Source organism: Lepidochelys kempii, chromosome 20 (assembly GCF_965140285.1).
Source record: "Lepidochelys kempii isolate rLepKem1 chromosome 20, rLepKem1.hap1, whole genome shotgun sequence".
Taxonomy (NCBI): domain Eukaryota; kingdom Metazoa; phylum Chordata; order Testudines; family Cheloniidae; genus Lepidochelys; species Lepidochelys kempii.
This window is the reverse complement of record NC_136399.1, coordinates 25,568,823-26,118,578: the sequence shown is the minus strand read 5'-3', so window position 1 is coordinate 26,118,578 and position 549,756 is coordinate 25,568,823. Positions and strand designations below refer to the sequence as shown.

The following is a 549,756-nucleotide window of genomic DNA, read 5'->3' as shown; positions in this document are numbered from 1 at the left end:
CTCCATGGAGCCGTTGCCCGGCGCGGCCTGGTAGAAGCACTCGCGGCGCCCGGCCGGCAGCAGGAAGGTGAACTCGGCGTCCTGAGGCGGCGGCAGCGCGGCGCGCGAGCCGCCCCAGGGCGCCAGCAGCAGCAACCGCCACCACAGCGCGCGCCAGGCGGCCGCCATCATCCGGGGACCTGGGGGGGGGGGTGAGCCACGCCCTAGCGCTGAGCGCGCTGATTGGCCGCCCCGGCCGCTGGGGACGGTCGGGGCGCGGAGAGGGTGCTGGGAGGGCCCCGATGGGCCGCGGCGTGGGGCAGAGGTGGCGGCGCTGAAAGCCTGATCCGGGGGCAAACGGACGCAGCAGCCCCTACGCGGCAGAAGCCTGCCCGTGGGCAGGGGCCCCGCCGCCGACGCTAGGGAAAGCCGTGAGCGAACAAGCGCAGGCAGGTCTGTCAGGCACTTGTGTAGACACCTAAAGATGGCCAAGGCGGCCTTCGGGGGGTCTTTGTGGCTCTGAAGGAGGGATTGGCCCAGGCGTGTCCCACCCTCTGCAGTATCGGGTGAGCTCATTGGTTCAGCCAGCCTGACCATCATGCAGAATCAGAACAGTGCGTTGGCCGAGCTGGACCAGAGTCCCCGCCTCCGCCAGTATCAAATCAGGCCATTGGTCCATCGAGCCCATTGTCCCAGCCCATCCGCCCATTGGTCCATCTAGTTCCCAGCCCATCAGCCCATTGGTCCCGCTATAGCAGCGTCCCAGCCTGTCACCCATGGGTCCATCTCGTTTGGTCCCCCCTGCAGTGGGCAGTCTCTGATGATGCTACAGAGGGAGCCAAACTCCCATAATGCACCTGGCGAAGTGGTCAATGCCCAGGGCCGGGGCCGGGGCCGGGGCCGGGGCCGGGCCGGGGCGGGATGGATGGAGAGGGTGGGCAGGGAAGCAGAGCGGGGCCCAGGCAGGACTGGGGGTGCGGCGGGGACCAGACCGATGGAGGGCGTCTGGCCTTTGACTGCCCCTTTGCAAGTGGGGCACATTCAGGGAGCAGACTTGGGGGGGTGTGGGGGGTATCTCCTAGGGGAAGCCCCCCTCACGCCCCCCTCCAGGAGGATGGGCTCAGACAGGAAGGGCGGCTTGGCTGGGCTTCTGGGTTAAGACACTGGGCTGGGACCCAGGAGATTTCGGTTTCAGTACTCAGCTCTGCCACTCTCCCCTGTGTGAGTCACTTCATCAGAGAACGAGCCTTCCCTGCCTCACAGGGCTGCTGGGAAGATAAATGTTTTCATGGGGCTCAGAAGCCATAGGGAGTGGGGCCGGATAAGTGCCTGGCTAGGCACGGGGAGGAAGTGGTATGTTCCCCTCTCACCGTGCAACAGAATTGGAAGGAGGAGGCTGGGACAGAGCCATGACAGAGTCCATCTTGCTGCTGCAACGAACAAGAAGCAGTTGCCAGTATCCCAGGGACTCAGGTGAACTTTGAGTCACAATAATTTGGCGTCTCATGAGTGTGGCAGTGAGAGATCCTCCACAGAATAAGGCTGGCTGGAAACCACGATATGAACTCCTGTAGGCACAAGCAAGGCTGAGGTCAGCCTAGTAGGGGGCTGTGATGGACACGTGCTCCACACACCGCTTGTGTGTACACACTCTGTCTGCCCGTGCACAGACACCACTCATGCAAACAACACTTGAACGCACAAATTTATATGTGACGGCTACTATCTTGGCCAGCATACCAGGGACTGAACAGAGAACTTTGTGAGTTTCTACAAATTAAAGAGCCAAGCTCACGGTCTGAGAGCTCTAAGAGACACACACTCTCTGGGTTGGGCGCAGAGGGAGAATTCATAACACGTGCACACACAAGACCACGTGCAGGTACAGATACATGTGCATCATTGCACCTCTGATATTCAGCGACTGCATTTCTACTTGTGCTTGTTCATTCTACTTGTCCCTACTGCTAACCTTCAACTGGGGTGTCTTTTCTATCAGCTAGTCATGAGGTTATTCATCATTTCCTGTCAAAGTGTTGTGCAAGCAGTGCTGTGTTCCACTTCAGTAATGGGGGAAATGATTTCTATATAACTTGGAAAGTATTTGGAGATTTAGAGAAATATAAATGGTTCTTAGCCTTGGCCTGAAAGCTGCAATCCATTGATGTACTGTAAGATCATAGGAAAATGCCACAAGATTTAGGGCCTGAGTTAGATCTTAGTTACGCTTGCTGTAAATCTGGAGTAACTCCACTGAGGTTACTCGGAATTTACACTTGTACAGCTGAGATCACTGGGCCCAACAGTAACTGTCGAAGTCAGTGAAATCACACCAGTATCAAATTGGTGTGAGAAGAGAATTGTGCCCAGAGCCTAGCATGTAACTTACACCATGGCTGAGGTGACCGGCGGTCTCAGTCCTTTGGCTTTTACGTGAGGCTTTAAATTCTATTTGCTGTAGGAAAAGGAAGAAAAGCCCTTTTATGTTCAGGGACATTCTGTAATTTCCTCCCGAGATGTTGAAATTCCATCTTGGGCAAAACTTCCTTCTCCTTTTCATTTACTTCTAGCTAGGAACTTTCCATGCATGTTGGGCTCCTACTGTCTATTTACCAAAGATCCAGGATGCTCTGCAGAAAGATGAGCCTGAGGATTCTCTTTCTCTTAGCTGGTATGTTTTCTTCCCCTCTATTTAAACTGTATTTGAAGCTTTCCCTCTGAGTGTTCCTCCAGGACGAGGGACCTGAAGAAGCTCATGCTGTATTGTATGTCTGAGGCCAGTTATAGATGGGAGGTGAGGGGAATAAGTGACCATAGAAATTGTATAATGATTTGGTAACTGTAGGGCATGGGGGTGAGATGCTGGGCTTTATCTCCAGAAGGGATCTCAGCAGGAAAATGGAGGGAGCTGTCAATGCAGCAGGATCACGTTTATTTGACCCATTTGAGCCTTTGGGTCAAATTTATCTCTGGCGTGAACTTTGGAGGGCTCTAGCCCCAGCCCAAACATCTACACTGCAATTGTTAGCCCTGCAGCCCAACCCCGGGCTCTGAGACTTAGCACCACAGGGGTTTTATTGCAGTGTAGATGTACCCTCTGAGGCCTCTTTTGGAGAGCTGTGGATCAACTCTTGGGTGTTTCCTGAAGCTCGCGCTGCTCTGCTTCCCTGTGTCCCCGGGGCAGGACAGGGTGTGTTGGAGGCTCACTCCAACTAACTTTATTGTGCCTCCAGGGGCAGGCAGGGCAGAAGCTGGCATTGCCACAGCCCATGCTGTCCCCAGTGGGCAGGACAGGAGCCCGTCCTGTGGCGTGCAGGAAGCTGCCAGTACTATGCCAGTCTATGGGCACCTTGCATCATCTTTTCGCTCCATCTTCCCCTGGCTCTTCCAGGCTCTTTGGCAGGTCCCAGCCTAACTCCCGCCCCACTTTTTTACCTGGACATGTCTTCCGACCCCCCCGCCCGAGGAGACTCCGCCAGGCTCGTGTGCATCGCGCCGAAAGCCTACGTGGACAGCGAGTTCTGGTTGCTGAAGACAGGTCTGGCTCAGCCTGTACAGATGCTGTTTGCCTCGGAGGCCCAGCACCGCGTCACTTTCATCCTGGAGAACATCACCGGGAAGGACGCCGGGCAGTACCGATGCAAGTACCACAGCTACAACGGGAGTGCCAGGCAGATGTCAGAGTTCAGCAATGTGGTGGAGATCGCGGTGGCAGGTGAAGGGCTTTTAGATCCGAAGGAAACTGGCTGGGATGCTAAAGACCTGGCTGGGATGATTTAATTGGGTATGGGTCCTGCTTTTGAGCAGGGGGTTGGACTAGATGACCTCCTGAGGTCCCTTCCAACCCTGATATTCTATGATTCTATGGCTGAACTGAGGAGAGAGCATGGGAGTGTGGGCAAGTGTAGTGCAGTTCTTTCCTCCCCGAGCTCTGCCGGCACCCCTCAGTCCTGAGCCACGGGCCCCGGCTAGCCCAGCCCTGGGCGCCCCCAACCTCCTTTGATGCCTCTCAGCCCTCTAGTGCTCTTCCAGTCCTAGTCCGCTGGGGCGAAAGGTTGGTGCACCAAGCCAGCTAGTCCAACTAAAAGTGGCTGGTGGAGGCTGAGCTGAAGAGTTTGTGTGACAGGTGCCTTCCTGGTGGTGAGAGCAGGGAGATGCTGTGGTGAAAGGTACTAAGGAGTGCTTGGGTGTTAGACTTCTGGGCTGTGATCCTGGTTCTGGGAGAGATTTTGGTCTAGCTAGAGCAGGAGGCTGAGACAGGACTCCTGAGTTTCCTTCCCAGAATTGGGTGGGAGTGGGGCCTCGTGGGTCAAACAGGAGGGCTGGGCGTCAGGACCTCTGTGTCCTGGCTAGAGGAGGGAGTAGGGTCTAGTCTTCAGAGCAGGGTGTGGGTTCCCAGGACTCCCGGGGCCTGATCTTGACTCTGCAAACTGGTGTGAATAAAACAACTTTTCAAACTGTCTCCTCCTTTCTTTTCCAATGAAAATATGTCAACATCCCCTTCCCCAGCAACTCCGACGGCCCCTCCCCCAGTTTCCATGGCTGCTCCAGAAGGTAAGGGCAAGGACAGAGGGAGGCAGGGAATCTGCCAGGGCTGGGAAACGAGACTACAGCCCGGAGGAGGAGGGGGCGGGGCGAGAACCATGGGGAAGGCCATGGCTGTGGTGGAGATTGGGGGGGTGCTCACCCTGTTTCAAAACTGCCCAGTTGCGAGTACAGTCTGGTGCTCGGAGTGGGGAGGGCTGTGTGCGGTCCCTTTGATATCTGAATAGGGCCAGGTAACGCCAGCTGCTTTCTCTGCATTGCCCAGGTTCCCCGTGGCTGCTCCCTGTGTCCCTCAGCGTGGCTGGAGCTTTGCTTCTGACCGTGGGCCTAGTGGTAGCAGTCGTGGCAGTCAGGCGAGGTACGAGGAATGCAGAAACTGGATCCTGGGCTGCCTGTGATAAGCTATAGAGGCCACCTATAGCTCGGCTGGTGTGGCAGGGTGTTGTTATACTGCAGGGGACTGGGACTCAGGACTCCTGGGTCCTGATCCTGACTCTGCCACTGGGTGTGTCCTGGCCAAGTCACTGATGACAGTAATATTCCAAAGGGTCCACTAGCCAACTAGACCCCCCTAGCCTGATATACAGAATTGTTGAGAACCCATAACTCCCATTGATCTCAACTGGAGATGTGGGAGCTGAGCAGCTCTCTCTCTCTCTCTTTATCTAATTTATCTATCTATCTATCTCTCCCCATACGCCCATCCATCTATCTATCTATCTATCCCCATACACCCCCTCCATCTATCTATCCATCCCCATACACCCTGTGACGTTGCACTCCATATGATTTTATGAAAATATGCTAATAAGTGTGAATATAATGTAACTGGAATATGCTTCATGCAAAAGGTCTCTTGTAAGGTATCATTACAAAGCTTATAATCCACTGAGTGTAGTCATCCTATTTGTATGTACGTATCATTCTTAGTATCTGAAACTAGCAATATGAAATATAACTCTGAGGTCCTATTGTAATTATGCAAAGCGTGGGCCATTAATGGTGGTTTGGAATCTTGATGGCTCCCATTAACCAGGACAATTGACTGTAGATGGCTCTGTTTACTTGCAAGCCTTCCTGTGAGTCAGGCCTGGAAGAATGAAGGCTTGAGGGGTCTCACAGGACATGTGACCATGTCCCCTGGTACTGGAATCCATCTTAAACCTAGTGCTTTTCCATTTAGAAGAAGGGGTGGGGACCCAGAGAGACAAAAGAGTCCCACCTTGTGCCAAAGCTATAAAAGGGGGTGGAACAGAACAAAGGGGGCTGCAGTCATGAGAAATCCCCTAGTTACCACCTGAGCTGGAACAAGGACTGTACCAGGGGAAAGGATTTGGCCCAGTCTGTGGAAGAAGGTTATTGGAACATCACCAAGGGCGAGATTTCATCTGTATTCAGTTTCCTATTGTATTAGGCTTAGACTTGCATGCTTTGTTTTATTTTGCTTGTAATTTACTTTGTTTTGTCTGTTATTACTTGGAACCACTTACCTCCTACTTTTTATACTTAATAAAATTACTTTTTGCTTATTAATTGACCCAGAGTAAGTAAGTAATTCCTGGGGAAGCAAACAGCTGTGCATATCTCTCTATCAGTGTTATAGAGGGCGGACAATGTATGAGTTTACCCTGTATAAGCTTTATACAGAGTAAAACGGATTGACTTGCGGTTTGGATCCCATTGGGGACTGGGTATCTGGGTGCTGGAGACAGGAACATTTCTTAAACTGTTTTCAGTTAAGCCTGCAACTTGTGGGGGACGTGCTTCAGACCTGGGTCTGTGTTTGCAGCAGGCGAGTGTGTCTGGCTCAACGAGGCAGGGTATTGAAGTCCCAAGCTGCCAGGGAAAATGGGCTCAGAAGTAGTCTAGGCACATCAGGTGGCTGTCCCAGGGGGGTTTCTGTGACCCAACCCATCATACACCCATCTATCTATCTATCTATCTATCTATCTATCTATCTATCTATCTATCTATCTATCTATATATCTATCTATCTATCTATCTATCATCTTACCCCCAGCATTGCTTTTATGACACCATAACATCTGTTTCCTTTTTACCAGTTAACGTCAGAAGACAACAGCTGAAAAGGTGAGAGACGCTCAGGAAATCTAATGTCACTTAGGGACAGTGACTCACGTGGCCTAAGGTGAAACTCTCCCCACTTTCAAAAATCACTAAGGAGCATAATTCTCATTTAGGTGTCAAAGTGCCCATATCCCTTTTGAAAATTAGACTTGGGGTCCTAAGTCATTTGGATGCTTTTGAAAATGTCTCCTGGGGCTGGAGCAGGGCAAAGTGTCCTCGTTAGTTATGGATCTCATTGTGTCTGTTTTACAGGGATCGGGAATCGTGCTGGACAGAAACGAACTTTCCCACAACAGGTCTGTGTTAGAGTCAAATACCAAGTGCTTGTGAGGTCAGAGTGACCCCGACACAGCCTTGACAGCTGCCAGGAGGAGGCTGTGGGTGACGTTTTCAAAGCAGTGTGTACGGAGGCAGAAGGACCGGGGGCCAGGACTCCTGGGTTCCACTCATGGCTCTGCGAAGGCTTGTGGTCTGCTGGTTCAGTCAATGCATAGGCTCCTGGGTTCACTAACTTGCAAATGAAGTAAGTCAACCTCTCCAGGCCTAAGCATCATTTCCTGGCAGTTTCTGTCCTGTCGGGTGGCATTGCTGTGCACTGTGAAATAGTTGTCATTTTCCACCCCAGAGGCAGTTGACATCAGCAATCGGCAAAGCGATCCCTTTGGGGTGAGAGGGCTGCAGGTATGCAAGACCTGGCCCCAGTAACCTCACTCCTCTCTCCTTTTGCAGACATGTCGTTCGATAACTGTCTGTTCACCGTCTCAGCGGTAAGTCGTCGACCGAGGGCTTTGCAGAGGGGGTGTGAGCTGCCATGGGGGACATGGGCTGTTCTCAAGCTGAGCTCGGCTGCTGGGTCCATGGGCGAGTATTTCCCGGGGCAGCCCCCTAGTCAGGGGCTGAGCTTGCATTGCAATGGCATGATGCAGCCATCTCACCCCAGAGGGTGCAGTTTGCAAAGGGTTAATGGTTACTCCCCCACCCCACCTCCAAGCTGAGCCCCCCCATAGATCCTTACTTTACCCTCTCTTCCTGTCTTTTCCCCCACCTTCCATTTGGCAAGAAAATGGACCTGGAAGCCACAGGCAGCCAAGATGCCTGCATCTCCCCAGGCTCCAGAAAAAGACTCAGCTCAGCTTCCTCTCTGGGAACCAACAGCTTCAGCACATTCAAGTCCTTGCAATGATGGCCCGGGTTGAGGCCAGCCCCAGATGCTCCAGCTAGTGACCCTGGCCCCAGGCCCGGCCCTGCCCTTAGTTCTTCCTTGGGCTCAGTGTCTCCCCCAGAACGAAGCATCTGCCAGAGGGGCCGTTACTGGGGTGTGATTATACGTCTTCTTCACTGGGAGGAGAATGAGCTTCAGTTAAGCCTTGTGGCCTGCTGTGTGCCTCCAGGGCCACATGACATGGGCACCATGAAAGGACACCCAGAATATAGTCTACCTCCCTCATCGTGAGCAGCATCACCGGCTCAGCCCTGGCAGCTGCATCGATCCCTGGGGCTGATGCTAGAAGCAGGAAGAGCCCAGCTAGGGTTGCATGTGGTGGGAGCAGGATTTGTGTGGCTGGCAGTGGATTCTTCCATTGTAGCCAGAATGACATTCACACCAGCCAGCCACCCCTTTCTACCCCTCCACAATCCCCTTCCTCCAAGCAGCGTTTCCCCAGGATGACCCGAGATGGGGGGAGAGCCAAAGACTCCATAAAGCCCACTGCCATGAAGGCTGTCGGCAGGCTATTGTACACAGAAGGTGCTCCTGGATTGTGGTGATGAGCAGCAGCTCTAAACCTGAGATGGACAGAGGATGCAGATAGGGATGGATGGATAGATAGAGGAGTGTGTCTGTGGATGGATGGCTGGGGATGGACAGGTGTGGCTGGGGATGGACATATGGGGACGGATAGATGGGTGCATGGGAGTGGGGATGGATGGATGTATATGCGGCTGTGTCTGGGGATGGACAGTTGGATTTGCACACCAAACACATTTAATCTGGAATCACCGAGAGAGAATGAGCGTGGAAGCCCCAAAGGAACTGCTTTCCCACCTAACTGCCCCCAACTCTAACTCCCTCTTCTTTTGCCTGTGACTTTCACCGAGGGGGCCGTTCAGAATGTTTATACGTTTGCTTTTTGTTTCTGTAGGAAGTGAGTGTGGTCTAGCAATTAGAGCAGAGAGCCAGGACTCCTGGGTTCTATCCTCAGCTTGTGATGTGATCTTAGGAAAGTCTCTTCTCCTCTCTGTGACTCAGTTTCCCTATCTGTAAAAGGGATGATAATTCCCCCCCTTGAGGATTGTTTCCCAGGCTCTTTGAAGATATTAAGCCCGGAGTATTACAGTGGTTCCAGCTGCCAGTGGAAACTGTAAGGTCATTTTCTGATTCAATAAAGATGTAAATTTGTTGTTGGGAGAGGTGTGAACTGTTCTGGAGAATTCTCTGTCTCCTTGTTGATGAGCCGGAGAATGTGTCTTGTCACTACTGTCCTCTCCTGGACGGAATCAGAGCTGTTTGGCTGGGTGTCACAAGCCCTATACTGCTAACAACAAATGGTGATCCTCTTTTCACTCCGGGAGGATGAGAGGATGCATTGGGGACAGAAGGAACTGGGTTTTACACTGTCTGCCGCAGCGTGGCAAGGGCTGCGAAGAGTCATGCTGCAGAGCCCAAGCTTTAGTTCTTTAAAATCAAATCGCTCTCGCCCTTCACAGTGTGAGCCGCAGCAATGCTGTGTACCTGAGTCTGCAGGCAGCCTGAACCCTACCTCTGAGAGCAGTGAACTGGCGTGTTCACAGACACATAGAAACGGGGGGGCTGCCAGGGACCTCGAGAGGTTGCCTAGTCCAGCCCCCGGCGCTGGGGCAGGACCAAGTAAACATAGACCAGCCCCAACAGGGGTTTGTCCAACCTGTCCTTAAAACCCCACCAATGAGGGGGACTCCCCAGCCTCCCTTGGCAGCCTGCTCCAGAGTTTCACTCCCCTGGGCATTAGAAGGGTTTTCCTGGCCTCGAACCTCCATCTCCCGTGCTGCAGATTAAGCCGATTCCTTCTGGCCCTCCCCTCCGGGGGCCACGGAGAACAGCCGATCCCTGTTCTCCTGACACTAGCTTTGGATACCTGGGCAGGCTCATCATGCTTATGGCTGTTGACTCTGGAGCCTAATGACCGTGGCTGGATGTCTGCACCTTTGACTCTCATGCTGCTGGTGGCCTGTGCTCCCCAGGTGCTGCCCCCGGCCCGGACCCCGGCCCGGCCCCCTCCCCGGCCCCTGGAGCTCTGCTGACATCATCCGCGGTGGGGTGGGGAGGGGGTGTCCTGCCCAATGGGGCCAGGCCAGGATTGGCAGCGAGTAGGTGCCTGGTGCCCACTGCCGGAAGGGGGTGCTGTGGGCGGGGCCGGTGAGGTGCTGTGGGCGGGGCCGGGTGGGGAGCGGGGCCGGTAGGGGGCCCTGGGGGCGGGGCCGGGCGGCGAGCGGAGGGCGGGGCCCGCAGGGGGCGCCGGGGGCGGGGCCTAGCGGGGGGCGGGGCCCGTAGAGGGCGCTGGGGGTGGGGCCGAGCGGGGGCGGGGCCCGCGGGGGGCGCTGGGGGCGGGGCCGAGCGGGGGGCGGGGCCGGTACGGGGCCCTGGGGGCGGGGCCGAGCGGGGGACTGGGCCGGTAGGGGGCCCTGGGGGCGGGGCCGAGCGGGGGCGGGGCCCGCAGAGGGCGCCGGGGGCGGGGCCCGCGGGGGGCGCCGGGGGCGGGGCCGAGCGGGGGCGGGGCCCGCAGAGGGCGCCGGGGGCGGGGCCGAGCGGGGGCGGGGCCGGTAGAGGGCGCCGGGGGCGGGGCCGAGCGGGGGCGGGGCCCGTAGAGGGCGCCGGGGGCGGGGCCGAGCGGGGGCGGGGCCCGTAGAGGGCGCCGGGGGCGGGGCCGAGCGGGGCCGGGGCCCGTAGAGGGCGCCGGGGGCGGGGCCGAGCGGGGGCGGGGCCCGCGGGGGCGTTGGGGGCGGGGCCGAGCGGGGCCGGGGCCGGTAGAGGGCGCCGGGGGCGGGGCCGAGCGGGGGCGGGGCCCGTAGAGGGCGCCGGGGGCGGGGCCGAGCGGGGGCGGGGCCCGTAGAGGGCCCTGGGGGCGGGGCCGAGCGGGGGCGGGGCCCGCAGAGGGCGCCGGGGGCGGGGCCGAGCGGGGGCGGGGCCCGTAGAGGGCGCCGGGGGCGGGGCCGAGCGGGGGCGGGGCCCGTAGAGGGCGCCGGGGGCGGGGCCGAGCGGGGGCGGGGCCCGTAGAGGGCGCCGGGGGCGGGGCCGAGCGGGGGCGGGGCCCGTAGAGGGCGCCGGGGGCGGGGCCGAGCGGGGCCGGGGCCGGTAGAGGGCGCCGGGGGCGGGGCCGAGCGGGGCCGGGGCCGGTAGAGGGCCCTGGGGGCGGGGCCGAGCGGGGGCGGGGCCCGTAGAGGGCGCCGGGGGCGGGGCCGAGCGGGGCCGGGGCCGGTAGAGGGCCCTGGGGGCGGGGCTGAGCGGGGGCGGGGCCCGCGGGGGGCGCCGGGGGCGGGGCCGAGCGGGGGCGGGGCCCGCGGGGGCGCTGGGGGCGGGGCCGGTAGAGGGCCCTGGGGGCGGGGCTGAGCGGGGGCGGGGCCCGCGGGGGGCGCCGGGGGCGGGGCCGAGCGGGGGCGGGGCCCGTAGAGGGCGCCGGGGGCGGGGCCGAGCGGGGCCGGGGCCGGTAGAGGGCCCTGGGGGCGGGGCTGAGCGGGGGCGGGGCCCGCGGGGGGCGCCGGGGGCGGGGCCGAGCGGGGGCGGGGCCCGCGGGGGCGCTGGGGGCGGGGCCGGGCGCGGGGAGGCGGCGGCGGAGCCAAGATGGCCGCGGCGGTGTCCGTGTTCCCCGGCGTGCGGCTCCTCACCATCGGGGACGCCAACGGCGAGATCCAGCGGCACCAGGAGCAGCAGGCGCTGCGGCTCGAGGCGCGCACGGGGCCCGACAGCGCCGGCCTGGCGCTCTACAGCCGTGAGTGGGGCGGGCTGCGGGGGCGGCCGGGCACGAGCCTGGGGGTACGTGGGGCGGGGGGTGGGGCACGGGGAAAGGGGGGGGTTGGGGTAGGAGGCTGGGGGTAACTAGAACTTGGGGGGGTGTATGTCGGGATGGGGGCTGGGGGAATAGGGGGTGTCTGGGGGTTGGGGTAGGAGGCTGGGGGTAAGTAGGACGGGGGGTGTATGTTGGGCTGGGGGAATAGGGGGTGTCTCGGGGTTGGGGTAGGAGGCTGGGGGTAAGTAGGACTGGGGAGTGTATGTCGGGATGGGGGAATAGGGGGTGTCTGGGGGTTGGGGTAGGAGCCTGGGGGTAACTAGGACTGGGGGGGTATGTCGGGATGGGGGCTGGGGGAATAGGGGGTGTCTGGGGGTTGGGGTAGGAGCCTGGGGGTAAGTAGGACTGGGGAGTGTATGTCGGGATGGGGGCTGGGGGAATAGGGGGTGTCTCGGGGTTGGGGTAGGAGGCTGGGGGTAAGTAGGACGGGGGGTGTATGTCGGGATGGGGGAATAGGGGGTGTCTGGGGGTTGGGGTAGGAGCCTGGGGGTAACTAGGACTGGGGGGGTGTATGTCGGGATGGGGGCTGGGGGAATGGGGGTGTCTGAGGGTTGGGGTAGGAGGCTGGGGGTAAGTAGGACTGGGGGGGTGTATGTCGGGATGGGGGAATAGGGGGTGTCTGGGGGTTGGGGTAGGAGCCTGGGGGTAACTAGGACTGGGGAGTGTATGTCGGGATGGGGGCTGGGGGAATAGGGGGTGTCTGGGGGTTGGGGGGCAGCTGGGAGTGCGACATACGTTTGCGTCAGGAGGCGCCTGGGGCACGGAAGAGGCCTGGCCTGTGTTAAGGGGCTTGCGGCCCCGTGTAGCCCTTCGGCTCCTGAGCTGGCTGCGTCTCCCCCTCCAGCAGTGGGGCTGCAGCAGCCCCCTGGTGGCTCAGGGGCCACGAGTCTCCTCTTCTAGCCGTGCTTGCGGTAAAGGTCGCCATGTGTCAGCCTCTGGTAGCGCCAGTGCCTTCTGTCACCTGGGTCTTTGCTCTTGCTTAGGCCGGCGGGTCCCTCTGTAGGGTTCATGGGGGCCCTTTACTGGTGTGCCGAGCTCAATAATTGTCACCAAAGTGCAGGCAAGGGCAGATTCCCTGGCAGGAAGCAGCTTGAAGTCACTGAGTGTTTGCCCGGGAGGGGCCCTTACCCTGTGGCTGGGCTTTAATCCCTTGTTTCAGTTCGGATCTTGCAATATTTAGTCTTGTCTTCCTTGTTTTTGTTTGGGGAGGGGAGGAATTGGAGGCGGCGGGTGCAAAGTCTCTGGGACAGGTCTGTGGAGGGGCATGTGTCTGGAAGCTGGGCAGGAGCAGAGATTGCTGGGTGGTGCTATGTCTCGGGTGAGGCTGTGTTCCGTTTCTATGGGCGCCTAACTCCAGGTTGTTTCCACTGGGCAGGAAAAATCTCTGCCAGACCTTGGGGTGGATGCTCGAGGCCACTGGAGGCAGCATCCCTGTGCCATGCTGCATTTCCTAGAGAAGTCACCCCAGTGGTTAGCGTGGCATTCCTGAGGGGTGGCTAGCAGCTCCTTTCCCTTGGGTGGAGTGACCGTCAAGAAAACTTTCTTGCCATTTGATGTGGGTAGTTTGGTTTTGTGGAAGGCCGTTAGTGTCTGCTCTCCCTCTTGGAGCTGCTGTACCAAGGGAGGGGGCATGGACTGCAGTGTTACCGCCATGTGGCCTGGCATCTTGAATCACTATCATGGTAGGAGCCGCAGTTGAATTTCCTTCACCCCCAGAAGCAGCGTCGCTGGGGTTAAAAGCAGTTGCTCCAGGGGTGTTCCTGGATGAAGTTAGCTGCCCACCTTGAGGGCGGTCTGGCCCGGAGTGTCACCTTGCTCTGCAGAAGATGCACTCCCTGCAGAGTTGGGGAAGGAGTGCATATCCCTCCCTAGTCCCACCTTCTCTGATCATCTCTGCTGAGGGCTTTGGAGACCACAAGGGCCAGGCTGCCTCTGGAAGAGGAGCTGTCAGGGCTGGGGGAATGCTGGCTGCTGTTTAATTGTTCATTACAGTCTCGTGCTGTTCTTGGAGTTCTGGGCCATGCTGCCGGGCCAGCTCTTCCTTCTGGGGTCCCTCGCTCGCTTTCCTCCCCGCAGCAATCTTCTGAGCACTGTGATCAGTTAACACTGCCTGTCGTGGGTAGGAGTGCACAGACTGGTTGTAGCTGGGGGTACCCAGGGCCCAGCGCCTCTCTCTGTTTCCCACCTTCAGTATGCCTCACCTTGGCATTCCCATCCCCAAAATTAGGGGTTGGTTTATGTGGCACAAAGCAGATCCAACACTGGTAGTATAAGAACCTTCTTTCCTGAGCGAGATCCCATGCGCTTTAATCTTTATAGCAGGGTTAGTTTATACAGCGAGACCAGATTTATCAGCCGTGCAGATTATATTAATTAGATAATAATGTAAACTTTCAAGTGAAAACCTTCCCTGTGTACTGCTTGCTGCCTCAGCCAGAGGACTGGATAGTGACAGAGGTAATGGGGTCTAATGGCTCGGCCACTGGCATGGGGTTCAGGCCTTAGTTCTGTTCATGACTCTGATCTTGGGCGAATCACTTCACCGTTCAGTGTCTTTTATTTGCCTGCTTCCCTCTCAGTCCCTGTCCTGAAGAGCTCAGAAACAACCACCGTCTTGTGCCTGAGCAGCCACTGGCATGCTGGGGCCTAGATCTCAGTTGAAGCCTCAACATGCTACTTTAATATAAATAAGTGAAACAGACAAGGTTATTTTCATTGTTTGCCTGAGACCCACATAACATGCTCTGTAAGTGTTCTCTGTTTTGACATTCACGTGGGGCTAGAAGGAAATTTGCTTTTGAATGTATTTTTTTTAAATCTGATGTTATCCCTTTGTCAATACAGTTCTGAAACCGCTTTTGAGTCAATAATAAAGCACTAATACCGAGATCTGATTTTCATCAGATTTCAAGATGTTCTATTGACTTTCCGCATTTGATCCCCTTTGACCAGTGCAACATTTTCATGGAGTAAATCTGACACAGTTCAATTGATTTCCCCATTATTGACTTCCACTTGCACCAGCTGTCCAGCTCTCCAAGTTTTGAGACAAAAGCGTAGGTGAGCTATTTGGTGAGCTGACCAACATGCTGCGCTCAGTCTACGGGGTAACAGTGCACAAAGGACGTGTACTCATGAGTTTATTCTTGGGGGATGCTGTGTCTGAAGCACCGTCCTGTCTAAAGTTCTGTACTGGGGAGAGGCGTATTACATTTTTAGAAATGTGATGTTCTTTAGCCTGACATCTGGGATGCATCCAGCGTGGCCGTTTGGCCTGGGAGGGTAGTTAGGATGGGAAAGCAGGTGGTGGTGGAAAGAGACAAGGTAATGGAAAATGTGAATTTGTCCTAATGCTCCATTTCAATGCAGTGTGCATGGCGGGGAGGTGTCTAAGTCCTCCTGTGTGGGGTTTCTTGCTTATTTATTAGAAGTCTAACGTCCTGCCCCACAGATCAGTGCCAGCTGATCTTTAAGCATTCACCAGTGCATGTGTCTATGCAATTGTTGGCCTCATACTGAGCCTTTAGTTTACAGTTTCTTAAACTAGGAACATTCCTGCCTCCGATTACTGGGGGGGGCTTCCTTTCTCACTATGATTTGCTAATGCAGCCGCTGCTCTGAGCCATTGGAAACCTGTCCCAATGCTCTGGAACGAGAGTGACCTGGCCTTAGCGTCCCCCCATGAGCCACAAGGGATGTTGCAGTGTTACACCCCAGAAAAGACTGAGGTGGAACTTGATCCCCTTCCTTTGATCTGAAATAGCATGAATTTGTCGCCTGTCCAGGTACACTACAAAACGCCATCTTTCTGAGAGGATGTGTGTCCTATAACGATGGAGGGTTGGCCAGGGGTTTCTGAAGGTGTCTGCCTGGCTGTGTGCCTGTTGAAATGATTTATACAATGTTGCTAGGATTTTCTTGTGCTGCTGAAGTATGTGTTTAGGGCATGTGGGGCCACGGAGAAGCATCTTTTTAACAGAATCGAAATAAAAATAAAAAATAGATTGGTGTTTGTCAGGGGACATGGAAATTCCTGTGGGTTAGTTTTTCAAAGCAGAGCTTTTTCTTTTTCCTTAAGGTTCATGCAACGATCTTTCCTTTCCCAAAGACACGCTTTTTATGCTCTGCATTCTGTGCGATAGCAAAGGCACATAGCCTTCACTTCTATTTTAAAACAAGGATTCCCAAGCGCACACAGCTCTCCAGATATCACTAGATTTAATTTCTCTTCCTTTTTGTTGTCTTAAAGGGACAGCGTCAGGTTAAAATTAATCTGTTCAATAAACACAAATTTCCTTTTCTGTTACTAATACCTGAAAATGATTAAAACCAATAGAATTTAAAACAAGCAAACAAAAAACACTAAATGTCTCCATTCAAGCTGTTTGCTTTGTTTCACTCAGGTTGGACAATGAAATAATTTAGTCAATTTCAGCTCTTGTTTGTAATCAGTTTCATGTGCAGGTTATCAGGTTGCAAATAGAGATGCTTTAATTCAGGCAATCTCCTTTTTTAAAATCCTGAAAATATTCTTAAAATAACCCTCTGAACATTTGGCCTAACCTATCCAATTGTTCCCCTTTACACTGACACATGGAAGGTTGATTTTGCTATCGTATCTTAGGAACACAAGAATCTCCAGACTGGATCAGACCTGAGGTCAATCTAGCCCAGTATTCTGTCTCTGACAGTGACCAAGGACAGTGCAAAAAACTCTACAGACAGATATAGGATGATCTGCTTCTCTAAAGGTCTCATCCGAATCCGTAGTAGTCGGAGATTTAAGACCTGATGCGTGAGGTTTTGTATCCCTTCAAAAATTTTTTGTAATTATTGTATTCATGTTTATTGCCGTCGTGCCCGGGGACAGCCAAGAACAGTGTTTGCTATTTTAATTCTCGCTATTCTTGTTATCCATATCAACATCTATTTTCAATCTTGCTGAGTTCTTGGCCTCAACGGTATCATGTAGCAGTGAGTTCCTCAGGCTACAAAATATTTCCTTTCATTTGCTTCCTTTTAGTTTTATTGACATGGCCCCTTGCTCTTTTGTGATGAGGCAGGGAGAACAGACCGTTCCAATGTCAGTACCGTTGATTATTCTGTACACTTTCATTGTGTCTCCTTTTTTTAAAGTAAACTATCCCTGGCTTTTCAGTCTCTCTTCATATCGCATGCTGATGCTCTCCTGCTAAATATTGACTGTTTGAAGTCCTGGCAGTCCAAGCCAGGCGAAAGTTTCTCTGTGCCAGATTTCTTCTAGTAGCATGAGTGTCTCAAACAAACAGCTCGCGTCAGTTTGAAAAGCTAGCGAATGCAAAGCAGATGCCTAGGGCACCTGTTTGGCATCTGTAATCAGAAAACTAAATATGGGGGGGGGGAACTCCCTTTAAACCTTTGAATATTTGTGCCCTTTTCTAGCATGCTGTAAGTGGCTGCCTAAATGGGAACACATGGAAAGCAGATCTGAGTGCACGGAGTGATCTTTGTGCTTTAGGATGTCTTTTGCCAACTATCAACAAGGTGTAGCATGGCCTGTAACATCACAGCTGGCTGCATGGTCCAGGCCTGTCATTGGACACAGGGAGTCCTTGCTGAGTGAGTTGCCACGTGGGCCCAGCCCCAAGGAGTTTAACTGCCTAGCTGAGGCACTTAGGCAGTCCTTGTTACTGGAGTCTGGCCTCGTGGATAGAGAACTGGACTGGGTTTGGGGAGACCTTGGTTCTGTTCCTCGCTCTGCCACTGGCCTTTTAGGGGACCTTGGGCAAGTCCGGGCCTCGCTCTCTGCCTCAGTTTCCCTGTCTGTAAAATGGGGGTGGTGATCCTGGGCTCCTTGGTAAAGCGCTTTATGATCCATGGCTGACAAGTGCTGCATGGGAGCTTCCCTCGCAACCCTCTCATGAGGCAGGGCAGCGCCCAGAGAGACAGGGACTTGCCCAAGGTCGCTCAGGGCGTCTGTGTCAGGGCAGGGAATTGAACCCCAGTCTCCAGAGTCCCAGGTTGCTGTCATGAGCCCTGCCCCATCCTTCCTTTTCCTCTTGCAGCACGAGCGGTCGGCATAGGAAAGCTCTGTTCAGAGGGGATCTGCAGGGAAGGTGCCCCCTGCGGGCACAGTGGAGAGTGACACGAACCCTTCATCAATGGCATGGTTCATTCTGAGGCCCTGGGATGCTAGGACGGAGCTGGCCTGAGTGACAATGGCGTTGTACGCTCGGTGGCATGGTTCTAGCTGCAGTGTGCATGGGGCCAGGTGTGACGTGTTTCCAGGCTGCTCGGCCCATGCTGGCTTCAGTGCACCCTGGCTGCGGCTTTGGGAAATATTTTTCCCACTTTGGACCTTCCCTTGGTTAGTTTGCGCACTTCAATTTGGGTGGGAAACGCCCTCCTCTTGGTGTAAAGGAAGATCCCAGAGAAGGTTTTGACTTCAGGCTTTTCTCCACGGTAGATGCATGGAGCGTCTCTCAGGATCTGTAATGTGCCAGCTTTGTTTGTGGTCCGAAGAACCTCAAGACACTCGGACTAGGAACCTTGGTTCTTTCCTCTTTGCTGTTGCTTGGGGGATGCTCTGTAGAAACACAGTTCCTAAAATCCAGAGAGAGGTGGTCCAGTGGTTGAGGACCAGGAATTCAGGACTTGGGAAATGCTCTTTTCTGATTCTCTTTCTAGTCTGGAGCATGTCTGTCGCCTTCTCTGCCTCAGTTTCCTCATTCTGCCTTACAGTGAGACTTGGAGAGCTCAATTGATTTAGCTTAACAAAGAGAGGGTGAAGGGGTCACTTAATCTCAGTTTGTAAGTGCCTAGAGGAGGAACAAATATTTGACAATGGGCTCTTCAACCTAGCAGAGGAAGGTCTAACGGGATGCATCAGCTGGAAGTTGAAGCTAGTCAAATTCAGACGGGAAATAAGATGTCAATTTTTAATGCAAGAGTAATTAACCACTGGAGCAATTTCCCAAGGGTCAGGATGGATTCTCCATCACTGACCATCACCTATTGGAGAGTTTCCGGAAAGCTCTGCTCTAGGAATTCGTTTGGGGCAGTTCTCTGGCCTGGGTTACGCAGGGAGTCGGACTTGCCAAATGATCCCTTCTGGCCTGGGGATCTCGGAATCCAGTTTGTCCAAGAGACGGTTGCCTGTGGTGAGAGGGTCGGTGATTATCCTAGTGCGCAGGAGTTTCCGTCTCTCTCTCACTGTCCTTTCCAGGATATTTGAGCTCTCACAATTATTGTCCCCGCTAAGCAGTTTGAACAGACTAAGTTAGATTTTACAAAGCATCTCGGGTGTTAACAGAGATCAAAATATTTTAAGAAATACCTGTTTGTTTAAACTGATGGTGCCTCTTCAAGTCATTCAGACCTGCAGAGAAAACCTGAATGGGAACAGTCCTGGGTTGGTTGGAGGCTCGTTTAGGTGCAGCAGATCTCCTTCCCTCTCAGAGCTCCATGGCTCAGTGAAGGGAGTGGGCGAGCTGGGGAGAGGACCTAGCGCCGTTCAGAGGGCAGCTAAGCCATGGGCTGGGCTGGATGCGTCGCTCAAGGATTCTGTCCAGAATGCTGTTCAGAGGAGTGTTCTGTGGGAGATGGGGTGTCCTGGCCGCCTGCTGACCAGTGCTACAGCTGGTCTGCTTTGCTGGCCTGCTATGTATCTGTCTCGGCCAGACAGTTGTCTTGTAGATTTGTCCTGTAAAGCACTGGGAGTGGGATGGAAAAGCAGCAGCGTGGAGAAGGTTTACATTTATGATTTCCTCCCACAGACTTGAGTATTACCCAAGGTCTCTCGGAGAGTTAAGTCTACTCCGCTTTCATGCATCCTGCAAACGTTGCATGAGTGTAAAATGCTCCAAGTATGGGGCAAGCAGCTTCTCCGAGCCAGAGTGCCTCTGATGCAGCGCTGGCTCTGTCTTGATGCTTCACTCAGTGGCTCTGGGCTTCCCCTGGGGTTTGCCAGCCCCCCGTAGCTAGCGTTGCTGCGATCGCAGTCGGGGACCTGAACAGGTGCAGAACTAGCGTATGGGAGCTTCTCTGTTGACTGGGGTGGCTCAGGTGACGCTAACCTCTCTGACATGGGAGCTCTTAGCCTTCCCTGAGGCTGTCCTTGGGCTGAGGGGTTCTTTTTGACCAGGTTTCAGAGCCTCTGTTGGGAGGGACCTAAGGCCAGGCCCAAGACACTTGGCAAAGCGCTTTCTGCCCAGGTTGGTTCTTGCTCTGCTGATGGTGTTGGATGTTGGAGCAGGGCGGAGTAGGGGTCGCTCATCACACAGCTGCTTCTCGGTCACTGTCCGCCCCACCCAGCGCTACATCTGTAACAGGCAAGAGTCCCCTTTGGACGCTCGGAATGGCGTTTCTCGAGGCAGCCGGGGGAGCCTGTGATGCCACACCAGGGATGAGTTTGAGCCCCAGCTGCCCACGCGCTGGGCCAGCGTGCATTAGCGAACTCCTACTTGAACCCATGTGGGAGCTCTGCTGGGGCAGAAGCAGGGAGAGCCCGCTGTGCACGTGGCGGGGGGTAAAATCATGGCGCTCCCTCTGCCTCTTAGCGAATACCCCAGCTGCAAGTGTTAAACAAAATTCCTTTGGGCCTGAAAGTTCCCAGTCTCGGGCCAAACCGTTCTGCCGCTGGTTTTTGCTCCATTTTCTGAGGGAGCCTTGTCTAGTGGGTAAAGCACTAGTGCCTCGAAATCCAGGTGCTGTTCCATTGCTGCCTCACGTTGTGCCTCAGTCTCCCCATCTGCAAAAATTCCCCTTTAAAGTGGGTTGTAAGGCTTGGTTACTTGCTGTTTGTAAAGTGCTTTGAGATCTACATGGATTTGATGGGGGGGCCGGGGCGGAGGAGTGACAGTCTTGCTGTCAGTATTCACTGGCTCCCCCAAGGTGAGTCTTGGGCATTTAGGAAGGCAAAGACCATGCAGCCTGTGGCCGTCCTTGGCTAACTCCTCCCTCCTGTCAGCAGAGGAGTTTTTGTGATGTAGCCAACTTCCTGTCGGTCTCCCGCTGCCCCGGGAGCACAAGGTCTCGCCCACCTAGCTAACCTGAGGCGGCTGGAGCTGCGGCAGATTAGATCAGCTCTCCTTGGGGGTCCGGGGCTGCTAGGAGAAGGGATCTGCCCTTCTGCACCTTGGCTCTTAGCCCCGGTTTGCTCCCTGAGTCCCCATCAGGCCGAGAGACCCTCGCTGCCTGGTTTAATTACAGCCTCAGTATAAATGGCCTCCTGCTTCGTGGGGTTTCTGGCAGTGCTGCTATCCTGCTGCGTTACTCTGGGAAAGGGGTATTTAGTGTTTACACAGCGCTTTTCCTCTTCACACTGCTTTGCAGACGCTGCCTATTTCATCCCCCCGAGTGAGGAGGGTCTGGATCCTTATCCTCTTTAGACAGCGGGGAAACTGAGAAACAGGTCCAGTCACTTACCTACAGTAAGTGGCTGATCCAGGACTCCCTAGCTCCCAGGACTGTGACAGGATGGCTAGGCCACGTACCTTCCTTCCTTCCTTTGTCTAAAGGCCCTTCCTAATTCGGCCCTTCCCTCCTCATCTGCTCATCCCCCTTGCTCCCCGAGTGGTGATCTCTCTTGAAATGAACCTCAGTAAGTTTTGAATCCCTCTTAGCATGTGTGGCTGTTGTGACTTCAGATTTTCTCCTTCCCCCGCGTTAGTGAAAGCGCAAAGTGGTTCTGAAAAGTGACTTCGAGGCCCAGCCCCTGTGGAGGAAAATGTCTCAAGGTCCAGTATGTTTAGGGCCTGCTGTTCTGACCCAGCCTGTCCTTCCTGCTGGCTCAGAATCCTGTCCAGGCTTCGAGGCTCAGCTCCCAATTCTGTATTGCCTCTCCAGCCCTAGCTACGGGCGCTCCCTTCAGAGGGTTGCCTGCACTGCTGTTTCTTAAACCATCAAAGGAGGAATAAACTCCCCTGACCAGGGGCCGGCAACCAAGCCTTTGTGTAAAGGCAGGGAGGAGGGACCGGGACCCCCTAGCACATAAATAGGGACCCTCGCTAGGGTAGCCTCTCTGTAAATTATTCGCCAGCCTTTCTGTTCTTTCAGCCTGCCTGGAAGCCCAGGGCACATCTGCGGTCCCTTTTATTGCTCACAAAGAAGCCAGGGGCCCTGCTTGACAAGCTGATTAACATGGATGCGAGAAATTTGCATTTAATAGCTTTCAAAAGCAGCACCTTGAGCAGCAGAGGGCTTCTCTTTGGCTGGGATTGTGCCGCTTTCAGGAAACCCGCATGCTTTGGGGTCCTTCCTCTCTCATTCCCAGCACAAGTCAGTCTCCCGGACATTGTCCTTCAGGAGGTAAACCTGTTTGGATGCCATTGTTCTAATTCTCTCTAAGTGAGGATGTGTTCGCCTGCTGAGCCGTGGCCTGGTCTCTGGCCTCACGTAGCCCTTGCCTGAATGAGCAGCCGCTGGTTTCTGCAACACGGGTTCTTTGCTCCTTCCTGGTGGCTGAGATCCCTTCCTAACAAGCAGGAGATCTCTGCGACTGGGACACCCAGATTGTCGGCACAACTTCCCCCTTCCCTGCCTGGTGCGTCTCTGCAGCCTTTGAGAGACGGAGCGAGGTGCAGGATACAGCAGATCGGCAATTGGAGCATTTCAGAAGTGTCGGTTGCGTTGCCACTTCGACAGTTTGCAGCATCCCAGGTTTAAAAAGAGAAGCTGGGTCTAAACACCTGATTTAATCTTTGCTACGGAAAGCTCAGCTCCTCCGAGCCCCCTGCTGGTTCCTCTGGCTGCTCCGCAGTAAAACCATGGGGCGACTCCGTGGTTCATTTCTTCACACATTTGGCACTTTAAGCCAGCAGGGACTTTCTTCCTGAGTTTTTCACTTAACTGGCAGCGCTTCCCTCCTCTCAAAATTAAAGTAACTCAGTGAAAAGTGGGAGGGGCTAGGAGGCAGCCCTGGGGATGCAGCGTGGGGCCTCGCAGCATGTCTCTGGCCTGCCCTAGGAGGACAGATGAGGGGAGTTGGTTCTCCAAGGCTGGTTCGATCAGTAGTTCCTCTGTTGAGATGGCCAGTTGCTATCTGACTTTTGCCCCCTCCCTACCGAAATCAGAGCAATAGCTAACTCCTTAGGAAGACAGAACTGAGTGGTATTGTGCTCCGGACAGATCAGATGAGGGTCGGGGGCTTCAGGCAGCAAAGGGGGACCCCCACACGCACCCAGGGAGAAGAAATCCAGACAGCCCAGATTCCGAATGAACCTTCCCCATCTCCTCCCTGCCTTTATGGCACCGCTTCAGCACTGGAGCATCCTCTGTCCTGTAACCCAGCCCTCCCGGTGCTGCAGGGTGGGGAGACAGGAGAGGATGGCTGGCTGCTGCTTTGCTCTCCTCCGTGGGCCAGATCATGCGGCCTGATCACCCCCTTTGTTGCTTTTTGCTTTCAAGGTAAGATGTAAGCAGCTGCTGTCATGTTCCTGATCTGATTCCTAGCACTGGCAAAATCAGCGTCAGGGTAAGGGCTGTTTGCACAGAACTGTCCCTGTCCCCACTGCTCACTTCTCTCCCAAGCCCCCCTTGCCCACAGGCAAATCTCAGGCTGCAGACTTGGGGTGGAAAAGGTTTATTTTGGCTAGGGGCAGCAATTCTGGCTTGGAGTCATGGGCCCATGAATGAACGGATCAGAGCCCAGCGGCTGGCCAGTGTGCTGGGCAAATCCATGGCTAGGAATCCACATTTGCATGGGTCTTGAAGGCAGCGCGTCTGAGGTTAAATGAGGCTGAAGATGCTTTTGCTGCTGTCTCCCTCTCCGAGCGGTAGGGAAAGGGGGTCGCATAAGCAAAGAGCACATTCATGGTTGGGGGGTGGGTGGGTTGGTGTTGGAGAGAGACCCTGCATTGGGGTAACTGGCTCTGGGGATCGGAAATCTCCTCTTGGCTCATCCCTAATGTGGGTGATGGGCCGGGGTCTCTGGCTCATTTCTTTCCTTCTCAGCTTGATAGCTCTCTAGAGGGCCACCCCTTGGAGCTGAGGAGGCTCGGTCGAAAGCTCTCGGGCTGTGTCAGTTTCCCTGTTCGGCCGGTTCGACTTACTGTGGGGTGCCCTGCAGATGCAGGGTTCTACGGACATTTCCCGGACGCACTGATGCAGCGACTCTCTCGGGTAGCGGGTGGGTGTTGAAGAGATGAAGCCACATCCCTCCCTGCCATCCCCTTCGCAGGGCCCATTTGCCTCCAGGTTTTCTATTACTGCCCATCACCGTAGTGTCTGGGCACCGTCCGTGTCTCACACACACACACACACACACCCCCATCGGGGGAGGCGTAAACGGCAGAGAGGATGGGTTTTCTGGGGTGTCCATGTGTCAGCCTGAATGAAAGCTGCATTTTCTGGCCTTCAGAGGGAAACTTCCAATAAACACCCGAGACTGGGGCTGTATGTGCAAATAGTGACCAACGCTCATAGGTCTACATAGGGAAATGGTGGGAGGGGAAACTGAGGCACAGAGCGACTGGGACTTGTCCGCAGTCACCCAGCAGGTCAGTTCCAGAGCTGAGAATAGAACCCAGGGAGTCCCAGACTAGTGCTCTAGCCACTAGGCTATTCTGCCTCTCCATTTGGCAAGTAAGCGGCTTCAAATGAATAACTCCTCTAACCTGTGCTGGGCGAGAGGCTGGTGTTTGGAAGTGTGGGGAGGGACTGAGAAGCTGTGAGCTCAGTGGAGAGATCCAGGAGAGACCGCCTTTATTCTTTCTGCACCGCGCCTTGCCCGGTTGGCTCCTGGTCCATGCCTGCAACAGAAATCGGAACGGGACCTGTGGAGACCCAGTCCGGGAGTCGTGATTTCTCCCAGCACAGACTCGGATCACCCCTCGTAAGGGAATGCAGGTCTGGAGCCCCGGACCCAGCCTGGCAAGCGTGGTGTAGCGCAGAGCAAGCAGGATCTGCCTCTGAACGTGGTCTGAAGAGAACGCTTCCTGACCTGCGGCTTCGCTAGGCTGGAGGCGTGCTGGATTCGCCTTGCGTACGCTTGCAGGGAAAACCCCCTTTGAGTAATGACCAGGGTGGAGCTGTGCAGTTGGGGTTTTGGCTTGGCAGCGATAGGACTGGGAAGAACAGCTTTAATCACAGCGTCGGCGTGAGAGCCTCTTTGATTCTGGGAGTAAGATGTGTGTGAGAACCCAGCTTGTGTAGGGATTAATGATACACTCAGCCCTTTCTGTCTTCAAAGCTGCTGGCACCCAGCCCTCTCCTGGCAGCAAGGTCAGCATTAGCCCTGTTCTGTAGACCGGGAAACAGGTGTGGTGGAGAGGAAGGGTGGTGCAGTGGTTAGAGCACACCTTGTGACTTGAGGGACTTGGGTTTGAGTCATTGTCTTCTGACCTCTGCAAGTCATTTTAGCTTCTCTGTGCCACAGGCCCCATCTGTACCCAGAGGCGGGGGGATTTCTGCTCTCAGAGGGATGTGGGGAGGTTAAAGTCATTGGAGACGTTATCAGAGCATCTGCGCCTCAGAGGGCCATGTATGTGCCTTAGATGGGACTTGCCCGAGACTACCCACTGAACCAGCAGCAGAGCGGGGACCTCGGGGGACCTGGCTCTCAATTCTGCACTCGGCCCATGTCTTGGATTTCTGCAGAGCTGGGAGTTAGAACCCTGTATCTGCGGAGGAGATTGGCCTGTTGCAGCTGAGAGATGGGGTGGAAGTGAAGCATTAAATTTTCCACGTAACTAAAGGCAGGTGGAACTTGACAGGTGAGGTTGGCTTAATGCCTGTTGATGGACTTATGGCTGCAGCTAAAGGCTCGCATCAGTCTGACTCTGCCCACTAGACGATGCTCCCTCCCCGTGGCACGTGGACAGAGCTGAGTGAATGAGCAGAAAAGTCTCATCATGGAAGCTAGCAGGGGTGGCCTGGCCAAGATCTGACCTCATGGTCCAGTGGCTGTGGAACTAGGGGGGAGCCCTGGGTTCGAATCCCTGATGCACCAAACTTCCTGTGTGACCCTGGGCAAATCCCTTAGCCTCTGTGAGCCAGTTTTCATCTGCACCACAGGGATAATAGCCCTGCCCTGCCTCCTAGAGGGGCTCTGAGAGTAAATACACTGGAGATTGTGAGGCGCTCAGGGGCTCCGGTGATGGAAGCCAGGTGAGTACCAGAGAGAGACTGACCCTTGGCATCTTCCGTGTTGCTGGATCGGAGATGACACCATCAGCAGCAAGCTGTCAAGGCCCCCAAAGGAGATTCACTGATTTTTGGGGTCAGCCACAATTGAGCAAGGACATGAGCCAGAGGGGGCCCATGAGGCAGCAGCTGCTGCTCTGGGGCCCTGGGGAAAGCTGGAGCTCTGGTTTTATTAGTGACTTTGGCTTTTTAATGATTTTCCCTCATTGTCATCTTTGTCTTCCCGGGCTGTAGAATCTTTTTCCCCTTTAATGGCGACAGCTTGAGTTTTTATTTCCAGGGGGAGGGAAGTGCCATAAAACCCTTTGCATTTGGCTGAGCATGTGGTTTTTTCTCTTCTCCCCCTTTAAAAGTCTGCTGAGATAAATAGCTCTAATTATATTTTTATACAGATTCTGTAGCATTCAGCCGGCTAGCGAGGGGGAGGGCATGAAACACACAGTGCTCAGAGCTTTGCCCTGGCCTCTTCCGCCTAGCAGACAGAATTCTGAATTAAACAAAAAATTCAGGAAGTGGGGATCCAGGCCGGTAAGTTTCACTGTGGGTCCTTCACACCTTTGGCGGCTCGAGAGAGCAGAATTGTGCTCTTACTTTTTTGAGTTGCAGTCTGTTCTGGCGGGTTTGTTATCCAGTGGTTAGCATGGCGGTCAGGACGCCTGGGCTCTTTTCTCTGCTCTGAGAGGAAAGTGGCCTAGGAACGTAGGAATGATCAGATGCGAGGTCCATCTAGTCCAGTGTATTGTCTCTAACAACAGCCAGAACCAGCTGCTCTGGGCACCCATTGCAGGGGGTGGATTTGAGATATTCGAGCCCCCCCCATAAGTCTCCTCCTGGTCTCTCGTAGCCAGGGATTGGCTTGAGCCTTGAAGCTCAAGGCTCCTGGTCAGAGCAGTGGTCTGGCAGACAGTACGCCTGGGTTCCATTCCCAGTGCTTCAGGAAGTGGGGTCCAGTGGTTAGAGGAGAAAGGACTGGAAGTCAGGACTCTTGGCTCTGGTCTCGGCTCTCGGAGGAGAACAGGGTCTAGTGGTTAGAGGAGAGGTCTGGGAGTCCAGATTCGTGGCGTGTTACCAATTCGGCCACCAAGTGAGCTCTTGGGCAAGTCACTAAATATCTGCCCCTGGGGGTTCGTGAGGAACGTGAGGCTTAAATCACTGTCTGCGTAGTGTTTTGAGGTCATGTGACGAAAGGCTCTGTAGATAGGCACAGTGCAGTGAATTGTCTTCTCCAGGAGTTCAGGGAGGGAACCCACCGATCTGATCTGTGATCCATGCTGGCTTTCCAAGAGCAGCTAGCGTCTTCTGGATGCTCAGCCTGAGGCTCCTCGGAGAGGGCTGTCTTCAGAAAGCTCTGAGCACCCCCCTGTGAAAACCAGGCCCCTGCTAGGTCCCCGAACCACTAGCTCTTGAAATGTCTGGTCCGGGGCTCGTCAGATGCATTTGGTTTGTGGTTTAATGTGCATCCTGCATCGCTCCTGAGTGCGTCCAGTTCCCAATCCGTGCTGTCGGTGCCGAGCCACTACCCATGCTCAGCCTGTCTGTGGGATTCTTCTGGACGGCGGTTCCTGATGCGAGGCAGCCCAACGGGGGGCCCTTGAACTAGGGGAGGGAGTTTGGAGGACTCAAGTTCAGCATGAGTGATCAGGAGCCCCTGACTTCCAGCTCACTTGGCATCGAACCCGGGCCAATAAGGAGTGGAAGATGCTCGATCTGATGGCCGGTCGATAACCTGTCTGAGATGAGTTGCCAGATCCAGATTGCCAACCTAGCGGCATAGTCTCTCCCTTGCTGGCAGGCAGCTCAGGGTTGAGTGGGGCGTGGAGTTAAGCTGGCTGGGGCAGGTGAGGCTCATGTGTTGGGTCCCTGCTGCCAGTGACTTGTTCCTGTGTCCGGCGCCATCCGTTGGACCAATGCCGAGTCACTTGCAGGCAAACGAAGCAGGAGAATAAACTCCCTTTCTAGAGAGGCTACAGCCTTTGCACATCCTGCCTCAGGCAAGGACGATCCCCACCAGAGGGAAAGCCCAGAGCCTGCATTTATCTGTCTTGGGTCCTTATCTGGCCCCTGTCAATGCAGGGTGTGCACACCTCCCAGGGGTAGGGGCATGCTGCTGTCCCTGTCAGGCACGTGGAGCCTGGTGGCAGAGTGGGATCTTGAACCCAGAGACCCAGACTAGCTCTCTGACTGCTGCCCCATCCTTCCTCTTCCTGTTCATGCCCAGCACAGTCTGCAACATGACCCCCGCTCGGCTTGGGGTGCTGCAAACTCCCACCCTTTGTCTGCTGTCCCTCGTGGCGTGTCAGTAGCCGGGGGCAGCGCGGTGACATCTGAGAGCCAGACTTGCCAAAGGAAGGCGCTTCGGGGAAGGAAGTGCCTGCAGCTGAGAGCGTCCGTCTGTTGGAGACGGCATTGGAGTCTCTGTGCCCAGCAGCAGAAAGCATCTGCCTTTTGCAGTGTAGCAATCGCCAGAGCCAGAGTCGCCACGTGCCACAACAGGGGGAGGTGGGGGGTCGCTTGCCTGATTTCCACCAAGGAGGCTTCTCTCCAGCTCCTCTGCTTTTGGCGCCCCAGATCTCGCTCCGCTGGTAACGGGACAGCTCGGAGGATGGGGAATAGGGGATGATGGAGCTTTTAATAGATTCCAAGGTCAGAATAGATTCCTTGTGATCTAGTCTGACCTCCTGTGTAACAAGCCAGAGACCTGCCCACAATAAGGAGCAGAGCTGTTAGAAACACATCCCGCCTTGATTTAAAAATGGTCAGGGATGGGGAATCTACCAGCCCGCCCCCCCCCCCCCCGGAAAATGGTCCCAATGGTTAATTGCTCCACCCATTAGACACTGACCCCTTATTTCCAGTCTGAATTTTGTCTAGCTCCAACTTCCAGCTGTGGGAGCATGTTCCACCTTTCTCTGCGAGAGCGAAGAACCCGTTGTTAAATCTGTTCCCTATGTAGATACTTAGAGTATGATCCAGTCCCCCCTTAACCTTCTCTTTGTTCAGCGAAGTAGGTCGAGCTCCTGGAGTCTCTCACTTTCCGGCAGATTTTCTAATCCTCTCATTATTCTTGTGGCTTTCTGACCCTGCTCTGATTTGTCGGCATCCTTCTTGAACTGCGGGCCCCAGAACTGGGCACAGGAATCCAGCAGCAATTTGCACCAGTGCCAAACTTAGGGGTAAAATAACCTCTCTGTTCCTACTCTAGATTCCCCTGTTTATGCACCCAGGATGGCATTAGCCCTTTTGGGCACAGTGTCGCGTTCGGCGCTAATGTGCAGTTGCGTATCCACCAGGGCCCCCAAATCTCTTCCCCCGCCACCCCCCACCCTCCCCCCATAGATCTCTGGTTCCCGTCCAGTCCAGGTCGGGGGAGACTGAAGTCTTTCACCGTTCTGTTACAGAGGGGCTGTGTGACGTGGGTTTGCCCAGTTCCTAGTGGGGTAAGTGGCCCAGAGGCTCTCACTCATGTTTGTGGCTGGATTTTTGGTCCAATTCAGATACACGTGAGTGTGCTCAAAGGCAAAATGTCCCCGAGTTTCCTCTCCCTCTCTCCCCCCCCCCCCTTACCAGCATCTTGGCCTGTTGACTGTCCCTCTGCAGCCTCCCCCCAATTCCCCCCCCCCAAGAGAATAACCCTTCCCTGGAGAGGGACTTTCTGCTGCTCAGAGAGCTAGCCCTAGAATTGTAGAGAAGTGGACTACAACTCCCATCATGCACCAAGGCAGACCAGCTTCATGCAGGCGGGTTTGAAATGCCAGGACTAGGGAGCCTGCGCTGTCCAGCTCCCGCTTGGCCTCTGAGTGTGGAAATCTTAGGGGGTGGGGAGAGCACGCCAGGCGGCGTTGGCTTGGCCCTGGGCCTTGTACGGGAGCTGAGTGGTGCAGATAAACCCCAGCCAGCGCCCTCGCCCGGCTGAGCTATCTGCATGGACAGGCTGCTGCTTGGGCCGCAGATGGGGGGGATTTGCAGAGGGCTTCTCATCCCTGGTTCTGCGTGTGCTGATAACATGAGGGCCCCATGGCTAAGTCTCCTGGGAGCTAACGAGCCCTCCTCCCCTCCCCCTCCAGCGCATCCATTAATCCTGCTGTAATAGGCCGAACCCCTTTTGAGGCTCTGAGCAGCAGAAAGGGCTTGGGAGGGGCTCTCCTTTCACTGTGCCCATAAACAGCAACGACTGCGAGGAGCCGGTGGAACCGGCCTAGCCAGACGCCATGCACAGAACAAGGCTTCCCAGGAAACTGGGCCTGCAAACTCCTCTGTCTGCTGCAGAAAGGCTCCTGCGTGCGTGGTAGCTGCCTGCCAGCTTGGGCCAGTGTCCCCTCCCCAGCTTGCCCAGCATGAACCTCCGAGCACCTGGCTGATGATCTCATTGGCGAGTAAAGGGGGAGCAGCTCACTGCTGTGGCTTTTCTGGGGTAGTTGGAAGAGCCCAGGAGGGTGCTGCCCGGTGCAAACACTTGCCTTCAAGTGAGCTTTTGTTTGTTTGTGCCGAAGGCCATTTTAAGGGGGCACCTCACCTGCGGATGGGTTACAGGTGCCAAAATCTGGGGCTGTTCCTCCTTAAGAGGCCACGGGAGCTGGTGAAAATAAAACAGTCAGTGAACTGGTGTTTGTCCAAGGGGCAGGATGAGTGGGGGGAGGTGGGTTAAGAAACCCCCTTTAGAAATCAGAGTTGGCTCACAAGTGAAATGAGTGGGGGCCAGGGGGCTCAGCCTCCTTACTGATGGACTTGGGCCCAAGTCACCGGATAAACTTGACCAGACGTCCCTGCTTGGGAGGAAAGGGGGCGAGACTGAAGCAGCTGGAGATGCTGCAGATGGAGATTGAGGGGCATCTCAGAGCCCAGGGCTGGGCTAGCAGGGGGCTGTGGATCGGGACTGAGGGGCACCGGCAGGGTTGTGTGGTGGAGTCCAGGGCTGGAGCAATAGGGAGACCGGCAGGCCAGGACTGGGGGCTGTTGGGAGAGCTGGAAGGACGTTCGTGGGGTCCCTGCTGCGCATGATGCCATTGTTGGGTTGCTGAGTGGTCCCATCCATCCCATTGCTGCAGTGTAGCCTTCAGCTGGTCTCTCCCACTCCTTCCCTGGGTCTGTCCCGCTCCCCAGAGCTGGTCCCTCCTGCAGCCGACAGGATGGTGTTCATGGGAGGGAGGGCATCTCTGCGACCCCGGGGCTGCACAGCCGCACTGCAGCCAGTGCCTCGTACGTAGCGCACAGGCCGGCCGCCTGAGACAGATTCATCAGCGCGCGACAGGAACGGCCTGACCTGTCGGCGTTGGTTGTCTCCTCGGAGCGCCTGCCCCCACAGTCAGGAGTGCGGATCCCACCTCTCCGGTTGGAATCTGCTTGTCAGCCAGGTGCAGCCCAGACCGCCCTGCCCTCGGCACGCCCATCCTGGCTCAGCGGTGGCACCCGTTCCTCAGCAGGAAATCCTTCCCAAGGCCGACGGGGGTGTGTGGGAGAAAGCCAAAGGGATCCAGCTAGATCCCTTGAGGCCACGGGATGGGCTCTCCCCGCTCACGGAGGATAAGCTGTGACATTAGCGCATCCTTAGTGGCAAGAGGAATTGTGGACCCCTGAGGCTGCATTTCTCAATTAAGACTTAAAATATGCTGGTGGCCAAAGAGGAGCATGGCTCTGTTGTGCTGTGTGTGTGTGTGTGTACACGTCCTGCCCCAGGGACCTTCCAGGCTCAGAAAGCAAGTGATAGAAATATACAGGAAGCCAGTGCCCTCTGTCCCCTTGCCCATCCAGCTGTTGCTGATTGGTTGGCGTCTCCGTAAGCATTACAACAGGAGTGACAGGTGGCCTTACCGCTCAGTCCAGGGGGAACGGATTGTGGGTAAGGGACAGCTGGGAAGAGGGGACGGGGTGTGCATGTGACGGGCATAGAGGCTAGCACTGAGAGGGGAGGAGGACAGGGAGAGAGGCTGGCAGAGAGGCTAAATGGCTGAGTCAGCAGGGGGAAAGGGAACAAAGTGGCTGCAAAGTTTCAGCCTCCCCAGATAGCCTTGGCGATGATCCGAGAGCATCCAAGGAGGAGAGGGTGGAAGTGGGTGAGAGCAGAGGGCTGAGGAAGGTGGTGGGGCATGGGATGGCAGTGACAGCTCCGTGCAGGAGAATGTAGAGCTAACTGGAAGTAGCAGGGGAAGCAGACCCCTACTCCCCAGCAGGCTTCTCTGGGGATGAGTCTAGGCGGGTGAGGGGTGCGGCTCCTTTTCATCTGTTATTGCTCAGCACTTCTCTAGCGCCAAAAACATGACTCTTCTGATGCATGCCCTGCCCCGCCGATCCCAAAGCACACTGCGCTCTTGCCTGCTGATTCCCACGCCTCTCTGATCCCTGCGTGTGGAGGAGTTCAGTCCCCTGAAAGCTCCCGTACCACTCTGCCAAAGAAACGCCCAGGTGACATGCCCCTCCTGGTGCTTCTGAGGCCAGAGCAAGTGAGATTAGAGCTGTCTGCCTCTGGGAGGGTGGGATCCAGAGTTCTGGGGTGGTCTGAGCATTGGCTTCTTGCTCCAATGCTTCTCAAGACCGCGGTCGCTAGATCCGCATTGGAGCATAAGTGGGGAATCAAAGCAAGGCGAGAATCGGAATGATGGGATTTGAAAGTCTGACATCTCTGGGAACCCCTCCCACCCCCCTTGTTTGGGGAGCTGGTCCTAGGTCTACCAGGCCTTGTGCCACCCTGTCTGTGCAGCGCGTGAGGCCTTGTGCTAGCCTGGCCCTGCTTGCTGCTGAACTGCAGCCGCCTCTGGGGTTGAAAAGTGGCACGTGCCCCATCGTGGGAAGCGTGGCCCCCATGGGACACTAACCCCTTGTTTCTCTTCTCCTCCCCCAGATGAAGATGTGTGCGTATTTAAGTGTTCTGTGTCCAGGGAGACGGAATGCAGCCGCGTGGGCAAACAGTCCTTCATCATCACGCTGGGGTGTAATAGTGTCCTTATGCAGTTTGCAACACCGACTGGTATGTCCCCTGGTCCTTTCTGCTTGCTAGTGGGCGGGGGGAGGGGTTGGCTGCTTCACACCTCTGGGTTGTCCCCAGTTATACCCAGAGGAGACGCTTCGGCTACCCTGTCAGTTGCTCTTCCAGGGCAGGCTTGTTCCCACAAGTTGATTCGCCAAACTCCTGGCTCTGGGACTCAACCAGCCTTCTGGGGCCTTTCTCTTTGGCCAGCGGTAATTGAGATCCCACCCTCAGGGCTTGGCCAACCGGACAAAGCCCTGGAGCACCTGCTGCAAGGACAAATCCAGCCCCTATGATGCTAGGCTAGTGGGGGGTTAGGGTGGGGTTCTCTTCCCCCTTCTCAGTAGTATCCTGGCTGCCCTGTGAGTCCCCCTTACCCCCATTTCCAGGCCTGGCTGCCTAGCCTCAGTCCCTGCAATGAACTGCCCCTCCTTGTACAACAGTGACCCCAGCTGGCTGCTGTGTGGAACAGCACAGAATAGAAATTAGGGGGTTGGTGCTGGTGGCTGGGCCCCCCCAGCCTACCAGGGAGGGGGTGAGTCCTATGTGCATCTCTGTAGTCTAGTCCCTGTTTCTAACTCCTGTGCCCAGATCCCCCTCCTTAGTGAATCGAGTCCTTCCCCCTCCCCTGCATTTCACTAGCAGCCTCAGGTCCACCAGCAGAGCTCTGTGTAACCTGCTGGGGTCTCTGTTCACCCCTTGGGTGCTGATCTCTTCTCCTGTCCCCCCCAATCCCAGCCAGCTCCTGTTCTGCTGCTTTACAGGAACCTTCCCCTGAAATGGCTGGACTGTCTGGAGTGCTGGCCCCTCCCTACAGGCCCTGTGCGCCAGCCATGCCTGCTCCCCGCCCCTCCCCTGGATTCATGTTCTTGTCTCTGAATCGGTGCTCAGGAATGTGAGCAGCGGCTGCTGGCTGGAGCCAGGCAGGTGCTCTGCAGACTTGTTCAGCATATGCGCCTCTGTCCTGAGCAGCAGCGCCCCCTGCTGTTCCAGTCCTGGCACGGGCACCCAAGTCCTGACCCCAGCACCTCTGGCTCTCCCAGTCCTGAGCTGCTGCGGCTCCTCGCCTCATAGCGATGCTCATGCCCCTTTGGATTATTATATCCTGGTCGGCTCTGCGAGCTGCCCTCTCCCCCCGAACCAGTCCTGCCGCCTACCCAGGGCAGAGTCTGGTGGGATCGGTGTGTTCAGCGGCTTGGGCCCAGTGGCCTGGAGTTAGTCTGCCCAGGAGGCCCTGGGTGCAGCTACTGACCAAGCCCCACGTCTCGTACCTCGCCAGGATTCTTGGAAACATTTCCAGCTCATCATCCTGGGCCATCGGCTGCGTCTCCACCTCCTGCTAACCTGCCCTTGCCCTGTCCATCCGTCCCTGGCATCTCTCCGAGACTCCCGATTTCAGGGCATAAAACCCAACCGTGCTTTCCTCCTTTCCCAGCTGCAGTTGATCCCAGAGGATCCTCTGACTACGTCTCATACAAGTCTCTGGGTAAAGAGAAACGGGGTAAAAAATAGCTGTGACATCATGGTAGTGACACTACTAAGGTCGCCAATCAGGAAGAGGAGGGGGATGAAGCGTTTCTAGAACAAATAGAAGAAATACCCAGGACCTGGGAGTAACAAGGAACTTGAACTGCCCTGGACACCTGTTGGAAAAGTAATAGAGCAAAACAAACCTTTCCACTAAGTTCTTGGGATGTGCTGGGGACAACTGTCTGTTTCAGGAAGTGGAGACAGTAGCTGGGGGGGCCAACCATTTCAGGCCTGATTCTGACCAACTGGGAGGAATTGGTAGCAAATCCGAGAGTGGAAGCCAGTGTTGGTGAAAGGGTTCGTGAGTCGGAGTGAGTGCAGTAGACTAAGGACAAGGGATTTCAAAGAATTGGACTTTAACAAACTCCAAGAACTGGTAGGTGAGGTCCCCGGGAAGAAAATCTCAGGGAAAAGTTGTTCAGGAGAGTTGGCTGTTTCTCAAGGAGATGGTGTTAAAGGCACAACGGCAGCCTAGCCCGAAGCAAAGGAAAGGCAGGAAGAATTGGAGGATCCATATTGGCCTCTTGCTAGAGCTCCTTAGTGACCTGGGAATCCAAAGAGAATTCCCCGGGAAGTGGAAACGTGGCCTACTTGCTAAGGAGGCGTACAGACAAATATGACAAGCACTAGGGGCAACATCAGAGGCTCTGACACACGAGTTACTCCTGGCAAGGGCAGAGAGGTTCTTTAAATACCTCAGGAGCAAGAGAGAGACAAAGGGGAGAGCAAGGCCTGTACTTAGCGGGGCCAGAGAACTAATAATTGACTTCAAGAAGGCTGAGGTGTTTAATGCCTGTTTTTGCTTCAGACTTCACCAAAAAGGTTAATGGCAACCAGGTCCTCGGCACAATTAATATTACCAAGGAGGAAGGAATGCAAGCCACAATAGGGAAGGAACAGGTTAAAGACTTCGATCAGTTAGCTGTATGCACGGCAGGGCCTGATCAGATTCATCCGAGGTACTGAAGAAGCTGGCTGAGGAATCTTGGAACCGGTAGCAATTATCTTTGAGACTTCTGCAGGGTGGGTGAGCTCCAGTCCTCCAGGACAAGTGCAAACATAGTACAAAGGGTCCCGGGCACTATAGACCAGGCAGCCTGACTTCAATAGCTGGAAAGATACTAGACCAAATGACTAAACCATCAGTCTGCCGGCACCTGGAGGATACTGGGGTTAGAAGGAATAGCCAGCACGGCTTTATCCAGAACAAACCCTGCCAAACCATCCTCATTTCCTCCTCTGACAGGGCTTCTGGCCCAGGGGGGAGCAGTAGGCATGATAGATCTTGCTGTTTTAGTCAGGTTTTTGACATGGCCCCATGTGACGTTCTCAGGAGCAAGCTAGGGAAGTGTGGTCTAGATGGAATTACTGTCAGGTGGGTGCACAACTGGTTGAAAGAGCACACTGAGTGTGCTGCCAAACTGGGCGGGGTCCCTCTGGGGTCAGTCCTGGGTCTGGTACTGGTCAGTGTTTTCATGAATGACTTGGATAATGGAGTGGAGAGTGTGCTTATAAAACGTGCAGATGACACCAAACTGGGAGGGGTTGGAAGCACTTTGGAGGGCAGGATTAGAATTCAGAACAACCCCAGCAAATGAGAGAATTCATCTGAAATCGACTAGATGAAATTCAATCATGTGCTACGCTTCGGAAGGAAAAGTCCAACACCCAAGTACACAATGGGGAATTATTGGCTAGGAGGTAGTACTGTTGAAAGGGGCTGAGGGTTACAGGGGATCACCAATTGGATGCATGATGTAGTTGCCAAAAAGGCTAATATTCTAGCGTGTGTTAACAGGAGTTGGATGTCAGCCATAAGACATCAGTGTCCTGGTCTACTGGTGGAGTCCTGTGTCCGATTATGGACTCTCTGCATGTTAGGAAAGATGTGGACAAACTGGCAAGTCCGGATGAGAACAACCAAAATGATCCCAGGTTTAGAAAACCTGAGTTATGAGGAAAGGTTACAAACTCCCTGGGCAGGTTGAGTCTGGAGAAAAGACTGCAGGGGGGCAGAGGAGACTGGAAAACAGTCTTCTGATATATTCTGGAGAAGATGGGGGTCAGTTGTTCTCCATGGCTACTAGAGGTAGGACGATAATCCGCTTAGTGTGTAGTTTGGTTCGACACTAGGGAGAACTTTCTAATGTTAAGGACTGTTGAATCATAGAATATCAGGGTTGAAAGGGACCCCAGAAGGTCATCTAGTCCAACCCCCTGCTCGAAGCAGGTCCAATTCCCAGTTAAATCATCCAGCCAGGGCTTTGTCAAGCCTGACCTTAAAAACCTCTAAGGAAGGAGATTCTACCACCTCCCTAGGTAACGCATTCCAGTGTTTCACCACCCTCTTAGTGAAAAAGTTTTTCCTAATATCCAATCTAAACCTCCCCCACTGCAACTTGAGACCATTACTCCTCGTTCTGTCATCTGCTACCATTGAGAACAGTCTAGAGCCATCCTCTTTGGAACCCCCTTTCAGGTAGTTGAAAGCAGCTATCAAATCCCCCCCTCATTCTTCTCTTCTGCAGACTAAACAATCCCAGCTCCCTCAGCCTCTCCTCATAAGTCATGTGTTCTAGACCCCTAATCATTTTTGTTGCCCTTCGCTGGACTGTCTCCAGTTTATCCACATCCTTCTTGTAGTGTGGGGCCCAAAACTGGACACAGTACTCCAGATGAGGCCTCACCAATGTCGAATAGAGGGGAACGATCACGTCCCTCGATCTGCTCGCTATGCCCCTACTTATACATCCCAAGTATAAGTATGAGCTCTGGAATAGCTTCCAAGGGAGGCTGGGGAATCCACATCGGTAGAGGGTTTTAAGGACAGGTCGGACAAACCCCTGTCTGGGCTGGTCTAGGTTGACTCGGTCCGGCCTCAGCGCTGGGGACTGGGCTCAGTGACCTCTCGAGGTCCCTCCCAGCCCCACGTTTCTATGATTCTGCCCTGCCCATGGCTGTTCCTTCTCCTTCCTTGCCCCTGCTCTGATGGTCAGGGATCTCTGGTTCCTGTGATCCCAGCCTCAGGGCAGTCCTTAGTGCATCTCAGAGGCTTCCCCACTCATGGCTCTCTGCAGCCATATTTCCCCTTTGTTCCAGTGACCCTTCCCTCCCATTCAGCTTTCATTTCTTGCCCCTTCCCCCACTGCAACCCCATGAGGACCAACTGGGGCTGTCCTCGGCCCCGTTGGCCAGTGGGGCACACGGCTCATCAGGTGAGGCCCCCCCCCCCCCCCCGTTGGGTCTCTGCCAGCGATGACCCCTCTAAAGCCCCAGCGCTTGGTTCTGCTTTCAGATTTCTGTTCCTTTTATAATATCCTGAAAAACTGCCGGGGTCACAACATAGAGCGGTCAGTGTTCAGCGAGCGGACGGAGGAGTCTTCCGCAGTGCAGTACTTCCAGGTAGGAGGGCCCGCTGCTGCCCGATCTCCTAGGAGCTGCATGTGTAGATCTGCAGCTCTTCCTGCCTGGGGAGGCCCCCCAGCCTGCAGAAAAGGCCATGCGGCATACCCTCAGCAGTCCGTGCTCTGGGGGGGGGAGGGCAGCGTTGAATTGGTCCAGGATCATCTTGCAAAGTGTGCCCCAGATTCGTTAATGACACATGGGAGGGAGGGTGCAGCAACCCAGCGCCCCCGCCCCATTCGGGACAGTAGCTGGCATGGGGAGGAGCTCCATTTAGCCCTGCTGCTTGTGGGTTAGCACCCCCTAGAGTGATGCTTGAATGTTGGGCTCAGTATTGACCATGATGGATGTGTGCCCAGCGCTGTTTTCTGCAGTGCCTTGGGTTTTCCTTGGAGATCTCCTATCCCAGGACCAACTGGCCCGCCCTGCCAAGGCCCCAACCTGAGATGGCATGGCCCTGAGCTGTCTCAGGGGAAAACCCACCAGCACCCTGCCCCTCTCCCGAGCAGTCACCCAGCTGCTCTGCGCCGGCTTTGTTTTGGGAACCTTCGTCTCTGGCAAGATTCCATCCTCCCCCAGGCGAGACCTGCCTCCCTTTCTGGGGCATAAACGAACTCTCTCATGTTTCCTTTAGTTCTACGGCTACCTGTCCCAGCAACAGAACATGATGCAGGACTACGTCCGGACGGGCACGTACCAGCGGGCCATCCTGCAGAACCACAGTGACTTCAAAGACAAGGTGAGGAGGAGGAGAAATCCTGCTACCCCTCTGTCAGACTCCAGAGGGGGGGCTCATGGAAGAGGGCATGGCCGGCACAGCATTGGGATCTCCCCCGGGGCAGTTCTCCTTTCTGATCACTGGGCAGGTCTCCGTACGCTGTTTCCCCTGCCTAGGGTGTAGGTCAGGGATGTATTTGACGAAGGCTGGGTTAATCTTCACCCAACCTCTGAGATGCTGTCACCGCCCCTGCTAGGATCCCTGTAGCCTTTCTGCATTGGGTTTGGGATCAAGCCAGCAGAAGGTGTTGGACCGGCCATGTCCCGCGAGCCCTTGGATCTGTGCTATGGCGCTGAACCCTGTGTTTCGTGCTGTCTGGGGTCGGATAGTCGTGCCCACCACCAGGTGTGGGGTTTTTTGTTTTTTGTGGTTTTTTTTTTTTTCCAATAAAGTAACATGCAGCCAGTAGCCCCAGTTCTCCGTGCGCTCAGCTAGTTACACCCGGGCTCCGGGCTGCTGGCCTGATCTCGGCTCATGTCTGCTGATAACCACGGAGAGCAGCAGCTAATGGAATATCCTGGGCAGCATGTTAATTGAAAACCTGCGTTGCTGGCCAGAGCCCCTCTCTTCCCATGTGAGCTTCTTGCCAACGCGTGCGAAGAGAACGAGTACGAGCTGCTGGCCGCGTCGGACTGCTGAACTGGGTTTTCCGCTGTCTTTGCCAGGCCTGAAGCATCATTAGATCTAGTCTGAGCTCCTTTGTAACGGGAGTCAGAGAATTGCTCCCCATCCCCCTGCACTGAGCACAGTCCCTGGGGTCTGATTAAAGCATCTTGTTCCGAAAGGCTCCTGGTTAGCAGATCTTGAGAGGTGGAGCAGCCGCCGTTCGCTGGCAGTTTGTTCCCCTGGTTAATCGCACCTCGCTGTTAAAAGTGGGGCCTTGTTTCTGATGAGAATGTCTGGCTTCAGCTCCCAGCCGTTAGTTCTTGTTCTCCTTGCTCCGCTACGCTAATGAGCCCTCTGGCACCCCCCGGTTTCGCCCTGGGAAGTTTGTAGACACTCTAATCAGGTCCCTTCTTGATCTTGATGATCCAAAAAGATTGAGCTGCTTCAATCTCTCACCCGAAGGTGTTTTTCAAGCCTCTGAATCATATTTGTGGCTCTTTTCTGCACCCTTCCCACATTTTCAACTTCTTTTTTTAAAAATGTGGCCCCAGAACTGGCCACAGTGTTGGGCTCCCAGTGGCGCTTCGGGGTGAAATCGCCTCTCTGCTCCCCTGTTTTATATACCAAGGGTCACACCAGCCCTTTTCTCCATACAGGGCACTGGCAGCTCCCATTGGTTTGCTTGTCTGCCATGAGCCCTACGTCCTTTCAGAGTCGCTGCTCTCCAGTCCCCCGTTTGTTGGGCTGGCTGCCAGCCCTTGTTCCTAGAGGGATAACTTGGCATTTGCCTGTGTTGTAACTCGTGTTTGAATGGGCCCAGCCTGCCAAGCGATCCAGATCACTCTGCGGGTCTGTTATATTTATCAACAAACTTGTCGTCGTATCAAAAACTGCACTCAGGTTTGTGAAATGTGACCTATTTTTCCATGTTGACTGGCAATAATTTGATTCCTCTTCTTTAATTCTTTGAATCCCATATCAGGTTTTTTACTATTTTGCCTGGGATTGATGGCTGGCTGGCTGGCTTATGGTTAGCTAGGTCATCCTGCTTGTCCTTTTCGAATATGGCCACAAAGTCAGCACTCCTCCAGCCTTCTGGAATTTCTTTGATATTCTAGGATTCATGAAAAATTAACAGCGGTCCAGAGATCTTCTCCTTGCCCAACTATTTTAAGTCTCTTGGGTGAAAGTTATCCAGACCTGCTAATTTAAAAACATTTCTACCTAGTGAATGCTGTTTAATGTCTTCCTCTTTTGCTAATGGACTGGAAAGTCTGAGTACGTTGTCCTGCTTCATTCCAAATACAGGACAGAAATAATTACTGGACACCTTTGCTTTTTCTGTATCATTCATAATTTGCCCGTTTCCGACTGGTAATGGGCCTGTACTGTTGGCTGGGTTTTTTTTTGGTTATGTGGTGAGTGTAGTGGGAACCAAAGTTGTCAGGTGTGGATCTGGTCCCAGAGAAGGTGGTGGCATTTCTCATCACACTGCACCTTCCGTCCAAGGATCCTGAGGCTTCCTGGCAGTAACTCCGCCCTCTGGGAGATGGGGAGTCTGTTATAGAGGAAAGTGAGGCACGGAAATGGGAAACGACTTTCCATGTGGCTGCGGCGGAATCAGGACTCGAACCCAGGAGTCCTGACTCCCCATCCGCTAGAGGGGACCCTAGTGCTGGGTAGTGGCTGGGATGGCGAGAGGAGGAAAGAAGGGCAAAGCAGTAAAAATGCAGCCTAGGTTCTCCGTGACTGCTTTTGGGGGGATCCTAGTGGTGCTTTAACTTCCAGGTGCCCTGGGAGGGGTGGGGTAAATCCAAGGGCTGTATCTGCCGGGACAGCTGTCTTCTGAAACAAAACTCAGTGTAGAACTCCCCAGGGCCGTGGGTCCCGTGGTGATGGGTACCCAGAGTACTGGCTCTGTTCAGACTCTTAGCCCCTCCCGGCCGGCTGTGATACGGGGCCGTTGGCCATGCTCGGGAGGAAAGGCAGGCGGCTTCGCAAGGTGGGCAGTGGGATGAATTATGACAGGGAGTCAGGAGCCTCCTGCCTCTGGAGTGGACTCCCATGGGAGCTCCATTGCCCGAGCAGCTAGACGAGACAGCGTGCTAGGAAAGGTTCTGCTGGGAGCTACTCTCTGGTGGGGCACCGATCGCCTGCTCATGCCGATAGGTAGCTGCACCCAGAACGTCCTAAACCAGCCTGAGGAAGACAGCAGCTGATCCAGAGCCACGTGTTTCAGTCTGCGTGGTCTGATGCCTTCCAACCCTGCAGGGCAAGGGCCGGGACCGGAGAGCCCCGTTCTGGTACCGGCAGCATCGGGCTGAGCCGTGTAGACATTGCTCCCGCCAAGGGCTGTGCCAGGGATCGCACTGTGGCGTCGCTGGGTACGGGAGGGATTTCAAACATTGGGGAAGCAGGAGCCTGGTTCTCTCCAGTAATGGCCTCAGCCAGGCCTTGGGAGTGCCTGTCCACCCCCGTCCTCCTCATGAGAGAGGTTGTGTTCCTTCCGGTGGGGGAGTTCAGTGTCTGACTCAGACAGTCCTTGGTCTCTCGGCTGAGTCCCCCCTTACTGTGATGGGGGCACAGAGCTAGAGTGGGCCCCCGCCCTTCTCACAGCCAAGAGCCATCAGAGGGCAGTGACTCCTGATCACCAGCGGCTGGGCCAGCTGTGAGCCAGCGACCTGGAGGTGACCCACGGGTGGTGCCTGTGGTTATGCCGCCCCCCTGCTCCCTGGATGAGGCAGCTGAAAGTATTGTGTATTTTCCGGGCAGGCAGAAGCTTGTGAGTGGTGATCAGCGCCTAACCCAGTGGGATCCTGGTCCGTGCCGGGGGCGTCTAGACGCTACCGCCGTACACCTTCTAAATACAGCAGGGGCTCCTTAGTCTCGGCTCTTGGCTTGCTTCCTGGGTGCCGGGAGGCACTCTGTTCCTAGCAACCACTCCCCTAATGGACCCACATGATCTGGGCACTAGACTGCCTGACTGATGGGTATAGGCATTGATGGCCACACCCACTTCATGCCATCTTGGTCTATGCATGTGACCATCCCAATTCCCACCATCCATCACAAGGAGACAGAGTGGCCTAGTGGACAGGGCAGCGACTGGGACTCTGGAGACCTGGATTCTGTTCCCAGCTCTGCTGCTGACCAGCTCAGTGACCTTGGGCAAGTCTTCCACTCTCGGTGCCTCAGTTTCCCCTCCCAGCTTTTGGCTATTTAGCCTGAGATCTTTGGGCAGGGACTGTCTCTCGCGCAGTCTGTGCAGCACCTGGCACAAAGGGGCGCCCCGTCTTGGTCGCGATCTCTAGGTGCTTCTGTAATACACGTAATTAATAATTGAGATTAAGACTAACCAATTAGGCCACGCTGTCAGCCAGGGGACCAGCTGGCTTTGTATGTGAACCTTGTTCCTGGAGGGTCTAATTAGAACTCGCGCAGCGGGGGAATCGTGTGGAACTCGTGTCTGCGCTTGCGTCGATTTCATCTCCTGAGATTGGCAAGGGAGCCATTTGTATCAAAAGCTTTCTCTCTCTTTACCCTTCTTATCGAGACTTGGGCAGCCAGGTGATGGTTGGGTCTGCGGTGAAGATCCAGCTAACACACCTGTGTTGGACTCACTGGGGATGGGGTGAACAGTATGATCCGGCCTGGAGGGAGGATGGCAGATGCTCCTCCTGCATCGTCCCTTCACGTGCCTGGTCCTGTGGTGGGATTGCTTGGCCTGTCTGCCGGGAAGATTTGCCTCCGAGGAAAGGGAAGCTCAGCAGTTCTGGGCTAGTGGCAGGTGCTGTAAAGTCCCTCCCATCCCCATGGGAACCGTTCTCTGTGGGTGCGACCCAAGTGACGCTGTGCTCTGTCAACTCGAGGGCTTGGCTTTCCTCACTAGCCTCGGGAGGCGCTAGGCCTCGGTCCTGAGTTAGAGCCAGCGATTTTGCCTTGCACAGCCCCTGCCACCTGAGACCCTCAAACCACCCACAGAGACTTCACTGAACTGCACCCCCTGGTGGGCCCGTTTTACAGAGGAGACAGCGTGGTGGGAGGCAGGTGACTTGTCAAGGTGGCAGCCAGTGGCATATCTGGGAATAGAGCCCGCTCTGTCCTAACCCGCTAGATCCCACTCGTGGGGATAAAACCCAGAAGTCCTGACTCCCAGCACCCCCGTCCTAACCCACTAGATCCCACTCCCCTCCCAGTGCCGGGGATAGAACCCAGGAGTCCTGACTCCCAGCTTTCCATGCTCTTCCCACTAGTACTCACTCCCCTCCCAGAGCTCAGAATGGAACCCAGGAGTCCTGGTTCCCAGGGCCTTTTTCTGCCCTCTCAGCTGTGCTTGCTTTCAATATTGCGGACGTACAATGTAGCATTTGTACACTGCTTTAAGCTACTGTGGGAGTGCTCAGCGTTGCTGCTGTTTGATCCAATAGGGTTAATTGGGAGTAAACATTTTTCCGTTTTATTGCCTCCCGGAGTGGGATTCTCTCCGGAGCAAGCAGGCGGTGAAAACCGTGACTCTGCCAAGGCAGGGGACCCCGTTCTGTAAATCCCCTGACAGATCAAGATCTTGGTGAATCTTTAACTTTGCCCCATTTAAAAAAAAAAAAAAAAAAAAAAGACACTTGAAGCAATTTCTCCCACCGCAAGCAGAGCTCTGAAAGCCGCGTCTTTCTGCCGGGAACGGCTGTTTTGAAAGTCTGTCTTTGTGGATAAGCTTTTTAATTTCAGTAGCTTCTTATCAGAAGCCAGCACAAAGATCTACATGCGCATAAGAGCAACTGATGCAGACGGGCGGTTCTGTCTTCCGCCGCCATGTTGCTAATTAAACGATACGTGCTTTGTGCCCTGAGAAGTCCCTGCAGCCTCGGTTCGCTTGTATTTGTGAGTCATTGTCTATAAAAGGAGCCCAGTTAAAATTCACCCAGTTGGAGCCGAGGCCGTACGACCCCCAAGACCGCTCTGAACTATGGACAATCCCAGACTCTTAGGAGCTGCTGAAATGCAGCTCCCTCTGGGGTGGAGCTTAGCAGCCAGTGCATCGCCCAGGGGAGATTTGACCCAAAGACATGGGGACCAAACCCCAGCTGTTGTGTAAAAGGCTGTGGGATCGTTTTGGTCCCTGCCGGTGAGAGCTTGGTTTGAGGTCTCAGGCGGGAGACTGGCCTGGCCCATAGGTGGCGGGATCTGTGGGGAGTTCAGAGGTTTCAAAACAGTTGTGGGGGGACTTAGCTTTCCTTTCTCCAACTCAAGCAAATATTTGGGAGCGCTCCTTTCCGAGGGGCGGCTTGTTTTCAATCCTCCAATTTTGGTGGATGGCCCTGAAACAGGAATTCTTCCATCCTGAGCTGCATTTTCAACCTGGTCTCTGGCACAGGCAAGCTGCTGGGAGAGCGAGGCATGCCGTTCCCCGCGGCGCACATGTCTGAACCAAAGGGATTGAACGAGCCCACTGGGTCAGTCGGTAGGTGGAGGGCGGGGGGGACTATCGGCAGCTGCTTCCTCACTCTCTCCCTCCTCTCTCCCCAGATCGTCCTGGACGTCGGCTGCGGCTCCGGCATCCTCTCGTTCTTTGCCGCACAGGCTGGGGCGAGAAAAATCTATGCAGTAGAAGCCAGCACGATGGCCCAGCAGGCGGAGGTCAGTACGGCTCACATGGCAGCTGCCTGCAGGTCAACACTCTTTGCCTTGCAGGGATGCTGCTCTCCTCAGCCAAGGAGGAGACAGTCCCTGTGCAGCAGGGTGCTGGGTGCGGGAAGATCATCCTCCAGGTCAAAGAATCACATGATTGTGAGGGAGCTGAGCTGCAGCCTTCTGGGGCAGGCTTTGCCAAGCCAGCCAAGGCATTACCTGGCTTGAAATCCTGTCAAGCATTCAAGCTTCCTCGTGGGACTCCGTCAGGACTGGTGCCTCTCTCAGCCCTGGGGATATGGGAGCGCCAGTTCAGAGCGGTGGCTGAGCCAGCGAACCGGACACCGGTGGAGCGTTGAGGAAGATCCACCGTGGGAACTCAGCATTGCTCAGTCCAGCGTCCCAGCGCTAACTTCTGGAAGCCGGACCGGCATCAGCCCAGGCATCTGGTGAAGTGCTGCTTAGAACAGCGAAGGCTTCGTTTGATGGCATCTAACTGATGCGCAGACACACCAGGCTTCTCTCTGTGCTGCGGAGACTCAACAGGTGCTCACGAGAAACAGGCCACAGCGCAAGACCTGGTACACGATGCTGCTTTTATACTTGGGCGTCAAAAGGAGCTGAGGGCCAGTGGGAGGCTCTGGAGCGACATGGTGGCACTTTGGCTGTATTATGAAGCTAGCCATTCTCATTTAGAGAGAGCCCCCCTCGGTCAGCTGGGTCCTAACCTCTTTTTATGGATGGGGAAACTGAGGCATGGGGAGGGGATGTGATTTGCCCAAGGGCACCTGCCATGTTGGTGGCAGAACCAGAAATAGAACCCAGGCATCCTGCACTCTAACCATGAGACATGCAGGACTCCGGCGCTGGAGTGTTTGCGGGACATAAGGAGATAAGCTGAAATAAAGTCTGAAAAGCAAAGTTTGGAGCCAGTTGATGAAACTGGGCCAGCACCAAGCCCAATTGGTTTATCCAGAGTGTGATTGTCAGGACTTGGACAGTTCCCAAGAGCAGAATTCCCAGGTTTGGCAGGGTCTGGGGAAGATGGAGTGAGATCAGAGCATCCCTAAAAAAAGGGCAGAGAAAAACTGGCCACGTAGTTTGCTGGCAGAACTGGTGCTGGCAGGGTCCAGTGCACACGGTGGCTGGGAGGAGCCAAATCCATGCGGCTGGTGGAGGCTGGAAGGATGTACTTCAGATGATGCCACCAGGGTAAGGTCATGGCAGAAGGAGGCCGTGGTGATGTGTCCCCAGGACGGGGTTCAACGACAGGGAAGCAGTGCTTTTCTGTCTCCTGAAGCCTCCAGACTGGCTGGCTGGAAGACAAGTGTTGGTCCAACACGATCCAGTGAGTTAATCCAGGGGTAGCTGCGTGAAGTTCTCTGGCTTGCTATGCAGGAGCTCAGGCTGTGGGGGCTCCTGGTCCCGTCTAGCTGTCAGATCTGTGGATGGGAACGAGCAAACGGTCAGCGTGCTGGCGGTGGGGATGACCTGGTGGGGTCTTCCCCATCAGGAAATGGCAGCTTCCTTGGAAGCACACACCCCCGCGGAAGACAGGAAGTGACTGAAGACCCCACTGAGGAGACAGGCAATAGCTGTGCTGTTGATGAGGAGCTGCTGCTGCTGCTATCTGCCTACTTGGTTGCAAGTTATGGCAAGTGTGCAGAAATGCCGGATAGCTTCGGCATTCTTGTATCTCCCGGCTGCTGTGGTCCTGCCCTCGGGACCCCAGGATGCTGCTGGTTAGTTGACTCTGAAAGCAAAGACCCGACGGGCAAGCTCTGGAACCGTGGTTTTCTTCTTCCAGGAACTCTTGTCCTGGGGTTCTAGATCCCTTTTGTTAACCGGCCACTCAGCTGATAAAGTGTTGCAGACCCCACATAAAGCACGGATTATTTTGGGCTCTGTGCAGAGGGGAGCCCTGTACTGATGCTTGGACTCGGAGGCAGGAGCTGAGTCGGGTGTGTGCGGGGAATCTGAGAGAAGACCAAAAACTGGAAGGAAACTGTCTGATGTATTGGCCCAGAGAACCTGGGGGGTCTCCTTGAAAGGATCCTCCTGGATGGCTCACCAGGATTCTAGCACATCAGGAAAGGGAGAGCTGGGATTACTCGTGCTTCAGGCTGGCAAGGCCTATAGGGAGAGGAGCCATAAGCCAGGGTCTCTTGAAGGTGTTCCAAAGACCATCAGCCCAGAAGTTGCTCATTTCGTAGCCTCTTCCTGGTTCCATGAGCTCGGGTCTGTTGCTGTGTATTTGCAGCTTGGTCCATTTTTCCTCCCTGAAACGTTCTCCCCCAGTCAGTGATCAGAAGCCCCCATCCATTTTGTATCATTCCCTCTCCCAGTGAGGATCACAACCTGAATTTCCAGCCCATACAGACCGAGCTTTGACTGGTATGCTCTTGACTCACAGTCTGACCTGGGGCAGGTCACGTCCTCTCTCCTGCCTCGGTTTACCCATCTATGCGATGCAGGTGTCAGGAGGTGTGACCAGGTAACCAAGTGGTTGGAAGATGCCAAGTGCTGGATCCGGAGAGGAAAGTGGGGTGAAAGGACTCTGAATGTGTGGGCTGGAACATGACCCTGACTGGGTTATGCATGGTACTCCCTGCCACGGTTCCTTGTCTTCAGAAGATCCCCTGCTCTTAAAGACTTTGGCCCAGTCTCGCTCAGCTGGATGAAATTGACTGACTTTGCCCTCCTTTGAAGCTGTCTCGCAGACGTTCAGTTAAACTAGATCATTTTTGCCCTGATGTATTTTTAGCACAATTCGTGATAGTCCCAGCAAACCCCACTGCATGTTCCTGGGCTGGTGCCAGCAGCAGATACCCACAGATCGTTCTGGATCATGTGGCTGGCTTAGACCCGGGAAGTGGGGGCCGCTTCTCTTTTCCTTTCTCTGACTTTTTTTCTCCTCGCCCAGGTTTTAGTGAAAAGCAACAACCTCACGGACAGGATCGTGGTCATCCCCGGCAAGGTGGAGGAAATCTCGCTTCCCGAACAGGTGGACATAATTATCTCGGAGCCTATGGGGTATATGCTCTTCAATGAACGCATGCTGGAAAGCTACCTGCATGCCAAGAAGTACTTAAAGCCCAGTGGTAAGTGATCAGTGCTGACCGAAACACCCCATTCCACAATATTCCTTTCCCCACAGACATGGGGAGGGGTGTATTCAGGGGCAGGTGAAATCAAATCCCTTTTCAACCAGTCTCTCGATGTTTAAAGGCAAGCTGGTTCAATGTCGGAGGTGGGGATGGTAGGGCAGATAATCGGCTTTTGAGGATGCTCTGGGATTTCCGTTGCTGGGGGAATATCAGCCGTGGAGCCCAAGGGATCTGGGTCTGTGGGCCAGAGCGTTACAAACGATTGGGGCTGGCGAGGGCGCGAGAGCTGGGTTTCGTTGGCTGGCTGGCTGGCTTTCTCGCTATGCTCCTCGTTCAGAAACGTAGCCCACTGGCGCGCCCGTGGGAGCTGCGTGTGCAGGCTGCGGCGTCTTACGCTGGGTCAGAGAACGGCGGCGTCCTCACTGGGGTGAGGGATTCCTGTGTCACGCTTAGCGTGCTTAGTGACTGGGGGTGGTTCTTGTGTCCATTTCGTCCTGGCTTCACCCATAGGTGTCTAACGCATTGGGTAACGTGGTTTCACGACCCCGACAGCGTGAGGATAGCCACTCGGTGAGCTGCAAACCGCACGCAGTGGTCAGCCACCCAGGGTGTCTGAATACAGACTGCAGGGCCCCATACGCAGCTGCTCCGGCGTGAGCCGAGTGGCCCTGTAGCATTGCATGCTGGGATATGTAGCAGGCCCCTCCAGCGGAGACGCTCGCTCAGGGGCCTGATTTGATGACCAATGCTGCCTGGTGGGGTGGAGCGGAGAGCCAAGGCCCCGGCAGGGCGTGGTGCTGGTCTCCACCTGCTGGTAGGCTGGGGAACGATCGGGCGTTCCAGGCTGGGGTGTGAGTCGTGGTTTGACCCCTCCAGCCCAGGAACAGCTCTGCTCCTCCGTGAGGGCTGAGCTGCACCATTGGGCGTTTAAGCAGCTGACTGCCCTCCTGGGCCTCGGGGCTGGTGCGAAGAGGGGCCTGACTTCATCTTGTGACCCCCCCAGGCTGAGCCCACCAGGCCCCTCCGGCTCTTCAAAACAAAGTTCTCTACAGCCAAGGGGCTGCTGCAAAAATGTGACCACAGGAGAGTGGCTGCAAGAGCTTTCAGGCTGGGGGATGACTCGCGGCGCCCGCTCCTGGCGTGGGAGGAAAGCAAAGGGGGCTGCCTGCTGTGAAAATGGGAAGGCTTGGGCTTGTCTGTGGGGAATGTTCTCACATGGGGGTTGGGGCGGGGGATGCAGGGCAGTAGAGAGAGAAGCTGCGGCTATTGCCCCTGGAAATGGCTCCCCCCCCCCCCCAGCCTGGTGATGGCCAGGCTGCCCGAGCGTGGGGATAGCTGGTTTGGAGCTCTGTCTCTTTTTTTAAAAAAATCTTTTTTACTGTTCCCCCCAATGGATCGCTTGCCATCAGACTCCCGAGCGGAGAGGTGATTTGCAATGCAATGAATCTCGAAATGTCATTAAATTGTGTTCCAGGCAATTTCCCAAAGGAGCTGACATGACTCATCAGCCCTAATGTATTCCGCCCTCTCGAACAGGCCTGACCCCGTCCGTCCCTTTGGCCGTATTTTAGTCCCTGCCTTCATCCAAAAGCAATGCTCCTAGAAAAATCAATAGCCTAGGGCGTGTGTAGTTGCCTTCCTTACCGGGGGTGGGCTGGGGGAGGGCGGGACCAGATCAGTTTTTAACTTGCTGGAGAAGGGATCTGGAACAGTCTGTTGCTTCTGGTGGCGAGAAAGCAGCATGTGTGTATGCTCTCGTTAGAGGTGTTGGTATTTGATTAAGCTTGGCAAATTAAACTGTTCCAATATGTTGCACAGAGGTGGTGATGGACTCTTACCATCTCTAGTCCCACACTGTTTTGAAAACCCTCATTTTTAACTTCTCTGCCACCTGTCTGCAAGGAGCAGCCAGCTCCGTACGGAACACGTGCTGCTCAGAAGAGTCTCTGTAACACGGGCCTGGAACCGGTTTGTGAGAGCAGATCTTACAACACGCCTGCTTGAGGCCTGATCCTGCAAACTCAGCTTAGCTTCAGGCTGAGCGTGGCCACAGGCTTGGGCTCTGACTCCGGACATAGAATCCCCCTGACTTTGTCAGTTCAGAACGGTGATTTGCGGGTCTTGTGTTTCATATCCCCTAACCCACTAGGGCTTCCGCAATGCTGGGCACTTAACTAGCGACTTGCGAGCTAGGAGCACTGCCATTGATAAAGAGCAGGGGAGGGAGACGTTACGCAGGTGAAGAGCTGTTTTAGGCTGAAATTTAAACAGGGAAAATCATCCCCCAGCCTGCAAGGGAGACCAAAGGAGGGGCGGGGGGAGTCTTTTTTGCATTTAACATGCGGGCAAACTAGTAACATCTACCACTTCGATATTTCTGTTCTCACCTGAGTCCCCTGCCAACATGCTAGTCTTGGTCGCCGCTTGTGTTCGCAGCAGCAGTGCCTGACCTCCACGCTGATTATCCCCAGACCACCAGCCTTCAGAAACCCCCGGAAGCCCGGGTAGCTTTTTTGGATATAGATCATTAGGAAAATGGGGACACTGAGCGCACGGGGGTTTTTAGTCCCTCCACTGAGTTGCAATGGCTGCACCAAAGATTAAAGGTGGAAATAGGAATGTGACCATAACGGCCCTGCCCGCGGCTTTCAGCCCAGGCTCCCTGCAGAGCGATTGCTGCCGGCCCCGCGGGCTCACCAGCCCTTTGAGCCACTTACCAGAGCCGCTCCGAGGACCGTTACTGTTTGGAAATGTTGCAATGTCTCCAAAGCACAGACTTTCAGACCCTGACCAGGATCGGGGCCCCCTGCCCCAAACAGCTCAGCCGGAGGGGAGGCACCAAAAGGGGCAGGAGGCTACACAGCAGGTCAGCGGTGAAGCTGGGCACGGGAGCCAGGTCTCCTGAACTCCAGTCTGGTGCCCTGCCCTGGGCCACACCAGCTCTCCTGGCGACCAATGCGTCTTTAGTGGGGGTTGGGAGCAAGGTGTGGGGTTTTGTAAGTTCAGTCTGCCCTAGTCATAGTTCCCACTCTCTGCCTGCCCCTCCCGGTCCCTTCCCCCCTCCCCTGATGCTGAGAAGATGGTGGGGTCTGTCTACACTGCAGTTAGGCACCCACGGCTGGCCTGTGCCAGCTGACTGAGGCTCGTGGGGCTGTTTCATTGCCGTGTAGATGGCCCTTCCCCTTCCCAGAGCCCTAGTGCCCAGGTGCCAGGCTGAGCATCTGCGCCACAATTAAACAGCCCCTTGGCGCGCACCTGAGTCAGCTGGCAGGGGCCAGCCGTGGGTTTTGCACTGCAGTGTAGACGCACCCAGAGAGGCTTCGCCACCCCTCCCCGCCCCTTGAGCTGCGCCTAGCTCCTCTCCCTTCAAGGGGTGGGCGTCAGCCAGGAGGAAAGGAACCCAGTTGTTTGCTGGGAGGGAGGAAATGAACCCGGGTCGGCCGTCGTTTTCTGGAGCGGGGCTCAAGTCGCTGAGCTGGTCCCGAAGAGGTCTGGAGCTGCGCTAGGTAATGGGGAGATGAAGAGGTTTTAAACGGAGTGCGTAAAGCGAAGGAAGGCTCGGCCAGGCAGCCTCCGCCAGCCGGAGGGGCCTGGAAGAGCTGGGCTACCAGTCTAGTCCTGGCCATGCCACGCTGGGGTGGAGGCAGTGCTGCTCTCTGGCACGGTGAAATCTGGAGGGCGGGACCCCCATCAGCCTGTGGATAAGCAGGGTCGCCAGCTCTCGGGATTTAGAGCCCAAGTCGGGGAATATTTGGGGGATTTTCGTAAAGCCTCTGTTTCTGGAGCCACGTGCGTCGGAGACTCTCGTCTCGAGTCCGTTTTATAACCCTGGAGACTGGAGAGAAGCCTGGAAATGTGACCCCCCCCAGCTGTTCTCTCACACGTTTCATTTTTAGGTAATTTTGATTTCTCTGGGCGCTCAGGATTGGCAGTTCTGCCAAGGTCCTGGGCTAGCTACAGATCCAGCCCGGTTTAGCTAACAAGTCAGATGTGGCCTTAGACGCTCCACTCTTTAATCTTGAAACTTTAACCGCTAAAGCCACTGAGCTGTGCTCCAATCCCAAACTCTGCTGCCTGGCTTCTTACAGTCCAGGCTGTCCCCTGTCCTGGAGAACCCATGTGAGGGACATTCGGGCATTAGCAGGGCTTCAGAGAATGTTAAAGGGAGTGATTAGGGCCTGTGAAACTCTCCTGGGGGGAGAGATTGCAAAGAGTGATGGCTGACCTTAGAGAGGGGACATAAATCTCTGGCGAATGGGGGAGAGAACGGCAGATCAGGCTTCTGCCCATCTCATCAACCAGGGACTCAGTGAAACTGAAACAGCAAATTCAAAACCAGTCCGAGGCGATCCTATTCCACATATCGTGACACTGCGGAACCCACTGACACTGGATGGCTTTGGGGCCAAGGACTTGGATGGAGTCTAAGAGGTGTTGGCATTTTCTACAGCTCCCCAGAAGAGCCTGAATAGTTGTTAATGGTAGAATTCTGGAGCTGTAAAGCCATCTGCTTTGGGGTGCAAATGAGTCAAACTGTTAGAGATCGGCAGGCTTTTGTGGGGGGCAGATTGTTCCATGTCTGCTACCGCAGGCCTCTCGCACCTTCCTCTTCAGCATCTGCTGCTGCCTACTGCCGGAGGTGGGATTGTGAGGTAGATGGGCGTCGGGTCTGACCCGGCCTGGCAGTTCCTTTGAGGGCTGGCGTAGCTATCGGGGTGGGTGGTGAGAGCGGCCTGCCTGGAGGAGACAGAGCGCTCTGGGGGCTGCCGGGGAAGGGGATAGAATCGGGGGAAGCATCTTGGGCAGTGTCGATGCGCATCGCTATCGGCAGCTGTGGCCATGTGGAAGAGAGCCCAGATCGCAAAGCCAAGGAGAGCCAGCCCAGCCAACGGCCCTCTGCTGCTGATCTGCCGCAGGCCGCACTGTTTGAACGTTCCTCAGTGACCTCGTTCAGTCGAGGAGTTCGGTTTGTTAGCTAGGGGGATCGGCTCTGTGCCCCTACTGGTCTCCGTCCCGCCCAGCCATAACCCAAGTCAGACATCAGAGGGGGGAAGGGTGCGGCTGGTGGGTTCGATGTGCTTGAGACCTGAACAAGGCAGGAAAATGACGTGCGTATCTGTGCATAGCTCTGAGCTCTGCTTTGGGCTGCCAAGGGGGTTTTGTGCCTATGCACATGCCAGCCCTGCAGCCCCCGCACAGTTCAGTACCTACCGAAATGCACCAGATCGGGTGGCATTCGGGCCAGCTGCTGCCTGGGGCGGGGGTTGGCCAGAGACCCAGGCCAGATCCCAAATCAGTCCTCACCTCCTTCCGAACACATGTTGCATTGGGCCTGTACCTTTGGCTCTGTGCTGGGGAAATCCCTGGAAAGGGGCCGGGCATGCTCTGACCCAGCCAGGACTGGGCTGGGGAAAAATACACCCTGGAAAAATTGGGGGGGGATTTGGTTTTAGTTGAAAGTTTCTGCTGAAAACTTGAAAGTTCAATATTTTTGCTGACAGTGAGTGGTGCAGTGCCTCATGGGAGATGTAGTCCAGCTGGGGATCCCTGCCCATAGAGGAGAATGAGGACACAAGGTGCAAACCGCATCTCCCATAATGTGTCATGGTCTCCCTCCCAGGAAGGGGAAGGCCCTGGTGTATTGTGGGAGATGTAGTCCTGGTGGGATTCTGCCTAGCAAGAACAATGGGGACCCAAGGGGCTTTGAGATGTTTGCGCTAAAAGCCGACACTTTTCCTGACACATTGTTTAGCGGCTGAAGCGGTTGGGAGGGAAAACTCCCATCCAGCGCCCTAGTAACCTGGCGTGCAGGGCAGCCTGTGCTGGAGGGGTAGGAAGGGACTTGGCGTAGCCCTGCGGGGCGCTGACCCCCTCTGCTCCCCTTCCAGGTAACATGTTCCCCACGATCGGTGACGTGCACCTGGCCCCGTTCACAGACGAGCAGCTCTACATGGAGCAGTTTACAAAGGCCAATTTCTGGTGAGTCCTTTCCCTGGCGCGAGGCTGGTGCCCTGCCCACCGGGGTGGGCCCAGGAGGCGCTGGCTGGCCCAGCAGCTGGTTCAAAGCACGGCGGGGGCTTTCACAAGTGGGAGATAGTGCCCCACGGTGGGAATATTTGGGGGGGGAGGGTGGATCTATGTTTCTGTCTCTCCCCCAATATCTGGGAGGCGAGTGGCCTCAGGGAGCAGATAGGATAGCCCGGTCCTGCCTTCCAGCCGCCGCAGGTCCTGGCAGAGACACCCAGCCCGGGGCAGGGGCGCATTGTCAGCTGCCTCGATGGGGTGGGGACTGCATTTGTTGGGGCTCAGGGGGGCACCAGCCACTAAGGAACTACCGGGACTCCCCTTCCCAGTCTGGAGCTGCCGCACCGCTCCCTCCCCCTCCTTCACAGGGAGTTTCCACCCCGACTTTAGCCCCAGTGTAAATGGCTCCATAGCCCAGGTGGGCGTGGACCCAAACCCCCCGCGTGTCACGCGTCTGGGTCTCACTCCAGTTCCCCAGGGGTCAGGTGCCCAAAGCACTGTCCCTGTCGGTCCCGTTGTGGTCAGCCTTGGCCGAGGCTAAGGACTGAATGGCCCCTAGAGATAATCCCCCCCCCCCCCCGCGCCCCCCCTGGATGAGGGGGGCTTCAGTGCTGGCTGCCCGGACTCTCCGGGATAACGCCCAGGGCACGTGGCATTCGCTGCTTTGATTTGGCGCCCGCCTGTCTCTCAAGATGATGCTGAGCTGTCGTCTGCTAATACTGAGTCCCTCGGGGGCGGGGGGTTCCAAGCGGCGCCCCGATCTTCTTGGCTTCCCCGGTCAGCCCCAGCTTTGCCCTGATCTGCCTTGTGTCTGCGCCGGAGCCCCGAAGGGAAGGGACTGTCAGACGCGTAGGCTTGAGCTCTGCTTCTGGGCAGCTGTGCACCTCCGGCGGGTTTCCGCACCTCCTGAGCCGGCCCACGCGGGCGGGTGGAGCTGGTCAGCGCAGGCAGGTTTCCATGGGTGTCTCCTCTTGCAGGTACCAACCGTCCTTTCATGGTGTGGACTTGTCGGCGCTTAGAGGAGCCGCGGTAGATGAGTATTTTAGACAGCCTGTTGTGGTGAGTTGTGGGAGCCAGCCGCCTCTGCCCCCAGCTCCTCCCTCTGGACCCAGATCGGGCCGTTTAAACGGGCTGGGAGGGAATAAACCGGGATCGCTGGGCGGCGGCTGCTGGAGTGAGACGGTGGTAACTGGTCACCAGAGTACAGCAGCATTGTGCAGCTGCTTAGGGCAGGAAGAGAAGGCTGGGCCAGTGGGCAGAGTACCGGACTGGGGTGCAGGAACCCTGGGTTCTGGTCCTGGCTCTGCTGCTGGGTGACCTTGGGCAAGTCACGTCTCCTCCCGTACCTCAGTTTCCCCATCCCTCAAGCGGGGAGGGTGATACTGACCTGCTTTGAGATGAGTCATTTATTGAAGTCACTGGTGAGCCGCCGAGTAACTAGCAATCAGATTCTCAATAGACTCCCAGGTTGTGCGGGAGCCTCCCCCTGGAGGACATTGCTCTGGGGAAGCATTTCTGCTCTGCGCCCTTTCCTGTACCCATCCCTCCTGGGGTCCGTCTCGGCTCTCACAGCGCTTACATTAGCCCTGTGCCCAGGGAGGTCACACCCGGCACCTCACATCTTGAAGCCTGATGTCTGTTGCTGGAGCAGGTTCCTCCGCCCCTCTGCAGCCCAGCCTCCGCTTGAGGGGACAGAGCGCCCTGAGTAGGACTGGGCTATGCTTCGTTCCTCCCCTGGCAGAGCTGGGATGGCTTGCCATTCGCTGGCCTGGCTTGCCGAAGGCTAGGGGGTGCTGTGCTGAGAGGTGACTTCTTGCCTGAAGAGCCAGATCTGCAATTCTGACCCTCTGATCCTTTGGGACCCCTGGCTCTTCCCAAGAGAGTCAGGGCATTAGCTCCAGCATGCTGCCCACGGTCGTTACATGCCACCTCCCTGCGTCCCCCTGGTATGGGCTTGGGCTTGACTTCCCAGCGTTTGCTGTAGGGTGGTGTTGCTCTGAGCTGTTCAGCTGCCTTCCTCCCCAGAAGTGGCTGCATTTCCAAGGGAGTTTCCAGGGCTTCCCAGTGTTCATAAACCCGGACAGAGCTGAGTATGTTCTCCCCAGTTCTCTCTCAGTGGGATTCTACCCCGACGCGGGATGCTGGCAAGACCATGAGCAGTTTGGGCTGCTCAGTAGCAGGATCTGTGTTTGGTTCCTCGGGCTGCCCCGCTGAGTCCCTTTTCCTGTCTTCCCTGCCTCTGCAACTCCCGACTCAGTTTCCTTCCCAGAAAACGCTCTTGTGCGCTGTACTGTGCGCGCCCATTAACGGTGCGTCCTCGCTGCCAGGCTGGAACAAGGCTGCGCTCCGCGGTGCCCTTCGGCTGGTGCACCCTCCGATTGCGGCTGGGACACTGACCAATGTGCCTCTCTCTCCTAGGACACCTTTGATATCAGGATTTTAATGGCGAAGTCCGTTAAATATACAGTCAACTTCTTAGAAGCCAAAGAAGGCGATTTGCACAGGTAGCTGTTCGCTCTTTCCTAGCGGGAGGGTGGGGAGGTGGGAGCTGATCCCCGCGGGTGGCAGGGTAGAGGGACCAATGCCCACCAGCTGCCCCCCCAAGCATCCCATTGTGCTGCAGGGAGGTGGTGTCATTAACCCCGCCTCCCTGTCTGATGTGCTTTGCTTACTGTGGAGGTGCCTCTGGCAGCCAGGATGTCCAGAGCCGCAGCCTCCAGGCTCTGATGGAGGTTCCCAGGCCCTGCCTGTGAGTGCCAGTCACACGCCCACCCGTCCCTTTGCCCACACCTGTGGGGCTGGAACCCGGAGGGGGGACCCCCATCAACCTTGTCAGCCACGGCAGCATTTAACGTCCCACAACGCAGTCCCGCCTTGCCCACCCCTGGCAGGACCCCCCAGGATTGCTAGGGCTTTGTCCAGCCTAGTCCGGAAATGCCTCCCCCGGGACTAGCGCGGGATTGGACCCTGAACGGAAACCCACCGGCCGTCACGAAAGATCAAAACTCCATGGTGGACGCTGGGCGGTATTTATTAGAGGAATTACGGTAGCGCCCGGGAGCTCCAGTCACCCCCAGACCCCCATTGTGTCGGGCGCTGGTACGAACAGACCAAAGACGGGCTCTGCCCCCCCAGAGCTCCCGTGGCTGGTCAGTGGCCACAAGCCAATGCACTAGAACGTGGGGGCTCCGTAGCTCGGCCCGGCTTTCTGTCAAGTGCAGAGGCGTCCCCGGCTGAGGGACTTGTCCTCACGCCCTGGCCGGGGGGTGCACCAGAGGTGGGGCGTGTGTGGGGAGCGATGATCTGCTGTGGGGGGAGCCGCTGCCAGGCTTTGACTCCCCACACCTCTGGGTGCATCTCCCCAGGTGCCCCCACCCCGCTACTAACTGCTTCTCTTTGGTTTGCAGGATAGAAATCCCCTTCAAGTTCCACGTGTTGCATTCAGGTCTAGTCCATGGCTTGGCTTTCTGGTTTGATGTAGCCTTCATTGGTTCAATGTAAGTGGTGGAGGAAACAATGCAGAGCCTGCCCCTACCTCCCACCAGAGCTTGGGGCTTGTAAAACAAATAACTGGCTATCGCTCCTATTCTACATTGCAATAAACTGGCAAGTTCCAATTCCGTCACCTTTTCGCTTGTGGTCCTGTCTCGATACCCGTACATGCTTTTGCCTAACCCCGCTGCAGTGAGATTTCTTTAGCAAGAACTCTGAGCCCAGCCCCCCCGGTCTGTTCTGATCTGCCACAATCCTATGCGGGGGCTGGGGGTGCTCTGTGGGGAAGCCAAAATCCCCCTGGGATCCTGGATATGCCACGAGATTTGGGGCAGGGAGGGGGCGGGTGTTCTCCCTGTAGATTCTTCCTAAAGAGATTTGACTGTAGACGACCGTTTTGGCTGGCCTGAGATGGCGTTGTGTTTTCAATACGTGTATGTTGACTGAAGGTGCTTTGAATTTCTCGGTGCTTAACTTGGATCGGCTCTAGGGCCAGGCAGGAGGGGAAAGGAGACGTGTCCCATCCCAACAAACTCTGGCAGCTGTTTCCGAGCCATAACGAGATGCCAGAGTCCTGGTCCCACCTGTCTTAACTGCATCAGTGCCTCTGGCATAAGTGTGATCCGTGAGATGGCACCATCCCGCTGTATGGGAAAGCAGCTGGTCGGTTACCTGGACTGCTGTGCCACCCTCTCACCTGTAACTCCGTGCCCCAGTGCCCCTCAGGAGCAGTGGTTCCTAAGCCCTAGGGAACTGCCTCTGCCTCTCTCAGTGAGCGGTGGGTGCTGTACCCTCACCATGGAGTCAGGGCTGACGCTGCTCCTTCGCTCCCAGCCCACGCTCTGTGGCAGATGAGACCAGGAACCTGAGCTGGAGGCTGGGACCACAGAGATCTTGGTTCAACCCCTCACCTCCCTTCGTGTCTGCCCCTGGCTGCTGGGCCGGCTGCTGCCACCCCAGGGGGAGTTCACTTCTGGAGCTCGTCCTTAGCATAGCTGAGACTCCGATGTCCTGGGCCTCCCCCGCCCGGCTGGACGGGCCCAGTGGGACTCAGTGGCTGGCGCTGCCCTGTCCCCATCACTATGGGGTGGGAGGCTCCGGCGAACAGCCATGTGGGGCTGCAATTGGTTGCTTTACAAACACCTTGGGCCAGCAGAGGACACCTCTGCCCCCCACCTCCCCGTTCCCCTGGTGGTGTGGCTGGAGCGGGCTGGGCTGGCGGGACGGTGATTGCAGCCAGTCCCCACGTCTGTTGCTAACTAGGCGCTGTCCCCTCTCTCCGGCAGGATGACAGTGTGGCTCTCGACGGCCCCCACCGAGCCGCTGACCCACTGGTACCAGGTCCGGTGTCTGTTTCAGTCTCCACTTTTCGCCAAAGCCGGGGACACGCTCTCAGGGACGTGTCTGCTCATCGCCAACAAGCGGTAAGGCAGACTCCGCGGGGCGCGGGTTTGGGGCTGGGAGGGCTACGGATCCCAGCATGCACTGCTCCAGCAGCCAGGCTGAGCTGTATTCCAAACGGCTCCCTGCACTGCACTGCACCCCGCTTTTGGGCTAGTCTGTGGGTCGTGCTGCTGTGGGGCCTGGCCCTGGGTCTGTGGTCGCCTGCCTAGCCCAGGCCTGGGGGCCCTTGGAAATACCTTCCGTCAACTCACTCCAGTTGCCCCGTCTCGAATGGATTTCTCCCTGCGGCCAGGAGGGCAGGGCTGTCACCCCCACGTACAGCTGGGAGCTGAGGTCTAGCAAGGCCAAGTGACTTGCTCAAGGTCACATGGAGTCTGTGGCAAAGCAGGGGTTTGAGCCCGGGTCTTCCAAGCTGGTGCTCTAATCACTGGGCAGCCCTCCTCTCTGCCCAGCGCCAGCCTGTCCTGCCCAACGCACCTCCAAGCCCGGCTAGAGCAGCGGTGACCGGAAGGCCTGTGAATCAGGTTCGGGGGGGGGGGGGTCCTCAGGCCAGTTCTCCTTGGGGGGACATGCAAATTGCCACTCCCCATCAGTTGCAATTTGGGCGTCTCCTCTCCACAGTCAAGCCCTCAGCGCCCCCTTGCCTGCCCCTGCACTGTCCCAGCATTAGGCCCAGCCCTGCCAGAGATGGAATTCGCCCTGGGGGGGGCATCTCTGTCCTGAGGTTTCTCCTCTTCCCCGGCTCGTCCCTTCCCATCTTGCTGGGGTCTGCAGCTCCAGCAGGGCCGGCCCTCGCAGGAGGGTTGGGCCAGAGGCTCCCGCGCCGGATCAGTCTCTGACGTGCGTCTCCCTCTCTCCACAGTCAAAGCTACGACATAAGTATTGTCGCCCAGGTGGATCAGACGGGTTCCAAGTCCAGCAACCTCCTCGACTTGAAAAACCCCTTCTTCAGGTACGGCCCCACCCTGCAAGCCGGCTGCCTCAGCGGCGCCCCCGATCCGCTGGCAAAGGCAGCAAGACCCTGCGCTGGCCATGCCCTCCCCCCCGGGCTGGGAGGTGCAGGGTCACTGGCCCCGTTCTGCCTTTTGCGGGAGCCCGGTGCTGTGTGGGGAGCCTCGTGCCGACCGGCTGACCTGGCTGGGCAGCAGCCCGTCCCCCTGCAGCCGCAGTGACTGGCGGTGGGCCGAGGTTTCTCCCGCCGCCCGTCCAGGCCTCGCTGACGTGTCGTCACGTGTGTCTCACAGGTACACAGGCACGACTCCTTCCCCTCCGCCGGGCTCCCACTACACGTCTCCATCCGAGAACATATGGAACACGGGTGGCGCCTACAACATGAGCACGGGGATGGGCGTGGCCGGTAATGTACCCTGCCATCCGGGGGTCCTTGGGGGGCGGGGAGCCCATGGGGCTGGCCAGTGCAGGCACACAACCCGCTCTGTGCTGAAGCAGCTTAATTGGCTGCTGGATCCATGTCCTGCTGAGCCATGGCGCGTGCAGCCCCTGCCCACTCCCCGCCATGCCCCTCCTGCTCTGGGCACTGCCATTGCTCTGCACTTCCCCTTGGGAAAAAGGGAGGGATCAGTGCCCAGCACCCCCAAGCCAGGCCGATCCGGCCCAAGCCCCTCAGTGCAGCTGCTCAAGCCAGACCCCAAGCCTGGCCCGCTGTCTCTGCTGAGCTGGGATCGGCTCTCTGGGGCTGGGACCTCGGGAAACTCCCCCTGGTGCAGGGCTGGGCCCCAGCTGTCTGTCCTCCCCTCCCCCTGCTGGCTGGGAGCCACCCGGGCTCCAAGCCCGGCGCAGCCTGGCTGGGGACGCTGAGCAGCTCAGGCCGTTGCTAGCTGAGAGTGGAGGGTTCCCTGCTGCAGGACTCGTCCCACCCTGCTGGGCTGGGTGTCCTCGGAGCCTCACCCCGCAGCCTTGGTCCCAGTGGGGAAACTGAAGCCCCAAGCAGGAGAGTGACTGGCTCCCTGACTGAGCCTCCAGCCCCTCCCTCCATTTCTGTGCCTTCCTGCCACCCTCCCCTGCATCCTGCCATGGGCTCAGGGACCCGGCCACAGGGCGGCATGTCCTGGAGCCCCGGATTGGGGCCTCTGGGCCTGTTTCATGGCCGGCTTCTCTGGCCCCCTCTTGTGGCAGGCCCTGGAACCGCCTGCCAGCATGGAAGCTGCTGGCAACTCCCAGCCTCCCTGGGCCCCGAGGCGGCTGCTGGGCAGGGCGGCTGCCCTGGCCTCGTCACGCCAGCCTGTGCTCGGGAAGAGCTGCTGCCCAGTCCCTGGCCCTGGGATCCAGAGCCCTGCAAGCAGGGGCCTGGCGCGCTTCCAGGGGGGGCTGCTGGGCAATGCTACTTCCTCTGGCCACAGTCCCGGGGCTGCTGAGCTCAGCTGGCCAAGTGCCCGGCCCTCCCCAGGGCACTTCCCCATGGCAGAGAACCCTGAAGCCAGCCTCCCTGCCCAGCCCCAGGGACTGTCCTGGGCTGCCTCGAGCCAGGGCCCCCAGGCTGCAGCACTGGGCAAATCCCGGCCAGCCCCAGGCTGGGGACCCCTCGGCCGCAGGGGGGCAGACGCTGAGGCCCTTGGATGGATTCTCTGGTTGGTTTTGGGGTCCCCAGTGCCATGGCTGGGGGTTGAAGGGGGCGTCCCATTGCTGACCCCTCCCCATCTCTCCCCCTTGGTGCAGGGATGCCCACGGCCTACGACCTCAGCAGTGTTATTACCGGTGGCTCCAATGTCAGCCACAACAACTTGATTCCTCTAGGTGAGTGTCTCAGCATCTGAACGGGAATCCCCTGGCAGGAGGGGTCAGCCCTGGAACTGGGGTCCTGCAGGGGGGGCCCCTGGTTGCGGGTCTCTGGGGGACATGGCCCCTGGTAGCTCTGGGCTTCAGTCATGGCAGAGGGTTTGACGTGTGACTCTGGGGGAAGCCCTGACTGCCTGGACCAGCTCACTTCAGCCTGCAGGTGCCGCAGTGTCCCATTAATTAGGGGTCGTGCCTGGGCCCAGCTGAGATGGGGGGGCCCCGTTGTGTGGGGTGCAGCACAGACCCCAGCTGAGAAGGGCCTCAGGCTGAACATCACATCGGAGCCATGTCCGTAAGACCCACGTGTTGCTCTGGATCCTGTTCGGTCCAGTCCTGGGGCTGGCTGGTCTTGTCTCCCTGCTCCAGGCGTTGCGGCTGTGGGGGTCCGCGGGGCCCAGCTGTGGTGACTATGGGGGGCCTGGTAGGCCGGATTTGAGTGAGGGGTGCTGCAGCCCCAGGGCGAAGGCCCAGCCCCCTCTCACCAAGCTGGGGGGCAGGGCCAAACCCGAGCGGTGCGACCACCCTGGAGCGGGGGAGCCGGCACTGTGGGGTGAGAGCCAGGCAGAGCCCAACCCCTCCGGGGGGCAGGATCTGACTGAAACCGCCCCAGGGCCTCCACCCCCAGCCCATCTACTGGGTCACGACTGGCCATGAACAAATGGGTCCTGAGAACCACTGGACTAGAGCCTTGCTGGGAGTGGCTTTTTGGGACACAGCAGCGCCCACTGCTGGCAGGTTGTGGGAGTGCATCTGTAACCCTCAGCTGTGGAGCAGCTGCTAGCCCCTGGGCCAGAGCTCCCTGGGAACGGGCCTGTGCTGCCAGGGGGTTGGGGGAGGCTGGGACCCTGGGGGGACCCCTCCCCTGCTCACGCAGCATCTCCCGTGTCTCCCTGCAGCGGCAAGCGCGGGGATTGTCAATCACACGCACTCCAGGATGGGCTCCATCATGAGCACCGGCATCGTCCCAGGTAACGCTCCTGGCCGCGCCCAGCTCCGTTCCCCAGGGATCTCTGCGTTCCTGAGGGCGTCCTCCCGCCTCCACTGCCACCCGCCGTTGGCCTTGTCCACACGCCTGTAACTCGGGCGGTGGCCTGAGCTGCAGACTCCCCTCCGCTCTCCCAGGCAGCCCCCCAGCGGCGGGCGGGGGAGGCCTCGGCTCGGGGCACCACCCCACTGGAGCTCTTGCGGGGTGGGCGGATCTGATGGCGACTCCTTTTGTCTCCTCCGCAGGCTCCTCCGGCAGCCAGAGTGGAGGCGGTTCGAGCGCTCACTACCCGGTCAACAGCCAGTTCACCATGGGGGGCCCTGCCATCTCCATGGCCTCCCCCATGTCCATCACCACCAACACAATGCATTACGGGAGCTAAAACCCCTCCGCCCCGTCTCTGAACTGACAGCGCCAGGAAACCAAATGAAGATGACCCTTCCCCCTCTCCCCGTGACAAACTGTTCCCCCCTCACCCCCGCCAGCTGGCTTGCTGGGGCTATTTTTACCGGCCCACAAGCCCAACCCACCCATCAGCTCCTCTGCTCTTTGATACCGGACTTGGACAGTTTTTTATGAAATGTCAAACCTCAGATTCTCCGCCCGTGTCAAGCCCCCAGTGCTAGCTGTCCCCTGCCACCCGATCATGTAGTGAAGTCCTTTTAGTTCACCATCTTCCATGCTAGCTGGGGCTGTGCCGCTCGGCGGCGCCATGGCCTTGGCTGGGCGTTTCACAGAGATGGCCGCGGCAGTGCCCGGTGTCCAGGATTCCTCCCTAGCTGCAGCTCTGGGGCTTTCAGGCCTGGCCCCCTGGTCTCCCCTTGCTCCCTGCTGGTGCAGGGCACCTGGGCTGGGCAGTTGTTTGGCCAGGCAGCCGGCAGCAAGGCTGTCGGAGTAGCCCAACGGAGCCCCTGCCCCCAGTGACTGCAGCAAATCCTGTGCCTCATGGGGGAGGGTTTTTTTAATCATCCCAGCCCTAGTCTCTGCTTATGCCTGAGGCGGTGGCCTGGCTGCTCATCAAGGCAGCTGTGACCAGCAGGCCTGGTACCTGCCTCCAGGGAAATGCTGGTGTGGCAGGAGAGCATTCAACAAAACTTAAATGTCCCTAAAACTGTGGCTGCTGGCTACTTAACTCCTTTGTGCCACGGGGACCAGTAGTGCCAGGGTCTGCTGCCAGCTCCATGTCCCCTCTGAGCAGGTGGCTGGAGCCTGCTGGATCACCCTGCCCCCTCCTCTTGGCAGAGCAGAGCCAGCCTAGCCCATGGCCCTGGTGCCAGCTGCCAGGGCCTGGAGTTAAGGAGCTGTGGCCTCTGCTGGGAAAGCCCCCTGTAGCCCCCCAGGACAGTGCAGTCCGGTAGTGTAACCGCCACCCAGGTAGAGCGCGGATGGTTTTTGTTTTGTTTCCTTTCCAAGAGCCCCCTGTGGTGATTTTTGAAAGGATTTTGCAGGGACCCCTCTGGAGAAAATGAAATAAAGGAATTATGTGTTTCATGGAGGCAGTTTCCTTCAGCTATGGGGCCGGGCCGGGCCAGGCCAGCCTGGCTGGGCTGCCCAGGGGGGCGCAGAGCTGTTGTGGCACCCAATAAAGCAGGAGGGGTTTGAAGGGCTGTTGCCAGGGTGGTTGTTTGACACCTCTAGCGGGAAGCTCCTTCCCTGCAGCCTGCCAGGGTGGGCCTGGGGCCTGTTCTCCCAGCCTCTGGCACCTGCTGCCCCTTTGCAAAGCAGCCTCCTGCCAGCAGCAGGGAGGGGAAGGAACCCAGCCAGTGTGAGTGATGCCACCATCCCCCCAACACAGGCACCAGCCCTGGTCCCAGGTGGGGCAAAGCCCCAGTTTATTTCAATCACCTTTGAATAGAAAACAGCTGACAGCTCCCAATCCTTGGGCCTTGCCCAGGGAGCAGCCAGCCCTACCACTGCCCCCCATGCCCTAGAGATGGGGGTGGGGGAGCCCGAGTACCTTGCTAGCAGAATCCCCTTGTCCATTATCCCTCCATAGCATGTGTTCTGTCCCAGCCCCCCCAGCCTAGCCTGGGAGGTAGCAGGAGAGCTGTTCCAGGTCAGGGGCAGCTGTGCTGTCAATCAGGACCTGGCAGTGCTGAGATCTGCCCGAGGAAGGGGCTGCAAACATCAGCCCTGGGGCCAGCAGAGGTGTCTGCCTCCCGGTGCTGCAAGGACGCCCTGAGAGCAGGGCCCGGGCTCTGGCCTGGCGGGACTCCTGCCACTGACTGAGCCAGGCTCGAGTTGGAGGCTGGTCTGGTCACTGGAGCTGATGCCCCTGCTCCCAGCTGGGAATGAGCCAGGGCTGAAGTGCTGATGCAGGAGGAGAGGGGAAGAATTAGACGAGCCGAGTGTCCTAGACTCAGCCACTGCCAAGCTGCCGCCCCCTCCCTGTGCAGCGTGGCTGAGCTCCACGGGCCGGGGGACAGGCCGGAGGAAGGGTCCTTCCTAAGCCGGCCGGAGCCTGGACCGTGGCCCAGCAGTGGCTCCGGTCTTTCGCCTGTGCCCAGTGCTGGGGGATCCACACCTACAAAAGCAGAAGCCCACGGTGAGAGAGACGAGGTTACAAATCCCCCCCTCGGCTCCTGTGGGGCAAGAGCTCAGCCTGGTTTGGCACTGGGCCCAGCCCCCAAGGGGGTTCCATGGCTGGAGGGGAGGCACTAATCCAGCCCCTCTGAAGACCAAGTCATTCCCAGCTCCTAGAGCCCCATGGGCTCCCCAGCCCCCTGCAGGGCACATGCAGCTCCCCAGTTTTGCGGGCAGAGAGACTGAGGCCAAAGATCTCACTCTGTGGGGAAACTGAGGCACAGGGGCCTGCATCAGAGCTGCTGGCCCATCCCCAACTCCTGAGGAGCAAGTTCTGCCTCTTTCCAGCACCCATAGCCCTCGCTTCCCCCGCCTGCACGTTCCCCCAGGGCCTGAGTTCACCTGCTGGCTTACCTCACTGGCGGAGGGGGACCGAGGCATTGGCTGGGGGAGGGGGCTGCTGGGCCGTGACCAGCGTCTGCAGAGGAGAGACGGTGCTGGGCAGCGTCCGGAAAAAATAGAGCTACAAAAAACAGGAGGAGGGCAGGATCAGCTGGGGCCAGAACTGGCCCTGCCCCTCTGGCTGATGGGGGGAAGGGGGTCATGCCCCACAGAGGACCTGCCCCAATGGAGGGGGGCTATGCCCCTCGGACTGCAGAGCACCTGTCCCCTGAGGCTGGAAAAAAGCCATCTCCCCCAGATCTTCTGTGCCTCAGTTTCTCCATCTGTACTGGGCCAGTGCCACGACCCAAGCAGGGTCCCCAGAGCTCAGGGCCTGCATCTCCTCTTGCAGCAGCCACGCTGGGGAGAACAGGAGCCGTCTAGGCCCTGTGGGTCTCCTCTCCCCGCTGCGCAGGGCAGCACCCCGGACAGGCGGCCGGAAGCACTGTTCATACCTTGCAGCCGAGGGCCAGCAGCACATGGAGCGAGACCATGGCGGCCAGCGTGGCCAGCGTGGCCGGCTTGCTGTCGGCACGGAGCAGCGGCCAGAAGGCAAGAACCAGCACGGAGCCAGAAAGCGCTGCAGCACAGGCCAGCAGGACCCACTGGAGCCAGACAGCCGGGATCAGCCACAGGATCTGCCAGGGGGTGGGAGAGAAAGGAAGGGCGGTCAGGCACCCGGCCCCAAGGGAGGCGGGGCTCCCCCCCCAGAGGCTTTTGGGGCACCCGATTGACTCCCCGCCAGGGCAGGGGTCTGCCGGCGGGTTTAGCCCCTCCCTGGGCCGGCCGCTCACCGAGGTGGGGATGTAGACGAAGAGCGAGTAGCCGTACACGCAGACCGTCTCCAGGAAGCTGTAGGAGCCCACGTGGAGGCTGAGTCCCTTGCGCCACTGCAGGTAGCCCCAGAGGGCCAGGGGCACCAGCCAGGCGTAGCAGTAGATCACGACCCCGGCGACGGTCACTGAGGGGGGGCAGAGACACTGGTTACCGGCAGGGACGCGCAGGCAGGGAGGAGCCAGGGCTCTGCCGCCTGGCCTTGCCCACAGATAACAGCAAAGACAAACCACCACCCGTGAACAGCAGCAGGGGTTAGAGCAGGGGGCTGGGAGCCAGGACTCTTGGGTTCTAGCCTGGCTCTGGGAGGGGAGTGGGGTCTAGTGGTTAGAGCCAGGGGGGGGGGGGGGCGGGCAGGCGCCAGGACTCCTGGGTTCTGTTCACATTTCTTACTCGCTGCGTGGCCCTGGGGGAAACCTCCCCAGTGTGGAGAAGAGCCCTGCCCCCGCGGGCGCTCACCTTTGTGGAACTGGGGGCTGTAGTGAAAGGCAGGGTCGCCCCGTTTCTCCAGGGCGTGGGACACGTTGCTGCTGACGGCGAGCGTGAAGGCCAGCGTGGCGCAGATCCAGAAGGGCCCTGGGGAGGCAGATGGGGGGCAGGGTTAGGAGGGGTGTCGACAGGAGCCGGACACCAGTGCCACGAAGCTGCTCGGTGACAGCCCCACACCCGGCTGCCCTCAGGGCTCCCCCCAGATCCCACCGTGGAAGCTGCCCTAGGACGGCCAAGGCACCAGCGCAGCCGGGTCGGCGGGTGCGGGCGTCTCGGCTCCTGGGCCGGCGCTATGGCTGCCGAGCCGAGGAGAAGGGGTGCGGGTTAGACGAGTGAGTCGCTGGGAACCCAGAGCTGCCCCCGGGACGTCGGGGACCCCCAGGGGGTCTGTGCAGTTCGGCCCGGCCTCGCCGTACTCACCGTATAGGTCTGGGTCGTTCCGTAAGTGGTGCCGTACGAAGTTCTTCCCAGGCAAGGGCAGCAGAGACCCCTTTATCCTGTCCAGCACCTGGCGGATGGGACCAGACCAGGGTTAGTGGGTCGTCTCCAGAGCCACGGCTCTGGCCTGTCACTGCCTCACGTACTTCGCCTGCGAGCTCCGTGGGCCAGCACCTACCACAACAAGGACCTGCCCCTGCCCAATGGTACCAGCAAAACTCCCCTTTAGCCCCCCGGGGCACTGCTGTGCGTGCTACACCCCGAGTTACCGGCTCCAGGCCGGGCTCACGGGGCACAGGGATCGGGCCCGTGCCATGCAAGAAGTCAGAGGAGACCCACAGCACTCTCAACCCATTTCCGTTTCTCGGTTGGGACAGTGCCGTGGGGCTAGTCTGTGTCGATCTGGTTCCACTTCCCCGTCCTCGGGTCCCAGCCCAACGCTGCAGGCCGGGTCGCAGAAATGGCCAGGAAAAGGAATCTGAGGTTAAGGCGTTCAGATCCTCGGACGAGCGGCAGAGCAGAGAGCTCGTCCACACCTCTGTGGGGGTGTAAGCAGGGAGAGCCACCCCAGGGACGAGTCTGGCCTGGCCCCAGCTACAGGGCCCAGCTGTTTAGCTCAAGCTCTGGCTGCTCATGGCATTTCAGTCCGGAGAGCCAGGATTCAGTCCTCAGTAGCGGGTTTCCATCCACACCAAGCAGGTTCCGAGCAATGCGAAGGCCAATGCTGAGACACGCTAGCTTTGGGCCTAGACATCCAGCCAGGCCTCAGCGTTTCCAGTCACTGGAAGCTTTTGTTTTAGGTGCTTTTTGCCTTCATCGGGGAAACGGGCTTCCCTCCAGCAAGTGCCAACCGGGGGTCCAGTTGTAACTACCTGCCTCAGTTCGTTCTAAACTCGGCTGAGATCCGGCCCCCGTCGGGCCGGGCGCTGCCCAGAGACATGAGGGGAGTTCCCTGCCCTGAAGACCAAGGAAGGGTCATTTCACAGGCAGGGAACTCCCACGGCGTGACTTGCCAAGGTTGCCCGGGCTGTCTGCGGCAGAGCCGGGAACACCTTCACAAGACCAACCTCCTTGCCAGGGGGAGGCGTGTGTCCATCTGGGGACGTCCCTGCCCACACCGAGTGCAGGTCCATGTCCTGCCTCCCTGGAAAATGGAGCCGCCGTTTTGGCGAGGCTCCTTGGGCCGCCATAGCCAGGTTGGCGCGATGGCCCGTTTGCCTCTCCCGAGTTTTGCTGCTCCTGCCCGCGTCACTTTCCAGCCGACCGGCGGATACGTTAGACAGGGAGATTCTGTTACCTGGTAGGTGTCGACATCAAAGAAAGTCTGGTAGTATTCGAAGGTCCAGAAACTGGGCTGCTTCTTCTGGCCACTGAGGAGCTGTGTGGATGAAAAGACGCATGACTGGATGGTCCTCGGCCCACGTGCCAGACAGCCGGGTCTGGCTCGCGGCAGAAATCTGAGCCGCAGCCAGGACCCTCTGTGATGGCGGACAAGCCGTCAGCCTTTCTGCTGAACCCGGGGATCAGGGTCGATTTCCGGTGTGGGTGAGTCCCTCCCCCTCTTGTACCCTGGCCGCGGCTGTCAGAGCCAGGGTTCTTCTCGGCAGCCAGACAGGGCCCCGATTCAGGGAAAGGTTTAAGCACGTGCTTGGGCCCCACCCAGCGCAGTCTGGGCTGGTGATTTTGACAATGAGGATACTCGGGCCGGGGGCCCCTCCAGGCTGCCTCAACTGGCAAATGGCAACTAGTCACTGCTGATGGGGCAGCTGGGGCCCTGGGATGGGTTGGGTCCGGTGCCCCCTGGAGGGGAAAGACCCTGTAGCCCACTCAAGCCAGCCAGTCCTCCTCCCTGCTCAGCTTTTCCTCTCACCTCGGTTTTATCTGTCTCCTCCCCTAGCTCACCCTCCTCGTAGCCAGTGCTCACGTCCACGGCCACGTGGCTTTGCCGCTCGCTGATGCTGGTGGTTGTGGCGTCAGGGTTCACGGCCAGCAAGTCGGCCGCCTCGTCGAATTCTGCAGGGAAACCCCCAGCGGTCAGAACAGGTTGGAAATCAGCATCCACAGCTCTGGGATCTCTTTGGCTGGCAGCTGCGTCCCGAGCCCTGCTCTGATGCTCCCCGGGCAGGCTAAAGCCCTGTCCATTCTCATCACCTGTGCTGGCTCAGATCTGCCCAAGCACGGGTGAAATCCCTGTATCAAACCAGCTCCCAGCCTGCCCTTGGGCAGCCTCGGCCAAGCCTCCGGAGCACGACCACTATCGTCCCCCTCAAAGGATTCAGACCCCCCCCTCCTCCCTGGGGAGGCCCAAGTGAAACTGAAAAGGGGAAGAGAAGGGATGGGCCAGTTAGCTCTTTTCTTACTCGATGGATTTCAGTTAGGCCACAGCAGGGGATAGGTCAGATTGGGAACACAAATATCACCAGCTGGGGTCAGCCATGGGGCCCAACCTGGCCAGGACCAGCTGCTGCAGAGGAAAATGCAAGAAGCCCTGCAGGTGGGAGTGATGCGATAACCTGCCCCCAGGGGCAGGTAGCTCCTGATCGCTGCTGGTCACAGGTTAGATCAAGCCCTGAAGTATGTTCCTAACTTGTTTATTTACTATTCTGACTCTGGACACTTCTTGTTATCCATAATAACATCCAGTCCTCTTTTAGACCCTGTTAAGTGTTTGGCTTCAGGATATTCTTGTCGTGGTGAGTTCCGCAGGCTAACTGTGGCCAATCACTGCATGGCTTTGCTTTAATCAAAATAATAATCCCTAGTTCTCACATAGTATTTTTCATCCACCAATTTCAAAGCACTTTGCAAACGAGTCAGTATCATTATTTCCATTTACATATGGGGAAACTGAGGCAGGGAGAGGGGAAGTAACTTGTCCAAGGACAGCCAGCAGGCCAGTGGCAGAGCTAGGCATAGAATCCAGGTCTCCTCAGTCCCAGCCCAGTGCTCTATCCACTAGGCCTCCTTTAGCTGAGCCCGAGGGGGAAAGAAGCTAGCAGGACAGATCCTGGAGATGAAGATGGCCCCAGGCCTGAGATGCAGAGTAGCCTCCTGAAATGAACCAGCCTCTAATACACATTTTCAGGGGGTGACGTTCTCCCCAGTTAGGGGAGACCCAACTATGTTACAGGACCCGGAAGAGTTTGGAATCCCATGTGAGAAACAACAGACAAAATACCCATCTCTTCCTCCCCCACGAATTGCGATGCTCGAGACTGAAACCTTTATGGAAGGCAAACACTCACCATGAAACTTGAGCTCATCTGACGTGGCCATTGCTGCAGGTTATCGCATGTCAGGGACTCTGCTGCCAGGGCAAAGCAAACAGCGTTTGTGACGTGAAGGCTGGACAGAGCAGCTGGGAACAGCTACGCACTGAGCCCCTATGGGGCATGACCGAAGTTCCCCATCTCGCCCCATTGTGCAGGTGGGGAGAGGAGTTGCCGAGAAGGGAAAGTGACTTGCCCAGGGTCACACAAGGAGTCAGCGATGGAACCCAGGTGTCCTGAGTCAACCCACTTCCATCCACCAGACTACACTCCTTCCCAGAGCTGGGAATGAAACCCAGGAGTCCTGACGGCCACCCCCCGCCCCAGCTCCTACCACTCGAGTGCCCGGAGCTCTGGTACTTTGAAGCTACTTCCCTTCCTGCACATGCATTTCATGCCAGGCAGCGGGCGAGGTCCTTTTAACGCTTGGATTTCGCCGCACGTCCAACGCAGGGACGCCTTCAGCTCCAAAGCAGCCAGGCCCCAGCTGGGCCAGGAACCCTGGAGGGAGGGCAGGGCGGGGGGAGCAGCAGGTGGTTTGTTTACCCGGCTGCCTTCCAGATCTGCCCCTGCCCAGCCCCACGCACCAGGGGAGCGGCTCCTCCAGGGACAAGCCACGTCGGTGCCAGCGTGGCACCGGGCGCTGCCCGTGTTAGAGGGGCGCCCGGGAAGGGAGCTGGAAGGGGCAGCCCGGGGCGGGCAGCGGGGCCCCCGTTTGCCCCACCCGGCTGACAGACGCTCCAGGGCGAGTGGGGGGGGGACACCCTGCTGAATCCTTTGGCCTCCCAGCAGGGTTCAGGCCCACTGTGCCCATTCTGCGAGGGGGGGAAACTGAGGCAGGGAGCAGGCTGGGGCTGCGAGCCATAGGGCGGGTTAGAGCCGCTGGTTCCTGCCATGGGGGCACCTGCCTGGCCGGGGGGGGCCACCCCAGCTAGGGGAGGAAAGGGGGGGCCTAGACTGAGCCCCCCCCACCGCAGAGCTGGGGGAGGGGCTCAGGAAGCAGCCCACTGCCCCTCCCCCCAGGTCCCCAGCAGCCCCCCGAGTCTCCCCTGTCGTCCCCCCCCCCCGCGCCCCTCCCTCACCTCTCAGCCCCCCGGTACCTGCCCGGCCTCCCCGCCCCGCTGCTGCGTGTCGCTCTCCGCCCGGCCTCGCGCACCGCCCGCGCGCGCGGGGGGGAGCACGAGTGTTTCTGCCCCTCCCCCCCCGCGGGCCCGCTGAGATGGTCTCGCCCGGGTCCGTCCCCGTTTCCCGGCCGGGCGGAAACCACTTCCGGTCCGGGCAGCGAGCGGCCCATGGCGGGGAGCGGGAGTCGCTGGCAGCGGATCGGCTCCGGCCGTTTGGGTGAGGGGGCGGCCCGGACGCCTGGGTTCTTTGGGAAGGGGGTCGGAGCCGGGGGGCGGCGGCCCGGACGCCTGGGTTCTTTGGGGAGGAGGTCGGAGCGGGGAGGGGCGGCGGCCCGGACGCCTGGGTTCTTTGGGAAGGGGGTCAGAGCCGGGGGGCGGCGGCGGCCCGGACGCCTGGGTTCTTTGGGAAGGGGGTCGGAGCCGGGGGGCGGCGGCGGCCCGGACGCCTGGGTTCTTTGGGAAGGGGGGCAGAGGCGGGGCCCGGACGCCTGGGTTCTTTGGGAAGGGGGTCAGAGCCGGGGGCCGGACGCCTGGGTTCTTTGGGAAGGGGGTCAGAGCCGGTGGTCGGCGGCCCGGACGCCTGGGTTCTTTGGGGAGGAGGTCAGAGCCGGGGGCCGGACGCCTGGGTTCTTTGGGGAGGGGCGGCGGCCCGGACGCCTGGGTTCTTTGGAAAGTGGGTCAGAGCGGAGAAGGGCGGCGGCCCGGACGCCTGAGTTCTTTGGGAAGGGGGTCAGAGCCGGGGGCCGGATGCCTGGGTTCTTTGGGGAGGGGGTCGGAGCGGGGAGGGGCGGCGGCCCGGACGCCTGGGTTCTTTGGGGAGGGGCGGCGGCCCGGACGCCTGGGTTCTTTGGGAAGGGTGTCAGAGCGGAGAAGGGCGGCGGCCCGGACGCCTGAGTTCTTTGGGAAGGGGGTCAGAGCCGGGGGCCGGATGCCTGGGTTCTTTGGGGAGGGGGTCGGAGCGGGGAGGGGCGGCGGCCTGGACGCCTGGGTTCTTTGGGGCACGCATTACAGTAGGGCGCTGGCAGCCCGGTGTCCTGGGTTCCGTTCCCAGCTCTGCTCCCCTCCCTCTCCCCGCGATCATCCCTAGACTCTTCTCCTACTTGAGCCTCCCCCCCCACACCCCCGTACCCAGACGTACCCACCCCCAGAGGCCTGGGGTGTTCGGGCCTCGCTCCCCGGAGCCGGCAGCACCTCAGCTTTCCCTCCCGGCACAGGTCTGTGGTGCAAGAGCCTGCTGCACGATTACGCCGACGCCTGCCGGGATGTGGCCCTTGGCTTCAAGGAGCGGCCTGGGAAAGCCGGACTCTACCTCTCGCTGCTGGCTGGAGCCACCGCCTGCAGCCTCCAGGTCCCCTGCGACGCCTCGTTCGAGTCCTCCCTCCTCGAAGCCTCGGGCACCCTCCTCCTGCTCTCCCCCTGGATCCGGAACAACGGCTCTGAGGGGCATGTCCAGCGCCTGATGAAGCTCCGGAACCAGGGGCGGCTGCGCTACCAGAGCCTGGTCTTCTTCTCCCTCGTCTACCAGGCCCCCTTTGATGCGGAAGCTGCTCTGTACCAGGCTCACTGCAAACACCTGAAGCCGCGCTGGACGGACTTTCCCGGGCGGATCCTGGACGTGGGGTTCTTGGGCCGCTGGTGGGTTTTAAGTTCGAAAATGAAGGATTCTGACATCAATGAAGAGGAATTCAAGTATCTCCCTGAGCATCTCAGGACCATCTCCCCCCAGAACCTCCACTCGGCAGCCAACGAAAAACTCTTTGACGATAAATACAAACCCGTCGTCCTGACAGAGGAGCAGATTGAGCGGGCGGAAAAGGAGGAGCAGCAGCAGTGACCTCCGGGAGCCTTAAACCAATGATCTGAACAAAAAGACTTCTGTTTTCTGTGGGCTCTCGGGGACAGTCGGTCTAGGAGCTAGCATTATGGGAGGATGGGAAGATGAAATACGGAAAAAATCCTATAATGAAATATAATTGTGCTGATCCAAGCTATTGCTCGCTGCCTCGTGGCCCAACTGTGCTGAGGTCAATAAATCAGTTCTGTGAGTTTTCCATTCACCAATGAGCTGTTCCTGGGATAAGTTAGCCACTGGTTCCCCTTAACTCGCAGTCGCCATCGCTGGCCCGATGTTGGGTGTTCCTGTCTAAGGCTGGTCCATATAAAGGGGCTGTATTCCAAAAGGAAACCACCCCCTTGTTCAGTCATTGTTTGGGTGGGGGACCTCAGTGGAACAACAGTGCACTAAAGAACAGCCAGACTGGGGCAGACCAAAGGTCCATCTAGCCCAATGTCCTGTGTTCCAACAGTGACCGGTGCCAAGTGCCCCAGAGGGAATGAACAGAACAGGGTAATTATTGAGTGGTCCATCCCCTGTCATCAAGTCCCAGCTTCTGACAGTCAGCGTCTTAGGGACACCCAGAGCATGGGGTCCCTGCCTATCTTGGCTAATAGCCATTGATGGACCTACCCTCCATGAACTTATCTAGTTCTTTTTTGAATCCTGTGATAGTCTTGACCTTCACAACTTCCTCTGGCAAAGAGTTCCACAGGTTGACTGTGCATTGTGTAAAGAAGTATTTCCTTCTGTTTGTTTTAAATATGCTGCCTGTTAATTTCGTTGGGTGACCCCTTGTTCTTGTGTTGTTCAAAGGGGTAAATAACACTTCCCGATTCATTTTCTCTACCCCAGTCATGACTTTACAGACCTTTCTCACATCCCCCTGGGTCGTCTCTTTTCTAAAGTGAACAGTCCCGGTCTTTTTAGTCTCTCCTTATACGGCAACCATTCCATCCCCCTGATCATTTCTGTTGCCCTTTTCTGAACCTTTTCCAATTCTAATGTATCTTTTTTTGAGATGGGGTGACCAGAACTGCACAGAGTAGTCAAGGTGGGGATGTACCATGGATTTATATAGAGGCTTTATGATATTTACTGTCTTCTTATCTATCTTTTTCCTATTGGTTCCTCACATTCTGTTAACTTTTTTGACTGCTGCTGCACATTGAGTGGATATTTTCAGAGAACTATATATAGTTGAGATTATGTTTCCCAACGTACATTACTTTGCATGTATCAACATTGAATTTCATCTGCCATTTTGTTGCCCAGTCTCCCACTTCTGTGGGATCTCTTTGTAACTCTTCGCAGTCTGCTTTGGACTTAACGATCTTGAGTAATTTTGTGTCTGCAAATCATAGAATCATAGAATATCAGGGTTGGAAGGGACCTCAGGAGGTTCACAGAATATCAGGGTTGGAAGGGACCTCAGGAGGTCATCTAGTCCAACCCCCTGCTCAAAGCAGGGCCAATCCCCAATTTTTGCCCCAGATCCCTAAATGGACCCCTCAAGGATTGAACTCACAACCCTGGGTTTAGCAGGCCAATGCTCAAACCACTGAGCTATCCCTCATCTAGTCCAATCCCCTGCTCAAAGCAGGACCAATCCCCAATTAAATCATCCCAGCCAGGGCTTTGTCAAGCCTGACCTTAAAAACTTCTAAGGAAGGAGATTCTACCACCTCCCTAGGTAATGCATTCCAGTGTTTCACCACCCTCCTAGTGAAGAAGTTTTTCCTAATATCCAATCTAAACCTCCCCCACTGCAACTTGAGACCATTACTCCTTGTCCTGTCCTCTTCTACCACTGAGAATAGTCTAGAACCATCCTCTCTGGAACCACCTCTCAGGTAGTTGAAAGCAGTTATCAAATCCCCTCTCATTCTTCTCTTCTGCAGACTAAACAATCCCAGTTCCCTCAGCCTCTCCTCATAACTCATGTGTTCCAGACCCCTAATCATTTTTGTTGCCCTTCGCTGGACTCTCTCCAATTTATCCACATCCTTCTTGTAGTGCGGGGCCCAAAACTGGACACAGTACTCCAGATGAGGCCTCACCAATGTCGAATAGAGGGGAACGATCACGTCCCTCGATCTGCTCGCTATGCCCCTACTTATACATCCCAAAATGCCATTGGCCTTTTTGGCAACAAGGGCACACTGTTGACTCATATCCAGCTTCTCGTCCACTGTCACCCCTAGGTCCTTTCCCGCAGAACTGCTGCCTAGCCATTCGGTCCCTAGTCTGTAGCTGTGCATTGGGTTCTTCCATCCTAAGTGCAGGACCCTGCACTTATCCTTATTGAACCTCATCGGATTTCTTTTGGCCCAGTCCTCCAATTTGTCTAGGTCCCTCTGTATCCTATCCCTTCCCTCCAGCGTATCAACCACTCCTCCCAGTTTAGTATCATCTGCAAATTTGCTGAGAGTGCAATCCACACCATCCTCCAGATCATTTATGAAGATATTTAACAAAACCGGCCCCAGGACCGACCCCTGGGGCTCTCCACTTGACACGGGCTGCCAACTAGACATGGAGCCATTGATCACTACCCTTTGAGCCCGACAATCTAGCCAACTTTCTACCCACCTTATAGTGCATTCATCCAGCCCGTACTTCTTTAACTTGCTGACAAGAATACTGTGGGAGACCGTGTCAAAAGCTTTGCTAAAGTCAAGAAACAATACATCCACTGCTTTCCCTTCATCCACAGAACCAGTAATCTCATCATAGAAGGTGATTAAATTAGTCAGGCATGACCTTCCCTTGGTGAGTCCATGCTGACTGTTCCTGATCACTTTCCTCTCATGTAAGTGCTTCAGGATTGATTCCTTGAGGACCTGCTCCATGATTTTTCTGGGGACTGAGGTGAGGCTGACTGGCTTGTAGTTCCCAGGATCCTCCTTCTTCCCTTTTTAAAAGATTGGCACTACATTAGCCTTTTTCCAGTCATCTGGGACTGGACCCGTTCGCCACGAGTTTTCAGAGATAATGGCCAATGGCTCTGCAATCACAGCCGCCAATTCCTTTAGCACTCTCGGATGCAACTCGTCCGGCCCCATGGATTTGTCACCTCGCTGTTTACCCCTTTTTGCAGATCTTTTCTACATCTGTTGAACAGCACTGGTCCCAGTACAGATCCCTGGGGGAATCTCGCTGTTTACCTCTGTCCGTTCTGAAACCTGAATGGAGGTCAGTAGTACATGGAGGTCAGTAGCTGCAGATTTTGAGCTCTAGAATCATTGGTTTCATATTACTTCTGGCTTCTTAGACAAAAAGTAAGACTTCAGCCTGTGTGTGGGTCTTCAGGGGGCATGCCCAGAGCAGCGTTGCATTGAAAGGGATCGATCTGGTTAGTGTTTAGCAGCAAGGCCTGACTCCTCCATGATACTTGTCTTTCTAGAGTGAAAAGAGCTCGCACGTGAACATTCGCGGCTCTGTAGAGCTGTGTGAATAGCTGACTCTGGGTCATGGGCCAAACCAAAAACCGTTGTGGCTGGAATAAAACGTTCCCTTCGACCCATAATCACATGGTTGGTTTTTACTTTTTTTCACGCTTTAAAAAAACAGTGAAATGAAACGGAAGCCGATTTCTAACCCAAAAGCCGTTTTGAATCGAAATGTTGGGGATTGAAAACATCAATGTGAAACGTTCCAATTTCTTACAATTTTTTTCCCCAACCAAAGCGATTTGGCGAATTTGACCCAATTTTAGGGTCCTAGCGACACGAATTAACAAAGTGTTTCCATCTGCATTTTTTTGTTGTCGGTGGTGGTGGAAAAGAATTGTTGTCTGTAAAATTTCACCTAGCTTTAGTTTTCAGAACAAGTGGGAACTTTTTCCTGTTGGATCCTAAAGAGGCAGCAGAGGGCACTAGAGAATTAAGGAAAAACTCCCCTGTGCTGCTTCGGCGGAGGTGTCGCGCTACCTCTTGCCGTTCTCTTTTGGGCGGACGTTCTCTGTAGCAATAGGCCATGGCTGGGTTGGCCCCCGTGGGAACGGTTCCATGGTCGATTGGTGGGTGTTGCAGATCTGCCCTGGCTTGGGGGGAACTGCCAGTCCAGTGACAGAAACGCACTGGGGCAACCGGCACTTCTCTCTTCTGGGAAAGGTGATGGGGGAAGGCAGGAAGGGGAACATGGCTTCACAGACCAACCAGACTGTTTGGCGGCTGGGTTGGAATTGCGAGGCTGCGTACAGGAGCACATCGGGTTCTTGTGAATGCTGTCCGAATGATTTATTAACCTTTTTAATAAGTGATCAAACAGTTGCAGGGCCAGGCTCTGAGAGGCTTTCACAGCGGAGGGATTCCTCTTTGAGTCGCCGGAGTCTTTGATTGCGGCACGTCGGCTCAGCCTGCCTTTGAGCTCCACTCGAGACAATAAGTGGCCTCTGGGCTGTGCTGAGTCTCGGTTCTCTGAAGACCCCTTTAGGCCGATCTGGGTCCTCTGACAATCCCTGCTGGGAAGGGGCCTTCCTCCTGGCTGGTGTGGAATTGGCATAAAGGCCCTGCACCCGCCTTGTTTCCAGCCTCCGGTGTGGAGGGGCAAATCAGGGGAGCAACCAGAGCTTGCTGCATTACAGCTATTCTCTGCTTCCCAAGGGCTTGAGTTAGAGCAGCCCCAACACTGCTCTAACTTACACCAGGGGTCAGGCAGCCCCAGAATGCAGGAGCGCAAAGGGAACTTAAAGCCACCAAACCCCTTTCCTTCCCCAAGCACAGGAAGAGGGGAGCTGAGAATCAGACCCACAACCTATCCAGTGCTCGTGCCCCACTCGCAGAATGAGAGATGGGGATGGTGTGTTAAACACACACTGTGTGTGTGTCTCTGTAAAGCTAGAAAGCCCATGAGCGTGTGACAGAAAGCAAGAGGGAGGTGTGCAAAGGAGTCTGGTATGTGGTGGAGAGTAAAGCTAGAAAAATGTGTGAAAAAAAGCACGCACCCAGAGAGAGACAAGGGAGACTGAGTGTGTTTGCAGCGGTAGAACTGTAGGTTCTGTGCGTGAGAGAGAACTGGAGAGACAGAGATGCTGTGAGTGGCTATGTTCATGGTGTGGGAAAAGAACGACCCATGATCTCACCATTCTCCGCTGTCCAGCGGTCAGGCACGTAGGACGAGGCCCAGCTGACCGGAAGCCTCAGTAAATCCTTCTGCAGGAACAGCCCATCTCTGCAAAGCTGCAAGCCCTTCCTGGCGGTGGGTGGGAACGGGAGTCCTGCAGTTCTGATCTGTGCATAAACTCTCAGTGCCTTTGGTACAGAATGGCTTTCCTAACCCAAACTGCTCTGAAGGTCTCTGCGCAGCAATATGTGCTGTGTAAACACAGAGGAAATTGGGGTTTCAGTAGCAAACTGTTCCTGTTCTGTGTTTCTTATTCTCCTTTGGCGTGAGCTTTATTGCTCCTACCTGGTTAATTTCACGCCGTGGCTTGTTTGTCATGCAGACCTCTTCTTTATGGCCTTCCCCTTGTCCTGGGAGCCGTCCCTTCCAGAGAAAAGGCGTTGTCTGTAGCAGAGTCGAGCCCTGCACACCGAGTAACACCCCTGGCTCCGATCTTGGCGCCGTCCAGTTTTCCAGAGATTCCTTTCTCTGGTTTTAATGCCACGGATGAGCTAAAGCAAGACAAGCAGCAGACGGGTGTAGTCACGTCACGCTGTTGCCAGAGATGGGAGGCATTTGTGCAGTGTCGGCCTTTTAAGGGTCGTTGAAGGAGTTGGTCTGATGCTCTGGACAGGCCAGCTCTTCAGCAGAAGAGAACGCCTGGCGCGGGTCATGTACTATTGAGGTCTAGTGCCCCTGAGGACCTGTGCTCACTGGGACCGTACTGGAGTGGGAAAGCGGTCAGCAGCAAGTGATGATGAGGGCGCTCCCCTCTCAAAGCTAGTGCTGTGCGGGGGTGGAGGGGTGCTGTTGAAAATACCATTTGTGCAAACCAAGCTGAGGTCCTGGCCGCTCGTGGTGATGAGAGCCCCCATTGCAGGGCGTTCGCCTCAGTTCCGACGTGGCCGTTCTGCCTCCCTGATGTGCATCGCGCTGCTTCTGTCCAATGCAAAATTTTTCTTTGCGCCTGGTATGAAACCACTGGGAAGTGTTTGCTGTGAGCTGCTTAACAGCTGCTGCCTCCAGCCCAGAGGTGGCTGCATTTTAGCAGTGGATGAAATTGTAGCTCCGTCTTCAAAACTGGACTAATTATACCTCCTTTCTTCCCACCCTTGGTTTATACAGACTGTGCGCCCTTCAGAGCAGGGCCTCTCACTCGCTTAGTGTCTGCAGCGCCCAGCACGATGGGGTCCCCAATCACAGTTGGGGTTTTCGCAGCGCCTGCCACGACAGGGGCCCTGATCTTGGCTGGGGGTCTGGGCAGCATCTGGCACAATGAGGACTCCGATCTCCTTTGCTTATGATAGACACTGGGACCCTTTAGGCTGAAAATCTCACCACTTAAGTACTCAGCTTAGGAGCATCTGGGCAATCGCAGACTCGATGGCCAATAAACTACACCTGTTAGTGAAGATTTCTCTGGGGTGATCTCTATTCTAGATGGAACTGTGGCTTATTTCCCTGGTGCCAACCATCCTAGTCAATGCAGCTCAATCCACAGGCACCCTTTTCTGTTGATGTAAAAGTCACAGCTTCGGCCTAAATGCAGGTCCCTAACCTTGACCCAGACACGGGCACCCAGAGACAGGTCAGCGTCCCTGGTTCTTTGCCATATTGTGTCTTCTGTTGCCATTTACTACACTGCAGGAGCATTTCCTAGCTCCCCAGGCCAGAAGCAATCGCTGTAACCATCCAGTCTGACCTGCTGCATACCCCAGGTCAGAGACCCGCCCCCAATTCATTCCCAGAGCAGAGCTTTTCAGGTCACATCCAAGCAATGATGGAGAATCTACCCCCACCCTTGGTATGTTATTCCCAGGGTCAGCTTCAGAAAGAGGCGCTAGAGCAGATTGGTGGGGTGGTTTGAGGAAGCAGCAAGTAATCTTGGTGGCTTTCTTGTGATAAAGGGTTTGGGTGGAACTTGCTGTCTTTGGCCACATGCTGCTGCTACCTAGGGGCTGTAGGCGCCACAAAATACGGCTTGTTAGCAAATCAAACCAGTGCTGGTTTCTGGTGCCCTGGCAGGTCCCCTGGGAGGAGTTTTCTTTGTTTCAGGTACCAGAGCCCAGGACTCCATGAAGAGGTGAGACCGAAATCGCTTCAGCAAAAGGGCAACTGGGGGGTCTTGATTTGTACGTTCACGTGTTTGGGGACTTTGGGGGGCGGGGGGAAGAGATGCGTTTCCCCACGTTGGGAATGTTCAAAGGAAGAAGGAAAGTGACCGACCGAGAAATTGCCCTCCTTGAAGGGAACAGGCTCTGCCAGTGGCAAGCTGGGTGACCTTGGGCAAGTCCCTTCACCTCTGTGCCTCAGTTTCCCCTCCCACCCTTTGTTATTTAGACTGTAATCTCTTTGGGGCAGGAACTGCCTCTTATATGTTTGTGCGGGGCCTATCTCTGGTGCTTATTAGCGTAGTAACTGAGCCCCTTGCACTCTTCGTTAGGTACCACTGAGGTCCAGAGAAACGGCACATCTTGCCCGAGCTCGTACATGAAGCCTGTGGCGGGGCAGAGAATTGAACCGGGGTCTCCAGAGTCAGGCAAATACCCCCTGTGGGGCAGCCTAGGCTCCTCATTCTAGCCGAGCGAGGGAAGACTTCACACTGTTGTAAAAGGCACCGGTAAGCCCTCACCCGGATACGCTCTGATTCTGGACCAGGTGCAGGGAAGAGCTGCCAGGCTGATCGGAGAATGAGGGACCTGTCTTCGGAGAGGAGACAGAGAGGCTGGCTCAAGGAGCCTAGCAAAACGAAGAGAGCAGATCGTGCTCTATGAATACATCAAGGGGGAACCCGCTGGGCAGCAGAAGAGCCAGTGAAGCTCAGGGCAAGGCAGGCACAAGACCAAATTTGGATGAACTGGCCGGGAACAGATCGGGGCTGGCCACGAGAAGCTGAGGACGGAGGGTCTGGGACAGTCTCCAGTAGGTGCAGGGAGGACAGCAAGCCAACTCGTGTGCCGATGGAGCAGGCTGGGATGAGGGAGTCACTGCGGTAGCAGGGGCTGGACTCCAGGAACCAGGAGCTGCCTTCCAGCCCTTGGTCCTTTATTCCAATGAGTCCTAGACCCCTGCCCTGCCCATCCTCTCCTCCACAAAGGGACCCTGATCTCTGTGGGGATCTCTAGGCATGGCTGTGTGTGTTCTGTGTCGGTGCAGCAGCTGCCCTGCCCTCTGACTGGCTCCTAGGCACTACCGTAATACACCGAGTAAAGAACGTACAGCGCCAAGCACAGCGGGGTCCTGATTCGTGATTGGGGCTCCTAGGTGTTACCATAATACACCTAATAAATAATACACGACACAGATTAATAAGTGACTCAGGGACAATCTGCCATGGAAAAGCATTCAGCTGTAAAGACGCTAAACACAAGTTTTTTTTGTCTCGGCCCTGAGGTCAGTAAGTTGTTTGTGGCTCAAAGCTGCTGGCTCCGAGTGGACAAACAGCAGCAGTTTTGTGAAACAGATTTGAGTTGGAGACTTTAGCTCAGGTCCGGTAACAAGTTCAGTTAAGTCTTTCCATTGGGTGTTTTATGAAGAGCGGCTGTCTGGCCACTAAATGGAAATTGATTTGTTAAGAACACTGTCACAGGTTTTAAACCTCTGTATGTAACGCATGCAAATATCAGCAGCTTCTTAAATAGATCTTAAATAATTAATTCCTGCAAAATGATTAGCTAGTGGATCCTATGAAAGGGAGAGTAAATGCGCATTGCAGACACCTTTAGAAATGTTACTAAAGACACTGATCTGAGCTTTGAAATTCTTCATCTAGGGAGTCCCTCCTGGTAACAAACTTTTGTCATCTGAACTTCCCCCCCTTTGTGCAATGTTGAGAAAGGAATTCTCTTAACTAGTTGAACGGACAGTGCTGAGATTAGGGCAGAATGCTTGCAGGGTCCCTGCGAGAGATGCTAGCAGGGGAGTACGTATTAGTGATTGGAGCAGGTTGGCCAACTATTCCCGGTTGGTGACCTCCAATCTGACGTCAGAAATGTTCATGACCCCCTTGCCTGGCTGGTACAAGTGTGGGTAGAAATTGTATCAAGGCTAAGCCCATGGAAACGACTTGGCACGTGGAATCCTTCACCTTGAAAGGTCAGCATGCGTGGAGGTGAGATTTTCTTTGCTTTAGATTGCACTAAAGATATTCACTGCCTCCAGAGCTGGCTTTCAGATCATGACACCCCCACCCACCCCCCATTGGAGAAACCCTGGGTTGGAGCAAGGAACTGGCACTCAGAGCCGAGAGTGAGCCGAACTCTCCTCCCAATTAAGGTTTCATTAATTAACATCTGTGCAGCTGGTTAAGATCACTAATGAATGGCTCTGGAGACGGGCAGCGGATTATTAAGCATCAAGGGCTGAGTTGTTTTGCTTGTGACTGGAGAGGCTTGTCAGGCCACTGATGTGAAAAGGGCCGAGGCTCTTTTGATGAATGGCGTTTGCTTTCTCCCCATCTCTCTTCCCCCTGGCCGGAATCTGAGCCTTCCAATCATCTCTGCTCCTGACACAGCCAGAAGAAAGCGGAGAACGGCTTCAAACAGCCCTGCGAAGAGAGAACCTCGGACAGAGATGAGCTCACTCAGCGAGGAAATCACCAAAGAGAAGGCGCCCTGGAGCGAGTGAGTAGCGAGTTCCGGAGTCACATGCTGCCTCTGGGGTGAGATGGTATTTCATGTTCCCGTGACCGTGGAGGAGATGGACAGGTCCTGGCTGACATGGCGGAGTTACAGTCATTGGGATCGGGGGCGGGGGTGCAAAGAAGAAAGGGCGTGAATTGCTTGCATTAGAGGAGCAGTGTGAGAGCCTGATTGGGAGCCAGGACTCTGGAGTTTTATTCCCAGTTCTGCCACTGACTTCCTCTGGGAGCATGGTCAGCTTACCTCCGCCATCTCGCTTTATTCCTTACTTTCCCATCCGTGAACTGGGGATGATAACGCTGACCAAACTTGCAGGGGGTTCAGTCCGGGCCCCAAGGACTTCAGTGGGAGCAGCCGACAGAAATGCTCAGGAAGGCCCTGCAAGGAGCTCTGAGTTCTGCCCCGGTGCAATTATTTGCAAGTTTGCGGCCATTGTTATTAGGCAGCCACAAGCAGGCTACACAGCACCAATTTTCCAGGGGTCCTGACCCGCCCCCAGCCTTGCTGTGCTCAGTAGGCCATGATCCCTGCTAGCCCAGCACCGCTCTGGGAGGGAGAGATGGTTGATTCAGAAATCAGCACCTTTAAGGTTAGATGGGCCCATAACAGCCATCTAGACTGACCTCCTGGGTAACACAGGCCAGAGGATAACACTGCGTGATTCCTCTATCCAGTCTGTCACTCTGGTCTGAGCGAGGTTGTATCCGTTGGAAAGAGACACCCAATCTCGGTCAGCATTGGCGAATCCACCTCCTTCCTAGGGAACTTGTTCCCAGTCTTGCACCTGTTGCGAGCGCAGAGCCCCTTCCACGGTGGGAACACCCTCCTCTTAGCGCTCCCTGGGGGCCACTTGGGGAAGTGCATTATTAGGCTTGTGGGATGTTGTGAGCCTGCTGCCCCGTTTGCTTGGTCAGAGCGGAATGCAAACCTCTATAATTTGTCTTAGGGCAGCTAATATTTTCCTTTGTGATTTTTTTTCCCCAACTAAAGCATTTTGCTCTCCAGGAACCAGGATTTCATTCTTTTCCGAGCTCAAGTTTAGCCCCAGATTTCCAACAGACAACTTGGGGTTTTGGGCATCAGGTTTGGAAATACATGAGCTCCACCTCTGTGCCAGGGGCAGAAGTGTGAAGCAATTGTAGAGACTTGGGGCTTCCCATCGCAGGGTGCCAGCTGGGCAAATTCCACCCCCTTCTCCTTTATGCAAACGAGCTGCAAAAATACCTCTGGAGAAACTGCTTGCGGCATTAATGCTCTAATGGGGCATTCCCCTCTTAGCTGATTAATCATAACGGCACAGGCTTGCTGGCATTATGGTTTTACATGGGCCGAGCCGACCGTGTCAGGGGTGCAGCAAGGGAAGAGATGAACCATGGGGAGGGAAGTAACTGGTAAAAGATGGGGAAGGAATTTGAGCAGGGGTAGCAAAGTCCTGTTGGTTCGGGAGGAAGTAGATTAGCGGGGCTGGGGCTGGAGGCAGCCCAGGGCTGAGATAGCAGTGAGGCCGTGGGTGAGGACTGAGGGGCCTGGCAGAGTGGGGAGCTCAGGGCTGGGAGAGCAGTGAGGCCATGGGTCAGGACTGAGGGGCCTGGCAGAGCGGGGAGCTCAGGCCTGGGAGAGCAGTGCGGCCGTGGGTTGGGACTGAGGGGCCTGGCAGAGTGGGGAGCTCAGGCCTGGGAGAGCAGTGAGGCCATGGGTCAGGACTGAGGGGCCTGGCAGAGCGGGGAGCTCAGGCCTGGGAGAGCAGTGCGGCCGTGGGTCGGGACTGAGGGGCCTGGCAGAGCAGTGCGGCCGTGGGTCGGGACCAAGGGCCCTGGCAGAGCGGGGAACTCAGGGCTGGGAGAGCAGTGAGGCCGTGGGTCGGGACTGAGGGCCCTGGCAGAGCGGGGAGCTCAGAGCTGAGATAGCAGTGAGGCCGTGGGTCGGGACTGAGGGGCCTGGCAGAGCGGGGAGCTCAGAGCTGAGATAGCAGTGAGGCCGTGGGTCGGGACTGAGGGGCCTGGCAGAGCGGGGAGCTCAGGGCTGGGAGAGCAGTGAGGCCGTGGGTCGGGACTGAGGGGCCTGGCAGAGCGGGGAGCTCAGGCCTGGCAGAGCAGTGCGGCCGTGGGTCGGGACTGAGGGGCCTGGCAGAGCAGTGCGGCCGTGGGTCGGGACCAAGGGCCCTGGCAGAGCGGGGAGCTCAGGGCTGAGATAGCAGTGAGGCCGTGGGTCGGGACTGAGGGGCCTGGCAGAGCGAGGAGCTCAGGCCTGGCAGAGCAGTGCGGCTGTGGGTCGGGACTGAGGGGCCTGGCAGAGCAGTGCGGCCGTGGGTCGGGACCAAGGGCCCTGGCAGAGCGGGGAACTCAGGGCTGGGAGAGCAGTGAGGAGTCCGTGGGTCGGGACTGAGGGCCCTGGCAGAGCGGGAAGCTCAGGGCTGAGATAGCAGTGAGGCCGTGGGTTGGGACTGAGGGGCCTGGCAGAGCAGGGAGCTCAGGGCTGGGAGAGCAGTGAGGCCGTGGGTCGGGACTGAGGGGCCTGGGAGAGTGGGGAGCTCAGGGCTGGGAGAGCAAGGTGGCCTGCAGGTCACAACTGAGATGTTTTGCCCCATGTCCACAGTGTTTCCTTTGCAGGCAAATGTTTTCATGGTGGAGGGAAAGTTTCTAATAAATCCAACGATTAAGCCAAACTCTTACTACATTTGATATTCAACTCCTAGAGCTTAAAGCCAGATGGGACCATTAGATCCTCTAGTCTGACCTGTCCAACACAAGCCATTGCATTTCGTCCATCTCCCGCTGAGCTGGGCCCAGGAGTTCTCTGTGGTTGTTTTTATGGGACTAGTGGGAAGAGACTCCATTCTACTAACTACATTTCCCTGGGAAATAACTACCGCACTTGGCTTGTTACCATTCCTGCCTGGGTTTCACACTGCGGAAAATCTAGAGTGGCTGCTCTGGAAAGGCGAAAGTCCCTGAAGTGCGAAGGCTTAAGGAGCAATTTTTCACAGTTTAGCACAATGACAAAGCAGCAGGGAATTTATTCTTTACATTCTTGTAGGCAAACAATAGTTGCATTGTACCGGTAGGCTGGCTTCCTAGTGGCTGCAGGGCCCGTGGCACAAAACACGACTTGTTTGCCCTTGCAGTGGGCGTCAGTCCTAGGACTGGAAGGGAGAGGTCACCTAGTCCAGTCCCCTACACTCATCAAAAGAAAGTGAAAGATGCGTTAACATACACGGGTGTTTGTGGAAAGCTGCACGCTGCGTGTCTAGTGGTAAGTACCTGGTTCCTGATTCCAGAGAGTGGGAAGCAATTGCTGGGGTGGGGCTGGGAGTCGGGGCTCTCCTGGGTTCTGTTCCTAGCTCTGGGAGAGGGGTGGGAGCTAGTGGGTTAGAGCAGGGGAGGGGAGGGAGTCAGGGCTTCTGGGTTCTGTCTCCAGCTCTCTCCTGATTTGGGGTATGTCCATGGGAGGTCCCAGTCCTGTTGATATTTAAAACACGGCCCTGGAGTCTCAGACTGGAGAACAATCCTGCCTCTTAGGGTCTCACCAGAGCCCCATCAGCTGTACTTGCCACTGTTCTGCGAGCTGCCCAGGGTGGCTGATGAAAGTCTATAGCCAGAACCACTCGGGTAGGTTCATAGATTCCGAAGCCGAATCAGTGACTGACACTCCAGCACCACCCTGGTCAGTTGTTAATTACTCTCACCGGTAAAAATGTGTTCTTTGTTTTCCTCCTGAATCTTAGCTTCAACCCCCAGCCCCTGGATCATGTTAGACCTTCCTTAGCTAGATGGGAGAGCCCGTTACTAACTCTTTGTTCCCAGTGACGGTATTTATAGACTGTATGGGGGACACTTGATTACAGTCCGTAAGAACAAACGGGAGCGTGTGCTGGAAGTGAGAACTGCCTTATAAAGCCAGAGAAGTTAGAGATGGAAAAGCCCCATTGAGTCCCACCTTGTCCCTCACCAGTAGGGGCTCAGATTTATCCCTCCCCTCACACAAACTGTGCCCGGGATCCTGCTCAACCCCCCATGTCACAGAACCCTGAGCTGCAAGGCTTTAAATGGAGGAAGGCGCAAAGCCCTTGGCTCTAGCCAGACATCAATGCCCTGCAGTTTTTCAGGGTGACTCGCTGCTCAGAGAATCGCCAATATTTGACGGTAACTCCATGGAGCAGCTGAGGCCACCAGCGGCAGCCGGTCACGCAGCCCAGCTCTGGCCTCTGTTTCCCTTTGCTGCTCTTCACCTACGTTCTCTTTCTTTCCCATTCGCTAATTGAAGGCTCGACCTACAGTGAGCCTCCCGTACCTGAGTGGGGTAGCTGCATGGCGGGCTGAAATCAGGGCTGATCAGTGTAGACTAGGGGGTCGTGAGGTTATTATGTGGGGGTTCCCGAGCTGTCAGCCTCTACCCCAAACCGCTCTTTGCCTCCAGGATTTATAATGGTGTTAAATATAAAAAAAAGTTTTTAATGTATAAAGGGGGGTTACACTCAGAGGCTTGCTGTGTGAAAGGGGTCACCAGGACAAAAGTTTGCGAATCACTGGTGTAGACGAAGCCAGAGTCAATGAGTCTCCAGATGGAGGGCAAATTATCAGCCAATGAGATCGGGGAGAAGTGCTGAGTAATTTCTTGTGTGATGGCCAGATGTTGCATTTGGGTCACTGCCTGGTTCTGACCCAAGACCGTCACAGGCTTATGTATCATGATTATCTTGTGTTTTTTGTCAATTTACAGAGCACGTACCAATTCTATGAGTGGATCTTGGGGGTTTCAGGACACGGACGTACGTCTGTGACACTCCGTCAAGGATTTTGATCAGTGTGACTTGATGCTTCCTGGTGTTAGCTTTGAGTTCGGGTGTGAACACACCAAAAATTGAGCCGAGACCATATTTTAGTCTCCCATTTGATCACAGCTGGGGGTAGATTCACCCCAAAAGTCCATGAACCTTTCAAGTAATGCAGGCTGGATTTTGTAATCCAAGTGACTCACGTCCTGTCTCTTCCCCGTCAGTGATGCTTCTCTGCGGTTCGTTTCGCTGCTGGTAATAAGAGTCATGAGAGCTTGGAGACCATAAAAGCAATGTTGTTGCTTTTGCAGGCAGGTCAAAGGCTGTCTGTTCTGCCCCCATGAAACCACCGTCTTTGTTGCATCTCACTTTTCCTGGTTAGAGGTGTTTCTCTCATGGCCCGTTCCAAAGCTCAGACTCCACAGAAATGTCTGTTGCCTCTAGTGAAACACTTCCTCTTGTCAGCCAGGAAGTGTTTGCGTTGGCCACCGGGAGGTTCTGCATGGGTGCAAATGGAAGGGGCGAGATCTATGAGCCGAGCTTTCGATTCAAATGTGACGCAGGTGTAAGAACCACTAGCTCCCTCGGAACATTTGTGGGTTCAGGAAAGATCTGCTGTGGAACTGGGACGCTCAGCTCCGACACCCAGGTAATCCTGTGACTGCCACTCGCGGATTGAAGATGGTGGATGCTCTGGTGGTTAAAGCACTGGGCTGGGACTCAGGAGATCTGGCTTCGCTCTCCAGTCTTGTCCTGGGCAGGTCACTTAGGCCCAGACTGGGGCCTAGATACCTTTGACAGACTCCCACTGAGCATCTGGCCTGTAACATCTTCATGCCTCAGTTTCCTTTCTGTGAAAAGAGAATAAGCCTTCCTTTGCCTGTCGTGCCTAGCTTGCAAACTCTACTGGGATCTTTCTTGCTATGTGTCTGTGCAGCGCCTGGCACTATGGGCCTCTCACCTCTGTTGTGGCCTCTAGAGCAGTGGTTCTCAGCTGAGGTACGTGTACCCCTGGGGGTGAACAAAGGTCTTCCAGGGGGTACTCAACTTATCTTGATCAGTGTTTCTCAACCTGGTGGTTACGGGACAGGTTTGGGGGATTGCAAGTGCAGGGCCGGCCATAGGGGCTGGCAAGCAGGGCAGTTGCCCAGAGCCTCACACCACAGGGGTCTCTATGAAGCTAAGTTACATGCTTCAGCCCTGGGCGGCAGGGCTCGGGCTTCAGACAAGGCTCACAAGTGGAAAAAACTGGTTGAAGTATCACACTGAAATGTAACTGCAATATATTCCAATCCATTTATTTTCTAATGCTATGGTAAAAATGAGCAAGTCAGCCATTTGTCAGCACTAGCAGGCTCTGACACTTTTGTATTTTTATGTCTGATTGTGCAAGCAAGTGGTTTTTAAGTGAGGTGAAACTTGGGGTACGCAAGACAAATCAGACTCCTGCAAGGGGTACAGTCATCTGGAAAGGTTGAGAGCTACTGGCCGAGACAGAGCAGCTGCAGCACCGTTCTCCACAGGACTGAAGAGCACTTTGCAGAGCTGGGCAGCTGTCATTTCCACCTGGTTTACAGATGAGAAAACTAGGGCAGGTGATTTGGCCAAGATCACAAAGTGACTCAGTGGCAGACAGTATTCTCTCGCTGCTGCTTATGAGTAATGGGACAATTTTCTGACCCCAGGCCTGTCCTCTGACCACTAGGTAACCGTGTGCACATTGAGAGTGCAAGTTACTAGCATAAAACTACCGATGGTACCGTCTACCCTCTCTGGCCCTAATCATGGGACAGAGCTGCTTTGAATCGTGAACTGTGTTAGAGATCTAAGTCACAGAAACGTTACGCCGTTCTAGAATTACATAATGCAGTTAAACGCCCTGCACATCTTAATGCAGCAGGAAAAGCAATGAGGAGGCGGATGGAGGCCCGAGACAGAGAGCAAAATCTGTGCAGAAGCTTTGTGCGTGCGTAGGGGGGAGATGGCAGGGAAGGGAGACAAGAAGACTGTTCTGGGTAACTGGAAGGAGCCGGAGATCGAGAGATACCAGATACCAAGAGAGGGGTTAGGGCAAGAAGTATCCCAGTTTTGTTGGCTGTTAGATGGTAGTAACCTTGTGCCACCCACAAGGCAAATCTGAGTTGAGAGACTGGCTCTAAATGTGATGCTCCAGTGGGCTTAGACCAAAGCAGTCCCAATGGCTGCCAGCGATGTAGGGGGCACCTTCTCCCCACCCCAGCCCATGTAATAAAAACCCTCGAGAGCCCAGGGGCTGAAACGGGCCACATGTGGGTGGACTGGTGACTCACTGCTCCATCTTCCTCCACAATCCAATCTTAAATTCTGGGGCGCTTTGTTCTCCGTGGCACTGCTCCGGCATGGGAAAGGGGCTTCCAATTGAGCGTCAGTTAATCTGTGCCCACTGTAACGAGGCCCTTTTTGCTGCTGAATGGCCGTAAAGAGGCCTGCGTGTACATGGGAACCGGGCCCTGTGCGGATCTAAAACTGCAGTTCTCCCCTTGATAGATCGCTCGGAAATAGACCAGAGTCCACTGAGGAGTCTTCTGGGCTTTGGACCAACTCAGCGGAGAGATGGGGAATCTTAAAGCAAGAGAGATAAACAAACAAGCCCGAATATAATTTCTTCCCTTCCCCTCAGTTGTTCCTATTGTCCCTAGGAGACAGACAGATGAGGGTGATTTTAATAGGGTCTAATGTTGTCATGGAGACAACTGCTCCATTGCTATTAACTGCGATCATGCCAGCTATTATCCTGGTAAAAAGAGTGTGAAGAAATTAATGTATCAGAGGCACCCAGGAATTGGGGAGGCCGCTGCTGTTTTTGGTGGAAAGTCTATTACATTGTCTTGTATTCATGGATCGATGCCTGCCTGCCTGCCTGAGTGGCAAGCACCCTGCTAGGCCAGGGCTAAGGTCCCGAAGGAGGTCTTTCAAAGGCACTTTCCCCTCCGCCGCTTTGTTTGAAGGTCACAGGGAAATAAAGCAGCGGCAGTGTTAGATGTTGATAGAAAACTGTTAATGGGAAAGAATCCATCTTGGAGACAGTTCACACTTAAACAACAGAAACAGAAAGAAGAGGTGGTGGGGGCAGATAATTGGGAGTCAGGACACCTGGGTTCTATTCCCAGCCCTGGAAGGGAATTGGGGTCTAGGGGCTACAGCAGAGGACGTGGGGACGGGTGTCAGGACTGCTGGGTTCTGTTCCAAGCTATGGGAGAGGAGTGGCGGCCTAGTGATTAGGGCAGAGGAAATAGTAATAATGCCTAGCTCCGATATAGTGTTTTTCCTCAGTGGATCTCAAAGCGCTTTACAAAGACAGTCAGTAGCATTATCTCCATTTTACAGACAGGGGAAACTGAGGCACAGAGCGGGGACGTGACTTGCCTGAGGTCACTCAGCGGATGGAGCAGCAAGTCACTCCGTGTCGCAAGTCCCAGCCCAATGCTCTGCCCACTAAGCTACGCTGCGTTCCTGTGGGGAGGCCCAGCTCTGCCACTGCCTGGGAGCAAGTCGCCTCCCCTCCATTTCCTCACATATCCCAGCACTAACCCGGGGATGATGCAGACTTCCTGGGGCTGTTCTGAGGCTGAGTTTTCAGATCCACGGATGGAAGCACTGGGGAGAGGCACGTATCCCCACTCTAGTGTGCACGACCCTCTCTGGGCAGACTCCATCTCCTAACAGAGGCCGGGAACCTACAGGATGTACTTTTTTGCATACAGGAATTAAAAAAACCTTCCCATTTGTGCCCATGCGCAGCCCTAACGTGAGGCATGAAAGTCTGCTCCCAGACCAAGCCATTCCCGATAAACTGGCGCTCGTTCCTCTTCCATGAATAACCAACTCAGGGCCAGAAGGAACCATTGGGCTCATCTAGTCCGACCTCCTGTGTACCACAAGCCAGAGAACTGCCCCAGGATCATTCCCAGAGCAGAGCTTTTAGACAAACATCCAGCCTTGGTTTACAAATCGCCAGGGATGGAGAATCCGCCATCACACTTAGTGAAGTTTAAGCCTAACAATTCTTTTCCAGAGGCCTCCGTTTGCCTCTCGTCCAAAGGGAAAATTCCAAGTGGCTGCCATGGAGCGAGACCTTGGGGCGCACTTGTCCCAGAAACGGAATGGGGTGACCTATGGCTGGGATCCCAGATGGCCAAAGCAATGAGCGAGGATATTCGAACTTTGGTGAAGTCCCTGGCCCTGGACTAGGTCCTCAGCACCGTCACCCTCTGGAAGAGAGAATGGGAGGATATCTGGACAGTGAGCTGTTTAGCACAACATTCAAGTGCACTAGGGAACTCTGTTTGCACTAGCAGAGTCTACGTGCAGCCATTAATGTGTGCAACACGTCAGTGAACTTTAGACATCTCACCTCTGCAGCGTGTGTTGCCGCTCCATGTAGGCAGAGTCTGTGTCTAAGGGTTGCTCTGCACACAGTTGTTGTACGGGTATAACTATCTTGGTTGGGGTGTGACTTGATTTTTTTTATTTTTTTTTTTTTAACCTGCAAAAATTCAGGTGATTGGTTTGGCTGCTAAGAGGTCAGGAAATGCAGCACTGTGTACACAATGTGTACGATTTTTTGGAGGAGGGGGGAGTTGGTTTGCGTCTTGTCTGTGTATCATCCATGAATGCTCGTGGTGTGCAACCGGGCATTTCATCAAATCCACGTAAATAAAACTAGGGAAAGTAAAGGAGACTTCTCCATCCAGGGAACCTGCAGGGCGGATTCAGGGAGTTACAACATTAGTGACCCTAGTTAATGGTGGGTTAATTCCTAGGCTCTTATTTTTAATGATCACAAGAGGCCAGGGCAATGGTGCTTCCCAGGTATCTCCGACACCTAGCATCTTACTGGGGCTTTGGGGTTGTATATGGTGTCCTGCACCCCCGACGCTTTGATCGTCTCATCTATTTAGCTTGGCAGCTCTTCAGGGCAGGGGCCGTCTCCTGCTCTGTACGGTGCCTAGCACAATGGAGACCCTGCTCTTGGTTGGCCCTTGGACATACCATAATAAACAGGATTAATGCTTCCTCTGTACCGCCCCGACACTGCCGAGCCCTGAGCGCTGCCCTGGGACATTGACTCAGAAGAGGGCGCCATGGAGAGCCCCCGTTGAAGTGCTGACGCCCCTGGACCCTGCTGAGTTTCTGAGCACTGTCCTGACTTGAGCGCAAGATGGTATCGCTTCAGGCCCTGGGGACGGAAGCAAAGGCCTATGTACTGCAGTTGGGGGAGGATTTGAAGGGCTGATAAGGTCTGAGACCCTGAGAGCGACTCCATTAAGTTTATCGATATGGTGCTGCTGGTGGCAGGGGGCAAAGCCGAGCGATTCTTTTGTCCTTGCACCAAATTGCAAATCTTTTCCCAGCAAACCCATCAGCTCAGGGGATTGCGCGCCTGCCAGAGAAAGTCAGCAGCGAGGGAACTTGCAGTCGCTGGGCTGTTTGCAAGCCTCACTCCAGCCAGCTGTGCCTGCTTCACGGCCCGTCGATACTGTGGGGCTGAATTCAACCCCCGAGCTTGACAAGTCTTGTAATGAAGCGCCACGGATGACCGAGAAGCTGCAGGGAGCACCCCAGCTGCAGCTGCTGGAGTGCAACGTGGCTGATGGGTTTTATTGCCTCCCCCACTAAAACAAGGGTCAGTTTCTCTCTCTGGCGCCCAGAATGTGCTGTTTGTGGTGACTCACGCCTGCAAAGGGCTTTATACTCACAAGAGCAGCGCGGAGAAGTAGTTCCGCGGTTCATGCAGAGCCGGTGATGCAATGACTGTCTTTGTTCTGTGCATGTACAGCGCCAGATCCAACAGGATGCTGATCCATGACTCCTAGGTGCTATGGTAATACAGATAATTAATAATCATTGGATCGGACCATCCAGCATATGTGCCCCATCCCCTCTAGCAGGTTCCTGGAACATGGCTTCTCTTCTCTTCCCTTCCCTTCCCCGGTGCCATGCCATGATCTTTGCTCTATTTGTATTATTACTTAGGCAGTGCCACATGCTTTCCCCCTATACAGCAGGCCTGGTGTTTTGTACCGGCAGCAGGTAGATGTAAGGGAACCATAACACCCCCGCCCCACTACAATCAGCCTGTAGCTGTCGTTATCCTGCTTGGGGGAAAATAAGGCTAGTCGGTTCCTTTGTTAGATTACTGGATATCCTGTCGATAATTTGAATCCTTGGTTCCCCAGTTGGGGAATTGTAAGGTACACTAAAGAGTGACTCCCAACGGAGGCCAGCTCCCACATGCCGTCTCAGTCCATGGGGAGGACGCTCCCAGCTGCCACCAGTTGTAACATGGATTCTAACAAGCATGAGCCAGCAAATCTTGACGAATGGCCCATGGTCTAACCTTGCTCCCGGCCCCAGCAGCTCTAGGGTGCTGTGATTGAGTCTACGGTCTCTCCCATGATTTGCTTTAGCCAGGCTGAGATTCAGGAAACCCCAGTGTAGTGGCATTTAGAATGGGGCCACCCTGTACCCTTGGGTAAAAGTACACGCACTGGCTTTGACTGAGCTCGCGTGCTAAAAATGCAGTGTATCTGTGTCAGCAAGGGCTGGCTACCCATGTGCGGTCCTGTCCAAGATCCTAGGTTCGTGCTTGGGCAGGTAGCCTGAGCTGCTGTGGCTGCACGGCTATTTTCACCGCACCAGCTTGATTGGAACTAGCGCCTGTATGTCTATGCAAGCCGGAAATTACCCCTCCAAGTTGCAGGGTGGACGTACTCGTCGGCAGCAAAGGCCAAGTTGAGTGAATCTGGAAGCTGCGGCGTCATGTCTGTGCCTGGCGTCCTAAATGAAAGAAATCCCTCTTATCTTCGTTGCAACTGAGTAATGCCTCTCTTCTACTGCAAAAGACCCTCTGTGGTCTCCTTGGACAACACAGTAAGCTCAGGGCTACTGTAATGTCTTGCAGAGAAGACGTCTCCAAGTGGGCTCTTTCCCTGTTCTTTGTTTAAAACACTTGGTGATGGCAACATAGGGTTCAAGGACAAGGCAAAGTTTGTACCTTGGGGAAGTTTTTAACCTAAGCTGGTAAGAATAAGCTTAGGGGGTCTTTCATGCAGGTCCCCATGTCTGTACCCTAGAGTTCAGAGTGGGGAAGGAACCTTGACATGGCTCTCAACCTTCCCAGATGACTGTACCCCTTTCAGGGGTCTGATTTGTCTTGCATACCCCAAGTGACACCTCACTACTTGCTTACACAATCAGACATAAAAATACAAGTGTCACGGCCCACTGTTATTGAAAAAAATGCTGACTTTCTCATTTGTACCTTATCATTATAAAATAAATCAACTGGACTATAAATATTGTACTTATATTTCAGTGGATAGTCTATAGAGCAGTATAGACAAGTCAATGTCTGGATGAAATGTTCGTTTGTACTGACTTGGCTAGTGCTTTTTATGTCGCCTGTTGTAAAACTGGGCAAATATCTAGGTGAGTTGTTGGACTGCCTGGAAGACCCCTGCGTGCCCCCAGGGGTACGTGAACCCCTAGTTGAGAACCACTGTCACAGAGGGTAGTAGAAGCTCTGAGGCCAGACCATGGGAGGTGCTGTGCTCTAGTCCCACTGGAGGTGAGAATTACATGCTGGGCCTAACTGCTTAAACAAAAAGGCCATCTGTGTTGATCTCTCTCCATTTTTAGGACAGACTGGGGGTGGGGAAGTGGGGTGAAGTGCAAGGAGATCAGGTTTAAATAGAAACAGACAACTGACCTGCCCACTTCCTCAGGAAACGCACATGGTAAGCTGACCCCTCTCCTCCCCGCCACCATCACATGGAAATGGAAGACAGCCTCTGCCCAACCCTTTTAGAAACGTGTGGGTGGGGAGCCGGACGCGATTAATAACATCAGCAGGAAATGCTAATTACAGCAGGAGCAGGATCTTTGCCCAGAGACTTATAGGACTTGGCCTTCAATTTGCTCTTTGACTTAATTATTTCTCTCAGTCTCTTTCAAAAGTGTTATGAGTCTTTTGAGAAATCAGAGCGAAGAATCAGAGTGAAACCTGCAAGCCAAGTCTCCCCCACCCCTGCCTTTCCCTGGCCGGCTGTTAACACGGGTGAGGAATGATGGCAAAGAAAGCAGCTCATTGTACAGACCTAAATAACTAGCGTTTTACTTTTGGATCCCCTCTGAACCTCCTAAACCACCTCAAACCATTCCAACCAGAAAAGGGGAGGGGAAAGATTTTGCTTTGTCTCCTCAGAACTGGTGGTGCCTAAACAGGAGGCAGAAAAATAATCCCTCCATTCATGAGGGGAGATTGAAAATCTCAGGCAAAGCTCACATGTCTAAGATATCTAAATGACTTAGGCCCCTAAGTCCATTTTCAAAAGTGATTTAGGCACCTAGGGTGTTAAATCTCATTAAAAGACAAGGTTCCTAAGGGCTCCATGGCAGATTTTAAAAGGTATTTTGGTACCTACAGATGGAGATAGAAGCCTAGGGGGATTTTCAAAAGCACGTAGGTGCCTAATTGACTAGGCCTCCTTGGTGCTACGATAATACAAATAATAGGTGCCAAAGGTCTAGATCCTCAGAGGTATTAGGTGCCTAATTCCCATGGGAGTTGGGTGCCTAAATACCTTTGAGGATCTGGGCCAAAGCCCTGGAACTTCGGCACATTTGAAAATTTTTACCCTTAGTCTTTAACTTTTTTTGTTTGACTCTCTTATAGATACAAACGTTAAATGCATCCAAAGGATTATCAAAGCTGGACTGGCAGGTAGGAATTCCTTGTCCCAGCTCGTTAGTTTGCGGCAAGATCTCCGGCAAGTACCCTTTCTCTATGCTTCAGTCTCTCCTTCTGTAAAGTGGGGATAATGGTACTTAACTACCTCGCAGGCTGTTGTGGGCAAGTTGTCAGGTGCTGTGAAGAGGCTTTAATCCACAAATATCACAGTTTGCGTTTGGGAGTCAGACTGAAAAAAACGTGGTCAAAACGTAGGCAGAAAAGCAACAGGAATGCTATCAGCAGAACGAGCTTGTAACCAATGTGGGTGCTTAAATGATTATCTCACTGTGAGATCTGGATGTTTTAGTAAGCTACCCGCTTTGTCATTTGGGCTACTCACATGAATCTTTTGTATGTAAACAGAGAAAATCGTTTGATTTTTCTTTCTCTCCAAATAGCTGTGACCCGTGAGCTGACTGTAAACGTCTGGACCCACGGTTCCTTCTTTTCCCACAAACTTTGCCCTAACACTTTCTGTTTCCTTTTCTTAAACTTGACTGGTCTACATGCTCTTCTGCAATGCTCCTGGGAAGCCAAGGGACAATCCTTTCATTTTTTCTAGCTTCTCTATCTGCGGTGCCATTAAACTCTTATTACAAACCTGTTAGCATTTCTTAGTGAGCTGTAGCTCACGAAAGCTTCTGCTCAAATAAATTGGTTAGTCTCTAAGGTGCCACAAGTCCTCCTTTTCTTTCTACTTCATCGTTATTGGCAGTTTCTTTAAGCATCAGCAATCGCAGTATATGCCAGTACAATATGCGGCAAGCTCCAGTAGCTCTTACTGTAAATACACCCGGAATATACTGTACAGCCTACACACATGCGTGCGTATCCACGATGGAACTAAAACAGACAGGAGACTAATATGAGGGAATACAAGGGGGGTGTTGCCAACTTGCACATGTTGAATGCAAGTCTCGTGATATTTGGTGTGTTTCTTAAAGGCCTAGCTGCCAGAGTCGTGGTATTTATGTGAAACTCTCCACTTTAATTGAAAACAAATAAAAGTAAGTTTTTTGCCTTCACGGCTACAAAGCTTGAAAACGTGACTCCTAAATGCTTCAAAAGTCAGAAGGCAAACTTAAAAAAAGAAAACCCAGATATATTAATTTTTTAAAATCTCGTGACTTTTAAGCCAATTGTGTGATTTATGGGGAGGGCTGACTCATTACTCTTTCATGTTTGGAGTTGGCAGTGCTGCAGGACTGTACAGGAGAATGAAAGATATAGAGAACGTAAGTCCAGTTTTCTTTTTTCATAACATATTTTTAACATCCTTTTTTCTGTCTTGTTAACTGCATAAGACACAGTCTCTCAAGGGAGCTAAATATATACTGGATGTAATTCCATTGGCTTTACACCAGGGATGAATTGGGGCAAACATGTTCCCAACCTTCGACCATTATAACAGGCTGCAGAATTTGCTGGTGCTATTCTTCTTCCGAGGTCCTAATGTGCTCGCTTACTAATTTTAAAGCTGCAAATAGAGCGCTAAATAACATCCTTCAAGATGTATAATCTTCTTCCCTTGATTTATAATTCTAAATTCTGCTGCGAATAAAAATGAAGTTCCCACTCTTTCTGCTTTGAAAGTCCTTTTTCATCTCTCAAGTTCCGCCTCCTAGCTTTGCATCTCTGGACTCAGAGCAGGGAAAAGAGGAAAAGGATTTATGAGTCATCATCAAATGTAAGTCCTCTTTAAACCCACCTTCTGTGAGAATTTGCTTCCACTCCTGTTTACCAGAAAAAGCTGCCATCATGCCTCTGTTTGAAGATTTGGTATGTGCTGCCTTGGAAGAGAGTCGATAGCATTTTTCCACAGCTACAGGTCATCCTGTATGTTAAGCTTTAGCAAATTTCCACAAAGTATCTATGCAAACTCTACTAGCTCCGGAATTCTGTGCTAGCAGGTACCTCTAATATGCATATAGTTGTGACCCTAATTTAGCATAACTTGTTTAAGGAACAGCGCATCAAACATTTAGCCCTGCCATGAGTGCAGGGGACTGGATTAGATTACCTCTGCTCTCAAGGTCCCTTCCAGTCCTATGTTTCTATGATTTGTATGGTCTGAGTTTCTTTCATCTCTTTAAAACTATTTTCCAGTTTCTCTGGTCTCTGTTTCACATTCAAAGCATAAACTTTACCATTGATACATCCTCCAACAAAATCATGCATGCTTTTGATGTATCATTGCGAGCCTGATTCTCCAAACATTTCCCCAGCTGAAGAGTTTGTACCTTCTACAGCGTCTGAGTTTTCATCTCAAGGATATGGGGGGTGGGAAATTGCTGGTAGCGGCATGTTGACTGGTGATGGGTTGTTTTTAAAGAAGTCAGTTTTCTTTCCTTGGGGGATTAATTTTTCTCTGTATTTATGCTGTAAATTAGCATTTTAAGATAGAGAAGGAACTCACCATGCACTGGTGTATGTTTTGTTCTCATTTAATGGGTCCTCATAAACATGTTGCTGATTTTGGAAGCATCCACCAGGCTTGATTGTTGTCTAAATGGCCCTCGATCCCCCCGTTAGCATTTCTACCACACAACTTCTTTATTATTTGTGTGCCAGTGGTGCATAGAGATCCCTAGCAAGATTGGGGCCCCATTCTACAAGGCGCCCTACAGCCACACGGTAAAAGACGCTCCCTGCCCAGAAGAGTTTACAATCTAAAGGAACAAGATGGTGGAAGAAAGTAGTAGCCCCCTTTTACAAATGGGGATTTGAGGCACAAGAGGGTAGCTCTACACAGCAAAGAACCCATGGCAGCGAGTCTCAGAGCCTGGGTCAACTGACTCAGGCTCATGCTACGAAAAACAGCCGTGCAGACATTCGGGCGGGAGCTCTAAGCCCCTCCTGCCTCGCCAGGCTTCAGAGTCCAGCCCGAGCCCAAATGTTTATGCTGCAATTTTTAGCCCACCGGGTGAGCCCAAGTCAGTTGACCCAGACTCTGACTCGCTGCCAAGGTTACAGAGGAAGTGCGTGGAAGCCCCCAGAACTGAACTCTGCTTCCTACTCCCTTCACCATAAAACCATCCTGACTCTAATCCTAACCCCCCTCATTCCAGGGCTCTCGGACAATTCATGTTCTGGGCTGCACTTTTGCCAGTGACACGTCCTTTCTAGTGTAGTCCAGGAAACTCACATGGTTTTGATTTTGAAAGGCCCACAAAGATATTTGGCAAACCATCAGTCCCCGCTGTGGTCTTATCTCTCTCGGTATTTTGAAAACAAATGTAACACCCAGCTGAGATATTTAACTTGGAAATGTGGCAGCTGTGTAGAGGAGCTCAGAAACTATTTTTGAACACAATGTCATGAGGAGATTTTTTTCATAGTCAGAACAATTACAATCTATCTGCTCAATAATAATAATACTTAGCATAGCCAGCATTACTCTATCTTGCGAACATTAATTCTCACAACCCCCTCTGAGACTGTATTATCCACATTATAAAGATGGAGACACTAACGCCCGTATTCTCAACAGGGCCACTCATTTTGACTAGCTCTGGTTTTGCATCACTAATTTAATACACCGTAAGTCTGATATTTATGAACATAAGAACTGCAAGCCTGGATCAAACCTGAGGTCCATCTTGTCTTGTCTACGATCTCCACCAGGGGCCAGCACCAGATCTTCAGAGGAAGGTGTAAGAACTTTGCAGTGGGCAGTAGTGAGATAATCTTCCCCCTGCATTAGGTCTCCTCTTAATTTCTAATCGTTAGAGACTGTTTTAAGCCCAGAAACATGAGGGTTAATATCCCTTCCAGAGTTTGTTGGTGATTTGTTGGTAACTCTGGATATTCTTGTTATCCATATCAATGTCCAATCCCCTTTTGAAACTTCCTAGATTCTTGGCCTCAATGACTTCCTGTGGCAGATTTCCAGTCTGATTGTGTGAAAAAATATTTCCTTTTACTGTTTCTGCACTTGCCACCTTCAGCAATACTGAGCACTGACGACTCCAAGTGAAGTCACTAGGTGCACAACACCTTTAAAAGTTAGGCCTGAACTCAAGTGGAACACCCCAAAATTGAAGCACTTAAAATAGACCCTGATCCTGCTAGTCACTATGCCCACACAGAGACCCACTGAGTTCATAGCTTCTTAAGGCTAGACAGGGCCATTTTGATCTTCTAGTCTGATTCTCCTAACACAGGCCAAGGAACTGCACTCTATTTCTGCATCAAATCTACAGCTTATTGGTGAGACAGATTAAATCTTTTAGAAAGACATCCAGTCTTGATTTAGTCATAGAGTTCAAAGCCAGAAGGGCCTATTAGATTATCCAGTCTGATCTCATGGGCCATTAACTTTCACCCAGTTATCTCTATACTGAGCCCAGTATCTTGGTCTTTGACTAAAGTGTAATTTACGTTTGGCAAAAGTATATCTTCCAGAAAGGCATCCAGTCTTGAATTGAAGACATCAAGGGATGGAGAATCCACCATGTGCCTTGGAAGTTTGTTCCAGTGGTAAATCACCCTGTTTTTAAAAAAAAAAAGAAAAAAGTGCCTAATTTCTAATTCTGTTCCAGTGATTATTTACCCTCATTGTTACAAACGTGCACCTTATTTCTAGTCTGAATATGCTTAGCCTCAGCTTCCAACCATTGGATCTCATGACTGTTTCTGATAAAGAGCCATCTATCAAAAATCTTTTCCTCACGTAGACACTTGTAGACTGTGCTCAAGTCACCTCTTTACCTTCTCTTGAATAAAGCAGGGTGAGCTTCTTTAGTCTCCTGCTAGAAGGCATTTTCCAGTACATAAATCACTCATGTGGCTCTTTTCTGAACTCTTTCCAATTTTTCAATATCCCTTTAGAAGTGTGGACCCTGGCACTGGACATAATATTTGAATAATGGTCTCCCTGGTGTCATATACAGAAGTAGTACCACCTCCATATTCCTACTTTATATTCCCCTGCTCATATATCCAAGGATCATACTCTCCCTCTTGAGCTGCCAGTGTGAAGCTGTAGCTAAGTTCAATTGGTATCACTATCTACCACAAACCCTAAGCATTTCTTTGAGTCACGGCTTTCCAGAATACGCTCTCATATCTTACAAGCGTAACCTTCATTCTTATTTCCTACTTGTGAGCTTTGCAGTAACTGGAGTAGAGAAAAGAAGTTTTGAATTACACAACAAAAGAACAGGTTTCAGAGTAACAGCCGTGTTAGTCTGTATTCGCAAAAAGAAAAGGAGTACTTGTGGCACCTTAGAGACTAACCAATGTATTTGAGCCTAAGCTTTCGTGAGCTACAGCCCAGTATCCATCGGTGCATCCGATGAAGTGAGCTGTAGCTCACAAAAGCTTATGCTCAAATAAATTCGTTAGTCTCTAAGGTGCCACAAGTACTCCTTTTTCTTTTTACAACAAAAGAAGAATTTCTGCCAGCTACAGCTCAAAAAGAATCAAACCTGATTCCACCCAGGAATATCTTTCAGAAAACTATAAATGCCCATTTGCACCATCCCCTCCTTCATTTATTCCTACTAATGGAAAGTGCAAGAGAAGGGAGCAGATCGCTGAAGGTATGTCTACACTGCAAGCTGAGATGTGATTACTGCATGGGTAGACATACCCCCACTAACTATCTGCACTGTCATGTCTAAAAACAGCAATGTAGATAGACAGGGCAACAGGGGCTTCAGAGCAAGACAAGCGCAGCTGGGATCCTGAGTATATACTCGCGTTGCTAACCCATGCCACTATGTTTACACTGTCATGTTTAGCTGTGCTACCATGCGTATGGCTATCCATGCTGCAATCACACCTGGGATTACACTGTAGACAGACCCGGAGACTCAGAACTCCTGGATTCTAGTGTCAGCTCTGCCACCAACTCGCTGTTTGGCTTTGGGCAAATCGCTGCCTCAGTTTACACACCTGTCAAGTGTTTTGTAGATGTAAAGCAGCACATACGGGCTTGTGTGTTAATGCTCTGTTTTGCTGTTGCTTCTGCTAAAGACAATGGTAATCTGTTAGCATTCAAACTACACCGTGGCCGGGAAAGACAGAGGAAAAAAATCAATCGGCAATAAACACGTTGGGCTGACTGTTGTTCCACATGAATTTTGAATCAACAGCGTCTGTCTGGCACCAGCGACTACCAGGCAAGAAAATGCAAATCTTCCCTATCAGAGTCGGCAGCGCTCTTTGATTTAGGCTCATTTAATAAGAGTAGGGTTTACAGATTTGTCTCTTGCTGTTACCTGGAGCAAGCACTGAAGTTCTTTTGTAAAATAACAAAAGAAAACCTTCATTCTGTGACAACAGACTCAATGGTCTCCTTTGCTGCAGTGAAAATTAAATGTTTTTTTGGGGGGAAAAGGATAATATGGCATTCTGAGCATGTACCGCTGTAAAGCTCCATGAATAATGTGCATGTTAATTGAAGCTTAATAATATCAATGCTTCTCAAGGAATGAACTTGAGGAGGAAAAGCTTGAATAACTCACACATGCCTGTAAGGGTGCAATCTCTTAAAATGGAACACTCATGCTAGATGAAATAATCAAGTTATATTCATCTGTCAAACTGGGCTGTGAGGCAGACAACTTTTAAACTAGCTGGCACAGAATAAATATTGCGTGCTTGTATTTATAGATACATCCTTTAGTTTATAGCACCCATCATTCACGATTCCAGCATGCATTCCAGATTCAATAGGGTGTCCCTTCACCCACCACCGAAAGGCAGCCATCTCTGGGACAGAAGAAGGCAGGCAGTACACAACCCAGGACTGCCAATAAAATGGCCCCTTCTGTAGCTTTGCCCTCTGCATTGTACTCAGAGCAGTAGAGGCTGGAGACTTCTGGAAGTGGAGAGACAAATCTAACTCCACGCTCCAGCGGGGATTGGGAAAAATGCTTCCTTAAGAAATGCTGGTGATTTTTTTTTTTATTGAAATTGCACTACTGTATTGTGTTCATTTCAGCCACATTATATATACATCTAAGCTTATCTTGACCATTTTATGTAAGTTTCTACATGCCAGAATGAAGAGGCCTAACATAAGAGTCTGAGCTAAAAGTCTCACAGGTACCCACACTTCAATCACCTCCCCAGAAAGAGGGAGAGGTGAAGAGAGAAAGGGAATAAGGAGAAGCAGCGGCAGTTGGGAGATATGTCCAGATACAATATCCCCTTCCCGAATGAAACACGCTTATCATGTTTCTGCTGTTTTTTCCTCTAAGATGATGTTCCCCCCCCTGCCATCTCTTATTGCCTCTCTCTCTCATCTTCCTGTTCATATCACTCCCTGCCCAGGATACAGAGAGGCCTGTTAATATTAGTCCTGTCCGCCTCCTTTGGTTTTTTTCCTGTTCTCTCTTTATATTTCCCTTTCCCACCGCGCTTCTCTAAACACAGGAGAGGCATGGCAGTGGTAGGAAAAGTTGTTTGTGCTCCTTCCATTCCAACGGCCATATCTGACAAGGTCACTGGCTAGCCCTTGCCCACGAGCTGTACCAGAGCCACCCCCACCAGCACAGAAGTACCCACTTCCACTCCATTCTCAACCCTCACATGGTTGGAAGGGGAACTCCCTTTCTTTCACCCCAGCATCCCTTTTCCATCCTCCATGACTGCCAACACCTCTGCCTCCACCTTGAAGGATTTAGGAGCCCAGTAGCCTTTACTGGACTCCACTGAGGTACTGCTGCGTACTTCCCTAACTTCCAGTGCACTGTACATATATTAACAATCCTGCATACACTGCACAGTGCTACATAAACAATCGTCATTCTCAAACATCCATGTCTCCCACAAGCAGATTACATTCTGAAAGCTTTTGCCAGGGAAAGGTTTAGGAGTTTTTTGTGGAATCAAGATTCCTAATCTGGGCAAGGAATCCATGTGACTGGGCACTCATTTTTTAAAAATCTAGAAGGCAAGAGACAGGAGAAAATGGAGACCGGGAAAATCCATCCTACCAGGTATCCTGACATGAATTTTTGCCTCCAGAAGAGCATGAAATTTAGCTGAGGGGGCAGATTCTTCACCCTGCTGAGCTTCCAGATGCCAGCTAGTGCAGATTACAATAGTCCTTTGGGTTGGGCAGAGAATCAGGGGCCATAATTAGCTCTCCAACACCACCTGTTAATTGTAATAGAGAAGCAGGGCCTAGGTTTTGTGGGAGATGCAAACTGTCTCCATTTTGGGTGGGGTCCACAAGGTCTTTGCTGCCCATGAAAGAAGTACTCACCAGCATGTGCATACCTTAGGCAATTTACTCCACTGATCACATCACATTTCCACTCTGAAATTTGTTGACATCAACTATCTAAGCTAACACCTTCGGAGGTACCACTATTTCCTCTGACCCTATCAGTTCTCACACACGAGCAGGGTCAGGCTGGGACAGTAGTTGGATGAATGATAGAGTGCTTTCTCCTCTGAGTCAATGCTCCTTAATGGGTGCCGTGTTGCTGCAAAGGCTAGGTTTAGATTTATCATAAAATTTAGAAGCTGACCACTAAACACTGGCCATTTTCAGGTGTTCTGGCCCATTATGCAGACCTAAATTCCCCTGCTGTTTCAACTGTATATAGGGCTCCTTATGTCCTGCCCTAAACTATTATGTGATGTTTTCCATGCTGTTAAACAGGTGCTACATTCTGCCCCAGATGTAGTTGAAAGCATTCCTATATTATATACCTCACAGAAATGTGGGGATCCTTAGTGTATGTTTATAAAGTGCTTTGAGAGCCTTGGAAGAGAGGGTCTGCAGAAGGCCAAAGGATTATTTAGGCAAGTACACACCAGTTTTCAGCTGTCACATGACTTAGTGTGCTGACTGAGACGGCCTTTCTCACTAGATGCTGCAAATAACAATGCATAAGCAGAAATGGAAGCCCACACTGTGGCCTCTTTCATGCTGAAAAAGAATGGGACAGATCAAGAGAATCCCAGATGCTAGTGCTGGCAAAGACCGGTTAGATTATCTATGCCACCTTTTCTACTGATAATTTCACTCGATAACCACCCTGTCCTGTTCTTTCCCTCTGAAGCATCTGGTACTAGCCACTGTCCAAAGACAGGATACTGGATTAGATGGACCACTGATCTGACCCAGCATGGCCATTTTTACATTCTTATAGGGGGAGGGATAGCTCAGTGGTTTGCGCTTTGGCCTGCTAAACCCAGGGTTGTGAGTTCAATCCTTGAGGGGGCCATTTAGGGATCTGGGGCAAAAATTGGGGATTGGTCCTGCTTTGAGCAGGGGGTTGGACTAGATGACCTCCTGAGGTCCCTTCCAACCCTGATATTCTATGATTCTATGAAGATTTCTCCTTAAAGGTCTCTTTTCAAAGGTTTGGTCCAGTCCCAAACAATATGGCTTCCACAATTCCTCAAGGAATCATTCCCCAGTCCAACACATTTCATTCCCAGGGAACTCTCCATGAGTTTCACCCTAAAGTATTCATCTCTTCATTCACCCCATTCACGCGAGCTATTGTCCCCTCAGGCCCCTTCCATCAACACCACTAAACCCGACTGAAGAAGACAGTTTGTTCACACATGGAAGAAAACCCCTTTCACTCCCAGGCTGTGAGAGAGTCCCCAAGAGAACCACCAGCTCCTGTCTCCCCATTCCTGCCTCTTTCATCACCCCCCTCCTCGCTTTGCCCCCCTCCCATCACCACTCAGCCACCATCCTTCCCTTCCCCAGGCACTCCTCCGTCAGCCCTTGCCTCCTCACTCCCCCCAGTCTCCTCCCTGGCTTCTTCCATCACTCCTTAGCCCCAATTCCCTCACCCCCTCCTCCTGAGCCCCCACAGCTTCCCCTCCCCATCTGCACCCTATTCTCTTCCCCCACTCCCCTCAGCCCCTTCCCCTTCCGAGCCCCCTCCCCTCAGCCCCCAATTCTACTCCCACCCCCTCTGAGCCCCTCAGCCCCCCATCCCCCTCCTGAGCCCCCTCCCCTCAGCCCCCATTCCCCTCCTGAGCCCCCTCCCCTCAGCCCCCCATCCCCCTCCTGAGCCCCCTCCCCTCTGACCCCCTCCCCTCAGCCCCCCACCCCCTCCGACCCCCTGCCCTCAGCCCCCCATCCCCCTCCTGAGCCCCCTCCCCTCAGCCCCCATTCCCCTCCTGAGCCCCCTCCCCTCTCGCCCCATCCCCCTCTCACCCCCTGCCCTCAGCCCCCCATCCCCCTCCTGAGCCCCCTCCCAAGCTCCCCTCCCTGCCCCCATCAGCCTCCTATTCTACTCCCCCTCCCCCCATCAGCCGATTCTCCTCCGTCCCCGCCCCCCTCCTGAGGCCCCCATTCCTCTCAGCCCCACCAACCCCCTCCCCTTCGCCGCAGTGGCGCGGGCACTGCGCATGCGTGGCCGCGGCGGCGGCTCCTAACTGGGGGTGAGGGGGAGGCCGCTCGCACAGCCGGCGCGCGCCACCAAGGAGAGCGGGCACAGCTCGCCCCCGCCCACCGCCGCTCGAACGCTTCCCTCTCCTACCTCATTGGCTGAGGCTGGCTGGAAGGCGTTAGCGCGTGTCCCTTTCCTTAGCGCCCATTGGCTGAGCGCGAGAAACCCCCGGCTGCGAGGGGTGGGGGAAGGGAGAGCCCTGAGATACTTTCCCATTGGTTGCCGCGCTGAAAGCAGTGGGCGGGGTTATATCGGGATCGTCTCGACCCGTTGGCTGAGGCATGCGTCATGTTTCTTCCCATTGGATAAGGGCGGTTGGGACTCCACCCTCCTTGGCTGAAAGAGGGGAGGAGCGCGAACCACCCTCATGGCCCTGATTGGCTGTGCAACTCTGACGTGCCCGCGAAGGCGCGGCTGCGCCCAGAGGGAGAGGGCGGGGACGGGTGATTGAGTGCGCGAGCCCCGCTAGGGCCCGCCTAGTGACCGAGGCTGCCGCGAAGCGCGCGCGCGGTGGAGTTGGACCGGGAGCGCGCGCGGTGCTGCCTTCCGCGGGGGCGCGCGCAAGGGGGAGCTCGAACGTCTCCCTCACACACGGCAGCGGCGGTTCCTTTGTCCCCCCCAGAAAGAGACCCCGGGCCGCCCGCCCGCCCGCTCGCTTCCCCGGCGGGGATGGACCCCGCGAGCGGCTCCTCCCGGGACGGGCACGGTAAGTCCGGGAGGCCTGACGCGCCGCGTGGGGGGGGGCCCGGCCGGCTCCCCCATTGAATGAAATGGCGGGGAGGGGCTGAGGGGGCTACGGCGGCCCGGGCGGGTCAAGAGGCCTCCGTGATTTCCCTTTGCGAGAGATCGGCCGGCTTATTGTGTGGGATAGGGGAGCAATTAATAACACCCCCCACAACCCCCCCATCAGCAGCCCCAGGGCACAGCCCCCCCCCGCTAACATCCTCCCTTCCCCCGTCCCTGGGGCCCTCCCCCCATTGACAGCTCCTCCCCCATTGACACCCCCATCCATGGGGCACGGCCCCCCCGCTAACATCCTCCCTTCCCCCGTCCCTGGGGCCCTGCCCCCATTGATACCCCCATCCCTGGTACAGTTCCCCTTCCCCCCCTTACCAGCACCCCCATCCGTGGGGCACGGCCCCCCCGCTAACATCCTCCCTTCCCCCGTCCCTGGGGCCCTCCCCCCATTGACAGCTCCTCCCCCATTGACACCCCCATCCATGGGGCACGGCCCCCCCGCTAACATCCTCCCTTCCCCCGTCCCTGGGGCCCTGCCCCCATTGATACCCCCATCCCTGGTACAGTTCCCCTTCCCCCCCTTACCAGCACCCCCATCCGTGGGGCACGGCCCCCCCTATTAGCATCCTCCCTTCCCCCGTCCCTGGGGCCCTCCCCTCATTGACAGCTCCTCCCCCATTGACACCCCCATCCATGGGGCACGGCCCCCCCCCAGCATCCTCCCTTCCCCCGTCTCTGGGGCCCTCCTCCCCCATTGACACCCCCATCCATGGGGCACGGCCCCCCCAGCATCCTCCCTTCCCCCGTCCTTGAGGCCCTGCCCCCATTGACACCCCCATCCCTGGTACATTTCCCCCCCGCTTACCAGCACCCCCATCCATGGGCATGGCCCCCCCGCTAGCATCCTCCCTTCCCCCATCCCTGGGGCCCTCCCCCCATTGACACCCCCTCCCCCCATCCTTGGTACACTTCCCTTTCCCGCCCTTACCAGCACCCCCATCCCTGGGGCACGGCCCTCCCACTAGCATCCTCCATTCCCCCGTCCCTGGGGCCGTCCCCCCATTGACACCCCCATCCCTGGTATACTTCCGCTTACCCACACCCCCATCCATTGGGCACTGCCCCCTGCTAGCATCCTCCCATCCCTGGGGCACTGTCCTCATTAGCCCCTTCCCCCCCATTGACACCCGCATCCCTGGTACACTTGGCACTGCCCCCTATTAGCTCCCTCCCTTCCCCCATCACTGGGGCACTGTCCCCATTATCCCCCATTCCTTGGTACATTTGTGCCATCAGCACCCCCATCCCTGGGGCACTGCCCCCCACCACGAGCATCCTCCCTTCCCCCATCCATTGCCCCTCACCCTGTTAACACCCTGTCTGTGGTACAGTTCCCTCTTCCCCCATCAGCATCCCCACCCCTGGGGCACTGCCCCCCCGCTGGTATTGTTCCTCCCCCCTGTGAGCACCACTATCCCTGGGGCACTGCCCCCCCAGTAGCATTGTTCCTGCCCCCATTAGCACCCACATACCAGTTACACTCCCTGTTGTTACTATCAGTTCTCCCCCATTAGCACCCCATCCTCAGTGCACTGTACTCTGCTAGTATCTCTTCTCTCCCTATCAGCACCCCATCTCTGGTGCACTGCCTCCATTAGCATTTCCGTTCATTCTGGCGTTCGGCCCCTCCTCAAGCATGCTGTCTATTAGCATCGACCCCTCCTGCCACCTCCATTCACGAATCCTCTCCCCCCTCTCCCCGATACTGCCCCACCCAGGGGCTGTGCCCCCTCCTCCAGTCAGCCTCTTTCCTTCATCCTTTCTCCCGGTGACACTGTGCCTCTACCTCATTAGCATCCCCCTCCACCCAGAAATTTCCCTGCTCCTTAGTGTCTCGCTCTTTAGGCTGGGGTACTTCCCCACCATCCGTGTCTGTTACCCCATCCAATCTACCCCAAGGTTACTGCCCCCCATAATATCTCCTACCCTGTGTGAACCAGTTTCACCCATCAGCATCCTCCCACTCCCCTTGGGGTACTGCCTCTATTTTAGCATCCTTCCTCCTGCCAAGGGACATTTCCTCACCTCATTTTAGGGATCCTGTCCTCACTACCATCATCTGCCCAGCCCTGAGGAACTGCATTTCCCCATCTCTTCCCTCTAGCCCTCTGGCTTGCTGTTCTGCCCTCAAGAGCTATTTCCCACCCCCCCTTCTCCTTCCTTGGGTGATGTGAGGAGTGTGGCCTTAGATTCCTCAGGCCTACAACCTCCAGGCTGGACCTCCTACACATGTGCATGCTTTCCATTCATATATATATTGTGGGGAGGGTTCCAATTTTCCATCTGCCTGGGGCAGATCCACAGAATCAAGCCCAGTCACTTGTGCTTGCAGGAAGGGCTAGAAATCCTCTCCCCTAGCTGAATCCCATTGCCCATGCTCCGATTTCCTGGAGAGACACCCCTGTTCTCATGTGTTGGGGGAGGAGGTTGAAAGGTGCACCATTAGCAGCAGCAGCTGCACCAAATAGGCACATAACCACAGGCAACTCCACCGGCAAAGCCCATTGTCATTGGGGGAAGGGGTGAAAAAGAATTGCCCCAGTTCTAATCAGCTCATTTACATGAATTTGAGGGTGGGGGCGATTTAAAGAGGATCTGCTCACAAAGCCCATTAATAACCACCCCCTCTGCCCCCCGCATTCTCCTTCCCCCCTGCCCCCACACCCACATGGCTTTCTGATACACACAAAGCACATTTAAATATGAATGGTTTCAATATGTAGCACAACTTCCACTTGGAAATCAATTGGAAATAAAAGCAATATTTACTGATGCCCCAATATTTTAATGGTGGGTTTTAACTGTTCTCCTTCATCACCTGTTTTTGGGACAAATTTGTGTCGCCTTTGTTGGTCACACAACAGTTAACAATGTAGTCTAATTGTTTTAAGGCAGAGGCTTTGTTGTATTTTGTAACATTTGTAGCAGGTTTTTAATAACTGTCATATATATTGGCTAATACACCTATTTTTGTGGTGTGTGTTTCTGAGGATCATTCATATAAAAAGTCTTTTTAATTCAACATTCACAAAATGCCCTACATTTTTTAAGATACTGCAGGTTTTGATGTGTATAAACTTGACACAAATATTAGCCTGCGTTGAAGTCTGAGACATTTAACTATATATTAAATAATACCTCGTTCTAAATGTTAGATATTTTTACAAATGTTTTTTCCTCATTCCCATCTTTGAGAGAGAAATTACTCTAAGTATCTGAATTTCTCTTCTGCATAATTGTTTTAATGTTCAGATATTAGATGCAATATCTTTATTTTAAAGTACAACCCAATTTTCTGCATGTCTCCTTCAGAGATGGAGGAGAGTGACAGATATTTGACATTTGCTGGGAGGATTTCTTCAGGTTTTTTACTGGTAGACTGGATGTATGTCTTCATATGTTTTGCATTCATCTTTGCTTTGGTCCCTCAGTGTAATGACAGATAAATGGTATATAGCGTGTTCAGATCACTGACTGTGCTTTGCTAATCTTCTTGCCATTAAAATATGAAAGGGGATAGGCAAGTTAACTGAGGGAATCTGTTAATTTTCTGTTAAAATAATTTATATTTTCCTTTTTCAAAGATCAGAATCTAAAGAGAAGCAGAAATGGGGATATAATTAAAGGATTTGTGCAGCTGTTTTTTAAAATTCATGAGTTGCATTAGGATCATATAAAAATGAGTGGCTTTTAAGTGTAGCATATTTGATTACCTTTCTAGACAGGTTGGGTTTTCAGCATAGTGGAACATACTTATCACAGCAGACAGTTCAAGAAGGAGGTCATCCCCAAGTGAGACTTCTGTGGCATGTTTCCTTATTCTTTGCAGCTGGTATTTTCAAAGCAGTTGAGGGGATTTGGGTGCCCGACTCCTTTGAATCCCATCCTTTGTGTTATTCGGGGATGAACCTCAAGAAGAGAAAATGTGCTTTTTAATTTTATTTTTAATGCCTGAATGGTTTTCAAAGGTTTTAAACCTTCCCAAGGCTTTTATTTCTGTGTAATGAGAATTCTGCTATCATTTTCTCTGTTAAAGAAAACTCAAATAAAACTGATACTCCACAAATTATAAAAGATACTTTAGCAAATAACTGTTAAAATTGCAAATGCTTAGTTTTTTAACCAACTAGTAACATTTTTGAAGCAAGTAAGCTTTCAAACTAGATAATTAAGAACATAAGAACGGCAGTACTGGGTCAGACCAATGGTCCATCTAGCCCACTGGTTCTCAAAGTTTTGTACTGGTGACCCCTTTCACATAGGAAGCCTCTGAGTGTGACATCCCCCCGTAAATTAAAAGCACTTTTAAAATATATTTAACAACATTATAAATGCTGGAGGCAAAGCTGGATTTGGGGTGAAGGCTGACACCTTGTGACCCCCCCCCCGTAATAACCTCACGACCCCCTGAGGGGTCCCGACCCACAGTTTGAGAATCCCTGATCTAGCCAGTATCCTGTCTCTGACAGTGCCAGATCCTTCAGAGGGAATGAACAGAACGGGGCAATTTTGAGTGATCCATCCCCTGTCATCCAGTCACAGCTTCTGGAGTTGGAAATTTAGGGACATGGGGTTGCATCTCTGACCATCTTGACTAATAGCCATTGCTGGACCCCTCCTCCATGAATTTAGCTAATTCTCTTTTGAAGCCAGGTATACTTTTGGTATGCACAACATCCCATGGCAACAAGTTCCACAGGTAGACTGTGCATTTTATGAAGAAGTACTTCCTATTGTTTGTTTTTAAACCTGCTGACTATTAATTTAATTGGTTAACTCCTAGTTCTTGTGCTCTATGAAGAGGTAAATAGTCACTTTCTGCACACCAGTCAAGAGTTACAGACCGCTGTCCTATCTCCCCTCTTAGTTGTCTCTCTTCTAAAATGAAGAGTCCCAGACTTTTTTTAATCTTTCCTTGTATGGAAGCTGTTCCATACCTTAATAATTTTGTGTTGCCCTTCTCTCCACCTTTTCCAATTCTAATGTGTCTTTTTTGAGATGGGATGACCAGAACTGCACACAGTAGTCAAGGTGGGGACGTACCATGGACTTGTATAGAGGCATTATGATATTTCCCATTTTATTATCTATCCCTTGCCCAATGATTCCTAACGTTCTATTAGCCTTTTTTGCTGCCGCTGCACATTGAGTGGGTGTTTTCAGAGAACTATCCACAATGACGCCAAGATCTTTCTTCAGTGGTAACAGCTAATTTAGACCCCATCCTTCTGGATGTATAGTTGGGATTATGTATTTCAATGTGCATTACTTTGCATTTATCAACATTGAATTTCATCTGCCATTTCTTTGCCCAGTCATCCAGTTTTGAGAGATCCTTTTGTATCTCTTTGCAATCAGCTTTGGTTTTAACTATCTTTTCTAATTTTGTATTGTCTGAAAATTTTGCCATCTTGCTGTTTACCCCTTTTCTATATCATTTATGGACATGTTGAACAGCATAGGTCCCAGTATAGATCCTTGGGAGACCCCCCTATTTACTTTTCTCCATTGTGAAAATTGATCATTTATTCCTACCCTTTGTTTCCTATCTTTTAAACAGTCACTGCTCCATGAGAGGATCAGTGAATTACAATAGTCCCTTCTGGCCTTATAATATGTGAATCTAAAAAAAGCACCAAAATGCTTTGGCAATAGGAAAAACATTACAAATGAATAAAATTAAGTATAACTTTTTTCTGTGATCAAGAGGGTAGTAACAGTTCTCTAGGGTCCTATATTAATTTTTGTTTCGATTGAAATTATGGCTATGAAACAAATAAGATATTTTGGGGTGGAGAGAAGTGTGAGATCCCTGCCGCTTTAACAAACATGTTCACACAAAGATCACTAGTTTTGATTCTTGAGGCAATTAATATTTTATTATAATACATTAGCACTCAGGGTTTTAGTCTAGGTCAGGCTATCTCAGCTGTGCTAGGCTATGTACAAATACAGAATTGTCCATCATCCCTGCCTATCTGAAAAGATGACTATTCTGTGAAGGGTTAGGGGAGTGGGAAACAATCACCTATAAATGTTTTAAATGGAATATATGGATTTTTTGTAATCATTTCAATAAATGTTGAGTTTACTCAGCTGCACCTCATTATGTTAGAATAGCACCTGGGACCTCCAATCAGGGTCAGAACAAACCAATGGATCACACTGAACAAATATTTAACATTGTCCTTACAAAGTGTACTTTACAAACACACAACAAAAAGACAGTCCATGCCCTGAAGAGTGTGCAGTGCAAGTATCTTTTTGTAGTAGATTGAAGCAGGAGAGCACATAAACCAGAGCAGTGATGATGACCCATGCATAAGGGACAGCATAGAAGAAAGCAAAAAGGTGTTTGTGGGAGGAGTGAACAAGTGGTAATTGAGGCTGGCATCACTATAAGGTGTGGGTTGTGATAAGAGTGGATAAGTAGAGAGGGGCGGAGTTGTAACAGGCCTTGGAGGTTAGATGTCTTCACTAATAATAACTGGTGCTTTTCATCAGTAGATCTCAAAGTGCTTTACCAAGGAGGTCAGTATAATTGTCCCCATTTCACAGATTGTGAAACTGACGCGTACTGTGGGGAGTAACTTGTTCAAGGTCACCCAGCAGGACATTGGCAAGCCGGGACTAGAACTCAGGTCTCCTTAGTCCAAGTTTAAGTCCAGTTCTCTGTCCACTAGCCGCACTGCGTCCTAAGCTCCCTGTTAGGGTTTATCTCAACCAGCTAACAGGTTAAAACTATAACTGCCCTGTCAATGCTAGGATTACAACATGGGTTTAAAAATGTACTTTTTCTCCTCGTACAGGTGCAGCCAAAGGGGGGAATGATGTGGTCAGTGTTTTGCGTGGAATGACTGTTTATTGCACCTCTATCCTGCTATAACACGGTCCTCGGGAGTCAAAAAATCTTACCGTGTTATAGGTGAAACCGTGTTTATATCTAACTTGCTTTGACCTCGAGCATTTCCATTATTAATAGTCACTTTCTGCCCCCTGACCCATCCAACGCCCCCCGCTCCCTGTTCCCTGACAGGGTGTGGGACTCCCAGGACTCCCACATCTAATGCCCCTGTTCCCTGACCGCGCCGCCCACAGAACCTCCGAACCATCCAACAACCCCGTCCCCTGACTGCCCCCCCGAGACCCTCTGCCCCTTATCCAACTGCTCGGCCCCGGCCCGGCACCCTTAACACCCCGCTCAGAGCAGCGTGTCGGAGCCAGACACACTGACGCGCTGATCCACCGGAGTGCGCAGCTCCGTCCCCCAGAGTGCTGCTTTACTGTGTTATATCTGAATTCGTGTTCTATTGGATCGTATTATATTGGGGTAGATGTGTATTTGTATTGTGGAGGTGCTCCAGTAATGGATCAAGACCCCATTGTGCTAGGAGCTGTACAGATATAAACAAAAACATAATCAGCCCCAAAGAGCTCAGAATCTGAATATAAGACAGATATAGACAGATTGGGGAGGACAAGGAAACAGTTTTATATTCTCAACCACAGAATGCAAAAGGGTAAATAAGGTGACAAAAATCTCATGATACCTAGAAATGGTCATTTCCCTTAGAATTTTTTCTGTATTTTAATGGAAAGGCAAATAAGTTTAAAATCTATTAAGTGCAGCAATTGTTAGTTTCCCATTTGGAGGAACACAGCACAAATTGTATTAACATTCAGTAGCACACTTAAGTGTTTGGCTCTCCACCAGCAAAACTTGTTTGAGTGAGATGCAGCAGTTCTTTCAGCATTAGAAAGTCTGAAAGGAGCTGAGCCAGTCATTTTACATCTTGACAAAGCAGATCTATTTATTGGATAAACACATGTTTAAGACAGAATAGTAATGACCAGTTTCTTCTACAGCACTGGATTAAAAACTGGTAATCCTGAGACCTCAATCCCTCCATCATCACCACATGGACTCTGGGCTGTGAGATATCAGAGACCTCAATGTCCACAGGTAAGTTCTGGGCTGCTGACTTGTTCATCTCTGTTCCGATATTGATATTTTATGTGCTACAGAGGTGAGTTTTAATCATGGTTTATTGAAATATCACTTAGCTGACATTAGAAAGTGGAGTATCTTTCAATTTCAGTCACCTTAGAAATATATTTAAGGAGCCTATAACGCAGGGGAGAAAGAATCTTAGTGTTGCCGCATTTTCAGATCTGTAGTGAACTGAACTGGGTGTCCCGTTAGAAAAATGGGGCTGTAGTGTCATTTCAGGTTTTTTGGATTCCTTTGTTGGTTCTAAGAGCAGACTTCCTTTCTAGCTAGAGCACTTAAATCGCATTCATATTCCTTGAAGTACGGTATCATCATTTCATTTCAGTGCATTTTCTCAAAGCACTATTTTGTCCTTGAAAGCATTTGAAATCCTAGTGTGGTGCAACCGGCAGATCACATTATCTATTGACAGCAAGAGAATGAAATACATAACTTACAACTGTGCCAATAAAGAATATGTCCCTTCATAAATTTCATTGACCATTTGTAAACTGCAGGTTTGTAGGTCAGCCATTGCAAGCTATGAATCTTGTGCAGTGAATTAGGGCTCAGTCTTTTGTAGATAATTGGGTAGTGTCCTCCCTTTTTTGTCAAAATAAGATATTTAATTGTTCTTTGTTTTCCACTAGCTATTTGGTGGGGCGGGAGAGAGGTTGTGTGCATTTGTTTTTTGTGGTGTGTGGATTTTTTTGGTTTTTGTTTTTAAGGAAAGGGAAGAGGAAAATGTGCAATGACATGTCAGAAATTGGTAAGATTTCTGAGGACTAGAGAGAGACATGAGTGGAAAGACAATAGTCTAGATACAAATACCAGAAACCCATCTACAAATACCTATCTACATAGATTAACAAAAACTATGATAACTGATGGACTTTGACTTTCTGGCTTTTGTTTGGAATCAGTTTTTGTTTATCACTGGATACTAGTCATTTTAAAGAAGTAACTTTTAAACAAGTAAGTCTGACTGTAGTCTGGCCGCTCTGTGCAGTGCGAGAGATAGAGCTATCAACGTTGTTCAACTTCTTAATTCCGCATGACAGTGAAAATAGGTGCAGCTGACAAATGCAGTTTCTGCTTCGAAGGACTTAACAACTTAAGTGTGTTTACGTGTACACAAAAAAAATAAACTATATCCAACAAAGGTTTAAGTAACATTGTAGGTAGGCTATTTAATATTGCTTTGCTTTTGTTCTGAATGGGAATATTGTAAGCTTTAAGAATCCTAAGGCTTAAACACTAACGTTGCATGCCTTTGCATTGCTTGATAACTGTTCTTTGAGCAGGATCCTAATGAAAGGCATCTTTAGAGTGGAAAAGAATCCATAATGTACTAAAATGTGCATCCTTCTTAATGGAGCAAGAAGAAAAATCTTACTGGGAAGAAAATCTAGTCAGTGGCTGGCTAGCCATCAGGAACAGATGTTTTCAGTGTCATCTTTAAATTCACGTGGAATAATTTTTCCTATTTAACTGAAACGTCTTGAATATAGGACAGGGCTAAACACACTGGCACTGTGTAGTGAATTTATCAGTACTGTTGGTAAATTTGTTTGCTGTGACTAAATATTTTTTTTTTTTTTTTTTTTTTACATTCTGACTGATGTTTGTGCTCAGGTCTGAATGTTTGAAGAGGAAACCTCCACTATGTCCAGAATTGGAAGGATTAGATTTTTATTGGCAAATGTTGGTAAACATCGATTTCACTGTGTATACATAAACCACCAAAAAATATTTCTATTGAGGGATCATCAAAATTTACAGATAGAGTAAGAAAAGGACTGCTTGAGCACTTATTAGAGTTTGTTTGAAGGATATTTACTTTGTGTATTTTCCATGTAATGTTGATTTGTGTTTTAACCGTTATAACGCTTTAACTTTTTGAATCTCAACATCTACTGTCGTTAAATTGTCTGACCCCTCTCATAATTTCCCACAACTGTGAAAATCTAAACAGATAAAAATTGGGGGGGGGGGAAATGCTTAAAATCTCTAATTTAATGCAACTGTGAAAATTTAAGTCAATAAAATTAGGAAAGAATGCTTAATATAAACTGATATTATCAATGTTTAAATGACTAAAAAAATCAAATGTTGCCAAGCCTCATTATATCAAACTAAAATCTGGACTCAGCTTACCTTTCCATTTTCTTCTTTTTCCTTAACATGTTTGTATCAAAACCATGCATTGCTCCTTTATAGTCTTGTCTTCATTTAATCCTGTTTAGTAATCAGTCAGATTTGTGACCTCATAATCACTTTTGGTGATGTCATAGATGCAGGTTATGACTTCACAGCAAGATCAACAGAAGGTGAGGATGAAAGGATGCAGGCAGACTTCCTTTGTGCCTTTTAATAAGTGCTACACACATTTTTGATTAAAAATGTTGTTGTGTTATCAAGATTCCCTTTTCTTGTGATCAAGAATTATGAACCTAAGAGATTAGTTAGTGTGCACTCTTTCCTCCCTCTCACCTCTTTGCGTTGTCTATTTGTCTCTACAAATTCTTCCACTGAGCTGCATTTAGTTGAGGTCTAAGCTTTCAATGAATTTCATTGCTAATGCGAACTTGCCCTAGATTTCTAACCTCAGAGGTCCCAAAGAAATGCTGGAGGCAAAAACCAAATTTGTCACAATGTAGTGACTAACTACCAGTACCTCTGCAGTTGTGATTTAGGAATCTAAAACTGGACATGAGGTTTACTCAAATGCCATAAGGCCTCATGGAACAAAAGAATCTGCTCCAAATTCCTAAACCTTTGGCCTTATGCAGAAAGGCAGTGTCAACTCCCTGAAGAAGAGGTGACACTGGGAATAGTAAAATGAGGGAGGGTGGACCAGGGATTGAGGCAAGGAATGTGCCATTCTGAAGATCCAGTTTCTTCAAACCCATCTTGCAGCCAATCAGAAACATTTGCCCCCTGGACACAGCACGTCTCAGGGCACAATTTGGTCCAATTTTTACAACATGCAATTACGTCTCTTATCTGAGTACGAGTAGAAGCTGCAATCTGCAGAAAGCTTTAACTGAGGGGAAACCACATCTCAGTGCAGATAACTAATTTGTCTAATTTATCTTTAGGCTTGTCAGATTACCCTTTGATGGAGTAAGCAGCCTTGCTTGATATTTGACACCTTCATATCTTTCAGGCTTGATTACTGCAAATAACATCTGAAGTTTGGTATGGTAACAGCCCTAATGTTAAAAAGAACCACCTGGTTAGAACAAACTTCCCCAAACTGATGGGAGAAAATGGGGGACACTTACGTTTTTACAGGTCTCTGACAAGCAGAATTTTGAATTTTAGAGCTAAATTGATATATAAATATTAGGTCTGTCAATTAGTCTCAGTTAACTCATGTGATTAACTCAAAAGTAATTGATTAAAAAAATTAATCACGATTAATCGCAGTTTTAATTGCACAGTTAAACACTAGAATACCAATTGAAATTTATTAAATATTTTGGATGTTTTTCTACATTTTCATTATATATAATATAGTAATCTGTGTTTGAAATCAGTGTATATTTTGTATTACAAATATTTGCTCTAAAAATGATAAAGTTCACGAAAGCTTATGCTCAAATAAATTGGTTAGTCTCTAAGGTGCCACAAGTATTCCTTTTCTTTTTGTGAATAAGACTAACACGACTGCTACTCTGAAAAAAATAAATAGTATTTTTCAGTTCACATCATTCAAGTACTGTAGTGCAGAATTGTCGTGGAAGTGCAACTTACAATGTAGTTTTTTTTTTTTGCATAACTGCACTCAAAAACAAAACAATGTAAAACTTGAGGCTACAAGTTCACTCAGTCCTACTTCTTGTTCAGCCGATCGCTAAGACAAGCTAGTTTCTTTACATTTACAAGAGATAATGCTGCCCTCTTCTTCTTTACAATGTCACCAGAAAGTGAGAACAGGCATTTGCATGGCATTTTTGTAGCTGGCATTGCAAAGTATTTATGTGCAAGATATGCTAAACATTCGTATGCCCCTTCATGCTTCGGCTACCATTCCAGAGGACATGCTTCCATGCTGATGACGCTCGTTGAAAAAATGTGTTAATTAATTTTGTGACTAAACTCCTTGGGGAAGAATTGTATGTCTCCTGTTCTGTTTTCCGTGCTTTCTGCCATATATTTCATGTTATAGCAGTCTCTAATGATGACCCAGCACATGTTGTTCATTTTAAGAACATTTTCACTGCAGATTTCACAAAATGCAGTGAAGGTACCAATGTGAGATTTCTAAAGATAACTACAGCACTCGACCCAAGATTTAAGAATCTGAAGTGCCTTCCAAAGTCTGAGAGGGACAAGTGACAGTGGAGCATGCTTTCAGAAGTCTTAAAAGAGCAACACTCCAGTGTGGAAAATACAGAACCCGAACCACCAAAAAAGAAAATCAACCTTCTGCTGGTACCATCTGACTCAGATATTTTAAAATGAACATGCGTCAGTCTGCACTGCTTTGGATTGTTATCAAGCAGAACCTGTCATCAGCATGGATGCATGTCCCCTGGATTGGTGGTTGAAGCATGAAGGGACATATGAATCTTTAGCGCATCTGGCACGTAAATATCTTGCAACGCTGGCTACAACAGTGCCATGCAAATGCCTGTTCTCACTTCCAGGTGACATTGTAAACAAGAAGTGGGCAGCATTGTCTCCTGCAAATGTAAACAAACTTGCTTGTCTGAGCAATTGGCTGAACAAGAAGTAGGACTGAGTGGACTTACGGGCTCTACAATTTTACATTGTCTTATTTTTGAATGTAGTTTCTTGTACATAATTCTACATTTGTAAGTTCAACTTTCATGATTGCACTACAGTACTTGTGTTAGGTGAATCGAAAAATACTATTTTGTTTTTTACAGTGTAAATACTTGTAATCAAAAATAAATATAAAGTGAGCACTGTACCACTTTGTATTCTGTGTTGTAATTGAGATCAGTATATTTGAAAGTGTAGAAAAAATCCAAAAATATTTAAATGGTATTCTATTGTTTAACAGTGCGATTAATTGTGATTAAACTTTTTTAATCGCTTGATAACACTAACAAATATATGAAGAACATAGGATTTGTAAGACTAGATCTGACCTGAGGACCATCGAGTCCAGAATCCTTTTGAGGAAGGTGCAAAGAACTATGCAGTAGCAAATGTGAGATTATCTGCCCCCCATGAGGTTGTCATCCTGGTCTCTAACAGTTAGAGATTGGCTTAAACCCTGAAGCATGAGGTTTCATATCCTTTTCACAATTTTTGTTATCACTCTGTTTTTATATCCATATAAATGTTGGGGTTTTTTTTTTAAATTCTTGAGAAACTTCCTTATTTTTCTATCCTGTTTACAGATAAGGCAGAGGAGGGACAAAAAAATAGGGAAGGGGTTAACACTGGAACCTTATCTAGCAACATGGATTACCATCTAATATTGACCAATTGACCGTGTCTTACAGAGAAAGATCTAGAATAAGCGTTCTACTTTATCAATATTCTGATCATAAAAGACAAACATGAATCCTTTTAGAGTAGTATATTTTTGTCCCACAGAACAAGAAGCTCAAGAATTCTTAAATATTTAAGCAATACACCTTGCAAAGTAATAAAAAAAGACTTTGGATTGTACTTCTCATGAATGTGTTGGAGACATAAATTTAAAAATCCTCCTTTAACAACCCAAATATAGTATTTTAAACACTGAGATTTGTTATCCTTGATCATATAGGAGAACAGGTTTGCATTTTGTTCTTTCAGTTCCCACTTACGGTACCTTTTTTGCTCTCACAGCTGCAATATGTGTCAGAGCATGAAATCCAGAAATGGATTTGGTTTCCCATGTGGCAATTGGTTGGTTGTAAACATTTTACATGCTCCAGTGTAGCTTGGCAATTCTAAGATAGCTGATTCTGGCAGGTAATGGCATACATCTTTTCCCCAGACTCATTGCTCTGAGTATCTCTAGAACTTGAGAAATAACACTGTATCCTTGTGTTTTATTTTTAAATCAGAAGTTTAATTTATATTACCTGCCTCACAAGCAAGTGAAGCTTTTCTTGCATAATCAGTTAGACTTTTAATCTGGTCTGGGCAGTGAATATCTCGGCATTTTATATCCTGTGGAAACTTCAGTATGGCTACGTTGATGAGACTGTAGTGATGCTACAGGTTTTGCCTCCAAAACTCATTCTGACATGGCTGGGAGCAAAGGAGCATGATCAAAACTGAATACAATAAATGTTCTCTTCTCCATGGCTTATATTAACTGGGGCTTGTGTTCTCTTTAACCATCGGGAATCGTTACAAATATTTATACTCAAAACTGTCACCATACTTGAAATGAAAGCGATTTCAGTTGCAGAAATTGTAGGGTTGCTATCTGGACTCTTCTGTTGGCAATATGCAGCTGTGTAACTTGGAATTGTTATTCCAAACTGTACTTCGGAGCTACTGTTTCCATTGAATTTAGCAGATTTTAACATACAAATGCAATAGTGGTTGCAATTGTTAACGCAATATTTCCACCTACCTGCGTTTTTGAGGTATCAGAAATACAATGTTATGTCAATTTTTGTTTAAGAAAGGGAGTTTCTAATTTAAATGGAAAAATAAATGAAACTTGGATACATTGATTATCAGACAGTGTGTTTAATTTGGTTTATGCTGCCACAGTTGTAGACTGTGGTTTGCTACCACAGATTCCATTTTGCTGCTAACTCAGTCTATATTACCCAGGTCCCATCACACAACACAATTTCCTAGGTTTGGTTACACAGGACTGGCAGACTTATCTTGAAAATGTTCCGATGGTTTGGATTTGCCTCTGCATGAGTTTCTTATACAATTTAGGTTCTGGGTCAAGTTTTCTATTTGAGGTTTTCTGGTATGTATTAGTGACTCAACCCTTAAAAGAAAACTGGCATCTTACAGACTATGAGCCAAACCAGTGCCTTAGGGCACATATCTTCTGCAAAAAGTTAAATGGATAGAGCAATGTTTTCTGTAGGCATATTGATCTCTCCCAAATTAACATATTGAACTGGGTTCAAATTCCAGAGTTTTACTTGGAATATATAACCTATCAAGGTGTAGCAGCAACAGCATCTGGAGACTTGTTTGTACCATTGGAACAGCTTTCCGTGGTTAGTGATAGATTTTCCATCACTTGAAATTTTTAAATCAAAACTAGGTGTTTTTGTAAAAGATCAGCTCTTATTCAAACCGAATAAATTCAAGGAAGTCCTATGACCTGGGTTATACTGGAGGCTAGATTAGGTGATGGCAATGATTCCTTCTGGTTTTACAATCTGAGTCTACACAGAAGTTACATTAGTTAAAGTTAATCTTAAATTGGTTTTAAAAAAAAGTTTTTTGTTAAACCATTGTTTACGTGGGCACAATTATATAATTTTAAAATAGATTAGATCAGCCGAATGTGCAACTCTGAATTTACTAACTGATGCAAAGTAAACAAATATAAGACGGATTTAAATCCGTTTGTCTCCACCCAAAAAATTACACTAGTTTAACAAAAATTGGTGTAAAATAACACTTTTAGTTAAACTGGTGCAACTTTGCATATAGACCAGGCCTTATTGGGATAACGCCTCCTTTGCATTCACATAATGCCCAGTAATATTGATGGGTGTTAAGCACATACATTGCAAGGAAAATCGACCCTTTTGTGAACTTCGTACATGCTAATGATAACTGGTTTACAAGTATTTGAAGGGTGTGAAAACGAAGGGGAGAGAGAAATTCTTGAGGGTGGTCCTAGTGTGTGCTACGAGAGTTAATGGGATGAAATTAAAGGGGAGATTTATTCTGAATACCATGAAAAACTTCTTGAAAATGAGATTTACAAGACTGTGAAATCATCTCTTTGAAGAAGAGACGGAAACTGCATCACTGTTGGGGCATTAAAACTAGTCTGGATGGAACACAGGGGAACAGATCTGCCCTGGCTTCAGGGAGTTTGGGGTGGGGGGGAGGGAGAGATTGGATTAATTGATCTTTTGTTTCTCTTTTGTATGGCTTTCTGACAAATGCAAACAAGAATAAAACTGTTAATGTACATTTTTTATATTGGTATAATTTATTTGGAATTTCTATTAAGCCCATAGTCTGGCTGCTTGAAACCCCGTGCATCCAAGTATATGGGCAGCTTCCCCCATCTGTCTTCTGAATTTGTTTCCCATGCTCATGCTCTTCTTTGGCAACATGGTCATTTCAAAGACGATGCATATCGAATAGTAGGGTGCTCGCTTCAGTCCCCTGTCGCTCCGTGAAATAAAATAGCACTATTATGATTTATTTATTTACTGTATTACTGTAGTGTCTAAGTGTCCCAGTCATGGGTATATAAACTTCTACCCTTGCCCCCTCTCAACTTTATGGGGCGACACTTCTGTCTTCAAAGCGGCACACCCTCAGTTTGCCATGTTGTAAGCCACTGACTGACTTACACTGACAGTCCTGTCTAAAGGCATGCTCTCTTGCACTAGGATACTGGTTTGAGCAATTCCATTGAAGATGTCCACTCCAGATCCTCCAATGGGAGGAACTCCTCGCCCAGGTCCTTCTCCTGGACCCGGCCCATCACCTGGTGCAATGTTGGGCCCCAGTCCTGGACCCTCGCCTGGCTCTGCACATAGTATGATGGGACCCAGCCCTGGACCACCTTCATCAGGACACGCTATACCACCTCAGGGGTCTGGGGGCTATGCTCAGGACAACATGCATCAGATGCACAAGGTAACCAACTGTAACAGTGCTCTGTTTGAGTGGGGCTTTTATTTTTTCCTGGCAGAGCTTGTACATTCCTCTTTTTCCCTAGTTATTAAAAATAAATGAATATAAAATGAAACCATTAAGAGTTGCCCTAATTTTCTACAGCATGCGATTTCCCCACAGCCAGTAAAATGTAGAGCAAGATATGATCCTTCCTAGGTCTTATCTTTCACAGTGGATCAAACCTGAAAGCAGATGAGTATAAGTTAAAGGTGATTTGTGAAGGAAATAAATAAAGGCTTCTGCCTCATTTCCATTTCTTGACAATGGATACAGAAGGCCTGGAATGTGGTGGGTTTTTTTTTTTTTTTTTTTTAAAGATGGTTTACTTTGTTTTTGATACCTTAGGGATATAAAATATGGTTTTGCTGGAAGACGTGGGTTTCAGATGTGTAGAACCCTGTAAATCTGCAGATATCCACAGACCATGTTTGTGGATCCAAATTTTGTATCTAGAGCCCTGAAAATCTGCGGATATCTGCTTTTATATCTGTGGATATCCGTGGGCCATGTCTGTGGATCGCATGCAGATCCAAATTTTGTATCCATGCAGGGCTCTACAGATGTGAACTGAAAAACTTTCTTTCTTCTAACTGAAGGGGCAGGGGATTTGAAACTTATATGTATACAAACTCATACTTGTATATTAGTATGAGTTTGTACACATATATTTGTTTGCATGTTCATTTAATTCAAATGCCTAATAAACTCATACAAGAATATATTAGGCATTTGAGTTAAATGAACATTAACAAAAGTAAACAAACCCTCCTCCTACCCCACAGTTTAAGTCTGATTAAAAATATTTTTCCGTGTTAGTTCTCAACTTTTGTGATGTCAGAATTCATGTAGTTCTGTGGCTATCCATAGAGTTCCAGGGTGGAAAAGACCTCAGTTTTTAATGCAATAAACACCCTTTCAGGCCCTCTTCATACAAAGTAAGAAAGCAAAGAAAAGGTCCAACCCCTAATTTTTTACCTGACTTGGTCACCGTTATCACACCCGGTACACACAGGATGTTTTAACAGTTGGTATACTGTGTTCAGGCATAACCTATTTTTCAGTTGCTGATATGTGGGCTGCAAAATAACAAGAAATTGGACTTGGATTTCAAGGAATAATGCATTTAGTCTCAGAGTTATACCTGAAATTCTTTCATGAGATACATACAGCGCCTCTCAGTCTCATGCCACTGTGAACAAATAATGCAAGATAATGTAATAACTAATGCCAATGGCAAATTTTACAGCCTATGAGGAAATTTCGCTAGATACCCTCCAGGCTTAATGTGATTTTGGACTAAAAAATATTTGTCCTTAAATATTTCTCGTGTGATTTTTTTTTTTTTCTTTCACTTCATTGAGTGCTGTCTGTTTATATGGTATCCTGAGTGTAGCCAATAAATCAATCTTCCTTTTGAAGATTGATGTTGGTAGAATCTGGGTCAGCATGCTACAAATGGTGCATCATTCATGTACCTAGGACACTACTCATCTAAATACAAACTGTACCACACAATGCAGCAGCCTATTCTCTGCTTCCACTAGTCCTTTGCCTCTAGGAGTAGCTTAGCTTTTTCTTTGAACGTAATTATTTTTAAGCAGGTTTTGCGCTGTCCCTTTTTCCTTTGCAGCCAATGGATTCCATGCATGAGAAGGGAATATCTGATGATCCTCGGTACGGCCAGATGAAGGGGATGGGAATGAGGCCAGGTGGGCACACGGGAATGGGTCCTCCTCCAAGCCCAATGGATCAGCATTCTCAAGGTCTGTCTTTTTCCTGAGCGAGGGGCCTGGGCGAGATTTGCAAGCAAGTTTCTGAACGGGACACTGGGCCCCAGTCTAGTGTTCAGTTTCCTTGTTGATTACGGCTGCAGTGGGACTCCTCTTGGGAGAGTGCACTATTACAGTAGCAAGAGCAGAGAACAATATGGATACAAACTTCGAATTTTTGTGAAAGGCCACCTGTTCCTCTCCATATTCTTTCTTTCTACCACACTGAGGACAGTTGCTACACAAAAGGGCAGCTGGTGTCCTGGCATAGCCACTTACAGCACAAAGTTCCCACAAAGGATACCCAGCCATATCCTGTAATTTCCTCTGCTGCCACTGAGAGTGCTCCTGTGCTCCCTTTGTCATGGGCATGGCAGTGGTTCAAGAAACTCTGGGGAGAGGGTGGTTTTATGATGGAGAAAATAAATCTACAAGCAGGGAACAGATGGGCCATGCAGCAGGTAAGAGACTTACAGCCCTTCGCAGCCACCAGTATGTCTGTGAACCCTCCCTGGACAGATTCCTCTGTAAATCCTCAAACGGGATTATTTTTGTTCTTTGTTTTAAACCTTTAGTTCCAAACCGGTTTCAGAGTAACAGCCGTGTTGGTCTGTATTCGCAAAAAGAAAAGGAGTACTTGTGGCACCTTAGAGACTAACCAATTTATTTGAGCATAAGCTTTCGTGAGCTACAGCTTACTTCATCGGATGCATCTGATGAAGTGAGCTGTAGCTCACGAAAGCTTATGCTCAGATAAATTGGTTAGTCTCTAAGGTGCCACAAGTCCTCCTTTTCTTTTTAGTTCCAAACAAGTTTTAGTGCAATTACTTTCATTGGGGACCCTGGCTTAAAGCAGTTGCAGCCTCCATCAAGAGTGATTAAATAGCCTTTTTTCCTATAGCATTTTTAAAATAAAACTAGCCTTTCTGTATTACTATGCGAAGTCTACAGTATGCTGTAATATAATTGCATCTCTCTTTCCAGGTTACCCTTCTCCGCTTGGCGGTTCTGAGCATGCCTCAAGCCCAGTTCCAGCTAACGGTCCGTCCTCTGGCTCTCAAATGTCCTCTGGTCCTGGAGGAGTCCCGTTAGATGGTACTGACCCACAAGCATTAGGACAACAAAATCGGGGCCCAACCCCTTTTAACCAGAACCAGCTGCATCAGTTAAGAGCTCAGATCATGGCCTATAAGATGCTTGCCAGAGGGCAGCCGTTACCTGACCATCTTCAGATGGCAGTGCAGGGAAAGAGACCAATGCCTGGAATGCAGCAGCAAATGCCGACGCTACCTCCACCCTCTGTATCTGGGACAGGACCAGTGCAAGGAGCAGGGCCTGGGCCTGGACCAGGACCAACACCTCCAAATTACAACAGACCTCATGGTAAGCGCCAGCTTTGTTCCTTCCTTAGTCTAAATTCAAGACTCTTCCATTTCAGTACAGATGCACATAGACTGATGCATGGGGGTAGCATACACTTTCTGTTTATCTGTTTGGTACCTTACATTAGCTTATGGAGGGATGTTTGTCTGTACAATGTGTCTGGTCGTGCGTGCACAAAGACTCCTTTGTCACTTTCAAGATCCTGCACCATTTTGCCCCCCACAATATCTTTGCTCTCATTCCCTTGCATTCCTCCTAGGCCCCTCTCCTAATTGCTTCATGTCTCCTTTCACACTGTTTTGTGTCTTTTCACAAACCCTTTCAAGCCTGCTGCTAAGCACCTCCCCCATATTGCACCTCCCTTGTGGGAAACATTCCATCCTTTATAGCTGTGTTGGTATCACCCACATGCAGTCATGTGTTTCAGTCTGTCTGAATTGGGACTCTAAACTCTTCAGGGAAAGCTTGGAAATGGCCACGTATGCTGACCATGCTCTCACTAATTAAGGAGCCTGGTTTTGTTCCTATTAACTACATGCAAGGAACAAGCAGATATATTAATAAACTGCAGAGAGAGTGTCTTACTGCTGTCTTTTTTTACTCTTCTTTGTGCAGGTATAGGAGGGCCTAACATGCCTCCTCCTGGACCCTCAGGAGTTCCCCCAGGAATGCCTGGGCAGCCCCCTGGTGCACCCCCAAAGCCCTGGCCTGAAGGTGAGAATAACTAGGGTTCTTTTAAACCGTTAATTACAACAAATTTCTCTGGCATTCCCTTCCCCAGAGCAGTGAAGGCAGCATGGGGATGTGCTACTCAGGCATGTGGAGGAAGGGCACACTGAAGTGAAAACTGAGTCAAATGTTTTTTTTGGCATCTTCTTTTGTTCCCCCAGCACATGAGTTGTTGCAAATCCTAGAAGACCTTTATTTTGGTTTCTGCTACAGTGTGTCCCTGCCAACTGTGGAAGACCTTACAACGTTAGCTAAGCTCTTTTAAAACCCTCCACCTGGATTTTGTGATCCTGCAGACAGACCAGTTAATTCCAGTGCAGATTTTGAAGCCTCTAGAGTATTTTTTTGGCAGCCACTTGATGTCTTTGCTCAGGTGGTTAGACTCCAATGGGTGATCTTTCCAAAGAGCTGACTCAGGCATCTACATGCTTTTATTCTGCTTGAACTGTTGTACTATAGGGGACAGCTGTACAAAGCTGCGCAGTTCATCTTGTAGCTAGGCGGAAGGAATTGCATTTGGTTGATGTGAAATTTACAGCTTGCCAGATGATTGTGAGGAGGTGGGGGGATAAACAGTAGGACTGAACGACTTGTTCAGGAGTCAGCATGGGGTGAACATAGCAATGTCCTATGTTATAAAGTATGGAAAGTGAATACGGAACATATGCAGAAGCAGAATATTTTTTAACCGTTTTCTCTGAAGAGGTTTTTTTGCCCTTAGACCTTGTAGCTGGGCTGCATGTCAGCATTCCAGTGCTACTTAGCGCCAGAATGTTCAAACTTGGGTGCCTGAAGTTTGTCACCTAAATGAGTGTCCTGATTTCCAGAGGTGGTGAAGCCAATAGAAGCTTTGTGCCCACAGCTGCTCTGAAAATCAGGCCATTTACTTAGGTGCCTAACTGGAGTCACCCAGGTCTGAACGTTTTGGCCAGGGCCCACGGTCAAATTCTGACAGGTTTAAAGAGGTGTCGGGGGACATACAACCCAGTGTCACTCCCAGTTTGGTTTTTGAACAGGACCAATGGCAAATGCTGCAGCCCCCACTAGCACACCTCAGAAACTGATTCCTCCTCAGCCAACTGGCCGTCCTTCACCAGCACCCCCGGCGGTACCTCCTGCAGCATCTCCTGTAATGCCACCCCAAACTCAGTCACCCGGGCAGCCAGCCCAGCCTGCCCCCATGGTGCAGCTCCATCAGAAGCAGAATCGTATCACACCGATCCAGAAGCCAAGAGGACTTGACCCAGTGGAAATCCTTCAGGAGAGGGAATACAGGTAAAAGCCATGGCTTCTGTTGGAATTGTGAGATGCTGATATCAAGTGGCTGGCTGCCTCTCTCCTTTTATCCTCCTACTGGTGTCCTCAGTTCTCTTGAAGAATACAGTGACTTTCCTTATTTACCATTCTCCCCCTCAGCGCCCCCCCCCCCCCCAAATCAAAATTCCCAGTTGACATGTGCTGTACAGACTAATCTAGGACTGAGAAGAACTGTGCATAAGTTCACTTCAGAGCCTGTCAGGGCAACTCCTGAGATCTTACACATGCCTGCCTCTGCTTCTCCCAGGGGCTGACATTTCCCTGGCACTTTGGTTATTGAGCCCAGGTCTCTTTCATGCCAGAGAGGACTGCTACTGCTATGCCCATGTATTAAATGATGTTTTAAGCCCTATGTTCCAAACAAAGATGGACATAGCTGCCAAGAACTTCCATCGTACTTGAGATACGGTGACTCAAGGACTGGACAAAACACAGATGTATTTGATAGTCTTTTCAGTTGAACAGTAAAAGGCTAAAAGTGCCCAGACTTACTCATTTTATTTGTCTTCATCTGCTACGAAATTGTGTCTTATCCCCACAGATTGCAGGCTCGCATTGCTCACAGAATTCAAGAACTAGAAAACCTGCCCGGGTCCTTGGCTGGTGACCTGAGAACCAAAGCTACCATTGAACTTAAAGCACTAAGACTGCTTAACTTCCAGAGACAGGTAGGTTGTGGAGTTTCAGCAGCTGGCTTTCCAGTGTGTGATGCCTGATTCAGAGCAGGAATTAGCCAATTACTGCAGATTTTGTAATGTAAGGCAAATGCCAGATACACAGGAATAAGATAATTAGTGTGCATTTGTGTCTGTCTGGCTTGGAATAAAACAAACTGAACTAAATACAAGAACCTCCAGGCCTGCCTTGTGTGTTAGCTGGTTACCTTGGAAGTGGTCCCTGGATACTGGACTAGATAGAGCATTGGTGCATCCCATTTCCTGCTCCACTGATCTGACCTGACAGAAGGAAAAGCTGCCTGATGAGATGGGCCATTGGGCCAATTTGATGTGGCAGTGGACTAGATGAACCGTTGCTGTGTGGTGCTCTGGCAGCATCTTTATTCTTATAAATCTCAATTCTGAGACTCCATGTGGAAGAGAATCTGATTTTTTTAAGTAGTTTTGCTTTTTTGTTTTTCCACTGAGGGTGCAATCCACCCTGTGCAGAGGATCAACACAAGGCTGATGCACCATGTATGTCGCACAAGGGCTTAAGATCTAGAATAGGCCTTTTGCTGGTGAATTTCACCCTTAGTGTAAATACGCAGTGTTATACTGCGACACTGCATATTTTTCCAGTTCCATACCATACATCTTCGACCTGAATCTTTTGCCCAAGGCATCTTCAGAATTGTATTTCAGCCTTTGATTGTATGAAGTTTGGCCTTTTTAATGCCATGCAAAACTTTGGCACTTTTAAAATGGCACACAGAGAGAAATTAATTTTTTTAAATGTGAATTTCTTGAAAAGCTGCGCCAGGAAGTCGTGGTGTGCATGAGACGAGACACGGCCCTGGAAACGGCGCTGAATGCCAAGGCATACAAACGCAGCAAGCGGCAGTCCCTGCGCGAGGCTCGCATCACAGAGAAACTGGAGAAACAACAGAAGATCGAGCAAGAACGGAAACGCAGACAAAAGCACCAGGTAAGTTGTTTCCTTCCTGTTACTTTATTTTGTTTGTTGTTGTTTAGGTTGGGATTTTCAAAGGAGGGTAAGGAATTTAAGATTTCTTTGGGAATTGGGCACCGAAGGACACTAACTCTCTTGTTTCTCTGTAGAGAGAGTTAGAATACGGAGGCCATTTAAATTGAGTCGTTACTGAGATGTTAAATATATTTGGGGCAAATTACAGTCAGAGGAAAAGATCTTTTTTTGTGGCTAAATCTATGCATCAAATGGCTTACAACATAAAGACATTGATTATTACAGTGCAGAACAACAGATGGCTAGTGTGTGTATCTTGACTTTTTATAGTCCAATTGCCTTCACTTTGTCCCTTCAGGAATACCTCAATAGCATTCTCCAGCATGCCAAGGATTTCAAAGAATACCATCGATCTGTCACGGGAAAAATTCAAAAGCTTACGAAAGCGGTGGCTACTTACCACGCTAACACTGAGCGTGAGCAGAAGAAAGAGAATGAGAGGATTGAGAAAGAGCGAATGCGCAGGTTGATGGTAAGGTTTCCCATGGGACTGTAAAACAGTTTACACGCGCGCACATGTTGTATAGAAGTTTTAGCTGGCTAAATTTCTACTCGGGGCTGAAAGGATACTACCCTTCCCTCTTCCTTTAGGCTGAGGATGAAGAAGGGTACCGTAAGCTTATTGATCAGAAGAAAGATAAGCGCTTGGCATATCTACTCCAGCAGACAGACGAGTATGTGGCCAACCTGACCGAGCTGGTGCGGCAACACAAGGCCGCACAGGTGGCAAAGGAGAAAAAGAAGAAAAAGAAAAAGAAGGTGACTTAACGATTAAGCCTGCTTGTTGCTAGGACTGTTAGCTCTGGCAGGAGCCAGGTCTGGAGTAAGACAGGGGTTTGGAAACTGCTGTCTCTACTGTCATGCCTTGTTTCCGAGTTGCACTAGCCCAGCCTTGGCGGTTCAGAACATCTATTGAGCAGAGACGGTCATTCGTGCTGACGGCTTGTTCATAGACAGCTGTGACTAGGGTGAGATGAGCAAGCTCACTTCTCTTGTAATCAAATGCCATGTTTGAACTTGGGACTCCAGAACTTAAAGCCTAATGCATCATCTAACCTGCCATACCAATAAGCAGTTTACCCTACTTGAGAATGCATCTCTAAAACCAGAGTCTTCATGCTGTTTTCCTTAATTTTTTAACAGAAGGCATCGTAAACTGCAATGTGATTTTTTTTTTCTTCCATAGTAATATAGTGAAAGAAACTGAAGACTGGTCTGTTTTGCCAACTTAAATATAACTAATGGAAATTTACTAGAGAGAATTTACTACAAGTTTTCTAAAGCAGAAACTCATTTGGTGAGAGTCACTAGATCAGAAAACTTGCAGTAAATTTTCCTTAGTAAATTGCCATCCATTAAATGGAAGTTGGGAAAAACTGAGAGCAGTTTTTTTGGTTTCTTTTACTGAAAAAATGGAAGAAAACAGTGTTATGAGTATAAGGGAATAAGCTGGTAGAACTGATAACAGTTTTTAAGTGTTGTGGTTTTTTGGTTTGTTTGTTTTTGTTTTCTTGGCGATAGGGATTTCTTTTCCAGGAGATTTAAAACGGGGTGTCTTGACTTTTAAAGAACTATTTTGATTTCCTTTTAATAGTAAGGTGTGCAGAATTTTCTTTACTAATAAGAGCTGGCTTTATATGCTACGGTAATGGGTGTTATACAAAAAAAAAAAAAAAAAAAAAACCCAAACAGAGAAAAGTAGCTAATCTTGGATGTAGTAATCAAAAGCATCAGTCCTAATATAACACTGCATGACTGTGATAAACCAGTATAAAATGTTAGCTCTTTTTGAAGGAGGATTTCTTGGCTAGAACTTTACAAATCTGCTCCAACCTGAGCCGCTTCTGCATTTAACTGTGTCCTCCCTTCCCACCCTCCTTTTGAGTTGGGATACTTGCATTATAAACATGCGATTCCAGTGCAGTGCTCATATTTTGGGTTTGATTTTTGTTCCCATTATTAAAGGGTTGCTATGAGTTGTATTCCCTTTCTTTCAGAAGGCAGAGAATGCAGAAGGGCAAACTCCTGCAATTGGACCAGATGGCGAAGTAAGCACAAGAAACTTGTTTCATGTGGTGCCAAGTAGGATAGAAAACGTTTGTTAGCCACACGTTGAAAGGATCAGTTATGATGACGAGATTTTTGGATTGAAAGAGAAACAGCACTGAAGTGTAGTGCAGTAGATGGCTAAATCAAGACTTCCTAAAATAGAACATATTCAACTTTGTAAAGAAATATTTGTCTGTCTTCTTACTGTCTGCACCCACAAGAATGGTTCTGGCAGCCTCTCTAACCTGTCATGTCACTGCTAATTTCGGCAGCAACTCCAGTGTGCTCACACTGGCTCCAATCCTGCAAACCCTTAGATATGTCACGTAGGAGAGGAAGGGTGTAGAGAGTAAACAAGCCTGGGATTGGGAGGCTGGAGTTAATTCCCAGTTCTTCCAGTTTTCCTGTGTGACCTTGGGTAAATGTGTCTGTAAAAGGGGGATGACTGTGCTTTCCTACCTACAGCAGTGCTGTGAGGATCAATATGTTAAAGATTGCGAGGTGATCAGATACTATTGGGATCAGGGCCATAAGAACCTAAGGGAGAGCCACCCATAACTTTAGGCATGTGAGAAGTCCCAGTGAACTCAGTGGGACAAAAATGCTGAAAGTTACACATAAACCTAAGAAGTTGCAAGATCACTTGTGACAAAGTAAGTACTGAGTGGCAAATTAATTTATAAGAGAAGCTGGAGATATTTCACATTACAATAATTCTTTTATTCATGCCTTCAAATGCTAAGCAGCACTTTTGTCACAGCTAGGTCAAGACAATGGTTTCCTGTTCCTTCTTTTTGGATTAGTGCAAACCAAAACTTTTAAAAACAAACCAAAAAAAGCTTTGATCTACTTATTCTTTGGGTAAAGCGGTGTTTTAAAACTTCAGTGGGTGCCTCTTAAATATTTCTGCAATAGCACTTAACTGGTTTTAATTAAAGCATTGGCTAATAGAGCACAGAGAAGCTTTAATTCCAGATGGAATACTGAAATTTACATATGTTGTGCTTTTTCAGCCTCTGGATGAGACCAGCCAAATGAGTGATCTCCCTGTGAAAGTGATCCATGTGGAAAGCGGTAAAATCCTTACCGGCACAGACGCTCCAAAAGCTGGACAGCTGGACACTTGGTTGGAAATGAACCCAGGGTAAGCCATCGCTAGTTCCCAGATTGCCATCTGGTGTCCTGCCAGAAGGATGACAGCCTCACATTTGCTGTAACGCATTCTGTGGCTTTGCTTATACATCCTGTTCCATGCTCTAACTGAAATGGGTCAAAAATTACACCAGTTCACAGTCTGGGATACTGGCCCTGATCCTGCAGTGATTGTGTGTCTCCAAGGTACCTCTCTCACAGAGATCATTGCAGGATTGGGGCCTGCAATGGTTCAATTCAGGCAAGAAAAGCCCAAAATATCAGCATAGGCCCAGCCTAACACCTTGAGAGTCCCAAAGGGTCGGAAGGAGTATGTTATACCATTAGAAAGCGAAGATTCCTTTAACCTTACTGCAGCGGTCAGGGCACTGTTAAAATTATGTGGGAAATACTGTTACAAAAGATGCTTAATTGGTGGCCCTCTACTTATGCACCCAGACCCAATAAATTTTTCTAAGCACGAGTCCTAAAACCTGGGATTAGAAAGGGAAAAAAATTAGACAAATTCCTGTGTTAAAAGTAGCAGTAATCTCACTCTAGTTTGAGTTCAAAGGCTTTTAGAGACCAAGCTAGTCGCATGTTTGTGCATTGCTCTGTCAGAATCAGAACTGATATTAAATATTAATATTTGTATTTAATTAGATATGAAGTAGCTCCCAGATCTGACAGTGAAGAAAGTGGGTCGGAGGAGGAGGAAGAGGTAAGTGGATGTGCCTTAAGTCATATTTTTTGGGTACTTTTGTATTTTAAAATAGAAAATAACCAGTAGACCTAAAAAAGTCATTAAACTGAATCCAGTATTTATTTTTCAAATATAGTTCAGTGTCGATTTTAGCTAAAATGAGTTCATTTAGAACAAATAAATATTGAAAGAACAAATGTGTGCAGTGTGAATCAAATAACCTCGTGCTGTCATATTTCCAACCCCTTTCCACTTAGTATCTCTTCCTCTGTCATGTCTTAACGAGGACACAACCCTGCAAGCTTTTACTTCTGATAGTAGCCTGACATTGCCATCATACGTCAATAAGGATTTAAAAACATAAGAACTGCCATAGTGGATCAGACCAATGGTCCATCTGGCCTGGTATCCTGTCTCCAACCATGGTCAGTACAAGAGCTTCAAGGGGAGTGTACGGAACAGGGCAATTTTGCAGAGATCCACCCCCTGTCCTACAGGATCCTGTACTGGGTCTGTAAGGCAGTGACTGTTTCTTATGAGTTCGTAAAGATTCATAAACAGTCTGAAGCTATGTACATTTTTAAAAGTAGTAGGTCCAAGATGCACCAAGAATCTTTGAGTGCTCTATAAGTTGGGGTGAAGGAGAGATAATATTTTGGGGATAGGGTAATTTTTTTTTTTTTTTTTAATGAGGTTGGCAGTGACTAGTGGCTCAATCTCCCTGTCTTACTGTTCTGCACTTGTTGTGCGCTAGACTGTTGTTCTGCACTGGCAGCTTAGGGGCAGAACACAATTTTGCCCACATAATGGAAGTTCTCACTCCTGTCAAAAAATGTATTTTTAAATCGCTTTGGGAAATGAGGTTGGGTTGTTAGAATATGTATGCGGGAGGTAGGGTGCATCTGTATGTCAGCTTTGAATGATCAGTGTTCTAGAGCTTACATGAAAAATGTTCAAACTTGGGTGCTTAAGGTTAGCTCCTACATCCATATTTAGGAAGGAGACAAAACAGGGATTTATGTAGGTACCTATATAAATGGTGTGATTTTTTTTCAAAGGTGCCACGCATCTACAAATCTCACTGAAGTCAAGGGGAAAAGCAAGTGCTCACCGGTTTTGAAAAGGGCTGCTTGTATTTAGGTGTCTAAATATGGGTGTGGGAGCCTCATGTTTGGCCTAAGGGTTTATTTCCACCCAATTGATCAAAGATTTTTTTTTGCCATTTTCTAAAAGAAAATGACGCAAAAGGGCCACAAATATGATCACAAAGTACAATTGTGGTATCTAGATCTACAGGGAGATGCAAAGAGATTCTCTAGCTTTATGTGCATTTCCTGGTGATTCCTACTCATGGAGAGTCAATGCAAATATACATCTCGGATGCATTCCAACCAATCAACTGGCATGTATATTGTCCTTCATTTCCTCTGTGTGCTGAAGTCTCCTGCATCACCAGCTGGTGAACAAAGCTGCATGCTTTATAGCATCTCAGGAGCAGGAAGGAAGGAAAAAGAGGTGTCTCCAGAGTGGTGATTTTTTTTGTGTGTGTGCAAAGTCTGCAGCATGTATTTAAAGAGTTTGCTGCATGTTAAGTGGCTTATGCAGACTTGATCAGCCCCGCCTTGCTGTGAGGATACAGAACACTGCCCTCTCCCTCATACATAAGAAGGAGTGTATGTAACTTGATAGTCCCAGTGATGGAGCCTTCAATTTCTGGCAGGAGGAGGAAGAGGAACAGCCACAACCTGCTCAGCCTGCCCTGCCTGTGGAGGAAAAGAAGAAGATCCCAGATCCAGACAGTGACGATGTGTCAGAAGTCGATGCCAGGCACATTATTGAGTAAGCCCCCCTAGTCACTTGCTGTGTCAGTATTTTTAAATCCTGATGCCCGTTTTGTTTCCCCTTTGGGGGGGCAAAAACAACCCAGGATTAGCCTGGATTGATTTTCATTATTCTGGATCACTTTGTGGGAGGCATAATTGACAGGCACTAATAACTGGCAAGAGAAGACTTGCAAACTGCTGTTTCTCTTGTCCCAGCACAAAGGGCAGCGTTCCATTGTGAAGTCCGTCTTTCACCTGACTGGCACATGAAAATATTATACTTCACTGTGAAAGTTTTGCATGTCATTTACTGCTAGAATAGCTTTAATTTTAATCCCTATTGCCAGTCTCTTGTAACTCCCTCCCAGTGCTCCCTAAAAATTACACTGGGGGGCTCTGATTTGTTATGCTTGGTCTTTTTACCCAGAGATTAAGGCTGAGAGATTCAAATCCACTTAATAGATTTAGATGCAATGCCTGTTCATTTTAATGAGACTTATGTCTGATTCTCCTAGGAAGCTTTGAATATATTGTTCCAGGTTTTTTGAAAACAGAAGAGAAATTAACATGTTGGTTATCAAAGTGCAGAGGAAATTGGGCGCTGTTTTCTTAATTTAAAGTTTCATGCTTAGGTATCCTCCTCCTCAGAGGGGAATGCTGCCATAGCTACATTTGGAGAAGGGAAAAGGTATGCAGATGAAAATAGCGTGACAAACCATGGTTGCATACCTACAAACATCACTAGACACACAAGGGGATGAGGTCATATCTTTTATGGTTTGTGAAAGAGAGAAGCTTTAGAGGTCCTGAAGAAGAGCTCTGTGTAAGTTCACAGCAGAAGTTGTTCCAGTAAAAGATATCTCACCCCCCTTATCTCTCCAATATCCTGGGACCAACACAGCTACAAAAACTCTGCCTACAGACATCAGTCCTAGATTATAAAGCCAGCAGGGGCCACTGATCATCTAGTCTGACCTGCATAATGCTGGTCAAAGGACTGTCGTGAATTAAGTCCTGTTTGAACTAGAGCAGATCTCTTAGAAAATCAATCAGTGAGGCATGAACCGTTACCCTCTAGCTCCATAATCATAAGCCCCTATCACTCGAGCTACATAAGAACAGCCATACTGGGTCAGACCAAAGGTCCATCTAGCCCAGTATCCTGTCTTCTGACAGTGGCCAATACCCGACATCCCAGAAGGAATGAACAGAACAGGTAATCATCCAGTGATCCATCCCCTGTCGCCCATTCCCAGCTTCTGGCAAACTGAAGCAAGGGACACCATCCCTGCCCATCCTGGCCAACAGCCATTGATGGACCTTTCCTCCAGGAACATACCAGCTTCTTTTTTTTTTTTTTTTTTTGAATACTGTTATAGTCTTGGCCTTCACAACATCCCCGGCAAGGAGTTCCACAGGTTGACTGTGCGTTGTGTGAAGAAATACTTCCTTTTGTTTGTTTTTAAACCTCCTGCCTGTTCATTTCATTGGGTGATCCCTAGTTATTGTGTTATGAGAAGAAGTAAATAACACTTTATTTACTTTCTCCACACCAGCAGTGATTTTATAGATCTCTAGCATATCTTCCCTTAGTAGTCTCTTTTCCAAACTGAAAAGTCCCAGTCGTATTAATCTTTTCTCATATGGAGGTTGTTGTTCCATACCCCTAATAATTTTTGTTGCCCTTTTCTGAACCTTTTCCAATTCCAATATATCTTTTTTGAGATCGGGTGACCACTTCTGCACGCAGTATTCAAGATGTGTGCATACCATGGATTTCTATAGAGGCAATATGATATTTTCTGTCTTACGATCTATTGCTTTCTTAATGATTCCCAAAATTCTGTTCCCTTTTTTGACTGCCGCTGCACACTGAGTGGATGTTTTCAAAGAACTATCCACAATGACACCAAGATCTTTCTTGGGTGGTAACAGATAATTTAGACCCCATCGTTTTATATGTATAGTTGGAATTATGTTTTCCAATGTGCGTTACTTGCATTTATCAACACTGAATTTTGTCTGCTATTTTGTTGTCCAGTCATCCAGTTCTGTGAGATCCCTTTGTAGCTCTTCACAGTCTGCTTGGGACTTAACTATCTTGAGTAGTTTTGTATCATCTGCAAATTTTGCCACCTCACTGTTTACTCCTTTTTCCAGATCATTTATGGATATATTGAATAGGACTGGTCGCAATACAGACCCCTCGGGGACACCACTATTTACCTCTCTCCATTCTGAAAACTGACCATTTATTCCTACTCTTTGTTACTTATCTTTTAATCAGTTACCAGTCCCTGAGAGGACCTTCCCTCTTATCCCATGACAGGTTACTTTGCTAAAGAAAAATCTTCCAGCTGTCAATAAGCAGAGGGCTGTTACATTTTCTGGTGATCAGCCAGTCTAGAGAGACAGTCACCTGCATTAAGCCAAGGTATTACGTAGCATAATGTGGTGGTTTTTATAAACCACCCATGGGTGTGGATATAGCCGTATTGGCATAAATGCACCTATGTGAGCTGTTAGTTATTTTAAACTAAAGAAATGGAAGAAAAGAGGGTAATGCAGTGTTGACATTTTACATAACAAAAAGTCAGGGATTACAGAGTTTATGGTTCCCATGGTGGCAGACATTGCCCGAATAAAGATGAGTTATTGCCATATATGGAAAAAAATGAATATTTCAAAGTGGGTCCAAGTTATGTTTCTCTCAGCAACTAAACTTAAAATTCTGGATACTTCTGTGTATGTAAAAACTGAACCTCACTGTGGAAGTAACCTAGTTTTTTGCTTTTAATATTTATAAGGACTTAGACATCCCATACTCACAGATCTTCTCTCTCTTGCACCATCCTAGTTTCCTTTCTGAGATGCCCAAAAAAAAAAAAGTTGTGGGGGCCTTAAATTGAACTTGGAAAGTATCATTTGGTTGTAGTGTTAAGCCTCTGATTTGGGCAGTTTCTGGTGCATCAGTTGAAAGAGGTTCTCGTCACACCAGGAAATGTTAAGCTGTTTGCAGAAGAAACTATAATAGACTAAGTATAACTGTGTGAGGAAATAGGTGAAGTGTGTTTTTTAATTTTTTTTTTTTTTTTTTTTTTTTTTTGAAACCATAATTCCTTTAAAATACAAGCTGCTGGATGAAATGGCAATAAGAATTTACCATTCAGGTCAAGATTCTTGCTCTCTCAAAAGTGTACTGTGATTTGGATCTTCAAAAGTCATCAGGACTTGTGCTCCGAAGTCACTTAGGCGCTGCTGTAAATCCCATCCCACCTGGTTAGTTTCCAAGGAATTAAACGTGCAGGCATTATTTTTTTGCTCCCTGATTTTAGAGAGCATGAGGCAAAGGGAAAAGAAACAGGGATGAGAAGAGACTAAAATATTCTTTCAAAAGCAAAGAAGTTGATTGGCTCTTGGGAGAGACGAGCTCATGAAATCCAAGGATTCGTGGGGTTTCCCAGGAGATCTTCGGGCCCCGGGGAAGCCCGTCTCCCAGAGAAGGATTCTCTCCATATCTATTCAAAACACTTTTACTTTATTTTTTAGAAATGCTAAGCAAGATGTTGATGATGAGTATGGGGTCTCCCAAGCTCTGGCGAGGGGATTGCAATCTTACTACGCTGTGGCCCACGCGGTCACTGAACGAGTGGACAAACAGTCTACGCTCATGGTCAATGGCGTCCTCAAACAATACCAGGTGAGACACTGAGGGAGGAAGTACCCTGATTCAGGGTGATGGTGACTGAAATAGCTTATGCACACATACAGCATGTCTGATAAACCATAAGTATACTCAGCACTGGGGGGAGAACCTAGAAATTGCCAGACTGAATGAGACCCAAGGCCCATCTAGTCCAGTATCCTGTCTCTGACCAGCAGCTCAAAGGAAGGTTTTCCTAGAACTCTGCAATAACATATGTAGGATAATCAGCCCCCCATATTAGGTTTCATCCTGACCTCTAGTAGTCAGAGATTGGCTTAAACCCTGATGCCTGAGATGTAATGTCCCTTCCAAAAGGTTGTCATTATTTATTAGAAGTAAATTGCACACCTTGCTCTGCCTTATAGTCTAGATAAGGAACTGAGACATGTATTTGAACATAAAACCCTCCTGAGATTGTTCCAGGCAACTTGTTTCACTCTGCTTGGTGTTAAGCTCCTGTCCTGCTTCCCTCACCGCTCTAATCAGGTGGCACTTCTTTACCATGCTCAGTTATTTCAGCTGTATCTGCCAGCTGATTTATTAAAGTCCATTTGGGGTTAATAGGTCATTATTTCTTACCTTTTGAACTTGCTGAGCAAAATTCATTGCAAGTGCCTCCATAAGCAAATACACAATATAATAAAGCTGACAAGCAAGTTTTAAACATATGCGCGTCTACACACACATCTAAATTGCAAGTTTTAAACATGTGAACGTGTGTGTGTACATACACACACACACACACACACACACACACACACACACACCCCAAATTGCACCAAACAGGCTGAAGGTGACTGGATAATACTTGAATCGTGTAGTCTCTGGGGAACAAAGCGTGACTCAACGGACTTTATCTGGCATTTTTAGTTGTAGTTAGATAATTGTGCAGTACTTTGAAGATGCAAAGCTCTATGGAAGGACTAAATTTTTGTGCTTATCAGTAGGCTCTGGTGTAAGACCTTACTTATAATGTTGTGTATTGCACTTGTCAGTGAAATCCTGGGGATTAAAGATAGGAGCCTGTTGACTCACACCTCTTATCTCTCCCACACTGCAGGAGTGGAGGATTGTTCCCTTCAGTCCATGCAAACAACCAGAAAGTTGTTAAGGTTCTGAGAGATGCAGATGGGAATAAAATGATCCAAGCTTCTGGGGGTGAGGGGAGGTCTTTTATAAAATAACCAATTAGCCGGACTTGGCCTCTGTAGCTTAAAGCAAAGAGCATTAAAGGGAGCTTTCAGTGAAGTGAGCTGTAGCTCACGAAAGCTCATGCTCAAATAAATTGGTTAGTCTCTAAGGTGCCACAAGTACTCCTTTTCTTTTTATGATCCAGAAGGGAGAGGAATAGATCAGTGCCAAAGAGCGCTTTGAGATAATTAACTCTAAAACAAGCGGTTTAATAATCTATGAATAATTAATCTACAATGTTACATAAGGTGAGTGGCTGCAAATCATTCACAAGGAAGTGTGGCTTTTTTCCTCTGAGATCCTGTTCAGTTTACATTCTGTGAATCATCCTCCATTATCTTTTTATTCAGATTAAAGGTTTGGAGTGGCTCGTCTCTTTGTACAATAATAATCTGAATGGTATCCTGGCGGATGAGATGGGTCTGGGCAAAACTATCCAGACCATCGCTTTAATCACATACCTCATGGAGCACAAGCGTATCAATGGACCCTTCCTCATTATCGTACCTCTCTCGTAAGTGTGGTGCTCGAACTAATGGTGGGTTACAGCACTGGGAAGTTTAGGAGATATTTTTAGTGAGCAATGTTAATTCTAGCTGTGCTGTGGAAGGTAGCAGGGTGTGATGTTAGAGCAGGGAGGAAGACGGAGTCAGGAATTATGGGTTCTGTTCCTCACTCTGCCACTGACTCACTCTCTGACCTTGGAATTCATTCAGCTGCCTTGCCTCAGTTTAATAATCTGCAAAATGAGTGTAGAGATACTTACTGTACAGGGGAGTTTGGGAGCTTTTGTAAAGTGCCTTGAGGTCCTTGGATAAAAGTGCCTGTAGGAAACCCAAATAATGCTGCAGTTGCCCTAAGGGAAGAAGCTGTTTCTCCCCTCCCCCCCCCCCCCCCCGGTCATAGACTTTTGGCTCATAACCTATTAATTTAGTCCATTTTAACAGTACTTACGTTCTGAGATGATTTCTCATAATATTAATTTGAATAATCAGAAAAAGTTTAAGGGCACCTTCCCAACTCAGTAGGTCAGCTTAAATAAATAAATGAGCCAGTGTGAAGAATCAGAATTCAGGCATTGCTGTTTGTAGCAGAACTGTTCCTCTCTTTATATGTTATACCAAAATACAGATCTTCGCCAATAAAATAAGACAGCACTCCCCTGTGCACACACGCGACTGGATTGTTATATTTTCAGTTCAGTCCCTAGTGCATGGAAGTGTTCTTCGAGCGATTGCCCATGCTGATGCCACTCTTGAGGCATGTGCGCCCAATACATGCCACGTCAGATTATTTTGTCCGGTAGCATCTGATGGGGCTGGGGCTGTACCCTGAGTGTCCTCACAGCCCTCCCACTCCAGGGCAGAAAAGCTGAGTGGCCAAAGCATCCTCTGTCCATCCTTGCTGCCTGTGGCAGCAATGTAGAACCCCTGCACCGTCTGCTTCCTCCACGCACTGTGCGACTGACTTAGCCTTGTATAAAATAGTAGTGTTAATGTAGTTCGCTTTTTTTATGGTGTCCTGGGGTTCACTCACCCCTACTGGCTGTCCTGGGGATTAGCTCTGGCCAGGCATTGCGCCCTCCTCTGGTTTTGTCTCTCCTGTCATCCTGCGGACCCCTTTGTTCCAGGAATGGCAGCTCCTCTTCGTGACTTGACCCTCTGACCACTCTGTGGTTCCCCCTTCCAGGGTCTGTAACAATGTCTTTTTGGAACAAATCAGGAAGTCCAATGTTTTCTGCCTGGTCGGTGCCACATCCCTAGTGGCTGGTAGGGAAACCCAAGCCTGCCCTCTACTCTGGGTTCCAGTTCAGGGGCCCTCCAGTTAGCAGCCAAGGCCTGCACTGTCCTACCATGATGCTTTACCCCTGAGCCTTCTCCTATCTTCCTGGCTTCCCCCTCTCTGCGTTTGTCAGCCTCCCGACTGCCCTCTACAGTAGACCCTCAGAGTCAGGAGTGAAGATTAGTTCAGCATTACGAACAAACTTTATGGTTCTTTCAAAAGTTTACAACTGAACATTGACTTAGTACAGCTTTGAAACTTTACTATGCAGAAGAAAAATGCTGCTTTTGACCATCTTAATTTAAATGAAACAAGCACAGAAACCATTTTCTTATCTTGTGAAATCTTTTTTTAAACTTTCCTTTAATTTTTTTAGTTCTTTGTTTAACACAGCAGTGTACTGTGTTTGCTTCCCGCCGAATACTTCCAAACGAGGAGTGTGGCTGACTGGTCAGTTCGTAACTCTGAAGTTATACTGTATAGGCCCCACACACCTCCTTTCACCCAGGGAGAGACTGCAAACTCCTTCCATGCAGCCCACGGCTGCTGTCACCTCCTGGGCTTTATTCAGGTGCCTGCTCTTCCTGCCCAGCTGAGCTTTATTTAATCAGCTCCTGCTCCCTGGCTCGTCCAGTGCAGCCTGGGCAGGTAATTGGCCCATCTAGCCATCTTAACCCTTCCAGGCCCTGGGTGGGGCGGACACCCCATCACATATGGTCTTTGTCAGTGTAATATCGGTAAGTTTTAGTTAACCTAGACAAACAGAGAAACTTGTGGAGCAGCTACGGGAGCTTGAGCCACACATTTACAAGACGCTGTTCCTTAGCGGAGGCTTCCAGATTGGAAGCCAATTTTGGTGGGACTGTCCTGCAGTCACTACTTAAGTAAGACTCTGGTTATCCACCTCCAAGCGATAGACAACTGCTTGCACATCACAAGGTGTGGGATCTGCGTTGACAACCACTCGAAGAAGAAAGGACACTTACTTTCCTTGCGGTAATTGGTTCTTCGAAATATCTTGTTCACAACCTTCCCTCTTTCTCAGCTACTCCAGAGTTCTGTACTGGTGAAAGAACTGAGGGGCAGTTGGGCCCACGCTGCCCTTTATGCCCTCAGGCGAGGGGGAAGTGAGGTTACTTATGGTGCAGGCGTGGCCCCAACAGACACTGCTGAACAAAATCATTTGATCTCTCGTGCGTGGAGCACATGTGCACCAAGAGCGGAATCTATATGGGCAATGCATCTCCAAGAACCACATTTACTGTAAGGTAAATAACTGTTCTTTCTGGCAGAGAAGAGAGTACTGTGGTCACATCTCATGATTGTCACAGAGAATTGTTGGATTGTGGTTGAGTGTCTTGGATAATGGATTTTGCAGCAAGAGTTGCTAGCTGGGAATAAAGGGTACTGATTTCTGAAGAGCTGCTGGAGACTTTTATGGTTTTACAACCAGTGGGGGCTGCTTTGGGCTATAGAAGGTTTGGAGTCCATTATGCAAGGGTGGGTTTTACTGTTCTCTTTCTCTCCTCCCCTCTCGTCTAGAACATTGTCAAACTGGGCATATGAATTTGATAAATGGGCTCCTTCTGTGGTGAAGGTCTCCTACAAGGCAAGTAGTGGAGTTCGGTCATGCACTTCTCACTGTGAAACCTTTGGTTGAATATTTTGTAAGCAGCTTTTAGTACCTGTATAACTAACCCCGACAGAAATGCAGCCTTCCCTTTTATCCAAAAAATAAACCGCTGCTTCGGGACTCTTCTTCCCTGTGTTAGATTCACACTCTCACTCAAGCGTTCATATCGAACTGCCACGGCCTGTATAAACATTCAAGCTAGATTTGCTTCCCTCCTGCCAATCAGGAACATGAGATTTTTTTCACCCTGTTGCTAATAATCAGAGCTTGTCTACAGAGTGTGGCAATGTGTACTAGAGGGGGGTGAATTCTGCAATGCACTGCGTGCTGCAGACTGACTGGCCTGCGTAGATGCTGCTGGCACGCACTAAAAATGTGCAATAGGGAATTTTTAGAGCATGCCAGCAGGGTCTACACGGGCCGGTTGGTGTGCAGCATGTTGGTGCTCTTTAGAATTTGTACCTCTCTACTGGTGCATTGCTGCACCCTGTAGGACAAGCCCTCAGTAACGCCCCCTGCTGGCAGTTACATTGGTTTAATTTTTTTTTCTCCTATTCCTCCTTTCCCAGGGCTCTCCAGCAGCAAGACGGGCATTTGTACCTCAGCTTCGAAGTGGGAAGTTTAATGTCTTGCTTACAACCTACGAGTACATCATCAAAGATAAGCACATTCTTGCCAAGGTGAGTGTTTGTGTTTCCTATGGCTAACTGCACCTCTGACACCCTCGTGGCTGCCTTAAGGGCCACCCCACTTAGGGCTCAGGCTCCCAGCCATCACCTTTCTCAGGCCCTGCAGTTTTGTGTTCTCTGGGGTAATAACAGGGTTAAGGAGTGATCAGCCATCTCTCATAAAGCAAAGTGTTCTTCATTCAGAACAAAAGCATTACAGAGGAAACATACCTTACCAATAAACAGCTTAGATACACATGCCTAGCTTAGCAGGTGCTCACCCATCTTTCACATAGAAACCCTGGCAGATCTAAAGTACCTCAGATCGTCTCACGTGGCCTGTCTCAGTTCGGGGTTTGTGCATGTCAGTTACCCTCTTCCAAGGTCAAACTGTATCAAGTGACAGCCTCAAGTCTTTTGTCCTGTTAGACCTCCTGATCAAGTCAAGGCAGTCTATGCAGGTCCTCCCCAGAAGTGTGGGAGTGTGCAACTTCACAAGACTAGTTATCTGAGTTATTTCAGTGTTAGTTACCTCCCAGAAACGTCTCTTATCTTGTGATCTTTATCTGTATCTTGTGTCAGTGAACTACTAAATTAAGCTGCACTGATTAGGGGTTTGTGCCTGTTTAACTATATCCAGTTAAACTGGTGCATCTTTTCTCACCTAGACATGGCCTTAGCAGGGAGGTTTTAGCTTTTTCTTTTCCCTTACTACTCCACTTCTTGAGTAACTGAAATGTATTTGGCTATGGCCAGGAAGCTAAGAAATTACTGATGGTGGTACAGGGTGTGTGAGATGCTAGGAATAACTGGGTCTCTTCCTTAATCATTTCTCAACATTACCGCCCCTTCCCTTTTCTTTACATTCTCTCCCTTATTCCATCAACTGTCTCAGTTCTCTGTACCACAGGCAAAGAAAGGGCTCATGAATGGCAGCACTTTCCCAGCAGCAGCCTGAATGGAACTTGACTAGGTTTTTACAGTCCTACTCAGTTCTGATCGGTCTCTGGTGGTGGCTCCCTGCTGGGCAGGCATATCTGCATGGATGGTTAAGATTCTGTGATTCTCCTGCGTCTGAGGACATGAATGTAGCTGCTGTGCTTATGGAAGGTGGGATTCCCACAGTGTCTGTTGTGATTCCGTCTCTACAGATTCGCTGGAAGTACATGATTGTTGATGAAGGTCACAGAATGAAGAATCACCACTGTAAGCTAACCCAAGTCCTCAACACACACTACGTAGCTCCGCGTCGTTTGCTGCTGACAGGAACTCCACTACAGAATAAGCTGCCAGAGCTGTGGGCTCTACTCAATTTCCTCCTTCCCACCATCTTCAAGAGCTGTAGCACATTTGAGCAGTGGTTTAATGCTCCATTTGCCATGACTGGAGAGAAGGTAGGTATGGAAGTAGCCGTCTGGCAGCAGTTGAGTTTGGACAGTCTTGTGCTAATATAAGGCACCAAATCACTGGATATCCACAGTATTTGGTTGTAATTAGTTTCCAGCTGTTAACTGGTATGCTAGCTCAGCGGTCTCCATCTTAGACCATTTGCTAATTAGGGGAGGGGTATTGTCTTCATTCAGAGTTTAATTTCTGGGACATGACAGCAGAGAAAGTGAGTTTGAGCTGTACGGGATAAAACAGAGACTGATGATAAGCAAATGCTGGAATAAGGGCAAGGTATCTTTCAGTCATAGACCTCCAGCCATCCCAGCAAGGCGCTGCCTTGGTTCTTGTCAAAATGGATTCTCAGATTGCACAGAATCCTCAAGGCTTTTAAGTGAACTGGTTATATTCATTCAAAACACCTTTCTTAAAGTGCAGTGACTGGGGACGTGAATACCAAGTAATAAAACAGCACAGGGTTTGAACCTTTAGAGTTTTCAGTACAGAAACCCCAGACTTGGACAGCAGCATAAGCAAGTTTGCAGTTTTGAGAGTTGTGTGGCTGCTCAAAACTGTAAGTCATCAGTTGCACAGTTTATGGAGGAAATCTTTAGGCCTTATTTCTATTCCCAGCTCTGCTACTGGCCTGCTGGGTGATCTTGGGCAAGTCACTTGCCCTCTCTGAGTCTGTTTTTCCATCTGTAGAATGGAGATAATTGTGACCTTCTTTGCAAAGCGCTTTGAGATCTACTGGGAATGGGCTAGACAAGAGCCGGGGCGGGGTGGGGGGGTTGTTGGGATCTTGCAGTATTTAGTGAAAAATGTTGAGGGGGGAGAGACTCAAGTTATTTTAACCTTTTTGTATTTCTTGGGTGGAAAAAATAGGTGGATTTGAATGAAGAAGAAACTATTCTGATTATCCGTCGTTTGCACAAAGTGCTGCGTCCCTTCCTGCTAAGGCGGTTAAAGAAGGAGGTGGAAGCACAGCTGCCTGAAAAGGTAAAGCTCGTAAGGAAGATGCAGACCCCCATGCCCTCCAGGCTTCCTGGATGCATTTTTGGAAGAAGTTCTTTAGTCAAACACAAGTTATTGTGCTCAATACAGGGGGAGTGGAGTGAAATTCCCTGGTCTATGTGGTTATACAGGCGATCAGACTAGATCTAATAGTTCCTTCTGGCCTAAACAATCCTGTGATTCTAAAATCTATGAACTATGCTGCACTTAAATAGGGTTTTATTTGTTTTGTGTTGCATCCCTGCTGTAAGTTTGTCATGTAGCTGAAGTGAGAGACTATAAGAGAAGCTGTGACCTCTCCTGAGGAAAGTGGGGAAAGCCCCAAGATTTGAGCATGTACAATGGGACAGGAGGAAGTAGTGAAAAATGCTCTAGACGGCGCTCCTGCCCTGGCCCATGAGTGGGGGATGAGCTAGTTGAACTAACCCATTTATTCTTTTTTAACTTGCATATAGTTGTCAGTTAAGCTGCCTGCTATTTGCTCCAGCATTTGACACCTGCTTCCATGTTGTCCTCACTAAAGGCTTTTGCTTTTTATGGTTTCTCTTTCTTCACTCCAGTGCTGTTGGAAAGGTCTTTTCTGTGGAAGCCAAATTTAGTTTTCTTTCTAGGAACTGCTGCAATTATACGGTATTTTGCAGCTTTTCATCTTGCTATTCTCATCCCAATGGCCTATGCTAGCCGGAGGAGAACAAACCAGATTGGTGGCTTAACTCTCTAGCACTGAGGTCGTAGGGCTCAAAGTGGGGAAGATGGGAGAACAGTGGTGGATGTTCGTGCCCCACAGTGACTTGTATGCCCATTCTGCCACTCCTGGGCCAGCAGCATCATAAAGACACCACACTGAGCCCTCTGGTTAAAGAGTATCTCGTCAGCACTCTGGCCAGCTTGAGAACAGTGCTAATTGGTTGGGAAATAAGTCACAGTTCAGTGGTTGGCAGAGAGCTCGGAGCAGTACAGCAAAGTGTGTGGGGGGGGTGCAGAGCTACAAGCCAGTGATGGAGGGGGCGGGGGAATGAGATGTTTTGGGAGCATGCAGAGAATCATGGAGGGTTGGTTACTATTGTTTGTGATGTTAAACTCTCCTCTGCTTTCCAGGTGGAGTATGTGATCAAGTGTGACATGTCAGCATTACAGAGGGTGCTGTATAGACACATGCAGGCCAAGGGAGTGCTGCTCACTGATGGCTCGGAGAAGGATAAAAAGGTGTGGCAATAGGGCCCTGATTTGTTCCTCACTCTCCCTGCATTTACATGCAGCAGGGCTGAAGAGCATTTCATGTACAGGGGCCTGTTTCCAAACTGGATTTTTTTCCATGCTGTCTGCCAGTCACGTTGCTGTTACGGTTTTAAGGGGACATTTTTTGTGGAGTTAAGCATTCAAATCCCCTTCACTTTCATAGGTGCCTAACTGCTCTTTGTGCTTTGGGAAATCCCCTTAATGCATTTGGCGCTGGCTCCCTGGAAACTGAGGCCTGATCTAGACCTAAAGCTTAGATCGACATAGTTGCGGTGCTCGGGGATGTGAAAAATCCACACCTCTGAGGCTGGTGTAGCCGCAGCTCGGTCAGCGGAAGAAAGCTTCAGTCAACTTAGCGACCATCGCGCGGGGAGGTGGAGTTCCTACAGCAACCGAAAACCCCGTCTGTCACCGTTGTCTGCCTGCACTACAGGGTTAAAGCGGTGTCACTATGACACCACAGCTGTGCCACCATAGTACCTGTAGTGTAGGCCTGGCCTTAAAGCCCCGGTGCACAGAATGGGTGCAGCAGGAACTGAGGCAGTGCGGGCTTCCTCCACATAACCATGACCTGAGCCTGTGCGTGCCTCTCCCAAGACTGCCCAAAAGGGCACCATGAGGGATGATGCTGTGCTGTGGATAACCGTCTGTCAGGAATTTCACAGAGAGCACTGAGAGCTTGTTTCACACATGCCACTCAACAGCTATCCGATGGCGGCAGCAGCAGGTTGGGCCAGGTTTAAAATGAACTGAAGGTGAAGTGTCCACTTTTCCAGTATGCATCCTCTGAGCCGCCCTTTATTCCTTGGATTGCGGAAGAGGATTTTAAGGTTTCTCCTTAACACCTTGAAGTTCAGCTTTCTGAGCAATGTGTTACACTGATTGATTGTTGTCTCGCTGTTCTGGGCAGCTTTCACAGCAGTGGGGCTGGGGGACTTGGCCTTGCTAGTGTATGGAGGAGGTTTTGGAGTCATTAATTGGGTTCTCTCCTAAAGTGGCAGCTCTGATACTAGATCTGTGTGACATTCACTTTTGAAAACTGAGTGAAGATGCATCCCATGTCCCATCCATGCTATAACAGCCGTTCACTGTCTTCAGTGTTCTGCACACATAGTTAGCTACTAAAGCTAACGTGATCAGCCTCGAATAATTCCATCTTTGTCCTCAGTTGCACCCATCTGCTTTCTCTCATGTGATATTTTACATTTTGCCAAGAGTGTAGAATGCCATGATAGCAAGGGGGGTGGAGCAGATCCTCCGCTTTCTCTTTCACGGCTTTAATGTGTGCTTGGACATATTTGTAAATTTTGTCTTTATTCACACAGGGCAAAGGTGGTACAAAAACCCTGATGAACACCATCATGCAGCTGAGGAAGATCTGTAACCATCCGTACATGTTTCAGCACATAGAGGTAATGTTGTATTTTTGTATCAGTGTTGCCTAGAGGCTCCTATGAGGATCTAGGTGCCTTAGTGCACAGATCCACTTTTCTGTAAAATGGGTAATATATGAACTAAGCTGTGCTTGGATGCTGTGGGGTAAATTTTCAGGGCAGCACTGTGTAACGTTCCTGTGTCTCATCTTAAAATGTTTCCCTGTAGCATCCAACGTTGGTTTAAACCTATTCAGACATGAAGTGTTCAATGAAGTGATATCAATTAAAAATGGTAAAATCAAGGCTCCTTGTCAAGCTAATCCCTTTGGATGCAGTCTGTCCTCAGAGACAACAAAACAAGTGTTCCACTAGTGAATCAGTGCTCCAACTTGCTCCTTGGGATCATCTTTTAACCTCAAGTGACCCCAGACAGATGCTTTAAAATTACTTTATTCCTACACATCCTTTCCAGGCCTTCATACAGCAATTGGATATCTTATAAATGGCAATAGGTTAATTCATAATTAGACCGCTTTCCAACCGAAGAATAAAATGGCTAATACCAAACTTGACACACACTTCTGCGGTAAGAACATCTGCCACAAGGCTAACCCAAAATATGTTGGTGTTACACTGGACCAGAGTTTGACCTTTCAACAACACCTCGAGAATGTCAGGTCTTGTGTCGCACTTATCAGAAAATTGGCCAGAACATCATGGGGCTCCAGTCCATGGACCCTATGAACTGCAACAATTGCCTTGGTATATTGTGCAGCTAAATGCTGTGCACCAGTGTGGTCTTACAGCAGTCATGCTAAACTCCTTGACACTCAATAACGCTATACGCATAGTGTCAGGGACGCTCAAATCGACTCCAGTCGACTGGCTCCTGGTCCTATCGCATATCCAGCCTCTACAGATTAGAAGAGCTCCTCAGACATCTTGTTTTCTCAACCATGTCAGTGCAAATGCAGGGATTCTGCTGCATGATGACCTGCAGAACCCACCAAAGACAAGATTTAAAATCCCACAATCCTCTATGGAACCACATCAAGACCCTTATGTCAGCTGTGACGCTGAGGCTCACATGGAGTGAGAATCACATGGAGTGTTTCAACCGCTCTAAACAAACAGCTTGTTGTTGACCCTGCCAAGGAACCACCAGGTTTTGATTTTATGTCGGAAAGACTGGTGCAGATTGAATTGCATCAGGACATCTCATGGGAGACTTGGACAAACCCTCTTTAAATGGAAAATGAGGCAAACACTTGCATGTGACTGTGGTCACCAGGCACAAATGATGGAGCACATCATATCTGAGTGTCCCCTTTGTTCCTTGGCCAGGGGCCTGAAGGACATTCACCAGCTCACTGCTGTGGCAATGTGCTGGCTATCTAACCTAGAAATACACTTGTAGTTGTTGCTATCCACCCAAGCCATATGAAAGCAGAAGAAGATTAGACGTATTTGACCTGATGATCAGTTTTCTATCAGGGCAATTCCAAGAGTTTGTTGGATTTATTGGACATTTGTGTTTGTATAGAAGAATGTGGTGCAATCAGTGTGACAGTGTTTCTGTTTTTGTTTGCAGGAATCCTTTTCAGAGCACTTAGGTTTCACTGGAGGTATTGTACAGGGGTAAGTTGAATGCTTTTGAGCTTTACAAAGGAGGATATTTGTAGTTTAAGTGTGGTGTGGTTTATCAATGAAGAATTACTTGGATTAGGTCAGTGTATTAATGTAACAAGCACTGGTAGCTCTCATTTGCTTGCGAGGGTGATGCATTTTTGTAGCATCAGATTCTCACCTATTGCCAATCCTCTCTGGTGAACTAGACTAGACCTGTACCGAGCATCTGGCAAATTTGAGCTCCTAGACAGGATTCTTCCCAAACTACGAGCCACCAACCACAAGGTGCTGCTGTTCTGTCAGATGACCTCACTCATGACCATCATGGAAGACTACTTTGCATACCGTGGCTTCAAATACCTCAGGCTGGATGGTGAGTTTAACTGGTAACAGAGAGACACTCAATCTCCGCCTGAATGCTCTGCTTTGGCAATATCAGTAGGCTAAATCCTACGTGTGTAGATAACGAATGATCAAATAACAAACCTCCTTTTAATCCTCATCACCACGCAATGTGCTTTGCAGCACATGTGAGAAACATGCATGAAACTAACAGCCATTCATAAAAATAGACAACCGAATTATCGTAACCAATCGCATCATGTACTAACTCTTGGTAAAGCTGGTGGGATTACACTGTTGCAACCTTTTCATTGTACACTTGCTTCTGGACGTGTTTCTCCTTTAACCTATGATTGGGAAAAAGGATTAACAGCGTTGCACGTACCTTACGCTTTTTTCTTGTAAGGTTAGTTTAGGGAGGTGGTTCACTGCTAATCCAGTTACCACTTTCCACCTCCTTTAAATTGGTGAAAGTCTCACCTCCAGGAAGAGCCCTGTTCTGTAGTCTGACATGGCGCATAGGCCTTGTGTTGTCTCTTGGAATTTCAGCCAGCATCAACAACTTTCTTCTGGATATTTGTAACCTGCTATCTTTGATACATTGGTCACCTTACATTACATTTTATATCCTGGAAGATCCCAAAGGGCTTTCCGACCTGACACACAGACTGCATGCACAGACCTCAATTTGCCATCATGATTACTGATTTTGGGTGCTACGATATTAGGGGTGCCCAATGTGGACCACCTCCAAGGGGCCTGGTTTTCAGAGGGTGTAGGTGCTCAACACTTTCCAAGTAAGGTGGAACCCCTCTTTGCTCTGTGGAGTTCTGAGTCCATGTTAAATAGAAAACTTTGCAGGGGAGGTAAATAGTAACCTCTCTCTTCTCCCTGGGCTTCTAGGAACCACTAAAGCTGAAGACCGTGGCATGTTGCTGAAGACCTTCAATGAGCCAGGCTCGGAATATTTCATTTTCCTGCTGAGCACTCGGGCCGGAGGGCTGGGACTGAACTTACAGTCTGCAGATACTGTGATTATTTTTGACAGTGACTGGAATCCGCACCAGGTAAAAAACCCTACAGAATTGATGGGAATCCCAGTACGGGGTTGTGTGGTTGTCTCTCCGTGTGTACATGAGACATGAGTCTTGCGTTCCCCAAATAACAAGAGGAAGGACTAGTATGTCCCTCTCCTAGGGCTTGGATGAACTGTATGCCTGTAATGCTAGTTTAACCTCCTCCTAAGGATCTAAGAATGTGTCTGCACTATAGAGTGTGTTCTTAACGTTGGTTAAAAGAGCAGTGGGGGTTCAGCAAGCTGGTTTTTAACTCTGGTTAACAGCTGGAATTCATCCTCAGACTGTCTCACGGGCTTTCACTCGAGAGGTTAGTGTTAGCAAGGTTGCCATGTTTTCTCTGCTATTAGTTAGCTAAGCAGAGTTGAGAACACTTTTTTTTTTTTTTTTCTTTTTTGGCAGTGTAGACATAAAACATAAAGTGCCCCATTGCACTAGGTGCTGACTGCACCACGGCCTGCATCACTGCTTTTCTCTTCCTGCATCCCCAGCACTTGTTTCTTGCCGTGGTCTTTGCAACCCCACGCTGTGACCTTGAGCCGCAGGTGCAGCCCAGAACCTAACACAAGCATCTGTTCATGCGCTGCCCGTCTCCTGGTTGTCTCTGCTCCGACAGGCAGGGTGCGCTGGCATACAGTGGGAGAGCCTCTTGTGGCTGATCATAATTATCCTTAACTATGCTAATTAACATGATTAACAGTTAGCACTGGTAGTGACTGAGGTTAAAGGTCCCCCTATCCCACCCACACCACGTGTCATATGAAGACACTGAAGCCTGCTGCTATCCTCTTATTCCCCCTTCCCCAGTGGTTCACCAGTGCTAGTAAGAATCCATGCATAGACACTCAGCTCTGTCCGGGAGGGCAAGTTTTAGGAGGCCGAGTAGACGAGCACTTTTGCTAGAGTTTGCTGTAATAGCTAGGCACAGTGGCCTGTATTTTCTAAAGTGCGTTGAATCACCAAGTAAAAGAGCAGTCAGCAAAACAAACTGTTTCGATTAATTACACTTCCCCAGCGGATGTAACGGAATCCTCTGGAGTCGTTGAGGGCCTCTAGGTAGCTCTGCAAGGCATGTATACTTTTCCTATGATGTGTTTAAAGGCTCAAATATTTACCTGGGAAAGAGTGAGGTTTAAATTACTCTGCAAACAACGTGCTCCCCTCTTCAGGATTTGCAGGCACAGGACCGAGCGCACCGTATCGGGCAGCAGAATGAGGTGCGCGTGCTCCGCCTCTGCACCGTGAACAGCGTGGAGGAGAAGATCCTGGCTGCAGCCAAGTACAAGCTGAACGTTGATCAGAAGGTCATCCAGGCTGGCATGTTTGACCAGAAATCCTCCAGCCATGAGCGGAGAGCTTTCCTCCAGGCTATCCTAGAGCACGAGGAGCAGGATGAGGTAAGGGGCGGTGCAGGTCACCCTCCCTCTACTGCAGAGCGTGAATGGTGAACGCGTGGCTGGCGCTTGCTCCGTTGCTCTGTGTCCCCGAGGCCAAGGGCATGTGGGCTGGAAGGAAGGAGCATGAACACTTGTTTCTCTTTGGAAGTGAACTGTAGTGTCGGTGAAAGGTGCCGGATTGACAGCCCTGGAGACTGAAGCCCTCTATTTATCCACAGAACAGATACAGCACGGGCAGCGGCAGTGGCAGTGCAAGCTTCCCCCACACTGCCTCAACCCTGTGCCTGAACCCTGACTTGGAGGAACCACCTCTAAAGGTGAGAGGGGTAGTTCAGTCTCCATGCCCAGGCAATCCTTGGCCCCGCTGCTGAGACTGCCAGCAAAGGCGCCGGCTCTGGTGGCGGTCTCCTGCGATGTGGATGCCTGTGTCCACTCGACACGGGACTGAGACCACCCAAACTCGTTTCGCATGGGCGGCCGAACAGGCGTCGGATGGTAGCAATGCTCGGTGTTCGGTTCCCAGGGTACGAACTGCCGCGCCGTCGTCTCTCGCCCTTAAGCCAGGCGTTTGAAATCTTGCAGGAAGAAGATGAAGTTCCCGACGACGAAACAGTCAACCAGATGATTGCCCGTCATGAGGAGGAATTTGACCTTTTTATGGTGAGCTTGGCAGAGGCCGTGGAAGAGAACCGAGCCTGTCCCTCTTCCGGGTAACACAGGCAATGCCATTTCTGATGGAGTTGAGCTCGTTATGTTTGAACAAACATCCCCTTGAGTAAGGACTAGGGGTCTAGTGGTTAGAGCAGCGGGAACAGAGTCAGGGCTCCTGGGTTCTATTCCTGGTGCTGGAAAGGGAGCAGGGTCTAAAAGTTTGAGCAGGCTCTGCCCCTGCCTTTGATGTCCTTGGCTTTCCCTAGATGGATGTAATGGGGAAAAATACTTACCGTAACGTGCTACTGAAGTATGTTGGTGAAGTGCGTTGAGATCTTCAGATGAAAGGCAGTAGGACAAGCAAAATATTTATTAAGCCAGGAGATCTATAGAATGTTCCATGTGACTCAGAGTACAAAAGACTCCTTTAGAAAATGACGCTCCTTCAGCAATACTTTTTAATGCCGACACGTGTGGAGGAGGAGGCTTGCCCATGTCCGCCCCACGCTTGCCTGTCAGATGTGCTATGCTCTTGTGAGCCTGGGTAAGCTGATAATAGGGTGATGAGCTAGTAATGCTGATGGACGCTATAACCGCGCACTAACAATGCACCGTAGGGGAGAATCCAGCTTTAGCGAAGACAGTTGGCTGAGATGACCCCCAGTAATCGCTCTTGTCTGCCTCCAGTTCCAGTGATCTCTTCTCGTACCTTGTCCTTCATAGTGGTTAGTCTCATGCCAGCTAATATGCTCCCGCAGCGCTTAACCTGATGTACCTGTTGAGCTGTAGTGAGTCAGTAGGTATTTAAATAATTGTTAAACAAACCCCTTGAACTCCACAACACACTGCATTCCTGCTGTATCCCTCCCCCTGCATAGCTTCCCAAGGGCCTTGCGCTCAAAGATGGCAGAACGGCACTGCCATGGCTCCTGCGTGACCGAGAGAGTCACCAGGGAGCACCCCTTCCTGGAGGCCACACGCTGCACTGCAGCATTCCTTGCTCCTTGGATGCCTGGGCCAGTTGGATATTTCCAAAGCCGAGATCAGTCACGTCCTGGTCCATCTGGGATCAGCTGCATGACCCACAACGTCTGCTATAGAGATGACCTGCCTCAACTAAACAGCACCTAAATGGGCCAGCTAACTCCCTGATAGATGCATTCAGGCAATGGCTGCAGACCCTTCTGTCGCTGTGCCAGCGGTCCCCCCCCCAGCAAACACCTCTTATTTTAGCGCATGGACCTGGACCGCAGGCGGGAGGAGGCACGTAACCCAAAGCGAAAGCCACGTCTAATGGAAGAGGATGAGCTGCCATCCTGGATTATTAAGGATGATGCTGAAGTGGAGAGGCTCACGTGTGAGGAGGAGGAGGAGAAGATGTTTGGGCGAGGGTCACGTCACCGTAAGGAGGTGGACTACAGTGACTCGCTTACCGAGAAGCAGTGGCTCAAGGTATACATGGTACAGCATCGTTCTCCAATGGCCTTCTCAAATCTATGCTTCTACTGTGTTTTTGTCTATGTGCTAAAGAAAATACCCAGTACTGGAGGCTCTGATGGTGCATACCTTAAAATAAGCCTGCTTTGGATGTGTGGCTGAGTCCCCCAGCATCCTTCATTACCAATTGGAGGAAAATCGCCTCTTACCCAAATCTCCACAAAGGGTTTTGAGCAGCATGAATCAGTCATACTGATACATGTTATGCTATTGACCCATTCACTTATTACCAAACATTTGTTGCTTTAGGGTCTGTTTCTATTTCGCCACCTGATGCTGGTACTGGGTATTTGAAAAACTCACCTCACCCCATCACAGGGCTCTAGAGGGGTTTAAACAGTTGAAGCCACGCCATAGCTGACTACTACTTTAACAGCTGTCGAGCCTCCCAGGTAGAATGCACCCGATGGGCAGCTGAGTGCCTGCCGGATTCTGGGTAGCCATGAGGCTAATTCTGCTGAAGGGGGTGTTTATGGGCAGCAGGGAGAGGGAGGCTGCAGCAGCTCAAGAATTCATGTTAATTATTTCAAGTCTGGGATCTTAAGAGCTTTTCTTGAGCAGGAGGCTAGAGATGATGTTTTAGCTGTAGAGAATAGAATTACCCCCTCTTCCTTCTGTGGAGGTTAACCCTTGAGAGACCCTTTGCTTTCCTCCAATATCCCTCCAGTAAATACATTTTTCATCTTAAAATACCTCCGTGTTCAACTAAAAATCTCCCCTACATCTGGCATTTTCCTACTTTGAATTTAAACTTAGGGCCATTAGAGACTGCCTGATCAGCTGGGTGTAACGAGCAGAAGGCCGGTCTCTAGAGGCCTTCCATTCTTGGGAGGAAAAGCCCCAAACCATGCATGTGGTTCAGATGCACTCAGCAGGGCAGAGATGCTTTAGCCCATTACCAAGGAGCAACCACTTTAAAAAAAATGCTGGAGCATTAGCATGTGTTGCCAACCCAGGGGCCTTGCCCATATGGCTAAATTGGAAGGGGTCCCAATATGGAGAAGGTTACCATATGAAAAAATCTGAGAACCCCTTTTCTGTAACAGCCTGAACTACCGTCTCCGGTTGGGAGGAGGTCTGCCCACAAGCAAGGGGCAGCCCATAGAGCGCCCGCCCCAGTGGGCAGGACACGCTGGTCAGTAGTGCAGCAAATTAAAGCCTCGTATAAATGGCCATGCTTAGCGTTTCACAGGCCGCTCCCTTGCCCTTTCTTTGCATCTTTGCCCAGCAGTCTTGGTGCTAGCGGCCGCTCTGTTGCTCCCCTCCATAGGCTATAGAGGAGGGCACGCTGGAGGAGATCGAGGAGGAGGTTCGTCAGAAGAAATCTTCCCGCAAACGCAAGCGAGATGTTGACGTTGGCTCTGCCACCCCGACTACCAGCACCCGGAGCCGAGACAAAGACGATGATAGCAAAAAGCAGAAAAAGCGCGGCAGGCCTCCCGCCGAAAAGCTCTCCCCAAACCCCCCCAACCTCACCAAAAAAATGAAGAAGATCGTGGATGCTGTGATTAAATATAAGGACAGGTAAGAGAAGCAAGGGATGAGCACTCTCCTCAGAACTCCTGCATAGGATCTGCTTTTCTGTCTTTTTAACCGCCAGTGTGCACAAACGTCTGGGGAGGAACAGCCAAATCCTAGTCCCTGGCTGGGCAGTCTTGGCATAAACCCACAGCACTTCTGACTTAAAATGGGAATAATTCTTACTCCCCTCCCAGGGAGTGGCTGATGTTTGCAAAGCCCTCTGAAGGCGAAGTCCACAGAGTACTGGCAGTTTCTAACTCACGGGCCAGAGGAATGTCTTGTCTGTGGGTGTTCTGTAGGCTGCTGTGTAACCTAGCAGAGATCGTGCCATGCAGTTAAGGCAATGAAAGGAGGGTGGACCCGTATGCATGCTGTGTAAGCTTTGGAAGTCAGGCTGTGATTGCTTCATTCCACCCAGTTTGTGCCTGCTTCACAGGCAAACTGCAGCAAGGGACAAATCCAGCTCTTGTCCCATTTCTCTCCAGTGATCAGCTGATCTGCTAGGTCCTTCTTAGGATCTTCCATCTAAGCGTGAAATGTCATGCTGTTGGCAGCTTCTGGTCGAGAACTGCAGCAGCCCCGCTGTTGCGTGCTGTGCATGATTGCTGGGGCACGGCTGGAGAGCACTTGTGGCCCTGGGGTGCTCTTCTGGCTAGCGCAGTAGGCAGTTTCCAGTATTGCTGTTTTCTAATAGAGGGTTGCAGTTCAGGCATCAACCGTACAGAGCAGAAGTTAAACACGTGGTCTGTGTGAATCAGTTTGAAAAGATCAAATTATTTCCTGTGGGATTTTCCAGGCTCTTTTATTTGGCCAGCGAACAAATAGTTTTTTTCTATCCTCTACTTTTGATTAATTGACTCACAGCCTGAAAAAGTTCCCTGGATCGAGGGAAGTATTAAATGTCTCAGCTCAACATGCTAAGTGGGTTTTGAACCATTGTGACTGGCCAGCGCATTAGAGCACAACCTGGAAGAAGCATAGCTGAGTTGATGCCTGGTTTGCTTAGAAGCTCTGGTGCTCTCCCCACCCCATGTCTTAGGAGCCTTTTAAGAAAAATCCAAGTTTTTCTCTGCCCTATTCCAAACAGACCACTGCTTTTCCTCACCGTACTTTAATGAACCACTGGATTTTGCGCAGTGGCAAAAAAAAAAGATCAAGAGACCAGGGCCAGCTTTCAGAGTTGTAATGAAAGTGCTGACAGGCTCTTGCTGTAGTACCCATTAGGCAACACAGTAACCCTGCCAGCTTCTTGGCTAGCATAATGGATTGTCCGTCCTTCAGCGCTGAGCAGGCCTCCGTGCTAAAGGAGGGACGTTTTCCTGCCTGCGCGGTGGCAGTGTGTCGTGTGATTTTGGAAGCAGTTCTGCGTGGCAGGCTGGAAGTTGCTGTCCTGGCGAGAGGGGAGGGGGATTGATTCGGTCTTTGATCTTGTATTTCTTCCTTGTTTTGTAGTAGTAGTGGACGCCAGCTTAGCGAAGTCTTCATCCAGCTGCCTTCTCGCAAGGAGCTCCCGGAGTACTATGAGCTCATCCGCAAGCCAGTGGATTTCAAAAAAATAAAGGTAACCCTGCCCGCCCTCAGTGGATGCTTGAGGTACCAGGCAGCACTCTTATATCACATCCTTGATTTGTGTCTTCACTGTGATTTAATGCCGCTCAGTGCATCCGAAACAGCCCAGCCCCGGCCCTCTTCCTGTCCTGTGGCACAACCATTGCTGTCCTGTCACTCCCTGTTCTCCCCTCCAGGCCCAGCCCAACTCCCTCCCTGCATCTCTACCTGGTTGCTCCCTACATGCCCACTGTTCCCTGGTCTCCACTCAAACTTCTCCATCTTTGCTTGTTCCTGGGCCCACCCTGAAGCTGGGGTCAGCCAAATCTCCCTTACCAAGTGCTGTCATTCTCCACCATTAAACGCCTTCTGAGAGCTCCTGGCGGTGAGACGAAGTGAGGGGCTATACAGCCGCCAGCCCACTGTGTCGTGACGCTCTGCCTCGAGCCCCCTCCTGCCTTTAGCTCTACAGAGCAAGGACTCCTCTAGTCAGGTCTTGTGTTAGCTGGACAGCCGTGCTGCCAAGTGATTTGGGCCAGCCCCCTCAAGAGAAGTGGCTAAATGGGACCCGCTAATTGTCTCCCCCCCACTTATTGGTGTGTTCCAGGAGCTGTGCTTCCCACCAATCCCCTCTCACTGGAGAGCCTCCTCCACTGGCACATTTTGCAGCTCGCTGCATCCTTGGATGCACCGAACTGGAGTCCGGTTGGGCCGGGGAGATAATGGAGGCATTCAGCCTTCTGTTCTCTATTGGTTCTTATCCTGGCCTCATCACTGTCGTGTCTGAGCCCCCACCAGACACGCGTTAAGCAAGGCAGTTCACCCTCCCCCAGCATTGACTGGTGCAGAGGAATAAATGAAAATGGAGGCCGACAGGCATGCACAGAACTGGGGCTTGAGTCTGGGAGCAGGATTCTAGGCAGTTAAAAAAAAAAAAAACAGCCCAGGGAGAAAGTGCAAACACCCTCCTCCTTAACAGCAGGTTAGACAAACCCCTGTCAGGGATGGTCTAGATAATACTTAGTCCTGCCACGAGTTCAGGAGACTGGACTAAATGACCTTTCGCGGTCCCTTCCAGTCCTATGATTCTTGGCACTCTGTCCTTGTGTTCCTCCCTCCACCTTCTCAGTGACACCTCCAAAACTGCCCAATGCTGCTGCTCCTGACCTCTCCTCCTCCCTCCTGTCCCTGGGCTCCACCCAAATTTGTGCCGACTGCTCCCTGCCTCTCCTTCCCCTGCTCACACCTGCAGATCCGCATTAGCCAAGCACCTTCTCTCTGCTTGCCACACCTGTTCTCACAAGGCCTGTCCCACGGGGCCCCACCTGGCTGCCTTTGTGGCTTGTGGCACCTGTAGGGTGCGGACCTCTTTCTTGATGGTGCAATTCTGTGTGCTAAATACCAGTGTGTGGGGGGAGATTTCCTTCATGGTCCCAGCTATCAGTGCCTCTGCAGCTGGCTGTGATGACAGCCACTCACCTGACTGCGTGTAAGGTGCTGCAGCTGGGTTGGGAGCAGCACTGCTTATTTCAGGCTGTCGATTTGAGGGTTCGCACCACCCTGCCAGAGGCTGCCTGTAGTTCCATGGCACAGGCCATGCAGGTGCATTGGGGAGGGCTGGGAACAAAGCCCCAAGGGGCACACAGCCTAAAGGTGTAAGAGAGCAAACTGAGGTGTGCGGTCTTCCTTGAGCTTGCTGGAGCCGTGCACTTGGCCTGTGCTAATTGTGAGGCCATTCTAGGTGATGTGGAAGGCAGCATTGGGCAGCCCGCAAGGGAGCTGTTAGGGTGGAGCCCAAGGAGTGGGAGCAGCAGGGCAGCACCAGGCGTTGAATCGCTGGCCATGTTTGAGGTGACACTGACCTTTGCCCCTTTCTCAGGAACGCATCCGCAACCACAAGTACCGCAGCCTGAATGACCTGGAGAAGGATGTCATGCTGCTGTGTCAGAACGCACAAACCTTTAATCTGGAAGGCTCTCTGGTAAGGAACTTCCTCCCCACTGCCAGGGCTCAAGAGGGGGCACCGCCCTTACCTGGCCAGCGATCCTCCCTCTCTCGACCCAGGGTGTGATTGGGACTAAACACCCCTTTTTTAGGATGTACTTAGAATCCCATTAAATCCTGCCAGCCAGTTAGATTGCAAGATGACCAGCCATTTCTTCCTAATAAAAGATGAAAAGCTGATCTGGTTAAAGCTGGATTATTCCTAAGCACGGCAAATGCTTAATACCCAGGCTTTGGCGTGAGCGGGCATGTTAGATTAAGCAGGCGTTGCGTTGTGTGAAAGAGCACCAAGACTCTGGCACCCTGAGCAGGGAATGGATTGGGAGAGCCACAGCTCTCTCCAGAAGGTAACCTGCCCTGACTCACCCTGGCCACTGTGGCCTCTTCCTCTAGATCTACGAAGACTCGATAGTGCTGCAGTCTGTCTTCACCAGCGTGAGGCAGAAAATTGAGAAAGAGGAAGACAGTGAAGGTGAGGAGAGTGAGGAGGAGGAGGAAGGAGAAGAGGAAGGATCTGAATCCGAGTGTGAGTACTCTTCTGCTGCTGCCTCTGCTAAGCAGGAGTGTGTGCATGTGTGGGTGTCTGCCCTATTCAGCTGTCCTGTGTGCGTTGGAGACCAGCTCGAAAGCTAACTGTAAGGCCGCGGACCCTGCCCTCTCCTCTCTTCTCCAGGACAGGACTGAGGCACATTGGCAGGGCACTGTGGCTGGGGGAAGCTCACACTGCCCTGCCTGTGTTCTCTCTGTTCTGGGGCAGGGAGAGGACTGCAGGCGCCAGGGCTGCCTTGAAGGAAAGGAAATGCATGTCGGTTCTCTGCATGGGGAACGTAACTCCTCCCACTTGCTTTCTAGGCCATAGCTGCTCAACCAGGTAGGTCTGGAGAATTCCAGCGGCAGCTGAGTTAAAGGACAACATGAAACTTACTAGGGATGCAGCTGGGGGGTGGGGGGGAGAGTTCGATGAAAGACCAGATGCTCTGAAAGTACGGGGAAGTGACGAGGTACAGTGTTGCATTTGTCTGTGTTTTAGATGGCAGCTGTTGGAAGGTAAGCAGAAGGCACCACTGTCGCCCTGAGGTGGAAAGCATTCTAGAAGTGCCACGTACTTACTATGTCTGTGTTAGAACAGGACAGGTCTAATTTGCAGCGGAAGCTTTGTTGCTATGTGGGAGTGCCAAGCCTTAACCTGTGCAATTGTTCAGACTCTCTGCCTCTCCTTGTACTTCCCCGCAGCTCGCTCCGTCAAGGTGAAGATCAAGCTGGGCAGAAAGGAGAAAGCACAAGACCGGCTAAAGGGTCGCAGGCGCACCAGCCGCGGCTCCCGGGCCAAGCCAGTGGTTAGTGACGACGATAGTGAAGAGGAGCAGGAAGAGGTAAATGCAGGAGCTCAGTTCTCCACTCCAGGTTGCTGCTAGTGTAACCTTGTATGGTGGTTGGCTTGGTGTTTGCAGAGTACCTGAGATGGGGCTATAGCGGGAGTGGGAGGAGCCCTCTTTAAAAAGCAAGGACTGGGAGGACTCAGGAAGGCTGATGGGATTAAACTGTCCCTAAGCACTCAGCCCTGCCACTGGAATGTCTCCACTCTGATCTCTCCCCCTGTCCATTTCGTCTTTTCTTCCAGGATCGCTCGGGAAGTGGCACCGAAGATGATTAAGCAACATTCCATGGCCCAGACCACCAGAGCCGACCTTTCCAAAGCGGACGTGCTGCATCCCTTTAGCTCTAACGGGTAGCAACAAATGTAGTATCAGACTTCAGTAAACTGTATAAAACTCTTCCATATTTATACTGCAGAGAAGATGTAGGACTGTTTGTGTCTTGCCTTGTCCTGACATCAGTAGCGTTTGTTACAGCATTAACTGTTTAAGAGAATTATGAATCGGGGAACACGTGATATCTATTTTTTCTTTTTATGGCAGTACTGTTTCAGTTGCAGTATTGAATCACTGTAGTTTTAAACTGTGGATGCATGTGTGTAGCAGTCCACTCCTAGTACTGTATTTTATTAAACCGGTCAAACTGCCAGCTGCCCGCTAGTTGACAAGGGTGGCGGCGGTGACTGTGTGTGTCAATGTCACTGGATTTCAAACAGTAATAAATTAAACAGAATGTTACTTTTTTTTCTCGCTGGGTCGTTTTTCTGGCTCACTGAAAATGTGTGTTCAGTTAATTAGGCCCCACAACCCCCCTTCCAACTGCTGCCTGATCTGACCTTCAGCTGGTTCCCTCCCTCCCCCTCACCCCGCCCCCCAAGAAATGCTGAGGCTGACCCTGTGGCTGGCTCTTGGCTCGGCAGTTGTAGCAGCAGGGCTGCATCAAGACCTTCTGCCTCTCTCTACTCACTGTAGTGACCGTCTTGTAAGAGTACACATTAGCTCCCCCAGCATAGCAAGCCCCAGTGACCCACCCGGATTGTAAGGGGTGGTACAGCCCAGGCCTTGGGTCCATGAGCCAGATTAGATCTAGAATTAAGCAGTGCTGTCTCTGCAGCATCCCGCTGGCCTGCTGCACTCACCCCAATATCCACAACTGACATCTGGATAAACCGATCAGCTGGACAGCGGTTTATATTTGAATTTGTCATCTGCCGTCAGGGCTGACACCATCTCTTTGGGATGAAAGCAGCCAGCTCACGCCCCTGAGTTAGTCCCGCTGGCAGACTCCACTGCATCAATTTACATTTGAGTCCGCCATGGAAGGGATTCTTTGCACCCCCGAGGGCTGGAGATTGAGTTAGTGTATTAGTGAAGGTTCAGATTGCGGAGCACGGTTCTGGAGACAATTTAAAAATTCACAGTCTCGTTTCCAGCCTGAGGATGTGCCCGGAGCCAGCAGGGGAACACTGCGGCAGTGACCCGCAGAGAGACCCCAGTGACACCCAGCCATGAAGTTCCTGTCTTCTCGGCAAGATCCACTAGGTGGGGGTGTGCAGTCAAATACAGCAGAGGGTCTGGCGGTGGCTGGCTATTGGCACCCCCCTGCAGTGCCCTGTGTTTCAACATGGGCACAGAGAACCAAATTGTCTCTGCCTCGGGGTGGCTTCTTGTTTTGTTAATGTATTTTAACCCTAATTGTTCCTGAGGGTTTCTTTTAATGATTTGTGACCTGCAAGCCCCGCCTAGTGGGTTGGGCTGAGAGAGACAGGTAAATAATCCACCTCTTTTGGGAATTATTTACTGATATCTGTGAAGTCCCAGAGGTTCTCTGCTCTCCCACAGGCTCCCTGCTGCCCTTTCCTCTGCGCTCGCTGGCACAACGGCCTTTTTCACCTAACAATCATTTAATATTTTGACAATGAAAATTTAGGGCAGCCAGGGAAGATGAGTGGGAAGGAACGGTTACTTCAAGATGTCTTGGCCACGTGGACCCCACTTACGGCTCCCATGCCTGCTACATGTGAGCGTAAGTGGATCCACATGGCCAAGATCTCTCACAGAAGCGGAGGGTTTCCCATAGGAGCTGTAGCCAGCTGGCAGCCCTGGCAGCACCTCCCCTCCAAGAGCCAGGCTGCGCCGCTCAGAAGCGACTGAGCTGGGTTTCCTCTGCCCCGCCACACTAGGAAGTTGGAAGCTGGCTGAAGGCAGGGCCGGTTTGACTGGAACGTAAGCAGCAGTCAAGTCTCTCCTTCCTGGGATCTGTTGTCCTCGGTGGCTTGACTCAAAGATCTCTCCATGGAGTTGTTGCCACATGGCTCTGACTGGAGGGCAGCAGACCAGCGTCTGGGGCACCCCTGTGATCAATGAGCCTGGCTGAAGAATCTGGTTAGATTAATGTCTGTCTTCAGCCTCAAACATCACAGGATCTAGCCACCTTAGTCCTCTCTCTTGCCCTGCTGTTGGAAAGCGGGGAAGGTCCTGGGAGGGATGACAGCTGCATCTTGCATTCCACGGTGCTCACGATAACACCAGTCACGTGGATGCAAACTTCCCTCGCCTGATGTTTGCTGATGCCATCTACCCATGTACGTCAGAACCGGAAATCCGGCTCACCTCCTTCCCGGCCCCCTCGCCCCCCACTACAGTTGCACCAAGAGTGACTCATTTGCTCTGTACTAGGCGCTGTGTTCTTCTGCCTTCCTTCCTGTTTAACGGAACATGTCCCGGTAGAGAGGCAGGCCTGTGTCATTCTGTAGGAGATGCGGGGAGGGGAGCATGGCCCTGTCTTTCCCAACTGCCATTCTGAGGCTTTCTTTTTCCCAAAGTGAAAGCAACCCAAGCAGAAGGGACTGATTTGCTCTGGGACTTTGTCCCACGGTAGCGCAGCTGAATGGCCAGTTGCAGGCTGTGAAGCTCTTGGTTTGTCCAGTGCTATGGGAAGATGCTTTTCAGAAAAGAACAGGAAATAAGGGGTGACATTTTCCAAAGCACTCTGGTGATTTAGGAACCTATTTCCATTCTCCAAAGGGATTAGGACCCACCATGTCACTAAAAGCTGATGGGCGGTAAGTCTACCGCACCAGCAGCCTCTCGCTTGGGTGAACCTGCCTTGGTTTATCAGAGGGGGATGTGAGATGTGTGCTGAGGACAGTGGCTGGGGGAGAGAGGGAGACCTCAGCCCGAGCATGGCATGGATGCCTCATTTCACCCCTGCCACTCGGAGCCAGGCCAGCTCTCACTAGCCATTTGCCCTCATAAGAACATAAGAATGGCCCTACTGGGTCAGACCAAAGGTCCATCCAGCCCAGTGTCCTGTCTACTGACAGTGGCCAGTGCCAGGTGCCCCAGAGGAAATGAACAGAACAGGGAATCATCTAGTGATCAATCCCGTGTCGCCCATTCCCAGCTTCTGGCAAACAGAGGCTAGGGACTCCATCCCTGCCCATCCTGGCTAATAGCCATTGATGGACCTATTCTCCATGAATTTATCCAGTTCTTTTTTTGAATCTAGTTATGGTCTTGGCCTTCACAACATCCTCTGGCAAGGAGTTCCACAGGTTGACTGTGCGTTGTGTGAAGAAATACTTCCTTTTGTTTTAAACCTGCTGCCTGTTAATTTCATTTGGTGACCCCTAGTTCTTATGAAAAGTAGTAAACAACACTTCCTTAACACATCTACTTTCTCCACACCAGTCATGATTTTATAGACCTCAATCATATCTCCCTTTAGCTGTCTCTTTTCCAAGCTGAAAAGTCCCAGTCTTATTATCTCCTCACATGGAAGCCGTTCCATACCCCTAATCATTTCTGTTGCCCTTTTCTGAACCTTTTCCAAGTCCAATAGATCTTTTTTGCGATGGGGCGACCACATCTGCATGCAGGATTCAAGATGTGGGCGTCCCATAGATTTATATAGAGGCAATATGATATTTTCAATCCTATGATCTCTCCCTTAATGATTCCCAACATTCTGTTAGCTTTTTTGGCTGCCGCTGCATATTGAGTGGATATTTTCAGAGAACTCTCCACAAGGACTCCAAGATCTTTCTTGAGTGATAACGGATAATTCATATCCCATCATTTTATATGTATAGTTGGGATTTATGTTTTCCAATATACATTACTTTGCATTTATCAACATGAAATTTAATCTGCTATTTTGTTGTCCAGTCGCCCAGTTTTGTGAGATCCCTTTGTAGCTCTTTGCAGTCTGCCTGGGTCTTAACTATCTTTAGTAATTTTGTATCTACAAATTTTGCCACTTCACTGTTTACCCATTACCACTGTTTACCCCTCGGCCCTGCTGCCAGCCTCCTGCACGGGGCTGTCACCCCAAGGAGCAGAGGGTAGAGTCAGAGATATTGGTGGGGATGGGGCAGAGGCTGGACCCCCCACGTCTCTGCCCTGAGGCATCATGGGCCCCCTTGGTACTGTTTCCTCAATGTGCCAGAGCCTTGGTGTGGCCCCCTGTCACGGAGTCCCCAGGCGATGCTCTGGAACTGCTCCCTACAAAGCCAGTCAGGACTCAGGTGAAGTCTCCTCTCTGGGAGCAGACTGTCTGCAGGGCAAGAAGCTCACACGGCTTCCACCTTCCTGGGTCTGATCTCGGAGCATTCAGCCCCTCCATGTGCTTCCCACAGCGAATCTGCCCAGGCGGGGTCCTGGGGGGGCCAGAGGGTCCTGCCCCAACTCCATAGCTAGACGAGACTCTCACCCAGCCAGTAAACCAGAGGTTTATTAGATGACAGGAACATGGTCTAACACAGAGCTTGTAGGTACAGCAAACAGGACCCCTCAGCTGGGTCCATTTTGGGGGGGCAGTGAGCCAGACAACCCCTACTGCCCTTCACTCCATGTCCCCAGCCAGACCCAAACTGAAACTCTCTCCAGCCCCCGCTCCTCTGGGTTTGAATGGAAATCCGAGCATCCACACAGCCGGTACTGCGGGTTTCTCGTCGTGCTTTTAAACTGGTGCTGCTCTGCCCGTGCCCCCGCTCTAATAAACTGACCCCTACCCGACCCAGCTGTCTAGCTCCACCCTCCCGCCCCCCAGGCCTTCTTCCCAGAATTCCCAGGAGCCAGCCACAGCCCTCTCTGTTCTCAAAGAGGGCTGCATCCCACGCACTAAGGGCCTGCTTTCCATGGAGGCTTGGGCTGGAATTAACGGCACCGAACTCTGAGCCTGCTGCGGTTTGAAGCCGCTGTCCTAGGAGTTTTGCAGTCCTGCACCGGCTGCATTAGGACAGCGTTGCAACACGGTGTTGGCACCCAACTGGCCTCCCTCCCCCCAAATGTCACCGTGGCTAGGGGGTCCCCTTGGGATTCCAAGCAGCCGTGGGCTGGCCCAGGGTCAGGGCATCACCCAAAGGTGGCTTAAGGCCACTTTTGCATGTACACAGCCCTCCCCAGCTGGGGCAAATCCACCCCATGGGTGGTGGAGACTTGGGCTGAGAGGACGTGCCATCGGCACACAGCTAGAATCCTAGAAATGCAGGGCAGGGCACGAGGCCACGTGGGAAGAGGAGTCTGCACCTACCCAGGAGGGAGGCCAATTCCCCAAGAACCACCGAATTCTGAATCTGAGCTGCACTTTCCTAGAGACGCATTCCGGAAAGGCCCTCCTGGCCCACAGCCACCGCCTCTTGGATGCCTTTCACCCACTAGGGATCGTTTCCTCCAAGCTTCCCCTTTCCAGTTGCCAGAGGCTGGCTCTGGGGAGGAGTCTGTCAGCGCATCGCCTCCCTGGTCCCCTGCGGCTCGGCAGCCAACCAGCAAAGGAGCAGGGAGGAGTCACAAAGTGGCCTGATTTCTTTTTAAGGTAAACCTGACTCCTCGCCATGTAGACCTGGCTCCATCTTAGCAGCCGCCAGATTCCTCAAGTACAGCCAGCTGGGAGAGGCTGGGCCTCACTTCATGGACGTCAGCGACTAATGAATTAAAGGGCCCTGAGAGAGCGGCTTTGCCTGCTGGCGTGATGAACACAGGCAGCTCCACTCACTCTTCGTGACCACTGAATGCGTCCGATGAAGCGAGCTGGAGCTCACGAAAGCTTCTGCTCAAATACATTGGTTAGTCTCTAAGGTGCCACAAGGCCTCCTGTTCTTCGTGACCTAGCAGTTCACAGGGGTCCCTGGGATCAGCTGAGCAAGGTTCTCTGCCTTGTGAGATGATCACAAGGGTCCCGTCTCCACGTAAACTTGGGGGTGAGATTGTCACCCCTTTCCTGCCAGGAGTGGTGTGATCCCCATACCCAGGCAGGGGAGGATTCACTTCCCAGGGCCCCCTCGCGAGCGAGAGGGGGGCAGTGTAAACTCCTCCCTGGAGCATGTGGAGTCAGCACGCTTTGGCTCTGGCAGCTGTCCAGAGCCTTGGCTCCAGGACGCATGGGAGCATTTAGGTCGTCGTGGCTGGTGGCATGTCTCGGTAACTGGGCACATTGACCAGAGCTCAATAGAGCCGGTGGCGGGTTTGAAACCCCAGCAAGTATGTTTGTCAGCGTCCCTCGCTCGCTGCGACCTGGGCCAAGAGGCCTGTCATGCTAATCCTGTGCCCCTCGGAGAGCGGGACCATTGTTCTTGTTTAGGGCTAGTATTATAGTCTGGTCTGGAGGCCTCTGCTGAAATCAGGGCCTTGCTGGGCCGGGCAAAGCGCAGACACATGCTGAGGTGGTCCCTGACCCAGGAAGTTCACCGTCAAAACCAATGAGAGACAAGAAGGATCATTCTCCCCATTGTACAGATGAGGAAACTGAGGCCCAGACCCTCAAAGGTATTTTGGTGCCTACAGGAATCACTGATTTCAATGGTAGTTAATCATGTAAATGCCTCTGAGGCTCTGGGCCTAGGTCCTGTGGGAAGTTCTGACTCCGGCTCCCCAACCAGAGCCGTGCCTCGGTAGCTCTAAAGATCTGGGCCGAGACTTGCCCAAGGTCGCCCAGGGAGTCTGTGGCAAAGCAGGGACTCCCACCCAGGTCACCCTAACCATTGCACCCTCCTTCCTTCTGCCCCCCTCCTGACCGACCCCACCCCAAACGACCCATGCTGTGCACACACCCCCGGAATGAGTGTTGCTACCATTTGAGCTTCTCAGCAAGACGCTTGATTTGGAGGGCGGGCGGGCGGGGTTACGCCAGCTCCTGGGAGCGCAGTCCGGTGCAGAATGGAAGTGACTGGAAATAAATCCTACACCTATTCATAGGAAATAAATCCGATAAATTCTGCAGCGCCACCCATCCCAGGAAGGGGCCTTTTCTCTGCAGCACGCAGCCAGGCTCCCTTGGCAGCGTGCAAACCGTGAAGACGAAACCAACGTGAGCCCAGCCTGCATGTGACCCCTGCCATTGACGCTCAGTTACCCAGACGAAAATGCACAAAGATCCAGGAAAGGGCTCCGGACCAGTGAGTTGAGGGTGGTCAGGCTGCCAGGAGAGAAGATCTCTGGGAGGAAAACGCTCCAGCAGGAGGATTAAACTCTGGCTATGTCAGCCCCAGACGACCCAGCACCGATTGTCAGAGAGCCAGCACAGACGTCTGCTTGGTCCAGAGACTCAACTCCTACCACAGCATCTCACCTACCAAGGGTGCAGGGCTCAGACCCTCCACGCCCTGGGCGTTAGGATCTGGGCTGAGGGGTCTAGGAAGGGCCCCCTCGGAGGAAGGAAGCAGGAGCTCGCAATGAAGGAGAACCAGCGACAGGCTGTGGCTATCATGGTTAAGGTGCTGTTGTTAGGAGGTAGAGTAGTCCAGTGGTTAGAGAAGGGAAGGGGGGTCAGGACTCCTGGGTTCCGTTCTGAGCTCTAGGGGACAGCATGGCCCGTGGTTCGAGAAGGAAACCAGGACTCCTGCATTCTGAGGTGGAGGTTTGTCCAGTCGTTGGAGGTGAGAACCGGGGGTCAGGACTCCTGGGTTCTGTAAGCCTCTCTGTGCCGCCTCTCCACTTTATCTTTCAAATGGGGCTGCTCTTGATCCGTCTCCCGGGTACAAGGTGTCAGATTGGCTGGTCCCTGAGATCTGGAGGATCAGCAATTGAGGAGCTCGTTGGGTGGTCCTAGCTGAACTGTTGCTCAGCTCTCCTGGTCTGAGCTGAGTCACCTTCATCCTCATCCCTGTGGCCGGCCTCCTCCTCTTCCTGACCCTGGACTGGCTAAGCCGCGTGCCGTGCCGAAGGAGAGATCGAGGACACGCTGCTGGGCGACGGGATGAGTCCGAGCATCGTGAAGAGGCATAGGCCTGTTCAATGGGGATGCTCTGAAACGGGACCCCCATCTTCACCTTCCTTTGTTGTTGATTAATGAAGCTGGGTTCATCACATGCTCCCTGCCCCCAGCAGCCTCTTCTGCACGGCCCAAGGTGGCCTGGATCGGAAGAGAACTCGCTGCCCAATTCCAGGCCCCAATCCCTCCGGTGAGCATGGGCACAGGGGAAGGAGAAGAGGTCCCCCAGTGGGGTCAGGGCTGTGAGATGACTCTGTACAAAGCTTGGTATGTAGAGGTTGCAAGGGGACCGTGACCAGAAAAAGCTCCTGGAAGAGGAAGTCAGCAGAGGAGCCCGTCCTCTGTTGGTGTCCAACACCCGCAGCTAATCTCTCCCCGGCTATTGGCTTGGTGTTCTGGGCTGGCAGGAGAAAACTCTTTCAAGCACCGCAGCAAACCTAGGGCAGGAGGACACCAGGGCGTGCGGGGCTGAGATCTAAACCCGGTCTCCTCTTGGACTGACCAGCGCCAAAGCGGTTCCCGTTGCAGGGTGTCTGTGGAGGGCAAGGCCCCTCTTGGTTAAGAAGGACCCAGGATAAGGAACGTTTTAACTGTAGCTTGCTTGGCTCAGAGGATGGGAACAAAGCCAGCTGGAAGCGAGTTAATTTCTTTCTCCTGAAAGGAAGTGACTAGTGTCAGAGCAATTATCCCAGCTCTTACTGTGGGTAGATCTCAAAGCACTTTACAAAGGGAGGGTCAATGTCATTATCTCCATCTTACAGGTGGGGAAACTGAGGCACAGAGAAACAAAATGATTTCAACAAGGCCATGTGGCAGGCCTGGGCAGAGAACCCAGGTCTCCTTGAGTCCCCAGCCACTGCTCTATCCGCTAGACCATACTGTCTCCTCATCTGCCGTCCCGTCCCTCCTTTGTGTGTTTAAACGCCTAGGGAGACCGCCGGCAGCTGCCTGCTGGAAGCTCTGCTGCCCCAGCCTGCGCCTTGCATCCACCTGGAGGTCCGTCTGCCATGGCCGCCCGGGGTGTCTTACCGACCGATCCTCCCCAGAGCCGCTAAGCTGTACCAGGGAAACCCATTGGGCCGCACGTGAGCCCAACGCTGCAGGGCCGGCGGCGGGGGACGCTCGCCAACAACTCGAAGCGGCATTGGGGAGGACCATCTGGCTACGGGGGCAGGCCGGGTGGACTTTCCCCCGTGGAATCCAGGGGCTGGCGTGCTGTTTAACGAGAGCTAGCTGTGTGTTTGCAAATTCGAGCTGTACGCTGGCCACAAATGGACGTGCTGGCCCCGTGGATCTTGGGCCACCAGTGGGGCACTCCGCCTAGCCAATCGCACACCTGGGAGCCAAGCCAGACAACACCGTCCACTCCGGCGGGGCTCACCGAGCCGGGGCCATCAACCAGCAGCGCTTCCCTGGGCTAATTCTACTGCTAGGGCTGTGCCGGCAGGCCACCCCGCCTGGGAGTTAGAGCACCTTGTCCAGTTTAGCTCCTGTCACTGGGGAAGCAGCTTGAGCTAGAATTAGACTGCTGTAGCTATGCTGGTGAATTGTCCTATGTAGACATTATTGTGCCAGGAGCTGTACGTTATCTATTAGGTGTATTATGGTAGCACCTAGGAGTCCAGTCATAGCCCCAGGGCCCCAGCGTGCCAGGAGCTACACAAACACAGAGCAAAAAGACGGGCCCTGCCCCAAAGAGCTTCTAGTCTAGGTATGAGACAGACGCCTGCTGGGTCCGGCCGGACGGGCAGCGCAAGGAAACACTGGATGCTGGCGCCCAGTGCGATGGGCCGTGCTCAACGCAGAATTCTCGGGTTGGTTGCAGGCCTCCGGGCAAAGGGGAGGGATTTGCAGGTGGATGATGAGGCTCTTGGGAGGGGTTTATGGGGAGCTGCTCCCAAGCAGAGAGAAAGCACCGCGGGTCTGGTTTGGAAAAGGTCCAGGCAGGTGCTGGAGGCTGGGATCAGGGGCCGGTTGGAGAGGGGAGTCGACAGCTCCATGTCCGGGGAAATGAATCACACACCAAAAATGCAAATTATTGCAAAAAGAAATTCACTAGCTCAGCACTAACCCTGGCTCAGATCCTGTCCTCTCTCCCATGCTGGAAATCACTGGAGAGTTTGGCTCCAGGGGCCCGTTCCCCCTCCTCCCCTCCCCCCAGCACCCTGCGGACTTTGAAGTGAGTTCAATCATTGCCTGAGGCCGCAGGAACTCAGAGTGGGTGCCAGGTGCAGCTACAGCCCCTTTAAGGGCCCTGGACGCTGCTGGATTTTTGCCATTGTCTCTGCACCTTTTATGCCCTGAATTTGAGGGATCAGCAGCTACTGGTAGCCAGCACGATCCTGAACTTGCCCAGCAGGGACCAGGGAGGCCGCCCATGCTGCAAACCACTGTAGCTCTCGCAGCTGCTGAGCGGCCCTGGCCTCCCATTCCAGCCGCCAGGGCCATGCTCCGGCACCGGCCGAAGTTCTGCTAGGGAGGCCTGTTAGCTGGACTCTAGGCGGGATCCCTGGGGGTTTGGGTCACATGCTATCTTTTCACCCGCCCAGCTGTGTGGACCTTGCACAAGCCAAGCTCGCGTGAGCCCTGGGTGAAGAAGCAATGCAGGACCAAGCCCCAAACCGGACTTGGGACAACTTGTCCGGGCGTGCAGAGGAACTCTGTGAACGCTGGGGTCCTTCCTCGGTGGAAAACCACTGGGCTGGATCTCAACGGGCAGGAGCCGCCTACCTTCACTTTGGAAGTGACTTGAGCTAAACGGCATGGAGGCCACTTTAAGTCTGAGGGCTTGGTTAGGCCGTTGCGAGCTGGGCGTGACTCTACCCCACGGCAGCGGGCCGCGCGCTGGCTGTCTGGCCGCGGCTGCTGCGTAGACGGTTGCGGGTGGGCTTTGATCTGAGCCGTTCGGAAACGGGAGTAGCCCCAAGCGCCCTGGGGAACAGTTCGTGCACAGACGCAGCGGCCCGGCAGGCACCGAATGCGCGGCCGCCTAGCTCAGGGGAGCGGCGCACCCCCGCTTGCCCCGAACGCCGTGTCCAGGTAGACAAGCCCTGAACGAGGGTCCACACAGGAGGTTAATGTGATTTAACTCTTTACATTCACGCCGGTGGTGAATTTGGATGTGTTCCCCCCAAGTGCTGGTGTGTAGACAAAGCCCTGCTTTAGTTTTAAAAAATCAAACTGCTGGGGCCCTGGGCCCAAAGCTGCGGGGCCTATGCCATAGTCCAGCCATTTCAGAGAGCACTTGGGAAGCAGTTATGGCCACAAATCTTCTAATAGAAGGAACTAGGAATAAAGAGCAGGGAACAGACAAAAAGTTTCCTGCTCTTTGCCTCTGCTTCTCCAAGAGTTGAACAATCAGCGCATGGTGCCACTGTTATTTTTCTGGGGTGCCAGCTCTCCTATTTTCATTGCTAGTCTTGTGATATTTGGTGCTTTCCTGTAAAGCCCCAGCTCCCGGAGTCAGGTGATTTTTATTTTTTGCCTGAGAATTGCAGCTTTCGTTTAAAAAATATAATCCTGCTCTCCACAGTTGCAGAGAAAAGCTTGCCAATGTGACCTCTCATGGCTCAGAACCCACACGGCAAATGGGAAGAAACCCAATAATACATTTTGGGAAGATCTCATAATTTTTCTAGCCATTCGCCTGAGTTTTTTGGGGCTGGATTTGTGAGTTTTGTGAGCTTGGCAGTGCTGCTGTTAGAATGAACGATTGCCATGGCAGCTGTGAAGGGTTTTGAGGGATGTCATGGCCAGGGGCAGGAGACCATTACAATCATCTGGGGCTTGTCATGCAGAGGGGAAGCAGCCAGAAACTCTGGGTCCAAAAAGAGGCAAGAGACAATTTCCTTTGCTAAATGTTTAATGCCTCTAAATGCCATGGCCTCTTAAGACCCAACTTCACAACTCTAAAAGTAGAATTTTATTCTATCTGCACCAGTAAAGATCAGTTTTTCTACATAACGCCCTTTGCCTTGTTCCTGCGGGGGAGGGGGCTGCCCTCTGGGCCCATACATCAGGAATTGAACCTGGGATCTACAGCTGCTGGGGCCTTGTAATAACTCGTGGACTGACAGAGAGGGGGACTCGCCCGCGTGGGGTACACATGTTTGGCCAGATGGCCGGAGCTCACTGGATGTCCCTGATGTGGGCTCTCTTACGGAGACACCCACGTACATAACATGTGTGTTAGAAGCAGACAATCTGACACCCCGGCCTTGAAGAGCGAGGCAGTGAAATTCGGGGCCAAGCTCTCTGCAGTGACGCAGAGTGCAGACGGAACTGTCAAGGTCTCCTGGACCCTGCGGTGTCCACGCCCCTGTCTCCCTATAAACCACGTGATGCTGCAGGCTGATGAGTGCAGCGGCTTGAGTCCTCCTAGCATAACACAAAATATCTCGGTGGTTCTAGGCTCATTCCCTTCCCCGGGGCGGTGCTGAGACACCCGTGGAGGGTCTGGCCCACAACGGGGGCTTGCAAAGTTTCAGTGGCTCCTCCAATGCCTGGTGGGCAGGGTTTGCCCAACGCTGTGCCCTGCGCTGCCGTAGGCCAGTAGCCGAAAGGCCGCACCTGCCTCACAACTGGGACATCTTGCCACCAGCTCCTTTTTCCTAGAGCTGTGCAGCCCCCGCGCCCGACAGCGCCCGCTGAGCCAAACCTGCCCTATGGGGCGTTGTCTTTGACGCCCAGGTGAACAGAAGAGGTTTATGATCTGTAGCAGTGGTTCTCAGCCCGCGGGCTGCCTGCAGCCCGATCAGCACACAGTCGCAGCCCGTGTGACATCCTCTGGGCCACACAGGCCATCTGTACACTGCGTGGATGTGGCCCACGTAACAGAGAGTTGCGTAGGTGGCCGACAATGGTAGAACCACTGGTCTATAGGGACTTCCAGATGAGGATCGCAAAGCACTTGCCAAGCATGAATGAATTTAGCCTTAAGTCAGCCCTGTGAGGCCATTACTATTAGTCCTCATTTAACACATGGGGAAACTGAGGCACAGAGCAGTGGCCATGATGTACCAAAGGGCGCACAGCATTAGAGGTATTGGTGACTGCGGCTCTTCTCTTCCCTCTCCCCCCCCAAGCTGCGGGCTGCTCATGTGAGCAATCACGTGGCAGGTGGCCTTTCAGCAAGGCCCAAAGCAGCTGTGGGCGGGTTAAGTTCAGCTGATTAATCGGAGCATCAGGGAGAACCTTGGAGGACCATCGCCTGTCAGTTTTCAGTCCTTGAGGCGGTCGCTGTGGTTACAGAATACCGGACGGCAAGCAGAGGTGGGAATCCTGGGACCGGAGGGAATAGTTCTTAGGTTGCAATTCACATTTGGCATCGCTTCGGTGAAAGTCTTTCTGGGATCGTCTTTGAGTCAGTGGGATCATCTCATTTGACCTGCATCGCACATGGGGCTGCCCTGAATTACTTCCTGGTTGTACTACACAGATCTCAGGCCGGAGGAGCGTCAAAGCAGGGGCCATCTGTTTTGTTCTGTGCTCGTAGGGCGCCTCGCACAAGGGGTCCTGAGCTGCTACCCGAACGCCAATAAATATTCAGAGTCTTCTAAGTTATCAACAGTTGTCTCAAATGGCATCTGTGCTGCCCACGTTCCTCCCTGTTTGCGCCCGCACCCGCTCGAAATACAGCTCTCAGGGAAGAGCACAACTCTGCAAAGCTTCCCAGGCAGGGTTTAAACACAGTGTGCCCGAAATCCCGCGGGCTTGTGTCTCCTCACACATCGGTTGACCCTGGGGTAACTCCAGGGGCCGAAGAGGGTAAAATCAGGCCCAAAGTCCTCAAGGAAGCTGCCAAATAAGGAGACTCTGTAAGCTAAGGGTTGGGGGTAATTGCTGCTTTTTAATTTCGCCCCATTCAGACGCTAGTCTCTCCCCCTAATTATTTTTGTTGCCCTTCTCTGTACCTTTTCCAGTTCTAATACCTCTTTTTTGAGATGGGGCGACCAGATCTGCAGGCAGCGTACAAGATGTGGGCGCACCAGGGATTTATAGAGCAGCGTTATGGTATTTGATAATAACACTGTCAATGCACCTCTTCATTTTGTGGTGTTTGCTTAACTCTGTAATTATGACTGTGACTGTCACAGGTCCCGTGAGTCCTGTTGCTCTGTACGCGAGTCGTGGGCGCTTTCGAGAGCCCTAGCCATTCTGCAATGTATGTTGTGAAATGACAAAGATAGATGATGCTCCCCAAAATGGACGTGTATTGCAAACCACAACCAGATACAGAAAGGGTGTGCAAAGCAAAATAAAAACTCACTCTGAAATCAACGAACAGAACAGCACTTCACCAGGGGCAAGAGCATCCCTGTCCATTTCACTCTATTTTGGCTAAACCTGCAGCAGTGTGTGCGAGGCAGGCAGGGCTGTCCTGGCCCTCCCCGGGGCGGAGGGGCAGGGATGCAGGCACTGGTGCCATGTAGATTGTCCACAAGCATCTGCAGCATCTGTGTTTGCTGACGGAAAAGCCCCGTTATGTCCTGGTGCAACTCCCCCTGCTCTCCTTTTCCTGCTGGGCCTCTTGGGCCTCTCCTGTCTGCTCCTTCCTCCTCCTCTCTCTAGAGACAATGCTGCCCATGCAAGTCCCCTAGCAGCTGACAGGGGAGCCCTGGGCTCCTCAGTGCAAGGTCTGCTCCCAGGACTTTTCCTCCAGCTGGTTATCGGTTCCCATCCAGCTGTGGTTGCCAGCTGCAGAGTGCCAGGCTGCCCCCTGGGGGCACTGCTCCCATTCTTTAGGCCTTTACGTCCAAGTGATCCCGGTGTAACAAGCAGCTAACGCCGGTCTCTGAGGTCCGAGGCGCTCGGCTGACCCACTGAACGGCACAGGCCCCGCTTGCTCCCCTGGGCAGTGGAGTTCACAACGGTGGCCAGAGCGGTCAGTGTCGGGCATCGTGGGACAGCTGCTGGAGGACTGTTTGGGTTGCCATAGGTCATGCAGCGTCTACGCTCGTACATCAGCCACAGCCCAGTGCCACTCGGGGAGGTCGTGTTCCTGCGTCGCTGGAGCAGGGCGCTCGCACTGGTGGTAAACAAATCTAAGTGCAGACACGAGCCCAGCTTGGTTGACGCAAAGCATCTTACATTGACCTAACTTTGTAGAGTAGACCAGGCGGGCTTCAGTGCCAGGGGAGCAGCCTGCTTTCTCTCTCTCTGGTTAGTGGGTATGCTCGGTCTGGAGTCTAAGCAATCAAGGCGTGTTATATTGCAACCGCCCAGCAAGAATGATTGATGTTTGGTTCTAAGTTCTCTGTGTGTGTACCGTGAAACACAGCCCCAACGAGGCGATTAAAAACCCGCAGCCATGCTCATATGATGCCTGCCTCCTCCTCCTCCGCCAGCCTCTCTGTGTCTCCTACCTCTTGGGTTGGGATGTTAGCCAGGATAGCAAGCTGTTTGGGACAGGGATTGTCATTCTGTTTGCACAACGCCTTGCACAATGAAGCCCTGTTGCATGATCAGGCCCTTTGCCAGTTGCTGTCATGCAACTGAAAAAGAAATCCCCATTAAACCCTTGAAGGCGGTGTCTTAACATTGATTCAGAATCACAGGTTCCACTCACGTCAGATGGAGTCCCCAGATCACAGTGGCTTAGGGTGAACCCCTTGGGGGTGGGAGGCTGGCTCTGCATTGCTGCGCTGTGCCTCAGTTTCCCCATTTATAAAATAGGGGTAATGATACTGACCTCCTCGGTAAAGCACCTAGGCCCCGATTGACAAAGGGATTTAGGTGCCCAATGGGATTTAGGTGCCAAAATACCTTTTCGGAGCTAGGCCTTTTGAAATCTACTGATGAAAAGTGCTAGATAAAAACTAGGGCTTTTTATTAATATGGACCCATGCCTTCAGAACCCACCAGCTCCCTTAATGACTAGCTGGAGTGCTAAGCCCCTAGGGCTCAGCCAACTCTTTTGGGCTGTTACTAGCTGACATCCTAAAACGTATTTATCAAACATCATTCAACCCCAAGAGGATTTTAGGTTTTTTATAGCAACAAGGCCCCATCTAAGCTCTGGCACGATGCTGCTGTAGTACAGTATTGTAGCTTCTTCCTATAGCAACGGAGGTGGGTTTTCCACCGCTGGAGATCCTCCCCCTCCAAGCAGCGGTAGCCAGGGCAGTGGAAGAATGCTTCTGTCAGCCTAGCGGCATCTACACCACGGTCGGGATAGCTCTAGGGCTCAGGGGTGAATTTACACCCTGAGAGCTGGAGCAATGTCAACCTCACGTCTAAGTGTAGACGAGGTTTTAAAGTTTAGATGGGGCCAAATTAAGGTCCCCAGTTCTCCAGCTGTGGATGACAAAATTCTTTGTCTGTTTACATTTGACGTGGTTGGTTGGCACCTGTATGTGCTCATGGACCAAAGAGTAAAAAACACTCATCTTCCCACCTGCCAGCAGAGCTGCTATTGCTGAACAGACAGATCCCAAAAGGGCAGTTTTCCTCTGGGCAATTTCTTGGTCCTGTTAGTGGTGCCGTGATTCCAGTTCGCTCTCGGAAAAGAAACGGGGTCTGAACCGTCTGCAGTGTTGCTCGCATGGCATGTGTTGCCATGTGACGTTCCCAAGAGGGCTGATCAAAGGAGTTGCCTTCAAATAACGTCCTTTTCCTTCCAAGATTTTGCTCGGTGTCTGTCACAGTCTGGTCAGTTTCTGTCCAGATAAAGTATTTTCATGCTATCACTGGAAAACTTCAAGGGAGAATTTCTGGGACAAATCAGTGGCAAAAAATAGAGCTAACTTTGGCCCCTACTTTCCCTCAAAGCCAAACACAATCGAACTCTCAGGATCATTTAGCTCCAGAGTTCAGGTTTTGATTTAAAACACAACGGTAAGAATGTTAGGGCATCTTTCAGTAGCTGGATTTGACACCTGTAGTTTGGGCAGCAGCCACTGACGCTTCCCCTACACATCACACCCTGCCACGTGTCCAGTTATCCGTGGCCATGCGAACACAGCACTTACGTGAAATCAGGCCTGCGTCCTTTGCACACGGCTGTGAAAAGCTGCAGCGTTCGCTTGCTGGAGACAGGACTGCAAGAAGGGATGCAAGATGTGATCACAACCTACATTGTTCCTTGTTGATTGTTCCTGTGGGGATAAGATCTGCCATGTTCCCCCACCCAGCTTCTTGCAGTGGGGTGACTGACTGCTTTCACGGGCCACGCCCTGTATGGTGTGATCCCTCTTGAACCAGTTTCTCTGGGTTTTCGCTATCCCTGAAGGCCAGGAATATTGCTCAGCTGGTAGTCTTAGCTGAGGAGGAGTGTAAGCCATGACTAGCTGCAAGGTTGCAACAGCCAAGGACCATGGTGTCCCGGAAAAGCGCAGTGACAGGTGATTCTCACTTTCATCAGCACTAGAATACAGGAAGGGTAAAGGGCTGTCATCAGGCATGGGTCAATTACAGAGCTGGTATAAAGCTGGAGGTCCTAGCCACCCTTCTCTAAGGCTAAAGGGGGGGAGCAATTAAGCCCCTTTGTGTAGTGATAGCTGGAGCCAATAGAAACCATCGCCCAAGGCAATTGGCTGCACACCGAAGCCTGAGTGGAATTAAACCATGTGATCTGAGGGGTATCCCTGGGGACTGATTGGCACCAGGGGTTGGGGAAAGGGGGAGTTGCTGGGAAGCTGTGTGCCTGAGGGAGAAAGCAAGCAGGCAGCGAGAAAAGCAGTTGTGGGCATAGGCAGCGAGTTATATGGGCCCGTGGTGCCCTGGCACCAGCAGTATTCAGAGCCCAGGGGCCCAGCTCCACCAGTATTTGGGGCTGGGTGTCCCCCGGCCTCCCCTTGCTGTGCCCAGGCCCTGCAGCTCCATGCCGCCTCCCTGCAGCGACTGCTGCCGCAGCGTCCTCGTGCCCCCAACTCCCTTGCCAGGGCAGACTGACTCTGAGCCTGCCCTTCCACCTCAGACCCTTCCCTTTTCCGGGGGGGACTCTCCACCAGCACAGGGGGCCCCCCCGCCCGCAGTCACTGCTCCTGCCCCGTGCTGGGCAAGGGGCAGCCCCATCCCTCACCCCCAGTGAGGCTACAGGCAGGGGCAACAGCACGGGGGGAGGCGCACACAGCACCCCCCAGCCCCGACACCTACCACAGGGGAGGGGAGGGAGATTCCTGGGCCTGAGAGAGGCCCTACGAGCACATGCAGTGAGAGTGGCGGGGGGAGAGTGTATTGCTGGGGGGGCAGGAAAGGGGGGCTCCTCCCCCAGAGCTCGCTGCTGCCAGCAGGGAAACGGGTAGGGGGTAGTCCTCCTCTCTGGCCCCTGTCCTGGAGCAGCCTGCCTGCACCCCAAACTCATCCCCAGCCCTGCCCCACCCCAGAGCCCATACCCCCCAGCCAGGGCTTTCTCCCCCACACCGCACCCTCAACCCTCTGCCCTCGCCCTGAGACCCTCCAGCACCCCAAACACCTCATCCCCAGTCCCAGCCAGAGCCCTCATCCCCCTGCACTCCAACCCTCTGCCCCAGCCCTGAGCCTCTCTAACACCCCAAACCCCCCAGCCCCAGACAGAGCCCTCACCCCCTACACCCCTACTCTCACCCTGAGCCCCTCCCACACCCCAAACCCCTCATCTGCAGCCATACCCCACAGCCGTCACCCCACACCCCTCCACCCCCTCCCTCTGCACCCCCTCCCATGCCCAAACTCCCTCCTAGAGCCTGCACCCCAATCCCCTGCTCCAGCCTAGGGCCTGAACCCCAGACCTCCTCCCCAACCCTCCCTCCCAGAGCCTTGAGCAGGTGGGGGGTGGAGTTTGGGCAGGGGCAGGTTCTGGGCACCACCAAAAATTATACAAACCTGCTGCCCCTGGTAGTGAGGATGTCCCTGAGACAGGGCGGAGGGACAGAGCTCCTTGGGGCACAGGACTGGCTAGAGGGAGGCTTGGAAATAGCGAGCCAGGAAACTGCCTGCTGTCGTCTGTTTGTTTCTACTGTAATCAAGGAAACAGGACTTTGTGCATTCTGTGTAAATAAACAGGATTGCACCAAAGAACTACCTGACTTGTAGCATCAATTTTTCCTCCAAATGGGAACAAGCCTGGCACTGATTAACCACTTGAGCAAAGGGGAAGCGCTGGCAACGAAAATATTGGATAACTACAGCGGCTGGCACAGCAAAGCCGGCGTGCACCTCGGAGCCAGGTGCTGAATGTTGGCGATAGGCTAACCCGCCGGCGGATTTTGACGCATCTCACCAGGGCCCCCCCACACACACACACCGGGGCTGACAGAATGAGAGAATGCTCTACGCTGTCTGTGTGCTGCGGGGGACTGCCCTGCTTCCCGCGAAACCCACTGCTTAGCGGGTGCTGAAGTGCTCTGCTGAACTGCGGCCTATACGACTGGAGAAGGTGCCGGGCCATGGAGAATCTGGCCTTTGCTGTTCTGCTTTCCTACCCGCTTGCATCCTCAGTCTCTCTCTCCCTTCCCGTGGGCTTCTCCCTGGAGCTCCGGTAGTTTGGAACTCTCCCGCTGTGCCCCTTTCTGCCTCACTGATCTCGAGGCCTGCTCTGTGCACAAGAACTATTGCAGGCAGCGGTGGGATTTTTCTTTTGACTCCTCTCGTATAATTTCATTGATTTATTAGGTGAATTATGGTTGCACCAAAGAGCCCCAGTCATGGAGCAGAACCCCACTGTGCTGGGCTCTGTACGCACCCAGAACAAAAGTCAGTTCCTAATCATTATACCTGCATCGCCCCTCACGTGGATGCGGTTACCCCCACTAGAATTGAGGCACAGAGAGATTAAGCAACTGGCTAAAGCTCACTCATGAAGTCTGTAGCAGAGGACGGACTTGAATCCAGGCATTCTGAGTCTAAGCCAGCTCCCTAGCCACCAGCCTGGTGGGTTTTTTAATCTCCTCTTGTATTATTTCAGTTCCTCTGCACTGTCCGGCACTGTCGTAGTTCTCAGTGCCTTGGCCCTCACGGCTCTCAGGTGGCAGCCAAAGAGTTTCATTAGTAGAAGTGAGTGAAAACTGGACTTTTCGGTGTGTTGGCGATTTGGAGAAGTCAAAAGAGAAACCATTTGGGGTCAAACAACATTTCGACAAAATCAAAATGTTTTGATTCTGAGCATTGTTAATTTTTTGGGGGTTAAAAACAAAATATCAGTAAAGGACATCTTGACAGCAAGACTCATTTCAGACGGCGAAGTCAGGGCATTTCGTTATGGAACTAGCCATCCCAGCATTTCGAGTTTTCTCAAATTTTAAAATTTTTTCCAAAACAAAAATGTCAGCAAAAGCGGCGCCTAGTTGGAACCCGTTTTGGTGTCACTGGAGTGGCATTGTTTGCCAAATAAAAGGTTGGTGTAAATAATTTCACCCAGTCCTAGTTGTTAGCTCGCCGGCAAACCACGGCTTACTCCTGTCTGCGTCTGTTCCCATGGTAATGGCCCTCCCAATGCTGCAAATGAGGCAAGGTCCTTTTAAACCAATGAAAATAAACCAGTGAGGAGCGAATTCTCACTACGGACTCCGTGCAGCCAGCCCGCATTTGACCCCAGTGAACAAAGAGGCAGAGAAAGTGACGGGCCGAAGAAAGCAAAGGACACTTGGAGACAGGGAAGGGGAAAATCTGGACACGACGTAAGAAAACTAGAGTGTCAAAGCAAAGCAGCAACCCCTAAAGAAATAGCGTCACACTGTCAGATCCAGCATAGAACTACCAAAGGACTCGAGACAGAGAAGGAAAGAGGAACAGCACATCAGGAAATCTCAGTCACAAAATATAACAGTAAATTATTTTAAAAGAGCGAGAGCTCAAAGAACATTTAAATATTTTTTATGCTTCTTCCTCCAGCTCGAGTGCGTCACATCAGTGTCAGTCACTCCCGTGCCTCCCTCTGTGAATAGTAAATGTTGTACATTTCTACAGCCCCTTTCATCCCGACGGATCCCAAAATACTTTAACAAACTGCTAAACACACAGACGACAGGCCGGGATTCCCTGTGTGCCCCAGGGAAACGCGTCTGTTTTGCAGCCCGCAGCGATACTCCATGAGCGTTTGGGACAGGAAGTCAATATTTCCTCCAAATTCGTTTGCAATTCTAATTAACCCATTGCGGGGGACCTAGAGGCGTTAGACCATAATTAACGACGTTGGACTTTGGTTAGGCTGCCTGTGTTAATATTTCAGACTCTTGCAAAAAAATGCTCTGGGATCTCCAATCTCTACCATTGCATGCTGAGGAAATAAAGACAAATTAGACCCCTTTCCAGTTACTTTTCTCACACTCTTCAATTCAAGGCCCCTGCCAACGCAGCCCTAACTTCTCCCCTCCGCTACCAGCCGTCCTCCCCACTCAGATCAGCTCCCGGTTCTCGCTTTCCAGGCCTGCGCCTGACGCAGGCCCCCTACGAGCTGTAGGAATGAGACCGCAGGCCAAGGGAGGGGAGGGACAGTGGGAGCCCCGGCTGGGTCGCTGGCCTAGTGGTGGCAGGCCGTTGTCTGTGTCTCTGTAAGTGTGTGCCAGGTCCCGCCCTATGCCCAAGCCCCAGCGCTGCCAGTTGCAGTCCCAGCTGGGGCGTTTCAGCGGTGGAAGTCCCCGGTTCACTCCTTAGCGTGCTGAGTGACGCGGCAGCTGTCACTTCTCATGTAGGTGCCTTGACAGGTCACCTCCACGGCTTGGCACTCATTTAGCAACCCAGCCGTTAGCCCTGCCGTGCACCCCCCAGCGAGGTAGGGGAGAATCCTTATCCCCATTTCACAGGTGGGGCAGTCCAGCAAAGTCAGCATCCAGCAGGAAACGTCTAGTTCCCAACAAAACAGACGGTGGCGTGGGGAAGGGACGAAGGTGCCAATCGGTGCATGTTTCCTATCGCAGCCGTTTGGCCGTGGTACGAACCCTCCCCGCTGCACAGGTCGGGAATGGCCCCCAGCGGGGTAAACAGGGATCAGGCAATGGAGCCGCTGTGCAGATCTGCCATTAGCACGGGAGAGACGGTCGTGGCCCAAACGTCGCGCTGGGAGAATTTGCGACCGGTGAATACAGAGAAGCACCAGAGGGGGCCCCACTTTCCGTTCTGCTCACAGGATTAAAAGGGAGCCCAGTCAGAAGGCTGCCATGCTGCTTAAGTCCCACTTAAGTGCTACTGTGAAGGCTTAAGTGGGACTTATGTGATGCATCAGAGGTGGGCGGGGCCACGCTGGACACTAAGAGGTGCTGAGTCCATGACCCTCCCATTGCTAGAGCTAGAAGTCTCGGGACATTCCAGGTGCTCAGGGCCTCTCAGGATGAGGCCTTGAGGATGAAAAGTAGGTTTTAAATCTCCTGCATATGGAAACTTGCAGCTACTGGAGGGACCTGCTGTGGCGTCCCCAGGCTGTGTCTCTCCTGGCCCTATGCCAGCCTTCCCAAGAGGGTTGCTGCAGCTCTGATGGTGGGGGATCCCGGGGAGGAGCGTTACCTAGGGGCTAGAGCTCTGGGCTGGGACTCTGGAGACCTGGCTTCTAGTCCTGGCTCTGCCACAGGCCTGCTGGATGACCTTGGGCAAGTCATGTCACTGCCCCGTGCCTCAGTTTCCCCCCTGTGAAATGAGGATAATGCTGCCTCCTGTGGTGAAGCTCTTTGCGCTCTGCTGATAGAAAGTGCTAACTCAGAGCTGGGGCTTATGATTTATTTTCAACAAAACCAGCTTTCCTTCACTGGCTTGAGCTGGCTGCCATCTTGGCTCGTAATGCGTGTCTCCACCATCCTGCATTTCCTGCAACCTGCGTTACAAAGTGCTGGGCGGCCATTTCAGCCTGTAGCCCTTGATCTTCATCCCTGCATGGCATGAGCTCCCCCTGCGCCCGTGAGTATGACGTAGGCGTGGCCTTGTGAAAGAGGAACACAGGGCTGGTGTTGTGGAGACACGGTTGTAGCTTTTGCTTCAGACATTTCCTCTCTGGTTCAATTTTCTAGCTAGGGTTGGAGACCCGGGTTAACGGGCGTTTTAGGAAGACAGATCGAGTGCTGGGCTGTTTTACAAGGTAGCGTTTCTCCTCCCCACTGTCTCTGCCTTAGATTCATGCCCAGCCCCACCTTTGCTGAAAAATTGAGCAAGAGCGCACCACTGGAAGGCTTCCTAGAGCCCACCACTGGAAGTTTACAGACTGAGGCAGCTCAGGGTACCTTTAGGTCAAGGTAAAATGATGAGAACTAAGGGGTTGGTGCAAACCTGGGTTCGTGCATCCCCAGGAAAAGCTCCAGATCTCTGCTTCCCCGCAGTGGGTTGGGAATGGCTCTGAAAAGCCGGAGGGCACGTGCCTGCCCAGACAGAGTCACTGGGCCTGGGTCCTGTCTCTCTTACTCCAGTTTTTACATCAGTGTCACGCCGCTGGCTTTGGCGGAGTTTCTACTGATCCACGCGGCTGGAAGTGACGAGAGAATCAGGCCTGGAGTTTCTTCGGGAACATATGCCCAGGCACCGAGGCACCAGGCCAGGGCCCTGGATTTCTAGCACGGCACCATCTTGATTTCAGCAGAGGCAGGAGAATTACTCAGCTTTGCTTCATGCTCTTAGCACATCCACCTCTCCCCGGTGAGAAAGCAGCATCAGCCCTGGATTGCAAACAGTGTCGGGAATAAGAACAAGACTTGAGCTGTAGCCCAGGAAAGCTTCTGTGCAAATACACTGGTTAGTCTCTAAGGTGCCACAAGGCCTCCTGTTCTTTCTGAGGAGTCCTTGTGGCACTGTAGAGAGGAACACATTTATCTGAGCAGCGTAGGGAATGCAGCCCCATGGGTTTCAGAGCAGCAGCCGGGTTGGTCTGTATTCGGCAAAAGAACAGGAGGACTTGTGGCACCCTAGAGACTAACCCATTTATTTGAGCAGAAGGGTTCCCGCACTGGCCCCTCACCCGGTCTTACTGGGTGGGGCTGGGCTGGGCTGGGCTGGGCTTACCTAGTGTGACCTTCTGAATTGCTCGAGGCTCTTTTATTGAGTAGCCAGGCTGGCTTGTGCCAGCCCCTTTACTCGGGAATCAGGCCTATCGCTACCTTGCATTCCTGCAGCACCGGGGGAGGGGGGGACCCAAAGCACTTTGCTGGCAGGAGTCATTAAAAATTAACTCCTCCATTCCTAGCAGGGGCTCCGCTAGCGGGGACCGGTCTGGGGGGAGACCAGGACGGGCCATTACCATGGCTTCGGTTGGTAAACGACCCAGCCGGGGGGAAACGAGGTCCCCCCCTTGTCTCTGGTGGCCGGCGAGGCGCTCAGCACCCGCCCTACGGCCAGGACCTGGGGGGGGCCTAAGCCGCCCATGTCACATCATCCGTTCCCAGCTCCGCCCCCGCCGGTGAGGTTTGAAAATCACCCCACTTTAAACCCCTCCCCGCCGCAGCCCGTTGAAATGCGCTGACTCCAGCCCCACGGGCGCTGGCCACAGCAGAGCGGGCTCCCGGCGGCGGGTTACGGCGCGCCCAGGCCGGCCGCTGCACCGAGAGGCGCCCCCGGGGGAAGCCGGCATGGGGCAGGCAGGGGTCGCAGCCGCCCGGCTGGGGCTGGCGCTGGCGCTGCTCGTCCTGGCTGCAAGCGCAGGTAGGGGCCGGCGCGCGGCGTCCCGGGCGCGTGGCTAGGCTGGGGGGGGCGCTTGTTGCCCCCAGGGCGGGCTGGGGGGGGGCGCGTGGCTAGGCTGGGGGGGGGGCGCGTGGCTAGGCGGGGGGGGGCGCTTGTTGCCCCCAGGGCGGGCTGGGGGGGGCGCGGCTAGGCTGGGGGGGCGCTTGTTGCCCCCAGGGCGGGCTGGGGGGGGGGCGCGTGGCTAGGCTGGGGGGGGGCGCTTGTTGCCCCCAGGGCGGGCTGGGGGGGGGCGCGTGGCTAGGCTGGGGGGGGCTTGGCTAGGCTGGGGGGGCGCTTGTTGCCCCCAGGGCGGGCTGGGGGGGGGCGCGTGGCTAGGCTGGGGGGGAGGCGCTTGTTGCCCCCAGGGCGGGCTGGGGGGGGGGGCGCGTGGCTAGGCTGGGGGGGGCGCTTGTTGCCCCCAGGGCGGGCTGGGGGGGGTGGGGCGCGTGGCTAGGCTGGGGGGGGCGCTTGTTGCCCCCAGGGCGGGCTGCGGGGGGGGCCGCGTGGCTAGGCTGGGGGGGGCGCTTGTTGCCCCCAGGGCGGGCTGGGGGGGGGCGCGTGGCTAGGCTGGGGGGGGTGGGGCGCGTGGCTAGGCTGGGGGGGGCGCTTGTTGCCCCCAGGGCGGGCTGGGGGGGGGTGGGGCGCGTGGCTAGGCTGGGGGGGGTGGGGCGCGTGGCTAGGCTGGGGGGGGGCGCTTGTTGCCCCCAGGGCGGGCTGGGAGGGGGGGGTCGGAGGGAAAAGGGGGTGACTGGGTGGTCCTAGAGTGTGATGTTGGGGCTCGGGGGGCCCCCCCGGCTGGGGCAGGGGCTAGTGACTGCCCGGAGCCCCCTCGCTGCCTCCCCAGCATCGCGGCAGCTAGAGGTGGGGGAGACCCCGCGTTTCTCAGGGTGAGGGGCTTTCCTGCCCCCCCCATTGCCTCCGAGGGGGGGCGGGTTACTGTCAAGCCGCTTCCTCGCTGGGGTGTTTCTCCCGCGTGGGGAGGGGCTGGGAAGTCGGGGGGGGCTCAGCCCCCCCCCCCGTGGGTGGGTGGGGGGTGCAGCTGGACTCACCCCCCCCTTTCCTAGCCACCCCTTAACCCAGCTGGAAACCTCCAGGGCCCGTCTGTCTCCACCCGTTGCTGCCTCCTAACCCCCTTGACACACGCTGCTCCCCCCGGCGTGGCTAGACCGGAGTTACTCCGGATTGACACCCCAGCGCCGAATCAAACCCTAGACCGTGCTGGGGGGGGCGGTCTCCGTAGAAGGAGGGTTCAGTGATCAGGGGATTGCAAGGGGGACTGATTTGGTCTTGAGGCGCCCCTGAGCCCAAAGTGCCGTCAAGGGGCGTTAGGAGCCCAAAGTGGGGGCGTGCGAGGTGGGGGGCCTGGTGGCTGCTCTGGGGGGGGTCCGCGGTGGGGCTCTGAGGTGAATGGGGGGGTCTGGTGTTGGGGGGGGGTAACGGGTTTCACACAGCGGGGGGGCACTGTCCGGGTGAGGGGGGGACTGGAGAACTTGGGGGCGAGGGTCTGGCACCGTGGGTGGGCGGGGCCACCCGGATGGGCGGGAAGGAAAAGGGGCGGGGCCCCGCCCCTCTCCCCCCCTCCCTTTCCGCCCCAGCCTGCGCGCGCTGGACTCTCCCCTCGCCCATTGGCTGTGGCGGCAACTGGCCACCGGGGAGGCCCCGCCCCCTGCCCAATGAGAGCTGATGTGGGCGGAGCCCAGCCTAGGAGTCCCCGTGTCTCTCATGACCCCCCCCATGTGAGCCCCCTGGATCAACCCCTCTTCCCACATGACCCCTGAGCCCCCCCCAGGGTCTCTCTCAGTGACCCCCCCCATATGGCCCCCTTCAGTGTCTGCGTCAGCCCCCCTCCCATCATGACCCCAGACCCCCCCCAGGGTCTCTCTCAGTGACCCCCCCCATATGGCCCCCTTCAGTGTCTGCGTCAGCCCCCCTCCCATCATGACCCCAGACCCCCCCCAGGGTCTCTCTCAGTGACCCCCCCCATATGGCCCCCTTCAGTGTCTGCGTCAGCCCCCCTCCCATCATGACCCCTGAGCCCCCCCCAGGGTCTCTCTCAGTGACCCCCCCCCCATCATGAGGTCAGAAGGGACCATTATGATCATCTAGTCCGAGCCCCTGCACAACGCAGGCCCCTATTTACCATGAGGCCCCTAGTGTGTACTGAGCCCCCCCGTGTGTACCCCCCCTGCAAATCCCCTTCCCCCCCATAAACCCAGGACCGTCCCCCCAAGAGCCCCTGGTGCAGGTGTCTCCAGCACCCCCCACCCATGGCCAGCGTCGTGCCCCAGCCAGGGGGAGCGGGACCTGGGGCGTTGGCTCCTTTGCTGACTTGGGGATGTGGCTGATCCCGAAACTCATGTCTGTGGCCAAGCCCGTCTCAGGGTGTGAACGGTCGCCCTGACTGCAGCAGGACCCCGGGGAGCTGCAGCCCGGCCCTGTCCTTAGTCGCTGAGTCTAAAAATCCATAAACAAGCTTCAGAGCCGTGGCCCCAAGGCCATGGCCCCACGTCCAAAGCCCCTTGTCAGGCAGCCTGCAGCGTGTGTCAGAAGGGACCTGCTTTGACATGCCAAGGGCTGTGACCAAGGTGAACCCTCCAGGCCTGTTCCTGGTACACTGGCACGTTTCCGTCCCATCCCCTCAGCGCTTCACGAGCGAGGATCCTGCGTCGCTCTGCGTCTTGTGTCATCACTTACACTAGTGCAAGGGGCTACCCATTCGGACTTGGCAGCGTTTTGCACCTCAGTGTGCAGGAACGTAAATCTGTTCCGAAGGGCTTTGTCTGCACCCAAATGCCTGTTGCTTTGAGTGTCAGGTGGGCATTTCCTTGCTTCCCCTGAGTGGTGGCTGACTGCAGTCTTTTTTTTGGGGGGGATCCCCCTAATTTTTTAAAAACATGCTAGTATTCAAAAGAAGAGAGACACTGCGTGAGTTGATACAAAAGACTAACTGATCAGCTCAGTGTTTAGTAGGGTGTCTTTGAAGCTACATACGGTTTTGGTTCAGGATCTCTCTCCCCCTGTTCAAAATCCCCATGCAGGGGTGAACTCTTGGGGTGTTTTTACCCAGGCGCTGCTCTCTGCAGCCAGGGAATGTGCACTTGTGCTCTGTCCAAGAAAGCAGAGAGTTGTTATATGCCTCTGTAGGCAAATATCTACCTGGATGTTCAGCAACCACAGAGGTCACTGTAGCATTGCTGTGCTCTCCTAGTTACCTCTGTAGCCAAAAATCCTAGTTAGCTGAATCCACAGCCTTGGGCTCCCCCCTTCCCCACCCCCCTTGGGTGCAAACGCTGGGTCTAGATAGCCAGCATTGCTGTAAATTGGGAGTGTACCGGAATTAAAGCTACTGTAGGGGAGCACCTGGATCTTTACTAGTTGCAGATGTTGCTGTCGCATTCATTTAACTAGAGCAAGAGGCAGAGTCCCTTCCCTACAAATCTTCCTTTCCCTCTGACTTCACCAGGGCGCTGTGGGGTCTTGAGAAATCAGTGTTTCCTTTCAGTCGAGCACAGTGAGCTGTATTGAACGTAGGGTGTTCTATTCAGCAGGAAAGGAAACTCATTGCTCATCGTACAAATCTGGCTCATTCGAGATTTCTCTGCCTGTGTCACAGAGAGAGAGAGTTTCCACAACAGGCTGCGTGTCACATTGGGGCTGCTTCTCCTGGCACCCCGTGAGCCAAACTGTGCGGACATAAAGTTAGACTAAGGGCCAAATTGATGATGGTATTTAGGCACCTGGAGATGCTGATAGATTCTTTTGTAAATTCCTCTAGGTGCCTAACTCCCAGTGACTGTCAACCCAACTCAGGTGCCTTTGTAAATCTGGTCCTAAGTCTGTAGAGTAATTACTCTGTTACTTTGTCATTACTTTGCTTTGGCCTTATGAGCTGTTCCTGATCTACACTGATTCCTCCCCCCCCCATGGACTCCTGCCATCTGCGCTAATTGCCTAGTGCCCTTGATTTTCCGGAGTGTGATTCCAGGCCCTCTGGATCTGTTCCCTTGCTTCTCAGCTCCTTCTGAAGGCTGAATGGAGACACGCTGGGTTTCAATTGCTCGTGCTCCAGGGCGACCTACAGCAAAATGCCACTAATGAATGCACATGGTTTTCTGGCTGAGTACAGACTCTGGAGTGAGTGCATTACTCATTCATCCTTCCAGGCGCTGTCAAGGGCATGATGTCGTTGCTACAGGGAGGTGATGCTCCAGACGCCCACGCCAGGCAAAGGGGCTTTGCGATTGGCTTTGCCAGCGATTTGAGGAATTTAACTGTATTCCAGGCATTCTTACAAACTAGGCAAGGGCTGGAGTGATGTTTTATCCTGAACTTGTGACCTGAGAAAGCTGAAATGGAAAGAGTAGCTACAGGCTTCTATAACCAGCACTTGCAGGACTTATGAACGGTCTGTGGCAAAGTGGAACCTGCCGTGGAAGTGGTTAGAAATCGTCTGTCACGTGAAAGGGTGACTTGAGCTCCCCCTAAAAAATCCAGCCCTAAATCTCCAACTGGAGCAAATAGAACATCACAGTTCTAAGTGTCTGCAGTGAAAAGTATTTAAAAATTAATTTGTTTCTAGGACCAGTAGAGAAAAATATACATGTTGCCACTAGGCAATGGTTCCTTTTGCTCTCCACTCTCTCTGTGCAGACAGCAGGTGTGTGTGGTAGGACAATAAGCCAGGCAAAGTTTAATTTGATTTTTAGGGAAGATAATTGAGGATGTCGATTTGAAAAGGAAGTGGTGTTTTTTAGTTGCTTAAACTTTTTAATGTAAATTTCAAAGCGTTTCTTAGATGGGCGTCTGTTCTGGCCAAGATGGCAGGGTCTCTTCCATTTAAACCCAGAAATACTATCTGCAAACCACCCACTCCCGGGGCAGTTGACCATGGTCCGATGGGATGCCGGATGCCCCAAGGCTGGGTTGAGAAAATCAGTTTGGAGAGTCTTGTCGTCTGACTGTCCTCTCCTGGGGCTCAACAGTCAAAATGTCTCCTCGGTGCTTTCCAGCTTTTTGTTGCTGCGGCCATAAAATGGCGTGAAATGGTTTAGTTCTGTCTAATCTAAATCCCCAGCACCAGTGGTGGCTGTCAGGCTGCACCCCTTGCAGTACAAATAGCCTGACAAAGAGATGAAAACCCCATAAGGGATGCTCTTCTTCCACAGTCAGTAGTGCATGGGGCTGCGCTGGGCAAAGCCGAATGAGTGGCTTTCTCCTGCAGTGCATTGACTGAAGTATTCTTCTGAGCAGCCTCCGTCTCTGGCTAGGTTCGCACTAATGGGTTAATGGGAAGTAGGTTGCCTTTACTGGAAATTGAGCAGTGCTGTTGCGAATTGTGCCCAACAATCCTGTTGTTAACTTTGCTTGGGCGCTGCTAGTTTCCCACATTAAAGGTCTGTGTTGGCTCAGCGTTACCTTGATGTGGCTGAGCTGTACGGGGTCCTTGCACTTAAGGCCTGCGAGGGGCAGAAAATGTTGAAATCTGCAAGTGACGCGCCACTTGGCCATGAGCCCCTGAAAGCTTTCCCCAGGTGAATGGAATCACTCGAGCCCTGATCCTGAAAAGACCAAAAGGTGGGCTTAGCCCTGCCATGGGAGCAGCCCCAAAGCTAAGCAAGTGCGTGTATGTTCCCAGGCAGCATCGGGGCCCAGACGAATAGGGATGCTGCGGTGACTCTAAAGTGAAGTGAAACCAAGGGATGTCTCAAGTGCCACTTTGATGTGTCTGACCTTGTAACAGACAGAGCTGCCAGCTCCTGCTAGACGTTTCCTCTGGCTGTAGGACAGGGCCCCAGCCTCAGATCCCTCAAGAATCTAGCGTTTGGCCTGGCTGTGTGTGGTTAAAGTAAACCGCACTAGAGGTTGATGTCCAAGGCTTTCGACTACATAGGGAGACTGTTACGTTGCTGGGAACTGGCTTCCCCAGATACAGATGCTGTTTGCTTTCTTGGATCCTTCTGCGCATCAGCTGACGTCTGTGTAGCGACAACCCCATCTTAGGATTGTCTACGCTTAAAACGCTTGTGCCAAGTAGAGAGGCTCCCGTCAGCGCAGGTGATCCACCTCCAAGAGGCAGTAGCTAGATGGACGGAAGAATTTGTCTGTCGACCTAGCGCTGTCTCCATGGGGACTTGGGTCAGTGTAACTATGCACTCCGGGGTGTGGATTTTCCCCACCCCTGACGGACGTAGTTAAACCAACCTCATTGTTTGGTGTAGCCCAGGCCTTTTGGGGGAGCTGTAAAAAACAGAAGGACACAGGGTTTTGGAGCTGTGTGTTAGTGGAACTTTCGTAGGGCGAAGTCAGATCCAGCGAAGCCCAGTTAAAAATGGAAGGAAAGTCCCAGGTAGCTTGTGGTTCCAATCGAGAGGAGAGGTGATGTGTGGGCTGTACTTCTCGATGCCTTCCTGCCGGAGCCACAGCTGCCATCTTGCGTCTTTTCCTTCACAGAAAGAACATTACAAAGCAGCCGACTGTTGGCCTCTTGGGGTGCCTTACTGTCTGTTCACTCTTGTCCTGATGTCAGGTGAAATAAGCCATCTAGGCTGGAAAAAATGCCCGGCTCATGTCCATTTCAGTGCCACACGATTTGCAAATTAGTAACCATTCCAGATCCTGGGAAGGGCACTGTGGTCAGGGCCAGCTATATAATAGACTGACTTCTAGAAAGGCTCCAGTCTGCCATTACCCCTCATGACAGGTGCAATCCTGTAACAAGGTGCATACTAGAAATGGACCAACAGCTGCAAATTCAGCTGGAGGGGAGGAAGGTTTTTACTTCAGGCCTCCCGAGTATTTAAACTCGGGTGACGCAACCGGGTGTGCATGTGAAGGCAGGGAATAGATTTCAGTGTTGTGCCAAAGATGTCCCTGTGGCTCAATCACCTGATGGTGTCTTGTTTGTGTTAGGCTCTGGCTAGCAAACACTGAAGTGTTGGTGGAGCCAGACAGGAAAAGTACTTCTCCTTTGGAGAGCTTATCTCGGAAGATTAATAGCTGGGCTGAGCCCCGGCTGCTGGTGGTGTGATCCTGGCTCCTCCTCGCCGTGCGCTGGGATGACTGCGACACAGAGCCGGGGCGGCTCCCCTGTTTTAAGGGCGTGTGAGAAATGACGTCTTGTGAATCAGCTGAAACTCAGCTGAAACTCGGTGGTGTGCTGCAGAGCAGCAGCAGTGGGAGGAAAACCCAGTGTGCCGTGAGTCAGCTCATGCCTGAGATGTGTGTGTGTCTGTTTCGCAGGGCGTGTCGGATGCCAGCTGGGATCTGAGGGCCGCGCACAGTCATGTACTTCCCCCCCGGGGTGCAGGAGCCGGGGCAGAACAGCCTAGTGCCCGGCTAACCCTGGTCTCTTCTAATCATTGTAGTTCACTGTAATTCTCCGCGGCTTGCAGCGGGACTGTCCCTTGAGTTTTGAACATTCTGGCTGACTCCAAGCATCAGACAGTCCCAAGCTGGGCCCCATAAAACCATGAGATCTTAAAAGTGGACTCTCTTGGTGTAGGAACTGGGTGGCCCAGCAGTTAGAGCACTAGCCTAGGAGCTCTGGGTTCAAATCCTGGCTCTGCCAGACTCCCTGTGTGACCTTGGCCCAGTCTTTGGGCCTCCATTCCCATCTGGATATAATGGCCCTACCCTGCCTCCCAGGGGTGTGTTTGAGCCTAAAGACGTTAAAGGCTGTCAGGTGCTCAGCTGTTCTGGTGCTGGGGAGAAGGACCTTGGGTATGGCTGACATGTTTGAGATTTCCCCCAGCAGCTAGGGGGCTAGGCAGCTTCTCTTTTAAATTAAAGCTGATTTGGGGGGGAAGGGGTAGGAATGTAAATCACCAGACCCCAGAAGCTGGGCCTTCACAAAGGCTGTCAAATATCACAAGACTTGCAATAGACATGGCAAGCGTTGGCAGGGCTGAGCCGTTCTGTTCTCGAATCCGGCTTCTGTCCCACTGGGGCAAGGCACCTTCTGTTTCCTAAACCCCACTTGTTCCATGAAGGGCTGATGGGGCCCCGTGTTCTCCACGGGCCGCCGTTCCCCTGCAGCACCATGGGACGTGGCCCTGTTGGGTCCCTTTTAGACTGGTGGATGTGAGCCGTGGGAACTGTGTAGTGGAAAAGGTACCCTGCTTTCCAACCAAAAACTCCCGGCTCCTTCTGGTCGCTTTCACAGTGTCTCTAGTCGGGTGATGGTATTTCTTAGCACGGGTTGAACACCGGCTCCCTCTCTCCTGTGGATGAGCAAGGACAATTCATTTCCTTTCCTCTCCAGCGATGCTTTTCCCAAGGCTTCTGCTTGCATTGGCGAAAGGGATCAAGGCTGGAGGAGCAATTCTTTAATGCTCAGCTGGTGTAGGGAGACCGGGAATTGCTTCATGGCCCCGTGCAATGCCCATATGCAGAATGCCTGTAAAAAGACACTGGTGAAGTCTGGGCCCACTGAAGCCACAAATTCACTCCATGGATCTACCATGAAGATCTTTAAAATGTGGATTCACTCAAGTGGGGGACCCCAATCCCCATGGATAGTGGGGCTCCGATCAGAGCTGGGAATAACAGCTTGCGTCCAAAGATGCTGAGAGACCTTGGTTTGCCCCTCTCGCCCTCAGATGGGTTAAGGGGCCAGATCTTCAGCTGGTGTGAATCAGGATGGCTCCCTTGGCATCAGTGGTCTATGCTGATTTACACCAGCGGATATCGCTGGAGCGAAGTCGCTGTGGAGCAGAGGATCTGGCCTGTTATCTCGCCCGCTGCAGCAGACAGGCAGATGAGGGATACTACGGGCTTAGCTGGAGTTTTTCCAGGGATGAACTCGACTTATAGGGTCTAGTCCATCTCCGGCCATGCAGCGTGGTTCCTGACGGAACATTTCCGAGCGCTCTGCTTCGCTGTCTGCACCCCGGCTGCTGCTGCTCCCCTGGGAGCCTGTCTCGCTCTCCTCTCCGCAGCTAACCTGGTGGCCTCTTGTTTCCCTCGCAGCAGAGGAGAAATGCGGTAAGACCGAGTTCCAGTGCCAGAATGGCGAGTGCATCCCCTCCAAGTGGGTGTGCGACGGGAGCCCGGAGTGCAAAGACGAGTCCGACGAGTGGCAGGAGACCTGCAGTAAGTAGCCACTCCAGGAAACCGAGCAGGGAATCGAGGGCCGATCTCATGGGAGGAGATGTGGAGCAGGGCGGGCCTGCATCGGGGCAGGGGGGACCCCCGGGGGAGGGTGAAGAGCTGTTAAAGGGCAAAGTTGGCCCAAGAAGAAATGGGGGCAAACTGGCCAGGGATCGACGCCAGCTGGAAAGGAGAGGAAATCTTTGAACCATCCGACAGAGGGAGGGAGGGAGGATCTGGGCCAGCCAGGGTGAGATGACAGGGTGGCCCGTGCTAGCAGGGACTGGCCTCGAGGTCTCATCCAGCCCCATGTCCCCTGCACCCAGTGCAGTTCCTGAGGCCGTTGCCTGTTCCTTGTCTCCTCCAGAGTTGGTGACATGCAAGTCAGAGGAGTTCAGCTGCGGGGGCCGCGTTAACCGGTGCATCCCGGCTTCCTGGAGGTGCGACACCAAGGCGGACTGCGAGAACGGCTCAGACGAGCGGGATTGCCGTAAGTTGCGCTCGGCGCCGGGGCTGTTCGGGCTCCTGGAGCCAAAGGCCCTCACAGAACGTCCTGCATGTCTGGCTTTAAAGGGAGGGAGCAGGGCCCGGCATCCGAGCGGGCATGTGGGGAGGTGCTGGTGCTGGAGGGACTGGTTTGGTCTAGGGGAAACCGGGGAATCGTGGTTGCGGGGTTCTGCTCCCAGCTCGGGGAGGGGAGGGGGGCTAGTGGCTAGAGCAGGGGGACCTGGGAGACAGGCTCCCGGGTCCTACCCCAGCTCTGTAGCTGCTTTGTTGTGACCTTGGGCACCTCGCTTCACGTCTGCACGTCGAACAGGGCTGGTGCCTAGCTGCAGTTGGAGGTGTGACTGCTGCACGCATAGACAGAGCTGAGTTCGCTCCAGGATCAGCCTCCCAGGCCGCCGGGGACGTGCTCTGGGGGCTGCCCATGCTCCTGGGGCTCTGTTGCGGCCGTTCACGCTAGCTGGCTTGCATGGAAGGCGAAAAGCGCATCAAGTCCTGTTGCAGGGGCCAAGTCTCTCTCCCTAGCCCCCTGGCATGGGCCGCTGATTCCCCCCCCCCCCACCTTGCCCCTCTCTCCAGCCCCCTGGCGTGGGCCGCTGATTTCCCCCCCCCCACCTTGCCCCTCTCTCCAGCCCCCTGGCGTGGGCTGCTGATCACACCCTCTGCCTTGCCCCTCTCTCCAGCCCCCTGGCGTGGGCTGCTGATCCCCCCCACCTTGCCCCTCTCTCCAGCCCCCTGGCATGGGCCGCTGATTCCCCCCCCCCCACCTTGCCCCTCTCTCCAGCCCCCTGGCGTGGGCTGCTGATCCCCCCCACCTTGCCCCTCTCTCCAGCCCCCTGGCGTGGGCTGCTGATCCCCCCCACCTTGCCCCTCTCTCCAGCCCCCTGGCGTGGGCCGCTGATTCCCCCCCCCCACCTTGCCCCTCTCTCCAGCCCCCTGGCGTGGGCTGCTGATCACACCCTCTGCCTTACCCCTCTCTCCAGCCCCCTGGCGTGGGCCGCTGATCCCCCCCCACCTTGCCCCTCTCTCCAGCCCCCTGGCGTGGGCTGCTGATCACACCCTCTGCCTTGCCCCTCTCTCCAGCCCCCTGGCGTGGGCTGCTGATCACACCCTCTGCCTTGCCCCTCTCTCCAGCCCCCAAGAGCTGCATGGACGACCAGTTCCAGTGCCACGGCGGGCAGTGCGTCTCCTTGGCTTTTGTCTGCGACGAGGACCACGACTGCGAGGACGGGAGTGATGAGGCTGACTGCCCCGCCCCGACCTGCAACCCCAACATGTTCCAGTGCAACAACTCCGTCTGCATCCCCAAGCTATGGGCCTGCGACGATGACCCCGACTGCCCGGACGGCTCCGACGAGTGGCCCCAGAACTGCGGCGGGCGGGTGGCCCCTGCCCCCAACCCCTGCTCGCCGCTGGAGTTCCACTGTGGCTCCGGGGAGTGCATCCACGCCCAGTGGCGCTGCGACGGGGGCTTGGACTGCCGGGATCGATCAGACGAGGAGAACTGTGGTACGCCGGGCACTCTCTGGGCGGGGCCAGGCAGCTGCCGACTTCTAACCGCGGGGGGAAGGCCTGACGCCTGTGACCGGCTGCGGGCCACATTGGCTCCTGGGAAATGAGTCGGGTTTTCAGTGCACTTCCTACTGGCCCAGTCTCCTGCCTCCCAACCAGCTCTAGTGGATCAGCATCGGGAGAGGCCTGGAACAGCCCCAGATACTGATCTGGGGTCCCGTCCAGGCCCAGGGCTCAGCCGTGTTGGCTGAAGCGTGAGGTGGGGCGGGGAAACCTGGCCTTAAGAAAAGACCGGCCGTACTGGGTCAGGGCAATGGTCCATCCAGCCTAGTGTCCTGTCTTCTGACAGCAGCCAGTGCCAGGTGCTGCAGAGGGAATGAACCGAACAGGGCAATTATCGTGTGATCCATCCCTTGCTGGCCTCTCCCAGCTTCTGGCAAACCGAGGCTAGTGACCCCGTCCCGGCCTGGCTGTCTCCTGGGCTGACCCTGCTCAGGGATGAATTGGGAGTGGCTGATATGATAGTCACGTTGCTCGCCTGCTGCCTGGCAAGCGACCGCTGTGACTGCCCCTCGTTCAGCTGGCGTGTTCACCGGGGCCGGCTCCAGCCCAGAGACGCCGTGTGCTTTCTGGGGTCGGATTTAAATAAAATCCCTCCAGAGCAAGCGGGGTAGAGACCCGAGCTGGCTTTCCCCGGGCAGCGGGAAACGCCGCGCTGGTTGCTTTTGCAGCTGGGTCCTCAAGTCTCTGCCTTCCTCTCCATCCCCTCAGCAAAGCCCACGTGCCGCCCGGACGAGTTTCAGTGCAGTGACGGGGCCTGCGTGCACGGCAGCCGGCAGTGCGACAAGGAGTATGACTGCAAAGACCTGAGTGACGAGGTCGGCTGCGAGAACGGTGAGTGCTGCAGGGTGGGCGCGCCCGAGAGACCCGCGTGACCTGGCGTTCGACAAGCCCAGGGCCGCCTCCTGTGGGCTTGAGCCAGATCACCAATGCTCTCCAAGCTGTCCTAAGACCAATGGTGCCCATTTGGGCCAGAATCTCTAGCCGAACAAGGATTTCTGCAGTCACAAGTCGTGCCTACGTCCTAGGATGGCTGGTACTCCTGGGGGCTTCTGCAGGGGCGCACAATTCATGTGGCCTCCATTTTTCTGTGCCCCCCCCCCGCCACAAAAAAAATCTGCTGGGGGACACGCCCCTCTTTCCAGGCAGCGCATCTGTTCCAGCATGCCCGGAGCAGCCTCCGAGACGGGAGGGGCGCTGGACGTGCATGCCTGGGTGATTGATCACTGTCGGGGGGAGAGGGGGCGCAGGGCTGGGTGTACACACGTGCCAATGAGAGAGACTCTGTCCCTCTCCCTTGCTACTGCAGCTGGCTGGTGTGGAAGGGTCGGGCTTTTTATTATGCAGGAGGCGGCTAGAGATACAAATGTAGCAGCCTGCCTGAGTAAATTGATCTCCTTCTTTGAGGCAGAAATGCAGCAGCCTGCCTGCTCGTAACATTGTTAATGTTCCTGGTGTTAGTTAACGATTCCCATTCTCAGTCCGTTCCCCCAGCAGCAGAAAACCTGGGACAGTTTTCAGGCCCCTACACTGCCAGCGTGGTGTAGAGGAGCTTTACCCTAAGTGGCAGGAAAGGGATCCTCCACTAGGAAGAGCGATGCGCTTTCTCGCTCGTTTCCTGTGCCGAAGTGGCACCATGGGGTTCAGGATTTATTTTACTTATCCATTTAAAAGCAAGACTCGGAGGGCAAATAAAACCTTTCCCAAGCAGTCAATAAAATGTCAGGACAGTCCGAACCCAGCACTTCCCAAAGTACCCAGCCAGGTCCAGGACAACGATGGGTTTAGCAAAACTGAGAGACTTCCATGTGGAATTGGCTGCTGTGCTGAGCTCTTAGCTGGAGGAGGGGGAAGACTGAACCCCCCCACCCCATCCCATCCTGGCCTTTCTCTGCACAGCTGGAGGTGAGGCGCTCAGTCGGCAGACCTCTCCAGCTCTTGCTGAGTGGGGCAGAGCAGCCATCCAGGGCTTGTCTGTCTTACAAGAGAAGCCCAGCAGGAAACTCAAGAGACTCTTCCTTCCTTCCAGTGACTACCTGCGAAGGGCCTGACCAGTTTAAGTGCCGCTCTGGGGAGTGCATCGCTCTGGACAAAGTGTGCAACCGGCAGAGAGATTGCAGGGACTGGTCTGACGAGCCCATCAAGGAGTGTGGTAAGAGTTTGTTCTGTCGTGCGTTGGGCGTGCTGCCTTGCAGCATCATTGCTCGAAGACACACAACTGGCCAGAGCAGGGCACCATCCATTCAGGGGAGAACAGATGGCTCTGTTGAGCTGGGATCCCAAGTTTCTTGCAATTGGTTCTCTCACCATTGCTGGATCCTACAGACTCTCTGATGGGTTTGAGGAAGGGGGCAGTGAGTGTCGTGCTTACAGACACCTCTGCTCGGGACCTGCGCTGTGTGTCGATGGCCTTGGAGGGGCGGGCAGCTTAGGTGAAAAGCTTTGCTCACCATCGTCCACTCATGCCCCAGTCGGTTTCCTTCCAGATACAAATGAGTGCCTGGCCAACAAAGGCGGCTGCTCCCACATCTGCAAAGATCTCAAGCTTGGGTACGAGTGCCTGTGTCCTGAGGGCTACCAGCTGGTTGGCCAGAAGAAATGTGAAGGTAGGTTCTCCACCCCGCCGTCAACCTCCCGCCAACTGCTGCATTTGGCTTTAAAATCCGCTGCCAGGTGCGGTGACGAGTCTGGAGCAGTATTTTTAACTGCCTCTCGCTGGCCGTGGGGGACATTTCTGTGGCTTTGAGGGGTAACGGCCGCTTTTAAGCAGCATGCTCGGAGACCGCTCCCGACAGCACCGCAGCCTGCAAGCGCCGTCTGACAAGTGAGGCCCGTGAAGGTCCTACTCCGTCCTGACTGGGCCATATTCAGTGCAAAGGCAGGTCCGTTTACCGTCACCAGACGTGTGGCTGTCAGTCCCGCCTTGCTGTGCAGGGGGCTTTGCTCCGTCTAGCACAGCTGACTTTCCACAGGGTCCCGCTGATGAGTTTATGCGACCTCCGGCTCTGGCCACCATCCCTAGCCCTGAAATTGGGGCTATCCGGTTTTTATAATGGTGGTAAATGTAGCTCCCTTTCTGAAGCCCATTCCCTGCTCTACCTTGGCAAGACCCTTTTTAGTATCTCCTCTGGGATTGTGACACAACAAACGCATGCGGCTCTCAGCCTCCCGGGAATTAAAAAAGAAAAAACTTTTCCCTATGTAAAATCTCTGCTGGGACGTCCTGTCTCTTACATTTCAAGGGGTTTTTAACTGCTTCCTCTTGGGGTTTGCAGATATTGACGAGTGTCTGAACCCCGATACGTGTAGCCAGACCTGCGTGAACCTGGAGGGAAGTTACAAGTGTGAATGTAACGAAGGATACCGGCTTGACCTCACTACCAAAACCTGCAAAGCCGTCGGTAAGTCAGCAACTCCTGGTTCTTGGGGGCACCTCTTTTGGTTTACACTCCTGTATCTTTTGGCCAGGCGGGGCTAAAAAAATACTGCAGTATTCTTGGGAAAACTGGGGTTCGCTTCACTGTGCAATGCAGCATCTGGTTCCTAGTCCCTCCGTGCAGCCAGGCTGGTTCAGGTCTGCCTCTTGCCGGTCCCAGGTCTGTCTCTCAGCAGTCCCTGCTTTTAGGACCATTCCCCATCAGCGCTTCCCAACCGTAGGGTCAGGTGACTCACCAGGAATCTGAGAGCAGGATGTTTGCTTAAGGAAACTGTTGCAAGTGGTTAATGAGAAACCCACGGGCTATTTCCCAGCGCCTGGCGGTGTCAGGCGGAACCGCCCTGTGGGATGGTAGCTGTGGCCACGGCAGGTGTCTTGGTGTTGGACTGTGTCTATCGCTGTGAACTTCCAGCTCTGCCGGGCTGTTCCCTCTTCCCGCTCGCGAAGGGGACCGGGCGCATCTTGCCTGGGTCTAAGCTAATGGCCCTGTCTCATGGCCCCCCTCTTCCTTCCCGTCCCTGCTAGGCACCATCGCATACCTCTTCTTCACCAACCGCAATGAAGTGAGGCGCATGACGCTGGATCGCAGCGACTACGGCAACCTCCTCTCCCACCTCAAGCACGTGGTGGCCTTGGACTTGGAAATCGCCGAGCGCAAAATCTACTGGACTGACCTGTCTCAGAAGAAAATCTACAGGTACAGCCGGTTCTGCTGGGGCAGCCTGGCTTTGCTAGCGATGGGCGCGACCCAGACCTGCGCTGGGCAGGGGTAACCCGACCCAGCAGGGTGTGAAGGCCGCCCCCAGCTGATAGACCCTCCAGCAAAGAAGCTAATCCCGTTTCCCAGTGGAGGGGGGTCCACATAGTGAAACCACAAGCCCCTTCATGGTAGCCCCAGCAGAGACTCCCGTGAGGTCTCCTCCCTCGGCTGGGAGGGGTGATGTGGGCTGGGGGAAGCTGGCCCTGCTGATCCCTAGGCTGTCCTTGTCCTGTGCCTAGAGGATGTCTGTCTCCAGGACTGTTGGTCTGGTGTCTTCTCACCAGTGCCAGAGTTTGCCCTTGATCCTCCGCTGGCAGAAACCGTCGCGGTTCCGTGGCATTCATTGGCACTGCCCTGACTGGCCTGTTGTCTCTGCTTGCCTGCAGCCCTGCTGCGAGGATGCGCTTGGTACCACTCCTCCAGTGTGCCTTGGTCCAAGCCCCAGGCTCTAACCCATCTCTCTTCTCCCCGGCAGCACCCAGATAGACCAGGCTGACAACTCCACCCACCACACCACTGTGATCAGCACCGGCCTCCAAGCCCCCGACGGCATCGCCGTCGACTGGGTCCACGGGAACATCTACTGGACGGACTCGGAACTGGGCACCGTCTCTGTGGCCGACCGGGAGGGTGCCAAGAGGAAGACCCTGATCGAAGAGCCCGGCTCCAAGCCACGAGCCATCGTGGTGGACCCCAGTCACGGGTACGTGGCTTTAAAGCCGTCTCGTGTGTAACGGGAGGAGGGGAAGTGCCCATCAGAGCTCCTGCCAATCTATGAGCATTCCCTAGGCAACGCAGACAGATGAGGCATCTGATGCCCTGACTGGAGAATTCAAACAGAGATGGGCTTGAACTCTGTGCCCAGACTCAGAGCTTTCTTCTCCAGGTTGTGCTAGCTTAGCCTGTCCCCGGTGAGCAGTGGTTTCTAATCTCCTTGTGCCTCCCTCCTGGCAGCTTCATGTACTGGACGGACTGGGGGACTTCTGCCAAGATCGGAAAGAGCGGGCTGAATGGAGTGGACAGCTTTCCTCTGGTGAAAGACGGCATTGAGTGGCCTAATGGAATAACTCTAGGTATGAGGGGGGTGTCTGTGGGTCCCACTGTTCCCTGCCAGAAGGGTGAGCACAGAACTGAAGGAATGTTCCCTTGAGGAGAGCCTGGGTAGGAGAATGCAGGGGGAAACCGATCGGAAACCAAAGGGAATTTGGCCAATATGGTTTCGCTGTCCTGGGCACTGTGCTGCAGTGACCCCTTTCAGCCCAATATTTCTATGGGTCGAAGAACAAACACCAGGGCTAGAGTAACGAGCTTGCGGGGGGTGTCAGTAACACACACTGAGGAGGGTTTATTGGCCAAGACTTTCAAGTCTGGGAGCCCAAAACTAAGCTCCTCAGGGAGTGAGTTTCTTGGGAGCTTCTGAAAATCAGGCCACTGACTTAAGCACCCAAATATAGATCTTCTGAAGGCCAGAAATTGTCTAAAGCGAGGCTCCTGAAACCATCTGTTGTGTCCCATTTAAATCGGGTTTCTTTGACCTCTTGGCTACGCGGAGGTTTCAGGCACGCGTACGAGGTGTGCTGGTGGGTCTTGTTGAGCCAAAGATGTCTTTGGAAGCTCTTGTTTCTGTAGCTTTGGGGAGTGTTAGCACAGAATGGGACGTAACGTTCCTTTCACGTGGCTGGATTCTCCATGGCTTGGCTGAATGGGGAGGCTGGCTTGTCTAGAAGGTCTCTTAGCTGAGTGCTCCAGCTCCCTGTGAGATCTCTGCTGCCCTGGAGCCCCTGGAGCCTTCACTGTACCTGGGTCCATTTCAGATCTGGTAAACCAGCGCCTCTACTGGGTAGACTCCAAGCTGCATTCCATCTCCAGCGTGGGCGTCAATGGGGGCAGCAGGAAAACCATCCTCGAGGACCGGGAGAGACTGGCTCACCCTTTCGCAGTCACCGTCTTTGAGGTGAGTCTTGGGTCTAAGCTCTCCTGTCTTGGATCAGCCTCGCAAAATCATGGTGGAAACTTAAACGTCCCGGGACAAAATCAAAGTACCTGCCCCTGGCATCATGGGGCTCCCTGCTTTCAAAAGCAGCTTGTGATGTGGGTGCCTCTGTGATTGCCCGACTTGACACTTCAAAAGAGGCCTGGCTTTTTCCCCCGCTCTCCCAGCGAGCACTGAGCACCTGCCCTCTGAAAATCCAGCCACTTTAAGGGATCCCAAGTTGGACACCCCGGTAATTGCTAGTCACTCTTGAAAAACATTCACCTTGGAGTTAAAAGCCTCTCCGTGTCCCGGCACCTGATGTAGCTTGTGTTGGTGGGTGACACTGCATTACAGGCTCCAACCTGGTCTGACACCACCCCGTTCTGCTGGGGGCTGTGTAGACACAATGGAAAAGCCCGTCCCAGGAGCTTACGGCTGACGTGCTTTGTGCACAGGGGCTGTTCCGAACGTGGCCGGTCTCCTGACTCGGCTCATCTGACGAATCACTAAATTTCTAGCCTCTCTTCAACCCCCGATTCCATCCGTTGGGTCGACTGCTTAGAGGAGGAAGGTCTGGGACTGCCTGGACCTTGCACCATGCAGAGATCAGTGATGCAACTTGCTGTGGTTACAGAGGCCAGGCATTTGTCTGCCTCTTTGTCAGTATTTGCTCTTGTGTCCCTGGCACGTACTGTTGTGTTTTCGGTGAGTGGGTGTCGGGAGGAGTCAGTGGCTAACGAGGGGGCGGCTTTTTGATTTTTTTCCATCTCGAATCCCACTTCAGGATAAGGTGTTCTGGACAGATATCCTCAATGAAGCCATCTTCAGCGCCAACCGCCTGACTGGTGCCAACATCACCCTGGTGGCGGAAGACTTGTTTTCCCCGGAAGATCTCGTCCTGTATCACAACCTGCGGCAGCCAGCAGGTACGGAGGTGCTCATCCGGTCGACCCGGAGTGTGCCGGCTGCGGGACTCTCTGCCCCCACGCTGGGATCTCCTTGCAGAATCCCTCCGTCTGTCTCTGGAGCGCCCCCCCATTGCTTTCGATGCTCATGCCTGTACTCTGTGCCCTCCCAGGCGTCAACTGGTGCGAGAACCACCCTCTCCCGAACGGCGGCTGCGAGTACCTGTGCCTCCCGGCCCCCCAGATCACACGCCACTCGCCCAAGTACACCTGTGCTTGCCCCGATGCCCTGCACCTCGCTGCGGACATGAGGAGCTGCACCAAAGGTACGTGGGGGAATCGGTCACCACTTCTGCTGCCAGCTCGATGGCGTTTCCCGCTGCCTCTGTGCCGAGTTTTCTGTAGAAGGCCTGGTCCTGTTGGAGGGGGCAGGAGTGTTCCCTGGTGGTTAGAGCAAGGGAGTGGGTAGCCAGGACTCCTGGGTCCTATTCTCAGTGCAGTCGTTGACACCCAGCATCACACAGGGAAAGTCACTTGACCTCCATAGGCTGCCAGTAAAATGGGCAGAGAAACCTCTCTTCCCACCTCTCCGCTAAGTGTTAAATTCCCCTCCCAGATCCTGAAGTCCCAGCGGCCCCCAGAACCACGCCTGGGAGACCTGCCGCCAGCATCACGCCTCCGGCCCGGCTGCTCACCACGACCAGCGTGCTGAAGCAGACAGCAAGGCCGCCGGCTGCCACCCGTGCCAGCCCCGACCTCACCACGCCAGAGATGGTCACTCTGTCGCAGCAGGGTAAGAGTGTCTTTCTATTTCTCCCCCCACCCCCGACAAGCTCAGGGGGCAAACAGCCTCACTTCTGCAGAACCATAGCTAGAAATGCTGTCCAGCAGTTAGAGCAGAGGGGACTGGGAGTCCTGACTTCTGGGTTATGCTCCCAACTCGGGGGAGGGCAACATGGTCTAATGGTTAGAGCCGGGTGTTCTTGGTGTCCGGACACCTGGCTTCTATTTTTCAGTTCTGGGAGAGGAGTGTATTCTCATGATTAGACGGCAGGGGAGAATGGGAGTTGGGACTCCTGGGTTCTAATCCTGCCAAGGCATCAGCTTGCCTGAGGTCACTGGGCTTCTGTGCCTCAGTTTCCCCACCTGTAAAAGGAGGCTGATGCAATCAGCGGCAGAAGAGCCAAGAGTCAGCCAGTCGCTCTGTTGGCTACTGTGACAGTGGGATCTCTGTACAGTGCCTGGGATAGACAAGCCATCCTTTCCACCAGTCCCATCCTGTCTTGAACGGCCACTTGGCTCCTGCCCTTCTGCCACGTGCTAACTGGCTTCTCCCCCCTTCCTCCAGCTCGCAACGACGTTGCTGCTGAGACCAACCAGGACAAGCACAGCGGCCCCACTGTGCTCTCCATTGTCTTGCCACTGGGTAAGTTCCTGTTCCTAAAACGCTGGCTGCTCTGAGCAGCCTCCTTCTCTGCGAACGAAATTGCCGGGGGCTTGGATCCTGGCTGTTCCCTGCCTTGGTTGCCAAGGCATCCGGTCATGGCCATCGGGTTCAGCGGCTTGCCCCAGTCTGGAATTGGGAAGGAATTTCTCCCATGAATGCGTTAGGGACCCCTGGGGTGGGCGCCTGCCTCAGTTTCCCCATCAGTATAATGGGGAATAGCAGCGCTGTTGTGGAGATGAACACATTGGATTCTGAGGCACTCATAGTCCCCATCAGCGGGGTCTAAGTACCAGAGAGAGAGAGAGAGACCTCCGTTACCTCTGATCCATCTTTCCCTCCCATCGGTGATTCTCTGACCTCGGCTTAAATGCTTTGCCGGATCAGGACCGGTTGGGGGCCTCTGTGCGCCATGGGAATTTCACATCCCAGCATCTTCCGTAGTGAATCGATACAGACTGTACCATTGCCTCACGGGGGCAGGGATTGAATAGAACTTCTCAGGTCTTGTGTTTAATTCCAGCAGTTACAATAACGTTTCCTCCTCCTCTTACCTCTCTCGCCCCCCCCAGTGCTCATTAGCTTAATCGCCTTCGGTGCTTTCCTGGTGTGGAAGAACTGGCGCCTCAAGAACACCAACAGCATCAACTTCGACAACCCCGTCTATCAGAAAACGACGGAGGACGAGATTCACATCTGTCGGAGCCAGGACGGATACACGTACCCATCGGTAAGCCAGTTCCTGCCTCTCTGCTAGCTGCCAAAATCTGCTTGCAAAACAGAGTTCTGACCTGTACGCCAACCGGGAGGTCTGCAGTCCCTGCTGAGAGGAAGGTGGCAAGGAGCCCAGGGTCCAAGTATGTCCCCAGTCTGTGCTCTGCTAGGAGTCTTCCAAGAGCCGCAGGCATGGCCTGCACGCAGGGCTGGCAGCCAGGAACGTCTGAGCAGAGCTGGGCCAAAAAACCTCTGCTTCGTCCGCAACTTTGGAAACTTAAAAAAAAAATGTTTCCGGGTTTTTTGTCCGCTGGTTTGGTTCGGAGTAGCTTTAACTGAAAGGAATTGCTTAGACAAAAAGCTGTGTCAAACCCAAACAGTTCAATCGGGACATGTTGAAACTGGCTGCTTCAAAAACGCAGTGAAATTGACGCCTGTGTTTGAGAAACATTTGCGGGGTCGCTGAATCTGCTTTGTCAAAAGTTTTTTTGGTTTTTTTTTTTTTTTTCCCCCACCCAGCTCGGGGCTTTGGCAAAGTCACTACTCATCTCACGGGGATAATATTTCACACCTCCTCGGGATCCTGGGAGTACCACTACCCCCTACTTGATGGAATCAGAGTAGTTGACTGTCCTAGCCCCCATACTGCCAGCAGCTAAGAGGAGTTCTCCTTTAGCACAAGCAATTTCTGAAGCAGAAGTTCCTGCCTCCTATTTCCCAATGGCCGATACACCCTGGCTAGTCAGAACTTCACCCAGTAGGGACAAACCCTGAAGTCTGAAGCAGCCGCTTTGTTTGGTTTCTGAGGCTTAGCTAGATCCCCACCCGAAGGAGACCCCTTTGGTAACGGCTGAAATGTGTTTCCTTGACAGAGACAGATCGTCAGCTTGGAAGACGATGCTGCATGAACCTGGAATGTGCCTCCCGCCAGACTTTGCTGCTCGTTTCACGGGAGGGAAGGACGCGCCACGTCTTTCTCCCCCCCTGACTTTTTGATTCTTTAACGACCGTCCAATCCGCCCACAGTGCCGCACCACTTCCTGAGTAACTTGATGAGCCTGCGCTGCTTCTCCCCCAGCACACTGTTCGCCTGGCTCTCAGGGGAGGAGACGCATGTGGTTTGACTCATGGGGTTTTTATGTTTTATATATTTAATACTTTTTGTATCGGATGCAGTCAATTTCCCCCAGGGACGTACCTGCTGGTTTTCTTCCGTTTTTATCTGGGGAAAGAGAATTTTTCTTACGTGGGAAATCGGGGGGGCTGTGCAAAGAAACACAACTTCTCTGGATGTAAGCTGGCAGTCCCCACTGCTACAGCTGGTCAATTTCACTAAAGGGCTCAGGGCAGAGAGGAAGAATGGAGCCTGATCTGTATCAGGGACTTAAAAACCAAATCGGTGCTACCATCACATCTGTACTCGGTGTCTGCCTGCGTGCGCCCCTTCTGGGGAATGGATGTTTGCTTGGCTCTGGAATCCCGCCCCCCACCCCGACACATATGCATGTCCCATGTCTCTTTCCCAAGCAGGATAAGTCTTCAGACACGCCCCCCCCCAGGCAAATATGGCACGACCCACGTGCTTCTCTCGGTCAGCGACACTGGCATGTGAACAGGACGGTTCTTTGGAGATGGGCCGGTGCAGTTGCCCTTCGCCGATTCCCGTCGCCGGGTTCAAATGTTGTAACTTCTCCCCCAGCCGCCTTGCACTTTTTGGGGTTCTCTTCAGGGGGGGTTGTATATTTTTGGTAACTTCTTTTTTTGCACGGTCTTTCATTTTTTCCCTCCTTCCCTCTTGCGCTGCAGGGTTGGCAGAGCACGGGGGGGGGGGGGGGGGGGGCGCAAGGAAGAAATCCAAGTTGGGCTCAAAGAGGTCTCGTTGCGTTGGCGCTGTGCTGATGCTTAGTACTGTACGTCCTCTGCGCACCTGGCTGGGAGGGCAAAGAGGAGCGGCTTGTGCTGGCCAGGGCAGTAGGAAATGTAAGCCATGATAGTGGGCTCTGAATTTTTATTACTGTTTACAGTTGCCACATGCCTTAGCACTTTGAGTCTTGATAACAGCTAAGCCGGCTGCCTTCCCCTGCCCCCCAATTCCTCCCTCCCTCCCTCCTGCTTTGTCTGAATGCTTTTTACAGCCCCACCCCTGGAACTGCCCTTTTTTAAAAAAAAAACAAAAAACAAAAAAAACCCTGCGCAGGATTCTGCACCCTACCAAAAATACCCAGAATGAAAAACCTTCTAAGCTTTTGTGAACGATGGAGCTTTTCTCTACCCGTGCTCGACAGCGTACTTGAGTTACTGGCATTCCCCATGTGCGTATATCTTGCGTTGGAGCGACTTTGCTCACAAACGTGCAGGATCAGGGCTTAAATGTTGCCTTTCTGATTTGGTACCTTCCCTATTCAGCCTGTCTGCTGGGGGGGAATTCTGCATAGATGTGAGTTTTAATAATCGAGGTGTGGGGAAGGCAGTGTAATGTTCCGGGATCTAAAGGTTAAAGATAACAAAAGGGCAACTCTTCCCGCCTTGGCTTAGCCACCCTTTCCCTCGGGCCAGGGAACACGGCTACAGACCAACGCAAAGAACTCGCCCCTTTCTGCCTGAAGCTGTGACCAATTCAACTTTTCTTATTTTGAAGGGTGTAAATAATGTCTGTGTACAGCTTATACATAGTATCTATGGTCACACACACTGGCCTTTTGTGTGTGTTTGTAAATGTTTGGCTGGAGCCATTTCCTGTATGTAAAATATGATTTATTTATTTTCTCGATTTCATGGTTGCTGAGTTAATTTCTTCCTTCATCCCCCCCCCCTTTCTATTTTGTTTGTGGGGGTGGGAGGGTGTCTCCACCTGCCAGCCAATTTTTCAGTGAATAAAGGGATTTTTGCACTACTGACCGGTCTCCGTCACAACTGGCGCCTACTGGGGAAAAGTGTCCTCTACAGTCAATAAGTGTCACAGATTTAAAAAAAAATCCAAGTGTTGAAATTTCTATTCTAATATGATCAATTAAATTTTGGAATGGAAACTATCAGTAGAAACTTCACCGTGTCCTTCTCTTTGTAATTAATATAGACTCTTAATTAGTTACATCTCCCTTTTGAAGGAGGGGATAAGGTTTGTGGAGGTTTCCCCCCCACCCCTCCAGTTCTTCTGACTCTCAATTCAGGAAAGCTTGAATTCCATGAGACCTTAAGCATGTGGTCAAAGCTAAGGGCCTGCTTTCTTGAATTGTTTTTTTATATATAATTTAAACAAAGGAGATTCTTACAAGTTCTGTAAACTCTGTTTCCAGGTTATCTTCCCCATTGGGCACACCTATTTGTAAATTGCCTGGCAAATGTGCTGATATTAATCACTAACTGTGCGGCATAATGTTAATCTATCGATCTCTGTCAGTTGCCCTCTTTTAACTGCATCTTTAATTGTGATCATCTGGCTCCACAGCCAAAAAATAACCCTTACCCTGGCATTTTTACTTGAAAAAAGACATTACGCAGACATTACTTGTATAATACTCCCCAGCCACTTACCCTTCCATAAGGGCTTTTGATGGTAGCTTAGTGGATGCCGGATGATCAGTCATTAGACTCTAGCTCCCTGGGGCGTGACTCTTCTGCTGATTTAAGCAAGGGCTGCTGCATGGATTGATTGCAATCAGAGATGGCTCAGAATATGCCGCCGTCTGTTCTGTTCCCCTCCTCGGCTGTCGTATCCATGTAATCAAGCCTGAGCTTGCTCTTCAGTGGCTTTGAATACGTCCCCTGAAGTCTCACATGTGCCTGCAGAATAAGGCACGGGTTGGCTGCGCTCACGTAGTCGAGCTGCACGTACTTATTTAAACCAAGTGACTCTTAAAGAAGGAAAAAAACATCCTATGGTAACTTCTCTAAACTTTGTTGCCTTTTATATAAACACAACTGCAACCTGTACCCGGAACGAATGTTGGGTTCTGCAGCGTCTGTCCTCCGTTATCTAAACCAACTTCTAATGCTGGGCCTTCAATCCAACATGAGCTGGTGTTTTTCTGTCAAATACAGAGACCTTTATAAGGAGAAGTTCTGTACTCCGTGTCCTGAAGTGCGGCTAAGGAAATGGGGCTCCAGATGTTAATTCCACACATTTCTTAGCTTTACTAACAAGTGGTGGATCTGTTTTTTGATGGCAAAGCGCTGGACCAAGTCCTTGTCTTGCAGAGGACCTGATCCAAAGGCCGCCTTTCCCAATAGCCGCTAGGTCCGGCCCAGAGGACAAAGCCTGTGGCCCACAGACCCTTCCCTTTCCGTGGCAGAGGTGCCTCCAGAAATCAACTTACTCTCCTCCCGCTCTTCTCCATCATCAGCTGGCCTCCTGCCAGAGTCTCCTTCTGCCAAAAGCCAAGAGCGCTGCTCTGTCAGAAAGGGAAAGGAGCTTAAAAATTGCACTCGTTATTTTTTTACGTGGAGACAGTTGCGTGGCTCACCTGCAGTCCTCAAGCAGGGTTAGTGAATTGGAACTTCTTTAATTGTATTTGACCTGATCTTAGTGCCACGGGCCCCATCCCGGCTCATGGTGAGCATGACGGACCTGTGGGGTTCTGAGCTTCAGCCAAGTCTCCCACGCAGTGAGACAAGGGAAAGGAATTGAATGGGGCAAGCGGGGATGTTTCAAAGGAACCTAAGACAATTAAACACCAACTCCAGTAGGATTTGAGTGTTAAGCTCTTCTGAGCCTGTTGGAAAAACCCTGCCTGAAACCTGCTCAGGTGAAACTTGTCCTAACGCTGGCTCCAAGAGCTAAACCCAACTGCCTTGATTCTGTTCACTTTCTGCCTTGGTTTTTTTCTCTTTTCTCTTCTCTTCCCCCCGCCTTACCTTCCAGGCAGGTGGCCTGTTTCTCCACAAATTCTTCATATGGTGCTAAACTGATCTCCTGCCACTTGCCTCGTTCAGCATCCCTGGTTCTAAATGTTTCCGCAAGTTCCTTCTTTTATGCACGAAGGAAATTCTACCTCTTTTTCCCTTCTAGTAAATGCCTCCTTTCCTGGAGGCTTTGAGGGGTGGGGGCTGAAAGTTGTGGGGCCAAGGGCTAGTTGGAATTTCTTAGCTGCTCACTTGTGGGGAAAGTGGCAGAGTGAGGTATTGGAGGGGGACCTGCTGGTAGAGTGGTTTCTCTCTCCGTGAAGCAGCCTGCGGGGCCGTCTGTCCTGCCCCTCTCTGTCATGGTTCAGCCTGTGCCCTGCAAGCCTTAGGAGGAAGATTTTTGCAAGCTTCCCCTGTTAACAGCACTTCAACTACAGTAACCCTAGCAATGTTAGGTGCCCTGGTGTAGACAGGCCTCCGGCGTTCTGAATGCTGTTATCTAAACCACCTTGGAACACGTTTTGCTGTCCCTCCTAGCTGGCTCTGCCCTGGCTTCCCCTTTACATGGTAGAGTTTTGAACCAGTGCCCTCAGTGGTGGCTGCGTTCTGCAGGATTGGCAAGACACTGAACTGGGGCAGGAAGCAAAAGCAATGATGGCAAAGGGCTTGTCTCCCCTGGGCATAGGGCTGGTGCAAAAATCACCTCCTCGATCCAGATCCCATTGAGTCCAGGGGAAGATAGAGGCTATCTGCTGCTGCAGAGCTGGGCCTAGACTAGCAGGTGCCTGTGTTCTTGGGGGGGATTCCCCCAGCCAGGGCACAGCTGCCCGCAGTGTGCTCAACAAGCAGCCGGGTGGTTGCCAGGGTGTTGCTACACCCGCCGCAAAGGCCGTTTAACCAGCTGTTTCCCCCCTTTCATTTCAGGCCGTTTGCAGGCACTTTGCAGCAAACCCCATGTGCAGGGCCTGCTCCCCTGCCCGCGAGGGGTCCCTGGGAGCCCAGGCAGGGTTCAGGTTCGGGTTCGGGCACTGAGCTGAGGCCTAGATGTAGTTCCGGGCAGGCCGGCCACGGACGAGGTACTTGACCTGGGAGCAGGGTTTGCAGAAAGGCTGGCTCTGGGCTCCTCCGTGGGAGGGGAGACGTCTTAAAGTCCCGCTCCTTACTCAGACTGGGCCCGAGTCACTGCTGTGCGATTGCCTGAGGCCGGCAGCTGCCGGGCCAATGAGCCTGGGGGAGATTTCAGAGACCGCGAACGCCTGGTGGCTAGGTTTGGGTCGTGCTTTGCCAGCCTAGCTTATGTGGGCTGGGGAGAGGAGGGATCGGCTGAGGAAGCCTCCTGACCTGGCCTCAGCTGTGTTAAAACCCTGCCTTAAACCACCACCCCCCGCCAAGCCCCCCTTTGCGTTTGGCTGTTTCCATACATCAGTGACTGAATAAAACTTTAAATGCACAAAACCAGCCCCTTGTTTCTTTCCTCTGTATTGCTTTGACATTTTCCATGGTGCCCATGGCATTTGCCTTGGCCTGAAGGGGGGGAATTGAGGAGCTCAAGGGGGGAGGTGTTTCAAAAATATTTGGAGAGGGGGGCTTGGGTGTAAACCCCTTATTCCCCGTCTCCCCCGGAGCTCTGTGCAATGATCCTGAATGATCTGTTAATCATCTGTTAATCACTGTTAACCACAGGAGGCCCGTAGTGCCAGCTTCAGTTTACAGAGAGGGGAAACTGAGGCACGGAGAGGGCAAGTGACTTGCCCAAGGTCAGAGGTAGCTGGTGACAGCTCTGCTGAATCAACCACATTTTGGTGAGCCCGGCTCGGGGCAAATGAGCTGCTTTGTTTTCTGTCTCCACGGGTGAGTTGGGTTAACGCTTGGAAGAGCTGCTGTTTGCTGCTGTGGGAGCGGCCGGCGCAGGGGGCTGTTAGACTCGCTGCGCTGCTGTTGTGCAAACATCTTCTGCAAATCATTTTCTAGGCTAGTTTGCCCTTAAAGGGCGGGTGTTACCCTCACAGCATCGAGGTGCACACATAACTGTGCCTGCTGGCAGCCTGCAGCATAACACGGCTTCCTGTCTGAGAATCCCAACCCCGTCAAATCCAAAACCAGCGAGAGCCAAAGCAGGCTGCTCCCTCTGGCAGAGGTGCACAATTCTCCCCACCTTCCACTAGGCTGGGACACAGATCACAGTGTTTCCTACAGCATCTCGCTGCCAGCAGCACCAGGAGACCCCCCTGAACCGCACAGGGTCAGCCTGCAATTTTAACATGCTTTGCTGTCGGCCCAGCAGCTCTGGATGCCCACTCACCTCTCCCCGCTGCCAGAGAGAGAGGCGTATAAATAAGGTTTGAACTTTGTGCTAGTGGGCGCTGGGCCATCCTGGGCATTGCTCCCTGCCAGCCAGCCTACGCCACAGGGCAGGGGACAAGGACGCTCACCAGCCATCGCTCCCACTGGGGCTTGTCGACAAGTCAGGGTTGAAGAGAGAGCCGCAGGGGTCACCAAAGCCGGCCCCACAGCTCACTTGCCTCTGAAAGGGCCTAGGGATTTGTCAGCAGAGACAGCCAGAGAGCCAAAGGGAGAGATGGGGGAGCCGGGAGCCAGGATTCCTGGGTTCTATCCCAGCTCTGGGAGGGGAGGGGAATGGGGTCTAGTGGTTAGAGTAGGGGGCTGGGGATCAGGACTCCTGGGGTCTATCCCAGCTCTGGGAGGGGAGTGTGGTCTAGTGGTTAGAGGGGCTAGGCTGGGACCCTGGGTTCTTTCCCTGACTCTGTAAGGGGAGTGGGGTTTACTGGTTACAGCCTGGGGGGAGGGTTGAGAGTCAGGACTCCTGGGTTCTCTTCCCAGCTCTGGGAGGGTGGTGGGGTGCAGTGGTCAGAGCAGGGTGTCAGGACTAGATCCAGGAGAGATGGTTTGGGCTGGGCACAGGCAGGGTTATTCGCAGCATTTGATACCCCTGAATGTTGGACCCCTGAGCCTGAGCCTGGCTGACAAATGCTGACTTTGTTTAGTGATCCATTTGCCGGTTTTTGAGCCCTTGTGTGTGTTTGTGTGTGTGAGTGTGAGGGAGAGGGAGATGCTCTTTTCTCCACAGCCGAGAGGGTGAGAAATCAACTCATTTTTTAAACTGAAACCTGCAAGTCTCCCTGTCCCAGTCTTGGGTGCACCCAGGCTGTGGCCTCCTGCCCCGTACCCGCAAGTGCCTCCCCAGACCATGCCCCTGGCCGCGACAGTCCAGCGCTCTGGGTACTGTGCAGCCCTAGGCTGCCGCGTCGGGTCCTGGGGGCAATAGCACAGATCTCCGGTGGCGTCCCCCAGCCTTGGTTACCTGCCCCGAGCCATGCGTGCGGGACGGGCCAGCCCTGTCTGGGAACACTCAGCGGGACGGTCGCGTTCGTCGCCCCTTTAAGGCCTCGCTAGTTAACAGTTTGTTCCTTTAACGGGCGTTACCAAGCTGGGCTGGGGCAGAGTAAAACTAACCCCGGGGTAGTAACAAAAGGAGCCAGGCGTTTGCGTGAATTCCCGGCTCCGGGGTGACGACAGACCTGGGGCCTGGCAAATCTAAGTGACAAGACGCAGCTAAAAGTCTCAGCTGTAACCTAGCAAGTCTGGGGCCCGGGCTTTGCTCATGACGGCCACTACCCCCTGGCGCCCCTCTCCTGGCCCCGGCTCGCGCCCAAAGTCTCCGTAGGTGAAAGGGGATCTCGGCCCCTGACTTCTATAGTCCTGTGAACCACTGGTGTCTTCGGCAGAGTCCCTGCGAAGGGCAGTTGAATTGAGCTGTGACAAAAGCAATGGGAAGGTGGCTCTGGGCTCCTCGAATGCAAATTGCTCCGTGTCCTGCCAGCACCTCCCAGGCCGCCTTGAGGCCCCTGTTTAACCCGCCCCGGCTGTGTTTAGGCCAGGCCGCTTCGATGCCATTTGCCGGGGCAGCACCGCCAGCTAATACCATTGTACAGGGAGCTGCCGAACCGCACCCTGCATAGCACCCTGGCCATTTCATAGCGACTGGCAGGGGGGTTAGTTTTCAAATGAGCCCTCACAAGGCAAGTCGTGTGCGAAGACGATTACAATAGTGTGTAGGGGTCTGGGAGGGGGTGAGGGGCTTGATAACGTGACTCCAGGAGCTGGGGCTTTAGGAAGGCCAGGAAATAGTGCAAGACTGGATGTATGGGCAGTCAAACTGGTGGCACTGCGTCCCCTGCCAAAGCTGGGGTGGGACCCAGGAGTCCTGGCTCCCAGCCCCCTGTTCTAATCCACCAGACCCTGCACCCGCCAAGGGCTGGGCTGGGAGCCAGGACGCCTGGCTCCCAGCCCACTGCTAATAGCGAGTGCTTACACTATGTAACCGCTCTGTTACTTCAGTGCTGTGGAATCCCAGCGGCTGCAGCTAATGCTAGGCCCAGGGAGGGCAGGCAGTACCCAGGTGGAGGGCTAGGACTGTTCATGAATGGCACGAGGGCACCCCCTAGCGGTGGGAGCCAGGGTAGCACTGCTTTCCACCAGGGCAGCTAGCCAGTGAAGGGGAGTAGGGTCTAGTGGTTAGAGCAGGGGAGGGCTGAGAGTCAGGACTCACGGGCTTGATCTCTAGCTCAGGGCGGGTAGAATCTAATGCTTAGAGCAATGTGATCTTGAAACAATTGCTAGACCACTCTGTGCCTCAGTTTCCCACTCCAGCAATGAGGCTGAGCCCGATGCCCCTCCCTCCCCCGTCAGATACATCAGGTGATTTGTGAGCTCCCTGCTAGGGCCGCCCTGTGCCGCAGCGACTGTCAGTGGCACCTTAGTCACTTAGGCTCAGGTACCCAACCCCCATTGCTAGCACCTAAATCCCACAGCGGTGCCAGGCTTGGGGCACATCCGAAGCTGGTGCCGTGTGGGTGGGGGGGGATGGGCTATAGTGCGGCAGCAGCTCCGGGCTCCTGGCCCTTCGCCCTCACCCGAGGGGCTCGCTGCTACTTTGGGAAGTGCTGCCCCCCAGCTGGGCACGCTTGGCCTGGGGGGTTTCCAGCCCTGGCCGACGCACGAGCTGCTGGACCTAGCAGGAGGCTTTGGCCAGCCCAGCCCAGGCCAGCCCTTGGTGCGGCAGTGTTCAGCCTGGCACCCGGATGCCTGGGGGGGCCTAACTGCCCTGCCCTGGTGCACATGTGTACAATGGCCCGGGCCCCATTCATCATGAGCCTCTGCTTCCCCACACGCTCTGCTTGGCTTGCACGGGAGCCCTCCGCACCCTGCCGCGCCCATGGGCCGGCCGCCTTCATGCCCAAAGCCCGGCCGTGCCCACGGGCCGCCCGTCGAGGTGGCTGAGCGACGACCCGGCAGCTCGCGAGCAGCCCGGGGCTAATGGCTCGGTGCCGGCTGGGCTATGGGAAGCCCAGCACAGAGCCCTGGCCCTATGGGGTGTGTGGGTGTGGAGGGCCGGGGAATCCATTTGCCCTGCAGGCTATAAAAACGCCAGGGCCCAGTGGGGCGGCCCCCAGGCTTCAGCTGCCAGCGCCGGGGCTGCTTCTGGGCTGGCGGGCCATTAGCCCAGTGGGGCTGGGCCTCTGGGCCTCAGCCACTGGGTCTGGGGCTTGAGCCCTCTGGGGCTGGGGGCTTCTCCCTCATGGGGCGCCGGGGCTTGGTGCTCCAGGCTTCCAGCTTCAGCCCTGCAGGGGGAAGGGACTTGGGACTCGGGGTTCTGGGCTTCGGCTGTGGGGCCCCACAGACCCCTGAAACCAGTCTCCCCCCACCCCCACCCCCGGAGTGCTGTGGACCCTTGGTTGAGAACCGCAGGGATTGATGAGGGGAGCGCAGCGGGATTAGGAACATATGCTGGCTCCTTTGGGTGCTGGGTCGGCACGGAGGGGGTGGGAGGGTCGGGGGCCCCAGCCGGCTCTCTGGGGCACTCATCGGCACGGAGGGGGTGGGAGGCTGCAGCTCTGTCTGTAGGGTGGGGCTCACACTCGCTCACCTCGGGTGGCTGGGTGTCGTGGTCCATTTCCCGGTGACGCTGGCCGAGGTGACGCTGGGGCTCATCCAGCTCCCTGGCTGAGGAGACGGGGAGCCAGCCCCCATCCCAACGAGACACAGCACGGCCCAGTCCCCCGGCCATGGGGCTGGATTGGAGCTGGCAGCCCCTAGAGGTAAAGGGCCCCATGTCCCACTCCACAAGCCCTGGGGTCTGAGCTGGCTGGCATCTCTGGGGCGGGGGCCTTGGGCAGCAGTTTATAGCGAGTGGCCGGTGGGTCCTAGGGGGTGGTGTGGCAGTGTGGGGACACCGGGGGGGGGGGCTGATGCTGAGCCCCCCGAGCCCAGCAGGACAACGGTGCCGCGCCGAGGACGAGCTCCAGGACGGCCGGGGGCAGCAGCAGTCCCATGTCACCTTCTGCCTCAAGGCATCCACCCCCCACGGCGCCCCTGCCCTAGCCCCAGAGGGTGGAGCTGCTGCAATGCTCCATCTGTCTGCCCCTCGGGTCTCCTGAGCGTCGCCGAGTCCGCCAACATGCCCCTCTTCGACTCCCCCGGCAAGTATGACCAGGCCCTTGGGGTGGTGGGGATGCTTCCTCTATCTCAGTGCCCTGAGCTGGTCTCCTCCGATGGGATCCTTGCCCCGGTCACGCCCTGGCCCTGTTCCTGCTGCAGCTCTCTCTCTACACACACCCTGTGCTGCCTCTGTGAAGTCCTGGCCCTCCCCTCCCCTCCCCATCTGTCTCACTCCCCTGCGCTAGCCCTGTTGGACCCCCTGCTGGAAGTGCACCTGGTCCTGGCCACCTTGTCAGACCCCAACAGCAGCTCACAGGCCCACTCCACAACCTTGCAGGCCTGGCCAGCCAGTGGGTAAGCAGGACCCTGAGAGTTTGACAGTGGCACTCACAGTTGTCATTAGGGTTCAGAGTAAACAACCCCATTGGACTGCCTGGCTGCCATCTCCCTCATAGGGCTGCTGTTACAGGACGTCTGCCCACTCAGGTAGCAGCTTCTGTGGGGAAGCCTAAGGGTGGGAGAGCTGGGATAGCAGGCTGGCCCCAGGGGGGTAGGGTAGGGACCCCATCTCTGGCCCCAGCCCCACTCCCTTCTCCCCACAGGGCCTTTCCCCCAGCTACCCCTGCTGATGACTTCGATTCCTACCTGATCGCCATGGAGACCACACATGAGGAGGGGCTTGGGCTGCCCTCCAGCCCCACCTTTCCCCAGAGACAACCCCATCCGGGCACTGCCCTGGAGTCAGAGAGCAGCGACGTGGAGGGGGCTGTGCCAGGGACCCCCCCACACACAGAAAAAGCTATGGGGTGGTGACTGGGGTATCCCTGATCGGGGGTACAAGGTTTACGGGGCAAGGTACAGGCGGTGAGATATGGGGTATGATGTTCCTAGAATGGCTATGTTCCGGCGTGGAGCATAACGAGCGGCTACGATGATGAGGCTGGATTGACCCTCATTTGGGGAGAGTTAACGTTCAGTGAGCTTATGGTTTCCGCCCATATGGTCCAAAGGAAAAAGTCTCTCAGTCCCTTTCTCACTGTCGCTCCTGGTCATCCCTCCTGGTCCTGTCGGTGGCCGGTGTGTTCGCTGTACATGGCCCTGGACCAGCGGCTGGTGGCCGAGACCATGAGGGGCCGCATGAGCCGTGCATAGCATCGACCCATCCCGCAGGCCTGCAGCACACACTCATCCCAGGGGTCCCAGGCGCCCGGGGCTCCGACGACCAGGGCGTCCATCTGCCCCTCGTAGCCCTTCGCTCTCAGGGGGTCAGCCGGGGGGTCCTACTTTTCCAGCTTACGAGCTGGGGCCTCGCGGAAGGCCGGGGTCCTGTTCTCACCGGAGACTGGGACGTCGACGAGGGTGATCTTTTTCTGGGCCTCGTGGGCGACGAGGACGTCGGGTCGCCGCTGGCTGGCGGTGCGGGGATGGCGCGGTTCGGGACGGCGTTGTGTAATAAAACAGGCTGCTGCCGGCAGAGCTGCTGCTGGAGGAGAAGCTCAGCTCCCCCTTCTCCCGGGCAGAGGAACACCCCCAGGATCCTTTCCCTCCTGCACCTTGCAGAGGCTGGGCCAGGAGTGGGAAAGGCTAGTCCATCCCCCAAGTTCCTCTTACAGTAGCCAAGCTAGCCTAGGTCCTTCTTGCAGGGCTGATGGGATTGCGGCGGGGGCTGGGGGTGTATCTGTCTCCCCCAGCTTGCCCTGCAGGGACTGTCCTCACTCAGGGCGAATTGCTGGAAGCTGGCAGAGCCCTGCTTCCGGCCGAGAGGGGACTGGTTATGGAGCTGAGCGGCTGCGGCCCGCGGTAACTCTCTGACTGCCCCCGGAGCAGGATCCCACCCAGCCCTGGGGCCCAGTAACCGGACGTCCCCAGGCCACCCTGCTAGGCAGAGCGGGAGGTGGGTCCCGCTCCTGGCTCGTATCAGCCCACATGGGGGGCAGGAAGAGCAGGCCCAAGCTTCCCCCCCCCAGCAATGCAACACCCCCTGCCCCATTGTAATGGCTGTGATACCCCGAGACCCTCTGCGACAGCGACCCTCACTTTGCCAGTCTGGGCTCAGTGTCCTCTGACGCCCTCAACACCCGCTTCCGGGCAGGGACCCCTTGGGTCCTGGAGCCATCAAGGTCCCTGCAGGGGCTGTGGCCCCCTGCTCTCCTCCCTCGCACCAGCAAGGTAGATCCCAGCGGAGTTCATGGCCCCACCGTAACACCCCCTGACCCGCAGTGAGGGGCAGCATGGCTCTCCCCAGAAGTGGCTGCACGTCAGCACTCCGCCCCGGGGGCATGTCAGGAGGTGCTGGGGCCCGGAAGGCACCACCCAGGGCGAGGCCCCCGCTCACAGGTCAGGCAGGAGCCCCCCATGGCATTGGCCGTGGGAGCAGAGGGGAGATTCCATGCTCCACTCCCAGGGGCATTAGAGCCTGAGCATGGGGCAGGACGGGGTATTCCCTGCACAGCCCCCCAGCCCCCTTCTCCCTGCCACGGGTAAGAATTTCTGGTAAATATTTATTCGAGAAGGAATCCTCTGAGCGTGGGGGGCAGGTATGGGGGCTCAACTGGCAAAACAGACTTGATCCAAAAAGATTAAACTCATGCTCCCAAAATCAAGAGCCCTCCCTGGCCCCCTCGCCCCAGAGCAGGATTTTTGGTCTCGAACTCCAGGAGTTTAAAAGTAACAATTCAGCTCTGCCCCAGGCAGGCAGGGCGGGTGAGCACAGTACCGCAGAGCCAGAGAGCCGGGGGCACGGCAGTGAGGGGGGCACCCCCCGTCCATGGGGCAGGGCAGGGGGAGCAGCCCGTTACTTCTTGGCCTTGGCCGAGTTGTGCGGGGGTGTGACAGGGCGTCTGCCGGGGTTCAGGCCCCTGAACTGCCCGTACTTGCCCTTAGTCTTGTCAGCCGGTTTCAGGATCTGCAGGAGGAGAGGCAGGTTGGATGCAGGGAAGGGGGGCTCAGCCCCCCAAGAGCTGTCACAGGTACTGGACCAGGGCCCCTGCCAGGCCCCACAGCCCAGGGGATCTACTGCTCTTGAAATTGGAGCCCCACCCCCTACCTGAAGAAGTGGCTGCCATGGGGACACCCCCCCACACACGCCTCAGTGCCACAGAGCCCAGACTTGGGGTCCCCACAGCTCCTCTAAGACCCAGACCCTTCCCCATCTGGACTGTTACTGGAAGGGGGGTTGTCCTCTGCAGGAGGTTTCCTCCTGCACTCACTGTTACCCCAGCCGAGGAGTGACACCCCCCGGCCGGGGGCTCACCTGGAAGGAGCACATCAGCGTCTCGTCCACACTCATCATGGCGCCCGCGCTGTCAAACTCGCCGCAGTAGTTGGGGGCTGAGAAGAGCGTCACCAACTGGCGCTTGGCAAAGAACTCGTAACCATCCTCCACCACCTGGGGCAGGGAGACAGGAGGGCGTGTCTGGCCCTGCCCACCCCCAGCACCCCACTCCCTGCCCCCAGCTCTGCCTGCCCCCCAAACAGGCACAGCCTGGCACCACAGACTAACCCCTCTCTGTCACCCACATGGGACACAGGGGCAGGGAACAGACTGATCCGAACAATGCAAACCACCCCCAGCCAGCAGGGTCCTGTACCCCAGCCAGGGGAACCCCCGCCAGCAGAGCACCCCACGCAGCTCTGCCGATCTCCTGCCATGCCGATGCTCTTCCATGACGACCCCCAGCTGTCCCAGCCCTTCTGATGCCCCTCAATCCCCGCCGACAGCCCCCCCGGCTGGCACCTGGTGTGCCCGACAGATAAAGTCCAGGTTGTGTTTGTGCAGGAACTTGGTGACCACGTCAGGGCCAAAGGTGAAGGAGACGCCACGATCGTTCTCGCCCCAGCCCTGGACATCCTTCTCGGGGTCCGACCAGAGGAGGTCGCACAGCAGGCCCTGGTCCGGCACGTCTGTGGGGCGCATGATCCTGCGGATCTGCTCCATCGACTGCAGGTCTGGCGGGAGCCCTGAGGGGAGGGGGGAGATGGGTGTTAGATTCTGCCCCTCACAGGAGCCCCACCCACTGTGGCAGCATGTTAATAGGGCCCTTCGTTTTCAGTTTTTATTTTATTTAATTTTCCCCAGGAATTTATCAGTGTTTATTACCACCACAACAAACCCAGGTGAAAATCAGAGCAAAAATTCATTTCTTCTGGGTAAATATTGGATTTATCTTGGCGGCCGGAAGGACGGGGCGGGGAGGATCCAGCAGATGACTGGAAGTCACAGCATTAACCAATGCGGTTTGAGCGCTAACCCCCAAATGGAAAAGTTTTCGTTTGAACAGACAGGCTACTGGTGTGGACTTAGACCCTTTAGCCTATAAATAGTGACGGTTGATAATGGGGCCGCACCCACCTTCAGCCTCTTCTCCTCTTTCGGTGTCTGAAAACTTCGGAATACTTCCTTGTGTCGGAAACGTATTCCGACAGATGTTCCCTGGCTCCCCGTTTCAGTGGGTCAGATCCTCGCACTGTTACCTGCTAACGGCTTGAAACGCGGATGTGGCAGGTCAGATGCGTGCGCACCCCCGAGCGTGCCCGTTTCTGGCGTGCATCTTCGAGGCCGATACGCAGCCTTAGTTCAACCGGCAGCTTTGGGTAGGCGCCCAGACGCACGTCTTATCGTGACACCTTTCGCCCATGTGATGCTTTGTACTTTCCTAATCAAACACGTTCTTTATATACCTCTGAATGACACAAAAGTAGGGCGAAAATCAGAAAAACTGAACAGTCCTTTGTGTAAAACCTGGGGATTTTCCAGTAAAAATCATTTAAAACTGAAAACGAAGGGGCTTACATTTTAATTATCCCACCATACAGAGCCCCGATAGCAACTCCCTGCCCTCCCCAATATCTGCCTTGCAGCCCCTCCCCCAGCATCCATTAGCCCTGCCCCAGCACCCCCCCATCCCACCCCCATGACAACGCCCGTGGGGCCTAGCGCCCTCCACCTTCCCCCGCAGCGCCCTCCACTGGACGAAGCCCACATTCCTGCAACACCCCGCTGGGCTGACTCCCTCCCTGCCGGGGGGCAGGGGCACAGGGCACTGCCCCCCACACCCTGCGGCCCCTCCCGCACCTCCATGGCAGCAGAAGATTTTCTCGTCCACAGCCGCAGCGATGGGCAGGCAGTTGAAGCAGTCGGTGAACGTCTTCCACAGCTTGATGTTACGGTGCCTCTTGCCCGTGGGGGACAATCGGGGGCACGGGGGCCCAGCCACTGAGGGAGACCCACGGGAGCGGGGCCCCCGCCCAGGCTGGGCCCTGGCCTGCTGGGAGAGACCCAGGCCATACAGGGAGCCACGTGAACCGTGCAGCGACTTCACACAGGGCCCTCCTCCGCCGGACCCCAGGATCAGCACACGGCATGTGGGGCAGAGGCTGCCCTCTGCCATGGACACTGGTGCACTCACGGTTGGGGGTGTAGGGGATATGGTGGTCAGGGCAGAGGGGGTACAAGAGTATAGATGTGGGGAGGTGGAGGGGATGGAGTAATCCAGGCACACTCATCGTAGAAGCCGTTGATGCTGGGGCACTCGTGGTAGGGGTGAGGGGAGCAGGGTGGGGAGGACTCGGGGGGCCGGGTGCTGGGGGGGCCCACACTCTCACTCATCGTAGAAGCCGTAGATGCTGGGGCACTCGTGGTAGGGGTGAGGAGAGCAGGGTGGGGGGGACTCGGGGGGCCGGGCGCTGGCGGGGGGGGCCCACACTCACACTCATCGTAGAAGCCGTAGATGCTGGGGCGCTCGTGGTAGGGGTGAGGGGAGCAGGGTGGGGGGGACTCGGGGGGCCGGGCGCTGGGGGGGGCCACACTCTCACTCATCGTAGAAGCCGTAGAAGCCATAGATGCTGGGGCGCTCGTGGCTGCCGCGCAGCAGGAAGAAGTTCTCGGGGTACTTGTAGGCCAGCAGGAGGCAGGTGGTCTCCAGCGACTGCTTGCCCCGGTCCGCGTAGTCGCCCAGGCGGAGGTAGTCGCTCTCAGGCGGGAAGCCCCCGTACTCGAAGAGCCGCAGCAGGCGGCAGAACTGCCCATGGATGTCGCCTGGGGAGGGCGGGAGGTGGGGGAGCAGCTGCCAGAGCCAGGCCTAACCCGCCTCCCCCCCAAGGCCAGGGATCCCTCCCACCGCTGGAAAGGGCCAGCAAGGGAGCCACGGATCCACCCCTGGCCTGCCCACCCGGCCCAGCCCCAGCCAGTGAACCCCTGCAGAGTGAACAAGGGGTGCAGGGAATCCCCCCATGGCCGCTGGGAGGAAGGGTCCCCACCCCCCGACCTGGCCCACTCACCGCAGATCTCCAGCAGGACGGGCTGGCTCAGGAAGATCCCCCGCGACTTGTGGCAGAGGTCCCGGACCTCATGCTCCGGCAAATGCACGTTCTTGCCGGGCCGGGAGCCTTGCACTGCAACATGGCACAGCGGGCGTCTCTGCCGGGCCAGGGTCATAGCCCCCACACTGCTCACAGACCCACCCACAGCTCAGGGCAAGGCCCCAGCTCCAGCTGGGATGGTCCAAGGGGCAACGGGGCTGAACTGCCGGCGGCTCTTCTGGACGGGCCTGGGTACCACCCCTCTGCCCCCGGCCAAAGGGCAGGATCAGAGCTGGGGCCCACTCGAGGGACAGGTCCTGTATCCCATTCCCCAGCCCCCTGGCTCCTGGGCACACTTGAGTCCTTTCCAACACTGCAGGAGGCAGAATACACACGCTTTAAGAGGCAGGGTGGCCTAGCAGCTGATACCGGACTGTGAGGCCGGGCACCTGGGTTCTTTCCCCAGCTCTGAAGGTTCCGTAACCTTGGGCCACGCCCTTCCCCCGTGCCTCAGTTTCCCCATATGACACACAGGACTGATGCATCTGCTTTGCCTGTGTGATGCATGGGGATGCGAGATCAGATAATCTGCCGCTCAGCAACTGCTCCAGCCCCGGGTCCAGCCCCAGAAAGCGTAGCTAGGGTCACCCCCCGCAACACCCCTAGTATTATAGGGGTGCAGGGAAGTAACAGCTAATCTCCCCCGCCCGTTTGGTAGCAGCACGGGGAGAACAGAGTTCGCACTGGGACCCCCCCCCCGGTAGGGTCAGCCCCGACCCCCGCCCAGGAGCTCTGCAGGCGGGGAGACCCGAGCGAAAACAAGGGACCCCACAAAGTCAACAGGGAACTTCCCGGAGCGCCCGGCCCGCGGCCGGCCCCGCCACAGCCCAGCCTGTGCATCTGGGGGGGGGGGGGGGTAGGATCCACCCGGACATACCCCCCAGTACCCCCACGCCCTTGATCGCCCCCACTCAGACTCCTCCCCTCCCGCCCCCTCCAGGGCTCCCCCCCCGCACCTTCCAGCAGCCGCCGGAGTCCAAGCTGAGTTTCTCGCCCTCCGACATGGCAGCTCTGCGGGGGGGGGAAGGGGGGGGACCTGGACTCATAGGCGCCGACTTCACCTCTGCCCTGCACCTGCACCGCCCTCACCCCGCCCCTCCTGTTCCCGCAAGTGCCCGCCCCTGCCGCGTCCCTTCTCCGCCTCCCCCCCCCCCCCCCGGGAAGCTCCTAAGCCCCGCCAAACAGCTGTTAGGGGGCGGGAAGCGCTGGGAGGGAGCGGGAGGAGCGGGGGCGCTGGCTGGGGGCGGGCTCCCGGCTGTTCCAGCCTCCGCCGGCAGGGGGCGCTGCAGGGAGCGGGGTGGGGGCGCTGGCTGGGGGGGGAAGTTCCCGGCTATTCCAGCCTCTGCCGGCAGGGGGCGCTGGAGGGAGCGGGGTGGGGGCGCTGGCTGGGGGGTGGGAGTTCCCGGCTATTCCAGCCTCCGCCGGCAGGGGGCGCTGCAGGGAGCGGGGTGGGGGCGCTGGCTGGGGGGGGAAGTTCCCGGCTATTCCAGCCTCTGCCGGCAGGGGGCGCTGGAGGGAGCGGGGTGGGGGCGCTGGCTGGGGGGGGAGTTCCTGGCTATTCCAGCCTCCGCCGGCAGGGGGCGCTGCAGGGAGCGGGGTGGGGGCGCTGGCTGGGGGGGGAGTTCCTGGCTATTCCAGCCTCTGCCGGCAGGGGGCGGGGTGGGGGCGCTGGCTGGGGGGGGAGTTCCCGGCTATTCCAGCCTCCGCCAGCAGGGGGCACTGCAGGGGGCGGGGTGGGGGCGCTGGCTGGGGGGAGCTCCCAGTTATTCCAGCCTCTGCCGGCAGGGGGCGCTGCAGGGAGTGGGGTGGGGGCCACACTCCCCCTGGCCTCAGCCCTCCTCCCCCCCCCAGCCCCCGCCTCAGCCCGGTCGGCTGCAAAGGGAAATGGCAGCAAAGAGGAGACCAGTTTGCAGCGCCCGCGGGGAGCGCGCTGGACTGAGGGGTTGGCAAGGGGCGGGTGCCCGGCCCTGCCACCTGGGCACTGCCCCACTGGGAACGGCCCCAGCACAGAGCATGACCCAAGGGGATTGGGCACCCTGAGGTGGGAACAAGGGAACGGAGCACGGGGAGGGCTCCTTGGGGGCAATGTGGGGAGATTCCTTACGAAGCCCCCTGAGCCGTGCTGGGGGGGGGCAGGCTTGGAGACAAGAGCTTCGCAAAGTCACCCCCCCCCAGGATAGACACACGAGAAACCAGCCCCCCATGGATTCCTCCCCACAGTACACATGGGGTGGGAGGAGCTGGGCCCGGGGCGGGGGAATGGAGGTGTGGGGCTCTGGGCTGGAATCAAAGATGTGGGGGAAGAGCCCTGAGCGGGGCAGACCCTGGGAGATGGGACTGTGGCGTTTTCGGTGGGGCAGATCCTAGGGAAGATGGGGGTGAGGGACCCTGGGCGGGGCAGACCCTGGAGGGGAGGGGATGAGGGGCCCAGGGAGACAGACCCTGGGGAATATGGGGGGTGCAGGGCCCGGGCCATTCCAGCCACAGCGCCCCGGGGCTCCCCGCCCCCCTCCCAGCCCAGCTCAGCCTGTGCTTTGTGGGTAGGGGGTGGGATCCAACTGGACAAACCCCCCAGCACCGCCCCACGCCCTCAATCGCCCCCACTCGGTCTCCTCCCGTCCCGGCCCCCCCATGCTAGGGCCCCCCCCCGTGCCTCCAGGGCCCCCCGCACCTTCCAGCTGCCGCGCGATGAGAGAGTCCAAGTTGAGTGTCCCGTCCCCCCCCCATGGCAGCTCTGCAGGGGGAGGCCCGGAGGGTTCAAAGCCCGGCTCGGGGGTTTAGTGTCGGAGCATTAATGCAATCGGCTTCGCGCTGCCCTGGCTGAATGGCGGGTCAGGCGCTGCCTGCCATGAGGGGTTGCAAGGTGCCATGTTTGCTGGGGGGGTGGGGGGGTTGGCCTGGGCTAGCTGGGGGGCAGTTGGTCAAGCGTGAGGGGCATTGGTGGGGGGGGGAGCAGGAGAACAGGGGTGGGGGTGGGAATGAGACCAAGGCCGGAGCCTGCCACGTTTCTGCCCGGGGCGCGCCTGGCTCAAGCCGGGCCAGGTGAACTCCCAAGGCCTGTGTGTGGACAGCGGCTCCCGGGCTGCCAGGACCAGGCGTTAGCAGCTGCTGATGGCTTGTGCTGGCAGAGCAAGGGCGGGTGCTGGGGCTTTTCCGGCCCAGGCTGGGGCTGTGCAGGGAGCCGGGCACCAGCCCCTCTGCCTGGACCAGGGAGACGCGTGCCAGCCTGAGCCCAAGGCCAGCGCGTGCTGCAGCCCCCGGGGCGGGACGGGGGGACAGAGCTGGGTTGTATTAGTGACACATGCCCCCGGGCTGGTGTCACCCAGACCAGCCCGATGATGCTCGGCTCCCTGCACCGATGCACTGACTTTATTTCAGTCCCTGGCCAATAGGGGGCGTCTGGCACCTTCCTCTGCAGCAGCTGGTGGCTGTCAGAGGCCAGATACCGGGGTAGATGGGCCCCTGGAGTCTGGCAATTCCTTTGCGCTGACGGGCCATGCAGGGATTTGAGATGAGAGCTTAAAATCCGAGTGCTGGCTGGACAATAACGCTCCCCAGGTGAGGATGCGATTTCACAGCTAGCTGGCCCCATTAATATTAGTTACATTATGGTAGCAATTAGAGATAGACTGAGATTGCCCCCCCCACACACACACACAGTGTGCCAGGTGCTGCACAAACCTCCACCCAAGATCAGGGCCCCGTCGTGCCAGGCGCTGCACAAACCCCCACCTGAGATCAGGGCCCTGTCGTGCCGGGCGCTGCCCAGACCCCAGCTGAGACCAGGGCCCCGTTGCGTCGGGCGCTGCCCAGACCCCAGCTGAGACCAGGGCCCCGTTGCGTCGGGCGCTGCCCAGGCCCCAGCCGAGATCAGGGCCCCGTTGCATCGGGCGCTGCCCAGATCCCAGCCGAGATCAGGGCCCGTTGCATCGGGTGCTGCCCAGATCCCAGCCGAGATCAGGGCCCGTTGCATCGGGTGCTGCCCAGACCCCTTGTCATGCCGGGCCCTGCAGTGACACGCTGAGACAGTCCTTGCCCTAAAGAGCTTACAGTCTAACCAGACAAAGATAGGGAGGGGAAACTGAGGCATGGAGGGACAAGTGACTCACTGTAGGTCACCCAGCAGGGCAGTGGCAGAGCTGGGACCAGACCTTGGGTCTCAGCTCAGCCCGCAGCACGCCCCAGCCCTCTAACCGCCCTGATGTTTAACAGACCAGAACCAGGGCATCGTTTTTCCAAGAGCTTTATTTTTAACAGGTTATAAATGGGATTAACGTAATACTGACATCAGCGAATACACCTCTTTGTATGTGCGACTAAACAGCCCCCCCAGGTATAAACTGAGTGCTGAGCTCACCGCCCCCCTCCCCAGGATACTGCCCCAGCGTGCGCGGGCGGGGGGTGGGGGGATTATAAAATGTTCAATAAACATGGCTGGGGGGTGGGGTGGGTCAGACAGCAAACGGAAGCTTAAAAAAAAAAAAGACACAGATTTGTACCGCGGCTTTGAACCAAGCCCCAAATGTGGGGGTGGAGGGGGCAGGGGAGGGGAAAATAAGACATCACCCTAAAAGTCTGACTGGCTCATACCAAGGCAGAGCATAAATGTGGAAGCTAAACACCCGGCGGGTCTGTGAACGCTGCAGCCAGCCCTGCCCTCTGCGTCCGGCTGTCTGCGTCCGCCGAGGCCCTAAATACCGGGCGGTAAAGTAACGTAGATCTGTCATTCTTTTCTCGGCGTATATTAATCTATAGATTTGGTATAAATTAGGAATGTTTCCCTTCTTAGTTCTTTCTTTTTAAAACCACTTGCCACACCCTTTGGTTCCAATTTCTTTCCCATCCTTTGGCCGGAGAGAAATGGCTTTTGGGAGAAGTTTGGTACTTAAAAGGATTTGTTATTGCAGCTCAAAGATACATAGAGCTGGGTTCCAGAGGAGCAGCCGTGTGAGTCTGTATCCGCAAGAACAGGAGTCCTTGTGGAACCTCAGAGACTAACCCATTTATTTGAGCAGAAGCTTTCATGGGCTACAGCTCACTTCATCGGATGCATACCGTGGAAAATACAGTGGGGAGATTTGATATGCACAAAGAACATGAAAAAATGGGTGATCTATGCCATCCTGTGCCAGCAATGCCCCTCTGCCATGTACGTTGGCCAGACCGGACAGTCTCTACGTAAAAGAATAAACGGACACAAATCAGATGTCAAGAATTTTAACATTCAAAAACCAGTCGGAGAACACGTCAACCTCCCTGGACACTCGATTTCAGACCTAAAAGAGGCAATTCTTCAACAACAAAACTTCAAAAACAGACTCCAACCAGAGACTGCTGAATTGGATTTAATTTGCAAACTGGACACCATTAACTTAGGCTTGAATAGAGACCGGGAGTGGTCATTACACAAAGTAAAACTATTTCCCCTTGTTTATTCCCCCTTCTTCCCCCCCCCCCCCACGCACTTCCTCACACGTTCTTGTCAACTGCTGGCAATGGCCCACCTTGATCATCTCTACAAAAGGTCCCCCCCTGCTCTCCTGCTGGGAATGGCTCGCCTTAAGTGATCACTCTGGTTACAGTGTGTATGGTGACACCCATTGGTTCATGTTCTCTGTGGATATAAATCTCCCCACTGTATTTTCCACTGAATGCGTCCGATGCAGTGAGCTGTAGCCCACGAAAGCTCATGCTCAGATAAATGGGTTAGTCTCTGAGGTGCCACAAGGACTCCTGTTCTTTTTATATAGAGAGCTAGGTAGGTATAGAGAGAGAGGAGGTGCTGCCCCCTACTGGCCAGGTAGGGTAATTAATCCATGCAACCTCCCAGACAGTTAACACCCTATGAGTTGTGTGGGTATTTACCAGGCTGGAATTTTTAGGAAGGTTTTTTTTAAAAACCTGCTCCCTTTAAAATCGATTCTAGAAACAGAGCCCCAGCTGCTTCCATCACAGAAATAACACTGAGTAGAGCAAGCTTTTTTAAGTGGGGAAAACAATCCAGACGGGAAACTGAGGCACAGAGCGACAGAATGTGACTTGCCCAAGGTCACGCGCACAGGAGGAGTCTGGGTCTGTCCCCTGAAGATGGACGGAGTACCCACAATGCACCAAAGAGCCCCCCGTCTCCAGCTACAGTCCAATGGGGGGACAGGGGAGGGGAGCTCCCGGCTCGCGTGAATTTCCATGGCGTGTAGGAATGGCCCCTGGACGGGAATCCCGTGTCTGCCAGAAGCAGGCCAGGGCGATGCAGCTGCTGCTGGAGTGGAGCCTATCAAACCAGCTGTGGCAGGGCCCACAGTCGCGGGTCCTTCCCTGTGGGACCAAATCCAGCGGAGACGTAGAAAACACAGCTGCCCGATTTCCACCACCGAGCTTGTCTCCGGCTTCCTTTGTCTCATGTCCTTGCTGCCCCCCAACATCCATCCCAACTCCCCCCAGCCAGCAGCAGCCGCCCCCCGGCTCCGGCTGGCACAGGGGCTCCAGTGGCTCGGCTCGGACCGCAGGAGGGACAGGCCTTCGTAAGTTTCAGTGCTTGGGGTGGACGGCATTCCCTCGAGACCCGCCCCCTTCCTCCCCCCACATCTCGATCGCTGTCTTCGGGGCTGCCTGGGCGGAAACGCTGTCCCCTGCTGCCAGCAAGAGGGGGGAGAAACACGGCAGGTCCCTCCTCCGCTACTGAGCCTCGGTGGGCAGGACGGCTGCTGCGGTCTCGGCTTTTGGCTGCTTTGGGGTCCCCTGGAAAGAACATTTTGGCTTCAGTGTCGACCCGGCCTTGGCCCCGTCCGCCCGCTCCCTGTCCCCATTTAACAGCTGGGGAAACTGAGGCATGGAGCGAGCACAGGACACGCCACTGCTCATGCACAACAGAGCCAGAATTCGAACCCAGGGCTGCTGAGTCCCAGCCCAGGTCGTCCACTCAGCTGTGCTCAGGGAACCTCTCTCAGAGCCGGGGATAACGGCCCAGACCCGGGGGCCAGCTGGCTCTAAGCCGTGCCGACCACTCCAGAAGCAGCCCACCCGGCTCGGTCTGCATCTGCAGGTGTCTTTGTGTGTGAGACACGCCCAGGCCTCCCCCTTACCCAAGACACTGTCCCCCCATCCCACCCTTGGGAGAGGACACCAGCCCCTGCAGGCTCCGTCTCCCAGAGGGGCTCTGGGCACTGAGCTGCCCCACCCCGCTCCTGCTGCGTGCCGAGGGGCTGCTGGCCCCCAGCTCTGCCTGGCTCGCTCGCTGCCCCATCCTCGGGGCTCCCAGACGCCCGGCAGCCAGAGCTCCCTCTTTCGGGGCCGCGCTGCCCCACGGCTCCCCCCAGCTAGAGCCACTAGGGGCTGGGGGAGCCGGCAGGAGACACCGAAAAACAGGGCCCAAGCCTGGGAAAGCTGGACATGCCCCTTGGCATGGCCCTGCTCCATTTGTATCAGTGTGCGGGGGTGCGTGTTACACGCCCCGGGCCGGGCTCTGTCTGCACCCAGGGGGGCCATGCGGGGGTGGGGGGCACACCCATCACTCACCGGGGAAGGCGGCTTGGCGAAGTTCATGTGGGCATAGAGCATGGCGGCGATGTCGTTCTGCCCGGCCTCCAGCGCGATGGACAGGGCCGTGCTGCCGTCCTGCCGGGGGGGACGGGGTCAGGGGCGCCTGCTTGGGGTGACCTGTCCCGTCTCCGCAGCTGCCCCCCCCCGATGCTCCTGGCCCCTCTGGCTGCCCCAAAGCAGCTAGCACCCACCCCGTGGGGGAATGGTTCCGCAGTGGGTGACGCACAGGCCAATATGCAAATCAGGACATCACTACATTTGCATAAGCTCCCCCCACACCCCTCGGAGTATCTGCAAAGCTGGGTCTCCCCCCGTCCGCACCTCGAGGGCCCCCCTTTAAGCTACCAGGCCGGGGATGCTGACAAAGTCCCTGGGCTGGGCACTCACGTGGTCGGCCAGGCCCACGTGGCAGGCGGGCGTGGCCAGCAGCAGGCGGGCGATCTCGGCGTGGCCGTGCTCGCAGGCACACATCAGGGCCGTCGAGCCGTCGGCGTCCTGCAGGTTCACGTCGGCCGCGCAGGCCAGCAGAGCCCCCACCATGTCCTGGCGCCCGTGGCTCACGGCCAGCATCAGGGCCGTCTGCCCTGCCTGCGGGGAGCCCGGGGTCAGGCAGAGCTTGTGGGATTGATCCATGGGGGCAGGTGGGAAGGAGGAAACTCAGGGCGAGGGGAGAGATTGATGGGGGAGGGAGGACGGGGGGGGTGAATCTCAGGAGAAATCTATAGGGGGAGGAGTCCACAGGAGACAGGAGGGGTGGGGGGGTGTCAGTGGGTGGGGGGTGAGAGCGAGCTGGGGGGGTGAGGGAGGAGTCCGTAGGGAAGGGCGTGGGGTGAGGCGTGGGCCAGGTGGGGTGGAAGGGGTTGAACCCAGGTTAGTTCATCCAACCCCCGCCCCCCCGGCCAGTCCCCAGCCCCCTGCACTCCTGGCCAGCCCCACTCCCCAGCCAGCCCCCAGCCCCCCACGCTTCCAGCCAGTTTCCCCCCCCGGCCCTGGCCAGTCCCCCGCGCCCCCGTGCTCCTGGCCTGCCCCCGCCCACACCTGGCTGGCCTTGGCGTTGACGTTGCCCAGCTGCAGCAGCTGCTGGATGGTGGCCATGTCCTTGTCGGAGCGGGTGGCGGCCAGTGCCGTCAGCATGATGGCCGTGTAGCCCGCTTTGTTCTGCTTGTCCACGTTGCACAGGCCTGGGGAGGGAAACAGAGTCAGTAGAGGGAAGACCCCCCCCCACCCTGCCCTGCTCTGTTAACCACTAGCCCCCACCCCCATCCCAGTGCTGGAATAGAACCCAGGAGTCTGGGCTCTCCACACCCCCCCCTGCTCTAACCACTAGCCCCCACTCTCCCCTCTGTGGCCCCTCACCGGTCTCCAGGAGGCGCTGGACCACGGGGAAGTTGGAGTGCGAGACGGTGTAGTGCAGGGCCGTGTTCCCGTTCCCGTCCGCCATGTTGAGGATGAACTCCAGCAGCCGGGGTGAGAGGTCGCGGTACGCGGCCAGGCGCCCCCCAACGGCCTCAGGGGCAGCCTCCCTGTGGCATGACAGCTGCAGCCAGTCCTGCAGCACCAGGGTGTAGGCGGCCTTCTGGGGGGAGACGGGGAGAGGGGTGTCGCCCGCGAGCTTTTGGAGGCTCTAGCCACCAGCCCCCACTCCCCTCCCGGAGCTGGGACAGAACCCAGGAGTCCTGGTGTGATGTTGCACTCCATATGTTTATGGAAATATGCTTATGAGTGTAAATATAATGTACCTGGAATATGCTTTAAGCAAAAGGTCTTGTGTAAGGTATCATTACAAAGCTTATAATCCACTGAGTGTAGTCATCCTATTTGTATGAATGTACCGTTCTTGCATCTGAAACTAGAAATATGAAAAATAACTCTGAAGTCCTATTGTAATTATGCAAAGCGTGGGCCATTAATGGTGGTTTGGAATCTTGATGGCTCCCATTAACCAGGACAATTGACTGTAGATGGCTCTGTTTACTTGCAAGCCTTCCTGTGAGTCAGGCCTGGAAGAATGAAGGCTTGAGGGGTCTCACAGGACATGTGACCATGTCACCTGGTACTGGAATCCATCTTAAACCTGGTGCTTTTCCATTTAGAAGAAGGGGTGGGGACCCAGAGAGACAAAAGAGTCCCACCTTGTGCCAAAGCTATAAAAGGGGGTGGAACAGAACAAAGGGGGCTGCAGTCATGAGAAATCCCCTAGTTACCACATGAACGGGAACTAACAAGGTCTGTACCAGGGGAAAGGATTGGGCCCAGACTAGGAAGGAGTCTAGTCTGTGAAGGAAGCTTATTGGAACATCTCTAGGGGTGAGATTTACCTGTATTCAGTTTCTTAATGTATCAGGCTTAGACTTGTGTGTTTTGTTTTATTTTGCTTGGTAACTCACTTTGTTCTGTTTGTTATTACTTGGAACCACTTAAATCCTACTTTTTATACTTAATAAAATCACTTTTGTTTATTAATTAACCCAGAGTAAGTGATTAATACCTGGGGGAGCAAAGAGCTGTGCCATCAGTGTTATAGAGGTTGGACAGTTTATGAGTTTACCCTGTATAAGCTTTATACAGAGTAAAACGGATTTATTTGAGGTTTGGATCCCACTGGGAGCTGGGTGTCTGGGTGCTGGAGACAGGAGCACTTGCTGAGCTGTTTTCAGTTACGTCTGCAGCTTTGGGGGCCTGGTTCAGACCCTGGGTCTGGGTTGCAGCAGGCTGGCATGTCTGGCTCGACAAGGCAGGGTTCTGGAGTCCCAAGCTGGCAGGGAAAACGGGCTCAGAAGTCTCAGCACATCAGGTGACAGTCCCAAGGGGGTCTCTGTGACTGAACCTGTCACTCCTGGCTCCCAGATCCCCTGCTCTGACCACTAGACCCCCCCAGTCTCAGCCAGGGGCTGTGCAGCACCCAGCATGATGGGGCCCTGATTTTGGCTGGGGTCATTACCCTCTAACCCTAGTACAAAGAATTAACAAGAGCAAATCTTTGCCTGGCACCCGCTTTTGCTCTGTTTCAATCCCCCCACCCTGTTTCTCTCAGCTGACATGAACGAGGTGCCGCATTTCACTTTAAGGCCACGTCACTTTCACCTCCCGGCGCTGCTCTGCTTCGCTGGCAGAATCCTGCCGGGGAATTTCCCGGTTGTTTGAGCCCCTCTGCAGGCTCTTTGGCCGGGCTTCACGTTGTATAACCCCTGGCCCTTCTCGGGGTGCTCCCTGCAGCTAGCCAAGACGGCAGTGTGAAGGGAGGCAGCGTGGCCTCAAGGGTAGCGCACTGCCCTGGCCCTCAGGAGCCCGGGGATCTCCTCCCAGCTCTGCCCTAGGCCCGCTGGATGAGCTGGGGCAGGTCACATCCCCTCCCAGTGCCTCGGTTTCTTAGATGACGATTCTGTGACCTGCTTTTCAAAGGGACCTGAGCTCTAGGGATTATTCTTGTCTGTTCCTCCACGTCCATTAAACCACCTGCCGGGCAGGAAGCTGGGCCGTGTCTCGCTGCCCCAGGCTGGCGAGGTGTGTTCTGGGCTCGCTGAGGAAAGCCCTCTGCCAGGAGAAAGCAGCGAGAACCCGGGAGTCCTGCCTCCACCCACAACCTGCACCAGGATAGTTCGCTGTCCCCCCCCACCACACACACAGTGGCCACTCTGTGAACAGCAGGTGCTGTAGATCCTGTAGCTCCGGCAGAAGCAGCCTGGGCTGTCGTACCCTGAGGTCCCAGGTTCTAGACCCGCGCACGGGCCCCTTATCTCTCCGTACCATCTCCTTGTCCATGAGCAGGTCTGGGCTCTCCAGGTACTTCTGCAGGGTTTCACAGGCCGCTAACAACTCCGGGCTGAGTCCTGTCCTGCAACGAGAGGTGGGAGCAGGGGGCTAGTGGGGTCTAACCCATTGGGGGGGGGTTTCCTGAATCTTGGGGGGGATGAGAGGACGAGCCAGGGACTCTAGTGAGTCCTGCAAAGGGGGCTGGTCCCTGAAAGCGGCATCCAAGGGTTATGTTGGGCCTAACGGGCAGCAGGGCCAGGGCAAGGCGGCCGGAGGGGAGAGCTGCCCTCCCCAGGCATGGTTCAGGACAGACGGAAGCCAAGGAGCCAGCTGCTCAGGGCATGATCCCGGCTCCGGCTGCAGCCCCGAGAGCCCAGCCTGGGCCCAGGTTAGCCCCAGCTGGGTGGGGGCAGAGCCCAAGCAGGTGCTGAAGGCGTTAGCCCAGCTAGGATCCAGACAAATCCCTGGCACAACATTCCCCTCCCAGAGCTGGGAGAGAACCCAGGAGTCCTGGCTCCCTGGTCTAACCCCCAACCCCACTCCCCTTGCACGAGGGCGCAGACCCCTGTACAGTTACCCAGTGGTGCTTCCTTGTGCCGTGCTGGGGGGTTCCCCTGCCGTCGCCGTGTTGCCCTCTGCCGGGACTCTCTGGGGGGCCAGCACCTGCCCCGCCGGGGGCCCCTCGCTGGCCTCATGGTACTCGCTCTCCGTGCTCTCGTTGTCAGAGGAGTTCTCGGCCGTGCTGGAGCCCGAGGAAGTGGACTCGTACCTGAGGTGGGGAGTGGGGTCAGAGCTGGCAGGGCAGCACCAGGTCTCGCGCCCCTCCCCAAACCCAGGAATCCTGGCTCCCAGCCCCCCTGCTCTAACCGCTAGACCCGCACTCCCCTCCACAGCTGGCAAATAGAACCCAGGAGTCCTAACACCCAGCCCCCGCCCACCCCGCTCTAACCACTAGACCCCCATTTCCTGAAACAGGAAGCGAACCCAGGAGTCCTGGCCACCAGCCCCCTCTCCTCCTGCTCTGCAGTTCTCCTTACCCGCCGTTGACGCCCACAAACTGGAGAGTTTTCTTGCTCGCCATCTCCGGGGCCTCCTCTTGCCGCTTCGTGCCGGTTCTGACGCCCCCCTGAGCCGGGGCTGCAGGGAGACAAGCAGAGAGGCCAGGATCAGAGATCGGCCCGAGCCCCCCACCCCTGAAGCCCCTTGGCCGCTCCTGAAGCTCCTGGCCCACCGTGCCCCTCACCTGGGTCCTCTGCCTTGCTTGGACACGGTGCAGCTGGCTGAGCTGGGACAAGGTCCGGGGCGACTGCAGCCTCTGGCTTCTGGGGGGCTCCGGGGGGCTCTGGGGGGGGGCGAAGGGGGGCAGAGTTAGAGACACAGACCCATGCCCAGGTGGCACCACTGACCCTGGGCTGGCTGACAGGGGAGGGGAGATGCTCAGATGCCGGCTGGGCCTGGCCCGGCAAGGCTGTGACAGGTGCCCAGCGGGCAGGGGGATGGTGGAGTGTGGGGGAGGGGCTCTAAGAGGTTCGGGTGGGGGTTGGTTGGGAGATAGGATCAGAGACCCCCCGCCCCCCCCTTAGCAGCAATCCTTGCATCCATGGGCCCAGTGCCTTCCCAGCAGGTCCCGTTCCACCCTCTAGCCCCCTGCACCCCCCGGCAGGTGGGGCAATCTGGGGGGACGACACTGGGTGATGCAATGAGCCCGGCTCATGGTAATGGTGGACTAACAAGGATGCTAATCGAATCTCATGCTCCGGCCTCAGCTCCAGCAGTCCAGAGCCCCTGGGCAGGAGGGGGACCCAGGGGTCCGGGCTCCCAGGACCTCTAGGCAGGAGGGGCACCCAGGGGTCTGGGCTCCCAGGACCTCTAGCCAGGAAGGGGAACCAGGAGTCCGGGCTCCCAGGACCTCTAGCCATGAAGCTACAAGCCCCGGCTAGGGCTGGGAAGGGACCCAGGTGTCCTGCGTTGCACTCACTGTCTTGTGTGATTTCCCAGCCCTGCACAACCCTTTCCCTGCCCCACCCCACAGCTCCATCCCAGGTCTTCCCCCCAGCCAGCCCCCATCTCCCCTTCCAGCTCTTAGGTTTAGGCCAGCTGCCCCCCACATCCATCCCCCCCCAACTCCACTTGTGAGACCAGAGACCCCTCAGTCAACAAGAAGGGGCCCGATTCTCAGTGATGCTCACCCCGCCCCCAGGGTGGAAGTGCCCCTCTGAGGTCGCTGCTCCCTGGTGTAGGGGGATGGGTCAGGGGCAAGGCCAGAGCATATTATGGGTATTCTCTGCTCGGCCATGCATGAGGTTAGAGCAGCCCCAAGGCTGCTGGAAGTGACACGGGGTCTGGGCAAGACAGGGAGAGGGGAAGGAGCTAAAGAGGCTCAGACCCCCTCCCCCAAGGACAGGCTGGACATTTGTGGAGAGAGCTGGGGCCCCAGGAAACAAGCCTGGAGCCACCCCAGAGGCACGGGCAACGGGACTGGGGGGCAAGTACGTTTATCCATCCAGCCGCCGGGAAAGGACCGAAAAGAACCAGAGCTCGCCAGGCTCCTGGATTCCCAGCCCCCTTTGATCTCCCCAGGGAGGAGGCTGCTTAAAGTCTCTCTCATCTGCTCTAAGCAGCTGGCCCCAACCATCCTCTCCAAACAACCCCCTGCGATTTCGGACAGGCGGGAGACGGGGGACGGCCAGCGGTGCCCCTTCCCCCGCGATTTTGGGCTGGCGGGAGACGGGGGATGGCCAACGGTGGCCCCCCGCGATTTCAGGCAGGAGGGGGATGGCCAGCGGTGGCCCCCCGCGATTTCGGGCAGGCAGGAGACTGGGGACGGCCACCGCTGTTATTGCAGGAGCCGTCGGCACCGGATTCTGCTCTGGTTCCAACGGGGACGGACGCTGGACATTTTAAACTCAACACGGGCTGGGTTCTGGCGAGATCTCCCTCTAATGCCCGAAGTCCCAGGGCCCGAGTTCCCCAGGAGACTGGAGCCCACGCTCACTGCGGCCCAGCTGGCCGTGCAAGGCTCGGCAGCCAGCGGGTTTATTTTGGACTCATTTTGATGGCCGGCAAAGTTTATTTTTAAGCATCTTTTCTCTATTTTTATCAGTTTCGGTTTCCCCAGTTGCGCTGGCTGACGGGGTCCAAGCACTGCTTTGCAGTTTCCCCGCTGGTGGGATATTACGGAGGGGCAGGCAGGAATTGTTTTTTACTGCAGCCGCCGAGCGTCCAAAAGGGAACACGCTGCAACCGGTCCAACCCAAACCGCCTGGGGCACAGGTCCAAGAAGCCCGGGGGAGCAGCCTGAAGTCGAACGCCGACGGAGTCTCAAGCAGCGGCTCGCTGGCTTCGCCCGCCTGTGCCCTTCGCTGACTGCCGTGGGCGAGATCTTTCGGCTGGGTCCGTGCCATGACATCGGCAGTCCCTGAGAAAAATCTGACCCTTCCGAGCCTGGTTCTAATCGATGGACCTTGTTGTAATACAAGGTATGAACTCAGGGCCCCTTGTTCCCTGCAAAACCCAGCTGTCTTCTTACCCTTAACTTGAGTAACGAGCCTAATCAAGAGGAATTTGGAGGTCACATTAAACTCCAGACGCCCTTATGACCTTGATCTGCTAACTTGTGTTCGACTCCTACCCACCGCTCACTCGCCAGAGCTGCGGCCAGTTAGACCGCACCTCGCTGCGCCGTGTAGACGTGCCCCATAGCTGGGCTTTCAAACCAGTTTAGGTCGGGCTGGTTGGACGAGTGCAGATCTCACCAGAACATGCAGCCTTTCCCTGGGGGGCACTGCATTGGATAGGTGGGGGGACGGGGGGGAGGGGCCGGCTCAGGGGGGTGGGGAATGGGACACGGGGCCTTTCCCATTTAGCTCTGCCCCCCAATAATCCCCACCCCAGCACTGACCAGGGGCTGGGGAGCCCCTGAGGAAGGACACAGGGAGCCCTCCCACCCCCCCACAGATGCCTGCGCTGGGCCCTACCTGGTGAGGCTCCACCGCCCGGGCCCGTCTCCTCCCCGCGGGGCTCGGCCACGATGCTGATCTTCTTAACGCCGTGGATGGGGGCGGCGTGGGGTGCGGCGGCGTGGATGGGGAAGGCCGTCTCCACCACCACGGCCTGGGGCGGCGTCCCCGGCTCCCCCCGGGTCAGGGCCCGCAGGCTAGCGTAGGGCTCCTTGGTCTCCAGGCTCTGTGCCCGCTGCGGCCGGTGGGCCATGCCCGTGGCCTTGCTGGCGGCGATCTCCGGCTCCCGCTGCACCTGGATCACCTTGACCGTGTCCGCCTTGACGGGCACCTCCTGCTGCTGCCAGCCGGGGCGTCCCTCCTGCCCGGCCGTGCCCGGCTGCGCCAGCTTCTGCTGGGCCCCCTGCAGCTCCCGGAGGGCCTTCTGCAGCTGCTTCTCCAGCACGGCGACCTTGGCCGACAGGGCGAGCGCGGCCTGACGCTGCCCCTCTGGCACCAGCTCGTGCTCGCTCACCCCCACCCCCACGCTCCGCCGGTCCCCCGGCTCCGCCGTCCCCACCCCCACTGACCTCACCTCCTTCCGCTCTGCCGCCGGCGGGGGGCTCAGGGGGGCCGAGCCCCCCGAATCCAGCCTCCGGCTCCCCCGCAGCGGGGAGGTGGCCCCCTCCCCGCCCCTGCCCTCCTCCGGGATCTCGATGTAGAGCTCGCCCCTGGCTTTGCCCTTCCCAAACCCACCCGGGTGGCCCAGGAACTTCTGGCTCTTCAGCTGGACGCTGAGCTGCCGCTTCTCCTCCTGCAGCACCGAGACCTTCACCTGCAGCACCGGGATCACCTTCACCTGCTCCTCCAGCTGCCGCAGCTTCTGCAGGGCCCCGGCCATCTGCTCCCGCACATGCTGCAGGTGCCCGGGGCTGGGGCACACGGGCGTGGACAGCCCCGAGCCCAGCGGGGTGAACCCGGCCGGCGCGCCGGGGGGCTGCCCGCCCAGCAGGGAGCTGGAGGAGCCCGAGACGCTGCTGTGCAGGCTCCCCAGGCCCCCCGCCTGGTCCTCCAGCTTCTTGCGGGCGTCCAGCAGGGTCTTCTCCACGCGGGCGTTGAAGGCGCCCGTCCCGCCCGGGGGGTAGAAGCCGGGGGCGCAGTAGGAGTAGGAGGAGTGGCGGCTGTCCAGGCTGGCGTTGGAGCACAGGGACTCGGTAGAAGTCCACCAGGAGCCGGCGCCGCGGGGCAGGGAGCTGTGGCGGGGCCGCCGGTGAACCGGGACCCGCCGGATGGTGTTGCCTTTCTCGATGTCGTCCACGTACTTCAGGAAGTCCAGGTCGAGGCGGTAGCCGTACGGCGTCTCCACCGAGTAGGGCAGCTGCGGCTCCTGGGCCCCGAAGGCGGCGGGGGAGGTGGGGGTGGGCTTCCCTGCAAGCCGGGGGAGGGCAGGGGTCAGTGGGGGTGCACAGGCGTTAGCTGACTCCCCCGCCCCGCCCCCATCCCTGTTTGCAGAGAGAGAAAAACTGAGCCACGAGAACGTTACCCCCAAGTGCATCAGTAACTAGACCCCCAGCGTCCTGGCACCCAGCCCCTGCCTCACTAACCCACTCCCCTTCCCCTAGCTGGGGATAGAACCCAGGAGTCCTGGCACCCAGCCCCCTCCCCTCCCAGAGCTGGGGATAGAGGCCAGGAGTCCTGGCTCCCAGCCCCCCTCCCCACACACACATTAACCACTAGACCCCACTCCCCTCCCCGAGCTGGGAACAGAAACCAGGAACACCGTTAGGCCCCTGGGATTTGGATTTATTCAGCGCCTTGCACCCTGGAGGAACCCAAAGGTCCTTAGAAAACCAATTTACCATCTATAGGTGTCCAGGCAGCTTCCTTGTCTCATGGGTAGAGTGCAGCCACCTCTGGGGTGGGGCACAGCAGCTGACTAACACCCCACAGCACCGCTGCACTGGACAGGAAGCGAGGCTCTTGGGTTCGACTGAAGCCGCATTGGGGGCAGACGTTGGCCCGGACTCCTGGTTTCACACCTGAGCTCTGCAAAGCGGGCCCAGAGGTCTTTGCACTCCCTGTGCCCTGAGCACAACACTCACCTGGGAAACCGGTCTCCATGTGCAGCACCTGCGCCATCCTGGCCCGGGTCCCCGCCTCAGGCCCGTCACCGAAATCCGGGGAGCCCTTAGCAAGCGGGAAGACGCAGCCCCACGACCTGCAACAAGAGGCAGTGACGTGGCTGGGAACACGGCCGGGGGAGGAGACCGACCAGGGGGCCCATCTAGCTCCAGGCCCCCCCAGCCTCGAGGGGACTGGCTGGCCCAGGAGTCCTGCCTCAAACCGCTACACGCCCACTTTCCTCCCAGGGCTGGGGAGAGAACCCAGGCGTCCTGGCTCCCAGCCCCCCTGTTCTAACCCACCAGCCCCCTCCCCTCCCAGAGCCGGGAGAGAACCCAGGAGTCCTGGCTCCCAGCCCCGCTCCCTCCACCACGATCCCAGTTTGCTTAAAGCCTGACTCTCCGGGCCCCATACCGCCCGCCCCGCCCCGCCCCTGGCTCTCGCCCTCCCAGTGACCAGCGCCCAGACCCCCCAGCACTTTCCCATCTGCTGTGTCTGGTTTCCTGGCCCCGCCAGGCTGGGCCCTGAGCCAGCAGCATGGATCCCGCCCTCCCCCATCCGCTCGCTGGGGGGTCCTACGGGGTGTCCCCTCCCCAGCCTGCTCAGCCAGTCACGGGGCGGGGACATGGCCTCCCACTGACCCACAGCGTCCCCCCTCTCTCCCACTCCCTCCCCCAAGAGCCCCTCCGACTGCAGGGGGTCTCTTCCCCACTCCATCCACGCCTGGAGCCCGGAGCAGGGTCCCCCACCCAGTGTGGAGCCCGGGACCTGTTGGGGGGAGTCCTGCTCTGACCCCCCATCAGACCCCCACTCCCCTCCCAGAACCAGGGAGAGAACCCAGGAGTCCTGGCTCCAACCCCCACCCGCTCTAACCACTGGACCCCATTCCCCAGCCAGGCATTAACGTGAGCTGCTTGGCCAGGCTGCTCAGCTGGGGTGAGCTGGTGTTGCTCCGTCAGCCGCAGCGGAGGCCCGCTGGGGCTCCGGCCCCCTGCACCGTCACGCCAAGGGCATTTCTGCCAAGGAGCCAGGCGCAGAGAACCAGTGACAGGGGCCAGGGAGCCACAGGGACTTTCCAGCCCCCCGGCCAAGCGGAGCTCTTGGCAGGGTCATTCCCGGTGCCAGGCCTCTGGGAAGTCTGATGCTGGGCAGGGGAGGGGGGCTGGGAACTGGGCCAAGACAGCGTCTCGCTGGGAGGGGGAAAGCACCCCCCTGGGGTTGGTCTGGCCTCCCTGGCAGGGGACTGGATCCCTCTGCCGGGCACATCGACGCCTGGCGCAGGACAGGAGCGTGGCTCTGGGAGGAGGTGGTGGCTGGGAGACAGGGCTCCTTTCCCAGAGTTGGGGAGAGAACCCAGGAGTCCTGGCTCCCAGCACCCCGGCTCTCCCGGACCCCACTCCCCTCCCAGCGCTGGGGAGAGAACCCAAGAGTCCTGCGTGATCCCTACAGACGCGATGCCAAGGGGGGGGCTGGTGGTGCCAACCCAGAAGCACGGGGCTCTGACGCTGTGTTAATCTTGGGGTGCACCCGCCGCCCCCAGCCGCCTGCCCACAGGCCTGCATTCACCCGCATTGCCCACGCACCTCGGCAAAGCCCCGAGCCGGGATGCAAGCGGCCGCCGGGCTCGGGGGGCGAGATGGACACACGGACACGGTGAGAGACCCAGACAGCATGCACACGTGCCCCCTCCCTCGCCAGCAGGGGAAACACACCAATGGCATTGCTGGACCGGGGCTGTTCACGGCACAGCCCGACCCACATCGGCACGTGGCTGGTGCCCATTGATTTTCCATGTCCCGCTGGGTCGATGGGGCCTTTGCGCCCCCTCCCTGCGATGTCGGCCTTAGGGGCAGAGGGCTCCGCTGCCCTGGTGCTCTGGGAATGGCGCTGGGGGGCGGGGGGATAACTGGGCCCCAAGCCCCCTGCTCAGCCCGTGGGGGGGGGGGCACCATCCGATCTACGGCATCCAGTGTTTCCCCTTTGCAACCCCCCACCACCCAGTCAGCCAATTAGGAAGCAACAAAATCAAGCAGAAGGGAAAATAGTTCATAGCCAAGGAACAATCCCCCCCCCGCCCCCGAGGCTGCCATAGTGACCAGGGTGGCATCACTCGCAGGATGCCGGGGTTCACGGTGCAGCCGGTGCCCAGGCCGCAAGGGGCTGAGATCTGGTCACAAGGGGGGGGAGGTACCCGGAGGGGAGGGCGGGAAGCGTGCGGTTGACAGAGATCAGCTGGGCACCAGAGGAGAGATTGTCCCACCTACAGCAGGTTAAGCGCCAGTGGGGGTCGGGGGGGGGCGGCTGGGTTGCGAGCTGGGTGCTGGATCGGTCAGCCCCCCCCTTCTGGTCAGTTTCCAGGCGCTGGGCTCTGCCAGGAGAGGGGACCCGGGGGCATCGGGACGTTTTCGTGTCATGACGGCGCCCGGGAGCCCCAGCCACGGCCCAGGCCCCCGTTGTGCCAGACGCTGCCCCCCACGCACCGAGGGCCCGTCCCTGCCCCCCCCAGGCCCTAGTCCATGGGGATAGGAGGGACTCGGGCCCAGCAGCTGTGGGGGCCACCCGGACCCCGCTCCCCCAGCGGAAGAGCGGGGCCCAGCCATGCTGGTCCCCCCGGGCCCCCGCTCAATGCCCACCTGCAGGACCCAGTGACCCCCCCAGCCCCCGACTCCCCAGTGCCGGGGACCCCGTTGGGGGGCACGACCCCGGCCGGGCTGAACAGGACGGATGTTGCTGGGGGAGGGGGTGGCTCCGTAGCTAAAGCATCAGATGGAAAATAAAACAAATGGTTTAAAAATAGAAGTGGGGGGGGGGCAGGGGAGGGAGCTTTTGAGGCACAGACCCAGGAAGCAGCGTCTGGGGCCGGGGAGCTGCCAAGGCCGGGGTGGTGGGGGGGCAGTGGGGGGAGGCAGAGCAAGATCAGGCCCTCTGCCCATTTCACCAGAGCCCTGCCCCCCCAGCCCTGCGGGTGCCCCTCAAGGGAGAAATGGAAACCCAAATCTCCTGCCCAGCCCGAAGCTGGGCTCCAGCCCCTTTGGTGGCTGATTTGAGAAACGACCTGGGGCTGCTGACCCAGCTGGGGGGCGGGGCAGGAAGCTGGAGAAATGGGAGGCAGGTGGGGGGGAGGGTCTGTGTGAGCCGGGGAGAGGGCAGAAGGGAAGGGGGGGAGCGGGGAGGGGCAGGGGCTAGGGGAGCAGATAGGGCAGTGAAGGGGAAGGGCATAGAGAGGTGGGGGGAGATGGGGAGGGGAAGGGGGAGGGGGGGACCGCAGCAGGCGAGGGGGGAGCACGGGAGTTGGGGATGGAGCGGATGGGCAGTGGGGGGAGAGCAGGGGATGGGCAGGGGAGGGGAGCACAGGGAGAGGGGGAGGGGGGATGGGCAGGGGAGGGGAGGGGAGCACAAGGAGAGGGGGAGGGGGGATGGGCGGGGAAGGGAGCACAGGGAGAGGGGGAGGTGGGGGGATGGGCAGGGGAGGGGAGCACAAGGGGAGGGGGAGGGGGGATGGGCAGGGAAGGGAGCACAGGGAGAGGCGGAGGTGGGGGGATGGGCAGGGGAGGGGAGCACAAGGAGGGGGGATGGGCGGGGAGGGGAGCACAGGGAGCAGGAGAGAGTGGAGGGGGGGATGGGCAGTGGGGGAGCAGGGGAGGAGTGGGGGAGGGGCAGGAGAGGGGGAGGGGCAGCGGGGGGCGCACGGGGAGGGGGGGAAGGGCCCCCGCAGCCCGGGTCCTTTCCGTATATGGCAGTGATTTGCTCTAAAAATAAACAGTTTTGCAGGCGGCTACGTGAGAATTTCCTGCCGCCGGGCCAGGCTCAGCCCCCCCGCTGACCCCCGCCTGCAGCCCCCCCCAGCCAGGGGCACGGGGGCAATGAGGCAAAAGCAAGAAGAGGCCCTTCCCCTTGGGGGCGCCGGCTCCCATCCGGCCCCGGGGGGGGTACTCAGGGATTTCCCCAGCTCAGGCCTGTGTGTGCCCCATTGTGCACCAAGCGTGGCAGGTCTGAGCCCAGGCCCCGGTGGCCAGCAGGGTGGGGGGTGGCTTTACCCTCAGGGGCCCGGCTCCCCCCCTAGGGCGCAGAGCAGGGCCCTGGGTGCCGGGCAGGGAGGCAGCCATGGGCCTTGCTCTGGGAACCACTGAGGCACAGCAGCCCCCCCTCCCGCCCCACGCAGGGTCCTTCCTCCTGGGGCAGCCCTCCTCCTACGTGCCCCCCTGTGAGTGTCACCCCCTGCCCAGCCCAGAGCGGGGCGCCCCTTCCCCCTCGTCAGCCCTTAGCAAAGCTGGGGACCCCCCTGCCCACCCATGGGGCTGCCACTGCAGCCTCCTCTGGAGGGGCCCTCAGGGGGGCTGCGTGGGGCGAAACGAAGCGGACCTGGCTGTGTCGTGTGCTGCATCTAACTGCCCATCCCCCGGGAGCCCCTGCTCCAGCCACGGGTCCCCCAAAGGCTCCCTCGCACCCCCTGCCCCCCAACTCCTGCCCCGCCAAGGGGAGCTGCCCGGCCCCAGTCTCAGCGGGCTACATTGGGGCTAAGCAGGTGGGTCCCTGGCCCGTCGGGCAGCGCGGCCGGGTGCCCCCTCCCTGGGCAGTCACCTGTGAGCCCTTCATTGCACAACCAGGGACCCTTCGACCCCTCTGGTCCTGGGGGGTGGTATGCTCCGCCCCCCCCGCCCCCCGCGGCCGGCGACCCACTCTCACCCCAGCCAGCGGTGCCTCCCGATCACTCTGCCTGTGCCGGGGGAGACGGGATGCCAGCACCATGCTGCCCCCGGGCACGTCGCCCCCCGAGCCGTCCCCACCTGCCCAGCGACGGTCGCTGCCCTGCGGAGCAAAAGGCACCAAGTGTCAGTCACTGAACGGAGGAGAACCCAGGAGTCCTGGCTCCCAGCCCCCGCCCCCAAGCTCTAACCACTGGACCCCACTCCCCTCCCAGAGCTGGGGAGAGAACCCAGGCGTCCTGGCTCCCAGCCCCCCTGCTCTAACCACTGGACCCCGACTCCCCGGAGAGACCCCCCGGCGTGCTCTTCCCCCCGCCCCCCCCAGCAAGCTGCCAGTCTGTGCATGGAGGAAATTTAGCTTCGCTCCTGAGCCTCCCACCACAGGCCGGACGCGGCTCAGCCTCCCCCTGCCCCACCCCATGGGGTGGGGCAGGGGTGGGTCCCCCTCCTGGCAGCGTCTGGGAGCTGTAGGATGTGGGGGAAACGCCCCGCCAATGCTGGACTCACGCTCAATTGTTCCATCTCCCCCTGGACCCCAAAAGAATTCGTATTAAGAAACAGTGAGATTGAGGCACTGCCCAGACCCCAGCCGAGACCAGGGCCCCGTCACGCCCGGCGCTGCCCAGACCCCAGCCGAGATCAGGGCCCCGTCGTGGTGGGCGCCGCCCAGACCCCAGCCGAGATCAGAGCCCCGTCGTACAGGGCCCCGTCACGCCCGGCGCTGCCCAGACCCCAGCCGAGACCAGGGCCCCGTTGGGCCAGGCGCCGCCCAGATCCCAGCCGAGACCAGGGCCCCGTCACGCCCGGCGCTGCCCAGACCCCAGCCGAGACCAGGGCCCCGTCGCGCCGGGCGCCGCCCAGACCCCAGCCGAGACCAGGGCCCCGTCACGCCCAGCGCTGCCCAGACCCCAGCCGAGATCAGGGCCCCGTCGTGGTGGGCGCCGCCCAGACCGCAGCTGAGATCAGGGCCCCGTCGCGCCGGGCGCCGCCCAGATCCCAGCCGAGACCAGGGCCCCGTCATGCCCGGCGCTGCCCAGACCCCAGCCGAGACCAGGGCCCCGTCGCGCCGGGCGCCGCCCAGATCCCAGCCGAGACCAGGGCCCCGTCGCGCCCGGCGCCGCCCAGACCCCAGCCGAGACCAGGGCCCCGCTGGGCCGGGTGCCGCCCAGATCCCAGCCGAGACCAGGGCCCCGTCGCGCCCGGCGCCGCCCAGACCCCAGCCGAGACCAGGGCCCCGTCGCGCCGGGCGCCGCCCAGATCCCAGCCGAGACCAGGGCCCCGTCGCGCCCGGCGCCGCCCAGACCCCAGCCGAGACCAGGGCCCCGCTGGGCCGGGTGCCGCCCAGATCCCAGCCGAGACCAGGGCCCCGTCATGCCCGGCGCTGCCCAGACCCCAGCCGAGACCAGGGCCCCGTCGCGCCGGGCGCCGCCCAGATCCCAGCCGAGACCAGGGCCCCGTCGCGCCCGGCGCCGCCCAGACCCCAGCCGAGACCAGGGCCCCGCTGGGCCGGGTGCCGCCCAGATCCCAGCCGAGACCAGGGCCCCGTCGCGCCCGGCGCCGCCCAGACCCCAGCCGAGACCAGGGCCCCGTCGCGCCGGGCGCCGCCCAGATCCCAGCCGAGACCAGGGCCCCGTCGCGCCCGGCGCCGCCCAGACCCCAGCCGAGACCAGGGCCCCGCTGGGCCGGGTGCCGCCCAGATCCCAGCCGAGACCAGGGCCCCGTCGCGCCCGGCGCCGCCCAGACCAGTAGATGGGTCCCCTGGAGGTGGGACATGTGGAGGGAAGGGAAAGGACATAGAGAGAAGAGGGCAGGGCAACCCGAAAGCGCCGCCGAAGCGAACGGGAGGGAGAGGGACACACAGAGACCGCGGACGAGGCCGGGGAGAGGGAAAGGAGCCGGCGAGGGCCGCGAGTTGCCGGCTGGACGAGCCGCTCCCTGACCCCATCCCCAGGAGACACCCCCTTGTCCTTCGCTTCCCGTGAGTCACCCCGGAGGCCCCGCCGGCGCTGGCTGGAGCTGGTGGTGAGCTGGACCTGGGAGAGGAGCTGCTCCGGGGCATCCACCCCGGGGAGCCAAGCGTCCCAGCCGGGGTCTGGCTCAGAGAGCACCCGACGGGGCGCGGTCGGCCCTGGGGGAACCGGGCTCAGAGCAGCCCCTGGCTGGGGAGGGATTTGGCCGGTTCCCGGGGCCCCGGCTCCCCCACGCTGGAACATCCATTGCTCCTGACCACAACTGGCACCATGGGATCCCTGCCAGCTCCTGGCTCTGCCCTGGGCCCCACCGCCACCTCGGCCAGCGAGAGACCTGGCTCCTGCCCCAAATGCAGCCACCTCTGGGGCGGGACGCGGCAGGCAGGCGATCCCCTGGCAGCCTGGGCTGGCCAGTGCCCCAGTGCAGCCCTAGGGGGCGCTGTGCCGCAGGGGGGGGGTGGGGCAGCAGGGGGCGCTCTCTCCCGACACTGAGCCCCACCCTGTTCCCGGCAGTGGCCCATGGAGGAGAGGAGAGCGCCCCCCGCAGCAGGGAGTGGCCGCCATGGGGCTTTCCTGGGTTGAAGGAGCCAGAGTGGGGCTGGCTGGGGGGCGGCTGACTGACCTGGGGGGGGGCACAGGCTGCAGGGAATTTGCTGCACCAGCCCTGCCCCGGTGCCAGACAGCATAGGCCAGGCAATGGAAACCCCTCGCCCCCCGGCACCGGCCTGGGATCCCTGCTGGGAGCGCTGGGGGCGGGGGGGCACTGCACCCAGCAATGCCAGCACCCCTCAATCCAGACTCAGCCCCCTGAAACCCCAGCCCTGGGCTCCCCCCTGGCCCCTCACTCCCGCCCCACAGGCCCCTGCTAGCCCAGCCCTGCCGGTGCCCCTCAATCCCGACCCACAGCCCCCTGAAACCCCAGCCCTGGGCTCCCCCTGGCCCCTCACTCCCGCCCCGCAGCCCCCTGCTAGCCCAGCCCTGCTGGTGCCCCTCAATCCTGACCCACAGCCCCCTGAAACCCCAGCCCTGGGCTCCCCCTGGCCCCTCACTCCCACCCCGCAGCCCCCACATGTGGCTTTGCCTATAGAAGGCCAGGAGGCCGGGGCAAAGCTGCCACATTCCTGCTTGTTTTGCAGCCGGGAGCTGCAGGGCTCTGGCTCCGGGACACGCCCGAGGGGTGGGGGCCACGCTGCCTGGGTGTGTCCCTGTGTCTGTGGTTTCCATGGACCCCTCCCCGGCCCGCCGCCCCTCCAGCCCAGCTCAGGCCCTGCTAATCCTGCGGCTCAGGGTGTCGGGAACCCCCAGGGCACCAGGGAATTGGGGGGGATCCAATAGAGTTAGAGGGACCCCGGCCTGGGCCTCCCCCTGTCCACCACCCAGGGACTGTCACCCCCCAGCCTTGGTGCATGTGCCAGGAGACTGGGAGTCAGGATGTCTGGGTTCTAGATTCAGGCCTGGGAGGGGGTTCTGGGCCCCCAGATCACACCCCGGGGCCCTGTGTCCAAGTGCTCTCCACACGGGTGCCCCATACGGACCGGTCTCTACAGGGCCAGGCTGCCAGGCTGCAGCTTGGAGGGGGAGGATCACAGAAGGGACACTCTCCCCCACCCCAGACCTCAGCACGGCCCCTTTAAGGCAGGTCCGCCCCCCCGCCCCCAGCCCTGGGAGCACATGGAACCAATTAGTCTGGGCCTGGCTCGCATGGGTCCGGCCGGGGCTCGGGTTTCACGCCCAGAGCTGTACGCAGGGGAGGGGAGCGGGGGCTGGTTGTACAGGGACCCTGCCCCCACCGCTGAGATGCAGCTACCTCTGGGGTGGGGCCCCGGGGCTGGTTATACAGGGATCCCGGCTGGGAAGGAGGGTGCTGGGGCCAGGCTGGTGCCGGGGTGGAGTGGGTCGGCTGGGCCCAGGCTCAGGGGGTGCGGGGGGGGGGGAAGCAGAAACCCGGGCTTGCTCCTGGCCGAGGCACCGGACTGGGTTTTCTCAGACGCCTGCGTCCAGCTCTGGTCTGAGCCACAGCGGCCTTGATCCCACCTGGCTCCCACTGACTGCAGGACCTGCCCAGCTCCGACCCCCGCCGGCCCCCCGCAGCAAGTGCAAATGCCCCAAAAGAGTGCGGGGCCACGGCCGGGGGGGCACCCGCCTAGCAGGAGCTCCGGGCGCAGACACAGCCGCGGATCAGTGCCCCCGTTCTAGGGCAGCCCCTGGCGAGGCCGCTCTGGTCCCACCCATGGTGCACTGGGCCCTGGGACGGCGCTGAGAGCAGTGACCCCTCCAGGGTGCCCATCCCCGGGGCGTCTGGGCCTCGGACACCACCCTCAGAGCCGGCCCTGTGGCAAAGACATGGACAGGATGCCCCAAAACCAACCCCATGGGCCAAGGCCAGGGTATCCCAGCCGGGCCCCGGGCCCTGCCTCCTGCCTCCCCCAGCCTGGGGTGGGTCAGAGGGGAAAGGCCCGGTGTCCTGTTCCCCTTCTGCGGCCGTGGGGATGGGCTCAGAGGCCGGGTGAGGGACTGGCATGGGAGGAGGGCAGGACCTCCAGATGGTCCATGCTACAGCCCCACAGATTTTGGACCTCCTGCCCCTGTCTCTGCCCCAGGGGGGAGCTGCAGGAAATAAATCAAGCCCCCACCCCCATCCCAGCTGGAATCCCACCCCCAAAGCTCCCCATCCTCCTGCTCTGAGCCCCCCCCAGCCACAGGCCCCGCCTGGGCCCCCTTAGGGACTTTTCCTACTTCCGCCTGGGCCTGGCATGAAAGCAGCGATTGTCTGACCTTCCCCCGCCGCCCGCGCCTCACTCGCACAACGGAGCCATTCAGCCTCGGGAGCCCCCCAGCCCCCTCCCCCCCCAACGGGGTCCGGCCAGTGCGCAGGGACTGGGGGGAGCCGTGGGGAGGGCTGCACCTTGGGAGACGGGGCCCCCAAAATGGGGGCATCCGTGCGAATCCTCCCCTTCTGGCACAGACCAGGGGGTGGGAGAGAGGGGCTGCAGTGCGTTAAATGGGCTTGCAGGTTGTGGGGCAGATTCTGGAATAGGGGGGACGTTGGGGGACCCTTTCCACTCTCCCCAAATGGCACAGAGCCCCCCCCACAAGAAGGCAGGACTTAGCCCAACCCCCCCCGATTCTGTTCCTGGCCCTAGTGCCGAGACTGGAGGGAGCAGAGAGGCTGCAAAGGGGGAAAAACAGCTGCAGGCTTCAGGGCTTCGGCAGCCGCAGGGGGTCAGGAAGGACATGCCACTAATGCAGGGGGCAGGGGCCTCTGGGGTGTCAGGCGCTGGAGATTGGACAGGAGTGGCTGGGTCCAGGGATCCAGACTGGAGCGGCAAGGAACAGGGGGAGCCTGGCTAGCTGGGCCCATGGGGCTGGACTGGGTGGTGGGGGACAGTGTGGGGGCAGGAGGGATATCGGGGGAGCTGATCTGGGGGATGGCGTGTGCCAGGGGGATCCCACAATTCCCGTGGCCCCTGGGAACAGGCCCATCCCTCCGCCCAGAGCAGCCCCACCCCACACACTCACCCCAAACCCAGCCAGCCCCAAGTGTGGCAGCCACCCCCGACCCAGACAGGCCTGGGCCAAGCAGCCCGCATGGCCCAGGGCAGTGTCTGGGGGAGGGGGGGAAATCAGGCTGGGTCTCCTCAAGCTACGATGTGGGGAGACAGAGACTGGCTGATGTGGGTCGGATCCCCCCGATCCTCCCTGCAGGCCAGGACCCCCCCACCCTCTGCCCCATCCCTCCTCCCCTGCCCACAGCCCTACGACCCCCCCTTGCAATCCAAGCCCCCCCCAGTCCGAGCCTCCCCGCCCACTGCTGCTGCCCCATCCCCCATCCCCCCCTTCCCATGGGCCAAGTCCAGCCCCCAACCGTCTCGAGTTTGTCTCCCAGCACGACTGGGCCCAGCTACCCGCGGCCCCTCTCTGCCCAGAGCTGAGAATGGGGGGCCTGGGGGGCAGCACCCCTGTTGGGCACAGAAATTCCTTCCGCTTGAGCTGTTTTTGAGCCACCGTCAAGAATGTCCTGGGGGGGAGAGGGGGGGCGTCTCCTGCCCCGTTGTCCTGCTTGGGGCGGGGAGGGATCGGGGCCCAGCCTCCGGCCCTGCACCCTGCCTGGCCCCCCCAGGCTCCCTGGCAAGGAGCCTGTGCAGAAGCTGAAAGCAGCAGATGTCGGGGCCAGGTGGCCGCCCCCGAGGTGCTGCGGCACTGGATTGGGAGCCCGGACACCTGGGTTCCATGTCTGCCTCTGATCCCCTGGCTGAGTCCCTTCCCCCGCTCCGTGCCTCAGTTTCCTCCATGTGAGCTCTCATAGTACATGTCCCAGCGCCCAGCACGATGGGGGCCCCACATTTGACTGGGGGGGGGACACACAATGGGGCCCTGATCTCGGCTGGGGTCTGGGCTGCAGCTGTCACAATGGGGGCCCTGAATTTGGGGAGACACACAATGGGGGGGTCCCCGATCCCAGCCATGGCTGCGTGAGGATTTTCCCCCAGCAGCTCTTAGAGGTGGCCACGGAGGGGTTAATTGCTAATCGGCCCTAATCGGCTAATCCCGGTTCTGATCCTTCCCTTCTGACATCACACCTCTCAGCTGCTCCTTGGCACTGTCCCACCGTTACCTCCCCCACGGCCGCCGCACCCAGTCTGCCTGCCGGGGTGGGGACATGGCCCGTCAGGGCCCCGGCCACCCACCGAAACGAAACGCCACCCGATCCCGACCTTCACCCCCTAAACTTATTACTGGCCCCTCCCCCTAAATTCCACCCCCTTAAAGCTGGGATTCTCCATCGCTTCCCGTTCCCCACGGCTGCCGCGTTCCCCACGAGAGGCAGCTACCTGTCTGCATGTGGGGTTGCAAGAAACGGGCCCTTGTGATTTACGGCCCTGATTCTGCAACCGCTTTTGCACGTGCACAACCGGGATCTTAGCCTGGGAGCTCTAGGCTCTGCCCCTCTGTGTCTGCAGCACCAGGCCCGCCAGGGCCCCGAACTTCCTGCAGCGTAGCTGGTAAACCTCCCGTGTTATAACCTCCCGCCAGTGTGGGAGCCTGTTAAACCAGGGGCATTTCCACCTGGCAGGTGAGTCCGGGGGGGATCTGGCCTCCAGCGACTGGAGGAGAAATGAGATACTGCTTACTCGATACTTAGTGCCCAGAGATCCGGCTGAGGTTGTGACCCCTTGTTGTGCCAGGCGTGGCCCAGACCCCGGCCAAGATCAGGGCCCTGTTGTGCCGGGCACTGCCCAGACCCTGACCGAGATCAGGGCCCCATCGTGCTGGGCGCTGCCCAGACCCTGGCTGAGATCAGGGCCCCGTCGCGCCGGGGGCTACCCAGACCCTGGCCGAGATCAGGGCCCCGTCGCACCGGGTGCTGCCCAGACCCCGGCTGAGATCAGGGCCCCGTCGCGCCGGGCGCTGCCCAGACCCCAGCTGAGATCAGGGCCCTGTTGTGCCGGGCGCTGCCCAGACCCTGGCCGAGATCAGGGCCCCGTCGCGCCGGGGGCTACCCAGACCCTGGCTGAGATCAGGGCCCCATCGTGCCGGGCGCTGCCCAGACCCTGGCTGAGATCAGGGCCCCGTCGCGCCGGGGGCTACCGAGACACCGACTGAGATCAGGGCCCCATCGTGCCGGGCGCTGCCCAGACCCCAGCTGAGATCAGGGCCCTGTTGTGCCGGGCGCTGCCCAGACCCTGGCCGAGATCAGGGCCCCATCGCGCCGGGGGCTACCGAGACACCGACTGAGATCAGGGCCCTGTTGTGCCGGGCGCTGCCCAGACTCATAATAAGATCCAGTCCCTGCCCCTGGGATCTCCCAGTCAAGGGGTCATGGCCCCCACGTTACCCCCAGAGAGGCTAAGTGAGCAGCCCAGGGCCCCACAGCAAGTCGCTGGCAGAGCTGGGGATTTGACCCCCATCTCCCAGCCCTGGGCCATGTGCCAGAAGCACGACGCCGTCCGCCCTCTCCCCAACGGCCTGCGGGCCGCCCCATATCCCTTGGAGTGATTTCACCCCCCGCACCACCCGGCACCCTCACCTGGCACCCAGATGTGTAGGGAGAAGCCAAGATGCCTGACCCAGGGCTGCGGCTCAAAGCGTCTATCATGGGGGGCCAGGCCGGGCCCAGGGACCTGACTCCGGAACCCCAACTGGGAATCAAACTGCAGGCCCAGGGGGCCAAAGACAAGGCGCTTCCCCTGGGAGTCCCCATCCCACTCCTATCTCAGCCCCCAGAACTGGGTCGCTCCCGCATTTCCCTTCCCCAAGGCCAGGGAGCCACTCTGCAAGCCCCTGCCCAGCTGGCCCAGCCACTGGCCACCCCAGCCCCCAGCCCGCCCACACACAAGTGGAAAACAAGGGGTAAAGCCGCTAGAGTCTAATGACAAACATCTGGAGCTGGGAGACTGACCAGAGCTCCCCTCCCCCCGGCACAGTCCAGCCCAGAACCATGCCCTTCCAAAATATATCCGATTGCCTCCGAGCGGAGCCGTCCCCGGCCCACAGCTCCCCCTCGCCGGGCTGGAGGGCAGGGACCCCGGGAGAAAAAGGGGCCCAGCAAAATACTCCAGCCTCTTCCAGAGCCGATTGGTCGGGAGTTGGGGACTTCTGAGGCCGCCTTTGGGCCCTCGCTGTGTTTCAAATGGACCACGGACAGCCCGATCGACGCCCCTGGGGTGCAGTTAGATTTCCCTACTCTCCGGGCTCCTCTCCTGGTCCTGCCCAATGGGGGGCTGGGGAATCCGGCTGGAAAGTCGCCTGGCGAAGAACGCGAACCCGAGCGAAGCAGGAGGCCGGGGATCGTCGCTCGCTTACCTTGGGAGAAACCCCGTCCCCACGTCGGACTCTCCTCGCCCCGTCCCGACCTGGCGAAGCGAGAAGAAAGGTCTCGGTTTAACGGGAACCGGCGGTTCGGGGGGCCGGGGGCATCGGGACTGCGGGACCGCGCGGGGTCAGAATCTGGGGTTTGAACAGGGGCCGAGAAAGAAGCGGGTGAAGTGACCTCAGCTAAACTCCGGGGACGGGACGGACGGGACCTGGTCTCCGCAGGCCCCAAAGGAGATGCCGGCTCCCTCCAGTTCCCCACCTTCCCCCTCGACGCCGTGCCTGCAAAGAGCCCCCCAGGTTGGCACCAAATTAGTCGGGCTCCTTGGGAGGAACGGGCGGGTTCTCTGGGTCTCCAGCCTTCCTGGGGCCCAGGTGCGCCCCTCGGGGGCCCCACGCCAAGGGGGCAGAGGAGGATCCGGGGGGATTTTGCAGGGTCTGGTACCGTTTTTCCCTCCGCTGTCAGTTTCCCAGTCTCCCAGGCAGAGACTCCAGAGCTCTGAAAGTGACCAGCCAGCCCAGCGCCCTGGGGCTGCCTTCGGTCCCGCCCCCCTGCCCGGGACACACCCCTCCCCAGCTAAAAGGGGCAGCGACCAGTGTGAGCGGGGCCCGATCCGGCGTGCGAAGCACTGGTGGGATAGAAGATCAGGGTAGGAAGGGACCTCAGGAGGTCATCTAGTCCAACCCCCTGCTCAAAGCAGGACCAATCCCCAATTTTTGCCCCAGATCCCTAAATGGCCCCCTCAAGGATTGAACTCACAACCCTGGGTTTAGCAGGCCAATGCTCAAACCACTGAGCTCATTCCTCTGCCAGGAGCAGAACCAGAGCCTGGCTGCGGCCCGCCGGGGAGCTGCACAACCAGGAGCCCAGAGCGCCAAGGGCTGGGCCTCAGGCTCGGCTGCTTCCGAGCTCCAGGCAAAGGGGATTTGGGCAAACTGGGCGAACCGGTAACGGCCACGTCTTCCTGAGGGTCTGGGTGGCGCGACGGGGCCCTGATCTCGGTTAGGGTCTGGGCAGCGCCCGGCCTGACAGAGCCCTGGTCTCGGTTGGGGTCTGGGCAGCGCCCGGCCCGACGGGGCCCTGGTCTCGGTTGGGGTCTGGGCAGCACCCATGGGGCCCTGGTCTTGGTCGGGGTCTGGGCAGCCCCCGGGCCACCGGGGCTCTGGTCTCGGTCGGGGTCTGGGCAGCCCCCGGGCCACCGGGGCTCTGATCTCGGTGGGGGTCTGTGCCAGGTAATATTCCAGGGGAATCTGTGGGGATTGAGGGGCCCATTTACACCCTCCATCAGCACAGTAAGTGGCGTTTATTAGGTGTATTACGGTAGCGCCCAGCCCCCACCCCGTGCCAGGCGCTGCACAGACCCAGAACTAAAAGCCAGGCCCTGCCCGTTGCGCTGCCCCTCTCCGGGGGCTCCCCCTGGGTCCTGTGGGCTGCCGCGAGGCAGGAGAAGGCAGCCTGGCAGGAGTTAATTCGCAGCGGCTGGTGACCGGCTCTCGGGCCTGGTTCTAATTTAGCTGCTGCTCCCGGCTCTTGGTGCATTTTTGCTTGGAGCTGAAACGTTACACGCAGAGTTTGTGGCTAGTGATAATGACGTGGGTTTGAGCTTCATGGGTGGAGCCCAGCCGAGATCGGGGCCCCGTCGCGCCGGGCGCCGCCCAGACCCCAGCCGAGATCAGGGCCCCGTCGCGCCGGGCGCCGCCCAGACCCCAGCCGAGACCAGGGCCCCGTCACGCCGGGCGCTGCCCAGACCCCAGCCGAGACCAGGGCCCCATCACGCCCGGCGCCGCCCAGACCCCGGCCGAGATCAGGGCCCCGTCGCGCCGGGCGCCGCCCAGACCCCAGCCGAGATCAGGGCCCCGTCGCGCCGGGCGCCGCCCAGACCCCAGCCAAGACCAGGGCCCCGTCGCGCCGGGCGCCGCCCAGACCCCAGCCGAGACCAGGGCCCCGTCACGCCGGGCGCTGCCCAGACCCCACCCGAGACCAGGGCCCCGTCACGCCGGGCGCCGCCCAGACCCCAGCCGAGGTCAGGGCCCCGTCACGCCGGGCGCCGCCCAGACCCCAGCCGAGATCAGGGCCCCGTCGCGCCGGGCGCCCCCCAGACCCCAGCTGAGATCAGGGCCCCGTCGCGCCGGGCGCCCCCCAGATCACAGCCGAGACCAGGGCCCCGTCGCGCTGGGCGCTGCGCAGACCCCACCCGAGACCAGGGCCCCGTCGCGCCGGGCGCCCCCCAGACCCCAGCCGAGACCAGGGCCCCGTCGCGCCGGGCGCCGCCCAGACCCCACCCAAGATCAGGGCCCCGTCACACCGGGCGCCGCCCAGATCCCAGCCGAGATCAGGGCCCCGTCGCGCCGGGCGCCGCCCAGACCCCAGCCAAAACCAGGCTGGGGTTCGGATGCACCAAATCACTGTGGTGCTGCCGGCCGCAAGGCTCTGCTGCCAAACCCGGGCCCCGATCCTGCAGCCCGGACTCCACCAGGCGGCCGAGGTGGGGGGCAGATCCTGGAAGGGTCGGGCCCTCGGCCTGCACTGGGGCTCCAGGGGAGGGCGCAGGGAGAGTTGGGTTTTGCTCCTGCCTCGGCCCTGCCTGACTGGGGGGCAAGTTACATCATCCTGCTGGCTGTCCAGTTACACTGCACTCGAGGGTCGGGGTCTGGGCAGCACCCCGCCCGATGGGGCCCCGGTTTTGGCTCCAGCTGCTCCCCCCTGCCCCCCCGGGGTAGCCGGCGAACCCAGCTGCGTCGATTCCTCACCCCGCTCGGCTGGGTTTCGGCTCAGAGGCCCAGGGCAGAAGGCGTCGCTCTGCAAACAGCCCAGCTCCCGTCTTTCCCATTGCTGGGGGCTCCAGCTCTGCCCTGACGCCCGGGGGAGGGCGCCCTGCCCCGCAGAGGGGGCTCGGCCCAGCGGGTGCAGAGAGGGGCCGGCCAAGGGACATTTATCCCTGGCCTCACGAGCCCCACGGCGCCAGGGCTGCAGCCAGATGCATGGGGCACCACCCTGAGCTGGTGTTTCGCTCGGTTGTGCCCGTCTGCTCCTGCCAGGGCCCTGGGCTGGGCCGCCCCAGAGCTGAGCAGCTCTAGGGCCGGATAATCCCCCCTTCCTGCCCCCGAACGGGCCCAGCTGGACCCAGTGACTTGCCCGGGGGCCTGAGAGAGGCCTGGCGCCAAGCCGGGCATTGAACCTGAGGTCCCGGCCTCCATCTCAGGGCCCCTCGTCCCCCTCCCCACACCTGGCAGCTGCCGGGCCCCAGGCCTGCTGGGGCGACTCGCAGGCAGTGTCACTTCGCGAGGGTCCCATCCGGCTGCCTTGCCGAACCCCACCCGCATGGCCTGAGACACCTGGGTTCTTTCCCCTGCTCCAACCATAGGCAAGTCCTGCCTCAGTTTCCCCTCCCACCCTGCCTCTAGCTAGTCTGGGAGCTCTTTGGGGTCTGGACAGTCTCTCGCTGCGTGTCTGGGCAGCGCCAGGGCCCGGATCTCAGACAGGGACTGGGCAGCACCTGGCACCAAGTGGGGGAGCCCCAGATCTCAGCGCTACCATAATACACCTAATAGTAACTAATTCACATCCAGCCCAGCCCCTAACCCCTGCTGTCCCCCACGGCCATCAGCAACTCCTGCCCAGGTGCCCGCCTGTCAGCAGCGCCTGCCCCCCAATTGCCCGTGCACAAGCCGGGCCCCCCGGCACAGCTGTCTGTCCCCTCACCGCTCCAGCTGTTGGGTCTATCAGGGCTGGGTGCTATCACCCAGCACACGCCGCCCTGGCATGGGCCTGGCAAGATTAGATGCCACAAGCTCCAGCGAAAGGGGGCGGGTGGGTGGCGGGGCCTGGCTCTGCCACTGGCCTGCGGGGGGGGGGGGTGTCCTCAGTTTCCCCTCCAAAGCCTTGGCGAGCGTCAGCTCGACAGGCAGGGATGTGTCTGCCCAGCGCTCAGCCCGAGGGGGCCCCCACATTCCTGGGGGGCTGCATGGGGGCTGGTGGGCAGAGGGGCCCCCAGCCTGGCTGGGGGTGTCTGCACAGGCCCCCCCCTCCGCCCCCCACCCTCACTCGACCCCACTGCAACACAAACCAGACTCGGCTCCTGGGAATTCAAACAATCCAAAGGTTTTGGGTTTTATTGTTAAATCGCTTTATAAATAAACCCCCAGCCGGCGCCTCTCCCCGCGGTCCCAGCCGGCCAGACGCGGGGTGGGGGGGCAGGCCCGGGGTGGGAGGCTACGGAGGACGCTGAGGGGAGACCATGTCCCCCCATGTCCTGCCCAGAGCAAGGCAGGAGCCAAATCCAATGGGGTGCATGGGAGGGGAGGGGAGGGAGCTGGGGGGGGGCAGCAACAGCTTCACCCCTCCCCTACCTGGTATTTAATGTGGGGGAGAGTTTCCAGTTTGGGGTTAAGGCCGGTGGCCCAGACCGGGAAGGGGGAGGGGCACAGCACCAGTGATTTGAAGGGGGCAGGGAAGGTCTGGGCTCCCCCCCAACTCCCCATCCAGGCCCTGCTGGAGTTGAGGGGGCAGCAGGGCCCCACGCCGGACACTCTTGGCCCCCCCAGGGTACAGCTGGGGGGTGGGGGGGCTCGCACTGACACTGCAGGGCCTGGGGAATCCCCTGCCCACCCCACAGGTGGAGGGCCTGGAGTGGGACCTAATGGAGGGGCCCATGCCTGGCAGCCCCCCCCCCATCTGTGCCCCTTTGCTGGGGGTACCGCCTGCCCCACTGCCAGTAGACCAGCCCCCTCTCCCCGACTCACGTGGAACAGCCTCATGGCTATGCTTCACCCTGCCCCTGCTTGCCCTCCCCATTTAACCAGATCAGCCCCCCAGACCACCCCTTCAAACCATGGGTTAATGAACGTCCCAGAGGGGGCCCCCCGCTGGGGGTCAAGGAAGAGATAGCAGAAGCGGGGGAGAGGAAGGCTCCCCAGGGTGAGAAAAGAAACATACAGAGGTGAGTGGGGCGGGAAGTGGGGCACCCCCCCTCCTTCCACTACAGCTAGGGCCGGCCCAGGCACTTGGGGGGTTGGAAGGCTCCAGCTGCCCCCCCCAGCACAGGGATTGGGCAGAGGCTGTGTCCCCCCCTCCCCCCAGAGGGGTGGGGGAGCAGGATCCTCAAGCACCACAAGGGCCATAGGGCCCCTGGCTTTGGCGCAGGGGGGAGAGGACTCCTGGGTTCTGTTCCCAGCACTGGGAGGGGGACTCCATGGCCTGCCCCATTCTCTCGCCCCAGGAACCAGCCAGCTGTGCCATTTGCCATGGGGGAGGTGGGGGTGATCTTGGCCTGGTGCCGCTTCGCTGCCCGCATTTGGGGGATCCGCAGGGGGAGATGCTCGGGGGGCAGCTTGCTGAGCTTTGGTCCAGAGGCAGGGTCCCTGGCAGGATTGGGGCCACCCAACTTCTACCGCTGGCTGCTAGGTAAACAGGCCAGACAGCCCGCCTGGCTCCTGCAGCACCGGGCACAGGCCGCGGGAGAGACACCAGACCCGAGTCCTGGCGCCTTGCCCTTAACGCCCCGGGCAGCAGAAGGCAGCGGGAAGGGGCGGAGAACGACCCTGATACACCACGGACACCTGGCATTTGACTGGGTCGAGTGGTCTCCCCGCAGGCCCGGCTGGGGGCAGAGTTTGAGAGTGGGCCTGGACCCGGGGGAGGCGGCTTGGGCTGGCTCCATACGGGGGGCTCAGCAAGGCACTCTGGAGGCTGGCAGGGTGTGTCCCCCCAGGCTGGAAGAGCGGACGCAGCCGGTCCAAGGTCCTCGGTGATCCTGCTGGCTCCTCCTAGCCCTCCAGCTTGTGGAGACTAGACCTGTTCAGAGAGTTTCTGGTGGGGGCGAGGGGGGAAAGCCTCTAATTAATCCAATGGGTGAAATTAACATGTGGCAAATCCGCCCCCTCCCCGGCGGGTGGGGGACCCTGGGAACTGCCAGGTGTGGCGAGACCCCAGGGAACAAGCCAACCCTGGATTCCCTGCTCAGGGAAGGGAGTGGAGTGTAGTGGTCAGAGCAGAGAGCCAGGACTCCTGGGTCCCATTCCTGGCTATGCCACAGGATTCCCTGCATGACCCTGGGCACGTCCCATCTCCTCACTGCCTCAGTTTCTCCTCTTGTCCTGTGCGTATTCCGGCTGGGCACGACCTGGGGACGGTCTCTCCCTGTGTCCGGGCAGTGCCTGGCGCCGGGGGGTGCTCACCGGTGGGTGGAGCGCGGGACGGGCGGGGCGTAGAGCTGGGGGATCCGGCGGCCCAGCAGGGGCTGCAGCGACTCCCGGAGGCGCAGGAAGTTCCGTTCCAGCTCCCGGTGATACTCGCGCTGGTCCGGCCCGATCAGCGCCTTGTTCTTACGCAGGGCGTCTTCGCACCTGCAACCGAGGGGCGGGGCTCATCACCACGGCCAACGGGGGTCCCAGAATGCACTGCTTCGCCCCAGCTGAGTGCAGGGCCCAGGGCTGGGGGGCTCGGAGCCCCACGGAGGGAGCGGGGGGCAGGCAGGGGCCAGGACCCAGCCCCCCACCTCCTGGGGATGAGGCCAGCCCTGGCGAAGGGTTGTGCCGGTGGGGGAAGCGGGGGGCCGGGGGGGAGAGGGGGGAAGCGGGGGGCCGGGGGGGAGAGGGGGGAAGGGGGGGCTGGGTGCTGGGGGGGGGGGGGGCCGGTACCGTTTGGTGAAGTCCCTGAAGCAGAGGCGCAGCTTGTTGTGGTGCCGGTAGAGCCGGGGGTCGTCCGGGATCTCGGCCAGGAACACCTGGGCCACCTCCAGCGGGCCCTGGGCAATGGGCAGTGGGTCAGCGCCCGGCCCCGCCCCCTGCTGGCCCGGCCCCGCCCCCTGCTGGCCCGGCCCCGCCCCCTGCTGGCCCAGCCCCGCCCCCGCCCGGCCCAGCCCCGCCCCCGCCCGGCCCAGCCCCGCCCGGCCCCGCCCCCTGCTGGCCCGGCCCCGCCCCCGCCCGGCCCGGCCCCGCGGTGCCCCAGCATGACTCAACTCCTGGCGCAAGGGCCAAAGCGGCCGTGGGGCGGGGGATGTGGGGGGGGGCACCGGCGCAGCCCCAGAAGGGGGCGGGGGGGAGGATCGAGGCCCCCTCCCGGCCCGTGTCCGCTGCGTGACCCCCGACCCCCCTGCCCTGCCCGGGGCCGCCCCACCTGGTTGACGGTGGTGCCCACGCAGCCCTGCAGCACCATCTGCAGCATCTTGGCGTCGGCCGGGTCCTGGTGGGTGGCGAAGGCCAGTTCCTGCGTCTTCTTCTGCATGTCCTCAATGGCCACCTCGATGGGGGTCAGGATGATCTGGGTGCACCGGGGGGGGGGGGTCAGCTCGGCCCCCCAGACCCCCGCAGCGCCGAGCCCCCCTCCCAAACCCTCGCCCACGGCGCCCACCGCTGAGCCCCCGCCTCCCCCCCCGCAGCCCGGCGCCCACCGCCGAGCCTCCCTCCCGAACCCCTGCCCACGGCACCCCCGCCGAGCCCCCCTCCCGAACCCCCGCAGCCCGATGCCCACCGCCGAGCCCCCCTGCCGAGCCCCCCGGCGGCACCTCCTCCTTGTGGACGACGGGCAGGCGGGTTCTGAGGTAGGGGAAGGCGTGCGAGGTGGCGAGCAGCGTCTTGCGCTTGAACTGCTCGTGCAGCTCCCCGTGCGCCCGCCCGTCCAGCGTGAAGGGCGTGCAGAAGAGGAAGCTGCGCAGACCGTAGTTCTTCTCGAAGTAGGTGACCCGCTCCTTCAGCTCGTAGGTGTCGAAGAAGGGCTCCACATAGGTCAGCTGGATGTAGGCCTGGGGGGCGGGGGGGGGGGCCGTGAAGGGGGGCACAGCCGGGAATCTGCCGCCCAGCCCCAGGGAGCCCCATGACAGGAGGACCCGGCCCACCCCGCCCTCCTCACGGCCCCGGAGCTGGGTGACACTGGGCGAGTCCTTGTCCTGCTCCGCGCCTCGGTTTCCCCTCCTGCCTTGTGCCTACTCAGACTGGGAGCTCCTTGGGGCAGGGCGGGTCTCGCTGTGTCCATGCAGTGCCCGGCACGATGGGGACCCCCAATCTCGGCTGGAGTCTGGGCAGCACCCGGGGCGTGACAGGGGAGGGAGGGGGTCCAATCTCAGCCGGGGGCCCCAGGCACTGCCGTATACCCCTACCCTTGGGTCCCAGCTTTACCTTATTGGGGTCCAGCTTGGCCTTGTCCACAGGGTTCGAGTCCTTGATGATCTCGACCAGGTCATCCCCGAAGCGTTCGGCGTAGAACTCCTGGGGGCGGGGGGGGGGAAGAGACCCCCCCGTTCTATGGGCCTGGGCCTGGAACTGGCCAGTTTCCAGCCAGGGTGCCTCTGGCCGTCACCCCGGGGGGTGGCCCCAGAACAGCCCCAGGTCCCCCAGCCTGCAGCCTCCCTGGCTGGCAGCAGAGGGACCACGGAGGCCCAGTGTGTGTAGAAGGGCCCCCAGCCCCCCACCCCGCTGTCCCGGGGCAGAGCTGCCCAAGCTGCAGACAGAATTCGTCTAGGTGCCCAGAGACCACAATGATGGGCAGAGGGGGCATGGGCGCCTGGCGATCAGAGGTCCATGGGGGGGCACCCAGGCAGCATCCCATGCAGGGGGGCGGGTTACAAGCCGGGCTCCCAGGAGAGCTGCCAAAATCCAGCAGGATTCCCACCCCTCCCCCATTGGCCACTGCGGGAAGCTGGGGGGCAGTGTGAGGGGCAGAACCAGCCCATGGAACTCCAGCCAGGGAGGCCCGAGGGGGAGAGCAGAGCCATTTCCAACCGACCCGCAGCCCCCAACTACCCCAGCCCTGGGCTCCCCCCATCCTGCCAGTGCCCCTCACTCCGACCCGCAGCCCCCAGCCACCCCAGCCCTGGGCTCCCCCCATCCTGCCAGTGCCCCTCACTCCGACCCGCAGCCCCCTGCTAGCCCATTCCTGGGCTCCCCCCATCCTGCCAGTGCCCCTCTCCCTGCCCCTGCCTCACCTCCAGCCGGTGGGAGATCTCGGCCAGCTTGGTGATGGACGGCTCTTTATAAACAAACTCCTGCTCGTCCAGGTCCCCGAACTTGCTGCCGTAGAATCCGACCCGGAAATACGTCCCGAACATGCGCTGGGGGCCTGGGCAGAGCGGGGCCGGTGAGCCTGGGCGCCGGGCCAGGAAAGGCCAAGAGCCGGTGGCCGCAAGCCTCCCTTAACTGCAGCCATCTCCGGATACAGCAACAGCTTGCGGGCAGGGTGGGGAAGGGGCGGCCATGGTGCTGCCATAGGGGAACCCTGGGACCTGACTGGCGGGGGTGGGAAGGGAGGCTGTAGGGGGCAGTGGGACCTAATGGTTACAGCAGGACGCCTGGGTTCTCTCCCCAGCTCTGGGAGGGGAAGTGGGGGCTAGTGGTTCGACCCCACCCAGAGCTAGGGAGAGAACTCAGGAGTCCTGGCACCCGGCCCCCTGCTCTAACCACTAGATGCCCCCTTCCCTCTCAGCAGGGACCCAGGAGCTGCTCTCTGACCCTGCTGCCCACCCTGCGGGGAGCCGGCCGGGCTGGGGGAGCCGGGCACAGCAGGGAAACCCGCGGCCTTGCCTGGGCGTTGCTGGGCGCGAGGCTCCGAGGCCGGACCCAGAACCCACCAGGCTCGGGGGTTCCCAGGGAACGGCCTCCCCAGTCCCTTCCCAGGCACTCGGCTGCCATGGCCGCACCCCCACACGGACGCTCCCCTCCATCCTCCAGCACAATCCTGCCCTCAGGACCCCCAGGGCACCCCTTCACCCGTCCCTGCTGAGAGTAGAGCCCCCCTCTCCCTCGGTAGCCTCGGGGCCCTGGCTCAGGCCCCGTCCCTACGAGCTTTTCTCCGGCTCCTCCCCTGCATCCCCCCCCGACCTGGCTTTGCTCCCTGGCTGGGAGGTTCCTGCAGCTTGGAGGACATGGCCCAGGGCACGCCCCCAAATTGGTGGCACGCCCCAGGGGGGCAACTTACCGCAGCATCGAGGTGGGGGAGCAGCAGCGGGCAGGACCGGCAGCCGGGGAGAGAAGACGAGAGGCAGCAGGTTAGTAGGGGGCAGGGGGTGGCTCCTAGCGTGGCGCTGGGGGGCCCAGGGCCTGGCAGGGGGGGCCCCCGGGACAGATCGGCCCCCCCAGTACGGTAGAGCTGAAACCACAACAACCATGCAGCCCCCATCTCCCCCGGGGCACTGCCATCCCCAGCCACCTCCACTTTGACCCCACGTACAGAGGTGAAAGGTCACCGGCATCACACCTGGGGTCACCCGGGGCACACTGGGGCAGAGGGGCTGGGGGGGGCTGCACCCCCACCCTGTATGGGGATTTCCTGCCCTGGCCCACAGCTCTTCCCAGCCAGGGCTACCTGGCCCCCCAGTCTGGAAGTGGGCGCGAAGCAGGGACCAGCCGAGACCTGCTAACTCATCACACTCAGGACAACCGCCCACGGTCGGGGTCACTTGCAGCAGGGAGAGCAGGGCCACTAACCGCTAGGCCCCACTCCCCTCCCCGAGCCAGGGAGAGAACCCAGGAGTCCTGGCTCCCAGGCCCCGCCGCTCTAACCGCTAGGCCCCACTCCCCTCCCCGAGCCAGGGAGGGAACCCAGGAGTCCTGGCTCCCAGCCCCCGCCACTCTAACCGCTAGGCCCCACTCCCCTCCCCGAGCCAGGGAGGGAACCCAGGAGTCCTGGCTCCCAGTCCCCGCCACTCTAACCGCTAGGCCCCGCTCCCCTCCCCGAGCCAGGGAGGGAACCCAGGAGTCCTGGCTCCCAGCCCCCAACGCTCTAACCGCTAGGCCCCGCTTCCCAAGCTGGACAGCGTTAGAAACAGACCATTCCACCAGGCAGCCCAGACCATGCACGGGGCAGGGGGGGGCATGCGCGGGGGGGGGGCTGTGAGGGTGCTGCACACACAGGGCTGGGGGGAGGGGGTGGGCGCACACACACACACACACACACACACAGTGTCCTACCTCCCAGCCAGCGCTCTGACAGGACGGGCGCAGAGGGGGGCGAAGAGAGCAGGAGAGAGAGCTCGTCAATTGCCGTCGGGACCCCCCCCGCCCCACAGGATCGCACCCACAGCACACCCCAACCCCCCCCCCCCCCGGACGCTGCAGGTGGGGCTCGGAGGGGAGGCCTGACCGATCGGAAAACACTGCCCCCCTGGGGAACTGGGGCAACCCCGAGGCAGCTCCCCACTGCAGCCAGCTGGGCACCACCCACTTCGCCTTCAGCGGGAAGCTGGGGTCCCCTCCCCTACAATTCACATCTCTGCCACAAGGGGGCGCTCTCACCAAGGGGCCACGCCCACACTCTGCCTCAGCCGAGCAGCCGGCTAATAGAAGGTGCTCCACGGTGCAGAGGGGGAAACTGAGGCACAGACAGGAAGGGACCTGCCCAGAGATGCGGGCAGACAGTGGCAGAGCCAGGGAGAGAACCCAGGAGTCCTGGCTCCCAGCCCCGCCACTCTAACCACTAGACCCCCACCTCCCTTCCCCGAGCCAGGGAGAGAACCCAGGAGTCCTGGCTCTCGGTCCCAACACCACCCACTGGAGCCGCCCCCCTCCAGGACCCATGGCCCCGAGGCTGCAGGGCCCCGGCCCGCGCGGCCCCCCAGCTGTGCCCGCCGGCGGGGGCTCACCTGGCTGGTGATCTTGCCGAAGGCGTCCTGCAGGTTGCCGTGCAGCGCAGCCAGCTTCTTGAACTCCCGGTTGGCCTCGTGGATGGGGATGAGGATCTTGTAGACCTCGTTCACCGCCTCGTACAGCCCGCCCTGGGGGGGTCAGACGGGGACCGCAGCCCCCCAGCCACGTGAGCAAAGGGGGCAAATAGTCTGCCCCCTGCCCAGCTCCCCCAGGCCCAGACACCCCCTCCAAACGCCCCACGCACTGCCCCTTCCGCCGCCAGGGGCAGGCTCAGGGCCACGCTGGCTCCCTCCCTCGGCCGGCGGCGGCAGTAGGGCCGTTCCCTGGCGCTCACCATGGTGAAGAAGGCGGCCGCCTGCTCCAGCAGCCCCACCAGCCCCAGCTCAGTGAAGAACTTCCCGGAGCAGATCCCCTCCTCGTCCGGGGCCAGCACGTCGTCCGAGACGGCCGACTCCTCCAGCACGTTGGACGAGATGCCCTGCCGGAGACGGGCGGTGAGCGGGGTTGGGGGGCCGAGAACCCCCCGCTGCTCCCCACGGGCGGGCAGGTCAGCAGGCAGGCCTGCCCGGGGATGGGGCAGGGAGGAGGCTCTAGTGTTAGAGGGGTGGGGGGGCAGCCAGGACTCCTGGGTTCTCTCCTCAGTTCAGGGAGGGGAGCGGGGTCTAATGGTCAGAGCATGGGGCTGGGGGCCAGGACTCCTGGGTTCTCTCCCTGGCTCTGGAGGGTTGGAGCGGAGGGCAGGGGCTGGAAGCCAAGACTCCTGGGTCCTCTCCCCGGCTCTGGAGGGGAGCTGGGGCTGGTGGGTTGGAGGCCAGGACTCCTGGGTTCTCCCCCCGGCTCTGGAGGGGAGCTGGGGCTGGTGGGTTGGAGCCGGGGGCGGGGGCTGGAAGCCAGGACTCCTGGGTTCTCCCCCCAGTTCAGGGAGGGGAGCGGGGTGGGGTCTAGGGGTCAGAGCATGGGTCTGGGAGCCAGGACTCCTGGGTTCTCTCCCTGGCTCTGGAGGGGAGTTGGGGCTGGTGGGTTGGAGCGGAGGGCGGGGGCTGGAAGCCAGGACTCCTGGGTTCTCCCCCCGGCTCTGGAGGGGAGTTGGGGCTGGTGGGTTGGAGCTGGGGGCGGGGGCTGGAAGCCAGGACTCCTGGGTTCTCCCCCCCAGCTCAGGGAGGGGAGCGGGGTGGGGTTTAGGGGGTCAGAGCATGGGTCTGGGAGCCAGGACTCCTGGGTTCTCTCCTTCTCCCCCTGGCAGGGGTGGTGTGTCTGGTCAGCACTCGAGGCGGCACCGGCCCCGATCTCCTCTGCCGCCCCCCGCTCACCTGGAAGGAGACGCAGCCCACGGGCAGGTAGCGACAGTCCTCCAGCATGCTCAGGTACTCGGCCACCAGCGCGGCCGCGTGCACCAGGCACTGGGCCGCCTCGGCGTGGTTCCCCTGCGACGAGTGCTTGGCCGCCATGTTCTGCAGCCACGTCAGCCGCAGGTCCGGGGAGTTCTGGTAGCCCTTGGCGATCCTGGGAAAGAAACAGGGGCTGAGAGCCAGGACGCCTGGGTTCTCCCCCTGGTCCGGGGGCGGGACGGGACGACTAGTGGGTTAGAGCGGTGGTGCGGGAGGGCTGAGAGCCAGCCCGGGGAGGGGAGAGGGGGTCTAGTCGGTTGGAGTGGGGGGCTGGAACCCAGGGCTCAGTCCGTTAGCTTGTGACAAGTCTCCCCTCTGCTCCTCAGCCCCCCACTTCTCTACTGGGAGGTGCCACTCCCAGGGAGTTGCAGGGGGGGGGGGCTGTATTCCTGCCTGGACAGTGCTGAGCAGTGCACGGGGGTGGGCAGGACCAGGAACCTGGCTGGGGGTGGATGGGGTGTGGGGGAGGACGCTGGAGGAGCAGGCTGGGGGCGTGGCCATGGCTGGGGGCGTGGCCGGGGCTGGGTAGGGGGCGTGGCCGGGGCTCTCACCTGTACATCAGGTCTATCAGCATCTCCGGATCCTCCTGATGCTCCTTCATCTTGACGGTGTCGGTGAGGATCATGTGCAGGTTGAAGACGAGGTCCTGCACCTGGGGGGGACAGCGGGGGGGCCAGGGCTCAGACTCCCCCCTCCCCGCCCATCACCCCCCACTGCCAGTGCCGCTCCGGGAGCGTGGCTGGGCCGGGGCCCCCAGCAGAGCTGGCCACGCGCCGGCCTGCCACAGGGGGCCAAGAGTCGAGGAGCCCTTGGCTGGACCAGCCCCAGGCTGTTGAGGGGACCCTGTGTGCCCTCCCGCTACCCCCAGCTGGCACCCACCCGGTACCCACTCAGCTACAGGAATGGGCCCTCAGGGGGCACAGCGGGGGAGCCTGGCTGGCTGGGGGCCTGTCAATCAGGGCAGGCCCCCCCCGCTCAGGGAAGGTGCCGTGCAGTGGGCTTCCCCCCCCCTCCGTACCTGCTCGGCGAAGCTGCTGTCCCGCAGCCCGGCGTCCTCCTCGGTGTAGGTCAGGATGGTTTTCAGCGAGCGCCGTAGATGCTCCTCGTTGAAGTTGGACGAGGTCCCGACGAGCGAGGAGAGCGACATGGTCACCTGCATCTTCACCCGGGCAAAGTTCTGCGGGGGGGAGGGGGAGGGGCTGAGCCGAGGAACCTGCGGCGCCCCCTGCTGCCCAGCTGCTGGCACGGGGGTGAGGGCAGGGGATGCCCAGGCAGCCCCTGGGATCCCGCCGGCTGGCTGTGCCCGAGTTCCCTGGCAGCCCGGAGCCTCCAACAAACCACCCCCATCTTCCCCTTGCAAAGGAGCCGGCGGCGTGCCCCAGACAGCCCACCCAACGGCTGCGCTCCACCCCAGAGACAGCCGCATGGCAGCGGGCGGGGAGTGGGGCCGTGCCCAGCGGGGGGGGCTGCACTCACGTGGCCGATCTCGAAGTTCTGGCGCATGAGCAGGTAGAGGGAGGCGCTGGCGTGGGTGCGGATGGCAGCCACCCGGCTGCTACAATGCCGCAGTAGCCGCAGACACAGGTCGGCGCAGAGCTCCGTGTCCTCCTCGAACAGCATCTCCGGGAACTGCGCCGCGGGGAGAGGGGTTACAGCCGCCCTGGGAGGCCGGGACGCCTGGGTTCTCGCCCGGCGCTGGCAGGGAGCGGGGTCCAGGGGCTGGAATGTTGGGGGGGCGCTGGGAGCCAGGACGCCTGGGTTCTCGCCCGGCGCTGGCAGGGAGCGGGGTCCAGGGGCTGGAACGTTGGGGGGGCGCTGGGAGCCAGGACGCCTGAGTTCTCGCCTGGCGCTAGAAGGAAGCACTGGCAGCCAGGACACCTGGGTTCTCGCCCGGCTTGCTGGAGGGCCCAGCAGCTGCGGCAGCGGGTTGGGTTCCCATCCTGGCTTCACCACTCCCTCTGGATGGAGTCACACAAACCCGGGCGTGACCTCCCCAGAGCCGGCCTGGCCCAGCCACCCGTGGGACGGGCCCAGGCGAACCCACCCTGGACTCCGATCTCCCGCTGCCCAGGGGCCCCCATGGGCAGACAGAGCCCTTCTCCCCGCTGCCCAGTCACCCCGTCCACCCCCCCGCCAGCTCCCCGCGGGCCATCGATCTCGGGGCCCCTGGATCGACCTGCCCCGGCTGGGCTGGGCTGAGCCAGCGGGCACCTGCCCCAGTCCCGGGGCGCGGCTACTCGGAGGCAGCGGAGCCCGGGGGCCGCCCGGGGGCCCCCACTCACCTTGCTCACCAGCGCCCTCTGGGAGGCGAAGCAGTGCTGCAGGAAGAGGGCGCTGGGCGTGCAGGCCATGCCGTGGAGCAGCACCCGCAGCACCCCGTCCAGCACGCTCTCCTTGGCCTCCGCCAGCAGCACCGTCTGCGGGACACGGGCCGTGAGGGCGGAGCTCGCCAGGGGGAGGGCGGAGCTCGCCAGGGGGAGGGCGGAGCTCGCCAGGGGGAGGGGCCGGGAAGGCGGAGCTCACCAGGGGGAGGAGCTTGCAAGGGGAGGGGCCGGGAAGGCAGAGCTCCCAGGGGGAGGGTCCGGGAGGGCGGAGCTCACCAGAGGCAGAGCTTGCCAGGGGGAGGGGCTGGGAGGGTGGAGCTCGCTGGGGGTGGAGCTCGCTGGGGGAGGGGCCGGGAAGGCGGAGCTCACCAGGGGGCGGTGCTCACCAGGGGGAGGGGCCGGGAAGGCGGAGCTCACCAGAGGCAGAGCTTGCCAGGGGGAGGGGCTGGGACGGTGGAGCTCGCCGGGGGTGGAGCTCGCCGGGGGGAGGGGCCGGGAAGGCGGAGCTCGCCAGGGGGCGGTGCTCACCAGGGGGAGGGGCTTGCCAGGGGGAGGGGCCGGGAAGGCGGAGCTCACCAGAGGCTGAGCTTGCCAGGGGGAGGGGCTGGGAGGGTGGAGCTCGCCAGGGGAGGGGCCGGGAAGGCGGAGCTCGCCAGGGGGCGGTGCTCACCAGGGGGAGGGGCTTGCCAGGGGGAGGGGCCGGGAAGGCAGAGCTCACCAGAGGCAGAGCTTGTCAGGAGCAGAGCTTGCCAGGGGGAGGGGCTGGGAAGGCGGAGCTCGCCAGGGGGCGGTGCTCACCAGGGGGAGGGGCTTGCCAGGGGAGGGGCCGGGAGGGCAGAGCTCACCAGGGGGAGGAGCTTACCAGGGGGAGGGGCCAGGAAGGCGGAGCTTGCCAGGGGAGGGGCCGGGAGGGTGGTGCTCTGGGGAGTGGGGATGGAGCTCGCCCGGGGGGGGGGGAGAGGAAGGAGCAGGAGGGCAGAGCCTCCTGGGGCAACCAGTCCCTGATGTTCACAGGGAGCAGGGGCTGGTTGTTAGAGGCAGGAGCTGGGAGCCAGGACCCCTGGGTCCCATCCCCAGCTCTGAGAGGGGGCAGGACAGGTCAGCGGCAGCTGCTGGGGTGCGGGGGGCGCTGGGAGGGAAGGGGTTAACTCCGCCTTGCCCCCACCTGGACGATGATCTCCAGTGTGTCCAGCACCACCAGGTTGGCCTCGGTCGCCAGGTTCCCCTCCACCAGCACCTCCTGCTCCACCTCCTCCCGGCTCCTGGGGGAGAGCGGGGCATCAGCATCCGCCCCCCCAGCCTGGCACTCCCCAGGGCCAGCCCCCTGCGTGCCACGGGCTCCTTGGCGTCACTCCCATCCTGGTCCCTGCCCGGTGCCCCCAGCCCCCACCCACCCCATGGCCCCCCAGTGCTCCCCAGCATCCACCCCCCCAGACACTGCCCCAGCACCCCCTAGCATGGAGCCCCCCCCAGCCCAGCCCCCCACAGTGCCCCAGCACCCCCTAGCATGGAGCCCCCCCCCAGCCCAGCCCCCCACAGTGCCCCAGGCTCCCTGGCATCGCTCCCATCCTGGGCCCTGCCCAGCACCCCCAGCCCGGTACCCCCCAGCACCCCCCTCCCAGCCCGGTGCCCCCAGTGTCTCCTGGTGCCCCCCACCCCAGGGCCCCAGGTGTGGCAGCACACGCACTTGTCCACCTTGTCGGAGTTCGGGCGCCAGTGGGCGAGGTTCTTCCTCCAGCGAACGCTCTCCTGGCCCCCCAGGGGGCTGCGCTCTGCGGGAAGTGCGCGTGTGTCAGGAGCTGCATGGCAGGGGCTGGGGTGGGGAGAGGCAGGCGTGGCACAGCAGGGGCTGGGGGGGGCATGCCACAGGCTGGGGGAGTCTGGCAGGTGCAGTGGGCAGGGTCGGCCAGGGCCAGAAGAAGCAGGGCTGGCGGGGCAGGGCCAGGGCCGACAAGGGGGTGTAACATTACTGATGTGAACTGGGACCGTATAGATCATTGTTGCAACCAAGGTCCTGTAGTTGCACCAAATCTTGTACAAAGAAGGTCCAGGACGGGGTCTATGGGGAGGTTGTGAGTTGCTGGTTATGACGGTGTGTGTGTGTGTGATGTTTCTAAGCAGCCTCAGTGAAGTATTGGGCCAGCTTCTTGAGAAGGGACTATTCTCCGAAGGTGCCCAATCCAGAAACACTTCGCTGACAATGGACTTTGGGAGACGCCAGTCCACATCTGAGCTTTCCTGGGAACTCAAACTAACAGGTAAAGAACGGCAAACTGAGGCATGCATGGACATGTGACTTGTCCATGTGACTCCAGACTCCATCTTGCTGCTGTGATTTCCACAGTGGGAATGGAGGGGGGTCCTCCCACGGGCAGAGAATATAACAGGCCCTGAAAACCCCTCCCACCTGGTCGTCTGTCCTGCTGCTCACCTCTGGAGGGACACTGCTACACACAGAAGCTCTGAACTCAGGACCGAAGGACCCCTCCCAGCTGGGGACATTCTCCAGAGCCAAGATTTGAACCTGCCGCTTATTCCATCCCTGCTACAAGCCTGACCCGAGAACTTGGCCGTTACTGGATGGGACTGATTCCATTTCACCAGTGCTGGCTCTCACCAACCTCGGTTTCCTTTGATCAATAAACCTTTAGCTTTTAGATGCTAAAGGATCGGCAACAGCGTGATTTGTGGGTAAGAGCTGACTTGTCCCGGGGTCTGGGGCTTGGTCCGTTGGATCGGGAGAACCGTCTTTCTTTTACTGGCAAATTGGTTTTCATAACCGTGCGTCCCCACAGCGAGCGGCGCTGGTGGGGATCCTGGGAAACGGGCGCGTCTGAGGGCATTGCCGGCCTGACTTGTGGTTAGCCCGTGGGGTGAGACCCAAGTCCTCGCTGGCTGGCGGGTTTGGTTTGCCTTAGTTTGCAAAAGCCCTGCCCTGCTCTCAGCAATGTGTCCTGACTTGATACGCTCAGAAGTGTCCCACCAAAGCCAGCATTGTTACCGGAGGCGGGGCGGGGCAGGGCGGGACAGAGCCATTTGGGGGGGGGGGCAGGGCCGGGCCAGTAGCAGGGGGGCCAGGGCCAGGGGGAGCAGGGCCATGGCTCAGCCCCGTGGCGCTGCTCCCCCCCGCCCACAAGAAGCTGTCGCCGGGGGAGAGCTGACACCGGGGGGGGGGTGTCAGGCCACCGTCCCACTCCCCCCGCCCCGGCTCACCCCTGCTGCGCCGCACCATCTCCTGGCGGGCCCCGACGGTGCCCAGGATGGCCTCCTCCAGCCGCGCCTTCATGTCCAGCGACTTCTTAAAGGCCAGGCTGCTGATGCGCTCGAAGGCCTTCCTGCCCTGCGGGAGTGGGGGGGTGAGAACAGGGCTGGGGTCGGGGGCGGCCGCAGGGAGCCGGATTAAGCACTGGGGGGCTGATGGAAGGTTCCCCAGGGAATCAGACCCAGCCCCCCAGCATGGGCCCCCGTGACTCCAAGCGGGGCTGGCCCCCCGGCAGCCTGGACAGAGGCTGGAGATGAGGGTCCCCGGCCAGGGCACACAGCCTGCAGGGGGCGCTGCACCCTACATGGAGCCCCAGGGGGCCCGGACGCTCAGGGCTGTGTCTGGGGACCACCCTGCCCTGCCCCGCCGGGTTCCCCCCACAGATCTGCCCCCCGGCCCGCTGGATCCCTGCCCCCAGATCCACCCAGCCTGCTGAGTTCCCCCCCAGATCTGCCCCCCTGACCTCTGGATCCCTGCCTCCAGATCTGCCCGGCCCTCTGGGTTTCCCCCCAGATCTGCCCCCCCGACCTCTGGATCCCTGCCTCCAGATCTGCCCGGCCCTCTGGGTTTCCCCCCAGATCTGCCCCCCCAAGCTCTGGATCCTGGCCCCCAGATCCCCCCGACCCACTGGGTTCCCCCCCAGATCTGCCCCCCGCCCGCTAGATCCCTGCCCCCAGATCCCCACGGCTCACTGGGTCCCCCCAGGTCCCCCCCACCTTGTACTCGAAGCAGGCCACGCAGAGGTAGAGCAGGTCAAGGAGGCGGCCGAGGTGCAGGGGGGACAGCTCCGCAAACCAGCCTTGCAGCGCCCCCCGCGTCCCCGTTCTTCAGCACCCACAGCAGGCAGGCCAGCAGGGTGCGGCTCGCCTCGGCCGACAGAGTGCCACCCGGGCGGGGGGGCTGCGGGGAGAGACGGGGTCAGCGCCCATCCCCGCCCGGCTGTGGGGGGAGCTCCAGGACCGTACCCCATGGGGTGCCCTCCAGCAGCTGCCCCCCATTCCCAGCCCCTGGTTTCACTCTCACAGCTAGGGCCCAGGATCAATCCTGGGGGCAGACCCCACCCCGCCCATGCCCAGCTGCTCACTAGGGACAGCCCTGCAAGGCCTAACGAGCCCGCAGATGCCACCCACCCCCAGGGGGCGCTGTGCTCAAAGGGGAGCCACTCCTGGCTCCGGGTAGGGGTCTAGTTGTTAGAGGGCGGGGGCTGGGAGCCAGGACGCCTGGGTTCTCTCCCCAGCTCTGGGAGGGAGGGGGTCCCTGGAAAGAGCTCTCCATCTCCAGAGATCGGGGTTGCTCTGATGTCCTGGGGGGCCTCTAGGCTCCCCTCCTACCCCCGTGCCCCGACAGGTACTCACGGCTGCTGGCAGCAGGAAGGGGCTGGCCCGGTGGGCGTGGGACAGCGGGGAGCCGGCGATGGCCATGGCCACTGACTGGCTGATGGTGCTGCTGTCACTGTCTCCTTCATCCCCCGGCACAGTGACCAGGCGCCCGCGTGGACTGTGGTTCTCTGGGGGGAGACAGTGCAGGGCTGGAGGGTGTCGGGGCAGTAGGCAGCCTGGGGGGTCCCCGGACAGAGAAAAGGGAACAGAGCCAGGACCTGGAGTGGCTGGAGCTCAGACTCCTGGGTTCTCTCCCCGGCTCTGGGAAGGGGACGGGGTCTAGTGGGTTAGAGCAGGGGGGCTGAGAGCCAGGACTCCTGGGTTCTCTCCCCGGCTCTGGGAGGGGAGTGGGGGCTGGTGTGTGAGGGGAGTAGGGGCTGGGAGCCAGGACTCCTGGGTTCTCTCCCCAGCTCGGGGAGGGGAGTGGAGGCCGGTGGGTTAGAGCAGGGGGGACTGGGAGCCAGGACTCCTGGGTTCTTTCCCTGGCTCCAGGAGGGGAGTGGAGGCTGGTGGGTTAGGGCCGGGGGCTGAGAGCCAGGACTCCTGGGTTCTTTCCCTGGCTCCAGGAGGGGAGTGGAGGCTGGTGGGTTAGAGCCGGGGGCTGGGAGCCAGGACTCCTGGGTTCTCTTCCCAGCTCCGGGAGGAGCGGGGTCTAGTGGTTAGAGCCGGGGGGGCTGGGAGCCAGGACTCCTGGGTTCTCTTCCCAGCTCCGGGAGGGGAGCGGGGTCTAGTGGTTAGAGCCGGGGGCTGGCTGGGCGTTGCCGTGTACTCTGGGGGGGGGATGCCCGGCAGGTCCGAGCCCTCCCCGCTCACCGGTGAAGTCGTAGAGCTGCGGCAGGGCGTCCAGGGCGATGCTGAGGAGCGGCAGGTACAGCCGGGCCACATGGGCGCGGGCAGGGGGGGTGGCATAGCGGGCGTCGGCATCATGGCTGCACAGCAGACTGTGCAGGGCACTGATGGCCTTCTTGTGCAGGAAGAAGACGCTGCGGGGTGGGGGAGGGAAGGAGGGGGGCTGCGTGAGACGGGGCCTGGGAATGAGACTTCCCCGCTCTACCCACTGCACCCAACTCCCCTCCCCGAGCTGGGGCAAGAACCCAGGAGTCCAGGCCCCCAGCCTCCCTGCTCTAACCACTCCACCCAATTCCCCTCCCCGAGCTGGGATAGAACCCAGGAGTCCAGGCCCCCAGCCTCCCTGCTCTAACCACTGCACCCAATTCCCCTCCCCGAGCTGGGATAGAACCCAGGCATCCGGGCTCCCAGCCCCCCCTGCTCTAACAACTACACCCAACTCCCCCTCTCGAGCTGGGGCAAGAACCCAGGAGTCCAGGCCCCCAGCCCCCCTGCTCTAACCACTCCACCCAATTCCCCTCCCCGAGCTGGGATAGAACCCAGGAGTCCTGGGCCCACCCACCCGCGGGAAGCTCTCGCGCGCTCTGGGCTGGATCGCAGGGGGGACCCCGCTCACCCTTCGGCATCCGGCTCCAGGACGAGCGCCAACTCCGTCAACATCAGCCCCCGCCAGGAAATGCTGCCGGCGGTAGGGCCCCGACAGCTCCAACATGCTGGCCACCCGCGGGTCCTGCGCCGGGCTGGAGAAGGCTGAGCCCTGCGGGAGCGAGCGGGCATGAGCCGGGAGCACGGGGGGGGGGGGGGGGGAGAAGGTGGCACAAGGGTGGGGGCGGGGAAGAGCCATGGGAACAGGAACCGCCTGGCCAGCCACTGCCCCATGCCTGGGTCCCCCCCATGGTGCCGCCCGCCAGCCGGGGGGCTCCCCCCCCCCGTGATTCCCCCCTCGGTGCCGCCCGCCAGCCGGGGGGCTCCCCCCACCCCCGTGATTCCCCCCTCGGTGCCGCCCGCCAGCCGGGGGGCTCCCCCCCCCCCTGATTCCCCCCTCGGTGCCGCCCGCCAGCCGGGGGGCTCCCCCCCCCCCCCGTGATTCCCCCCTCGGTGCCGCCCGCCAGCCGGGGGGCTCCCCCCCCCCCCGTGATTCCCCCCTCGGTGCCGCCCGCCAGCCGGGGGGCTCCCCCCCCCCCGTGATTCCCCCCTCGGTGCCGCCCGCCAGCCGGGGGGCTCCCCCCCCCCCGTGATTCCCCCCTCGGTGCTGCCCGCCAGCCGGGGGCTCCCTCCAGCTGTGATGGCCGGGCCGGGGGGTGACAGAGCTCGGTGAGGGACCTCCCCAGACTGGCGCCCCTCAGGCAGAGACGGGGGCCCAGGGTGGATTTTGCTCCGCTCCGGGGGGCGCCCGGGGGCTTGGGCCTGGCCGCGGGCCGTACCTGGGAGGTGGCGGAGGACACGGAGGGCGAGGGCGAGGCGGGCGGCGAGAGGCGATGCCAGGGCAGGTTCAGGCTGACAAAGTGCTCGTGGCTGCAGACGACGCGCAGGAAATCCAGGCGCAGCGCCACCAGGGCGGGGGGGTTCTGGGCGCTCGGCAGCCGGTTACCGATCTGGGGGGGACGCAGCCTGTGACGGGGGGGACGGGCTCCCGGGGACAGCCCGGCAGCTGACAGCTCCCCAGGTAATCCCCCCGGCCCAGCCGCCCCCCTCCCGACCGCCCCTTTTCCCGCCTGCCTGCCCGCCCCCACCGCCCCAGCTGCCCCCCCGACCGCCCCCTTTCTCGTCTGCCCCCCTGGCTCAACTGTCCCCCCCGACCACCCACTTTCCTGCCTGCTTCCCCCCCGACCGTCCCCTTTCCCGCCTGCCCCCCCAGCCCAGCTGTTCCCCCCGACCGCCCCCTTTCCCGCCAGACCCCCCAGCCCAGCTGTTCCCCCCGACCGCCCCCTTTCCCGCCAGACCCCCCGCTCAACTGTCCCCCCCCAACACCCCTCTTTCCCGCCTGTTCCCCCCGAAGGCCCCCTTTCCCGCCCGCCCACTCTAGCCCCCCGTGCCCACCCCCTCCCCAGCTCTCGGAGTTCGCTGGCTGATCTCCTGTAGCCCGGTGGCACAGCCCCCCACCCCAACCCGGTTCTGAGGCCGCAGCTCAAAGTGGAGAACCGACCACCCTAGGGGGGTTTCAAAGCCCCAGCCTGGCCCGGGCCTGCGGAACTCCCAGCCCCAGGACGTCCCGTGGGAAGACTGCCCCAGCCAACCTGCTTGTAGTAGGCGCGGATGAGGCCGAAGACGAAGCCGCGGTCCATCAGGGAGAGCAGGTCGTTGAGGAAGAAGGCCAGGCTGCTGTTGAGGCACTCCACCAGCTCCACGTCCTGCCGAGACAAGGCCGGGGGGTGGGGTGGGGGGGTGTTTATGCCCCCCAGGGACACGGGGCTCCAAGCAATCCAGGAGCAATGGTGTGACAAAGCGGGACTGTTCTTAATGTTTCCTCGGAATAGTGTGGGGGTGCCTCAGTTTCCCCCAGGCAGTTCTCAAGTCTCTAGGGGGTGGGGTAAGGGTGTATGATCGTTGCAGAGCCCTAGAGGGCAGGTGTGTGCAGGGGTCTGGATGCAGACAATGGCCGACACCCTGTTTCCTGGCCACTGATGGCCTGGGCCGGTCCCCCCTGCGAGGTGAGAGCTAAAGGGTTGGAGAACAAAGGAATCCGGTGCCCTCCTGGCCCGGGGAAAGGAACAAAGCCCAGGGGAGGAGGGGCTGGAGGGAGTTTCAGTTTGGGGCTGGCTGGGGACATGGAGCGAAGGGCAGACGTGGTTGTCTGGCTCACTGCCCCCCAGAATGGACCCGGCTGAGGGGTCCTGTTCTCTGCACCTACAAGCTCTGGTTTAGACCATGTTCCTGTCGTTTAATAAACCTTCTGTTTTACTGGCTGGCTGAGAGTCACGTCTGACTGCGAAGTTGGGGGGCAGGACCCTCTGGCTTCCCCAGGAGCCCTGCCTGGGCAGACTGGCTGTGGGAAGCGCACGGAGGGGCAGAGGAGGCTGAATGCTCCGAGGTCAGACCCAGGAAGGTGGGAGCCGGGTGAGCTGTGTGTCCTGCAGACAGGCTGCTCCCAGAGAGGAGACTGCCCCAGAGTCCTGACTGGCTTCACGGGGAGCAGTTCCAGAGCTTCGCCCGGGGACTCCGTGACACCCCGTGACAGACCCCCAGGGACACGGGACTCCAAGCTGTCCAGGAGCAATGGGTGGGGTGAGAAAGGAGGCCGGGCTGGGGGCCAGCAAGGGCAGGTGGAGGGAGGGGCAGACAGGAGGAGCGGATGGAGAACAGGGGGGCTGGCCGGGGGTGGGGGGAAATAGGGGATGGATGGACGGACAGTGTGGGGCCGGACAGGCTGGGGATGGAGGGAGGGACACACGGGTGGGTTACGGGGGGCTGGCTGGATACCTAGATGGACAGATGACAATGGGGGGACAGCTTAATGGGAAGAGGGGCGGGGGGGGCAGGGGGGCAGGTGGGGGCACCGACCTTCTGGTAGCGGGTGGCGATCTCGATGCTGACGGCGCCCACCAGGGCGGCGATGTCGTCCACGAAGCGGCTGGGGAAGCGCTCCCGGCGCGGGGCCTCCAGCTTCTCGGCCTGGTGCAGATGCAGGGCCATGCTCTTCCCCTGCGGGCGAGAGCCGTCAGCGCTGGGCACAGGCGGGGGCCACCGGGGGGAGGGGGAGCTGCAGCGGGGGCAGGAGCCGTGGGGACCAAGGAACCCCCCGCCGGGGGACGGCAGCCACCTGCTGCCGGAACCGCAGCCTGGAGCCTCCCTCCCCCGCCCCATGAGCCCAGGGACGGTGCTGGGGGGCTGCCAGGCCAAGGCCGATGCGCGGCGCCGGGGACGGAGACAGGGTTAATGCTGGGGGAGCCCGGACACTAGGGGGGCTGCCAGGGCCAAGGGGGCTGAGGGAGGGGCCCCTCCCAGGCACTCACCAGCAGCCGGAAGAAGAACCAGGCCTGGCGTATCACGGCCTCGCGCACGGCGCTGGTGCTCACCACCCACTGCAGGGCCAGCTCCTCGTGCAGCAGCTGGGCAGAGGGACGGGTGGTTAACAGGGGGGGGGGCAGTACCAAGGGGGTAACATGGGGGGGGAGCTCATCTCCTCCCGGGCTGGGGCATCAAGTGTCTTCCCCCTCTCCCACTGCTCTGAGGCCTGGCCCCAGCAGGAATTTACACTGATTTACGCCAGCCCCCATCACCCTTCCTGCTCCCCAGTCCACACAACCGCGCCCCGCCTCCCCCGTGGCCAGGCCAGGTTCTGACCCCTCGGCACAGGTGGGGAACCGAGGCGCAGGGAGACTCAGCTACGTGGGTCCAGCCCCGCTGGCACGCGCCAGGCCTGGCTCGGGCAGTCCTCCTGGCCTGGGAACGGTACCGCGCTCCCCACCGATGCTTGCCTGGGGGGCCGAGCAGCGGAAACGCTCCGGAGAGGCGCCCAGGGCGGGGACAGACCCTGGGTTCGTCTGGCCCCAGCACGGCCCTGCCGGAATTCCTTACGGCCTACGGCTGGTCTGCAGCGTGTCTCCCCCCGAAACACACTGGGCCCCTCTGTTAGCTCACGGCTACCACTGGGCGCCGGGCCTGCCCTCGGCTGCGGGACCCGGTGGCTGCACCTCCCCGCCGGCCCGAGGCTGCGAACCTGGAGGGGAAAGCGGCCCAGCCGGGCGCTCCCTGGGCACACCGGCGAGGAAGCCGGCGAGGGGCTGAGGTGGAAGGCGGCTCACGCAGACATGGCAGAGGAGGGGTGGATGGTGATGGGGCGCAGGGCAGAAGATGGATGGAGAGTAACAGAGACAGGAGATTTTAGCTGGGGGGTGATAGATGGAACCTGTCTGAAAGGAGACGTCTCCCCCCGACCCGGATTCTCTCTCTGTCCGGCCGGGGGACCCGGGGCACGGAACGATTTTGGAGCGAGAGGATTCTGAATAATGCGTCGGGCGTGGGCGGGATCACAGCCCAGGACTGATTCAACGCTCTAACGACACACTGGGACTCTCCAGGGCAGGGCTCCAAGCACTTTCCTGGGGTTCGTTAACTCGGCCTCCTGTCACCCCAGTGAGGCTAAGCGTTATCAGTGGGGAAACTGAGGCACAGAAAAGGGACATGACCTACCCCAGGCCACACAGGATGTCAGTGGCAAGGCTGGGGGCAGAGGACCGGACTCCCAGGGCTCCAACTTTAGCCATTACCTCACTTCCTGCTCCTAGAGCCAGGGATGGAACCCAGGAGTCCTGGCTCCCAGCCCCCCCACTAGCTCCCACTCCCCTCCCAGCGTGGGGGACAGAACCCAGGCGTCCGGGCTCCCAGCCTTGGGCTTTGATCATGAGACCCCACCCCCACCCCGGGTCTCCTCTGTCCCATGGGTGGATGCGGGGGGTGGGTGGGGTGAGCCTGAGGATCAGCTGTAGTGAGCAAGAACCATCCCCCCGCCTCCCGATTTTTGCTGGGCCGCCCTCCCGCCCCCTCTACCTTCTTGGCGGTCGGCCTGGTGGGGGCGGCAGGCGCGGAGGGGCGCTCCAGGAAGGAGGAGAGGCGGTTGGAGCTTCGCTCGCAGGCCTGCGGGGTGCGGGGGGCCGCGACGATGGAGGAGAGGAGTTAATGGAACAAGAGGATGGAGCAGAGGAGAGACGTGATGGATGAGCCCCCCCCACCCCGTGCCCCATGCGGGGTCTGCTCCGGATCTACCCGCCCACCCCGGGCGGAGGTGCCGAGGGACAGCGAAGAGGCGCCGCAGGCCTCGCTCCCCACCAGCAGGGGTCAGCGCTGGGCGGGCCGGGGGCCCGGCGGGCGGGCCGGGGGCCTGGCAGGGGCCCGGCGCGGCTGGCAAGCGAAGCGAAGCGGAGAAGGGGAAGGGGCACCTGTTTGAGGTCGGCGCTGGAGCTGGGCGGGTTCCGGCGGAGCACGGCCTTGGGCCCGCCGGGGGCGTAGGCCGAGTTCACCCAGGAGTGCGAGCGGTCGATCCCCTGCACCGCGGCCGCCGGGAGAGAAGAGAGCAGCGAGAGCCGTCACCAGGGGGAGGGCGGATTCAGAGCCAAGAGCAGGACCCCCGCCCACCCCCAGCGGGATTGCAGACGGGAACCGGGAGGAAAGGCCCCTCCCAGAGCGACCCACCACCGGAGCAGCCCCAGCCCGAAAGCACCAAGCGGGGAAGGTGGCAGGGGACGGGGGAGCCGTGCCCCGACCGGCGGCTTGCACGGACCGCGGGGAAGGGCCGACCCAGGGGGGCCAATTCCACCCCGGAGGGTGCAGAGCGCCCCGGGGGAGCGGCAGAGCCGGGAAGGGGGTCGGGGGTGCAGGCCCCGGGCGCCCCTCCCCAGGGCGCAGCCAGCGCCGGCCTTACTTTGCTGCCCAGGATCTTCTGCACCTCGTCGTCGGGGGAGCCGGGCGCGGTGGCCAGGTCGGGGTTGCTGTTGCTGATGCTCTTGGAGCGCGACAGGTTGAGGCTGGCAGGGCGGCCGGAGGCACGGGACAGGGTGGCGCACTGGATGGCAGCCCCATGGGGCGGCGTCCCGGCCTCTGGAACAAACACACCCGGGGGGGGAGTCAACGGCGGGGGGAGGCATTTAACCCCCTTGGAGAACCCAGGAGTCCTGGCTCCCAGCCCCCTGCTCTAACCATCACACCCCACTCCCCTCCCAAGGCTGGGGAGAGAACCCAGGATTCCTGCATCTCAGCCCAGTTCCCCTCCCCGACTCTGTCCCCATTCCCAAGGATCCCCTCCTGGGATCAGACCCCCTCCCCACCCCCCTGGGAGCAGCCCTCCTCTCCCCACTGGACTCCTCCCACCCACCCCTCCCCAGAAGCAGCCCCTGCCTCCCCCACACCCCTGACAACTGGTCCCCAGCAGCCGCCCCGCCCCCCCCAGAACTCACAGCCCCATGGATGTTAAGGGGACGGCTTCCCGGAGCTCCCCCAGCCGAGGAGCCCCCGGGGGCTCTGCCCCCCCCCCTCAGCTCACCGCTCCCCGGGGCCGGTGGCTCGGCGGGCAGGCGGAAGGCGAAGTGGATGTAGGCGGCCAGCAGCGGGTTGTGGCCATGCTGGCCCTGGCTGGCCTCCAGGCCCTGGTGGATCTGGTTCACCATGACGGCCATGGCCTCGAAGGCGGCGCGGCCCAGGTTGACTGAGGGAAGACACGAAGCAGGCGGGGGTGAGCCAGGGCAGGGCTGGGCCCCAGGACTCCTGGGTTCCTCTCCCTGGGGCATGGAAGCAGGTCCCCATCGGTCCTGGCCCAGTGGGGGGAGCCCTGCCCTGGCACGCGGGAGTCCTTGGCTCTGCCTCTGGCCGATCACAGGCAAGCCACTGCCCCTCCCGGTGCCTCAGTTTCCCCTTTGGGACAGCAGGGCTAAGGCTCCCCTGGGGCGGGGGCTCTGACACGTGCCCCGGGTCACAACTGGGAAATCGACTGTGTAAAAAGCCCCCCCTGATTGGCGGTCTTCCCTAGCCTAGCACCTAGCCTGGGAAGGGGGAGGGGACCCCAGTGCTGCCCCCCCAGGCCTGGAAAGGGGGTGAGCGAGTCCCCAGGAGGAGCAGAGGTGGGGGGGCAGAATTCGATCGGCAGAAAACGACAGACCCCCCATTCCCTTTTTCCAGACCCTGTTAAGCCTGCAACTTGCTGCTCTGGCCACACTCAGGGGCCGAGATCCTCGCGGGGCGGGTGGGGGGAAGAGAGGCCAGGTAATCCGGCGATCAGGGGGCGAGGTCCCCGTGGGGGGCAGCACTAGGTACTCCGGTGATCGGGCGCCGAGAACCCCAGGTGGGGGAGAGGCAGGCACCCCCCCAATCACAGGGCGAGGTCCCCGCGGGGGGGCCGGGCTCCCCCCCGATCACAGGGCGAGGTCCCCGCGGGGGGGCCGGGCTCCCCCCCGATCACAGGGCGAGGTCCCCGCGGGGGGGCCGGGCTCCCCCCCGATCACAGGGCGAGGTCCCCGCGGGGGGGCCGGGCTCCCCCCGATCACAGGGCGAGGTCCCCGCGGGGGGGCCGGGCTCCCCCCGATCACAGGGCGAGGTCCCCGCGGGGGGGCCGGGCTCCCCCCGATCACAGGGCGAGGTCCCTGCGGGGGGGCCGGGCTCCCCCCGATCACATGACGAGGTCCCCGCGGGGTGGTGTGGGGGCCGGGCACCCCCGATCACAGGACGAGGTCCCCGTGGGGTGGCGGGGGGGCCGGGCACCCCCCGATCACAGGACGAGGTCCCCGCGGGGTGGCGGGGGGGCCGGGCACCCCCCGATCACAGGGCGAGGTCCCCGCGGGGTGGCGGGGGGGCCGGGCACCCCCCGATCACAGGGCGAGGTCCCCGCGGGGTGGCGGGGGGGCCGGGCTCCCCCCGATCACAGGGTGAGGTCCCCGCGGGGTGGCCGGGCTCCCCCCGATCACAGGACGAGGTCCCTGTGGGGTGGCGGGGGGGCCGGGCACCCCTGATCACAGGACGAGGTCCCCGCGGGGTGGCCGTGGGGGCCGGGCTCCCCCCGATCACAGGGCGAGGTCCCCGCGGGGTGGCCGGGCACTCACCGATCTGGCCCCCGATGACGGGCGGCCGGGCGATGAGCAGCAGCAGCTTGTCCAGGACCTGGTGGCAGTGGGCCAGCAGTGGCCCCAGGCCGGCCCCTCGCAGCCCCGCCACGCTGGCCCGCAGCTCCCCCTCCACGCTGCTCTCGGTCAGCAGGGCGTCCCGCAGGCGCACCGGGAAGTTGCTCTCCTCCAGCACGTGGCCCAGAGTGAAGAACTTATCCAGGGCGGGGTCCTGCCGGGGGACAGGGGCAAGTGGCATCGGGGGGGGGCAGCCCCAGCTCCTGCCTCCTGGGATCTCCCAGCACTGGCTGGCGCTGATCCGCCCTCTTGCACTAGTGCCCCCCAGTGCAGGGGGGGGGACCAACGACCTGGGAAATGGACCCAGGAGTCCTGGCCCCCAATGCCAGGCTCTAGCTCCCCACGGGGCACCCCAGTGGGTACGTAGTGCGGGCACAGGGGGATCAGACCCATCGGGCACAGGGAGGCTGGGTACGTTGGCAGAGGGGGGCTGGGACTGGTGCCAGCAGGCGCGTGGTGGCCAAGAGCTGGGGCGGCGGGTCTGGAGCCAGGGGGCGCAGGCCCCAATCCCAGCCCCAGAGACAGATGGCGCATGAGGACGAGGGGCAGGGCCCAGATCCTCAGCCAGGCCCCCGGGGACCCAGCGCAGCTGGGCAAAGCGCCCAACACGCAGGAACTAGACACGGTGCCCTGGAGCCTCGACCCCCATCCCCCCATCCCCCGTACCTCCCCACCCCACTGGGAAGCCTTACAGAGCACCCCCAACCTCCCCCATCCTCCTACCCACCCCACCCCCCGGGATCCCAGTTCCAGCACCCCCCCGTTCCCCCCACCCCCGCTGGGGAACCACACCGCTCCAGTCAGCCAGGATGCCCCCCCAGTCCCCCCTCACCTGCGTGTGCACCGAGGACACGGCCAGCAGCTCCACGTGAAACACCCCCTTGTGGTTATCGACCCACTTCATGCCGGGGAGCTGCACCTGCCGGCGGGGAGGGAGAGCCGTGGGCCCCAGCCCCTGACTGCTCCTGGCCCCACTCCCTCCCCCAGCCCCCACACCTGCCCCTACCCGGGGCCCGGCCCCTGCACCCGCTCCCACCCCATCCCCATGGGCAGAGGGCACGGCAGCGCTCCCTCTTGGGATCTGACCCCGCCCCCGTGACTCAGTTTCCCTGCCAGCTGCAGGGCAGGTAGTGCCCGAAGGAAGGACACCCCCGCCCGGCCCTGCTTAGCCCCGTCTCAAAGGGGGCTGACTCCCCCACCCCGGCCTCACTGGGCGAGGGTGCTGGGTGTGAGGAGGTCCCAGCAGGGCCCTGCGAGGTCCAGACTGGGTCTGCTGGCCTGGACACGCACCTCCCAGAGCCCAGCCCGAGCCGACCGGCGCCCCCTTGGGCCAGGGGCCGGAACACTGGGTCCAGCCGGCCCAGGGCTGCCACGGAGCCACTGTGCCTACTTACGTCAGGGGTGAGCACGGAGTAGCTGGGCGGGGGCTTCTCCACCGACACGGGCAGGCAGAGGGGCCCCGTCCGCAGACGGCCGTGCTGCAGCAGCGGGATCCACTGGCGGGAGAGAGTGGGGATGAGCCCAGGGGACTGGGCCATGGGGTGGTGAGGTTCCTGGGGGACCCAGACACAGGGCGGGGGGTCCGAGCAGCCAGGGAGGTTCCCAGGGCAGGGACACAAGACAGGGGGGGCCTCAGGGCTAGGGAGGTTCCCAGGGGGCAGGGACTTGGGGGTCCAAGGCCCTGGGAAGGTTCCCGAGGGCAGGGATTTGGGGGTCCGAAGCCCTGGGAAGGCTCCCGGGGGGCAGGGATGCGGGCCTGCAGGGGGACCAGGGGTGGGGAAAGTTGCCAGGGGCAGGGATTTGGGGGTTTGAGGCCCTGGGGAGGTTCCCGGGAGGCAGGGACGCGGGCCTGCAGGGGGACCAGGGGTGGGGGAGGTTCCCAGGGGGCAGGGATTTGGGGGTCCGAGGGCCTGGGGAGGTTCCCGGGGGGCAGGGACGCAGGCCTGTAGGGGGACCAGGGGTGGGGGAGGTTCCCAGGGGGCAGGGACACAGGCCTGCAGGGGGACCAGGGGTGGGGGAGGTTCCCAGGGGGCAGGGATTTGGGGGTCCGAGGGCCTGGGGAGGTTCCCGGGGGGCAGAGACGCAGGCCTGCAGGGGGACCAGGGGTGGGGGAGGTTCCCAGGGGGCAGGGATTTGGGGGTCCGAGGGCCTGGGGAGGTTCCGGGGGGCAGGGAGGAGGACCCTGGGGCCAGGCGGACCGTGTAGCCGACGGGAGTCTCCAGCGGCGTGTTCTGCTTCGGCTGGCAGCTGACGTGGTAGAAGGTGAAGAGCAGGTGGTGATTGTCCGTCAGGGCGGGCGGGATCCGCAGCTTGAACTCCTCGTAGAACTCGGGGCACCTGGGGGGTGCCAGCAAGCAGTGAGGGCCCCAAGCCGTCCGCGCGGGGCACCCCCCGATCCCCACGCTCAGGCACTGAACCCCCTCCTCCCGATCTCCAGGCTGGGGGGCTGCCCTGGGCCTCGGCCCACGGCAGAGACCGGCCTGGCCCAGCGCCCCCCTCAACCTAAACACCCCTAGACGGGTTACCATATTAACTGAAACAGCCCCCCCAATCCAGTTTAGCACCCCCCACCCAGACACCCCTAGACGGGTTACTGTATTAACTGAAATAGCACCCCCCATCCAGCTTAGCACCCCCCACGCAGACACCCCTAGACGGGTTACCGTATTAACTGAAATAGCCCCCCCATCCAGCTTAGCAGCCCCCACCCAGACACCCCTAGACGGGTTACCGTATTAACTGAAATAGCCTCCCCAAATCCAGCTTAGTACCCCCCCCCGACACCCCTAGGTGGGTTACCGTATTTACTGAAATAGGCCCCTGCAGGCCTCGACAGCTGGGTGGGCAGCGCTCACCTGTTGTGATACACCACGGCCGTGTAGGCCTCCCTCATAAACTCGCTGCAGCTCGACTTGCCAAATATCACCTGGTGAAAGAGAAATGAGGTGACACCAGGTGAGGGGGGGCTGAACTGTGGCCACCCCTGGCCTGGGGAAGACAGGCGGGATGGCCACAGAACAACACGACGGCAAGAGATGGGAGAGGGACAGTGCTGACGAGGGGGTTCAGGCACCAGGCATGGGTTTAACTTCCCTGGGCTCCTGGAGAGAGTTCAACCTTTGGCTGGAAGCTTTGGGTGCCCCCTATTAACATCGCAGAGCTGGGGGGCCCCCACCTGATCTCGGGGCTGACGTGAGGTGCCTCGAAGGGCCCTGGGTTTGCAGGCAACCTGTGGCTCCCCTGAAGCCTGGGCGTTTTTGGGGTGTGTCAGGCTTGGCAGCCCCGAGGAGGCAAAACTCTCCAGCCAGGCCCCTGAAATCCCGAGACGGGCTGGAGGCTGCGGCTCAGTGACGCCCTGAGGAGAGCCAGAGACTATCGCCCCCACGGGCCCAGCACCCCCAGGGTACCCCATCCCTTCCGCCCCTGGGATGGCGCTTTGGTGTAGGGCCAGGGCCCCCCAGCCTCTTGCTCGGCCGGACTCTGCTTCTGGGCTGCAAGCAGGGAGGGGCGGTGCCCACTCTCAGCGGGCGGGGACAGACCCATCTTGGCTTCACCCCTTTCTCGGGTCCATTTCTGCTGCCCCCCGAACGGGCCATCGGCACAGGTGCCCTGGCTGTGCCCTGGGGCGGAAGAAGCTGGGTGCCCCTGCCGGCTGTCGCTCCCGGGCGGGGGGGACCGGGGAGCTCTGGGCTGAGGCCAGCACTCACCGGCAGGGCCTGGCTGGGGTCCTCGCCCGCCATGAACTGCACCTTCACGGCGATGTTGCGCACCGAGCCCTGGCGGCTGCTGAAGTTCAGACTGTGGGGATAGACGTAGAGCAGGTTCCTGGGAGGGCAGGAGAGACATGCAAGGGGTCAGCGGGGCCCAGCAACACCCATTCACACAGCTGCAGCCTGCAGGCGGGGTCCTGCCCCCCAGAGGCCTGCGGGGCAGAGCAGCGGCCCCATTGCAGGGAGGGAAACTGAGGCACGGAGGGGGGAAGGAGCTTGGTGCCAAGGCAGAGGAGAGAACCCAGGCATCCTAGCTCCTAGGTGGTGCTGCCCTGCCTTCCTCCCCCCAGGCTGGGCAGTGGTGCCTCCTGCCCGCCCCAGCCCCTGCCTGATCCCCGCCTGCACATGGCTGCCCGCCAGTGACCCTGATGGGACTGACCACGAGGCCGCTCTGGGGCGGCCACGCAGCTGGGCAGGCAAAGAGCCAGTGGGCAGAAGGGAGCCAGGAGTGCGGGGGAGGGGGATGAAAGGCGGGGGAGGATTTGGGGAAGGATTTGGTTTGAGATTTGGTGTCATCCCCCTGCTGCCCTGCACAGGACTGCCCCAGCTCCTGTCTCAGCTGGAACCCCAGTCTGGGAGGGGAGCAGGATCTAGTGGTTAGAGGGGCAGGGCTGGGAACCAGGACTCCTGGGTTCTCTCCCCAGCTCTGGGAGGGGAGCGGGGTCTAGTGGTTAGAGGGGCAGGGCTGGGAACCAGGACTCCTGGGTTCTCTCCCCAGCTCTGCGCGGGGAGCGGGATCTAGTGGTTGGGGGGGTCAGGAGCTCTATGGTTGCCTGCTGGGGCTCTGTCCCGCGCCCCCCCCCAGCCCGCGCTGGCGGCAGGGAGCTTTGAGGAGCCCTTGCCGGCTCTGCTATTAACCCCTCGCTGCCCACCTCTGACGCAACCCCCTTTCGCAACTGCCCTGCCCCGGCCAGGGGCTCCATGCCCCAGGGCAGCCATCAGGACAGGGCGCTGGACCCACGCCAGCTGCCAAAGTCTGCTGGCACCGGAGCCCCGGGGGCGGGGAGGAGACGCTCACCAGACACCCAATGCCCTGCCCCACCCCACCCCCTGTCCCCAGGCCCACATAAGGCCGCCTCCTACCCTCCGGCGCCAGGTGCTGGGCAATGCTGAGCCTGGTGCTGCTGCTGGCCCTGCTGCATCCTGGCGCAGCCCTGCCCGCCCCAGGGGGGGCCCCGCAGGAGGAGGTGGACATCCTGGTCTATGGGGTGCTGCAGTTCAGCCAGGCGCTGCATGAGACCTATGGCACCACGGGGCAGCGGCTGGAGCAGGCCGGGCACCGGGTCGGGCGCTGCCAACACCTGCTGGGGGCCCTGCAGCACCAGGCGCGCCAGGCCCGGCAGGCAGTGGGGGAGCTGCGCGGGGCAGTGGAGGGGCTCAAGGTACCCACCTGGGGAGCACGGGGGAAGTAGGGGAGGGGGGTTGGGAGCCAGGACTCCTGGGTTTTATTCCTGGCTCTGGCACTTGCTCAAGGTTTCAAGTTGCGGGTCACATCTGTGCCTCAGTTTCCCCAGCTGCACAGCAGAGGGTGACGGTTTAGAGTCTGCAAAGCCTGCAGGAGGCCAGGCGGGGAGGAGGACGAGGTCGCTGGACCCTGGCCCTGGGGCTAAGAGGATTTGGGGGTGCCTCCCCGGCTGGGGCCAGGTGTCTATTAACCCCCAAGTCTCTGGGTCTCCCACTTCACCTGCCCATCTGAGGGCTCACCCAGCCCCTGGCCTCAGTCCCACAGCCCCAAGGATGGGGCAGGATTACCAGCCCTGGATGCGGAAACTGAGGCACAGGGCAGGATACTTTTGCTGCTCTCCCCCCTTGCAGTACCCCCAGGCCCAGCTCAGCGGCCCAACAGCTCTCTGCTCTCCCCCCCCGGCCAGGCTGAGGAGACAGCCCTGCGGCTGCAGACCCAGAGCACGGCCCAGGCCTTCCGGGCAATGCTAGCCGGGCACCTCCTGCTGGCAGAGCAGGTGAGGGAGCTGGAGGACACGCTGGCCGGTCTGGCGAGGAGGGACCCCCGGGATGGGGGCAGGGAGCTGGCTGCTCTCAAGGTAACGTGCACGCGCGCTGGGGTCCTTACAGGCCTGGGCCCTGGGAATTCCCAGCTCCAGATGCTGCACTGACCCCAGGTGTCAGACACCCCTGAACCCAGCCCTGGCCCGGCCTCCGCCGCAGGGGGAGCGCTGAACGGCGGGCTCAGACCTCGCCTGGCGGGGATCGGCACGGCCCGTCAAGGGGAGTGGAGTGACCCCAGCTGGGATCTGGCCCCAACGGCCCCCAAGGAGCAACGCCGACCAACCCCGGCTGGGATCCGGCCCCTATGATCCGTTGGGCCCCAACAGTTGGGGGGGGCGCGCTGATCCCCAGGGCTGCTGGGCCCCCAGCTCGGGGGAGATGCGGGGCAGGCAGACCGCGGGGAGGGGCAGAGGGCTAACACGAGGGGAGCTGGGGAGAGCGCGGCTGGCGGGGGCGTCTCTGACCCCCGCCTCTCCCCAGACGCACGTGGAGCGGCAGAACCTCACTCTCCGGTCCCTGGCGGACGCGGCCTGGCAGTGGCAGGAGCAAGTGGCCAGGCAGACGGAGCAGCTGGCCCGGCTCCGGAAGCAGGCAAGGCCCCCGCAGGATGGCGGGGAGGGGAGCTCGGCTTGGGAGAGATCGGGGGGCCACAGCTCAGGGCTGCCGTGGGAAAGGCTGGCATCGCTACCCACAGGGAAACTGAGGCAGAGAGGGCCTAGCAGAGCTGGGATTAGAACCAGGTGCCCTGTGGCCATCGCACTAGCCACGAGCCCATGTTGCCTATGATCCCCAGCTCTCAGGCACAACTATCCCCCCCCCCGCCCGCCCTCTGCAGCCAGGGGGCCTGAGCCAGGCTGGGGACCCTGGGTCTGTGAGTGGGATCGGCTCCTTTGGGTGCTGCCTGTGGGGGCGGAGCCCAGGTGGTCTCCCTGAAAAGCCAGTCGGTCCCCCCGCCACGATGCCGATTGCCCCCCCTCCGCTGCCCAGCCCCCGCCTGCTCTCAGCCTGCCCACTCCTCCCCTGGCAGATGGAGGGCCAGGCTGGCACCAGGACATGATCAGGCCCCACGGGACGGCGGAGGAAACCCACACGGAGCCTCACGGCTGCGAGGGATGGCCCGGAGAGCACACGCCCAGCTGGCCGCGGGGACCCCGGCTCCAGGGCGCGCTGCGATGAGGGGCCAGGCCGCGCCAGCCGGGCCGCTGGATCTGGAGGACCCTGGCTCCCGGGGGACGGACACGCCTCACGGGGGCTCTGGCACCGAGCGCCGGAGCCTCCCTCCCTCCCCCCCACATCTCCCCTGGGAAATAAATGAACCTGGGGCAGTGGGGAGCCGCCCTCCTCCTGGAGCTGATTGGAGAGAAAGTGACTCTGGCTTCTACAGGGGCGCGAGGGAAAAGCTCCCCCATAACACAGCTCTGCCGGTGGCCCTCAATCCCGACCTGCAGCCCCCGCTGTCCCAGCCCCTGGCTCCCCCAAGCTCTGCCAGTGCCCCTCACTCCCGACCCGCAGCCCCCACCAACCCAGCCCTGGGCTCACAGCCCTGCTGCTGCCCCTCACTCCCAACCCACAGCCCCCTGCTAGCCCAGCCCTGCCCCCCAGCTCTGCCAGTGGCCCTCACTCCCAACCCACAGCCCCCTGCTACCCCATCCCTGCCCCCCAGCTCTGCTGGTGGCCCTCACTCGTGACCGGCAGCCCCCTGCCAGCCCAGCCCTGCCCCCCCAGCTCTGCCGGTGGCCCTCACTCGTGACCGGCAGCCCCCTGCCAGCCCAGCCCTGCCCCCCCAGCCCTGCCGGTGGCCCTCACTCCCAACCCACAGCCCCCTGCTACCCCATCCCTGCCCCCCAGCTCTGCCGGTGGCCCTCACTCCCAACCCACAGCCCCCTGCTACCCCAGCCCTGCCCCCCCAGCTCTGCCAGTGGCCCTCACTCCCAACCCACAGCCCCCTGCTACCCCAGCCCTGCCCCCCCAGCTCTGCCGGTGGCCCTCACTCCCAACCCACAGGCCCCTGCTACCCCAGCCCTGCCCCCCCAGCCCTGCCGGTGGCCCTCACTCCCAACCCACAGCCCCTGCCCCCCCAGCTCTGCCGGTGGCTCGCATTCTCAACCTGCAGCCCCTCCACTATCCCAGCCCCAACTCCCCACACCCCATCTTTGTTGTTGCCCTTCAGAAATCAGACTACCCCTTCAGTCACATTTTCCCAGCGGCTTTCGTGGGTGCACTCAGGGCTGGTAGCCAGCCCCTCTGGCCATACCAGGGGTCCCAGCGGACGCGCCCGGCCCTGCTGATCAGCAAAGCGCCCATCTGATCGCCGATTGCGCAGTGCCCGGGTGTCGCCGCGTGGCCCGTGACTCCCCAGGAGAGGCCAGCAGCCCACGTGCTCACGGGTGCCCACTCGGCTGCCACCCACCTGTAGGTGGTGTGGGGGACATAGACCTCCCGGGCTGGGAACTCCAGGATCTCCTTGGTGGGCCGCACCCGGGGGTCCGGGTAGGGCTTGACGTGCAGCAGCTCCGGGGAGAGGCAGTAGTAGGGGCTCTCGGGCGCCGGCGAGATGTCCACCTTGAACTGAGCTGCAGAGAGGAGGCGACGGGCCGTAAGGATCTTAGCGCTATGGGGCCGGTGCATGGGGCAGACCCCCAGGCCCAGAGCCGGCCCGGTGCCTGATGGGAAAGGAGGGCCACGGCTACGCTAACACACAGGACTGAGCCCAGGGGCTGGTGGGAAGGGGCCCAAGGAAGAATCCAACCGGGGAAGGCACCTGGCCCCTGGCCCAGGGCAGGGAAAAGGTGGGACCCGGGAGGGGGCGGGGCTTGGAGCTCCCCTCCCCCAGAGCTGCCGGAGGCTCCTTTGGACTCGATGTAGGTTAGAGCAGCCGTGAGGGTTGCCCTGGGTGCAGCGGCCATTGCGGGTGTGGCTCTGTGGCTGCCCCTGGGGCCCCGCCCCCTGAAGGGGGCATAGTCAGCTTCCCTGGGGGGCCTTACTGCTGCGTATGGGCCCCTAACCGCCCCCCCCCCCCAGTACACAGAGCCCACACCGTCCCTGCCAGCCGCACCTGTGACGGGCCGCAGCCGGCGCAGCAGTGAGGACGGGCGCCTCATGTCCGCCAGGAACTTGTACAGGTCCTCGGTGCTCAGGCGGTCGCCTTCCTGCGGGGGCCGGGCGAGCGTGAGAGCGGAGGGGGCTGCGGCGTCAGGCACCAGCCCCCAGAGCCACAAGGCGGCCAGGCGCCCCCACAGCAAACACACCCCATAGCCCCAGCTGCCCATCACACAACGAGCAGCTCCACCCCCCTGAAGCACCCTAAATGCTGCCTCCATCCACCCCAAGCCCCACCCGCCCTAAAAGCGAAGCAACCCCTACCAGGGCCAGCAGGGGGCGCCCCGCCCCGTTACCTGTTTGAAGAAGTTGGTGACGGTCAGGGTGGCGGGGCGGAAGCTGCCGAAGCTGCACGGCTCCTCCCCGGCGCTCACGCGCTCCAGCGTCCTCCGCTTGCGCTCGTTCCAGGTGCCCCGGCGCTCTGCCGGGGGGGGGGTGGTCACCGCGGGCAAGGGGGCTCCCAGCGGGCAGGCCCAGCAAAGCCCCACGGGCCGTGCCAACCGGCGACGCGCCCGGCTCTACTGGGCCTGCCGGCCGCCCAGGGAGAAGCCCGGTAGCACCCAGACTCTTCTCGGGGGGCCCCCAGCTCAGCTAGACGACGAAGGGTTGGGGTTTTTTTTGCAGCCACCTCTGGGGTGGGAGGCAGCAGCTGCCTTTGCAGCCACTGGTAAGAAACCTGCGGCCCACTGTACCCACGGGGGGCGGGCGCGGCCAGCGCTCAGACACGGGGAACAGGAACCGTTAACCCCCCGCAGCAGCCAGGACCTCCTGCAGCACAGCGCCCCCTAGCTCGGGCCCGGGGCTCTGGGGCCAGCCCTGCCTGCCAGGGGCCAGTGCCCCCCGCTGAGCCCCATCCCGCCCCGGGGCCAGCCCTGCCTGCCAGGGGAGAGCGCCCCCCGCTGAGCCCCATCCCGCCCCGGGGCCAGCCCTGCCTGCCAGGGGAGAGTGCCCCCCGCTGAGCCCCATCCCGCCCCGGGGCCAGCCCTGCCTGCCAGGGGAGAGTGCCCCCCGCTGAGCCCCATCCCGCCCCGGGGCCAGCCCTGCCTGCCAGGGGAGAGTGCCCCCCGCTGAGCCCCATCCCGGGGGCACTGGGGCCAGCACCGAGCCAGAGGGCAGAATGCCCCCTACCAAGCCCGGCAGCGCCCCCCAGCCCCAGGCTGCGGGGAACGTGGCGCCAGGGAGGTCTCCGGACCGCGCCCAGGCCCGTGCCCCACGTGCTGCCCCCCCGCCGGGCTCACCGCTCTCGGCGTCGGCGGCCTCCCGCTCCAGGGCCCCGGCGGTGCTGGTGATGTTCAGCAGGTGGATGGCCGTCCAGGCGAAGGGCATGCGGTACCGGCCCAGACGGCCGCAGAACTGCTCCACCGCCCCACGCAGCTTCTCCAGCTTCTCCTTGTTCTGGGGCGGGCGGGCACCGAGTTAACGTGGTGGGGCAACCCCAGCTCACACCGAGCCCCACACCGAGCCCTCTGGGGCACGGGGGCATTGCACTGCCACTGTCAGAGCCGTACCCCTGTTAGAGTGGGGGGGCTGGGAGCCAGGACTCCTGGGTTCTCTCCCTGGCTCTGGGGAGGGCATTGGTGCTGAGTGGCTAGAGAGGGGGACGCTGGGAACTAGGACTCCTGGGTTCTCTCCCTGGCTCTGGGGAGGGCATTGGTGCTGAGTGGCTAGAGAGGGGGACGCTGGGAACTAGGACTCCGGGGTTCTCTCCCTGGCTCTGGGGAGGGCATTGGTGCTGAGTGGCTAAAGCGGGGGACGCTGGGAACTAGGACTCCGGGGTTCTCTCCCGGGCTCTGGGAGGGCAGTGGTGCTCAGTGGTTAGAGCAGGGAGGACGGGCTGGCTCCGAGGCAGCACCTACCTTGGCTGTGTCCGTCTCCTTCATGACCATGTAGGGCTCACAGCAGTCCCCGATGTCCCCCTGCTGCAGTACCTTCTCCAGCTGGGGGAGAAGAGGAACAGTGACCCACTGGGGAGGGGAGTGGGGGCCAGTGCTTAGAGCAGGGGGGGTGGGCTGGGAGCCAGGACTCCTGGGTTCCAGCTCTCGGGAGTGAGGTCTAGTGGTTAGAGCAGGAGGCTGGGAGCCCCCCCCCCTCACCTTGATGACCAGGAAGATGTCGGGGGAGGGGTAGGTGATGGAGAAGATGGCGGAGCGTGCCAGTGTGGAGATGGCGGGGTGGGCGCCGGGCGCCCGCAGCAGCCCCTTCACCTGCTCCGAGTTGAGGTCGAAGTAGAAGTTCTCGGAGATCTAGGGACGGAGCAAAGGTGAGAGCAGGAGACAGAGCCTGCACGTGGGCTGGCCAGGGCCCTGCCCCTCAGCCCCCCAGCCCAGTCAGTACGGCCCAGGCCCTGCCCCTCACCCCTGGTCAGTACGCCCCAGGCCACGCCCCCCACCCCACATCCCTGCCCCCTGGTCATTTGTGAGGAAGCGGGACTGTTCTTAATGTTTCCTCTGAATAGTGTGGGGGTACCTCAGTTTCCCCTAGGCAGTTCTTAAGTCTCTAGGGGGTGGGGTAAGGGTGTATGATCGTTGCAGAGCCCTAGAGGGCAGGTGTGTGCAGTGGTCTGGACACAGACAATGGCCAACACCGTTTCCTGGCCACTGATGGCCTGGGCCCTTCCCCCCTGCAAGGTGAGAGCTAAAGGGTTGGAGAACAAAGGACTCGGGTGACCTTCTGGCTCAGGAAAGGGACAAAGCCCAGGGGAGGAGGGGCTGGAGAGAGTTTCAGTTTGGGGCTGGCTGGGGACATGGAGTGAAGGGCAGACGTGGTTGTCTGGCTCACTGCCCCCCAGAATGGACCCAGCTGAGGGGTCCTGTTCTCTGCACCTACAAGCTCTGTGTTAGACCATGTTCCTGTCGTCTAATAAACCTTCTGTGTTACTGGCTGGCTGAGAGTCCCGTCTGACTGCGGAGTTGGGGGGCAGGACCCTCTGGCTTCCCCAGGACCCCGCCTGGGCGGACTGGCTGTGGGAAGCGCATGGAGGGGCAGAGGAGGCTGAATGCTCCGAGGTCAGACCCAGGAAGGTGGAGCCGGGTGAGCTGTGTGTCCTGCAGACAGGCTGCTCCCAGAGAGGAGACTTCCCCAGGGTCCTGCCTGGCTTTCGTGGGGAGCAGTTCCAGAGCATCGCCCAGGGACCCCGTGACCGTCCAGCCCAGGCCACGCCCCTCACCCTGCATCCCCGCCCCCTGGTCAGTACGGCCCAGCCACACCCCCTGTCCTGCATCCCCGCCCCTCTGCCCAGTAGGTATAGACCAGGCCAGGACATGCCCCTCACCCTGTGTCCTTGGCCCCCCGTTCAGTCAGTACAGCCCAGGACAGGCTCCCCGCCCACCCATCTGGTCAGTACAGCCGAGGACACGCCCCTCACCCTGCGTCCCCGCCCCCCTGGCCTGGCACATGCCCCGATGGGGCGGGGCCATCGGGTACCTTTTTCTTTTCCTTGATATCATACAGGGCAAGTGTCCCGAAGATGGGCTCGATCTCGATCTCAAACCTGGCACCAGGGAGACAGCGAGCGCATCAGGGCCCTTCAGCTGGGAGCAACAGCCCCACAGCCACCCCCCACCCCCAGCCCCACACCCCTCGGCACTCAGGGGGCAGTGTGGCCTAGGCGGCTGCGAGCCAGGACACCTGGGTTCCATTCCCAGCTCGGGGGGAGCGGGGTCTAGTGGTTAGAGCAGGGGGGGGGGGAAGGGAGGGACTGGATTCCTGGGTTCCATTCCAGGATCTGCCACTACTCACTGGGCCGCCATGGCGAAGCCCCACCCCCAGTGCCTCAGTTTCCCCTCCAACACAGATATCACTGCCCCCACATGCCCCCCAGTGGTCCTAGGGATGAGCAGGGCTCAGCATGGACATCCAAGGCTGAGCTGTTCGCCCTCACAGCCAGCCCCTCCTCCCATTCTGCGGGGGGAGCCAGGGGACCCCACCCTACCCAGAGACCTCTCCTCCCCCTGCTGGACAGGCCCAGCCTCCAGGGCAGTTCGCTTGGCTCTGGCGGGCTCCTCCCCGCAGCGGGGATGGAAACACTACCTCCCCCCAGCCCCAGGGAGCCCCCGCAGCCCCTAGCTCCCTCGCTGTGATGATGGGGGGGCGACTTACTTGAGAGACAGGCACTTCACCAGGATCCGCTGGCCGAAGTGCTCCCGGGGCATCTCGGGCAGGCTGCAGCGCTCCACCGCCTCGTCCTGCCGGCAGGGGGAGCAGCGGTGAGAGTGGCCTCTCGAACCCAGGGCCCCCAGCCCGCCCCACGCAGCCACCCAGACCCTGCCTTTATACCCGCTGCACACGCAGGCCCTGCGGCCTTGTGAAGACACCAGGGCTCTATTCCCGGCTCTGCCACTGACTTCAGCTCTGTGCCTCAGTTTCCCCTCCCCCCGGGTATGTTTAGACTGAGAGCTTGTTGGGGCAGGGCCCAGCCCAAAGAGGGGGCCCCGATCTCGCTCGGGGCATTGGGACACCACCTTAACACACCTAGGAAAGGGGACCCGGCCCGTTCCCCGCGGCGGGGCTCACCTCGTCGGGGGCGGGGAAGAGGGCCAGGAGCTCCGGGTGCCGGTTCTCCTTGCGCAGCTCCTCGTTACGCCGGTCGACCTCCTCCATCGCCGTGTGCTCCAGCAGGGTGGGCAGCAGCGGGTCGGCCACCGAGTTCTTCAGGTCGAAGATGCTGGAGGCCCAGCTGCCCCGGGGCGTGTCGTCCAGGGAGGGCGAGCGGCGCTTCAGCTCCTCCTGGGGGGGTGGGGAGGGGTGAGGGGGCGCCAGGCCGCCTCCCACCACCCCAGGCCAGCCCAGCCCTGTCACCCCACAACACCCCCGTCCCAGCCCCCCCAACATCCTCCCTCTACCCCAATGTCCCTCCGGCCCAGCCCCCCGACCCCTGCAGACGATACCGCCGTCCCAGCCAGGCCTCTTCCCCTCCAGATCCCCCAGCTGGGGCCACGCTCTGCCCGGGGGCATCCTCCCTCGCCCCCTGGCCTCACCGGCTCCTCCGCGGCCTCGTCCAGCTCGAAGACCTGCCGGGGCAGCCCTGTCTGTCTCTGCCGCTGCCGCTCGGCCGTGTGGGGGCTGTACATGGTGCTGAGACGCTGGTACCTGCGGGCGCGGGGAGCCTTGGTCACATCCCCCGGCCCCCCGCAGCGCAGCCCCACAATGGGAGCGAGGGAGACCAGGCTATTGCCTGGGGGATGGGGGGAGAGGTGCAAGAAAGGATAGTTCCCATCATCCTCCCCCTTTATTTCAGCCACATGATGGGTCGCCCTTGCATGGGGGAGGGGGGGCAGGGAACAACACACCTGGATCACCCCAGCCCAGGTAGAGAGGGGCGGGGACTCAGGGTCGGAGCACAGGAAAGGGAGCCAGGAACTAACCATCCCTGCTCTGTGCCTTGATTTCTCCATCTGTAAAACAGGGGTTGGTGCTCCCCTCCTTCCCAAGGATTCAGCTGCTGTGTAACCCGGGCTGAGGGACGGACAGATGGGCAGAGGACAAACAGATCATTGTCCCTTGGCCAAGCCACCAGTTGCGCCCGCCTCCGGGACACGAGGCAGAGCCGGGCTCGGCTGACCGAGCCCCAGGCACCAGGAGAAACAAGGTCCCTTTCTCTAAGGACTGAACGGATCCGGTTACCAGGAGTTTGGAAGCCCATAGCGGGCGGCTGGCTCCGGTATAGCTCCGGGCAACCCAGCCACGCGCCGGCGTGCTGGGCCCATCCCCCTGGCCTCCCGCCAGGCATGTAGTGGGCCAGCGATTTCAGCCTGCGGGGAGAGGGGACGGGAGACAGGCCTGGCTCCAAAGCGCAGCACTGGAAGCTGTCCACGGGCGCTGGCTCCGGGCGCTGGCTCCGGGCTTGCCCTGCCCCCTCCGACCGGCCGTGGGGTGCTCCGCCAACTTACTTCCTCCGCACCACCAGCCAGTCCTCCGTGTAGACCTGCACCGCGTCCCGCACCCGGGCATCCAGCTTCCTGGCGGGAGGGAAACACACAGGGCTCGCCTCTGAATCAGCGGGGGGAGGGACGAGGGCAGGGGACGCTTGGGCAGCTCCAGGGAGCAGCGGGTACACCACAACCCCAGGGGCCTCTTTTCCAACCCCGCAGCCTTCAGAACTGCCAGGACACCTGGGTTCCCGCTTCCTGGCTCTGCCGCTGGCCGGCTGGGTGACCTTGAGCAAGTCACTCTGCCGGCATTATTTAATTATAACTCCCTAATTAAGCCTCGTCACAGCCCCCGGGGGCAGGCAAGGAGAATTATCCCAGCCATGCGTCCAGGCCGGGGACGTGCCAAAGTGGAGGAATGCTCATATGCCCCATCTCAAAGTACCCCTTGTGCAGCAGAGGACGGGGCTGAGCCAGGCACAGGGTGTGCACGGCAAGGGGGTGAGACACAGAGAGGGTGGGGGGTGATCACGGGGCTGGAAGCTGAGAATTCATGAGCTCTGATGCCTCAAGTCCCCACCCCTGTCCGGTCTGTATGGCTCAGGCCACGCCCCTTATCCAGAGTCCCCGCCCCCATCCAGTCTGTATAGCCCAGGCCAGGCCCCTTGTCCTGAGTCCCCGCCTCCCCAGTCTGGTCAGTCCCCCTGGTGGCTGTTTCCCCAGGGGGAGGACAAAATGTCCCAAGACGTAGGACCCTGTGCTAAATGCGCTGCCCCCTGCTGGTGGCTGGGCAGTACTGAGATGCTAATCTGCAGTGCCCCATCCAGGGCTGGGGGTCTCTTGCACCACCACACAGGGCCAGGTCCCACCCCACTCCCACATTCAGCAGCAAGCCCCGGCCCAGGCACCCACCCCTCGTCGGGTAACCCCGGTTCCAGCGTGCGGCATTCCCGCGGCTCCCGGACCACCTCCACGTCATCAGCGGGGAACTCGACCAGGTCACGGAGTGGGCCAGGCTCCACCTCGGGGGGGTGGGCAGCCAGGTACTCCTCGAAGTCCACCGGCTCCACCACCTCCGTCAGCGGCACCTGCGGGGACAGACCGGTCAGCACAGGGCGGGATCGTCCCAATGCAGCCAGGGCAGCTCCCTGCAAACCCCACCTCACCGCTGCCCCCTGCTGGTGGTTGGAGCTGGGACAACCCCAGTGTGGACCCCCAAGGATGAGACAGGCTGCGCTCCCCACAGCGGTGGGATAAGCTAAGGGTTAGAGCAGGGGGCTGGGAGCAGGACTCCTGGGTTCTATCCCCGGCTCCGGGAGGGGAGTGGGGTCCAGTGATTGGAGCAGGAGACTCAGGACTCCTGGGTTCCTTTGCCAACAGTGTGCAATCTGGGGTACCACATCACTGCCTGACTGAGCAGGGAGAGCGACCCCGGCTGAGCTCCTGGCAGCCCCGCACAGCTGAGAGTCAGTATCGACTGGGAATAGAGCGCCCCAAGCGAACCCCCAGCATCACTCCCTGCAGCCCCCCGGCTCCTCCCCAGGCATCCTCCCAGACTGGCCACTGAGAGGCGGCAGGAAGTCGGGCAGCTGCCGGCACGTGGCTGGCCAAGGGGGCTCTCTCAATACTCCTGGGCTGGGCGGGGGCCACGCCGGCTGACGGGAGGGGGCACGGGTAGCACAAGCCATCTGTGCCAGAGGAAATCTCAGCGCCGACCTGCCCACAAGCGCCTGCCGGGCCGGCACTAACTGGGCAGGAAGTGAGGGCAAGACACTGAAACCACACGGGAAAGGGAAGGGGAAACCAACGCGGTTAGATCTAAAGCACGCCAGAACCCTCCCCCTTGGCGCCTGGCCCCAGCCACTCGGCCTGGGGCTCCCGGAGGCCAATGCGCCGGCCCTGAGCCTGCCAGCACATGGGACCGGGAGACGGATGGAAACACCCCATTCTCCACGGCATGCTCCCCCCAGTGCAACCCCCCTGCTCTAACCACTAGCCCCCCACTCTCCTCCCAGAGCTGGGTGGAGAACCCAGGAGTCCTGGCTCCCAGTCTTCTCCCCCACCCACTCTAGCCACTAGACCCCACTCCCCGTCTAACAGCTCCACCTCCTGTTAAAGCTCAGCGGGTTCGCCGCAGGACAAGAGGCAGCGCGGGAGAGAGGCCTGGAAACCGTTGTAGAGGGGGAGTCCGCGCCGTCCCCATCCCTGCTGCGGGCCCCTCACTAAGCCCCCAAGGGCCCCCAGGGTCCTGGAGCGGAGAAGGGACGACAGGGAACAGCGCGGCTGGCTCCTCGCCCGGGTGCTGGGGCCCTCACCACGGCCCCATGTCTAGCGGGGGCCACGAGCCGGCTCCAGCCGCGACTCCCAGCCCTCGGCAGCGCCAGCTCGGGCAGGAGGGTGCCGCCTTTACACACCGAGGTGGCAGGTTCGATGCCTGCTGTCCGCCCCCCCCCCCCCCCCGCGCCCAGAGTGGTGGGCAGGGTCGGGCAAGACGGGGATGGGAAGGGCGGGACCAGTGAGGTAGAGTCCCGGGACGTTCCCATGATGCTTTGGGAAGGGGAGAGGCTACAGGGGAAGAGCCAATGGCAGGTGCCGGCGGTGACGTTCCCCAAGGTGGCTCTGTCCCCCACTAGTGGCCGGACCACGCTGAGAGCCCGTCAGTGCCGGGGGCTGAGGGACGCGGGGCGCTGGGGTACTCACCAACTGCTGGGAGCCACTGCGCTTCTTGGAGAGCTGGGGGGACCCGCCGTACTCCCGGGACACCTGCTTCCGCACCTCGGCGGCCACCGTCCTGCAAGAGACACGGGTCAGGGGAGATAGCGCCCTGGGCTCGGCCGATCCCGCGGGGCAGGGAGCCGGACGAGGGGGGCTGGGGGTTCGGGCAGGGGGCCATTCGCTCGTCCTTCCTGTCCCCCAGTCCTCTGGTCTAACCACTAGGTCACATTCCCGCTCCGAACAGAACCCAGGAGTCCAGGCTCGCAGCCCCGGCCCCCCCCGAACCCCCGTGAACTCCCCCCTCTGTGCCCGGCTGCAGATTAGATCAAACAAGACGCACACTGCACACAGCTGAGCTGGAGAAATGCGCGCCCAGCCCCAGGCCAGCAGCTGCTGTCCCCCCCTTCCCCTCCCAGGGCTGCGCTGCCCCCGGCCCCTCCCTCCCCGCCCCATCTCCCATCACAGCCCAACTTTGCTCTCTCAGCCTCAGCTGGCCTGGCAGGCTCTGAGCTCCCCTCCACGAATCGCCCCAAGGCCTGGGGGTGGCACCAGCGAGCCTGGGGGAGCCTCCTTGCTTCACCACAGCATTTGGTTTTTAATTCCCCTTCTCTCAGTGATGTGCACTGAGGACACCCGGGCTCTGCTACTGACTCCCTGTGTGACCTTGGGTAAGTCATAGGGCTGCCCCGTGCCTCAGTTTCCCTCACCTGTAACATGCCGCTAATGATCCTTCCATTTTTCTCTCACTGGGTTAGGGACTGTCCCGCACTGGATCTGTGCAGTGCCTGGCACGACGGGGCCCCGATCACTGCTGGGGTCCGGGCAGCACCCAACACGACGGGGCCCTGATCTTGGTGAGGGCTCCTACGTGCTACCGTAATACACCTACTGCTAGGTAAGGGAGTTGGCAGGAAACAGCAGGCCTGGGTTTAGTAGATCTGCAAGCTCTCTCCAAAGGTGGTTACCATCACCCCCATTTCACAGATGGGGAAACTGAGGCACAGAGCAGGGAAGGGGCTTGCCCTAAGGCACCCAGCAAGCCAGTGGCAGAGGCAGGAATAGAACCCAGGAATCCTGCTGTCACGGCGTGTGGGGGAGTCCAGGCCCTGCACCCCTCTTCCTGAGATTCACTGAGACTCTCAGCCAGCCAGTAAAACAGAAGGTTTATTGGACAACAGGAACACAGTCCAAAACAGAGCTTGTGGGTACAACCAGGACCCCTCAGTCAAGTCCTTCTGGGGGAGCAGGGAGCTTAGACCCCAGCCCTGGGGTTCCCTGCGTTCCTCCACCCAGCCCCAAACTGAAACTAAACCCCCCCAGCAGGCTCCCTTCTGCAGCCTCTGTCCACATTCCCGGGCAGAGGTGTTACCTCCTCCTCCCCCTCCTGGCTCAGGTGACAGGCTCTCAGGTCTCCCATCCCCAGGGCACATTCCCAGGTCAACACTCCCCCCTCCCTGCTGCGTCACATCTCCCCCCCCTTCAAGACTGAACTGAGCGGGGTCACTCTAACCAGTGACCTGGGGAAGTTCGGGGCCCCCTCTCCGGGACAGCGCATCCGCTATCAGGTTGGCTCTTCCCTTCGCGTGGACAGGTCGTAATCCTGCAGGAGCAGGCTCCATCTCAGGAGCTTGGCGTTGGCTCCTTTCATCTGGTGCAGCCAGGTCAGGGGCGAGTGGTCGGTGTAGACGGTGAAGTGTCGCCCGAAGAGATAGGGCTCTAGTTTCTTGAGGGCCCACACCATGGCCAGGCACTCCTTCTCGATGGCCACGTAGTGTTGCTCCCGGGGTAGCAACTTCTTGCTCAGGTACCCGATGGGGTGTGTCTCCCCCTTTTCATCCTCCTGCATTAACACCGCCCCCAGTCCCGTGTCTGAGGCATTGGTGAACACCACAAAGGGCTTGTCAAAGTCTGGGTTTGCCAGAACTGGGCCACTGACCAGAGCCTCTTTCAGCGCCCGGAAAGCCTCCTGGCACTGCTCGGTCCAGACCACCTTGTCTGGCTTCCCCTTCTTGCATAGCTCAGTGATGGGGGTGGCTATGGTGCTAAAGTGGGGCACAAATCTTCGGTAGCATCCTGCCATCCCAATAAAGGCTTGGACCTGCTTTTTGATGTGGGGAGCGGGCCAGTCTCTGATCACCTCCACCTTGGCTGGTTCCGGCTTTAGGCGGCCGCTCCCCACCCGGTTAGCCCAGGTAAGATACTTCCGCCATCCCCACCTTGCACTTCTCTGCTTTTACAGTCAGCCCAGCCCCCTGGAGTCAGTCCAGCACTTGTCTAACCTGGGACACATGGTCCTCCCAGGTCTGGCTAAAGACACAGATGTCATCAATATACGCCACGGCAAAACTCTCCATCCCCCTCAGGAGCTGGTCCACTAGGCGCTGGAAGGTGGCCGGCGCTCCCTTGAGGCCAAAAGGCAGGGTCAGGAACTCATAGAGCCCCAGAGGGGTGATAAAGGCTGATTTCAGCTGGGCATCTGCATCCAGCGGCACTTGCCAGTAGCCCTTTGTAAGGTCCATGGTGGAAAGGTACCGAGCTCCTCCGAGCTTGTCTAGGAGCTCATCAGGCCTGGGCATGGTGTAGGCATCAGATACAGTGATGGCATTGAGCTTCCGATCGTCCACACAGAACCAGACCGACCCGTCCTTTTTGGGGACCAGCACCACCGGCGAGGCCCAAGGGCTGGCAGATGGCTGGATCACCCCCAAAGCCAGCATGTCCCGGACCTCTCTTTCCAGGTCCTGAGCAGTTTTCCCTGTGACTCGGAAGGGGGAGCATCTTATCGGTGGGTGCGACCCCATCTGCACCCGGTGGACAGTCAGATTAGTGCATCCAGGCTGGTTGGAAAACAGCTGTCGGGACGGATGCAGCACCCCCCTGACCTCAGCTTGCTGGGCAGGGGTTAGCTGATCCGAGAGGGGAATTGTTTCCAGGGGGGAACCAGCTCTGGTCCCAGGGAATAGATCTACTAAAGGGTCATCTCCCTGCTCCTCCCACTGTCCACACACGGCCAACACCACATTTCCCCTGGCATAATATGGCTTCATCATGTTCACATGGTACACCCGGCGGTGGTGCGCCCGGTTCAACAGCTCCACCACATAGTTTACCTCACTGAGCTGCTTGACAACCTTGAAAGGGCTCTCCCAGGTGGCCTGTAGTTTGTTCTTTCTCACAGGGATGAGAACCATCACCTGATCCCCGGTGGCGTAGGCACGGGCCCGTGCCGTGCGGTCATACCAGACCTTCTGCTTCCTCTGGGCTCTGGCCAGATTCTCCCTGGCCAGGCCCATGAGTTCAGCCAGTCTCTCTCGGAAGATCAGGACATACTCCACCACTGTCTCTCCATCGGGAGTGGCCTTCCCCTCCCACTCGTCTCTCATCAGGTCCAGGGGGCCCCTCACCCTCCTTCCATATAACAGTTTGAAAGGCGAAAATCCGGTCGACTCCTGGGGCACCTCCCTGTACGCGAACAGCAGGTGAGGTAAGTACTTGTCCCAATCCTGCGGGTGCTGGTCCATAAAGGTTTTCAGCATCATCTTTAGCGTCCCGTTGAACCTCTCCACCAGCCCATTGGACTGGGGGTGATAAGCTGAGGCCCAGTCGTGCCGGACCCCACATTTCTCCCACAAGCACCGGAGCAGGGCCGACATGAAGTTGGAGCCTTGGTCTGTCAAGACTTCCTTGGGGAACCCCCACTCGGCTGAAAATGGTCAGGAGCGCATTGGCCACGGTGTCTGCCTCAATGGAAGCTGAGGGCACTGCCTTGGGGTAGCGGGTGGCAAAATCTACCACCCCCAGAATGTATTTCTTCCCCGACAGGGTCGTCTTGCTGAGAGGCCCCACGATGTCCATGGCCACCTTCTGGAAAGGCTCCTCTGTGATGGGCAAAGGTCTCAAAGCCGCTTTCCCCTTGTCCCGGGCCTTCCCCACCCTCTGACAGGGGTCACAGGATCAGCAATACTGCCGGACCGTGGTAAAGACCCCGGGCCAGTAAAAGTTCTGTAGCAACCTCTGCCGGGTGCGCCGGATTCCCTGGTGCCCTGCGAGGGGGATGTCATGGGCCAGGTACAGGAGCCTGCGGCGATACTTCTGGGGGACCACCAGCTGCCTCCTGATCCCACAGGACTCTACTTCCCTTGGGGGAGCCCATTCTCGGTACAGGAACCCCTTCTCCCACAGGAACCTCTCCTGGCAGCCTCTCCTCATGGTCCGTACCACCCTGAGGTCGGCCAGGTCCCTGAGCTTCCGCAAGGAGGGATCTTTCCTCAACTCGGCCTGGAACTCAGCGGCTGGGGCAGGGACGGGGCCCGGTTCCCGCTCAGTGACCAGGTCTGAGGCCTCAGCCTCTCTGAGCCGTGCCCCTCGGCGCTCCCTCCCCACCAGGGTAGGGTCCTGCGCCTCCGGTGTGGTACCCTCCCCGAGGTCAGGGCGCAGTGCCCCGCGCCGGTTCTGGCTACGGGTCAGAACCAGGGCGGTCTGGGGGTTGCTTGGCCAGTCCTCTTTCTCCCCCCATCAAAACCTCAGTGGGCAAATGGTGGTGTATCCCCACATCCTTGGGGCCCTCCTTGGTTCCCCATTTCAGGTGTAACCTTGCCACGGGCACCTTAAATGGGGTCCCACCCACCCCCGGGTCAGGTAGATGTTGGGCACCACCCGATCTGGGGCCACCACCTCGAGTCGGGCCAGCGTCACCTCCGCGCCCGTATCCCAGTGTCCATTGACCTTCCTCCCATCCACCTCCAGGGGAACAAGGCACTCTCTCCGGAGGGACAGCCCCGCGCCCACCCTGTAAACCGAGCACCCTGAGTCCAGAGCCTCCAGCCCTCTGGCGGAGCTGGCCAGGGGTACTCTTCCCTCCGGAGCAGGTGGTAAACTGGCAGCCCCCCTTGCCTGGGCTGTCTTCCCCTCGTCCCGCTGGGTCCCTACCCAGTTAACCCTGGGTAGGTTGGGTCTGCTCAGTCTGTCCCTGAGCCCGGGGCACTGGGTCCGTACGTGGCCTCTCTGGCCACAGTGATAGCAGCTCAGGTCACGTTGGTCCCCTCGAGCGGGTCGGAGGGGCCCGACACCAGGCGTTCCCCTTTGGGGGGGGTTCTCCCTATTTCCCCGCTGGGAGGCCCCCTGGTGACTCTCTCTCTGCATCGGGGGGGCCTGTTCTTTTGTGACTCCTCCCGGCTACCCCCTGACCGACTGTTCACAAACTCGTCGGCCAGCTGCCCTGCGTGCTGGGGGTTCTCGAGCTTTTTGTCCACCAGCCACAGCCTCAGGTCGGAAGGGCACTGTTCATACAGCTGCTCCAGTACGATTAGGTCAAGCAGGTCCTCTTTAGCTCGGGCCCCAGCTGTCCACTTGCGGGCATATCCCTGCATCCGGTTGACCCGTTGTAGGTAGGTGACCTCAGGCGTTTTACGCTGACTCCGGAACCTTCTCCGGTACATCTCGGGGGTCAGCCCAAACTCACGGAGCAGGGCCTCTTTGAACAGTTCATAGTCCCCTGCCTCCGGCCCTGTCATCCGGCTGTACACCTCCACGGCTTTGGGGTCCAATAAGGGGGTGAGAAATTGGAGCCTGTCGGCAGGGTCAACACTGTGCATCTCACAGGCATTCTCAAAGGCCATCAGGAAGCTATCCATGTCCTCCCCCTCCTTCCGCTGGGCCAGGAAGCACTTATCAAAGCTCCTTGCAGTCTTGGGTCCCCCCGCACTCACCACAGCCAGGGCCCCACTGCTCCTCAGCCTGGCCAGCTCCAGTTCATGCTGTCTTTGTTTCTCCTTCTCCTCCTGCTCATGCCTACGTTCCCTCTCCTTCTCCCGATGTTCCCTCTCCTTCTCCTCCTGCTCATGCTTACGTTGTTTCTCATGATCCTCCAGCTCCCTCATTTTCATCTCCCTCTCCCATTCCAGCCGCCTCCACTCCAGGGATGGGGAGCTCCGCCGGGAGGATCCCCTGCTGGCTGCCGGGGTCAGGGTGCCCTCGGTATTCACTGGGCTTCCCCCAACCCCTCCCCCAGGCATAGGTAGGAAGGGTCTTGGGATGTCCTTGGCAGCAGTCTGACCCCTCCCAGCTCGGTCAGGTCCCAGGGCCACGCTGCGTCCGCCGGGCGGCTTTCCTCCGGGACAAGGATCGGGTCATCCAAGCGATCCCTCTCCTCCAACTGGGCAATTAGATGTTCCTTGGTGGACCTCCCAATGCGCAGCCCCCTCTGCCTGCACAGCTCCACCAGGTCGCTCTTCAGGCATTTAGCGTACATCTCCCTGCTGGCCACTCGCAGGCCTGGGCAGCTGTCCACGGTTTCCAGGAAAAACCCCTCGTGTGCCAGTCCTTCTTGAGGTCATCACCTCTTTGCCAGGGTCGAGCTGCAAACTCCTCCGCCCCTGGGACCGCTCGCTGCAATCCCCCGGGGGACCCTGTTACTGCAAAAGTCCTTCTCTCTGGTCACACACTCCCAGGGGTTAACCGCCCCCTGAAACCGTCTCTCTCTGAATCTTCAGCACGCCTGGTCCCCGTTAATCCCCCTTCGTTTTACTGCTCCCCAGTCACTTACTGCAGGAAGCACCGTTCACGGGGTGCAGTACATCCCACCGCTGCCACCAGTTGTCACCGAGTGTGGGGGAATCCAGGCCCTGCACCCCTCTTCCTGGGATTCACTGAGACTCTCAGCCAGCCAGTAAAACAGAAGGTTTATTAGACAACAGGAACACAGTTCAAAACAGAGCTTGTGGGTACAACCAGGACCCCTCAGTCAAGTCCTTCTGGGAGAGCAGGGAGCTTAGACCCCAGCCCTGGGGTTCCCTGCGTTCCTCCACCCAGCCCCAAACTGAAACTAAACCCCCCCAGCAGGCTCCCTTCTCAGCCTGTCTTCTCATTCCTGGGCAGAGGTGTCCCCTCCCTCTCCCCCTCCTGGCTCAGGCTCTCAGGTCTCCCATCCCCAGGGCACATTCCCAGGTCAACACTCCCCCCTCCCTGCTGCCTCACATCCTCACACCTGCATCCCTGGCACAAGTGATCTGGAAGCGGGGACGCTCTCCCGCACTGGCAGTGGATCCTCTGCTGCCTTTAGCGCCCCCGTCCTGGGAGGGGGGGGCCCCCCGAATTCCTTCTAGCTCAGCAGCGACTGCAGGGCGGTGCCTCCGAGAAGCCGACACGTGGCCCGCCGTCAGCCCAGTCAGGTGAAGTCAGCCCTGGCCCCCGCTCAAGTTCCCGGGGGGGGGCAGGGGGTGGGAGCATCATGATGAGCGGACGTCCCGCCCCCCCCATCGCAGACAGGCACTGCTGGGCGCATGTGAAAGGCGACGGGTGCTGCCAGGTGGCCCCGCACCGGGAGATCTCCCCACGACGACACAGAGACAGCTGCGAGTGGCACCTGCCTGCCCAGAGAGGGGGGGCTCGGAGCGCAGGCGCCAACCGGGTGGGAAATCCCCGGGGGCGGGGGGGCTGCTGAAAAGGAGGGTCTGTCGTCTCCCGGCCCCCCGCTTCAAGCAACGACTTTATCTGCTTCATGTCACTTAACCCAAGCCAGGCCTATACCAGAGCAAGGGGAAAAGCAGGGAGCTAGTGTTCGAGCGGGGAGTCAGGAATCCTGGGTTTTGGCCTGGCAGGTGAGCGGGGTCTAGGAGTTAGAGCAGGGGCATGGAGGTCAGGACTCCTGGGTTCTCTCCTAGCTCTGGCAGGGAAGCGGGGTCCAGGGATTAGACCATGGGGGCTGGGGGTCAGGACTCCTGGATTCTGTCCCGGCTCTGGGAGGGGAATGGGGTCTAGTGGTTAGATTTCAACTTTTCAGTGGGGGGAAAAAAAAAAATTAACTAGTCAAACCAGCAACTTTCAGCCCCAACCTTCCCCCTCTGAAACGGGGCCACAGCGCTTCCGAGGCGGAGCCGAGAATCAAACCCAGGTGTCCGAGGCCCTGCCCAGCGCCTTCCCCACAATCCGGGCCGGAGTCAGCTCTGACGTGCCCGAAGCTCTGCACGGCTGGCCCTGCTCCGAGACACGGAGGCATCCGCAGATGCGAGCGCAGGACGGGCACTGGGGGCAGCTCCCTGCCCCGCCGGAGGGGAGAGGCCCCCGAAGAGCCGAGCGTCTCCAGGCCAGCAGCTCTGCAAACTCCAGAGCAGACCCTGAGCGGGTCTGAAGCCAGCGGCTCCCCGGGGGCCCAGTTCACGCAGTGCACTGAACGGCACAGGCCAGTGGCACTAGCTGCCCCAGTCCCGCTCGCGCTCTCTACCCTCGCTCCGGCCGGGGACTCGGAGCACGGCACAGGGCCCCGGCTGGGCACCCGTCTGGCTGGGGCTGGCAGTGCCAGGCTTCGCAACTCAGCCATGGCGCAGCAGCTGCCGGGCCGGCCTCCCCAGCTCAGCGCTCAGCCCGGCTTCCTGGGGAGATGGATGTTTTTCCAGCTGGCTCCTCGGCCAGGCTCCCACGCTCCGGCAGCGGGGCCCAGCCGGGGAGGGAGGGAGAGGAGTCATCAGGGTGGCAGGATAGTCCAGAGCCCCAAGCTAGGCCAGCAGGGACCCCAGGTTCCCTGGGCGTCAATGCTGCCGGGACTGCAGGGCACGCGACCACCCTAGAGGCTTGCGGCTCAAAGCCTGGTGCAGACAAGGCCTGAGGGTCACTGCCCCCCACCCGCCCCCCTGGGAAAGCTGACCTGCCCCCGGGACAATAAAGCCAGCGACAAACCACACCGAGGTTTTAACTGCGGGATTCCTGCAGGCAGTGCCCCAATCCCATGCACAGGGGCTGTTAATGCCCGGGCCCAGCGGGGGGCTCAGCCCCCTAAGGGAAGCGGCGCCCCCCAGTGGGAGGGGAGAGACTGCAGCGACCAGAGCCGGGATTTCGTCAGGACTCCAGGGTCCCTCCCCATCACTCCCACGTGCCAGGGCCCCAGGATTACAGCACTTGCAAAGGGTGGTACCCACAGCAGCACAGCGCCCCCTAGCACCACACTGGGGCATTGGGTCCCGCAGGCAGAGAGAGCGCCCCCTACAGCACAGGCTAGAAGTATCGGCCTGGGGAACAAATACTTCACACCGGGCTCTCGAGTCTAGCAGCCGAAGGAGGCTGGAAGTGGGAGTGAGATGAACTCAGACGGGAAAGGAGGGGAATGGAGCCTGGGTGCAATTCGCCCCGGGCTGCGGTGGCTTCTCCATCCAGGCAGAGGGTCTGTCCAGGGTGAGGAACGGAATCGGGGCACCCGGCGGCCGGTCAGACCAGCTGCTCACCGGGGTCCCCTCGGGCCCTGGAATCCACAAGGCCAGGGGAGTGGTCCAGCCGCGGGACAGCCTTCCTGCCCCCTCCCCTCCTCCGGGGCAGGCCCAGCCAGGAGCTCAGGGCAGGGGAAGTGGGGCGGTGCCATGTCTGGGGGAGGACGTGCAGGCCGTAAATCAGCTGCAGTCAGCCTGGCCCTGTGTGTGTGTGTGGGGGGGGGGGGGGGCCGCACATCTGTCCGGCTCCGAGGTGCCGGGATCAGGCCAGGAAGCCTGGTGGCGACTGGCTCCCTCTCTCCGGTACGCTGGCTGTGAGTGAGGGGGAACCCAGCCACCTGCAGCCCCACAGTAACACCGGGCCCCCTTTAGCTGAAGGGAGTCAGGCCCCCAAGTAACTCAATGGGAGCCCGGCACCTAAATCCCTGCCTTGGCTCTCATCCAGCATGGGCCACCCACCTCTGCAGAGGCTAGGGGAGATCACTCACCCCCCTTACAGATGGGGAAACTGAGGCAAGGAGGGATGCCTGGCCCGATGTCACCAGCAAAGCCAGGATTGTCTTGCCAGATTGTGAGTTCCCGCATCGCGGACTCTGTCCTCGCCAGCTCCCCACAGGCTGGGAGCTAGGGGCGAATGGGAGGGGTTGGGGTAGGGACAGCCGCCCTGCGCTCCTGGGACTAGCTCAGAGACAGGCTCCTGCCGCAGGCTGTACAATGGATTATTTATGGATTCTGTGATAGCACCTTGGAGCCTTGTGATCGCTGCAAGGGCCCCGCCCTGGAGCAGTGGGGAGGCTCCCCTGCTGTGCCGGGTGCTGTACAGAGTCCTTGCCAGAAGGGGCTCACAGTCCAATGAGACAAGAGGGGGGAGGGAGGACTTTTGTGCCCATTTTTGCAGCTGGGAGAACCAAGGCCAAGAGAGTGGAGGGAAAGGATGGTGCAGTGGTTAGAGCGCTGGCCTGGGACCTGTGAGGCGCCCAGATACCCCGGGGATGGGGGTCAGACAAGTACCTTAGACGGGTAAATGAAGAGACTTGCCCAAGGGAGTCTGCAGCCCGGGCAGGTCCCCCAGGTCCCAGACCCGTCTCTTACGCCCCCAAGCTAACCCCACGGGACGTGTCTCTGCCCGCTGCCCCTCTGCCTTCCCCTCAGAAACCAGCGGGGCCAAGTGCAGCCACAGGCCCGGCGGCCCAGCCCGCCGCACACATCCGCCACCAGGAGCCTGGCGAAGGAAAGAGGAAGCCGAAAGCAACCACAGAGGCAGGGGGAGGGAAGAGCCCAGAGCACTGAATTATTCACACACCTGCTCCCCGCTTGCTGCCAGCTCATGAGATGACCCAAAGGCCCCGGCATCGTCCATTTTGCAACCCTGCCCCAACACACACCCCGGAGATCCTGCTCTTACTCCTTTGGTTATTGCCAGGCGACTGCCGGACGCTGAGCTGGGTTGTGTGTGGAGTTGGGGGGGTTGGTTTTTTTTTTACAGAACAAGAAAACGACGGGACACAAATCCAAGACTCCGGCCGCAGAACAAAACCGACACAGTTCAACGTCCACGAACTGCTATTTAAATTTGAATGGGTGCGTGGGTGGGCCCAGCTCCCCGCCTTCCACCTACGAGACACCAGCGCTTTGCCAGAGCATTAGCCCCACACTTTGCAAACTGGAGGAAAAGCAAACCCCTGCACACACACACACACGCCCCCCAAGCAGGCAAGGCAACAAAGCCCAGCAATTAAAAACTGCAGGGCCAGCTCTGGTCCCAGCGGGGAGAGCCAGGAAATGGGTCAGAATTTCCTTCCGCGGGATGAAACAATACATGCCAGAGCGGGGCTGGCCGAGGGCAGGGAAGGGGAGGAGGCGCTGGTGACCGTGGCCTAGGGCAGGTCTTGCCTGGATCCAGAGGGCGTTAGGCACACACGGGTTACGATCCTTGTGTAGACGGGCCACTTGTCATGTCACCGCGTTACCTGGCCCGAGTCAGCGCTCGTGCGGAACGGAGGGCTGTCGCGGGGCCAGCCCATGCTTCCCACCGGCGATCATCTCAGCCCGTCTGCACTAGGCTCCCCGAAGGGGGGACCAGCACCCGCTACGGTCACCCTCTCACAGCAGCGTCTACACGAGGCTGCAGCCGTGCCAAGGTTGTGGGGCGACGGCGAGCTGCTAAAAGCACAGCCACGAACGCTGGGGTGGTAAAACCCACCTCGCCACGGGGCACCCTCCTGAAACACACCAGGCCTCCCGCACCACAGGCAGCCTGGCGTCTCGGACGCCGACCCGGCCCCGCACAGCTCCAGCATTTCACGACGGGACACGCCCGGCACAAGCACGTGCAAGAAGTCACCCATGCGCCTTACAAGGGGAGAGCGGGGATACCTGGCTGCCCCGCCATCTTCTGGGGCCGGGGCTCAGCTCACATTTGGGGGGTGGGGGGGGTGGGGAGACTCCAGTTCTCAGCCCCATCGGCGCCCAATCCCACATCTTTAGAAAGAGGCGAGTGCGGGGGATGTTCCCATCCGGCAAAGGCAGGAGGGGTGGTTGGCTCACACGCCCACCTAGGGGGGGAAGGGGAGATGCCAGCTGGGACCCCACAGGGCACAGGATTCCTCCCCCAGAGACCCACCCCACCAAGGCCGTGCTAGGAAGCTGCTCAGGATTCTATCCCCTTCCCCAAGTGCACATCCTGGGGACCCCCCCAGCCTGTTCAGCCTACGCCTGGCAGGAGGGGGCTCTGCTGGGAGGTGGAAGCAGGTTTTGGGGAGCATCAGGCTATTGGCTGTCAGACGGGATGGGGACATGGCGCCCCCAGTGCAGAGGGAGCTGTGGGGCTCAGAGGTGCCCCACAGGGGAGGGATCCGGGCTGGGGGTGTTCGTGGGTGGATGGAAAATGGGGGGTGCCCCACAGGGGCCTGTGGGGTCAGGAATAGGGGTGGCTGCCCATTAGCTTGCCATGGGGAGGATCGGGGCTGGGAGTGGGGGCACCGTGGGCTTAGGGGGGCCCACAGGATGCAGAGGGAGATACACAGGGATGGGAGGAGGTGCACAGACTGGGGTGCCCATGGGGTAGGTACAGGGGGCAGTAGGGGAGTACCGCTGGCACTGTGGGTTGGGGACTGGGTACCATGGGGCTGGGAAGTGGGTGTTCTGGGCAGTGGGTGCCTTGGGTGCCTTCACTGGGTGGGTGCTGGGTGCTGGACGCCCTAAGCAGTGAGTGCTGGGGGCCCCAGAGGGGCTGCCTAGGGCAAGGGCGCTGGGTGCCCTTGGGGTGGGCTGGGTAGGGACTGGGTGCTCTCAGGCAGGGGTGGGTGGGTGCCCTTGGGCAAGTAGGCTGGAGGGGCTGGACTCTGGGTGGGTGCTGGGTGCCCTCGGAGGGGTGCTGGGTGGGGCGCTCAGTGCCCAGAGTGGTGGGTGCCCTGGTGGGGCGCAGGGGGGACATGCTGGGTGCCTGGGGGGGGCGGTGGCGCTGGGGGGGACACGCTGGGGGGACGCGCTGGGTGCCGGGGGGGGCGCTGGGTGCCCGGGGGGGGCGCTGGGGGGGACGCGCTGGGTGCCCGGGGGGGGGCGCGCTGGGTGCCCGGGGGGGGGACGCTGGGTGCCCCGGGGGGGGGACGCTGGGTGCCCGGGGGGGCCGCCGGGTCTCTCACCGGCTGATGCGCTGGGCGAAGGCCCGTCGCTCCGGGGCCGCCATGTGGCTCCGTCCCGCCGCCGCCGCCGCCGCCGGCTCCGCTCCGCGCTGGGCGCCCCGGGCCGGGCTGGGCAGGCGGGGCCGAGCCGGGGGCGGCCCCTTCCGGGTCCGGGCGCCGGGACCGCGCCGCCACCTGCCGGCCGGAGCCCTGTAGGGGCAGCGTCCCCTATGGAGACCCTATAGAGCGCCCGGAGACAGCCCGGCCCCGGGCGGGGACCCTATAGCGAGACCCCCAGAGACCCCCCAGGGACGCTTCCCGCTACACGTTGAGGGAGAGCCCTGTGTGGACTCAGCGCTATAGGCAGAATCCCCTACAGAAATGCGCCCCTAAAGACGGAGAGGTCCCGTGACGAACTCCGTGGAGAGACCACTTCCCCCCCAGAGAGCCCTCAGAGAGAGACCCTTCCGCTACACGGGCCCTTATAGGGCACCTATAGACAGACTTTCCCCCTCCAGTGAGACCCCCCCCATATAAACAGTGCTTTTATAAAAGACACCTTTAAACAGCGGCATCCCCTACAGAAATGCAGCTGTAAAGGCAGAGAGACCTTTTCCCCTAGAGAAATCCCATCAAGAGGGAGACTCCTCCTGCCCGGGGCCCTTTCCCCTATAGAAATACCAATGACCCTACAGGGAGTCCCTCCCCCGCACTTTCGGGAGATCCGACTCCTCATCCTCCCGTGCAAGGAGTGGGGCTGGGTGTCATTTATTCTGTGGGGCTGGTGGGTCGGCCTATTATCAGCTGTACAGTAGGATAGTGCAGGGGGCCAGCACTGCCCAGACCCCATCCGAGATCACCGCCCCACTGTGCTGCACTGACAAACATTGAGAGACAGTCCCTGCCCCAATTAGCTCACAGTCTAAAGAGACAAAGGGCGGGAGGGGAAACTGAGGCACACAGAAGGCAGGGGATGTGCCCAAGGTCACCCAGCATCTCGAATGCGGCCCGCAGCTCTGGTCACACCAGCTCAAACTAGATATATGAGAACCGGGAAAAGTGCCGTGAAGGGCAACAAGTGATGGGGTGGGGGGGTGATGGGGGGGGTGGAACAGCTGTGGGTGCCCTAAGCAGTGAGTGCTGGGGGGGTGATGGGGGGGGTGATGGGGGGTGGAACAGCTGCTGTGTGAGGCAATTACAAAGGCTGGAACAGTTCAGCTTGGAACAGAGACGACTAAGGAGGGATAGGGGGTAGACCAGTCGATAATTGCCCTGGTTTAGTCATTCCCTCTCTACAGATGGGGTAAGATTCAATTAGAAATAGAAACAGGCAGACCTATAGATCAGATGGGATCAAATTAGCTTGCCTTAGATTCGATTACAATAGGAACGAACATTTGCACAGAGCAGATTGAATTAGCTACCAACAGGGTTAGTTACAGTGGCTCAGCCCGGGGGGGCCCATCGAGCCCGGTGTCCCGCCTCGGCCAGTGCCAGCTGCTTCAGACAAAGGATCATGACAGGAGACGTTCCTTCGGGACCCCGGGCAGCTGCAGGCGGGCGGATTCTCCAGCCAAACCAAAAGCTCTTTTCAAACTTTTTTTTCCCCCCAATCCTGAAATTATTTCTATTAACCCGGGGCCAGATCCTGAGCTGGTGTCAATCGCCTGAGCCCCATGGATTGACACCAGCTGAGGATCTGGCCCAATAAATCTGATCCACAGCGCTGAACGGGAGGACCCTAATTCTCTTGACGGTGGGATATTGGTGGCTGAAGACGGACACAATCCAGCTGGAAATAAGGCACAAAGTTTATCAGGGGCGGGGGAGTAAGCACGGTGGGGGGGGGTTGGGGGGGGAACTCCCCAGAGAAGTGGTGGATTCTCTGGCTCCCCGTGACTTCCCATGCAGCCTCGCTGCCTGCCTGGAAGATGCTTTAGCCGAACGCAAGCGGCTGGGCCCAGCACAGGGGCACCTGGGTGCAACGGGACGGCCTGGGCTCTCCAGGAGCTCTGGCTAGATCACAGGTGGGCCAGTCAGCCAGCGGGACCTGGCCCGGGCTGGCCCCGGGAATGGAGATGGCTGTTGGGCTGTAACCGAGCCACGACAAGGGGCAAACAGGGCCGGGATGGTGGTGGTGGGGGGGTAACGCACAGCGGTGCACTGGGGTACAGCAAGGCCCCTGCCGACCTCCCTCCGCCGGGCACTGGCTTTCCAAGGCCCTGGCCCGAGCCCGGCGGGGAGATGGAGAAACATCGCCCTCTAGTGAGGCTTTGCAGAACAGCCGCATGAACCGCCAGGGTGTGTTTGCCAAGCTTGGGGTGAGATTTTCCCCCGCTCCAGCGAGCAGCGGCCCCACATCCGTCCCTCCTGAGCCGTGCAGTCGCTGACAGCTGCAGAGGCCTCTGCCCTGATTCAGGTCAATGTTTACAGGCTTCCCGGAGCTGTTTCAGCTGCACAGTCAGAGCAGGGGCCCGTCTCTGAACGGGGCCAGGAACAATTGCTCCGAGACACCCTGCTGCAGAAGGCAGAGATGGGACATCCAGCCAGCGGGGACAGCTCCTTCCTGACCGCTCCCCGCCAAAGGTCTGCTCAGGCCCTGAAGCATCAGGCTTTATAACCCTTCCAATCGCCTTCATTTACAACTCTGGCTTTGAATGTTCTTGCTAAACCAAGAGCCCAGTGGATGCAAGAGAACTCAGGACAGGGCGGCAACAACATTATAGCCGGGTCTGGCTGTGTTCTGGGGGCCTGATCCCCTACTGGGGTAAATCAGCCTCATGCCAATTCAGTCAATAGCTCTGCTCTGATTCACAGCGGGCCAGGATCCAGCCCCAGACACGACAGTGATGCATGTTCAGACGGACAGGCAGACGGAGGGGGTATATGGGGATAGACAGACAGGCAGACGGAGGGGGTGTATGGGGATAGACAGACAGGCAGACGGAGGGGGTGTATGGGGATAGACAGACAGGCAGACGGAGGGGGTGTATGGGGATAGACAGACAGGCAGACGGAGGGGGTGTACGGGGATAGACAGATCCATCTGAAGAAGAGCTCTGTGTAGCTCGAAAGCTTGTCTCTTTCACCAACAGCAGTTGGTCCAGTAAAAGGTCCTCACCCCCCTTGTCTCTCTGAGTACGTAGGTAGATTCCTTTACTGCACTGAAAGGAAATTCAGGCCCTTTGACAGGTCTCCAGAGGAGCAATCCCACAGTCATGAGTCACCGTTTAAAACTACTGCCTTACCCTCTCTGGGCCTCAGTTTCCCCATCTGTAAAGTGGGAAGAATAATCCTTCCTCCCACCTTTTGTCTCTTCAGACTGTGAGCTCTTCAGAGCAGGGGCTGCCTCTCTCTCTGTGGCTGTGCAGCGCCCACCGCGACGGGGCCCTGGTCTGGGCTGGGGTCTGGGCGGCACCCGGCACCAGGGAGCTCTGATCTCGGTCGGGGTCTGGGCAGCGCCCGGCACGACGGGGCCCTGATCTCGGTCGGGGTCTGGGCAGCGCCCGGCATGACGGGGCCCTGATCTCGGTCGGGGTCTGGGCGGCACCTGGCACCAGGGAGCCCCAATCTCAGCCAGGCCCTAGCGGTGTTATCATAACACAGATTATAACAGGTGGGATTTTCCACAGCTCCTCTTCCCAAGTCCCAGTGACTCAGGGTAACCTCCCCTGAATGCCTGCGCTCCCCGGGGGCTCGAGGGAACTCCATCCCACGTTCCCCTGGGCCAACGGCCGGCTGGGCCCAGAGCACCGCCGAAAGCTCGGCCCTCGCCGCGGGAAGCGAAGCGTTAAAGCTGCGAGTGTACAAGCCCGCTGCCTGCACTCCCCTCCCCCTGCCCCGCTGGGAGCTCAGGCGGGCTCAGGTGGGGAGGGCGATGAAGTCCCAGAAGCAGGCACAACTCCAGAGCAGAGAGCGGAGATCAAACCCCGGAGCCGCCGCTCGCTGTTGTGTGGCAGGTGGGGAGCCACACCCTGTGGAAAGGAGACACCCACCGGCACCCACACCCCCGCACACTCACCCGCACACTCACCCGCACAGCCCCGCACACTCACCCGCACCCCCCCCCCGCACACTCACCCGCATACACACCCTGTGGAAAGGAGACACACACCGGCACCCACACACCCACCCACACACCCCCCGCACACTCACCCGCATACACACCCTGTGGAAAGGAGACACACACCACCACACACCTCAGCAGACTCACCCACACGCACACTCACTCGCCCACACACACATCAGGACACTCACCTGCACACACACACCCCGCACACACACACACACAGAGCAAACTTCCCAGCCACCCCTCCAAGAGGTAAGAGCTTTTTGCATGTCCAATATCCGCATTTCTCTTGTGTGTATAGCCAAAGGAGGCCAGGCCCTTTGCTGTCGCTCTGCGGAAATCAACGGAGTCGTGCCCAGCAGAGGATTTGGCCCCGGGAGATTCAGGCTTGTTGCAAAAGTCCAGCTCGCAAACCTGAAATCTGACCCAGTTTGCTAAAATGCTGGGTCTCTGTAGTCTTCTGTCATAGATGTGTAGTTCCCAACACGCAGCTCTGCCGGTGACCCTCAATCCCGACCTGCAGCCCCTGCTATCCCATCCCCGCCCTGGGCTCCCCCCAGCTCTGCCAGTGCCCCTCAATCCCGACCTGCAGCCCCTGCTATCCCAACCCCACCCTGGGCTCCCCCAGCTCTGCCAGTGCCCCTCAATCCTGATTCTCTGGCACTGTGGACAATGGATTTATCCGTACCCCACCACCAAGTGAGGGTTACCCCCATTTCACAGATGGGGAAACTGAGTCACAGGGCAGGCGTGACTTGCCTGCGTTTCTTTGCCTGCTTTGAACCCGGATCTCGCCAGCAGGGCACCGGGCTCCAGCTGTAGATGGAGCTTCAGCACCAGCCATCAGCACCCACATGGCTCTGCTGCTGCCCCTCAACTCCAGCCTGCAGCCCCCTGCAATCCCAGCCCTGCAGACCACACACATCACAAGGAAGGTGCCTCCTGGCTGAGCCCTTCTGAACAGGGAGTCGGGCTGAACCCTTTGGATTCCCTGCTGGACAGGTTTCAGGGCCCCACCCTGAGGCCCCCGAGCTCTCCTAGTGGGAGGCTGCTGTTCGTGGAACCCCCAGGATAAAGGGGTGCAGGCGGATCCCAGCCCATTGGCTGCTGCTAGGCAACAGCTTCAGCTGCAGGGAAACAAGGGGCTAGGAGACGATGCTGCAGAGGTGGCCTTAGGGAGTGGTGGTGCAGGGAGGAGGTGCAGGGAGTTGGCCTTAGGGAGCAGTGGTGGAGGGAGGAGGTGCAGGGGGAGCCTGTAGCCTCAGGGCAGGTTGTCCTATCGCTGCTGGGAGACGGGCGAGGCCCTGCTCCAGTCTGATCCGGTCAGTCCTGCGCGGGAGCAGTGCGCTGAGTGCTTATTAGATGTGATGAGTCTGCAAGGCTCAGAAGCCCCTGTTCCTAGGCTCACCCTGACTCACCCCCTTCCAGTATCTAGAGCGTGGGCTGGGGTGGCACGACCCCCAACAGGTTGTGCAGAGTCTTCGGGGCTAGATGGGAGGGAAGGCCGAGCACCACTGAACTAGCCGCGGATTCACTGAGACGCGTCACCCTGAGATCTTCCCACCCCCTTTTCCTGGCTCAGTGACTTGCTTATCCAGGCCCAGCTGCCTCTTTTATAGCTTCCACATTTCGGGGAAGGCACCGCTTGGGAACCAGCCCAGCTCCTGAAGCAGTGAGGAGCTACAGAGCAATGGTCCTTGCTGGCCCAGCACGGGGCACCCCGTGACTTGACCCAGTGCCAAGGAGCCATGGCAGGAGGAAAGGACCGAGAGCAGATAGCTCTCCCATCGTGGCCGAACGAGACCCTGCGGCTGGAGCCAAAACTGGACAATTCAGATGGGAAAGAAGGGGCAGATTTTGAACCGTGAGGGGAATTAACCATTGGAGCAGCCACCTCAGGGCCAGGGCAGATTCTCCATCACATGCCCGCTGTCAGTCAAGACCGGATGTCCTTCCAAATCTAGCTCAGTGGGATGTGACGGGCTTGATGCAGGCATTGTTGAATGAGTTTCTAGGAGTCAGTGCCAGAGGAGGTCAGAGGGAGCAGGGCCCAGTGCCCAGAGCAAAAGACCAGCACTCTGCAGACTGGGGTTCTGTTACCCACTCAGCACCTGGCCTGTCACTTCCCTGCCTCAGTTTCCCCAGCTGCATAATGGAGCTAATGAGAGTGGCCTCCTTTTGAGGAGCGCTTTGCAATCTACGATGGAAGAAACTATGTAAGAGTGAGGTATTGGTCAATGGTCAAGGGTCCATCAATGGTCCCTTCTGGCTTTAAAACCTAGCAACCGCCTTTATGTTACTTTACTCCTGCTCCGTGGGGAAAGTGAATCCCTCTCTGCTTTTTACCGCGGTTGCGCATTCAGTGGTTTGCAAAGGGTTAACACATGATGCACCAACGTTCTGAGCCTATTACAGCCATGAGCAGCTCATGTGATCCGTGTTCACAGCTTCCTAGATCCCCAGGCCAGAAAGGACCATTGTGATCTTCTGGTCTGACCTCCTGGAGAACACAGGCCCTGGGGATTCCCTCAATCCGTTCAGACTTGAGACAAACACCCATCTTGATTTAAAAACTGCCAATGCTTACAATCCACCAGGATCCATGGGAAGCTGGTCTGGTGTGTAATTACTCTCACCGGTACAAATTTGCACTTTATTGCCAGTCAGAATTGGTCTAGCTTCAACTTCCAGCCATTGGCTTTTGTTAGACCTTTTTTGGCTGCTAGATCGAAGAGCCCCCTATGGTCAGATATTTGTCCCCATGTAGGTACTTACAGACTGTGATCGAGGCACCCATCACCCTCTGCTTTGTTTAGCTAAAAGGCTTGAGCTCCTGGAGGCTCTTGCTGGCAGTAGGTAAGATCCTTGGGGGATGATGTTTGAGACAGTTATAAGCCCTGGTTATAAGCGAGATCAGTGGTTTGACAATTGATGGACTATTTATGAAAACGTCTAACCACCAGGTTTTCATCTTTTATAGATGCCTTATAAATTGGAAGCTTCAAACAAGGTGTGAGCTACACTGCAACCTGGCTGGGTGGGGAAGTTATTTCATATCAGTGTCTGGAACGCTGCTAGCCCTGACCGTTCAGAAACCGTCACTGTGGCCTTGCATAAATCATGAGCTGTTTTTTTTTAAATCAATTTTCTGGGGATCTGTTTCTATGCCTTCTATTTGTTGAGTCTTTGGGGATCACATCTACAAGCTTCTCTCTGCAGCTGGGAGAGCTAGAAAGTTGCTTTATTTTTCTTTTCTTTTTTCTTTAAATGAAAACTGTGAGTTTCATAAAATCACCTGACTCCAGTGGCTGGGACTTTAAGAAAAAGCCCAAATATAGTGAGAGTTGGGAACACTGTAAACAGTGGAAAACACCCACATCCTCTCTGTCCCCTGTGTGGTCTGCCTCACCCCTCTACATCACACTTCTTATCTCAGGCAGTTTGGACAAGTCTGGGCCTGAGAAGGCTTTGCAGGGTCGGAGCTATCACCTTATTTATTGTGTGTATTATGGTAGTTCCGAGAGATTCACACCGAGTCAGGGGGGGCCCTGTAGTGCCGGGCGCTGCACAGCCCCCCATTGCGACTGAGCGGGGCCATGCTGAACCCCACGTCTTTACAGCCCCCTTCTCCTCTCCATGTAGGTGCTGGAAGATGGGCTGCTTCTCATTCCTGAAGATGATGATGTTTGTGTTCAATGGCGTTATATTTGTGAGTAGGCAAAACCGCAGCTGGTGGGCTGGGGGCTCTGATCCCGTGTGGAAGGAGAAGAGAAGGCCCTGCAGGCTGGGGGTAACCCTGGGAGCTGCAGTGCAGCCCGAGAAAGGAGCCTTGCGCAGAATGTGGCCCCGCAGGGCCCTTTAGGGAAAACTTTTTCACTAGGAGGGCGGTGAAGCACTGGAATGCGTTACCTAGGGAGGTGGTGGAATCTCCTTCCTTAGATATTTTTAAGGTCAGACTTGACAAAGCCCTGGCTGGGATGATTTAGTTGGGGATTGGTCCTGCTTTGAGCAGGGGGTTGGACTAGATGACCTCCTGAGGTCCCTTCCAACCCTGATATTCTATGATTCCCATGGTGAGGAATGAAGGGAGGCCGCTCACTGCTTACCAGCCTCTCTCCCCCAGCTGGGCGGGCTGGCCGTGCTGGGCATTGGCATCTGGATGAAGGTGGATGGAGGCTCCTTCGTGCAGATTCTGGGGGCCGCTGCACCCCAGCTGATGCAGCTGATCAACGTGGGGTACCTGTGCATCGCTGTTGGCACCTTCCTGCTGCTCATGGGCTTTCTGGGCTGCTGCGGGGCCATGAAGGAGAGCAAGTGCATGCTGCTGCTGGTAGGGGCTGCAGCACCATGGGGAAGGGTTGGGGGCTAACGGACAGAGCACTGGACTGGGATACAGGAGTCTCTGGGACCTCAGGCCAGCTGCCTCCCCTCTGTGCTTCATTCTCCCCAGTACGCAGTGGGGATAGCAGCCAGACCTACCTTTGTGCAGAGTCGAAGTGCTCCTGGCTAGAGGGATCATTAAGGGGGTTGGCTAGGACACAGTACATTTTGTTTCAGATTCTGGCTTTGCCCCAGACTCCCGGAGTGACCCTGGGCAAAGCACCGCTGTGTGCCTCAGTTTCCCCTACCTACGATGGGGGTGCAGGTCATGGCAACTTCTGCAAAACTGGTTCTGTTTTGAACCTTTGTCCGAATCCTGGGTGACGGTAGGAAGGTGGAGAGGCAGGAGCCAGGAACCAAAGCCCGGGGTCAGAGAAGCTGAACGGCAAACCCAGGGTCTGAGTCTTGAGTCAAGCTGAGGGGCAGAGCCAGAGATGGAGTCCAGGCCAAGGGCCAGCGCCAGGTATCAGGGTCAGCACTGGGGTTCCGGGGTTGAGCGGGAGACAGGTCAGAGCCAACGTCAATGCCGGTTGTTCAGAGACAGAGAAGCAGCGCAGTCGTGGAAGCTGGTCACACTGTTATCCTCTGGGCGCCTCCTGGGATGCCCAGGGGCTTACGGAGGATCAAGGAGCCAATCAGGGATTGTTAAACCACCGGTCAGCTGGCTCTCCCGGGGCAGACCGTCCGACGGCGTGCACCCTCGGTGGATTGCGGGCGGGCGGGCGGGCGGGCTATGACAGCGCGAGGAGGTGGTGGCTGACCCCTCGGCAGGCCTGGGCTTGAGTCCCACCGTGGAAACGTGCGAGATATTTCCCACAAAATGATTTTTCCAGCTCTGCCCCACCCCTGCCGCCTCTCCAGGTTAGGAAGTGGGAAAATTTCCCTCTAAAGGCTTTTTTGGGACATTTTCACCCCCAAAATTCCCACTGTTGCTGGAAATGTTCAGGTTTCTGCCAAAAAAATCCCCAACCCCTGAAAAGCAGCGGGGGGAGGGAGAACTGGTTTTCAGCAACGGCATTTTGTGGCTTTGAGAAATTTCAGGTTTTGATAGAAAAATACCAGAACTTTTTGTGGGAAGGAGGTGGATGAAAATCTGAAAAATTCTAAGAAACATTTGATGAAAATGTACAAAATTTTGTCAAAATTTCCAGGGGAAAAATATAATTTCCCAGCTAGCTCTGAGCTCAGATTCTTCTAAGACTATCCAAAAGTCGGTCCCTCTGTAGCTAACACCGAACAACTCGTTGTCTCCCCTAGGGGCTGGAAGCCAGATTTACAAGGTAGTTCAGAAGCAGATTCCTAGATGCTAAAGCCCGAAGGGACCATTGTGATCCCTCAGCCTGACCTCCTGTATAACACAGGCCGATTGACCCTTCCCGACTCAATTCCTGTTTAAGTGAGAGCAGATCTTTTAGAAAAACATCCTGTCTTGATTTGAACACTGCCAGCGAGGGAGAAGCTGCCTTAGCCCTTTGAAACTTGTTTGAATGGTTAATTACCCTCGCGGTTAATAACGTGCCCCTTATTTCCAGCCTGAATGAGTCTAGCTTCGACTTCCAGCTGCTGGACCTTGTTAGACCTTTGTCAGCTGCATTGACGAGCGCTTTAATAAAACAGGCGCCTACTGGAATGTAAAAGGTGCCTCTGTGAGTTGGGTACCTAATTCCCATTGGCTCTGCATCTTCAGGTGCCTAAATACCCAAATCTGGCCCTTGGCTGTGTTGGTCTATTTCTGACTATGACCGCCTGGGGCTGCCACACCTTGCCAGGGGACCCTTTTCTCCAGCCCCCAGGGATGGCTCCTGCAAAGGTCTCTGTGCCGGTACGGGCGGCTTTTGATCTCGGTCTCTCTCTGTCTCCAGTTCTTTGTCATTATCCTGATTCTCTTCATCGCTGAGGTCACGGGGGCTGTCGTAGTCCTCGCCTTCTCTTCTATGGTAAGTTCAAGGCTGGGCTTTGAGAACATTCGAGCTGCCAGCCTGGGTCAGACCCGAGTCCATCCAGCCCAGGATCCTGTCTCCACCACTGCCCTGTACCAGAGCATCAGGGGAGTGTATGGAACAGAGCCGTTCAGTGAGCCACCGCTGTGCTCCACTCCCAGCTTCTGGTGTCTGAGTCAGAGCCCCACAGGCTGGGAACTGTTTGACGGCTCTCCTCCGCCTCTTAAAACAGGACCTAGGGGGATTCTGCTAAGGGAGGTGGAAAGTCATGGGAGTCAGGATTCCTGGGTTCTCTCCTGCAGCACCCCCGGGGCCCTGGCCTAGGCTTGTCTCCCTAGATGTTGTAAATAACAGGGTAAATAACAATGCCTAGAGCCTAGAGACAGCTGAGTGAGCGACTGAGTATTTGGTTCAGTGGCTGAACTGGAATTGTTTTCAAAAATATTTCAGGTTGACCCCAAACTTTCATTTTTTTTCTTGCCAAAACGAAAAACTGAAAAAAAAATTGTTATAGATTCATGGACACTAAGGTCAGACGGGACCATTATGATCATCTAGTCCGACCTCCTGCACCACGCAGGCCACAGAATCTCACCCACCCACTCCTGCAATAAACCTCTCACCTATGTCTGAGCTATTGAAGTCCTCAAATCGTGGTTTAAAGACTTCACGGTGCAGAGAATCCTCCAGCAAGTGACCCGCGCCCCATGCTGCAGAGGAAGGCGAAAAACCCCCAGGGCCTCATCCAATCTGCCCTGGAGGAAAATTCCTTCCCGACCCCAAATATGGCGATCAGCTGAACCCTGAGCATGTGGGCAAGATTCACCAGCCAGATACCGAGGAAAGAATTCTCTGTCGTAACTCAGATCCCACCCCCTCTAACATCCCTGGGTTTGTTTAGTTTCTCGATGGTTTCTTTTTACCCTTTTGGGGTTTGTTTGGAATTTTTCGTTAAATCTAACTAAATTTAGAAATGAAATGTTTTGACTGTTTAGGAGAAACCCCTCCCCCCTTTTTTTGGCCGAAACTATGCAGAAAATTCAACTAAACCTGCATTTTTGGCCAACAAGCATTTTGCACCCCCCCAAAATAATAACAATTTGTTCAACTCCAATCCTCATGACTTTCTCTGGGTCAACATTTAAAACCCCCGTCAAAGCACAAGATCAAGGGGATGCTGACTGGAACTGAAAGGTGTCAACCTCAGGGTTGATTGACAGAAATATTTTTTCACACAACGTGCTATTCATCTGTGGAACTCACTGCTGCTGGATGGTGCTTAGGCTGAGAACATAGCAAAATTCAGAGAGAGGTTGGAAGATTACATACGTACTAGAAGTAGAGTTGTGATAGTTAATGCAAATAAATGGTCCTGGAAAGGAAATTAATCCTATTCCTTCCTCTGAAGGATGTGACTTTGACCACTGTCAGAGATGGGATATTGCCTTAGATGGACCATTGGTCTGATCCAGGCTGGCCGTCCCCGGGTTAAACAAATAGAAGATAAAGGTATAAAACACTAGATCTGCCATGTGTCTCCCGAGGGCTGGTGCAGTCATTTAAATGCCTGGCTCGTTGCACTGGGAGGTTGTTTCATTTGTCTGCTAAGCTCAATAAATGAAAAACCAAACAGCTCCTGAAAGACAAGACAAGGTGCCAATCTGTGTGTGTCTCTGGGTTCCAGGCTGATATATTCATTGAGCACCTGAAAACCTGGGCTGTGAAAACCTTACGAGAGGATTACGGGAGGCAGGACGACTTGACTGCAATTTGGGACACAACCATGAAGGAGGTGAGCAGTGGCGCATTTCGGCATTCCCTCTGGAAGAGATGGATTTGGCCAGCTGATGCATGGCGGGCAAGGGGAATTCCCCCAGCAGTGTGTGTGTGGGGGGGAGGGGGAATCTCCATGCTGGAAGGCCAGTGGGACTTGAGCACATGCTTGAAATTAAGCACCTGCAGAGGCAGCTCTTACATCACTCCTAGGGGTCCGGCTGGAGGGCTTTAGTGCTCTGGATAGTCTAAGCTGGCCCACGGGGGAGCTGGAAGGATCATTAGCTGCATTTTCCAGATGGGGGAAACTGAGGCACAGAATCTTGCCTAGGGACTCTAGAAATTGAATGTAGATCTCCTGTGTCCCAGCCAAGCACTTTAAATGCAAAGCCACCCACTTCCGTTAGCGATTAAGCCTATGTGATTCACTTTCAGGGCAGGGCAAGGTTTTTACAACACTGCCTTCTTAAACGGCCACATCCTCCCCCCAGTCAAACCGTCCTGGACGTGAATCTAAAATGTGGCTGTGGCTGTAAATCAACTGGTGTTCTCGTTCTAGCTGAAGTGCTGTGGCTTCAACAACTACAAGGATTTCAACAGCTCCTACTTCTACCAAACGCACAGCCAGACTTATCCCACAGGCTGCTGCCTGCCGCCCAAGCGGGAGTGCCCGGAATCTGAACTGGACAGCACCAAGAAGGTAAGGAAAAGACCATAGCAAGGTATTTGCCATAGGAGACAGGCTATGAGTTGTTAGTGAATGTGGCGCTGACATACACAGTCTTCCAAATTCTTCTTATTTTTTAGCGTTCTGAGCAAGTTTTCAGTCTTGGGAAGAAATTCTCTGTTCTTAGTTTTGGGTTAGCAAGGCTCTGGGTAGAGTTTGCTGTCTGCCTCGGGCTCTGATTAGCCAGTTCCTGAGGCAGAGTTGCTCCCGGGGAAACTGGTTGGATTGAGATTCCAAGACGAAGGAATTGCCTGGCTTGCTCTTTGGTCACCTCTCTGAACTCTTCCGCCAGTAGATGCTGCATCTCCATTCGGAGGGTTTGCTGATAGAGCTGCATAGCTCTATCAGTAAATCTGTCTAGTATAAGGCCTGGCCTAAGAAGAAACTTTCCCAGGGACAGGTTGTGGAACTGCCGTTGGTTTTTCACACCAACAGAGAATCCAGCCCTAGGTTTGATATTACAATCACATCCCCAATTAACGAGCCGCTATGGGCCATTGTGGGGACAGACTGTCATTAGTGCCGAGATGAGACGCACTGGCCCCATCACTGGCCCGCTTTGCATCTGTGATTCTCTTTCCCCTCCCAGGGCTGCTTGCAGGAGTTCCAGACCTTCCTGAGCAGGAACGGGAGGATCGTTGGTGGGGTGGCATTAGGAATTGGTGTGCTCGAGGTACGCTTTATGCTTTCATGGCATACTTGTGGTCTAGGACTCATGAGAACTTCATTCAGTTCCTGGCTCTGCTACTGCCTTGCTGGGCAATCCCTGGCAAGTCACTTCCCCCAGCCCCACTCGTCCCTGCTCCATGCCTCAGTTTCTCCACCTGTAAAATGGGGGGCAGTTATCTTTCCTTGGATCGTGCCCCTCGGCACCTTGGCCTGAACAGTTTGGCGGTGTCAGAGTTCACAAGTCCAGGTCCTGCAGACCCGGGTTTACAATGCAGTGCAGATAGGGGTAATTCTCTGGCCTGTTATACAGGATGTCAGACTAGAAGTTCTAATGATTTATTACAGGGGTGGCCAATCTGAGCCTGAGAAGGAGCCAGAATTTACCAATGTACATTGCCAAAGAGCCACAGTAATACGCCAGCAGCCCCGCATCAGCTCCCTTCCCCCTGCTCCCGGCACCTCCCGCCCACCGGCAGCCCCCCGCCGGTCAGCGCCTCCCCCTCCTGCCTCCCCCCTCCCTCCCTGCACTTTCCAATCAGCTGTTTCATGGGGTGCAGGAGGCTGGGGGGGAGAAGCAAGATCAGGGTAGGCTCAGGGGAGGGGGCGGGAAGGGGTGGGGAGCCAGGGGTTGAGCAGTGAGCACCCCCTGGCACATTGGAAAGTTGGCACCTGTCGCTCCAGGCCTGGAGTCGGGGCCTAGACAAGGAGCAGTGTATTAACTTCTGAAGAGCCGCATGGGGCTCCCGAGCCACAGGTTGGCCACCCCTGGCCTATTGTGATCTTAAAATCTATGAACTCTTTGTAACTGTTTCCCTCTTTGTTTTCTTGTTTCCTAGCTGGCGGCTATGGCTGTTTCCCTGGTTCTGTATTGTCAGATCGGTACAAACTCCTGAAAAACAAGATTTCCACCGGAAACACAAAATGCCTCTCCTGCCGTCCATAACTCCTCCTGCCTGTGCATCTTCCTGATGTTTACTGCGAGAGAAACCTAACTTTTCTTATTAATAACTAATCACTAATATTTCCTGTTAATCTGTAATAGCACTAAGCAATCAGATGGATACGACGCCAATGAGACTACGTGAAAATGGAGATGGTATCTTTTCCATGCCATTTTTTGTGTATGTTTCAATGATAAATTTGATCTGACCTGTTTTTCTTGTGTGCTCAACAAGAAATTAGCTTAAAGGTGGCAATCTAAACATCTAAAAGAGGAGAATGAAACCAACATGCCCCCTACCACATGTTATTGTAGACCCTACCCAAAACATGCACTGACTGAGGATCATTTACGTAGCTCTTACAGTATTTCCTTTCATTTGTCACATGCTTTGAGCTGTGACACAGTGAGCCATGTTGACATTTTAACGTACTCTCATTGCGTCTGAGCTGCAATGAAAAGGGCAGGTCCCTCCTTTCAGAGTGACTGATTCAGGCTCTCTGCAAACTCAGGCAGATGTCACTGCATCAGTTACTTCACATGCTGAGGGTTCTCTTTGCAGCCGTAACAGCTTGAGACTGGCTCTTCCATCCCTTCTTTTAATGAAAGCAGAGACTTGGGGGAATAATTACAAATTCCAGTCATCCCTCTGTGCTCACCACAGCTTTAAACATGCCCAGCAATCTGAGAAATACTTAAACGATGCACTTTTACTGATATAGCACATCATGAACTTGAATTCTAATGAAATATTTCATGTCCCTTTTCCCCCATCCTCCTTGTGTGTGTTCAGAAAAGATCAAGTCAACAGTGTGTCATTGGTTTTCTGCCCCCGGCAATGTTTTTTCTGCCAATGTCTTGTAATTTGTATAAATTAAATATCCATGATCTTTCTATGCAGATGTTGTTACCTTGGCTATTGCAAGTGGCTGTTTGAAAGTGACGAGGTTCAGGGAAGAGCAAAGCTGGGTTGTGGAGGGAAAAAAAGATTTCCCTTTACTCATTTTGGAATGAAATTCATCCCTGGGATTATGGACAGCACATGATCTTAAACTCCCAAGGGGTGACTCTTATACTTCTAGAATTCAATTGCCTTGTTAATTTCTAAAAGGAAGACGGTTTTTTGTGGGTGCCTATTTATTGTTTGTGTTATGGTAGCACCCAGAGGTCTCCTGTACAAACAGTCCCTGCCCCCCAAAGATTCTAAAGAGACAAAGAAAGGAGAACAATCTCCATTTTACAGATGGGGAAACTGAGGCACAGGAAGGGGACAGGGAATCTGTGGCAGAGCCAGGAACAGAACCCATGTCACATGAGTCCCAGTCCCACCCCTTAACTACAAGCCCTTCCTTCTTCATTTTGGGAGTTCTAGTCAACAAGAGCCAGCCCAGCCCCCTCCTTGGCTAACTCTCTGTAATGTACAAAGCACGACCGTGGTTACTAAGCCCTGTACAGAATGGCCCCGTGGGAACACTTGTTGCAGGATCGCAGCCCGTGCTTTACAGAGAGGGAGAGGTGGGACTGGGCATTGCACCCCCTGGCCAAAATGCCCCCAGGGGGCCTATGGGCGGCGTTGCGGGAATCCCCTATCTCCCGCTGAATGGAGCTGAATAGTCATGGGCTGCATGTTCCAGCATATGCCGCTCAGCCTGGCCCCCCACCAGCCCCCATGCCCTCTGCTGGCACGGCCCTGCTCCCGGCAGGGGCTAGCTGGATGTGGCAGAGGGGTGGGGCCCCAAATACGGGACCAAAAGAACAGCCCTTGGTTGGTAGTCACTGACAGAATGGGGTCCCCTAGTGTTCTGTGGGGAAGATCTGATTTAGTCCCAAGCCATAGACCCTGCAGCCATGGGAAACTGAGGACCGTATAGACACCCTACAGTGGTCCCAGTCTATGGCCCTATAGCAGTCCCACTCTCTGGCCCCTAGGGACGAAGGAGGCAGATGCTGCCTCACAATGGAGCCTGCTCCCCATTCCCCCGCCCCTTCCAACAGCCATCGGGCGACAGTTGGAATCCCCACAGGCGCTGGGCGAGCCGGAGCACAGGGGCCCGGACCAAGGACACGTGAGACCCGGGGCGCGTTGCAGGGCCGGGAGCCAGGCTGGCCAGGGCAGGAGGCTCCGGGGAGCCAGCACAAGGCCCCGTGGGTGGGTCTGAGCAAATGTGCCGGCCGCTCCCTTAGCTCCGGGCTTGTGAGTTTCGATCCTGAGGCCTGGGCGTCAGCCACGCCACCCGCTAGGGCTGCTGGCCCCTGGATGCCCAGGCCTGGGTCATGGGTGGGAGGTGAAGAGCCCTTGACGCAGAGAAGGGAGATGGAAGCGTCAGTAGCAGCCCCCTGGTAGCCTCTACACGGGGCGAGTTTCCCCTGCAGCGGAGTCCGGGCTAAAGCTAACAGTGGCTGCGATGGGGGATAAACACTTTCCTTCCCACAGCCCAGGAGTCACGGGGTCTGTAGTCTGTAAGGCCATGACAATTGTCGAGTACTGAAATCTCCCCTGGGGGGCGGCTGGATTTTCACATGTCACAGAGACCCCACTCCCCCAAACTCAGTGACAACCTCTCAGTGCAACCACTGATCATTATTTACAGGATGCGCTGACTGGGGCCTCACTGTGTCAGGCGCTGCACAGACCCTCTCAACCGAGATCGGGGTCCTGTTGTGCCAGGTGCTGCATAGATGCACAGCAACAGACAGTCCCTGTCCCGCGGAGCTTCCAGTCTAACTCGACAAAGGATTATTACCCCCCTCTGAGATGGGGAAACTGAGGCACAGAATAATGCAGTCACATGAGTGGTCTGGATCAGAGCCAGGAAACAAAATCCAATCTCCTGGTCCCTTGGCCAGCAGTACCCACTAGACTAACCTCCCTGCTTAGCATTAGCTTTTAAATAAAAGTATTTGCCCCGTCATAAGTAAAAGCCTCCAACAATGTGCTGCATTGCTAGTGGGTTTAACATAAAACCAAGGTGCGAATGGATCCTTGTGAAAGGCAGCAAGTCCAGCTGAAAATCTCTCCGCCATCTCTCCAACCTAGAAGCCATTCTGCGAGCAGCCGCACTGGCCGGTTTTCACCATGGCTCCCTCGCGCAGTTGCTATGCCACTCTGAAGACTGTAATGATTTGCTTCAACACCATTATCTTTGTAAGTCTGTGTTTTCAAACACAGGTTTATTTAGGTGTATTATGGTGGCACCAGGGTCCCATGGTGCCAGGGGCTGCACAGACCCAGAGTGAGAGGCAGTCCTGCCCTGAAGAGCTTACAGCCTAACCAGGCACTAGGTGAGAGGGGAAACTGAGGCACAGAGCGGGGAAGAAACTCGTTCACGGTCACGCAGCAGGTCTGGGGCAGAGCAAAGGATAAAACCTGCCAGTCCTGTGCCCAGAGTTCAGGGGCTCAATCCTCAGCCGGTGTAGATCTCTGTTGACACTGATGGCGCTGCAATGATTTACATCAACGGGGGATCTGGCCCTCGGCGTTCAGGTAACATTCACGTCTCTCCACGGCTGGTCAGAACTCTGGGTTGTGTTCAGCAACCTCTGTTCAGTTCTTGGTGGGCAGACCTGAGCGGGGAGGAGGGACTGGCCATGGAATGGCACAGAGGGGCTGGCTCTCAGTGACGTTCACGGCCCCCCGGCCTGGCCCTGGCATCTCTGCACCTCGCCCCGGGTGAATTGGGGGAATGGCCGGAGCGCTCGAGCTGAAGGGCCAATGCACGCCCTAGCACACACACACACACACACACGCATATACGTTTATTGTCACCCTAGGTTGTCGGCTGCACCTTGGTTGCGCTGGGCCTGTGGATTAAACTGGGAAGCACCTCCTTCGTCAGGGTCCTGGGCTCCACCTCGGTGAACTTTGTCCACATCGGGTACTTCTGCATCGTGGTGGGCATCGTGGTGGCCATGCTGGGGTTCATGGGGTGCTGGGGTGCAGCGAAAGAGAGCAGATGCCTCTTGCTGATGGTGAGTACACACAGCTGCTCTCAGCTGGGGCGGAGTCCCGGACCGCGAGGACAGGGCTGCAGACCTTTCCTGCTTGAGCTGGGGGGGGTCAAGTGTGCCGTTACGATGCACCCATTGCCACAGCCACGTGATTTACCCCAGCTGGGGATCTGGGTTCCTAAATTTGGCCCTAACTATGCTTTAGACTCTAACTAAACAGTGGTCTCCCTTGCAGTCACAAGCTATTTTTTCCCATCCTTAGCGTGTGAAACTCACGTCTGTTCAGAGGGAGCGGGACAAGATCCACACACCACTTAAGTCCTTTGGCAGCTTATGTGGTCCCCAGCGCGCTCTGTTCTGGGGGGACTTTGACCATGTGTGCCCTGCTTTCTACCCACGGGAAAGCTTTGTTTAGGAGACAGCCTCTCAGTCAGCAGCGGTCAAGACTCTTATGGACAGGCATGACCTCCTGACCCCTGTTCACCTTCATTTGGGCAGCCCCAGCCGCTCTGGGCTAAATCCTTTTACTGCAGTGTAAATTTGCCTCTTGTGTTTCACTTCGCAATCCCTGCACCTTCATCCTGAATGAATCTGAGCGTGAACAAGGCCTCCGCTGTGTGCACTCACAGCAACCTTCCAATTTCCTTCCACACCCCTCTCTCACAGTACTTCTTAATAATGCTGGTCATCTTCATCGCCGAAATCACAGCAGCCGTCGTCGTTTTCGCTTTCACTCAGTTTGTGAGTATCAAGAATTCCCTTCTGGTGTGGGAAATTCTCATTTTCCTTGACAAAGCTGCAGGCCCCGATCCTACAAAGAAGAGTCGCTTGGGATCGGGTCCTTTTTCCAAACAGGGAGACATTTCCAAAGGGAAGTTAAGTGGCCAATTTTTGTGAGTATCTTGGAAAATCTAGGAGCCGCACGGGACCCTAAACATCTAGTGCTGCCCCTTTCCAATAGCACTGCTCCAAAGAACGAGCACAGAGTTTCCAAATCTGGAACTTTTGTTGACCAAATAAAAAAATGTTGACAAAATTTCCCCTCCAGGTTCTGATCATCTGGACTCTGAGAGCAGGAGGAATTCAGACTAACTCTTTTGTCAAAAATTTAATTGCACAAAAAGAAAAGAAAAAGGAAATCTCTCCCCGCCCCTTGCATTTGAACCAGCTCTGTCCCTCAAAACCAACTCACGGCTTTAACTGAGGTCTACCCACTCCCCATGCTTAACTGAGTAAAAGGTTCCTCTTTGCTTTAGAATTATTCCTACCGCATTATTCTTATTCTTTGTAAAAGAAAATTTAAATATGAGTGATTATCCTTTGGCTTGGATATACATTTACAAAACTAAGGCCCAGATCCTGCACAGATTCACAGAGTTTAAGGCTAAAATGGATGGTTATCATAGAATATCAGGGTTGGAAGAGACCTCAGGAGGTCATCGAGTCCAACTCCCTGCTCAAAGCAGGACTGATCCCCAATTTTTGCCCCAGATCCCAAATGGCCCCCTCAAGGACTGAATTCACAACCCTGGGTTTAGCAGGCCAATGCTCAAACCACTGACCTATGCCTCCCCCCTGATCTAGTGCGACTTCCAGCATAACACCGTCCAGAAAATTTCACCTAGTTATTCCTGTATCCAGACCAGTAACCTCTAGTTGCATGAGCGACTCCTCTAGAAAGGTGTGCTGCCCTATGCCTTGGGAATCTGATCCACTGGCTAGTTACCCTACCTGTTAAGTACCTGTACCTTACTTCCACGCAGGCTTCACTTTACACCCACCCACTGCAGGAGCAATAGATGTCATGTTAAGTGCGTGAGTAAATCTTTGCAGGATTGGGGCCCACCCTAGGGCCAAAGTGAGCTCGCTAGTCTGAGGCTGGCCCGCGGCTGCATTGCGGTCAGCTTTTACCAGCCCAGCGTAACACTTTGCTGTCTCTGGGCTAGATCTTTAGCGGGTGGACATCAGCTCAGTTCTGCTGAGCTCGGTGAAGCTATGAGGATTTACCCTCCCTGAAAGCGTTTGGCCACACTTTGGCACCAGACGGGATCTGAGGAGAAAATATTTCCTGGTCTAGCCCTGTTTCATTCCCCCCGTTTAAGGCTCGTAGTATCGTCCTAGACAAATCACTGACTGCCTTGAAGAAGAAATACAGCGGCTACAAACACGATGATATCGTGTCCTATGGATGGAATGCATTCATGCTGAAGGTAGGGGACCCTCTGCCCCCCAAACCTCCTGTTTCAATGGACTCAACACTTTTTCCCCACAGTCTTATTAGATGCATTACGGTAGCTCTGAGAGTCCCCACCCAGTGTGCCTGGTGCTGCATATACACAGTGACAGTCCCTGCTGTGACGAGGTGGTGTGAGAGGAAGGACAGTCTAGTGGTTAGGACAGAAAATCCTGGTTCAATTCCCTTCTCTCCCACGCACTCCCTGTGTGACCTGGGGCCAGTCACCTGGACTCTCTGGGCAACAGTTCCCCATCGGTACCATGCGGATCGTAGCCGAGAGGTTGGGAGGAGATGCCCAGCTGGTACGGTGATGGGCCCATGTACACGCCTCAGACAGAGAGCAGAATTTACAATCTAAAGAGGCAGGCCAGGCGAAAGGGAGGCTGGTTGTGTGCCCACCCTACAACTAGGAAAAGAGACACACAGATTCGCCCAAGTGCTTCTGTAACACAGCTGGGAATTGGGTCCCAGGGCAGTATCTTAACCACATGCCTTCCAACGCAAGCGTTGAGCGAGTCTCCGGGCTGGAACCTCTGTGTGAATCAGCGCTGCTCTGGCCATAAAGCAGTCAAGCCGATACACACGTGCTGAGGATCTGCTGTGTAGATTTTTTGGGCCAGAAGTTTCACACAGTCTCAGGCCAGACGGGATAGCCAGTCTGAGCTCCCGTTCAGCACAGGCCACTAAACTCCACGCAGTGACTAGTTAGATCAAAGCATCCTAATCCTCAGAGACAACCCTCTTGTGAGCCACAGGCAGAGAATAGGGCCCACCAAGGAGTGACCAGTGCCTACAGCCCCTGCCATGGCAGGGAACTGATTGGGTGAGACAAACCCCAGGACCCCAGTAGCGACCTGCACCCCACACTGCGGAGGAAGGTGAAAAAATCCTGTCAATCTGAGCTGGGGTTTCTTTCCAACCCCAAATCTGGCAACCTCGAGCATGTGAGTGAGATGCACCAGCCAGATGGAGGTGCCTCTGTACCAGCTCAGAGCACTGGTCCATCCCGTCTGGTGTCCCATCTCCCGCTGTGGTTGATTTCTGGAGCTTCAGAAGAAGGTGGAAAAACCCCACCCCAGAATACAAGATGGGACGATTTTGCTTATCTTGTCTGACCTGTCAACCACAGGCCTTAGAATTTCACCCAGCGTTTACAACTCAGGCATTTGATAGCAATTGAATCATAGAATCATAGAAGATAAGGGTTGGAAGAGCCCTCAGGAGGTCATATAGTCCAACTGAAGGGTTAAATGTACTTCTCCTCTGGTAAAAATCACCATTTGAACAAAGGGGCATTGAGGAAATTCTGCCAGGATACCGCAGGGAAGGGGAGGTAGAAAGGAAAAACTAACTGTTCAAGACCCTGGCCTTTAACAAACCCTGTTGTGTGTCGTTCCTAGCTGAACTGCTGTGGGGTTCATAACTACACAGACTTTTCTGGCTCTGCCTTTCAAATACGGACCAACCTGACTTATCCCAAAAGCTGCTGCAAAGATCCAATGAGCTTGGCATGCAACGGACACAATGTCAGCAGCGTGGTCATCAACCAGGAGGTCGCAGCCCAGTTTGGACGTTGAAAAGGAAACCGTGGGAATAGTGCTATTAAAAACCTAGCCTGTGTCTGCTGGAGTTGAAGGGAGCAAGGGAGCACGTGGGGGGAGGGACCAGCACCCTGATCTTGCAGAGAATGCTGCATGAATGTCTCCCTGCACTCACAGGGATCTCATGGCAGGATCAGTGCCTATGTGCTCTAAATTCAAAACCAGAAAGCCCCTTGTAGACCCCTTAACTGAAGGTCGTGGGCCTAGTGGGCAGGGCACTGGGTTGGCTCTTCCTGCAGCACGACTTTAGGCAAGCCACTCCCCCGTGCCTCAGTTTCCCTCTCTGTAAAGAGTGGGGGAATAACGATACAGACGTCTTTTGGAAAGCACTTTGAAATCTATGGATTTAGGCACAGGCATAGGCCGGTGGCCAGTCAGCCACACAGGGGCTAATTCCACCCACCCCTTGTGACGGGAAGATACAATAGTTTGCACAGCAAGTGTGTTGAAGCCAATGGGATTCCACCGGGGGATGGGCAACCATTGCTTTTTGTTTCCAATTACTCTTAAAGCAGCCTACACCTCACTGTCATTTTTACCCTTCAGGGCTGCTTCCACAAGCTGGTTTCCCTGGTCAAAGAGAAGAGCCTATTGCTCGGCGGAGCTGCCACCGGAGCTGCCCTGCTGGAAGTGAGTTGAACCCAAGTTAGCCTGGCCTTAAAGGGACGTGTCCACTTTTAAGTACTCCAATGATGCACAATTAGCCAGCTGTGCACAGATCGACCATGGGTATGTGCAGTGCCTAACACAGTGGGGCCCTGACCTCAGTTAGATGCCAGGGGGTTACACATAAACCTAAGAACATAAGAATGGCCAGACTGGGTCAGACCAATGGTTCATCTAGCCCAGTATCCTGTCTTCCGACAGTAGCTGGTGCCAGATGCTTCAGAGGGAATGAACAGAACAGGGCAATCATCAAACAATCCAATCCCCGTTGTCCAGTCCCAGCATCTGGCAGTCAGAGGTTTAGGGACACCCAGAGCACTGGGTTGCATCCCTGACTATCTTGGCTAATAGCCGCTGATGGGCCTATCCTCCAGGAACTTATCTCATTCTTTTCTCAACCCAGTTATACTTTTGGCCTTCACAGTATCCCTTGGCAGTGAGTTCCACAGGTTGTGTGAAGAATTACTTCCTTTTGTTTGTTTTAAACATGCTGCCTTTTAATTTCATTGGGTGACCCCTAGTTCATGTGTTATGTGATGAGGTAAATAACACTTCCTTATTTGCTTTCTCCACACCAGTCATTATTTTGTAGTCCTCTATCGTATCCCCCTTAGTTATCTCCTTTCTACGCTGAACTGTCCTAGTCTTTAAAATCTCTCCTCATATGGAAGCTGTTCCATATCCCTGATCATTTTTATTGCCCTACACTTTTTCCAATTCTATATAACATTTTTGAGATGGGGTGACCAGAACTGCACGCAGTATTCAAGACGTGGGCATACCATGGATTTCTATAGAGGCAATAGGATATTTTCTGTCATATGATCTATCCCTTTCCGAATGATTCCCAACATTCTGTTCGCTTTTTTGACGGCCGCTGCACATTGAGTGGATATTTTCAGAGAACTCTCCACAATGACACCAAGATCTCTCTCTTGAGTGGTAACAGCTAATTTAGACCCCATCATTTACATGTATAGTTGGGATTATGTTTTCCAATGTGCATTACTTTGCATTTATCAACATTGAATTTCATCTGTCATTTTGTTGCCCAGTCACCCAGTTTTGTGAGATCCCTTTTTAACTCTTCAGTCAGCTTTGCACTTAACTATCTTCAGTAAATTTGTATTGTCTACAAACTTTGCCTTAAGAAAAGGAGTACTTGTGGCAAAGCTCATGCTCAAATAAATTGGTTAGTCTCTAAGGTGCCACAAGTACTCCTTTTCTTTTTGCGAATACAGACTAACACGGCTGTTACTCTGAAACTTTGCCTTGTCACTGTTTACCCCTTTTTCCAGATCAGCTATGGATATGATGAACAGCACTGGTCCTAGTACAGACCCTTGGTCAACCTCGCTAGTTACCTCTCTCCACTGTGAAAATTGATCATTTATTCCTACCCTTTGTTTCCTGTCTGTTAACTAATTATTGATCCATGAGAGAACCTTCCCTCTTATCTCATGACTGCCTACTTCGCATAAGAGCTTTTGGTGAGGGACCTTGTCAAAGGCTTTCGGAAAGTCCAAGTACACTATATCCACTGGATCACCCTTGTCCACGCTTGTTGAACCTCTCAAAGAATTCTAGTAGATTGGGGAGGCATGATTTCCCTTTACAACAGCTGTGTTGACTCTTCCCCAGCAAATTGTGTTCATCTATGTTTCTGACAATTCTGTTCTTTACTGTAGTTTCAACCAATTTGCCTGGTACTGAAGTTAGGCTCACGAGCCTGGAATTGTCAGGATCACCTCTGGATCCTTATTTAAACATCGGCGTCACATTGGCTATTCTCCAGTCATCTGGTACAGAAGCTAATTTAAGCGATGGGTTACATGCCACAGTTAGTCGTTCTGCAATTTCACATTTGAGTTCCTTCAGAACTCTTGAGTGATACCACCTGGTCCTCGTGACTTCTTATTGTTTGATTTATCAATTTGTTACAAAACCTCTACTGACACCTCAATCGGGGATAGTTCCTCAGATCTGCCGCCTAAAAAGAATGGCTGAGGTGTGGGAATCTTCCTCACATCCTCTGCAGTGAAGACTGATGCAAAGAATTCACTTAGCTTCTCTGCAACAGCCTTGTCTTCCTTGAGTGCTTCTCTTACTTTTTTTGTATTTGGGGTATACATTTAGTTTGAGCCTCTATTATGGTGTTTTTAAAAAGTTTCCATGCAACTTGCAGGCATTTCACTCTTGTGATTGTTCCTTTTAATTTCCAAATTAACTAGCTTCTTCATTTTTGCATAGTCCCCTTTCTGAAGTTTCTTGTTCCTGTGGTGGGTTTCTTTGGTATTTTCCCCTAATAAGAAAAGGAGTACTTGTGGCACCTTAGAGACTAACAAATTACTCCTTTTCCTTTTACAGACTAACACGGCTGCTCCCCTAATAAGGATGTTAAATTTAATAACATTATGGCTGCTGTTACCAAATGGTTCATCTATATTCACCTCTTGGACCAGATCCTGTGCACCACTCGGGACTGAATCAAGAATTACCTCTCCCCTTGTGGGTTCCAGGAGAAGCTGCTCAAAGAAGTAGTCATTAATGATGTCTAAAAATGTTATCTCCACATCCCATCCAGAGGTGACATGTTCCCAGTCAACGGGGGGATAACTGAAATCCCCCATTATTATTATATTTTCTGTGTTTGTAGCCTCTCTAATCTCCCTGAGCATTTTACAGCGATTATCACCATCCTGGTCAGGTGGCCGGTGGTATATGCTATGCTCTTATTACACAAGCACAATTATGTTTGATTCATTTAAGATTTTCACTATATTTGGCTCGATGCTTTCTTTCACATACAGTGCCGCTCGGCCACCTGCCCCACCTACTCTGACATTCCAATCTATTTTGTACCCTGGCATTCCCGGGTCTCATTGAATATCATCGTTCCACCAAGTGTCTGTGATGCCTGTTATATCAACGTCATTTACTACCAGGCACTCAAGTTCACCCATCCTGGTAGTTAGACTTCTTGCATTTGTGTACAAGCATTTATAAAATATGTCAATATTTAGTTTCCTGCCTTCATGTGGGGTAACTGAATGGGACTCTTTTTCATTCAAAAACCAGTCGGAGAACACCTCAACCGCCCTGGTCACTCAGTTACAGACCTAAAAGTCGCAATACTCCAACAAAAATACTTCAAAAACAGACTCCAACGTAAGACTGCTGAATTGGAATTAATTTGCAAACTGGACACCATTAAATTAGGCTTGAATAAAGACTGGGAGTGAACGAGTCATTACACAAAGTAAAAACTATTTCCCCTTGCTAATTTTTCCCCTACTGTTACTCACAGCTTTTTGTCAACTGTTGGAAATGGGCCATCCTGATTATCCCTACAAAAGTTTTTTTTCTCCTGCTGATAATAGCCCACCTTAATTGATTAGTCTCGTTATAGTTGGTATGGCAACACCCATTTTTTCATGTTCTCTCTGTATATATCTTCCTACTGTATTTTCCACTCCATGCATCCGATGAAGTGGGTTTTAGCCCACGAAACCTTATGCCCAAATAAATTTGTTAGTCTCTAAGGTGCCACAAGTACTCCTGTTCTTTTTGCTGATACAGACTAACACGGCTGCTAGTCTGAAACCTGTCATTTGACTGTTTCTCTTCAGTTCCTACCTGTACTTTATCAAGTTCTATCCTCTCCTCTTTACTAGGCTATATAGTACCCCCTTTAATAAATCCTCCCCTAAGGGATGTTTCCATCCAAACCGGATCCTCCTCTGCACCTGTTAGCTTTCCCCCAGCCCTTAGTTTAAAAACTCCTCTATGACCCTTTTAATTTTACATGCCAGCAACTTGGTTCCATGTTGGTTTAGGTGGAGCCTATCGGTCTGTATAGAATCCTCCTTTCACAAAAGGTTTCCCAGTTCCTAATAAACCTAAATCTCTACTCTGAACACCATTGTCTCATTCACTCATTGAGACCCTACCGTTCTGCCTGTCTAACTGGCCCTGTACACAGAACTGGAAGCATTTCAGAGAATGCTACCATGGAGGTCCTGGACTTTAATCTCTTACCTAACAGCCTAAATTTGGCCTCCAGGACCTCTTTCCTACCCATCCCTATGTCTTTGGTACCTAGAAGTACCAAAAATGTATGTAACAATAATCATGAGTTTAGATGCCAGTCTTTAGGCACCAAGGTTGGAAAATTTTTGACATAATCCTTAAGACTTTTATTCATTCCCTCTATATTTTTTCTCTCCACTGCAGCTAGCAGCTATGATAGTCTCCTTAATGCTGTACATTAAACTGGTATGACAACATGTGAAGAAACACAGAAGGACTGAAGCAATCGGTTCCATTTCCCAAACACCTGGAAGTTTGTTGCATCGGGGCCGGGAGGGCAGACGGGCGGACACACACTGCACTGCATTGCAGCAAAGCTGAAATAGTACCAAGCACTCACGATCCTGCCCCATGGCCGTCACTGGGACTTTGCCACTGACTTCCGTAGGAGCAGGACCATTCATTTGTCCAGTTTTCCAGCTCCATATTCACATAACAGGAAATCCTGGGAGCCATATCAATATGCAGGATCAAAGTGTCTCCAGAGCTGTGAATATGGAAACCACTCTACACATGTGTGGTTATTAGTGATTAATATACTGAAATCTGTATATTTTTTAATTCTCCATCCCCTTGGGGGGAAAATACCATTTAAACAGAGATAATAAAAATGGGGAGATTGATTGCTAGAGTCTCTGTGTTTTTAAATGTCTCATCTTCCTAAAATACCAATCAACAGCTTGCTTACCTGTCTGAGTAGAAATCAGGTTTTAATTCTGCACTGGCAGGTGTCTTTTTGCCAGAGGCCTGGAAAGGACTGAGAAGGGGATAGCCACTTTCATACCACTGAAAATAAAAGGAGAGAGAATGATGTTGGGGTTAAGGGACAGGACCAGGGCTATGTCACATTAGCAATGCTTGATCAGTTTAGGAATGCCAATATACTATATGGCAACGCGCTCCTAGGGCAGACACAGCTATGCTGGCAAAGAGGTACAGTTTATTCCAAAGTGCAGTTTTGCTGGTATAACTGTGTCTACACTAGGAACTTCTGTGGACATAACTGTCAGTCAGAGGTCCCACCTCTTCCCACCGCTGACTGACACAGCTATGCCAGTAGAGGTCTCTAGCGTAGATGCGGCTTAGGGCTCTGGAGGTTTTAAGGCCAGAAGGGACCATTGTGATTATGACGGGTTGGGTCACAGAAACCCCCTTGTGACAGCCACCTGATGTACCTAGACTACCTCTAAGCCCATTTTCCCTGTCAGCTTGGGACTTCAGTACCTTGCCTTGTTTGAGCCAGACACGCTCGCCTCCTGCAAACACAGATCCAAGTCTCAGCCACGTCCCCCACAAGCTGCAGGCTTAACTGAAAACACCTCAAGAAGTGCTCCTACCTCCAGCACTCGGATACCCAGCTCCCAATGGGGTCCAATCCCCAAATAAATCCATTTTACCCTGTATAAAGCTTATACAGGGTAAACTCATAAATTGTTCGCCCTCTATAACACTGACAGAGAGATATGCAGAGCTGTTTGCCCCCTCCCCCACAGGTATTAATATTTACTCTGGGTTAATTAATAAGTAAGAAGTGATTTTATTAAATACAAAAAGTAGGATTTAAGTGGTTCTGAGTAATAACAGACATAACAAAGTGAATTACCAAGCAAAATAAAATAAAGCACACAAGTCTAAGCCTAATACAGTAAAAACTAAATGCAGGTAAATCTCACCCTCAGAGAGACACTGAGTGAGTGTCTGATTGGCTGCTAGCCTGCAGGGGGCGGGCAGTAGGGTGTCTGTTTGTTTGCGACAGGGAAGCCTGGCCGTTTAAAAATAGCCAGAGCTTCGCGAACCAGCTGAGCGGCGGAGAACCAGCTGAGCAGCGGGGACAGCAGAGCAGCACACAGCAGGAGTTTGCCTGGGAGTTCGCCTGGAGGGAGCCCAGTGAGGCTTACGTCTTGCAAACTGCTCTGAGGAAGCTCACAGTAGGAAGGTGATATGGAAGGGGGGGGTTCAGCTGTTGTGACCTGCACTGAATGTGCCATGTTTGTCTTTCTTCCACAGGACAGAAGCGACTTTGTCTGTACAAAGTGCAAGCTGGTCTCCATATTGGAAGAGAAGATTGAAGGTCTGGAGCAACAGATAACAACCCTGCGTTGCATACGGGAAACTGAAGATTTCCTGGACGAAACTCAGGATAGGCTTCTAGGGGCACAAAGCTCTACAGATATAGAGCAGGTTGCACAGAGGAGCCAAGAGACCAGTGAAGAAGCTTGGCAACATGTGACCTCCAGAAGAGGTAAGCGGAATGTCCGGGTTCCAGTAACACAGACACAGGTAACTAACCGCTTTCATGTTCTCTCCACAGGTATCGTTGCGGAGAGTGGACCAGATGATATGTCTGGGGCGAGAAAGCAGAAGGAGACTCCGCTGGTTGGAAGGCATGAGATGCGCTGTCCTGAGGTTGGGGGTTCCACGACCACCACCCCCAAGAGGAGAAGGCGGGTGGTGGTGGTCGGGGACTCTCTCCTCCGGGGGACTGAGTCATCTATCTGCCGCCCTGACCGGGAAAACCGAGAAGTCTGCTGCTTGCCAGGGGCTAAGATTCGTGATGTGACGGAGAGACTGCCGAGACTCATCAAGCCCTCGGATCGCTACCCCTTCCTGCTTCTCCACGTGGGCACCAATGATACTGCCAAGAATGACCTTGAGCGGATCACTGCGGACTATGTGGCTCTAGGAAGAAGAATAAAGGAGTTGGAGGCGCAAGTGGTGTTCTCGTCCATCCTCCCCGTGGAAGGAAAAGGCCTAGGTAGGGAGCATCGAATCGTGGAAGTCAACGAATGGCTACGCAGATGGTGTCGGAGAGAAGGCTTTGGTTTCTTTGACCATGGGATGGTGTTCCATGAAGGAGGAGTGCTGGGTAGAGACGGGCTCCATCTTACGAAGAGAGGGAAGAGCATCTTTGCCAGCAGGCTGGCTAACCTAGTGAGGAGGGCTTTAAACTAGGTTCACCGGGGGAAGGAGACCAAAGCCCTGAGGTAAGTGGGAAAGCGGGATACCGGGAGGAAGCACAGGCAGGAATGTCTGTGAGGGGAGGGCTCCGGCCTCATACTGGCAATGAGGGGCGATCAACAGGTTATCTCAAGTGCTTATATACAAATGCACAAAGCCTTGGAAACAAGCAGGGAGAACTGGAGGTCCTGGTGATGTCAAGGAACTATGACGTGATCGGAATAACAGAGACTTGGTGGGATAACTCATATGACTGGAGTACTGTCATGGATGGTTATAAACTGTTCAGGAAGGACAGGCAGGGCAGAAAAGGTGGGGGAGTAGCACTGTATGTAAGGGAGCAGTATGACTGCTCAGAGCTCCGGTACGAAACTGCAGAAAAACCTGAGTGTCTCTGGATTAAGTTTAGAAGTGTGTGCAACAAGAGTGATGTAGTGGTGGGAGTCGGCTATCGACCACCGGACCAGGGGGATGAGGTGGATGAGGCTTTCTTCCGGCAGCTCACGGAAGCTACTAGATCGCATGCCCTGATTCTCATGGGTGACTTTAATTTTCCTGATATCTGCTGGGAGAGCAATACAGCGGTGCATAGACAATCCAGGAAGTTTTTGGAAAGCGTAGGGGACAATTTCCTGGCGCAAGTGCTAGAGGAGCCAACTAGGGGGGGTGCTTTTCTTGACCTGCTGCTCACAAACCGGGTAGAATTAGTGGGGGAAGCAAAAGTGGATGGGAATCTGGGAGGCAGTGACCATGAGTTGGTTGAGTTCAGGATCCTGACGCAGGGAACAAAGGTAAGCAGCAGGATACGGACCCTGGACTTCAGGAAAGCAGACTTCGACTCCCTCAGGGAACGGATGGCCAGGATCCCCTGGGGGACTAACTTGAAGGGGAAAGGAGTCCAGGAGAGCTGGCTGTATTTCAAGGAATCCCTGTTGAGGTTACAGGGACAAACCATCCCGATGAGTCGAAAGAATAGTAAATATGGCAGGCGACCAACTTGGCTTAATGGTGAAATCCTAGCGGATCTTAAACATAAAAAAGAAGCTTACAAGAAGTGGAAGGTTGGACATATGACCAGGGAAGAGTATAAAAATATTGCTCGGGCATGTAGGAATGTTATCAGGAGGGCCAAATCGCACCTGGAGCTGCAGCTAGCCAGAGATGTCAAGAGTAACAAGAAGGGTTTCTTCAGGTATGTTGGCAACAAGAAGAAAGCCAAGGAATGTGTGGGCCCCTTACTGAATGAGGGAGGCAACCTAGTGACAGAGGATGTGGAAAAAGCTAATGTACTCAATGCTTTTTTTGCCTCTGTTTTCACTAACAAGGTCAGCTCCCAGACTGCTGCGCTGGGCATCACAAAATGCGGAAGAGATGGCCAGCCCTCTGTGGAGATAGAGGCGGTTAGGGACTATTTAGAAAAGCTGGACGTGCACAAGTCCCTGGGGCCGGACGAGTTGCATCCGAGAGTGCTGAAGGAATTGGCGGCTGTGATTGCAGAGCCACTGGCCATTATCTTTGAAAACTCGTGGCGAACCGGGGAAGTCCCGGATGACTGGAAAAAGGCTAATGTAGTGCCAATCTTTAAAAAAGGGAAGAAGGAAGATCCTGGGAACTACAGGCCAGTCAGCCTCACCTCAGTCCCTGGAAAAATCATGGAGCAGGTCCTCAAAGAATCAATCCTGAAGCACTTGCATGAGAGGAAAGTGATCAGGAACAGCCAGCATGGATTCACCAAGGGAAGGTCATGCCTGACTAATCTAATCGCCTTTTATGATGAGATTACTGGTTCTGTGGATGAAGGGAAAGCAGTGGATGTATTGTTTCTTGACTTTAGCAAAGCTTTTGACACGGTCTCCCATAGTATTCTTGTCAGCAAGTTAAGGAAGTATGGGCTGGATGAATGCACTATAAGGTGGGTAGAAAGCTGGCTAAATTGTCGGGCTCAACGGGTAGTGATCAATGGCTCCATGTCTAGTTGGCAGCCGGTATCAAGTGGAGTGCCCCAAGGGTCGGTCCTGGGGCCGGTTTTATTCAATATCTTCATAAATGATCTGGAGGATGGTGTGGATTGCACTCTCAGCAAATTTGCGGATGATACTAAACTGGGAGGAGTGGTAGATACGCTGGAGGGGAGGGATAGGATACAGAAGGACCTAGACCAATTGGAAGATTGGGCCAAAAGGAATCTGATGAGGTTCAATAAGGATAAGTGCAGGGTCCTGCACTTAGGACGGAAGAACCCAATGCACAGCTACAGACTAGGGACCGAATGGCTAGGCAGCAGTTCTGCAGAAAAGGACCTAGGGGTGACAGTGGACGAGAAGCTGGATATGAGTCAGCAGTGTGCCCTTGTTGCCAAGAAGGCCAATGGCATTTTGGGATGTATAAGTAGGGGCATAGCGAGCAGATCGAGGGACGTGATCGTTCCCCTCTATTCGACATTGGTGAGGCCTCATCTGGAGTACTGTGTGCAGTTTTGGGCCCCACACTTCAAGAAGGATGTGGATAAATTGGAGAGAGTCCAGCGAAGGGCAACAAAAATGATTAGGGGTCTGGAACACATGAGTTATGAGGAGAGGCTGAGGGAGCTGGGATTGTTTAGCCTGCAGAAGAGAAGAATGAGGGGGGATTTGATAGCTGCTTTCAACTACCTGAAAGGGGGTTCCAAAGAGGATGGCTCTAGACTGTTCTCAATGGTAGCAGATGACAGAACGAGGAGTAATGGTCTCAAGTTGCAGTGGGGGAGGTTTAGATTGGATATTAGGAAAAACTTTTTCACTAAGAGGGTGGTGAAACACTGGAATGCGTTACCTAGGGAGGTGGTAGAATCTCCTTCCTTAGAGGTTTTTAAGGTCAGGCTTGACAAAGCCCTGGCTGGGATGATTTAACTGGGAATTGGTCCTGCTTCGAGCAGGGGGTTGGACTAGATGACCTTCTGGGGTCCCTTCCAACCCTGATATTCTATGATTCTATGATTCTATGATTCTATGTTCCAATAAGCCTCTTTTACAGACTAGACTTCCTCCTAGTCTGGGTCCAGCAATCATTCACACCCCTGTAGTTACTGTCCTTGTTTCAGTTTCTTTCAGGCATCTCCTTGGGGTGGAGAGGCTATCTTTTGTGCCATCTGAAGACAAAATGGAGGGGCTTCCCCAGGGGCTTGTATAGTCTCTCTCTTGTGGGTGGAAACCCCTTCCCCTCTCCTAAGGAGAATCCAGCTCCAAGATGGAGTTTTGGAGTCACATGGGCAAGTCACATGTCCATCCACGACTCAGTTCCTTACAGGCCAATGTCACATTCCCAGGAAAGCTCAGATATGGATTGGCATCTCTCAAAGTTCATTGTTAGCTTAAGTGTTTCTTGATTGGGCACTTACTGAGAATAGTCTTTTCTCAAAAAGCTGACCAACTGCTTCACTGAGGGTACTTAAAATCAAACAAGTACATAGCCAATATTCATAACTTTGAATACAAAAATGATACATGCATACAAACAGGATGAATATATTCAGTAGATTTAACCTTTGCAGAGATATGTTACATGGCATATCTAGCATAAAACATATTCCAGTTATGTCATATTTACACTCATAAGCATACTTCTATAAAGCATTATGGGGTGCAACATCACAGTGATTATCTAGTCTGACCTCCTGTATAACACAGGCCAGGGAACTGCCCCAAAAGACTCCTGCATACAGCCCATCACTTCTGGTTCTGACACAGGTACATTTACAGAAAGCAGATACCCCTCTCATCAGGTCAGTGACCTTCTTCCCGGTGTCAAAACCAAATGCAAATAAACCATAAGCCCAGCCACCAAAAGCCCAACCAGTGAATAACACACCCCAGGGCCTGTGTCTAGGAGGAAGACCTAGAAAACCCAGACAGAAGAGAGGGTTGTTGTGCCTTTCTCATGGCCCTGGTGGACAGCAACCTTGGGGCAGAGGCTGGGGAGTGCCGACAACTATGAGGGGAGAGGTAATGGCCTCAGGTGGGGGAGTGACAACTACGGAGGGCAGAGGTACAGGCCGGGGGCAGGGGAGGGACAACCATGAGGGCAGAGGGCAGAGGTAAAATCCCATGGGAAGCAAGTCTAAGGGGCAAAACAATTCAAGACAGTTGGCAGTTTTTCAAAGAGACATTATTAAGGGCGCAAGAGCAAACTATCCCACTGCATAGGAAAGACAGGAAGTATGGCAGGAGACCACCCTGGCTTACCCAGGAGATCTTCAATGATCTGAAACTCAAAAAAGAGTCCTGCAAAAAGTGGAAACTCAGTCAAATGACAAAGGATGAATATAAACAAATAACACAAGTACGTAGGGACAAAATTAGAAAAGCCAAGGCACAAAATGAGATCAAACTAGCTAGGGACATAAAAGGAAACAAGAAAACATTCTACAAATACATTAGAAGCAAGAGGAAGACCAAGGACAGAGCAGGCCCATTACTCAATGATGGGGGAAAGACAATAACAGAAAATGTGGAAATGGCAGAGGTGCTTCATGACTTCTTTGTTTCGGTTTTCACCAAGAAGGTTGCTGTGGATTGGACGTCTAACATAGTGAATGCCAGTGAAAATGAGGTAGGATCAGAGTCTAAAATAGGGAAAGAACAAGTCAAAAATTACTTAGACAAGTTAGATGTCTTCGAATCACCAAGGCCTGATGAAATGTATCCGAGACTACTCAAGGAGCTGACTGAGGAGATTTCTGAGTCATTAGCAATTGTCTTTGAAAAGTCATGGAAGACGGGAGACATTCCAGAAGACTGGAAAAGGGCAAATATAGTGCCCATCTATAAAAAGGGACATAAGGACAATCCAGGGAATTACAAACCAGTCAGCTTAACTTCTGTACCCGGAAAGATAATGGAGCAAATAATTAAGCAATCAATTTGCAAACACCTGGAAGATAATAAGGTGATGAATAACAGTCAGCATGGATTGGTCAAGAACAAATCGTGTCAAACCAACCTGATAGCTTTCTTTGACAGGGTAACAAGCCTTGTGGATAGGGGGGAAGTGGTAGATGTGGTATATCTTGACTTTAGTAAGGCTTTTGGTACTGTCTCACATGTCCTTCTCATAAACAAACTAGGGAAAATCAACCTAGATGGAGCTACTATAAGGTGGGTTCATAACTGGTTGGAAAATCGTTCCCAGAAAGTAGTTATCAGTGGTTCACAATCAAGCTGGAAGGGCATAACGAGTGGGGTCCCGTAGGGATCGGTTCTGGGTCTGATTCTGTTCAATGTCTTCATCAATGGTTTAGATAATAGCATAGAGTCCACTTATAAAGTTTGCAGACGATACCAACCTGGGAGGGGTTGCAAGTGCTTTGGAGGATAGGATTAAAATTCAAAATGATCTGGACAAACTGGAGAAATGGTCTGAGGTAAATAGGATCAAATTCAATAAGGGCAAAATGGGAAATGACTGCCTCGGAAGGAGTCCTGCGGAAAGAGACCTGGGGGTTGTAAGGATTCCGCCAGAAGCCCTCAGATGACCCCAGGACACAGCAAAGACAGAAGGCAGAAACAGCAAGTTAAAGGGACGAGCTGATGCAAACAGCAAGGCAAAGATGCCAGCTTGCAAAGAGGAAGTCCTGCGGGAGTGGTGCGTTTTATGTACGGTGACGAACAAATTAACAAGAACAAAATGTAACAAGCAATATAAAGTTTGCAAGCAGCAAAAAGATGTTAGCAGCAAAAATGCTTATAATAGATGCAAGCGCTTAACACAGTCTACACGCTGGGCCAGTCAGAGATGGGCAAAAGGCACAGACCAAAACAAGTAAAAGGGTATATAAGGATACCAGGTTCAGCACAAAGTGTGCTTCCACCGGTATTGCAGACCTGGGAAGAAGGTAAAAGGTTGTGCTGACTTGTTCCACCTCGGAAGAGGCTCAGCGCAACGGACTGGTAATGTATTAACTTGCTTGCTTGAGTATAGGGACGCCTGTAGGGAACTAGCCGGTGTTTTCACCTTGCGCAGGGAAGCGCAACGTGTTAGAAACTGAAACTGAGAAATGAAAATAAAGCCTGCTATTAAAAGCTCTCTGGTTATTGACTGTTCAGAGTCATTTGACGTAGAGTCCCAAACAGAGGCTACAGGGGACAACTGGGACCCAAGCTTTCTCTGGGGAGGTTTCCTTTGGTGGTAGGGATTTTTGGGTAGTGTTACCGTTACTGTCACCCTATTTGGATTATTATTCCTCTTTTACGCTTTGGCTGTGGCATATTACCTGTAAATGTACATCGCCTTTGGTTGGAGCCCTAACAGAACCAAACTAGCAATTATCTCTGCACCCGCTGTGGACCCCCTCCCAGAGGACGATTGGGATACTGTGTATTTTTCAGGTAACGGGGCCCCAATTCCAGCTCTGCAGAGCACTGCCTTAGGCCCATTGTTGGTACAATCCCCCGGTTGGGTTTGGCGAGTCCATTATGTCCCCCGACCTGCACCTGGACACTATGTCACACAACTGAATGAGCAAGGGCAGCTTCTGCATCAGGAACTAGACGACTTCCTCCCTTAGGCACCCGCATATATCACCCCCTTTATGAAAATCAGTTGTGGTTTTATACCCCCATGCCAGCCCCTCCTCTAGAATAACTTAAATTCGCCACGAGATAGGTTGTGACGTCCATTCACCACCTGACCATCACAGGGGTCATAGTGGATCACAAGCTAAATATGAGTGAACAGTGTAACGCTGTTACAAAAAAAGCAAACATCATTCTGGGATGTATTAGCCGGAGTGTTGTAAGCAAGACATGAGAAGTAATTCTTCCGCTGTACTCTGCGCTGATTAGGCCTCAACTGGAGTATTGTGTCCAGTTCTGGGTACCACATTTTAGGAAAGATGTGGACAAATTGGAGAAAATCCAGAGAAGAGCAACAAAAATGATTAAAAGTCTGGAAAACCTATGAAGTTTGGACCTATGAGGGAAGATTGAAAACATTGGGTTTGTTTAGTCTGGAGAAGAGAAGACAAGAGAAGACTGAGAGGGGACATGAGAACAGTTTTCAAGTACATAAAAGGTTGTTACAAGGAGGAGGGAGAAAATTTGTTCTTCCTAACCTCCGACGCTAGGACAAGAAGCGATGGGCTTAAATTGCAGCAAGGGAGGTCTAGGTTGGACATTAGGAAAAACTTCCTGTCAGGGTGGTGAAGCACTGGAATAAGTTGCCCAGGAGGTTGTGGAATCTCCATCACAGGGGATTTTTAAGAGCAGGTTGGACAAACCCCTGTCAGGGATGGTCTAGATCAGTGGTTCCCAAACTTGTTCCGTGGCTTGTGCAGGGAAAGCCCCTGGCGGGCCAGGCCGGTTTGTTTACCTGCCGTGTCCGCAGGTTCAGGTGATCGCGGCTCCCACTGGCCGTGGTTCGCCGCTCCTGGCCAATGGGGGCTGCGGGAAGTGGCGGCCAGCACGTCCCTCAGCCCGATGAATCCAACGAAGTGAGCTGTAGCTCCCGAAAGCTTCTGCTCAAATAAATTGGTTAGTCTCTAAGGTGCCACAAGTCCTCCTGTTCTTTCTGTGGATACAGACTAACACGGCTGCTCCTCTGAAACCTTCCAGTCCTGTGATTCTGTAACTGGGGGGGGGACCCGACAACCACAGGGCAGAGCTCCGAGCCTCCGGGGGACGACCACCACCGGGGCAGGGGTGGGAGCTGCGGGGAAGGAGCCGGAAATCTCTGCCTTTGAGATGGGGAGCAAAGGTCCCGGCCTCGTGGCTGGGTCAGAGGTCACAGGCTCAGGTAGGGGGCAAAGGTCACATCTTTCGAGCCGGGTCAGAGGTCACAGGCTCAGGTAGGGGGCAAAGGTCACATCTTTCGAGCCGGGTCAGAGGTCACAGGCTCAGGTAGGGGGCAAAGGTCACATCTTCTGAGCCGGGTCAGAGGTCACAGGCCGGAAGGGCCGCACTGAGGCAAAGGCCAGGGGCTGGCTAATGCTCCCAGAGCACACTGGCGAGAGCGAGGCCACATGGGACATGCACAAGAGAAACCACGCGCCCAAAGGATTATGGGTAAAGCGCTCTCTAAGCTGTCACCCCGCCTGGGCAATATACACTGGTGAAGCCCAGCTCACTTCCAATGTGATTGGCCGATGTGGCTGTCAATCTGGCCAGAGCTTCAATCACTCTCCAATTCTTTCCCTTCAACGTCGTATTGGCTCATCCTCCAATAGGGAGGTAGATGGGATATATTACTTTTTATTGGCTTAGCTGCCTGTCAATCAATATTAGACCCACCCATCCATGCACCAATAAGGAGAGCTCTTGGGCACTCTACATTTCTGATTGGTTTGCATACCTGTCACTCACTAATAAGAACCGCCCATGCATTGCACCTTCCAATAAAGAAGTAGCGTGTGGAATCCCTTCCCTGTGAATGGCTCAAATACCTGTCAATTAAATTCGCTCCTGCCTTTTCATCATTCAATAGGTGGGCCGGATAGGCCTGTCCTGGGCACTTGCCATCTTTGATTGGTCCATAAAAATGTCAATCAATTATAATATCAGCCCATCCTTAATCTTCTCCAATGGAAGTCCAAAAACGAGCAACATTTCATCTCTGACTGGCTTAATCCTGTGTCAATCAATACAGACACTCGCCTACTTGTTCTCCAATAATAAAGCAAATTCAGGGATCTTTGCCGGTGCGATTGGATGAGTCCTCTGACACTCAGTTTTAACACCCGCCTCCCATCCATTTAATAGGCCAGTCAGGTAAGCCGGCTCCTTCCTTATCGGGATTGGTTGTATGTCGTTGTCACTCAGAGCGCTCCGCGTGTGTGACTGGCCTTCGAGCCTCGCGGGGGGCGGGGATATCGGCGGAGTCCCCGCCCCCCGATCCCACCGTGCTTTGCGGGGGTGTGTGGAGAGCTCGGCCTGGTTCCCGCGTTGAGCCCTCGCCGCCGCCGCCGCCTCCTCAGCGTCTCTCGCCGGCCTCAGCCGCCGCCATGTCGGACTATAGCCCGGCCGGGCCCCCGCCCTCCGGAGGGCCCCCCGGTGGGGGAGCCGGCGGAGCCGGAGCTGGGGGGCCGCCGCCGGGAGGAGCGGGCGCGGGAGGCGCGGGGGGGCCCGGCCCGGGCGGAGCGGGGGGGCCGCCCGGGGGGATCCGCAAGGACGCCTTCGCCGACGCCGTGCAGCGGGCCCGACAGGTGAGGGGGCGGCGGGGCCGGGCCGGGAGCCGGGGGGGGCTTGGGCCTGAGGCGCGAGGTGGGGGGGGGGGCCGGAGCTATGAGGGTTAGAGGGGATGGGCGGAGGAAAGGGGATGGGCCGCGAGGGCTGCGAGCAGAGGGGAGGGGGGGTGGAATGGGGGGGGCTGGGAGCGGGGGGTGGGGGCAGGGACAGGTATGGGGTCCGGGAGCAGAGGGCTGGGGGCGGGGGACAGGGACGGGTTATGGGGGATGGGAGCAGAGGGGAGGGAGCTAGGAGGGGCGGAGAAAGGGGTATAGGTTATGGGGGGAGGGGGGCTGGAATGGGCCTGGGGCGGAGGAGGGGGTATGGGAGTGGGGGAGGTAGGATGGGAGGGAAGGGGTATGGGTTGTGGGGGCTGGGAGCAGAGGAGAGGGGGCCTAGGGGAGGGGCCTGGTGTGTGGGGGATGGGTATAAGCTGTGGGAGGAGGGAGGCGGGGTGGGTTGGTAACAGGGCTGGGGGTAATGGGATGGAGAGCAGGATGTGGGGAGAAGAGGAATTAGGGACTGTATGCGGTAGGTGTTGGGAACAGAGGGGCTGGGCTCTTAAGAGTGGAAGGGGAGGTAAAGGGTTGGAGAGAGCTGGAGGAGAGGATAGGCTGAGTGAAGGTGGGCAGGAAGGTGAAGGGATCCCCCCAAGGTGGCCTACTCCTGTTCCCCCACGGGGGTAGGACACTCCCTTCTATCACCAGTTTGGGGAGGGGGAAGGTCAGAGTTGTTCATCTGCATTCAGCTTCAGGATTTAATGGTCCATATTCAGCTTATTCTTAGCCTGGGTCTCACTTCTTGCTTCATGCATGTGGAAGAGGGGGTTGGCCAGGCTCCTGGGTCTGTTCCCTCACATATGGCCAGCAGAGAGCTCTGCTCAGCCCTCCCCTATTTCTGCCTGCAGCACCCATTGGGGCCTCATCCCTAGTCCCACATTAAATAGGGACATGTTTGGGATGGCCCTCCTTAATTCTGGGGTTCTTTCCGTTCTTGTTGCAATATGACTGTCCCAAAAGAAGAAGGTTGGCAGTGTTAACCTTGTCCTCAGGTGGTTGGTGGTTTATCTAACTTAATGGGTGGTAGGGCTTGTTGTCCCCATGCATCCCAACTTCTGCAGGTGTCCCTTATTTTTCTGACTTTGCAAGACTAGCAGAATGCTATAAAACCGCAGAGCCATGGGCTGCTAACCCAACTGCTCAAACAAGCTTGTCTCCAACACACAGTCTACAAAAAATAGATACCCAACATTTGGGAGATGAGGGTGATGCTTCCCACTGAAATTGTGGAGCAGATTAGCATCTTTATCAGCTAGGCAAGCCACTACAACTCATGGCTTCATTTCCTCAGACTACAGAGGAAGCAGCGTAAATACTGACAAGTCAGTCACAATTCAGATGAACAATTGCATTTGCAGAAGGAATTTCTCTACGTTGAAAATGTCTGTATCCTGCTATGACTCGTGGGCACTGGTGGTTGGACATAGCGCTGAAATGTGGGCTCTGCTAACATGCAGGGAAATTCTGCACTAGTCTTCTCACTGCAAGGAAGTACTGAGATGCTGGTGGTTTGGTGATGTTTTATGCTAATTTTCTTCCCAACTTTTAGGTAAATTTTTCTGCAGTGCTAAAATCTTGGAATATTAATGCATCTGTATGTCAGATGGATGCTTCAGTATAAAACTGACAACTTAAGTTTGGGAAATGTATTTCTAAATTTTTAACCTCTTGAATGCTTTGTAGCTGCCCCAATTTGAAATTTGACTTTTAAAATGAGAAGATTATTTTTTTGTTTTTAGGGGATCAAGGGGCAAAGCTCACTTCGTTAAAAAGTGAAGGATCCCAAAGTGAAACAAATATGCAACCTTAAATCAGGGATAAGTTTGTTTTTAATAAAATGAAGGGATTGGTGGGATGGTTTAGTGGCCTAATAATGGGGTGTACAAAGCTTTTCACTTCTGTGTCACTGATTGGAATCCAGTCCAGCTTGATAGCTGCCAAAAGTGCTCACCATTGAATGGTGTGGCTGGGCTGGGGAGTTAACTTTTGTCAATAATAATGTCAATTTAAGGTGTGATTTTTTTTAATGACACTTTTATATGGACAAAAGCCTAGTGTAAACCCGGTTATGTCAGCAAAGAAATACTTTTCCAGAATAGCGTCTGTCCTTTGGGGAACTGTGTAAACTGACCCAGCACAAACACTCTTAATCTGCATTGCCACTAGAAGAGTTTGCAAGGAGAGCCCTGCGTGGGACTCTTTTTTGTTTTTAATCCTGCTCCAGTCCTGCACCGCAATATCCGCTCCTGCATTGTTTCTTGCATTTTATCCCGCTCTCACCCACAAAAACCTTAGATCCTACAAGAGAAACCGATTTCCCCCATGCCACTAAAACCAAAACCTCAAAACAATCCCATCAGTTTTTCTCTCTGAAAAAACAGAATTCAGACCATTTTTATCATTAAAAGAATAAAACAAATCTTTAACCATTTACAGTTTTCCCCCACAAATTACTGCAGTCTGGGGTATTTTTATTTTATTTTGTTTGCCCACCCAATTGCATCTGCAACAAAGTACATTTTACCTGTTCCCACTATTAGGGCAACAGGTCCTGCGGAACCACAGGATTCCAGTCCCACTGCAGGGCTCTGTTTGCCAGGATCGGTATCTTCTAGCTATCCCAGCAAACCTTTTCTGGTAATGACTAAGCTTCAGTCCGCTTCTCAGTGAACAGGTCTCCACAACACACATCACCAGAGTTCAGTTGGCTTCCTCACCAAAGGGGCAAAGGATTGAATGGGCCATGGAAACTGAGCTGTCCTCTGCCCCAAAGAGGAGTCCCTCCAGGTCACTTGAGAATTGCAGTTCTTCCGGGCAGGGATAGCCTTTTGTGAATTGTACAGCAGCAAGCTCACTGTCAGCACTTAACAATAATTACTAGTCGTCGTGGATGACACACATTGCTGCGGGCATTGCAGGGAATCTCGCCTTGCTGTTGGACTGCCTGGCTGTACTTGATTTGGCTAGGTAGAGAACTTTGACCTTCAGTGCTGTCAGTCTTGCACCTTTTATGAACACTATAAAAATGACTTATCTGCCAATACCCAAGCACGGGATTTTCTCTGTCCTGCAACAGCTGAGCACATCACCATGTCCTCTACTGTCTTCAGGTGCCTGTGGTGGTGTCAGCTCCTGTTGAGCAGAATCCTAAACTTGAGTTGCAGCAGGTAAATAAACAAGGGAGCTACTTCTAAAAATCAGTTGAAAACCGATGTTAATGCAGGGTTAAGGTTGTGAATTTAAATGGGAAATACAAAATATCATCTGATAGTCTTACTTCTATCCTATTGGATCTTAACTGTACACATTAATCTAATCAGTAATTGAAATAATGAATATTTGTCGGTTCCAATTATTAATGAATATACTCAAGTTACACATTTGTCCTGTGTGCACAAATTCAGATTCTCATAAAAACACTAACTATTGCAATGCTTGACTTCTTAATTAAAATTTGCAACCTTAATGTTGTATTAACAATTTTTTTGCATTTAATTTCCTAAGTTTAATGAAAGAGGGAAATCTGTCTGAGTTGTGTACACTCATGTAAATACAAAATTAATGCATGCGCACACCTAAGAGACACGAGTGTATACTGATGCTTCCAGAGAGCTAGCTGGAGTGTGAGAATTTGAAATGAGCGTGAGCTAACAGTTCTACGTACAAGAAACACTGTTGTGACCACACATCCTACCTGAGAGGTAGAAATGGGACAAAGTCTCTCAACTGGCGTTCAAAAGTGGACTCTTAGCTAGTGAAATTTGCTGCTGCACATTCTGCTTCCACGCTCTCAAATTATTTGGAGTTAATGTGGTACAGGTCTCTTGGCTGAGAGTTGTGTCTGGTAGGTATAAAGATCGAAGGTACTGCCACTTTTGAGTTACATCAGTGAACAAACATAGGAAGGGACATTTATAATGCGTTTTTAAGTAAGGTTTTTTGCATAAGTCGCATTTTGGCTGAAATAAAGTACAAATCTTTCAGCCCCAGAAAATGTTTTTCAGGAAGTTTAAGCACATGCGTTAAGTAGCTGCAATTTTTCAGCTTTAATAGTGTTTGCTATATGCAAATACTATGTCATTAACTCTCTTTATATAGACCTAAGTTAGAGTATATTTTTTAGTGCTGTAATAACATGCTAGCCCTTGCTTAGCTTAAGCGTGGTTGTTTAATGTCATCTGAACTGTGTAGCCTAGCCTAGGACTTTTTAAATGGCATTGCAGTTATTGTGTGGTATATTTAATGGACTGAAGGTCCTAGGGCTTGAGAATTTTGTTTTTGCTAATCCAGTTGCTTTTACTTCCCCATTGTTGCTAATTTCTGGAAGGATTTTCCCTTTGGTAGTAACTGTACAATGCCAACTGCTTTCTTTTCAGATAGCGGCTAAAATTGGGGGTGATGCAGCTACCACGGTGAACAACAACACTCCAGACTTTGGGTTTGGGGGTCAGAAGAGGCAACTGGAAGACGGAGGTACTGCAGGGTGTTCGTTGTCTATATTTGAACAGCACCATTATGTGATGAGTGCTGGGCCTTGGTGATACTTATCACTTACCTAGTGCTTTTCATCTGTAGCTGGGGGGCGGGGGGGGGAGCTTTTCAGTATATCCCTATTGTACAACTAACACAGCTGACATACACAGATGAGAAATGACTTGCTCAAGCTCTCACACAGCCACTGGCCAAGCTGGGAGTAACCCCCCATGTCTCTGCACTTCTAGTTCAGTACCCTCTCTGCCCAATCCATTGCCATCTCTGATTCCAACACCTGTAGAAGTGCCAGGGCCTTTCAGCATGGGTGAAAGATTCCTGGGTATTGTCTAAGCACAGGATGGAAAGTACTACATAAATGCTAGTTGTTGTCATAGGCGCTTGGATTTAGAATATTAATTTTTATTTTGATAAGTTTCCATTGTTTAAATGTTCTAATGGTTTCCTTAATGAAGATGTACATAGCTCACATCTAGACCATCATACTTCGAGAGTTGGTCTCCTATGTCACATGTCAGCATGTGGAGAAAGGAGGCCACCTGTAAGTACTGGAAAGAGGTTGGCTTGCATCTAATCTACTCCCTTCTCTTTTAAACAGACCAGCCAGAGAGCAAGAAACTGGCTGCTCAAGGTGATTGTAAGTACAACATACATTAAAAGGGATTATAGCCGGTGCCTGGGGAGGTGCTGTTAACCACATATAAAACCCTCTGATAGCTGTTGCTCACCTGGAGTGGGCATTTCATGTTGAGGCTGAGAAAATAATAATGGATTGGGTGAAAGATGAGGGAAGGGGGAAGATTTGGGTTAGAAATGTGCAGGAACCTGTTTTTAACCTGCTGGGATTTTTATCTTCCATAGTCTACCTGGATAGTGACTGATTTGTTGTTGGCTTTGTGGCATTGTTCTGCATTCTGGTATGTGAATTCATAACCCAAAACCTCTCATGGTTTTCCTTTTTAGCAATGTCAGCTCAACTTGGACCGATCCATCCTCCTCCCAGGTAAACTCCACCTTCACCCTTCTCCCCCACCCCAAAGTCATGAGGCTTGTGAGTTTGAACCGAACATTCAGAACCAGATTAGCGACACGTCTCTTGTACTTCAGATGTCTGCAGGAGGGGCAACATTGTGATGCCCCAAAACTTAACAAGCTGCTTTGCTCAGATGTGAGGCTTGCACTTGGAGTCGTGTGACATGCCATTGGGGAGACTGGTCGCTCCTGGCATGAGTGTGCCGTGTTGGTAGTGAGGGACGTGCTTCTTGGCCACCAGCGTGGTATTTCTAGCTCTTGTGCAGCCTTTGCTTTAGGTTTCATAGCTTTGGCTTCTGTAAAAACCAGAGCACTGTGTGCAAATGCTGATACAGTGGACTCCAGGACATGTAGCTAGTTTGCCATGCATAACCCCGACACACCCGCATCCCCTAGCCTGGTGCCAATAGCTCTGTCACCTTCCAATCGGTCTGTCCTCCCAGGAGAAGGAAAGTCCTTTTCTTTTGTTTCTGATCGATGCAGGTGACTATCGGTTCCTATTTTGTTACCCTCCCACTCCTCACTTTAAGCCGCTGACCGTTTCCCTTTGCAGGTCTACAGTGACTGAAGAGTACAGAGTACCTGATGGCATGGTGGGACTCAGTGAGTATTAGACAGGGAGGGAGCAGCCTTGCTGTTGCTTTAGTGAAAGGCTTTCACTGTTACCTTTACTCGCAAATACCTTCCTGGCTTCTCAGGGCCAGTTGCTGAGCTTTTTGCAGAAAAACTCAGTTGTTCTTTGCTCTGATCCCCTTCGCTGTTGGGTTACAGCTATCCGAGATCTGACTAGCATTTGAGTCTTATGCTAACACTCTGGCAACTCTGGTGTGGCACTTGTGCCAGCCAGGAAAGATGCAGGGTGGAGCATTTTGTGTTATTGGTTGCACGGGCTCGGACTCCCTGCTTTAAATGGTAGGGATTAGATACCGAGGGGAACTTCCTAGACGGGTGTGTTGTCACCGTGGTTGTTGGCACTTCCATTGTGCACTGAGATTGTGGTCTGTGGGCAGTGGCATGGATTCACAGGAGTGTTGTGAAGGGCTCAGTGTTCCTCTCCCAGGGAAGAGGGGACTTTCAGTCTTGTCTCGCTGATCTGAGAAGCAGTGACTGGCTCTGAAGGGAGTCCAATCTAGACCTTTGCCAGAAGGAATGGTGGCTGTAACACTGGCTTCAGCGTGATGCTAAGCAGGAGAAAACTGGGCTCCATTGCATACAAGATCTGAGCCCAGGAAACAGTTGGTTTGCAAGATGCGGTTTCAGTTGGCTTGGTTTTCTGAGCTTTTTGAGGCTAGAGGAGGAGTTGAGTGAGTTTGGGTGCCCCAAACTCTCCTTCAGAGGCTACTGATTCCTTTAGGCTGCCCAGGCCCTGTGGTGAACAAGGCCCTTCTGAGAGTCTTGTTTAACTAGATTTAATATTTGAATCTGTTGCTTCTCTTCCCCCTTCTGACCCCCATAGACTCACATGGGGCACTGGACTCAAGCCCTGGGTTCTGTTCGCTGCTGCTTCAGTTTTCCCTTCTCTAGAAAGGGGATAATGAAACCCACTCGCCTTTGTAGAGTGCTTTGAGATTCATGGCTGAAAAGTGCCATATGTTAGTAGCTGTGAGAGCGAAGATCATCCTACAACCTGCAGTGTGGGGGGGGAGGGACCCTCCCACTACATTATATTTGAACATTATTTTTACTATTCCTCCAGTAGAATGTAAGGCTTCTATCTTCTGCATGGAGATAGATGGATATTGGATTGTTTTCTTTTTAAAGTGGTTGCAGATTAATAGTCTATAACTGAATCATGTGAAGCATTTTGCTTTGAGACCTGTCTGCTAGTGACATTTCCTTTCCCTGTAGTAAGCCAGTGTTCCTTAGCAGTTCTTCTCCTTTCCTTTTTTTTCCAGTTATAGGCAGAGGAGGTGAACAGATCAACAAAATCCAGCAAGACTCGGGCTGCAAAGTACAGATATCACCAGGTATGGACTGGTGCTTCTTGGGAATCCTTCACGGTGCAAGAACTCTGCAGAGTGCTCATCAATGCCCAGCTAGACTGGTCTTCCTGGGCCCCTTCATTTGAGGTGTAAATTTATAGCAGTGAACATAATTACCCCTTTAAGCAATGGATGTGGTCGATTCTCAGTCCTCTGTCGCTAGTATATTGTTGGGCTCCGTGGCAATTCCTGGGTGGAGTTCTATGCAGGTCAGACTAAATGATCATAGTGGTCCTTTCTGGCCTTAAATCTCTGAAGCAAAGAATGCCCCTGGCATCGAGCATTCCCCAGAAATATTCTAATGTGTTCCCCGGGAGTGTGGTTTAATAGTGTGTTAGACAGCTCTGGCCATGTCTTTCCTGGGATGCAGTGAGTTCACTCATCTATAGAGTAGTGCCTAGCTACTGTAGTGATGCCTTATAAATACCAGGGGTCACTGATATAAAATGGCAAAGGCCATCAGCACCAGCAGGCATAATGGAATTACGAGCCACGTGGCACAGTGTGAACTCAGCCACCACAGAGCATTTCCCCCTTCAGATCTCTGCCGTTATTCCAGCTCCTTCATAGCACCATTCTGCCTTAGTTTGTAGGGAGAGAAAGCATAAGCACATCTGTAGAGGTTCCCGTGGGAACCTCCAGGCAAAGTGCCCTAGGAGCATGTCATTTAACACGGTCTTCTCCTACAGACAGTGGCGGATTACCAGAGCGGAGCGTCTCTCTGACTGGATCCCCAGAATCTGTCCAGTGAGTACACCCTTTATTCAGCCATGGGTCCTGGTACATACTGTAATCAGCTGGCTGTCAGGCAGGGCCTTGTTGTTGAACTTTAAGCTCAAATCTTCAGAACTTGCTTTGTGTTTGCTGCCTCTCCTCCCTCACTATCAAACCACTGCCAAAGGTTCTCCCTGTCACCTGCCTTCTGCTGTGCTGTCCTGGAGGTTCTGCTGCTGTTTGGTGGTTTTCTTCTTGGGAACTTTCGCAGTCTTCAGGGAGGACAAGAGCTGTATAAAGTTAGTGGGAAGAGAGACCCTGAAGAAAATTCATAACCCTTCCCCTCCCCTTTCCAAAGAGCGGAATTCTGAGTGGGCGATTTGCAAGTATAGGGTCTCCTGCCCCATCATTAGAAGGGACCGTAGCCTCTTGTCTTGAGCTGGGCAGTTGTGAAAGGGTTTGGCTATAGGCTGTAGAACCAAAATGCCCAGGTATAGGTGCAGCAGTAGGAATCTCCTGACCTTACTGCTCAGGGCTCTTGATGACAGAACAGCAATGTCCACTTTGGTTTGTAATCATGGGGTTAGCATGTAGCAAATGTCAGCCCTGGGCAGCGTGGCAACTGGGCCTGCCTTCTTGGCAAGGTCTTACTGTCCTTGACTGAACAACCCCCCCTCTGGAATATGCAGGGATAGGCAGAAACACGCTGTGCGGGTTATCTGGGCTGTCCAAATCTTGAGACTTGGCATGGTGGGATGGGAGCTCCCGGCGAGAGGGTCATCCTGGAAGGGGGCTGGATGGGCCACTGCAGTGCCAAGGGCCTGTCCTGTGTATTGCAGCATTAGTCTGGGGTGTATGAATGGTGGCTGGGTGTCAGTTCCCTCCCCCGCTCCCCCCCCCTACTGCTCACCACCATTGCTGGTTTTCTTTCCCCTTACAGGAAGGCAAAAATGATGCTGGATGATATCGTGTCGCGGGGTCGTGGGGGGCCGCCTGGCCAGTTCCATGACAATGCTAACGGGCAGAATGGCACAGTGCAGGAAATCATGATCCCGGCTGGGAAGGCAGGGCTGGTGATCGGCAAAGGGGGAGAGACCATTAAACAGTTACAGGTAAGGGCTGGGAGCCACCCAGCCTGTGGGGCAGGTGGACTGAGAACTGCCTGTGGTTAGAGCAGGGGGCAGTGCACCAGAGCTGCCCCTTTTCCCCTCACTTAGCAATTTCCTCCTCTTTCCTGTCTCATTAACTCTACCTGCCTTGCGGCTCAGCCTGCTCTAGCATGGTGCCTTTGGTGGCCTCTTCATCTTGAGCAGTGAAAGGCTTCTGCCCTGGGGCCACTCTGATTCCTTCTGAAATTCTGGGTCACTCGCTAATGTGGTGTGTCCAGCTGTGCCCTGTTAGCTCAGGTGGGGTGCATGGCCATCTTTTCCTCAGGGGGCTTGGCAAAGTCCATATAATGCCCCTAAGGCCCTGTCTATGCAACGGGTTATGTTGGTGTCGCTCCACCAACATAAGCTGGGGTTGGCACCCATCTAACTTACCAGGATGTCACTTGTGCAAACCCCACTTTGCACTGGAGCAACCCTGTGCAGACTTCCCTAGTCTAGATAAGCCCCAAGGCAGTTTTGCTTAGCTGCCTCCCTGGCATCTCTGGAAAAGTGCAGCAGGAACAGAGGGACACTGAGTCACCCGGGCATCAGTCAGGGCGCAGGGAATCCTGCCTAAGTCGGCACATGTTCAGAAAGCTTCATCACTGGAAAGGCTAGGAGTGTGACTCAATGGAAACCTAAAACCCTGGAGATCCCAAAATCTACAGGTAGGGGCTTGTGCCCTTGGCAGTGATGGTTCCAGGTCTGGTTTCTACTGCCAACTGCCATGTCTGTATTGGAACTATGGTTCACGACACAAGCTGAATTCTTGGGTGAGTCTCTCTAGAGACCATGGTGAAGGTCCTGATGTTAGTTAGTGGGGAAGTCTGGTCCCTTCTACTTCCCCCCTATCAGAGCTCCAGTCACCGTAGGTTATGGCAGGTTTATGCTATAGAACCTTGATGGCTGGAACTCTCCAGGCTTGCCCAACCTCTGGCTGACTTCCAGTCTCCTTTCGCCCCAATGCAGGAGCGAGCTGGAGTGAAAATGATTTTAATTCAAGACGGTTCCCAAAACACCAATGTAGACAAGCCCCTTCGGATAATTGGAGACCCCTACAAAGTACAGGTAGGTCAGGCTGACTTGCCCTAGTGAGAGTGTTTGTGTATGTAGCTGTCTGTGTGGAGAGCGAGGGGAGGAGGTTGACTGCACTGTTTTCCCTATTTGCCTGTGGGGAGGGCTTGTTGTGGATGGTATAAAGTGGTTCCCGTTTCGTGGTCCCTTTATTGCAGTGGCTCTCAACCTTTGACTATTGTACCCCTTTCAGGAGGCTGATTTGTCTTGCATACCCCAAGTTTCACCTTACTTAACCACTTGCTTACAAAACCAGACAAAAATGGCAAGTGTCACAGCCTGCTATTATTGAAAAGTTGGTTACTTTCTCATGGTACTATATAATTATGACATCAATTGGAATATAAATATTGTACTTTCATTTCAGTGGCTAGTCTATAGAGCAGTATACACAAGTCATTGTCTGGATGAAATGTTCGTTTGTACTGACTGGGCTAGTGCTTTTTATGTCGCCTGTTGTAAAACAAGGCAAATCTCTAGATGAGTTGATGTACCCCACAGGATACATGTACCCCTGGTTGAGAACCGCTGCTTTCCTAGTCAGTGGTTACCTGCCTTAGGGCCATTCTGAAGCTAACTACTTTGGCTCAAACCTTATAAGTGTTCTAATGCAGTGGTCCCCAACCTTTCTTGTGGGAATAGCATATTGCTATTCACAGAAGACTGTGGCGGGTGCCAGACACCCCGCCACCGCAATGCTGCCGCCGAGAAGCAGTAGTGGGAAGAATCATCGCCGCCGAGAAACAGCAATGCTTCTCAGCAGCCTTTCAGCGGCGGGGTGTCCTGCGACTGCACAAAAATGCCCCAGTGGGCTCCATGGTGCCCGTGGGCACCGTGTTGGGACCCCGTCCTACTGAGTCACTTTGATCTCTCCAGAACACTTTACACATTCAGAATTGCTTCACGTACATGCCTCCCCTTGTGAAACCGCTCAGTCCGACAGCACAAACTTGTTTAGGACAGGAAGTGAATACTGAATAGTGTCCACCTGAGAGGAAGGATGGGCTTGTAGTTAAAGCACCAGGCTAGGAGTCTGGAGGCTTGGCTTCTAGTCCTAGCTCCGCCTCTCACTTGCTGTGACACCTTGGACAAGCATGTGAGATGATGCTGGACATCTTGCGAGAACGTGGACATGTCGTTTCTGTTCCCTATTTCCCCAAAATTACACTTAAATAGGGTGTGGAAGTGAATTTGATGTAAACTTCTGAGCTCTTCAGATGGTGGGCACGGTACAGGTATAAACATGTATTGAAATGATTAAATTAAGCAGCTAGGGAATCTGCCCGTGGTTGTATCATAAACACTGTGTATCCTTGGGCAGTTTGACCTCTGTCTGCTTGTACCTTGGTAAAAGGAGGTTGAATATACCTGACACACAGCTGCAGTGGATGTTCTGCTATATATAGATCACTGAGATCCTCTATGAAAGTGCTGGACAAGTGTGAACCAGGCGCTCTACTACAGTGGTCTTATCGTACCTGCCACTGGGGCGAATTTAGGAACTGCCCAGCCTTGGCCAGGAGACTGAGAACAGAGCTGTGTATGCCTGAACTGTGAAACATAGCTGGGGATGTGCGTGTCACTCTTGGATCTTCCCTTGAGCTGCATTGTTCCCAGTCACTTGGTAGCAGTTGTGACTTTTTACTGTGGCTTTTCTGGACCACTGGGATCCTTTGTGTGGGGGGCCCCTGGGATTAAAGTCACTTAACCTAGCTAATGGTCCCCATGTATTTAAAGAAGGAATTCTTGGCTGGGTGCCCAGTGGTCCATGCAAGCCTCAGTCCTGCTTACTCTGGGAGCCAGGCCTGCAGCATGGGAGTCACTGGTTCCCTGGGCTCATGTTGCTGTTTCTTGTTTGCAGCAAGCATGTGAGATGGTGATGGACATCCTGCGAGAACGTGACCAGGGAGGCTTTGGTGACCGAAATGAATACGGTTCCAGGATTGGTGGAGGAATAGATGTAAGACCGATTTAGCGCATTAGTTTGGGGCACAATCTTTCCTTGCTGAACAGTCTGCCTGCTGCTGGTTCTGTCAAAGGAGAATGTTATGTAGTCTGACAGTAGGGGGCAGCAGTCACCAAAAAAAACACCTTAGGCCTAGTGTCCTAGGAAATTACTTCCTAGGTCTTAGCCGTGTTTCCTGTTCTCCAGTTAATTTTGCTCTTGACCCTTCCTCAGGTCCCTGTGCCCAGGCATTCTGTCGGTGTGGTTATTGGCCGTAGCGGAGAGATGATTAAGAAAATACAAAATGATGCTGGAGTTCGGATACAGTTCAAGCAAGGTCAGAAGCCTAAATAGCTCTCCCCTTCCCCTTCACCAGAGAATCCTTCCAAACCCATCTCCTGCATGGCTAAGCATCAAGATTCTCCTCAACCAGAGACTCAGCCTGGGCTCTTCTGCACACACGTTCCCTGGGGCATTGATATTGTAACTCGCATCATTCAGTGATCACTTCAAAGTTCCTCATTCATAGCCGCACCACACTAACTTTTTTTGGGGGTGGGGGAGGGTATTTTTCCTGTAAACCAATAAGACAGATTGTTTATTTTTTTTCCTTGGAAAAAATCCCAAGAATTGCCTATCCAATCTCATGCCTCGTGGGTTAAGGGATCAGGAAGGAATAGTCTTCCCCCTGTACATGAGTGCAAATAGCCCAGTGCATTATGCAAAGTGGGATGGGATGGTGGCCTCCTTCTGAAGCAACAGGTATCTGCCACTTCCAGAGGTGGATAACCTGGCTTGGGGAACCAGTGGTTGGCCCTGGCTGGGAAGTTCTGTGCTCTGGGCACTCTTTAATGGAGAGAACATTTAAGCATAGAGCAGATTTCACTCCAGCTTCCAAGAGGTTAATTTCCCCACATAGCTTAAATCTGCTTCTTCAGGCTGATTGGATGTGTGACCTGCTCTTCCACCTGCTGATCCTATGTTAACAAAACGGGTACCGTGCAAGCTTGTAAGGCAGAGGAAGCGCATTTTAGCATAGTCTATGCTGTCCAGATAGACTTAAGCCAGGAGGTTGGCTCCTGGTACTTGTACCCCATCTATACAGCCCTCTTCACCATGGTCCAAGTGCCACGGCTGAGGATAGGTACAAGGGAACGCTACTATTTCCTTTTACTGCTGCAAACACAATGGTAAACCTTGTCCGCTGCTAATGCGAAGTGTTCTGGGGCCTGGCGCTTGTCTTGAGGAGTCGGGCATGGCAATGGGTACCTCGCTTGTTGAGCTGGCTCCTGTGCTTGTTTCAGATGATGGGACGGGTCCTGAGAAGATCGCCCATATTATGGGGCCCCCAGACAGGTGCGAGCATGCTGCCCGGATTATAAATGACCTCCTGCAGAGCCTTCGGGTAGGTAACACTGGGGTGCCCCGCTCCAGCATACTGCCCTAGGAGGGGCCGACTCCCCGCCCAGTGCATGTTCCTTAGCAGAAAATTCATCCTTATTAGCTGGCGAATAGAGTGAGTCAGGAAGACCTGAGTCTCAGAGCGACCTGGTAGATCAGAATGAGACCTACCATGGTACAGGTTACCCTGCTGCTGCAGGGTTTTTACACCTTCTTCCAAAACCTCAGGGGTGGCATCTGCTGGAATACTGGGCTAGACTGGCCTCAGGTCTGATCCAGTCTGGCTGTCCAGATGTTTCTTTAACCAACAAAGGAGTCCTAAAAATAGAACCTGTACCACTTCTTTTCTGCTGCATGATGTATAAGGGAGCCTGAAAAGTCAGATTTCTTCCTACTTATTTTTAAGTTTAAAAGAAAAAAAAAAATCAGGACTGTGATCTTCCCTGGCTTTGGCAGACCAGTGGGAGATAGAAGCTCTGTTTGTTGCAAACTCTTAACACCTTAATTGAAAAGCTGAGTGTTGCAAATTAGGGTTTCTTTTTAATCAAAATGTTAATTAGGTGTTAACAAACATTTAAGTGGTGACTCAGGGCATGTCCACGCTAGGGGAGCTACAGTGTCACAGCTGAAGCATCTTAGTGTGGACGCTTCCTACAGTGGAAAGGTTTCTGTCCCTGTAGGTAATCCAAGAGCAGGAGCTGGGTCAAATGAAGAATTTTCTGTTGACCTAGCTGCTCCTGTGCTGAGGGTTAGGTCTGCATAGCTAGGTTGATCTAAATTGTAAGTGTAGAGGGGGGCCAAGGTGTGCTCTGTAGGCTTTTTACTGATTTTAACTATTTCAGGTGTGATTATTTCTTACTGAAATAGTTACCCCAGTGCAGCCCATAAGGTGGATGCTGTTAGGATAATCTTTAGTTCTTATCAGTAGATCAAAAAGGAGGTCAATATTATCCCCATTATACAGATAGGAAAAGTGAGGCACAAGGAGGACTTGCTCAAGGTCACCCAGCAGGGCAGAGCTGGGAAGAGAATCCAGAACTCCCGAGTCCCTGGCCGGTGCACTCTCCACTAGACCACACTGTCTCCTCTTATCTGTGCCTTATTCCAGTATGGCTTGGTCCCTTTCCCATAAGGGAATAGCAGTATCTGGAGAACTGCCCACAGTAGGGGGTGGTGCCACTTTAACGGTACCAGGGCAAATGATAGAAAAAGCTGTACAAAAATGGTTAGCCCACTCCTAAAAATCTGTCCCTCTTAACAAGTAGCTTTTGTTCTTGGGTCGTCATTAACACTAGCTCTGTTCCCAGCCTCCCAGCAGACTGGACCTGAATTTTAGAACCTAAGTAACACAGAAACATACTTTCTGACGGGGCATTTCTCAACCCTTCTCGGATAGTGGCCCCTACCTAGAGGTCAGATTTTCATGACCACCCTCTAAACTGACTCTCTAAGAGTGTGTAAAAAAAACAAAACAAAACAAACACGGTATCAGCGAGAACCTTATAGAATGTGTGTGTGTGAGAGGTCGACTGAGAATACCTGACCTGGAAGGGAGAGGGAGTGAGGTTGTCTTGGCTTTCAGTACATGCTCGCAGCCTGCCCCCAAGTGATTGCTCTTTGTGCTCTCTGGGGCTTGTGACCTGGCACACGCCCACTTTTTCCTCCCTCAGCGGGTCGCTTTTAAAGCACAAAGCACCTGAATCCCAAGACTGATTTCCCCCCTGCCGGCGCGAGGTGCCAAGATGTTCCGCACTGCAGCTGGCTGCCAGTGACCCATCCCTGAAGCTGTTTCTGCTGTTGTCTTGCAGAGTGGCCCGCCGGGCCCCCCTGGCCCAGGAATGCCCCCTGGAGGCAGAGGTCGTGGCCGAGGGCAGGGTAACTGGGGGCCTCCTGGAGGAGAAATGACCTTCTCTATCCCTACTCACAAGTGTGGGCTGGTCATTGGCAGAGGTGAGTGCCCTTTGCCATCGGCTCTTCATACAGCGGTTCCCAGCGTCTCCCCTGCCACCGCTCCAGCAGAGCCAGAGCTCACAGCTCCACCCTCTCTTCCAGGCGGGGAGAACGTCAAAGCCATAAACCAGCAGACGGGGGCGTTCGTCGAGATCTCCCGGCAGCTGCCTCCCAACGGAGACCCCAACTTCAAACTGTTCATCATCCGAGGCTCCCCGCAGCAGATCGACCACGCCAAGCAGCTCATCGAGGAGAAGATCGAGGTGGGTGCAGGGAGTGCCCCCAGCTTCCACCTACCCCCACAGCGAGGGGGCAGCAGAGCACTGGAGGCTGACCTGGGGCATCGTGGCTCTCAGCACTTACGGATTATTTCCTCTCTCCAGGGCCCCCTCTGCCCAGTTGGACCTGGGCCTGGGCCTGGAGGGCCCCCGGGCCCTGCTGGCCCAATGGGCCCTTTCAACCCAGGACCTTTCAATCCAGGGCCACCAGGAGCTCCCCCTCAGTGAGTATTGGAATCTCCTGCCTCTTTTGGGGGCAGGGGAGGGAGTGCATGACATGCTGCAAAAAGGTGTTTGTGGATGATGCTGGGTCTTTAAGGGGTTGGAATGAGCAATGAATCCAGGGGCATCTGGTGGCCTAGTTTTGGAGGCAGGGGCTGCTCCCCTAGTGTCTAGGGAATCCCCTATAATGTCTAGTGCCCAAACTTTGGACCATCCTTCCAGTCTAGGAGCAAGAAAAAAAACAGCCCTAAGTTCTGCTGGGGAAGCTCCTGGCCAAATCCTCCCCTCCTCGGGGAAGATGGGAGAATGGATAAGACTGCAGAGACCCGGTTCTGGATCTTGATGGACCAGAAGCAGGGCTGCAGGGAGTTATTCTGCACCAGGGAAGATTAGTCTTGAGCTTGCCCTTTGGTGGAGGTGGATGCTAAGAAGTAGCCTGTAAAATAGGTGGATTAACCCCACCAGATCTTCAGAGTCAGCTGGCCTCTTCCTATCCGCCCTGAGTGCTCGAGAGCTGTGCAGTTGGTACTTTATACTGGGGTGGCACAGAGGAGCCCGGTCACTACCCTGGAGCCCATAGTGCCAGGCCCTGTACAAACACAAACCGAAGGGAGCACAGTAAAGCCTCTGTCTGCCCATTTGGCTCTGGTGGGCTGCCTGTCCCCACTGGTGCTGCAGCAGGGATCTGAGAACCATGCTTTGGGGAGATGTGCAGGGACATGCCCACCCTCCCAGTCAGCATGTCCCAGCCGGGTTCTGCTCCCTCCTCATCAGTGTCTCTTGCTCTCCTCTTTCAGCCCTGGGGCTCCTCCCCCCCACCCATACCCACCCCAAGGCTGGGGGAACACCTACCCGCAGTGGCAGCCTCCGGCTCCTCATGACCCAAGTAAGTACCTAGAGCCACCCCCTGTGGAGCCAGTGGGCGGGGCAGGAGCCGGTGTCTGTTCTCATGTGTCTCCTTTCCAGGCAAAGCAGCAGCGGCAGCAGATCCCAACGCAGCCTGGGCAGCATACTACTCGCACTACTACCAGCAGCCACCTGGCCCCGTGCCCGGGCAGCCACCAGCTCCCACAGCGCCCCCGGTTCAGGGAGAGCCGCCGCAGCCACCCCCGGCCGGGCAGTCCGACTACACTAAAGCGTGGGAGGAGTATTACAAAAAACTAGGTAATGCCCTGGGCGGCCCAGGGGACTCGGTCTGCCTCTAGCGGGGTGGGGTGGCTTAGCCAATGCAGACACAGCCCCAGGTGAAGAGCGCTGTGCTGGATGGCAGCAGTGAATCGAGGGTCTTGGTCCAGCTCCTTGTGACCTCAGGACTGACACTAACTGGCCCTAGTGCAAAGGCTGAACATTGAGAGTCCTGAGGACTGAACTCCAGCCCTGAGCAAGAGGTACCTGCCTCTGAAGCAGACTGGCCTGGCCGCATATGTGGGCAGAGGGTTGTTCTAGTGACAGGCCATGGGCTGATTTCCCCAGCACTGAGCAGTCAGACCTGTTCTGAGAGGGAAAGTCACTGAGGGTCAGGTGGAGAAAGGGGTTCAGCAGCTTGTCTAGTTCGGGAGATGTAGGCCCGTGGGCAGACCCAGCAAGTGGGCCGTGTGCCCTGCAGAATCCATGTGAACATCCCCAGTCTTCACCCCAACCAGAAATGCCACTTGGCAAAGCCAGTTCGTGTTGGTCTCAAACCCACTGGGCAAAGGGGGCAGTAATACTGCCAGGCTGCTCCTCCCTCCCCAGCTGCTCATTCCCTTGCCCACCTGTCCGGGGTCCCTGATGCATGTGTCTCTGCCCACAGGCCAGCAGCCCCAGCAGCCTGGGGCACCCCCACAGCAGGACTACACGAAAGCCTGGGAGGAATATTATAAGAAACAAGGTGAGCGAGGCCTGGAGCGTGTGCATGCGTGTGTGTGAATCAGCAAGGAAAGTCCAGCTCCTGTCTGCTGACCATTGGAGACATATTGGGGGGTGGGGGAGGGAGCCCAATGCCCCTGGAGTCACTGACTCACCCCCCTCTTCTCTCCCCTGCCCCATCGTAGCAGCTCAAGTGGCTACTGGTGGAGGACCAGGGGCACCACCGGGACCTCAGCCAGACTACAGCGCAGCCTGGGCAGAGTACTACAGACAGCAGGCTGCCTACTACGGACAGACACCAGGGGCTGGGGGCCCAGTGCCGCCACCGACACAGCAGGGACAGCAGGTGAGTGATCGGCCATGTGCCCCGCTGCCTGCCTTCAACCCCCAGCTGTAGCTTCTCCTGCCTGGGCGAGACCCTCGGTCCCACAGGAAGCGCTTCCTGAGCGGCATCTTTGTGCTCGTGCACCGGCTCCCACATCGGTCGTCGACGGGGATTCAACCCAGGACACCTCGACCTACAAGCCTGAGCTTCTACTGCTTGAGCTAAAGGACCCAGTCCATTAGCTGGAGGCAGTAGCAGACTCGTAAACCTCTTCTATGGATCCGCCACTAGGTGGCAACACAGACCCACGCTGTTAATGTGGATTTACGTTGATGCATAGACACCTGGGGGGTGGTCAGAGGAGATGGGAGCTCAGGGAAATGGACAGAACTGGTAAAAGATTCTCCAGTTTCCCCTGGGCTCTTAGCTCTGGCTCATAGGTCCATTTTCAGGGGCTAGGACTTCTTCGTAGGGTTAGGGGTTGTCTTATCCATTGGGGGATGTGGGGGGATCACTTTGTTAGCCCTGGTAGTTCAAGGGGATCGGTCTGTAGAGATGTTGGAATATAGCGAGCTTCAAACCAGGGAAACTCCTTCAAAGAGAACCTGGGTGCAGATTCCTACGTTTCTGACCAGCTTCTCCTCCGTAAGGTGAGAGCACGCTCGGCAGCGCTGACCTGAAAGGTGCTGTTCGCTGACCTAGGGAACTAGATTCGCTCCAGCCTCTAGCCTGTCCTGCTGCAGCTCTTGGGCTGTCAATCCTGCAGTGGGCCAGGCTTAGTGGTTACATTCTAGGGCCACGTTTTTCAGAAACAGAAGCCTAAAAATCAGGTTTCAGCTACATTTAGGCACCTGACTAAGTGACTTTTTTCCAGCAGCACCTGGAGACTTCACTTGGTCTTGCTAGGGGCTCCGTGCCACTTACTTAGCTGCCTAAATATGCCGAATTTCAAGCAGCCCCCTTTAGAAATGCTTTCCCCAGGCCAAGACTTTCATCTGATCTTCAGGACTGACCAAAGCTGCTGCTTCTGAAACCTAGATTCTCTTCCAGACTTGACCTGCCAATTTCCTTTTCAAACACCCTGCTTCAGTGGTGGGATTTCCTAGTGTGCAGGGGAGTTGGGAGCCGAGGCCAGTTTTCGCTCCACTCCAACTTGGCAGCACATTGCCGGTGCTGTTGCAGCAGAGGGCGGCCCTGTGTTGCTTTCGGACTCTTCCGTCCGTAGCGGTGTCTGTCAGGGGTAACTGACTCCTGTCTCTCTCCCCGATCCTTGCAGGCTCAGTGAATTGAATGTGAACTTCCCACCTGTGAAACCCTTTTTGTTTTTGGAAAGAGATGGCCGCTGTTGGGGAAGGGAGCTGGGTCTGATTGCTGGGTTTCTTAGCGGAACCTCGGCTGCTCCTCCTTCAAGTCCTTTAAAATAAAATAAAATAAAAATAAAAATATCTGAATCCTTCATGTTGAGCCAGCTGTAGAAGATAGTGAACTAAAACTGCTGCAAGAACTCAGCCCTCCTGAAACACACGTCGATTTCAGGGTAACATGTTTTTTCTTTTCGTTTTGTTTTTAAAAAAAAATAAAAAACTTTACAAGGAGAAAAAAAAATCACTCTGCTTTTTAGTTAGAGTTGGAACATTCCTCGAATAAGGTGTCGGTGTTTCAGATAAAACAACCCCTTTCCCCCTCCCATTTTCCCACAATTGGGACTGGTCTGTCATGTATTTCGTCTGTTCAAGAGGAGACTGAAACAAACAATTGTACGCTCAGTTTTTACTTTTTACCGCTTGTTTTTAACTTCACAAATAAATGATAACAAAACCTCCCTGTGTCTGCTGGGTGGCGTCTGTCTGTCCATAGGGTTTTGAAGCGGATTGTTCTCATGATATAGCTGTTGTAAAACCTGATGAACTAAGAGCTCCTGTGGTTTTTTTATAGTTTGAGCAGGCAATTGTGCTTTGTTAAATAAAATGCTCTTTTTGTTTTGAAACCAACTCTGCTGCACTATTTCCGAACCGAGCAACTGGCGATAAGGTATGCCCCCGGATACTGCTTGTTAGGAGGGGCTTTATGCCACTGCCCCTCAGCGGCATATCTGGCCTGGTGAGCTGAGGTTACCCATGTGGGGTAAGGAATTGCTTCTCTTGACAGTTGAGGAGCAAGTGGAGCTGTGCTCGGCCCATTCAATACCTCCCGTCTTTTGCTGAGCAATCCCAAGGGACTGTAATTTCACTGATACCTAGGCAGGTCCATTCCCACTGTAAGGCCTTAGCTGGCCCTGTCTCTGTAGTACCTGAATGCCTCCTACTCATCCATGTTTGTCCCTGCACCCCCCTGGACGGCAGGGCAGAGCTCTGATCCCCACTGGACAGATGAAGAACTGGAGGCCCAGACTGTGACTTGCCCAGATTCCTCTGGGGTCAGACCTTACACCTGGTTTCCCCAGTCCTAGGCTGATGCCCTAAGCACTGAACTCTCCTCTGCTTATGGACAGATGAGCCTCCCTTGGCTTGGCCTCTCCAGCTGGGGCAGGAGGTTGTCCAAGCAGATGTGGGGGACCTGGTGCTTCTCCCATAGAGCGAGTGCAGGCTATCAGAAAGCACCTTTGGAAAGGTTCTTCCCTATCCACCTGCTGGACACTCCCTGGCTTGGGGTGATGCAGGGGGAAGCCTTCCCTGGAACCGCTTCCTGTGCTAGCCTGCTGTTCTGCCCTGAGCTGCCCGGGCAGCTGAGGGCAGAGCTTGGCACAAAGCTCACTTTCAGATGACAGGTGTGGGGCTGACCTCTGTAGAAAAGCTGGTGCCCAGCTGGAGCTCTCTTCACTCATGTGTAGCTGAGCTTGAACTCATGTATTGAAAAAACAAAAGGACTTTTGGTGGTAAACTCAGTGTTTTGATGGATGTGGTCTTGTCTTGGCTGCTACTTGTCCCCTCAGAAGAACCCTCCCCATGCTCCAGCCTGGCTGTCTTGTCACAGCCGTTCTCCTTTCATGCAGTCCTGCTCCCCGAAGGGGGGCTGATTTGGAATTGCGTAGGTCTGATTCGGGGGGGGGTGCCGTAAAAGGTTCCTGCAGCTACTGCCCTGATGAGTAGGGAGTTAGGGGTTAGGCCAGGAGGCTGGTGAGCTAATTGGCTGCTCCAGAAGGCAGAGCAGGGACTTTTGCCCTGCGATATCTGCCTAACTCAAAGCAGCCAGTGTGGTGGAGCTGTGGCCATCTCCCCTCCGCTGGGACCTGGGCGTTTGCTCTTTGCCATAGGCTTCACCCACCTTGCCTGGCTCCCTTGCATGTGTCAAATACTTTCCGTGTCCGCAAGCCCCTGGATCCCTGCTGGCCGTTTCTGTGCACCTGGGCCACTGCCTCGCTAGCTCTGAGGTACCTTGGCTGCTGGTATAGCTAGCTCCAGCAGCACGATGCTGCCTCTGAGGGGGGAGGCGAAGGGCCCGGACTGAGAAAGGGCCCTGGACCATCCCCATAAGCATGTGGTGTCAGCTCTGGGCCACCAGCTGGCACTCATAAGCCCCATATGATGGGGCAGGCGCTGAGGGACGTCTCTGCGTAGGGCAAGCGTAGGACCAGGGCCAGAAGCTGAGCCTTTATTTGAACACAGCGCCAGCTGCGGGGTGGCCCCAGGCAGGGCAGCAGCAGGCCCGTGGCCTAAACGAGGCTGTCGATGACGAAGCAGCACTTTGAGTAGATGGCGTCTTCCGGCTCCTCGCCTAGAATCTGCAGGACACAACAGAGCAGCTGGGCTGGAGCCGCATCTGCCATGGGCCCTGCAGGCACCTGGCTCTAGTTCCCTCCCGCTGGGCCTCACTGAGCACCTGGCATTAGTACCCACCCCCTGGGAAACCCTTGGGTGTCCCTGTGCTTGGGGGAGGGGGGAATGCAGCCCTAGGCCCTGCTCAAAACCACTGAGCTTTTGTGCAGCCCAGGCCCATTCTCTCCCACCCCCAGTGCTGTGGGCAGGGGGGCTCCAGCTGCCACCGAGTTCCTCCTCCCCTCTCGGGCCCAAGGGGCCTGCCCACTGGCTCAGCCCCTGGATGGTGTTTCCATGCGCCTGGTGAGTGGTACCCATGATCCTGCTAACCCAGGAGGGCCCACCCGGGCAGCCTGCAATGGGCTCCGCTGGGCTGTGAGGGGAGAAGGAAAGGGGAGGGGTTAATGCCCAGGAAGTCTCTTGTGGTGCCCCCCCTACGTTTCTGAGCAGGTTCTGCTGCTGGTAGTAGCTGATGACGGGCTCGCACAGCGAGTAGTGAGTCTCCAGCCGCTGGCGGATACAGGCCTCGTGGTCGTCGGCCCGATGGCCGGTCTGGCCCCGCAGCAGCAGCCGCTGGATCATGGTCTCTGTCGAGCAGTCCAAGACGATCACGATGTTGGGAGGACGCCCCACCTGCGGCATGGTAAACCCCCGCTCAGGGGCGCAGCACCACCCTGGCAGACTGCTCCCTGGCCAGCCACCAAGGGGTGGGGTGCAGCAGCCCCAGGGCCAGCGGAGAAATGGGCATCAGGCCGTTCCTGCGCAAGGCGAGAGGATGGGGTGGGGGCCGACGCCCTGGAGCAGGGGGAGCCGGGCCATGACTGAGCCCTGCTGGCTCTGAGTTCGGGAAGGGGGAAGAGTGGCTGCGGCTCCAGCATGCACTCAGCCCCTCTGAATGCCTCACGCTGCCTCCTTCCTCTACCTCCTGGGTATCAGCACAGCACCTGCCCCCCGCCCTGGCCAGCGGCCTGCTGGTCCTTCCTCCCCTGCGGCGCTTACCACACGCTCGAAGTCCTTGGCCTGCTTGAGCTCCCGGGGGAAGCCATTGACCAGGAAGCCCTTCGCCTCCTCTCTCTGCAGCAGGTTGTCGTTCAGCAGGTCAAGGATGAAGCCCTAGGGAGACAGAAGCCCCCCCTCAGCGCTAAGGAAGAAGGGCTTTGTCCGGAGCCACCCCTGGTTGCGTGAGCAAGTGCCCCACGTCCCCTTGCCCACAAGACTAAGGCACTGGAGGGACCCCAGACCCCCACACAGCTCCTGGCCTCTCCCTTGGGCCGGCTAGTGGGGCGGTGGGGCTGGATCCAGACTGGGAAAGGGGGTGGGAGAGGGATGAGCAGGGCAGGGAGCAGCAGAGGGGGAGCCAGGGCGGTGGCAGAGCTGGCAGGCTGGTGCTTGCAGAGGGTGGCTCTTTTGCAGCCTTGGAACATTTCTTGGGACCCTTAGGAAGTGCCAGGCACGGAGTTGACTGGGGGGGATCATTCCCCCAGGGAAGGTGGGGCTGCTGCAATCCGCGAGGGAAGTGGGGTGGGGGAGCCTCACTGAAGGCACGAGCGCTCCTTTCATCATGATGTCCTTGATTTGTCGCCCCTGGCGCGTGGGCTGGCTGGCTTCCGCCCGCAGGAGGCTCCCCAGGCCCAGGTGCTGGAACTGGTACTTGGCAGCCAGCCTCTCACACTGTGTCCCTTTGCCACAGCCCGGGCCTCCTATCACGAAGATGATGACTTGCGACTTCAGCTTCTCTGTGGCGAGAGACAGAGATGGGGCAGGGAGAAGGGGTGAGACAAGGATCTCCCAAGGCGCATTGGACAGGCCTGATGCTGCTCCATTTGATGAGATCCCAGCCCAGAGCGGGTTGGTTGTGAGCACAAAATAGGCACAAAAATTGCTGTAGCCCGATGGGGAAAATAAGCTAAGGGGAAGGGACCAGGAGGGCCTAGCACTGGGTGCTGAGTTAGATGGACCCCCGGTCCGGTCCAGTGCGGCAACTCCCCCATCTCAACCATGCAGTAGACATCAGCTCCTGAAAACCCTCGTTAACCCCCCACTAAATTGACAGCCCTCGACCCCCTAGGCAAGTATCCCACGCTTAACACCAATGTGCCTCAGTCCTGCCCTGGAGAGATCCCTCTTGTGGGAAGCTCGCTGTCCGTGGCCCACCTCCCACCCCGAAAAGGGGCCCATTAGCTGGTGGATTCTGGGCTGTGTCCATTAGGAACTAGAGTCACCGCGCTGGCTGTTGGGAGTCGCAGCCTGAGCCCCTCTGGTGTCAGTGCCCAGGAAGTGGCAATTGTAGAACCAGAAGCAGAATTTGGGCCAAGGCCTTTCAGTCACTGCTAGGTGCTACAAAGCAGCTGTCTCGCTAGGACCTGCCCCCGTGAGCAAGACCTCGGAGTCAGCCAGGGTTAAAGTACCCACTGAGCTGTTTAGAAAAGCCAAGGGGCCTTGGTGTGAACCAGCCACCCCATAAATTGCAATCATCCTCTAGAGACATCTCTACTCTGTACGATGAGCAAGCAGCCGGGGCAGTTATGGGCTATGTAATGCCCCTCAGATACCACAAAGGGCCAGATAAGAACACAGATGGGCGAACCTGAGCTCTGTTCATTTCTAGCTGGGATAAACTGGTGGAAGAGCCGGGCCTGACCCTGTGGTAGCAGATGGGCTTAAACCTGCGTAGAGAGCCCTGAAAAAACCCAGCCCAGCCCAACCGCTCCAGTGCAGGCAGATGCGACTGAGCGTTGTTCTTCCTCCAGAGGAATTTCGTGCTGTAAGAGGTGGGGGCTGGTAACTCCGGGGCCCAGTGTTCTGCATTTATCTCCAGAACTGAGACCGACTCGCTCTCCCTTATGCGGACACGCTGCGCTGCTGGCACTCGCTGCCATGTGCACACCCCCTTCCCTGGCACAGATGGACACACGCTGCCACTCCACATGCATCCATCCCTGCCATGGTGGGACAAGAGAGCTGGGCCTCCATCCCCCAGAGGAGGTTGGTCCAGGCTGTGACTTTGATGGGATCGGTTGTTCTCTGGGATCAGGAAGAATCCCTTCTCCTCCCTCTGACTTTCTGCGCCAAGCAGGGAATGAGTTTTGACCATCACCCATGGGAGCTGGCTTCCAGAGGGCGAGGCCGGACTGGTGGGTTTCACACCCCATGCTCCCTCCAAGCCAACATCTCGCTGCAGTAGGCGTGCTTCTGGATCAGGGTACACCCTGGACCAGCATCTTCCCCCTAAATCCCAGCCAAGCTAAAGTGCTGCTAGGAAATAGGCACTGTTTTCCACCGGGAGCCAACCACCCTTCTGTTGACCTGCTGGCGGAAGCAGGAGTTCCCGGAAGAGTCATACGGTAACAAGACAGCAAATTAAATCCTCCCTCATGGCCCAGCCTCTCCATTGCTTGGGTGGATTTGTCCCTTCCCATAAAGGCTATTTCCCAGCCTTCTTGCAGCTCTGACCACTAGACCCCCCTCCCCTCCCGGAGCTGGGAATGGAACCGAGAGTACTGGCTCCCTGGGCTCAAACCAGCAAGAGAGACTCACCCATCCACACATTTTGATATCCCCTGAAAGCTCAGAAAGCCCCACCCCCGCCATGCCCCCAGAGCCAGCTTGCCATTTACCCTGCAGTTCAGGTTTCAGTGGCTTAGCAGTTTTAGGAAGCCGGGCCTGGCAGAGTCCCATCTTCCAGGGCACAAACCGATCCCCTCTTCACTCCCTTTCTGGGGGAGGGGCCCCAAGGTGCTGGCCTGGCCTGCAGCCCTCAAGCTCCCGTGTAAAACTAATCTGGCCATTTTAGCCCAGGCCCTGCTGCTTAGCCAGCCGGGCTTTCTGATGTCACAAGGCAGCCATGAGCTGGCCTGTCGCCGGGGCCAGGCTCAGCACTGGGATGCGATTCCAGTTGGTGCTGGAAGTGGGGGAGGCAGCGAGGAAGCCAGAGCACGTGGTCTCGTGACCAGAACGATACAACCAGGACACCTGGGATCTCCCCCAGCTCCACCACTGGCTGGGCCTCAGTTTCCCCCAGGGGAGCTAGTTCCCCAGCTCTGAGATCTCCAGATGGGAGATGCATTGAGAGCAGCCTGGCCAGGATCCAACGTAAGAGCAGCTGCATTACCCCCATCCCGCCCCGGGGTCAAGGGGCCCGTACCCCCCATCCCCCACCCCGGGGCAAGAGGCACCATAGCCCCTCCCCGGGCAAGGGGCCCGTACCCCCCATCCCCCACCCCCGGGGCAAGAGGCACCATAGCCCCTCCCCGGGCAAGGGGCCCGTACCCCCCATCCCCCACCCCTGGGGCAAGAGGCACCATAGCCCCCCCGGGATCAAGGGGCCCGTACCCCCCATCCCCCACCCCCGGGGCAAGAGGCACCATAGCCCCCCCCCGGGATCAAGGGGCCCGTACCCCCCCATCCCCCACCCCGGGGCAAGAGGCACCATAGCCCCCCCCCGGGATCAAGGGGCCCGTACCCCCCCATCCCCCACCCCGGGGCAAGAGGCACCATAGCCCCCCCCCGGGCAAGGGGCCCGTACCCCCCATCCCCCACCCCGGGGCAAGAGGCACCATAGCCCCCCCGGGATCAAGGGGCCCGTACCCCCCCATCCCCCACCCCGGGGCAAGAGGCACCATAGCCCCCCCCCCGGGATCAAGGGGCCCGTACCCCCCATCCCCCACCCTGGGGCAAGAGGCACCATAGCCCCCCCCCGGGATCAAGGGGCCCGTACCCCCCATCCCCCACCCCGGGGCAAGAGGCACCATAGCCCCCCCCCGGGCAAGGGGCCCGTATCCCCCATCCCCCACCCCGGGGCAAGAGGCACCATAGCCCCCCCCCCGGGCAAGGGGCCCGTACCCCCCATCCCCCACCCCGGGGCAAGAGGCACCATAGCCCCCCCCCCCCGCAGCCCAAGCGGTGAGAGCTGCCCCGCCCCGCCGTGGAGGTAACCCCGCCCCTTTTCCCTGAGGGGGCGGGGCACGGCCGTGCAGGTTCCCACGGCAACCATCGCGGCTGGCCTCTCTTCCGGTGCGAGGGGGCTCCGGCTTCCGGTCATGCGCGGCGAGCGGCGCACGCGCAGGCAGCCGCTCCGTCATTGGCGTGGGCGGGGCGCTTGGCGCGGAGCAGCGGGGCCGGCGGAGAGGGGGGAGCCGGGGGCGGGGTAAGGGTCACTGGGGAGGGGGTAAGGGTCGGTGGGGGAGGGCGAGGAGGGAGGGGGTATGGGTCAGTGAGGGAGGGGGTAAGGGTCAGTAGGGGTGGGGGAGGAGGGAGGGGGTAAGGGTCAGTGGGGGTGGGAGAGGAGGGAGGGGGTTGGAGTAAGGGTCACTAGGGAGGGGGTAAGGGTCACTAGGGGTGGGGGAGGGGGCTGGGGTGAGGGTCAGTAGGGGTGGGGGAGGAGGGAGGGGGTATGGGTCAGTGAGGGAGGGGGTAAGGGTCACTAGGGGTGGGGGAGGGGGCTGGGGTGAGGGTCAGTAGGGGTGGGGGAGGAGGGAGGGGGTATGGGTCAGTGAGGGAGGGGGTAAGGGTCAGTGGGGGTGGGAGAGGAGGGAGGGGGTACGGGTCAGTAGGGGTGGGGGAGGGGGCTGGGGTGAGGGTCATTGGGGAGGGGGTAAGGGTCAGTAGGGGTGGGGGAGGAGGGAGGGGGTATGGGTCAGTGAGGGAAGGGGTAAGGGTCAGTAGGGGTGGGGGAGGGGGCTGGGGTGAGGGTCAGTAGGGGTGGGGGAGGAGGGAGGGGGTATGGGTCAGTGAGGGAGGGGGTAAGGGTCAGTGGGGGTGGGAGAGGAGGGAGGGGGTACGGGTCAGTAGGGGTGGGGGAGGGGGCTGGGGTGAGGGTCATTGGGGAGGGGGTAAGGGTCACTAGGGGTGGGGGAGGAGGGAGGGGATAAGGATCAGTGGGGGAGGGAGCTGGGGTAAGGGTCACTGGGGAGGGGGTAAGTGTCAGTGGGGGAGGGGGCTGGGGTAAGGGTCAGTGGGGGAGGGGGCTGGGGTAAGGGTCACTAGGGGTGGGGGAGGGGGTAAGGGGCACTGAGGGGAGGGGGTTGGTGAGGATGGTTGGCAGGCACTGGGAGGGGCTCTGAGTGGAGCGTGAAGTCTGGGGCAGGGCTTGGAAGGAAGCACCATGGGGGAGGGCCGGGCCGGGGAGGGCCGACTCACCTGTGGAACTGGTCACACAAGACACTGGTTCAACAGTGTATCTTGGATTTATACCTTTGTCCAATATCATTCCCAGCACTGACCAGCAGACCCCACTCTGCTCCCAGTGCTGGGAACAGGACCCAGGAGTCCTGGCTCCCAGCCCCCTGCTCCAGCACGGCTTCTCCAGCAGAGTTTCTGACCATCTTATCCCCACACTTCCCCATGTGTGTCAGCTTCTCCTTGCCTCTGCCCCTTTTAGGATTTTGGATTCTCCTGGCTCCCCCTCCCAGCCCCACAAAGGTAGTCCTACCACTGCTTGCTCTGCTAAGAAGCCCTGACTTTTTGTTTCTCTCTTAGATTCTTTCCTAAAAGCCCGGGTGGACGCGCAGCCCTATCTCTGCCAAAATGACCTCCCTGGTAAGTTCTCAGGTTTCCCAAACTTGGAGCCATCATAGGTTTGGGAAATACGCCCCAGGCCTAGACTGATACGCCCATCTAGTTTGGTATCCAGTCTTCAAGTGACTTGTCCTGAGTGCCTCAGAAGAAGCTGGTAACCCCTCATCACCTGCCAGCTCTCCTCTTATGTGAAAATCCCTTCCTGACCCCAGCTAATGCCCTGAAGCAAGAGGACAGAGAACCCTTGTTAATTTTTCCCCAGCTAGCCTGGCTGCTATTCTTATAGCCATTTCATGTGTCGCCTGCTATGATCTTGGGGTGGGGGCGGCTTCCTAACTAGCCCTTGGCTAACGCACACCTCTGAAATGAAACCTCAATCTTTGTTCTCTCCCCAGGGCACGAGTAGCCAGTCGGTTACAGAGTATGTGGTGCGAGTACCCAAGTGAGTCCTCTCTGATTTCCCAGCCCTCTCTGCTTATGTGGCACCATGCTGAAAGCTTACCTCCCTGGGGAAAACAGCAGAGATTGGGGAGTCCCTTGCATAGCTAGGTCAAATCAAGCTCAGGTCACTGTTCTCTGGCAATGGATGAACCGAGTTGTAGGTCTCAGCCTGTCTCCCTGGCTGTCCAGCCTCTGTTTTGTTTGATCTAAACAGCAGGCTTATTGCTGGGCCTGGGGCCACGTATATTTGGCGTATTACAGTAACTCCCCAACTGAGATCAGGGCCCTTTGTCCCAGACCTTCCCGGCGTCTGCCCTGAAGAGCTTGCAGTTTAAATAGACAAAAGGGTGGGGAAGAGAAACTGAGCCATGGAGCAGGAATGTGGTTTGCCCACGGTCACCGAGTAGGGCAGGGCTGGGAATAGAGCCATGCTGCCTGTTGTATCGTATAAACTGCTGGGTCCTACTGGACCCTGTGGTGGGTTCAACACAGAGATGGGGGTCTGAATGGGACCTGGGGGCCAAACGCCCCAGGGAGGGTGGCTGGGCAGGGCTGAGGCACTTTGGCAGCAGGGGTTGGGTAGCTCTGGTGCCTGGGTGTGATTCGCTGTGTGGCTAACGAGCGCTCAGCATCGCGCCAGGCTTGCAGCAGGGGGACAGCTCTCCTCAAGCTGGAGCCGCTGGCCACTCAGGTTTCTGCCCTCCTCTTGCTGCAGAAACACACCCAAGAAGTACAACATCATGGCCTTCAACGCTGCCGACAAGGTCAACTTCACCACCTGGCACCAGGTAGGGTGCTGCCATAGCTGTGCCCCCTAGCCCCACATAGCAAGGGCAGCCTGCCTGCTGCTTGGAGGCACTTCCAGGTGCCAGAGCTCCCTCTGCGCTGACGGCCTGGCCCCTCGAGCGGGGTGTTGGACTCTGGATGGATCAACAGTTGTGACTGCATCTGGCGCTGGGCCTGCCAGCAAGGCTAGAAATACTGGGCCCAGCATCCCCCATAATGCACTGGACCACAGGGCAGCGTCTTGCTCCCCCCCCCCCCCATGCTGGGGAACACATCAGGGTCCATCTGGCCCCACCCCCTGCACCAATCGATCCCTGATACGGCAGACAGCGGCAAGTCCTCTCTCGGTGCCCCGGGTGCAGGGCTGTTCTCTGGGCCTGGCGAGGGATCCCAGGAGGTGACTTGGTTTCAGCCCTGAAGCCCAGCGTTCACTCTGGCTCTTAGCGTGCAGAGTTGTGGGCGGCCTGGACCAGGTCACTCCACGGCCATCGCTAGCTTGGCGCTGCAGGGAGCTGAGTGGGGGTACTGCCATGCAGCGCTGGGGGACTGGACACACAAGGTGACCAAGCAGGGGGGCTTTTCCCTCCCCAGGGCCGGGGAGGTGACGTTCTCCTTTGCTCCCTCTCCTAGGCAAAAATGGAGCGAGATCTCAGCAACAAGAAGATCTACCAGGAAGAGGAGATGCCAGAGTCGGGGGCTGGCAGCGAGTTCAACCGCAAGCTGCGCGAGGAGGCGCGCCGCAAGAAGTACGGCATTGTCCTCCGGGAGTTCAAGCCCGAGGACCAGCCCTGGATCCTCAAGGTCAACGGCAAAGCTGGGCGCAAGTGAGTGGGGGTCCCAGGGGCTGAACTGTGAGTGCTGGGTCCAAACACACAAGCCCCTCCAGTTTGCGCTCCATGCCCCAGCTGTGTTGGCCAGCAGCCCCCTTTGGAGAGGGAGAGTTAGAGTGGCACTAACGCCATGTCACGGGGCAGAGAAAGAACCCAGGAATCCTAGGTCGCTGTGTCCCTGCTCTGGCCACTAGACTCACTCCCTCTGAGCCAGGAGTGAAGACTAGGAGTCTTGCCTCCCTAGCCTCCTTGATTTAACTACTAGTTTCTGCTCCCTTCCCAGAGCCTGCAATAGAACCCAGGGTCCTGGCTTCCAGCCCCACCTGCTGGGCCATTCGGCCAGATCCCAGGTGCCCCCCTGAATCCAGCTCTCCCTTTCCCTCATGCCCAGGTTCAAAGGGGTGAAAAAGGGTGGCGTGACCGAGAACGCCTCCTACTACATCTTCACGCAGTGCCCTGACGGCGCCTTTGAGGCCTTCCCGGTCAGCAACTGGTACAACTTCACTCCTGTGGCCAAGCATCGCACCCTGACAGCCGAGGAGGCGGAGGAGGAGTGGGAGCGGTGAGTGAGGGCATGGGCTGCCCCTGCCCTGCTGTCACCAGGAGTCCTGGCACTCTGCTCTAACCTGCGGGACCCCCCTCTCCTAGTCCTGGCTGCCAGCTCCCCTGCTCTACCCACTAGACCCAAACCGAGATTGTTCCAGGGATTGGCTGACACAGGAAGGGCTGTGCTTCTGGCAGATTGGAGCTGGAGGACGGGCTGAGGGTGCATCTGGGGCTCCTTGCGGCCTGCACGGCGTCACAGGGTGAGGAGTCCACTCTGCATTGCCAGGAGGTTGGTCTGGTGACCGGTGCGGGCCCAGCTGCTGCTAGAGGCCTCCCTGGTCCTCTCCCTGGCTGCTTCCACCAGGGCAGGCGTGGAGCTCAGCACCGGCCTCTCTGGGTCCAGCACCCCCCTTCCAGCCTGGTACCAGGGAGCCCTGCTCCTTTCTCTGTGGATCATATAGGCTTTGGGGAGTCCCTTCTCCCCACGCCCCCTTGCAATCCCAACAACAGCCTCATAGGGCTGGGTTTCACTCCGTCATGGCAGAGCCCCTCTCCCCTGTGGTGGGGTCAGGCAGTGGAGGGGGTCCCACCTCCAGTGTTCTCACCCTCTGCCCTCTCCCTCCCAGGCGGAACAAGGTGCTGAACCACTTCACCATCATGCAGCAACGGCGGCTGAAGGACCAGGATGACGAGGAGGAGGAGAAGGAGAAGAAGACCAAGAAGAAGAGCAGCGAGCTGAAGATCCACGACCTGGAGGACGACCTGGAGATGAGCTCAGACGAGAGCGAGCTGAGTGACGCCGACGGTGAGGGGCCCCTGGAGGCTGAGCCAGCCCTGCTGCCGTGGGACCACCAGCACCTCTTTCTGTTGCCCTGAGGTCACTGAGACAACCCTAGCTTGGGCCTTCAGCCCAGTGCTACCCCCTGCTGGGGGTCACAGGCGTAGAACAGCGACCCCTTTCTCACTTATTGCATGGGAGAGGTAGCCCTGTGTCCTGGCTAACAGGTGAGCTGGCTACTGCCTAGGCCTGTGTCATGAACCCCGCCAGCATCCATGTAGCTTGGGGCCCAGGCTGACCCCTGTGCCTTCGAAGCATGGTGCTACCCCTCTGAGAGCCTGCAGCCTGTCAGGAGTCCCCATATAGAACCTGGGGTCCTGGTTCTCAGCCCGTCCCTCTAATCCCACTCCCCCTCTCTTGCTGGGCCCATGGCTGTCACCTCCACGCCAGCTCTTGCCATGACCTTGCCACTGAGTCAGCCGCTGGCTGTTTCCCATAATGCTACAGGGGAGAAGGCAGCCAAGCCCCAGAAGAAAACCCCGCTGACCAAAAAGAAGAAGAAGAAGAAGAAGGGCTCGGATGATGAGGCCTTCGAGGACAGTGACGACGGAGACTTTGAGGGGCAGGAAGTAGATTACATGTCAGACGGGTCCAGGTAAGGGTGGGGCCTTAGGGGCAGGGTCTGCTCCACCCCTCCCCACTGGAACGGGGTGCCTGGCTCAGCTCCACTCGGCTCCTTACCTGGCGCTGCCTGTGCCCATTAAGCAGCTTGTTCTGTTCCCCACCTGTCCTGGGAACATAGATCTCTGCTGTACTCTGCACAGGTAGTCTAGGCAGAGGCAGGTTCCCTCCCCCACCCCCTCTGTGCCCGGCTGTGTCCATTCAAATTCTTCCCGTGTCTTGCAGCAGTTCGCAGGAGGAGGCAACAGTGGGGAAGCCCAAGGTGACGAAGGAAGAGGATGGTCCCAAAGGTACGTGGCAGATACGGGGCCACAGTTGGTACCGCTGAGACCTGGCGGGGGCAGCCCCCGTTGGACCTCAGCGGGGCCCTTGGTGACATCGCGACTGGTTGGAAATTCTCCATCGAGGCTGCTTTCTGGTGGAGAATCAGGTGTTCAGCAATGTTCCGCAAAAAACGTCCGTTTTCCACCCAAAAATCCGGTTGCTTTAATAGAAAACCGGCAAGTGAAATAGCTGGTTTCGGCTGTGCTGCCCCAGTGCCTTGTGGGACATGGGGCCTCTGGCCCCCGCTTCCCACCCCCATAACCTCAGCAGCATCTTGCTCCTGAACTGGCTTGGGGGGGTTGTTGGTAGGCCCAGCCAGTGCTGAGCTGTTCAGCACTTGCGCCCTTGCAGGAGGGGTTGCGGGGTAAGAAGAGGGCTGCGGGGCCCTGGGTTGGGAACGCCCAGCACGAGGGCTTGGTAAGTCGGGCAGTGGGGAGCTCACTGCTCTGTGGGCATCGAATGCAGGAAGCCCTTTCTCTTGGAGGTTACTGTGGCTCATAGGCAGTGGGCTATGGTCCCGTGGGCCGGCCGCAAGCCGGGCTCCACCGCTGCAAAACGGCTCCTTCTTGCTCCCTGAGCCGGCTGTCGGTTGGCTGCCCAGGGATCGACGAGGCGAGCGAGAGCAGCGAGGAGAGCGAGGAGGAGAAGCCTGCCGAGGAGAAGGAGGAGGAGGAAGAAGAGAAGAAGGCCCCCACCCCTCAGGAGAAGAAGAAGAAAAAGGGTGAATGTTTTGGGGAGGGAGGGGGCTGTGCCGCGGGGGGCCCAAGGGTGGCGGTCTCTGCTGCTGGGTCATCAAATGGGCACTGAGCTACACTGGGTCTCAGTGGGGATAGAGCTGGGGCGGTAACTAGGACTCTTGGGTTCTTTCTCTAACTGCCACTCGCTCACTCAAGCCCCTGGTCACTTTCCCTCCCCTCAGGTAGGGCTGGTGCTGATCCCCCATGGGGGTGTCTGGGGGAGGAGCTATGAAATCACTTTGAGATCCTCGGGGAGGTGCTATAGAAACCCCTCCTCGTTAACCCTTACAGCGCTGGTATCTACCAACCGGCCTCCTCCAAAGGGAGCTGCAGAGGGGACAGGACCCTTCCCTGTGCTGCTCCACATCCCACCCCTCAGTTGATGCTGTGTCAGCTGACCCCAGGGCAGGGGGAGTTCCCCCTCACTGCGGGGGGTGCTGTGGCTGGAACTCCTCGCCCACTTCACAGCCCAAGGCTTCTGGTTCAGGTCTCTGGCTGGCCTAGAAATAAGCTTCCTCTGGACTGAGTATGCTGAGTGAAGAGCCCTGGGGTGGCTAGAGCCAGGGGCCATGGGAGGTCGTAGAGAGAGAGAGCTCTGACCCCGAGCACCCCAGAGGGGCTCGAGATTGACAGGTGATTCGGAGGGGAGGGACTTGCTCTGACTGCGTACCATGTGTTCCAGACAGCAGTGATGAGTCGGAGACGTCAGAGGAGAGCGACATCGACAGCGAAGCGTCCTCTGCTCTCTTCATGGCGGTAACCCCGACCCGCGTCCTTTGGGGGCGGGGCTGGCTGGGTTGCCTGCTTGGGGGCTCTGGATGCTTGGGGTCTTGGGAGGATCCCAAACCTTTAGCTCTTCTTTAACCAATGTCCCCATGGGTGCTCTGCGTTAGGTGTGTGTGTGTGCATCCCTGTGCCTAGGATCACAGGGTTTTGGTAGCAGCGCCGTTTGGGCCACACTTGTGCTCCCCCACTTTGCGCCCTTTGTAGCTCTGTGCGGCCCAGCTGCCCTTGGCCTGAGCACTCCTAGCGAGTCTCCAAGTGCCTCGGTTCTCCTTTCCTAGCATTTGTTACAATTTTAGTCAGTTTCAATTTTAGTCAGTTTCCATTTTCCCTCTTTTCCCCCCATTTCCTTTTCCCCCCATTTCCTTGTCATTACCCCCGTAGGTTGATTCCAATCAGGGGGTTACGCCTGGATCCCCTGGATTCAAACAGTGCCTCTCCTGCCAGGAGGCCATCCCCGTTGGGGACGGGCACCCCCATTGCCTCCAGTGTTTGGGAGAGGCACACGTGCCCCAAAAGTGCACGCATTGCCTTAACCTTAAGGCTCACAGTCAGAAAGCCCGTGACCTGAAGGCAAAACCCCAAATGAAGGAGCACTCGCTGCGGCCAGCCTCAGACCCTGGTCCCGGGACCCGCCCTGGACAACAGTCACCGTCGGCACCAGCTGCTCCGTACTCCCTGCGGGCTACAAAGAGGAAATCAACAGATTCCTCGCGAAAAGACACTAAAAAGCGAGCCTCAAGTCCGCCCACCAAGGAGCCATGGAAAAGAAAGAGGTCCCCAGCGAGATCGGTAGCTTTGGCCCCGACAGGTATAATACTGAGCACCCATGACGCTCCTGGGACCTCCGGTATCATCAACGCCGGTAAGTCCAAGGACCCCAAGAGGGCAAGACTGGACAAGATGACAGAGGTAAGGAAAAACCCCAAACCTCAAAGACGGAACCGACCAGCCCCATGGCACCGGGCACTTTGGCGCTGCCTGCTGGGTGTTCAGCGGAACATAGAACAACCTTGGCGCTGACAAGACAGTCGACACTGACACAACTGCCTCCCCCGGCGCCGAAGGTGCCACACGAGTTTAGATTCCCAGAAGACGGATTAGTCTCCGAGACGCCAGAGTCTCCACCGCTCCGTACTGGGACGGCTGCAGTACACGCCAAACCGCCGGGGGCAAACGTGGCACCCGCCCGTTCACCGTCACCCTCCGGGACTGCCCCCTCCTTCTCCAGTGGAGACGAGGAGGAAAATGATGCTTATTCTGTGCCTTTGCGTAGCTGCCCTTTGCGCCGGGGTGCTGCACGACTTGACTCTTCTGCCCGCCATAGGCACCAGGAGCCGAGAGGTGGCCCAACACCCTGGTATGGACACCCATGGATGCCCCCCTTCATGCCTGTGCCCCAACAATGGCCTTGCTGGGATCCGTGGGCTGCTCACCGGCAACAGTTTTCCAGGCCATCCAATACCCAGAGGGAGAAACTGAGGCACTCCCTGTCATCTTCAGTATCCAGACCTCCCGAGCCTGAAGAAGAATCTGTCAAGGAGCAGGAGGAAAGGCTCAAGCAGGAAGCTGCGTCTGCACCCAATATACCGTCGTCCTCAGCGGCCAAAGCAGTCGTGCCTCCCCCTCCATTGTTGGCTGATGATGATTTCCGACAGCGTCAGGAGCTGTTCAGACGGATCGCAGATTCTCTCCACATCCCATTAGAAGAACCAAGAGAGTCGCGATGCATGTTTCTGGATATACTGCCCACATCAACCAAGATCGGGTTGCCTATACTTAAGGCCCTCTTAGACCCAGCTAAAGAGGTCTGGCAAACTCCAGCCACGATCCCTCCTACCTGTAAGAGGGCTGAGAAAAACTATATTGTCCCCTCAAAGGACATGGAGTTCCTATCTTCGCTGCCCACACCAAATTCAATGGTGGTCTTGGAGGTGAACGAAAGGGAGAGACTACGTCTGACCAACCCGTATGACAAAGATTGGAAGAAACTAGATTTGCTGGGCCATAAAGCATACTCCTCAGCAGCTCTCCAATTCCGAATTGCCAATTATGAGGCGTTCATGTCAAGGTATAATCACACGAACTATTCAAAACTGAACAAATTTATTCAGTGTATCCCAGAGGACAAGAGAGAACAATTCCAGGCAATCGTGATGGAGGGACAGCTGCTGGCAAGGACGGCATTGCAAGCATCCCTAGATGCAGCAGACACAGCTGCTCGCTCCATAGCAACAGCAGCGGTCATGAGGCAAGCTTTGTGGCTACGTCTTTTGGGACTCCCAAAGTACATACAAGCGACAGTGGAGGATTTTCCCTTTGAAGGCTCCAACTTATTTGCCGACAAGACCGATGACTATTTCCACTCCATCCAGGCTGCAAGAGAGACACTGAGAGCATTACATGTCTCCACACCTGTACCAAGAAGGCGGCAGAATAGATACCATGATACCTCGAGATCTCGAACCTCTGCAGTTCCCCCACCTCAACAACACTACGACCCGGAAATGACCGATACCTCCCAAATGTAACCGCCCCCGACATGGTCAAGTGCATCTCACCAACCCACCTCACAACAGGTGTTTTGAAAATGGGATCGAGGCTCCGAGATGCCTCCTGGATCCATGTGCTGTGACCACCAGAAAACATCCGTCAGTTTGGTGACCGCCTGACCCTGTTCTACCCAGTGTCACATTGGACAAGTGGGTGTTGGAAATGGTCAGCAACGGATACTTGATGCAATTTCTCTCCCCCTCTCCCCCTGTCACGGAGTCCCTGGGCGATGCTCTGGAACTGCTCCCTACGAAGCCATTTAGGACTCTGTGGAAGTCTCCTTTCTGGGAGCAGCCTGTCTGCAGGACACACAGCTTCCACCTTCCTGGGTCTGACCTCGGAGCATTCAGCATCCTCTGCCCCTCCGTGCGCTTCCCACAGCGAGTCCACCCAGGCGGGGCTCCTGGGGAAGCCAGAGGGTCCTGCCCCCCAGCTCCGCAGTCAGACGTGACTCTCAGCCAGCCAGTAAAACAGAGTGTCACGGAGTGTGGGGGAGTCCAGGCCCTGCACCCCTCTTCTTGGGATTCACTGAGAGACTCAGCCAGCCAGTAAAACGGAAGGCTTATTGGACCACAGGAACACAGTCTCAAACAGAGCTTCTGGGTACAACCAGGACCCCTCAGTCAAGTCCTTCTGGGGGAGCAGGGAGCTTAGACCCCAGCCCTGGGGTTCCCTGCGTTCCACCCCCCAGCCCCAAACTGAAACTCTCTCCAGCCCCCGCTCCTCTGGGCTTTGTCCCTTTCCCGGGCCAGGAGGTCACCGGATTTCTTTGTTCTCCAACCCTTTAGCTCTCACCTTGCAGGGGGGAAGGGCCCAGGCCATCAGTTTCCAGGAAACAGGGTGTTGGCCATTCTCTGTGTCCAGACCCCTGCACACACCTGCCCTCTAGGGCTCTGCAATGATCATACACCCTTACCCCACCACCTAGATACTTAAGAACTGCACAGGGGAAACTGAGGCACCCCCACACTATTCAGAGGAACCATTAAGAACAGTCCCACTTCGTCACACCCCCGTACCCCACCCCCTGGCACCTTCTGCAGGAAGAAATAATCCACTCGGGGGCTGTAGAGCCAGTTCTGATCCAACACCACGGGAGAAGCTTTTATTCCAACTATTCCCTCATGCCAAAAAAGAGCAGCGGGTGGAGACCCAGTCTAGACATGAGAACGCTCAACAAGTTCATTCGTTCAACAGCGATGATTCAGCATGGTCACATTAGCAACAATAATCCCAACACTGGACCAGTGGGATTGATTTTAGCCCTCAACCTCCTAGATGCATGTTGTCACATTACCATACACCATCTCCCAGAGATTCCTCAGATTTGTTCTGGGCTTGGATCCCAGCCAGTACAAAGTACTTCCCTTTGGCCTCTGGCCCCAGGGAAGCTCCTTGCGGTGTGGTGCACCTCCGCCAACAGACTATTATGATATTCCCATACTCGTCTAATTGCCTTCTCAAAGGCCCCCCTTGAGACGACGCAGTCCTGGCTACACAGAGAACTATGAACCTTTTCTCACAACTAGGCCTTCAAATAAACACTCAAAAATCAACACTGACATCTACCGCATCTGGGGTTCATTGGGCTCTACCCTGCCGCAGTGGAGGCCAAAGCCTCCTGACCAACACACAGACTTGCCACCCTTGGCAATTTGATCTCCACAGTACCAAACCAGTCCGCAGGTATCAGCCAGAACATGTAGACAACTACCAGGGCATATGGCAGGCCACGCAGGTGTGGCTCCGGACTGTATACGTTCCGCACAGGCACAGCTTAACCAAATCTCTCTCAAAGGCAGTCTTACCCGTGTGAATGGAAAAGATTCCAGACCTGGTGCGACAAAAAGCACGTTTCAGCTATAACCTCTCCCTTGTCCCTGGTACTGGACTGCATCTTGGAACTAAAAAGGCCAGGGCTGTCCTCGAGTTCAATCAGAATGCATCTTGCAGCCATCCCGGCCTTCCGCCGCAAGGTTGCCGGCCCCTCAATGTTCGCCCACTCTGTAACAAGATGGTTTCTCAGAGGAATTTGAAATCTCTACCTTGAAGTAAGAGATCCTGCTGTACCTTGGGACCTTAACCTAGTCATGCGATGCCTGACTGGACACTCCTTGGAGCCCATGATGACCTACCTGCTCGTTCATAGACTGTCTTCATTGACAGATGTTTCTCGTTACCCCATCCCAATATAATCTTCAACGATAGTTTCGTTGAGACCTCATCCGAAGTTCCTTCCTAAAATACCATCGTTGTCCTTAAACCGCATAGAACTAAACGTTCCACACACTAGATGGGTGCTTGCCTCTGACCTCGAAAGGACTAACCCTTTCGGAAAAATCGGAGATCAGCCATATCTAAACAAAGACTTTCAAAACAGGTTTCTGACTGCATTCACCTTTGTATTGTCAACCCGATTTGCCCCTGAAGGCACTCCACACGATCGATTTCCACCTCTCTCGTTTTCCCGACCCATGTACCGATCACGGACGTTGGTAAAGCGGCGACCTGGACGTTGGCACGCACATTCCCAGAGCATTACGCCATTGTGCGAGTCTCGACAGCAGATGCTCACTAGGATTGTCCATGTGATCGTCGCTAACAAATCCAACTCCGAAGCCCTGGCCTTCCAGCGGGGGGGCACTGCTCTCCTGTCACCTAAAGTGGAGCACCCGCAGGGACACGACTCGCCCTGTGCGGTAACGGAGGTTCTTCGAGACGGGTGTCCCTGCGGGTGCTGCACTGCTCGCCCTCCTCCCTCTGCTTCAGAGTTCGGCCAGGGGCTCTGCGGTAGAGAAGGAGCTGAGGGCAGCTGGGCCGCACAGCGCTACATAGCCTCCGCACAGGGCGCGAGATGGGGCAGCACCCGTGCGGCCCAAACGGGCGCTGCTATGGAAAATCTCTGACCCTAAGCGCAGGGACGTGGCACCCGCAGGGACATGCATCTCGGAGAACAAGGTTCCTGCACAGGGTGAGTAACCTTTTCTCCCCAAGCGGCCGGCTGAGCACTAACTTCCCTTCTGGCTTGTGTACGCCGAGCTGGGGGTTTTCTTAGCCTGGCTCCTGGGGGGATGGGGACCCGCATCTTGCTGACCACCTCCCAGCTGGAGGCCTCAGCAGAGAGCCCAAGGCCCCAATTCCCCTTTCGCCCCAGAGGGGTCCCTTCCAGGCTGGGGGCGCTGTGCTTTGCTCCTTGTGGCAGCAAAGGGCTGGTGGTTTGGCTCAGGCAGGGGGGGCCGGACTGGGGTTAGCTCCCAGACTGGGAACCTGGCGGGGGAATCCCTTCCCAGGGAGTGGAGTGGGGCACTGACCCCTCTAGCACTGCTGGACAGGCTGCCTTTTGGCTAAGACCCACCACTACAGCCTTGATCTCCCCTCCCTTTCCGGGATAAGGGGACAGTGACCCCACTGCCTTGGCCACACCCCTGTGGAACCAATTCCACTCTGACTCCCTAGCCCTCCCCTCGGTTCTCACCCGGAGCCGGGAGTCATCTCCCCTTGCGTCTGTGCCATCGCGGAGATGACATGTCAAGTGTGGAGGATGCTGGGGAAGGAGGGGTGCCCAAGTGGGTTGCAGAGGGTGCCTGGTTGTTCCTCTGCACGGTCCCCCGTGCCCTGGCTTGGCTCAGGGTGTGCGGTACACTAGGAGGCATCTCGGGACGATGCCCAATGCCGGCTCCTCTTCTCACCCGACACCTAGAAGAGGAAAACTCCACCCAAGAAGGAGCGGAAGGGGTCGGCCAGCAGCTCCCGGGGGGACAGCCGCCCAGGGACGCCCCCCGTGGACCCCGGCAGCACATCCTCCACACTGCACGCTGCAGCCAGCAAGCTGGAACAAGGTAAGGGCTCGGGCGGGCTGGCCGCATCGGGCGCTGCTGGGGCATCAGCCTGGGGCTTCCAGGCCAGATGTTGGAACAGTCACAAACGCCAGCAGGGGGCAGCGTCCCTCTGCAGCTCACCCAGCCCTTACACCAGCTGTTGAAGGCAGGGAAGGAGGGGTCCCACGTGCAGAGGTCTGGGGAGAACCCCGTGCGGCCTGGTTCCTGACCTCGCCAGCAGGGGGGGCAGGGCGCCTGTTTGTGGGAATTGGGGACAGGGACTGGGCAGGACACTGAGCTGCTCCGTCTTGGTGCAGGGAAGCGGCAATCGGGATCCGGTGACCTCCCAGCGGCCAAGAGGCTGAAATTGGACTCGGGACCCCAGACAACCTCGGGCAAGTCTACTCCCCAGCCACAGTCGGGCAAGTCCACCCCCAGCAGCGGGTGAGTGACCGGGGGCGGGGCCTATTGGCCAATCCCATGGGGGTGGGTGGGGCTGCTGCCATGGTTGGCTGGTGCCATCAGCTGGGAGCGGTCCCAGGGGCGGCAGATGGAAGAGCCTTTGGGGCAGGAGCCAGCACATGGGCTCTGACTGGCTTGTTTGGGGACAGAGCCGGCCCCTGTCGGCGCCCAGAGCCTCTCGGGCTATGGCCCAGCCTTTGGCACCCCCTGCTCAGGCCCCATTCTGCCCCCGCAGAGACGTGCAGCTGACGGAAGAGGCCGTGCGCCGCTATCTGACCCGCAAGCCCATGACCACCAAGGACCTGCTGAAGAAGTTCCAGACCAAGAAGACAGGGCTGAGCAGCGAACAGACGGTGAACGTGCTAGCCCAGATCCTCAAGCGCCTCAACCCCGAGCGCAAAATGATCAATGACAAGATGCACTTCTTCCTGAAGGAGTGAGAGGTGGGGCCTGGGTAGGCCACACCCCCATCCCCTCCCCCACTCAGGCCCAGAGGGCAAAGCTCATCTTCCTTCCTGGGTTCAAAACCTTCCTGCTGTAAGGGCCTGGGCCCCCATGGCAGCTGTGGGGAGACCTGGCCCATGGGGTCCTGTTCCCCAAGGGAACTCAACCCATACCCTCCGCAGCCCAGATGTGGCCACTTCGTGGTGAGTAGGGACAAGGTGGGCTGGGGGAATGTCCCTGTTACCCCCCTGCCTGCCTTGTTTCCTGAGAGATCTCCCTCGGGCGCTCCCTGGGCCCTGCCCCCAGGCTGTCTGCACGGTGCCCTTGAGAGGGTTGATTCTGTTTCTCCCAAGGTAGGACCAGTGGCTGTCCTGCCCCCTTGTTACAATAAACGGGTGTCTCTTCGTTCCTTCGACCTGCATCAGGGACGGTTTATTGCTCGCTGAGGGCGCGTGCTGCCAGACACTCCTGCATGGGGCAGGCCCCTGCTCTGAGAGGGGTTTACGCTCGCTGCCTGCCCCACAGCGGGGATGATTCCCTCGCGCTTGGAGTCTGGCAGGGGCAGGGCCTCTGCTGCTCAGCCTGCCCTGGGGAGGAGCGGCAGGGTGCGGCCCTGTGTCCGTCTCCCCCACTGCCCCCGGAAGTGGCTGCTTTGCGGGATGCCTGAGATGCCGGGATTAATTCCCCAGCCATGGTGTGTGGTTCGGGTGAGCATTCCAGCGGCTCGCCGTCCCCCAGCTGGGGGGGACGCATGGGCACCAGCCTGGCCCAGCATCGCCACCTTTTATGGTGAAGCCGAGCGTGGAATCCAGGCCCGGGGTGACTTCATCCAACCTGGGCTGAGCCCTCGCCCTGGAGGGCCAGGCCCTGTGCATGCATCCCCCAGGGGCTGCGTGGGCCGGCTCTGCTGTGGAGCATCCTCCGCCAGCGTTGACTTCCTCCCGGGCTGACCCTAACCCTTGACCTGCTGTGCTGAGTCCCACCCAGAGGCAGCCAGATTTCTGAAACCCCCAGCCCAGCCGCCAGCATGCCCAGCTTCTCAAAGGACACCAGCTCTCTCAGCCCACAAGGGGGAACCAACTGCAGGAGCACTTCCCGGCCACCCGCCCCCAGGGAAGCCACGTGAGATCCAGCCAACTTGTTTCACAAGTGAGTACAACTTCTACTCACTCCTGACCCATGCAGGACTTGACCTGGTGACATCTGGGCAAAACAGCCCGAGCCAGCTGCTCCTCCACGTGGACAGAACTGGGCCTATGAAGGGGGGGCATCTTCTTAAAGCCCCCCTTCTCTCCCCCCGCTCCCCCCAGGTGCAGAGTGCAGGCCGTGGCCTGCCTGAGCTGTTTTTCCAGTGGATTAAGAGCTGAGCCGATATGGAAAAGTCTCGGAGCCACCGGCCTTGATTTATCATCCCAAGAAAGAAAAATCCCCAGCCTTGCCCTGGTTGCTATTTATTATTTTTCCAATGCTCCTAAGGAAAACCTCCAGGCTTTGCCACAGGTGGGAGGCTGTGGACACACAGTTCAGGCCAGCTGAGCCTGCGGGGCGCTGGGTGATTTATTGTCTCCTTCACCCCATCTCTGCTGGGCGAGCTCTCCCAGCCCAAGTCTCCGGCATGGGCCGCTCAGCTGTGTAACCCCACAGGTCGCATCACTGGCCAGGGGCAGGCCCTGATTAACACTTAGAGGCACCTGCCCTGGTTGATGAAGGTGGAGTGGTGGGTTCTGGCTGCCAAAGGGGCAAAAGCCCCTTGAATCAGGGCCTGTTAAGGGACTGCAGCCCTAGCCCCAAAGCCAGGTCACGCCTGAGCTGGGAAAGGCCCCATGTCCCATTCTCTGCCCCCTAGAGTCAGCCACTCTCCCTGCCCAGGGGCTGGCTGGAGCCACTGCCCTGATCTCCTTTCTTACCCACCCCGGGGCTGGATCAGAACCAATGCTGGAGCCTGGACTGCCCCTCTAGTTTCGTTTCCAGTCCACCCCCTTGCTCTGGGCGAAAGCAGAGTCTGTTCCACCAGGGGCTAGCAGGAGTCAGCTAGGCCGTGCCACCCTCAAAGCAGAGCCATGATAAGGAGCATGAGCTTGGGCCCAGCCATCACGCTGAACCCGGGGCGCTGGCAGTTAACAGAACCCTGCCTGGTTCCTGGCCTGCGGGTGGAGGGACCCTAAACCCATGTGGCAGGGAGCACAGCTCTGAAAGCCGGGGCCCTGTGGGGGTGGGGGCAGCAGGTGCCTTGCCAGGAAGGCAGAGAAGCAGAGGGCAGGCAGCCCTAGAGTTAAGGCGATTGCCCAGCTGGTGCTGCGGGAAGGGAGTGACCAGCCAGCCCCAGTGGAGTTGGGCCTATGGGGAAGCCAGCTGCCTCCTTGATCCCCAGCCAGCAATGGGAGAATGGGGGGCACAGTGACTCCTGCCCCATGTACCATGGAATGGGGCCCTCCACCATAATGTACCATGGAATGGGGCCCTCCACCATAATGTCTATGACAGGTCCTGGGTGGTTAGCGTGGGGGGACTCCTGGGTTCAATCAGCAGCTCTGGGAGGAGCGTGAAGTTGAGTGGTTACAGCAGCTAGGGGGCAGGGCTGGAAGTCAGGGTCCCAATCCTGGCTCTGCCATGAGGTGCTGTGCAGCTAAGTCCCTTCCCCCTTGGTGCCTCAGTTTCCCTATTCTGTCCAATGATGCTCCTGACCAGGAGGCTGCCCCAGCCTGGACCCCTGTGCGCCCCTCCAGCTGAGCATCGTGGAGTGACATTGAACATACTCATGTGGCCAACGCCCTCCCTGCTGCAGCCAGTTCCTGGCCCTGCTACGCTGCCGCGTAAAGGAAAACCCAGCCGTGATTTATCCCCAGGGAGTCGGGCTGCCCTTGGCGCAGCCCCTGGCATTCCTCGCATTGCTCTTGCCTTTCCCCACATGCTGCTCTCGTTAGCCCGGCCAGCTGGGGGGGGCGCTGTGCTGGCGGGCCTCTCAGATCTCCCTGCTAAAAATAACCCGCTGGGATGGGCCAGGAGATAACACCTGAGCCGCCTCCATTCCTAGAGCCCAGCGGTGGGCAGAGGCAGCTGGTGTGTCTGGCTGCCAGAAGCCCCCCCCAGCCCCTTTGCCTCTGCAGCTAGTTCCCAGCCCCCCCATACTGGCAGCAGGGTTGGCTCAGGCAGGCCTCAAAGGCTGAGACCTGGCTCCTCAAAGATATTTAGGTGCCTAGATCCCAGAATCAGGTGTCTAAATACCTTTGAGGTTGGCCACTGAGTGCCCGGGTTGGGGGGTGTTACTGAACAGCTGGGGGACTGGGGCTGGCCTTGCTCTGGAAAGGTCCCCCTCCCCTTGCCCACAGAGTATTTACTTCTTGGTGCAAGCACCCACTACAGCCCCTCCTCCACATGGTACCCTGAGGGCCAGACTAATGGGAGTCAAATATCTTTAGCTCCCAGGTGGGAAGAGCTGAATTCTGCTTGTGGCGCTGTACAAGGTGAGGCCTGCGGATGTGCCTGTATCTAGTAGCAGTGAGTTCCACAGGCTTTTGGGCCAGCCACTGGGAACGTTCTGTCTCCCTGGAGTCAGCCTGGAGGGGAAGTCTAGTCAAAGTACAATCCCTGCATTACATAACAGAGCCTCACCCACCAGGGCTTCCTTCCCCGCCTCAACTAGCCTGTGTCTAGTATTTCAGGGGTTCAAAATGCTTTATTGTTAATGGCATCCCTAGCTGCTGGTGGGTGACAGCATCACCATTTGACAGAGGGGCAAGCACGGGCCATCTTTCCCTACGCAGTGGGGGGAAGGCTGGGCTCTGAAAACCAGAGCCCTGCGAAAGACTGAGGAGGAGGGAAGTCCCAGACTAGGAAACACTCGACCCCCACTTCCCTTTGGTGCTGGGAAGAGAACCCAGGCGTCCTGACTCCCACTCCTCCAACAACTAGCCCTCACCCCCTCCTAGAGCGAGGAAGAGAACCCAGGTGTCTGGACCACCCCCTTGGAAGTCTAGCCCATTCCCTTCCCTCTGGGGTGTTTCCACTCCTGCCATCTCCCTCCAGCCTGGCAGGGCCTGGCTTCACCGCCCTGCTCGCCATTGGCACAGCCGGCGGAGGAAGGAGTGGAAGGAATGCGCTCGGCCGGCCCCAGTCCCAGACGGCGCCGAGCCCTCTCCTGTCAGCGCCGGCCCTGATTTATCCCCGGGGCCTGTGACGCTGCGTGCAATCCCCCTGCCTCGGCCCGGCGCAGGGAGATGTTCCATACACGGCAGGACTAAGCCGGGAACCAGACGGCTGCTCTTCCCCTCCGCCCCCAAATTCTTCTTCCTCCTTTGCTGACCTTTCCCTCGGCATTCCCGGAACGCAAGGACAAGTGGAAGCAGCTGAGCGCCATCCCCGGGGAGTCCTACCTGCAGTGGCATGATGGGAGATTCCCCACGGCACTGACCTACCCCGAGCCACCAGCTCACGCTGGGCTCTGTGGTAGATCTCACGCTAGGCAGCATCCAGCCAGAGCTGTACTTGGAGGGGAGACCATCAAGCTGCCACCCAAGGCGCACACAGATGACAGAGGCCTGCAGCTGCTAGGGAAGGGGGAACTTGTGGTAGAAACCTCTAGGATTTACCTAGGGCCCAGCCCACGGCTCAGGGGTGCGGGGAAGCAGAGACCAGCTGAGCACACATGCTCATTAAAGGCTCCAGAACCTTCGTGCAGGGCTGGTGTCTGGCCAAAACCCTAGCTCCTCATTCCACTACAGCCCCATAATTGCCTGCTGCAGTTGCCCGCTGCCCTGCAGCGTCGCTCCACCCCAGAGCTGGGCGAGTGACCCAGACAGACCTTTGGGTTTAATGACACCTCCCTTGTTTGACTACTTGGGTCAAACAAGAATCCTAGAAACAAAGAGCTGGACGGGACCTCGAGAAGTCCAGCCCCCGGCACTGAGGCAGGACTGTGTAAACCTAGACCATCCCTGACAGGTGTCCATTCAACCTGTTCTTGAAATCCTCCAAGGCCGGGGATCCTGTAGCCTCTGGAGCTTCACGGAGTGTTAGAAAGGTAACCGAAATCTCCCTTGATAGGAACAGAAACTTTAACTCCAGAGGTATTTAAGCTCTGGAGTAGGCATCCAAGCTGCTGTCTAACGGCTGTGGGAACCCCCAGGGGTAATGGGGTGTGAGGGCCAAGCCTGGGGCAGAGGATGGCAAAGGAAATTGGGCTGAGGCAGGAAGGGTTAGAGGCTGTGGTATCGGGGAGCCCCATGCAGGCCGCAGCGTAGGGGATGGGGCAGGTGACATAAGGGGGATTTTCTCTCTGGTTCATCCCTGGGCTGTGCTGGTGGGAGGCAGGAAGTTGGGGAGACAGAAGCATGGATGATGCAGCTGGGAAAGCCCTCTAGCCCTTGCTCCCGAAGGCTGGGCTGGCTCCCGAGTTTATGGAAGAAGCATCCGAGTAGAACAGGGCACGGGCTCCTCCCGAAGCGCACAGCTCTGGGGCGGTGACCTGCCCTCCACCTGGTCTAGCAGGGGCAGAGTCTGTGCCACACGCAGCCAGCCGTTGGTTCCAGGGAGCAGCCGGCACTAGGCAGGCTGGCCACAAGCCGCCCAGGGCAGCCTTCTTCTAGCTTGGGATCAGAGGCCACATAGTGGCCTGTCCTGAAAAATAGGCCCCTTCTGACCTCTGGCTACCGGTTACCCCAACGCCCCACAGGCTGCCTGGATGTGGAGAGCTAAATCGGGCACCCCCACCTCCTAGGGCCAAAGGGGTTTGGGTGCATAGCAGGGGCTGCTGCCCATCTCTTCCTCTCCTCTTTATCTAGCCCAGGAAGCTGAGGGCCTGATCCTGCCAGCACCCTCCGGGGGAACCGCAGTGACTACAGGACTGGGTCAGAGGCCTTCCAGGGCCTGCCCCGAATCAGGGAGAGACGGGGGAGAAGGCAAAGTGCTCATGGGAGGAATTCTGGCTGGGGGAGGGTGAAGTGAACCTGATGCCCTGCACTGCCTCCTCTGGGCCTACAACTGGAGGGTTGTCTGCGGCAACTGCCCCCTGAGCTGCATTGTGGGAAAGGGGGAAGTTCGAGCCAGCTGAGCATTGCTGCCTCGCAGAGCCAGGAGAGGGAAACCTGCCTGATCTCCAGCGTGGAACCAAGTCAAGCCCAGTAAATCCCGGCTCCATCCCATCCACCAGGGCCAGGAGTCCCCCCTTTCCGGCCGTCTCGCCAGACAGACACAGGCCTGGGCAGCCCGTCCGGCCAGGCGCACTCATGCTCTACTAACAGGCTGTTACCAGCCGGCTCAACGTGTTACCCTAGCCCACCCCTGCCGCGACCCTATAATTTATGTACAATCCCCCTTCCATCTCCCCCCGCTCTCCCCCAAAGGTATTTGCACAGCAGATCTGGGTGTAATCAAGTCCAGGAATTTCCATTCAAGTATCCTGGGCTTTTTTTTTTTTTCCCCAAGATTTTCAGTTAACTCTTTCAGAGGGGGAGAGAACGAGGATTTAACCCCATCCCAGCTCCCCAAACCCCACCGCTCTAACGTCGCTTTCAGTCAAACAACCCGGGGCCGGGGTGACGTGAGCGGGCGCAAGGTACCGCCTTGGAGTGCAGTTCGCGGCTAGCCAGCTCGGCCGCAAGCATCCTACCGTCCAGAGTCAAAGACTCTACCCCGACTGCAAAAGAGAGACCGGATCGAATGCAGGGTCAAGACACCAACGCCAGAGACTCCGCTGGGAACGAGTCTCCTTCCAGCCCCCCTGAACCCGCCCTGCATTTGGCCCAGCATGGAATGTTTCAAGGATTACGAAGAGTTAACGCCTGCCCTGCCAACCCCCCAGGCCATCCCAAGGAGGATATAAATTAGAGATGAGCCACCTTCCTTTCAGAAGCCAACCCGGCTTAATTGGGGAAGGATGGATTCATCCCAGCTCCTCTGCAGCATCTCGTTCATCCTCCTGGTCAGACCCGCTGTCTCCCAGCCACTGGAAGACAAGAGGCCCATGCTGATGGAAGAGCAAGAGCCGGGTACCAGCATCAGGGACCTGCTCTGGGCACTCCTAGGTATGAGACACTTTCAGTGCTGTTCCCAGGCAGGGCAGTGCCAGGGTGGCGGGGGCATGTTCCCATTTTGTACGGTTATTTCCCCAACCCCGGCGATTTCTGGGCTAAGGGTAACTGACCTCAAGCTTTATCCTCACAAATGCCTGGGAGGCAAGGCAGTGCTATGATCCCCCTTGCACACATGAGGAAACTGAGGCACGGGGAGGCGAAGGTCACACAGGGAATCTGTGGTGGAGCCCGGAATTGCACCTGGATCTTAGTGAGCTAGTGCCCTAACGACGGAGTGCACTCTCTATGCTCCCAAGGTAGAGTGGACAGCAGAGGGATGAATTTTCCAGCTGGCAGGGAGAAGAGTTCAGTTCAGTCCTCGGGGCCACTCAATCCTTGCTAAGAGGCTAGCTAGGGGCACGGCAGGGGAGGGTATATGTACATAAAATTACTGGATTAGAGCAGGCGATTCTGCTCTCTAACCCCAGCCATCGGACCGGCAGACCGAGAGCAGAGCAGCAGAAAGACATGCACACGCTAGATGTGCAGTATCAGCTGGTAGAGACGAGGGAAATTACCGCTATAAATCTAGGCGGCTGCACGCTCTAGGCACTCAGATACTGCAAGGGCTGAGCATGGAATAAATGTCTGGGTAGATCTGTGTGTGTGTGGGGGGGGAGGGTTAAACCCATCCCTCAGTTCACTGTCAATGGCATCACTCAATTCGCTGTACAAAGTCCATTGATCCTCATGCTTCAGGGCTTGAGGTGAGCAACAACAGAGGGGTCAGGAAGGTACTGCTTCCCCCTCCACCGCCCCAGTCCAATTATTAAATGACCAGCCACTGGGGATTTAGTTTCTTCCTCTGACGCATCTAGTACAGGTCATGGCTGGAGTCAAGAGGCCAAACGGGATGGGCCATTGCCCAGATTGGATGCAGCAGGGCTACAGGACGATAGGACCCACTGGTGTGAACAAACGAGGGGGGATATGAGACCAGACCCAACAGGGGAGGGTATGGGACCCTCTAGTTTAGTCTGATACAGCACAGGGGGGATATTGACTAGTAGCGTGGGTACAACACATCCTGTCTTCCCCTCCTAACAATACAAAACCTCTGACTTCTCCAGCTGTGTCCACCGCAGGATCGCTGCGTGGAGGATCGGAGTAGCCTCCTGTAGAATCACTGGGATCCCCAATGGTTTGAGTCGCTTAAAACTTGACAGTGCAAAAAGCTCAGCATCGCTTCTCACTTTTAAACGATCCCATTGATGGGGCTTCTGCCAGCCTCTCTAGCCCCAGAGCCAGCCGTCCCGAAAGCCATCCGAGGTCACCCTTGCTCCTGCACCCCGGGACTCTCCTTGTCCCTTCACAGTGGCTATTCAGCTACGCCCTGTCACCCAGGAGCCGCAGCCTCTGGATTGCTGCTGCTGCTGCTTTCCTCTGAGCTCCCTGCAAAGCGTCTCCATCTCCCTGGTGCCGAGTTTGTCCTTGGTTCAGAAGCACAATGGCAGACAGGATTCTCCCCTCTTTGCCCAGTGGTGGCGGATCACCACAGGGGCAGTCTGGGCCATACAGGGGTTCCCTCTTCCCTGCTCAAGGAGGTGGTGGGTGGGATTCCGGGCCTGGGCTGTGCCTTCAGCACCCCTCCCCAGTTTGGCGTGATCTGTCTCTCTCTGTTTCAGAGACGCACATGCCAAAGGGACCTTCCCTGCACGTCCCGGACAACCCTAGAAACCTGCTGCCCTACGCCTCCCCCAAGCCGGCCAAGAGCCGTCAGAAACGCTTGTGGGAGCAGCCAGAGGAGCAGGAGTGCCGGCTGCGGAGCTTGCTGTTGCGCGTCAGGGACCTGGGCCTGGGCTACGACTCCGAGGAGACCATCCTGTTCAAGTATTGCAGTGGGAGCTGCCCCAAGGCCCGCACCAACCACGACCTGACGCTCTCCGTGCTGCTCCAGAAGAGCGAGATCCCGGCCCTGGGCGAGGAGAAGATCGTTGGCGACCCCTGCTGCCGGCCAACACACTACGAGGACGTGGCCTTCCTGGACAACAGCCACCAGTGGCATGAGGTGGAGAAGCTCTCTGCTTCTGCCTGCTCCTGCGTGGGCTGATGTCGCTGGCGGGAGGGTGCGTCAGCAGGGTGGGTGTAGTGCCGATGTTAAAGCAGTCAGTGTTTCTTCCTCCCACACCCTTGAACCCGTAGCCTGAGAGAAGCCCAAACTCCATGCCACAGATCCCACAGGACGGGGGCCGGGACTTTTGCCCTCCCTCTAGGGGTGGGAGAAGGGAACTGCTATCAAAACAACAATGGTGTTCACTTCACACCACCCCCTCCTTCCAACCCCATCCTGTTTCTTTGCATTACTGAGATGCTAGCTTGTTTGCTAAGGCCTGGAACTTCAAAGGCATTTAGGCTCCTAACTTCCACTGAAAACAATGGGAGTTAGGAGCCTAAATACCTTGGAGGCTCTGAGCCCGAGATCCTGCCTGGAGGAGGTGTGCATGGCTCATCTACACACAGGTGCAGGGGGAGAGCTGGACGATAAGAGATATTTATGGATTCCTAAGTTATTTATTTATTTGGTTTCTTCCACTAAGGGCAGGGCGGGCTAGGGATCTCATTCCCGCTGCCTCCCTACCTGAGCTTCTTAGAGTCCCTTTTTAATTTATTTGCTTCTTTCCGCTAGTAGAGAGTCGGGATTGTGTTTGTTTGCTCGTTTTCAGGCATGTCTTGGGAACAGCTGAAATGTACACGGTGGTTTCAAACTAATAAAAGCCGTGAAACTGATCAAAAGACGTGTGGCTATTTTGTGGTACAGATGGGAAAGGATTACTTCCTTCGAGCTAGCCCAGGGTCGTCCCTTAGGCAGACCACAATGCGGCCCTGTTTGCAGCTGGCCTTTAGGAACTACTGGAACAAAAATGATTAATAATAACTTTGAAAAAAGGTAGGTTAAAATAAATTATTTTTAATGAGGGAAATTCACCAAAATTCACCAGCGCCAGCGGTTCTCTTTAAAAACCAACAGAAGCAGCACACTTCTGTCTGAATTCTATTTACCTGCTGTTGTTAAAGTCACCCCATGCCCCGTCACAAAGATCACAGGGGAGATATTTCTATTTTAGATTTTACTTGTTGGGTTTAACACGGCCTATGCAATCAAGCCAGCTTCCCTTGCCCCGTGGGTAGCCAATACGGTGCATTAAATCATTTGTTAATGGCACTGCTGATGACACAGTAGGTACCTGGGTGGTTGTTGAGGGTACACACATCCACAGGCTCCTCCATGGCTGCGTGTTGACAGGAGAAGTCCCCTGGCTTAGTCTTGGCTACAAACCTCCATGGAGTGAAAGCGTAAACCAGATCAACTGAAAACAGTCAGCTCTGCTCCAGCCCGGAGAGGGGAGGAAGGCTGGTTTCCAATCCCACAGCTCCACTCGTGGCTCTAGCTTGGGGCTGGTGGCACTGGCAGGTTCCTGCAGATGACAGAAATCCTCCTCTCTCGCGGGATCTTCTGGCCATCAAAAAAGGACTCCTCGTCTTTGAGGATCTCGTGGGTGAACTCGTAGCGAGCCGGGCCTCTGTGAAAGGAGGGAAGAGAGGAAATCTGGCTCAGCCCAAGAGCCACTGGCCTCTATGACTCTATAACATATGACTAGGGAGACCCAACTTCAATTCCATGCACTGCCAGAGACCCCCTGTGAGACCACAGGCAAGTCACTTAGTATTTGTGCCTCAGTTTCCACAGCAGTACACTGGGTATAAAAGCCCTGCTCTGTTCCACAGGGGGTTGTGAGAATAAATACAGTCCTCAGATACTATGGGGATGGACCAAAAATGGGCCTTAGGTAGAACCTCTAAGGGTGAGTCCAGTGTCCACGGCACATTCAGTCCTCGGCCTCTGCGCTGAGACTGAAATCAGGATGCCCAGTCTCCAGCCCCAGCTGCCACTAAGGGAGGCACTGAGGCCTAGTGGGTAGAGACTGGGAGTCAGGAGACGTAGGTTCTGTTTCTGGCTCTGCCACTGGCTCGCGGGGTGACCTTGGGTACGTCACTTTTCTGCTCTGTGCCTCAGTTTCCCCATCTGTAAATCAGGGATAATTATACTGACCTCCTTGGTAAAGCCCTCTGAGATGTGCTGCTGGTAAGAACTATTCAGGACCTAGGGATTATTAACATTCCTCCCTCCCCCACCCCTCTAAAACTAACTCCTCTCAGAAATCACCTCCTCTGGCACCTCTCACAAAGTTGACAGCAGAGACAAAGCGCTGTCATGTCTAGGGCTCGCCACACCCCCACCTGATGGGCCACGTTACCTGAGGATGTACAGAGAACGGCGCGGCAGAAACAGGTCCATCCAGTCCTCTGGATTCTGTTCGCTGACCAGCCGCATCACACTGGAGGACAGCAAGGACAGCCCCGCAATCGTGCAGCCGCAAAACTAATGCGAGGAAGAAAAGTAACGATAAAAGCCAGTAATGCAGCCAGGCATTTCTATCCCATTGTTCATCCTAGCCCTTTGGAACCCAGCACGGAGGTCTCCCACCCAGCGATCGCAACCACCTCTGGGGTGGCACGCTGCAGCTGCTTACCAGCGCACAGCAACACATGGAAATTTTAGGACAGGGAGTGAAGAATCACATATCCAAAATGAAACTGCAGGGAAATTTAGGAAGAGCCAACTATTGACCTAAATTGGAATTAGGCCAGGATGTGGGGATACCCCCTCGCATTGAAAAAAAAAAAAACAAAACCCTGGGATCATCACTGCTAAAGTAGTCCTGCCTTTCTTTTTATTCTTCACCCAAAAGAGCAACCCATGATATCATGCTGGCACTACGCTGGGGCACTAGCTCAGAGCAGAGAGTGCCAGCCCCCTAGCCTGCTGAGCCACCCACCCCGATCCCTACAGAATAAAGGTTTTGCTTCCCAGCGCTGACTTGACCGTACGCAGCTTAGGATGAGCAATGAAGCCCGAGGTGCTCTGGCTGAAGGATAAAACCAAATGTCTCTGTTCTCTCTATCCCCACCCAGCCCCTTCGATCCTCCAGCCTCAGCTCCCTCCAACCAGATCGCATCTGAGCCCTGCAGCTTCACCTTGACACTGTCTACGTGAGGTTTGATGTAGCCGCTTTTATCCAGGTCAAGGACGTGGACTAGCGAGAGTGGAGACATTCCTGGCGGGAAGGCCGTACCCCGGACCCGCTGCAAGATTTCCTGGCTCTCCTCGCTCCACTGGGCTATCTCTGTTTCCCGGAAGCCATGAATAGCCTGGATGAGAGAACGCCATGGTAACGAATTGGAGCGTCTCCGCTTTGTCCTGTGCCCAGGTAAGCCCAACCCCCGACTGACAGAGGGATGCTCCTCTGGGGGATGATTCCCTGTGCCCATCTTTATCCAAGACACCCCACGCCGCACCTGGGGCCAATCTGAGCCGTATCAACCCACTCCTGCATTGGCTCCCATGACCTCCCTTCAGCACCCCCCATCCCTATGGTAGGGAATTCGCTCTGTTCCCCACTTCTCCTATGCCCAGCGAGCCAACATCCACCCTTCACATGCCCAACCCTTCAGGACACCTCAATAACTGGGTGGCCGGCTGCTAGCCAGCCACTCGCCTGTAAGGCCCACCAGCTGCCTGCCCCCTGCGCCCATCCCCCAAGACACCCTCCCCCCAGAGAGCCCAGGGCACGGAGAAGCCACTCCCACCCCATAACCAGCTTGCTTCCCTTTTTCCACCAGGAGCCTCCTCTCCCCTGCCCCCAAGAAGCACATGCTCGACTTAGACCCGCTAAGACCACAGAAGTCAAGGAGAACCCCCTGGATACCCAGGCTGAGCCCCCACAAAAGGGCAGCTCAGCCCCCATCAGCTCCTATGGAGCCCAGCTTAGCCCCAATAACTGCAGCCCCCCAAGTTTCCCTGTTCAGAGCACACAGCGCTGCTCAGGCATCCAGAACCCAGCTTAGAACAATCGAGGGACCCCCCAAAATCCGCTTCGCCCCCCATCCCCCCAATAACGCCCAAAGGCTCCTAACTCAGACCTGACACCTGCTAGCTCCCTCCCCCACCCCGGGGAGCCCCGCCCCCCATGTTCCCTCCCCAACTAACCCCCCCCCCGCCAATACTGAGCTCACTTCACAACCTGCCCCCTCCCCAAACATTCAGCTCCTCCCAGCTGCCCTCCTGCAGCTCAGCTCCCTGCCGCCCTCCTGCAGCTCAGCTCCCTGCCCACCACAGACCCGCCCAGTTCTCCCCATTGCCAGCCCCCCAGGCTCCCCCGCCCCGCCCCCTCCCGCGGCTGCCCCGCCCCGCCCCCCGGCTCGCCCCGCCCCCTCCCGCGGCTGCCTCGCCCCGCCCCCCGGCTCACCCCGCCCCCTCCCGCGGCTGCCCCGCCCCGCCCCCCGGCTCACCCCGCCCCCGCCCCCCCTCCCCCTCCCGTGGCTCGCCCCGCCCCCCGGCTGCCCCGCCCCCCGGCTCGCCCCGCCCCCTCCCGCGGCTGCCCCGCCCCGCCCCCCGGCTCGCCCCGCCCCCCGGCTCGCCCCGCCCCCTCCCGCGGCTCGCCCCGCCCCGCCCCCCGGCTCACCCCGTCCCAGTGGTCGAACTGGTAGCGGCGGCGGCGCAGCTGCGGCTCCAGCTCGCGGCCCAGCGCCGCCTCCTCGGGGCCGCTGAGGAAGCCGGGCCGCACCCCCGCCTGGCCCCGCAGCCGCCGCGCCACGCCCGGCCCCGAGGCCCGCACCAGCGCCGGGGCCTCCCCGCACAGGGCCCGCCGGGGCCAGGCGGCCGCAGCGCGGCGCAGGGGGCCAGGCCCGGGCGGGGGCAGGCGGGCCGCGGCGCGGTGCATTGTGGGCGGGGCCTGGCGGAAGGAAGAAAAATGGGCGACGCCCGGGGCATTGTGGGAAGTAGGGGTCTGGCCCTCGCTCTCCGCCCCCCCAGTGCATTGTGGGAAGGAGCGACATGGGCGTCCCCGACCCTCTCCCCCGGTGCATTGTGGGAAGGAGCGACATGAGCGTCCCCGACCCTCTCCCCCGGTGCATTGTGGGAAAGAGCGACATGGGCGTCCCCGACCCTCTCCCCCGGTGCATTGTGGGAAAGAGCGACATGGGCGTCCCCGACCCTCCCCCCGGTGCATTGTGGGAAAGAGCGACATGGGCGTCCCCGACCCTCCCCCGCAGTGCATTGTGGGAAGGATTAAGTGACTTGACAACTGCCCCAGTGCATTCTGGGACCGAGGGACAGCCATGGGCAGCCGCCCCAGTGCATGATGGGAAGCAGAGACCGGGCCAGGAAGAAGGGGCATCAGTCCCTGGGTCCAGAGGTGCAGGACTTTGGCCATCCCTGGCTCAGGGCCGAGAAGCAAGGGCCGCCCTGCTCCATGCAAACTCCTTGGGCAGCTCCACCCCCGAGACAGCTTCTCCCCCCGCAGAAATTTACCCACATTGGCCTGGCAAGGCTGGAGCTTGCTTTTGCCCTCACCCCTGCCGCCGCCGTCTGGCCCAGCAGACCCCGTCGCTGTCACCCCATTTTAAAAGACAAAAACATTACCTTTAAATGTCTCTTTATTATAATAAATATAAAAGTAGCTAAGAAGCCCCCCGCCCCCAGCACCAGGACACAGAATAGCAACACCCAGGGGAGGGGGATAACATTTTGGATGAGGCAGCAGCAGAAGGGAAAGCCCTTCTCCATTCTCCAAGGCAAGTTTTTTTACATTCACAATCCCTGGGTCGGGTGGGGGAGTTTGCTAGCACCCAGCCTTGAGGAGGTTTCAGTGGAGAAAGGCACCAAGCAAGCAGCGTTTAACTGGCTTTTATAGAACAGCCCAATATTTAAAACCACGACTGTCAAAAAGTAAAAATATCAGAGACCTCCAGGGAGGATAAAAAGCTTACAGGCAAAGAGCAGGGATTCCTCTCCGCAGAGAATTCCCAACTCATGAGCCAGTAGTGAGATCTCATCTACTGAGTCACCATCCACACAGGCTGCAGCTATGGAGGTCTGAGCAAGAAGTTAGCACTCATCAGGGTGGATTAGATCTTCCAAGGAGGGGGGGAAACACCCCCACACACACACACAAATGTTACTAGTGGTGGTCAAAGATTGTGCAGCACTGGGAGGAGCTGACCCTGTTCTTCCAGCAATGGAGGGACTGGGTGGGAACAGTGGTGTGAGGTCAACCTGAGTGTCTTCAAGCTCAAGTAGCACAGAGGTCAGGTTCTTCCAGGTAAATGCAGCAAGGGGCTAGAAGGAGCGGTCTAAGAAGTGGTCCAGAAGGTCACTGCTAATGGGCCAGAAGTCCTCGCTCTCTGTCTGGCAGGCTGTGTCTTTGTGGCTTTCCTTCTGGTCATTACTCTGCTGGCTGGACTGCGTGGGGGGTGGGGGTCTGTGGGGAGATCAGGGTGAGAGATTCAGAATCATGTTCTACTAGGTCCCCAATTGCATTTTCTTTCCCTTACACATGGGGACATCGAGAAGGTCCCAAACACAGTGCAGGAGTCACAGCAGCTGCTCTTAACACCTGAATCCTACTGGTGGGTGTAGTTGCTAAAGAACTCCCCTCTCTACCCCCTCCCCCCCACACCCAACCTCCAGCTTCTCCTGGGTTCCCACCTCCACCAGCCATCTAAAATCCTCGGCGGCTGCTTCCCCAATCCTTGGCACAGGTCCCAGTCCTGGTTACTCTAGCATTTTGCAGCCAGCCTTTTGTGCATGTCCTTCCCTTTCCTCAACGAGTCCCTGTGCTGGGCCCTGGGGTGCCCTCATTGCCTGCTTTCCAGCCAACCTGTGTGCCGCTCATGACCCTCCAGGGCTGTTCTAAGTCCCCAGCCCCATAGCTGCAGCAGTCCATGCTCTGTCGATGGTTAGATCAGTTGCAGTTGTATGGGAGGTCGCTCAGTCTGGCTGCAGGGATGCAGCTGGCCATAGCAGTTGGGATTTACTAGGTTATGCCTGGTCCACCTCACAGAGCACGGCCTTCCCATGCTACTCCGTACCCGTTATCCGGGATGAGCTTCAGCACCCTGAGCAGCTCCGCCGTGCTGGGTGTGACGGGACTGGGGGCGAGGTGCCTGCTTCTGACCAGCACCACTGGGGTGTTGGCCTTCGGGTAGGGGGTGTAGGTGGGTTTGTTCCATTTCTTTGGCTGGGGGAGAATCTCCTGTTCCGCAGCTGAGGAGGAAGGGGAAGGGAGGTTAGAGGCAGCCATGGGGCTAGGACTCAGACTAGCCATGGAGAGGAGGGGGTGAAAAGGGATGGCAGCAGACACACAGCGCTCACACGCAGGAGAGTAGATACAGCCAATGCTGGGTGTGTGAGGGCCGTCGGTCAAGACTACCTGGAGGAGGAGTCCAGACCCTCTGCACCAGCTCTGCTTCCAGTTGGGCGCCTTAGAGCTTCAGGGCATGATCTGAGCCAGGGGCAAGCAGCAGGGTTCACACCTTCCGCATGCAATACAAGCGGTGAGCTCACCCGCAGTCCCTGCCCATGGCAAGGGAGCAGTGATGCTGGTAAATGGTGCAGAGATCCCACCACAGGGCCATAGAGCCTCTTCCAGAGTCCCCTTGGGAGCCTGCGGAGCCTTTCCCACCGGTGGTGGGAATCCACATGCCTTGATGGGAAGCCTGTTTACTGGTCCGGCCCTGCTCACCTTGGGCAGCAAGTGGGGCCGATTGCCTCCGCCCAGGGTCTCTGGGTCCCAGCCCCGCCACTGTGCTCAGGAAGTGCTGCTTCAGGAGGATGGCTCGTTCCTCCTCAAACTGCTTCCTCTAGCAGGAGAGGGGAAGAAGAGAAATAAGGAGCCAGGATGCCGGGTGAGGGAAGGTTCCCATGGACGGCTCCTTCCAACCCCCTCCCCCTCTCCCTACTTATCACACTCCCGACTCCAGCGACTTTTCAATGGGCTTCCCTGGGTACTCCGGCATGCCCGCCACCCGGCCCTCGCCCCGGCATCTCTCTGCACCAGCAACCCTTGGGCCTGCCTGTGGCTAAAGGGACGGGGCCTTCTGAATGCCATGGAGAACCAAAGATACAGGCCCCGCTCACCCACAAAACGACCCCCAGAGCCAGCAATCCAGAAGCCAACTCAGGGAGGAAGATGCTGTTCAGTGAGCGATCCCCACCCTTCGGCCCCTCCGGAGGAGACCCTGGGGTCCGGCCACGCAAGGCAGAGGAAGGCCTAGCTTGCCATCCCAATAGATGCACAGGACGTGGTCCCTAAAGAGTTGAACGTGAGCCCCCATGGCTTGGCATGGAAGAGGAAGCAGAGGCTAGCTACCTCATGCCCCAGGCGGATGGCAGCTTCTGTGAAGTTCTTGCGCTCCTCCTCGAAGGCTCGCTTCTGCTGCTGGAACACCTCCTGCTCCTCCTGCAGCCGCTGCTGCTCCTCCAGGAAGTAGGAGCCCCTCAGGCTGGCCGGCAGCTCGCTGTTGGCAGCTGCAATCAGTTGCTCCTGGGAGGAGGATGGGGAGAGAAGCCAGGGGCCTGAAGAGGCAGCAATCCCCTGGAGGTGTGGCTTGCGGGGAATCAAACCCACCACCTTCAGGTCGCACAGCACCAGCCTCTGCTGCGGCAGGTGGGGGTGAGCTCGGAGTTGGAGCGACAACTACAAAGAGCCCGGGACAAGCTGGGAAGCAGCTGCCCAAATGTGGTGGATTTGAAATCTGGGTTTTCTTGCTCCGGCCTGCAAGCCAGGGCCTCCGCAGGGGCGCCGGCGCCAGCCATCAGCGCAGTCAGCAGACGGACCCCGCCCCGGAGTAAGGTGGGGTAAATTGTATAGCCCGGCCTTAGGGAGCAGCCTGTTCTGTCCTCTCTCCGGCTTTGGGCTGGTGTGTTAATGCAGGCCATGGGACTTCCCTGAATTCGTTCCGGTGTGAACTAGAACCGAAATGTCCCATTGCTAGTGATGGCGAGTCACCCCCAGCCCTTGGTAAGTTGTGCCAGTGGTTAACGAAGTCCCTTCATCGTTAAAACGTACACCTTATTTCTAGTCTGAACTGATCTAGCTTCATCTTCCAGCCATCGGCTCGTTAGACCTTTGCCTGGTAGACTGACCAGTCTGTGACCAAGCCGCCCCCCTCACCCCCGCTTTGTTAAGTGCCCAGAGTCGCTCTCTGTAAGGCAGGTTTTCCAACTTCTTAATCCTTCTCGTGGCTCTTCTCTGACCCCTCTCCTGTTTACACCATCCTTCTGGAAGGGTGGGCACCAGAGCCGGACCCAGGATCCCAGCAGCAGGTAGGTGGGATGAGCTCCAGGGCCACGGGCATTGAGCCGGATGGTTCGGCCGCTCAGCTGATGCCATGGTATGCGCCCATCTCTTGATTGTGGCTCCGGAACCTGGGTCCCACCTGTGGGGCATGTGGGTGGGGGAGGGCAGGGAGTTCCCCCTGCAAGGGTGCTCACCTGGAAACATCGCTGCTGAAAGGCAATCAGCTGCTGGCTGTCCTCGATCTCCGCCTTCAGCTTCATGATCTCCTTGTCATGGTCCGTCACGCTGATCACATGGTCCCCACCCTCGGCCTCGCACCCCTGGGAGCCGGTGGCCACTGCTGGAAGGATGGAGCAAGGACAGCTGAGCTCTGGAAGGTGGAACGGTGGCGGGGGGTGGGGGGGTGTTTCTGGGCTCTCAAAGGGGAGCCAGGGTATGGCTGCTTGGGGGGAGATCCTTCCCACAGTAGGGCTGATCGAACAGGCAGGGCAAGCCCCCCTTCTTGGCCCAGCGAGGAGGAGAGTGGGGTTGGGGGGGGACCATTGGTGGAGACACCCTGAGGTGAATCCCCCTCGGCGTAGGGACTGGGGGGTCTCTCTAGGGCAGGGACAGAGGAGAGGATGTGAGGAGGGGTGAAGGTCTAGGGCAGGGTTTGGGGACAGCAGCCGGTGGGGCATGAACGGGTTGGGCTCCCTCTCCAAAGGGATTGGGGGGTTCCTCTGGGGCACGTTTGGGGAGGGCAGGGGGATGGGCTCGGGGAGACGGGGCCATGGGGTAACAGACACCCAGCCTGGCACCTCGTGAGGTCACTGCCCGGGGAGGGGGGGGGCTGCCCCAGATGAGATCGCAGCTGGCGGGCGGGGAGGGTCATACCCTGACTGCCCAGACTTTCCACAGGGCTCTTGAAGCTGCGCCATTGGTCCCGGATGCTGCACGTCAGCTGCCCCTGCGTCGCGTTGGACGAACGGGTCCCCTCCGGCGCCGGCTCCGGCTCCCCTTCGCCTCCCTGCACGGGGCAGCGGGGCGGGATGAGCGGCCAGGGAAGCAGCACCCCCGCCAGCGGCCCCCGGAGGGCAGCGCTCACCTGGGCAGCCCCCAGCAGGCCCCCCGTGTCCTGGCGCAACTGGTCCAGCAGCCGCTTCAGCTCCGCGTTCTCCAGCATCAGCTCCTGCAGCTGCTTCTCCTGGGCCGCCAGCAGGGAGCGGAACATCTCCTCCTCCTTCCTGCCGGGGTGGGGAGCTACCCACTGAGCCCCCCAACGTGCCCCAGAGCCCCACCCCAGCATCCCCCAGCACCAGCATCCCCCAGAGCCCCCCCAGCCCAGCACCCAACCACCCTCAGTGTCCCCCAGAGCCCCACCCCAGCGTCCACCAGCGCCCCCCAGCCCCCACCCACCCTCAGCATCCCCCAGCCCAGCACCCACCCACTCCCAGCATTCTCCAGAGCCCCCCAGCCCCCACCCACCCTCAGCATCCCCCAGCCCAGCACCCGCCCACTCCGTTTGCCCCCTAGTGATCCACTCACCAAGACACCCCCATGGTCCCACCAGCACCCCACCCCTGCCCAGCATCTCCCAAAGCCCCACCCCAGCACCCCCCGCCTCCCCAGTGACCCACCCACCAAGACACCCCGATGATCCTGCCAGTGCCCCCCCAGCACCCACCCTCAGCGCCCCCCCAGTGCCTCACCCTATCACATTCACCCACCCCAACTGCTCCCAGTGACCCCCAGCATCCCCCACCCCAGCACCTGCCCACCAAGACACCCCTACTGCTCCCATTCACCCAGACCTTCCCATCCTCCGCCACTGGCCTCCCTCAGCCAGAGCCCCCACAGGACCCTCTCCCCAGGGCCCCACCTTCCTATGGCCCATCATCCAGTCAGATCCCCCCCCCCACAACTGCCTACACACCCATTGTCCTCCCTGAGCCACCACCGAGAGGAACTCCCCCCATCCCCCTGCACAGCCTCCCCCCACCGCAGGGTTCAGACCCAGCCATGCGACCCCACCCACAGGCACATGCCAGCTGCCCTTGTCTGCCATGGCCAGGGGGCCGCCTCTGCCCAGCCCAGCGCCCAGAACTCCAGGTGCCCAGCACGGACAGGCCTCGTCTCTTACCTGCCGAGTGACTTCCCGGTTTTCCAGGTTGCCCTTCTGCCATCCGCCCGGCCCAGGTTATTGAGAATCTCCATGGCTGGGGGAGAGCAAGGACTCTCAGAACGACAGCCCCTAACGAGCTAACCCCCACACCGCTCTAACCACGAGGCCCCTCCCTGAGCCAGGGACATAACCCAGGCGTCCTGACTCCCAGCCCCCTGCTCTAACCACTGGGCCCCACTCCCTTGACAGTGCTAGGGATAGAACCCAGGAGTCCTGGCCCTGTAACGTCCCCTTCTCTAGCTACTGTACTGCGCTATCTCCCCTGAACTTTAGCTTTGTGCTGAAATCTTGTGCCTCTACCAGAAAGACCACTCACCCACCACTGAAATGCAGCCACCTCTGGGGCGGAGCAGGGCAGCTATTTACCCGCCGCAGAGAACGCAGCAAGTGGAGAAGCCTGAATCTGATGGGAACTGCAGCAGGGAGCGGGTATGTAGGGAGGCAGAAGGTAGATCCACAGAGGTCACCCCGGCACTCCCCACTCACTCACCCGCGCGCCGGTCCCTCTTGTCCGTCAGCTGCTGGCTCATCTTCTCCTTCAGCCGGCTCAGCTCCTGCTCCTTCCTCCTCAACTCGTGGCGGTGTTGCGCCCCACGGCTGGCAAGGGTGGCCAGGAGCTTCACCACCTGCTGGGCACCCCAAGGCTGCCCCCTCCCGTCACTGTAACTCTGCCCCGAGGGGCACAAGAACCAGCCCAATGCGTGGCTTGGCTCAACCGTAGATGGGGGCCCCCCCCCTCAGTCATCTACACCGGGGATCTCAGCACCGCGCTTCCTTCTGGATCACAGATGGCTGCTGGCCTGTGCTTCAGCCATGCCCCTGGGTGGATGGGTGTTGGGGGTGTCCCTGGGTAGGCAGGGGTGCTGGGTGGGCAGCCAGTGCGGGGGGGTAGCGCTCCAAGGCATGCAAGGGGGTGATGCCCTGGCACCTGCACCCGCCCCTTTGCCCTCGATGGCTTTGCCCCGCTCGAACCCAGGCTCCGATCAGGGTCACTGAAGTGCCTTCAGGACCCTCCAGCAGCACAATGGCTTGTTGTGCGTCACTAGCCTGTGGAACTCCCTGCCACAGGAAGCTGTTGAGGCCAAGAACTCAGCCAGATTCCAAGCGGGATACGGATACCAACCGCCAGAGCTGTAAGAGTTAATGCCCAGAGCCAGTGTCCATTAGAGGTCAGGATGAGACTCCATGCGGGGAGCAGATGATCCCTAACTGCATCTGTGACGTTTCTACCCCCCACCACCCACCCGCCCGAAGCCTTTGGGGCTGACTGTCAGAAATGGGAGTCAGGTCCGATCCAGTATGGCAGTTCCTATGCACCCCTTCCACAGGGGTCTGGCACGTCGCTGTGGGATGGGGCAGCCGGGTGGGAAGATCCCCCCCGTCCCGCGCCCCCTCACCTCATCCTTCTCTCCTTTCAGCAAGGCCAGCAGCTCTTTGTTCTTGCTCTGCAGCTGCCGCTCCTCGCTCTGCACAGCCGCGATCTCTCTCTCGCAGGCCTCCACTTGCGCCTGGCGTGGGAAAAGAGACGGTGGACGCAGGGCTGGCAGCTCCCGCAGGCACCACTCCCGGGAGACTGTCAGAAGTTAGCAAGCCCGCCAGGGCCCTGTCCGATCCCCCAGAGGGGTAGGAGGCTGGGGAGCCACCTCCGTAAGCGCCCTGGGGCAGCATCTAGCTCGCCTCGCAGGGCGGAATCCATCTGGGCACAGCGCTCGGAGTATCACCGATTCTAACGGCGAGGCCTCCTCCCCTTCCCGTGGGAAACGATCCCTTAGCTCAGCTGGGACCCACCCCCCCAACCCCTCAAGTTCCCCCTTCGTTCAGCTCCAAGTCTTTGCCCCACTCTGACACGCTCCTCTCCTGCTGGCCGTCAGCCTGTGGAACTCTCCACCACAGGAAAGTAGCGTGGTTGGGTAGCATCCTGACCCACGGCGATGCAAGCTAAGAGAGGGGTGGCCCAACCGCAAGGCTCAGGACACACGGCGACGACCACCGCAGGGGGGGTCCCACTGCCACCAAAAACCTGCACTGGGCTGTTGGTGGGCGATTGCCCAAGGCAATTCATGCCCTCGGCTGAACCCTCTGGTGTCTGCCGCTGCCGGAGAAAGGGCACAAGACTCGGCTTGTCTCCTTCGTCCAGGGCACTCCGAGCCCGATGGGCCCTTTCTCCGAGCCGGTGCAAACCACAGCCCCTCCCCCGGCTCCCCAGCACCCACCTTGAGCTTGCTCTGCCGGCCCCTCAGGTAGCCCAGCTCGCCGGCTCGCCTCAGCTCCTCGGCCTCCATGGCGCCCAGCTTGGCCGAGGCCTCCCGGTAGAGCCGCAGCAGGGCGTAGGTGCCGTTCACCAGGGCCCGGAGGTCAAAGCCTCCCTCCGCATAGAGTGGGGCCAGCCCCAGCACCCTCACCTCCTGCAGGGGCAGATGGGCCAGACCGGGGGACTGGGGGTCATGGCAGGGCAGGGTTTGGATCCCAATTAGCCCCGCCCTTCCCCACTCATGACCCGCCTTCCCAATTAGCCCCACCCACTCCCGCTCAGCCCCATCCCCTGCCATGTCCCCAATTAGCTCCCTCATGCCCCCACCACCTCCCCGATTACCCCAAGTCCTGTCCAGTTGCACCCCGTTTGCCCTGCCCCCTGCCCAGTTGTAGCTCCGCCCCATTAGCTCCACCCCTCTCCCCCACCTTCTGTCCCCTTAGCTCCAGCCCCTGGCCAATTTGACTTGACCCAGCTCCCCAGGCTGCGGGTCCCCAGAGATCTGTACCAAGAAGGGTTGGATTTCAGGGCCCAGCCGGCTGCAGCCTGGCTGTTTGGCAGGGGAATCCCCCTGGGGCTGGAGAGGTGCCTTTTCTTTGTCCCGGGAAATTCACAATGAGCGTGGGATCCCTCCATGGAACCAGCGAGGAGGGTTAACGGGGCCCACCGCAGTCAGGGCAGGAACCAGCCCGTTGCCCTGGGCATATTAACCCCTCCCAGCCTGGCACCCGGGACGCCACCTGCCTCGTTGAGGTATGAGATGCAGTGATCAATGTTGGTGCTCCAGCAGAAGGCCCCGCTCAGCTCACTGGCCCCCTCCAGCAGCTCCAGGGGGCCATCGGGGTCGGCCAGGCTGGTCGCCACCAGTGAAGAGATGCCTGGCTCAGGGATGTACTTGGCCATTGCACCCCTGGTCTCTGCAGTGGGGGAAAGAGACTGTGAAATCTGGGCTCCAGCAGGGCAGACCAGGGTGAAGGAGCTAGCCCAAGAGGTCAGAGTCAGTCAGGGACATAGCTGGGAATAGAACCCAGGAGTCCTGGCTTCCAGCCCCACCCCTGCTCTAACCATTACACCCCACACTCCTCCCAGAGCTGGGAATAGAACCCAGGAGTCCTATAGAATCCAGGAGTCCTGGCTGCCAGCCCTGCACTCTATCACACTGTTTAGACAAGCAGAGATAACCACCCAAGAACCCCACTCTAATCACTGCCCCACGCTGCCCCACAGGGCTTGGCTCTCAGATATGGAACCAGGTGCTCCTAACTAACCGCTCCCTGCTCTGAGTCAGGGCCAGGAACTACCCAGATCCCTGCGGCCACCTGACCCTACATCTGCCAAAATGTTTGGCCCAAGTTCCCATGGGTGCGGGGTGCAGTGGTTAGAGCAGGGGGGCCGGAAGCAAGGACTCCTGGGTTCTATTCCAGCTCTGGGAGGAGAGTGGGGTCTAGAGGGAGAGGGACAGGTGGGTCAGGACTCCTGGGTTCTATTCCGGTCTTGGGATGAGGTGGGGTTCAGGGTCTAATGAGGAAGGGAAGAGGGTTAGAGAAGCAGGTTTGGGAGTCAGGACCCTGGAATTCTGTTCCCAGCTCTAACTTGGAGCCTGGGTCCCATCCTGTCCCGTCCCCGTCCCCCGTTTGTGCCTCAGTTTCCCTTTCCAGTAAAGAAGGGGCAACACCAACTTACCAGCTTCACAGAGGGGAGGGGCCCACGAGGCTTCAAAGCACTTTAATGTGAGAAAACGCACCCTGGGGTCCTTAGCCCCAAAGCCAGATTGTGGCCCTGGCAGTTACCTGGTGATGGCTCGGCCTCCTGTGCCGAGGGGCACCCCAAGTTCTCCAGAGCTCCCCGCTGCAGACAAATGGGAACTGAGAGGAAACGGGGAGAAGCTCAAAAATCTTCCCAGATTGGCAGGAAAAATGGGGGCTCAGGCTCCCGCGCCCCTCGACCTCCCTACCCACTGGTGATGCCCCCACAGGGCTCCTGGCCCTCCAGGAGCTCAGAGCCCAGGGGCTCCTACTGCCAGACATCGCAGTACAACCTGAGAGCTGGCCCCCACTGAACGCAGCCCGCGCACGCAGACCCCCACAATCCAGACCTCAACCCAGCACTTCCAACCCCCACCTCCAGCCCAAGTCCCCCTGGCGCCCCACCATCCAGACTCCAACCCCAGACCCAGCCCCCTCAATCCCAACCCCCCATAACCCTGACCCCAACCCAGCACCTCCAACCCAGTTCTCCTCAGCCCGCCACCATCCAGACCCCAGACCCCACAATCCCAGCCCCCACCTCCAGCCCCACCACCCTCAATCCCCGCCCCACACAATCCAGACCTCCTCTCAATCCCAACCACCCAACTCCAGCTCAATTCTCCCAACCTCAGCCCCCCACAATCCAGACACCAACCCCCCACCTCCATCCCAGGCCCCCACAATCCAGACACCAACCCCCCACCTCCATCCCAGCCCCCCACAATCCAGACACCAACCCCCCACCTCCATCCCAGGCCCCCACAATCCAAGCCCCCCAAAACCCCAACTCCATTAGCCAAACCCGGCAACCCCCCCACACCCAGCACCTTCCAAATATCCACCCCACCCCCTCTGGCCCCAGCCCCCTGTAACCTACCCAGCTCCCAGCCCAGCTGATCTCACTGTGGGAACAGCAAACAAAAGCCACCTCCCTGGCCCCGGGAACCTTTCAAACAGCCCGCCTCCCAGCGCCTCTCCCATTGGCCATTCTGCCCCACTCTGTGGCTTTCCACTGGGCGAGAAGGCAGCAGGGCTAGCCAATGGCATTGCTTAGGAGGGAGGGGCGTGGCTAGGGAGATGGGCATGCTGGGAATTGTAGTTCTTTGTGGCTGTGTAAGCCCACATGGAGGGTGGATGGGGCTTGAGGGGGATTGAAGGGGCTCTAGGTACAGAGGGTGGCTCTGGGCGAGATATACAGGGTTCTAGAGGGATGCAGATACAGAGTTATACGGGGCAGATGTTGTGGCTAGAAGGGACAGATACGGGTGTGTATCTGGAGAGAGGAGCAGGTGAGGAATGGACAGGGTGCATAGATGGAAATACAGGGTGTATGGGGGGGCCGTAGGACTGGATATGGGGATACAGGGCTGGAGAGAGACAGATTTTTTCTCCTTCTTGTGTGCAAAGCAGCAGCCTGGTTCTCGTTCTCTGCACCCACAGCTTGTGCAGAGTCTCTGCGAGCCACTTGAAATGGAGCAGGGCCCTGCTGGGAGCAGCGCTGCCCCTGCTGGGCACTCAGGGGCCAGGGAGCTCCAGCTCTGGCCCCGCTGGGCACTCAGGGGCCCGGTGCTGCAGGACGCGGGGGGCTCTGGCCCTGGCCCTGGCCCCGCTGGGCACTCAGGGGCCCGGTGCTGCAGGACGCGGGGGGCTCTGGCCCCGGTCCCGCTGGGCACTCAGGGGCCCGGTGCTGCAGGACGCGGGGGGCTCTGGCCCCGGCCCCGCTGGGCACTCAGGGGCCCGGTGCTGCAGGACGCGGGGGGCTCTGGCCCCGGCCCCGCTGGGCACTCAGGGGCCCGGTGCTGCAGGACGCGGGGGGCTCTGGCCCCGGCCCCGCTGGGCACTCAGGAGCCCGGTGCTGCAGGACGCGGGGGGCTCTGGCCCCGGCCCCGCTGGGCACTCAGGGGCCCGGTGCTGCAGGACGCGGGGGGCTCTGGCCCCGGCCCCGCTGGGCACTCAGGGGCCCGGTGCTGCAGGACGCGGGGGGCTCTGGCCCCGGCCCCGCTGGGCACTCAGGGGCCCGGTGCTGCAGGACGCGGGGGGCTCTGGCCCCGGCCCCGCTGGGCACTCAGGGGCCCGGTGCTGCAGGACGCGGGGGGCTCTGGCCCTGACCCTGCTGGGCACTCAGGGGCCCGGTGCTGCAGGACGCGGGGGGCTCTGGCCCCGCTGGGGCAGTGGCTCAGCACGAGGGGCTCTGCCGAGGGTCCTGGGGGCTCCCTCGCAGTCAGTGCTGATCCCAGTGCCCTAGGATGGTGCTGGGGGCGCTGTGCTACATCCTAGAGGTAAAACTGAGGCCCGGCCCCCCTGTGGTCACAAAAGATCCCATTAAATCTGCACCGGAGTCCACACCAACACCCCCCTTTACGCAACGTCCAGCTGCCTTCCCTAGAATCCCCTCTGCAGTCAGCCCGCGACGGGCTTGTCTTCACCGCCTGGCCTAGATGACCACGCAGCAGAAGAGCCGCTTGTTTCCCTCTCACCCCTCCTCCCGGGCCAATGACCCATTGCTCCACGTCAGACATTCCCTGCGCTTTACCCGGGCCAGCTTTAAAAGGCTCAGGCCGCCCCCACCCACCCCTCCCCAGGGGCAGAGCACGACACAGGCCAATGCATTACATCACCTTTCTACAAGAGCGATCGTGTACCTGCCCTGCCCCACCCTAAAGGTGGCCGCATTTCAGTCCAGAGTGAACCAGACCCTTGTGCGGCGTTGCTGTGAGCTGTTAAATAGCTGCTGCAAACCCTGCTTGGGATCTTTCCCCAAAGAGTCCTTCGCAAAAAACGCACACACCGGTCAGCAAAGACCTGTTGAGAATCACTCCCGGGCAGGGACTGTCCCAGCTGCTCGGGGAGAGAGGGAGAAAGTACACAGCACTGGGCTATTCTCTGCTCCCTGCGGGTCAGTAGGAAGCAGAACTCAAGAGACACAAGGGGACCAGGACATGGGGAGCATGAAGGAGGCTTAAAGACATGTCCCCATCTCAAGAAATATTTGTTTCACGCATCCTCACCTGCTGACGTTTCAGGGGAAAGGACCCAACACAGAGTGCGAACAGCTTGGCCAGTTCAATTTAATAACAATCATTCAGCTAATGACTCTACACCAGGAGGGGTGGCGTGTTCGTGCGACCCAAAGGTACCAAAATAATTGCACCCTGCCAGACACACCCCAGCTCGCCAGCTGCTGGTGGGGCAGCAGAGGGGGACACCCAGTGGGAGGTATGGGGGTGGTTTCCTCTCACATCCATCCAGCAAGCGGGGTGTGTGTGGGTGTAATCCCAGCATGGGGCTTTGCTGCCCCCATCCCTCTGCTTCGAGAGGTTGGTGTCTCCTAGCTTCCTCCCTCCTGACTGGAACGATCCCCAGCACCCCGGCAAAGCACCAGCCACCTCTGTCAGTTCCCATCCGAGCCCAGAGGTCTCTCAGGGCTCAGCTGAGGAAGAGGAGGAGGGCGGGGAAGGCTCTTTCTGGACCAGCTCCGGCTCGTCCTCTCCGTCGTGAGGGGGGTGGACCAGCACCTTGTCCAAGATCCCGAACTCCTGGGCTTCCATGGGGCTCATGTAGCGGTCTCTCTCCATGGTGGACTCTGCAGGACAAGGTGAAGGTGAGGGATGCCCTGGGCTGGGGGGCAGAGAGCCTCTAGACTCTGGCCTAGGGCACATCACCCTCTAGTGGCTGACCCAAAGAGAGGGGGGGGGATAAAAGCCTGAACACTGCAGCAGCCACTGGAGATCCCCCCTGGAGTTCCCACATCTAGAGCAGAAGATTCTAGCCTCACTGGTGTCTCTGGAGTTAACAAACCCCTGCACTGCTTGAGATATTTCACCCCATCAGCATCCATTCCTTCCTGACCCCTGCAGTAGCAAGCAGCTGACGCCCTGAAGCATGAGGGCTGATCACCCCGCCTTCAGGATCTGAACTTTGACCTCTCCACACAGGGGGGTGTGAGGCTGGATCTGGGCCCCACTCCCTCCCACTTCCCCCGTAGAACGGAGACATTTTGGGAAGCTCAGTGCAGCTGTCCCCACCTCCCCCTGCCTCATTGGAGACCCCAGAGGGCTATTTCAGGGGCACTCACCGATCACCTCCAGGGGCTGCTTGGTGTGCTTGGCGTACAGCCCGTTGATCTGCTTCTTCAGCTTCAGGATCTCCTCGGCTTGGATGGCGATGTCCGTGGCTTGCCCCTGTGGGGAGGCACCATGAGGTGCAGCCTGGCTTCACGGAGCCCCCAGCAGGGGGTGCCCCTCACTAGTCCAACTGCAGCAGGACAGAGCAGAGCTGTGCCAAACTCGGCATCGGCCAGGAACGATAGTGGGTCTCTATCCACTCGGGGACGGCGACCTTAGGGTCAAAGGTTCCCCCTACCCCGGAGGGACCCCCCAGGACCGGCAGCCAGAGGGGAACCTGCCCCCGTGGTCCAATCAGTCCCCAGCCTCGTCCGCAACATCGGGGGCTGGTCAGTGCCTGCTGGGATGGGCCCTGGCAGCATGGAGATTCCCCCGGCCGGGGGCTGCTGGGACTGATCTTGACGCTAAAGGGGCCCCCATACGTCCCCCGCCCCAGGGCTCCCACTCCCGCCAGGGGGCCGATCGGTGCCCGGACTCACCCGCGCCCCTCCCGAAGGCTGGTGGATCATGATGCGGGAGTTGGGCAGGGAGTGCCTCATACCCTGGGAGCCGGCAGCCAGGAGCAGCGACCCCATGCTGGCCGCCTGCCCCACGCACCAGGTGCAGATGGGGTTCAGGATGTACTGCATGGTGTCATAGATGGCCAGCCCCGAGGTCACGGCACCACCTGGAGAGAGAACCGGAGAATGACGGCAGGCAGGAGGGAGGATCTCTCCGATTCACCCAGCCTCAGCCAGAAGGGGGCACTTCGGGGGATGGCCGGCTGGTCTCATAGTGGTGCTCACAGTCTGGGCTTCCACTCACCAGGGCTGTTGATGTACATGTGGATCGGCTTCTTGTTGCTCTCTGACTGCAGGAAGAGCAGCTGGGCAATGACCAGACTGGCCACCCCATCGTCGATCTGCGGAAGGTGGAGAGATAGAGGTGGCAGCAACCTGGGGAACTCCCTACTGCAGGGGCTCGGAGAGACAAACGTAGCGGCTGGGGCGGTTTGAAATGTTTTTTCCCCTCAAGGCTGAATCATTTCACGACCATTAACTCTCGTGGCTCAGAGAAGGAGGGTTAGGGTTAGGGGCTGGCAGGGGGTCAGGATTCTGCCAGCTCAAACCACTCCTCACCACTATGTGGGGTGGAACGCCTCCTCTGACGCCTATTGGTCTGGTCCAGAGCATTATTGGGGCGTGGGGAGGTGGATACAGGGGTAGAAGGGCCCATTGTCTGATAGCACAGCAAGGGGTTTGCTGACCCCCTGGTCCAGTGTATGTGTGGGGCTCTGGCCCAGGAGGACACTAGAGTAGCTGGTACAGGCAGTGGCTGACCCCACACCCCCGTTAGAGACAGGGCGACCCCACCCTCTTTATCTCCTGTTGGGCGGGGGCTGCGTGAGCCCAGGGTGGCTGGGCCACGAGCGGCCCCGGACACTCACCGGCCCCATGACGCACACGATCCTCTCCCGCAGCAGCCGGGAGTAAATGTCGTAGGCTCTCTCGCCGCGGCCCTGCAACACACACCAGGAGCTCAGCCCAGCTGGGAATTAACACTGCCAGCACCCTCTCGAGGGGCAGGGAGGGAGTGCGGGGGGCAGAGGGGGCCTGAGCACCTGGGGAGGGAGCAAGATTCATGATTGCATGTGGGAGTCCTGGTTTCGTAGCGCACAAGTGAAATGAGTTTGGTGGGGCTCAGTTCAGCCGCTAGACAATGTTAACAGCTCAGCCCAAAAGCCAACACCTGACCAGGCCCTGTCCAGAGAGACCCAGGGTTGGGCTAGCAGGGGGCTGCGGGTCGGAACTGAGGGGCATCGGCAGGGCTGGGGGGACCCCAGGGCTGGGCTAGCAGGGGGCCTGCGGGTCAGGACTGAGGGGCACCGGCAGGGCTGGGCTAGCAGGGGGCTGTGGGTCGGGACTGAGGGGCACCGGCAGGGCTGGGCTAGCAGGGGGCTGTGGGTCGGGACTGAGGGACACCAGCTCACCGTCTGCTCCACCACGATGGGGATGAGTGGGATGTGGCTCACTGGTGTCCGGTGGAGGCTCCGGTGAGCAGTCGCTGCCTGGCAGCCGGGACGGAGGGTGCGCTGTGGGGCAGAGACCCAGCCAGTTAGGGGAGAATGAACCGCTGCCCCCCCCACCTGGGCATAGGTCACTTCCTAGCACTCCTGCCCCCTCCACCCCCCAATCCGCTCTGTGCCCAGCCCCCACCCCACACTGCAGCACCTCCCTGCCCTGCAACCACCAGGGCCCAAGGCAGGGACCCCCCTCCCCCCCAACAGGGGCCTGCCCCCGGCACCCTCACCCCAGGGGGGGATCTGAGCCCAGCGACATCAATGGAATCCTCACTTCCTGCTCTAACCACTAGACCCCTGCCCCTCCCAGCGCCGGGGATAGAACCCAGGAGTCCTGGCTCCCAGCCCCCCCTGCTCTAACCACTCAGCCACAATCCCCTCCCAGCGCCGGGGATAGAACCCAGGAGTCCTGGCTCCCAGCCCCCCCTGCTCTAACCTACCAGCCCCCACTCCCCTCCCAGCGCCGGGGATAGAACCCAGGAGTCCTGGCTCCCAGCCCCCCCTGCTCTAACCACTCAGCCACGATCCCCTCCCAGCGCCAGGGAGAGAACCCAGGAGTCCTGGCTCCCAGCCCCCCCTGCTCTAACCACTGAGCCCCGATCCCCTCCCAGCGCCAGGGAGAGAACCCAGGAGTCCTGGCTCCCAGCCCCCCCTGCTCTAACCACTGAGCCCCGATCCCCTCTCAGCGCCGGGGAGAGAACCCAGGAGTCCTGGCTCCCAGCCCCCCCTGCTCTAACCTACCAGCCCCCACTCCCCTCCCAGCGCCGGGGATAGAACCCAGGAGTCCTGGCTCCCAGCCCCCCCTGCTCTAACCACTCAGCCACGATCCCCTCCCAGCGCCAGGGAGAGAACCCAGGAGTCCTGGCTCCCAGCCCCACCCCCCACTCACTGCTATTCTCAGCAGCATCTTCTCGCTCCAACCCAGCCCCGCCCCTTCCCTGCTCCCGCGACCCGGACGTGATGCCCTGCCCCGCCCCTCAGGAGGTGGAGCCTGTGGGAGTCATGTGATCAGGGCACCTCAGGCTGGAACTACAGCTCCCAGCATGCATGGCGCGGCTGCAGTGACTGCTGGGGATTGTAGTTCTAGCGCCTGGGCTGCTGATTGGAGAAGGTGGAGCGGGGTCTAGTGGTTAGAGCTGGGGGGAGGGTTAAAAGCCAGGACTCCTGGGTTCTATCCCCAGCCCTGGGAGGGGAGTGGGGTCTAGTGGTTAGAGCAGGGGGCTGGGAGCCAGGACTCCTGGGTTCTCCCCCAAGAATGATGACTTTGTTGTGACCCAGTGGAATGGCTTTACGCGGTGTCATTGTGACCAGGACACAGCTGCTGACCAGCCCCACACCCCCCGAGAGCTGGGGATGGAACCCAGGAGTCCTGACTCCCAGCCCCGACCCAGTTCTAGCCACTAGACCCCACTGCTCTCCCAGCACTGGGGCTAGAAGCCAGGTGTGCCACCCCTCTGTGTCCAGAGCCAGCCTGGCCGTGCTGGAGGAAGCGAGACAGATGATTCCTCAGGGTCCTGGCAGAGGCTGTCACCCCCCGTCGATGTGTGGCAGCCTTGTGCCAAGTGCCCCCCCCACCTCAGGGTCTCTAGTGCCCACCTTGATTTCACACCCCATGTTCTGCATCGCCCAGTTCACTGGGGGACGTGGCGGAGCCTGCAGCCCCCGCACACACCACACAGGGGCAGCAAGGAGCGAGGAATAGCCAGGCAGCCAGCTGGAAGTTGGGGGGCCAGGGTGGGGTCTGTCCAGCCCAGGCTCACAGGTTGGTGCCCAGGCTCACGGTTCGGTGCTGGAGGCACAAAGGAGCTTGTAGGAATTGGGCTGAGACCTGCCCAATTTGATACACCCAGGGATGGCAGAGCAGGGTGGGGTCAAATCGGCAAACCTAAGCCTTGGCTCCCTGGGTGCAAGAGGGGAGTGGCAGGCAGGCCACAGAGCCGGGCGATAGCACTTGGGAAGGGCACCAGGATTTATGAGGTGTTAATTGGTGGCGTGTGCCCGTCCCAGCAAAGGGCCCGCGCCCAGGGTGTGATAACAGAGGGTGAAACCGGGCAGTGATTACATTGCGGAGATGTCTCAGCTAGCCGGGGCAAACCTCAGACAACTCAGAGAGCACCCCCTGGTCTCCCACTGGACCCCATGCCCCTGCTGGAGACAAGGCTAGAACCCAGGAGTCCTGGCTCAGTCTCACCACTAGACCCCCTCTCCCTCCCCGTCCTCCTCGGAGCTCAGTGGCGTGTCTCTCTGTTTAGAACAGTGCAGCTAAAGTTTAGGGAATTCTCACTTTGGGGGTCTTTGAAGCCAAGGTTCACTTTGGGATTTAACTGTTGTATTTCACACTGCTCCTCCCCTAGGCAATGAGGTACAGTCGTTAAAGCAGGAGCAGGGTAGGGAACCTGGACTCCTGGGTTCTGTCCCTGGCTGTGGGAGGGGAATGGGGTCTAGTGGTTACAGCAGGATTCCGGGGCTCTATTCCGCACTTCACTGACACGCTGTCTGTCCTTGGGTGAGGCATGCTTGGTGCCTCATTTTCCCCTTTGTAGCCAGGGTGAACACTTCCTGAGTTTCCCAGGAAGGGCCCCAGGAGCTGAGACCTTTGGGCCAAGTCCATCTGAAATGTTACTGCAGGGCAAAGTGTGATCACCCGGCCTCCTCCCCTGCCTGCAGTAACTATCCCAAGGCAGCTGGGAAACAAGATAGGGCGCTCCCACGTGTAACCGTCATTCCCTGTCCCCCGGGCGTGGGAGGGTGCCATCCAGCACCGTCCGGAGCTGGAGGGAGTGCAGGGTGAAGGACAACACCAGGCGCCCAGAGCAGCCAGGAGAACATGCCACAGAAAGGGGACTGGGGTGGCGTGGTTAGAGCAGGGGGGGCTGGGAGCCAGGACTCCTGAGTTCTATCCCTGGCTCAGGGACGGGAGTGGGCGCTAGTGGTTCGAACGGGGGGGCTGGGAGCCAGGACTCCTGAGTTCTATCCCTGGCTCAGGGACGGGAGTGGGCTCTAGTGGTTCGAGCGGGGGGGCTGGGAGCCAGGACTCCTGAGTTCTATCCCTGGCTCAGGGACGGGAGTGGGCTCTAGCGGTTCGAGCAGGGGGGCTGGGAGCCAGCATGCCTGGGTTTTATCCCTGGCTCAAGGACGGGAGTGGGCTCTAGTGGTTCGAGCAGGGGGGCTGGGAGCCAGGACTCCTGGGTTCTATCCCTGGCTCAGGGAGGGGAGCGGGGTCTAGTGTTTAGAGTAGTGGGGCTGGGAGCCAGGATTGCACTGGAGTCAATGGGACCCTATCCCCAGCTGGTATAAACCGGGTGGTGGGACTCAGTGGAGCTGGCTTGCTTTACAGCAGGTGAGGATGTGGCTTCTTGGCTCCGCTCCCCGGCTTGGGAGCCGATTCTGGGCCTGGTGCCCAGTACACACTAGTGCAAACTGGGGGGAATTCCCCCCCTCCCCTGTTGGCCTGGTGGAAATGCCACGTGGGAGGAGCGAGCACCATACCTGCTGGGGAGATGCTGTGGTTGCCAAGGGTCACTGCTAAGGTTTGGCCCCCGCCTGCGGCTGCCAGGCGTGTCCCGCTCACCCCCTGTGCTGTGAGTCACAGAGCGTGAGTCGCTACCTCCCAGCTCTGATTCCCGGCACTCCCTGGGCTCAAGCAGCGACCCCAGGGCTGGGGACTGGCTGGCTCAGGGGGCATGGGGCCTGTCTCCTCAAGGGGGCACCGGCTCCAATCAGGCCCCAAGTCAGGAGGGACCAAAATTCGTTCCCCTCTGAGATGCTTGATGTGAAATGAGTTTGGGGGGGTGTCTCAGCCCAGGGGTCCGTAGCGCTCGTTGGCAGGCTCAGTGGCGATGTCCAGGACCAGCTGGGCCAAGGAGCCAGAGCAGCTGCTCCCTCGGTTCCCCTTTGGGCAGGAGCTGCCCCTGTGCCCAAGCTGGCTGAGGTGGAAGCCCTCAGCTGGGCACCATGACCAGCTGGGCACCGTGGGAGAATTTCTGAGCTGAATCGCCAGGCTTTCCAGCTGCTTCCAGCCCCGGCCCTGGACTGAGCCCAGGCAGCTGCTGGAGTCAGTTGTTATATTGCGGCCAAAGTACTTCCCCACCCCCAACGCTAGTCCGGGCTCCCAGCTCTAACCACTAGTCCCCACTCCCCTCCCAGAGCTGGGATAGAACCCAGGCGTCCTGGCTCCCCTCCTGGTTCATGTGGGAAATGTTGTGAGGCCAGAGTCCCAGGACCCAGAGGCACCCACGGCTTCAGCTTGGGCTTCCCCCTGGGATGGCAGCGGTGTCTAGGGAGTCAGGACTCCTGGGTTCTCTCTCCATTGCTGGAAGGAAGCAGGCTCTAGTGGTTAGACCCCTGGCTCTGGCACAGAATTCAGCTCCCTGCCCCCACCCAGGGCACCTCTTTGTTCACAGGCAGATTAGCGGCTGTTTCCATCCCGCTTTCCCAGCGCCTTTTCTCCCTGAACTTTTTTATCTAGACAGGAAAAGAAACAAAGAGCCCGTTCAGCATTAGCTGCGCAGCACCGGCCCCAACCTCCCATGGGCACGGCCCTCGCAGGGCTGGAGCGCCCAGCTCCCAAGCCCCCCAGCGCTGTGCGAGCTCACCCCCCACCGCCCCAGGATCCATGTGCTAGTACCAAGACTCTCACTTTCTCCGCACTGATCTTGGCCGGGGCCTGGGCAGTGCCCGGCGTGACGGGGCCCTGATCTTGGTTGGGGTCTGGGCAGCGCCCGGCGCGACGGGGCCCTGATCTCGGTTGGGGTCTGGGCAGCGCCCGGCGCGACGGGGCCCTGATCTCGGTTGGGGTCTGGGCAGTGCCCAGCACAACGGGGCCCTGATCTCAGTCGGGGTCTGGCCAGTGCCCGGCGCGATGGGGCCCTGATCTCAGTCGGGGTCTGGCCAGTGCCCGGTGCGACGGGGCCCTGATCTCGGTTGGCCTGGCACAGAGGGGCACTGATCTTAGTCAGGGCCTGGTGCCATTACCATGGTCTAGATGGGCCCTGACCATTTGCTCCTCTGTAGTGTCCCAGAAGGCGGCTGTACATGGGCAATTTTTTCAGTCGAATGGGCTCCCAATTGGAAGCCAAAGAAGCCTCCCACCCCCTGGACCCCGTGAATTTCGCACTGATTTCCCGCCCCCGTCTCTGCACCCTGCCCCAGCCCATCGGCTGGGATTTCGCCATCCGCCTCTGCTCTGGAAGAAGCTGGCACGACCCTGCATGCCCCCGAGCTGGCGAGCCACAGTCAGCACTCTCTGCGGCTTGCTGGGCACCGGGGCCTGGCTCAGGTTAGGGGAGATCCCGCCCGAAACTACAGGGGCGTCTTTGCTCCCAAAAGGAGCCGCACCAGGTGCCCCCCCAAGCCCAGCACCACTTTCAGCGGGGAGAACAAGCTTCAGCCGTGGCCCGTGGCTTCTGTCCACGGCACGATTGGCTCAGGGACGCGCCAGAAGTCCCAGCTCAGCGTCAGGGCCAGTGACTTATCTCGGGCTGGGCAGGCTCAGTGCCAGCCAGCACACTGGCCACGGGCCCACTTGGTCCCGTCCTTTGCTGACAGCTGCCCCGTGTATAAGCCGGCCCTGGAGACATGGCTTGAGACCCCCCCAGCTAAAGAGCTGCGGCTTATCTGTGAGTATATAGGGCGTAGGGCTGCTTTCTCCACTCCTCTGTGGAGCGAAGCCGTGGGCTCTCTGCCCGTCGCCCGCGGGGAAGCCAGCTGCCCCTCAGCCCTGTCGTGCAGCCACCACCCCCATGGTGACACCACATGGCACCAGCTGGGGCTCCCAGGAGCCTGTCTGCATCCCTCCCCCAGCCCCCGCCCCGGTGTGTTTGCCCAGGCTGCAAGGCGTGGCCACATGGTGGGGTCAGCCCAGGGGAGCCCTCCAGCGAATGCAGAATTGACCCCACGGCTGAATACTGCTCTCACTGACACCAGCTTCCGCAGCTGTCAATGGCGTCACTCCTGCTTTACACCTCTGTAAGGGAGGGGAGGATCCGAGCCCTGTGAACATGGCATCACCCACGGTGATCGAAACCCGGCCAGCTGTCATATCACCTTGATCTGTCTGCCGCTCCCTTGAATTGCTGCAGGGGCGCTCAGCCAGTTGCTTTCACTCTCTGTGCGAGGGCCCCGCTGGCATAAACCCTCTGCATCGCTCCAGGGCAGCCAGGCCGATTTACACCCAGCAGGGATCTGGGACCATCTCCAACACTAGGTCCAAGGCTGTTCCCTTCATTATTAGCGGTTATTGAGTAATCAGTACCTCCGCTGGACTTTGACGGGGGTTATGGCCATGAGCTGGTTCACTCCCCGGAGTGAGGCGGGGTGGAATGATCATCCCTCTTTGTCAGACTAGGGAAACTGAGGCCAGGAGGGAAGCAGGGACTTGCCTACGGACGGAGGCCGGGGGTTGTGTGTACTTTTTCCCCCAGCTCCCCCACCTCCATACACTGTGAAATGTACAAAGGGATGGGGACAGCAACCATTGAAAACAGGCCCACAGGCCCCAGCTCGGGGGCTGAGCTGTAGCCAGGCTGACGCCACTTGCCGGCTAGCTGGAGCCACAGCGGATGGGGGAGTCTGTGACACCCTGCTGTGATAGCTGCTCAAACCAGGGAGGCTGCCACCTCTGCCCATCCCTGGGCTTGACCAACTGGCAAGTGGCTGGACCTTCAGGCCTGTCAGGTCCCAGGTGGCTGCAGGTGGCTGACGTCTGTGTCACTTAGAGCAGCTGGGAGAGGCTCTACTTTATAGCAGCACAGGGCTGTGTGTGGGCTGCTCTCCAGTGCTCTGCAGCGGTGAATTCCCAGAGTAATGTCTGCTATGGGGCCTCCCAGCCCTTCCCACCAACTGCCCCAGCCAGCCAGCTCCCCGCCCCCCCCCACTCCCCCCTTGATCCGGTCTGTCCTCACTCAGGCAAAACTGCCATGGACATCACTGGGAGTTTTTCAACTTGCAAGCTGGCTCATTCAGTGCCCTCACATAAAACCTTTTGGCAATTAATCAGTTTGATTATTGATGAATCCGACAGGGGGGCCCTGCTGCGACCTCATACTCTCGACCACCTTTGCGTTACTCCACTTGGAATCGTTGTGGCAATAAGCCAAGTCGTTTGGTGCTTTTGCTTTTGTTTATTGATTCTTTTTCTTAAACCCTTTTCGCTTAAAATGCCCAGTAGCTTCTTCCCAAGATGATTTCATGCCTGAGTACTCTGAGTACTACTCTGTCGGCTTGTTTCAGAAGCGACTGCTTCTGGGGAGGAGACTATGTCAGGCTTAATATGTTTGGGATCAAAGTTATACTAGTACTTGGCCAAATGTTCATGATTTCTGCTGCGGGTTGCATTATCCTCCCACTATGTAAAAGATAGAGAAACTGAGGCATAGAGTGGTGAAGTGACTTGCACAAGGACATGTAGGAAATCAGTGGCACAGCTGGGCCTAGAACCCAGGCGTCCCAAGGCCACACTAATCATAATCCCACCCAACCCAGAGTTCAAAGTGGTTGCGATTCTGGTCCACAAGTTTTACAAGCTTGCCTGTGTGTTTTAGTATAATAGAGAACCAGGTTCTGATTGCCTTTACACTGGTGTGACTCTGGAGTCACCCCATTTGAGTGACTCTGGAGTCACACCGGGATAGCTCAGATCAGCGCCTAGTCCAGAGTGTTAAAGGCCTCATCCTGCCGTGGATTCCAAAATCCCTTTAATTTGGGATTTGGCTTGCTCTAAAAAATAATCAACTACAATGCGTTTCACCTAGGTCTCTCCTGATTGGTCCATGGAGAAAGCTGGGGTGGGAGGAGGTGAAGCGAAGTAGTTCATCACCCAATCAAACCGGCCTGGGTGGTCACACGCATTAAAGCTTTGTCCAATCAGGTAGGTGGGAAGGGCACATGGTGGTTCCAGCAGTGGGATCCTGGAAGGATCAAGTGGGGGGTAGGTTCTGGAGCGGGATGGGAGGTGCTAGGACGTTCCCCACCCTCCACATTGTCTCTCCCTTCCCTCCGCGGTGCTGCTCCCTACTCCTGGCTCTCCGGGTTGCTGACAGCTCCCGACTCCCAGCGCTGGATTAAGGCACTTTTCTGGCGAAGGCTCCGGGGGCTTTTCTCCACCTGTGGTGGGGATGGGACAGCGTAAGCCACTGAGGACAACAAAGGCAGAGATCTAGCAAATACGTGGCAAAGGGGGAGAGGCCTTTCCCTGCAGCGAGGCAGGCCACGTGTCCATGTGCCCACTGCAGGGGCAGCTCTGGAATGAACAAGGATTGCATGCCCATGGCGGGGATCGAACCCTTGACCTTCCACCATAAGGGGCTGCTGCCATGACACCCACTGCTGGGGGTCCCAGGCTGTGGTAGGTCCTGAACTGGCCACTAGAGGACGAAAGGGCCCCGGGCCCCAGGAGAGGGGATGACGGTTGCGTGTGCCCAGACATGTCTGTTGTGACCATTGCGTGATCGTGGGCAGGCGTCCGTGTGAGGAGGAGCAGGTGCAGGCTTGTGTGTGTTTGAGTCCGTGTGGTTTTGTGCGTCTCTGTGTTCTGTGCATGGGCGCAGCGCTCCCGGGGGGATTCATGTGTGTCGGTGCGTGTTTGTGTGGGGAGGCCGCGCGCGGCCGCGTGTCTCTATGTTACGGGGGCTCAGGTGGCTGTGTTTATGCGGATGCACGAATGCCCGCACTGCACATTGTACACGCGTGTGCAATTGTTCCCAAAGCAGTGAGCACGCAGGAGGGGGCTCACGGCCGCTACCGTATGTCAGCCCGTGTGTGGCTGCACGCATGCATCTGCCAGGAGTCGGGACACTAGGACTGAATGTCCCCCCCCTCACCCAACAGGGCTCCTCAAGGAATAGCAACGGCTCTGGGCTCTGGCGTGTGACTGTGTGTTGGAGCATGTGTCTGTGGCCAGGCAGGTTCCGTGGGCGCTTCCCCATGTTGCCGCCTTCACACGTGTCCACGCTCACACGTGTGTTCATGGGGGTTGATGCCTGTCAGTGGCAGAGCACGGCTCCCAGGGCTCATTGCCTGGCGCAGGGCCAGGCCTGGCAGTGACCTGGGTCAGCGGTGCAAGGCGGGGCAGGGGGGCCAGGGGGGCAGTTACCTGGTCCAGCCCATTCTCCTGGGGGCTCTCCGACAGGGCGCGGGGAGGCCAGGTCACATCGAGCTTCCCGCAGGATGGTCTCTCTGCAACAAGGGGGAGGAAAGTGGCTCAGGGTCTGCAGGCTCCTTCCGCCTCCTTCCTGGGGCTTTGCCAGGCTGAGTGATGGGGCTCCCACGCCCCCCCCCCCAGATTCTGTACCCTAATACCTCTTCCTCCGCAAGAAACACTGCCTGCCCCCCTGAGATTCAGCCTCAGTTTCCCTGTGCCCCACCTCATGCCCCCCTAGCAGCTGGGTTAGGGGAATTCACCCTGCCCCGGGGGCTGGTGGAGGATGCATCTAGATAGGGTGACCTAGTGGCTAGGGCACTGGACCCGAATTCAGGATGCCTGGGTTCTGTTCCTGGCTCTGCCAGTGACCCACTTCTGCCCTCTGGGCCTCGGTTTCCCCTCCCTCCCTGTGTCTCTTTAGACCGAGCCCCGTGGGGCAGGGGCTGGCTCTCATTAGGTGTCTGCACAGTCCCTGGCACAATGGGGCCCAGTCTCAGGATGCGGGGTGGGGGGTGTCTGTGTGGCACTGGGTGCAATGCGACCCTGTTCTGGGTCAGGATCCATGCAGCACCTGGGACAAAGGGGGCCCAATGTCAGTTCAGGGGGGTCCGTGCAGCACCCAGCTAGCACAGTGGGGTGGGTGGTGAGGTCCTGATCTTGATTGTGGCATCCGGGCGCTCTTGAAATACTGATCATTCAGCTCATGACTCTGCAGCAGGGCCCTGATCCCCAGAAACAGGGCGAACCCCGGCTCTGAAACCACAGGCTGGCCCTGCTCCTGGCTCCCCCTGGGCCCCGGGCACAGCCCCACCAGCCTGCCCCCTTCCCACCACCGCTGAGTGGCTTTCCCTTTCGTTCTAGCCAAAGGTCGGCACCGTGCCCCGCCCTGATGCAGCCACCGCCCCCTGGATACACACACCGGCTCCCCAGGGGCAGCTCAGGGCCAGCAGCTCCCGGGTTGGCTGGGGCTGGGAACCCAGCCTCTGGCCTGGCCTGGCCTTGGGTCAGGGGGGGAGAGGGGCTGCTGGGATCCCCTCCCTCTCTCCCTGGGGACAGCTAGAGACTTCTCAGCCCTGGCCCTGGGACGTGTCCCACACATGCCAAGAACATGGCACGTTGGTGCACTCACGGAGGTGCTGCTGAGACAGGCAGAGAGCCTTTTAGGGGAGATAAAGCCCCCATCTCCGTGTGGGATGCACCTGTCTCTCTACAGCCCTCCAGGGCCCCCTGGAGGTCCCCTGCCTCCTGTACCCCTAGATCCTCTCTCCCGCCCCCACCATGCTGACATCTATCACCTGCTTCTTCCAGGCCTCGCCCGGCTCCGGAACCGGGGTGTCTTGCCCCAGGAGTCGCGGTCTTTGCCAGCCCCGTGCCTGCGCCATTGGACCCTTGTGGGGAGCAGCAGAAGGGCAAATCTGGGTGCCCGTTACCCCCACTATCTGGACACACCCTGCTGGCCCGTTGGCAACACCCACTGGGCACGAGTGGGATGCCAGTCATGAGGCAGCCAGGAAGGGAGTCCCACTGCACTCATCCCATGGGAACAGCTCCCTGTCACAGCCGGCGGCTGGGCTGGAATGGTCTCTCCCAGTGGCCCTCAGAGATGGTCAGTGTCATTAGCTCCATGTTACGGATGGGGAAACCGAGGCACAGAGTGCAGGTCGCACAGGGAGTCAGTGACAGCTGGCCATCGACTCCAGTCCTGGCTCTCAGGCCTCCATCACAGGCTCTCAGGCCCTGTTCCTTCTTGGAGTTGGAAAGAGAACCCAGGCGTCCTGACTCCCAGACCCCAGTTCTAGGTATTAAGCAATGCTCCCACCTGGTTCCAGGGAAAGAACCTAGGAGTCCTGCCTCCTAGGCCCAGTGCTCTAACCTCTCATCAGCACTGCCTTCCTCCAGCTGCCCCTAGACCCGGTTTGTGCAGCCCCCGCTGCGCCCCCCTTACCTGGCTGACTGCGGCGCAGCTCCTCCCCATCGGCCGCCCCCTGGGCATCGCCGGGCAGGTCCCAGCCGTACAGACTGTGCCTCTGTTTCTGCAGCTCCTGTTCCCTCTTCTGGGCCTCCTGCACCTCCAACTCCAGCCGGGACTGGGGGCTCCTGGAGCGCAGTCTGAAGAAGGGGTTGCCCTGGGCCGAGGAGCTCCACTCCAGGGGGGCCTGGCGGCCAGGGCTGGGGCGCAGCAGGGTGCTGGGCTCCAGGATGACCATGTTGGCCCGGCTGTTGGCCTTGGCGAAGGATGGTCCCCGGGGGCCCTGATCTCGGGGGGTCTCGGCACTGCTGCTGCAGGTGACCCTTGCCGGCTTCCTGGGGGAAGGGGGCTCGGGGCTGGGCTGCTGCTCGAAGAGCATCTTCTTCTCCTGCAGCTCCTGGGCGGTGCCCCGGTCGTAGGTGCCCCGCACCTTGCCCAGCTGCACTAGGTCTTCCTCACGGAGCCTCTCCCGCTGGATCTCCCGCTGCATCTGGGCCCCGGCCCACTGGCGCTCCTTCTCCTTGGGCAGCTGGGCGGGTGGCTGGGCCTGGCTCAAGATGGGCTTCATCCGCACCTCCACGTACTGCTGGGTGTCCCGCGAGCTGGCCAGGCCCCGCTGCCGCCTCAGGGTCTCCTCCCTCTCCTGGTGCAGCCGGATCTCCCGCTCGATGGGGGTCTCGCCGCCCGGCTTCAGGGCTGGAGAGGCTTCGCCGTCACTGGAGGGGTCCCCGTTCTCCATGCTCTCCCCCTTCTGCTCCAAGGCAGCTCCCGGGTCTTTGGCCCCAGCTGGGTCCCCGGCACTGGTCTGCCCGTCGGCACCGGCTGGAGCTGCCGCACTGCCCCGATCGCTGGGAGCAGCTGGATCTCCACTGGCCAGATCTGTGGCACCGGCTGTCTCCGGCGGACCGGCTGGATCTTTGGTACCTGTCAGATCCCTGGTACCCGCTGGACCTGCGGCATCGCCCAGATCTTCAGCACCATCTGGCTCCCTGGCACCGTCTCCCCCGGGCAAGGTCTCTCGGGGCCCGGCAGCGCTGGGTGGCACCTCGTTTGGCTCAGATTCCACCACAGCCCCGGCTCCGACCTCACCCCGGGGTTTATTGTTGTCACCAGCTCCACCTGGTGAGCTGCCAGCTGGTCCCTCCCTCTGGCCTTCCCCGCCCCCCGGCTCCCAGCTGCTATCGCGCGCCAGGTGGGCAGGCCCAGAGGAGTCACCAGTTGCCACGGGAGACCTTGGCACTGCCGTCTCAGGCCTGGCGCCTGCTGCCCCCTGCTGGCTGCAAGGGGCAAGGTCCCCCGGTGCCAGCAAGGGTCCCCCTGGCACCGGCGTGCCATCCGGCTTGAGTGGGCAGCTGGCATCCTGGCTCCCCTTGGCACCAGCGCTATCCAGCGCATGGGGTCCCTGTTCCCCAGCCAGCCAGGGATCCTTTTCAGACTCCTCCGCCGGCTGCTCTGACCCCGGGCTGGTGGCTGGTGACTCATCCCCATGCGGGCCGGGGGCCTTCTCCTCGCCCATCTCTGTGCCCACTGCCTCGGTGCTCTCCTGGCAGCCCTGCTCGGAGCTGGCACTCAGCTTTGGCTCCCCAGGGCTCGCTTGGCTGTGGGCGTTGGCAGCTTGAGGTGGCTCCGAGGAGGGGGTGGCATCGGGGGGGTCACCAAAGACATCCTTGCTGCCCTCCCCTCCACAGGCTGGCCGGCCTGAGGCATCAGCAGGGTCTGGCTGCGCCGGGGGAGCGGGGCAGGCGCCGCAGTGATCGGCCTGGTTGCCCCCCTCCCCTGAGGCAGCAGGGGACTGTCCGTGTGTTGGGGCCTCGTCCTGGCCAGTGGTGCCAGGGGGCTTGGGTGCCCCAGGCTCCCTCTCTTGTGCAATGACGGGGTCAATGCTACCTTCCCCTGGCCTGTGCCCCTTCCCGGGGACATCCATGCCCTCCTCAGCTGGGCACAGGCCAGCGGGGGCATCCCCCTGGCACCCCTCTGGGGAAGAGGGTGGCAGGGACGCAGCCTCCGTTGCCATCAGGGCCAGGCCAGGGCTCTCCAGCGAAACCTAGGGCAGGAAGAGATGCCAGGGTGAGTGCCTGGGGCTGCCCCTCGCCAGTGCACACCAGGGAGGGAGAGGGGGGATTAGATTTCAGGGGTAGCCTCAGGGGTTTGGGGTCAGAGGGGAGCTGAGCCTGGGAGGGGCATAAACCTGGTGGGTGCCGTGAGAAACCTGAGGCTGTCAAACTACTCCTTCTCCTGGGTGATTTTCCACCTTGCCAGGGTCACCCTGAGGACGGAGGCTCATGACGTGAGGGCGCCCGCTGCTGGTGCCTGCCTGGCACCAATGTGAAGGGCTCCCCCAGGCATCACCCGGGGGGTGGAGGGGGGCTCCTTCTAGCTTTAATTACCAGGCACCCAGAAGGGCAAGAGGACCTGGGGGGACAGGGCACAGACCCCAGCTCCTTGTCACGGGGGCAGAACAGGATCCCTGCGCCCACCTACAGTGGTGTCGGGGTGGCTGGCGAGCTCTGATCACCGCAGGCCCAGCCCAGGACGGTCCCTGCCACCTCACACTCCCCCCACCCCATCGCCACCCCCTGCCCCGATTGCCCCCTGCAGGCAATTGCTTCTGGGCAATGAGAAGCAACAGGCTTTCCCCTCCCCCTCTGCACCCACCTGGGCACCCGCTCCTGGGGGGCTACAGGGTGGCGGGGGGGGGGGGGCAGGGGAAAAAAGGGGTCTGGCCCCCAAACACATGACAGATGCGCAGGGAGCTTAAATGCTTCCCAGACCAGGGCAGCCCCGGGGCACCAGCAGCGTCCTCCCCCTTTACCGCTGGCACGGGGCCCCCCCACATACGTGTCCGCCTGCCCAGCCCCCCGGCACAGAAGATTAACTGCTGGCCCCTCCCTCCTTGGCTGACCCCCCAGCTGGAGCCGCGACCCTCACTCACGTTTCTGCGGGCGTTGGGGGGGGGTCCCCGTTTCCCGGTGCCAGCCCCTCGCTGCCCACCTGGCCCGAGCCGCGCACCCCTGGGCGGCTGCACCAGGAAGGTCGCGGTGCCCCGCGGTCCCTGTGATTTATCCCCGGCCGCTGAGCCAATGACACGCGCTGCGCTAATCTCCAGCCGGCGCAGCCCGGGACGGCAAAGGGCCGGGAGCTGCCCGTGGCGAGCGCGGCCCCCGGCGCCCCTCCCCGGCCCTGAGCACACACGGGGCTATTAAACATTAACCCCGGGCCAGCGCCGCGCCGGGATGCGCAGGGACCGGCAGCCTGGAAAGGTGGGAGCGCACCTGCCCCGCGCCCCGCAGCGCCCCCTGCCGGGAGCAGCCGGGAGCCACCCCCAGCCAGGGCTTCTGCCCCGCGCCCCGCAGCGCCCCCTGCCGGGAGCAGCCGGGAGCCACCCCCAGCCAGGGCTTCTGCCCCGCGCCCCGCAGCGCCCCCTGCCGGGAGCAGCCGGGAGCCACCCCCAGCCAGGGCTCCTGCCCCGCGCCCCGCAGCGCCCCCTGCCGGGAGCAGCCGGGAGCCACCCCCAGCCAGGGCTCCTGCCCCGCGCCCCGCAGCGCCCCCTGCCGGGAGCAGCCGGGAGCCACCCCCAGCCAGGGCTCCTGCCCCGCGCCCCGCAGCGCCCCCTGCCGGGAGCAGCCGGGAGCCACCCCCAGCCAGGGCTCCTGCCCCGCGCCCCGCAGCGCCCCCTGCCGGGAGCAGCCGGGAGCCACCCCCAGCCAGGGCTCCTGCCCCGCGCCCCGCAGCGCCCCCTGCCGGGAGCAGCCTGGAGCCACCCCCAGCCAGCGCACCTGCCCCGCGCCCCGCAGCGCCCCCTGCCGGGAGCAGCCGGGAGCCGCCCCCAGCCAGCGCTCCTGCCCCGCGCCCCGCAGCGCCCCCTGCCGGGAGCAGCCGGGAGCCGCCCCCAGCCAGCGCACCTGCCCCGCGCCCCGCAGCGCCCCCTGCCGGGAGCAGCCGGGAGCCACCCCCAGCCAGCGCACCTGTCCCGCGCCCCGCAGCGCCCCCTGCTGGGAGCAGCCGGGAGCCACCCCCAGCCAGCGCACCTGTCCCGCGCCCCGCAGCGCCCCCTGCTGGCAGAGCTCGGGGCTGGAGTCCCCAGGAGCTCCCTTCATTCTCAACACTTCTGGGAGGACCTCTGAGTAGCTGCCCCCCTCTGCAAATGCCACTGCTGGTCCCCGGGGGGCGGGTGTCACCCCTTGGCTCACCTGGCTGTGTAGTTCTGAGTGTGGGTTACATGTACCAAGTTGTCTGGTCTCAGCCTGGGGGGCAGGGGAGTCACAAGCTCTCACTCCTGGGGCAGCTTTCCAATCACCCTCCCCGTCACCCAGGCACAGGGAGACGCCTCGGCGGTTGGGAGATGACTGCAGTATGGGGTTCTTGACCCATGGATGGCACACAGAGGCAAAGGCTGCTCTGGGAGGGGGACTGCCTGGTGAAGGCGGATGGTTCATTCTGTGGTTATTGAGCTCAGCTGGGATGCAGGATACCTGGGTTCTGTTTCCAGTTCTGCGTGACATGGTGTATGTCACATCTCAGCTCTGGGCCTCAGTTTCCCCATCTTTACTGTGGGGAGAACAATCCTGCCTTCATCCGCCACATCAGTTTGGATTGTTAGCTCTGCAGCACCAGTTCTCACTGAATGCCTGGGCAGCGCCTGGCGCGACGGGGCCCTGATCTCGGTTGGGGTCTGGGCAGCGCCCGGTGCGATGGGGCCCTGATCTTGGCTGGGGTCTGGGCAGTGTCCGGCGCGACGGGGCCTTGATCTCGGTCAGGGTCTGGGCAGCACTCGGCGCAACGGGGCCTTGATCTCAGTTGGGGTCTGGGCAGCGCCCGGCACAACAGGGCCCTGATTTTGGGTGGGGTCTGGGCAGCGCCCTGGCATCACAATGGAGGTCTTGCTCTTGGTTAGGGGGCCTCTGGCCATTACTGTTATGGGATGGGACTGGGTCACCCATGCCAGTCAAACAAGGATGCTGCATCTCAGCCAGCGGGGCAGGTAGAGACCCCAAACCCACCCAGGTTGATGGGTTCCCCCATTGCCCCCGAAGAGAAAAATGGAAAGGTCGCTGCTGGGAATGGAAATGGTGGGGGCCGGGGAGAGGTTTGTCAGGGATCCCACTAAGTGGGGGGGAGAGCATAAAAGGGGAGTGGCTAACTTTGGGGTCCCCCAGGGAATATGGGGTGTGCCCTTTGGAATACTGGGAGCCCTCTAAGGCAGATTGTCGACGTATCCCCTCCCTTTTAACACCCCTCTTTCCCCACCCCAGGGAAGGCACCTCCTGGCTCCAGTCACCTTGCTGCTGACTTTGGGCAGGTGCGTACCCAGCCGGGGATGTGATCCAGGTGTGGGGGGAGGGATTGGAGCTGGAGTCTAGCCTGGCACAGCAGCCAGGCCAGGATGGAGTGGTGGTGGTGGGGTCATCAGTGCTAAGTACTCCCCCCCCAGCTGTTTACACAGGATTAGAGGACACTCAAGGACTCAGCTAATTCAGATCAGGCTCAAAGGCTTTGCACAACCTCTCGGCTGCCTGGCAGGGACCGGATCCAGCTGCTGAGCCAAAGGAGGGAGGGGGGACGGGCAGGGCCTGGCACAGTCACTGGCATAGCCCCAGGGTTTGGGATCTGTACGGTCGCCTCTCATTTTGTGGGTGTCGAAATCGCCGGGGCCGGAGCAAACAGGATCGGCACGCAGGGCCGCAGGGGGCATGGGACATGCCAGCCTGCCCTTGCCAGCCACGAGAGATCGCAATCACCGTGGGGAAGGGGAGCAACAACAGGATGGGGAGGCAGCCCAAGGTCAGCTGGAGCACGGGAGAGTCAAAGCGGGGAATAGAACCCAGGTGTCCTGGCTCCTAGGCCTCCCCCTGTCTCTAACAAACAGCCCCCAGCCCCCTCCCGGAGCTGGGACCAGAACCCAGGCACTGCAGGGCTGAAGGTGAAAGCATCCAGGCGGGTTTTAGGGGTCTCTGAGCTTTCAGCTCTGAGTGGCTCAGTCTCCGGGCACACGGGAATGCCCACACACAGAGCCAAGCTTAGCATCCTCCCCAGCTTAGCCAAAGCCAGGTTCTTCAGGGATAGGGGTGTGTCCCCCGGAAGCAGGCAGGCATGGGATAATCTGCCCCCATCAAGGTCTCCTCCTCACACCCCTGCCTTAAACCCCTGAAGCACATGGTATTTTTAACTCTTTCAAATCTCTTTGTTAGCACAAACTGCTCTACTTCTGGGCCTTCTCCTTAGCAGTGTAAACTTCCAACCCCTGTTGGATTCTCCAGCCCCACACCGTCCCGTGGGAGGGAGTTCCACAGGCTCCCTGAAGAGGGCATGAAGGAGCATTTCCTTTGAGCGCTTTGCATTTGCTCCCTGCCCTGCCAAGGAAAGAGGTGCGGGGGAGTGGCATTATCACAAGCGTCGGGGAAGTGGGCTCCGGGACTGATCCTGGGCCTGGACAAAAGCTTCCTTGTCTTAGAGGGAAGCTGAGTCCAGTGCCCGGTTCATTAGGACCATGGCCCCTGTGCGCTCGGGCCCCACCACTTCCCAGTGCAGATGGGCAGAAAAGGACCCAGGCGTCCAGCGTCCGCCTTGCTGAATGAAAACACACTGGGAGGTTTTCCTGAAGGCGGGGAGCAAAAGTCTAATTGGGCACCACCTAGTGGCAGCAGGGTGAAAGAGTGCGTAGGTGGGGAGTAGTTGGTTCCAGGCTATTAGACACACAAGGTGGGTGAGATAAATACCTTCGGGGAGGGACACAAGCTGTCACCGAGCTCTTCTCCAGCTCACAGCACGGCAGCTCAGAGAAAGTGGAACAGCTTGTTTAGCAGAAATGGGTCCCACACATTCCAAGAAAGAACAGGAGGCCTTGTGGCACCTTAGAGACTAACCAATGTATTTGAGCAGAAGCTTTCGGGAGCTCCAGCTCACTTCATCGGATGCATCGGATGCTGTAGCTCACAAAAGCTTCTGCTCAAATAAACTGGTTAGTCTCTAAGGTGCCACAAGGCCTCCTGTTCTTTCTGTGGATACAGACTCCTCTGGAACAAAACATTCCAAGGGATCATTCAAGGTGATTGGCCATTAACAGCTCTCCAGTCCTAGGGGGGAAAGGGAGCGTGGGGGGGGGGGGGCAGGGGCGGGGGCGGGGAGTTTTGTGAAGATAAGAAGGGCCAAACTGGGGCAGAGCAACAGTCCATCGAGCCCAGTGCCCTGTCTTCAGACAGTGGCCAATGCCAGGTGCCCCAGAGGGAATGAGCAGAACAGGGCAATTAGTGAGTGATCCATCCCCTGTCATCCAGGCCCAGCTTATGGGGTTTAGTGCAGCGGTTCTCAACCAGGGGAACCCACGGGCCTGCCAGGGGTCCATCAGCTGATCTAGAGATTTGCCTCGTTTTACAACCGGTGACATAACAATCACTAGCCCAGTCAGCACACACTAAAATCCCCAACAGTGACTTGTTTCTACCACTCTATAGACCATACGCAGAAATGTAAATGCAATATTTCCATTCCGATCGATTTATTTTAAAATGATACGGTAAGAATGAGGGAGTCAGCATTTGTTCAGTAATCGTGGGCTGCGGCACTCTGGTATTTTTATGTCTGATTGTATGAGCAAGTAGGTTTTGAGTGAGGTGAAACTTGGGGTACGTGAGACCAATCCGACTCCTTTTGTCCTGCTTTTGAGCAGGGGGTTGGACTAGATACCTCCTGAGGTCCCTTCCAACCCTGATATTCTATGATTCTATGATTCCTGCAATGGGCACAGGCATCTGGGAAGGTTGAGAGCCGCTGGTTTAGTGGGTTGCAGATTGTTGCACTAAGCCGTAAATCCAGGGTCTCTGCTCAGTCCCTGATTTTTAGCGTCTAGCAAAGTTCTGAATTTAAGCTCCCGGCGTGTCTTTTGCTGGGGTGGGGCAGGTTTTGTGGCAGGATGAGGACTGAGAGGGGAGCAATGGAGTGATCGCGCTGTGGGAAGTGTCCGCCCACGGGTGATAGGGTGTTGTTTTTCTGTGCGAGTTCGTTCAGCGATCGTCCCGTCTCCCCCCCAGCCACCCCAAGAGTTGCTAGCGGGGCAGTGAGTGCCCTGGATGAAGACCGGCACACGTTGTGAGAGATGTGTGTGTGTGTGTACAGGTGTCACAGATTCCCCGGGCGATGCTCTGGAACTGCTCCCCATGAAGCCAGGCAGGACTCTGGGGCAGTCGCCTTCCTGTCTGCAGGACACACAGCTCACCCAGCTTCCACCTTCCTGGGTCGGACCTTGGAGCATTCAGCATCCTCTGCCCCTCTGTGCGCGAGTCCACTCAGGCGGGGTCCTGGGGAAGCCAGAGGGTCCTGCCCCCCAACTCCGCAGTCAGACGGGACTCTCAGCCAGCCAGTAAAACAGAAGGTTTATTAGACGACAGGGACATGGTCTAACACAGAGTTTGTAGGTGCAGAGAACAGGACCCCTCAGCTGGGTCCATTTTGGGGGGCAGTGAGCCAGACAACCACGTCTGTACTTCACTCCATGTCCCAGCTAGCCCCAAACTGAAACTCCCTCCATCCCCACCTCCTCTGGGCTTTGTCCCTTTCCCCGGCCAGGAGGTCACCTGATTCCTTTGATCTCCAACCCTTTAGCTCTCACCTTGCAGGGGGGAAAGGCCAGGCCAGGAAACAGGGTGTCAGCCATTCTCTGTGTCCAGACTCCTGCACATACCTGCCCTCTATGGGCTCTGCAGTGATCATACACCCTTATCCCACCACCCAGACACTCAAGAACTGTATAGGGGAAACTGAGGCACCCCACACTATTCAGAGGAAACATTAAGAACAGTCCCACTTCGTCACATCTCTCCCCACTTCGAGATCGAACTGAGCGGGGTCACTTTAGCCTGTGACCTGGGGAAGTTCGAAGCCACCAGCATTCCCATGGATGCCCCAGCATCTCTCCCATTCCTTGGTAGGAGTTACACCAGGCCCTCCCAGTTTCACGCCCTCCCTTAGGTCGGGGGTGGTCAATAGCACTCGCAGGCCGCATGTGGGAAGGTTTATGCAGCCTGGGCCCTTTGGCCATCCCCAAAACCCCAGGGGGTCAAACTGGGATTGGGTCTTCTCCCCAACAAGCTGGCCAAACACAGCCACTTGGTTATCAGACTGTTTAACTTTCTTAACAGCTTTCACTTCATCTGAGACCTTCTCAAAGCTCTCCACACTGGGTCTTTCAACAGGGAAGTCAGTGGATCCATTCACAACAGAAAATTTCTGGCTGTTAGGAACTGAAACTTTCTTGATTAAATCACTTTCACACCCTTCAGTTGCAGTAAACTGCTTGCAAAGACTCCATGAGGATTCCTTTCCCAAGGGCTTTTCTATGCAACAATTCACCCCGCACAGAAATTCTGCTCTTACCCTCTTTAACAAGGGCTTGCTCTAGAGGAACACTTTCCTGAGCAACAACAGACTCTTTCTGGGTCTCCCTTACATCCAGAATTACCTCTGGCCCATCCAGCGGTTTCCTACACAATCCCCTTTCAGGCAAACTCACAGACTTCCTAGATAAAAAGTCAGAAGCATTCTCCTTCCTTTTGCCACACACAAGTTCAGGAATCTTTTCCTCCTTGCTACAGGTTTCCACACCCTCAGTAGGTAACACAATCACACACCTTCATGCTCTCCTTGTGTCCTGGCTAGGATCTCACCCTGATTAGTCAGAGTTGCTACACCCTTTCCAACAACACACTAGCAACAAGCAAAATACAAGCACCAGAATTGTCTGGTCTCGGGGATTTTACATAGACACTAACTGGATGCGACCTAGTTACAGGGCCATTCTCCCGAGCAGACACAAACTTAGGACCCTTCCCTTCCTGGGCGTTAGCTGAATCCAGAACCAGCTCTGAGACAACTGCACGACCCTCAACCATCACAGGCTGAAAGGCCCCTTCTTTCGCCCCACAGACAAAGAAGAGCCAGACACACTTTCTCCTTTCCCAGACCCACAGCTTGGGAGCTCATTCCCCTGGTCCCAGCACACAAGGCTTGGAGACACAGACAACTGCTTGGAGACCAGGGTAGCTCCCTCCATAGGCAAGTCAATACCCCTGACAGACACGGGCGCGTTTCCTTCACTGTCCCACTTCTCCACCCAGCTAACAGGTAAGGTCCAGGGACACTCGTCTTCCACTCTCCTCGCCTTCCCACCCTGCTGACTAGACACAGCCATCAGCTCACAAGGCTGCCTAGGCTCATCCAGACTTTCCTTACCCAGCACCTTGCCACTCCCAACAGATCCCCTGCCCTGCCTGTGTCTCCCCCCACTCAGCTGGGGTCTCAGCTCCCACTGTGCTCAGCACTGCCCTGGCTGTCCCAGTGGGGTAGGCAGCGAGCTCGCTGCTTTCCTCACTGCATCAGAGCCAGAGTGAGCCCCCTCTCCGGTGTGCAGGGGGGCAGGGAGCCCCAGGGGTCTGGTCACAGGCAGGCAGGTAGCCTGGGCCTAGCGGCTCCTCCCCGCTGCCAGCCAGGTCATCTGCATTTTCACTGACCATTTCCCTGTCTGCCGATTGGTTCTCTGGATTCAAATTCAAACCCTTGGGAGTTACAGGAGCAGGGCCTGGATCCTGTCCCAAAGAGACACAATCACCCCACAACAGGGTCTCGCAGCTGGTGTCCTGGAAAACGCCAACAACCAGACAGCCCGACCCCTCCTGGGTCTGCACAGGGATCTGGGCCATAGGCAGGGTGAGGGGCTTCGTCCCTGGGACCCTCACACAGCCCCTCAGCATCTGAGGCTGCACCACCCGGGGCCTGACAACAGTTCTCCCTGTCCCAGGATCTCGCCACCCCAGGAATGTCTCCCCATTGACCATCACCTTCCGCTCCCACTGGAGGTCCGAGGGGCCTGGCCCCAGGAAACTCCACACAGACATATCGGTTGGGGTCAGGAGTATGAGCCTGTCCACCTCCCCACCCATCTGGCTGATGGAGTCTATGGCTTGGGACCCAGCAAGGGAGCTAGACGCCGGGGCTTTTTCGCAGGGTCCCCCTGGTTCAAATCTCCAGCCTGCTCAAAGGCAGTGAGGTGGCCATCCACATCCCCCTGCTCCTTAACCAGGGGCAGCAATTTACTCTCGAGGTTCCCTGCGGAACTGGCCCCCCGGGGTCTATCCCCATGCACCCCTGGGAGGTCCCCTAGGCCTCTCCACCCCACCACCGCCAGTTCATGCTGCTTCTGCAGCTCTTTCTCGGGCTCTCGCTGTCTCTCACCGTCCTCTTGCTCTCTCGGACTCAGCTCCAATCCCGTCCGTCTCCGATCCCCCGACGGGGAACCCGATTGTGAAGACCCTCGTCTGGTCGGGGACAGGAGTCTTGGGGATGCCTGGCTCCCACTCCAGCTGCTCCCAGATCCTGCTATAGCCCCATTTGGGGTCAGGAATCTGTTCCTTAGAGCGGTCATCCTCCTCCAGCTGCACGATTAACTCTGCTTTGGTGAACTTTCCAATGCTCAATCCCCTCTTCCTGCACAGGGTTACAATGTCCTTCTTAAGGAGACGGTGACAGGCCGTCACTCCGCTCTTCCCAAGTGGTTGTGGACTCACAGGCCTGTGTGCTCTCAGCTCCCCACGGTTTCCAGGGAGAACCTCTAGTGTGCCAGCCCTTCTCAAGGTCACCACCTCTTTGCCAGGGTCAAGCTGCAGACTCCTCCGCCCCTGGGACTGCTTGCTGCAATCCCCCAGGGGACCCTGTTACTGCAAAAGTCCTTCTCTCTGGTCACACACTCCCAGGGGTTAACCGCCCCCTGAAACCATCTCTCTCTGAATCTTCAGCACGCCTGGTCCCCGTCAATCCCCCTTCGTTTTACTGCTTCCCAGTCACTTACTGCAGGAAGCGCCGTCCACGGGGTGCAGTAGATCCCACCGCTGCCACCAGTTGTCACGGAGTCCCTGGGCGATGCTCTGGAACTGCTCCCCATGAAGCCAGTCAGGATTCTGGGGCAGTCACCTTTCTGTGAGCAGCCTGTCTTCAGGACACACAGCTCACCCGGCTTCCACCTTCCTGGGTCTGACCTCCGGGCATTCAGCATCCTCTCCCTTCCGTGCGGTTCCCACAGCAAGTCCACTCAGGTGGGGCTCCTGAGGAAGCCAGAGGGTCCTGCCCCCCAACTTCGCAGTCAGACGTGACTCTCAGCCAGCCAGTAAAACAGAGGTTTATTAGACGACAGGAACATGGTCTAACACAGAGCTTGCAGGTGCAGAGAACAGGACCCCTCAGCTCCCTCCAGCCCCACCTTCTCTGGGCTTTGACCCTTTCCCGGGCCAGGAGGTCACCGGATTCCTTTGTTCTCCAACCCTTTAGCTCTCACCTTGCAGGGGGGAAGGGCCCAGGCCATCAGTTGCCAGGAAACAGGGTGTCGACCATTGTTTCTGTCCAGACCCCTGCACACACCTGCCCTCTAGGGCTCTGCAATGATCATACACCCTTACCCCACCACCCAGACACTCAAGGACTGGATAGGGGAAACTGAGGCACCCCACACTATTCAAAGGAAACATTAAGAACAGTCCCACTTCGTCACAACAGGTACATAGGTGTCTCTCTGTATCTCTAAGCATTGCTCTGAGAGACCCATCCAGCGCCCCCTGACATTGGCTGGCTGGCGGCTAGGACGCAGCCTGTGGCAAGGGGCCCTGAAGCCAGATGTGTCCCGCTCCCCAAGCCCCATGTTTGGCAGAGGAGCTGTGATGCTCAGGGGGTGGGAGGGGGCAGCTGTGATGCTACAGTGTTCCCTCCACCCCCTCCCAGCCCCACATGGCAGCCGACCTGCAAGACGGTTCCTAGCTCAGTGTTCGGGACACAGTGTCATGAGCAGCTCAGCCTTCCTGGGCAGCAGACAAATGTATTTCCTGCCCCTGTATTCTCCAGTGGTGTGACCTGAGGGGTCCAAGCCTAGATGGGCCCTGTAACAGAGTCACTACCCTCTCATAGCCAGGGAAGGCGCCACAGCAGCTCCAGCCTCAGTTTCCCTGGGAGACTCCCAGAACTAGCCCACCAGGGCTTTCTCCCGCAGCTAGCACTCCAGCACAGGGCGGGGTTCGAAACCACCCTCCTCCCATAGGCACCAACTTTTGCCAGCGCCGGTGCGTGCTCAACCCCCCCCACCCCCGGCCCTGCCCCCATTCCACCCCTGCCCCGCCCTCTCCCACCCCCATTCCAACCCTTTCCCCAAAGTCCCCGCCCCAACTCTACCCCCTCCCTACCTCTATTGGACCCCTTCCCCAAATCCCCGCCCTGGCCCCGCCTCTTCCCGGAGAGCGCCGCGTTCCCCCCTCCCTCCCAGCGCTTGCCGCCGCGAAACAGCTGTTTCGCGGCGGCAAGGGCTGGGAGCTAGAGGGAGAAGCCGGGAAGGCACACTCCGGGGAGGAGGCGGAGGTGAGCTGGGACGGGGAGACACTGGTGGGTGCAGAGTTGATGCCTATGCCTCCTCCCCCACCCCACAAACCGCATCTTCTGCCAGGGCCTGGAGCCCTTCGTCCAGCCGTCGCTCCTTCCCTACCCCTGGTTTGTCTCCTCTCTGCCTCAGACAGCTCAGCAGAAAACCCCCCTCTGCAGCCCCCGCCGCCCCCTTGAATCCCATGGTCTGCCGCAAGGGCCTTGGGGGTCTCAGCACTTTCCCCTCCCAGCTCTTTGCTGAGGTTCCTTTTCCCCAGGCTTCTCCCCTGCTGACCCCAGTGGCCTGGCTTAACCCCACGTTCCCTTTCCAGTTGACGAGCCCCATTTCCCATTACAGGGCCAGGCCACCCTGTGACAGGCCCATTGGTCTGACCAAGCCCAGACATTCCTCGGTTCAATGGAAAATCACTTGACCCAAACTCGGGGAAACGTCCCTCCTGCCACACGGACCCCATGATGCTGGGGGCCAGAGCTGCGGCCGGGGGATGCCTTCCACACTGTCCAGCAGAGGCAGGCAGCCAGGCATCAAGGCGTTCACAAAGCCACTGGCACCATGCACCCCAAAGGTGTGGGGCACGGGGGGAGGCTGGCCTAGCTGGGCAAAGCGATGGAGTCTGGGGGGTTAGCCCAAATTTGGAGGGGGCTGCACTGGGGTGCGTGCGACAGGATCTCTGAGCCATGGTGCACGCAGGACCCCTGCCTGCTGGGGCTGGAGAAAGCAGATCCTGGCCGCGCAACCCCCACGCCCGCCAGGGGCGTTCTCCACAGGCTGCCGACGCCCCACCACACAGCAGCTGCGGAAACCATGGCCTGCAAGCACCCGCCGCGAGCCCCGCAGTGCGATGGCCAGGCCCAGCTGGCCTCCCTTTGCCGACCATTGAAAGCCCCCAGTGTTTATTTGTTACAGCTTTACGGACCCGACCCGCCCAAGCCCCATTCAAGAGACCGTGTCTCCGCACACGCACTGCGCCCGCCACCTCGCTGCCTGGCTTAGCACCGCCGGGGACCAGCATGTGTCGATGTGTAGCTTGCTTCATTGCCCCCTGTGCTTCACCCACTCCGGGCTCCTTTCCCATCGTCCCACGCCAGGTGCTGTCTGTTGTGCCCGGGCACAGCGGGCGGAATGCCCTCCAATGCCGTGGTGCCTAGCTATGGCGCTTGCCGCAGGGCCCTCGAGGGACAGGGATGCCAAGCCGGCCCCTTGTGCCAGCTGTTCCTGGCTGCTGGGGGTGATAGCAGGGTCCCCCAGCAGGTTGGCTGGAGGGTCCTGCTCAGAGGAAGATGGAGAGCCCAGTGCCTCCTTCCAGGCGGGCCTGGGATCTGCACTCCCACCGGACACGCACGTGTGAGAGAGCAGACAGGTGGCTGAACAAGGCAGCCCAGGAATGCTGGTAAATAATTCAGCCAGACAGCTGATAGCGTCTCCAGATCATACCCAGGAACGCGGGCAGGGGCCGGGATGGGGGGGAGCGGCAGAGCTCTCTCAAGGGCGTCCAGACCCGGAACCGCTCCAGTACCTCTGGGAAATCCACCTCCCTTGCCCAGCGCTCCCTGGCTGCACCTTTCTCCTGAGCCCAAACCGGCCTAACCAGCTCTCCCGAGCCACCCCCCAAAGCCACGCCGGGGAAGGCAGCTCGCAGGCAGGGAGCTCAGAGCCAGCGTGAGGCGGAGGGAGAGATTTGATGATGCCGCGCCGTTGACTTGGCGAGCCGGACGGCGGAGTGGCGGCAGTCCTGCCGAGCAGTGCCCCCCAGCTGGACGGGGGAGGGGACCCCGCCAGGGGTCTGCAAGCCTCACCCAGGTCCTGGCCCCCTGTCCGTGCCTCCCCCCCCCACCCCTGGTAGAGTCAGCAGCAACGGTAGCAGCGGTAAGTGGAGGATGGAAGGGACCGACTATCGCGGGTGCCTGTGAGCTGGGGACTAGGGGGCGAGGGAGCCGCAGAGGGAGAGAGAAGGGTGCGTGGCCTCAGGGGATAGGGACCGATCCCTCCCCAGGCTCCCTCCTGGGCTTTGACCTCAAGGCCGCCAGTTCAAATGCAGCCCAGGGCCAGACCGAAGCGCCCGGCCCCTCGTTGGGGGAAATTGGCTGGTCGGGTCTCAGGCCAGGTCCCCGTGTTGACAGAACAACGAGTAGGAGTTAACCAGGCAGAGAGGCCAAAGTGCCAAGCGGGCCATGGAACCTGAGCGCATGCCTGGGGGGCAGCCGTGTGCACCTCAAAGACAATGTGCACAGGGCTGAGCTGCCCATCGAGGGGGTCCGCCTGGCAAACTCCTTCCCCTCTCTCCGCTCAGCCCTGCTTTGCTGCAGGGACCGCTCCCCCACTCGACGCCCCCCGGGGAGGTTGCTGGGCGGCGCAGGGGAAGGATGCTGTGCTCAGAAAGGGACGCAGACGATCTCGAAACCTGGGCAATTCCAGACCCTGCCTCAGCGGAGCCCTTTATGACTCTGCGCCTGGGGCCCCTGAGGAGTGCATTGCAGGTCCTGGGCCGGGTCCCCGGCTGCTGGACCCCCAGCTAAGGAGTAGGGCATGCTCCTGGCGCTGGTGATCTCTCGTTCAATCCCCTGCCCAGGGCTCCTACAACACACACCCATTAGAAGTTACAGTCACTCCAGGATCTTCCCCCTTCAGCTGCTGTCCCTAGGAAGGAGCAAATCAGAAGTAATTAGTCTGAAGGCCTTGGAGCCCTGGCTATGTGCCCTGCGGGGGAACGTCTGGGAGGAGTGGTTGACTACCAGAGCATCATACCAGGCCGTTGAGTGGAACAGGTTTCGGGGGACACTCCCTCCTTGATGTCTGGGGTGCCCGGGAGCCCTGCCAGGGCTGGGGATGGCTAATGACACCCTGCTAGTCAGGGCTAGCCCTTGGGTTGGGCTCTCTGCTGACAGCTGGCCGGGGTAAAGTGCCGTCGGCCCTTAGGGCTCTGCAAATAACCACAAAGATTCCGCTCTCGCTTGTTAAGCCTGTGGTGTGGAAGGGATTGGGATCCCCATTTATCTGACTGGGGAACTGAGGCACAGAAAGGCCAAGGGGCTTGCCGAGCATCACCGTTAGTGAGCTGGGAATAGAACCCAGGAGTCCTGGCTCCCAGGTCTTTGCTCAGGGCTCCAGGCTGGGCGGCCTCCCGGCACCTTTTGTACCTTTAATTCCAAAGGGGACGGGTGCCAGGCAGTGTCATGTGGAGCTGTTTGGACAGAGGGCTCCCACTGATGTCCCTGGGGAGAGAGCCCACCTGGGCTCTCCGCTGCACTCACTGGCGGTCACCTGGATGATGGAATTGGGTGGCCCTGCCTGTAGTGAGTTTGACAGGTCTCAGTCCAGTTCAGCAAATGGGCCTCGGAGCCCAGACTGCCCTCAGCCCCAAGAGAAAGTCCTTCCAGGGGTGCGTAGCAGCTGTGTAACAGCACACAGCAACCCCACGCAGGCATGGCTCACCCAGCACCAACATGCAGCCACCTCTGGGGTGGGACATGGCAGCTGTGTAACAGTGCAGAGCATTGGCAGAGGGGGACAGTGAGTAGAAACAGAAGGAGATTTGCCTCTTCTGAGGCTGCTGACCGAGCAGAGAATTCACTTAGGATAGGAACAAGGACAGGAGCCAGGGTAGCCTGTTGGCTGGAGTGTGGGGGCCTCTGGCTCGCTGCCTCTGTGGCTAGGTCTATTTGCTTGAATACACAGGGACTTCACTCCCTCTGGCCCTTCCCTTGCTCCCACCTCAGCTCTGGCAGCCGGTCTGTGGCTGGGGGCTGTCAGTAAAGCAAATGGGTTTGAATTCGATTAGCAGCTGTGGAGAGGACTAAAATAAAACGGCAGGATGGAGGAGAAACAGAGGGAGCCAGAAAGAAAAAGACAAGGAGAGGGAAGGATAAACCAGGGCCCGGATCTTAAATGTCTCTGTGGATTCTCATCTTGAAGAATCTCTCTATATAGATACAGATCACTTTGTGCAACAGTGCAATGCAGCCACTTCTGGGGTGCGGCATGCCAGCTGTAAAACGGTACTCAGGAATTTTGTACAGGGATCACTCACCCAGCACTGAAATGCAGCTGCTTCTGGGGTGGGACCTGGCAGCTACATAAAAGCACACAGCAATGCCACACAGGGCTGGCTCACCCAGCATTGTCATGCAGCCATCTCTGGGGAGCCCGTATGTAGAAATGGACCCTGTATGCATTGGAGTGTGTATGCATGGGGGGAACGTAGCATGCGTGGGGGAAGAGATGAGTTAGGTGGAACGAGGGATATGGCCCCATTCCACTCCCTTTCTCCCTGCTGTATGCTGACCCCGTGCCTGCCTCCTGGGACGTGTCCACAGCCCCCCTCCCGCCCTGGGCCCCCTCCAGCCCAGCTCCCTGGCATCCGCTTTCCCTGATCCTGCAGTTTGCCAGCGTCCATTATTAACCTGGCTGCTGATCGGCGTGGGAGGGCGGGGGCTGGACAAGATGGCCTCAAGTAACCTCAGGGGCAAAGGGACCCAGCTTTGATCGGATACTGTCCCTCCCCCCCCCCTTCCCTATGACCATTTCCCCACAGCTCTCCCTGCCAATGCCTGCCCTGAGCCATCCTTCTGTGGGGGTGGAGGGAGGGGGCGAGTATCAAAGTCCTGCCAGGCTAGCTTATTTCCCTCAGGGAACTGGTGTAATCTACCAGCTCTTTTGCTGATAGAAGCTGCTGTAACCCACCCCAGAGGCAGCCGTATTTCGGAGCTGGGGGAGTGATCCCTGTACCGTGTGGCTGTGCTTTGGAATACAGCTGTTCTGCCTTCACTGGGGGAGTTTGCCCGTACGGCTGCTCTGGTCTAGCTCTGCTGGCAAACCCTTTCTAGTGTAGACAGGAGTTCCTAGAGCGGCGCTCAGCCAGCATCTGGGCCCCTGTGTGTGGGGGGGTCCCAGTCTGTCTATGTGTCTCGCAGTGCGTGTGTGTCTCTCAGGCTGTGGGTATGTCTACACTGCACCATGAACCCGAGTTCCGACTCAGGTTTGAGCCCAATCCCCCTTCCGTCCACACTCAAATCAGTCTGACTTGGGCCAGGAACCCCTTGGGACTTGGGCCCGTGGCCCCTGCCAGGAGGGTGAGACTCGGGGCAGAGCCCTGTCACTGTGCAGTGTGGATGCAGGTCGAACCGCAGAGCTGAGCCGGAAGGTCGGCTGAGCACAGTGTGGACCCGTTAGCGAGGCCGTGAGACCTGGGTCTGGCAAGTGTGATCCTGCAGCGTCGCCGGACGCCCAGGCACGGGCACGGAGCCAGCCAGTCCCCCAGCGCGGATCCCGCTGTCCTCAGAGCTCCTCAGCGTCTGTCTGTCCATATCCCGGTGCAGCTGCGCCTCAGCGAGTGTTGCGGGGGACGCCCAGAGGAGCTGGCGGCTCCACTCCCTTCCCCTCCCAGGCCCCGCCGGCCTCACACTGTCAGCCCTTCACACCGTGTTTGTTTGCGTGTCTATGACCCCCCGCAGACCCAGGCACCTGGGCCGGGTGGTGGGGAGGTGACGCCCCCCCCAGGTGACTCGGCCCCCAGAGAGGAGCAAAAAGGGGGCCCAGTCTATTGCTGAACGTGCTAGGACCTGAAGGGGAACCCCCACCAGGGGAGCTCTGGCCCAGCTTCAGTAACCAGAGCCCCTGCTGCCAAACCCTGTTCCTCCAAACCTCCCAAGGCAGGGGGGCAGGACAGGGTCCCCACTTCATCCCCTTCCAAGCCCTTGCCTCCTGCACAGAGATGGGGGGAGGTTTGGTCAGCTCCAGAGCCGATGCCCATAGCTGATGTGCCCCCTCCCCTGCTCGGCCCCTGCTCTCTGTGCCCCCACACCACAGGGCAAGCTGCATGGGGCAAGGCCCCTCTGCCACACCTTCTTCCAAACCTGGCCCCTCCCCAGAGCAGAGATCCCCCCACCCCTCCCCATACACACATCAGCCCCTTCCCTGGAATTTTTGCCCAGCAGGGTACCAAGACCAGGATCCTGCCAGCATCCCAAATGCCTGGGGTCCATCTGCCCCTGGCGATGTCCCCTCCAGCCCCTCCCAGTGCCCCCCATATGAGCCAGATGCCGGCTCCGCTCCCCACTCTGCTCTGCCAGCACCGGTACTCCCCTGGGCTCCTCTGCACCACAGGGGCCATGGGGGCCTCTGGGGCAGGGGCAGAGGAAGTGGCTGGGTGCGGCATGGCAGGCTGGCTGCAGTGCCCACCGCTGGGAGAGGCCAGGACCGAAGTAGCCAGGAGCTCGCCCCCCTCCCCGCCCCCAAAGCCAGCACCTCCTGCTGGGAAAGCCCGGGACTGGGATTGCAAACATAGTAACTTGGGTTGCGCTGGGGGGAAAAAGTGCCAGCTGATTTTTGAAACAGGTGTGAAGCCTTGTGGGGGTGCAGAGGGGAGTGGAGCTCCCCCCCGCCCGCAAATGTGGCGTGGTCCCAGCTCTTGCTGAGGCCGAGAGCAAGTTTGAAGTCCCCTTCCGTCCTGTCCAGACTTGCTGCTGAATCCCACAAATGCCACAGCTTCTCGGCCAGGCAGGAGGAGGGGAAGGGACCCAGAGAGGGGGAATGGGAGAGGGAGGGAAAGAAGGGAAGGAAAAGGAGCACGTGAAGGAGCGATAGAGGGGGCAGGAACGGAGGAGAAAGCTGGTGCCGCTCGACCTTTGGCCATCCCCAGGCTTGGTTTGTCTTTCAGAGGGAAGATGACCGAGAGCTCGCTGTACACGCAGCGCCTGGAGGCCATCGTGGTGAGTGGACCCCTCCCCACCCCCAGGGACCCCAGCTGAGACAGGCCTCGGGCCCCTGGCCGGCATCGCCCCCCCGCTGTCCGTCCTTTGGCTTCCCCTAGTGGAGCCACTTGCCCCGCTCTGGGAGAACCCAGTGAGTCAGCAGCCCAGGGCACACGAGAGGCCCAAGCTGGTGCCCCCGGGGGCAGTGGCAGAGGTCGTGCAGGGGCAGAGGAATCCAATTCGACAAAGGGCAAATATGCCTCCAAGAGCCAGAGAGTGGAGTGGAGTAGCCAGGAGCTCCTGCCCCGCTCCCCACAGCGCCCCCTGCTGGGGGAGACTGGCACTGGACTAGCCCCGAGCTCCCCCCACAGCCAGCCGTCCAGCCGTCCAGCTCCAGGCAACAGGTGCTGGGCGGAGGGGGACTGAGCCCAGTTTCTGGGCCTGCTGGAGCTGAGAACTGGCCTGTTCGTCACAGCAGTGGCCTCCTCTCTCTGCAGGCCCATGGGCTGGGCTGAATCCTGGAGGCAGGAAGCTCTTAGCAGCCAGGGGAGTAACCTGAGCCCTGGCTCCCCTCGTCTTGCCCCCCCCCGCCCCCACCCCCGCCTGGCATTAACAAATGAATTATTCAGCAGGCAGTGGCTCCAGAAGCAGCTTTTCTCTGGTCCAGGCCTTTCAGGCTGAGAGAGGGACCTGGAGGCCTGCCCAGCCCCGGCGCAGCAGCCCGGGACAGGGGGATGGGGGAGAAGGGGAATCGGGCCAGGGGCCGGGCCGGGGCAGCAGGCATGTGGGGGTAGCGATATGCATGGGGCCACACGACATGGACGTGGGTGTGAGCAGCATTTGTCACAGGCTTGTGCGCCTGGGGTGAATAGTGTCAGGGACACACGTGTGCACAGAGGGTGTGATGCAGCAGGCGGGAGGCATGTGCACACGGAAGTGACCAGCAACAGAGACATGCGTGTGCACGAGGGCAAACAGCAACTGGAACACACATGGGCATAGGGGCATGGAAAGTGGGGGGGGGCCACACGCGCACTCAGAGAATGAACAGAGGCAAGGGCGCGTGTGCACGGGTGGGGAACAGGGTCAGGGAAAACGTGCATGTCCATGGGTGACTAGTGTCAGGGACACGCGTGTGCACTCGGAATGCACAGAAGCAAGGACACGCAGGTGCCGGGTGGGGAACAGGGTCAGGGACAACACGTGTGTGCACACGGGGTGCATAGTGTCAGGGACACGCGTGTGCATGTGGGGTGACCAGCAGCAGGGACACACGTGTGCATGGGTGAATAGTGTCAGGGACAACACGTGTGTGCAGATGGGTGATTAGTGTCAGGGACACACGTGTGCACGGGTGGGGAACCGGGTCAGGGACAACACGTGTGCATGAGTGAATAGTGTCAGGGACACACGTGTGCGCAGATGGGTGACTAGTGTCAGGGACACACGTGTGCACGGGTGGGGAACAGGGTCAGGGACACACGTGTGCATGGGTGAATAGTGTCAGGGACACACGTGTGTGCAGATGGGTGAATAGTGTCAGGGACACGTGTGCACGGGTGGGGAACCGGGTCAGGGACAACACGTGTGTGCAGATGGGTGACTAGTGTCAGGGACACACGTGTGCGCAGATGGGTGACTAGTGTCAGGGACACACGTGTGCACGGGTGGGGAACCGGGTCAGGGGACAACACCTGTGTGCACACGGGCTGAACAGTGTCAGGGACACGCGGGTGCCCTGGGCCGGGTCTATCCCGTGCCAGCTCCGCAGGGTCCCCACTGGCCGCGGGAGGGTTAAAGCCCCGGCCGCGCACGTGGGCTCCCCCGCCCAGGGCCCTTTGTCCGCGGCTCGCCGCGCCTGGCCCCGCAGGGCGGCGGCTCCAGCCTCGCTCTTGTCGCTCCGCGGCTGCAGGGGCGGCGCAAGGTGCAGGAGCGGATCCTCCGGGCGCGCCGGGAGCTGGAGGAGGAGAAAGTCCGAGCCCAGCAGCTCAAGGTACCAGGATCGGGACTGGGGACGGCGGGGGGACTTGGGGGGAGCTGGAGGATGGGGGGGGGTGTTGTTAGGGGAGCTGGGGGGTCTCGTGAGGGTGGGCTTTGTGGAGGGGGTTAAGGGACGTGTGTGGGGGGGGGTTAGGGGAGCTGGGGGGTCTCGTGAGGGTGGGCTTTGTGGAGGGGGTTAAGGGACGTGGGGGGGGGTAGGGGAGCTGGGGGGTCTCGTGAGGGTGGGCTTTGTGGAGGGGGTTAAGGGACGTGGGGGGGGGTTAGGGGAGCTGGGGGGTGCGGTCTGCTGGGGGTTGGCCCAGCAGAGAGGGTGTCAGGGTCCCTGTGGCTTGCCAGCGTGGGGTGCTGGCTGCTGGGGGATTTGGGAGGTGGTAGGTTCCAGCCAGGCTCCCCTGCCCAGGGACACAGCAGCCCCCTGACCCACACCAGCATCCCCCCAGGGTGGCGGCTACCCGAGCCCCATTGCCGCTGTCCCAGGGCAAAGCCCTTAGCCTTGATGTGGGCTGCGGGGAGCTGCTGTTCCCCCTCGCAGGGCTGGGGGGAGGGGCCATGTGCATTTTGCTCAAGGCAGGGAATCCGCTCCCGCCACCCCACTTTTCCCGCCTGGGGGTCCCCCCGCTCAGGGGAGTTCCGTCAGAGGCCGCCTGCTGCCCGGCTCCTCGGGCCGGGGGAGGTGCTGAAGTGCGTGAGTGTGGGGGCGCGGGCGGGTGTGTGCTCCCGTGTGTGGGGCTGGGGCTGTCTGCGCGTGTGAACGCGCGTTTCTGTGTCCCTGCGTGGGCACATTTACGCATCCACGGGCTAGCATGGCGCACGAAGCCTGCGTGGCAGTGGGGCCAGTCCGTGCATGCGTGTCCGTATGTCCCCGGAGACAGGTCTGTGTACTTGGACACACGTGTGCATGGAGCAGGAGCAATGGCAAGGACACGTGTGCTGGGGGGTGAGGAGCTGTGGTAGAACACGTGGGCGTGTCCACAGCCATGTGGGTGCGTGACCGCACGGGTGCGTGGCTGGCTGTCACTGTGCACACATGGCCTCGACCCAGGGCGTGGCGGGAGGGGCAGGCTGATAGAGGACGCTCTGCTCTCTTCCCCCAGAGGAAGTCCCTGCGAGACCGGTGGCTGATGGAGGGGTCATGCCCGCCCCCCGAGAACGACCCCACCTCCCCGCTCTGGCAGGCACAGTCCCGCATCCAGGAGCTAGAGCAGGATCTGTCCAGGTAAGGGGAGGGCGGCGGGTACGTCACAGGGGAGATCTGCAGCTGTAGCCCTCAGGCCTCTTCCCCGGGAGGGATCACAAAGCATTTTACATGCTTCACCCAGCACTGAAATGCAGCCACCTCTGGGGCGGGGCTTGGCAGCTCTTTACAGCCACACAGCAATGCAGCACTGAGGATTACTCATTCAGCCTTGAGCTGCAGCCACCTCTCAGGGTAGGGCAGGGCAGGGCCGCTGATTAACTCCCACCCAGCAAGCTGCCTGGGGATTGCTCGCTCGATGCTGAAACGCAGCCATCTCTGGGGTGAGGCGTGCAGCTGTTTAACAGCCACACAGCAGTTCGGGACAGGAAGGAAGATGTGTTGGGGATTTTAGGGAAGCAAGGTGGAAGCAGCCAGATTTGGAATTGGGGATTGGCCCCCAAACTTTTGGTGGGGGACATGAGCCCTCCGTACTTCACCCCCTACCCCGTACCCAAGAGCTCCCCTCTCCTGTCTGGACCGGAAGACGCGTGCACGTAAAACGCAGCCAAGGAATCGGACATTTCCAAAGCAGACAAACGGTCTAAAACACAGAAGCTGTCACAAAGGCAAAGTGTGGAGGGAACCAAAAGGACACAGGGCGGGGAGGTGACTGAATGCCGAGTGAGCAGTGCTCCGCAGGATTAAATCACCGCTCAGAACGAGGGACAAGACAAGCCACAGCCGAGCAAGTCACACGCATTGAACTTTTTACCCCTGCCCACGGGGGACCCCCTCCCCGGGGTCCGTCCGTCTAAAGGGGCCTTTGAGATCTCTCTGCCCAATCAGAGCTGCTTTCACCCAGCAATCTCACAGCGCTTTGCCAAGGCAGGGGGAAATTGAGGCACAGAGTGACTTGCCCAGGGCCACAGAGTGAGGCAGGAGCAGAGCTGGGAATGGAACCCAGGAATCCTGACTCCCAGTGCCTCCGCTCTAGCCTCTAGGTTTACAGTTGCTCAGACCAGGGCATCCCTCCCCCAGCTCCCCCTTATCCATCGTGTGAACATAAGCTGCTTGTCTTCTCTTTCACGGCCTCTCCCCACCAGACCAATCGTCTCTCATTCACTATTGAGCTGCCAACTCCCGTCCCCTGATCCCAGCCTCTAGCACCGGCCTGGACCCTTTGCAAACCAGCCCCGTGGTGCTTTCTCCCTGCTTGGGAGCAGCTTCCCGTAAACCCCCACCAAGCGCCTCGTTAGCCACCTGCAAATCCCTCCCCTTTGCCAGGAGGCCTGCAACCAACCCGAGAAAGGCCAGGCTGCTGGTGAGCAGACAGCACGGCCTGCCATGCTGTTTCCTTGGCCTGCCGGTAACCAGCTGGTGTCTCTTGTCCCAGACTGAGATCGGAAGCTCTGAGGGCAGGGACTGTCTTTTTGTCCTGTTTCTACAGGCCCCTAGCACAGTGCGGTCGTGGTCTGTGACTGGGGCACCTATGCGTTACCGTAATACACCTAATCACAACCAGAGATTTAGCTGACTCTCAAAACCGGAGACAGGGCACCCAGGAGTCCTGACTCCCAGTCCCCCTTGCTCCAACCCCTGGACCATACTGCCCGTGCACGTGAACATGTAATGAACAAGAAGGCTATTGGCAACGTGATATAATTTCAAAATGCCCATTTATATGGAACCCACCACTTCAACCAGCCAGGTTAGAAAAGCCAATGAAACTGGCGTGCACATGGGAAAAACTGGCAGGGGTGAGTGCGTGTGAACGTACATGCTAGGGAGGAAGACACCCCTTCAGTCTGGCACGTGGAATCGGAACTATTCACCTATGTGTTTAGCCCCTATACTGCTCCCATATAAAGGAGATTTCCCTTTAGACCTGTATTATTATGTGTAGATAGATCAGGGTTCCCTTGCATCAGGTTCTGCCCAGACATAGCGAGGGAGAGTCCCTGCCCCAGAGAGCTCACAGGCTAAATACATAAAGGATGGGAGGGGAAACTGAGGCACAATGAAGGGAAACATCTTGCCAGGGATAGAACCCAGGTGTCCTGACTTGCAGGGGCCTGTGCTTTAGTTTTTGCTCCTGGGACATTGTAAGAGGCCAGTGGGGTTGTACCCCCAACAGGCAGGGGCCAGGGCAAAATTCTACATGGCCGAATTTTGAGCTCGGCTTCTCTGCTTTCCTGCCTGGGAGCCTGGTTGTGGCCGGGGAGCAGGGTCAGCCCTGTGGAAAGGGACCCAGCCTGGGAGCTTTTCTCTCCCCCTCTCTGCAGCCTCCAGTCCCAGATGCAGCAGCTGAATAACCCGGAGCATCGCGGCAGGCCGCAGGAGGCCTTGGAAGATGCTAAGGGGGCAGGGGGCACCTGTGAGGTAATGCAATGGGGCAGGTGGCACCTGCGGGTGCAGGAGGTGGGGGGAGCGCATGCGGCAACAGCCCAGGAAGAGGGGGAGCTGTGGGGCAAGGGGGGGGGCGCACGCCGTTCCCAAGCTGGGGGGGGCCTCCCTCTGCGTGCTCCCAACAATTAGCTCCTGGGTGGGCACATGGGGCAGGTAAGAGGGCAGCGGGGGATGGGACGGGTTCAGTCCCCCTGAAGATATGGGGGGGGTGGGGGGTTAGCCCATTGTGAGGGCCTGCCCGTGGGACACCAGCCTGGATGGGCCCCATTGCTTCATCCGTCTGTGGCTATGCAGATAGCACAGCCCGGCTGTGAACTCCCAGCCCCCACCCAGCCCATTCCTGCTGCCCATCCCTCAGGGGCGGGGGGGGGGGGTGTCAGATCCTTCTAATTACCCCCAGACAGGCCACTGGCCAGCTAAGTCTGCCCCCGCAGCGCGGCTCGTGTTCTCTCCCTTCCCCTGCCTGGGCTGTCTTGTCTCTACAGTTTGTGGCCTAAATTCCTCCCCCCAAGTTCTGTGTCTGAGCCTCTGGCCTCTTTTCAGGACTCCTGGGTTCTCCTTATGTTTCCTTTGGGCGTCGATCGCTTCCTTCTTGGGCTGCAGAAGCAACCCCAGATGAAGCAAAACTGACCCCTGGAAAACAGGAGGCAGGAGCCATTCTGGGCCACCCATGCCCCCCAGTTCCCTCCCCAAGCTGTCACCCCCACCCCCTAAGGCTCCCATCTCTCTCTTTCAGGCCCGTGGGGCTGGTTCTGCTTCGGCAGGTGAGTTGTTCCCTGTTGGCGGGGAAAGCGGCCGGGTCTGGTTTCCCCAGAAGGTCGTGGATAGGCTCCTTCCTGAGGCTCAGGGGGGCTCGGCAGGGCCAAGGCACAAGGGGGTCGAGGCTCAGGGAATGGGGGCGGTTTGGTGGCAGCCACAGGGCGTGAGCCAGCGTTGGGATGGTGCCGCAGCGTGCAGGGAGGGAGCGGGACCCTGCAACGCAGGCTTGGGGGGCCTGGGGAAAGCCTGCATGCCTGGAAGCCGACCTCGTGGGCAAGAGAGGGGACCGGCCCCTGCTCTGGGGGCTTGTCCCAGGGCAGCCCATGGAGCATCGAGGCTGGTGACGGGGGAGAGGGCATTCCAGTGTAATATTGATAGGGCTGGGACTGAATGTGTCCTGGGGGCTCTGCTCCCCATAGGGGGTCCCTCTGGGGCAGGGCAGAGAAGGGAGGGCGCAGGAGAGCCTGTCTCGGTGATCAACCCAGCCTCCTTTGCCTTCCAACCAACCCCAGGTGGGGGCGGATGTGGCTGTGAGACCGAACCTGCCCTCCGCCTGGCTCCAGTCCCCCCCAAGAGGGCCATGCGAGCGGCAGCCCGGGAGAGCCTGGAGAATGGGGACGTGTCGGGAGCAGGTGAGCGTTCGGACGGGGCGGTGCATGGGGCGGTGCTCCATCGTTCCCAGAGCCCCGGCCCGGGAGCTAGGCCAGCACTAGAGGGCAGCCTGGGGATTCCTGCATGGGAAGGGTTAGCGCAGGGGGGCTGGGAGCCAGGGCTCCTGGGTTCTGTCCACAGCTCTGGGAAGGCAGTAGTGTCTAGTGGTTAGAGCAGGGAGACTAGGAGCCAGGACCTCTGGGCTCTGTGTGGGAAGACTTGTCTAGTGGTTAGAGCAGGGGGCTGGGAGCCGGGACTCCTGGGTTCTGATCTCAGCTGGGGGATAGAAGGTTGGCGCAATGGGGCGATGAGGGTATGGGGAACCAGAACCCTTGGGTTCCTTTCCTGACTGCCACAACTTCCCCAGGTGGCCTTGGACTAGTGTACCATTCCCTGTGGGGCCCCAAAGACACCACGGCTGCCTCTCTTGCCTCTCTGCTACCCCTCCTGGGGCCCAGGGTGTTATAAAAAAAAAACCCCTTACCAGAGACAGTTTATCACCCCCAGATCTAGAGCATGGAGCCCTTAAAATCCCACAACATCTGTTCCATCAGTGTAGCACACACCACGCTCTGGCGGCTTTCACCGCTCCTTGGTTCGCCTTCAGTCCTCTCCTGGCCTTCTGCCAGGCCTGGCACACCAGCCCCACTCTTCCCAGGGGACCCCTTTCCCCCCACTGGGAGTGCCTGCTCAGCTGGGGAGCCTCCGTCACTCCCTCTCAGAGACCCACCCTCTGGCCCTCGGCTCCAGCTCAGTAGGCAACTCCTGCCTTCAGCCTTCCCCAGCCTGGCCAACTCCTCTGCTACCTTCAGCCTCTCCCCAGGGCCCTTTACATCCTCCTGCCAGGATCTCTTCCCTCTCTGATTCTCCTGGATCCCTTATAGCCCCAGTTGCTGCTCCCGCCGTCTTGATTGGCCCAGTTGGGCACACTGCATCCTATGTCACAGGGTGGCTGAGCCCTCCAGCTCCCCTCTGCTGACAAGTCACCTCCCCGTCTGTGCCTCGGTTTCCCCACCAGTCAAATGGGACTGATCTCCCACAGTGCCCACCATGGGGCGTCTTGGTCCAGAGAGGTCTGTGAAGCGCTTTGTAATGGGGGGAGGAGAAGGGGCAAAGCCCACGGACCCCTGAAGTAATGACCACCTTTAGCAGGGGGCCTCCCACTTGGGGACCAGTCTGAAGGATCCCCCAGGTGATGCTGTTGCCTAGAGACCAGTATCTCCTCAGCCGCCTTGGGACAGATCCCCCTCCCCCGGGCCATGGGGAGAGATCCAAGGGGCTGACCCACATTCTCTTTTGCCTTCAAGGTCCCTTTGACGTGGAGGGGATCGGCCCTGGGGAAGGCAAGACTGAAGCCAGCTCTGCTTCTCTGGGAACTCAGGATGACGGGGCAGGAGCCTCTGCCAAGCAGCTGGAGAAGCTGGGCATGGGGAAGGTGGAGATGATCATTAGAAACCACCTGGGCCAGGAAGTGGGCAGCATGGACGCCATCGGGCGGACGTCCCCGGAGACGGAGGGGGAAGCTCCCCGGGGAGAGAATGGGTTGGAGGAGGCTTGGGACGGAAGGATGGAGCAGGAGCTGCAGAGCCCGCCCGCCCTTGCGAGCGACGCCCGGGACGGCGGGATGGAGGAGAGGATGCCCCGGACGGCGGGGCTAGAGGAGAGCTTGGCAAGGCAAGGGAGCAGAGAGGGGCCGGAGGGGGAATCCGGGGTGCAGGAGGGGGAGACGCAGGTCCTGAAGGATGAGAACTGCTGCCTCGATTCCCCAAGGCCCGAGCCGGACGGGGAGCTGGAGGAGCCGATAGGGGTCGTGGAAGAGGGGGAGATCTCGGCCGAGCCTGCCAGAGGAGCCACGGGAATGGAGGAGGCAGAGGCTGTCCAGAGGGCTCAGGGCAGGGCAGCAGAACCAGAGAGGCCAGAGGAGCTGGGACCCACCCAGGGGACAGGCCCTATGTGGCAGGAGCCTGCTAGGGAACAGGAGCGTCAGGTGTCCCCTGGGGCAGAGCATCCCCAGGCTGCAGGGGTGGGAGAAGGAACAGAGACGAAGGCCTCTTTGCAGGACCAGATCCCAGCTCTGCAGGACCAGATCCCTTCCTCTCTTCAGGAGGCTAAAACTTCTCTGCAAGACCAGATCCCAGCTCTTCAGGGACAGACCCCCTCCCACCAAGAAGCTAAAGCAGCTCTCCAGGACCAGATCCCAGCTCTCCAGGACCAGATCCCATCAGCTGTCCAAGACCAGACCCCTTCCTCTCTGCAGGAGGCTGAAGTATCTATGCAAAACCAGATCCCAACTGTGCAGGGCCAGTTCCCATTGTCTTTGCTGGAAGTTAAAACATCCCTTCAGGGCCAGATCCCCTCACCACAAGAGGCTAAGGCAGCTCTCCAGGACCAGATCCCTTCCTCTCTGCAGGAAGTGAATGCATCTCTCCAGGACCAGATCCCATCAGCTCTCCAAAACCAGATCCCATCACCCCAAGAAGCTAAAGCAGCTCTGCAGGACCAGATCCCTTCCTCTCTGCAGGACCAGATCCAATTTATGCAGGACCAGATCCCTTCCTCTCTGCAGGAGGCTGAAGTATCTATGCAAAACCAGATCCCAACTGTGCAGGACCAGATCCCATTGTCTCTGCTGGAAGTTAAAACATCCCTTCAGGGCCAGATCCCCTCACCACAAAAGGCTAAGGCAGCTCTCCAGGACCAGATCCCTTCCTCTCTGCAGGAAGCGAATGCATCTCTCCAGGACCAGATCCCTTCCTCTCTGCAGGAAGCGAATGCATCTCTCCAGGACCAGATCCCTTCTTCTCTGCAGGAAGCGAATGCATCTCTCCAGGACCAGATCCCATCACCCCAAGAAGCTAAAGCAGCTCTTCAGGACCAGATCCCTTCCTCTCTCCAGGACCAGATCCCTTCTTCTCTGCAGGAAGCGAATGCATCTCTCCAGGACCAGATCCCTTCCTCTCTGCAGGAAGCGAATGCATCTCTCCAGGACCAGATCCCATCACCCCAAGAAGCTAAAGCAGCTCTCCAGGACCAGATCCCTTCCTCTCTGCAGGACGCTAACACATCTTTCCAGGACCAGATCCCTTCACCCCAAGAAGCTAAAGCAGCTTTCCAGAACCAGATCCCTTCACCCCAGGAGGCTAAACATTCATTCCACAGCCAGATCCCCTCCAGCCAAGAGCCAATCCCTGCACTTCACGGGGAGGTACCGCTTACCCCAGGGGAGTTGCCACCTGGCAGAGCACCCGCTCTGGAGCAGGTGCCTGCCCGACCCGGGGAAAGCGTGGCCCTGAAAGGAGGCAACGATGCTGGCCCGGTTTCATCGACTGCAGAAGAAACCACTGAAAACCTGGGGAAGCTCCACGCGGAGCAGCAGCCTCTGCTCAAGGAAGCCTCCAGGCTCTGGACAGGCCGGAAGGCGCCACTAGATCCCATGGCCAGAAGCCCGCAGCCGGGAGCTGGCACCTTGAAGTCGCTGGCAGCCGTGAGCCCAGAGGCCCCGACGTACACGACCGCCTCAGCCAACCCCGGCTCTCCGTGCCAGGGCAGGAGCGCCGCCCACCCCCAGCTGGCAGAGGGGCAGGAGGCGGGCAGACGCAAGCAGAAGACCTGCCAGTGTTGCTCTGTCATGTGATCCCAGCCCCGCCAGCCGCTGGCCGCCCTCAGCGCTGGGATGGGCATCGAGAGCCCCCGCCGGAGACGGGCCGATCAGAGGGACCTTGCTCCAGTGACTGGGGGCCCAGGCAGCCGTGGCTCAGCCCCTGGGTGTTTTAATTCCCCCGGGGGGGGCTGTTCATTTGTACTGCCTGATGTTTTCCTATGGAGGGGTGCCCGGGGTAGGCAGTCAGTTTGGGGGGCGCCTGTCTCCTGCTGGCAGGACATGGCTGCAGCGCTAATTTCACGTCTGGTGGCTTCTGTTCCAAGCCCCTGCATGGAGGGGTCCTTTCCCTTCTGTCCCTGCCACGTCTGCCCCCTTCCGGAGCTCTAAGGGTATTGCGCAAAGCGGGGAGGGAAGGGGGTCTCCTGTTCCTGGGAGTTCAGGGCCCCAGCTCACACTTCTGCACACGCCTGTATACACGCTCGCCCCCCCCGCATGAATGCACACGCATGTACACACGCCCCTGCCCGAATACAAACCTCTGCGGACAAACACGTGGACACGCACCCAGTCTCACGCACACGCCCGAATATACAGACAAGCCCCCAGGTACAAATACAGCTGTAGTCTGGCCCCCTCCCCCCCCGACACAATGCTTACCCCTCTGCACCCGCATCACTGCCCAGACAGGTGCGCTCACGCTCACACCCACAGGCCCGACACAATCGCAGGGGCACAGTAGCAGGTGCCTCGCCAGACACCTGCACGCCCCCAGACTTACACGTGCCGGCGTGGCCCCCAGCAACAGGCTTCCTGCCTCACCTCCAGCTGGGCTGGGCATTGCCCAGCTGCCTGCTCCCAGACATGTCTTGCCCGAGAGACCTTTCCTAGAGCCATCGCTGCGCCAGGAGGGGGCGCCCCCCGCAGGTCAGTGAGGGAGGCATCGGAAACCACCTCCTCCGACGGTCCTCAGCTCAGCCCCTGCATCCTGCCCCTTGCGGGACCGAAACCCCTTTCCCAGCTCTGGCTCGGGCAGCCCTGGAGCTCAGTTAGGGGACAGGCTGGAGCTGTAGCCCCGACCCCTTCCGGCGCATCCCTAGGCAGCCTGGCCCCGAGCCTCGGAGCTATGTCGGTGTCTCTGAGGGTCTGGGCCTCAGATGCCACGGTGATGGGCATCCCTAGAACAGCCCCCAAAGCTGGTTTTGTCTCTGGGCCTTTCCCCCGCCTTAAACCGCCCTTGTTTGGAGTGAGTGTGAGCCAGTCACGCAGGGTAGCCTTGAACCGTCCAGCAGGGTCACTACGGAGCGATGCTCAATTAAAGTCACTTTCAATGGGAAGCCCGCTCCTTGTGACTGTGTGGGGGAGGGTCAGCGAGTGGTTTTCCAGGTGTCGGCCTGCTGGGTTCTGTGCCCACCTCTGCCATTTTACCACTGGGTGACCTGGGGCAGGTCCCGTCCCCTCTCTGGCCTCAGTTTCCCCTCCCACCCTCTTTGTCTCGGTGAGCGTTGCCGGGCAGGGACGGTCTCTCGCTGTGTGTCTGTGTGGTGCCCAGAACAGCGAGATCCCTGACCTCAGTCGGGGTCTGGGCAGCGCCCAGCCGGAGGGGGACTCTGATCTCGGTCGCGGTCTCTGCCCTGAGCTGATAGGCACCAAGCTTGGGGATTGTCCCCATTTCAGAGAGGGGAATGCGGAGCTAGGGAATCCCTGCTCCAACCTGTAAGGTCCCCTCCCTCCCAGTGCTGAGAATAGGACTCCTGGGTTCTGGTCCCAGCTCTGGGAGGAGAATGTGGTGTAGTGATTAGAGCAGACCTGGACTGGGAGTCAGCGACTCCAGATTTACACCGCAGAGCATCCTGGGACCTCCAGCTTTGCAGCACTGGTCCCCCCTCTGGGCTTGTCTCCTCAAGGGGGGCTGCCCAGATTTCAGCCCTCAGAGCAGCCCCCAACTGCTTATAGGGGCAGCAGCTCCGAGCCACCATTTACCCCCAGTGCTGCAGTCCAGGCTGAGACAGCGGGAGACCAGAATCACGCCCCTGGCACCTCTGTCTCTGCCTGCACAGACTGTCCCATCACACGGGGCCCTGCTGCTGCCCTGACCCTAATGAAACCTTCCCCCAGGGCCAAATCTCCCCCACGCTGAGCTGCCAGCTCTGAGCACAGGTCACAGCGAGGGCTGCTGGGCAGACATCACCGTGTGGTGCTCAGCGTCTCGTCTGAGCCTGGATTGTCCCTTTTAAAAGCTGACAGAGCCACTGGAGTGGATGAGGCTGGATCCCCAGCTGGTGTAGATCAAGGTAGCATCATTGTGTGGGTGGGGCTGTTTGACACCGGCTGAGGCTCTGGCCCTTGCTGCTAAATGAAATCAGTGGGAGTTCAGCCCTTGGAGCTTCCCAGGGGCTGAGGAGGTGGGTTGTGACTGGCTCCAGGTTTCCCCGCAGTTGTGAATTCAGCACATCCCAGTGAGGCTGAGGGGGTTAAAGTCAAGTGAATTGAGATCTGATGTGTGTGTGGGGGTCTTTCTCATCTGGGGGGTAGGAATATCGCCCTCTTCTCTCTGCTCAATAGACTGGGCATGAAATTCAACCCCCCTCACCTTGGTTTGATGTCTGCCAAGCGTTGGCCTCATGCTTAAGGTCCTTAGTAGGGACTCAGGACACCTGGGTTCAATTCCTGACTCTATTGCCTCACCATGTGACCTTGGACAAGTGACTTCATCGCTGTGTGCCTCAGTTTCCCTTGTTTAGACTGTGTGCTCCAAGGGGTAGGGCTTGTTTCATTGTGTCTGGGCAGCACCCAGCCGAACGGGGCCCTGTAAATGCACATAATTGCAGCTGGAAAGCACGGAGGATTGTTATCAATCAGCCTGGAATTCAGCTTCTCGCGCTGCTACGGCCAAGCTGCCGGCGCTGAAGGGGAATTGCTGGGAGCGATGCAGGGCCTATGACACACGGCTAAGCCGAGCCAGCAGAGGGCAGTGGCGTTACCTGCGTTAGCCAGCTTGTTACAGTATTAAGTCTTCGAGCCAGAGGGGTTCACCTCATTGGTCCCACATTGGAGGGGGCCGGGGGGGGGTTCCTCTCAAGGCCCATAGCCCTGCATAGTCCAAGCAATTGCTCAGTTCAGGTCCCAACCCCTCCCTTCATCTGTCAGGTTCGCACCCAGGGCGTTGAATCCCGAGGGCTGGGCTGCACCCGATGGGCCTTTCCTACCCCTGCCAAGACTGAGCGCAACTCCCACCCCCCCAGCGTGGGGGGCTGCAGGGCCAATTCCCGCCCCACACACACGCCCTAGTCTGTGCTGCCCACTCCATCGAACCGACCAAGTCAGGCGCAGGGCTGGAGCAGGGCACAGAGCTGACATGTCTGGCACGCACAGGAGCAGCCAGAGGCTACATGCTGCTCACAGAGACCTGCCCAGCTGCGTAGCCCCCGGTGCTCCGAGGGCACGGCGGGCATTGCTAGGGGGAGGCTGGGCGCAGTGCGGTGCAGAGGCAGCTCTGGGCCGGGGCCCCTGGGCTGCGGAAGCAGAGCCCTGCCCCGCCCGTGCGCTGCACTGGAAGGCTGCAGCATTTCACTTTACTCTGCACCTCGCCCGAGAGGAAGGATGTTCTTGTGGTCTCCAGCCCTTCTGGCTGCTACGCCACGACCACAAGAACATCCTTCCTGTGAAGGAGGAGAGAGCTTCCTATGAGGAGCTCTGCCACTGTCTGAGTCTGGGCAAGCTGCAGCCGTGCTCACAGGGCCTTGGGCAGCGGGCCTAGGTTCCTGGAGCAAGCATGGGGAATTGGGCGGCAGGACTCCTGGGTCCTACACCCAAGTCCACGACTGCCGTGCTGTGTGACCGTAGCCCAGTCGCTCTGTGCCTCAGTTTCCCCATCTGTAAAATGGGACTCAGGCTCCCTTCCTTCCAGGCCGTCGACGTGAGGCACAATTCCTTAGCCTCCGTAAGGCGCTGTAATAAGGCAGCCCCACCTGTGGCATGACGAATTTCCCTCAGTCCACTATAAAGCAAACCCAGTCTCTCTTGCTGGCCCATTCAATGGTCAGGAGCACCCAGCTGGTAACCAGGCTGCCCAGTGTCACAGTGACCCATCATTTCCCAGTCTGCCCTACAGTGACTTACCCCTGAGCACTCGGGTTCCAGGCTGTTGCTCGCCCCACCGGCTGAGTCTTCTACTCACAATGCAGCCCACCGACAGCCCCCCGGCACTGGCTCTCCAGGCCGGCTGCCAGCCACCCCTACTCCTGCGGTGAGCTTGCCGCTTTCTGCAGCTTCCCTGGCAGCCTCTGACCACCAGGCGGGAGGCAGCGGGTCACAGGGGCTCCTGACCCTGCCCTGCCATGAAGGGCCCAGTCACCATGTGACAGCCCCTTTGAGGTCCAGACAGGAAAGTCGCTGCTTTGTTTGTGGCAATGAGAGACAGGGAGCGAAGGTTAAAAAAACCGTGTACAAGTAAAAAAAAATGCCATACAACTGCATGGTGTGCAGCTCCGAGCTCGAGCGGGGCTCGAGAGTGGGGAGAAAGCTGGCCTGTGGAGGAGGGAACCTGCGGGGGGCCTGATACCAGGGTGACGGGCTGCTGACAATTAGAGGGGCAGAGTCTGGGTCTGTCACAGGCTCTGGGAGGAGGGGGCTGGGAGCAGGGGCTGGCTCCAGGCACCAGCTCTCGAAGCTGGTGCTCGGGGCGGCAATTAGAATGGGGCGGCAGTCCGTGTCCCACGGCGACTGCTTGGGGGGCCGGGGGGGAACTTGCTAGAGCCGCCCCTGGCTGGGAGTCAGGACTCCTGAGCTCTATCCCCAGCTCCAGAAGAGGAGTAGCGTGCGTAGTGGTTAGAGCAGAGGGGGCTGGGAGTCCGGAGAGGAACTCTGTCTCCATGGGCCATTCGGTCTTTGGCGTGTCTGCTAAGGCAGCCTGTCGGGAAGGTTGTCTAGGAGGGACGCAGTATACCAGCAAACTCAGTCCACCAGGCAGGGGCAATTCGGTCGCTGCAGAATTAAGGCTGGATCAGAGCCTGCACCACTAACAGGGGAAAATCTCTGTGTCCCATTCCCTGCCCCAAAGAGCGCCCCAACCTGAGCTTGCAGCCGGCGCCCCCTACAGGGGAAAGAGCCCATGTCCCAGTCTTTGGCCCCTCGAGCCAGGCACTCCTGGCTGGGTCCCCCCAGTGCCTAGGGCAGTGCTGTGTGGCGCTGGTGGTTCTCGCCCAGCCGCATCCCTCAGGCCAGTCCCAGCACCTCCTCCGGGGTGGGCATGAAATGTTTCTCGTAGCCAGAAATGACCGGGGCTTTGTCTCCCCACGTCTCCTCCAGGGTGGGGCTGCTTGGCACCAGCTCCTCTGTCCTGGGCTTGCTCCCGGTCCAGTCGTCAGCCCCCCCGCTGTGGGGCAGGGCAGGCAGAGGAGACTCCAGCTGGGGCAGAGTTGAGTAGCCCTGGTTCACGTTCTCCGCTGGTTCCCCGATATCAAGCTCGGTGATGGGGGTCTCCTCCGCGTCCAGGTTCCGCACCAAAGGCCCCCTGTAGCTGTGGGGATCCTGGAGGAAACAGATCATGAGAGCAGCCATCTCACTCCCTAGCGACAAGGAGCTCCCTGCCAGAGCTGGGCATGGAACCCAGGAGTCCTGATTCCCCGACCCCCCCGCTCTAACCACTAGACCCCACTCCCCTCCCATAGCTGTGGATAGAACCCAGGAGTCCTGACTCCCAGCCTGGCCCCCCACTCTAACCACTAGACCCCACTCCCAAACCCCTGATTGTCCAGGCCTGGCTTATCTGATCTGCCTCCCTTGGCCCTACTGCAGAGGACAAGGGCGGGTCACGCATCCTAGCCTGGGCCCCCCATCTCACCCTGTTCACCTCATGCAGCATAATCCTGCTGTGGGTGGCATCCGGGACCTTCTCCCAGCACCAGCTGGGCAGCACCTTGTGGCACAGGTCCAGCAGCCTGTGGGTGAGAGAGAGGAAGGGTTTTTTTAACACCTGGGGTGAGGGGTAGGGAGACTGCCTGGCTATGGAGGGCCAGCCCCCTTGAGGTGTTATGCAAATCATGGCACGCCTTGAGCTGCAGACTTGATAAATATGCAACACCTCATTTGCATAAATGAGATCCACATTGTGCCTCATTTGCATAAATTAGATCAATGCGTTACCTTGTTTGCATAAATTAGACCCACCAGAGATGCCTTCCCCCATCGCTCTCTCAGGCACCCCATTTAAATTTATTCCCTCCGCTGTCTCACCCTCTAACTAGCTCCCTCATCTCCCCTCCCCACCAAACTGGGAGCCTCTAGGGCACTAGTTTGGAGCCAGTGTCGCCCAATGGCCATTGGGTGAAACGAATTTGGTGGCTCTCAGCCCACAGTTCCGTGGCTCTGACTCGTCCGATCCCAGGGACTCAGATACTACAGAACAGAGAGGGTTAAGGAAGACCCCAGCCCCCCTTGGTGCTGGGAGCGTGTCCTTCCACCGCTGGGGGACGGGGGTGGGTTGTGGGTACTCGGGATTGAACCCAGAGCCACTAGATCTAAAAGCTGGAGGGCGTCTATAGCTGAACCGACTCCGCTCGCTAATGCTAGAGCAGGAGTATCCACCTCTCTGGGTGCAGGGCTGAGCCAATCCTGGGGTGTTCGGCTCTCTGGCAATTCCAAAAAAACCCCCGAAAACCAGACCTGAGGTTTTTTCAACAGTGTCAGCGAATGGCAAAGGCCAGACCCCACCACTGTGGGTGGGAAAGCCTCATTCGGGGCGAATCGACACCTTGCGCTCGCCTTTCACGCGTCCTGGGAACGTTTCTCTGTTTGCGAAAACCGACGCGGCAGGACGTTTCCAAACCCAAAGTTGCTTGGAGCCGGGACAATATGGAACTATTTCGACATGGAATTTGGGGGGGGGGGGTTGCTTTTCCGATGCGCAACTTGGCAACCAGACCCGGATTTGCCCAACTTGCTGGCACTGCTGACTCTCCGTTTTTCACCAAAAATGTTTCCGCTGAAAGATGTTGCCTGGCTCTGTCTGTGTGTCCCAGCCACCACTGAGCACGACACGGCGAGGGCTCCCTACGGCTTAAAAGCCCCGTCCAGGATGACCTAGGACCCTGCGTGGGGGCCCGCTCCCCGCCCCCACCGACTGCCTGGCATTCTTACTGCACATGCAGGACAGCTCCCAGGACACAGGCCAGGAAGAGGAGGAATCCCACCGCCAGGAGGGAAGCCAGGACAGCCTCCCAGCGGGAATCTGCAGGGAGAGGGAGCAGGGTTGGGAGAAAGCCTGAGTGCCTCTGTCCCTGAATCCCAACATGCCCCCCCAGCTGGAGGGGAGAGCCCCACGCGGCCCAGAGAGGGCAGGGCCCACCCAGACCTAACGCAGCACCACTCTGCAACAGGATCTATGCCACGCACACCCACGCCCTCCCCCGGCCACGTTACAGGGGCATAGAGTGAGAGGAAGGCCCAGCAGGGCAGGACAAGGCTTCTGTAACCTCCTGGATCCCTTCCTCTGACAATCCCAAAGCGTTAAGCAAATAGCTAGGTATGGAGGGGGGCGGTTGCACTGAAAGGCAGCCACCTCTGGGGTGGAACACAGCACCAGTGCATGGGGATTGCTCTGCCAGCACTGAGATGCAGCCATCTCTGGGGTGGGGCATGGCAGCTGTTTACACAGGGATCCCTCGCCCGGTGCTGAGATGCACCTGCCTCTGGGGTGAGGCGTGGCAGGTGAGGAACAGCTACACAGCTTGTTGTACACGGGAGGTGAAGGAGAATCCCGCATCTGGCTGCAACTGCATGGGAGGCTGAACTGAAACTGGGACACCGTAGCTGATCCCCTGAGTCTTGGGGGGAAAGCGCCCCCTGCTGAGCCCACATCCTGCAGCACAGCACCCCCTCTTCCCACAGTGGGGGGAAAGCACCCCGCTTCTTGCAGTTCTAGGGGCTCCCGTCCCAGCTCCGCCCCGCCGGACCCTGCTGAGCCCACAAGCCCCCAGCAGCTGGCAGCCCCCACCTGGGGTGTGGAAGAGGTGGATGGAGCTGGCGTTTCCTTCCCCAGCCGAGGTGGAGCCCGTCATCCAGAGCTGGTAGGAGGTGCCAGGCTCCAGGCCTGAGAGGTTGTAGCTTGTCTCTGTAGCAGCGACTGCACAAGGGATGAGAGATGCGTGAGCTGGGAGGCCTGAGGTCTCCGTATTCCCATTGCCCCCAGCCCCGCCCCTCCCGGGTCAGATAGCAGGGGAAGGGACAGCTTCCCTTCCTGTCCAAGGCTAGTGCCCCTCCTCCACTCCCAAGCCTCGGCTCCTGTCTCCACTAGCACCCCCTCTAGTGGCCAGCCTACATAGAGGATAAAAGTCTCACTACCGCTGCTAGCAGAGGGAGCAACTCCTTTAGCTCGGAGACCCCCAGGTCCAACTCCAGCTGCTGCCCCACCTGAGATATCAGCTCAGCTCCCACCAGAGGCCCATGCTGCTGGGGTGAAGCCTGTTCCCACAGCACCCCGGATCCCTGGGGAGGGCCCCATGCCCCACGGATAGGCACTTACTGGGCTGGTAGGTCTGTGGGCTCCCCGTGGGCGCGGCGAGGTAGAGGGTGTAGTGGGTGATGTGCCCATTGCGCTGCGCTAGGGGGATCGCCTCCCAGGAGATGACAGACGCCTCCTTGGAGATGCTACGATCCTGCAGGCCCTGGGGCCCTGCCGACGGCACTGGGGAGAGTGAAGAGGGGATGGGCTGTGAGTGAAGCCAGCAGTACCCATCCCACCTTCCTTAGCTCCCAGCGTGGGCCCATCGGGGTGGGACGGGGGCTGCGCACCTACCTCCTTCCTGGGTGTAGGCTCGGACAGGGGCCGATGCACCAAAGCCCCCGGGGTACAGCCCGTACACGCGGACCTGATACGGCACCCGTGGCCTGAAGTCACCTGGGGCAGGGGAGCGAAGGGAGACAGGGTCAGTTCCCAGGGGGAGCTGCCAATCTGAGCGGTCGCTGCCGAGTCCTGGCTTAGAAGCACAAAGTAGAAATTCCCAGCCCTTCTCGGACACCTCACAACCAAGCCCCACAGCCCCAGCCTCCCCTCCCCGTCCTCGGTGCAGCAGGACTCCGAGGCGCATCTTACAAATGGGGAAACTGAGGCACCCAGCTATTTTGTGCAAGGGCCCAGGATAGAGCCCAGGCGTTATGACTCTCAGCCCTCCCCCCGCTCTAACCACTAGACCCCACTCCCCATTTCCAGAGCTGGGACTAGACCCCAGGAGCCTTGACTCCTGTCCTATCGCTCCTTTAACCCACTAGACCCCACTCCCCACCCACAGCCAAAGATAGAACCCAGGAGTCCTGACTCCCAGCCCCCCCGCTCTAACCACTAGACCTCACTCACACGTGCAAAGGGCCTGACCGTTGCTCAGGCTCTGAGTTTTCCCAGCAGAGTGTCAGGCGTGGGACAGGGTGAAGCAGCCCCCTGGCCCCATGCTGTGGCATGCAGGGGCCTCCGTGGCCAGGCTCTCCCCATACCTGTCAGCAGGGCACTGTGAACGCCCGCTGCCCTGCGCACCCAGCCCAGGGATGCCGCCTTTGAGCTGCTGCACTCCTTGGCCCACTCCACCAGGTACTCCGTGGGCTCCCCTTCCAGTGGGTCCTTGCTGGGCTCCCAGGTAACGCGGAGATCCTGCCCATGCATGGCCACAGCCTGGACCCCTGCCGGGGCAGACAGATCTGGGAGAATCCACAGGATCCATCACTGGGCGCAGCTCCCCCTAGGGTAGTCGTTCTCTGGGTCCCCCCTGCACCAGCTTAGGGATGCTGCAGGAATGGGACTCGGGGCCTTTCCCTTCTAGGGGGCACTGGCCCTGATTCAACCCAGGGTGGGGGGACTGGCTGGCTCGGGGGGGGGGGGGGGCAGGCAGGGAATGGGGCTCCGGGCCTTTCCCCTCTAGGGGGCGCCATCCCAGATCCAGCCCAGCGTGGGGGGACTGGCTGGCTTGGGGGGGCAGGGGAGGGGCAGGGAATCGGGCATAGGGTCTTTCCCCTCTAGGGGGCGCCAGCTCCCATCTTACCCCATGGCAGGGAAGGGGCCAGCTCAGGGAGGGCAGGGAATGGAACTTGGGGCCTTTCCCCTCTAGGGGGCGCCATCCCGGATCCAGCCCAGCGTGGGGGGACTGGCTGGCTTGGGGGGGGGCAAGGAATGGGGGCTTTCCCCTCTAGGGAGCGCCGGCTCCCATCTGGCCCCAGGGTGTGGGACTGGCTGGCTCGGTGCAGGGGGAGCAGGGAATGGGGCACGGGGCCTTTCCCCTCTAGGGGATGCCAGCTCCCATCTGATTCTGCGGCAGGGGAGAGTCTGGCTCGGTGGTTAGGGAATGGGACACGGGCCCAGTGCGGTCAGGCCCCCACGGGGTCGTACCCTGCCGCTCCAAGCTGAGGTTGGCAGGCTGTGTCCGCCCGACGTGGTTGTTTGCCGAGATCCAGACGTGGGTGGTTCTGGCGGGGAGGCTCGCGTTGCAGCAGGGGGACTCCAGGGGGCTCTCGGCGCCGTCGCTGCCCGTCCGGAAGGCCAGGCTGTAGCTGCGAATGACTCCCCTGGCTGCTTCGGAATTGAGCGGCTGGTAGGGAACCCAGCGAAGGGTTAACGCAAATGGATGAGTATCCCATCCCCTCCCCCTGCCCCACCCCGCCCTCCAGATGGGGCCGCCCCTTGTGCTTGACATCGCTAGGGCCCCCGTTGCCTGGGAATAACCTGGGCCACCCCTGCAATGCAACCACCTCTGGGGTGGAACGTGGCCGCTGCTTAGCAGCTGCGTGGACACACTGTGCATCAGTTTAGGACAGGAAGTGGAGGCTACGGGCGTGTCCAGGAGGGAAAGCCAATCGGAATTTGGCCAGGGCACCGGGGGGCACACCCCAGTCATGACAGCGGAGCTTATCCAATCGGCTGGGACCTCCAGCACCGATGGGAAGACTCCTGCTGTACTGTACCCCTTTGTTTCCTGGTTTGCAGCGATCTAAGCACGGGGGCCTCTCGGGGGGGTAGCGCCGGGGAACCTCAACCCTGCAATGATGGGCCCAGGTGGGTCTCACCTTCCACAGCAGCAGCAGGCTGGGCTCTCCGGACTCAGCAGGGCTGGCCACTTGCCACACGTCCACCAGGCCCAGCGGGGCTAAGGGCAACAGAGAGGGGCCGTGGCATCAGAGAAGAAACTGGGGTCGCTCCAGGGCAGGGAGGGTGTACAGGGCACACAGCAGCTCTCCGGAGCCAGGAAAGCACTGGGCCCCTTTCCCAAGAGGGGTGTTCCCCTGACTGCCCGGGGCAGAACAGGCCTCTGCATTTAGCATTGCAGGGAGACCTTTTCCAGGGCTGGGAATAGAACCCAGGAATCCTGGCACCCAGTTTTTTCATCTTCTCCCCTATTACTAGACCCCACTCCCCTCCCAGAGCTGGGAACTGAACCCCAGAGTCTTGACTTCCAGCCCCCTGACCCCCCCCCCCTTCCACCCCACAGCTGGGAATAGAACCCAGGAGTCCTGACTGTTGCCGCCTTAACTGACTACACCACATGTGACCCTCCCCGGCAAGGCAGGCGTTTTGCTCTGGCTAGCTCAGGCCCATACGTACCAGCCTCGGGAGACTGGAAGGTCTGGGACGGGCTCCAGTCGCTCCAGAAGCCCTTCCCGTCCTCAGGGATGCAGCGGGCCTGCACCTCGTAGGCCGTGAAAGGCTCCAGGCTGGAGAACTCGTAGTGGTTGGGCTCAACATCCCCCTCATGAACCTGCCAGGGAGAACGGCACAGAGAGAGATGGAGCCGCAGGGCTCTGGGGACCCATCTCGCAGGAGGGAGGGCTGGGAGGGGAGCGGGGTCCAGTGGTTAGAGCAGAGGGGATGGGAGTCAGGACTGCTGGGTTCTATCCCCAGCTCTGGAAGCGGAGCAGGGTCTAATGCTCCATTGGTAGACCCCTGAGCCGTTCAGCCCAGATGATTAAGACACAGTGACCTTTGGCCTGTATGCCGGCTCCACCCTAGCCAGCAAGGCCCCGGTGTAGGAGGAATTCTGTGGTGGCCAGGTCATCCCAATTTAAGGAGTAGATGGGCCTGAACGTAACTAGGAATCAGCATCTTTCATTCTACAGCTGCCCCTGTCAGCAGAAGGTGTAACAGGCCCTGCTATTTGTTATGAGCAGGATTTGAACCCAGGACTCTGTAGCACCAGAATGCAGTCCTCCATTACTTGAGCTGAAGGAGGAGCTCTATTATCTAGCAGCAGTAGTAGGCTGCTATCCCAGAGGAAGCCCTGTCTTTCAACCCCCCCCTCCCCGCCCCAAGCACATTTTGCAATCCTGTCACGCAGACTCACCCTGGTCCAGTTGGTGGTCCCAGATACCCGGTAGCGAAGGTGGCAGGCCAGATCCCGGGAGAAATGCTCAGGCCACTGGGGGTTTGTCCAGCTCATGGTGACCACAGGGGTCACGTCCTCTAGGCTCAGTACAGGGGGATCCGGCTTCACTGGAACCAACACAGTGAATGAAGGGAAAGTAGGAGCCAAAAGTCCTGGCTCCCAGGCCTAACCACTGAACCCCACTCCCCTCCCACAACTGGGATAGAACCCAGGAGTCCTGGCTCCCAGCCTCACCCACACCCAATCTAATCACTGTACCCAGGCTTTCTATGAAACAGCTGGCCCAGTTCTAGAGGATTTTAAGTGGAAAGCCTCGAGATGAAATCCACACAAATTCCCAATGGGGCCCAACAGCCTAGCCCCCATCTCCCAATCCCCCACCCCCACCATTCACTCCTAGGGCCGGTGAGGAGCTGGGCTGCTGCCTGGCGCTGGGTCACCTATTTCGTGCAGGGTCAGAGTTAGCCTTGGTGTGATCTGGGTCCCGTCACCAGCCTCCACCCATACGGCATAGTTCTCATTGCGTGTCAGGTTGCTTCTTCCAATCACCACCCAGCTCTGTCCGGCGGGGGCCTGGGAACTCTGCGTCTGGTTGCGTTTGCTGGCGGATGAACCCAGGGAAGAAACTGATGAGTCGGAGCATACAACAGGGCAGAGCTAGAATACAACCCGGGAATCCTGGTTCCCAGACCTCCCACTGCTCTCACCTCTAGACCCCACACCCCTCCCAGAGCCGGGAATAGAACCCAGGAGTCCCGGCTCCCAGCTCATGCTCTAGCCCAGGGGTAGGCAACCTACGGCACGGGTGCCAAAGGAGGCCTGCAAGCTGATGTTCAATGGCACTCACACTGCCCGGGTCCTGGCCACCGCTCTGGGGGGCTCTGCATTTTAGTGTAATTTTAAAAGAATCTTCTTAAACATTTTAAAAACCTTATTTACTTTACACACAACAATAGTGTAGGTATAGATTATAGACTTAGAAAGAGACCTTCTAAAAACGTTAAAATGTATGAGTGGCACGCGAAACCTTAAATTAGAGTGAATGAACGAAGACTCGGCACACCACTTCTGAAAGGCTGCCGACCCCTGCTCTAGCCACTGCACTCCACTCCCCTCCCAGAGCTGGGGAGCTGTTCTGGGCACCTGAGCAGTGGGTGGGATCCTGGGCTCCCTCCCCCAGGCAGGGGGTTATACTCACAACTTCAGGCTCTGGTAGTGGAGGGTGTAGGTGGTGATAGCCTCAGAGCCGGACCTGCTGGGCCATGTGCAATTCATGCCCCCTCTGGGGCCCACCTGGTAACACTCCAGCCCTGTGGGTTCCTCTGGGTCACCTGCACCCAAGCACATATCAACCTGCAGCTGTCTGGGGAGGCCGGGGGCTTGGACGCTTCTATCCAGCCTGAGCGTGACTGGCCCCAGGGGTCCTGGGCCTAAGTGCTGGATCACACCCAGCAGCCTGCCACCTAGACCCTTCTCCTCCCCCACCCAGAGTCGGGAATAGAACCCAGGAGTCCTGACTCCCAGTGCCCCCCTGCTGTAATCCACTAGCTCCCGCTCTCCCCCCAGAGCTGGGAATAGAACCCAGGAGTCCTGAGCCCCTCTCCTGAGCATGGACTTGCAGAGGGCTGTGCTGTCACTCCGTCTCCATTAAGATGCCCCATCCCCTGCCTTAACCTAGCTCAGTGCTTCCTGCTGAGTGCAGCAGGTCTAGGGCTCGGGGGGGTGAGGGGCCAGGGGGGAGGGGCTGACGGAGCCTTCCTCTGTCTGTCTGTCTGTCTGCAGCAGCCGCATCTCCATGCCCGAAGCCTCTGTCAACATCTCCCCCAGCACACGTGCCACCAAGTCAAACAGTTATAAACCGCAGGGCGCTAGCAATCCGAGTGTCGGTGGCCGGGGGGGGAGGGGAGAGGGTGTCTGTCCGTGGGGGTAACCTAGATCCTCTTTCACTGGGTTTCCATCCGCTCATGCTGGGCAGAGCCAGGCCTGCTGGATGGGAAAGTCAGGGTGTCGCAGGGAGTGGGAGGGGGGGCTCGCCAGGGGGCTCTCTCCCCTCCAACAGTGCTGACCTGGGTGTGGTGCCTGGGGTCCTGTGCTGTAGAGAGCAGGGGGGGGCTCCCTCCCTTCAGTCAGTGCTGAGCCCAACATGGGACAAGGAGGGGGGTCTGTGCTGCAGGGAGCCGGGGTGGGGCTGTTGTGGTCCACTGGGGGGCAGTTGCAGACTGGTGGGTAAGGGGCCGGGGACTGAGCCTCAGACAGAGCAGGGGTCTGATTCTGACGGCACCCCGACTGGCTTTCCATCCATGCGTGGCAATAGACTCTTTAGGAGTCACTCCTGATTTACCCCAGTGTAAATGAAATCGGAACCAGGACTTGGGTGTCCTGGGAAATTGAAATTGAGCTCTCACCTTCCTGAAACCCAAAGGTCTTCAGTGCCAGCAGCAGGAGCCATGCTCCCTTCCATCTCTTCCTCATGGTGCCAGCCCCGCATGGGAAGCAGAGATAGCTGGTCAGCAACCTGGCAAGCAAGGAGCAAGGGTGTGTATGCTGGTAACCACCATAGTGCAGCAGGTCTGGGCCCCTCTGGTTTTGCCGGGAGTCACTGGGAGGTCTCAGAAATGCAGACTGGGAGCTCCCTCCGCCTCTAATTTACAATGTCCCCATCTGTAAAAGAGGGCTGGTGATCCTATGTGAAGTGCTTGGAGAGCTCCTGAGTCGTAGATCACAAGGCCAGACGGGACCGTTGTGGTCATCTGGTCTGGCCTCCTGGCTAACACAGGCCAGAGAATGTGCCCCACAATAATTCCCAGAGCAGAGCCTTTAGAAACACATCCAGTCCTGACTGTAAACTTGTCCACGATGGAGAAGCCACCACGACTCTGGGTAAGTTGTTCCAGTGATCAATCCCCCTCGCTGTTAAAAAAAAACAATGCCTTACTGCCAGCCTGAATTGGTCTAGCTTCAACATCATTGGCTCTTGTTAGACCTTGGGCTGCTAGATAGAAGAGCCTGTTATCAAAAATTTATAGGTATTTACAGATTGGGATCAAGTCACCCCTTAACCTTCTCTTTGTTGAGCTGAATAGATTGAGCTCCCTGAGTCTCTCACTACCAGGCAAGTTTTCTAACCCTTCAATCATTCTCGTGGCTCTTCTCTGACCCCTCTCTGATTTATCAACATCCTTCTTGAATCCAGATTCCTGTTTATACATCCCCGGATCCCACTAGCCCTTTTGGCCCCAGCTTTGCGCTGGGAGCTTCTGTCCAGCTGGTTTTCTGCCATGACCCCCAAATCTTTCCAGAGTCCCAGCTTCCCAGGAGAGAGTCCCCATCCTGTAAGCACGGCCGACATTCTCTGTTTTGAAATGTAACAGCTACATTGGGCCATTTCAAAATGCAGATTGCTTGCTTCCTCAGTTTACCAACCAATCCAGACTGCCCTGAACCAGTGACCCCATCCTCTCTGTTATTTACCATTCCCCCAATTTCTGTGCGGCGGTCAAACTTTATCAGGGATGGTTTTGTTTTCTTTTCTTCCATATCGTTAATAACAATGTTAAGTAGCATAGCAGGGCCAAGAGCAGATCCCGGCTGGACTCCACTAGAAACAGACCTGCTTGATGCTGAGTCTCCACTTACACTTTGAGAACTATCACGTAACCCGATTTTCATCCATTAATGTGTGCCATGTTAATTGGGATGAAGAGCACTAAATAAAAGCTAGGGAGTTATTAGTCATTGTTATTGTTTAATTGCAGGGTTTAACCCAGATAGTTTTGCTCCTAACCACTCCTCGGGCATTTGAGTTAAATAGGCACCAATGAAATAAACAAATCAGTGTTTTCTCCACTCAGTTCATAAGCATCTCAGGGGGCAAAAGCTTCCCTGTTATCCATAGAGTCTTCTCACAGGAAGGTGGGGAAGGAAATACCAGAGGAGACAAAGCATCCTAAAACTGCCACCAACAACTAAAGGAAATGAATAAAAATCGAGCCCACAAACTACACCCCAGGCATTAATTTGACCCCCAAAAAGGGGAAGGGCCGGAAAGACACCATGAAATCCGCTCAGGCCATGCTATGGCCGTGGGTTTAACACAGGAGGTGCCCAGAGTCCACAGTGACGGGTGGCAGGATAAAGCTCTAACACTGAGGTGAGATCTAAATGTCAAAAGCAAAAAAAATAGTAAATAAAAGAGCAGAACAAAACAAAACAAAACAAAATGAGAAAGCGGGGAGACTGATGGGAAACCAGTGATGTGGTGATGCACTGGAGCTCCGACTTGCACCTCTTCATGGCCTCAGTTCGCTCTCATGCGCAGACAGCACATAGGAAAGGCCGGACTGGATCAGCACCAAGGTCCATCTAGCCCACGCAGCAGTGCCTGGCACCTGCTGTCCCAGAACCCCACAGGGCGGGGATCACCAGCCCATAGGAAAGGTCCTTCCTGACCCCTAATCGGCTCCAGCCCCAAAGCTAGAAGGTTGTAAATTTCTTGGGCAGAATGCCTATTGGCTCCTCTAGGGCCAGGATTTCCCTCTCGGATGCTCTCCTTACCCATACAAATGTGCAAGCTGATGGTTTGGAATCCTGCTAAGCTTTTGGATCAGTCTGGTCTCGTAGCAAAAACTAACCTTGACTTCAATTGTCATTGTCTTTATTACCCCGATTTCCAGCCTGCCCCCCTGCCCCGATCTAGCCACTAGATCCCACTCCCCTCCTTGAGCCAGGGGTAAAATGCAGAAATTCTGACTCAGTCTGCTGCGCCTCGAACCACTAATTCCATCTTCCCTCCGAGATCTGGGAATAGGACCGGACAGCTGACTTCCAGCCCTCCCTGCTTGCTCTAACCACTAGATCCCACTCCCCCCCTTGTTCCATGGATAGAACCCAGTAATTCTGACTCACAGAACTGGGAATAGAACCCAGGAGACCTGATTCCCAGCAGCCCCGCCCCAAACCAGTAAACATGACTCCCCTTCTCATGCCAGGGGTAAAACCCTAGCATCTTGGCTCCCAGCCACCGCTCCTCTAACCATGAGCCCAAACTCCCCTCCCAGAGCTGGGAATTCAACCCAGGAGTCCTGACTCTTGGGCTCAGTAGAGCTTGTGTCAAGCGCTTCTTTGTGCTTCTCCCCTGCTCACCTCCTCTCCACCCACTCCATAGCACGACCTGAACAAATGAACATCCAGAGATCTTCCGCGGACCACCCTTTGAGACTCCCCTTTCACTGCAGCCCTCCCTGCCCCCCGGGGGGGGGGAGGAAATGCAGAGCCCCCCCCCACACATCTGGAACAGCTGGGCCCCATCACCTTAGCCCAGTAACCCCCCCTCCTTCCATCCTTACCCGTCAGCCAACACTGTCCCACAATCCCCTCCACAAGGTACTTGGCAACCCCAGTCACATACTTGGCTTAAAGTTGGAGGCTGTGGCCGAGCTCCCCTGGTAAGAGGACAAAGGAACAGAGGAACAGCTGGGAAAGGAAGCGGTTGCCAAATCAGGCCACACGCCAGGGGCTCCCACGGTCCCCGCCGCCTGCCTCGGGGGCCGCCCAGCGCTCGCCCTGGGCCAAAGCGGCCGGCGGCGAGGGAAGAGGGAAGAGCCCGAAGCAGGAAGCGCTGGGTTGCACACTCGCTGAGCAAGCTGTACAGGGGACGGACACACACGCAGCCAGCTGCCGAGACACCGGAACAAGCCCCCCGTCAGAGTTTCCGAAAGTCTGCAGCGTCGCCCGGGTGGCTCTTCGGGGCGCACGTCCCCCCGAGCTAGCGCCGGAAGGCGGGGGCGCTGCTGGGTTGGTGTCTCTGCGGCGCGGGGGGCGCAGGCAGGGCGGAGAAGCCAAGCGCCGCCCAGCGCGCCGCGGAGCGGGGGATCCCCCAGGCTGTTGCTTTAACCATGTGCCGGTCAGAGCCAGGGCGAGAAGCCAGAACTCCCGGCTTCCGGCCGCCCCAGGAGCCTCGTGGAGAGTAAACGGGGGTAGACAGAGCCGGACCCCCTGCCTATCTGGGGCTGACGGAGTTTAGTTTACCCACTTCTTTTCTTTGCCACTAGACCATGGAGTCAGCCCTGCTCTAACCACCAGACCTCGCTCCCCACCCAGCAATAGGCATAACGCCCAGGAGTCCTGGTTTTCAGTTCTCTGCCGCTGCTCTAACCACTAGTTCACATTCCCCTCTCACAGCCAGGAACAGAGTCCACCAGTCCTGCTTCCTGTCCCCTCTTAATCTACAGCATACTCCTCTCCCAGCGCCCAGGGGTCCGGACCCACACGCCCCTTGCTCTAACCACAAGCCCATACTCTCTCCCACAGCAACATGGAGAACTGTTCACTCCAGAACTCTTGTTTCCTGTACCAAACACTGTCACGGGGTCCCCGGGCGATGCTCTGGAACTGCTCCCCATGAAGCCAGGCAGGACTCTGGGGTAGTCGCCTTTCTGGGAGCAGCCTGTCTGCAGGACACACAGCTCACACAGCTTCCACCTTCCTGGGTCTGACCTCGGAGCATTCAGCCTCCTCTGCCCCTCCGTGCGCTTCCCACAGCGAGTCTGCCCAGCCGGGGTCCTGGGGAAGCCAGAGGGTCCTGCCCCCCAACTCCGCAGTCAGACGGGACTCTCAGCCAGCCAGTAAAACAGAAGGTTTATTAGACGACAGGGACATGGTCTAACACAGAGCTTGTAGGTACAGAGAACAGGACCCCTCAGCCGGGTCCATTCTGGGGGGCAGTGAGCCAGACAACCATGTCTGTCCTTCACTCCATGTGCCCAGCCAGCTCCAAACTGAAACTCCCTCCAGCCCCTCCTCCTCTGGGCTTTGTCCCTTTCCCGGGCCAGGAGGTCACCGGATTCCTTTGTTCTCCAACCCTTTAGCTCTCACCTTGCAGGGGGGAAGGGCCCAGGCCATCAGTTTCCAGGAAACAGGGTGTTGGCCATTCTCTGTGTCCAGACCCCTGCACACACCTGCCCTCTAGGGCTCTGCAGTGATCATACACCCTTATCCCACCCCCTAGATACTTAAGAACTGCCTAGGGGAAACTGAGGCACCCCCACACAATTCAGAGGAAACATTAAGAACAGTCCTGCTTCGTCACAAACACTAAGTAACATTCTTTGTTCAGTGCCACACAATGTACTAACGTGCATCTAATAATATCCCTCATTAAGGAGATTCCAGTGCAAGGAGACGTGCAAGCAAAGGAAGAAAGTTAGGACTTCTGGGTTTTATCCCCAGCTCTGGGAGGGGAGTGGGGTCAAGTGGGTAGAGCAAGGGAGGGGGAGGGCTGGGAGTCATGACTTATGGTTTTTATTCCCAGCTCTGATGGAGAGTGGGGTCTAGCAGTTAGAGCAGGGGGGCCGGGCCCCAGCCCTCCTAGGTTCTATTCCCAGCACGGGGAGGGGATTGGGGTCTAGTGGTTAGCCCTAAGCTAACTGACTCCACCAGCTGCAGAGTGACAGTTGACCAGCCCCACAGATTTGAAGGCTGACTATCCAGCCTGCAGCCCACCAGCCAGAGAATCGGAGCCATGGGGTCCTGCCCCTGGAGCTGTGTCGACTCCTCTTGAAAAGCCCTTTGCTAAACCTCTTTTGAAAGGGATTTTTTGAACCCCTTTGAAAACCTCTTTTCTGTGAGCCCGTCCATGGTCACTTGGCTCCTGGGGGATTTAGGGGGTGTATCAGGCCTAGGCACCCCTGTCATAGACCAGGACCCTGCTCTGTTAGGGGCTGGACAAACAGAGAACACATGCAGGGTTTTAAGAGAGTCCCTTGCTAGTGGTGTTTACCAGGCTTGCCCAACCGTTGCTGTTATGCATCGATCGCTGGGGACGGACTGGAAGCGCGGGTAAGAGGAGAATCATTCCTGGAATTCACCATAAAACATGATGCCACAGGGAAGTAAGGCAGAACCTGACGGGAATTCTCAGCCCAGGGGCTTTCCCAGGAAGGGCCATGGGACATAGCTGCGGCTCCAGCTAGTCCACGCCCGGCTTCTCCCAGCAACAGGCCCTACAGGATGGGAGGAGGAGAGCTGGCTGTGTGGGGAGCTCCAGTCTCAGCAGGGGGTGCTGCAGGGAGCAGGGCAGATGTGCCAGCTGTGGGAGGGTAGCTCACAGCCATTGCAGTCCTGGCTTCTCCCAACAGGGGGCGGGACAGGGAGCGGGGGAGAAGTGCCGACTGGAGGGGAGCTCCTGGCTACTCCAGCACCAGCAGGAGGCGCTCTGCGGAAGGTCCAGCCCCTGCTAAATCGCTCCGATTTTCCAGGGTGTGGGAATGTGCAGCCCCATGCCCTGATCCCAGAGTCCCTCTCACACAGTTAATTTCTTTTGATCTTTTATTTAACCCTGAATACCAGCGCAAGAAGAGGCAACATTGGGGGGGGGGGGGGAAGACACCACAACTGGAAGGGGAAGGGCAGGGCGAGATTTGTCATCTGGTTCCTTATTCATGTCCAAATCAAAACTCAGCCGCCCATCTCCATTTGCCCCAGAACCCTGGAGTCCACCACTGCCCCCTTCCAGGGGCCACCCCCAGCATTATATTACCCCATCTGAAGTCACATACATTTCCACGGCCCGTTCCCTGCAGTCCTCACTCGGATAGAGCTCCCAGGGAGCTGAGCAACTGCAGGGCTCTTAACTGTGGGTTTCTACTTGCAGCTGTGATCCCAGGGCCAGATCCTCCGCCGGTGCTAATCAGAGCTGCCCTGATGCCAGCTGAAGACCTAGTGCCAACATGCGGTGCCGTGTGCTGAACCCTGCCCCCTCCCCCTGTGCCCCAGCCCCCCGTCTCTAGCACAGGGAGCTGATCTCGCTCTTGCTGCATCCCCACTTGCAGCACGAGGTGCTCAGCCCTGCCATGACGTCCCGGACGACGCGCTCCAGAGGCCAGCTTGCTTCGGTGAGGCCGCGGCCCGGTTTGCCTCTCCACCTCTCGTGGTAGTCGGAGGAGAGCTCTTGGTGGGGCAGTGTCCCGGGCAGGTGGCTGGCATCCCACTCGCTGGAGGCGGCTTCTGCGGAGTCTTCCCCTGCAAGGGGGCTGCTCAGGATATCGAGGTCACCTGCAGCGGAGGAGGAGACAGGGAAGTGGGAGGGAAGGGGTTAATGCATAGAGAACAGAGGTCACAATTTCCTGTCGACAGCAAGGCTAGAACTCAGTTTCTCCTGCTCCAGGAGCACTGACCTCTCCGCTTGACTTGAAGGGAAAATCTCCCTCTTGCTGTTAGCAACATAGGGCCTATGACACACAGACGAGCTGTTCTGATTCCAGCCTGCAGAGGTAGCCACACAGTGCTCCCATCTGACATTATCTTGGTCTCTCTGCCTTCTCGTTCTGACATGCAAGCCTCTCTCCTAAAGACCCAAGAGACCCTGCCAATAGGTCACTCCCTAAGCAGTATGGTGCGCAAAAGTAAAACCTAGATGCCTTATCTCGCCAAGCACGGCACGGACACAGACATCGGGGCCTCCCATCACACCAGTCACTTCACAGACACCCCCCTCCTTAGGGAGATCGGGGCCCCCCACCCCAGTGACTGGACAGACACCCCTTCCTGATCACCCTTCATGTGGGCATCTCCCTGACAATACGCCCTCCCCCCAAGCAAGGTCAGTGTCTCCACTGCACCAGGAGCTGCACAGACCAACCCCCCACACCTGAGACAAGGGGCCCCCATCACACTAAATGCCGCACAAAACCCTGGCTCCTCCCCAGCCAAGAGCAGGGTCCCCATTGTGCCAGGTGCTGCACAGACACAAGGGGAGAGACAGTCCCTGCCCTGAAGATCTTGCTCTCTGAACAGATCAAAGCCTCATTCTACAGATGGGGAAACTGAGGTACAGTGAGGGGAAGGGACATGCCCAAGGTCCACCCAGCAGGGCGGGTGGCCGAGCCAGGAACAGAAGCAAGGGCTCAGTCTAGCACCTGCAGTGGGAACAACAGACAAGTCCTAGGTAGCAAATCAAACACTAGCCCCACAACCGGACTAGACACTGGCAGGCTGCAACCTCTGGCCTGAGCCCAGCTTCTTTCAAGGAGCGAGCGGTAGGGATAAGCTCCCCCCTTTTAGCCCCTTCCCCTCCAGGGCTGACACTCACTGCGGGTGTAGCGGGGCAGGGCTGACTGAGCCAATGCAGCGTGGGAACCTATTCCCGGCCGCACGGGGTTTGTACGCCCCATCACAGATCCCCCCAGCTGGCGGGCCATGAGGCAGGAAGTGCCGGCAAATTTCCCAGGGGGGGAAATTGCCATTGGCTTCTGACTTGTCATGGGAGCAAATCTGCTCTGAGAGCTGCTGGAGGGGGATAAATGTGGGACCCTAGATCTGCCCTTCTGGGTGACACGGGCTCCCCGGGCTGCTCCTAAGAACCGAGCAGCGAGTCACACCCCACCTGGGGGGAGCAGACACTCAGTCACTCCTGGATTGTACCCGTGGAACCCCCCTCCAAAGCCGCAGCACACTTCACCAACATTGAATTAAGTCTCACAATCCCCACCTCTGGGGAGGCAAGGTAGGTACACTGATCCTTGTTTTACACATTGGGAAACTGAGGCACAGAGCGGGGGAGTGAGCTGACAAAAAGTCATGCTGCAAGTCAGTGGTAGAGCCAAGAATAGAACCCAGGAGTCCTGACTCCCAATTCCCCCCCGCCTCACGCACACCACTTCTCTTCCAGAGCCAGGAGTAGAGTCCTGATCCTCAGCTCCCACTCCCATTCCAACCAGCAGACCCCGCTCCGCTCCCATTGAGTACCCAGCAGCCATGCACGCTCCCCCACAACCGCCCTTCTCACCTGTCCGTCTCCAGCGGGAGCCCCCACAGGTGAAGATGACAACCCGAATGAACTCCCTCCCACACAGCTTGACGCCGTAGGGTGGGTTCCGGCCCTCAGCCCCCAGCCTCAGCTCCGAGAACAGCAACCCAAAAGCCAGAGCCAGAAGGAGCTTCTGCATGGCTGCTTGGGGTGGCGAGATGGACGCCAAGGCCAGAAGAGCTCACAGCTGCCTCCTGAGCCCCACTGCGGCCCCCTTTATACATCCCACCCCCTCCCTGCTGAGGAGCCCCTCGGAATAACCACACAAAGGGTGGCCTTTGGCTCTGGTGCTATCTCTCCAATTAGCTGGCCGAGTCACTCGAGTGGCACACAGAGACCTTTCCGTTGGAGCTGGGGACATCAGGCCTGGGTGCCAGGGAGCGAGACGCTGATAACCTTTTCCTGGTTATCGCTGTGCCCAAGGCGGAAGGACAGACGTCGGCGGTGAGCCAGTGGCTCTCTGTGTGCTCTCTCTCTCTCTCTCTCTCACACACACACAAATGCAAACCCTCTCCATGCATGGAGCATCCATTCAAACCCCTCTGTTGTTCCCCCAGCCAACAAGGCCAGGGGTCAGAGCTGCCCATGTGACGCTGCTGGGAAGGTTGGAAGCTCCTGAGGGCCCTGCTCCCTTGGACTGGCTTTTCCCACCCCTTGTGAGGACCATTACCCCCATTTTGCCATGGGGAGAAACTGAGGCACAGAGAGGGTCAGGGACTCTCCTGAGCTGTCATAGGCAGTCAGCAGTAGAGCTGGGGACAGACCCAGGAGTCTTGTCTGTCTGCTTTGGCCTCTCCATCCCTGGAGTTGTTATGGGGATCTAGCGTTTCCTCTAGACTTTGTGGATGGCAGACACTACATTCCCTATAGGGAAAGCTGGTTGTGCGGCGCTCACAGCTACTCCAATACCAGCCTCCGCCAGCAGGGGGCACCGTAGGCAGTGGGGCAGGAACACATGTAGCTGTTGGAGCACCACCCAGCTCTCCTGATTCTCCCCAGCAATCTCATTCCTTCAGAGCTTTCCCCACAAGCTCATCACCCAGTGCAGAGCGCTCTTGCATCACCCCAGACAGCAGGAGCAACAGTGACCTTTGCTTATCTCCTTTCAATTATATCCTTCCTCCTCCGATGTGAGAGGCCGTGGGCTGTGCGGAAAATGCCAGCCTGCGGCGCAGAGATAACCCCAGCTGGAGCCCCTCCTGCCCTGCCAGATAACAACTCATATTTCCAAACTCAGCCACAGTCCATGCTCTCCTTGGGGGGGACGGGGGACGCCCCCTGTGCTGGGGAGGAACACTGCCACCATGTCTCTTTTGACGTTTCTTATTCTTCTCTGGAGATAAATGAGACAAAGCTATGAGTGCCACTTCCCTTCCCTCAGGTTCATATGCATTTCGCACAGCAACAGCTTTGGGGCAAACGCTCCCCCTCCCCAAACCCTACCGCAAGTGCCCTCAGGCCTCTGACATCCACCGAGGAGTCTATTTTTAAAAGCGTATTCCACAAGAAGTGCAGACCTCATCCTAGCATAGCTGCATCAACTTCACAGGAGTCACTCCTGATTTACACCATCATAACAGAGAAAGTCTGACCCAGCAACTCAATTTAAATTGAAGGCTGGAGCTGTCCCTACGGGGATTTGAACCTGTGATAGCAGGAAGTTTCACACCTGCTGCTTGAGTGCTCTGAGCCCTTGGAAAGCACAACCCAAGCTGCATGAATTTGGTAACTATGATAGATTTTTATCTGAATGCTAGACCTAAAGTATCAATTCAGGGATCTTGGGAATCTAAGAAACAGGTTTCCTTCTTTGTCAGTTTCATCCAACAGGCAGGGGATTACACAGGCTCAGAAACAAAAATTTATGTGAAGACAAGAGAAGGGTCCCTCTGGGCCTGGCTAAAGCACATTGGTACATAGGACCTGCCATTCCCAGGGGAGGAACTGGGCTGGATCATCCCTCCCGTCATGCTTTCTGGAGGCTGCTATCTCATGCTCCAAGATCTCAGTTCTCATGATTTTTAAAAAATAAATGAGTGCAGAGAAAACACCACTGGACTGTGGTCAGGCACTCGGGCGATGGCGACGGGTGGCAGCACAGAGCCTAACAGGGAAACGGTGCAGCGATGGCTGCGGAGAAGCTGAGCGTCCACTGTCCGGCCTTTGTTTATTCAGTCCTTTGTGCGGGTGCAAAGGAAGCGCGAGACGGTCCCCAGGCAATACAGCCGGAGAGCAGCCGCCAGGCACCAGCACGAGTGACGGCACGAGGGCCAGGCAGGTCGGGATCCCGCCTGTGCCGTGCCCCGGAGCACCCAGGGCTCATCACCAGTGACATCACTGCCTCACGAGGCGTGGCATCGCTGGGGTTTCGAGGCACAGGGTGACGTCACACCCAGCGCAGTGACGTCACAGGTTTGAGACAGGCGGTGCTCCTTGTCCCCTCCAGCCACAGCAGAGACAGGGGGGCAACCCCTGGCCTCTGCTAGCCAAGAACTACATTTCCCATCATCCCCCAGGGCAGAGCCCGCTTGCGCGTTTCTCCCACGCTGGGGCGCGGCTCTACAGGGCTCAGCTGTCGCTTCCCCTCCAACTGACTGAAGGCGGCTCTAGCCAATCGCAACCAGCCAACGCCCTGACTGGCCAATCCCAACCCGCCTCCTCAAACCCCCCCCGAAACCGACGGAGGAACTGCCCAATCAACGTGGAGACGGACGTGGAGAGAAGCCAATCAGCACGCTCCAAGCGAATCAGACCAATTACAACCAGGATTGGAAAAGCGACGTCAAAGGAGTAGCAGGGCCTCCAGCCAATCAGAGCGAGCAGGGCGAAGATTGACAGCCAGGGTACCCAATGGAGCGGTCAGCTCCGTCCAATCAGCCCAGGGGCCTCCCTCTCTCCCCCTTCGGCCCCGCCCGCAGCCGAGGTGGGTAGCAACAGTTGCCCCGGTGAGGGAACACGGAGGGCGCCATAGCCACGGTAGTCGTGGCGACCAGGAAACCCGGCAACAACAACAACAACCGCCCCGAGCGGACCCCCCTCCCCCCACCGACTAATCGATACCCTCCAAAAATCCGGCACCGCCGCGGCCGATGACCGGCGGCTCCACCCGAGCCCGGCGCGTCGGAGCCTGAAGGGAAGCGGCCTCCGCGGGGCTCCGAGACCGGGCCGCGGGGAGGGACAGTTCAGGTGGGTCCTACTCTAATTCCCCCTCCACACAAAATGGCTGCGGGGGATGGGCGCCGGAGGGGCCGCGCCCCTGAGAGGAAGGCGGCCGGGCGGGGGGTGATACAGTCGATGACTCGGAGGCTGCTCGCGCTCGAGTGAGGGCCTGGCCGTTGCCCCAGGATTAAGAAGGGCCCAGGCTCGGTGGGCGGGGCTTACAGCGCTCCCCGGTGATTGGTGGGCGGACGGGCCAATGAAAAGAAGCGGGGCACCGGGGGCACCCAATGGGGGGAGGGGGAGGGGCTAAAACGGGGAGCCCCCTGCCCCCAACACTAGGGCGGGTTTCCAAAGTGGGGCGGGGTTTCCCCCCCCCACCACCGTGATGTCATAAGGCACGTGGCAGTGTCAGGGCCCATGATGTCATCCAGTGACATCACAAGGCCCAGCGGTGAGGTTGTCAGGGGTCATCACGGTGTGTTCCCGTGCCCGCGCGCCCTGGCCACGCCAGGCTCTCCCAGTCCGCGGGGGAGCCTGCAAGATCCCGCTGCCGGCCCCCTTGGTGTTTTATGATGACGCCATTGTGAAGCGTTGCCAGGTCAGCGTAGCGAGGCGTGAAAATGACATCCCCCCCCACGCCGTGATGGGGCATTCACCTGTCATTAGGGTACGCACAAGGCTGCATTAAAAAGTCAAGATGTTATTCCAATGCCACAGGCTTCAAAATGACCAAGTGTGGCATCAGAACCCCTTTGCACCATGTAGTGATGGTGATGTCAAAATATCAGCATTGCCATGCACAGATGGTGCATTATAATATCATCGTATGATGTCAAACTCGTCCTGGCAAAAGGGGGCCTTGCCTCCGAGCAGCGTTGTGCCACAAGATGCGAAGATGATATGTTGAAAACTTCATGTCTTAACCCGATGGCCGTCATGTGGAGTCAAAAGGTGACGGGAGGTGACAGTGCCTTTGAAACGTCATCACTCCACCAGGCAGCACGCTGACGTCTCAAAACACCCTCACGCTGTGGGTGACATGTCACTAGTGTGTCAAAATGGCATCAAAGCTGCCACTGCTCATGCTTGTGCAAAATGTCATTTTGACAGTGTGTCAAAGCATTGTTGTGTTGTCACACTATGGCACTGGGAGATCACAACATAGCATCAAAATACCACAGAGCAGACACAGCATGATCACATTTCTCAGACGCTGGAAACAATTTCCAAACCCATGAAAGTCCTCAGTAAATTGAATCCTGTCAACAGAATTGGAGCAATTTAGGAAAATTAGGGATGGGGACCATTCACCAGGGAAATTACCTTCTCCCTGGCTCTAAATTACCCATTCCCTGGCTTTAAAAGTTCAGTAGGGGGTGGATTTGCTCCTTCTGTATATTTTCCTGTGGTTCGCATTACTATTAAATAACTTTATTATGATGCTGCGTTTATCTTGGTCTGTGGCTGTGGATCCTTTGTGTGACTTTCCCCTTGACCTCCTTCTGGGCATTTCACAAATAAATTGCAAGGGGATAGGTAAAATGGGGAGGAATGAGATGTTGTTATATATAGAGATGAGGCTTGGGGGGAATAGCTACTAGGAGTTGAATGGACATTGATCAGTTTAGGCTGAGTGAGAAGGAAGAGAAGGCTCTTACGTTGCAAAAGTCGGGATACAGGATATAAACTTGCGAGGTGCTGAGTGCCCTCAACATCTCTTGAAGCCAGAGGGAGTTGAGGGTGCCCATCACCTTACAGGATCACACCGTCTAATCAGGGATCTTGGCTGTAAATTTGTCATTCCAAAAGCCTAGAGAGTTTTAATCCGTTCCTGTCATCCATGCCCTTTTGTATCAGTCTGCCCCAGCCAGTGTTAACTGGTCCGTTTTAAGCAAATCACATGTTTTGTGAAGAGATTCCAGCACTTTGTCTCATGCATGTGGAAGGGAGGATGCTGTTCACAGGATCTAACTGGAGAACAAACCATGCTGCTGTGTCAGATGAGAAAAAGAGACAAGATAGGCAGAATAGTCTGTTGCTTTGATCCTTGGCGAGACAAATCTGTCGTTTTAAAGGGCCAGTGGAGCTGGTGTGAGTGGATACTTTGTGTTATTAAACACTAAAATCAACACAAATACAGTACAGGGACATGCTCAGGTTAAAGAGCATATGTTTTTTAAAAGTGTTCCTGCCTTTCTTGGAAAGGAAGGGTAGTTTTGTGATTAAAGTACAGGACTGGGAGTTAGAAGTTCTGGATTCTATTTCTAGCTATACGAGAGGCTTCCTCTTTGACTTCAGGTAAACCACATTAACCGCTCTGTGCCTCAGTTTCTCTCTCTGAAAGATGAACATAATGATACCTACCTCCCAAAAGCATTAAGAAATTTAATTCATAAATGTTTGCAATAGACAGTGTTAGAGAAGTAAAGAATATTAGTAATTATCATTAGCTGTGTTACTCCTGACACCTTCAATTTATAAAATGAAAAGATTTTACAAATCTGGTTTACTTCTCACTATTTATGTTGGGTCTAGGGCTGAATTTGGTCAGTGAAAACAGACTGGTCAGTTTCACTTTTATTTCCTCACCAATTTCACCTTCAGGTTCTCATGCAGTAGCTCAGAACTGCAAAGTTGGCAGACACTGGGGTCTTTGTTGCTGTGGTTCCCCCCCTTTGTGCAGCAGACATGGATCTTCTCAAGCATCTTTGTGTGCTTACACTCCCACATAAAGCACCTCTAGACTGGGTCCTGCACATTATGAAATATGAGATTTAATCACAAGACTCAGGCTGTTAAATTGAGGTTCCTGGCCAAATTCTAGTTCAGGTGATTCCATTTTGCCTCTGCAGTTTCAGCTGGATATGGGCTTCTTCACTCCCTCTCCTAAACTATATGCTTGCTGTGTGCTGTTAAACAGCTGCCACATTCCCCCCCAGAGATGGCTGCATTTTAGTGATAATGCCAATGTGTAACATGCATGCCAGTTTCATAAGCTCCCTGGGATTCTTTAGAAGGAAAAGGCTCTACAGGAACATGAGATAGTTATTGTTATTTGAGCTCATTTTGTAAGAGTTTTTAACCTTCAAACCTTGGTGAATTTCTTGCTGATGAAAGGTGTTGGATTGAGATCGCTCTGCAGAACAATGACAAGGCAAGCTTCCTCTGTGCAAGCTTCCCACCTTCAGCCTTGGAGGGACCCACTCTGGGGTAAGAGGCAAGTATGGCCCATTTAACCATTAGCCAAGACAGTCAGCTAGGTCCCACTGTAAATCCTAACATGCTGAGGGAACTTGTTCACACCATTGTTGTCCCCACATACTATGGAAGCCTGGTTCAGGCTTGCAGGGTAGATGAGAATATTTAGATAAATTAGAAGTATTCAAGTTGTCAGGGCCTGATTAAATTTATCCTAGGGTGCTTAGGGAACTAGCTGAAGCAATCCTTGGAACCGTTAGCAATTATCTTCGATAACTCCTGGAGGATGGGTGAGGTCCCAGAGGAGTGGAGAACGGCAATCATAATACTTGTCTTTAAAAAGGACAAAGACGACCTGGGGAATTATAGATGAGCCAGCCTAACTTTGATACTTGGGAAGATAGAGGAACAAATTATTTAATAATCAGTTTGTAAGCACCTAGAGGACAATAGGGTTATAGGTAATAGTCAGCATGTATTTGTCAAGAACAAATCATGCCAAACCAATCTAATTTCCTTCTGTGGCAGCATTACTGGGCTAGCAGATGCAGTAGACATGATATATCTGGATTTTAGTACGGCTTCTGACACAGTCTCACATGACAGTCTCAAACTGGAGAAAGTGGTCTAGATGAAATTAGCATAAAATGGGTGCATAGCTGGTTGACAAACTGTACTCAAAGAGTAGCTATCAATGGTTTGTTGTCAAATGGGTATGAAGTATCTAGTGGGACCTGGCACAGGTCTGTCTGGAGTCCAGTACTATTCAATATTTTCACTAATGACCTGGGTAATGGAGTGGTGTGTATGCAGATGACACCAAACTGGGAGAGATTGCAAGCACTTGGGAGAATAGGATTAGAATTCAAAATGACCTTGACAAATTAGAGAATTGGTCTGAAATCAACAAGATGAAATTCAGTAAAGACAAGTGCACAGTACTGCACTTAGGAAGGAAAAATCAAATGCACAAGTATAAAACGAGGAATAAATGGCTAGGTGGTAATAAAGCTGAAAACGGGTCATAGTGGATCACAAGTTGAAATATGAGTCAATAATGTGATGCAGTTGCGAAAAAGGTTAATATAATTTTGGGGTGTATTAACACAAGTGTCATATATAAGACACAGGAGGTAGTTGTCCCACTCTGCGTGGCACTGGTGAGGCCTCAGCCGGAGTTCTGAGTCCAGTTCTGGGAGTCACACTTTAAGAAAGATGTGGACAAACTGGAGAGAGTCCACAGGAGAGCAACAAAAATTATGGAAGGTTTAGAAAATCTGAACTATCAGGACAAAATAAAAAACTGGACATGTTTAGTCTTGGAAAGGTCGACTGAGGGGGGACCTGAGAGCAGTTTCAAATATGTTCAGGGCTGATACAAGGAGGATGGTGATCACTTATTCTCCATGGCCGCTGAAGGTAGGACTAGAAGGAATTGGCTTAATTTGCAGGACAGGAGGTTTAGGACAGATATTAGGAAAAGCTTTCTAACTAGAAGGATAGCAAAGGACAGGAACAGGCTTCCAAGGCATGTTGTGGAATCCCCATCATTGTAGGTTTTTAGGAATAGGTTAGACAGACACTTGTCAGGGATACTCTCGGGGGCTGGATTTAATGACCCTCTTGAGATTCCTGCCAGTCTGACATTTTTGTGATTCTATGAGAATAAACCATTATGTGCAGCATAATTCAGGATCATTGTTTAAACACACTCCAATCCTGTCTACCCTGAAAAAGCCACCTGTCCTGTGCTGTTATCCCAACCCAGTAGGAACTAGAATATGGCCAAGCCCCTAAGGTGGTCACTAGGAATTGGCCTCTGACCACTTCCAAACTCATTTCACATGGGTCACTAAAGAAACCCTAGAAGCTGCAACTTTTGGTCACTACCAAATTACCAATGTAGACTGGGACCAGCAGCCTAGAGGTGATCCCTGAACCAGCCAGTTCCCCCAGCACCTTGCAGCTGGATTGGAATGTCTCTCTCTCATTCGCAGTGGTCACTGAGTCTCCCAGCTGTCTGCCATTTGCATTCATCTTGTGTAGAGGAAGCTTCCATAGCATATTGTTAGACTACTGTGTGCTTTAAAAAAAGCACCATCCACAAATCGTAGCAGCCTCTGTTGGTGAAGACCTGTGGGATGTATTCTCTGATTGGGGCATTCAGTAGCCCGGAGTGTTCCTTTGTTCTGGGGGAGGAGGACAGTTTAATGCAATCCGGAGGCCCTTTTAGAAGGTTTTATGTGCCTGGTTTGAGAGATTGGCCCTCTTGCTCTGCAGCGTTAGAAGAATCAGCAAGTGGCTGGAGCCAGGAACTTGCCTCAGAAGGGGCCACACACCCACACAGGCTCTTCAGCATCTTGGAGAATCAGGACCCGTATTTGTTTGCTGTGATTCATCCCGGGGGTGGGGAATGGATCTAAAAACAGACAGGTTATTTCCAAGATTGGCATGTTCCTAAAGGAGTGATCAAGGGCACAGGAACCTTTGGAATGTGGATTGTGCCTTGTGCCTTAAGCTGAGCACTGCAGCTTTGCACATGCTGTGGCCTCCCTGCCTGCCAGAAAGCAATCCTGGCTATCGCAGTGCTGTTGGCATGTGGGAAATGCCTGCTTAGCAGCATGTGCCTACGGCTGCAAATGATCCATAGGGGACACTTAGTAATGTAGGAAAAGAGACATCTTTTCATTGGGTCAGAAGCTCTTCACATCTTCAGTAAGATTTGCAGATATTAACTAAGTAATCCTCTCTGTCTCCACAGGAGGTTATTGTCCTTATCCCCATTTTACATATTGGAAAACTGAGGCACAGGGGATGGCTCACTCAAGGTCACAGAGATGGGCATAGAATCCAGGTGTCTTGACTCTTAGATCACACATACCTCTCAGAGCGGGGAATAGAACCAGCTCAAAGGTCTGCTTTAAGAACTAGAACTTCTCCTTCCCAGAGGCTCTAGGCATGCTTAGATGCTTCGATCTCTAAGCCAGTGGTTCTCAACCCAGGATCCGGGGCCTCCGGAAGGCCGTGAGCAGGTTTCAGGGAGGCCACCAAGCAGGGCCAGTATTAAACTCGCTGTTGCCCAGGGTAGAAAGCCAAAGCCCCACCGCATGGGGCTGAGGCTCGGGGCCCTGAGCCCTGCCATATGGGGCTGAAACTGAAGCCTGAACAATGTAGTTTTGCGGGGGCCCCTGCAGTATGGGGTCCCAGACACCTAACATGCTTGCTACCCCCTAACGCCGGCCCTGGATTTTCTATGCAGAAAACTAGTTATTGTGGCCCAGGTGGGCTGGGGAGTTTTTATCGCATGGGCCGGGGGTGGAACCCCTACTCTAAGCCATCTCTCCCAGCTGCAGTTGTGGCAGAAGTGTGCAGTGCTGCTGGGTGAAAAGACCTTTAAAGGTAGGGATGTGTGTGTGTATGCTCAGATACTTGTATCTACTCACACCCTTCCTTGGGGACCTGGCGGTGAGAGACAAAGGACCAGCCCTGTCCCTGGCATGCCCAATGAGTCCTATGGTCCGGAACGCCCACACCCAAAGGTTGGTGGTAGATAACAATGAAAAGCTGAAGGGTCACTGATGGAAACCCAACCCCTGCTACATGGGGGCTTGGCCTATTATGGGGCCTTGGCACTATCATGAATATTTATTCAGATGCCCAGCCTTCCATGTCCATATCCAGCTTCCTCCCCCTCAGAATATCAGGGTGCCCTTATCCTGTAGGTTAAGATATTAATGTTTTTTAGCTCATTATCATAGACATTACCTATTGCTAAAGCAAGTTTGTGGTTAAACATCTACCAACTATTCTATCTGAAAATACCCAAGCCCAGGCTCTGCTCAGTGTTCCTGAGGTTGCCTGGTATCGTTATGAACCAGCTCCCTCTCTTGAGCAAGCAGTTCCCAGTTTCCCAAAATCTAGGGTAACTGTCAGGACATTTTATCAGTGCTAAGAGTCATGGGCCTGCTTTACTTATGTTAACCTGCTTTAGCCAGTGTCTTACAGGGTACAGGTCTGTAGATTCCTTGTGTTACTGCTGAGTAAAATAAAAGGCTAAAGTAGCTCTGTGGGCTCTGAGAGCCACCAAGGTGGAAGGGACAGGGAGAGCTGTGATGCGAGTGACAGCTGGGAGGCATGGAGCTGGGAAGCACACTAAGGGCAAACAGGCAGCCCTAGAACGGCTCTGGGGTGGGAGCTTTGGCAGATCAGAGTGACAAATGAAAACTGTTGTCGAAAAGCTTCAGGCAGCCATAACTCTGGAGTCTGGGCTGTTGTCTCTGAGAAGCAACTGATGGCCTTGTCTGCTGCTTACAGTGCGTGATTCTTATGACTTCTCCCTCAGAGACCCTTGCGTAGGAGCACATACGTCAGAAATGCTGCTGTCTGAGCTTCTGTCCTTATCTTTAGCAGAGCGGGAAATGAACTGGGGTGTGCAAAGCTGAGTGGAGTGTCTTCATGCCCTTCCTCAGAACACTTCCCCTCCGAGGAGCTCAGCTTGCTTTACAAATATTAATCAATCCTCAGTGGTATCCCTGTTTTACAGATGGGGAAACCGAGGCACCAAGGGGCAAAATGACTCAGCTGAGCTCCTCCAGTTGACTCCATTGATGGATTGGAAAGTGGGACCCAGGAGATCTGACTTCCAGGCTCCTGCTCTTACCCTTAGATCAGACTAAGGCTGACAGTCAGGATGGTGAGGTTCTACGAGGCTAGAAGGTATTGTGGTCTGGTGGGTAGAGTAAGGGACCAGTTGGAAAGAAATCTAGATCTGGTCCTAACTCTGCCACTGACTCATTTGTGTGTGCTTGGGAAAAGTCACTTCTTCGCTCCATGCCTCAGTTTGCCCACGTCACTAGCATCTCCCAGAGGCTTTGAGATGCCTCATTAACTAATGCTTGTAAATTGCTTTAAGATCCTCAGTCCAAGAGTGCTTGAGAGTGTCAAGGGATTATTGTAGACTGGAGTCTACCACCATGGGCTCGCTTGAAACATGAACATGCTCAGTAACAGGAAGTGTGATGTGTGTCAGGCGTAAGAGTGAGCGCTCTCCTTCTCTAATATATCTGAGGCCTGGCACCCTTCTGATCATAGAATCATAGAATCATAGAATATCAGGGTTGGAAGGGACCCCAGAAGGTCATCTAGTCCAACCCCCTGCTCAAAGCAGGACCAATTCCCAGTTAAATCATCCCAGCCAGGGCTTTGTCAAGCCTGACCTTAAAAACCTCTAAGGAAGGAGATTCTACCACCTCCCTAGGTAACGCATTCCAGTGTTTCACCACCCTCTTAGTGATGATCGGGCCTGCTTCAGACCTTCAGATTTCTAATAATATTTGACTTTTGCATAGCACTTTTCACTGCAAAGCTTCTTGTAAACCCTTCAACATACACCACCAATGAAATGCAGCCACTTCTGGGGCTTAGAGGGGCAATCAGCAGGTGCACAACAGCAAAAAGAGGGGAAATTTTGGCCATGAATCAGAGACTCTTTTGAAAAGTGTCCTGGGATGTTTCCATATCCGCAGGAGCTGACGGGACCTTGTTTTAGTTAAATTTTATCCATGAATCTCCGACACAGTGAACTGCACAGGACTCAGACTCACAAGGGGTGAGCTGGTGATGCTGTCAGAACCTCCAGCAGGCCTGGAGACGAAATTCTGCTCTATTGATGTGAAGCTGTGTATTTACATCAGTGGCACTGATTTGCAGAATCTGGTCTAGTGGGTTTCGCGTCTGAGCACAAAGCTATCCTTTCCCATGTGCTGGGCCAAATCCAGCCATGGCGTAAGAGGAGAGTAGCCCCTGGGGTTGAAGTTGATCCATCAAGGGGAAGCTTGATCATTTATTATGTGGAAATGAATGCAATTTCCAAACTCCCAGCTTCATTTGGAGATGCAGGCACTCAGCACCCCTGGAAACTGGGCCCAAGGCGCCTCAAGTTGGGCACCCACAATCCGAGGCCACTACCAAAAATGCCAGCTTAAGGGCTTGCTTCTCCTCTCCCTCATGCCCATTGGCTTTGATGTAGTTACTGCAGATTTCCCTTAGTGGACGCGAGAGCAGAAGCAGGCTGATCTCTAATTTCAGTATGGTTAAAAAGGGTATGTTGTAGTGGTGGGGATTTGGGAGATAATTGATGCAGCTTCGTAAATTGCATCCAATCAAAATGTGGGGATTGGTTCTGAACAGGTTTCTCCAGAACCGTTACTTTTCCAGGCCTGTTTCCGCAGAGAAAGATGAACTCTGCTACTGCTTTTTCCTGCTGTAATTGACTGTAATTAGTTATTAACCATGGGGTGTAATTAAGTTATTGCTTAACGAATAGAACAGCAGGGAGCTGTTTCTATCCCCAGATCGCTTTGCAATTGATTAATTGGTTTTTTTTTCTTTCTTTTTTTATTTTGTTTTTTCCTCTTTTTTTTCTCAACAAAAGGAAGCAAAAAAAAAAGCCTTATTTATTATCATTTTCCCCACTGTTGGTATGGCAACACAGGCGTACGTTACGGAATTACAGGCAGCTCAGCAACAGTCACAACAGCAACAGGCGCAGCAACAGCCGGCGACGACGGCGACAACAACGGCACCAGCAGCAGCCCAGCAACAGTATGTAGCGGAATTGCAAAGCCCGCAGCAACCAGCCACTCAGAAACAGTATGTCTCGGAAATCCAGGCCCCACAGCCACAGGCTCAGGCCACAGGCCAACAAACTCCAGCACCAGCCCCACAGCAGTATATCATAGTCACAGTGTCCGGTAAGTCTGGGAGGAGTGTGGTGGGGGAAAACCTCATGGCTTCTCACATGTTATGGTTGCTCCTTCAGCCTGAGTGGTTAGTTAATGTCAGGGGCCTTTCAGAATTGTTTAGGCTGAGGGATTGATTATAGGAGCCAGGTATATTCTTGGTTTATCTTGTTTATTTCCAAAAAAATGTCCAGAGTGCTGTTTTCTCTGACCATAGAAACAAACAGCAGCAGGCAATTTCCTCCCTCAGAAATTCCCATGCCTGAGCCTCCGGTGAGCTCTGTGCCCAAGAAGCTTAGACACTCTGCCTCACCTCAAGGTCACTCTCACACTCCTGGCTGTTTCTTCCAACACACACAGGCAGCAACCGACAGCCTAGTCCCTGTGTTTGCAACCAGGAAAACCACTCGGCCCATACAACTTAGCTCTGACCTACCATGTGACCCAGTGGTTTGGGCAGTAGCTTCCATGTTCACAACTGTCTCTGCTACCTAAAGGGTCTTGATTGTTTCTTCTTTTGGGCCTAAAACTATGCTTGCCACAAACATAAGTTTTAGTGAGATCTGGGATTGTCTTTAGATACAAGATTAACTGCTAACCCCTTTCAGCAGAACACTTTGTATGTTTATTCCAGTCTTGCTCCCTCAGGAGACCATTGACTTCAGTGAGAACAGGATCAGGCCCAGACGTTTATGTCATCTGTCTATGGACACAGCCTCCGGGTACATGTATATAATTGAAACAAATATCAATCACCTCTGCCTGCAATAGATGGGCATGAACTCCTTCTTATCTGTTTTAGGTCCTTCTATGACCTGGATCACCACAGTATCTGAGCACCTCACAGTCTCTGTTGTATTTACCCTCAGGCCCCCCGTGGGCAGCAGGAAAATATTTTTATCCCCATTTTACAGATGAATAACTGAGGCCCAGAGAGACTAAGTGAGCTGGTGAAATTCACACAGGGAGTTTGTGGGCAGAGCAGGGAATTGAACTGGGTCTCCCAAATCCCATGCCAGTGCCTGAACTACTGGAACCATCCTTCCTCTCTGCCTGATCTTCCCTGTCACACTGGCCTCTTGCCATCCTCTGGGTCAGTACCAGTAATATGGCTCTGCAGGGAATCTCTGTCCCCAGGAACAGCTGTGCAGCCCCATTGCCTTTGTAACCCCCTCAGAATTGAATCAGCAATTCTCTCGATGAGGCATGAGCCACAAGAGACTCTACCTTGCTCTCCCAGAGCTCTCTTGGCTCCGCAGGGCTAATCAGAGTGAGAAGCAGCCAAATCTGACTGTTGCCTCTACCGGTAGATCCTGCCAGGGCGAATGTCTGAGAGGTAAGAAGGAGCAATGATCACTCTTCAGAATAGAACACGCGCTTTAAAATAAATCCAAGCTGTGGAACAGGCTCAGGTAAACAAACAGAGGCACCTTTATACAGTGATCTGGAGAGCTGACTCTCCACTGAGAACTAACCATACATCAAGAGACTTTCAGCAAGAGATGGACTTATTCCAATGTACTGCTCCTATTGAGAATGTCTACGTGAGGCTCCTCCTTTATCATCTCTCGACAACTCCGGATACAGATGTACTCGCTTTTCAAGTGAAAAGATAATAATGTAATGCTACCAGACTGCAAACTCCCCCTGAGGTCAGGGAGTCAAGCCAGGTTCTTTCCAGCTTACGCATCATCAATTCAGATTTGAATTTGGAATTTAGTGTATTCCGTTGGTGATGCACAAGTTAGAATAGAATCCAGCTCATTCTCCCAGGACAGGGTTTCCTCTGCAGGTCTAACAGAAACAAGAAGTCATAAAAACGTAGGTTAGTCACTGTAGAACCTATCTATTACGATGGCTGTGTACTGTTGTAGCCACATTATTTATTGGTCTAGAGCCAATCTATCCAGGTTTCATAGATTATAAAGCCAGTAGAGACTGTTGTGATCCTCTAGTTTGACCTCCTGTATAACACAGGCCATAGGACTTCCCTGAATTAATTCCTGTGTGTACGAGAGCAGATCTTTTAGAAAAACATCTAGTCTTGATTTAAAAATTGCTAGCGATGGAGAATCCAGCACAGCTCTTGTTAAATTTTTCCAGTGGTTAATTACCCTAACTGTTAAAAATGTACGCCTTACGTCTAGGCTGAATTTGTCTAGCTTCCAGCCATCCGAGCTTCTTAGACCTATGGCTGCCAGATTGAAGAGCCCATTATCAAAGTTTTGTTTCCCATGCAGGTACTTGCAGGCTGTGATCAAGTCACCCCTTAGCCTTTTCTTGGTTAGATTGAGCTCCTTGAGTCTATCACTGTAAGGCAGGTTTCCCAATCCTTTAAGTCATCACTGGAGTAGATGAATGGTGAGTAAGTAGAGCCACTTGAGTGCTTGCAAGTTTGTTAAGATGCATTAAGAACTGAACTCCATCCATAAATACCACAATTTGTACTGGGCTATATTCTAGTTTCTGTCTCAGAAGGCAGGTGTGTGAAGGCCCTTTGTCCCGTGAGATCATGCTAAGAAACCCTTACAGTAGCACGTTCTTGTGATTCAGGCCAGGGTCTGCATAAGCAGTAGAAAGAGATGGGTTAATAGGCGGAACATTTCCAGTTAACTCTGAATCAGAACCAACCAACCATCCCTTCTAGATCTAAACATCCCCAGATCAGGAGCAGTCGGTTTCCTATAGAAAGGAAGATTGTTACTAAATAGCTGAGGGCAGGCAAGGAAAACAGCCGGATAATATTCTCGCTGACTTCAATCGTGTGTTGCAGAGTTGCATGAAATATCATCCAAAGAAACTGGACATCCTGAGATAATAATCAGGCTCCACCTAAGCTGTTGAGAAATCTCTTGAGCCTTTTGATTCATGTTCCGGTTGGGAGTTTTAACAAGATTGTGTTTTCCTAGCAGTGGAAAGTTTAATTGGAGAAGGTGCTGGGTTTCTAGCTACCAAGCCACTCCCTGTAAGGTCTTAAGACATCCATCTACAACCAAAGCTGGAGTTTATCTTTTTGGCAGACTTCCCCCAACACTTCCCTCCCCTCCAGTTCAGTTCCATTAAGGGCTATCTGCAGACGCTAGGTTTTAAATCTGGCTCGGATTTTATTCAGAGAAAATTTGTTGTAATTCTCAAGGGGGAGTGTGAGCTAAGGCAGATTTTCCACCGTGCAGACCCTGTCATAATAGATTGACCCTTCTGTTTGCATCCTGGAGTGATGCAGGCCAGAGATCTGCCACAAGTATTATTCCTTCTAGTTCCCTGGCATAAAGGCTAAGATCCTCACCAAGTGTAGATTGATGCAGCTCCATTGACTTCAGCTGGAACTGTGGGTGTCAGCACCTCTGAAAATCAGGCCCCAATATCGAGTACCTGGCTGGCTAGAGGGGGTGTGTGAGGGGTGGTGCATAGCCACCTACACCTCTACCCTGATATAACACGACCCGATATAACACGAATTCGGGTACAACACGGTAAAGCAGCACTCCGGGGGGGCGGGGCTGCACGCTCCAGTGGATCAAAGCATGTTCAATATAACGCGGTTTCACCTATAACGCGGTAAAATTTTTTGGCTCCCCAGGACAGCGTTATATCGGGGTAGAGGTGTAGTTAGTTAGAAGACATCGGTCTCCTTCACTCTTCCAGAAATCATTTCCTACTGGGCCAGCTCAGAGCTGTGGCGATGAAAGCCCCTGAAGCTGGTCTTGGGAGAGCAATCATCCAGTTCCCTGCTTTGCTGCACTGTGAAGGAAGTGAGCATGCCTCTCTCGGGCATCACTTCTTTCTCCTGGGACGCCATTAGGGCACTCCAGGCGCAGCTTTCTTCAGCACCTATAAGCAAAGTGAACAGCGCCGTACCCAGAGGGGGACCCTACCTGGGAGGTGCTCAACTCCATCGGGAGAGAAGTTGCCAAGAGGTGCTGAGCCTCTGCAGCGGCCACTGACTGCTGCCCTCTAGCACCTGGCGAGATCTGGTCCATAGTCAATAACACTGACCCTGGTGCAATCAGACAAGCGTCTCTCTCTCCCCACCAGTGTAGCAGTGGAAACAGTTCTAATAACACAAAATGCCTTGTAATCCCAGGAACCCACGCTCTGCTGCCTTTAAAAAGGGAGCGAGAGAGAGAGAGAAGGAAAGCAATAATAATGAAAGGTTTACCTACCATCTGGCCTTTAGGTGAAGGAGGAGGGGTGGGGGTGGCTTGATGCAAAGCTGAGCAAAGATCTCACCACCTAGAAACTTGTGTAGGGGCTGATTTCTTTCTGCATTCATCTCCCACTTAATCTAATTGAAATGGGCATCAATATGTTTGCAGACAGCGCAAAGAGCTGGTTTTCCTTTGCAAAAGTTATGTAGGCACCTGGATCTGAATGGGAGTTAGGCGTCTTAATACCTTTGACGTTCATTTCCCCATCTGAACAGCAGAGGTAATAATACTTATAGTTGCCTACCTTGCAGGGTAGCTGTGGGGCTTAACTCAGGTCCCAACATGCTTTGTAAACTTACAGTGCGGTCGGATCAATGGCTGTTGCAGTTTTAGGCACATTAGAAATACTCATCTCAATTGGAGCAGCTGGAATTTAAAGGGAAGGAATATGATAATAATGTAACGTTTCTCTCAGGTCTTTGATCACGACCTACGCGCACACACACACACTCACTGAAATGCACCTACCTCTGGGGCAGAGGGTTGCAGCCACTTATTGATGAGTGGCGAGGGCAGAAATTTTGGTCAAAATGCTTTACAGAGCATCTTCCACAAAATAAAAAGAACCGTCCCTTGTTTTTATCTAGCGCTTTTCACCAATAGATTGCATAGCATTTTACAAAGTAGCTCACTGTCATCATCCCTATTTTACAGATGGGGAGACTGAGGCAAAGTGAGTCACCCAAGGTTGCTCTGTAGAGCAGTATCAGAGCTAGGAAATGTCCCAGTCCTGTGCTCTGTCCAGTAGGCCACGGCACCTCCTTTTTAACAAACTAGTGTGATGACAGGGGGCACTGTGCTGCTGGATGGCATGGGGGAGCCAGTGGAATTGGATTTTCCGAAGGCTTTTGACAAAGTTTCACCTAACCGATCACTGTCCAAACTCCCGACGTCTGGGTTAGGAAAGAAGGGGCCAGGGCTGCTCACTGAAGTCCGTGGGAGTTCAGGCAGATCAGTCGAAGGAGGTCCTCCGGCTTTGGAAGCTGCATCAGAATCATTGGGGGTAGCAGTGCAGCTGCCTACGTGAAAAGTAGATTGCAGGAATCAGGCCTGGCTGCACTAAGACGTTTTTTCCATCGTTAATGTCTCCGATTCTGTGGTGTGCAAAGTAACCAGCACAAATATGGTTACTATCAAGTGCCAGATACTCTGCACATTACCAATGCTAGGGCCCCGCTCAATTGTTCAATAAATGCCAGAGCACCAGACACCATATGACCCATCGTGCAAAAGCTTCCTCAAAATCCATCTCCACTGGTCCATGGAATCATAGCTGTTAACGTGGGAAAAGGGCTTCCCGCTTAGCCACTCCTGCCTCCCGGAGTTCCCAAGCTGATAAACCCATCGTTACCCTTGATTTGTTCAAGCGCCTGAAAGAAACAGACTAATTCACCATCCTGGAAGGTCGCTGAGCTGTTTTTTTCCTACTCTTCTGTTGATAATGTCAAACGAGACGCCCATGAAACGTGATCTCCTGCTTCTCGATTAGAATCAGCCCCAGATGAGCTCCCCCTACTCCTCCCTGGAAGGATCAGAGGGTTGGGATTGCACCTAATAGTATGGGGATGTTTATTCTAAACCAGCCTCACTGGAGCTTTGGTGAGAACTGGCAGGGATTAGGTGGCCAAGGTTCCTGGTTATAAAAGCCTTGGGTCTTTTATTACCTGTCTCGCAAGGAAGGGGAGCAAACACAAACGCACACCCCTGTGCCCACTGCACCATGTCTTACGATTGTCTCTGTACAACTCCTTGTGATCGTAAGTACCTGGCTTGCTTTGCAGGGAATGTCTTTGCGTTAAGGATCCATCGAACAAGCAGACTGTATCAGAGGCCTCAGTCACCTGTTTTCTCACTAGTTTTTGGTAGAGGCGGTTGCTGGGTTTTTCTTTCGGTTAGAAGCAGAGGCTGAAATTCACACCGGGTGCTGAACAGTAATCAGAGGAGTTATGCCTGATGGCAGAGAGCTCCATTCTGCATGTGGGCATGAAGCTACTGAGCCACGGGGTTGGGAGTCAGGACACCTGGGTTCCATTCCCAAGTCTGGGAGCTGTATTCCCGTCCCAGCACTGTGACTAGAACCCCCCATAGGTCCCAACACCAGTCCTGTGCTCAGTCCACTTTGCAACTCCCTTGAAATATACAGGAGGGATTTGGACACCTTTTCCGAATTGCCTTCCTCAGACTTTTCATGTGACCTTTTCTTCTCCTCTTCCGAAATCCAGAAGGTGCCATGAGGCCCAGTGACTCCGTCTCTGAGTCCAGTCCGGGCTCGTCGGCCACACAGTCTGGGGTGCCAACCCAGGTGGTGCAGCAAGTCCAGGCCACGCAGCAGGTAGGTGGACAAGCAGGCGATCTTCCTGGGGGCAGCTGGGTGCTGTTAGACTTGTTGCAGGGGAAATAAATCAGGCTAGAATTGGGCTCCTTGGATTTGTTTGTTGCTTCTGGGCCTGGTGAACATGAAATCATTTCAGCTCTAGTGGTCTAGGGCAGGCTGGGGGGCTGTATGTCTGAATTCTGTTCTGAGCTTGGGGGCGGGAAGTGGGAGCTAGTGGTTAGAGCAGGGGGCTGGGAGTCAGGACTCCTAGTTTCTATTCCCAGCTCTAGAAGGGGAGTGTGTCTCGAAGTTACAGGGTTGGGAGGACCAGAAATCAGGACTCCTGGGTTCTGTTCCCAGCTCTGTCACTAAGTTAGTGTATGAATTTGGGCAGGTCACTCCCCGCTCTGTGCCCTAGGACCAAACAGGGCTGATGATACTTCATCCCCTTTGTGAAGTGTGTTGATGCCCTCTGCTTCCAGGTTCTTTGTTAAATGCTGGGGCCTGAGGATAACCGGCGAATGCCTGGGTGCTGTTGCTGTAATCACTCCTGCTTCCTCCATTCACCTTGAACTCTGGGTGTTTTGTTTGACAGAGGCTGTTGGTTCAAGCCAGCGTGCAGGCTAAGCCACCGTCGGTATCCCCCCTCCAGCTAACAGGTGTGCAAGTGCCCCAGCAGGTAAGTGATGTTTCAGAAAGCCCCAGGCCCTGTGCTTTTCCACGCTTCCCCCCCGCAACTCCCTGTGCTTGGCACTCTTGCAGCTCACAGCGTCCCAGTGTTAAACTGCCCCCCGAACATAGCTGTAGGCCCAGCTCCCTCACTGCTCGCTGAGTTCATTCGCACACCGAGAATTAGCAGCCTGAGGGTCTTACCCTCCTTTCCCTTCAACCAGCGCAGAGCAGGAGTAACTCCTCGGGAACGATGGAGTTCCACCGCTGTAAAAGCCCGAGGAAAATCTGGCTGCATGAGGGGCACCTGATCGTGCTGACCCAGGGAAATAACAGGGCTTCTGCGACACGCCATGTTAGCAGCTAGGATATTAGAAGTTAGAGATGGGCAAGAATCATTCAGATCAATTAATCCAACTTGTGCAGGGGAAGCTTATTGTTGAGTGAGATTGGGGTCCAGATTTAGTGGTGCCTTAAATGGGGTTGCGTGTTGGGTGTAATGCTGGTCAGAAGACTGGATGGAAGTGGGTTGGATCCAGGCCTCATTGACATCAGTGCAGGGGAGCTGGAACAATGTGTATAGTGGGGGTGCTGAGAGCCATTGAACCAAACTGTAAACCCTGTATATGATGGAAATGGCTGAAAGCCGGGGGGGGAGGGAGCCCCCCCAGCACCAGCATCTCTGTGTTAGTGGCTAAACGGTGGATTGTCTTACATGGGAGCAGGATTTTACTTAGCTGGTGTCAGGGGGCATGAAACAGGAAAAGCAAATCACAAGAGGATGGACAATCAAAGAAGCTCTGCCAACTCATTTATCTTCCCTGTCTGTTATTTGCTTTTCCGGCTACTTCCCCAGGCCTTCCATCCCCTTGATGTGTAATTGTCATGCATTTTGCATCTCCCTGCTGTGTAATTGTCATGCGTTTTGCACAGCACCCTCTGTTGTTCCTACATGTCACAGGGCCTCACAGCTGCTGGGTGAGTTCTGCCTCCTTTGTACTAATCTGACTCAGCCACTGATGTGTGTAATTGACATATGTTTTGCATGTCCACTGAATGCCAGAGGGGTTTATAGCATCTATACCGGATTCTCCACTCACTTTGCACCCCACGTAACTGACGCCATTATTTATGGCCCTGTCTGATTCTGGATCAGAGGCCTTACTGCCCTATCTTATTCCAGGACTGAATGTAGCCCTAGGATTTAAGTGGTAACTGGACCCATTGGGCTCAATTAATCCCTGGTCATATAGGGCCAGATCCAACTCTCATTGACATCAATAGGAGCCTTTTCACCTACTTTAATGGGAATTTAATCAGACCCTTTATGGAGTGCTTGGGTTACTTGCTCCCAGCATTGTTCTCACTGGAATGCACAGCAGCAAAGATGGCTCAGGCATCAGAAGACGCAGAGGCTCCTCCTGCAGTGCCGGCAAAGGGGGAGCAGGGCTGTTTGGCCTGTGGAAGGGACCTTCTAAAAACAGTGACCATTTCTTAAGAAAGGAGGATGGTCATGTGATTAAAGCACAGAATCAACACACAGATGTCAGAAGATCTGGGTTCCATTCCCGGTTCATCCACTGACTGTCTGTCTGGTGGACTTTGAGGGCATGCAAGACTCCTCAATTCTATTCCCAGCTCTGGGAAAGGAGTGGTGAGTGGTCAGAGCAGGGGGCTGGGAGTCAGGACTCCTGGATTCTCATCCTGACTGTCTCTGTGACTTTGAACCAATCACATACTCTCTCTACCACTTAGTTTCCCAATCTGCAAATCCGGGGTAATTCTTACCAACTTCTCCTGGGGCAGGCAGTATGAGTCAGAATAGTATGGGGGATGCCCTCTGACAGAAGGTGCTATCTTTGTAAAGCATTACATTTGTAATGAAGATGCAGCTGTAGTCATATGGACAGGCATCTGGAGACTGCAAGAAGGTTTGTGAGTTTCTATCATCTAGCACAGCTGACGGGGTACTAATCACGCACTAATCATGATCTAAACAGTGATTTAATCCATGTCTGGGACAGACTGGAGCATGCCCAGCACAAGGGAGACTCAGTTCTGTGCAAACTCTGGTCCCCTCTGCCTCTGGCTTTTCCTTTTCACGTTTAAAAAAAAAAAAATGCCAGGCAAGAAGTTGTCTTGCCTTGAATTTATCTGTGATTGAAACTCAGGTGGATTTGACAGCTACGCACAAGCAGTGGGGTTGCAGACACTGAACTAGGCAAGATTAAGGAGAGGAAGCAACATTCCCATGTTTCCAGTCCGTGGTTGGTTTGGCAGCTTCCTTCTTCCTCATGAAATGAATAAAATATATCCTAAAGCAGTTCACAGACTACACACAGTAGCACTGAAATGCAGCTGCCTCTGGGAGATAGCTCACAACCAGATGATACAGTGGGAAACTTTGGCCAAGGACAGAGTTAAACGATCTCCCTTAGAAAAGAAGCACATCATGAGATCTTTCCTATCCCAGCACCTCTGTTTAAAAGATGTCGTCTAAAAGCCCCTGAAGGATTAACATTTAAATAACCCCTGGATTTGGGTTGCTGAGATATTTCTAGTCTGATGTTCAGACCCCAAATCTGTCGCCTCTGCTGATATCGAGGAGAGCGACTCCTGTGTGATGATTCTTCATACCGAACCTGCCAGGTTAATGGTGGGAGCATTTGCAGCAATGGTGGACATTGCTGGGCATGGCTACAGTGCTTTACAGAAGGAAAAGGAAGTTGCAGCTAGCACATCGCATGGAGACTCAGAGTCATGGAAATGTGCAGCTGGAAGGGACCTCGAGAGGTCGTCTAGTCCAGCCCCCAGCACTGAGGCAGGACTAAATGAACCCAGACCATCCCTGACAGTGGTTTGTCCAACCTGTTCTTAAAAACCTCCAATGAGGGGGTTCCCCAGCCTCCTTTGGAAGCCTGTTCCAGAGCTTGACTATCCTTGCTAGAAAGTTTTTCCTAATATCTAACATAAATCCTTGCTGCAGATTAAGATGATGCCTTCTTGTCCTACTTCAGTGGATGTGGAGAACAGCTTATCATTGTCCTCTTTGTAACAGCCCTTAGCATATTTGAAGACTTGCCTCAGGTTTCCCGCCAGTCTGCTTTTCTCCAGACTAAACATGCCCAGGGTTTTTAATCTTTCCTCTTAGGTCAGGTTTTCTAAACCTTCCATCATTTTTGTTGCTCTCCTGTGGACTCTCTCCAGTTTGTTCACATCTTTCTTAAAGTGTGGCACCCTGTAGCCAGGACTCCAGCTATGGCCTAACCCATGCTGAGCAGAGCCGGACAATTACCTCCAATGTCTTAAATGCCACACTCCTGCAAATACAGCCCAGAATGATATTACCCTTTTTCACAACTCCATCACATTGTTGGCTCCTATTAAATATTTCATTTGTGATCCATTACAACTCTCAGCTCCTTTTCAGCAGTGCTACCCTCTGGCCAGTTATTGCCCATTTTGTAGTTGTGCATTTGATTTTTCCTTCTTAAGCCTGGTCTTGTCTTTACTGAATTTCACTTTGTTGATTTCAGACCTGTTCTCCAATTTTTCAAAGTGGTTTTGAATTCTAACCCTGTCCTCCAAAGTGTTTGCAACCCCTCCCAACATGGTGTCATGTTCAGATTTTATAAGTATACTCTCCATTCCATTATTCAAGTCATTAATGAAAACACCGAATGGCACCGGTTTCAGGACAGACCCCTGCAAGACTCTAGTAGATACGTTCCCCCAGTTTGACAGCAAACTGTTGATAACTACTGAGGATGGTCTTTAAACCTGTTTTGTACCCATTCTACAGTAATTTCATCTAGACCACATTTTCCTAGCTTTCTTATGAGAATGTTGCTTGGGACTGTCAAAAGCCTGCCTGAAATCATCTCCTAAGCAGAACACGCTACAGAGGAGATCTGTGCTTCCCAGCTTCTGCTGGGTTCTATTCCCTATTAGATCTATGACGAGGTTCTGATGTTGATTTACAGTGACCCTAATGGGTCAGACCTCCTCCATCACAAAGCCTTCTCCATAGCGAGATGTCAGGGTGAGTCAGCGCTCACCACGACGCCAGACAGATCAGAACCCTACAGCCAATCGCGCATGCAAAGATTTGGACAGAGTCTTGGCTGTCTGATCTGGACAGATCTTACTGGAATTTGAAATCGGTGTGTAGTGCCTAAAACCTCAGTGATGGGCTCTTCAGACATGCCAGTTGAGGTCCATCTGTTTGGACTAGCATGATGAACACTATAGCAGGAAGAGAGCCTGAGACACAAGCCCTTCTATTAGAGCTTAACTTTGTATATTCACTAATGTTTTATCCAGTCAGATTTTAAAGTCCCAAGTGTTGGGGCTCCCACCCCTCCCTTTGGAGAGGCTCTTCCACAGCCAGGTCTCCAAGCCAAGATGCTGTCCCAGACAGTTTCCCATTATTCCTAGTTGGCCCAGCTTTCACGCCTGCTTCACAGTACCCTGGGTTAACCTTTGTCTGTTTCGGCTAACATTCTACTTAGGAATGACCTGAAAAGCCTTTTCCTGGGTAATGAAGTTGCCTTGACAGTGCAGTGCTAAAGGAACTGCAGATAACCTAAAACCACATCTCAGTTGTCTGCATGCCGGGCTGGTGAAGAAACCACCTATCCACTGGCTGCAAAGATTTTCTGCATGCTGGCATCTCCTGAAGGTGGATCAAGGAGAAGAGAATGGGACCCAAATGCTGCATCATGCCTCCAGGTTTTGGCGGGTTGCAGTTGCATTTGGAAAGGGAAATAAAAAAATCCTTGGCCAGTGTGCATGATGGAAGGCAGCCATTCCTCAGAGCTACAAAAAGGAAACGCAACAGAATTTGCCCCATTGCATTTTATTTTCACTGACTCAAAGAAGGTAGAGATGGAAGAGCCCTTAGATCCTTAGTCTACCCTGTTTCCCAGCCAGTGTATTTCTCGCTTTGCTTTGTTTGTCTAGTGTTTAAAATCCCCAAGTAATGGCACCCCCCCATCCTTGGGACACAAGTGGACAGCCTGTTTGATATTGGCCAGACACAAGCAGATGAAGGTTTCTGCTCCCCAGGGAACCAAAGAAGTCGTTTTGGTTTAGGCTCGGTTCTGTTGGCAAATCCAGATAAATACTGAACATGCTGAATGGAAATTGACTGTACCTGCGAGTACTGTTCCTAATGACACTCTGGCTTGGGCTGTGCTGGTGAGTATGGTTACCCAAAGCCAATGCAGCTTCACTTACACTCTGGACTAGCGCCGGCTGCCCGACTCGGGCAGTCCTCTGGACCAGCGCCGGCCAGGACCAGCCCTGCTCCCCAGCGGCCAGCAGAACTTGGCATTGCTCTGACTGCGAGGTGGTCATTAACCAGGACTTCTTTTGTATCATCCCTTTGCAGCGGCTGGTGGTGCCGAGTACTTCCCAGGCTAGCAAAGGAAGCCAAGTCTCGTTGGCTGTGCACAGTGTTCAGCAGCAGGTCCATTCTCCACCTGAGGTGGGTGGCGGGATGTTCGTTCCTCCCTAACCTGGGGAAAAGCATAACCAGGTGCCTAGACAGCCACAAAGCGGGAAGATTTGTTTGCATTGCTCTTTGTCGCTCATTATTTACCCCACTTTCAGTTCACCACCAGCATCCTTGTCTCATCGCTGCAGCATTTCACATTCACAGCTAGACATCAGCCTCTTCCTGGGGAATGCTTCAGCCACCCCACTTGCAAGTGTTTAGCTCTGGGTTTATGTTTTGGCCCCAGCTCTGGCCCAGAGTTTGACAGTTTGGCCCCAGATCCTGTCCAGACCTCAAGCCAGGGCAGGGGCATGTTCAAGGGATATTTGTTTGATGGTTTAATGATCCCCATTGCATCTTGAGTAACTGGCAGGTCTGGAAAGCTGCTCTTGGTCACTCACAATCACACGGCATTGAGCATTCGGGCTGAAGTGTTCGCTTACAAGTGACGGGGCTCAGTGCAGGGAGAACCAGCCTGCGTTCGACAGGTCTGGCTAGATGAGCTAACGGCCCCTAGGGATCTAGGCTGATCTTGGTTTTGACACAGGAAGGGGATTGGTGGGGGGTGCATGAGGCACGGAGGGGGGAATCAAGCCACCATATTTTGTGTGTCCTTGGCATAGACTCACCATTCTGGAGCACCTCCTCGTGGCAAGATCTGGCATTGTAGCTCCTCTGGAGTTCAGGGGTCTGTGCAGTGACTTGGCCCTCCAGCCAGCTCACACTGAGTGCCCCAGCCCTTCTGGGGTAACCAAGGCCCAGCTCAAAGAATGAAAACTTCCCCCCTTTCCAGATCCCACCCTCCAGAGTCTTTGCTGCTCTGCAGAGTTCTTCTGCGCTCTGTGACAGAGTACTGCCCCCTGGGCCTTCTCCCTGGAGGCCTGTCTCCTCCCCAGCCACTAAGCCTCAGACTTCTTCTTCCCTCAGGCCTGCTTTATGTATCTCTGGCTGCCCTCTCCCTTCAGGGATGGTCCCAGAGCACAAGCTGCTCCCTGCAGATCCCTTTGTAGTTCCATTCTCAGAGAGCAGAAAATCCCTTCTTCCTGTCTCCTGGGTCTCTCCTATTGGCCCTGCAGTCCTTCTTTTATAGGGCCCGCCCAGCCGGTTTCTCCCCAGCTGGGGCTAATCCTTCATTGCCCTCCAGATGCCCCAGAAGGGGCTAATTGAGCTGTCAGTCTTCCTGTAACCCTGTCACTGCCAGTGTGGGGTATACACAATCCTCATGACCTAAAGGGACATTGGCCCAGATCCTCCATACAATGTAGGCACTTCACCCCATTGAAATCAGTCAGAGTGAGGCTCTTACGCACCTTTGAGGGTCTGGGCCTTTGTCATGCTCCGCACCTGACCCTGCGCTCTGTGGGGCTGTCCTGTTGAACTCAGCAGGACCCTTGTGGGGAGTGAGGGCTGCAGGGTCAGACCCTCAGGATCTGCTTTTGGCACATTTTAGTGCAGGCCAGAATGTCCTAATGTTGTGTATAAATGATTGACCATAAAGCTGTTTGTTAATAAATGTAAGTAACTTCCCCTGCTATATTTGCACAACTTCCCTCGCACCCCCAGCCTTGTGGGGGTTTGTGGCCGGAAAGGGCAGCTGGCAAAACAGAGTCTGCTTTCACTTGCTGTGCTGAGCGAAATAATGAAAGTAAAGTAGGACTCCTGGTTTCTGTTCTCAGCCCTGGAAGGGAGTAGGGTGTAGCAGAGCAGGGGGCTGGGAGCCAAGACTCCCGGTTTCTGGTATCAGCCCTGGAGCGTAGCAGGGTGTAGTGATCAGAGCAGGGGGCTGAGAGCCAGGACTCCTGGGTTCTGGTCTCAGCCCTGGAGGGAAAGGGAGTGTAGCAGAGCGGGCAGTTTCTACAACAGCTGTAACCCAACAGCTCTCAGCCCCCTGCGTTCTCATTGACTGCTCCCCAGCAGCTCTGACGGCCCCTTTCACCCCATTCACTCCCTTAAGGGGCTGGTCCCCAAGGGTGGTTAGGAGCTGAAGGACATTTGAGGATCTGGCCCTACTTCCTAGCAGCTCTAACTAGCACTGTTCCCCTCCCGCTAATACAGAGTCCAGTGAAATCAGAGGTTTGCCCTTAATTTTTTGGGGAGGGGGTAGGGACGGACCAAGATGTTTCTTGTTCTGCTTCTGCTCCTGTTCTAAAGTGATTAATTAATCAGGGACTTTGGTCCAGACCCTCCCAGGTCTTTAGGTGCCTAACTCCCATTGATTTCAGTGGGCATTAAGCATCTGAGCACCTTGCAGGAGCTGGGACCGGTAAGTGTTTTTTGCAATTTACTGACCTTGTGTGTGAGTAAAATGACGTAGCTTCCATCAGGACCAAACCTGGGGCTCTCTGGAAGGTCCCCACTGTGCCAAGGACTCTCAGGGGCCCAGCCGATGAAAGGAATCTTTGTAGGAAGAGGCAAAATGTTACGAAATTCTTCCCAGTATTAACTCAGAGAAGGACCTTTGGCAGCGTGTGATCTCTTAGCGTGGCATGTCTCTTTTGTCCATCCTGGTTTTTACACACCATAGATGTGCAGCAAATTTGTAAGGAAGAGCTTGCTAGCAGAACTGGCAAGGGGTGAGCTTCCCTTCCCTTCCCCGCCATGAAGGGAGTGATTGGATGGGGTCACATGATGGAAGCACGTGACTCAGACCCAGTCCTGTTGGCCTGGGACATATGAAGGGAGCAAGAGTTCAAGCCAGGAGCAGGGAGGCTGCAGTACAGTTGTGCTAAAGGAGGCAAAGAGCTACTTTAGAAACCACAGTTGGGAGCAAATTATCAAGCGTGAACTGAGTGCTCACCACTGCAGGACACTAGAATAGCTAACGCAGCCCCAGCCCCAAGGAGTGTTGCCTAGTGGTTAGAGCTTTGGACTGGACTCAAGAGACATGGGTTCCGTTCTCAGCTCTGTTGCTGGCCTGCTGGGTGACCTTTAGCAAGTCAGTTCATTGCTCTATGCCTCAGTTTCCCCCACCAGTAAAATAGGGTTATGCTACTGACCTCCTTTATAAAGTGCTTTGAGATCTACTGATGTAAAGCGCTGGATAAGAGCTAGGAATTATTATTATCATCACTTTTTAAAGCTAGGCAAAGATCAGGCAAGAATGCTCTTGGTGATGCAGGGGATGACAGCAATATAGAAAGGAAATGCTCTTTTGGTTACACATTCTGAATTAACTTGTGGAACTCTCTGCCACTGGATGTTATTGGGACCAAGAGCATAACTGGATTCACAAAAGGGTGGGGCATTTACATGAATAATAGGAACAATTACATTAGATTGAATAACGAATAGGCGCAAACCCTGCCTGAGAGGTGGTAGGAAGAAACATCCCCTTTGAAGCAGCTGTGACTGCTTGCTATGGAAGATGGGGTAGAGGATCCAGTCTAGCACTTCCTATATTCTTCACATTGTCTCCCCAGGGGGAGGGGGGAAGGGTGGCATCACAGTATCGGTGCTCTTATCTACCCACTTCCTGGGTTGATGTCACTTCCTGTTGTTCCTGTCTTAATCTGCATGCTTTTCATCTGTTCCACAAAGCACCATCCAGATCTGGCAGGTAGTAAAGTCAACCCTCAGAACAGCACACGGCTGTGGGTGGTGGGGTTGGCAGAGCCAGGAGCTCCCAGGAGGGATCTGAAACAGGAAGGAGGGGGTATGTGTTACGGGAACACAATCTGTGTTACTCCTTCCCACTAAGCAGCCGATAAAACACCACCTCCTTGTTTTTCCAGCACTCCCCTGTCCAGAGCAACAATTCCACTGCCAAACCAGGACAAGTGCAGCAGCTTCAGGTGCATGGAGTCCAGCAAGTGCCCGTCTCACAAGAGGTGCTGTATGGTTGCAGATCCCAAAGTAACCCCCTCCTGGGGGTTCACCCGAGCCCTGTCTGGTGGCGAAAGAAAAGCCACTGCGGGATGATGGTAGTAAATGCTCTCAAGAGCTTGATTTTGGAGCTCCATTGGTGTGAGCGTGGATCCCAGATCTGAGATCTAGATTCTATTATAGTGTCCCCATTGCAACAGCTGCCCAATACAATTTTAGCATCTTTTCCCCCCAGTAGCAACTCACAGCTGTTGAGGTTTCAAAGAGGCGGCAGCTCAGACCATCTCTGCTACCTAGAAACAAACATGAACCTTGCAAAGTTTTGTTATTGGCTCGCAGATACAGTCCAGGCAACATCAGAGTTATGTGGCCACTCACGGGCCCCAGCCCTGCCCTGTGGGGCGAGAGGGGGAATTCGGTCTCCGGGATCTATTCCATCTTTGGTGGTGAAGCTGCCCTCCAGGAGGGCTCTTAGCACTTCTAGCGGTGCCTGTTTGAGTTAGATGAGGACACTCGGGGGTATAAATGGTGGTGACTTGAAAACTGATCAAAGCAAATACTTTCTCCCACAACACAGAATCAGACTGTGGAACTCCCTGCCATAGGAAGTCATTGAGGCTAAGAACTTAGCAAGATTCAAAAAGGGACTGGCCACTCCTATGGATAACAAGAATATCCAGGATTGGAAGAGATGTTACATTTCCTGCCTCAGGGTTTAAGCCAATCTCTGCCTGTTATGGTCTGTCTACACTGCAGAGGGGAGGTGTGATTGCAGCATGCATAGACAAACCCGAGCGAGCGAGATCAAAACAACAGGAGCAGTGAAACCACAGCACGGCTGGCAATGGCCATTTGAACGTGTAGCCAGGGTCCTGGGGAGGCAGAACTAGCCCATGCCACTGCCCATCCTGCCACAACTTTGCTGTTGTTGGCACTTGAGCTAGCCTGGGCACATCTACACACGCTCCAACCCATACCTCCCGACTGCAGTGTAGACAGGCTCTTGAGACCAGACTGAGAGAGAACGTGGAGCAGATTGTCCAACATCTGCTTCTGGAGGGTTCTTACGCCTCCCTCGGACACATCTGGTGCTGGCCTCTCTCTGAGGCAGGACGCTGGGCTGCTCGGCTCCAGCCTGGCCATTCCTATATTCCTAACTCATTCCACCCAGGAGCCATCAGGTAGGAGCAGCTGTTGGTTACTACAAGCTTGGGCTGGGCTATAAGTGACCCAGGTAGCGAGTGCCATCAAAGCAAAGACGGCCTTTCTGGGTCTCTCTGTTCATTGCCTTGCACTAACAGACCCCTTTGTTGGCAGCCTTAGCACTGAGGCCAGAGAAATGGAGCTCCCCTCTCACCCCAGCGATTGCTCTGATGCAGGGCGGTGTGCATGCAACAGGGCACGTGCCCTGCCTGATTGTGATCTCCGATAAACAGCCTTGGACTCTCTTGGGCTGTCAGGTGGCACCTTTCACCAGCACGGATTTCACTCCAGGAGGTTGTTGATGGCCTGTGTGTTTGCCTCCACAGCGCTCGGTCGTGCAGACCACCCCCCAGACCCCGAAAGCGGGCACAGTACAACAGCTGACAGTGCAAGGACTCCAGCAGGTTCACGTCGCTCAAGAGGTAGAGCTTTCCAGTCACGTAGCAAGCTGCCTGGGGGCTGTGCCCTTCGGCTAGTTCTGAGGCAGACATCCTCTGCCCTCAGCCGTGGTGCTCCTGAGCTAGACCGACAGTCGTCTCTTTGCAGAGTAGCTGATCCCAGCATGGGCAGAGAGTTCAAGGTCAGAAGGGACCATTAGATTATCTGGGCTGACCTCCCCTGGAGGAGCATCTCTCACCAAATCAATCCCTGGCCACTGCAGGCATGTCTCGCTCCCTCCTATTCTCTGCCTCTGGCACCCAGTTTCTGATGGCTGAACCACCTGGTCTGACAAAAGTCACTGGGCTGAATGGGGGGGGGGCGGGGGGAGGTGTGTCTGTGTCTGCATGATGTAATGGCCTGTGATGTACAGGAGATCCGATTGGATAAGGTCATAGAAATAACACAGGCCATGGAATTTCAGCCAGTTTCTCCTGTACTGAGCACACTTCCTGGTTTGCTGGCCACACTTTCAGAGAGGGAAGAGACCTGATAGGTCCCATCCAACCCATTCCCTTGGCGGTCCATGCCCTATTGGTCCCTGTTCATCCAGGCCATTTTCCATTCTCTGAGCAAGGGAGCTTCCAGCCTGTGCTTTTCTTCCCATTACTTGTATTGGGGGTAGACCCAGGGAGGGTGGTAAGGGACAGAGTTGGCATAAGAACCAGTGGGGACAAACTGACCAGGAATAGATTGAAGCTGGCTATGAGAAGCAGGTTTCTGCCCCTCACAGGAGGCAGGGTCTGGGACAGCCTCCAATAGGAGCAGTGGGGACAACAACCTAACTCCTCTGAAGGTGGTGTTTGCTCAGCGTGTGAATGGCATGAGGTGACAGGGTGGCCTGGACATGATGAGCCAGGTGGTCCCTGCCAGTCTTGTGTTCCCATTACCCTTCACATCCCCTAAAGAGTTGCTCTGCCCCCCCTTGTTTGTCCCCACCGGATACACCTAGCTCTGGGACAAAGGAAGCTCTGGAAAAGCTGAAATCCCCCACCCAGGCTTTGGTGCTAGATGTTTGGTTTTAAGATGCTCTAGGACTAAATCCAGCTCCTGCCTCTGCATAGCCAGCATGGTCTAACTGATCTCATTAGCCCCCCCGCTGGGGGAACCTGCTAGCAATGCTGCACAGAACCAGTGCTGCAAAAGCGAACAGTCTAATCTTCAAACTACAGGGTCATAAGGTGGCAAGCTCCTCAAACCCATCTCTGGCTAGCAGTCACCTTGTGGGCGTCTCCCTCCTCTCCTCACCCCACCCTCCGCCAAGTAATCAGTATGTGATCTAGTGGTTAGAGCTGGGGAGTCAGGACGCCTGGGTTCTGTTCCCAGATCCTCCACTGGGTAAATTTAACCAAGACCCTGATCCTCACAGGTATTGAGGTTCCTGACTTCCATCAAAATCTATGAGAATTAGGTGCCTAAATACCTTTGTGTATACGGGCCCAAGTCACTTCACCTCTAGTGCCTCCCTTTTCCCATCTGTATAATGGGAATAATTTTCCTTACCTGCCGTTATTCAGCACAGTCAGGTCCTCAGATGGAAGATGCCACATAAATGCAGAGTACTGTTGTGGTACAAGGTGCTGCATTAAGTAGCAACTGGGTTTAACTCTGAGCAGGAGCTTCCCCCATGAGCAGGGAAGCAGTCGAACAGCTCGTGGTCGCAACGCAACCTCCGATTTCCTCAGTGTTTCTGTTTATCGTTTAGAGCGCAGGCAGTGAGTTCCCTGGTCCGGCTAGGAACGGTGAGCAGCAGCAGCCGCAGGCAGTGCAGCATCCTCTCTCCTTAGAGCGTAGTAGCGGGACGCATCCGCTGGCCAGCTGCTGTCTAGCCAGCCAAGAGCACAGGCTCCACTACCTCCACTCGCTAGAATCCACTTCGGAGCAGTGGGTGGAACTGGTCCGAATGCTTCCTCAGCACCTCCTCCTCCCGCAGCAAAAGGTGGTGATTGAGCAGCTGCCGTTCCTCTCCTCTCATCACGCCAGTCCCGACCAGAGAGTCAAGATTCAGAGAGTCCCTCAGGTGCTAGTGTTTGGGACAGCAGCCACAGCTCTTAAAGTAGGTCATGGAGAGGTTCCCCAGGGAGATCCAAGAATGGTTGCCTTTGCCCTCCCTGCTACTTCCAGAGAGCAGAGCTGGAACCACCCAGCATCCCCATCCCGTTGCATTAGGACACCACGGACCACTTCCTTCTGCTGAAGCCAGTAACATTACACCAGGGATCCCCGTTTTGCCTTCATTCCTTACCCACCTAGGCCAGTCCCTGCCACGGGCACCGAAATTCTTGGACCTCTTGAAAGCAGATATTTGGTTTGTGTCTTGGATTTGAGTGAAATAGGAGCCCAGGAGCCGAGTTTTGGGGGAGGGAGATGCCTGGGAGACAAGGCTGGAACATGGGAGAACAAACAATTCTGATTCAATGCAGCAGATTTCACTGTAAGATACACGCGAGTCAGAATACTGAGCTCTTCCTTCAGAAACCCACGGGCAGGGCTACTTCTGGCCATTGCAGCTTCCATTTCATTCACCCCAATGTCCTGGCTAAGTGTCCGGATGGGCCATTTACATTCTGCTTCCCTGAAATCTGACTTGTAATTTCAGTTGGATGCAGCATTCCTTTTCACTTCCTACCATAAACTCTCGTGCAGTGCGGCTAGGCAGCTGTCAAACAGCTGCTGCACCCCGCCCCAGGGGGTGGGGCCCTTTAGTGGTGTAATGCCTGGGGATCCCTTTGTGATGGACGGGGTTGGACCAGTTTCAGATATTGTAATAGCTTGGATAGGAACCTCACAGGGTTTATAAAGGAAGGAGATTGCGTTGTTCAGAGTTGCTGGAAACCTGCAAGTGGGGGCGGGGGGAGAACAGTGTCAAGATACAAGCTGTAGCTTCCAAAAATAGGAGCTAGCTTCAAACAGTTGACTCAGCTCGTTATCTAGCAGGAGCCCCAGGTTCCTGGAGGAAAAGTTCATTGCCCTTTAGAGAGACTGTGAGGGCTACTGGTTAGATCAGGGACCTGGGTGACAGGATTCCTGGGTTCGATCACTGACTTGCAGTGTAATAATTTGTATTTATTGTTCGTATTACCATAGCACCGAGGGTCAGGTCCCCACTCTTCGGAGCACTGTGCAGTATTTATTAGGTGTATTACGGTAATGCCCTGAAGCCTCAGTCATGGACCAGTGCTGGGCACTGTACAAACACAGACCAAAAAAAAAAAAAAAAAAAAAAGAGAGAGACAGTCCCTGCCCTAAAGAGTTTCCAGTCTAAGTGTCATTTTCCCTCTCAAGTCAGTATTTAATCACCATCACCCCTCTGTGCCTCAGTTTCCCTAGGGGGCAAGGTGGGGAGGTAATAGTGACCCACTTTTGATGGGGTTGTGATGCTCAGTGGGTCCAGATGGCGTTGAGACCCTCAGAGGAAGCATGGAGAGCCGGGAAGGGGGACAGCCATGCCGAAGGACTCGGGCTGTTATGAATTTCTCTCCCCTGCTTCGTTCAGGTGCAGCAGCTGCAGCAGGTGCCCGTCCAGCATGTCTATCCCAACCAGGTGCAGTATGTGGAAGGGGGCGACGCCAGTTACACAGCGAGCACCATGTAAGTGACCCACGCCAAGCCACTGCTGCCCTTGCGCCTGGCTCATGGCTCGAGAGAGGCGAGCCCTCTGTTCACTGCCCCCTTTTCCCGGGGATTTTCGGTGCTGTTCAGCTGGCCTCCCACAATGTCAGCAGGGGCAGTTAAAGGGTGATGGCCTCCCCGCTTTGTTCTTTCCAGGCAAAGCTCCGGCTCTCTCAGAGCCAGACTTGGATGGGAGACCTCCAAGGAACAGCTAGGCCCTGCAATTGCTGTGCCTGCCCACCTTGGCTCTCCTGCACCCAGCGGGGCAGTAGGCAGGCAGCAGGCATTGCCCTGCCATGACTTGTCCTGCCCCCTGGGGCACATGCACTGAAAGCAGCCGCTCTGCTCCTGCTCACACTGATCCCCCTGCTGAATCTGAGCCAGGAACAGTGGAAGAGGCGGCAGTTGGGGGCACACAATTGAGGGGCCCATTCTTGGCTCCAGGCTACCGCTCTCCCTGCAGCCGACTGGCTGTGGTTCTCCCTCCACATCCAGCCAACTGCCACTGGCATTCCTCTTCCCCCCAGCTGCCAGGCGTTCACCAAACAATCCTTTCACCAGCCACTTCAACGGCCCAGGCAACCCTCACTCTCTCCATCACTCACTTCCCCCAACACATACACCTCCTCTTCCCCATAGCTATCCAGGAACCTCTGTCACCACCTACCTGCCAAGTGGGCTCTCCCGCTACCTGCTTCTGGGCAACAGACTCCCCGCTCCTCTTTCCACTCACTCTTACTCCCACTGATCTAAGGGGAGGAGGGATCAGCTTGTACCTCCCCATCTTTTTCTGCTCCTTAAAGGGCTGTGGGGTGGAGAGAGAATGAATCAGAGACTCGAACTTGGCAGCTATAGTGCTGCAGGAAGTGGTGTCAATGTGGCACTAACAGGCGCTTCTCCACTGCTTTGCTGGGTGAGCTCTGTGTCTCAGTTTCCCCGTCTGAGAAATGGGGTTAACTATACTGCCCTCCTTTGTAAAGCACTTTGAGATCCGTGTATGGAAACCACTATATTATTATCATCATCTTTCTGGTGAAATGAAGAACTGAGGCCCTGTGCACATTAACCCTATCACCCCAGCCAAAGTCCAGCCTGGATAACTCTGTTCTGCCTCGCTAAATTCACCCTGCACTTTGTTGGATACAAGATTTCCTGCTGTAGACTGTTGTGGTATTAATCAGGTGCTGGGTTCCACCCCAGCGGTGGCTGCATTTCAGTGGCGGGTGAAAGGTGCTCTGTAAACGTGAAATGTCCATTTGCACAGCGGCCCCGGCACCAGCTCTGCTAACCCTCCCTCTCGTTTCAGACGTTCCAGCACTTACCCATACACAGAGACCCCTCTCTATACGCAGAACACGGGAGCTAGTTATTACGAATCGCAAGCCACCCCGGCACAGGTCACCACTCCTGCAACCTCCCAGACCGTGGCCAGCACTGGAGCTGTCCCTATGTACGTCTCTGGAGGGCAAATCATAGCCAATCCGAGCGGCGGAGGCGGTGGAGGAGGAGGAGGAGGAGGAGGCGGCAGCGGCGGAACAGGAACCTACGTGATTCAGGGAGGATACATGTTAGGAAGCTCTAGTCAGTCTTACTCCCACACCACACGTGCCTCTCCAGCAACTGTAAGTCGCCAAGGCACCCGTGGGGCTGCTTCTCCTTTTCAGGCCACATAACTGGAAACCCCCCTTTAGGATACGTTTATCCTTCTCTGCTGTTTGCAAATGCGGAACCAGGCCTGAAGAATCGGGAGGCAGGGCCTGGCTGCATGGGAGTGGGGGGGGGTCAACATGCATGGGCTAGAGAATGGCCCTGGCCTTTCTTTCTGCTGGGCTTAGCTCAGATCCATCCCAACTCACTAGCTCTGTGCTATGTCCCAGAATGCACTTCTGCTAGGGGCTGCGCTTCCACCGCACAGCCCTGCCCCACAGGTGGGGCGGGCGACGGGGCTGTTTAGTTCCATCATGGCACAGTTTTGCAAAGATTTTTTAAAAAAAATATTTGCATTTTATAAATAAAACTTTGTAAAAGCATAAAACTAAACCAGGACTTACCTATACGCCTAGAGGGCTGTGACAGAGGGCAGGGCCGGGCCACTGGTTAGAATTGGGACTGGGAGTCTGTTGCCCCTGTGGAAGGAAATCCAATGGATAAGGGAACCAGGGGGAACCTCTGTTCTGCCTCAGTTTCCCCCCCCCCCCAGTCTGTTTAGATGGTAAGAGATTCCCTGCGCTGAAGAGTTTAGCCTTACCCGAGACACTGTAAACCAGGAGCCAAGCTGAGCATTACTATGGTAACAAGTAACAATACATGTTTAAGGTAGGTGTAATGGTGCTGACCTGCCTGGCAAGGGATCGGGAAGTTTAATGAACTGTTGTCTGTAAGTAGTTTTGAGGTCTTCGAATGAGACATGCTGTTGCTGGGCAAAGTGTAGGTAGGGTTATTGCTGGCTGGGAATTGTTTATCCGTGACAGCTCTGGAGTTTGAGATCTATCATTAATATTTATTAGGTATATTATGGTAGCATATAGGGGCCCCAGTCGGGCTCCAGGATCCCATTGTGTCGGGCACTATATAAGCAGAACAAAAAGATGACCCCTACCCAAAGATTTTCCAGTCTAAGAGCTCTGGGAAGGACAGGTTGTACACGCTCCTTACCTCAGTTATTTGGAGCAGCTGACATATTGAATCAAAGCACTTTGATTTTTTTAAAATCCTGTTTGCATGTTTAAAGCAACAGAGACAGATTTTGATGCAAATCACACAAGTGTAAACCAGAATAACGCCACTGGGACAGAGGCGGATCTCGGGTACTAGTGTAAAACCAGAGTAGGTCCTTTGGTATAAGAATGAGGTCACACTGGTTTAACAGAGAATCCAAACCACAGTGTCTTCTTTACATAGTTATGGGTCAAACCTGCACTCCTGACTCCAATGGAATTGCTGTGGTATAGCTTATAGCAGAACTTGGCTTGTTTTGTTACTATACTTCCATTATTCCAAATATTTGCAGTCAGCTGCGCATAGTAACAGGACATCCACATTTGGGCTTTTAGTTTGGACACTGTCATGTTAAATTTGGCAACAAATACTTTGTATAAATCAATTCTGACCGAACCCAGGACCAGCAGAAATCCAATGGAAACATTTAAAGCAACAAAACAAATAAACCACAGCTTTTACCACTCAAATATTGCAGCCTTGTGCTAGCATAGGAGAGCCAGAAAGTGAAAGGGACTAGAAACAACCATGAAACTGACTAGTCTGTTTTCACTATCCAAGCCCACATCAGTTCAGAACCCTGAACTAGTGCAGACAGGGAAAAGTGAATTAGATTTTTAAAATACTTCGTCAGGTTTAATCCTTTCAAAGGGGGGTCAAAAAAGGGTGAGTTTTAACCCTTCTGGAACTGGAGGACGGTCTGTCATTAAGATGCCTCGTTGGGAGTCAAGACTCTGCGGTTCTAGTTCCAGCTGTGCCCTGACATGCTGTGTGCGACTTTGGACACAACAGCGACCTGTGACACAGGTCGGGGAGCAGGGGGCTGGATTGTTAAACTTTGGGCCTGCAAAGTACTTTGGAATTCCTGGATGGAAGGGGCTGGAGAAGCGTACAATAATTCTCACAACTAACACCCAGTTCTTACCTAGCAATTGGTGCCATAGAGCTCAAGGCACTTTATAAAAGAAAGTCAGTATAATTTTTTTTTTACAGATGGGGAAACTGAGGCACGGAGCATCAGGGACTTGCCCAAGATCACCCAGCAGGCCAGTGGCAAATGTGTACGCCCAGCTAAAGGGGAGAACCCTGGTCTCCTGAGTCCCAGTCTAGTACTCTATCCCCTCGGCCACATTGCCTTTGTTGGGGCCTGTTAGTACCATATGACCCAGTCCTACAAACACTGACTGCCGGCCATAATGCTTAGGACTGTGCTTTAAGACAGTGGAATGTCTCCTGGTAGCGAGTGTGTGCAGGACATGGCCCCCAGACAGGGGGATTGGTTGCTTTAATAGTACATTTGACTTGTGCCCCTTTAAACCCATGTGTAGGCACCTAAAATGGCCATTTATGTTCCCACAGTCAGCTCAAGCCCACAAGGCTTGGCCTAGGCTGGCCTGGCCTGGCAGTGCCCGTGGCTGACAACTAGGCCAGTGCTGGTAATGCTGATGAGGGTGATGGTGACACCTGTATGGCAGCAGTGCAGGAGACGGTGGGGTCAGTGTGGGAGATCCGAGGGGCGAGGTCTGTGCCAGCGGGCATCTGGTGGACACAGTGGCTGGCCCCGAAGAAGCCCTGTAACCACTGCTGTTTCTTTGAAGGTTCAGTGGCTGCTGGAGAACTACGAGACGGCCGAGGGCGTGAGCCTGCCGCGCAGCACCCTCTACTGCCATTACCTGCTGCACTGCCAGGAGCAGAAACTGGAGCCAGTAAACGCAGCGTCTTTCGGCAAACTGATCCGATCCGTCTTCATGGGACTCCGCACCCGCAGGCTTGGCACACGGTAAAGGCAGCTGCTGGGAGCATTAACCCTTTACAACCCACTATGCCCTGGTTAACAGTCACCGGTAGTAAGAAGGGAACTTCAGGCTCCGTTCCTGCAAGGTGCTGGTGGCCTCCTCACTCCCTGAGATCCGGGCAAACGGAGGGTGCTCAGCAAAAACACAGGATTAGACCCGTCACGATGAAGGTCTCTCCTGGCCCTAGTATAGGGCTGCTGCTCTGTTTCCCGTTCACCTATGGGTACACTGCCACCAGCCCCAGCTGGGCTCCTGCACCTGCTAAGAACTGCAGAAACCTGCTTTGCCTGTGAACTGGAAACACAGACGCCCGATTCCCATTCTCCCAGCATCCCACTCAGAGCGGAAGGGCCGGATTCTGATCTCTGCAATGCGGGCATGAATCCTGAGTAAACTCCACTGGAGTTGATGGGAGTGGGCTGGGGTAAGGGAAAGCAGAATCTGGCCCAAGGATTTGATGCAGAATAGTGTTTCCTCCTCGATACCAGACACTCGATGGTGGGTTTGTGTTTCCCCGGAGCTCTTATATATCCTGATTTCCTTTCAGAGGGAACTCCAAGTACCACTACTACGGCCTCCGCATCAAAGCCAACTCGCCACTGCTACGCCTGATGGAGGATCAGCAGCACCTGGCCATGAGGCAGCAGCCCTTCTCCCAGAAGCAAAGGTAGGAGGCAATATGGTGTAGAGCCCCTCGGGTACCCATGTATGCTCCTGTGCACCCAGCTGGAGCAGTCCTGTCTGGATCCACCATCAGTCACTGGTGACTACAGACACAGAGGGCGGCTGCTCTGTCTGAAGTGCCTGGATGGGAAATCCCCTGTGACACCTTTCCGTGCCCATGGGAACTCATGGCACAAGCACTCACACAACGACCTTCCCAGGTGCCACGTTTCCCGGCCTCATCCGCAGGCCCGCAGCTCTGTCAGCACCTGACCTTTGGCTCCTCCGCTTTTCAGACTCAAGCCCATTCAGAAGATGGAGGGGATGACCAACGGGGCAGCGGTGGGCCAGCAGCCGGGCTCTGGGCTGTCTGACATCAGTGCTCAAGTGCAGCAGTATCAGCAGTTCCTGGGTGAGAGCTGGCGGTAGAGGACGGGGAGGGGGCTGGGACAGGAATTCATTCGGTCGATGGAAGGCAAGAGAGCGTAGTTCCTATCCTGCTCTCTCTGCCGGGGAGGGAGCTGGGACCGGTCAGCGCTTAGAGGCTGATGCTCATGAGACAGTTGTATCAGACTCGGTGGGGTCCTCACAATGGAGCGGCTGCATTGCCAGCGGGGCACTTATCAGCGCACCCTGATGAATTAGAGGTCAGTTCTGTTCACGTCCTAAATTTCAACCCAGGGGACTGAGGGGAACACGGAGTTCCAGGGCATGAGGATCAGCAAAGGGGCTGTTTGCCTCTAGCTCGCAAAATCACATCTGGGACCGGCCAGTAGTGGTCAAATCATTGCTATCCCGTGAGGGCATGAAATGGCCCATTCATGTGCGTCTCCATCACAGAGATCACCACCGCCGCTTTCACGGATGACGTGTGGTTGGCAGCATCAGCAAAGAGGCCAGGGACTGAATGGGCCCCAGAGTCCAAACTCCTCTCTCAGACCAGGAAAGCTGGAGATATTGAGCTAAACCCTGGTGGCCGTACCTAGGCAAAGACCCATTGAAACCAACGGACGTTAAGCTTAATAAGGCCCTCAAAGGCAGTCACGTTATTGTTCTGTCCTCACATTGGCTTGATGTCATCTTCCTCCCCATAGATGCGTCACGGACCCTCTCAGAGTTCTCTGAGATAGACCTACAAGGGAAACCTCTGCCCGACGGCATTGGGGCAGAGGATGTGAAGGCCTTCCAGCAGCTCTATCGAGAGCATTGTGAGGTATGGGGCCACCTGCAGAATGGGGCAATCTCCCCTGGGAAGCACTGGCAACAGGGCATGGACCTTCTCGCCTCATGGCGACTGGTTTAAATCCAGCACAGGCTGGTAGGGACAGACCTTGTTCCCATTGGGTGGCCTGCATGAAATTTTTCCATCAAACTTGTTTTTCAATGGAAAATTGGAGAGGGAGTGTCTACTTTGTGTAGGAAACTAAGCACCCAAAAAACCAACCTTACATCCTGTAGCAGGGCGGGACACGCCCCTGCAGCACCTCCTGCTGGTCATCCAGGGAATTAGTATTTCCAGCCTCCAGAGCACCCTCTACAGGCTGGTGTCCCACTTGCCACTGGGCCAGAGTCCCTCCTGGACCCCAGTACCCCTTTCAGGCCAGGGTGCTGCCCCCTGGCAGTACCCCCACAGATCTGGGTCTTCCCTTCCCAGGGAGCCCCCACCCTCTATCCCCACCTCACCTCAGTCTTTAGCCACTGCCAGTCATCAACTAGCCCCCGTTCCCTAGGGCAGACTGCAGTGTAAGTACCACTCATGACCAGCAAGGGGGATTTGGACCTGCTGCTTCTGCCTACCCTTGGGTTGCCCTCTGCAACCCCAGTACCTTTCTTTTGCCTTTAACAAGGCCTGCAGCCTCGGGGGTTTCCAGGCCAAAGCTCCCCAGCTCCTCTGGCCTTCTCCCAGCCCTACTCCAGTCTTAGTACCCTGCTTAGCTCCTAGCAGCCAGGCCCATCTCCCTCCACAGCATGAGAGAGAGAGTATGTTTGCTCCTGGCCCACTGCCCTCTTATAAGGGCCAGCTGGGCCCTGATTGGTGCGTGGCCGTATCTGTGGCTGGTTCCCCTAGCAGCAGCCCTCTCACCGCCTCAGCCCTCTCCCAGGGCTGATTTCAAGCCCTTCAGGGCAGCAGCGGGCGGCCACCCCGCTACACATCCCTTTGCCACTGCAGTCCCTCATGTTCCCATTCTCCTCTGTGGGCTGTGCTTCCATGTTGTACTACATTTCCCATGATGCACCTTTGTCTCTCCTTTCCAGAGAGATGATTGTGCACATTGAGTTTCCCTGGCCATGGTACATCATGGGACATGTTGTCTACGTTGGGGAGCCTGGCTCATACGGGACATAAGGCAACTGTTCTCCTCTATGGGCTGGACTCACCAGCATTTTCCATGATGCACCACCTCCTCCAGAAGGTGAGTGTGCAATACACCATGGGAGATGGAGCCCGACACGAGAGCCCGGCCTATAGAGGACAACGGGAACGTGAAGGTGCTGAACTACAGCTCCCACAAGGCCCTTCAGCAGTATTTCCATATCAAAACTTCCAGGTTTTTGGTCAAAATATTTTAATTTTCGGGTGAGGAAAAAAAAATCAAAATTTTCCACTAAAAATGTAGATTTTTTTTGCTTTCATCAGTGCTTCTTGCCTCAGTTTCCCCTCCTGGATCCCTGAATAGCTCACCCAGTCCACGTCCTTTTGAAACATTCCCCTTCTGGAGCAGGATCCAGTTTATTTAGGCCATACAGACATTGGTCTTCCAGGCCCAACCCCAGATCAGAGTTTCTCTCCTTGAATCAGGAGTCCCCCCCGCCCTCCTTCCCAAAGCTGTGTTCTGGTCAAACAGTCCCTTAATTCCCTGCAGGAACCAGTCTCGATCCCTGTCACACTCACCTGCAACTGTTTCCTCAGACAAGCTGCAGTTTCCCCAGCTTCTCAAGAAGCTTAGTCTGTATAGCTTAACAAAGAGACGGGGAAGGGGTGACCTGATCACAGTCTGTAAGTACCTCCCTGGGGAGCAGAGGTTGGATAATAGAGGGCTCGTCAGCCCAAGGTCGAATACAATCCAATGGCTGGAGGTTGAAGCTAGACAAATGCAGAGTGGGAATAAGGTGCACACTTAACAGTTGGAACGACTTACCCAGGCTGTGATTCTCTGTTGCTGACAAGTTTTAAACCAAGCAGGGGTGTTTATCTAACAGATCTGCTCTGGGAATTTTCTTCAGGGAAGTTCTCTGGCCTGAGTTACACCGGTGGTCAGACCAGATGATCCCAGTGGTCCCTTTAGGTCTTGAAATCCATTGATTCTTCTGCCTAGCTGGAGTTCTAAGATCTCCCTCAGACCTTACATCCCTAGGCCTGGCCTGAGTTAGTCACATGATCTTCCAGTCACATGACCAAAATCATTCTCCCACCTGGGAACCCGTGAGCTGATCTGTCACAGGTGGGGCTGAGGCTCCATTTCCCCTTAACGGGCGAGCCACCCCATGACCATCCTCCTTCAGGGAGATAGTGGTACCGTTCTGCCCCTTTAAAATTCCTCCAGCCCTGGGGGGAGACTTCCACTGAGCTCCTATACAAGTCTAGCTGCTCCTGTCCAGTAGCACGGGGGATTTTAAAGGGCCAGGGCAGTGTTAATACAGATGGATGATTGGCCCCATTGTGTGAGGTTCCCGCTGGTCTTCTTCATCTCAGGCCCTGACATGCAGCTGCTCCTCCTGGGGTGCGCCCTGAAGGGAACATCTTAGGAGGACCAGGGCAGAAGACTGGGGACAAGGGATCACTCACCTCATAGCTACTGACCCATGGCCTACACCAGCGCTGACCCTCCAGCTCCTTCTCCTCAGGCCATCGTGGACGTGATGATAAACCTGCAGTTCACTCTGGTGGAGACCTTATGGAAGACCTTCTGGAGGTACAACTTGAATCAGCCCAGTGAAGCCACCCCCATAGCAGTGTGAGTACCCGCGAACCGTGCCTCTCTTCCCTGCCATGGCAGCAGGGGCTGGGGTGAGCTGGCCCTCGCTGGGGCACTGCCCCAGCCCCTCTGCAGTGGTTGGCCCTTGGTCTTTGCAGAATTAAAGATTCAGTTCAGGAAAAAGTTGGTTTCTACCCCTTTAATGGTGTATATGGCAGGGGCTGGGGGGAGGGAGACTGCATGAGTCTGCAGCTAGCACCTGGGAGAGGTGTGAACCACTCCATTCAGCACCCCTGGAGATAGCTGAACCCCTGGATGACTGCTTATCATCATCGCGTTAACTCCTTCCCTGCTGAGCATTTCGGCAAAACCAGCTAGCTAATGCGGTTGAGCCGGTGCTGTGGAATTAGGGGCAGCTCTTTGCAGTCAAGAGATGCTGGGGTGGGAAAGAAGAAAGAGGCCAGTCAGACCCTCTCCATCACCCAAAACCCCCTCCCCAATCTCTCTACTTCCAACCGCTAAATACTCCTGCTTCCCTGAGTGCAGCTGAGCGTTGTCCAGAATAATTCCTAGCTTGTGCGCAGAACCTTTAATTGGTAGACCTCAAAGCTCTTTTCAAGGGAGGGCGGTATCATTCGCCCCATGTTACAGATGGGGAAACTGAGGCACAAGGGGGGCAGTGACTTGCCCAAGAGCATTTAGCAGGCCAATGGTAGAGCTAGGAATAGAACCCTGAACCCCAGTCCAGTGCACGAACCACTAGGCCGACAGAGCTGCTCCGTAGAGTTTCTAGACTGCTGCCCAACCTAGAAGGCCTGACTGTAGGACCTAGTTCTAGCGTGGTACAAAGCACACGGGGCCTCGGCTGTCGTGTTTCTGGGGTGAACTGGTACGTGGCTCTTATATGCACTAACTGGGGCAAACGTGTTTGTCTAGTCACGATGAAGCAGAGAAGCGTCTCCCAAAGAACTGCCTGGTGATACTGTCCAAATACGAACCTGTCCTGAAATGGACAAAGGACTGTGACAACATGCTGTATCAGGGGCTGGTGGAGATCCTCATCCCCGACGTTCTCCGGCCCATTCCCAGTAAGTGCAGCAGCACCACAGGGCTGCGTCAGAGCGGCCTGGCCTGGCTCCTTGCGCTGAGCCCACGGGGCTGCGTCAGAGCGGCCTGGCCTGGCTCCTTGCGCTGAGCCCACGGGGCTGCGTCAGAGCGGCCTGGCCTGGCTCCTTGCGCTGAGCCCACGGGGCTGCGTCAGAGCGGCCTGGCCTGGCTCCTTGCGCTGAGCCCACGGGGCTGCGTCAGAGCGGCCTGGCCTGGCTCCTTGCGCTGAGCCCACGGGGCTGCGTCAGAGCGGCCTGGCCTGGCTCCTTGCGCTGAGCCCACGGGGCTGCGTCAGAGCGGCCTGGCCTGGCTCCTTGCACTGACCCCACAGGGCTGTGGGCTTGGACACTGGTCCCAGGGTCACCACACTAGAGTTGTGATGGCACCTGCACAACACAGCTGATCCTGCCCCCTCCTATGTAGGACATCTTCCCATCTGTAGATCTCAAAGCACTGTACAAAGGAAGTTAGTGTCATCATCTTCATTTAACAGATGGGGAAACTGAGGCACCGAGCGGGGTGGCCACTTGCCCAGGGTCACCCATAGGCCAGTAACAGAGCCAGGAATTGAACCCAGGTCTCCTGAGGCCTAGGCCTAGGCCTGTGCTCTATCCTCTAAGGCACACTGCCTCACCTGGTCAGGTTTCGTGCTCCAGGCCCAGCTGCTGTCCCCTAGGGTTAGATTTCGAAGCCACAGTGGGCCGGGTGGATGCTGGGATCTTCCCAGTGCCACGCCAGGGAAAGGGCTCCTCCTCCTAGCTCTGAGCAGCTGACCAATCAGCGGCTGTGTGGGTGTCTCACTGCCCCTCTCTATCCCAGGTGCCTTGACGCAAGCGATCCGAAATTTCGCAAAGAGTTTGGAAAGCTGGTTAACCAACGCAATGATGAATATTCCTGAAGAGATGGTCCGAGTGAAGGTGAGATGTGGGAGGGGCGTGGGGGGAGTTGGCTGGGACCCAGACCTCGGCAGTGTGACTCCTGAGCAGTGCCAGGCTCTGATCTCTGGCAGCGCCAGGCTCTGGTCTCTAGTCTCTGTGATCCTTGGACTGCATTGTAGCATGGTCTGTGGCTCTGTGCCCCTTGGACAATGCTGGGCAGTGATTTCTGGCTCTTGGTCGGTATCAGATCCAGCTCTCAGCCCCAGCTACCCTAAGGCAGTGCCCAACCGTGGGCATGCTGTCTGTTCTGTAGCTAGGCCGTGTGTGTGGAACCTGCCCATGCTCTGGGGGTTTGAACCCTGTCTGTCCCCCAGGTGGCAGCAGCAAGTGCCTTTGCCCAGACTCTGCGTCGATACACCTCCCTGAACCACCTCGCCCAGGCCGCCCGGGCCGTATTACAGAATACGGCCCAGATCAACCAGATGCTGAGCGACCTCAATCGGGTGGACTTTGCAAACGTCCAGGTAACAGAATCCCTCCTTCCCTGGCCAGTTGCACTAGGAGCCATTTTTTGGTGCTTGCCTGTCTGCCCCCAGCACTGTGCAGGCAGGAACCCCCTGGGCTGGGTAAGAGCTGCCGACCCACCTGCCAGCGTAGCACAGAGGGAGCTGAGTGAAGTGAGCTGGGCCTTCGGCTTCTCTCATCCCCTGCAGTGGGTACAGCTGGTAGGTGATCCCCAGGAGACTGGCCCAGACTCTCTGTGCCCATGAAGCCTGGAGTCATGCTGAGTGCCCTGGGGGACTGACCAGTAACACAGCAGCCGACCCAGAACACACTGTCTCCAGAACCCTTTGGCACCAGCCTCTTATCCCAATGCCATGGTAACGGGGCAGCATGGTCTAGTGGTTAGAGCAGGGGACGGGGGTTTAGGTCCTCTGAATTCTAGGCCCAGCTCCATCCCGGGGCCCTGGGCCTGTCACCTCTCTGCGCCCTCTGGAAAATGCGGATAAGGACACTTTGCTGCCTAAGCAACAGGTTGTGAATCCTAATGATCTAGACCCAAATTCTCTGAAGCTGCCTCTGCTGCTGGATGCCAAATTTGAGTCACCTCTGGTCTGCTGGTTAGAGGTGCCACACGCCAGCCATTCTCATTGGTGTGGGGGGGCCGCAGGTGCCCGGGGCACCCCTGACAGAGGCTGGCTTATCGCACGCCCCAGGGGCTCCTTCCATTCCTCCCTGTGCGCCACCCTCCCATTGGGTCTGCTAAGCTGAGGCCAGGGACTCCCTGTGTCCCTCTTCCAGTTCCCCCCAGCTCCCGAGGGTTCTGCCCATTGGCAGTGGAACATTCCTGGGGACTCCGAACTCCCGGCGTTCCAGGCAAATGGAGCTGGCCCCTCAGGGCCTCGCAAGCAGCGATAACTTCCTGGAGGTCACAGTGTGGACGGGGCTGAGCTCACGGGGCTGGAGCCACATTTGGGATGTGACTTCTCCAGTGCCCAGCCCTGGCCCTATCCCTCGGCCGCGTTGCTCCCCTCTCTGAAGGTGCTGATGTCCCTGTCGTTCCCCCCCGCCCACAGGAGCAGGCCTCGTGGGTGTGCCGCTGTGAGGACCGCGTGGTGCAGCGCCTGGAGCAGGATTTCAAGCTGACCCTGCAGCAGCAGAATTCCCTGGAGCAGTGGGCGGTGTGGCTGGACGGGGTGGTCACCCAGGTCCTCAAGCCCCACCAGGGCAGCTCCAGCTTCCCCAAGGCTGCCAAGCTTTTCCTCCTCAAGTGGTCCTTCTACAGGTACGTTCCTGCCCTCTCCCGCTCCCAGTCTGGGACTGGATGATTGATCGAGAGGGAGGGGTAACCCCAGAGCCGGGCTCTCTTTCCACAGCTCCATGGTAATCCGGGATCTGACCCTGAGGAGCGCTGCCAGCTTCGGCTCCTTCCATCTCATCCGGCTCCTCTATGACGAGTACATGTACTACCTGATAGAGCACCGAGTGGCCCAGGCCAAGGGAGAGACCCCCATCGCTGTCATGGGAGAGGTGGGTGCTGCTCCGTCAATGCTTCACGGGGAGATCTCCGAGCAGGGGGCTCTGTAATCCAGCAGACAAGGCAGAACCAGATCCCCATGGCTGGGAGCCAAAGATGGACAAATTCAGACTGGAAAGAAGGGGCAAATTTTTAACCGGGAGGGGAATTAACCATTGGACCAGCTGCCCTGGCACCCGGTGGAGTGTCCATCACTTGCCCTCTTTCAGTCGGCACGGGCTGTCTTTTGGAAACATGGCTGTAGCTTAGCTCAGCAGGATCCCAGGGCAGGGCTGTGGTACTAGAGGTCAGAATGGTCCTTTCTGGCTGTCAGATCTATTCATCCCATCCCCCCAGAACCCAAGGGCGCTGGGCAGCACCCGCTTAATAAAGGGAAACTGCCATGTCTCAGTGCTGGGTTCCTGCGCCAGGATTTATGGGGCCGGATCAGGTCAAAGTTGACATGAGAAAGGGCTGGAGAATTTCATCCTGGCTGGGAATGCTGCCGGCAGTGCAGGTGCAGAGAGGGCTAAGGTGACTGGAAACATCTGGGTTCAGGAAGGAATTCCACCCCATAGAGCATTAGGTCAGCTGCTCTGTGGGGTGGTGGGGGCCTTCCTCTGAGGCACTAGTATACCCTGCCTTTCCACGCTAAGAACTAGATGGGCCAAATCAAGTGAAGCTGAGATGGGGACACCAGGCGAGATGGGTCGTGGCTCCGAACCAGTGCAGCGGGGAGGCGGGGTTACCAGGCGAGAGGGGTCGTTGCTCCGATCCAGTGCAGCGGGGAGGCGGGGTTACCAGGTGAGAGTGGTCGTTGCTCCGATCCAGTGCAGCGGGGAGGCGGGGTTACCAGGCGAGATGGGTGGTGGCTCCGATCCAGTGCAGCGGGGAGGCGGGGTTACCAGGCGAGAGGGGTTGTGGCTCCGATCCAGTGCAGCGGGGAGGCGGGGTTACCAGGCGAGATGGCTCTGATCCAGTGCAGCGGGGAGGAGGGGTTACCAGGCGAGATGGGTCGTTGCTCCGATCCAGTGCAGCGGGGCGGTGGGGTTACCAGGCGAGAGGGGTCGTGGCTCCGATCCAGTGCAGCGGGGAGGCGGAATACCAGGCGAGAGGGGTCGTGGCTCCGATCCAGTGCAGCGGGGAGGCGGGGTTACCAGGCGAGATGGGTCGTGGCTCCGATCCAGTGCAGCGGGGAGGCGGGGTTACCAGGCGAGAGGGGTCGTGGCTCCGATCCAGTGCAGCGGGGAGGCGGGGTTACCAGGCGAGATGGGTTGTGGCTCCGATCCAGTGCAGCGGGGAGGCGGGGTTACCAGGCGAGATGGGTCGTGGCTCTGATCCTGTGCAGCGGGGAGGCGGGGTTACCAGGCGAGATGGGTCGTGGCTCCGATCCAGTGCAGCGGGGAGGCGGGGTTACCAGGCGAGAGGGGTTGTGGCTCCGATCCAGTGCAGCGGGGAGGCGGGTTTACCAGGCGAGATGGCTCTGATCCAGTGCAGCGGGGAGGAGGGGTTACCAGGCGAGATGGGTCGTTGCTCCGATCCAGTGCAGCGGGGCGGTGGGGTTACCAGGCGAGAGGGGTCGTGGCTCCGATCCAGTGCAGCGGGGAGGCGGGGTTACCAGGCGAGAGGGGTCGTGGCTCCGATCCAGTGCAGCGGGGAGGCGGGGTTACCAGGCGAGAGGGGTCGTGGCTCCGATCCAGTGCAGCGGGGAGGCGGCGTTACCAGACGAGATGGGTTGTGGCTCCGATCCAGTGCAGCGGGGAGGCGGGGTTACCAGACGAGATGGGTCGTGGCTCTGATCCAGTGCAGCGGGGAGGCGGGGTTACCAGGCGAGATGGGTCGTGGCTCCGATCCAGTGCAGCGGGGAGGCGGCGTTACCAGGCGAGATGGGTCGTGGCTCCGATCCAGTGCAGCGGGGAGGCGGCGTTACCAGGCGAGATGGGTCATGGCTCCGATCCAGTGCAGCGGGGAGGCGGCGTTACCAGGCGAGATGGGTCGTGGCTTCGATCCAGTGCAGCGGGGAGGCGGGGTTACCAGGCGAGATGGCTCCGATCCAGTGCAGCGGGGAGGAGGGGTTACCAGGCGAGAGGGGTCGTGGCTCCGATCCAGTGCAGCGGGGAGGCGGGGTTACCAGGCGAGAGGGGCCCTAGCTCCGATCCAGTGCAGCGGGGAGGCGGGGTTACCAGGCGAGATGGGTCGTGGCTCCGATCCAGTGCAGCGGGGAGGCGGGGTTACCAGGCGAGAGGGGTCGTGGCTCCGATCCAGTGCAGCGGGGAGGCGGGGTTACCAGGCGAGAGGGGTCGTGGCTCCGATCCAGTGCAGCGGGGAGGCGGCGTTACCAGGCGAGATGGGTCGTGGCTCCGATCCAGTGCAGCGGGGAGGCGGCGTTACCAGGCGAGATGGGTCATGGCTCCGATCCAGTGCAGCGGGGAGGCGGCGTTACCAGGCGAGATGGGTCGTGGCTTCGATCCAGTGCAGCGGGGAGGAGGGGTTACCAGGCGAGATGGGTCATGGCTCCGATCCAGTGCAGCGGGGAGGCGGCGTTACCAGGCGAGATGGGTCGTGGCTTCGATCCAGTGCAGCGGGGAGGCGGGGTTACCAGGCGAGATGGCTCCGATCCAGTGCAGCGGGGAGGCGGGGTTACCAGGCGAGAGGGGTCGTGGCTCCGATCCAGTGCAGCGGGGAGGCGGGGTTACCAGGCGAGAGGGGCCCTAGCTCCGATCCAGTGCAGCGGGGAGGCGGGGTTACCAGGCGAGATGGGTCGTGGCTCCGATCCAGTGCAGCGGGGAGGCGGGGTTACCAGGCGAGAGGGGTCGTGGCTCCGATCCAGTGCAGCGGGGAGGCGGGGTTACCAGGCGAGAGGGGTCGTGGCTCCGATCCAGTGCAGCGGGGAGGCGGGGTTACCAGGCGAGAGGGGTCGTGGCTCCGATCCAGTGCAGCGGGGAGGCGGGGTTACCAGGCGAGATGGGTCGTGGCTCTGATCCAGTGCAGCGGGGAGGCGGGGTTACCAGGCGAGAGGGGTCGTGGCTCCGATCCAGTGCAGCGGGGAGGCGGGGTTACCAGGCGAGATGGGTCGTGGCTCTGATCCAGTGCAGCGGGGAGGCGGGGTTACCAGGCGAGAGGGGCCCTAGCTCTGATCCAGTGCAGCGGGGAGGCGGGGTTACCAGGCGAGAGGGGCCCTAGCTCTGATCCAGTGCAGCGGGGAGGCGGGGTTACCAGGCGAGAGGGGCCCTAGCTCTGATCCAGTGCAGCGGATAGGGCTGATGCCCTGGACTAGACTATCTTGTACAGGAAATGTGTTTCTCTGAAGTCCTGGTGCCCCCTTGTCAGAGGGGAAGGTGGAGGTGTCCATTGCAATGGAGGGGAGCGGGAGGGGATGCTGGTCCCCCCAACCCATGTTCTATTGTCTTGCTCTGTGGTGGGGAGGGGTTTAAGCGCGGGCGGGGCGGGGGGCTCTGAGTGCTCATCCTTGTTTGTCTTTTCCAGTTTGCTAACCTGACGAGCTCCTTGAATTCGCTGGACCCAGACAAAGGTAACTGCCCACCTGCCACGTCTCTCTGCGAATGGGGCCATTGCCTTTAAGCTGCCAAGAGCCACAGTTCCCGGCGGTCCAGCTCGCTCGGTCCAGCAGCAGACGCCACCAGGGCCCTGAACCAAAAAATTCAACCCCCCCATATCAAGTCCCCTCCAGCCCTGCCGCAGAGGGGCTTCAGAGGAGACGCGGGCTCCTTCTTGGAGCCAGGAGCCCAGCTCCCCATCACACTAATGCATGGGTCCATGTGGAGATCTGCCACAGCCATGGGACGATGGAATAGTTAGGAGGGACTGTCCTGATTGGTCAGGACCGGGAGAGGGGGTGTGGCCATGAGGGGTAAGGCCAGGACCACAGAAATCCAGGGTTTAGGGCACAGACGGTCCAGCGCCCAGATACTCAGCACCCTCTCTCGTTCCTGATCTCTTTGACTCAGACGAGGAGGAGGAGGAAGAGGAGGAGAGCGACGACGAGATGCAGCAGGAGATTTCCCTCAACTCCAATGACTCCACCAGCCTGACAGCCGAGCCCCTGGAACCTCCCTCCAAGCTCTCACGGACGGACTCCAGGGGGATCTTTGTGCAAGCCCTGCCTTCCAGCTAGAGGCCAGAGAGACGCCTGCGTGGGCCTGGAGTCAGAACCACACAGCCAGAGCCGAGTCCTGTGTCCCGGTTCCTCCCGGCTGCTGCCTAGCGATAAAGATGAGCTATTTCTTGTCTCCAAGTGGTATGCAAAGCGCTTTCATTTCCAACCCCTGCCCCCAGCCGAGCTCCGGGCTAGGCCCCGCTCCCTGTCACGGGTGCTTTGTGGACTGCAGAAGGCTTGTGCAGTGAGGGCACCCATTAGGAGGGAGGCGAAGTAAGATGCCATTTAACACCACTTTCGCCCCTGCTCTGACCCCACAGGCCGGTTGGCTCCTGCAGGGCTGCTCTCCTGCCATGTGGGGCAGCAGCTCCCTCCCCAGCCAGGCACACGGCTGCTAGGCTCCAGCTTCGCTGCTTTTTACTTTCCCAGATCTGGCAGAGAGCATCCTGGAACTTCTTAACCCATCCAGCCGCAGGCGCCCCTCACCTGCCAGCCCCTATTAGCTGTCAGAGCCGTGTTCCAGCGGGCCAGTTCACTTGGATTCTCACCCAGGCAGTGATTGGACCAGCCCCCCTGTCTGCATGGGTCCAGGCTGTCTGCGCGGGCCAGTCCCTTTTGAACCATCCCCGTGGGAAGGCACCAAGCCAAGCACAGAGTCCTCCCACCAGCAAACCCCTTGCACAGCCAGTCTGGCTCCCAACTGGTCCAGTCACGGCTTCCCCCGGCCAGGGAAAATAGGGAAAGCCAGTGTCAGTGGACTGGGTGCGGCTAGGTATGGCTCAGCGAGAGCAGGGGTAGCGTCCTTTAAAGGCTTTTCCTGGGCCCAGCAGGGACGAGAGCTGCACAATCAAAAGGACGTGTCCCCTCGTTTTTTAGTGGCTAAGGGACTAGTGCAGGGGAGCCCCCAGCAGGGCTTGTGGGGCTGGCCACGCTAGCCCCTGGCTGAGAGCAGAGGTCATTTATAAATGACTCCCATTGGCAAAGGCAGCATGGCCAGCTCTGTGTCATCAGAGTGCTCAGCTCCAGGGCCCAGCCCCTTTGCTACCTGCACTGCTCAGCGCTGCCCTCTCTCACCTGTCGGCCTGCCTGCACAGGGCTGAAATCAGGAGGCCGGGTCCGCTCCAGCCTGCTCTGTGTGGCCTCAGGGGTCGCTCGCCATACAGGGGACATGCAGCAGAACCCACGTGCCTTAGGGAACATGCATTTGTTGTGCCATTTGCATCAGCTGCCGGAGCATCCTCAGGCTGCCGGAGAAGCCCCGGCCAGTCGGCTCCTTAGAGAACAGGCTGGGGCAGGGGAGATGGACGGGGGCTAAGTGGATATTTCTCCTCTTGGCCGCAGTGGGGGATTGCATCACAGAACCCGCGGAACTGGCAAAGCCATGGCCAGAAGACCAGCGGGCCCCTTAGTGGGCCCCAACCTGGCTGAGGTGGGCGAGAGCATGAGCCATGGCAAAGCTGCCCTGGCAGCGATCATGTCGGGATCACTGAGTCTGTCACTGCCTCCTGGGGAGTTGGCTCTGGGGGGTTACATACCCCCACCCCACATCTGCACAATCCCTCCCAGCTTCGTTTTCCTCTCCGCTAAACAGTGGTACAGTCGCTTGGAATCTCCTTCCCCCTCCCGCACATCACGCTGCCGGTTGGTCCTGCGGGTTCCAGGAACCGGGTGGGGGGGGGACAACATCCTTTCCCCCGGCCTATTTCATTCATTCATTCATTCCTGGTCTTGGATCTCTTCTCTCTCTTGTGTATTTTCTCCCCTCTTGGGATCTCAGACCTCAACATTCCCATCCTTACACAGAAGCTGTTTTCCCAGCATCCCTGCTTAAATCCTCCCTGGTCGACCCAGTGAGCTCTGGCTGCTCGTGCTAAGGGGTGTCCAAGATCCAGTGTCTTTGCAACCAGCAGCCCCGTCTGGGGCTCCTGCTCTTTGTCTTCCCAGCCGGCAGGCAGGACCTGGAGGAATACGAGTCTCCCGAGAGCAGAGCTGTTTCACGGGCAGTTCTTCACTCACAGCACCTCTGGCTACTTGCGATGGTTACACTGCAGCTTCGTCTGCAGTGTAGCCCTAGAGCTTGTGCCCTGCCTGCTCTCTGCCCACAGTCCTAGCTCTTCACCCCACGAAGTGGCCAGTGGTCACGAGACCTGGAGACCTTCTCCCCCAGGAATCCCCTGGCAAGTCCAGCTGCTGCCAAAGCTCCAGCTCTCCCTCCGGGCCTGCATGTGACAGGCAGGGCCGCGCGATGGCTGGCTCCAGGGAGTGGCTGCTCGGCCACATGGCACGCAGCCTCCCGGCTCTGCCCTGTATGCCCGTCTGTGTTGTGGGCCATGTTGCCCCTACTGCTAGTGTTCTTTGCACCTGGCACTGCCTTACCAGCTGCACCCCTGCTTGGCGCTGCTGGGCTGGCAGCTGGTGCATCGCAGCTCCGTACACTTGGCCAGTGTACTTGGTTATACTGGGAGCCTCTTACATACTGGGGGCCTCTTAGCCTCCTCCACAGCACCCCCTTGCGCACCGTCCTGGACGGACGCTCTGATCTTCGGTCAGGCAGCCGACCCGGCCTTTCCTATTCCCCTTTCTGCTGCGGCCCGCGAAGTCCCAGGGACAGACCTAGGATACCAGGCCAAGCAAACTGCTCCCACTGGGGCAGCCTACCCTGCTGACAGCAAGCCACAGGGACAGCTGGAGCATCGATCTCTGCTCTGGATGTAGGATAAGGGGCTTAGGCATGAGCCGGGCTGTAAAGGGAGGGGTTCTGAGCAGCAGCATTGCAGGACCCGGGGGCAGTTTAAAATGCCTGAATCCCCACACTGGGGGCTTCCTGGCAATCGTATTCATCCCCAGATCTTGACCTACCCCCTGAAATCTCCCCCTAAGATCGTAAGGTGACCTCTGACCTCGTCTCCATAGAAAAGACTCAGGTGGCTGGAGGGTCTGAATAAGAGACTGGTCCCTGCCCTTGAGACATACTGTGGGTTCAGAGCTCATCAGGCAGACAGCTGGCCAGCTCTGCCGCTCTCTGGCATTTCTGAATCAGCTGGGGCCATGGATTCCCGCAGATCCAGCCCCCGTGGGCAGGGCTCAGCCTGGCAACGTGTCAGGGTCGCAGGAGCCGCAGGGAGAGCGAGCGTCTCAAGCAGCAGGCGCACCAGTGAGCCCCTGGTGCTCCCCTTGTTCATTCCCACATGGGGTAAGAAATTGGGTCTCCGCTAACCTCCCTCAAGGGCAGGGCATTTCTACTTGGAGGTCCAGGAGAGCTGTGGAAGGCTGGGGCCTCCCGCAGGGACCCACAGCCCCTGGCAGGGACCCTCCCCACCAGCCACCACCCCAGCAATGCCAGGGCAGACAGGGCAAAGAGGGGGAGTGAATCC

General features: G+C 56.6%; 23 protein-coding genes and 1 pseudogene across 66 annotated transcripts in view; 12 read left to right on the top strand and 12 right to left on the bottom strand.

Annotated features, from left to right (window-relative positions):
• TMED1 (transmembrane p24 trafficking protein 1) overlaps positions 1-291 on the bottom strand; it is a 5,618-nt gene extending 5,327 nt beyond the window's left edge. The window contains exon 1 of the mRNA XM_073318876.2: positions 1-291. This exon is cut by the window's left edge and continues 12 nt beyond it. Coding sequence (XP_073174977.1) covers positions 1-171 — 171 coding nt within the window. The 5' untranslated portion in view covers positions 172-291.
• Positions 292-2,285: 1,994 nt separating this feature from the next.
• C20H19orf38 (chromosome 20 C19orf38 homolog) lies at positions 2,286-8,996 on the top strand. 3 transcript variants are annotated; one of them, XM_073318874.2, is made up of 8 exons: positions 2,286-2,650; positions 3,371-3,694; positions 4,489-4,533; positions 4,790-4,882; positions 6,588-6,615; positions 6,865-6,908; positions 7,342-7,379; positions 7,673-8,996. In XM_073318874.2, the coding sequence occupies exons 1-8, from the start codon at positions 2,563-2,565 to the stop codon at positions 7,793-7,795; spliced, it is 783 nt and encodes a 260-aa protein (XP_073174975.1). In that variant the 5' UTR covers positions 2,286-2,562; the 3' UTR covers positions 7,796-8,996. The 3 variants fall into 3 exon arrangements, with proteins under 3 accessions (XP_073174975.1, XP_073174976.1, XP_073174973.1); XM_073318875.2 differs by having other exon boundaries at positions 4,790-4,920; positions 6,587-6,615; XM_073318872.1 differs by having other exon boundaries at positions 7,342-7,765.
• Positions 8,997-11,382: 2,386 nt separating this feature from the next.
• CARM1 (coactivator associated arginine methyltransferase 1) lies at positions 11,383-63,976 on the top strand. 6 transcript variants are annotated; one of them, XM_073318864.1, is made up of 16 exons: positions 11,383-11,576; positions 32,611-32,736; positions 37,562-37,668; positions 38,303-38,407; positions 44,576-44,686; positions 47,601-47,778; positions 53,673-53,763; positions 54,786-54,867; positions 56,227-56,312; positions 57,216-57,305; positions 58,587-58,724; positions 59,567-59,656; positions 59,949-60,061; positions 61,381-61,458; positions 62,397-62,468; positions 62,731-63,976. In XM_073318864.1, the coding sequence occupies exons 1-16, from the start codon at positions 11,429-11,431 to the stop codon at positions 62,865-62,867; spliced, it is 1,752 nt and encodes a 583-aa protein (XP_073174965.1). In that variant the 5' UTR covers positions 11,383-11,428; the 3' UTR covers positions 62,868-63,976. The 6 variants fall into 6 exon arrangements, with proteins under 6 accessions (XP_073174965.1, XP_078705754.1, XP_073174966.1 ...); XM_073318866.1 differs by lacking the exon at positions 11,383-11,576 and adding an exon at positions 29,817-30,053; XM_078849627.1 differs by lacking the exon at positions 11,383-11,576 and adding an exon at positions 30,103-30,238.
• A 317-nt stretch (positions 63,977-64,293) lies between these two features.
• Positions 64,294-190,134, bottom strand: YIPF2 (Yip1 domain family member 2). Of its 3 annotated transcripts, none has more exons than XM_073318871.1 (10): positions 190,121-190,134; positions 70,456-70,519; positions 69,081-69,223; positions 68,508-68,588; positions 67,193-67,280; positions 66,743-66,859; positions 66,244-66,410; positions 65,905-66,087; positions 65,423-65,531; positions 64,294-65,009 (listed from the first exon to the last, which is right to left on the bottom strand). In XM_073318871.1, the coding sequence occupies exons 2-9, from the start codon at positions 70,484-70,486 to the stop codon at positions 65,424-65,426; spliced, it is 918 nt and encodes a 305-aa protein (XP_073174972.1). In that variant the 5' UTR covers positions 70,487-70,519; positions 190,121-190,134; the 3' UTR covers positions 64,294-65,009; position 65,423. The 3 variants fall into 3 exon arrangements, with proteins under 3 accessions (XP_073174972.1, XP_073174969.1, XP_073174970.1); XM_073318868.1 differs by lacking the exon at positions 190,121-190,134 and adding an exon at positions 71,562-71,716 and having other exon boundaries at positions 70,456-70,517; XM_073318869.1 differs by lacking the exon at positions 190,121-190,134 and adding an exon at positions 71,580-71,716 and having other exon boundaries at positions 70,456-70,517.
• Positions 71,756-74,132, top strand: TIMM29 (translocase of inner mitochondrial membrane 29). Its single transcript, XM_073318967.1, has 2 exons — positions 71,756-71,820; positions 72,818-74,132. Exons 1-2 carry the CDS (start codon positions 71,772-71,774, stop codon positions 73,435-73,437), a joined length of 669 nt encoding a protein of 222 aa, XP_073175068.1. The 5' UTR covers positions 71,756-71,771; the 3' UTR covers positions 73,438-74,132.
• On the top strand, positions 71,766-165,093 carry SMARCA4 (SWI/SNF related BAF chromatin remodeling complex subunit ATPase 4). 10 transcript variants are annotated; one of them, XM_073318958.2, is made up of 37 exons: positions 107,594-107,812; positions 114,714-114,829; positions 115,771-115,867; positions 124,423-124,672; positions 126,342-126,474; positions 127,465-127,863; positions 128,479-128,577; positions 129,609-129,867; positions 130,451-130,577; positions 131,380-131,553; positions 131,912-132,085; positions 132,205-132,372; positions 133,611-133,661; positions 134,676-134,806; positions 135,457-135,514; positions 137,217-137,335; positions 140,869-141,019; positions 142,567-142,730; positions 145,541-145,607; positions 146,201-146,311; positions 147,451-147,693; positions 148,571-148,684; positions 149,798-149,905; positions 151,264-151,350; positions 152,906-152,952; positions 153,150-153,316; positions 154,189-154,352; positions 155,531-155,758; positions 155,977-156,075; positions 156,341-156,418; positions 157,643-157,870; positions 159,177-159,430; positions 160,880-160,988; positions 162,855-162,956; positions 163,373-163,505; positions 164,213-164,352; positions 164,601-165,093. In XM_073318958.2, the coding sequence occupies exons 4-37, from the start codon at positions 124,451-124,453 to the stop codon at positions 164,631-164,633; spliced, it is 4,941 nt and encodes a 1,646-aa protein (XP_073175059.1). In that variant the 5' UTR covers positions 107,594-107,812; positions 114,714-114,829; positions 115,771-115,867; positions 124,423-124,450; the 3' UTR covers positions 164,634-165,093. The 10 variants fall into 10 exon arrangements, with proteins under 10 accessions (XP_073175060.1, XP_073175062.1, XP_073175067.1 ...); XM_073318959.1 differs by lacking the exons at positions 107,594-107,812; positions 114,714-114,829 and adding an exon at positions 71,766-71,820; XM_073318961.1 differs by lacking the exon at positions 114,714-114,829 and having other exon boundaries at positions 107,593-107,812; positions 133,614-133,661.
• LDLR (low density lipoprotein receptor) lies at positions 188,903-212,410 on the top strand. 2 transcript variants are annotated; one of them, XM_073318863.2, is made up of 18 exons: positions 188,903-189,100; positions 198,089-198,208; positions 198,573-198,695; positions 199,844-200,218; positions 200,993-201,115; positions 202,311-202,433; positions 202,768-202,887; positions 203,557-203,682; positions 204,243-204,414; positions 204,953-205,180; positions 205,432-205,550; positions 206,292-206,431; positions 207,237-207,378; positions 207,531-207,683; positions 207,974-208,150; positions 208,706-208,783; positions 209,374-209,531; positions 210,388-212,410. In XM_073318863.2, the coding sequence occupies exons 1-18, from the start codon at positions 189,028-189,030 to the stop codon at positions 210,421-210,423; spliced, it is 2,586 nt and encodes an 861-aa protein (XP_073174964.2). In that variant the 5' UTR covers positions 188,903-189,027; the 3' UTR covers positions 210,424-212,410. The 2 variants fall into 2 exon arrangements, with proteins under 2 accessions (XP_073174964.2, XP_073174962.2); XM_073318861.2 differs by having other exon boundaries at positions 198,086-198,208.
• A 10,893-nt stretch (positions 212,411-223,303) lies between these two features.
• LOC140900867 (serine/threonine-protein phosphatase PP1-alpha catalytic subunit-like) lies at positions 223,304-228,180 on the bottom strand (annotated as a pseudogene). The gene is made up of 7 exons (XR_013634849.1): positions 228,133-228,180; positions 227,096-227,209; positions 226,629-226,853; positions 225,891-225,995; positions 224,553-224,776; positions 224,070-224,204; positions 223,304-223,721 (listed from the first exon to the last, which is right to left on the bottom strand). The product of XR_013634849.1 is annotated as a serine/threonine-protein phosphatase PP1-alpha catalytic subunit-like (transcript).
• A 4,045-nt stretch (positions 228,181-232,225) lies between these two features.
• On the bottom strand, positions 232,226-258,539 carry KANK2 (KN motif and ankyrin repeat domains 2). The gene is made up of 16 exons (XM_078849566.1): positions 258,462-258,539; positions 258,008-258,057; positions 249,214-249,336; positions 244,509-244,624; positions 243,111-243,834; positions 243,024-243,039; positions 242,446-242,971; positions 239,712-239,810; positions 239,506-239,605; positions 239,046-239,237; positions 238,463-238,550; positions 236,072-236,291; positions 235,754-235,896; positions 235,103-235,303; positions 234,692-234,790; positions 232,226-233,914 (listed from the first exon to the last, which is right to left on the bottom strand). The coding sequence occupies exons 4-16, from the start codon at positions 244,543-244,545 to the stop codon at positions 233,852-233,854; spliced, it is 2,508 nt and encodes an 835-aa protein (XP_078705692.1). The 5' UTR covers positions 244,546-244,624; positions 249,214-249,336; positions 258,008-258,057; positions 258,462-258,539; the 3' UTR covers positions 232,226-233,851.
• Positions 258,540-262,102: 3,563 nt separating this feature from the next.
• On the bottom strand, positions 262,103-317,795 carry DOCK6 (dedicator of cytokinesis 6). Its single transcript, XM_073318253.2, is given in 52 exon segments — positions 262,103-263,825; positions 264,194-264,361; positions 264,656-264,762; positions 265,134-265,277; positions 265,522-265,758; positions 266,132-266,221; positions 266,938-267,063; positions 268,919-268,933; positions 269,590-269,721; positions 269,928-270,071; positions 270,904-271,096; positions 271,533-271,633; positions 272,000-272,158; positions 272,458-272,610; positions 273,264-273,398; positions 274,471-274,567; positions 274,993-275,077; positions 276,519-276,645; positions 277,284-277,379; positions 277,381-277,467; positions 277,923-278,074; positions 278,760-278,929; positions 279,412-279,461; positions 279,463-279,552; positions 280,220-280,390; positions 281,033-281,146; positions 282,297-282,437; positions 282,749-282,844; positions 284,286-284,372; positions 284,675-284,779; positions 285,157-285,332; positions 285,775-285,936; positions 287,324-287,555; positions 288,234-288,320; positions 288,796-288,897; positions 289,600-289,738; positions 290,257-290,327; positions 291,109-291,226; positions 295,589-295,751; positions 296,234-296,327; positions 296,574-296,698; positions 297,516-297,672; positions 298,134-298,214; positions 298,371-298,520; positions 299,701-299,767; positions 300,376-300,461; positions 300,790-301,002; positions 301,254-301,365; positions 302,166-302,234; positions 303,057-303,232; positions 304,845-304,935; positions 317,701-317,795. Coding segments are annotated over 52 exon segments (6,330 nt in total). The 5' UTR covers positions 317,745-317,795; the 3' UTR covers positions 262,103-263,782.
• A 2,329-nt stretch (positions 317,796-320,124) lies between these two features.
• LOC140900791 (tetraspanin-1) lies at positions 320,125-333,063 on the top strand. 4 transcript variants are annotated; one of them, XM_073318618.1, is made up of 9 exons: positions 320,125-320,265; positions 324,729-324,758; positions 325,391-325,457; positions 325,872-326,078; positions 327,991-328,065; positions 329,753-329,860; positions 330,401-330,541; positions 331,158-331,241; positions 332,074-333,063. In XM_073318618.1, exons 1-9 carry the CDS (start codon positions 320,213-320,215, stop codon positions 332,128-332,130), a joined length of 822 nt encoding a protein of 273 aa, XP_073174719.1. In that variant the 5' UTR covers positions 320,125-320,212; the 3' UTR covers positions 332,131-333,063. The 4 variants fall into 4 exon arrangements, with proteins under 4 accessions (XP_073174719.1, XP_073174720.1, XP_073174721.1 ...); XM_073318621.1 differs by lacking the exon at positions 320,125-320,265 and adding an exon at positions 321,861-322,000; XM_073318619.1 differs by lacking the exon at positions 324,729-324,758.
• Positions 333,064-335,253: 2,190 nt separating this feature from the next.
• TSPAN16 (tetraspanin 16) lies at positions 335,254-344,909 on the top strand. Its single transcript, XM_073319230.1, has 8 exons — positions 335,254-335,322; positions 335,949-336,146; positions 336,792-336,866; positions 338,228-338,335; positions 338,607-338,663; positions 339,762-339,914; positions 340,509-340,592; positions 344,862-344,909. The coding sequence occupies exons 1-8, from the start codon at positions 335,254-335,256 to the stop codon at positions 344,907-344,909; spliced, it is 792 nt and encodes a 263-aa protein (XP_073175331.1).
• Positions 344,910-356,535: 11,626 nt separating this feature from the next.
• On the top strand, positions 356,536-377,160 carry KHSRP (KH-type splicing regulatory protein). Of its 3 annotated transcripts, XM_073319380.2 has the most exons (21): positions 356,536-356,847; positions 360,039-360,095; positions 361,305-361,401; positions 362,018-362,056; positions 362,383-362,422; positions 363,005-363,054; positions 364,347-364,418; positions 365,123-365,180; positions 366,088-366,259; positions 367,265-367,363; positions 369,231-369,329; positions 369,549-369,651; positions 370,619-370,719; positions 372,524-372,665; positions 372,768-372,928; positions 373,049-373,167; positions 373,963-374,051; positions 374,132-374,329; positions 374,958-375,035; positions 375,199-375,359; positions 376,615-377,160. In XM_073319380.2, the coding sequence occupies exons 1-21, from the start codon at positions 356,647-356,649 to the stop codon at positions 376,621-376,623; spliced, it is 2,145 nt and encodes a 714-aa protein (XP_073175481.1). In that variant the 5' UTR covers positions 356,536-356,646; the 3' UTR covers positions 376,624-377,160. The 3 variants fall into 3 exon arrangements, with proteins under 3 accessions (XP_073175481.1, XP_073175480.1, XP_073175482.1); XM_073319379.2 differs by having other exon boundaries at positions 375,199-377,160; XM_073319381.1 differs by lacking the exon at positions 360,039-360,095 and having other exon boundaries at positions 356,537-356,847; positions 375,199-377,160.
• On the bottom strand, positions 377,094-383,266 carry LOC140901119 (adenylate kinase isoenzyme 1). Of its 2 annotated transcripts, XM_073319383.2 has the most exons (5): positions 382,711-383,266; positions 380,630-380,829; positions 380,093-380,206; positions 379,532-379,726; positions 378,893-379,059 (listed from the first exon to the last, which is right to left on the bottom strand). In XM_073319383.2, the coding sequence occupies exons 1-5, from the start codon at positions 382,769-382,771 to the stop codon at positions 378,991-378,993; spliced, it is 639 nt and encodes a 212-aa protein (XP_073175484.1). In that variant the 5' UTR covers positions 382,772-383,266; the 3' UTR covers positions 378,893-378,990. The 2 variants fall into 2 exon arrangements, with proteins under 2 accessions (XP_073175483.1, XP_073175484.1); XM_073319382.2 differs by lacking the exon at positions 382,711-383,266 and having other exon boundaries at positions 377,094-379,726; positions 380,630-382,701.
• Positions 383,267-384,179: 913 nt separating this feature from the next.
• On the top strand, positions 384,180-399,205 carry GTF2F1 (general transcription factor IIF subunit 1). 2 transcript variants are annotated; one of them, XM_073319114.2, is made up of 14 exons: positions 384,192-384,239; positions 385,571-385,630; positions 386,005-386,051; positions 386,766-386,838; positions 387,467-387,660; positions 388,058-388,228; positions 388,839-389,017; positions 389,498-389,645; positions 389,897-389,961; positions 390,597-390,716; positions 391,415-391,488; positions 397,769-397,907; positions 398,204-398,330; positions 398,584-399,205. In XM_073319114.2, the coding sequence occupies exons 2-14, from the start codon at positions 385,619-385,621 to the stop codon at positions 398,786-398,788; spliced, it is 1,554 nt and encodes a 517-aa protein (XP_073175215.1). In that variant the 5' UTR covers positions 384,192-384,239; positions 385,571-385,618; the 3' UTR covers positions 398,789-399,205. The 2 variants fall into 2 exon arrangements, with proteins under 2 accessions (XP_073175214.1, XP_073175215.1); XM_073319113.2 differs by lacking the exons at positions 397,769-397,907; positions 398,204-398,330; positions 398,584-399,205 and adding an exon at positions 391,900-392,538 and having other exon boundaries at positions 384,180-384,239.
• A 2,772-nt stretch (positions 399,206-401,977) lies between these two features.
• On the top strand, positions 401,978-408,612 carry PSPN (persephin). The gene is made up of 2 exons (XM_073319116.2): positions 401,978-405,814; positions 407,488-408,612. The coding sequence occupies exons 1-2, from the start codon at positions 405,667-405,669 to the stop codon at positions 407,910-407,912; spliced, it is 573 nt and encodes a 190-aa protein (XP_073175217.1). The 5' UTR covers positions 401,978-405,666; the 3' UTR covers positions 407,913-408,612.
• Positions 408,613-408,754: 142 nt separating this feature from the next.
• Positions 408,755-412,659, bottom strand: ALKBH7 (alkB homolog 7, RNA demethylase). Its single transcript, XM_073319115.1, has 4 exons — positions 412,387-412,659; positions 410,900-411,073; positions 410,119-410,243; positions 408,755-409,383 (listed from the first exon to the last, which is right to left on the bottom strand). Exons 1-4 carry the CDS (start codon positions 412,642-412,644, stop codon positions 409,248-409,250), a joined length of 693 nt encoding a protein of 230 aa, XP_073175216.1. The 5' UTR covers positions 412,645-412,659; the 3' UTR covers positions 408,755-409,247.
• A 666-nt stretch (positions 412,660-413,325) lies between these two features.
• LOC140900804 (afadin- and alpha-actinin-binding protein) lies at positions 413,326-426,130 on the bottom strand. Of its 5 annotated transcripts, none has more exons than XM_073318647.2 (12): positions 424,041-426,130; positions 422,160-423,280; positions 421,378-421,569; positions 420,562-420,672; positions 419,655-419,808; positions 419,123-419,198; positions 417,877-418,226; positions 417,198-417,343; positions 416,074-416,247; positions 415,447-415,564; positions 414,794-414,968; positions 413,326-414,183 (listed from the first exon to the last, which is right to left on the bottom strand). In XM_073318647.2, exons 2-12 carry the CDS (start codon positions 422,316-422,318, stop codon positions 414,042-414,044), a joined length of 1,797 nt encoding a protein of 598 aa, XP_073174748.1. In that variant the 5' UTR covers positions 422,319-423,280; positions 424,041-426,130; the 3' UTR covers positions 413,326-414,041. The 5 variants fall into 5 exon arrangements, with proteins under 5 accessions (XP_073174748.1, XP_078705666.1, XP_078705662.1 ...); XM_078849540.1 differs by lacking the exon at positions 424,041-426,130 and having other exon boundaries at positions 417,877-418,009; positions 418,088-418,226; positions 422,160-423,531; XM_078849536.1 differs by lacking the exon at positions 424,041-426,130 and having other exon boundaries at positions 422,160-422,332; positions 423,206-423,531.
• An 85-nt stretch (positions 426,131-426,215) lies between these two features.
• On the bottom strand, positions 426,216-430,311 carry CLPP (caseinolytic mitochondrial matrix peptidase proteolytic subunit). Its single transcript, XM_073318654.2, has 7 exons — positions 430,236-430,311; positions 429,257-429,358; positions 428,714-428,785; positions 428,092-428,188; positions 427,767-427,954; positions 427,239-427,344; positions 426,216-426,746 (listed from the first exon to the last, which is right to left on the bottom strand). Exons 1-7 carry the CDS (start codon positions 430,251-430,253, stop codon positions 426,583-426,585), a joined length of 747 nt encoding a protein of 248 aa, XP_073174755.1. The 5' UTR covers positions 430,254-430,311; the 3' UTR covers positions 426,216-426,582.
• A 6,123-nt stretch (positions 430,312-436,434) lies between these two features.
• Positions 436,435-443,624, bottom strand: MISP3 (MISP family member 3). The gene is made up of 4 exons (XM_073318113.1): positions 443,387-443,624; positions 440,431-442,498; positions 438,438-438,520; positions 436,435-437,449 (listed from the first exon to the last, which is right to left on the bottom strand). Exons 2-4 carry the CDS (start codon positions 442,466-442,468, stop codon positions 437,357-437,359), a joined length of 2,214 nt encoding a protein of 737 aa, XP_073174214.1. The 5' UTR covers positions 442,469-442,498; positions 443,387-443,624; the 3' UTR covers positions 436,435-437,356.
• A 71-nt stretch (positions 443,625-443,695) lies between these two features.
• On the top strand, positions 443,696-472,480 carry PALM3 (paralemmin 3). The gene is made up of 8 exons (XM_073318112.2): positions 443,696-443,714; positions 460,518-460,569; positions 462,464-462,544; positions 463,647-463,768; positions 466,012-466,108; positions 466,872-466,899; positions 467,407-467,526; positions 468,853-472,480. The coding sequence occupies exons 2-8, from the start codon at positions 460,525-460,527 to the stop codon at positions 471,177-471,179; spliced, it is 2,820 nt and encodes a 939-aa protein (XP_073174213.2). The 5' UTR covers positions 443,696-443,714; positions 460,518-460,524; the 3' UTR covers positions 471,180-472,480.
• A 3,091-nt stretch (positions 472,481-475,571) lies between these two features.
• On the bottom strand, positions 475,572-489,404 carry IL27RA (interleukin 27 receptor subunit alpha). Of its 9 annotated transcripts, none has more exons than XM_073318118.2 (15): positions 488,851-489,403; positions 485,911-486,415; positions 484,704-484,836; positions 483,946-484,106; positions 483,464-483,612; positions 482,728-482,881; positions 482,193-482,272; positions 481,519-481,717; positions 480,633-480,833; positions 479,941-480,042; positions 479,668-479,829; positions 479,140-479,268; positions 478,284-478,374; positions 476,989-477,085; positions 475,572-476,675 (listed from the first exon to the last, which is right to left on the bottom strand). In XM_073318118.2, the coding sequence occupies exons 2-15, from the start codon at positions 485,975-485,977 to the stop codon at positions 476,361-476,363; spliced, it is 2,040 nt and encodes a 679-aa protein (XP_073174219.1). In that variant the 5' UTR covers positions 485,978-486,415; positions 488,851-489,403; the 3' UTR covers positions 475,572-476,360. The 9 variants fall into 9 exon arrangements, with proteins under 9 accessions (XP_073174219.1, XP_073174218.1, XP_078705847.1 ...); XM_073318117.2 differs by having other exon boundaries at positions 488,913-489,403; XM_078849721.1 differs by having other exon boundaries at positions 476,998-477,085; positions 488,913-489,403.
• Positions 489,405-491,469: 2,065 nt separating this feature from the next.
• RLN3 (relaxin 3) lies at positions 491,470-497,571 on the bottom strand. The gene is made up of 2 exons (XM_073318844.2): positions 494,289-497,571; positions 491,470-492,556 (listed from the first exon to the last, which is right to left on the bottom strand). The coding sequence occupies exons 1-2, from the start codon at positions 494,446-494,448 to the stop codon at positions 492,288-492,290; spliced, it is 429 nt and encodes a 142-aa protein (XP_073174945.2). The 5' UTR covers positions 494,449-497,571; the 3' UTR covers positions 491,470-492,287.
• On the top strand, positions 497,216-546,515 carry RFX1 (regulatory factor X1). Of its 5 annotated transcripts, none has more exons than XM_073318832.2 (21): positions 497,216-497,495; positions 507,100-507,418; positions 513,837-513,946; positions 514,524-514,607; positions 519,990-520,085; positions 523,826-523,921; positions 525,446-525,541; positions 529,054-529,148; positions 530,476-530,791; positions 533,486-533,667; positions 534,231-534,350; positions 534,643-534,758; positions 535,441-535,559; positions 538,193-538,302; positions 539,200-539,351; positions 540,190-540,287; positions 540,623-540,772; positions 541,826-542,034; positions 542,126-542,279; positions 545,752-545,797; positions 546,234-546,515. In XM_073318832.2, exons 2-21 carry the CDS (start codon positions 507,148-507,150, stop codon positions 546,398-546,400), a joined length of 2,787 nt encoding a protein of 928 aa, XP_073174933.1. In that variant the 5' UTR covers positions 497,216-497,495; positions 507,100-507,147; the 3' UTR covers positions 546,401-546,515. The 5 variants fall into 5 exon arrangements, with proteins under 5 accessions (XP_073174933.1, XP_073174936.1, XP_073174935.1 ...); XM_073318833.2 differs by lacking the exon at positions 497,216-497,495 and adding an exon at positions 500,465-500,678; XM_073318835.2 differs by lacking the exon at positions 525,446-525,541.
• Positions 546,516-549,756: the final 3,241 nt, after the last annotated feature.

Excerpts from the sequence above, each read along its gene's own strand:
- C20H19orf38 (XM_073318872.1), top strand. The coding sequence starts at position 2,563 with ATGCATGTTGGGCTCCTACTGTCTATTTACCAAAGATCCAGGATGCTC. Across the intron at positions 2,651-3,370 it reads GATTCTCTTTCTCTTAGCTG|GCTCTTTGGCAGGTCCCAGC; the intron begins GTATGTTTTCTT and ends TGGCTCTTCCAG. Across the intron at positions 6,909-7,341 it reads AACGAACTTTCCCACAACAG|ACATGTCGTTCGATAACTGT; the intron begins GTCTGTGTTAGA and ends CTCCTTTTGCAG.
- CARM1 (XM_073318864.1), top strand. The coding sequence starts at position 11,429 with ATGGCCGCGGCGGTGTCCGTGTTCCCCGGCGTGCGGCTCCTCACCATC. Across the intron at positions 38,408-44,575 it reads ACAGTGACTTCAAAGACAAG|ATCGTCCTGGACGTCGGCTG; the intron begins GTGAGGAGGAGG and ends CTCTCTCCCCAG. Across the intron at positions 47,779-53,672 it reads GAAGTACTTAAAGCCCAGTG|GTAACATGTTCCCCACGATC; the intron begins GTAAGTGATCAG and ends CTCCCCTTCCAG.
- YIPF2 (XM_073318871.1), bottom strand. The coding sequence starts at position 70,486 with ATGGCCACGTCAGATGAGCTCAAGTTTCATG. Across the intron at positions 68,589-69,080 it reads AGGAGACAGATAAAACCGAG|CTCCTCAGTGGCCAGAAGAA; the intron begins GTGAGAGGAAAA and ends TCATCCACACAG. Across the intron at positions 66,411-66,742 it reads CAGCCCCCAGTTCCACAAAG|TGACCGTCGCCGGGGTCGTG; the intron begins GTGAGCGCCCGC and ends GCCCCCCCTCAG.
- TIMM29 (XM_073318967.1), top strand. The coding sequence starts at position 71,772 with ATGGCGGGGAGCGGGAGTCGCTGGCAGCGGATCGGCTCCGGCCGTTTG. Across the intron at positions 71,821-72,817 it reads GATCGGCTCCGGCCGTTTGG|GTCTGTGGTGCAAGAGCCTG; the intron begins GTGAGGGGGCGG and ends CTCCCGGCACAG.
- SMARCA4 (XM_073318959.1), top strand. The coding sequence starts at position 124,451 with ATGTCCACTCCAGATCCTCCAATGGGAGGAACTCCTCGCCCAGGTCCT. Across the intron at positions 146,312-147,450 it reads ATAAGCACATTCTTGCCAAG|ATTCGCTGGAAGTACATGAT; the intron begins GTGAGTGTTTGT and ends CCGTCTCTACAG. Across the intron at positions 164,353-164,600 it reads GTGAAGAGGAGCAGGAAGAG|GATCGCTCGGGAAGTGGCAC; the intron begins GTAAATGCAGGA and ends CTTTTCTTCCAG.
- LDLR (XM_073318861.2), top strand. The coding sequence starts at position 189,028 with ATGGGGCAGGCAGGGGTCGCAGCCGCCCGGCTGGGGCTGGCGCTGGCG. Across the intron at positions 201,116-202,310 it reads CGAGGTCGGCTGCGAGAACG|TGACTACCTGCGAAGGGCCT; the intron begins GTGAGTGCTGCA and ends CCTTCCTTCCAG. Across the intron at positions 203,683-204,242 it reads CAAAACCTGCAAAGCCGTCG|GCACCATCGCATACCTCTTC; the intron begins GTAAGTCAGCAA and ends CGTCCCTGCTAG.
- KANK2 (XM_078849566.1), bottom strand. The coding sequence starts at position 244,545 with ATGGCGCAGGTGCTGCACATGGAGACCGGTTTCCCAG. Across the intron at positions 239,238-239,505 it reads TTTGTGGGCGTCAACGGCGG|GTACGAGTCCACTTCCTCGG; the intron begins GTAAGGAGAACT and ends TCCCCACCTCAG. Across the intron at positions 238,551-239,045 it reads GCACAAGGAAGCACCACTGG|GACAGGACTCAGCCCGGAGT; the intron begins GTAACTGTACAG and ends CTCTCGTTGCAG.
- LOC140900791 (XM_073318618.1), top strand. The coding sequence starts at position 320,213 with ATGGGACATCCAGCCAGCGGGGACAGCTCCTTCCTGACCGCTCCCCGC. Across the intron at positions 326,079-327,990 it reads GCAAGTGCATGCTGCTGCTG|TTCTTTGTCATTATCCTGAT; the intron begins GTAGGGGCTGCA and ends CTCTGTCTCCAG. Across the intron at positions 328,066-329,752 it reads TCCTCGCCTTCTCTTCTATG|GCTGATATATTCATTGAGCA; the intron begins GTAAGTTCAAGG and ends TCTGGGTTCCAG.
- TSPAN16 (XM_073319230.1), top strand. The coding sequence starts at position 335,254 with ATGGCTCCCTCGCGCAGTTGCTATGCCACTCTGAAGACTGTAATGATT. Across the intron at positions 338,336-338,606 it reads GGAATGCATTCATGCTGAAG|TTCCCCATCGGTACCATGCG; the intron begins GTAGGGGACCCT and ends TCTGGGCAACAG. Across the intron at positions 340,593-344,861 it reads CCGGAGCTGCCCTGCTGGAA|CTAGCAGCTATGATAGTCTC; the intron begins GTGAGTTGAACC and ends TCTCCACTGCAG.
- KHSRP (XM_073319379.2), top strand. The coding sequence starts at position 356,647 with ATGTCGGACTATAGCCCGGCCGGGCCCCCGCCCTCCGGAGGGCCCCCC. Across the intron at positions 361,402-362,017 it reads GAGGCAACTGGAAGACGGAG|ACCAGCCAGAGAGCAAGAAA; the intron begins GTACTGCAGGGT and ends TCTTTTAAACAG. Across the intron at positions 362,423-363,004 it reads CCGATCCATCCTCCTCCCAG|GTCTACAGTGACTGAAGAGT; the intron begins GTAAACTCCACC and ends TTCCCTTTGCAG.
- LOC140901119 (XM_073319382.2), bottom strand. The coding sequence starts at position 380,656 with ATGATGAAAGGAGCGCTCGTGCCTTCA. Across the intron at positions 380,207-380,629 it reads AAGGAGCGCTCGTGCCTTCA|GGCTTCATCCTTGACCTGCT; the intron begins GTGAGGCTCCCC and ends CTGTCTCCCTAG. Across the intron at positions 379,727-380,092 it reads CCAAGGACTTCGAGCGTGTG|GTGGGGCGTCCTCCCAACAT; the intron begins GTAAGCGCCGCA and ends ACCATGCCGCAG.
- GTF2F1 (XM_073319113.2), top strand. Across the intron at positions 386,839-387,466 it reads ACTTCACCACCTGGCACCAG|GCAAAAATGGAGCGAGATCT; the intron begins GTAGGGTGCTGC and ends TCCCTCTCCTAG. Across the intron at positions 389,962-390,596 it reads GGAAGAGGATGGTCCCAAAG|GGATCGACGAGGCGAGCGAG; the intron begins GTACGTGGCAGA and ends TTGGCTGCCCAG.
- PSPN (XM_073319116.2), top strand. The coding sequence starts at position 405,667 with ATGGATTCATCCCAGCTCCTCTGCAGCATCTCGTTCATCCTCCTGGTC. Across the intron at positions 405,815-407,487 it reads CCTGCTCTGGGCACTCCTAG|AGACGCACATGCCAAAGGGA; the intron begins GTATGAGACACT and ends TCTCTGTTTCAG.
- ALKBH7 (XM_073319115.1), bottom strand. The coding sequence starts at position 412,644 with ATGCACCGCGCCGCGGCCCGCCTGCCCCCGCCCGGGCCTGGCCCCCTG. Across the intron at positions 411,074-412,386 it reads AGTTCGACCACTGGGACGGG|GCTATTCATGGCTTCCGGGA; the intron begins GTGAGCCGGGGG and ends TCTCTCATCCAG. Across the intron at positions 409,384-410,118 it reads CGTTCTCTGTACATCCTCAG|AGGCCCGGCTCGCTACGAGT; the intron begins GTAACGTGGCCC and ends CTCCTTTCACAG.
- LOC140900804 (XM_073318647.2), bottom strand. The coding sequence starts at position 422,318 with ATGGCCAAGTACATCCCTGAGCCAGGCATCTCTTCACTGGTGGCGACC. Across the intron at positions 419,809-420,561 it reads TGAAAGGAGAGAAGGATGAG|CCTTGGGGTGCCCAGCAGGT; the intron begins GTGAGGGGGCGC and ends GGGAGGGGGCAG. Across the intron at positions 419,199-419,654 it reads CAAGAGGGACCGGCGCGCGG|CCATGGAGATTCTCAATAAC; the intron begins GTGAGTGAGTGG and ends GCTCTCCCCCAG.
- CLPP (XM_073318654.2), bottom strand. Across the intron at positions 427,345-427,766 it reads AGCCTTCGGGAGGGGCGCGG|GGGCAAGCCACGGACATCGC; the intron begins GTGAGTCCGGGC and ends GCCTCCCCACAG. Across the intron at positions 426,747-427,238 it reads GCAGCCCCTGGAGGTGATCG|AGTCCACCATGGAGAGAGAC; the intron begins GTGAGTGCCCCT and ends CTTGTCCTGCAG.
- MISP3 (XM_073318113.1), bottom strand. The coding sequence starts at position 442,468 with ATGGCAACGGAGGCTGCGTCCCTGCCACCCTCTTCCCCAGAGGGGTGC. Across the intron at positions 438,521-440,430 it reads GCTGCGCCGCAGTCAGCCAG|AGAGACCATCCTGCGGGAAG; the intron begins GTAAGGGGGGCG and ends CCCTTGTTGCAG. Across the intron at positions 437,450-438,437 it reads AGGAGAATGGGCTGGACCAG|GTGGAGAAAAGCCCCCGGAG; the intron begins GTAACTGCCCCC and ends TCCCCACCACAG.
- PALM3 (XM_073318112.2), top strand. The coding sequence starts at position 460,525 with ATGACCGAGAGCTCGCTGTACACGCAGCGCCTGGAGGCCATCGTG. Across the intron at positions 466,900-467,406 it reads GGCTGGTTCTGCTTCGGCAG|GTGGGGGCGGATGTGGCTGT; the intron begins GTGAGTTGTTCC and ends AACCAACCCCAG. Across the intron at positions 467,527-468,852 it reads TGGGGACGTGTCGGGAGCAG|GTCCCTTTGACGTGGAGGGG; the intron begins GTGAGCGTTCGG and ends TTTGCCTTCAAG.
- IL27RA (XM_073318118.2), bottom strand. The coding sequence starts at position 485,977 with ATGAGGAAGAGATGGAAGGGAGCATGGCTCCTGCTGCTGGCACTGAAG. Across the intron at positions 480,043-480,632 it reads TCACAGTGCCCTGCTGACAG|GTGACTTCAGGCCACGGGTG; the intron begins GTATGGGGAGAG and ends CCCCTGCCCCAG. Across the intron at positions 479,269-479,667 it reads CCCACAGACCTACCAGCCCA|TCGCTGCTACAGAGACAAGC; the intron begins GTAAGTGCCTAT and ends TCCCTTGTGCAG.
- RLN3 (XM_073318844.2), bottom strand. The coding sequence starts at position 494,448 with ATGCAGAAGCTCCTTCTGGCTCTGGCTTTTGGGTTGCTGTTCTCGGAG. Across the intron at positions 492,557-494,288 it reads CTCCCGCTGGAGACGGACAG|GTGACCTCGATATCCTGAGC; the intron begins GTGAGAAGGGCG and ends CCTCCGCTGCAG.
- RFX1 (XM_073318832.2), top strand. The coding sequence starts at position 507,148 with ATGGCAACACAGGCGTACGTTACGGAATTACAGGCAGCTCAGCAACAG. Across the intron at positions 507,419-513,836 it reads TATCATAGTCACAGTGTCCG|AAGGTGCCATGAGGCCCAGT; the intron begins GTAAGTCTGGGA and ends TCCGAAATCCAG. Across the intron at positions 513,947-514,523 it reads AAGTCCAGGCCACGCAGCAG|AGGCTGTTGGTTCAAGCCAG; the intron begins GTAGGTGGACAA and ends TTTGTTTGACAG.